The 576,716-nt window shown below is 38.8% G+C and overlaps 7 protein-coding genes across 12 annotated transcripts; 3 read left to right on the top strand and 4 right to left on the bottom strand.

Annotated features, from left to right (window-relative positions):
- Positions 1-35,538: 35,538 nt before the first annotated feature.
- Positions 35,539-48,017, bottom strand: LOC140232740 (transcriptional repressor scratch 2-like). The gene is made up of 2 exons (XM_072312857.1): positions 47,876-48,017; positions 35,539-36,413 (listed from the first exon to the last, which is right to left on the bottom strand). The coding sequence occupies exons 1-2, from the start codon at positions 48,015-48,017 to the stop codon at positions 35,539-35,541; spliced, it is 1,017 nt and encodes a 338-aa protein (XP_072168958.1).
- A 33,406-nt stretch (positions 48,018-81,423) lies between these two features.
- On the top strand, positions 81,424-93,664 carry LOC140232738 (cathepsin Z-like). Its single transcript, XM_072312854.1, has 7 exons — positions 81,424-81,539; positions 83,973-84,136; positions 85,073-85,252; positions 85,524-85,671; positions 90,629-90,704; positions 92,303-92,392; positions 93,551-93,664. The coding sequence occupies exons 1-7, from the start codon at positions 81,424-81,426 to the stop codon at positions 93,662-93,664; spliced, it is 888 nt and encodes a 295-aa protein (XP_072168955.1).
- A 572-nt stretch (positions 93,665-94,236) lies between these two features.
- Positions 94,237-110,425, bottom strand: LOC140232582 (V-type proton ATPase subunit d 1-like). The gene is made up of 7 exons (XM_072312676.1): positions 110,204-110,425; positions 106,206-106,377; positions 104,916-105,094; positions 103,414-103,571; positions 100,538-100,714; positions 99,067-99,144; positions 94,237-98,043 (listed from the first exon to the last, which is right to left on the bottom strand). The coding sequence occupies exons 1-7, from the start codon at positions 110,322-110,324 to the stop codon at positions 97,882-97,884; spliced, it is 1,047 nt and encodes a 348-aa protein (XP_072168777.1). The 5' UTR covers positions 110,325-110,425; the 3' UTR covers positions 94,237-97,881.
- A 2,943-nt stretch (positions 110,426-113,368) lies between these two features.
- LOC140233420 (adenosylhomocysteinase A-like) lies at positions 113,369-127,984 on the top strand. Its single transcript, XM_072313527.1, has 8 exons — positions 113,369-113,509; positions 116,497-116,687; positions 118,627-118,855; positions 119,326-119,438; positions 120,177-120,384; positions 122,846-123,048; positions 124,532-124,726; positions 126,250-127,984. The coding sequence occupies exons 1-8, from the start codon at positions 113,482-113,484 to the stop codon at positions 126,379-126,381; spliced, it is 1,299 nt and encodes a 432-aa protein (XP_072169628.1). The 5' UTR covers positions 113,369-113,481; the 3' UTR covers positions 126,382-127,984.
- Positions 127,985-136,944: 8,960 nt separating this feature from the next.
- Positions 136,945-148,174, bottom strand: LOC140233548 (cyclin-dependent kinase 10-like). The gene is made up of 12 exons (XM_072313671.1): positions 148,058-148,174; positions 146,148-146,344; positions 145,453-145,525; positions 144,769-144,840; positions 143,886-143,988; positions 143,029-143,231; positions 141,866-141,995; positions 140,906-141,029; positions 140,126-140,265; positions 139,545-139,597; positions 138,412-138,487; positions 136,945-137,522 (listed from the first exon to the last, which is right to left on the bottom strand). The coding sequence occupies exons 2-12, from the start codon at positions 146,292-146,294 to the stop codon at positions 137,450-137,452; spliced, it is 1,194 nt and encodes a 397-aa protein (XP_072169772.1). The 5' UTR covers positions 146,295-146,344; positions 148,058-148,174; the 3' UTR covers positions 136,945-137,449.
- A 64,138-nt stretch (positions 148,175-212,312) lies between these two features.
- Positions 212,313-358,338, top strand: LOC140232736 (puratrophin-1-like). The gene is made up of 24 exons (XM_072312852.1): positions 212,313-212,465; positions 230,321-230,542; positions 279,324-279,753; positions 292,549-292,704; positions 297,181-297,304; positions 302,617-302,716; positions 305,091-305,207; positions 313,016-313,132; positions 314,302-314,549; positions 331,731-331,869; positions 335,227-335,352; positions 336,680-336,883; positions 343,161-344,156; positions 345,574-345,765; positions 347,049-347,222; positions 347,780-347,866; positions 349,127-349,270; positions 350,126-350,203; positions 352,967-353,002; positions 354,143-354,277; positions 355,601-355,781; positions 356,208-356,312; positions 356,877-357,430; positions 358,312-358,338. Exons 1-24 carry the CDS (start codon positions 212,313-212,315, stop codon positions 358,336-358,338), a joined length of 4,845 nt encoding a protein of 1,614 aa, XP_072168953.1.
- An 18,097-nt stretch (positions 358,339-376,435) lies between these two features.
- LOC140233059 (zinc finger homeobox protein 3-like) lies at positions 376,436-538,914 on the bottom strand. 6 transcript variants are annotated; one of them, XM_072313172.1, is made up of 8 exons: positions 538,857-538,914; positions 502,168-502,275; positions 483,597-483,725; positions 457,472-457,580; positions 436,362-436,516; positions 420,505-420,604; positions 379,270-388,958; positions 376,436-378,116 (listed from the first exon to the last, which is right to left on the bottom strand). In XM_072313172.1, exons 7-8 carry the CDS (start codon positions 388,882-388,884, stop codon positions 377,637-377,639), a joined length of 10,095 nt encoding a protein of 3,364 aa, XP_072169273.1. In that variant the 5' UTR covers positions 388,885-388,958; positions 420,505-420,604; positions 436,362-436,516; positions 457,472-457,580; positions 483,597-483,725; positions 502,168-502,275; positions 538,857-538,914; the 3' UTR covers positions 376,436-377,636. The 6 variants fall into 6 exon arrangements, with proteins under 6 accessions (XP_072169273.1, XP_072169274.1, XP_072169276.1 ...); XM_072313177.1 differs by having other exon boundaries at positions 377,948-378,088; XM_072313173.1 differs by lacking the exons at positions 483,597-483,725; positions 502,168-502,275; positions 538,857-538,914 and adding an exon at positions 471,598-471,685.
- Between the last annotated feature and the right edge of the window lie 37,802 nt (positions 538,915-576,716).

Here is a 576,716-nt window from a genome sequence, read left to right as displayed (position 1 = left end):
ATGTGACTATACTTACTTGAAAGGAAAAAGCGGGGAAAGGCGCCTTTATACTGTCTGTATTATGCTGATTAGGAGAGCTGAAGTTCCCCTTACAGGAGACATGAGAATTGAATGACACATTAAAAGAATAGGGTTCGCAAAAGGCTGATTAAAAGTAGACAGGAGATTGGGAGGCGACGCGATGGTACATGCACGCGAGAAACTTGTACAAAGTATTTATAGAAATTGCGCTCGCATGAGGCTGATTAACAGTGAATGGAGGGGGGGGGGGGGGAGAGGGACTAGTGGGGGGACCAGTGACCGTACGTGCGGGCAAAAGACGGAGCGTGTGCACCCTATGGGAAGCCAAGTTGAGAAACAACCACCTGCTCAGCTGGTTATTATACAGGGCTCACTCGAATACCGGGCTTATCGTACCGAAAATCACGGAGAAGATGCCAGTTGTTTTGTTTTATTTTTGTTTTTGTTTTTAGTGTTTGTGTCAGGAAAACGGGGAGATGAAATCGAGGGTGCGTATCCTGGGTAGAAAAATTAGTCCCAGAGCTGTAATACTCCTCAAAGTAAAATGGATATGATGGGGAAAAAACAAAAACAATGTCGGCTTCTGATGGAGCGTTTGACACTTACCGCTGAGCCCGAATGTGTTCGGTTGTATATACGGTGTTAACGTGTGTTTTTTAATGATATTATCGTACTATTCTTTGACCGATTTTGATACAGACGTGTACCAACGGGTAGTATGTAAAATAGTGATACATATCTTGATTTACTTGTGAGTATTATTTTGTTATGTTATATGCTTTTCCATCGTTTCATTACCAAAGCTTTTGGAAGGTTGAAAGGTGGTATTCGTTCATCTTTCGAATATACTTAGTGATATTTCATTCCATTTCATTTCATTTCATTTCATTTCCGACGGAAGTATACAATATGATATTTGCATATAAACAAAGTAAAATATATATTTGCCAAACAACTTTACTTAACAAAGTAAAGTAAAGTAAATATTTCCCAGAAGAATATAACAACTTGTATCAATAAACCACCATTCCCTCAACAGAGCCGATACTTTAGAGGAAAAGAAGATGAAGAAAAAAAAAAAAAACCTTTCACATCGTCACAAGACAAATGAACTTAGACAAGCTATAGAGTTTAATTCGTGAGTACACGTATTGTATGTTAAACATTGTGGTATAGACATTTCAAGTGTTTATTGAATCATATAATTTAATCTCTGTGTAATGGCCACGATGGAAATCTCGTAGCAGGTATGTTGTCCTTGTTTTGCTCAGGATAGCCTCTTCAGTGTTAATCCTGTAGATAGCACCTTGACCTGTTACAATCATCCCATATTATGCCGGTTACCTGCTTCAGCTCCGTGGCTGAGGGGGATATTATGGGTCAAAACACTGTCCAGGGGTATTTACATCTGACAGAGATCGAACCAATGATCTCTTGTTCGAAAGTACTCAGGCCTGTCCACTATACTACAGAGCTCTTCACGGCGTCTTGGAATAGGCGTATTCATTAAACGTTCATTCAGTGCACTTTCTGTCACCTTTCAAGTTGCAGGGTCTCTATTCTACGCGTTCTCGCAAGTGAAATGACGATTGGGCAAAACAAAAAGTGCAGATAGCTATCAGAAATGTTTGAGAAAGAAAGAAGAGGAAACAAAAGAAATAAAAGAGGGGACAATGAGACAAGGACGAGCTTTCGTCTCATCACGTCGCCGCCCAGCGTGATGCGATCGCGAGCACGTGCTCCGCCTCGTCAACACGCCGGTGCGATCCTTCGCTTGGTGACTGCGAGGTATCAAGTTGTTTCAGCTACTCTGCCTTGCTGGTCTTTCTGAATCTCATTTCGACCAAATCTCGTTTTTCTCTCTCCCCCTCTCTTTCTCGTGTTTTCGCACTCCTATCATCTATTTTTTGTTTGGTTTACTAGAATGTAGTTTCCCCTTCTGATTATGTACTATAGGGTCTCCTCAATGAGCTTGTGTTGTGGGGCATTATTTCATGTTCTATTCTGTCTCGTTATGTTGTTAATATTGTATGTTTTGTTATATTAGCTTCAGGATTACTGGCTGTTGTTACATCAGGGCCCCGTTTCATAAAACTTGTTATCGTTAACAAGATAAGATAGTTGTCATCAGCGACTGAAATCCTTGCATCTGATTGGCTGACAACAAATTTGTCAGTGTGGCAGTGTATACTGATAACAAGCTTTATGAAACGGGACCCTGAAACTTCTTTGTGACTACATTCATGACAAGTATGCTGAGTACCAACTCACCGATTGCCTGTATTCTGCGATTGGAGTTCTACTTCAATATAAGATATCTGTAACTTGCCTCTCTTGCTTGCTTTTTTGTCCTCATTCTTCCAATCGACTCATCTGTCACCCTTCTATCTGCCAGTTTCTCATCTTTTATGCTGGGCTTGGTTTGTTTTCTTCTCATACTGGCTGTCACCTCCGTCCTCCTCCTCCTCTTTCTCATCCTACTTCTTCTGCTCATGTTCCCTTCCCCCTTCACTCTGCTAGCTGTCCCACGTCTTTTCAATTTCGCTGACGAGCATGCCTCATTATCAGCTAAGCCTGTTGCGTGCGTGCCGAGCTACTTCCCTGTCGTATCGAGTTGCCGGCGCGCTCGAATCCGAGCTTGATTTCGACAGGCCACTTAATGCACGCTCTAATTTCCCGCCAAGAATGCATGCACTCAGCGCTGTAACAATAGCTGGGCCCTTGTTTGGAGTGGCTCGTTTGCTATGTGATTGTGTGGATCTATCGAACGCCTGGAACAGAAAGTGGCGCGGAAGTTTCTCGCGCTACAAATCCCCGGTCGCCGAAACATCAGACTGCCCGGATTGATCGCGGGAAACCGGTCACCACCTTGGCATCACAGTCTGGCAAAAGTCCTGTGCACCTCACATGAGAGAGAAGACTGGATGAGAGAGAGAGAGAGAGGGGGGGGATGGTGAGGGGGTGTGTTTGGGAGAGAGAGAGATATGGATATAAAAACTTGGATAAAACTGGGATTCCTCCGGAAAAAAAAAGATGTTATCACTCTGAAATTATGCGACAAAAGCATATCTTTTACCCTTCGTTTACGATGCATTCTCTATTCATTTCCCTTTACATTTTCTTTTTTTATTAACAAATCATGTCAAAGTTCATACTCTAAACAGTAACGGCATTTTGTGGAAACATTATAGCTTTATCTGAAACTTTGAGCGCAAATCTGAATTTCCAAACTTCGCCTCTTCAAAGTTGATTTCGTGCACCTCATAAATGGAATTAAACACGTTTTGCATGTTTTACATGCATTTTGTTTAATATCTTCACTACAAATACTATTTTCCCCGCCTTTTATCATTTGCCTCTATACGTATCTTCATTAAATTTGTCAATCTAGGGACAGAGTTGTTTCACATAAAACAGCCACAACAACAACAACAGCAACAACAACAAAGACAACAAAACGTGTGGCACGAACTATCGGAGAGTGTATTTAAACCCAACCTCACTTTTCAGTTATAGTACGTTTGCTTCCAAACGTTGAGTAGGGCCTAACCTTTCGCTTTTCGTGATCCTTTATAGCATGAAAGAGTCCATCGTCCGCGCCTACAGCGTTAGTTAGGGGTATACCTCCACGAGACTGCATTCTCTACTTGCTACCGCTGGGACCCGCCTGCTTTCTTGATACAATCAAGTAAGTGACATTGAGACGGTTCTCCCATAACCTATATTTGGAAAGTCGGCATTAAAGGCAAACGTTCTGTACAGGCAGCCTGGCTGATGTGCTCCTCGAATACTGTGATTGGCAATGGAACCATGCAGAGAGAGAGAGAAAGAAAGGTATAGGAAGAGAGAGAGGGAAAGAGAGAGAGAGAGATGGAAGACGACATACCAGAAATAAGGAAAAAAAGAATTGGAACATTGGCGACACGGATACACCCTCAGAGAGACGCGGATGACGTCATCATTGATTTTCCTGCTCGTTCTGAGGAGAATCCGTAAATGTAACCCATATTTGCCGTCGCGTCGGTCATATTTGGATAATTTTTCGATAGTAAACAGATCTGGTTTCATGCGCTCGTGTACCAGAATCTCCCACCAAGTCGTGTGCATATTGCACACACCACTGGATCCCGGACCGGTCTCTGATGAACAGAAAATGCCTCCATCACGCACCCTTCTTCGGCGCTGTACTTCGTGAACTTCTTCGACAAGACCATGTGTACTTTTCTTGCACTATCGCTATTATAATTTCATTTTCCTTTTCTTTCCTTTCCCTGTCTATCCCATCTCTCTCTCTCTCTCTTTCTCTCTCTGCATTTCTCTCCCATTATCCTTCTTCTCGCTGGTCTTCTTTCTTCAGGCGACACTTTTAGGCGAAATGAAATTTTCCAGGAGCTACAGGCTGACTCTATCTTGTTGCCATGCCAATCAACAATTCCTCAGAGAAGCACAGTTCTCACTGGTTACACGAAGGAAATAGATACGCTTTGATACTTCTCTCACCACGAGAAAAAAAAAAGAAAAAAAAAAGAGAGATGAACGACACTCGTATCGATGCAAACATTTAACATACTGTGAGAATTGAGCTTCATTTAATTTAATTTCATTTCTTTTACTGTCTTCTTACTTCTCCGGAAAGGTTGATATATGAGATTTCAGTTCGCACATAAAAATAAGAAAGATCCCCAGGGCACTGATATACAGATGTGAAACTACACGTCTGTCGATACAGGTTTGACGTTATTCCTACGCCACGGTACAGATTCCTTTACACAGATTCAATTATTTCACATTCTTTGTCAAATAAAACGCATGGAGTCATCTAATGAACTGTTCATCGAGTTTGTGCAATTTGAAGCTTTATATTTTGATTAAAACCTGCACTGTCACGGAGATCATTTTTCCATTATTAATTGCCGCTTGGAAAATTGGTATTTTGCATTTAGGAAATCTTGTCAACAGCAATTGAAGTAATATAATCCTGACAGTAAAACACAAAAAGGTTTACTTGTGTGGCAAGTAACAATGAATTCGATATCATGGAACCTAAAGGGCTCGTACAACTTTGGAGCACAGTGATTTATTCATATTTTTATTTCAAAGTTTGTTTTTCTCAGATTATTTTGATGTGTGCTCCTCATTAATGTCCGCCATACGTATTACAATATACAGTAATTTCACTGGAACGAATTGAAGAAGTATTGATGGATATGACTCTGTAAAGAAATTAAAGAGCGGTGATCAATAATGAGATTGATTTAAATAACGATTCGTGCTACCAAGAAGACATCGATTAGATCAGTTAGTTTACATTAGTAAGGTCATTGTTTAGAGGTGAGAGAGAAAAGATGAACAAGGAATATTACAATTATTGTTTCAATTGTTTTTATCCCATGTATTTTTTTTGCAGTTACGTAATAATTCCGAGCGTTACGAGCATGGAATAGACAAGAAATATTAAGCACTCCATTCGTTGTTACTGTTTTTCACTAAGTGCTTAATAAATGCGTAATGTTTTCGTCGACATCGGCAAAAGATATTCCTTGACACTTTTATTGAACAATGTCCGATGTGGATGATATAATTTCTACCGAACATTAACAACAAGTGAATCACTAAATAACTCGAACCGAACAACTGTCAAATTTTACTGTTTCTCAAAATGAACGCATAGTGCGTTCTTCTTTACAAATTTATTAAGTTAGGTTGATGATCCCAAAGGCTCACATTTGGGATCAAATCATTCCATACTAGAGCCCCCCCCCCCCAAAAAAAAAAGAAGTTTCCTAACGCTTGGCATAGTGCGAGATGAGTTAGTTCAAATGAATTATTTCTGATGGCGTCTTGGTTCATTATTCCTGTCTGAGGTAGATCTGAAGTTAGTCCCCTTCCGTTATCTCATAAACCCACATGCAAGATAATTCGTCTTTCTAAGATCGTTTCTATTCAAATTGGATAAGAAATATATGCATATTCACGTCTGTGGATAATTATCATATTTGTGTAAGTGTGTGTGTGTGTGTGTGTGTATGTGATAGTGTGCGTGTATGTGTATGTGTCCCTTTGTGTGAAAAAAAGTCTCCTTTAAAAAATCATTATAATCTATTTCATCCGCTTAAAGATCATTTACACACAAAATGGTGATTCTTGACGAGTTTCAAATGAGACTTGTGCAGTTGATTTTATCATAATTTCTAGCTCGGCTTAAATACACCTTTCCTGGAAATGCGTTGAAGACATCTATTTTCTGCGCAGACGTGATAAAAATCAATGACCGAGTATAAGGAGCGTCTTTCGCTGAGAGCGACAGACCCATTCTTCAGGTTGATGACTGATATGTGAGGTAATCAGTGTCGATTGCCCGAGTCGTCATAATGAACAGTGTCTGTAATGAGCGTGTATTGGTTTTTACCTTTTATGGCCTTGTCACGTGCTTTTCAAGAGGAATGGGGCAGGCGAGTTATTATTATTATTTTTTTTTTAATATACCGCCCTCTTTGCTGGACGAGTAATTGCTTAAACACATGGTAGTCCGAGTGTGGGGATTAATTTCGGAAAGTGGGGAAGTCTAATGAGCGGCTAAGACTGGAGAATGAAGCAATATTGAGAGTCAAATGATTACAGGACCAAATGTTTGCAGCCTTTTCCTATTGAATTCATTCCTCCCGTGCTATTAAACCATAGAGCCGTTACAGTGCCTCTTTTCATACTGACTCTCATTCAAATCTCTACCTTTCTCTTCTCCGCAGCTTGTCGGGATCTTCCCCCGGGAGCACTGGGGAACATTGCGAGCCATTGTCCGCTGGCTTCAGTGGCAGCAGGAAATAGCTGGATTAGACGTAATTGTAGGCGGGCTTTTCTATATACAGACGTCCATCCTTTATGATAACCTTCGGATTGGGGCTTGGTCTCGAGTGCATTGCAGACTTCGTACCAATTACCATTTGGCATTCTGCGGAAAATTGAACAATTTGGACTGTTTATCATGATAGTAGCATTACACACACACACACACATACACACACAAACACGCATATATATATATATATATATTATATGCATCATATGTAGATAGATAGATATATAGATAGATAGATACACACACATACACATTCGTACATTTTGATTTTCAACATACGCACATTAGCAAATATATCTCTCACCAACACACTAATGGGTTATATACACGTGTATGTAATTATGTCTATAAGTGGAAACCTGCAATAATACAGCTTAAATGGCAATTTTGCAACGACGGATGTGTTATTTGAAGAATGATATCCAAGATGGCAATGTGGTTTAGATGAGATCTCTGACACAACTATGATCGTAAAAGAAGGCATTTGATCGTTAGGAAGCCTTCCAGCCTGACCCTTCCCCCCCCCAAAAAAAAATCCTTTATGGACACGTGACTTCTTGTCCGTTGTTTCCCTGTTTGCCTTTCTCCAAAATTGTTATTCCTTTTGTTTATTTGTTTTAAATCAAATTACCGTTCTTAATTATCACTACAGGTATTTCTTGGACATATCATTTTTCAAAGAATAATTTATCACTATTTGCTCTGCGTACTTTCCTTTTTTTTTCTGTGTAATATTTGCATATTGTAGATATTTCATTTTCATGTTTGCCTCTTCCAATCTGTTCGTATACCTGTCTGTCTATCTATCTGGCTATCTATAAATCTCTCTGCCCGAACAAGAGTTCGTGAAATCTCTCCCATGTCTATCGCAAACTTATTTAGATATCATACCTATCTAGCTATCTATCCATCTATTTTTCTATCTATCTATCTATTATCCATCTATCTATCTATCTATCTATCTATCTATATATCCATCTATCTACCTGTCTATCCATCTATCTTTCTATCTATCTATTTATCAATCTATCTATTTATCTATCTATCTATCTAGTTACATATCCATCCATCTATCCATCTATCCATATATCTATCTATCTATCCATATAACTACCTATCTATCCATCTATCTATCTATCTATCTATCTATCTATCTATCTATCATTATTATCATTAGCTATTCGACCATGAAATAATACACTATACGTCAGTACAAATACAATGCAAAAACATTGCTCAGAAGGATGGCACAGGAGTATAAAGAGAGGAAAATGCCACATGCTGGTCTGGGCTGCCAAAAGCAGTATGAAGTGCTGTTGCTCCTGAGCAGGCCAGCCCAAACATGTAGTATTGAAGAATAATATTTAGTGAAACATGATTATATAAGTCGCAAACATGACAAAAGATATGCAATATGATAGCAAAATAAAACTTATCTGCATTATCAGAAGTAAATAAACAATTTATAATGATATACTGAGATAAAGTATCAATACCAGTATCAATTTTCTGTAGAAATAACATCAGTGAAAATGTTACACAAAACTTTCAAATAATAAAAATAGATGAAATATAAGGTAATCATTCATGTACACACTCTTAACTTTTCAGCTAAAAATCTAATCTTCAACAAATTTTACTTGATACTTATTATTCAACAGATTACCATCAAGATTACCATCAAAATGATTAAGCTTTAAATAAAGAAATAGAAAATACGATTAACAAAGTATAATTCTTTTTTTTTTGTCTGTAAAAACACAATTTTGTTAATCAAAATTACGTGGTTTTTTTCTTGTAAATTCACATTCAGAAACATTATGAAGGCATACCATAAAATGCCTTGCATGTAACATGCATATAGATCTAGATCCATATGTACATTAACACACACACACACACACACACGCACACACACACACACACACACACACACGCAAATGTATATATATATATATATATATATATATATATATATATATATATATATATATATATATACAGGCATTGCCTCCACAATTATTCATTCAGAGTTGCCTATATTATGTCCATTTTCATGTGGCTTTGTCTCCCTATCTCTCTTCCTACTGAGTAAGTCCTCCGATTTCCAATCCTTTCCTGCTACTATTTTTTCCCGTCGCGTCTTTAATCTGCTCATCCCATTATGGCAATAACCGGTTCATATATCGACCAATTAAGTTCCCATCCAAATCCAAGGGAAGATATTGCAATTAGCGAAAGGAACGGCGATAGCAAGAGAAGAAAAAAAAAAGAAAAAGGAAAAAAAGAGAAACTGAGAATAATTGCAAGCCTGTTGCCCCTCAAATGAGCTGCATTTTAAGAGCTCGTCGTAATTACGGAATAATGACTTCTGGATTGGACTCGCATTAGGCGCCGTGAGTCTTAGAAGAGCTATAGAGACGATAGGCCATATATCGAATTTATGAGAAAATACAAACAAGGGAAAAGTAGCTTGGCGGAGATTTTTTTTTTTATTTCTTTTTATATCGGAGCACCAGGTGTGGAGCTATTTCTGGTGTTTTCCTCGTAGCAATCAGTAAAGATCAAGGCATGTCTTCTTCGCTGTCTCTGCGATACGAGACTCTCAGTTTTGTCACTTGCTCTTGTCAGAATTGCGCAAGTCCTACATAACTGAATATCGCCTGCTTTTATGGAGGATTGTGATCGCTGATTTAAGCATCTACTTTTGAATATATGTCATCGATTTTTGAAAATAAAAAACTGAATATATCTTGAACTGAAATGGACAATGAAAATTAAGAATACAGTACCGACATGAAGGACATTGGCAGAAGGCCAAAAATATGAAAAGATAGATGAAATAATTACTATTGTAAATATCATCCTTGCCCACCAGCGCCATACCACTATTTAGTATTGTTGTGTTGCTTTATTTGTTGCTCGCTCAATCTCCGTGACCTTTTCCCGTTATCTCTTTTTATGTGAATGGTGTTTGCCCTCGGTGTATTTTTTTCACACCATCTCTTGCATTAGATTCATGACTATACAATTATTGTTGATTGTTCATTAAAATGATTCCCATCAAGATTACGATATCCTAAAAAAGCCTTCTGCGACTGGTTTTAAACAAGATTAAGAGAAGCCTCAGTAACCATTTAACCTACATCTATATTCTCTTACTTCTTATTTACGTGCTATGCACCCGCCGATAAGATTTCTCGGCCGTAATGTATTCTGCAATATGTACAGTTATGTGGAATGCAATCCAAATAATGTGTCTGACGGCAAGCAAAATTGCAAGGACAAAACAGAGAGATAGAGAGAGAGATAATAAAAGGAAATAGAATAAGGACCCAGAAACACCTGCTTCGTTCTCAAACGTTCGTCCTTGCTGTCATGAAAGTGGAGTTAGGATGGAAGGGGGGGGGGGGGTTAAAGCAGAACGCGGGAAATAAGGGAGAAACACTCTCACAAATTGTATTTGCCCATCGATCGTGCGGCAGAGAGAGAGAGAGAGACACGAGATAATGCACAGCTTTTGCTGCGAGTTGATGGATGCTGTCTCTATGTATTCCACAGGTTATGGTTGCTGGGGAAGAATCTGAAACAGAAGGGTGGGTTAGGGAGATGGTTGGGGGGGGGGGTTCTTTCTCCTTAATTTCCCTTTTATGTTTTTTTTTTGTATCTTCATGTTTATATCCATTGAAGTTGCAATGTTCTCAATCTGTAGGGAATATTTTTCATGTTAGATCAGAATTCATTTTCAGAAAACAGCTGTGGAATTTGTGAAAAAAAATGCAATTTATACAACCTGCAATTTCATGGTAATCGAGTCTTGGTAAATCAAGTGCAAATACATCAAATATGCACCAAAGAGTTTACTTTCACTACGGTCTTCCACCTGTCCGTCACGATGTGTGTAAATACGTGGGTAATGATGGACTGAAACTTCTGCGATACGTGACAGCACAAATTTCATCTTGCTTCATCAAGTCACTTATATCTTCTGACAATTTCTACCAAAGTCTTCAGCATCTGGTATTTTTTTTTTAAATATCACCACAGAGCCGTTGTCTTCTTCGTCCACTCTCAAGTCCTATCCACGCTCAGGAGAGAGAGAGAGGGAGTGGGAGTAGGGGTGGGGTGGGAGAAAAGAGAGTGGGGTATTATATACAAACTAAACGAAGCGGGCCAGGGTTCGATTTACCTTCGACAGTATGCGCCTGTCAGCAAGATTTATTTCCGAGATTGTAAAAACTTGAAGACGACTCGATCTGGTGTTATCGACTGCGGCTTCGATCGGGTTGCCGTCTTTTGTGTCGTCAGTCCTGGAGGGTAAGATTGGAGAAACAAGACAAGAGAGAGAGAGATGAAGATACATACACATATTCACACACACACACAATCACACACACACACACACACACACACAAACACTCACACATACATATACTTATATATCTATATCTATATCATAGTATGTATATAATGAGTTTATTATGCTCATGACATACATACATTATCATGCACAACACATTTATATATGCAAACAATCATACGCGCACAAACACACACACACACACAAATATATACAAAATATATATACAATATAAGAGATTGATGACGAAATCTAAGGCGAGGGATGGGAGGAAATTAGAAGAGAAATAGACAGATGCACGGAAGAAAGGACAAGAAAAAAAAAATCCTCAATGTTTTAAAGATAACGTCAAGTTTGGTCAACAAAGCAGAGCAAGAAAACACAAGAGTTATAAGGAAACAACAAATCTACCCTGTAGACCAAAATCTTCATTTTATTTCGATTTGATATCAGCTATGAGCTTTTCTAAGAAAATCAAAACATATTACATTCATAAATACATGAAATAGTTTAAATCTAATATAAGAAATTTATAAACGAAATTTCGAGTAACGCAGAAAAACTTAAAGGTGTCATGATTTTATTGTTGATCTGTCATAATCTTATTATTATTCTAATTTTCAGATGTGATGAGATTTAGTATCATGTGTGAAAGAGAAGCTAGGGGTTTCAGCAAGATACTATACTGTATTACCTATATCCATCAGTATCATCAAAACTGCATACAAGTTCTCTGTCATAATTCTTTCTGAAAGTAATTCCATATGTTCTATACATATATATAGATATTTCCAAAAATTGTTTAGTAAAAAAAGAAGGGGATGTGGCTGCGGTTAAAGTTCTCGATTGATAAAATCCATATTTACTGTTATAAGCTGAAATGACATATTGGAAGAGTGAGACACAGACAGATATAGAAGGGGAGGGAAGTAAAAGAAGAGAGGGGTATAAACCCAGCCCCTTCCTAACCCGTTTCATAACTCTCCGTTGGCTTTACATACGACGCCAACCAATTCCACAGGTCTATTTTGTGGCGCCGCTGAGTGTGTACGTGTGTATTCTAACAGGTAGTTGCTAACCATCTCCCTCGCACGGGCTGCGGCGCTAGGAGTGCATTAGCTCGCGCACTCGCTTACGCTATCATGCCGCTCGACTTGCAGGCAGCCAAGTGAGTAGTCTTGCTTTTTCTTTAGCGTTAGTTTTGGCACAGGGCAGCTTTCATCCACCCGTTTCCTATCGGTTTCCAACGCATCCAAGGGTGTGTGTGTGTGTTTTTTTTTTTTTTTGTTTTGTTTTTTTTTTTTGCAATATATAATTCCGATCATAGTCCATTGCGAATTCATTTCTCGTCAATCTTTAAGTTTTGCCCTTAAAACAGACTTATCGGATGTCGCATCAATCTTTAATTTTTGCCCTTAAAACAGACTTATAACACCTTTTTTTCATACTGCAATGGGAGTGTAACTTGCAAGGGAAATTCCCCAATTTTAAATGAAATTGACCTATCGACAGTCATCTTCATAAACCTTTCATTTTGACAGATGGTATAAATGGTACACCTTTCTCCGAAGTTGCAGTCAAATCATGATGAAATGCAAGAGTCCCTCCTAGTTTTTCGTCAGCTTAAACTAATTTTGAACTCTTAACATGCTTAACATGTTACTTCATATACGAGTATCACAGGAAAGTAACAAATAAGAACTGGATTATAATGTTTTATAAAACCCCTTCACTTCTCATTGACTAAAGTTTTCTGACTGGAATCACTTGCATGATTTTTGCCTTGTCATTCCTTTCAATTTTAACCGCTTTGCAGGAATACAATAATAATAATAACAATAATAATAATAATAATAATAATAATAATAATAATAATAATAATAATAATAATACATACATACATACATACATACATACATACAATTTCTATAGCGCCGTTCTCCACTTTGATTAAATGCTCAAGGCGCTTTACAATTGTACATCAGAGCAAACAGACTGAAGCTACAAGTACATCATCGTAATAGAAGATGAAGAAGCAGAAGAAAAAAAAAAAGACATGAAAGTCTGTCTTCAAAAGACACTGGTCTTCAAAATGCACTGCTAAACAAATAGGATTTTAAATTACTCCTGAAAGATGTTATAGAGCTTGAGTCTTTCAGCTCACGAGGAAGTGAATTCCACAGTGTTGGTCCAGCGTGAGCGAAAGCTCGTCAATAAGATGCAGAAAAGACTAGGAAAGGGCGCGATTTCAAAAAGTCAACACAGCAATATGCTCAAATATTATCATCATGCAATGAATCTCACGAACTTATACCCATTCATTTTATACTCTGTAGATTCATATCAATGTCACTTATATAGAACTGGATAACAGAGAGAAATGCGTCTAGAGACAGGATTTCCATTTACTTGACTGAAGTTGACATCATGGGCAAAATTTGCCGTTCCACCATCGTTCATTTTACTTTGTCGAATTTTTAGTTAAAACATCCACATTTTTAACACTCGATAAGACTTAGGCTATCCAGTCATCTTCTCAGATAAAAAGAAAGAAAGAAAGAAACCAACAAACAAACAAAGACTTTTTTCCTTCAGATTCCAAGCTATAATTCTTTTCAACACTAGAAGTCTTAACGGGGAATTCTTGTTGGCATTTAACCAATTAGAATTTATCAGTGATTTAGATTATATGCAAAGACCTGGATCACTGGAATGTGCGTCCAGTTGTCAGACCATAATGGTGAGCAATGTCTTTTTACGACAAACATTGAGTACTACACTAGATCTTTTTATAACAACAGAAAAATATATTTTCTTAATTTTCCCTTTATCTTCCCAATCAAAAAATGGCGTACACTCAGAATGACAACAATATTTTACGTATTAACGCAATTAAATTTGTGGGGTTTTTTTTTTTGTTTTGTTTATTCATTGTTTGTTGTGGTTTTGTTGCTTTGTTTTTTCGTTGTCTTCATTAAAAGTTTTTTTTTTGCATTATATCAGACGCTGGGTCATTTCTTTTTCTCGTGTGTATGTGTGTGTGTGTGTGTGTGTGTGTGTGTGTGTGTGTGTGTGCATGTGTGTGTGTGCATGTGTGTGTGTACCTGTGTCTGTATATGTGTGTATGTGAGTGTGTGTGTTTTCTTAGCCCAAAGTAAACATCTCACATACATTTGTGTGATAGAGCCGAGATGCTTTCCTACGGGAAGCAATGTCTGCCGCGTCATACCAGTGAGCTATCTACGGCAGACGGTAAAGTAATTTGTTGGTGAATAATTTACGCGCCAAGGGAACCACGTTGTCAAGACCAGAAAGAGAGGGAGAGAGAGGAGGGAAAAAATCCAAGGTTGGTCGCGCTCCCTTCACATCAAAGACAACCTGTTATTTCCTGTCTCAAATAACGGACAACGTGAAATTGGTCTTAGGGAATAAAGCTCGTCGGCAGAAGGAAAATACGCCGTACATTGTCGTCATTTAGGAGCGTGTCTGGCAGATCGTAAGTGGCGTTTGTGTTAGGATTCTTCTTGATTCCTCCGCGGCGAAGTGGCCGCTTCTGACGAAATGTTATTTGGGCAACCGTGTGTGACTAAAAGGGCACTCCAAATTATGGCAGTTTTGCATGCTGGGAAGTTTATCGAAATGTTAGGCGCAGAAGAAGACTCCTGCAAATCGTCCATAAACCCGCCGTATCGCTCGCAGCAACCTTTCGTGGGAAGTACCGACGCTCGTTCTTAAATCGCGGCGACTGTTTACAGCGCTAATAAAAGACATTTCGGCGAACATTCTAAGCACCCACACGAAAGATTTACCAATGTCCAAACTGTGTTAATCGACGTTAAAGGGGGATCTTGCTCTAGTTAAAAACCATGACTCATTTTGCTGACCTCTGTAGGTGTCACTTTCTCCAACTTCTTCTACTTCGTGTAATGGCGAAGCTTCAGAGGAAAGAGGGTATTGCGCACTCAACGTCGTAGACGGATGAGTCAATATTGTGCTGTTTGGACAGATGAAATTTGCTGTAAAATCTTCAAGAGAACGAAAGGGATTAATCCAGTCGACGAACCCTGGTCCTGGATTCCCAAGAGAGTAGGAAAGTTCACGGCGTTCCGTGATGAAAAAGCCACACTCTGTTGCATTTCCAAATTACAGCAAGAAGCGGAGCGAATCTAATACGCCTTCCCGACCTCACCCCTGGTGCTTAATCACAGCTAGCATCGTTGGCCGAGCAGCCTGGTCGGTCACGTATCGTGGCGCTATTCATGCACAACTCGGTCCTCTTAACTACACTCAAACTGTCTCTCCCTCTCTCTCTCCCCTCTCTCTCCCTCTCCTTCTCTTAAAGTGTCCATAGTTTTCGACCATCTATTCTCATCTGATAGGAGACAATCTGTTTCTTTACAAAGGGTTGAATATCAGAAGAGATAATGCAATTTTTGTTGTATGTTCTATACTATAAATACACCTTAATCAGCACTTCAATCAATGGCAGTATACAATAAGGATTGTGAAGATAATGATAAGCCGAATAAAAGCAATGGTAGTAACAACGATTACAACAATTAAAAGACGATATAAAAGTGAAGACAGGTGAAGAGTGATCATAAACAACGACTTTTCAGGATTGTTAGTAAAACTGATCAAGACAGTTCAAAGTCCAATTTCACAAAGATCATTCGGTCTCTTCACAGTGACTCTATTTTATTTACCAGCTTAACAAGAAGACAAAGAGACACTTCACTATCAACATGGTAGACGACTGCCTATGGGTGACACTTTGGCTGGTTGATTCGATACCGTGTACGATTGCATCACAAAGGTCCGTTCAAAACAGGCACTTGGGATACCTACAGTTGAGTGACATATGGTAAGACCTATCGACACCTTATTCCATGAACTTGAAGTGAATTACGGTGAGTTGATGACAAAAAATAATCATTCGAAGGACTCCCTGGTGGGACTGGACTTTAAAAACTCGGCTCTGTCCTCTCAGAGTTTGATTTATCTGTTATGTTTTTGGATCTTTTATGTGTTTATATCGATGAGATGTTGAAATGATAACCCCGGTGATGATAAGAATATTAATATACACTGTAATAATTTTCTTTTGCTATATATATCATCATCATTTTTAACAATCGTGATCAAAACTATAATTCCTAGATGGCAATGACTTCTGTCGTCATTATCATTTTCATTCATCTTCACCATTGTTGATTGATTGATTAATCAAGTGATCTTATTTCTGAATTTCTTTTTCATACATAAATGTAATACAAAGTCAATTGAACAAACTAATTGAGTACAATATCATTTGAATGTAACCGTTGAAACAGGTAAGTGATTGATTCGACTATACAACATTATTCCATGATGATGCAAAATGAAGACGAGAATGTGTTACTTTGTGAATATTATGCAAACTCAAGACGTAGCTTTCAAACACAGGGCATACGAAGTGGTATTCTTTTTTTTTTCAGTCATATTAAAAAAACAGCTTCAAATGAGAAATTCAGTAGATATGAAATAAAATGATTCCAAATGATTCCAAGGCTTAATCTAATCACCAAAGGGTTGGAAGAGACTGGACGATCCCGAATTCACGCTGAGAAGCAAAGTGAGGCTACAACTTGCTACGTGGCTCAGTCGTTATCCCTTGCTACCTTTTTTCGTTGACGTAACCACGTAGTGAGGCTATTGCGAGTGGAGGGATCTTTCGTATGCCGCTTAAGTCATCGGCTGGTCACTCAGCTGGTTTTTAGGCCGATGAAGTGGCCGATCCAGCCGGAGAGGAATAAACACCCCGGGCCCTCAAAACAAGATCGTTCGCTGGCTACCGTCAAAAAGTGCACTATAATAAAAAATAAAAAGAAAAAAGAAAAGAAGAAAAGCACGAAAGGTTCGCAATGCAACAGGCAGATGCTTATGCTGGAATATTATATACGTATTGTATAATACAAAGGATTGCGACTATATACAAAAGGAATGATTGAACATGAATGAAATAAAGTAAATGTGCGTCTGTGTCTGTGTTTGTTTTTTCGTGATTGGTGACGTCAAACAAGTATCTCGTTTTAATTACTTTCGTATGTTGTGGCTTTGATGATGTCATTTTGCAATTAGAAAACAGACAATAAGATTCCTTTCTATGTTAGGTAGATTCATCTAAAGGTTTCGCAATGAACCATCCCCCCCAAAAAAAAAAATAAAAATAAAAAAATCTCCGACCGCTTACGAAATAACTCTAAGACAATGGGACGATCATGACGTGGTTGATAAGATTATCACGTGTAAATGAATCGCTCTAACATGTTTATCTCATGACTCATCAATTTTAGCTGTGATGGATCCTCTTATTCTCCTCACCCCCCCCCCCCCCCATACACACACAGACACAGACACACACACACACCACTCCATACTCTCATAAATATGTTTCCAAAGTAGAGAAAGTTAAGATTGGTAGTATAGGAGTTCGAAGCAGCCGAATAATCTCCCCTGTATCATGGCTTTCAGTACACATCTGGCGTGTAATCTTTAATAAATATGACCTTATGATCTTTGAATAAATATCACTGTTGGACTGAAATGCATTACTACCCTACTTCGTCATCTTTTCTATACTGGTACCAACACGCGGACTAAAAATATCATATGTGACCGAGTGCAAGTGACGTGCCTCGCAAAACATTTTATATGCATATTATAATACATCTATATATAAATTCATTGTTAATGTTTTATATGGTAGGGTACAGCTTTCTTTTTTCATTTGAGGCTGTGTTGTTCATATGTATGTATGTATGTATATATATATATATATATATATATATATATATATATATTTGTTTTGAACTTCAGATTTTTCAAAAGCCCCCTGATTGCTAAAATTGTATATACTTTATACCTTTTAAACTGTATATACTGCATATAACTCTTAGAAATGGCCAGAAAAAGAATGAGAACATCTCGAGCCTATAACGCAATGAGTCATGCATGGAGCTAAGTCATATTTCTTCAGTTTGATTAATCACTCTTTCATTAAAAAAAAAGATCCTGTTAACAAATAGGCCATGAATCAGCCCTGTTATTTCTATCTATTTCTGCGAACGTATATATTGGTTCATTAGCACCCTGCCCCTGTTACTGGAGGAACAGCTTGCTAAATATACCTCCTTCTTTGTTATATACTGAATATAAGATGAGCTGGTTATTCCATCACCGAGAATTGATAGCGCAGACCTTATTTAATCTCTTAAACGAGTATTGTATTCGATTTCGATTCATTTCGCGACTGTGGTAATGTCATTTCAGAGAAACGAAGTTGCCATGAGATGCATGTGGAAGAAGATATTTTTAGCTGGGCAGTTGCTTAGTCTAGTAACTGGCAATATATTTAAACCCCTGTGCCTGTAATGAATATTTTTGTTTTTTTTTTTCTCAAAATGACAACACTGTTCTGACCAGAAATAGCGAGAACTGAAGTGAGAAACGAACTTTACACTGGTCATTATCCTGGCATCGGACCGTTTTCAGATTATCAAAAAATATTGTCAATTTGATCGGCAATATTATGTTTATGATCTTAGTGATAATCACCAGCATCGTCAAAGGAAGAAAGGCTACTTCAATTCCTAAGGCTGTAAGGTTACAATAAAAGCAATGAAACACAAGGGGACAGAGAGGGGGGGGGGGGGGGGAAGGGAAGGAGAGGTGAGAAACAGGACGCCTCATTTCGACAATACGTGTCACAACAACCGAGACGCAGAAACTGGAGTGAACCCTAACACTAGGAAATGTAATCGCGATTCCTGGAATAAGGCTCATACGTCCTTTCATTGAGGAGACGAAAACAGACCAGACTTGAAAGCATTGGTTGGTCATCGCTTCTCCAGACTTTGTCCTCATTTGGAAGAACCTCCTAGAGAGGGGTAAGAGACGTCCCCCTCTCTATTCCCTTTCTTATCGTGCCATTGATGGAGGAGAGCGAGGAAGAGGGGGAGAAGGAGGAGGCGGAGGCGGAGGAGGAATGGAGCAAGGGGAGGAGGAGGAGTTGGAGGAGAGAGAGATACTCCATAATGAGATATGACTGAGCACGCTGCTATTGTCGATGGCTTAGCAGCAGGTATCCTGATCAATTCCGCAGCATTTTGCCGTAATTTGCCAGATTTTATCATGATTACGCTGTGACGTTGCTCGTGACAAAAGACGGAGGTGGTAGAACATGCCAAGAACGAACTGAGAGATATATACAGGGACAGAGAGAACAGGGGAAATACTAAAAGAATAGAATACAAAGAGATAAAGAAGGAAAGGTATGGAGAGAGAGAGAGAGCAAGGGAGAGTTAAACTCGTCCCTCGGGAGAGGTGTCCCGTAAGGTACGGCAGTTGCTATGGTAATCTTTTCTGCGCTGAAAAGCCAGTGAGATTGAAATTCCGTTTGACAAGGAGAAAGAATTCTATAGTGAGAAAAGTTTTAACCAATACATATAACATTCTATTTTTACCAGAAAGCGAGGCAACTGGAGAAGGCTCGGTCGTTGATTAAGGAAAGAAAATGTCGTTTTAGCTGGCTCTTGATTGTCACTCGCAAAGATCAACAATTGGAAAGTATGATAGTACATAGTAAAGAGAACTTTTTTTGTTCATTTGAGTAAGAACCTGTCATTATTGTGATTTCCTGTGACTTTTCTCCTGTCTACGACACAGTAATTCCCACCATAGAGGATTACGAAAAAAAAAATGAATATATCACATTTGGCTTTAGCATTTGTAACGAAGATCAAAGAGAGAATAGTGAAAGTGTTTGTACTGAGATTGTATACCAGGTACTGGTGAAGAAGCGAAGTTTCAAGCTTCGCCGGGTACAAGACAATGTTACCGACAAACCATAAATGCCGTAATGAGTGAATACAAAATTAGCTGTTTGACACAAGAATTGAAAGAATATGCTCTGTTTATGTTGTCATCAACAATGTGTTTATTCAGCTGTCTGAATTTGTACATCATCCCTTCACGTCTGGGGTGAAAGTGTTTTACTTGGCAGATGTGTAGGCTACAAAGATTTTTTTTAAAATCATTATTACTTCCATCGTCATTATTATTGGAGTAATTGTTGTATTGGACATAAATCGAACACGAGCTTAAGCAGAAAAGTAAACAGGTACTGCAACCATGAAAAACTTTGAAAGAACAGATATTTTGCAACAGAAAGCGTCAATTACAGAATTGTAGATTGCAGCCTACCAACCGTTTAAGCGGCATATTTACACAAACTGTGGTGGTCTTTTACACACCTCCAATCAAAATGTGTAGCATTTACCTTTACCACAAGGACAGCATAACGTTCCACCACTTATAAATTCTAATAAAGTTAGTCAAAAAACCGAAAGTATGCATCTTACTAGATTGCCAGAATATCATATCAGCACGTCTTATTTATCTCTATCTTATGTAAATTTTCATTATGATATCATATTATGTTTAGCTTTTTGCTGCCTTTATAAAAGCCAGCCATTTCGTAGTCGACAATTTACACTGGTATTCCTCGATTTCACAATAAAGAAGGGTTAATGTCAGGACAAACAGCCAAGCTAACTGGATCTGAAAATAGAAATGCCAATCTTACTCGTTCAGCGAAAAAAAATGCCCCAAATTATATCACGTATTGCAGTCTTCGTCTGTGAATCGATTAATAGTGTGCAGGAGACCCAATTACAAGATACCTACATATACCCCATCTTTCCTGTAGAAAACTACGAAACTACGAATAGAAAAAGGGGCTTTAGTGGAAAAGAAAGGAAGAGAGAGATGGAACTAAATACAAATGAATTTTGATTGTGACTCCATGATCGCCCGTAGTTGACTGTATGTGCGTATCAGCTTGTTTTGTCTCTTTTTTTTTTTTTTCGTTCTCCTCTGCGTCGCAGAACGACTGCCATACCCTAATCAGTAATTGGATCAAGTTTACTTCATTCAAAACGTTTTCTTCAATTGAACAGAGCATACACCAAATAAGGATTTTGAAAATGGGAATGCAATTACTGGGTAGATTCAACTTGTGGAGTTGGGGGATAAATTGCGGAGGCATTATGTACCGGCATCATTCATATCAGTGTGAGCAGAGCACAAAGAAGATTTCGGCCATCTTGAATGCATTTACCCTAATGAATTAGTCGGCGTCTTCAGTCATTCGAAAGGATCCACGTGACTTAAATGGAGAATGAAGGTAGACAACAATTACTCCTTTTGGTTTCAACGAAACTCCAAGGGCCGCAGCCTTCTTTTTGAAGTTAAATGTTAATGTATGCCGAGTGAGATTTGATAAATTATCTTATTAATCCTGTTTGGATCATTTTCCAGTCAGAGATCGTCTCCCAAACTTAGGTCTAGTTCTCCGGCTTGCAGTCCCTCCAGAAAGGTTTCATTCATGGGCAACTTCGGGAAGTACTTCGGCTGATAAATAGGACGAAAGATCGCATGATCCAATTGATCAGCGATGTCGTTAGATATCATATCATTTCCAGATGTACTATGTTGCGTCATAAAGGAGGGGGGGGGGGTAGGAGGGAGGCCGGAAAGATCATGTTCTATAGCAAAACAGGGCATTGGGAGGGAGGAAATCTTTCTCACAACTTACCAAACATCATTAGTACGGGTTCAAAACACTCTTGGTATCATATCATACTGTGCCAATCTCTCTTTCTTTCTCTCTCTCTCTCGTCCTCTCTCTCGTCCTCTCTCTTTCAATTCATTTCTGTCTTGTTGACTAATATTCCGTGTTATATTATTGTCTATTTATTGTAAGTTATATATAGTTTAAGATATCTATGTCATATGTAGGCCTATACATAATATAGTTACATGTGCTTCTGTATGTCAAAACTAAGCCATTATGTACGTTACAATGAATATTACAATGTCAATTGGAAATAAATGTGATTTGAATCGAATTGAATCGAATGTATGATTATGTTTACGTGTTTGTGCATAAATATACACACATATCCTATAGATAGGTAAATTACATGTATGTATAATATGTGTGTGTGCGTGCGTGTGTGTTGAAATTGGTAATTGCGTTCATTTGTAAAAAGAAAACTGGCATTTATTTTGAGGAAAACATTTCTTTCATACCCAAGCGGTAGCAAAACTGGTGAAACTAACAGCGTAATAGTAATGCAGATTATACAATACGCTGGAAGCTATTTGTTTCGTTGGTTTCAGCTTCTTCAGGTACTGGAGACCGTCTAAATATAATGGGCACACATTCAGTGTTGCACACAGAATCCTCACAGAAAATGGCCGAATTCAATAACTGCTTCCGCTCTGAACAAACAAAGTAAGCGATTGAGGAATATATAAATCATTTTCAAATTGAACGACACTATTTTGATAACCAATTATTTCACGGGATGATGTTCGCTATTTCCAAGGTTCGTTAATCCGAAAATGAAAAAAAAAAAAGTTCCCTACTCCAAAGGTTAGTTCAAAATAATAAAAAAAGGTGCGTACTAACGAACCTTCGGAAATACAAACATAATTTCACTTTTCGGATTAACGTACCTTCGGAATGACAAACCTTTTTTCATTATAATCTTTATTTTTTTGGTCAATAAACTTTCGGAATAACGAACCTTACGGCATTTTTGGAATTAACAACCTTTGGAATAATGAACTGTAACCGCGCATGCCTCGGAAATCGTTGTAAATCTTAAAGTGTGCAAATGATTTGCACAGAATGTGAGATCACTTGTTCAAACAAACTGTATAGCATGATAATCGATGAATCCTCTCTAGACTCCCCGGTCCTTTTGTCAAAAGATATGATATTGTTGTTTTTGTTTTTATTGTTGTAAGTATGCCTACGTGCAGTTCTGTATGCATATTCAGACGATTACAATGATGCACTTCTTCACCTTGTCTCACGGAAAGAAAAATTATACTAAATCTTATAAAGATGCATAATGTAATTGACTAAGGCTAACTGTCTTTTGAGTCTACAACTGGTAATATCAATATAAGCGACAGCTCCAAGCCATAAACCATAGTCTGTAAGCATACGACCTACTACCATATACACAGAAACATACACACACATCAAAACACACACAACTTAAAATATTCAGTGACCCTTGCTGAGGAATTATTACTGAAAATGTGGAAAACATTATCGCGTTTGTCTTCTGGCTGCATCGCCAGTTCTATTGCTACGGTGGCAACAGGCTTCCTTTTCCTCAGAACGTCGGGTTCTATCTTGTTTTGGGGTCATTTTTTATTGCACACCTAGTTCTCCTTTATTCAAATTCATGAAATTCTTCTTTTCTTCTGAAAGTTCTTCATGAAGTTCTCCTTTTCTTCTGTTGGTTGTGAGTTTCCAAGGCACTGTTCTAATAAGCCAGTTCGTAGCTCTACTTTGCGTATGAGCAGAAAAAGGTCATTCGTACCAAAACGCATGATGGTTTTTAAATTCACTGAGATAAGCATCTGTCATACAATGATTATTCATGCAATGCTTGTAAATGGTACCTGCCAATACATCCACCTGACAGGAAGCCTGGATTTGGCAATACGAATAAAAACATGTCTTAATGCATTCAATACAAAACAACGAAACCCTCGAGGGTTGTTTGAAGGACCATTTTGGTCACCTGGTCTCGCTATGCAAGATCATTTTTTTGTTAAACACGAATTCCATGAGTTTGTTACGCCGGGCAAGCTTACCGGTACGCATTATGTTGCTTTGAAAACGAGTGAAGTGCCTAACCAACTAAGAAAAAAAATAAAGAAAGGTCATTATGTTTGTACCAACGTGCACATGAGCTAATTACGAACTGGCTTATTCAGTACATCGAATAATGATAGATATGCCATGATGTCATTCCCATTGAGACATCATGATGACTAACATCTGGAAAGACTGTTGTAAGAAATTATCTTGCTGTATTTCTTCTGGTTGTTGCTTTCTATCGATGACTATTCATTCCACTGATCACATGGTCATAAGTAAGTAGAGAAACCCCCTTATAACTTGTCCTAATCTTGTAGCATTTTGTATAAAAGAGAGAAAGAGTAAGCAATGACAGAAGGGAAGAATGGGTTAATAAGGTTGTTTTAATGACTCAAAGCTGGTATATAGCTCCATTCAAAGTCATCTCTTCATTGGTACCAACCTGTAGCCAGGCTGTGTGAGTATAGGGAAACAGAACTTGGTTATCGATGATCTAAGACAGCATTGGTGCGAGGTGGAAGACTTACAGCGTCATGGCAATTTTATTCTCCCTTTTCTACCATGGTTTATTTTCATCAAGGACTTGATGCAATCATAAGAATTGTTGTTAATTTATTATACCTTGCTATATTCATTATGTTAATGTCCGTGTTACAGGTCCCGGAATCCGCGCACGAGTATCCGAGGTTGCGACGCGCGGCGCACTTCGGGAGAAAATCCACGCCAACGGATGTTGGTTTAGCTGTCAGGTGGCGGCGCCTCAATTTGGTGCCTCTTAATTATTCACTCGCGCTAATAGTCGTTCAAAAAACTGACGCACTGGCGTGTTAGGAATCGACTCAAGCCGACCGGCAAGATTCCGGGGCCCCAGATAAGAGTAGACCTAATTTGCAGGAAGAACCTTCGTCTGACAAGCCTTTCCTGCAAGCCTGCAACCAAGTAGCCAAGTTTCTTTTGTGCTGCGTCCGGGGAATCGTAGTTCGTGTTAACCTCAAGCGCTTGAGACGAAGTATAGGCAGCACTGGAGACGATATTAATTTCTGAGTTCTCATTTCTTCCCTGTCCACTCGCTTTTCTCCCCGTTTCCTTCCTCTTTGCCCTCTCATGCGTTTACGGTTCTCTTCGGCCCCCTCCCTGATTTGTTGCCCTAAAGGTGAGGCGAGCCAAGCCGCATCACGTACGCGAACGAGCATGCAGCGCGCACGAGGTAAAACGTGGCGTGCACGGCTCTCGCCCACCCGTGCGCACGTTCTTACACACGGCTATCCACACGAGCTGTAATCTCGACGTATCGTTTTTCTATCCGTAAAGATTAATAACCGTGAACGCTCACGGCAACATTTATCGCGCCGGCGAGTGTATGAGGGGAGAACTGATGAAATTATACTGAGTGACGAACAGGCCCAGTCACAAAAGAATGAAGCTGTTGCTGCCGTTGTGTTCGTAGGAAGCCTCAAAAAGTTACAGGTTGTTGGGGATTTTTATTGAATCGCGCACACGCCGAACAATGGGTGGTATTCACTCGCTGGTATGGGACACCGGGCACGCGCTTTGTCGGACGACGCGCGCATTGTAACATGAGCCGCTAACATTATTGGTAGAGCAACGGGGAAGGTGAGACCCCTACACGTCCATGTCAATGGTTGATGGTGTAACAGCCGAAAGAGAACAAAACGCCGCACATGCAGGGTCACATGTGCACAAGCCTGCGGCCAGGGAGCGTAATTAAATCATGTTGTTTCTCTTGATGGTATCTAAAGCAAATACTCTTTCATCGACAATGTTTAAAAGTATCGGACAATGCATCCACAAACTTTGTAGCTTGAAAAGAAAAAGTACAGCAACTGCTTTATGTCCTGAAATTGGAGAAAACGGAACAGTGCACTGATAATAATCAGAAGAATGGCAACTGTAAGCATGTAATTTGACTAAAGTTTAAACAAGGTTAGGCCGAAAATCAACTTGCACAGCTGAAAAGACTGTTGGCAGAGTAAATTACAGGATTAAAATATCGAAATGTTGTGTATTGCATATCTTTGTATTTTATATACTAAACTTGGAACGGGAGTCTGATCATAGTATCAGTCGGAGTTGCGTTCAACAAGTTTCTTGGCGTCAATTTATACACTGGAGATGTTTTGTATAGACAATTTGGAGAAGAATATTCCTATATTGCGGTGAATAAATGTAACTAGAATTGTTGATTTTTCGATACCCTGTGCATGAAGAAGAACCAATTGATTTGATATAAAAACTCTATTCAGGTCATGATCTGACAGACATAGAGCCGATGACTTATCAACGTAATCGCTATACAGCTAAACAATCTTTCTTTTGAGAGACAATGATGACGCAACATGCAGTAATCAAGTTAATTTATTATCTGTCGACATGAATCACTGAAATATCAGGGAGAAGCGACTGGAAATGTCGCGCAATTTCTCGACAGGCGGTAAAATTGACAAGAAATAACCCACTCCTTAGTTCCTTTCTTGGGTACTCCTTTGAAACATGTGCAATGTTTATTGAAACTTTCAAGTGCCTGATTTGTATGATTTCAGACATAATGGATTCAGAGAAGATCATGTCTAAATTGGCGCGGTAGACTTGTCGCCGCTTTCATCAGCCCCAATTACAGCGCTGCCTTCGCAGCAGGATGCGATGAAAAACATATTCCGCAGATATATTATGAAATGAAACCACGATCCATCTAGACTGTCTGCATGTGAGTGTAATGTGTGTGTGTGCGCGCGTGCGTGTGTGTGTTTCAGAAAAGCAACAAACTCGTTTCTATCTTTGTATCTATCAGTTTGTTGCTGTGTCTTACCAAATGCGAGTTCTTTTTTTATTGTCGTTGTTGCTGTCGTAAAAGATGAGCAATGTTCGTATGACATGAAATACGAATTATATGGGTTATAAGAATCATCCTTAGACTTCATTCCTCTTCGTAACTTGGGTAATCCTTGCGTATTTATCATACCCTCGTGTGATTTCTCCGTTCCTAGTTATGTTAATATTCTGTTCCTTTTCTTTTTTTAGAAGAGAAAGGTTATAATTACTCAATTCTATAGTTTTCATTCATGGTGTATCTTTTGCGGTTTTCCCCTATAGTTATATGCCACCGCCCTATTTTCTTGACTATCGGTTGTAAAAGGCGCCTTTTGACGAAATGTGGCTGCATGATTTTTGCTTTGTTGTGATTTATATAGATTACTTACCAGCCTGAAATGTATTCATTCTTCATTCCTTGCTGTCTGTATTAGTTAATCTGAACAGCATGACTAGCTAGGTTGAAAGTGACATATTGATTATGATCACAAGTGGCATAGAAAGCAGCATTAATTTCGTGTTTGGCCTTATTTTCTGCAAGGACAGATAGACTTAACTTGAAATAGAACCGAACCAGACGTGCACACTCCAACATGGTTTTGACTTGCCCGCTCTGACTGGCGCGCTCTGACTGGCGCGCAGTTGCCGGTTGAGATCGATGATGCGTTTACTAATGGCGTCAAGATTAATATCCGCGAGGCTGCATCTCCCCTCCTCAGAAGAAGTAACCTCCTCCTCCACCCATTCAACAAAGACCACTTGTTCGTTTACATTAACAGGCGAATGTATCTAACCACCAGGCAATAGAAGAATGAGTATTCGTGTGGGTGCGTGCGAGTTCACGACTGGATAACTTTTATGTAAATTTGTCCCGATTGAGTTTGAATGGAAACATGTTAATTTCTTACTCCGGCATCCGTCTTCGTTTCGCAGACAAGGTGATCGAAAGTCTCTCTCTAAAATTGCGCAGGCTTGTGGGTGCACGTCGGTATTAAGAAATGAAAGTGACATGAATGAATGGCTTTGATTTCAGCTACCATAAAATAAACTGTCTTGGTGATGGAGTAAAGCTTGGAGTTTCCCAGAGTTGTGTAAAAGTAAGTTCGACAGTAGGCGTCGCTGATACACGTCACGAACGCTTGACTAAATGGGGCTCGTTTCATTCCACTCGTCAAGAAGTGACTGGTATGTCAAGTTCGATACGGAGAATGCTGTTCCACAATACGGGAGATAATGTCGAATTTCCGGTAATAATCAACCTTTGGTCGTCCCATTCCTAACAAGGAGTGACTTGGGATGGCGGAGAATGTATTCAAATTTATCTTAGTGTAGGAGGTTATTCGAGATGGCGAGGTAATTCCACAGTTGTTCCTGATAGGGAGCATGTTTCTAAACTATCCTGACATCTTGCCTTTGTCGACCCTCGGTGTAATGTCGAACGTTCTGCCCTTTTCTCTGCTCCTGTAATTCAATAGTAGGCTAATCACTCTGCGTTCATTAAAGCATCTTGGGGTAAAATTGGCAGCAGTTTTTAGTGAATTGCAATCTTATAAAGAGGGAGAAAGAGAGAAATGTCAAGCCGTCAGTACTACACACGAGCGTGCACTGTGGCAGAAATTAGACATTATAGAATGAAAACAGATCTGAAATGGTCGGTGCTATGTACCACCCCTGGCCGGGATTAGAACCCGATTTCCTTCGTTGTTTTGTCATCGGGTATCGAGTGACCCGCGTCACCAGATTTTCTCCTTAAACGTGTTGACTCACAAAACATCACCCCAATTTCTTACGCCTTAAACGCCTCTTAAGTGAACCTAATATACCGATGAATAAAAAAGAAAACAAAAACGCGGCAAAGCACTGCTCTCCCTTGATACAACTGGTCAAGTCATGCACAATCGTTTGTTGGGTGAGTATTTTCGCTTTGATTTGAACTGCTTTCCGACGGACAAAGAAACGTCAAGATATCCTCACTGGTCTGCGGGAGTGGTCCTGCAGAAATAACCTTTGTGTCCCGAATGCGACATGGTAGAATGCCAGCCCCACTATCTTCTTACTTTTAGATCAGTCTAGCAATTGCAAAGACTTTGTTGCACCAGGGAGGTCGTTCCACAGATCGAATATTGCCGACGCACGTACAGTAGTGCGAATACTCCAGCTGTTCGTAAAGAAGTTCCACGAGTACAAAGGAATCCGTGGTAGACGATAATTCTGCACTCCTAGAGAATAGAGAACAACGATTGGTTATTGGAAAACAATGCATAATCAACGCATTACAAAAATCCGTTACTTCTCTATATGAAGGTAGTAAACCAGTGGTGATGTTGAGGCAGAGTTTTTGGCTAACGAGTTGTCAGTGAATCAATGGAGGGATGGAGAGACGGATGAATGAATGAATGAATGAATGAATGAATGAATGAATGAATGAATGAATGAATGAAAAAAAAGATGATAAAATTTGCGCAACAGTATGATTCTACTCTCTCGAAGTGAATATTATATATATTACCGTATGTGTGTACAATAACAAAATATCAGCATTGAAACCATGTCTTAAATCTTACGCCTTTGATATTTATGTCACTGTATCCTCGCTTTAATGAGTAGGAAAAAGAGATGATACTAAGAGTAAACAATGGTGTTGCAACAGACATGCATATCAAATCATGGACCTACTACACATGCATAAAAATATTCAGCGCTCGTTAATGAATTCATGCACCTGTTTCTGTCAAAAGCGTCACAAAAACATTTAAAACATGCTTTCTTGCTTTGATCCGATCACCATCACCGACAGCCAGCCTTCGTTCAATGTCCATAGGTGTATTAGGTCTATGGTCAAACTACTGTGATTTCAAGGTTTCAATTGGTGACTTCTAAACCATTGTCGAGGTCCGCACTAACGCGAATGAGGCCCAATTCAGCGCCCGTGCTCTGAACAGTAAACTACAGTGACCCAGACAAAGCAGTTAAATCTTGTCGAAAATGAAAGAAAGTTGTTCTATAACGTCGAGTCTTCCTTCTTTCTCACGATGAAACTGGAGGTGAAGAAACTAATATCAAATGTAGTAAATGATAACAAGCGACACACTCCATGAAAACTGTAAGGACCAAAACAACCACTTGATATTTGAAACTTGATTGTGATTAACTTCGCAGTATATCAGCCACCTAAATTTGCTGCAATAATTCAAAGACAAAAATGATTATCTCGACGTTCGATCTAAAGTCTTCAGTAGAATGATATAGGTGAGAAGACAATGATAAACATAATAATGATAATAGTCACCACCATCAGTGCCACCATTACCACCATCACCACCGTCATCACCATCACCATCACCATCACCAACAATACCACCACCATCATCACCATGACCACCACCACCCCATTACTACCACCGAAATTACCACCACCATCACCACCATCATCACTACTACCATCATCACCATCACTGCCACCACCATCATTGCCAAAACCACTGGCACTACTGCCACCATCACCACCACCACCACTACCAACAAAATCACCAAGACCATTACCACCACCAACATCATCACCACCATCACCATCACCACCACCACCACCACCATCACCACCACCACCACCACCATCATCATCATCATCATCACTACACCACCGCCATCGTCATTATCTTTTTAACCGTAGTCATCATCATTTAATATATAGCTAATGCTTTTCCGTCTTGTTGTGATCCTCATTATGCATGGTCACTGCATGGCATCCACTGTTCAAAGACAATACACACCTTCCATTCTCTTTTGGAGCATTCCCGCGTATCTGCCTTCCTCTGGCTCACACATGCTACATCCAATTCCAGTTTCCTCCCCACTCTCAACCAGATACCCGTTTTTGATACACCACGGCCATAAGCGAGGTGCCTGTGCCCAATATTGATAAAATACATTGACCACTGTTCAGACACAAGTCCCGTTTGGGGGCTCGAATCCTTGACCCCGTCATATTGATAAGTAGTACGTCATTCACAAGACAGGATCATTCCATACTTTAATGATGTCGTCGATATATAACAGGTTCTTGATGGACCGCTAGAAGTTTTAAGACACGGATATATACTACTATCACTGATAAACGCAACCGCATCGTGATGACATATAAGTTTCTACCCACTCAGTACCTCTCTCAAATTGGATAAGATGCTGCAGTGGAAGATATATTTCGATGTAAATTTTTCATAGTTTGACAGTTGAAGGGACTTTTTCCATCCAATTTCAGAGTATTTCACGTTTAGTTTTAAGATAGCAGCATACAATCGCTGGGTCAAAGAACTTTTCTAAACTTTGTTGATGCTGTAATATATGCGGTGCAAGAGCGTGTAAGACTAATACAGTAATCAGAGAATGTCGCCGCTATTTGTCCTCTATTATTTCATTCATGGTTCGTTTGTTGGACACATTGTAAACTTAAAGCAATTTGTTCGACAATTCCCTTGACGTAGGAGCCAAAGAACGAAATTATGAAGATCCCTGGCATTTCAACAACTCAACAAAACAAAAATAACACGTCTCTGCATTTGCTAATATAGTCACCCATGCTTTATTAAAATTTCTTGGAGTCATGGCCCACCTTGCAAACAAAAGATTATCAGATAAACAACAGATGGCAAGAGCCATGAGTGTAATTGGCGTTCAAGTTCGACGTCTCCATGGCAACGACGAAACGAGTTGAATCTTTGTCGTACTTTTCTTCTTGTAGAAGGAGCGCAGTTTGGTTCACCGTCTCTGTTGTGTGTCACAACGCTCAACATGTTAACCATATCTTCATATGTACACTCAGCAAAAAAAGAAAGTAAGCACTTTTCAAGTTCATTATTTCTCATAGAAGAGAGAGAATATTACCGTCGAAAGCATCACGACTGCTTTGGAATAACAGATAATGGACTAGGAACAAGAACTCAAGTCCAAGAACCAGCCCGTACTTGGTACAATTTACGCAAGCTGTAGTAATTTAAAACCCGACTGGCTTCGCACATTCCAGCTTTGCCAGTTGCTAACAAGGACATGGTAAATCCCTTAAATCCGTTTCTAGTAAATAATAGGTTAAAATATTCAGTAAAGCATACAAGATCCGATTCATGCGTGTATTAATAGTACTCCTTGTGTGTCGGTTGATAATGAAAATATTATTTTGATCAGATGCTGTAAAAACAAAATTTGTACATTATTTGGAATACTGTAAGATTGTTTATTCACAGTCATCTACTCATTCGGAATGATTATCAAAGTAAATATCAGTCACACAATATGTACACATATACAAAACACACACGCGCACACAAACACATGCACTGATATTGACTAGGACAGAATTGCTACTAAGATGATGTTGATGATGAATGATGGCGATGATTATGGTAATGATAGTGATTCTGTTATTGATATAATGATAATATTACAATAAAACAACAACTTTACATATAATACTACTTCTAGTACTACTACTGATGCTTCTACTATACTGAAAGTAATGATGACATTGGGAACAACAATGATAATGATAAGGTATAATCCAATCAGGGTGCCTGTTCACTGTATAGCACTGCTCTCCCAAAAGGGCCGTGCCATTATCATCACGCCAGCATTACCATGGTAACCAACATTGTCCTTACATACTAATTGATGAACGCACCCGAAAGGATTCGAACCAATATTTCCCCTTCCTAGAGTCTAAGGCATCGTCCACTAACAATACTTCCACGGTAATTGAACATACATATATTTTGTATTATGCTCAATATAACTTTGTCCTTTCAAATTGTTTAACAGTTGAATTGATAAATTCATCACCTTGTACATATGTATCTCCTTTTATTGATGGAAATAAACTTGAATTTAATTAAATTGAATTGATATGACAGAGAATGAACAAAAAAGGACATTGATGTCGTTTTCTTCTAATTACCCTTTTGATTCATTTCTGTTTCATTCATTCTTACTGGTTGTTTAATGCGCCGTCTTGATCTCTCTCTCTCTCTCTCTCTCTCTCTCGTTGTTTCACATGTATTACTTATCAAAGTTGGCATAACTGCCATGAAAACCGAAAGTTCGTCAATTGTCAAATGTTTGTGTGTGTGTGTGTGTGTGTGTGTGTGCGCGCGCGCGCACAAATTCAAGCAAGCGTTTGTTTCTTTGTGTGTTGATTCATTTGTCAATTTCTATGAAGTTTTGCTGAATTCTTAATGTCTTTGTTCATTTCTTTTTTACCTTTATCTCTCTACCATCTTTCTTTGTCATCTCTTGTCCAGTGTTTTGGTCATTTCACTTTCAGGTCAGAATGAAAGAATAAATACATTTCACGTTTGATATCCTGAGCTTTAAGAGGACAAAACACATAACACACACACACACACGCGCACACACACACACACACACACGAACAAACAAACAAACAATCACGAACTTTCACTAACTTGGGACTCCAAAACGGATGGATGAATAATATACAAATAATGAATGTTTATGAGTGCAATGGACAGAATATTTTCATGAGGTGAAAGATGAAAATCCATTCAACTCGGCTGTGCCGAGTTGAATGGATGAAAAATTTCATCTTTCACCGAATGATATATTCTGTCCATTGCACGAATGAAAAACATCATTTGTTTTATGTAACGCCTGAAATAGATCCTTGTAATTTGATGTTTTATCAATTTAGAAACATGCATACACCTACACACACACACAGGCACAGACACACACACACACACACATACACTCAGGCTCAGTGAACACATGTTTTCAACCAAAAGAGATCACGCCTTGATAGGTCAATACAATATTGATTCTACTAAAAAGAAAAGAAGAAGTCTGGAAGAAGAGAAAGAGAGGACGCAATTTTCATGATTTCTTTCGAAACATTAAGCTTTATGCTCCGCAAACTTTCGAAATATATTACACGTCAGGTAATAGCTGTATTGCACATGTTTGTTCTTGAAGTGTTTGTATTTTTTCTATGGTCCCTAAAACGTGCACTTACATTCGTTTGGAAGATATCAGATTTTTAGATGAAAAAAAAGAAGAAACAACAACGAAGAGTTAGAGGGTGGTTCCCTTCCACTCTTTTGAATTAGTCTCATAAAATAGCGACTTTTGGTTTTCTACAGCGAATATATCAAGATTTTGTTATGTTTGTATGCGAATACGATTATTTACATCATTATTGAATCTTTTTTGTCCTTGCCATTTCGTTGTATCAAAAAGTACCAAATATCAAATATACTACAAATTATGTACAAAATATTTTGCAAATTTCAGTACAATACGACAACATCACACATTCAATGAGATGGTCTTGCTGCTTCTGTTTCTTCTCACTTACTGGCAGTAGTTTTTACTTTTTCATTTTCCACATCGCCCAAAAAAACATGTATAAGATTTTATAGACATAACGCTTACTATAAATCAGTGATTAACAGTGCATTATAATCAAAAGTGAACAACGATCACTGATCAACATTAATGATATTGCAGAACGTCGAATGCATAGGTTTCTTTAAAGATTGCGTCATTGAGTTGCTATGGAAACAGAGTTGTGTTCACGAGATGTATTCCATGTAAGTAGTGCTATTAGGTGTTTTTTAATCTCCCATCTTCTAATTATCATGTGGTGCTTCTGAGTTGCCTAAGCAAACTAAGTAAAGAATGGTTGATATTCATTGCCTAAGACTGATGATGAAAACCTCTTTTCCGAAAATAGAATGTGTTCCCTGATTTAAGGCTCATGTAACATTTTTCTCTCTTTTATGAATTCAAGTATTTGAGTATTTGAGTATTTGAGGTTTGCTGAGTTTCCTACGGAAAGATAGTGAACGCATGAGACGTTAATTCATTTCCTAATACACACACAAACAATTTTGACATAAGATATCATTATTTGCTTGGTCTATCCTGAATGCTAAACTGAGACATTGTAAAAGAGCACCTTCGTGTAGAAAGGACTTTACGCTTTAGGACTCATGGATCGCAATAATTTCATGCAAATATCCGTCAGCTTCAGTTACAGAGCGATTAGGAAAAATTGCTTCCACCTGGTACAGCCACAGCGAGCAAAGCCATATCATAATTCAAAGTGAACATTTCAAAAAAGTATGCCTCTGGCAAGACCATCGACAACAACAACCAAAAAATCTACAAAGTTAGGATAACGTCGCCTGAGCAAGTTACAATTCACATAGGGGATAATTAGGCTTGCCTCTAGTTTTCATCGAACTTAAATATAACACCTCCTGTGTCGTACAGAAACAAAGAACAGAGAGTTCCTCTGTAGCAATGCCATAACTCATAATGATTTTATTCTAAAATCTTGTTTTTATTGCACTTGATTCAAACTTATAGAATAGGTTTCTACTTCTACTAGTATTATTGCTTGAATACAACGTGTTTCGGAAAACGAGTTCCAGTTTGTTTTGATATATAAATTCATTTATATGCTATCATCAGAGAATGAGTATTTGGCATTGTATGAAGTCCTTGATATAATGATTTCCATTAATACTCAAATTGCGACCGGCTAAGAAAGAAGTCAGTATCTCAACATGTTTGTCTTTTTGTTCTTCGCAATGATAATACTTGCTGTTCTAAGCTCCCTCGTTGGCCACTTTTGTTCCTCTTTGTTACAAGTTCGTGTACGTTAAAGGCCGTCGCCTGTTTCTTTCTCTGAGGCGTTGTCAATTGTCTCTGACACCAGTTGTGGTTTGAAATCCCTCACGCCGATATGTTGCTATCGACAGAGATGTTTTCGGCATCAGACAACGGTGACGGCGTGCTCGTCATCATGTCGTCATCTCGGATCTCGCCGTCAAGTTTGAAGCAGGCCGACTCGTAATGTTTGTTCAGATACGACTTCAGGGCAAAGGACTTGTCGCACCGCTTGCACTTGTAGTTCTTGTAGGCTGAGTGTGTCTGCATATGCGCGCGGAGGTTGGAACGATCGGCGAATGCCTTGCCGCAATGCGCACAGCCGAAGGGCTTTTCGCCCGTGTGCGAGCGCATATGGCCCTGGAGCAACCATGGGCGGCTGAAGGACTTTTGGCAGACAGTGCACTTGTGTTTGAGGTTGTGCGTGAGCACGTGCATGGCTAGGGCGGGCATGCTGACGTACACCTTGCCGCAGACCTCGCACTTCTTGGCAAAATGGCTGTCGAGGCTGCGATGGGTCTGCTTGTGTCTGGACAGGTTGGACGAAGTCGCGTACTGCTTTCCGCATTCATTACACTTGTACTTGGGTCGGTTCGCCGCGGACAGGTCAGATAGCGACCCTCCGAGTTTGTTGTGCTGATCAATACTCGTGCCCTTTATCCCACCGCCGCCACCCGCTTGCAAAGCGCGGCGTCGTGACCGTCCATCGGTTATCAGGAACGCCTCGTAGGATAAAAACAGCTGTCCCTTTTGGCTCTGCAGGCTCAGCAGGTCTCCTTCGACACCGATGTCGCCTGGTCTGGATTCGGTGGAGAGCGTGATCGGCTCGGGCGAACCGGTTGATGAGGATCGATCATCGGGGTGGTGGTTGATCAGGTTGGTGATCATCAGCGGTTCGCTGGGCGGGGAAGACGGTGAAGGAGTGATATCATGGATGTAGCCTGCAGAAGAGTGAACAGAAAGGCGGAAAATAATTAATCAATAGCAAATATCAATATTACCGTCTTCTTATTTCTACACGTACTAATGCGAAAACAGAAAACATTGAGAGAGACAATTAAAATTATTGGTAACTTGGTAAAATTCGAAAGCTTACAGAAGTGATTGTAAGCACGATCATAGATATAATTCGGATTTTTGAGGATTCTAGTTCACATGATTATTGATGATCATTTCTTCACTTGTCCACTGTTGCCTTCAGTTAAAGGAAACAGCCTACTGAAATTAAATTCGAATTCATTTCAAAAGTCTGATTGACACAAAATATGCATATTAAAGACGAAAGGTGAATTACAAACAGGACAAACACATAGGGTGATATTAAGATTCCTCGGAATGTTTTGGAATCAAAACAACCCCCACTACTTCACTAGTGTGATTAAGTGGATTGTCTGGGGATCTTAAGGTGGCTTGGACTCACAGTAATTAACAACTGACAATGGTGATTAGTTGGCGCTTTCCATTTCCATTCCCCAAATGACCGAATATACTGGCGTACTCTGTGTATATAGCTCTTCTGGATAACATGTGGCAAAGGATAGCACAGGGAGAAATACATTGAAAGATGATGATGCAGTTTTTGACGTTCTCTTGCAAGAGGGCTCCATTTTAAGGCGCTTCTCCGGCTATAAACTCATTTCATCTCATTGAGAATTTAAAAAAAAGAAGAAGACGAAAACGAAGTGTGATTGCCAGGGATTGGAAACGACGAAGAGGATATGAGAGAGTGTCTTTTGGTTTACTTCGTGTTCTGCAAATGACTTGTCACTCTCTTTTTCTCAGCAGAAAGACGGGAGAGCATTATTTATGAATAGAATAGTTATTTACAGTCCCATCCGAGCCCCCCTTCCCTTTCCCTTTTCCAGGACATATGTTCACTTTGCACGCGCGAGCACATTCCACTGCCAGCGCTCTGACTTTCACCTCCTGGAGGTAAAGAATGGCCCGCCATCAATTCCCTGCGTGCGCAGTTACGGATGGTGCACCAGAGTCCGGGGAAGATGGGGGGAAAGATGTTGGCGATGGAGGAAAGATGTGAAGACGAAATGATGGATGCGAGTGGGACGGTAACCTTTTTTGCTTCAATTTGAGATCGCCCGAGCATGCGACTTGATGAACGAGCTGCCTACTTCCTTCTTTCATTATTCAGCAGACTTGTTGCGCGTGCTTGTAGCGCCGTGCAAACAAGCCCCGGCGTTTGCCGTGCGGTTAGGGACGGGTAATGCCTTCTCCAGCCAATTTGAGATGCGCGCTTCAAACATGTTCACCAAACTTAAGATGCTGCTTGCCTTCCAGGCTTGTTTCGCTCGGATGGAGAATTATGGGGATGCGATCGACGGAGCTTATATTTTGCCTTACACACAGACTTCGAGTTTTCCTGCTTTTTATACACAACGTGATAAATATATGTGAGGTTGCATTTTATTATAAGGTTGTATCATTAAGCTTGTGCTGGTCATAGACTTTACTGATTCTAATCATTTCCAGGAATAAAAAAGGAGGTGCAATATTTTAACTAAACCCTTTTTTTAAGGGGGGACTTCGTCATAACCATGAAAAACATTCTCAAAGATGGATTCTCGTGACATATTGCTGGCAATCTATTAAATATCACTCTGGTTGTATACCTCTATCAGCGACAAACAGAACGTCACAATTCATTACTGATATACAGACGAAAATTGTTCTACCATGATGACAAAGCAAAATGCAATGTGTTCACGATTGAAATATGGCATATTCCCCATCAAGGTTATTCACCTCATAGTCACGACACTTCCTTTGTCAGCCACAGAATACGTCTGTTGTCGTTGGACATTTTCGCATGGGCGATTCTCAAACGTCACGCTTTCCAGCAATTGCTGGTCTCACCATTGTTTGCAAACAAGGACCTCTCGGCCACCGTTTGCTTCCCCGGTTTGGTCTCTGAGCCGTACATTTTTTTTTCTTGTTCACTTTGTGAGAGGAGTGGTCTTTTGATACTCTTGACCACAATCTGGGGTAACCCCTCATGTTCTTCACGAGCAAAGTCAACTGGCCCTTTGGCCGACTAGAAACCACACGACACGTTCAAGCCACAAGGACGACATTTAATCCCCGCGGCAGACAACTTTCTGCGTTCGCCCCTGCAGACGCGCATTCACGCACATCCGCGCGCAATTCAAAATTAATGGCGCAAAGCGAGCGAAGATATGTTTTAATTGCCACTTTGTCGGAGCGGTAATCGGTAGTAATCACCGTCTCTTGTTTATAGCTGGTGTACGAGCTGACTGCTCACGGAGAGCGTGCTTACCAGAGCTTAACTCTCAAAGTTTGCCAATACCCTCATTATTACAGCTAATACAGCCATTGCCAATGGCTCTTCTCTGGATGATGTATTGAATAAGCGGTCGCTGAATGTTCACTATAATAATAGGCACATATTTCCAAATTGTCCTTGGAGGTACTACATCCATGACTTAGACTACCGTGCTGAGCTATCGTGTCTCTGCTTTGATCTTTTTCATCAGCCACACAGATGTATACCTACTGCTATCGACACAAATGGCAATGTTGAAATATTGCTGGCTGGCGTCAGGTACAAGAGTCTAATCTGGTCTCGCACAAAAAGTGCATTTACTGCGAGGTGACTCCAACCCGAAAAGTCGGTTGAGATAATTGATGAACTCTGAGCCGTGTTTTCGTCCTGTCTTCTTCTCTTTATACTATCATATCTATTTACTGATAGGGTGTTTTAAATTGATACCATCAATGAAAATAGCGATGGATTTGTGATTATTATTTCTCGTCAATTATTAGTTTGTGTACTCTTCTCTGCCACATTAGAAGTCCATGGCCTGTGGAATTGTCTAAGGTAATTGACATGACACAAGTAATGTCATGATGACCATAACCTTTTGCGAGCGGCTCGGAATCAGTCTAGCATGTAGGACGTATAATTACTCGACAGTTGGTTGTGCTCTACAAAGTTCGCCTGATTACAGCCGGTCGTCGTGTCTGCGTCTTGATGTAAAAAAAAAAAAAAAATCGAAAATCGAAAACAAAGAAAAGAGAAATCAGACTAATAAACTCCTCGACTCATCAAATGAAATAGCGACAAGAGAGTGTGTCCCCATTTATAAATATGGGCCAAGTGATCTTTTAAGATGAGCCCGAACGATATCTCGTTTTGTCATTAAGAAAAGGTTATTCGGACAGTGATACCAGGGCCTCGTTAAGTACAGGTGTCATCTCCGAAACGACACCATTCGCCGTTTCGGGCGGATGATTTGGCAGCGCGTCACTTTACACGCGCTCGAGAAATATCGAAATATAATAAGAACAGGGAAGAAATGAATGCGATCGAGGTAATCAGTTCTTTCGTAGATCTGGCCCCTCGACGTACGCAGCCTAATGTCTTCTGGTAGCCGCAGAGAAACATCAACCCATCAATCGGTCACACACCCCTGAAAATAGATTCGTGTGATATCCATCAATGTTGTCTCTCCACAAAAGATGCAATTAATGCTTCGATCTGCAAATGCTAAGCAAAAACGCAAATTGGAGTAAATTCCGCAGATGTGTTTTCCTCAAAGTAATTGTCTGTCATGCCTAGGTACGCTGATTTTTTTTCTTCTTCTTTCTGTTTTTATTCATTTGCATATGTTTGCTGAGCAGGGTAATCTACATTCAGAGATTCACAGTGTCTCGTTTGCATTTAGATTGGAAGAAGGTCATGGATACTTCAAAGGTCAAGAAAACACTTGTCCAACACATGACATCATGCACATACCCATATTCATTCTCCGCAATTCCCTGGGTCGTGCCTTACGTCAGCGGGTGACACCAAGGATTTGTAGATACGAGTTCATGCTCAATGAGCTTTACGAGCAAGGGAAACTACAACAAATCATGTCTTCCTTCATCTTTCACTTCTCTCGGTCTCTCCTATTATCACTCTTTACTTGCTATCTCTCTTTCCACACACACACACACACACACACACACACACGCAAATATATATATATATATATATATATATATATATATATATATACATATATATATATTGGTATACACATATGTTTGTCATTTTGTACTTATGATACACTGTGCAGAAATAGATCGAATATACATAGCACTAGGGCCTATGCATCTTTCAAATGTTTTTCATGCACCTTTTGTTCTGGTTTTCAGTGTGTCAGTCTCACTGAGTATGTACTTCCTTTCCTTTTTCCCTCTCATCATCTGACAAGATATGTTTACACCTAAGCTCATTGGTCTACATTGTATTGCGTCTTCCTTCTCCCTCGTCTTTCTATCTGTCTATCCCTGTCTTGCCCGCTCAACCCTTGGCGAGTGTATCCCACTCTAGCTCTTCGGGGACAGAATTAAGCAAAGCTTGACGGATTGTCGCGATTCAGTGACGTCATTCTTGCACGCAGGTGTGTGCCCAGCTAGTTTAATGTGTACCCCTTGTCTGGCTGACTTGGGCGAGGATTGCACGAGATGGATGGCGGAGTACTGAGAAAATTACATGCCGCATCTATCCTGTTCATTGGCAAAATGTCGGCAACTAAATTATCCCCTCCTTTCACAATTTCATATCAACAACAATCAAATTGGAAGGTTGGGAAGTTTCCAAAAATAAATAGTGATTTGTCATGAGCAAAGGAATAATTACCTGCTTATTTATAAGCATTTTTTTTTTTGGGGGGGGGGGTCTCCGACTTCTTCTCCTTTTTTTTTCTTCTTTGTTTGTGGCTAGAATGGCATTTCGAGAAAAAAAGACATATTAGACATGTCTTTGCGCTGCTGGTGTTGCCTTCACGTATCCTGAATGCGTTTGTTCTTGCCGCTCCTCCATACAGCGACTCTTTGGGAACCAATTTCCGGCGTGTGAGAGTTGTATTTGCCCAGACGGAATATCAGTGTAAATCTATCGTCAGATTAAGGACTATCAAGCGTGCCTCTCCCGCCAGAGAAAAAGAAATAAACCGAGTGTCATGAAATATCAAACTGTAAGTATTCCAGCGAGATCTAACGAAGATGGCGATGGTGTCTATAGCTCTTCGGCTCCACCATTTTAATGGCATCTAATGGTGGATATAGACCGGGCTACTTAGCAACCTGTTGTTCGCTGCGGACAGGTGGACGACATCTTGTACACTTTTGCTTGCCAGATTTGAGAAACCATCGCAAAATATAGTGATATGACTTACCGTTGTTGTTTACTTGTTCTCTAAAATCCCATTATTCGGCTGTTTCTTTACCACAGCATGCGTGAGAAATCTCGAGCTCGATGCAAATGTGACATTTCTAATCAATTCCGTTTCTCAGGGCCATTATTATATGTCGTCTTTTCCGAACTCTCTCCTCCTCGATTCGCAATATGCCACATACCATTCCTCCCCGATTCATTCGATGGAACCCCGCGAGGGAATGCAGATGGTTCCCATTTTATATCATTTCGCCCATTTCCCTCCCCTTTTTTTTTCATTTCTCGGTCGACACTGTTCGCGGCAACTTTCGTTCTCGCACGAGTGAAGCAGTTGAACTTGGCAACGTCATTCGATCCTGTCTCTCAGAAGGAGGTAGGGGGCAAGTTCCGAGGAAAGGCGAAAAGAAAGATGGTAACCAAAAACAAGAAGAAGGGAATCACGATAAAAATCGCGCCTTACGGCGGAGTATGTGGTTGATGAGTGCGCAAAAGGGTTTCCCTGGTTTTGGCGCGGCGGAAAAAAGAAGTCTCGTCTTGGGTTACATATCTCTCGACTGATTTGACTTGGGGCGATTTTCTGGCGGGAAAGGAGAAAGCTCAAATGAAGGTAGTGAAGAGCCATTAAGGCAGACTACTTGTTGAATTCAACCGTCCCGTGTCGCTGCCGCGCGTATGAGGGGGGATGATTTGCATGCACCGGTGAGGAAGATGTGTCGAAAGGGAGGAGGAGGAGGAAGAACATGGAAAGAGGGGGGGGGGGGGATGGAGAAAAAAAATGAGTGAAGGGGAAGGAGGGAAGCAGAGGGAATTGAGTCGGATACAGATTCTCTGCAATCTAATCATCACATGGATTGCCATATCACATTTGCTATACAAACACACTTTGCTCCCGCTTTGCATTTCTTTTCTTTTTTCTTAAGTTTTTCAGACGATTCAATTCGATGGTTAGTATCTCTGGTAACAACGATTGCAGTTTCCATGTTTAGTCATGACGACGGCACATGTGGGATGCATACTGACTGATTCTTATATAAGTACCGCAATTAAAAGTAAAGAAAATGAGTATTGCAATAAACCTGTAGTGATGATCGATATTAGTAATTGTAATAAAAATATCTACAATTATGATGACAAAAATGGAAATGATAATGGCAATCATTTACTCCGAAATTTTTTCTTAGGATCATGACACTTTAACATTTTTGTTTTTGTTTCTGTTTTGTTTTAAGTTTGTAAACAGATGATACTGACGCAATTTGCCTGTATAAATAGCGGACCTATCTTTCGGAAAAAAAAAAACAGGTCTCTCTCTGTCTCTTCACCATCAGTCAGTAAACAACAACAACGAAAACACCAGAGGCAGCCTCTTGAAAGGTCGACCCTAGCCCCCACACACGACTCTAACGGCGCCATTTTTGACACCAAGCTGAAGGACGTACTAGAATCGTTATACACACAGACAGCAGAGCGAGAATCCCGAGCCCACGAGTGTGTGTTCAACCCCTCTTCAAGCGGGTCGCCCGGATCGCTTTTCCGGCAGGTTCAGAAAAAGACCAACTAGACGAAAAAAAAAAAGGTAAGAAGAACGAGAAGGAGGAGGAGGAGGAGGAGGAGGAGAAGAAGAAGAAGAAAATACTGGCACCACTTGAACGTTTTGAAGACATATCTCGTCTATAGTGTCTGTGCTCAGGATTTGCAAGAGAGAGTGAGAACATCCTTCAAAACTACGGCTGCGACAGCGAGAAAACAAAAATGTATGTTTGCTATACGATCGCGATGCTATAATGATACTTTTGCGCACAGAATCCCCTTTATTATATATATACAGGTATATATATGTATATATATGTATATATATATATATATATATAATATAATGTTAAAACATATGTGTATGTGTTTCTTTACTGTCTATTCATTTCTTTATTCATTTAATCAATAGTTATACGCACAACAAATATATATATAGACATATATATATATATATATATATATATATATATATATATATACATACACGTATAAAACAATGTATGATTCATTGCATGACAATGCATTTCTTCTGAGTATCTGAGTGATAATGTTTCGCTGACACATGTCATAGGCGTTCGCGAGTATACGCATTCTTCAGGTGTTACGTTGGAATCCTCACTCTACCTCTCTATCTCATTCAATCCCTTTCCCACCCCACCCCCCCCCCCCCTCCACCACCACCACCACCACCACCATAAAGATGCCTTCCCGATTCATGAACACAAACACGTTTGTCGGTTTGATTGCGCCGTGGTGTTTTCTGAGTGTTTTCTCACTGCCAGAAAAGTAGATCACTCTCAATCCATTCTTTGACCACTCTAGGACCCACTTTCCGGCCCATCGACATCCAAAGTACAGGTTCCCGATCACTCCTGAGCGTCTTTGTTTTCTTTATCGATTTCCAAGTGGTACTTTGCCGAAAGAAATAACATATCTTCCCCGCGTGGTTTCTTAAGATATGCACATTTTGATTATGATTTGGAAATGTGGATATAATTCAGACATTAGAAATAAAACCTACTTGAATTGATATATAAGACAGTGATTGAAATCGCTATTGGTCACTCACAAAACAAGAAGAAAAATATCTTAACGTCTGGTATACTGACTACACTCAATCAAGACACATCATTTGGGTAAAAGGAAAGGTCCACGTTTGATAAGAAAACGTAAGATCTATAACTGTATAATGATTTTTTTTTTCTTTTGTCACTTTTACCCGTTTTTTGTTGTGTTTTTGGAGGGGTACGATACAGTCTCTATGAACATCGTCATAAAATCATGTGTGCCAGTCCCCACCATATTTTTTGTTGAGAACGTATTCCGCGGCATCTGATACTTTTTCACGTCATAAAAAGAATGATTCGAGCTCACGTAGTTATTTCTGCATATGAATAATATGAGATATGAGTGTGTAACAAGCCACAAGCGAATGCTATTCTGACAAAAGCAGAAAGAAAAAAATCAACTTTTTTTGTATGAAATAATGCCATCATTTACTATCATAGAGAGGTGGGGTGGAGGAAAAAAACCTAACTCTCTCCAAAGTGCAATTCCTTAAATTGTAATACTTTGTTTGCGCCACTACTTGGACGCCACACGAACCAAGCCGGAATGTATTGAATTGCTCTACACGAGGGTCAAATCGGTCTTATCGAGTCAAAATGTTAAAGGATTAGTGTTTGTTCTGTCGCTAATCGCTGGAGCAACGATCGTGACTTGGCCCGAATCTGGGGCAGCGTTGGCGGTCATTATCGTTGGCAGCGATCTCACTTTACTAGCTCCCTCCTCTCCCCCTCCCCATCTCTCCATCTCCTTCTCTCTCTCTCTCCTACTCTCACCCGCAAGGTACACTAACTCCAAATTCTATTCAGGTAAACTTCTCTTGATTATGAAATTTGATTACCACTCTTGCCCACGAGGTACAAAGGGCAGTGAGCATTTCTTTGGGTTCGCCTCCCCCACCCCCTTTTTCTTTCCCCTTTCTCCCCCAGCGAATGAACAGGTGTATTGTCGTGGGTGCTAATTTTTGATTAATAATGCATTTCCATTTTTCCTTCTCTGCTCGCAACCTTTCCATCTCCACACATTCTTGTCAATGTTTACTCAGAGATCGTACGTGCCAAATTGTGTTTTCGTTAATTCGCTGTTTCAGAGCCAGATAGTGCGATTTGGCACGAATTCGGTGCATATTATGAATGAGATTGATGGCCGTGTGCTCTCTTGTCCAGCAGTAGGGATGTTGTACACCGCTCGCTGCTATATGCCGTCAGACAGTGCTTTGTAGCGTGTAATGATAAGTTTGTTGCTCGTAATTAAGAGAAGGGCACGTAATGGATAGCGAGCAGTCAATCGATTTAACGCTTAATGCCAATGCCTGTCTCGTATCAACAAGGCACGTAGTTCTCAACTTGTGAAAACATGTTGCGCTGTACTTCAAAATGTACAAACCACAGAAGTATAAACTTAACATTCAGTCAAGTGAGAGTTCACCTGATTTCCACCGAGATAAATCGATTAGGAGAGAAAAGAGAAGTTGTTTCATAGTTAATCTTGATTGCTGACAGTGTAAGGTGGCTTCGTCAAAATGGTAGACAGCGTAGGTTATTTTTCATTCTTTCACATTTTATTTTTTTTTTCCTTCGGTAGAAGAACATGAATAGAAATCAGCAGCCTCAGTACGAATTACTACATAACGAATGTCTGCCTGCTTTCAAGCGAATGAATATCTTCCAGAAGTCGAGACTTTCATGTTAATGGGGTGGGGAAAGTAGATGGGCTAGTTTGGGCGAAAGACGGTATCTTTCACATTTTGAGCCATCGTCCAGACTTTGATCCGCACTGACAACTTGTTGCCAGTATCAACCCATTTCGCACATTATCCAGATGCCAGGGCTGCTACAGAACCACTAGGTAACGTATGTGTGTGCAGGCTACTTTGTCACTGCTTTGATTCTTTAGCGGCAGTGTGTATTATTACTATTGATGTGATCAAAATTATATACATGTATATTTGATAATATACAAGAGATTATATAAATATGATGATAATTGTGCCATTAAAAACTATGTAAATTGTATAAACTTGTCTTCAGATTTGGAAGTGAATGTTTCTGTTCACAGATCAATGCATACATGAATGCAGAATGTCGAAAGAAATAATTTTCTAGACGACGAAGAACGTTGCAAAGATAGTAGTACAAGCGAAACCTCCGTAAAATGATAGTGGAAACCATGCACGAAGAATCTATACGGCTAAAACATCGTTTTATCTTATCACAATTTCCTTGCCACTACTGAGAAAATATAAGAGAGTTGAACTCTATCTTGATAGAAAAAGATCAGGAAAAAACAGGAAGAGTGTTTTTCTGTAGGTTTGAAAGGTCAGTATATCTGTTTTTAGAAAGGATGATCTGTTTTCACCTACAGTTTGGCTACACATTGTCTTTTTTTTTTATAATCTTATAGGCCTACCAGGGCCGTGTCTGAAATCTCAGAGAGTCTAGGAGGTTGAAGGTACCCCGGTAATGGCTACATAACATGCAGTTTTCGTCTCAGTGAAAACAAGAAAAATTTGCTGTCACCAATCTCACAAAATAACAGATTTCGCATGTTTCACAAGCAATGTTGAGAAGTATTAGTGTTTCATTTCCCTATCAACGATAATCAAAGTGTTCGTCTCATTCTGATATTTGCGAGCGATTCAGTTTTGAATGGATGGAATTTCACCTTTGTGCTTCGTGTATAGAATTAGATGAATGAAAACCGTGAGGGAAATTTAACCCTACTTTACAAGCTCATGTTGGGTGACGAAATGATAGTAAAGGCATACAAATTCGCTTGCTGGCACGCAAACATTGAACATCATTTGATTCGAAAGGGATGGATGTTGATAACATAGAGGATATATCAGATATCAGCACATCAGAGGAACGCTTGTAATTATCTTATAAAAAGCAGCACTCTTTCATGTTTTCATTCATTTCAAAAAAAAAATCGAGATGGGTGGTTGCCTATGACACTTGAATCAGGAGAATGAATACTATGGGAGATCTGAAACAATGACCAATAAACGTTGCTCTTTGCGTTCAACGTGTCTGCAATGCTTAGCTGATGTACAGTGTATATAATTTTGAAAGGACGAACGCATGAATCTACGGCTACAAAGCATTCACTTACACCTGTATACATTGGATAGAAATGGACCCACTTTTCGCTTATCAATGTCTAAGCCATTCAATAGTTTAGACTTTGTCACAGAGCAACAATTATCTGATAACGTGAACGTTACATCTTAAGATGACTTGTCGAATATTCAAGCATTCCAAAATAATTTTGAAAAAAAAAACTCATCTTTTGTAGATATGATGTCATAATTAATGTCACGAAGTCGGTAATTCGAGCTGAAGGTTTATGCGTGCCATTTGTGTCAACTTTGTATCAAACGTGTGCTAGATATAGACTGTCGCAGAGTTTTCGGCTGAAATTTTCTCGTCGTCCCACCTTGGATGTGGGTTATGCCGAATTGAGTTATTCAAGTTCTTTTCAGATTGGAAAGATTATACCATCTTTAATATAAACTTGATTGTTAGAGGTTGTGAGAGTTAATATATTAGATTAAGAGATGAGTACATTGTGCCAATGGTGTAATATTGTGATCACACTACTCACCATTGTTGACGGTGACGCTGACACCATGGTGGGGCAGGGTGGGGCTCCCGGGGGCTGGTGTGTAGTATGCATCGAGGTCCCGAGGGCAGAGGGCTGTACAGGACGAGAATTTGGTCTTCTTCACGAGGAAAGAGCGCGGCATGTCGGTCCAGTTGTTTCCAGCACCACACGAATGATCGCTGGAGTTATCATGTAGCGAAGAAATAACAGGCTTAGATTGGATTGTTTGTATGTCTTGCTGTTTGATGGTGAGAAATTCTGACGCCTGCTTGCTGGCGAATTAGATGAGAGAAATTCGTCCTCCAATATGATCAGTATAAAACCTTCACCGAGAAACTGGTTAGATCGATCGCTGTTCTTGATACAACAATAGGACAAATTGGGATATCACCGAGGCACTGTGAAGAGAGTTAGTCTGTTGAGGAAGAGCTGCGATTTTATAAGAAAAAGTCAGTCTGATCTATGTTAGCTGGTGGTGTCAACATACCCTTACGTTACTAGCTACCAGATGTAAGAGAATTCGGGTTCGACATCCGTTCACCAGAAAATGAGTTACAAGTCATACGCACGTGAATAGTACGTTGATATCTACCGTAGCTAGCTATCCTCTCGGTCCGTCAAGGAGAGACTGATACGGATCATAAGAAATTTCGAGCGAAAACAGTCAGAAAGAACATGAGGAACATAAACGCAGGGGGAAAAATGTTTATTTGGACTACCTGAGCTCGAATTGCTACCTAATGACGACTAGTATTATCGCTGACATGGAGTGACCGCCGAGTATCGCAGACACACTTAGCTTGTCCATTACTGTCAACCAAACCGGTATGGGAAGCACGTGAAAGACGGGCCTGCTTATGAATTGCGGCCGCAGTAACTCGGGCGATCGCTGTGTGTGTACGTTGGGTGCAAGGTACACCACACGACGGAGGGTTGATCCAAGGAATGTAGAGATGAGCGGAAGATAGCGGCAGGTGGCGAGCGACGATGAGAATGCGTCTTCGCTAATCCATCAAGATGTACGGCGTCCCGCGAGAACGGAGAGCCCGAGTCATCGGCGTGGACAAAATTGGCCGTCTCCTCGGTAAGCAGAGCCGCTGTCTTTTTTCTCATACGTAGAAGGGAACATTCGACGGAGATAAAATGACTGAGGTAATCGAGATGAAGGTGTGCGAAATATAATATATCGCCTGACTTTAGGTGACAGTAACAGGCTATCACTCACAGACAGGTAACTAGAACTGACTGCTGGAGGAAATATATGGGCCACGGGTCACAGATAGTGCGTTTAAAACGAAAAATCACTGCAGAAATGCGAGGATCATCTCATAATTTCCTTAGTCTCAACTGATGTTTGTTCATATCTTACCTCATTCCGAGGTGCCTACTAATACAAAGCGAGGTGAGAACAGCCAATTTGTGGTACACTTGTTGGCGAGTGCCGGGCAGCGAAAGAGACAACAGGGGTTGAAAAGAGGCCGGCCACTCCGCGGCGTGAATTGGCGGGAAACGAGATGACACGGGTAACGTAGGCTAATCGAGAAGCAAGACGTTTGAGCGATTCACAAGGTGTATAACGTTATAACGTGTGTGCGCACACTCTCCTTTACCGTTTGGAGTCGTCAAGTTCAAGCGATGCCGCGCTGCTCCTTCGATGAGAAGGGCCAACAGACGGAGAAGTGGTGCTTGAAGGAGTTGTACACACGCACAACCTTTAAGTAAGTGCGCTGTTTGAGAATGACATCACTTATATAGCCCTTGAGGGTGAAACAGGACGACAAAGGCAAGGCACTCCATTTTGTCTCATTGTTAGGGCACGAGCACCGCACGCGACAATACAGACCCCCTTCGTCGGCTAATGAGATTAGACCGGGTCGATAAGAACCTGCGATCGCGCCCGTTCGCCGTACCGATGATTCGTGGTCGCTGATTGGTAGAAGACCATTTGTCTTTCCCCTCTGAGTAGGCGTGGCTTTAGCTTCATTCATCACCTTCATAAGGCAAATAGAGTCGCTTCTGTGTCTTTCCCCAACATTTCTCTCTTTTTTGTACGTGTTTCAAGGTCTTTTAAGATATCCAGCATCACGAGGAGAAGATGATTATACTTCGTGCTAACACATCATCGAGCAACAAGAAGATCGTTTTAATTGACAGTTTACGGCATAATGGTATTTCATGTCACCTCGTAATTTCACCCAAAGTCCCAAGTAATGCTGCATGGAATCAAAGACGGCATAACAACAAAATGTTGACGAAACTGGAAGAGAAATAAATTATTTTGTTGTCGGTTGTTGTTATTTTTGTTGTCTTTAGGTTTTTTGTTTTCCCTTAGAGATACATTTGGGAACCATGACTGTACTCTGATATTTTCTGTTAGATAATTTTGTCAGAATACGAGGAGATAGCATGTCACGTTCGTTTGTTATGAAGTAAGATCTTTAAAAGAGAGAATTGGCCGTACTGTTCGCTGATGCCAAAGTGTCAAAGCCTCGTGTCGAGTTGATCTTGTTTAGTCTCGGACAGAGAAAAAGAGAGCAAACAGTAACGATTAGCTACGATTATTTTTTTTTTCCGGTTCGGGTTCGTCAACAATTCAATGACTTATGCAGTAGGTCGGATGCGGGAATAATTTTACTGTTGCGCGACCGTAACTTCTATCGATCATACATCGATACAGACCTCGGGCGTCTGTTGACTGTGTTGCACATTGCGATTGATTTTCTTAACGCGCTAGATAATGTCCAGATGTTTGGACAATGACCGTCACTTTTCCCCTTATGATTCTTTTAGCTGGTGTCAAAATGTCCGCCATTTCCAAGAGCCACACGACAAAGCAAAGCAGAGGATGAGAGCAAAACGTCCCTGCCTGTCATTAATCGATCCAACAGGTATGACCAGTGGATATCGTCAATTTGCGTCCACTGCAAGATAAATGAGGGTTCGTTAGTTTGTTACGACGAAAACAAGGACTGCATATAGGTAAGCCTTCCATGCTTTATTAGGCTGTACCTTTCGCCCGTGAAATAAACGTCGTCCTAACTCAACTGCTCAAGCAGTGTTTATGACCAACAGCTCTCATCATGTTAGCTATCTCACGACCTTCCTCCCACGTCCTCGTGTATACTGCCCGGCGAGGACTCGAACAAGAAATGGTAGAGCAAGTAATGTTGATGTATGCCGCTTCAGTTAAGCTTTATTTGCGTAGAGTTCCTTTCCACCCACGTGCATAGACATAGGACATTTTAGTTGCATGGCTCGCCAAAAGTATGTCACCCTTTGAATACGATCGCATCCATTTCTGGTGCTGTATAACATGTTTGTTTTTCACAGATTCAACCCTGTCTGCACTCAAATCCCATACCTATGAATACCCTGTATCAATCCTATCTTCTGAGGCTCAACGTGACTCTCTCCTGAGCTTTATGCCACTTTCAAAATCATAACTCGATTCGCCAGAGGTATGCTTTATTCATGCGAAGAATGCTGTTCCCATGACATCGATGATGTATTTTTTAGCACGGCCGCCTCAGATCACCTACGCTACGAGGATCCGAGCGACGAACGTTTTCTGCTTCTCAGAAGACGGCGGTGTCGGAGGCTGCGGCGGCGTAGCAATTCTATGCAAACATCGACGGAGGTTATTTCGACATGTGCAACAGGCTTGGCCAATGGGCGAAATCTTGAAATGAGCACATCATAAAAACCGATGTGTAAACAGGGTCCGGTGGACGTATTGATTAATTCAGTGGAGACATTGCGGCAATTAGCAACGTAGGCCTCCGCTAATGGCATTCGGGAGGGACATACGAGGGTATCTCAGGAGCTATACGTCAGAGGAGGAGAAGATGGCGACCGACGTGGGGAAATAATCTTGTAATTAATTTAAAGAAACACTGCTACTTCAGGACAGGGACGCTCATCTCCTGACTGTTAAGACATTTTAAGCAACGCGTTCACACTGGTCGAAGACGACATCATCCTATCATATACCACAACCTACGAGTTTGGCGGCATTTTGTTGTCACTGGTTTTTTTTTTTCATTCAAGAGTTCTTCTGAACATGATTTCTAGCAGGAAACGCAACTCGTCACACTCATGAATATCTATACATTACAGATACGCACAGACACACGCTCTAATAAAACATGATCTTAGAAACAGCCACATTATTTACATACCGTTTTCAAACAAGCAGACTTGAATTGAATTCACATGATTTTGCTTCGATCACTGACATTAGAATATAATTGTACAAGATAATGTCATAATTTTATTGTGATGTGCAAGTACACGCAGTATTTCTGTGCTTAAGGAAACTGTACATAAACACAATAACGTCACTGGCATAAACACAAATAGCATTATGAATTTACAGTTATATGACCGATATGCTTGCAGCTATGATACCCATTGAAAATATGTGTAAATATTATTGTTAGTGTTTCATGATTATCAAATTGTTGTTATGATTATTTTATAAGAACACATTGCATCATGTATATCACATTATTACATAAATAAAGAATTGAAGAGTGTGTAATGTAAATATTCTCAGGTTTGGTTGCACCAAGATGAACTGCTTGGGTTACAGTGTATTGTTCTATCTTACTTGTGAGAAAATGTAAATGTTTAATTGAACTAATTTAGCTGTCATGTGGGCAAATATGGATAACTATATAATTATATAAATGAATACATAATATACACATACACGCTGTATACATATGTATGTTATGTATCATATTGTATAGGGTTTATGTTACATATTTGTACTTGTAAATTGATCCGGACTACTAGTTAACGTACCATTTTATAAATCTTTCTCAGGCTCAAACGAAAAACCTAAATTGCTTGTAAAATAGGAAAATATGTATGGCGGTTCCAGCCCTGCAGGTTTCTTTCTACCCCCACCCCCCATCCCCACACACACATATATTATTCACGATGTTCGTGATTATGTGTGCAAACGTGCTGATAATATACAGTATGTGCCTGAGAATGGAAACCCACAATCATCATATAGTATTATACATGTACTTTTACAGCTGAAAATATACCTGTATTGTTGATAATTATGTGAAAGTCTGTATTTGCTCGTAAACACTAGTAAAATATGTCGACGAAAGTCAGCGCAAGACTATAATATATAGTGTTTCACATCGCATTTGAATGAATAAACAACCTTTTTAAATTGATAAAAACTATAATGATAATAACTATGATATAATAAAGATAACCATCGTCACTATCATGATAACAACAACAACGACAAAAACAAACCGAGGACGACTAAGAGTAGGAATTAAAAACAAAAACAAACAAACGGTGAAGGCACCTATCATTACTTTGCAATGATACTTGTATGAAGGACTGATATCAGTGTAGCGTGTTGTTCTATAATAACTATCATCGTCGTCAAAACTATGGACAAAAGAAAATGATAACCTAAGCTTGGATACTATCTTTGTGCCGATTCGTACACTACGGAACATTATCATCGTGGTTGTCGTTAGAGGAACGAAATCTTAAACAGAAATATACCCCAAGCTCTATTCGTCTCATCAGGATGACGAAAACAATGAATTCGAGTGCTGCTATCACAACTAATTAATACTCTTGTCGTTCGACCATTTATGTTGATATTTCGTCTCATTACAAGTACATGAAGTAATAACTTTGGCAACAGCGAGGGTGATCACTAGTGTTTAGATAGTAAAGATTATAGATCTAATGCCAATTACAAACAAATCGGCCAGAAAAGAAAGAAAGAAGAAATAAAAACGCTTTAAAGGGGAAGGAAAGAAATAAATAAACAAAGGTAATCTCCATCAGAAGAGAGAGTGCATATTGTTGTTGTTTTTTTTTCTTTTCTTTTTTTTTTTGTTGTAGATTGCGCCCACAGGCATTTATTGGCGTAATACTCAACCTTTTCATGTGTCTAAACCAGAGGGCGCTTTAGAAACAGGTATTGCCAAGATATTCACATGTAACTCTTTTCAGCTCTTGCGATTGATATTTCGTAAATGTGCTGCATAAAGATAATCAGTTTGCTTTGCTAACTCAATTCATTATTTTGTCTACATTCATGTTACTATTTTTAAATGCAAAATATCTAATTAGTTTCTTCTTGCTCCATTTTGGCAAGTCGAATTCCAAGTAAATTTGTTTGTATCGCATTCTCAGTCTACATTCTAACAAACGTTTGACGATATGGTAGAATACTGTATGTTCAAGCAAAGTACTATTTATCCATGACCCCTTTCACATGATAGTTTAAAAACTCTCAAGGTCTTCACTTTCTCTCTTTCTCGCTTCCTCTTTCTAATTACATATTGTTTTTGTTTTGTTTGTTTTTGCTTGTGAATGCATGCTTTCTGTTTGACACTGTACGCAAATAAAGTAAAGTAGGTGTAAACTATTCATATGTGGAGATGAGGGTAGTCTTGTGTAGCACCAATTGCCTTCACCAAGTTTGTGCCAAAACATGGTCAGCACCTCGCCACCATGCGGGGAAAAATATATACATAAAGGTCACACTTAACAGTTGGCTGATAAATGTCTGTTCGTAATTCGGTAATGGGATCTCGAGCTTGACGTTGTAGTGCTAAAAAGCCCTTCAATATTTTCCCCTTTTTTACGTTGATATTTTTTTTTTTTTGGTACATGTGCGGGGAATCTTTCTAGAAATCTATATCATACACCGCCTCGGCTGGAAATAGCTAGGCATGGATTCCTTTTGTTCACGGATGAGACTGATACTTATTGCCGTGTAGAAATGTTGGCGATGATATAGCTGTCGTAATTAGCAGAAAGACGTTAAGTGTGAACGGTTATTGTCAGGCGCGGGAATAATCCGTCTATTATACGCAGCCCTCGGGTCGCGCGGGGCGGACACGCATCTCGTGCGCTCCGATCGTACCCTAATGATTCCTGCACACACAGTGCAAGCGCCCGCTGAATATGTTCGCCTCAGGCTAATTCCGTAATTCTTATGGTAAACGAAAAAAAGAAAAGAAAAATAAAAAGAACAAAGATAAAAAAAAGCACGAAGAATAAAAGAGGAACTACAGGGGGTCAGGGTGGGGTGATGACATGATTGAGCGGAAGAAAGCCGAAAGTGTAGGAGGATAAAAGAGAGATGAAGAAAAAGGATGGATAGAGATAAAGGAGGAATGTTTACTGAACAAATGCATGATATGTTGATGCGATTCTAAAAACAGTATATCAGGCTGTGCTGAGTAGCCTCGGGTGGACGAAGCGGAGAAGAACGCTGGCGAGCATAAGAATTGAACAAAATATCCGCTATGTGTAATGTCTGTAAAATGAGCTGCTGATAATGAAAAGATTTACTTTGAAATTGTTAGCAAAAAGTAGTTGAAAAAGATAAAGTTGAAGTCAAACAACACTCCATGTACGTGTTGACCTTGTGAAGGAGAGACAAACCAAACGAACAGAACGAAATTGATTGATCGATCGATCGATCGATCGATTGATTGATTGATTAATAGTGCAACCATCTGTAATATGCAAATTACAGTAGATAATGCCAACCCGTCACTCTCAAATTGTCGGTTTTTCTCTTCTTTTTTTTCTCTTTTTTTTGTATAGATAATTAAAGTTATGTTCTTGCTGATATTCATCAACTTCAAGCACTTTCTACTCAAAGAAAACAGGCATGAGCGCGAGGTCATTATCAACTCATCACATAGATAATTCGATGGACACAAGTTTTATATTTTCAGATTTTATTTCAGAATATCACATTCTAAAGAACATTTGTGTGCATGCCAAATACGACTTGGGAAACGATGACGTCACAACTTCATTAACTTTGCAAATGTTTCTGTGAACAACATCTAACGTGTAAGGGAAAGATGTCATACTTTGAAATCCATAAGTTTTGCATTAGATTATGTCCGATTCAAGTTAAAGCAGGGTCCCCTCCTGTTCATTGGCGTAGCACTTCACCGTAACCATGGTAACGCTGCATTACCAAAATGAGTGACCGTTTGAACCCTACACTATGATAGGAACACTGTCGCATCTCTGTAAAGGAAAAGAGCTGTTGCTCATTCGTTCGACATTATATAATATATATATATATATATATATATATATGCTCATTATGGTTCAGTTATTTATTGGCTTTTATTGCTTCACTCTTTACACGGACATTGAGTCCCACCAAAGAAAAATACCTATTATGCAGGATTTCTTGTTAAAGTAGAATGTCAAATATTTGTTACACTACAGGCCTAGATTTTGATTGAGGACTACCATTTAAGAGTCACCTAGGTAAGGTAATAAACTGCATAATGATTAAGATGTCGCTTTCACGGATACTCATGTACATAATATTATTCAGGATTCCATCAAATAGCCTACATATTTCTACCAAAAAAAAGAATCATATCTGTTTTATACTACGAGGCGTTAGAATGAACAGGAATAATTTCCAATCATGGCAAAAGTGGTTTACAGCTCCATTTTCTCATTGCTTGTGTAACTATGATTTTCGTTCAGTTTTTTTTTTTTGTCTCTCTTACTTCTTACTCTGCTATTCGAGGGCATCCGAACGCGACAGACTTATTAGGAGAAAAGGGACAAGAACAAAGCAAATTGAGAGCGACAAGCCAATCACGTATCTTCCCGCCAAATCAACCCGCTATCATTTCCCGACCCATCTGCCGCTAAGAAATTCTGACAGCTCACAGTGTCTTTATACTATCCTCTTCCCGTAACAGCCTTTCTGGAACCATGCTTACTGATAATTTCCCATTATCTTAATCTTTTAGCTTTTTTAATTTTCTTGGTGCTGAACAAGAAGACGTAAATAGAAATATAAGGTGACAACTTATACCCCGCGTCTATTCTTCTTTTACCAACTTGGGACTAATGGTCAACTGTACATCATGAACTTGCAACAAGGGTACAAATTAATTGTTGTTTTTTTTTCAGCACTTGCTGAGCAAAATCGTGGCATGAAACAAGAAACATGAATAAAGACGATTTTCAACATTACCATGAGCTCTTATTTCATTCGCTTTTGCTTCATTCGGCGGGTGAAATCAAAGTCTTAAGTCGGTTAATGAGGTTTGATTCCACTTACCCACAAAGCGCATACGTTTTAAATGCGTAAGAGGAAATTGATGAAAAAGAGGGTGGAATATCATGTTTGAAATAAAAAAGAAAAAGAAAAAAGAAAATGAATAGACAGAGAAATAATTGATAAATGGTCGACGCCCCTTCCGATAAGCAATGAAATTCTGTTCTTGTCAGCTACAGTTGCTTTTTGTTTCCTTTCAAGTACATCCTTTGTCTGTAATATCGGCAAAAATTACCCTATAAATTTGCCAAACATGGATACACACGCTCGAGAATCCATCTCCGCTCGCTTTAATTTACTTCCAAACGTGCACCCTCTCTTACCCTTCCTTAATGACACCCATTTTCACCCATATACATAATGCAAGACTGAAAGGAAGGAGGAAGAGGAGAGAGGGAAACAGCAAAACAAAGATTTCGTTTGACTTACACTGCGTAGTACACCTAAGGACCGTGGCAGTGGCAGTCTCTAGGCATAATAAATGAGTCACAGTACTACACCAGTGGTCTCTCATACGTGAGCCCCTCCCTTTATGAATAAGAAAAAAAAAATGGAGAAATGAGAGCAGGATAGTTTTGGACTCTTTTTGGGGGAAAAAAGGAAGAACCAAAACAATGGGCAGTGGCAAGAAGATGGAAGGCATCAAACTAGGGAAGATTGGGTTGATGGGGGCGGAAGCCTCCCTCCACCCTCACGCGTGGCACGTGGGGGCTGAAAATGAGGCAATTAAGTCATTGTTGTCGAAGATACACGGTCGCAGAAGATGGGAGAAGATGCGCAGGACCGCCTCAGATAGAGCCGAAAGTGGGGCTCGGTATTAAAGGCCTCTCCATGTTCCCCGTCATTCGTCTCCGCGTTACCCAATCTTCGCCATTACCGAATTTTGCAAGTTCATTATTTTCCCGTCATCTTTTTGAGCAAATTATTTTTTTTTTCTTGTTCGTGTGTTTCTTTTCTCTCGTTTGCTTGTCATTATTGACTCATGAAGTAACTTATGTTAGGTTCTGTTTGCCGCGACTAGCTCGTTTATTTCACACTCTTTCAGGTGCTGCAATAGCTCGCGAACACTTTGCTCGTTGCATCACTATATCTACTCAAGACTACAAAAAAAAAAAAAAAGAAGCATCACGTGACGCTATGACAAATGTTTCGTGTCCTATATCTTGTTATTTCATTATGATGACTAGTATGTGGCCCTTCACTTGGCTTGTCTAATGCAACCACATCTGTATCCAATTGGAAACTTATTTTGTTTTAAGGTCGATTTACATTATATAAAATTATGTTTAGTACTTTCTGTGACAACCCCCCCCCCCAAAAAAAAACCCAACAACAACAACAAACAAACATCCAGATGTTATATATTTCAGTAGTTATTGATGGCAATAATGATTGTAATCAATTGGAATTTATTGAAATCGCAGCTCCAAAAGAATAAAATTACCATGAAGTAAGACGAATTCCTCCTACAAAAGTAAAAAAAAAAAACAAAAAAAAAAACACTTAAAACTTCGGTTCAGAAGGTACGTATTGTACTTTTTGAAATTGAAATTGAAATTAAAAAGGTCTTTATTAAAATCTGACTGACGACCAAAGGTCGAATTGCACAGAATATGTACATAATTATGCAAAAGTAGACATTGACATAAGAGGTATAATTTCATGTACGCATGCATAAATGACATCCAAAACATTCAAAATTACATAAAAAAGATTATAATTGTTTTGCAAAAACGGGGAGAGCTGGTGTTTTTGATATGGATTTCTGTTGCTTGATGGTAAAATTAGCGTTCATTTACAACAGCAGCAACACCATCAGAACAAGAGTACTCTAGAAAGACGAAGTCGTCGTGAAATGTCGAGAACGTTTAGCGTCTCTTGTCATCGTATGACATCGCCAGCCCGACAACACTGTGGAGAATGGCATGAAGGCGATCGAAGAGGATCTGTTAAAACACGATTTGAGCAACCTTTAAGTTTGTTCAGCGTGGGCAGCTCTCCTCGCACCGCGTCAATCTCGTATGCAACTGGTGCACAAACCCCGTGGGCTGAACATGCGAAGCAAAAACAGAGATAAAATCCTTCGTCATCTATCACTGACAAATATCATCAAAAGAACAATCTTCTTCTCGTCGTTTCTAGATTGAGTTTGTGATTGAAATGACAATGTTTTTGATGAATGCAATGACTAATGCATAGTATTGTTAGCTCAGAATAAATGTATCCCCCCCCCCCTTATCCAGTAGGAATTGTAATAGGAGGGACTGTAAGACGAGCCATGATTTCGATGCGCGCACTCCTCTTCTTTTGTTTGTAACCTTTTTTTTTTTTTTTTTTTTTTTTTTTTTGGTTTGCGCGAGCGTTCCTCTTTGATGTAATGTCAGCGGCGTTTCCGAAGATTGTCTCCCATTTTATTTCGCCCTTGGCGATTCTTTTCCTGCCGTACTCGTGGAAGAGCTTGATGTATAAGTGGATTATGTTGGATTATGTTATTATTCCTCAGAAGCCCAGTTTCAGTGCATATAAAAGAGATTTCTCTCATTTTCTGTAGCCGTTGTTTCGCAATCATTCGTTACGTTTTCGGACTGATTTCTTTTCCCCTGAAAGGAAAATTGAATAACAGGATTTGCAACAAGAGGAGCATGTTTCCACTCAACGCCGAGAATTTTGTACATGTGATTTCATATAGCCACGGATATATTTCAATTTGTTCCAATAATTGAAAATAATGGATTTGATGCATAATATACGAGACCTGCCGAGAGAAATGTCCTTTATTGTCATTCTTTATAAACCGAGTCAAATTCGAATCATGAATCATACATTGTCTCATTCATATGTCATACGAAATCTAATACAAATAATTTCTTAAAGGGTTTTAGTTTTCTTTTCGAGCATTGCGTTGTTCGTCCCGTCGGGTGTGTTATTTCGTCCCATAAGTTTATCAATGACATATTTGGCCATTTATAAAAATATGACTTTCATTCATTGTAGATATGTGTCACACCTTCCATTAATATTCATGACTTCATACCCTTGACGTAGATGTGACGGAGAGAAAAGAGAAATGTTCTCACACGGAGACGAGTTGATGCAAACAAAGGTTGGGCGAATGTACAGTGGCCGCTCTGCCAGTCGTTGTTGTCAGTGGTTTTTGTTATTCCATACATTACAGAGAATGGCATGAGAAGGGTGGGGTTTATCAGCAGCCTGTCTGTATGGTTCTTGTTATTGTTTCGTTTCACATTGCGTTTCAAATATAAAATCGGGTAAAAGAATAACCACATTTCTTCTTCTCTTTCTCCCTCTCCATCTTCCCCTAACCGTACCCCCTCTTCCCCTTCTCTCTGTCTCTCCCTTTTATTCCTAAAACACAGTAACGTCACGGCCGATAGTAATGAGGACAGTGGTGTTTAAACAGGAATTACAGTATCTAAAATACATTATTCTGAAATTCTGGCAATATTTTCTTCCAGGTCATACGATATTTCATGAACTATCTCAACTTAGTAACATTAATGGAGTGGAAGTGCTTGTGCTCTATATAGCTGTGTTCATCACACTCAGCAACAATTGAAACAAGAAAGAAAAATGGACAGATATTTTAACATTATGGATAACCAGTCATTAACATGAATAACGTATTGTGAAGAAAGCGATATATCCTACTTTCATTTGAAAGAAGTCGCGCTATATCAAAGGATTTATCTTGGAGAACAAATCTCACATGTTATTTTGTGGAGTCTTTTCAGTTGAACTTTGCCATTCATATGGAACGCATAGCAATGTAATCGTACAGTCGCTTGGTATTGATAAAGTCTTTCCATTAACTTTCGTAGGCACATCACAACAGCGAACCGTGAGCGTGGCGCAACCCACTCTTCTCATTCTGGTATTGACTCAGAAACGAACTCAACACAAATAAACAAACTTAAATGTGGGCGCCGGATCAACACCGTCTGAAAACCCGTCCTTTTCTCAATATTTTGGCGGCAAATGCACGGAAAACATTCCGTAGATAGAGCGGCTCCTATCTCTGGTTCACGGACCCTTGCCGTTCGTGTTTTATTGATGGGTTTTATCCTGTTTTCCCAGCCCCAAACCCTGAACATCTCCCGTCATCGATTCTTCCCCCATTTCCATTTTCGCTCCTGGAAAATCGATATACAGCTAAGAGGCAATCGGACGATCGTTTGGCGGTTAAAGGTTCAAACGCCCTCAATGATGGAGCTGACGAGAAAGGGGTGGAAAATGGCGACTGAGATGATAAGTCAGGTGCTAGTAGTTGTTGCTCCTATTTTGTTTGCTTTGTTTGATATCTTACTTCTTTCACACATCAAGCTCCTACCACTTTTGCCTTTATCCACGATATCATGGCGGGGTTTTTGCGCTTGTGTCGGACTTATCTGCATTCTCCTTGAATCTGGTGTAATGAAAATTTGATTTGTGCAACGACATTAGAAATGCGGAGTTTCTTATTTTCAAAAAAAAAAAATGGCCTGACTTTTATAATATTTTCGCCTAACATATTGTGTTGCAATGCAATAAAAGTGTACATTTTTGTTTTATAAAGGTGACTGAAAGGTCAACACCAGGCATTTCTCGTGACAGAAAAAAAAAGCTTCAGAGAAAAAATTATTTAGTAAACAAGTGGCGACATGATGCAGAGGTACTCTCCACAAATTTGACAAATTAATATCAATCCATCTGATTATCAAATAGCTTAATCCTATTCCAAGGCAGGACGGAAGTTTTTCTTCGGGTCATATCCGTTTAGGACGCAGCGCGAATCCAGTTACCAGTAGAACTATTAGCCTAAGTGTCTATCTATAGCTATGTAGGGCAGGCGGGAGGGGGCGAAATCCTCGCGCTGCCATTTAATTGGGCAGATATTAAAACGGTCTTAATTTGGTGCAGTTCCGCACCAGTTAGAAGACTGGTCGAAACAAGATGAGAAAATGACTTAAGAGGAAGAGGCGCGTGAGAAGATGTCGAAAACGGTTAATTATGAGGAATTGAAATCGCATCATGGCGGGAGCATATTGACGAATGCTCAGAACAATTTTACTATTTTTATCATACTTTTTTTTTCTTCTTCCTCTTCTTTAAATTTCTCTTCATAAGACGAATTTCAAGCCTTCTGGCGATCTGACTTGCTAACATTTCTCGCGGGCGGCTAGATTCAGGTAACTCTTAGAAGGCCGCAGGACCTAGCCGCCAAATAAGATCCTTACAACGTTTCGCCTGACCACTTACGTTTTTGAATACCATACTTAAGGCGCACCCATAGCTAACCTGGCATCGTTGGTCAATGTACAGTATTGCCTGAAACCGTCTGTCTCATATTTTTCTTTATGTGTTAGTTTGATCATCTCGTTTTGTTTTTATCCTTAAATGATCAACTTAACTTGATTCTATACATGTGCATCTTTAAAATTAATCTCTATGATATGTACACCATATTTATTAGCGTTTGAATTCCTTTAAGTCTAGTTCTACGATTTTCTTAGTCTTAGCTTATAACTAGAATGTGAGGTCTTCAAAGTAAAAAGAACGCTGAAACATATAATGACTAATTATGATTTTGTACATGATATTTTATTCTATAATACAGTTCATCGATGGTAGATATATATAAGAGAAGAAAGCTATCTTTCTTAATTTGAAATGCATATGTATGTATATAAATACATAAATATATATATATATATATATATATATATATATATATATATATATATATATATATATAAAATATACATATATCATACGATTGTGTATGTCTGCGGTGCTTGGCTGACTATTATAGTGTTTGGGTCATTGATTAATTGCACAGTGTACACATTGCGAATGAGGCTACATCATTAAACCTTTTGCTTTAATTCATCTTTCATTTTCTTTAACTTTTTCCCCTCTTGTCTTAAGGACTGAAACGGATATCATAAAGCGGAGAGATACTATACGGGAGCTCTCATCTCCTAGCCATTACTAATATTTTGTTTTTCTATTTAATAACATTATTTGTAAGCGTTGTTTGACTAAGGAAATATGAGATTACGAAGTACTTTTAAAATCTGGGTTCCTTTTTATACAAATTGTTATCAGTTTGTTACTATAAGGCAAGATATAATCTGTTGGACGTGGAACGTCAAGGGAGATAAAATTTGTTGACAGCGCTACACGCAATGGTTCTGGAATTAGCATAATATTCGCTCCGTGACGTGAAATCAGTTATCATGACAATGTGTGTTTGTTTCCTCAAAGTTTGAAGAAGAATTCAAATTCAACGTTAAAAAGATTTCAAACATGAGCTCATGATCAATGAGCTCGTGGACAATGGTGAAACATCGGAAACATGATATCTACATCATTGCGACTGTCAGGCTGTGGAGAGACATTTTTAATTTCACTGCATTCCTAAAATGCAACAAGAGGAAGTGCACATTAAAGGGGGGTTCCGGACCAGTTAACAGTTAGTCTTACAAGAAAAAGTAAAATCTGTAAGCACAATAGTAAAAATTTGATGAGATTCATATAAGAATTACAGAATTTATGAAATTGTGAAGTTCTGCTACTTTTCAGATAAATATAGATATAGATATGCATAATATGCCTTAGGTGGCAATGTCATCTCTTCACAACTTGCCATATAGTTCGTACACAAAATCTCGAAATTTCTTTTGTTGTCGTTGTTGTTGTTGTTGTTCACACGCAATTATGCCCCAGTCTCAAATACTTATAGGGGGCTTAAATCTGATCATTATTTTGAACTTATTCAGCCAGGAATAACAAAATGTTTTACACTCTTATAGCAGAAAAATTGAATTTTCGTAAGTTTTTATACACGATCAATATAAAGTTGTGAGGAAATAGGATTATCAGCTAAGTCATCTGCATTTTCATATCAACTTTTCTAGACCTGTTTTGTTTAAAAAAGCAGAGAAACTTCACAATTTCATAACTTCCCTAATCGTTATCCGATTTTGATCAAATGTTCATTGTTGGTTTGTAAAACATTACTCTTTCTTTTCAGACTTACTTTTAATTGGTCAGGAATTCCCCTTTATGAGAATGAAATAAGTGATTTTTTCAGAATTAGGACTGCAAGGTTACTCGTGACAGAACGTCAACCATGATGAGACGACAGTGTGAAACAACTACAACAACAAAGCATTCAATTTCATGTTCAATACTGCCACACTCTCCTTATATGTCTCAACCTAAAAAAAAAGGAAACAGCAAAACACTTTCATGTTGTTTCTTGGATGTTTCTACTCAAAATGTTTACACACGGAGCGACATGAAGAGATGGGACAATATTTGCGCGATGATTATATTGGAATAAGGACGTACTACAGACGTTCACAATAAACAATAATATAACAAATGAATGGAACCCTTGATTTTAGGGTGATCTTATTTACATCGTATGGCACGGGACGTACACTGTCATGATATTTTTCTTCCCCTTGTTGCCATGTCAACTACAAACCCCCTTGAAGACATTTTGCGTGGTTGTGGCCGCTGTCAGACAAAAGAGCTCGGAGAAGTTCAGGCGTAGGGTGACTCACGAATCGCGCTAAACCTCACCTTCTCTTCGTAGCCTCAGGTGGGCTTAGGGTGCGGGGCTCCATCCCCACTTACAGGGATAAACCCCAAATTGGGCAAAACGACGCGATTTTGAAATGATTCATTCATTATTTTCATCAATCTTGTAGTGTATCCGCCACGATCTGAGAAAGATGGGCAGTAAACAAGAGGCGTTCACCTCCTTTCGCTTTATTTGGCTTCACTTTTTTTTCTCCTTCGAGAACAACCATTATAAATCTTGGTGAGCCGGGGCGCAAGAGCGGTGGTACTTTATTAATTTGATATTGTAAGCGCATCAAGTCTTTGTTCTAATGGCAGACTGGACAACGCGTTTATCGTGAGGAGGGAGCAGCGTGAGCTAAAGGAAAAAAAAAAAGGATCGCAAAACATTTTCCTTTGTTTATTTAAGATGTTACAACAAAGGGACATGCTTCGCTCGCTGATTCATCCCTACCTGGCTGAGCAGAACTAAATTACATGAACTTTTTCTTTTTTTCTTTTCTTTGGCTTTGTATCTCAATTCATATGTACTGCCTCTCACCCATCTGTGTGGAATTTACCTCTCGTGCATAATCGAATTGTCCCAGCTTGCTTCATCAATTACGCGCGCAAATTAACGATCACTCTGTGAGAAACTGAATGCATTATATCAATTACATGAGATATAGTCAGCGCCAGATTACCAACCAGCGCAGTTTTCTTCATCACACTGCGTTCTTTTTCTAATGCATTATGGCGTACACAGAAAAATCAAATCAACGAGAACCAGAAATGTTGAACATTTCATATATATGTAACTTATGTATGTATGTATACATATATATACTTTATAGGCAGAATGTAGCAATAAAAAAGATACAAGATGGTACACTCTCCTCAGAAGGATATATATATAATATATATATATATATATATATATATATATATATATATATATATATATATATATATGTATATATATATATTTCACTTAAATACTATGTTAGGGTGAATGGTGTGAGCCACAGAGATGGAAAAAAGAGGTAGAGAGAGGGAGAGAAAACTAGGGAGAGAGGGGGCGAAAAATTGTAAGAGAACAGGTGCACTTTTCCCCCCTCTGTGACCGGAGCGATGACGGGTAACCCCCCTCGGGTCGAACCGAGTGCTCAGCTGAGGCGATGGCGGGGGGAGAGCGCGGAGTGAGACTGGAGGGAAAAGGGGGGACAACGGAGAAAGAAGTCTATCATCAAACAGGACCCTGGTCGATGGCCATCGCTAAGACGTAATACGATCTCGACCGAGTTGTGACTCCCCAAACACGGACATGATTTCAGTTTGTGTGTCAGTGTGTGTGTATGTATGTGTGTGTATTTTCCCCCACTTTGCTTTCTCAACGTCTCTCCATTATTTTTTCTCTTTTGGCCACTTTTGATCGACAGGTTTGGTCCTTTCTGTTTTTAGCTCCCTCAACACTCGCTCGCTCGCGAGAGAAATCTCGTCGGGGATGTAGCCGATGTGCTGGCTAGGTGATGAGATATCGAATTCTTTGTTTGTTAAGCACTCGCTAATATTTTGACACGATGTAGAAGCTGGACTGGGCACAATAGGGGATAGGATGCTCCCCTGAGTGTCCCCTTCTAACCAATCGTGCTTTGTTTTGCAGTTACGTTTTTAACTTTTATCACCTGTCCTCTTCATGAGGCTATGTAAATTCGTTGTTTCCTTCTCTCTCCATCTTTCCCCCTCTTTCTTTTCTGGGGGGGGGGGGTCATCGTCAAAATCGTCATCATATTGATCTTTTGTCTGTTTTAGTTCTATGTCTTCTTCTATTTAAACATGACTTTACGCCATGTCGTTATTGTTGTTCTTCTTCTCTCCTTCACTTCTAAACTCTTGCTACTTATTACCATCCCTATTCATCATCTCTTTCTCTTCCTCTTCCTTGACCTCTTATTCTTCCGCTTCGATGAGTTTTCTTTCATTTTATTCTTGTTTTGTCATTATCCCTATCTTTCAATTCTATTCAATTCAATTCAATTCAATTAAAATTATGTTTTTTTTTTTCTTCTACGAAACATAATGCAACAAAATTACAAATGATCTTGAGTATACACTGGTTGACTGCAAAGTGAAAAATAAAAATGATCGAGGAACAGTTGAAAGCATGTGAGCATAGTTTCAAACAAAACTTGTTGCAGTATCCATGTTCTGAGAAAAAAAAATGACGGGTCACTAAAAAGCAGTGCTTGTATACAGTTAACAGTAAACAGTAAAGTAACAAGTAATTCAAAGCAGGACAGAAAGGAGGCCTAATTTTTCTCCTTCGTGTACATGAGTGCACACAGCATTTCACTCAAACAATGATACAACCATAGCGCCATTCCATGTAAACAACGCAGGTCTTTGAAGGTCGTGCTAAATATCGTATAGCTATGGCCTTTCATTCGATATAAAAATTTGTTTACCGGTACTTCTTTGTTATCGCCTTTTCACACTTTCTTCTCCATAGTTCAGCCTGTTTGCACTTTCACTTCTTTCTACCTTTTTTTTTTTTTTTTCGTGGGGAGGGGGGCGCTTTGTTCACAAAGAGCTGATAGGTACAGCTGTGATACATGGCGTTGCATCTATTGTATCAGAGATAATGCAACCGTACTTGGCATTACATTTACGCAACGTCAATGTTGTCGAATTCCTCGCTGAATACATGCCCAATTAAGATTTCGCTCGGCACTGCGGGATGATTCCAGAATTTAGCTTTACTTTTTGCTGTACTTCTCTGAGACCAGAGACATGAACAGATGCGATGGCCAACTGTTTGACTCAAAGTGTCCTCGAAAAGAAGAATAAAATGAAAGAAAAAAATGAGGAGAGGGAAAAAAAGTGATCGACACTAAACACAATAAACTGAAGCGATTATACGCGTGCGTTCTGTATTGATCGGCCCTAATCCGATCCCTGTCACCAGTGAAAAATGAACGGAACAACAAAACAGGCATACATGTACAGGGACAGCTCCACCGGGGATTTTGTAAACAGACTATGCTCCATGAGTGGAGTTTGGAAGTTGGTCAGAAGATGCAGAGGATTGTAAACCTATCTGTAACTGCATTGTCAATCACTGACTATTTATCGAGTTTATTGAAAATCAATAGTAGTTGATGAGGAATTATTTTTCGTTGCGGTGAGGATAAAAATCTGTCTTAATAAATGGTTAGATTAATTGAATTCGAGAACATCGTGCACTCTTTGATTCACATAACAGGCTTCTATCTCATGATATGCAATTTACAGAAACTAATGCTACCTACTTCATGCCAAAGTTTTGCATGTCTATTGATTTTACGGTGGGGGCACTGTGGCATAATGGATAAGACTCCCGACTCCCGATCGGAGGACCTGAGTTCGAATCCCGCCCTTGACGTCCTTGGACAAGATGTTTTTACCCACCATGTCCCTTTTGACCCAGGTGTATAAATGGGTACCTGTCACTTTTGACCCAGGTGTATAAATGGGTACCTGGCAACGCTAGGGTAATAATAATGGCAGGCCCTCTGGTATAGAGCAGTGGCAACACTGAAGAGGCTACCCTGGGTAAATAAGACCTTATCATTATTATTATTATTATCATTATTATTATCATTATTATTGTTATTATCATTATCATTATTGTTATCATTATTATTATCATTATTTTTATTATTATTATTATTATTATTATTATTATTATTATTATTATTATATTATTATTATTATTATTATTATTATTATTATTATCATCATCATCATTATCATTATTATATTATTATTATTATTATTATTATTATTATTATTATCATCATCATTATTATTATTATTATTATTATTATTATTATTATTATTATTATTATTATTATTATCATTATTATTGACTGGATGTGTGTGCGCGTGAGTGTGTGTGAGCGTGTGTATGCACTGAATACAGTAACCATCATATATGTATATGTATATGTAAGACCTATATATGATATGGTTACTATACCCATATAAAGGCACTACTCAAATAATGTTATGATCAATCAAAAGTGGGGATTATACCTATAAACAACATCAGTGTTAGTGATGGGTTTTGTTGTTGCTGTTATTCGAAGAACACAGTTCTGTCAGGACACAATCGTGTCGAGAATCCAAAGATTCTCAGTTTCTTTAAATCGTATACTTGATATTTCATTTAGTGTGGGGTTCAACTTCTTGCTTTTCTCTCTATATTGACTTGATAAATAGAAAAGGCAAAACAAGATAAAACGTAAGTGAGTAGATGCGTCATCAAAAACACAGTCAAATCATGTACTTTCTCCTTTATTTCATACATTGCCATTTATTCCACTTATGAACATTAATCAACCCCAAATTGTTGATATTATGCCCATTGATTTATATCTGCTTACCACAAGTCGTATGCGTCTAGCCCCAATGATATCTATTCTTTCTTCCTAATCTGCATTATTTTCTATAAGAAAATTACTAAAAAACTCTAGTTCGCAATCAGCAATCTCACGACCTGCGAGCTATAGCTACCTTACGTCGCGTAATGAGTTAATTGTAGAAAACACGGTGTTCTTTCCGGGCAACAAAGACGTGTACATGACATAATTACTCATATTCCCATATGCTCACAATTAAATTAATAAAAACGATTCAATACCAACCGTTTCGTTTTGATTTAATTTGTTGAATTTCTTGCCGTCTTGTGTCTGGATTACAAGCGAAGCCGCAAGCAATTTTTCCTCGTCCTTTCCCAGCTCAGAAATATGTCCCAATTTGTTCTCCAATCTTCGAAATTTTGCGCTGTTTCTCCGTTTCTACTAATCTGCGAAGAAGCGAAAACTCTTTAGCGCTAAGTGCTCAGGGGCTCGGGAATCTTCAGTCAACCACAAATCAATCGCATTATCTCATTTAGGATCGTTGCGACACTTTTATTCCTTCTTCTCTTCTCATAAGAGCGAGTGCCGGCCCATTGACTCGGTACAGAATGAGCGAGAGATTTGTTAAAATGGAAGATTACTACGCACCTTTCATGAAACCCTCCATTGAGCTTTTTGTCTTGTTTTGTGTTCAGAAAAGTACACCATTCTAACCCTTCGCCCCTGCCACGCCATAATGTGTGTCTAAATCTTCATAGATCTATATACATTCTTCTTTAGTAATCTTTTTATCGTGCAGAACAGTAGTGTTATAGACTTCTTCTTTTCTTTTCGAAGACATTTTGAAACATAGAGCATCAAATCAATCAGAACAAATATCACAAGCTTATTAAGAGCGTGGGAAAGAGCTTTCATTAATTGAAAAAAATCAAGGAAATCAAGATTGCCTTTACAGAATCAAATTAATGATAGAGCAATAAATATGGCAGCGACAGTAGTGATTGTCACAGTATAGAACTGATAATCAACAATGTCAACATCGACAACAATACAATTCAATTCGATTCAGTTTAATTCAATTGCGTTTTATTTACATCCAACAGAAAGGTAATGCAAATACAACGCATATATTAACAATTCATATTATTAACAATTTGTAAGCAATGCAGATCATATTTTTGTACAATGTATATTAGCAAATGAATGGAAACAATACATGCACAATCTCCATCGTCATCATCAGTAATATTTTTGTAGCTTGACTTGTGTTACACCATAGAGTTTTTTTTTTCTAACTCTTATTCCAACCCCCCCCCCCTTTTTTTTATTGCTGAGATTATCTAACTTGGTGTTCTTTCCAGTATACTGGTTTTATGAAAATGACTCTCTTTGATAGAAAATACGAAATCATTATAATATTCTTCTTCTTTTTTTTTTTCTAAACGTCGATGTAATCAAGACTGCTGGCTAGGAGAGGCAACCCAGCCCACATCTTTAAGACACACCTAAAATATGATTTGTAAAAGTTTTGATATAAAGGTCACCGCACTCTGCAATACTCAGTTGGTCGGGGATTATACGCGTAAGCGATCTCACTGACCAATCAGATGTTAACTCTCCTGAGGGAGGCCTTCGAAGCTGCGTACATTATATACGGCACTGCTGCGTACAGTGAATTTAATGTATCAGGTCAAGTTATTCAACCTCGAAAAATTATTCTTAAGCAAGTTTCTGGTCTGCAAATGAAATGTATTAGATTTTAGCTCAAACAACACTAGGTTTAAGCAGCGAGACGGATGGGTTTCTCCTTAAAATCCTTTTTATGTGTTCCTTTATAGCTCTATCTGAATCGCACTGTGACATCTTTTTGTCACTCGTAGACAAAGTGGTTTATGGTTGTTGTTATTTTGAGCGATTATCTCGATGATCATGAAATTAAATGAAGAAAATGTCGTGAGATATATACGACTTAGTTATATATTAATGCCACATCCCTTCCAGCTTCTTTTCTTTAATTTCATGTTTTAGGGGTTTTATATTTCTATGTATTCTTGATACTTTTTTTGGTTCTTTTTCTTTCATTTTGTTTTGCTTTGCAGTGACATCTTTCTAACTGACACCATGAGCTATGAACAAGATATCCAAACTTTGTCTTTACACCTCTGAAGATATGATAATTGAGCACTGTTATCTGGTACGTTTTCTATCATATTTCTCCGTAATCTTATGCACTGATATCCCTAGATCGTCATTCTTTTAGCATCACCCCTTACCTCAGATTTCATGTGTATCCACTGAAATGTACATAGGACAGCTCCTGCTTAGAAACCAATAATTAAATGAGGGATAATCGAGAACATCATATATTACACAACAAATGCAACAGAGTGTTCATGTGCAATTTTGCAAACACCTCCTCCATGAACGTTTTCTTGTGGGTCGCTTCCTCCCAAACTTAATGAACGCCGAAGAGGATTCTGAGAGCAGATGCTTTCACTTTTCTGCTGCTCATGCCCAGAAAAGGAACACATAGTATTCGAAGCAACACGCGTCTAAATAAAAATGAACACATCTTATCTCCATTTTGATTAATAACATTAATCAAATTTATTTTTTCTGTTAATCTGAGTGCAGCTTCCATTTCTTTCTTCTTCCTGTCTATTGTAACACTTGCATGCAGATGAAGTCTCTTTTTATCATTTCTCTTCCTCCAATAATACAGTTATTTTCTCCAGTGTTCTATCTCACTTCTCGCTTACATTGTCAGTCATTGTCAGTCTCTGTGTGTATCTCTTTATCCTGGCAACGCTAGGGTAATAATAATAGCAGGGCCCTCTGGTAGAGCAGTGGCAACACTGAAGAGGCTACCCTGGGTAAATAAGACCTTATTATTATTATTATTATTATTATTATTATTATTATTATCCAAATGTATTAAATCTCTCTTTCTCGCTTTCTGTTTATGTATATATATATATATATTCTAATCTATCTATGTATCTACTAATCTATCTATCTATTTATCTATCTGCCCATCTATCTATCTATCTATCTATCTATCTACCTACCTACCTATCTATCTATTAGTAGACATATACATGTTTATCTTTTCATCTTTATCTTGGTGTATGATGTATGTGTCTTTATCTCTATATATTCCTCTATAATCATTATATATCTCTCCTTTTCTGCGTCTTTCTTTCTCTCTCTCTCTCTCTCTCTCTCTCTCCCTCCCTCATCTTCTTCCCTCACCCGTCTCATCCTCTCGGAGAGTTCTCCCACTACCGAGCTATTTGCCATGCTGACGCATGTTGAATGCTTAACTAACGCGTCTCCCCACAGTGGAATCCATCATAATTGTTTGTCGGTATATCGTTAATCCTCTTTAACCTTATGCTCAAATTTTGGCGTGCAAACGCAATTATCCACGCAACAAATAAAGCCGAGACATCGTTGAAGAGAGAGAGAGAGAGAGGGGGGGGGGGGAGACAGACAGAGAAGGAGAAAGAGGGGGAGAGATAGAAGGAAAGAGATAGAGAGGTGGGAGAAGGGAGGGGGAGTCAGGGAGAGAAAGAACAGAATGTCAAAGAATGTATTCAGGAGGGATTATTTTTTTATTTTCCTCCACGATGGAAGCGGTAGCGGGAGAATGCATACAAGCGCAGTTTTTTTCTTGATTTTTGTGAGAACAGAGTTATAATGGAGTGTTAATTTCCATAATAATAAAGATGGTAAAAGGAAATCAATTTTAACTTGTTTTCAATTATTTGACTGCAATTTTTGTTATTCCCTTGCCTGTTGATTTAGACTGAGTATTTTTGAACGAGAACTGTACTGCAAAACCTGTAAGAGTCATGCTTACATCCTAGCTTTATATTCCTTGCTATTCTCGACGCAGTAAATGCAAGACACGACAATGTTTTAACATAAACTGAGTACTTGATGCCTCATTATGCTACCTACACTGGCGAAATTATGCAAGCTTGACATTTTTTTTTTCATTTGATAGGACTTTCAGAGGTGTTTAATTCTACATGACAAGGAGATTGTAAACTGCTAGTCGATAAAGAACAACAACCGCGAGACGCAAGTAAAGCGAAACGCGGTGGTGAATTGGGACATGAAATCTGTTTAAGTAACCTACCAGAAAGAGTTTGGACAAATCCTATTTCGAAAATAGTGTTCTTCAAGACACAACGATTCCTCCTATTTGTTTCCTTTTCGCTGGGCATGGACTGGAAAAGCAAAGCAGCATAATAGACAGTGTAGCTAGTTAAAGCTATTGTTCTCGTGTACGAAACAGTTAACATGCATGTGGCACTTTCAGGATTCGTTGTTGTCGATGACTTCATACGCACGCACGCGCCAACCCCAAACTGCGGCCACAATGGGGCACGCGACCCTCACCACGATCGCAATCGAAGTAATCGATAGCATTAGTTTCTGTGCCGTGAAATCGATTTCAGCGGTGCTCGAGAAGCAGAAGCCGGACAGAAATACATGCAAGCAATTAATTACCCGTGCCAGTCGATTCCAGGCCACCTGTTGGATCAACTTGTAACATGTGGTGGAAGTAGTATCTGTCAATTTATCATCGATTGTCTTAGACTGCATTCTCCCCAAGACGATTCCAGTGAAAATAGATCCTAAGGTTCTCGTTTGCAACTCTTACAAAGGGAAATAAAAATGTAGGCCTGGTTGTTTTACGAAGTTTCTCATGTGCCAATGCTAGAACAAAGATTAAACATGTTGTATTCGTATCTTCAATTCATTAATAAATTACTGATACCATGGTCGTACTTTTGTGAAGTACTCTTTTTACACGTACAAGTAAAGCGGCGAAAATGCAATGTTTTCGATGAAAACTGCATATTAAGCGAAGCTGACACGTAAAAACCTGAGTGAACTATCGGAAATTTGTTAGCTTGTCACGGCTGAGGGAGTTCACCGTGACAGAAAATGCATCTTCTGTTCCCCCTCAATGACGCAAAAACGTTCCTCAAAAATCCTACTGTGACAATATTACTTTGTGAATAGTACGTGCTAAGAGTTGTCTTAATCGAGTTGAAAACAGTTCTAGTCTGCCATTACAAAAACAAAATCAGAAGTATATACCTTGGTGTTGTGCGTTTAAAAACTATAAAAGAAATTAGAATATGCTACTGTTTCGTATCTTTTTTCATATTCTTTTAAAGAAGACGAATGACATTCGTATAGGAAACTTCAGGACAACTTTAAGAGCAAGATGTTTACATTCCTCCACAAGCCTGTGCCAATCCATTCAAACAAAATCGAGAAGTTTCTCCCTAAAAATATTGTCTCAGCACAAAACTGTGCTCTGCCAGTTGTATTGACTTCTACTCCTCTTTTTCCCCTGACATGTTCCAAATCTTTTGGTTTTACTTTTGGGAGGTGTGTTAGCTCTGTCGGTAGCGCGTCTGCCTCATGATCCGAAGGACCCCGGTTCAATCCCCGGGTCCCATTGAGCAATGTTGTGTGTAATCATACCGTCCCCTCAGTAAAAGTCAAAACACTCTGTTCCTCGGATAGGACATAAAATGGAGGTCCCGTGTGCAAGAGAGCCACAACTCGTGCACGTGAAAGATCCCGCTTATCGCAAAGAGCAGGGTGTTTAACCCGGTGAAGTGGTCCCGTCTTACATCCAACTGGACCCTATGGAAGACCAGCTATTGTAGCTGAATATGGGCTATGCAGCCATCTTCTCAGATGGAAACGAAACAAACAAACAAACAAACAAACAAACAAACAAACAACCAAACAAACTTCGGCCATGATAATTCCGTTCCCATATTATTATTACTACTATTTATATTATTATTATCATTATTATTATTATTATTATTATTATTATTATTATTATTATTATTATTATTATCATTATTATTATCATCATCATTATCATTGTTTTATGGATAACTGGCAATCCAGGAGGTAACGATAGTGGTATAGGGCTATCTCAAAAAGCAGCATAAACACTGATATTGGTGTAAAACTTTATATCTCAATATACTCTATTTACCACCTGAATCTTTAGCCATATACCACAGCCTTCATGACACTAATTTCAGATGAAAGACCAATAACAGATGAGCTTTTACTCTATAGTTTGAATAATTTGAATGGGGTAAAAAGAGCATAGGAGAGAAATTCATGAAATATTCTCATTATCCACTGCCAAATTAGAGCCTGCCTGTGAAACTGTTCACTTTGCTATGTTTGGATTTGTTTGTTGTTGTTGTTTTGGTGTTTTTACTTGCCCCTGTATTTATTTATTTTTTTTTTTTTTTACAGGAGTCTAAAGTTATCACAAAGGTTTTGCGTCATTATCGTGTGGCTTCGAAGTGGAACTAATGGTAGTTGTACCGTATGCTGCAAAATTAGATAAGCGATTGAGCGAATGAAATAAAGCACAATCAAGATGGCCACACGAGTCCATCAATGACGTAGAGTATAATGAGAGGACAGGGCTCTTCGCCAACCTCGGTTTTTAGCTTCTTTTCTGCAGTACCTTGGCAATTCAATAATTTCAATCAACTGGCGCTCATTTCTGGTTGCGGTCTCTTGTCCAAATGAAACATCGCATTCTGAAGATGTTTTCTTGCGCGGAGGATGAATCCCACTTTGGATTTAATTTGGTTCAGCGTTCACTTTTCTGTAATGACCGAACCAAAGTTCTTCCAACGCGGGTTAATCAACGAATAGCGCCGTGCTCTTTAATCCACACAGCGCGTCGTGCGGGAGTACGCGCGCAGAGCTGCTCTCTCGGCACACGTCGTGCCTTAGGCAATACCATTTTCGACTGGGCGGTAGGAGAATTTTGTGCCCGCTGGGTTGTATATGTGAACGGTTTGTGTGGTACACTATTACGATCGAGGGCGTGTTATACAGCGCAAATCAACGATAACTCTTGTCTTTGGTCAGGTTCATGTGGGGCAGCGTAAGAATGATAACGAACAACAACCTGTCGACGTATTTGTCATCGTGTAAAAAGACAAATATTTTCGAGAGGAAAGTCATGGAAGCATGTAGCCTACACATGCATGTATCTTGTGTGTGTTCGGGCGTATATAATATGTGCGTGTGTGTGTGTTTGTTGTGTGTGTGTGTGTGTGTACGAAAGAGAGGAGCGAGAAGAAGAATGTCTTAATTGATCTTCTCTATAATTTAATTGCTTTTATTTTTTGTTTTGCCATATTATGGTTGGATGGATTAAGAGACAGGGATATTAAAAAAGAGAGATAAGCCGAGACAAAAAGATACAGAGATTGATCTAGGGACGAAGAGAGCCAAAAGACCTTCCTATACGTGACTTTTTAGAGTAGGCCCTGCTCTAGGTGGTGACAATGATCATCGTGCAAAAGTGGCCATCTTAATAACACAAGAAGAAATGGTCACTCGACTGGTTAGTTTTCAAATTAACGGAAGACGAAATGACTCTTTGTAAAGAGAGTCTTGCAGGGAGGTAAAAAGCGAAAGTATCATAATAATTTATTTAACTATTAAATAGACTGAGAATTTATGTCGCATAACCTTCCCCTGGCTCCATTAGGATCTATGCTTACAGAGTAAGATTCAACATAAATATTAGCTGATGCCTCTAGAAATACAATCTATTTTGAAGGACATAAAGGGGAGGGATCACTGGAGATGAATAAAGATATCTGTATCTCACAGAAACATATTACTACCTCACCGTACGCTGGTGATCATGTGCGTGCGTGCGTGCATACGTACTTGAATCTTGTACATTGGAGTTATAGCCCAATACTGTGGAGTCGGATACCTCTAAAGAAGACGAGTTGAAGCTATCTGTTAAGCAGGTCCCCCCCCCCCCTCCGATGTAGCCATACTTAGAGCAAGGTGATAGGACACGTTTTCTTGTTTGTTTGTCTTTTTTTCTAGAACCAATGACCACCTCAAGCTGGAGACAAAATGTTCTGTTTTAATTACTACCATTACGTGTATATCAATTCAATTCAATCCATTTGAATACAATACAATTCAATGATAATCTATTTTACATCTGTCATTTGTTTTTAATCGATGCCAAAAGTATTTTACTATATAAATATTACTGTTTAGAAAATAACTGACATCACAAAGACTACATTACATGTCTAATAAACAAAATGAAATAAAATGAAATGAAATTTTGTGAAATTCCCTTTATAGTTTCTTTATATCGTTGTTCATACCGGACATCATGGAGGTATAGCAGTCTCCTCATCCAGCGATAAAACTTCATGCAGCTAAATTCGCTGCATTCACTCTATCCATATCCTGATTATGTGTGTTTGGGGTTTTGGGTCTGGGTACCGTAGAGGGCTCTTGTTGAGAAATATCGCGTTCTTGGTCGGCCGGATGATTTAAAACTGATTAGTCTTTACTACTGATTGACCCACCACCTGACGTAACAATCAAAAAACAAAAACAAAACAAAACAAAACAACAACAATAACAAAACATACACATCTAAATCCGTGTCTTTTTTATTCGATTATTCATTGTCATATGTTTTCATTTGTTTTTAATCGATGCAAATTTTATGATTCTTATTATACAAAATATTAGATTGGCAAAATCAAAATATAAGCACAAAAATAACTAAGTACGAAAACTATAACAAGAGTGTGCTGTTAGGACATGCCACCATAAACATTTGTGGCTCATCCATAAAACGATAAAAGTTATGATTTGTTGCCAGCTACAGCACAAGAAAAGACAAGAAAAGAAATTTGGAAAGAGGATTATCAACCGAATTTGGATGACGAGGAGACTGTATTACTCTCGCCGCAGATGGTGCTGTTTAAATTTCCACGAAGAGTGTTTAAAGCTGTGACTACAGTCCGGTATCCAACATGTAACATGCTTGCTTTGTCGGAGAGATGACTATGCAAGGGTTAGAACCATGGCTTCGTTCACGGAAAATGCATGGTTTCCACAGTTTTATGTGTGGTCAATGAAATATTCAATTCAATTCACTTCAAACCTCACTGTAGATTCCGATTCACATAGATGCTCAAATAATGGCGTCGGGGCTAATCGAAGGGAAAATGAATAAGAAGCACTCTTCAATTGATCAGGCATGGCTAGACTTTGTTTCATGAACATATCCAAAAAGAAACAAAAACTTGTCTATCTTGGAGATGCATTTGCGGTTGATGCTGATTTCGACAGGGGTTCAGTGGTAGCCTGATATACCCAAGGTGCAATCATTATTTGTCGTGAGAACAGAGTGTTACTTTATTTCTGTAATGAAGAATATATTACTACATAGATTACATTCCGTGTTCTCCCCTTTGCGCTAAAACAAATCAAATCACACATTTTTGTATTAACTGATTTATAAATAATCGTACACTGCATCTTTCTACAAACTGTGACAATCACGTGATCAATCACGCTTTCATACAGGTACAAATCGTATTGCATTCTAGACGATTTGTCTTACACTGATTCTGTGACAGCTGGTTTATTATTTTTTTTTTTTGACACGTACCTTGTCTGCTTCACTGATTCTTTTCTTCGAGTGTTGCTCCTATACAAAGAAAGACATTTCACGAGTTTCTATTATGTTCATGTAACGTATATTATCTTACTGTAACTGAATCTCTTCATTGTATTCCTTCGATCAATCACCCATTCCAGGGGCGGATCCAGGAATTCCGTAAAGAGGGGGCACCTTTGCAGAATTAAAGGGGGGGGGGCGTGGTTCTTTTTATTTCTTTGTTTGAACAAAAAATAACGGGGGTGCGCCCGGTGCGCTCCCCTATATCCGCAACAGCGTTCATAATGGTTCATTGCTTAATTAGGTTCTCAAGTGTGTACTCATTTGGTTTCGCTATTGAATCTAGGACTAATCGGTACTTACATGTCATTAATCCTATAGAGACACTTAGAAAATAAATGTTGGGGAATATGAAAGTATCGTGAAGATCGATTTCAGGGGATAATTACAATGGGTGATATTATTTCTCGGGGGTGCGCTTAGTTATGTCGGATAAAAAAAAAAATGGCAAGCATCATTAATGTCACTTACATGAAAGTAATACTTTTATCCCTGACTTTCAGTTTCATAGGTTCCTCAAGTCGTGACGGTGAGAGTGAAGCAGGAAATACGAATTGATTTTGAATTGCAACATAAATGCCGGTGTTTAGTGCTTCAAACCATACATACCCATTTCTGTCGTCATACATAATGTCATAAATGTCAGAGGTAAAACATGTCAGAGACAAAGATTTCAGGGGTAAATTATTGCCCGAAGAAATATTTCAGAGGTAAAGATGTCAGAGGTAAAAACATCAGAAGGGGTAAAATTGTCAGAGGTAAAGATGCCAGAAGTAGAATGTCGGTGGTAAAATTGTCAGGGGTAAAAATGTCAAAAGTGAAAGTGACAGAGTTTAAAATTTTAGAGGTAAGAATGTTACAGTTCAATAACATACTAGGAATTAAACAATTAAAATGATAAAGATTGATCTTGATCGTGATAATTTTGGAGTGTATGCTTGTAGAATGATTTGGAAAAGTACAAGTGTAATATTATCAAGCATCATTGACACCCACCATTTTTCATTGCGCCTTCTATTCCTCCTTTTAATCTCACATTTTGTTTAATCTTTCTTTTGTTGTTTCAATTCCCCCATTGTAAGAATTAAGACATTAATGTGATATATACCGCAAATCTCTTTTTTTTCTTACACACTCACACTCACACATACGCACAACACGTTAATGCTCGTGTCATACAGTGCGATATATTCTCATTGAAACGCATAGCACCTAATCCTGCACATTTATTCTCTCACGTTGCTTTTTTTTTTGTCTTCCCCGCTCGTTCCCATTGTTGATTCCATTAAGTTAGCACAAAACTATTGTCAGTGACATACTGCTGATTCCTGTGTATGTTTCTATTGTTGTTGTTTTTTTCTGAATCTGCCATCACTATCAAGCACCTGCGTAAGATGGCAGAATCTTTTTTTTTTTTCATTCTTTTATCTCTCAAACTGGAAAGAAGAGTACGGCTGACTTCTTTGAATTCGTTTTGTTCGTTCAAAGACTTTGTTATCGTGATTATCATAATGTTGATTCATTATGTTCATGATTGAAAAAGAAAGAGGATGTGCCGAATCAGATACAATTTCTATTATAGTTCAGGAGTGACCAAAATTGGACAAAAGAACAACAAAAACAACAACAACAATAAACAAACAAACAAACAAACAAACAAAGAAAGAAACAAACAGCGAGTACACTAGTTTTTGTTGGGTACAAAATTTCAACAACAAGTACCTCCCCCGCCCTTTTTTTTTTCTTTACTAGTGGTACCCTTAACAAGAAAAGCAATGTAAGTTGCTTTACTTGATCGGGTAAGATGTTCCAGACGTCGGGTCTGCACTTTCTACATGAATAAAGTAACAGCAACCCTCCTGTAGACTTGCTGGATACATGTCAAGCGCGACTACGGTTAGCTCGCGGGTGAAAAAAAAAAACAACAACAAACGAACAAACAAAAAACGGTACAAACCAAACAGGCGAAAACAAAAACAAAAACAAACGATTACACATAACACACACACACACACACACACACACAAATCCACACACACAACTGAATTGACATAACAAGAACTATCACATCAATATACCAATAGATCAGTTATAGATTATAGATATGGCTATTTCAATCAAAGGTGATTGTCCTTGATGGTTGCCCTCGTTGAAATGTAATAATGATTGTTAATTGTAAGGGATTTTTTCCAAAAAAAAAGCCTCCTGTGTACTTTTTATGATCCCACCATTCAAGACCTATATTGTGAATGTTGTAAATTTTGTTATGCTTTGAGGTGGAAATAAATGAATTAACGAAAGGCGGTCTCGTGCTTATCAGGCCGAAAGCATGATTAGTGCTTTTAGGGGAAAACAGACCTCACGTATGCTCAAACGTTTATAATGATATACAGGTTTATATTATGATTTGACACAATCGTAATAACAAGAAGGAAATGGATAGGTGCATGGTTTCAAAGAGAGAAAAATCATATCACTTCCTGCTATTGTTTTGCTAGTTTATGTTTAACCTTGACGTTGCTGGACTTCGACCACGTGATCATCATCATTACCAGACTAGTACCACGCTGTGTGTATAAGGAAGAATCATCAGTGTTGTCATTGGTCACATGATACCGGGTTAAACATCTGAAGACACAACCTCATATGCGGGCTTCAGTGCTAGCCAATGACCTCGTGACTTCAGTGTGAAGTGGGTCGAGAGAGCCAGCTTGGAGAAAGCTGCTTCGCGACATTATAAGAGTTTGAGGAAGCGACAGTCGCTTCAACATTTCGCCTTTCAAGCACATTTGATGATACATCAAATCATCGTTGTCTGAGCTGTCGATTACATTCACTTTGCAAGAGTGTCTTGTCAGCCGATCGACGGACCGATCATTTCAAGATGATGTCTTCAAAGCTGTTAATCGCTGTCAGTCTTCTGTGTCTCCTGACCGTCTGCTGCGCCAAGGGGCCAGCCTGCTACTTCCCCGATAAAGCGCGGGCTGTGAAGCCAGTTAGGTGAGGATTGCTTGTTTGTCTGGTTGGTTGTTGTTGTATCATGAAATTTTGATTGGATATCAAATCTACTATCAAAGTGATATACAACAAATTTGTTGAGCTCAAATTGCCGACGGTTCAGCGATCTAATCTTAAGACATGCCTTCATAATTCCATTTTGTTTGTTTGTTTGTTGTTTGTTTGTTTGTTTGTTTGTTCGAATGATCAAAGTGTCAATCAGTTGCCAGGTAGAACAGATACAATGAAAGAGAGTGGCACTGGTAGCAGCGAATTATTCTTTAACTCTGCGAATACATATTTTCTATGAGGAGATGGCTTGTGTTTCTTTCTTCCGAATATTGCAAAATGGGGATATCAAGCACCCCCTTAATCACTAAGACTCAATAATATCGATCAGTCACCCAATGAATGTGGCAATTAAAGTCAAACATCTTTGTCGTACACAGTATAGTACAAAAAAAAAACAGTGATCGTCGTTTGATGTATTATAACTCGGGAATATTGAAAATAGCAATATAAAACTTTCTGATTGAAACGTGATCTTTTGGGATGAGATTGAAAGTTTCATTGTGTTCTTCGTGAATTGGTCTATGTTTTGCACCGTGCATTAACTCTCTTAGATGGTGCACAAAAGTTATTAAAGAAATTGACTGACATCGTGATATATAATCATGCACCTTGGAGAAAGGAGAATTGATAATGCTTCGTACAGAATGTAAAGAATGTGAGGAAAACTGGGATTGGATTTGTAACAGAATACCGACATGTGTGTGTGTGTGAGTGAGAGAGAGAGAGAGAGGGGGGGGGGGGCGAAATTGACAGATATAGCGCGATCACAAATGCCACATCCAGCAAATTTCATTTCTTTTGTTTTCTTGTTTTCATGTGCGATTGAAGCCATTTTGTCCCCTTCAATGTACTTCCCTATCGCTCAAAATATAATGAAATTTCGCTTCCCCGAATGATCGTAATCATCGTAGGAGCATGCAAGCGATGACGAATAGGGAGATGTGAATATGAACACACTGATGAGGTACATCCAAGTTTGGGCCATCTGGACTTGATTACACCATTCCCGCGGATTAAGGTGACACTTGTGTACGACTGTGTCACGTGGTCGTACCGATGAACATCTTAATATCCGCCCCGTCATGCAACCTTTGCTGAGCAGATGTGTCGGGCTTCTCTGCACATTACCTTGCTAGAAGAGATGACCTCCACACATTCCCACTTGCCACACAATCTCGTCTGGTATAGCCATGATCACTGATCAAGGGAATTCAAGTGGTACACTTTAAGACAGACGTGATTACATGCTGCCTCTTAGATTCTGGTATCGTATTAAAAAAAAAAAAAAACGAAAAAAAAAAAAACAAACAAACGATGGTTTTGAATAACCAGTATGTTCTGAAAGTGAAACAACACTTTGGAGATATCATATATGATAGTGAAACATGCATTACATCTTACTTATAATGATCATGTTTATAATATAGCTCGAGTCACTGTTTATGCTAAAAAAGGGTGTATTTTATTTTCCTGCACACACACACACACACACACACACACACACACACACACAGACACACACACACACATAAAAAACACGAGATGTATTACTGCAGTTAATGATTGAACTGAATGAGGAAAATCAGAAATGCGGGGTTTTCATTTTCATTTCATTTTATTTCATTTATTTGGCAAAATATAAAACAATAATCTCAAGTCATTACAAGGAAACAAATACATGCCAGGACTCCTAAGAAGCAATTATATGTGTGCTTGTAGCTGGGGCCTTCAAAAAAAAGTAAAATACATTACATACACTTGTTGTGACATGGACCAAAGTATACACAAGATCAGTCCAAATTGAAATAACACTAATTTTGTACATAATTCATCAGTCGACAAAAACAACAAAAACACATTAATTTGTTGGCACACACACACACACACACATCCATCCTAAGTGCACAGAGAATAAGAGATAAGAGAAAGAAAGGCAGAGAAAGAAAGGAAGTCTATCAATCATAAATCCCATCTGTCTACGTCAAATATGTCCAATAACATTGGTATACATGTACACATACATATTTATACACACACGCACATAAACAAACCATACATTCATATTATTTTGAGGCATCAAATTCGGAAAAAAAAAACATGAAGGTGCTTAATGCATGGGCAGACAGCTATGGTTCCATAACAAATCGTTTGTGGCGGGGAATGGAAACCATTCTACATGGATACGTACGTGTACATAAGTGCAAATCTACATTTATGTATTTATGATTACATAATATGTATATATGAATATACATTTATGCGTGTTTATGAGGATGATCGTGTTTAATAAATGAAATGAGTGTCTGTTTACAGAAGTATGATGATAGTGAAGTTTTCTCCGTGTCTGAATGTCGTCATTCGCAGGACGTACCCGCGTCCGGCCGAGTCCGTTAAGGTCAGTGACCTGCCGTCTAGCTGGGACTGGCGCAACGTGAGCGGGAAGAGCTACGTGAGTCAGACCAGGAACCAACATATCCCGAAGTACTGTGGCTCCTGCTGGGCTATGGGATCCACCAGCGCCATTGCAGGTGAGCCAACCATCGAACACCAATCCCTGTGCATGGTACATGTATATCCAAGGAAGTTGATTCGTGCTGTGGATCAGTTTGTCGTTCGAGTAGCGTAGACTCTTCTTTCTCTGTATTCTCCTCTCTCCGTCCCAGAAAAGACAAAGAGAATGCAAACTATGGTGCAAAAAGAAAGTACGGCCTTTCTTAGAAAAGGAATGAAGTCAAAAGTAAAAGGGGTAAACGGAGGACGGATAAAGCAAAATTAAGAGGCGACATTTTATAGCTGAACCCCCTCCCCTATCATCAAACCGCTGGTACGACGAACTAGTGTTTGTTGAATCTTCAGTTGGATCTTCAGGCTTTAGTTTCATCGTGGATGACTACACAGCGTTCCTAGCAATAATGTACTTGTGCTGCATGGAAAAGTTCCTGAGTAACTGACCGGAAGTCGTAGATTTCCTTGAGCTGGGTCAGTTTCAAGGCTTAGAAAGAGGGGAAAAGGGGAATTATTGCAATAATGATCATAAAGGCCATTATTTTACTATAGTACTTTCTATTATATTAATACTCAATTGCGCATTACAAAGTAATAATCATGACATACATAATTAAAACATAAGAAGCATTATTGCAAAGATGAGTTTTTAACCTGGTCTAAAACTCATTAACTGTAAATGCTAGAATAGTAAATATTGCACTGCAGTATAATATAAAGCTCTTTAACCACCTCTTGCCGTTTTGTGATGGAAAGTTATTCTACCTTAACAAATACCATTATCATCCTTGTCGTAAATGCAATCATCAGCTGTCATTAATAGCAGCAACAGCAGTATGCTTAGTAGCATCATTCCTGTCATCTTAAACATGATAATCAGTATTAATGATCACCACAGTTGTAAAGGCTATACAGTACTATAAACTGAGACTATCGGTCATTATGAAACCTTCAAACAGATCGCATCAACATCAAACGAAATGGAAGCTGGCCCTCTGCCTATCTCTCGGTCCAGCACGTCATCGACTGCGGAAACGCCGGCAGTTGTGAAGGCGGCTACGACACTGGCGTTTACCAGTACGCCCACGACCACGGCATCCCCGACGAGACGTGCAACAATTACCAGGCCATAAACCAAGGTAGGTCCTGATGAAGTCTATTGTTAGGCCATATTACATGAAATGTCGAAATGGTCCTTCCCACCCCCCCCCCCCCGCCCGACTCCCCGTGCTGTCGCTAGCACTGACAGTAATGAGCGAAAATAGGCGAACCCAAGCTCGTCTCTCTGAAGCTTATTCATTCATTCATTCATTCATTCATTCATTCATTCATTTATTCATTCATTCATTCATTCGTTCATTCATTCATTCATTCATTCATTCATTTCTTATCGTGCTCTTGTCGCTGTAGATTGTAACACTTTCAATCAATGCGGAACTTGCTCGCCCAGTGCGTGCTACACGCTTTCCAACTACACGCTGTACAAGGTGGCCGATTTCGCCAACATACGTGGGCGAGAAGATATGATGGCCGAGGTCTACAAGTCTGGTCCAATCAGGTGACGTCTTGTATGTTATACAATCTCTTTGTGATTATTAATGTTCATGATCGACACACAATATGTGCCCATGTTCCAACTTTGGTTTCTAATACACACAAACAACTTTGCAGAATTGTATCATTCCTGTAACTGGAGTCAAAAGGGGCCTGAGCTTTCGATCCTAGCAGAATCTTCGTCAGAGGCAAAATGACCAATCAGGTCATTTTGCCTCTGACGAAGATTCTGCTAGGATCGAAAGCTCAGGCCCCTTTTGACTCCATTTTACTCCATTGGCTCGCCCTTATTAGATAAGCAGTTTTCAGCAGCTTTTTTTGCTACATTCCTGTAACTGATAACATATTTGGTGTTGTAGCCAGGGTTTTGTTCACATTCATTATGCAGGGCTCCACACTAACTTTTATTTTTGGTGGCCCAAAGGCAACCATCCGTCCTTTTTTGGTGGCCCGATCAGGCCCACCAAAGTCTTCATTTTTGAAATTTTGGTGGCCCGATGTGCGTTTTTGGTGGCCCCGGGCCACCGGGCCACCGTTAGTGTCGAGCCCTGCATTATGATTGATAATTGTCAAGCAGCTCCACATGCACAGAGATCTATGTTTAATATCCATTTTTCGAATTTTGCAAATTGTTTACTTACTTCTTATCACTTGAGTTTTATATGATAAAGTATAATTATCGTAAGGTGCTACAATCATTGTGCATTCTTTTCATCCCACACATGTTTACACACCTTATTTTCTGTCACCAAAAAAAGTGATGTCTATGTTCTTTTCGAAAAATGAAATAAAATTGAATTGAATATAACTGCTATAGTAATACACTAGAAAAGATGGTATGCATTGAAATGATATTTCCGCGTAATATTCATACTCGACATGCATCAACTCCTTAGTTTTAGTTCAGTGATTACGACTTTTAATTATAAAGCTCTGTACGTGTATTGTGTTTTTGTTCGTTGTGACATAGTTATGAGAGATGTTGTCGTATACTTCACTTTCTGACGCCGTCCGAACTTATGCAGTCTGGCCGTTTTGTCTGAATGACAAGTCACAACAATAAAGTGCATATCAATAAGACTAAATGATACTTCAGTAAGTAAATGGGTATATCAATACTTTGTGATATGTACACCATAAAATTTGAACAGGAGAGTACACACACACACACACACACACACACACACACACATATATATATATATATATATACATGTGTGTGTGTGTACTCTCCTGTTAAGATCTTTATGGTGTACATATCATACAGAATTGATTCCTTTGTCGTTGATATCGAAGAATTGTTAAACTTTTTTTTTTTTTTTTTTATTCAAGTTCCATATTCCACATTCCATATTCAGGCTTCATATTCCATTTGATTTCGGAGTAAAATATGTATAACACAACATTCAATTTTAGACATAATTTCACAAATGTATAAGGACATGTAATAAAATGATGTGTAAATATGAGGAACCTACTAAAAAGCAATGCTTGTAGGATGTAGGTTCCAAAGAAACAATATAAGCGTTTAGTACAACATGCTAATTACGAAAGATGACGAAACACAAGCGAAAATCGGTATGTCGAGATAATAATAAACTCTACAGAATGTACAAAATAGTTTATGATGGTCAAGGTAAAACTCAGGGATTCAATGCTCCATAAAATTGCACTATTGGTCAAAGAAATGTGGTCAAATGAAGTCAAATGAAGACACCCGAGCGAGGCATCATTGAGAATAAGAACAGATATATCAAAATGGTCACAGCAAGTAACTATACATAAGATTTTGAAAAAATTGGCTTCTAGATTTTGCTTAAAGGAACTTAGAGAACTTGATTGCAGCCGAACAGAATCTAACTCATTCCAGAAAGAAGGACCGGTAGAAGTAATTGTCTTAAGGGCTAGAACTGTACGAACGGGGGTAAAGTGATATGATCCACTCTGTTTTGTAGGGTAATTATGAATTTCACTGTTTTTAACAAACATTGAGGAAAATAAACTAGGAAGATCGCCAATGCTCAACTTATACATAAAAATTCCAACGTGATACAAATACAAATCAGAAACTTTTAGTAATTTACTGGAAACAAACAATTCATCTGTATGATCCAAAAATGTGCACGATTTATAATCCGCAAGGCCTTTTTCTGAAGCAAAAATAACGAATCGATTTTAGTCTTAGAGCAATCACCCCAGGCCAATATTCCGTAATTTAAGTAAGGTAATAATAGAGTTGAATAGAGGGAATGCAATATTGGCTTGGGGAAGAGGTACTTCAATTTGTGAATAACAACGTTTTTACACAACAACTTACATAAATAATCAACATGAACCTTCCAAGACAGATTACTATCAATATAAATACCTAAAAATTTTGTTGAATCTATTTGATTTAACTGCAAACCATTCACTAATACTGAACCTGGAAGAAACTTTATTGTATTACTAAAAACCATATAATCAGTCTTGTTTATATTGAGCGATATGTATTCGCCTGTATCCATTCAAATACCAGTTGCAGTTCGTTATTCACAGAATCAAGCAACACATAAGGATCTGAATAAAAAATACTTGTGTCATCCGCAAACAGAAGAAAAGACAGCAGAGAGGGTGAGTTGCGGAAGTCATTAATATAAAGAATAAATAAAAGAGGACCTAAGAGGGAGCCCTGTGGAACGCCACAGCAAATCGAACCTACTTCTGGGTCGTGGTTATGACAGTAACAAACTGAGTTCTTTCGGTAAGATAACTTCTGAACCACTCCAAGGCCTTTCCACGAATGCCGTAATGATTTAATTTGTACAAAAGTATTTCGTGGTCTATTGTGTCAAAGGCCTTGGAGTAGTCCAGAAACAAGCCGACTGTATGCGACTTTGAGTCTATAGCTTTCGCAACTTTCTCTACAAATGATAATATAGCATCAGTGTTTGCATGTTTTTTCCGGAATCCGAATTGATTATCAGCTAAAATATCACGTTCATTTAAGAATTTAAGTAAACGATTATAAACCACCTTCTCAAGTATTTTAGAAAAAGAAGACAGTAATGATATTGGTCGATAATTTCCCAACTCATCCTCTCTACCCTTCTTATAGATTGGTAAAACTTTGGCAATTTTCATTTGAGCGGGCACAATGCCAGTAAGTAAAGACAAATTCAAAATGTGGACTAATGGTGAAAGAATTTCATTTATAATACATTTTATGAGATGATTAGAAAATCCATCGTGACCTGCACTCTTCTTGGGGGAAAGAGAATTAATAATATCTAAGACCTCTGCTTCAAATACAGGGAGAAAAAATAAAGACTGAGGATTGGAATTTAGTAGATATGAGTGGAAAGGTCTGTGTGCAGACGAAATGTTGCGTGCCAAATTTGGACCAATGTTAACAAAAAAAAAGAATTAAATGCTTCCGCAATTTCTCCATCATCTGTTATATTATTGCCTTCATAGACAATCTTATCAATTACACTTTTATTTTCATGTTTATGAATTACATTATTAATTATACACCAAGTAGATTTTACATCTGACTTATGCTGTTCAAACAAAGAACAAAAATAATCCTTTTTCGCTTTACGTAACAGGGATGTAAGGGTATTTCGATACTTGGTGTACTTTGATTTATTCAAAGCTGTGTCATGTGATTTATGTCTGTAAAACAGAGTATTTTTCTTGTTTATGGATCTAAGTTAGGCTTTAGTTATCCAAGATGAACGTGGAACTGTTTTATAATTTCCTCTTTGATTTCTCAATGGAAAATGTGAGTGAAATAAGGGTAACAAAGTGTTCATAAATCTATCATACGCATCATTCGGGTCAATGGAATCAAAAACTTCATTCCATTCCATTGAGGATAAACTATGTTTAAACAGCTGAATATTATAATCAGAAAATATTCTTGTTTGCGATGAATTATTACACATCTTTTGTTTCTGTGATTCAGGTATAACAGGATTGGTAGAAACTATAACGGGAAAATGATCTGATATGTCTGTTACAACAATACATTGATCGCCATAAGTGTGATTGTTTGACAATACATTATCAATCAGTGTTGCGGAAGCTCCACATAATCTTGTTGGCTTGGTAATACAAGGAGTGGAAAAGGATGACACCATGGTATTAAGAAAATCACGTGTTTGTGGCTTTTCATAATCGAGCAAGTCTAAATTAAAGTCGCCCATTATATAACTGTGTTTGTTGCGGAGATAAGGCGAATCTAAAATAAATTCAAGGATTGACATAAAATCAGAATGATTACAGTTCGGTGGCTTATAAATTTCTCCTATTAACACATTCTTACCGTTTGGCATACTTATATCAATGAAAATACTTTCAATTGAATCCGACATATAATTCAACTGGGTTACCATTTCAAATTTTAAATCATTCTTCACATAAAATGCCACACCTCCACCCCTTTTACAAACTCTATTATTTGTGACCAGTGTATAACCGTCTAATTGTACTGGAGAAGTGAAGTTTTCGGTCATCCAGGTTTCACACAACCCCAATACTGAGAGTTTTACATTCAAAGTATCAAGAAAAAAGTTTAATTGATCAATGTTTTTAATCAAACTCCTTATGTTATGGTGCAAAACTGAAAAAGTATAATACTCCGTTTTAAAAGACTTCAGCTTTGCTACATGTTACGGTAATATATAACTAGATGTTCTTGGTTTCTGGTGAGGAAAAATATCATGGTTATCATGAATAAAATCAAGATCAGGCATATCAGCATTAAGAGTTAAGATATCTTCGATTCCATTACATACATTCGTATGTAATGTAACTTCTGTGATTTATACTCCCTTCCTGTCACAACATTTTACTAGTAGTATGATTACAACATGTATGTTTTTAAAATGAATTGCCTAGTGAGCATTCTTTTTTTTTATAATTTCAATGATATTTTGATTGATTTTGCCATTCACACACTTCCTATTCATACTCAGTTGTGGTATGGAAGCAACCGATCTGTTGGAGAACTACACAAGTGGGGTGTACTCAGAGTACGTTCCGGCGCCAGAGGTAAGTATAACTGAGCCAGTTATACAATGTGCACAACTACAAATTCGTTATCAAATACTGTTATCTGTTCATGGTTATGCTCTGTGTGTGTGTGTGTGCGTGTGTGTGTGTGTGTGTGTGTGAGATCGAGTCTGTGTCTGTGTTTGATATATTTCTTTCTCTCTTTTGCATTTGTAACACTTTTTTTTGCGATCTAGCAGCATTAAGGAGTATGATCAAGTTTATTAATGTGAATAATTTGCCGTAATCGTTTCTTGCATATGGCTGCGTGTCTTTATATAACTCTTCTTACATTAATCTTATCTATACAAGGTAGTTTTAGTGAATGAGATTTGGCTGCTATCATATCTTTTCGTGGGCATTTTTTTTTTCTACGCGAATATGATTTTAACGCTACTAAAGAAAATCGAATTAAAGAATACCAAGCAATAAAAGTGTTTGTATTATCATGGGTGCCCTAGTGTAAGTATAGTGAGAATTTGTTTCTGATGGCATTGAAACTGAATAGAAAACATCCTGCTACAGCCTGTGCACATGGGCTAAAAAGTACATTTAAAATCTGAGAAAAAATAAACATGATAAAATCTTTATATTTCCCCGAGTTCCGCCCCTTAGATCTCTCCACACAGTCACCGTGGTAATTGGTTTGGCATTGTCCTCCGACCCTATCAGAAGTTGACTTTGACTTTGACTTTATATTGCTCTCTAAATGAAATACCACTGCAAAATGCTGTGGATCTTGTACGTTGAATCAAGCTGGAAATGAATACGATACCGTCAATAAAGAAAAAAAAAACAGAACAGTTGTAAAATTTGTAAATAAAAAGGGGTCAATTGCCTTATTGAACACAGTAAAAAAAAACCCAGAAAAAGTGTCCTATTTTATTGTCGGGTTTAGGACAAAACCCCCTGGACAATTACTTCGGACACTTCCCATGACCATAACCCTAATACTAATCCTGACTCTGTTCCTAACCCTAACCCAAACTCTGACCCTGACCCTAACCCTAACCCTAACCCTAACCCTAATATTTACACTAACCTCATCACTAACCAGTATCTAGCCGGGCGGTAATTGCCTTGATACGATCTATTCTTGTGAAAACTGATATGAAAGTTGAGAGGCAATGAGACATGATCGCCTGGTCGAATTTGCTTTATAGATACGCACATTCTTTCCATTTTTGGATTAACTAACCTTATTTCAATTTTGGATTAACAAACCTTTGGAATAATGACCCATATCTTAATTTGGGATTACCTTCTGAATAACGAACTTTCGGAATAATGCTAGAAAATGTTCGGACTAACGGACCCTTATAATCGTCCTTTTCTGATTAACGAACCTCTATAGGCGTAGCGAATTTGCGTGTTTCAGAAGAGCAACCTTCTGAATGACGAACATTACCTGCTTTGTGTTACCACAATGTATTGCCTATTTTTGTAGAAAAAAAATATGAAAGTTAACTCAAACTGAGTTAATGAATGTACTGAGGCTCATTGGGTGTACTTATACCTATGGTTCGCTGCGATTCATAATGATTATCTGTTTGTCTCCTTTTCTTTAATCTATTCATCTTTTCTGTTTGTATACACAGATAAACCACATTGTGTCTGTAGCAGGTTGGGGTGTGGACAGTTCCGGTGTGGAATTCTGGATAGTGAGGAACTCCTGGGGAACGCCATGGGTGAGTCATTAATCTGAACAATCATCGGCAATGATCACTTGTCAACAGCCAAAAGGACCTGAATATATCGTCATGCAACAGTACTGATCTTTTAGACAAGATAAGAATAAACCTGTTTTTCATTGGTGCTGGTACTTCATCTCATCTCAGATTCATCTCAGATTCATCTTTTATTGGTCTACAATATGACATAGAAATTTTGACTCCGTTGACATTTTTTAATAATCATGACAGTATAAACACATCTCACATCACAATTACTCATCTCAATGAAAGTTCAAGTTCAAGTTCAAGTTTGTATAACATTTATTTTCCATCCTTTTTTCCATGTAGGAAGTTACGATGAACACAAACAGCTCCCTACAAATCTCACACAATCATACATATTTATATACAATATATCCTTTCTTTAGCCCTATACAGCCTATATTGACCCTTCCAAGGCCCCAGAATTTTATTCTGTAGACTGATGATATGATACTACAGACAAAACTTCAACCTATACACCAGTCATCCTTTCTTAATAAATCGTCAAAGCCTAAATTAAATTTCGACTTAAAGCTATAAACCCTCCCGTTATGCCAATTTCGAGAGAAATGAGGCATCAGTAGTCACGACCTTGTTTACTGGTGATAGTTGTTATTCTAGCAGTTGCTATCATAATGGGGAAATCATACTTTGGCCCAAATTTCTTACTCGTTGCTTCTCAGCTCTCCGGTAATCTCATTGTCTTTGCCTTCTGTTTTCCCCTTTCATTCGTCTCTCCGTGTTGTATAATTTTTTTCATCATTTTTAGAATACAACAACGAGAATTTCTTTAGTTAATCATTGTCATTTCGCTGAGAAGCAGACCTATCAAATTGATGACCCAGGTTTCAATGTATTTGGTGGTAAAATGACGCGGACGATTTCTTCATGTAGTAACTGACAAAACTCATAATCAATCAATGTTTACCAAACAGGCAAACATTTGAAAATCACAAAGGAATGGATCTGTACGCAAGTAAGAAAAAAACTTTTATCTTGAACTTGTATTAATATAGAATGTGAAATGCATTTCATTATATTTCCCCTATTTGACCACGTGTGGGTGGTATTTTACCCAGATATTTATTAATTCTTTGCATGTTTCTTCATGTTTCGTTTTGGGTCGTTCAGGGAGAAGAGGGCTGGTTCAGGATCGTGACCAGCAAATACAAAGGAGGACAAGGAAATAACTACAACCTGGGTATCGAATCAGAGTGTGCGTTTGCCGACCCCATTCTACCGTAGCATGGACAGCTACAGTTCTCCAGAGTCCGCCGGGTTAAAATAACTCGATGTATCCCTTTAATTATCATATTTCATCCCAGTTCATGATGCACTGAAATACGGAGGTAGTGATTTATAGCGGTACTCGATTTGAGGTGTTGGTGTTGATGTTGATGTTAATACATGACGAGTTAGTCGTCTCGCAGTGTGTCACGAATGATTCTCGTTGTGTTTTCAAACTAACCCTTAAAAAAAATAAAGTAAAAAAATGAAAAAAAACTAAACCCTCTATCTGTAACCACTCTGCAATTCGTTCCGAGTTTACATGAGAGCAAATACAGCGTGTATGTATGTTTATGCTATATATATATATATATATATATATATATAGTATATATGGATGCATGCACACATATATACATTTATGTAGTGACTATTTATAAATTTGACGACACTGTTGCTCCGTATTGATTTGATGTCTTTCACAGATGATGAATATCACGTCATTATTATGTCTGTTCTTTGTGTGTACACGTACATTTCATTTGCTATGTACATTTTGCATTCCAGCGACTTGGGATTGGGTGGATTTGGTAATTGGGTGATTTTATTTCTCTTTTAAAATCTACCTATTGATTTTTTTTTTTTTGTTTGTTTGTTTGTGGGAGGCTCTGTCGTAAGTCAGTAATTTTACCCATTAAAATGCCGCTGTTTTTATGTTTTTTGTGTCTTTTTACCAAGATCACACAGTACTACATCCCTGTATATCTAGGCCAGAAATTATATTACCCTGAGCTGTGATTACTGATTAAAGAAGACTTTACTGAGAACTAGGTTTTGCAGGAACATTAGTCATGTATGAATTAAAGCACAAACAACTGCATAAAAGCGTGCACAAATTTTATGCTGTGTCTTGGTGCTATGCCACTGTATAAAGCGGAAGGGCAACAGGTACATTACAAAATGCTAGAACATAGTTTGGGCGATGCTGAATGTGTCTACACCTACAGTGCAACAGTAACCCATTATTAATGTTTTTAGAGGACTTTCTATAGAATAAATGCCAAGCGATGTCTCTGCTGCATTATGAATGGATTGTATACGCATAGCATTGTTTGATTTTGCTTATCTTTGAAATAAATTCATGCCTCTATCAAACCTTGTCGATGACTTCAGTATTTGATCATTTGTCATTTCTTTTTGTATGCAATGGATTTCAGTACAGAAAGTCACATCTCACACACTTACCTAAGTGAACATGAGATGGTCCTATGAGAAATGACACATCTCTTAAGCACTTAATGCACCTACCTGATAAGATTTGACAATGCACTCACAACTGACATCTACTCCCACTGTAACTCTCGTCTAACACCTTCCCATCAAGCAGACAATGAAGACTCCCTAAACTTGACTTTTTTTATCATTTACACCACATATATTTTATGTATAATAAGTAATACGACAATATATCTCTGACAATTATCTACCATTAATATCCATGCACGTACATAACAACCAACATTGCAATCATATTTTCCCCACTAAAAAATATCTTGGAAATATACCGAGTGGTCATAAAAATGGCCACCCATAAAAATATCCCAAAGTACTGAGTGTTCCCTAACATGGGACAAAAGAAAAAAAATACACTGAACCAAGCCAAATCACCCCTCCCCCTCATATCTCAATGTAACTGGTGCAAATGATTTAATTGTTACATGCTCAATTTAAGCTTTCCCGCTTGGCAAGCCTTCTTTATATCTATAAAGTAAACTGTCTCCTGATCTATGAAACAATTATATTCCCTATGTATGATCAACCGTAACAAATACATAACTGCTTAAAGCAAAGTTACATCAAGAATTGTGGTATAAATCGGGGCAGCCAGCATCATTGATATCAAGGGGCATTCAGGGAGACGCTTTCACACATCTCGGTACACAGTGATTGGCCAAGTACAACAGGCTTTGATATTCTTTTGTCAGGTTTTAAAGAAATGAGTCTGATGTCAAAGAGCCTCCTGTAGGGTCAGGAAAACAACACAGCTCTAGAAATATGCATGAACTACTACTGACACCCGATAATAATGCATTGCAATTTGATGCAGTTGGAACATTAGGTGATGACACAGACAGAAATATGGATGAACCAATCTCTTCCTATATTAAGGCTGCTCCAAATAAAACTAGTAACATGCTAAATATGTATTACTGATCTCTTCGTTTGCACTCGGAAAGAAAAGTAAACCTTCTGGAAACGGAAATGCATACATTTCTGACCAAATGAAACATAGATGACAATTTACCATAGCTTCTGCTTTCATTTATCCCATTCCACACAAAGGGCTATGTGAAGACTTGATATGGGTGAGCATATTTCCATCACTTTTGAGTCTTTCCTTTTTTTTATAGTCATTTTGACAGAGAAAACTATTATGATTCACTCAAAATAACTTGGCAGCTTTGGATCATAACAGAAAGTATCACACTGACTTGGACAGTTACAGGTAGAGAGATGCAGTACACTCCGAACCATTGGCTGGTTCACTGTTGTACATTCAACACGAAGAATCACACAAATATTGTGATCACGATTTCATTATGTCACTTCGTAATACCTGCCAGATATGTGAGGATTAGTGAAGTTCAGTAACACAAGTTTGATGACTATTTTAACATATATCAAGTTCCGTCCAGTCCTTCACAAAGCTGGTTCATGATATACATGCTTCAGAGTATTGAGTTTTGAATGAAAATATGACTAAATGAAACAATCAAAATACAAACATACATGTAAATACAAATATCAATGCTAGCTTGGCTACAAAACATAAAATGTAAAGTTTCTCCATGTTTTATCACTTGACTACCCATGACTTTCAAGGCCCTGTGGCTCAGAGCTGCAAAATTATGAAGTCACACTGACAAATATAACTGGTTAAGTAGCAAAATAATTCATTCAACATGATGTTAATATTTTAAAATGATATGGGGAACACATAAGATGTAAACAGTTAAATTGCACATGAAGAGTGATGTAATTGTTAGGACATGTGAGGGATTATAAATACCCACTTGATTCACAAAATACATGAATTTTAGGTATTTTCGTTTGAATATACATGTATGTAGCAACAGAAAAAGGAGGCCAAATTGAACAGAGGTTGGGACAAGAAACATTTCTGAGAAATTACACCATTCGCACGTTAATGAGACAATACCAGCAATACCATATATCTATATGAAACTTATGAAAATCAAAACTATATTAAGTCAACGTGGGAATACTCAAAATGCTTTGTTTCTGCAGGGGATTGATATAAAGCAGAAAATGAAAAAAAGACAAAGAAAAAAATTAGCTGACTAAAGAAAGGGCAATACAATTGGTAAATTGTTGCTTAGTGTCTCAGCAACCAGAGGAAGATATGTACAATGACACAAATGTTTCACAGGGACCAAACTTGAGGGCCTAGAAAATATGAACCACAGAAATGTTGCGAAGGATCAAACAGGCAGATTGACTGCAATGTCATCTACACTCAATGCCTACACAGGAATGTTGTTACAGACACCAACAATGATCTTTTCACATTACTTGTGGCACCTGTATCTTTTTCAGACTAATTCAATATCTGGCACCATCCACATACCAGGAACAAACTTAATATATATTATATAATGTATTATGTATACCACTCTAATAATATATAAGTATACACTCTGCCAACATTAGATTATCTGACTCCATAAAACAGTTTCAAATAAACATTTGGCTGTTAGCAGCAAGCAATAAATCCAGTTGCTCATGGCTAGAGGTGGGGCCTGAGAACAGATAAATTTGACAAAGCAAACATGGGAGAATGCTTCACTGTCAAGATCAATCTGTCCATCAAGCTTGTCACATCATCACATCACATTACCACACTCTTACCTAGTATTCCCTGTGCAGGTTGTGCATTATTATTGTCACAAAAATAAACAATAACATTTAAGCATTTTCCATGTCTAGTCGACCACATGAAATGAGTTAGGACAGTAACATGGTTATGCCTGTGTCAAAAACTTATGTGACATCACTTGTCCAAAAGCAGTGCACTGACACCAAAATATTCCATTCTGCATATTCTTCCTGCCCTGACAAAACCCACCCCTAAATATCAGCTCTGTCACATCAATGATAAAAGCAGAGCAAAGATTGATTGCTTGCTGTATGTATTCTTGCTATCATAGGTTAATTTACATGATTGGAATGTAGTTGTCAATCTTCCCACGCTGCCTCTGAGCTACACACTCGGCGATCCAGACGATGTTACGACACTCCTGCTCCTTGAGTTTGACATATGCATAGAAGACGCCGAAGTGGAATTGCTGGAGGAATGCATTGAGGTTTAATCTGACCTGTTGTCAAAGGGAGAAAAGTAAGAGTCAAAACCTCACATACAATCTTCATCTGACACAGAATTACATGTGACGGCAGCTACCAATATCATCATCCCCACCCAAAAATAACAACATCAAAGAAAACAAAGCAGAAATAATGACATAGGGAATTGTCAATGTCTTTATACAGATACATACAAGGCATACTGCACTCCTAGCATCCAGATTACACATCTATTCTCCTAATTCAAGCAAGATGTTGGGTACATATTTCATGTAGCCAATGAGAACATGAATAATTTCATCTACTATAAAACCAGAAATGTTCGCATACATTTTAATATCGTGAATGTCAAGATTTGCATAACTAAGATGCATGAGAAAGTTCTTGTCTGCAATATATGCATTGAATGCCAGTGGCATTTTGCACAAATTTCATGCCACGAATAAGGCTGTTGGCTCCAACTGGCGAAAAGTTTCATGCAGCGAAAATATCTTGCTTTACAGTATGTGAAAATTTGGTCCACCTGCTAAAACTTCATCTGACTGATGGAAGTGGGTAAAGTCAACGGATTAACGTAAAGTCTCAGCATTGTGTCAGAACTCTTTATACACAACTGAAACAAACCTACAGAAGTCCCTAAAACTCCAGGAACTTCTATGAATGCTATAATATATTGTGATAATCCATATCTATTCATACATATCATGATGTTGTATTTGCAAAATGCTGCAGTACCACTGTACATGCTTCAGACAGGAAGTTTAAAAAAGTGATGAGACCAAAATATTTGTAATGAACAACTATTATATGAAATGAAGGAATGAATTCACACACAGCAATTTTAAAACAATGCTGAAGAACATGTCGACGGGTGAACAACTTTTCATATTGAATAGGACGACAATGCCATATTCCTTCCTGAGAATCACAAGCTCCAACATAAAATGAAAGAACATGGAAACTAATTCCTTGGCTCCTTGGGAAATGAAGAAGTTTCTAATTTCATTCCAAGCAAAGAGTATCTGTGGTGTCCTTACCTCGTGTTCAAAGAACTTGTCCTCCAATGTCTTCTCGCCTGGGTTGGTTCCCGAGCCTTCAAACAGCACCTTGTACTCCTGTGGAAAAACAAGCAATTGATGTAGTATAAGTTAATGGCAGGCAGACAATAAGGATTTTTTTTGGCATCGCTTTTGGCATAAGGCTAAAGATTTACTACGGTCCTTTTTTTAATTATTGTTATTATTTCAATATACATGTACATGTGGAGATTTTTTAGCTCTTAGTCACAACAAACCAAATTTGTACGGTCATATACATCTATAGCTTTCAAACAGTTGTTTTGTTAATATTTTCTATTTGTTTTCCTGGTATAGCTTGCTATGTTTTACTTGTAAAGGTATTTCAATGTATATGGTGTCAAACTGTCATAAACACTTTTCTTTTTCATCTATCAACTTACTTTCATTTATGGCAAGGGAATGGAGTAAATAACACAAAAAAGAAAGAAAGAAAGGAAGGAACAATCAACCACAGACATACCAGGGATACCATATACTCTCCTATTAGTAAAATATTTATGCAAAATGCTGATATCAGAGATTACAGAATGAAAAATATGATTCCGTGCATGCCTCCTAGTGAATTCATCACTAAATTCATTGTTTAAAGCTTGCGCCGACCAGACTGCTAGCACCACCTTACAAAGCCAATGACTTAATTGCTGGAAGACAAAAATCATGCAAAAATACAAAATTATGAATTCACAAAACAAAATTATTGCACTTCTCACTTAATCAGCCCCATAACATCTCCCTCCCCCACAAACAAACAATGACATTAGAAATGATTGCCAATAATCTACAAAACCCAGTTAAAATAATCTGGCTGTCCTAACTTCAGTGCTGACAACCATTTATGAAAAGATCTTGTTGTCCAAGCTCCTGTACAGCTCAGTTCCCTTGATTGGGTGTATTACCATCAAAAGAAATGGACACTGTGGTACCTGGTATTTTTCTCTTGCTTCACTATCTAACCTACTTTTCAACAGCCAACACAGGGCGGCGAGTTGGCTCAGTTGGTAGCGCATCTGCCTCCGACCCAAGCGACCCGGGTTTGATACCAGAGTCTGGACTGAGCAATGTTGTGTGTAATCATACCGTCCCCTCTAGCAAGAGGCAAAACACTCTGTCCCTCGAATAGGACATAAAATGGAGGTCCCGTGTGTGAGAGAGTCACAACTCATGCATGTAAAAGATCCTACTTCATTCATTCATCGCAAAGAGCAGGGTGTTTAAACCAGTGAAGTGGTCCCGCCTCACATCCAACTGGACTCCATGGAAAATCAGCTTTAGCATAGCAGAATATGGGCTATCCATCCATCTTCTCAGATGGAAAACGAATAAACAAACACAGAGAGACAGGGGACACCCTGCGGAATACACTTGTTGTAAACGAAACAACGTAAACTAGGTTACAAAAGGAAATGGTGTGGGAGAAAGAATGTCTTACAGCATAGTTGTGGGCGACAGCCCTGACTTGGTCATAGTCATCACACTTGGCAAGGGCAGCCAGACCGTCTGGGTAGAGCATGCCGCAGCGGGGGTACAGCTTGGACCGGTCTTCTCTGGTCAGTTCTGTCCCGAACGAGTTGATGGTGATGATGAAGGCCCTCCTGTCAGCTTCAAACTGGTAGTAGGTGGCACAAATGGATAAAAGTAAAAGATCACATGCGTGCACTCTATTCAACCTTTCAGTATCAACATTGACTGAGCACATCCTACTCTTCAAGGTATGGCTAAAAATAGTTCAGACACAAAAAGTTTAATGTTAATCGAGAAGAACAGACAATTTCATGATCATAGATTTCTTTTTCACTTGTTTCGACAAGACCAACCAAAACTAGGTAAACCTCTCCTAAGACTAAGACAACCCATTACAATAGATGCCCTGCATGTCTCACCATGGCTGCAGAAGGCGGCGGACTTCTTGGACCTCTCGCACACATTGCATGGCTGTCTTAACCCTATTCTAACTGGGCTATTTGAGACCAAGTTTTTACTGAGGGGGGGTCAATTTGACCCCCCCTTCAGATCTCGGCCGCCGATCGTGCAATCGCCGCGAAATTTTGCCTGAAGATAGAGCTGGATGTAAACTACAAGATAACATGGTCATACAATAGAAAAATATTGCCTTTCTATTTCTAATAAATTAATTATGCAAATTTGTGCATGAAATCATATTTTCACCTATAACTCCATTAAAAAGAACGGAGGATTGCTAAATTTTTGTGTCAGAATTCCTCAAGACACATCAAACAATTTTCTTGAAAAAAAATAGCACAATCGAAATCAATTTTTTTGTTTTTTATTGTTTTGTTAATTTCTTATGTATTTTATTGTTTTTTTGACCTTTTGTTTTCTATTTTTTTTTGCCAAAATTTGTTGCAGGCACTTTTTCAGGCTTATCTACACTAGAATTGATTAATTTCAATGGTTACAAGTTGAAATAATCTAATTTATATCAATTTAACCAAAAAACACAATTTGCATTGGATTTGCACACGATATCATGAATTTGAGCTGTTTTTTGGTTGACATGCATATGCAAAACATTACGTAACTTCAAAACGGTGTACCCGGATGTCGCAAATTTGGTCTCAAAATATGCGGGAGACTTCAATGAAAAAAGTCGTGAAATGACGCGGCAAAATCTTTGGGCGTTGCGAAATCGTGGCGCGAAACGTCGAGGGGGGGGTCAATTTGACCCCCCCCCCAGTTAGAATAGGGTTAACCCGTTGAGGTTGATTCGCGAGTATACTCGGGCAAGTGTCTATGACAAATGCCTGTTGAAGCAAAATCAGCCTGTCCTCAACAGGTTAAGAGGTTTCATCCCCCCCCCCCCCCCCATCCCCAGCTGTGTGGCCCCATACTCAGCCTAAGGATCCATATTATGCTGTGGTTCAAAAGCATGGCACCAGTATGAGGGCTGTCTATCCCATTTAGATTTTGCATGTAAGGGGGAGTTATTTTCATGCAATGTCAGCAAGACATTCACATTGAGGACCATAGGAATTATTGCAGACAAGCTTCTCAAAAATACACTTGTCAATTTTTGACTTGAACTTCAGTGGTGCAGGAATAATGAATTTTAATCAATGCTGTCCATTCATCACCCGAATACTCGTTTGTGACTGACTGCCCAACTTAAAATCCACAGAAAGTCTCAGATTATGATTCTCTGTAATGAGCCAAAATACAGTTCCACCTCGATTATCCGGCCATGTCGGGACCGGCGCTCATCCGGATAAGCGAATTGGCCAGATATGGGAGACACAATGTTAATGTATATAGCTGCCGTCCAAGCTGCCGTCCCAGTGCACTGACAGCTATAGGCAGGTAGCGTACCCCGCAACAGTGTTGTAATCTATGCTAAACTGCGCAAAATTGTAGTCCCTTCTTCACAAAAATAAAGTATATCTTTATGTGAAAATCATACATGTTTTACCTCATTAGATATTGAGAAATCTATCATGCACATCTAATGAAATTAGTGAAATAGATCCATGAAAGTCACTGTTTTTTCTCAATTTTTGGATGAAAAAAAAAAAGTCCTTCACTGCGTGAACGCGTCCGGATAATAGAGATTTCCGGATAAAAGGAGGCCGGATAATCGAGGTCAAACTGTATGTCATTTGGGTACAATGACTCAAATTTTTGAAGTTTGTTTTAGCAGGAATCTTTTCTCTACCTACTGTCAAAATTTGGTGCCTTAAAATGAACCGAAATGGAGATAATAGCAGTTTTTCTGGACCATATCTATTTGGACAGGTGCTGCTTTAACTGGGAAGAGAATAAATTTTCTTTGATACTTTTGCACAACATGCCTGAGTGACCCAAATTCTTGATCTTCTTTTCTCCCGTTTCTATGGCACTGCACCCCCAAACTCCATCTTATTTTAATCACTTTTTTAATGGATTAGGATGGTCCAATTTCAACAAGTTATTATCATTTTTAAAACTAAGGGATCTTTATAACTACTCCCAAACTATTAGAAATTCATTTTGGTCTAATTTTGTGGGTTATGAGCCAAGCAGTCACATTTTCTCTCCTTTTTTTTTGCATCATCTGGTTTCTTGAGTTTTTTAATTCCATTCATTATCAGTAATCTACCAGTTTGTTGTAAAGTTTTTATTTGTTTGTTCCAAGTAGGTACAAATAAAGAACAGTTATTCCCCTAATGAATATTGTATCCTAACATGTTTGCAAACTCAAACCTCAAACATGAATGAAGTTACTTTTAGAAAGTGTTTGCCATCATAACTGATGAAGACTAATACGTATCAAGGTAATTAAAACACAATTTTACTCAAAACAGGAAAACTCACTCCAAGAATGGTGCACATGGAGTCTGCTGTGGCACCTCCAATGTCCTTGCACATCTTGTAGAAGGCTTCCAGGTAAGCCTTGTAGAGGGTGTTTCGGATGATCTCAGTGTTCATCTCATCCAGATCCTGTTCTGAGATGCAGTCTTGGAAGAAAGGAGCTGCAGGAATGATAGAGAAGACAAGAAGTCATTAATATGGCAAATACATAATGTATTCATATCTTCTCTTTCTAAACTTCATCCTGTTCAATATAGACTAATGACACATTAAGTTAACTTATATTTCTTCTTTTTTTTCCTTTTAAGTCTTTATTGATCAAATCAACAAATCAATCATACAGAATCAAAATATTTACAAGATTAGATTAGCAGTTTTCACATGATTACAAGAAATGTTTCCAGATTGTATAGTGGAAACTATGAACACAAGAATCAGAGATACATGTACAAAAACAAAAACTGGCCAAGTTAGTCAATCTCCTTGATCCCTATGAAATGATCTCCATTTCCATATTATGTATTGGTACAAATACCTGTATACTTATGAAACAGAAGAACTACATTTTTGTAATATGAGAAACGAAACCTCATGGCACCTAGGGTATTGTAATAAGTAGTACGTTTCCACGGTATTACCCATATGATAGATTAGCAGACACATAAAACACTAGCAAAAAATTACTCTAAACATCAGGCATCTAAATGTAGAATGATTACTGCAGCAGATATAAATTTGCTTCAAAGAATGTTGTATTGCAACCAATGACTACAATGATAAAATTATGTGCATGCATAATACCATGGCCTATTTCTTGGAGTGCAATGTGAACTATCAAATGTGTATTAATGACACATCCTATGTAGGTCTACGATTTAATATTCTGTAGACTATTGGAAGACAAAAATGTTGTATTGTTTAGAACTCTTTTTCATGTCACAAATAGATGACAAAAGTCAAATACCACATGAGCAGGAAATTCTCAGTTGAGAAGAATGCCTTGAGACAGGAGTTTTGACACTCCCAAACTGACATATCCTACTCAGTCCAGAAATAGAGAAAAAAAGAAATACAACAAATATATTTTATAATAAAACTGAAATGGAAATAGAGCTCTAATTTTGAATATCCACACTGGCCATTATTTCTTGTGCAAAGCCTGTGGCTGCATTTTTTTTTCTCCATCACTATTTTACACAAAATGTTTACCAATTAACCTACACCAAAGTTGGATTTGAGTTATTTTTTAAATCACAAATATCAGTAGGTGACCTCCCATCTTTTTCTATTAATTATGTCGAACACACATTTTTCATATTTCCTTAGAAGTGACATTTTTGTTATTAAATCAGCAAGCAACATGTAATCATTCTTCTGGCAGCTACTGAGTGTGAATTTAGTATACAGCTGTGTTTAAAAACAACAACAATTTTCTAGAAAGTAAACCCTAAATCCATGGAGTGCAAACCCATACGCTGCGGTCAGTATTCTAAAATCATACTGACCAAGTGGAGTGTCCACGATGATGGCATTGTAGAGGTCAGCAGGGGTCTGGGCAACGTTGACCGCCTCCATCTGCTCAAAGCTGCCGAGAGGATGACACTTGGGGATGAGTTCTGAGATGGAGCGATGGTGGAGTGTCCCTGTGATCAGCAGGATGATGTTGTCAATCATGTAGCTGTACCTGAAGGTATTTGAAGGTAAGAACATTATCATGGGTCTTAGTCAGAAGCCATACTTCTCTTGAACAGTAAGATATACATGTACCTGGGCTAACAACACTGGATGAAATGCAGTGTCCTTACAGCTGTAAATACACCCCAAGCCCCAGAGCAAATGTACCCTCCATGTCACAAAATGAGTTTTACTGATGTCAATGTATTTTGAACTAAAATATGTGTTTGAATCAAAGTTCAGTTTTACGTATGTATATTAGACTCACAAGCATGATGGACCCCCCATAAATAATCCATCAATTGAACAGAGAATTTAGTCTGTTCATAGAAGAAAAGTCAATAAGGGAATAAGAGTTAGGATGCAATGTACATCAGAACATCACAACAACATCTGATGTATACATGTTTTTCATTTCCTACAAGTCGTTTCACAAACTGATGTATCAATATTTGACAATGACTGGCACTGACTTGATTCTGCCAGAATGAACAAACTTGAAAACTGAATGTCACATCCCATACCTCATTAACTGCCACTTTCAGTGTTAGCACTATGTACAGGATTTGAAGTGACATACAACTGTACATTGTACACAGGGAAAGGTTTTTAAGCATTGAACTTTACAAGGATCCACTGCAAAACAGATGGATTACCTAATGTTGTCTGTATTGCTCATTTCTAAATATAATTCTTTTTATCTAAAGTTGGATTGTGATACTTGCATTTCAGTCAGCTTGAGCTCGAAATACTTGTATGTACATCAGTAGATTGATGAACAATACAGTCAACATCTGATATCACACTCCTCTCATTCTCCACTTCTTACTTCAGTTTTATCACATTTTGTTTTCTAAATATAATTCTTTTTATCTAAAGTTGGATTGTGATACTTGCATTTCAGTCAGCTTGAGCTCGAAATACTTGTATGTACATCAGTAGATTGATGAACAATACAGTCAACATCTGATATCACACTCCTCTCATTCTCCACTTCTTACTTCAGTTTTATCACATTTTGTTTTCTACAACGTAATGTACAAAATTGTAAGTGACCATGCTCCTGCAATGTACATGATTTCCAACAGAAGGAAAGCATCTAGATTGTACATGTAGCTTACGTGACAAAGTCCATGAACTTGGACATGGGTTCCACTGCATGGTTTCTGAGATGCTGGAATTCCGTCACAAGTTTTTCCTTGAGCTTGTCATCAATGACAGAGACAGTGAGTGGTGATGGCTCGTTCTGCAGGAAGTTGCCATAGTCTGTGCTTTGTAGGTGAAGCTTCAAATCTGGAGAAAGATTACATTAGAAAAGAAGCTATTTTCGTAACATGATGAAAATAATCTCTGCTGTGCTTGGATACCAGCACTAACTAACATTTGTTTAGTTTCATCAACTCTCATAAAATGCATAACACCACCAACTATCAATCATACGGTTCCTTGTTCAAGTTCTCTGGCAGCAGTTTTGCCCACAGGTACACGTAAGACACTTTATTCTCATTGCCCATTCTTTGGAAGGGAGTAAAAGCTGTTTGTCAAGTGGTAGCTAGACGTAGCTCACTTGATGAGCGTTTTAAGTGTTTCTTTGGTAGTCCAAATGCAAATGTGGTCACTTCAACAAGTTGTACAATACCAGTCTGGGCACATTACTTTCTTGCTTTTCATACATTCAAGATTCATATTCAAGTCAATTATACTTAGCAAACAGAACATGAACTCTTTAATGTTGTAGTAAAATGCACTTTAATATTGTTCATTGGTTTAATTGATGTACTAAAAACACACAAAAAAAAAACTGTTTAAAAGGACTGAGCAAAGGAATGTAACAAGGGTTGGAAAAAATGGGATAGTACAGTAAAAGATAAAAACATAACCACAGTTGTGCTGTTATCAATACATGTACAAGTGATAGAGAGGCAAGTTCAAAATGAACTAGTAATGGATATACAGGTGTACAGTGTAACATCCACTACAAACAACTGAATGTTATGATTCTATTATCATCACCCCACCTATGTACAATTGTATGTCCAGTTTCCCCTCTCACTCCTCATCTATCACATGTCAGCACCCATTCCACAGTTATGTCTGTCTAACCACTGAGTCTTGATCAGCAATCTCACATAAACATCACTGCTCTCTTTCTTAAAGTAGCCTAACCACAGCACCTCGCCCCTCATCACAACATTAACACACACACACACAAAAAAAAAAAAAAAAAAAAAATCACACAAATGAACCTCTACGGTATGTACATTTGTACAACGCTTGTACAGTCATATGGTTTATCAGAAGGCTTCTCCAATAAAGATCACTTATCCTCCAAACTACAATCGAGTGAAGTTCCTGTCCATTGCCTCTGAGTATCTACACTTGTACCTACAATGTATACTCCACATAGTATACAGCGATACACCACATCCGGAGTGTATCCCCCAAAACATTACTACAGTATCCCCCAAAACATTACATACAGTATCAAAAACTCATTACTTACAATGTACATGTACATAATACAAAAGTTAACTGATGAATGATACGTATACCACTAGAATTACCAGATACAGTTACATGTATACCTTATATGAACATGTACTATTTCCATCCCTGCTTACATGTACAGCTGTACTTTTAAATAATACATGTCTACATCTCATTCATAACTAAACCTGTGGCTGCCGAACTCAAAACAAAACTACCAACAAGTTCCTTGTCAACTTCCTGTATGACTCTCCATGGAGATGAACAGTCTGATGGTAATATACATGGTACTTGCTTGCCTCACCCGTTGGCACACACTGCACACAGCAGCAAGCATGGAAATTGGAAGTGACTGATATGATAAGCAACGTTTCCTGTGAATCTGAACTCATGTCATATCCCATGCCTTACCCATTACACTCACAAAACTGTTTTTGCAGCCCACATTATACTTTTAGTAGCATTGCCACTTTACCTGAGAGAAAAAAGAATTGCTTGTAATGTAATTACGTGTACAATTTGTACGGCTGTATACAACTGTACCCTGTACTCATGACTGATTACTGTTAACATGCATGCCCATCAGATTACAATGTACAACACTGTATACTGTATCTCAGTGTACATCATGTTGATGCAGTTTCTTCATTGGTGTTGAGTTACCTAAGAACAAGAGGGCACACACACATACAGACAGTACATGACATTTTAACTTGTGACTTCAGCGCATTCGATACCCTGGGATTACTTTTAACAATGAACATGAGGGTCAATGGAAGGGTGCGCTCTTGCAAAACAATTGCAATGTGCAAATAGAATGCATGCAAAAAAGCAATGCAGAAATTTAAAGATAATTAGATTACAGGAAGATAAGGGAATCATTATAAACATAAACTAACATTGACAATGCATGCTTTTAAATGCCAGGACTACTCAGGAGGTCAACATCAAACTCAGTGACCTATCATGGAACAGACTTCTCAATCAAAGCAGCCACTGAGCTGTGGTCACATTATCATCATGTCCAGTTCTAGATTTCACTCGTTCTACTTCTAGAAGTCTAGACTCACTAGATGAAAAGGTCTAAAGGCATGCCATATCATGATACGCCTTGTTTGTTTTTTTACACAAAATTTACTGCACATTTTTCTTCAACATTGTTTGAACAAACATTTATTTGAAATAATGATCTATGTATTCACATTGCTGACTCAAGACAGATTTACCACTTGCAAGCATATCTGGGAGTAGGATCAATGCTGTAAAAATCTAATGTGCATTTATACAAGATCTACGATATCATCGTTTTGCTGTTGATCTTGTTTATTATTGGGTTTTTCAGTATTGCCACTATTAAATATTAGACATCATCAAATCAAATCCCCAGTGAAGAATGCAAAACCATACAGTGTGTAGACAGAAAGATCCGTCTGTCCGGAGGAGTCTTTTATTTTTTTGACGTTATCACTCTCCTCTGTATAAGGAGGGGATCCGTGAAGCCAGACGCAGTCTCCGTGGAACATTTCCCCAACGACCAGATACAGACCGATCTTTCGGTCAAGCAAAACCACTGCATGTAGTCTCATGTGTGAAAGTTCATTCTTAAATGCGCAATGTACAATGTAGCAAAAAGAGGGTGACCGTTGCAATGAATGTACATCAAAAATCATAACAACGAAAAATGTACAGTGTCTAGACTCAATGGCCCGAATTCACGAAGGTGGTACAAATGAAACCATGGTTTAAACCATGGACAAAAACCATGGAGCGCCAAGTGTCGCATGGATTATTTCGTTACGAAATCAGTCATTTCGTCGATGAAATGATTATTTTGTAACGAAATAACAAAATTTTGTAACTAAATGAACATTTCGTCCACGGAATGATAATTTCCTTAACGAAACGGTCATTTTGTCAACGAAATGACCCATTTCGTAACGAAATATTCCATGCGACACTTGGCGTTCCATGGTTTTTGTCCATGGTTTAAACCATGGTTTCATGGTAACATGCTACATGTTACCACCTTCGTGAATTCGGGCCTATGTGTTGGACAATTCTATACAAAATTAATGGTCTTTTAGAGCAATCCCTCTCGGGCCACCCCCCCCCTCCCCCCCCCGCGGTCTAACCATGTTACCATAGATTCTAACTACGTTACAACTGAACTGGTAGATTGTTACGATCTAGCATTGTCCCGATCACTGTATCATCAGTTAGAAAAGGTTAACTGTTAGGTATTCTGTAACGATTAGCTGCAGTTGTTCTAGGCCAATCCCATTAGACTGTAAATTTAGACAGTGAATCTGGGCCCCGTCTTATAAAGCCTTCAATTACAAATCAATCACAAGTCCCCAAAATAAAATCAATCGCAACTTGCATTGCAGCACACAAAAAACTTGTGATTGATTTCTATCACAAGTCTTTATAAGACAGGCCCCTGAATGTATTAAAACTAAAAGTCCAGCCTATGTAGGGTCTATACCATACATATCGACAGGCATAAATCTAGATGATAGATCTAACGTTATATACAATGTAGCCAACCAGTCACGAGACATGACAACACCGTCAATGACGGACACAACGCTGCATTGGTATTGCATTGGTGTGTGTATGTGTGTAGACTTACCTTCTAAAATTTCGCACTGGACGAGGTTTACGTAGTCTGTCTGCTTTAAAATTCCGCCCTTGAAGCCTCTGACCAGTCCTTCTAAATATCCACCGTCTATATTGAAAGTCGCGTCGTTCATTTTGTAAACTTAAGCTACAACAGCTGTTACCACAGTTCGATAAAGAAAAATTCTCTACAACATCTACCGATAGGGAACCCGGTGATCAACCTGTTCTTACACGTCCTACCTCGGCCTCTGAATTCCGAGTACCGAAACTATACGCGATGTGTGCTATCCGCAATCCGTATATACACGACCTACCGGTAAGTCACACAGCAGCTAGCTGATGATGAGTTGATGCACTGCACGCACAGCTCTGCGATGCGTTGAAAACGAACGGGCTGATTGCGTACACGCTGTTTGCCCACAGACTGGCGAGTATGTGTGTAGGGAACGCACACGCACATAGTACACGTACAATTTTATTTCACCTGTACCAAATTCGTTGACCACATCATGGACCTATATTTTGGCTAGGTCCATGATCACATCCACGCCACCAAAGAGGTGGGATTCCCACCTCCCTGCTCCCACCTCCCTTGCATCCACAAAAATACAAGTCTCATGTACTGTATACTATAAACGCAGAGCACATACCGTCTCGATAAAGCTGAACTCCTTTACTATAGGGCCCATGAAGCTGTCGAATTTTCCTTTTCTCCCATGTTTGAGTTTCTTGGTTACATTTTCGTTTTATGAGACTGAGTATAGAGTATATTACACTTAACCTGCGGCAAAGGCTTAATCCGTTTCTGAAACAACGATTCGTAAACTTCTGTGATACTGTTGTAACGTGTATACGTAATGTACTCTGTTCTACAGCGCCATGAGTATCTTTTTAGGTAGGATGAGCGCTTTATAAGAGTCTCTCTGTGTACCTTCATAGCTATTAAATCATCATTAAAGGGAGTAGGCAAATGCTTTAGTAAAGTAAGACAGATATATTTGCAAAACCGCACCATACTAACCAAAACAAAATCCGTTCACGATATTGAATTATTGCACCATATTGTCCATTCAACTTGCAGTGGATGGTGAAAGAAATTGGAGATAATAATTATGTCCACATATTGCAGAATACTATAGGTGTTTGTTTTTTTTAGATAAATATTTGACATAAAAAAGTACATCTGAAGAGCGTTAAAAGATCGAATAGGTAATGAGTAAAAAGTAACAACTGATTGGCTATGATGGAGTAATTAACAGTGGGAGGATACAGAGGTATTTGTTTTGAATATGCCAGGAAGGCAAATTATTAATGTGAAAATAATTGAACGCCATATCATACATTATGGAAATAATAGCATAATGATACTGATACTATAAAAGTATACCAAGAGGTTATGTGAATCTAGGTTACCTAGATTCAAGTCAGTCCTTCTTTTCCTTCATCTTTCGATAAGGCTTTTACTGGAGAATCAGTGATGTAGGCCTAAGTATGCATGTGCAACAGCTTTGTGATTTTCTTGGAATCAAAATGGATTTGCCCGTAATAAAACAATTGTATTTTTTTTTATTCTATCCATTAATCAGCAGGAAAATCGCACTTGAAGTTCCATGGCAGCAGTTATAGTTTCATTTCATTTCCAACAACACAAAATATTTACATATAGTGACACGAAATCAGTACAATGCGGTAAAAAAAAACCCCAAAAAATACTGTGAATTGACAATGAATATTGCATGTGGCTTTCTGATCATACAGAATTAAAATTGATATCATATAGCTAATGGAGGGGACTGCCGCTGAACGCAAAGTTCGTTCGTATAACAAAATCTCTTCCGGCGTGGGTAATTAAGGCAAATAGCCTAAAAGGGGGCATGTAAACACAAACAAACAAACAGACAGACAAACAAACAAACAAACAAACACACATAAGACAGCTCTGATGTAAAACAAAAAAAAACCCAAAAACAAAACAAAACAAAACAAAACAAAAAATGGAAGGAGCAACACGGAAGAAACTAAGGATGGCATGGATTTATAGTCATCCGTTGATGTGACTTAACAATACGATAGTCACCCTATGTCTTTTGCTACTTTATTTTACCTTATCAAAACAGAAGTCGATTATCTGAAACTTGTACACTAAAAACAAACAAACAAAAAAGAATTCGAAGAGATGTAATAGTACGATACGAGTACCATAAATCTTAGAGAAATGGCCTGGTAAGAAAACATGGTATTCAAAAAGATGAGAAATTTACCCCACTTTCAAAAATCACAGTGGTGACAGAGCTGATTTGTTTTCATTATTTCAAAATTCAATCATTGATTAATTTGTCAGAACTATGGTTCTGACAAATTAAAAGATGTTATAGAAGTTTGTGAGTTCACAAATTGTTTCATGTGTAATAACTCTACACTTATTGTTACGTCATGTTAATCTCAATATGCCAATGCGTTCTTACGTGCATTTGCATTATTTTCTGTAATTACTTGTCATCTACTATGTGTAATGCTCTCATTCATTATGCTTGGAAATCAGACTGTAAATCGTTGTTTATATGCTTACACATGACAATAAATATTTGAATTGAATTTAATCAATATTTTCATTAAACGATATTGCAAATGGAAATTAAATAAATTAAATAGATCATCACCTTACATGTCCCCAAATGACTTGCACGACAAGTCCCAGTTTAGTTCTCTTGTTTTTGTTTTTAAATTAATACAAAAAAAAGAGATTAGTTGTCATGAAAGTGCAGGAACTTAGAGAGGCAATGATTTTGAGTATTGGTACAAACGAGCTTTTATCTTGTAAAATTGTCTAATCAACATGTTTATATCATTGCGTCTCTGTAATCATTCTGATCATTTGAATATGAAATTAAAGAAGAAAAAAAAAACTACTACCTCTCATGCATGTCTTTCTTCCACAAAAATCATATACCAGTAAATCATACAGATGGAAATTTGCATTACAGTTGTATTGACATCTCCATCGAGCAAAACGTTGATAGGGTCTGTGCGCTACGTGCGTTCGTTGAGACACCCGCGCACATACGTCCGAGCTATTGCCGAAACGTAACGTTGAATGGGTCTTGCGGTGGGCGTGACTTATGCAAATTACAAAACATGAAAATGCCGATGCTCGCTTTCGTTCGCTCTCTTTCTCACTGCGCCACCGCCAGGGACGGACGTGCCAGCCAGAGCCAAACACACGTGCGTGCAGCGTACAACTCGCCAGTGTAAATCGTCATCTAACTGTAACCAACAGTCCGCACCACCATGTCTTCCAAGCCCCCTTACAAAGTTGGTGAGTAAGATCGTAGGAATATTCTGCGGAATGGATAGGCTATCAATATAAGAAGGGAACATGTAGAACAGAGAGGGAAGTGAAAAGCCTACCATTTGAATCTCCTGCCCTGGATTGCCATCTTGCTGATCGTTTTCGCATAGCGCCATCTTGTGGTAGCATCCATATGTCTGTGTCGCCCCTAACTGCGACCAGCAGCCCCAACGTACAACGTACAGTGTTGGGGCTGCGCCGTTTTGGCCTCGATATTTTAATGTTGTACCAAACGGGTGCCGTTCCGGCGCTGTATTTCCTTAATTTTTCAACAAAAACTACTGGCAATACTTACATGGGTGGACTAAACCTAAATGATTCTTATCGGCGACTGTTTGATGCATTTCATTGCTTATGATGCAGAAAATGCTGTCTTATAAGGCAAATATCTTCAGCTCACCGATGCTCACTAAAACTCACAATCACTTGCACATGCGCACACAATGCATTCAGTGCAGTGCATTGACAGCTGCATTACTCGCTACATGATGCATATTCACCGTGCGATGATGCATTATTCATATCCTTTTGCGTCCGTAACGTTGACGTCATTGTTTACGCATGCGTAGATGCGTACTGATGGATAAACACGTTCAAAATAGCAGCAAAGCTCTCCACTAGGGCAGACCGCCTACTCCTAAAAAATGTGGAAAATTATGCAGTTTCCAGATAAATTGGTGAGAAGGACCAAGGCAATGGGGTAGTGTATATTTCATTTTATATTGTCACTGTGTTTATGATGGACATTTAGCTATGGTTTATTTGTGAAGTTGCCGTATATGTGGCAATAGGGAGTTGTTCGTGATTCTCACTTGCACGAAACTGCGGGGTAGCCGCCAGGACCCCGCCGCAGAACGGCGGGTCTCCGGGGCTATGTCGCCCCAAGTCTGTCGTACTTGAAAAGAGAGACTTGAAAAGAGAAACATCCTCTGCATTATTTACTGAACATCAACAAGGAAAGAAAGAAAGAAAGAAAGAAAGAGAAAAAACAACAAATTTTCACCTCCATCGATTGTTTTATAATTTGGTTGAGACCTAAGTTAAGGTTTCTAACATTTTTTGGTGAGATAATGAGAAACCTCTTAAATTTATATAATCAGGTGATAATAACGAAATATGAAAGAGCAAGTACTTCCAAGAGCAAGAGGTATTCGATGTTTATTGATTTTGATGAAAATTGGTTTTGAAATGGCTAAAATATCCAAAAAAGAGCAATTCTAATAAAATGTAGGACCCACCTTTGTTGGATGTCTCGGCCATTCCAAAATTGATTTTCGTCTACTACTACTAGTGATAAACTTTGAATTCCACTTAGAATGGTTCCGATATGCACAGTATTAATTCATAAGTGGTTTCTTAATATCTCACAAAAAGTTATGCCCAACCCTCATCTCCACCAATACTATGCCATCCCTTTAACATCTTGTCAGTTTGCAGGGTAGCCATAATTTCAGATGATCACCATATAGGCCTGTTAATGATCTTGACGGAGAATTATCTTTAGAAATGTTATTGTATATTATATTGCAGAGATAAGATCAGTGATGCGGGTCAGCAAAGGTTTTACCAAATGAAACATACAATACTAATGTGACTAAAGAGTCTAGATATTATAACAGAATGAATATTTGTAAACTCAATTTCTGTCACGGAGTAGGCCCTACCCCCCATTGTTCCTTTAAAGGCATAATTTACCATTTGCAGATGAAACAAAACCCAGCATTAGTGCTTCAAAACAGTCCCAAAAATGTGAGTTAGGGATAGAAACGACCACTGTAAAAATTTGAATCTGTATAATCAATGTTAAGTTAATTATTGTTAATACACAAAATGTGAACAATAGTTATAATAAAAATGTTTCCAGACTAAACCGTCTACAGTTACGGTTTAATGAGAAAAATACTGATATCTCCTTGTATTTTAGGCTTAATTGCAAAAATTTCATATGGTAGGATGTTTTGTGATACAACAGACCTACACATAGGGCCTATGCATCAAATTTGATATCTTGAACATTTTTTTAAATCACTGCTCCCAAAGGTAAACAGGACCTTTAAGGCACCAGACTTTGTGAATGAGGCCTTGATGTTGCCTTAAGTTATTATTGTGAATATTGGTGATTTGGCTCGGCCTCCCAATCCAAGGGACCTGGATTTGATTTCAGAGTCCGGTTGAGCAAAACACTCCGTTTCCCTCTGATACGTAGTGAAAGGAGTTATGTAGGACAGTAAATGGAGGTCTTGTGTGTGAGAGTTTCACAAGCAACCCACGCACATAATAAGATACACTTCATTCACTCATCGTAAAGAGTAGGGTGCTAACCCAGTGAAGTGGCCCACCTATGGGCCTACCTAACCCACACAAGATCGTCTTCATAAAAGGCTTGCAGAACCCTCTGAAGATTAAGAAGAAAAAAAAAGAAGAAAAGAAGTTGATTTATCTTGTCTTTTGGAAGGAACCAGAATTGTTTGTTTTAGAGCATGTAAAATGGCATTGTATTTGACACACCTTGAGGAGATAACAAGGGGGCATTTCATGAAGTATTTGTCAGATATTTTTTTCTGACAAACTGTTATAAGCTACTGAAATTCTTGCATCTGATTGGCTGAGAGCAAATTTGTCAGAAAAAAATATCTGACAAAGTGCCTCATGAAATGCCCCCAGCTGGAGAAAATTCTTTCTCTTTATAGAAAAAAAAAAAAAAAAGTAGAAAGAAAAAGAATCTAGGTGAGTATGTACTAAAAAAAGAATTAGATCAATATCTGTTTGTGTATAACATTACAGAAAAGTGATGAATTGTTGTAATCCTAGGCAAAGGTAAATACTGTATGACTCACAAACAATGGAAGAGATTTTCATGCTGAAAACCTGTCCAGATTGATGATAGAAAATCAGTTTTGAAAGTGTTACCAGCCACTTTTTAACAAATTCTCTTGGTCTGATCACCCCTGCAGCCGACATCGAGCTGGCCGAGTTTGGTCGCAAGGAGATTGAGCTGGCTGAGAATGAGATGCCAGGTCTCATGATGATGAGGAAGAAGCATGGAGCCAGCAAACCTTTGAAGGGTGCACGCATCGCTGGCTGTCTGCACATGACCATCCAGACGGCTGTCCTCATTGAGACTCTGAAGGAGCTAGGAGCAGATGTAAGCCTCTTCTACTTTTTACAGGAATTTAGCAGACATGGGGGATGACTAGATCAAGTACAAACTAATGGCATAATTAGGATATAAACAGACACATAGGAGCAGAAGTACGATAGCTAATTTTCGTAAACTTCAAAGAAGTTTTACAGGCATGACCTGAGGGACAACAGGAGGGTGTGAGCAAAAATTTGAAAGATAGAACTGGGAGCAGAGGGAAGTATATTCAGTGTGTGTCATGGAAAGAGATTGAGACAGAGCTGAAATGATTGAGTGAAAGCTGAAAGATGATGTATTGGACAGGAGGGGGGGGGGAGATCTCTAGGAGTAGAGGTAAGATTAGATTTATCTAAAGTTGATCAAAAAATTTAGCTGTTAGTATTGTGGTGAGGTATTGGTGGTTACAGGGATTGAATGAAAGTCTGAATTTTTAATTGTATGCACAGATTTTAATGAAATATTTTCTTGGGAGGGGGATTGGGGAGGGGAGGGGGATGATAATTTGTTGAAGGCTGGTAGTCAAGACTTGTTGTAAGACTTGACTTGTCGAGACAAATATGCTGACGTTGCAAAAATTCAACACTTGAGCTGACTTGTTTGTGACTGTTCTTCACAACTGATTACCCAATACCAACCAGCTATCTAGGCTGAAGTAAACTTTGTATTCTCTTGTGTTTACATTAGGTGTGTACATTGGCTTTGCAATTCATTGCCAGCTTGTTGAAAGCTTCCTTAAGTTCCTGCCTCAAACTAGCTCCAGAGTCATGGTGTATAAAGCATCGGGCAGGCTTACATAGTAGGAATTTTAAAAAGGAAAATGCTATTAGATGTTTGTTTGTGTCTTGAAATCATGCCAAATTTCTATACCAGTTTTAACTGGTGAAATACTTAACCAGTTTACAAGGTATATGCCACATTAAAATACAGTGTGCTCCTGTTATAGTGAAGTCCTCAAGATCTGTGGTTATCTTGCGTTATATCGGAATTATGTTATAGCCGAACAGCAAAGTACAAATTAAAGAGACACAGATTATAATTGAGGACCTTAATTTTTACTTTGTTGCACCGAGAATTTTGTTAAGATCATGTTTTTGTTTTTTACTTTGGGAGTGCAATGTAAGTGTAAGTGAATTATGTTTGCTTGTCTGCACTTACTGTAAAACTGAATATTTTCAGGCATTTAGCGCAGCCAGAAACTAGCACGAAAATAAAAGCAGGTGAATATTTTTGCTTGCCGTATGTTCCAGTACTTGATTCTTGATTCAGCAAAATTAAAATCATGCAAAATAAATCTTATCCAGCCAAGTGCCAAAAAAATACACATACAAAATTAATTTTACAGTACCGGTAGTGGAGGACACAAGGATTCATATTTGTTGAAAGACTGCAGGGAACAACAAATAATACATTGTCGGTTTACGACTGCCTGAACCTGGTTTCGTGTTCCCCCAAGCTTGACAGGACCCCAAGCATTTTACATTTCTTGGTCCATAATCCCTGTAACGAATGTTATACACAAGATACTGTACCTGGTACACACACAGCTGAAGAATCTCGCTTCAGTGGAATCGAGCATATCCTTTGATGCACACATTCGCTGACAGGCCTAACATTCTAGCAAACCTGCGCTTGTTATGGTTTTGAATGTACTGCATTGGGCAGCGAACCAAGATCAATTTGTCAGGTGAGAATGATAAGGGCGTTAAGTTGCTACTAAACCCATCGTGTTTCAGACAACTTGACGTCCTTCTCGCATTCTCAACCAAGGAATTAATGTAAGAACCATAATATTCTGATGACTGACTATTTCGAGAGAACTGTCGTTGCTTTGTGTTTTGCTTGTAGAGATCATGTTTTTGCCTCAATGTGTAATGTAATGATAATAGTTTGCACACTTCCTCCAACCTGACTTCTTTTCTCACCCTTCTTAAAAATGGAACAGGTCACATGGTCCAGCTGCAACATCTTCTCCACCCAGGACCATGCGGCTGCAGCCATTGCAAAGACGGGGGTGCCCGTGTATGCCTGGAAGGGTGAGACAGACGAAGAATACATCTGGTGCATTGAGCAGACCCTGATCTTCCCCGACGGTCAGCCACTCAACATGATCCTGGATGATGGCGGTGATCTCACCAACCTGGTACACACCAAGCACCCCGAACTCCTCGCCGGTGAGTTATACCGGAATGCTTTTCTGGAATTGCTGTTGCTAATACTCAAAGTTGTCTCTTTTTCAGTATAGTTGACAGTCCTTCTGTCTGTGCATTTCATTATTATTTTCTTGTTCCCATACTCTTCTACCGATCAATTTTGGGAGTCCAAGTGAAATGACGCTTCTTTTTGTACAGTTAAACAAATTATAACAATGAAATGGTTGGGAGCAAAGCTGAAAAGTTAATTGGGTCTGAAAGCTCATGACACTCTTATCAAAATCATAAACATGGATGAAATTTAATCAGTTGACAGAGTAACCTCAAATATTGGCAATTTATGTGCATATTTATACTCAGTCAAGTGCAATACATGGAATAAACTCATTGTTTCAAACTTCTATTTGTCTACTGATATAACGTTTGAATGTGTTGGTGAACAGTGATGCCTAATTTGTCAACATCTTATATCGATCCATCCCCATCCTCAGGCATCAAAGGGTTGTCGGAAGAGACCACCACCGGTGTTCACAACCTCTACAAGATGATGGCTGACGGATCTCTGAAAATCCCAGCTATCAATGTCAACGACTCAGTCACCAAGGTGTGCACCTACACCTGTAACTACAACATTCTGAACAAACCTGCATTCTTGTGCAGTGATATCTTGCCTGTTGCTACAAGATAAATTATGCATTTCCATGCTGCATTAAATTCAATTGTTTCCACACATGAAGTGAAGTAGAAATGTTAGATATTTACCATAGCACTTGATTTTGAACTTCAAAATTCATATTCTTAATTCTACAGAATGAGATTACGGTGATGAAATGTACTGCTACTGGGCCCTCAAAATTGTGAATTGTTTTAAACTGGTTGTTGTTGTCGTATTTTTCTATTTGTTCAAAATTTCACCACAGGAGTCTCAATCATAAAAAGTTTTGAAAGTTGGAAGTTTTGAAAGTTTATTTTACTCAATAACCCATACTCTGGGTATCGGAGTCCAATGTAAAAACATATATCACATTATTAAATCAATGATACAGAGTTGCAAATAACTTTTAAAATATACAAAGCAACTATAACAAAGTGAAAAGAAGAGTGAAATATGATTGATGAAAAGAAAAAAGAAAAATGCACCGAAATATTCAATATATACACGATATATGGTGAACAAAAAAGATTCATTTCCTTGCTCCATTGAATTCAGTTGTTTCCACACATATATGGTTGTGAAAAATATCTGAGGATCAGATAAATGAGGATAACCTTCATGAGGATCCATGAAGGTTTTCTGGTGAAGTAATTTGGTTTCTTGTCTCACTGGTATTGATGCACACAGAGCAAGTTTGACAACCTGTATGGCTGCCGCGAGTCTCTCGTTGACGGCATCAAGAGGGCGACAGACATCATGCTGGCTGGCAAGTGCTGCGTCGTGGCGGGGTACGGTGATGTCGGAAAGGGTAGCGCCCAATCTCTGAGAGCCTTCGGTGCTCGTGTTCTCATCACAGAGGTTGACCCCATCAACGCCCTTCAGGCTTCCATGGAAGGTTTGTATCAAAATCATTAAATACCAGAAAACATTTGGCCATCTATAACGGATAGAATCAAACCATTTTTGTGATTGATTTCTTTCTCTTGTATCCCATATGCTCCCTACCATGAAAGGAAAGATTTCTGTCCATTTTTTTTTTTTATTGTTCTTGTGACTCATTACTCAAGTTTGCACTCTGGTAAAAAACAGAACATCACAAGTTTCCAAGCTGAATTTTAGAGATCAGCTTTGTAATCATGAAAATAGCTTGCTCTGATAATATGTTAAGTTGTTTGTTTGTTTGTTTGTGTGTTTTTGGTGTGTGGTTTTATTTTTGTGTTAAATTAAGCAAATTTTGTGCTTTATTGAAAAACTGTCCGAGTTCTGCCAGTGTAGTGATCTGTGAGGGATGTGTTTTTTAGCATTGACGTGCTGTGTTTTAAGAGCTCTCTGCAGGAATCTGCAGTGAATTAAAGGTCAAAGTTGAATGATAGTGTGCATTAGTGAATGATATGGCAAGATCTGAGCAATGTTTGACCTTCTCAACACAATGTCACTTTTTGGTACCTTCCATTGTTATGTGAGCTAGGTGGAATGAAGCACCTTTATGTTGGTAGCTAGGTGAGTTGCATCACATATTTGCATTTAATCTGTTTGGCTATCGGATGAAAGGAAGACCTGTGCAAATGAGTAGCTGGCTGATAAGCCCAGTGAAATCCTGTTATATGTCTAACAGTGCCTGCCCTGAACAATACCTGATTTTCTGTTTGCTTTGAGATAGGACTTGCCTATGTGCCCAGTAACTTAGCATAATGAAGGCTTTTGGTCTATAAGTTGTGACATGTAATCAGCTATTTCAATTATACCTTATCTTGGAAAAGATTTGTTTCATTGAGCTTTAGGAGTAAGGGGTTGAAGATTGAAGTTTTTCATACATTTTATATACATGTATAACATATCTGAACATTTCTGTACCTCAAACGGTTATCATAAGCGGTCTAGGGCAATTACCCCCTGGGCAATTACCCCGGACCCTTCCCCTGTCCCTAATCCTAATCCTAATCCTGAAACTAATCCTAACCATAACCCAAACTCCTAACACTAAACCCAACCCTAACCCTAATCTCAACTCTAACCTTACCACTAACCAGTATTTAGCCGAGGGTAATTGCCCTCGGGGGGTAATTGCCCGGATACGATCATAAGTTCTGTATATATTGCACACCAATCGCTCTGAGATCATAAACTGACAAGATGCATAAATGCAATATCTGCATTCCATAATATGAAATTCCAGAAAATATATCATATAGTGCTATATCTATTCAACATTTTGCACAAGTACAGTTCCATGAAGGCTTGCAAAGATGTGTCCTTCAGAGGTCTGTGCCATGACTTCACTAGTCTGGTTTATTTATCAGATCTGATCATGCCGTGACCATTTGACCAAGTGGACAGAGCAACTATGAGAAATTAGATACATATTGCAACCTTCTTATATACATGTATAACCTTGTATAACCTTCTTAAAGGCCTTCCGGCCCAAATGGCGCCAGATTAGCAGGGATTGTTATCGTGGTCTGAAATTCCCTCGTTTTCTGACCATGAGTTCACCCCTGCAAGAGTGACCCCTCTGGGAACAGGAAAGCAAGCATGGGACAATGCCCTTGTTGATGGCGCTTTGGTCTCTGAGTCACCCTGTTCACATGCCAAACTTAGTGTGGAGCAAACCCTAAATGTTCTGCATTGCTGGCAATTTTTTCCTCACACTTTGTTGGGTAATCTCAAAGATGATGAAATTGCATTATACATACTGCATTAGGCATCATCTGTATGTGTTTGTGTGTGTGTGTGATACAGTCAATTGGGAGGTTATTATGTTGTCATATTCTGGTTTTTAGCTCACCTGAGCTGAAGACTCAAGTGAGCTATTGCGATCACTCTTCGTGTGGTGCCTGGCGGGCTATCATTCATTGCCTTGAATTTTGTGTGTGTCATGCATGAACTTTTTTGACATTTTCCGCTTCTTGAAAACCCATGACAGATTTTCACCATACTTGACAGGTAACCTCCTCCCCCCCCCCCCCACACACACCAAGGAATAGTAATTGAGCATGTGCTATGAGTAAGTAAGTACAGGAGTGACTGTAGCTTCTAGTTCATAGTTTGTTCATGGCAGGTCTGCGGTGTCCAATTTTCAGATTTTAAGCTTTTTCTGGAAAACCCCATAACAAATTTTCACCAAACTTGTCAGGTATTATCCAAGGGTGATACAATCTTGATTTGTTCCGAAGGGCACCACATATAGAATAGATTACAAACAAATCTCTACAACATACCCTCTGGTAATTTTCCAAGCTGAGCACACACCAAGGTAACCAACTGATGCCATTCTTTGAAATGGAGAGATTTAAGTAAGAAAGGCCAGACCATAGCCACGTCACCTGGACTACCATCTTCCTCGATTTTGACCACAGGTTACGAAGTCACAACCATGGACGACGCTTGCAAGAGGGCGCACATCTTTGTGACGGCCAGCGGCTGTGAGGGGATCATCCAGGAACGTCACTTCCGCCAAATGAGGAATGACTCCATCGTCTGCAACATTGGCCACTTCGACTGCGAGATCGACCTGGACTGGCTGAACAAGAACGCCACCAAGGAGACTATCAAACCACAGGTTAGTGGTGTTAGAGGCCCGTAGTCAGTAGTCCTGTTCCTGAAGTGGTTATGTCATGCTTTGGTCTGTTTTGAGATTTTATGTTTGTTTGTTTTCTTTACTGGATATTAGGAATTAATTTCAAAACTTGCATAGATAATAAACTCGTTGAGGACGAGTCCCGAGTATACTAGAGCTGGTGTCTGTAGGAAATGGATGTTGTAGCAAAATCAGTCCATCTTCAATGGGTTAAAACACAATCTGTTATGAGCTGAATCTTGCATCTCATCAATTTCATCTCATTCTCTAATTAACTTCCAGCATAAAACGTAGCATCCCAGGTTCCACTAGTGAGTAGAGTCTAGGGTGTGACACCCTTTCTGTGGTTGCGTGCAGTTTGTTGTGCATAGAGCCTGTGTACGGTCTGACCCATGCATCATTAAGTTGGGGGACTGTTTTTTTTTTTTCCTTTTTCCCCACAACTAAGTTGTGGGAAAACTGTGTTTCCACTCCTGTCTTTAATATTTTACAGGGTATGCTAAGTTGCAGAATTAAGGAAGGTTATGTAAAATCAGTGATATCAACTGGCTTCATTAGCAAGACTTTAGCCACTGCAGGGCCAGTGACAACAATTTAGTACAGTTACACAGAACTCACAGAATTACTTTTTGCCTGTGTCGAATGTGCATTCTCAGTCGAAAATGTGGAAATTGTATGTGGTTTGCAATATCAAGTTTTGCCAATGTTGAGGCTTATCCTCTCATGCCACTAGATTAGAGTTACAAAGAGTTGACTAAATATCAATCTTTTTGAAAAAGAAAAAACTTTTTGGTGTCAACATGTGATAAAATGAGAGGGTAAGTGGAGCGCTGTGGTACCCACAAAAAAAAAAAAAAAAAAGAAGAAGAAAGAAAAATCCGCCAACACGTGAAAAAGTGATTAAGGCAAGTGCAGCGCTGTTTCTTTTATCTCTTTATCTCAACACTGCCCTGCATCAGCAAACTTCCAGGAAATGCATATCATTACCTCAAGGTTCATCGATGCATACATTATTAGCTCATCAGGTGGAGCATTGTTGAGGCAATGCCTGCAATAATCAGAGCAGTCTACATTGTTCCATGGGGATCTCGCCCTGGAAGGAATCACCGGTGGTTCTTGAGAGGTCAAACACAAGTGGGGCACTGCAAAATGCATGCAATGATTCTGTCTCACCAGACAAAAGTAGACTATTAAGATAATGAATGTAACATTTGAGGAGACAATGTTAAACAATGCAAGCACATTGGATGAAGCAAAGGTCTAGAGATAAATTGAAAATTTAATTCTGATACATTTTTTTTTTTTGTCTACAATGGAAGGAAAGCTGAAAGAGAAAGTTTTAGATAAATTACCACCTTTACACTTTAATGTATGACATAGAAAAGTGTATTGTGTTGATGAGTGAAGCAAGTAAAGTAAGGGTTCTAGTTAATCCTCCCCCTCCCCTGACTGCATTGTGCTATAGGTTGACCGCTACAGGATGCCGAGTGGAAATCACATCATCGTGCTGGCTGAGGGTCGACTGGTCAACCTCGGCTGTGCCATGGGTCACCCTAGCTTCGTCATGTCAGCCTCCTTCACCAACCAGGTCATTGCCCAGATTGAGCTGTGGACCCAGCCAGACAAGTACAAGGTTGGAGTGGTCATGCTGCCAAAGAAGGTGAGTGTGTTGTAGAGATGTGGGCTGGTCAGCTGTGTGGGCTGGTCAGCTGCAGGCTGGTCAGTTGTGGGCTGGTCAGCTGTGGGCTGGTCAGCTGTGGGCTGGTCAGCTGTGTGGACTGTTCAGCTGTGGGCTACTCCGCTGTGGGCTGGTCAGCTGTGGGTTGTTCAGCTGCGTGGGCTGGTCAGCTGTGTGGGCTGGTCAGCTGTGGGCTGGTCACCTATGGGCTGGTCTGCTTTGTGGGCATTTGAGCTGTGGGTAGTTCAGCTGTGGGCTGGTCAGCTGTGGGCAGTTCAGTTGTTGCCTGGTCAGCTGTGGGCTGGTTAGGTGTGGGAAGGTCAGCTGTGGGCTGGTCAGCTGTGGGCAGGTCAGTTGTGGGCAGGTCAGCTGTACCTGAAGTTCTAAATTCATTGCCCAATAATTGAGCATTTATATTCTTAAAGGGAAGGTAAACCCAAAAAGCAATGTGGATTGAGTGAAAGCAGCAACATTAGTAGAACACATCAGTGAAAGTTTGAGGAAAATCGGACAATCGATGCAAAAGTTATGAATTTTTAAAGTTTTGGTGTTGGAACCGCTGGATGAGGAGACTACTAGAGGATATGACGTATGAGTGGACAACAATACCAAGAAAATATAAAGGAAATTCAACAAAAATTCACTTTTCTAGAATTATGAAAGAGCAATGGACCAACCTCTTTCAGAAAGCAGGGGGAATAATTGCTACCCCTAACATATGTTAATATCAAGTTGATGGAATTTGTAATTTTCATGAAAAATGGATTTTTGTAGAATTTTCTTTATATTTTCTTGGTATTGTTGTCCACTCATACGTCATAACCTCTAGTAGTCTCCTCGTCCAGCGGTTCCAACACCAAAACTTTAAAAATTCATAACTTTTGCATCGATTATCCGATTTTCTTCAAACTTTCACTGATGTGTTCTACTAATGTTGCTGCTTTCACTCAATCCACATTGCTCTTGGGGTTTATCTTCCCTTTAATTGCCCAAATTCAGGCTGCAGTGCAGCGATATTCAATATATAAGAATGGGGAAAAAACAGACAATCAAGCAAACTATGATCGTGTTGATTTCAACATTTTTGCAATATGCTAAAACTTTAAAATTAGCTGGAATTCCACTTTCTTTTTCAGTTTCCATGAATGTAGTTTGGTAGGCGATATGGGATGCATTCTGCTAGGTTTCATATATTTTTTTTTAGAACTCTACTGTAGAGTAATACATCTTGTCACATTAGTATGTATTTGTTATGAAAAGAATGTATACAACTGTTAAAAGTATAATTTTGTTCTTCCATTATGGTCTATTATGTTACTGTGTCTACCTTCTGTCAATTCTTGGGGTGTTAACAACTGATTAAGTGAAATATGCAAGACAGGTTACATGAAAAAAGACCAGGGAGTGAAATAAATACTTGTGGTTTTTAGGCACTGGTGCCTCTGTAAACGTGATTTTAAATTCAATTTTTTATTCTCCGTTCCATGCTGTCCTCCCCTACTCAGCTTGATGAAGAGGTCGCCCGTCTCCACCTGGAACACCTGGATGTGAAGCTGACTTCCCTGACCACCTCCCAGGCTACCTACCTTGGTCTACCCCAGGAAGGTCCTTACAAGCCTGACCACTACCGCTACTAGGAATCCCAACTGCAGCTATCCGCTCTACCGCCCCTTCCTGCTTTACCCCAGATCCCGAATCTATAGGCAACTTCTGCCGCTATGCACTTTTTAAAGGGTTGATTGATGTTTGCAACATTACACCCCTGCGTCAGTTCATGTGGCAGAGTTCAGAACTCTGATCCAAGCAAGTACAACTAGCCCCGAGTGTGTGTATTGTCCTTGGGTTTCCACTAAACAAAAGTTATGGCTGTTTTGTGTTTTTAGTCACCATTTGGTACAGTCTGCTCTGAAATGATAGTTGCATAGGTACTGTAAATGGTATGTGATAAGAAAATGTGAAGACATGCTGTAGCAGTATTTTTTTACTCATATTTTAATCAGGATTTCACATTAAATTGATTGCCTCTCATTGCAATCGCCCAATCAAAGTGGAAGGGAATGGATAATGAGCACGTACATTCGATGATGTTACCGTTCATCCCCCAACGACGTGAAGACAAAAAGCAAATACATGATTTATGAGTACGCCCGCAGCTTTTCGGAGTGACTTCTAGGAGGAGTTGCTTGTTATGTATTTTATGTGATTACTGACATTCCTTACTGCCCAATTTGCAAAATAATGAAGCAGAAGCAAAATAAAAGAAGAATATGGACTCTAGAATACACTCTTGAGAAAGCTACTTTGTGGGATGTAGATGAACCCAGAAAGTTTTGCCCGTCTTGTTATATTATGGAGGAGAGATTACCTCGAAAGCAGGAGGTGTTTTGAATGAAATTGATGACTCAATGCTGCAGCTGAACCAAAATTTGGACAAAATTTGATAGATACCAAGGCAGAACCTACAGTATTTATGTCACTTGGGTAATTCATGACATAATACGTTGACCTCCCCAAAGTCCCCAATGGAACAATGATGTCACAACCAGTTTATCCATTCGTGATACCTAGTGAGATGGCACACAACTTTCCTTGCATTTGTGTTTTCCCCATGAAGGAATCACCTTCATTTATCTTCAAAAATATGCAGTTCCACAAAATCTTTTTCAGTCATTCCTGTAAAAAAAAAAATAATAATAATAATTAAAAAAAAAAAACAGAACAAAGCAAAAAATCTTCTGAGAAAAATTTGAAATTGGAGGGGTATTCGCATCCTCAGCCACAGTTGGAATATTTCATGAACAATGCGACAGTCATTTGACCAGGAAGGGTCTTTGTATGGACTAACAGGATACCATGTTGGATTTCTTGCATAGTATTTTATTGGGTCTGTGATGTTCTTGATACCTGTTTGATTTTGTACCAATACTAACTTATCTGCTGCTATTTTGTAATGCATCAGTGGAGTATGAAACTTTCTTGTTTGAGTGGTAATCTCTGTAAAAGCGATTTGACAGAATTGGGCAGCTCAATAAGCGATTGGTTAATGCTGGACTGTATTTTTCACGATGTAGCCAAATTTTCGCTGAGCTGTATTCCAACATGTCAGTGGTAAAGGGACTATCTTTTCCTAATCTTCTGGTGGTACTACGGCCAAGAGTATTGTGTCCTTGGCCATAGAAGTGTCTGTTTTATTGTTGATTTACAGTTACTGTTGATTAAATATTATCAAGACTCCTGCAAGATCATTGTGTGTTCTAAGAGTGAGTATATGCCGTTTTCTGGTTTGTATGTACACTGTACTGTATATGAAGAGTTCATTTCCTCTTTTCCAAAAGGTGCTAAATCCACTTTTGATGGCAAGGAGAAGAACCTAGATTTTTTTTTTTCTCATATATTTATATATACATGTATGTTTATATAAATAAATATATATATAACTCTGCATTAGGGTGACATTGTGTAGTTAAGCAATGCCAGCAGTAAAGCATGTTGATAGTTTAAAACATTGAGGAGACACAAATTGTCTTCCCAAAGTCATGGGTCTCCTTGATAAAGATATGAGCATGTAATGTCTCCCTAAAGCTGGATCCATAGTTACATATATGTGTGTGTGTGTGTGTGTGTGTGTGTGTGTGTGTTTGTAAATGCCTGCACATGAGGGCATGTGTATGCAGGACACGTATGCTGCTGGTGGACCCATAGTCACTATGGATGTCCCTGGTTGCTAAATAGTGGCACAAGATTGGTGATCATACAATGTAATTATAAGAAAAGCATCTGAAATGGCTCAGTGATCCGAAATGACATGAAAACACGGACTTGGGTCTATGTGAAGGAGGTTTGCCATCTACTGTAAAAACAATCTCCATTACTGTATTTGAGACCATCTTGGAAACCCTACACGGTAAACAAATGCCTGAACAAGTGTGTACGTGTCTGTGTAATGTGTTGGCTTCATGCAATAATGTGTAGGCAGGGTTCGACACTAACAGTGGCCCGCTGGCCCGGGCCACCAAAAACGCATGTCGGGCCACTAAAATTTCAGAAATGAAGAATTTGGTGGCCTGATCGGGCCACCAAAAATGTCGGATGTTTGCCTTTGGGCCACCAAAAATAAAAGTTAGTGTGGAGCCTTGGTGTAGGTATGTGTCATAACAGCATCATCATATTTCTCCAGCTTTAAATCATTGCAGTCATGTCTGGTGAAGTTGAAACCATTTCTCTTGGTGGCAAAAGTTACCACACCACCACAACACAACCAAAACATCACAACACAACACACGTGACAGAAGGTGCAATCACTGATTACAGTACACATACTATTATTGCAGGTATTTGTGAAGAAGGACAAATGACATCTTCAGGTCTTTGAAGTTTTTGAGGGTCGTACTCTGCCATTACAGGTTAGATATGCCCAAATATAGTTAAATGTCTCATCTCAGTACCTGTTGCCCAGGACATGATTTCTTTGCTGCACAGGACTTGCACCACTTATGTGTAGGTCAGTGCAAGTACAAATTCTGAACTCTTACGGTGTCACTAGTGGCAACATTCAGTGTGTACATAAAACGAAGTATGGACTACTCCAATATGCCAGTCATGACAGATTTTGTAGGCTTCCAGAAATCTTGGGATTATCATCACAATCAAAGACAGAATTTGTCACTGACCTAACCAATATCTTTGTATCAGCTAGTAAATGCAAATAGAAAGCACATAGAAAGTCACGAGACATTCTTGATAAAACATAACTAAGAAAAGAAACAAAACTATAAGATTAGTGACAAAGGAGAAGTGTTAAGGTAGATTGTGTGGTATTGATGACCTTATTGTGACAGAATTTCCCAGTGATGGCTTCATCATTATTCCATTCTTTTTTTCACGATTGATATTTACACACTTCTTCTTTAATCACTGATTGAATATTTACTCTTGGGCCTTTTATACTGACATTGGGTTTCCATCAATTCTTTACCTAGCCTTTTGCAAAGGCGGCTCACAATGGACTTGGATACGGCGGGCGGTGGACTCGCGTGCACGCAGCTCGCCGGTCGCGCACTGTGTGAGAGTCCATTGCTCTCTGCGAGCGTGTGCTGAAATTATAGCGAACTGCCTTTGCAAAAGGCTACTCATCCCCTCAATGTTCACAGTTCATTGTACATACATCAATAATTCCATACAATTGAATACAGGAATTATTTCAAAATCAGCCCTACCTTTAAGTAGCACTAGTCTAGTAAGGCAATGAGATTTCACCATGTACCTCCAGTATTCCGTTCAAATTGGTTAGTGCAGACTAATCCTACAACCGTAGTGTAGGGTATTGGTAACAAGCCAGAGCTACACCCCCTTAAAAACAAAAAACAAAAACAAACAATACAAAATAAAAGCGAGAGGAAAAAAATCCAGCATGTTTTGACACTAACTATCAACAAATGCACTTCATATAAAAAAACTGCTATAAATGACAGTTACAGAGGCCACTGCATGTTCACAAGGCTGTATTTATTCTGACAGAGTTTTACTGAGCAATGACAACTACAAGAGTCTTGCTTAAGGTCCATAATTTTATTTCTGTCAACCAACTCCACTCCAAAAATTGTATACATAGAGAAGTTAACTTCTTACATGCTTGTCTAGTGAGAAATAAATATCTATTTTTTTTTTTAAGGATGCCACTGTATGAATATGAATTCTCTCATAGTAACCGGGGGGCCAAAAGCTAAAAACAGAGGTCGAGTTGCACTCTCTCTACAAACTAAGTAGACCATGCTTATTGTCAAGTTTTTATTGTAACAAACAACATTCCACTGGTCTACCTCAAAAAATTTGTTGCGAAAGCCTCCAAATCCAAGATGGCGTCAAAGATGGCCGCCATATTTACTGAATTTGTTATTTGAAAGATAGAATTTGATTGAAACATCAGATTTCAACAAATTTGATGTCACGTGAAAAAGAATAAAATTTTCTACAAGTTGATACCATTTTTGTGGGTTATTGTGATAATTGGATTGAGATTTTAAGGAAAAAACACTTATTTCTGGATATTTTTCTGAAAAAGGAAAATCATGAAAATGCTTGATTCAGCATAAATCAAAGAAAGACGGAAGGATTATCTTGAAACGTTTCAAGAATTTTGTTTGACATATAATTAATATTTGAAGAAAATTAGGGGTCAGTACCGTTTTCAGTTCAGGAGTTATAATGTCTCAAACTTGAAAACTCACTATGTAAAAATGGCCACTTTAGTTGTGACAAGACCCTGTTGGTCGTAAAAAAGCCTGCGCACGCCAAGACTACTACACGCACTACTGCCAGTGGCGCTTGTAGCAGTGCCAGTGGTGCATATAGTAGTCTTAGCAAACGCAGACTTTTTCTTTGACAAACAAGGGTTTGTGCCTGCAAACTAACTTTTCATACCAAGTGGTAGCTCAGGTGACGCTGATTGCTATTATTTCAAAGTAGATTGTTCTGAAGCAGATGAGATGAAGCAAAAAATATCTTTCAAATAGAGGTAGAAGCTTGAAACAACCTTGCTATAGAAAGTTCAAAACAAAATTTGGATCAATCACTCAAAAAATTCAAGATTGCAGGCCATCAAAGCTGACATAGTGTATTGCGCCAAAGTAAATGGATCATTTCGATTTTGATACAATTTTGTCTGTTTTGCTGTCTATTTGTATGGTTTTTGTATATTCTGAACATTTCAATGCCATTTCAAACCATCTTAGGTTTTTGTGGAGACATTTTTCAGAATGCACCATGAATATTTCTCTAGAAAGTTAAAAAAATAAAATGAAAAATGTTTATGAAAACCATGCAGAAATTAACATCTTTCCCATATAATCAATATTGGGAGAAAATTAGAGGTAAGTATTGTACTTGGTTCAGGAGTTATAATGTCTCACACTTGAAATCCCATTTTACATAATATGTTATTTACACGCATCTGTTCCCAAAGACGTCACAGCGGGTCAAATCCAAGATCGTGCTTACTTTTCGAGTTCCACTCTCTCTATAAACTCCAAAAATTGTATACATAGAGAAGTTAACTTCTTACATGCTTGTCTAGTGAGAAATAAATATCTATTTTTTTTTTAAGGATGCCACTGTATGAATATGAATTCTCTCATAGTAACCGGGGGGCCAAAAGCTAAAAACAGAGGTCGAGTTGCACTCTCTCTACAAACTAAGTAGACCATGCTTATTGTCAAGTTTTTATTGTAACAAACAACATTCCACTGGTCTACCTCAAAAAATTTGTTGCGAAAGCCTCCAAATCCAAGATGGCGTCAAAGATGGCCGCCATATTTACTGAATTTGTTATTTGAAAGATAGAATTTGATTGAAACATCAGATTTCAACAAATTTGATGTCACGTGAAAAAGAATAAAATTTTCTACAAGTTGATACAATTTTTGTGGGTTATTGTGATAATTGGATTGAGATTTTAAGGAAAAAACACTCATTTTTTGATATTTTTCTGAAAAAAGGAAAATCATGAAAATGCTTGATCCAGCATAAATCAAAGAAAAACGGAAGGAATATCTTGAAACGTTTCAAGAATTTTGTTTGACATATAATTAATATTTGGAGAAAATTAGGGGTCAGTACCGTTTTCGGTTCAGGAGCTATAATGTCTCAAACTTGAAAACTCACTATGTAAAAATGGCCACTTTAGTTGTGACCAACACCTTGTTGTTCGTAAAAAAGTCTGCGCACGCCAAGACTACTACACGCACCACTGGCACTGCCGCTTGCAGCAGTGCCAGTGGTGCGTGTAGTAGTCTTAACAAATGCAGACTTTTTCTTTGACAGACAAGGGTTTGTGCCTGCAAACTAACTTTTCATACAAAGTGGTAGCTCAGGTGATACTGATCGCTATTATTTCAAAGTAGATTGTTCTGAAGCAGATGAGATGAAGCAAAAAAAATCAAATAGAGGTAGTACATGTAGCTTGAAACTTGGCACCAATCTTGTTATAGATAGTTTAAGACAGAATTTAAATCAACCGCTCAAAAAAAAAAAACAAAAAATCAAGATGACAGCCATCAAAGTTGACCTAGTGTATTGCGCCAAATTGAATGTATTATTTCGTTTTTGATACAAATTTGTATGTTGTGCTATCTTAAACCGTCTTAAGTTTTTATGGACACATTTTTTAAACCAGTGATATTCTACTCTCCGAAAAAGAAAAAAAATCGAGTGGAAGTTTTTACTTCTGATGTGAGGAGTGAATAACAGAAAACGGTGAATTTAGATTGAAATTGGAGTGACTTTTGAGTGAAAATGTTCATTTTTCAGCATGCTTATTTGTAAATGTGAATATACAGCACGAATAATCAATTTGGACAATTTTATTCGAACAATATACTGAAAAGTAATTTCGCACAACACATTTAAGAGCATAGTTGAGAAATTGCCGCCTTGTTGGATTTTTTTTTTTTTTTGGGGGGGGTTCGGATCAGAAGGGCTTTCAAGTACATCTACGGATCAGACATTATTACACATAAATCATCATCATTCACGTTTCTACAACAGCAGAGTAACATGCAAGTAAAAAAGCATATCTTCGATACAGAAGCATTTCTTTTTTTATCAAAGATTGGGCCTTACCCAAACGCAGGAATGAGCTCCAACCCCCCACCCCCACCCCCCCCCCAAAAAAAGACCCTCAATAATGGTTTACACTAGTACAATATCGTTCGGATGTATAGAAACATGTAATAGACAGCAATATAAGAAGATTAAAAAACATATCAAATCATAAGTTATAAGTTGAGATTTAACTTTGACGCAACACACTAAAGGTATTGTTTACCATTGGGAGAGATATCACATTCGATTTATATGTGTAGGTTAGTTGTATTATACAAAACATTCTACCATGTAAAAAAAAATATATAATAAAGCCTAAAACATACGGAGATATCACCATTGCTTTTCAAGAAACCATAACCATGATAACTGTTGACATAAAAAAAAAACATTCTTATCATATCTATTTAGTATATCTAACAACAATATTTAGCATTAATTATACTGATTTAAGTTTGTACATTAATCCCTAACTCACAGTTTAGAACTAGTTTGAGGAATTAAGTAAAGCTGGGTTTTCGTTTTACGTGCACAATGGTAAATAATGCCTTGAACGACAACCTAGATTAATTACCACCATCTTGAATTTTGTGTGGATACTATTTTTATCGCTAAATATTACACATTGGCAAAATTTGCGCCAAATTTTAAGCTCCAATATCTTTTTGGAAAATACTTTCTGTTCAATCTTATCTGCCTCAGAACAATCTACTATGATAGAATGCTACAGTAATAGCAGGGAGGTGAGACAAAAGACTTCCTCTCACCTCCCTGGTAATAGCGACCAGCGTCACCTACCACTTGGCATGAAAAATTCGTTTGCAGGTACTTGCAAGTCACTAGACCATTACAGTATTACATGTGATCATGTAAACACATTGTAAGCAAAATTTATGATGCATAAATATATTTTTTTTCAAGCTTTAGATGTTAACTTGTCAACAGTGTATGATATTGCCTGTAATTCCAGAAATATGAATTATGTCTCAATCTCAGTAAATCTCAATTTCAATCGCAGGTTTCAAAATAATTCTTCAGTTCTTCTTTGATAAATACTAAATCATGCATTTTAACATTTCCTCCTTTTTTTCAAAACAATATAAAAATATGGATCCCCCCCCAAAAAAAAAGAGAAGCAAACAACCCCCCCCCAAATTCATCAAAATACACAGCTAAAATGGTATCAACTTTTCGAAAGTTATACTCTCCTTCATATGACATCAAATTTGTTGCAATCCAATGTCTCTATCAAATTTTATCTTTGAATTGTTAATTTCAATAAAATGGCGGCCCTGTTGGACCGCATCTGTACTTTGCAACACATCTACTGAGGTGTACTTACGGAACATTGCTTAGTATGCTTAATATTATGTATGGTCTTGTTTATAGAGAGAGTGGAACTCGAAAAGTAAGCACGATCTTGGATTTGACCCGCTGTGACGTCTTTGGGAACAGATGCGTGTAAATAACATATTATGTAAAATGGGATTTCAAGTGTGAGACATTATAACTCCTGAACCAAATACAATACTTACCTCTAATTTTCTCCCAATATTGATTATATGGGAAAGATGTTAATTTCTGCATGGTTTTCATAAACATTTTTCATTTTATTTTTTTAACTTTCTAGAGAAATATTCATGGTGCATTCTGAAAAATGTCTCCACAAAAACCTAAGATGGTTTGAAATGGCATTGAAATGTTCAGAATATACAAAAACCATACAAATAGACAGCAAAACAGACAAAATTGTATCAAAATCGAAATGATCCATTTACTTTGGCGCAATACACTATGTCAGCTTTGATGGCCTGCAATCTTGAATTTTTTGAGTGATTGATCCAAATTTTGTTTTGAACTTTCTATAGCAAGGTTGTTTCAAGCTTCTACCTCTATTTGAAAGATATTTTTTGCTTCATCTCATCTGCTTCAGAACAATCTACTTTGAAATAATAGCAATCAGCGTCACCTGAGCTACCACTTGGTATGAAAAGTTAGTTTGCAGGCACAAACCCTTGTTTGTCAAAGAAAAAGTCTGCGTTTGCTAAGACTACTATATGCACCACTGGCACTGCTACAAGCGCCACTGGCAGTAGTGCGTGTAGTAGTCTTGGCGTGCGCAGGCTTTTTTACGACCAACAGGGTCTTGTCACAACTAAAGTGGCCATTTTTACATAGTGAGTTTTCAAGTTTGAGACATTATAACTCCTGAACCGAAAACGGTACTGACCCCTAATTTTCTTCAAATATTAATTATATGTCAAACAAAATTCTTGAAACGTTTCAAGATAATCCTTCCGTCTTTCTTTGATTTATGCTGAATCAAGCATTTTCATGATTTTCCTTTTTCAGAAAAATATCCAAAAATAAGTGTTTTTTCCTTAAAATCTCAATCCAATTATCACAATAACCCACAAAAATGGTATCAACTTGTAGAAAATTTTATTCTTTTTCACGTGACATCAAATTTGTTGAAATCTGATGTTTCAATCAAATTCTATCTTTCAAATAACAAATTCAGTAAATATGGCGGCCATCTTTGACGCCATCTTGGATTTGGAGGCTTTCGCAACAAATTTTTTGAGGTAGACCAGTGGAATGTTGTTTGTTACAATAAAAACTTGAAAATAAGCATGGTCTACTTAGTTTGTAGAGAGAGTGCAACTCACTCGTTAAGTAAGCGACTTTTTGGGGTTTGGCCCTCCGGTTATAGACTCTATGGCCCAAATTCAAGAAGGTGATTTGAACTTGGACCATGGTCTAAAATACGTGTGAAATAGGCGTACCTTTGACATGCTCGTATCAATGCGTGTTTGGTACTGGACGTCTGTTGGAGTACACAATCTATCAATCCTATTTACACAGAAGAAACCATGGTTTAAACCATGGTTTCAATTTTAGCATCTTTGTGAATTCGGACCTATATGTAAGTACCTTCCAAATAATATACCCTGGGGTACCAAATGGAAGTCCATGATTTTCTGAAATGATTTTTTTTTTTCCCTTGGGGGGGGGGGGAATGGGGGAAAACAATTTTTAGTGCATTACATTCTGTTCATTATCAAAAATAGAATCAAAAGAATAGAAGTGTCAATTTTTTTCATGTAATACAGCAAGGCTATAGTAAAAGTGTGCGCACTTCTTTTGCATTCCCTTAAACTATGTAACTTTGGCAAGCTTTTTTTTTTTTTTGCCATTATAATCAATCATACATCTGTATGAACAGATCAGGAATTTCATACCACTTCTTGCACAGATCAAACAATGTGGCCCAACCTTGCCATATAATTCCCTCAATGATTGCAAAAAAGAGGCATTGACATTATTATTATTATTGTAATTACATTGAACACATCATAACAGTGCTGAATTTGCATTGGGATAGTTATCGCAATTGCTAAAATACAGTCACCACAAGACTAATGTGTACATCTAACAAACATGCGATGGCACTACACAATGCTGTAACCCAGGGTTTGACGGTACTCTGGGGTAAAGTATGCCACATCAAACATCCTACTGGACTTTGTAGCAGTTTAAACATGCAGGCAGTCAGTTTGATGCATTTTTAAACATTTCTGGTCAGTGTCCTTCACCTTCACCTCATTGCAAAATCAAGAGAAATCTACCTTCCCACTGCCTCTTGTACAAAAGGAAAATGGTATGAAATGCAAAATCTCTAGAAGTGGAATCCCTTGGGGGAGCAGCTCTCTTACCATCAGATGTGAAGAGTGGCCGTGTCAAAATTGAAAAAAGTTTGACTGGAGGTGGGAACTCAGCACAGGTTAACTTTTCAAATAATGCGACCTTGACATCTAGATTATGGGATCATGAATTACAATAAATGAATTTCATGGTCCTTATTGGAGAGCCCTTATGTGGAACCCGAACTCCTTTCATCTGGCATTGATCCCCTTCCAGCATGTTCACAGCAGGTGTAAGGACAAACATTTGAAACCTACAAGTCCCACAGTATCAAACACCTCAAATCTCCACCAAAGATTAGAAGCCATCTGGAAATGGAGTGTAGCGACTCCTTGTGGAATGGTGAGTTCAGATGTTCCAGCCCAACACAGTGTTATTGAGCAAAGGTTTCATGGGCCACTATCATCTCTTGCTCTTTTTGGAATCACTAGACCCAAAGGCCAATCCAAACTCATTCTTGCCATAAGGTGCAGGCCTACAGAGGAAAATAGAGAGAAAATTCAAACACAATTAGAATGTGTACATATCACATCTGAAACCAATTCCTTCCCTCATATGTGTGTATTCTGGAGATCTGTAGTTTTGGGATGCATTTTGAATTCAAAAGATAAAGGAGTAATCAAAGCACAGAGGATTCAATGTAGTCTGGGTAACTGCATTTGATCAATTCCCTTTTACACTAAACAATATGTTTAGCAAAAAGCTGCTGAACAATATGTTTGTAAATTATCATTTGCAGGGGGTGGAAGGAAGCTCAGTAACATTCCTTGTTTATCAAAAACAAAAATAATTAGACAAAGCTCCATGGAGAGTGTCAAGTTTCAATAGATACAATGTGCTATGATACTTTTGATGCAAAAATAATGAAAACCATGTCTATAAAAACTATATCTTAGATAGACAAGTGCATTATTCAAAGTCTTCTTACACTTTCATGTGCTCTATATAATGATATGCACATATCATCAACTGAGAACCAGAAGGCTGTTATCTCAATTTGAGGATCGTAGAGCTTGATCTCCTCTACACGATGGTGTAAATTCTAAATTATTTTCACTTTTAGTAAAATGTTAAAAATCAAAACCACAAGGGAGCTATTTTACACAACATTTGGAACAATGCTTATGAATCTATCCCATTTTGTTTAAATAAACTTTTTAATTTATGAAAATTGATTATTTCACTTTTATTCACATTCAAACCTTTGAACCTGAGAGCACCCTTCTGGTTTTCAGCTGACAATATATACACACACTATACTATCAAAGTTAAATAGTATAGACAGTTTGAGAAAAAACAAATAGACAGACAGACTTGAAATTGACAAAGGCAGAGTAATAGAGATAAAATGGATATAAACCTACCTGTGCTCTGGTCGAGTGGCTGACTTCCTCTTGTTACGGTGCTGAGGGAACGTTGGCATTAGTTCCTTATCACAGGCTGTAAGCAGAAGAGATATGAGATAATCAGATACATACAGATAAAAAAAAAAAAAATCTAGTTAGTTCATATGGTTTATCTGAAGCCGAGTGGAAGAGCCATGCTAATCCTACTTACTGTCTTCAGAGATAGCACCGTATACAATGGTTACACAAGAAATTATCATAGTAACTGGTCCATAGTTGCATGCACGCATGCATGCATGTGTGAATTCAACCTGTGAAAATTTGAACCAAATCTCCAGTGTGAATCAGAATGTTCAAAATAAACATGATCTTCTCATATGTAAAAGTATGCAATCTTTTGGTTTTACAGCACCGCAAACACTATCTTAAAAAAAAAAAAATTCTAAAATATAATCTAACTTTTTCCCGTAAAAGGGAAACAAGAACTCTAAGGAAAGAAAAAGAAGTCACCTTAAAACATGAGAGATTATTACAAACATGAACACCATCTGGGTTTAAGCAGGGCTGTTTACCCTGGAACTAATAACAGAGCACGACAAAATTCTGTTTATTCATGTATTAATTTAAAAGCACAATAAGGTGAAGAACAGGGGGGCATTTCATAAAGCATTTTGTCCAACAACTTCGTCGGACAAATTTGCTCTCAGCCAATCAGATGCAAGGATTTCGATAGCTTTTAACAGATTGTCAGACGAAATATCTGACAAAACGCTTCATGAAATGCCCCCCAGATGAGTGTTCCTGATAGTAGCACTACACATACAAATCAATATCATACGTATACTCAAAGCACAGAATATCATAGCTGCAAAGACTTCTCCTTGCTTCAATTGCCTATTACAGGTGTCCAGGAAATTTCAGAATTAGGCCGTCTGTCACCGTCCTACCTCAGTCTAATGTTTTCTTCCTTCTTTGAGTAATCTCTTTGTGACGCTTTTCTAAGCTCTGTCCATGAGTAAGAGAAGTCCAGATTAACATTTCTGCCAAATATCATGTAGCGCACACAGAGATATGCTTCAATGGCAGAAGGTAATATATCTTCCCTCAATACTAAGGCAGGTTCACATGATAAGAAGAGAAGGCAAACTTACGAAGCGGTTGCTCCTTGAAGTAAGAGCTCTGCAAGCTCTCCTCAGCTGTGGCTCTGCAGATCAAAACAACAGCAACAAAGAAAAAGAAAAGAAATATTCATTGCAGGGATTATTCCAAGTACATACACCTCTTGAGCTACAGACTCCGAAGGTGAAGAATTCTGAGAAACCCACATAAATGCATACTCATTCAATTTCATGCACGATTGAAGCAGCAAATGTTAACTAATTTGATATATGAACACTTGTCTCTAGAAGTGTTGTTTACTTTACTAAGTTTTTAACTATAAAAAATGTGGACATTAAAAGGAAATGTGCTAACCCATGGAAAATATACCTTTTCTTTTGTAGATGCTTCAGTCTCTACAGGAAATTATCACCCCTTCAAATTCACAGCTACTTATGCCAAGAGTATTAACTGAAATATTGTTTTCATTACTAACTATACAAGAATTACATTGAATTGTCGACACTTAGGTTTTCAATTAAAAAAAAAGTGGACCAAGGTTATGTCACATTAGAATAACCAATGAACCCTTCTTATCAAATATGACTCTCAGTATCCCTTGGTGTGTGCAGACCTTTTCTTCGGGTTGTACATGAAAAGGAAGTTGAGCAGACGAAGGCCAGCCTGAGACAGCCACTGTAGCTTGGCTTTGAGGTTATTGTATGGCTGCTTCTTGAGGGTGAAGTTCTGGAGCAGCGGCAGCTCTGAGAATCCCTGATGATGGAACACAGATACACACATCCTCACATACATAAAATCACAGTTGTGTACCTGTTTGACTATTTTGTAGTTTGATACATTAAAAAAAAATGAATAATTGGTTTTTTCCTGAACGAAAAGGAAAGGGAAGGGTGATCGAAGTTGAAATTAATGTAATGTGAGTAAAGTCAAGTCAAAATTTGAACAGGTGATATAATCTTGAACAAATACAAACATATGCTCGCATCCACAACTGTTATGATGATCGCACTTTCTCCGTTTGTGCTTCCCTTTTCTGGAACAACCTCCCTACTCTACCTCCATTTACAGTTTCAAAAAGAAACTCAAAACCCACTTATTTGGAGAACAATAGCAATGAAATATGTACAATTTATTGGATTATTTGTACTTGTAGTTGATTCATATGTTTGTTTATCTTGTTAAGTGTAAAGCGCTTAGATAAATTTTGGTCATAAGTGCTATCTAAATTTTTCATATTATTATTATCATATGCTAAAATGATTTTGACAGTATATAACAGAATTTACAAATGGCTATATTTCTATATCTATTCCTATCTGCTCTACCCACCAACCTATATATGTATCTATCAACACTAAAATAGTACATATGCACTGAGAAAAGGTGTGCATACTGGCCAGATGCTGTCGTTGGGCGTCCCTAGGAGGTCGATGATGTAGTTGATCTGATGGAGCTCTGATGTTCCAGGCATGAGGGGTTTATTGGCCAAGAGTTCACCCATAATGCACCCTGCTGCCCTGGAGTTGCATAGAAAAAAACAAACAAACCAAAAAACAGGTTATACATAACACATTTCAAACAACTACTAAAACAACACCACAAGCACAAACCTTTAAGTAGTGGTCACACAAAGTACACAAAGTTACACAAAGTAGTGGTTACACCTGTCAGAGACTTCTTTTTGTGTGTGTGTGTATGTAAATTCAATGTAGTCTTCAAATAGTTCATATGTTAGTTTGAGATGGTATGATGTAGATTGAAGCTCATCAGGCATTTCACAGTTCTGAAGAGGACTGCTGAGGTATTCTTTCTTATGCGAGGTCTCTGAAGGACTGTGCAGAACACTTATGGGGCTCAATCGTTTTGACAAACTGACTGTCCATCATCAGAAGTGAAGAATACCAACAGCTCTTTTCTGAGCTACCACATATGATGCAATGCAAGCTATCTACATGCACATCATACTTGAAATCTGTTGTTTGAAGTCTGCATTGGTCTGGAGCAGCTGGGTCAGTTCTAGAAATTTCCTGTACAGAGACAATTATCTGAATGTTTGCAATGCTGCAGAAAACTGTTCCACTGAGCTGCAGTGTTCAGCTAGTGTGGAACATGAAATAACATGGTCTACAGTATAATTATCAAAACCTTTTTATGTCAACAGCTTTTCACTTCAAATATATAAATCATTTGGCTGTTTACTTCTCCTACCCACAACATTATCTTTGTGGCAATTGCCTTTTTTTTTTTATCCAACAATTTGAATGAATGACCACAAATAAAATTTTAATCAATGAGTGAACACTGTCAATGTATGAGTATAACACAGGATAGACTACCTGGCTCATTTCCTTACCACATGTCGATGGCTGTTGTTTGTTCTGGTGAACCAAGCAAGAGCTCTGGTGCCCTGTACCATAAGGTCACCACCTTTGGGGTCATAGGTCGCACTGGGAGACCATACTTTCGTGCAAGACCAAAATCCGCTATATGAGAAAAATTACAGACAAAAGTATGATATACAGTTGGAAAGTATGCCAATATAACAAGTAGGAATGAATAAATAAACAATAATAGCAAAATGCATAATGGTGTTATTTCTATTGCATGATTTCTTTCAATGTTTTCCTTTTTTATTTAATAAATTTAGGTGAAGTGATGATACACATACTTCATCACATCCTCTCTGTGCCATAGAAAAGGGAATATAACCAAGGAAACAATGTCAGACAAAACACACATAAAATCACATCTTTTCTGATAACTATTTCCTAGTGAAATGAGCTGGGTGTTTCATCAATTTAGTCAGCGCTGACAAGTTGTGAGTCTCTGACAATTTCAGCAAAATCTGTGGATTTGATTGGCTGAGAAGCTCTGGTCACTGACAGTTACCATGGTGATTGTCAGAGACTGACAACTTGTCGGGGCTGACAACTTTCATGAAACGGTCCCCTGTACTAGACATCAGAGACATGATAATGAACTCACAAATAAACAAGATTATCACAAGTCAGCCATGTTTGAGTGAAGTTACTCAATGCATTATGTAATGTTTCTTTTTAATTTTGGATCACAGACAAAATACAATAAAATACTAAAAAATGGTAAGAATCCACTCAATCTGTCGACCTGACCACAACCCATTTCATTTGTCATTCTTCACTATAAGGTGACAAAGCCTCCTGTATCTCAACATTATAATATTCCTCCCTGACATGGGCATAAAAATATATAATATAGACATCTAACTGCAACATAAAGTAAATGTCAATACTGAGGTAAAACACACCATATTGCTGTGCAGACAAAAATCAGTCTACAGTACTCAATCAAACCAACTACTATTTGATGAAGTGTTTTATCAGATTTTTTTTTTTTCTGACAAACTATGAAAAGCTACTGAAATCCTTGCTTCTGATTAGCTGAAAGCAAATTTGTCAATAAAAATATCTAACAAAAATCCTTCATGAAATCTCTCTCGATATCTGTTGCATCCCATCAAACCCCACTTAGACTCACCAATCTTCATGCACCCCTTATCCGTGAGGAGGAGGTTGGAGACCTTGAGATCACGGTGGATGATGAAGTTGTCATGGAGATAGCGCAGTCCTCGCAGCATCTGGAGGGTGAGACACTTGACCTGAGCCTCGGTGAAAGGTGAAGGCATATTGTCTAGGAGACTGGCCAGGTCCTGCTCACAGTACTGCATCACCAGGAAGATGCTACATTATTTTTTGGGGAAAGAAATGAAATCACTGTGAATTTCAGCTATTTTGATGCAGAAAACACATCAAAACATTGTCTACTGAGAATCAGAAGGGTACTGTCTGAAAAGGTTTGAAGAGTTACACCTCAGGACACTTAAAAAAAAAAAACCCTCACTTGCCTAAATGGGTTATTGGACAAGTGTCCTATACATTTCATGGGGAGTAGCCCATCTATTTTACTTGCAAAGAATTTCAGTTGCCCCAGGCAAACAAGCACATGGGTCTTTAGCATCTTGCACCCATCTAGCTTTTAGCTGATGATCTTGCTTTCCACAATTTATTGCTTCATTCTATTTTCTTTTTTCCTTTGAGATAATTCTACAGGAACTCTTATAATTATATAAGCTGGCATTTTTTTTAATGCGTTATTCTATGTGATATTTTGTGCGCTATTTTTGGCATTTGTCTGAGCAAGGACAACGCTGCACCTATATTTAAACTTGTTTGAGATAAATAATATCCTAGATGAATGGGAAGAGGAGATACAAGGTAGAAAGGACCAAAAAAAACAAACAAAACAATGAAGTTGAGGAGAAAAAATCCCAAATATGATTCACTGAAAACTCTGGTCTCAAATGCCACTTCAATTTTTCACATGAGGTCACTGACCTGTCTAGATGTTGTCCCACTACCACTTCCCTCAGCTCCACAACGTTCTCGTGTCGCACGTTGATGAGAAGATGAATCTCCCTCAAACTGCTTATGGGCAGACCTGCACGCAATGAGGGTCAAAGGTTAAACATGTGTGTCATCAGCAGTATGACTCTAACCTGCCACATTAGGCGTTTTCACATCAGCCCGATGTTTCGAAATAGCGCACTATTTTCTGACTTGGGAAATTAACCCGATCACGAAATAGCGCGCTATTTGATAATGTGAATACAAATCAGCGCGCTTTTTGATCGAGAAAATTTCTCGAGTCCAACTCGGGAAATTTCCGAAATAGCAGGATAATTAATGCGAACTAGCGCACTACTTGATAATGTTCGGGCTGATGTGAATAGGAAAAGAAATAGCGCTCTAATTTGCGACCGCAAAAAATATCTCGAGCTTGGATTTTTATCGGGCTGATGTGAAAACGCCTAATGATTATATGCAATTTATGTCAGATATCTTCTGTCTTACTGTTTGCGTATTCAATACTACCTCAGGAATGAGATTGCTAGAGCAGATAAATCCTCATGTTAAATAAAAGACCACATATCTTTTGTACATATCAATTCTTCTTTTAAAAACAGATAGCACAGTCACTTCTACAGATAATGTCCTTTGATACTAACACTTGCATTTGATTCAAAAACACACCATATTTTCTTTCTAGGATAAGAGTTACAATGTTTATCAATTATTTCAACAAATTCTACCATTTTTAATAAACTCATTAATGACAAAAATTAGATTCTATTCAGTTTGAATAAGTATGAAGTGGATAATAACAGCCTGAAAGACACATGATAATGCATGCCAACTTTCTCATTAAGAAATGTCTTACCATCCTTTTCTTTTTCCATCCTCACTTTTTTGAGGGCAACAATCTCCTTGCTCTTCATGTCACGAGCACGATCTGCAAAGAGAAACATTGCAAAGTTTGTAACTCACAGCAAACAACTGGCACGTCTTTCGCACATGAGTGACAGGCACATCGTCGCTGGGGTGACAAGACGTTGTATCTCAAATTTTGGTGAAAATGACTTTTTTGCATTAGTGGTCAAATAATCGGTTAAGTGATGTCCTGTCCAAATCCCAGCTGTCTTACCCCAAAAATGAAGCCACCACGGCATGTCAAAGGAACGGCTATCCCATTCAGTATAGTGCTTTGGCCGCCATGTTTTTTGGCTCTCCTGAACATTTGACATTTTTGAGATACGAGGTCTTGTCGCCCCAGCGACGACATATTTCTTACTGTAGACATGTATTCACTAGGACATGACAAACAGTTTGACTGACATTTATATGGCAACCTCATGTACAACCTGTATGTCATGTTTGCATGTACAGTTGTACACTGGTTCAAGAACAAAACAGCATCACACAAGTAGAACTAGGCAAATTTAAGGTCCAGTATTTTCCATTTATGAACCTCACAATATACTTTTTTTATTTTTTGCTACTTGCTTAAAATGAATCTGGAGTAATATTCACATCATGGAATATGTGATGAATGTATAGTACTCACACACAATGCCATAGGTCCCTTCACCAACTCTGTTGAGCTTTTCAAACTCAGAGACACTTCTGCAGAGTCCAAGCTGGAGAAGAAATAAAAAATTAACATTTTATAACTTATCAACTTGCTCCCACTTCCAAAGATCATTCTTGTACCTCAAGAAAGGAAGCCTCACAAATATATCATCCTAACTTCAAATCTTTCCATTATCTTTGAATGTATACTAAACTGTACATCTGATCTGCAAGTAGCTTGAGAGATCCAGAACACAGGTTGTTATACAGTTTACATGGCACTTTCTAAACAATGTAGGTGATTAATTATGACAAAGCTCACACCTGCCCGAATATACTCAGGACTCTTCCTCAACGGGTTAAACAACTAAGTTTAAGTATACTGTACGTCAATCAAACTACAGGTTTCAATGAGGCAAGTCATGAAATATCCAGTAAAATGTAGAAGTGTATAAGAGGTAAATCAATGATCTACAGCCTCAATACCTTCCAAGTCTGAACTGAAGACTTATCTTTTCCAGCAACTTTGTGGATGATGTGTGACACTTTGTGGGAGGTGAGCGCCTTTGAATGTTTCTACAGATAAACGGCGCTATATAAATGCTGTTTCATCATCAACATCATCATCATTATCTACACTGTTCTACTCTGTACAAATTACCTACATAGGCCCTGTAAATTTTCCCTTACTCTGTCTTCCTCAGGAATCTTCATCTGCTGACCGGTTGCTATGGAGGTCAGGTGTGTCACCTTTTCCGACAGGTTTGTTGGAGACATGCTGTTCTCCGAGGACTGCCGCCTTAGATTGCTGGATGATTGGTTGTCGTGGCTAGTCATCTTGCAGTGTGCAGTGTTTCAGCTGATCATCCAATGATAGTAGATGACCGCTTCAGTTGATGGAAACCAAGCAGTTATTGGTCATACTAATGCTATGGTACTATTGCACTGGGCAAAAGAGTACATGCAATAAATATCAAACAGTTCATATTATAATAGTGATCTGGTTGGCATGGTTGCAATATTTGTGTTTGCTACACAACATTTTGTAACAACATCTTGTCGTTTTGACCAAAAGATTGGTCTGTATCTTGTTGTTAGTGATACTGTCACTGATATGTTCCGTGGAGACTGCGCCTGGCTCCATAGAATCCCATAAAGCTGTAACCGTTAGGTGGTTTCTATCATGATTTCCCCCCTCTTCTCCCCCCCCCCCCAAAAAAAATATTAAATTTAGTGTACCGTATGTGACACTATTAACAAACACAGAAGGTCCGAAGATGTGCCTCTACGGCCTACAGTGTAGACCATGTCTACCAGGTAGAATCCATCTAGAACTTTACAACACTACACCATTACGGTGGAGGGTTCTAATACTATAGTCCACATTAATGAGAGAGCTCGATAGCTCGAGCACAGTATCTCGCGATCACCTCGCCGGGCTTTATACACGAGAGTAACCGCACCAGCGACCCCAACACGAGTGACGTAACGTGTTACTAATTACAGCGCCCCGCGCCGGGGTTAACTAGCCTTTTATTGGCAAGGCCTCGTGACTGTGAAAGAGACTAACTGGGAGAGAACGGGTGAACGCGAAACCGAGCGGCGCAGCCACGAGGCCTTTTGAAACCCGACATGAATTTCTTATCTTGAGCCTTGTTTCTCGCGGATTCTGCTACCCTATATAGGGTAGCGGCCAATCAGCGACCGCATTGCTCACCACGCCGTCGCATCTAATGAATACGCATAGGGCCCAAGTATGCATGTCGGCGGCTCGCTCATCCGTAGCTGCCTGCATTGCCAGCACAGCGTTGACACGGCCTCATAACATTAGCATACCAACGGTGCTCTGACTCGTCTATCATCAGTGATCATGTCCATGAATATATGAATGATTCATATTCGCCTTCGTCGGGAGGCGGTAGGGAAAAAAACCCAGGTTTCAAAAGGCCTTGTGGCTGCGCCACTCGGTCTCGCATTCACTCGTTTCTCGCAGTTCTCGGTGTGGCGAGTTAGAACACACCTAGTCTCAATCTTCAGCCACAAGGCCTTGTCAAATTTCTAATCCATTGACTGGATAAGATGTCTGTGTGCGCATGCGCTGGCCGTCAATTCAGTGTAACGTTAGCTCTCCCAGGTTTCTCTCGACCGAGTCACATTAAAACTTAAGTCATCAATTCGAACAGAGAAGGGACTATTGACAGAACCAAACGTTGCACGAACCCTGTTTTCAATACTTAACTTCACTGGCAAGTCTTCAAATTGAAGAAATTTTTCGATTCTAAGCTGATATTTGTCCGCGATACTACCCAGTCATGATCCTGAATGCTACAGTCCGCAGCCCCATTACCAGGTCGCAGTAAAAAGGTTAACGAGAGCACTAACTATACACAGCCCTGTCGCTGTACACAAGTGTAAGTCGCGACAGCACAAGCCAAGCACTGCACTAATTCACGTTAGTCGTTAGCCTACCTAGCTAACACCTGCTAAGCATTGCTAAGTGTATTTCCTAAATAGACCTAACCAACAGAAGAACAAAATAAAATTCGTAGTTTATTCTACCTGAGCGTTAGTGTTCGTGATACATATGTATTAGTACTTACACGGTGGGTCACATGGGATATCTAGGCGGATTGGTTGCAGATATAGTGGCAACTGAATAACAGTCCAGCTCGTAGCAGAACTAACACAATTCTACATGAAGGCTGCCATCTTGCATTTACGGTGGATCGCGGCAAGCGTACGTAGAGGGCGGGCTTCAATTGCTGACTACTCGTACACGATCTCGACGGTCACCGGCGGAGCACTGAGGTCTCCACAGACCTCTTACAGCTAGCTAACACTCTTGTCACATCACAGGGGTGGATCCAAGAATTTTGAAAAAGGGGGGGGGGGGGAGCGCAACTAAAAATTCAGGTGGCACTTCCGACACTCTTGTTACACCACAACCCCCTGGGTCTGAAACACTCTTGTCACACCACAGGGGCGGATCAAGAAATTCTCTACCGGGGGGGGGGGGGGGGGGGGGGAAGGGACGCAAAAAATATTTCTGGTGCCATTTCCGGGTTTCATTTCATTTATTGTTGTCACACCGCACCACCTGGGTCTGACACACCCTTGTCACACCGCACCCCCTGGGTCTGACACACCCTTGTCACGTATTATAATAATCAAAACCCATCTTTACAACTATATTATAAATCATTTTCAACATAAAATCAAAAGTTATAAACAAAAATTTCTGCATTTTTTCCATATTCTATAATATTCCTCTTTTTTTTCAGACCTGCATTGGGGTATATTCATGAGAAGAAAACTTGACGAAGCAAATTAAAGGATTTGTTCCGCACCAGACCATCAAGTTCTATACAGAATTTCAACATTATGTTTCCTCTGAAATACAGCTTAAACTTGTTAAAATCAAGAACCTCTTCTTTGGTCTCCAACCCTATGGAAGAGCGGCTTGAAGCGTGGAGCATCGAAGCCAGTGCGTGAAATGCTAAGCATTCATTTTTTATGCTGTAAAACCTAGATATTTTTGCACAAATTGCTAAGAGACTCCACTCCTTTTCTAACACCTCCCTGGTCAGACGTAATATGCATATTTACGATTACTAAAGCGATTTGCATTTCTCATCAATTGAATCCTTCCAATCGCCGAAGTTTATGGAAATGCAGTTTATCGTCTCGGCGCTTGTTGCTACATGTTGCAGGGAAAAAGAAGCACGCACACAATAATGTGGACAAAATGCACTCGAAGGCGTCGGCTTCCTGGAGTACATTCGTTTGCTCAGTATTAATTCTCCCTTCGGAAAATTCTACGAGGTGTTCTGATTGTTAACAATAAAGAGAAAAGAAAAGTCGTACAATCAGAGATAAAAATCAGACATGATGAGAAGCTATGCCTACTCCAGCATATATGTATCCACATTGTGTGCTCCTTTTTCCGTGTTCGTTATACAACCCACCGTATCGCATATAGCAACAATAAGCGTCGAGACAGTTTCTGCAATATATTCAAATTCTATATGAATGCTTTGTTCACAAAAGATCGCCTTGACAACCGCAAAGCTTTCTGGAGGGAAAAAAAAACACCAATTACCTTAACTACAGGGAGTGATGGGGGAATAAAAATCAATGTTTCGTAACTATAGGCTGTACACGGAAATGAACATCCATGAGTTTGAATGGTATACTACACTGAGAAATTGTCTAGAGTAAGAATTGGGCAGAGTGGGGGCTTGGTCATGGGGTGTGCATGTAGAGTTTAGTACGGGGTGTGTGTGAATATAGACAGGAAGGAGAAACGGAGAAGGACAAGACTTCTGAAATTAGGTCGAAGTGGGAAAGATAAAAAATATCAGTATAGAGCTATTGACATTATCAATTGAATCCACCTTGTTTTGGGTTTTCAATGGGTAGCAACGGCCTATGATATGTACAACAACAGATTTATAGGCCCCTATAAGAAAGAAAATATCTATTTATGCTTCTTGTTCAATGTGGCTGTCTTTCAAGGCAGGTGGTTAATAGGAATTCCACAGCTTAGGACCTGACAAAGTGGATTGTCGGGTTACTTGAGTTCATACCGTGGCATGTAAAACTAGACATGTTGCTATGGCGACTGGTAGGCCTATGTCTCCGCCATGACGCATGGTTCTCCTGATAGGTTTGTAGTACAATGTCTTCACATTGTGTGATGACAGTTTCACATATAATTGGCAATATATTAAAATCACAGATTTACCACAAATGTGTTGAATGTTCACTTTGCTTGAACTAGGTTTGCTATTGGGGATTTTACATGTATACACTAAGTTTCAAGAAAATACCTTCAGGCATTGCATAGATATGGGGGAAATAGTGCAATTTTGAGCATTTGACCTTGACCTTTGACCTTTGGCCTTGAGCATGGGCACCCAACAGTTGATAGGCACAACTTCGCTCACTCGTACATGTACATGCCAAGTTTCATTAGGATACTTCAAACTTTTTTCTCTTTTTTTTTGTGATGCTGTCCACAAACTTGATTACGGACGGACGGACAACCCGAAAACATAATGCCTCCGGCGACACTTCGTGGCGGAGGCATACAAAAATCATGGTTGGAACCATAACTGGTACCATAACTTATTATGGCGGTAGGTGTTCAGGGTACCGTTTCATGAAAGTTGTCAGCGCTGACAAGTTGTCAGTCTCTGACAATCACCATGGTAACAGTCAGTGACCAGAGCATCTCAGCCAATCAAAACCAAGGATTTTGCTGAAATTGTCAGAGACTGACAACTTGTTAGCGCTGATTAAATCAATGAAACACCCCCAGGTCCCAAATGAAGTGTATTCAATTGTGCAATGGTGAAAGATTTTGGGAATATCTTTCTGTATCAAGATTAACATAAGAGTGCTGTTCGTTATTCCGAAGGTTCGTTAATCCGAAACACACAAATTCCCTATACCTAGAGGTTCGTTAATCCGAAAATGAAAAAGGGTTCGGTAATCCGAACATTCGTGGCGTTATTCCGAAGGTTCGTTATTCCGAACGGTCGTTAATCCGAAAATGAAATAGGGTTCGCTATTCCGAAGGTTCGTTGATCCGAAAATGAAATAGGGTTCGCTATTCCGAAGGTTCGTTGATCCGAAATGAAATAGGGTCCCCAACGAACCTTCGGAATAACGAGCTTTGTTTCATTTTCGGATTAATGAACCTTCGGAATAACGAATCTTCGGAATATCGAACCTTCGGAAAAACGAACCTTCGGACTAAAGAACCTTCGGAATAACGAACCTTCGGAATAACGAACTGTAACTTAACATAATATACAGTTGAATTTTGTATATTGATAGGTCCTAGATATTCAAGAGTTTAAGCGCGGTTCATCCCCATGTTCAAGTGGCCCTACTAACAGCAAAGTATAGAGCTTTTATTGTAACCTGTCCTAGATTAAAAAAAAATTACTAAATTTCCAATATTCAGATGTTTTCGCGAATTAGAGATGTTTTATATAGCAAGCACATTGATGGGACTATAATAAATACAGAGTAAATTAGAAGCGTAACTGTTGATGATAGTACAATGTATCGCATCAGGGGTTTCCCATTAGCACAAATCTTCATCAAATGAACAAACAAAGCATGCATAAGATTTGAATACATTACAGAACCGGTCGAGTTCTCAAAAGTGGGGCCACTGTACTTATGGCATATTGGATAAGACACTTAACTTTCAGTAGGAGGTCCCGAGTTCGATTCCCGTCAAGTGTCTTTGGACAAGATGTTCTAACCGACCATCCCTCTCGACCCATACAGATATATGAATTCGGTGTTCTTAATGGTATATTTCACACATGGACTGGTCGGTTTTATCAAAAATCTTGTCTTTAATGTACGCTCAAGAACCCCGATGATTTGCATTCAATAATCATCCTACTCCTCTCATTCATACATATTCTTGATTTCGATCTAAACATTTCTCTTTTGAGAAACTTTGCATCTCCGTTTACATCACTTCCTGTCTTTACTCTCCACTGAACAATTTGTGCAGAAAGATATATATCAATCACAATGATTGTCGACAGCTCTGAATGATTTTCATTATATATCATTAATGTCGTGACACATTTAGCTGACAAAGAAAGATGCACACAATATTGATTCCAAATAAGAACATGCTATACTTGACTTATCATGAAAGGTTATTCCTTATTCATGGGATTTTCATTACTATACATGTGATAAGCTGGAGATGTCACGCATTTATAGGCTAATTAATTTCGTGGGAACTAAAATAAATGAAATCAGAATGAAAACGATTATAAATCTTCCCTTGTTATTTCAGCAGTCTTAATGATAGAGTGTTCCATTGTTGAGCAGTGATTTATGCATGTTGAGAGCAAACGAGGGCAATTAATCATTTCATGTAAAGCCAAAGTCAAATCATGCCATGCAAGAACGACTGTATTGTTTTGCACACACCACAGCTTTTGTTGTTGTTGTTGTTGTTTTTGTTTGACCCATCGTGCCGGTGAGAATCAGTAATGAGAGCAGTGTAAATAAATGTTACTAATTTGGGATGATTTATAATAATATCAATAAAATATGCTGTCACCGGTGTATGTTATCCTACATCATCATCATCATCATCATCATCATCATCATCATCATCATCATCATCATCATCATCATCATCATCATATCATCTTCATTCCAGGAAATTATTCCCACTGTGTTTATTTCAAAGACATAAATCATATCGTCGAAACATGAAACAATGGCAAAGGGGAGCTATTGTGGCTATGTGGATAGAGGACCATAGGCTCTCAATCTGACGGACACGGGTTCGAGCAGCACTTGGAATGGCAGTACCCTTTGGCGAGGCATTTCACTCTCATTGCCCCCACCTCCCCCCCCCCCCCCCCCCCAAAAAAAAAAAAAAATAAATAAAGTTTGGGGAGTTTGAATACTCCATTGAACTCTAACCTAAGATTATTTGATTCACGAAACAAAGTCTGTTATGATTATGCTTAAATGGAAAACAAGACACGGGAACTTCAGACCAAGGAGGTTCGAGAAAAGGGGTTCTGGAGAGCTCGTTAATATTATATAATGATTCAAACAGCTTGCACTTTTCTAGGGATGCAAAAAAAAAGAGAGAAGAATTCAACAGGTGCATTAGTTTTGCGCCTTTGATCTCGATGTTTGATGCCGCCATCCTTCTGAGCAGTCTGAAAATTCATTGTGATTTTGTTTGTTTATTCCTTAAGTGAAATGAAAATTCCTTGAATAATAAAACGTATATAAAACAAAAGTCAATCCCGTCAATATAAAGTGTAAACTAGAGATGCGCGTTGTGAAAGTGTTTCAGAGACTGTATAGGGCCTATAGCCCTGTTTCTTGAAAGCCGATTATCACTTTTCCGCTTAATTCCGACGAATAAAACTGACAAGGATCTTCAAAACACTGCAGCTCTTTACAAATTACTCTGTCAGATCAGTAGCCGGGCGCTCCCAGTTGAGTAATTCTTATCTTTATTGTACCAAATCTTCGAACAATTTATATTCGCGCATATCCGTTTCATTAACACTACATACAGGGGCGGATCCAGGAATTCTGTAAAGGGGGGTAACTAATATTTCTGGTGCCACTTCCGGGTTTCATTTCATTTTTTCTTTTTATTTCTTTTGTTTTTAACGATAAATAAAGGGGGGGGGGGGGGCGTGCGCCTCCTGCGCCCCCCTCTGGATCCGCCACTGCAAGCAGGTATATGGCGAAAATTAATTGCCGTCATGAAGACAGTCATAATCTTCTTTACAGAGGGCTGGCCATCATGTAATGAGACAGAAATAAACTCTGAGTCTTCTAATCTGTCAGATAGATCCAGTTTGGCACATCCGCCGTCAAAGTTAGATAGGAATAAAGACCGTTGTGACTCCATCTCTTCAACTCCTTGTTCATATACCATGCAGCGAAAATGATACTAGTAGCTGTATTGATGCACTATTATATTTTTATCGCACGTAATTTTTCAGATGATCATCTGAAAAGAATAATGTAAGTAAAGCTGTGATTAGTAAATTCCTGGTGCATGTATAAAGGTCAGAATGAGACATGGACAACAGTTCAGGTGTAGAATGCATGCATGGGCGTCACCAGGGGGGGGGGGGTGCGTTGGGTGCGAACGCACCCCCCTTCGACCCTTAAAAAAAAAGAAAAAAAAAAAGAAAAAAAAACTTCTGGCAAGAAAATTCATGGGAAAAAACAAAATCGCACCCCGGGCTCTGGCAGCACTGATTTTATACATACACTGTATCTATTTTACAGTGTTTACTATTTATCGACCGTGCAGTACATATCGAAGTACGAAGCACGTACACGTTTGCATGTACGTGGAAGTGTGCATCCGGGGGCAAAACGAGTTTTTATTCCCCCCCCCCCCCACCCCAGGTGCTCCGTGTAACAAATAATTGATCAACTATTGAAAGACCAAAAATGAACAATAAAAGCAATTTTTCTCGTCTAAAGTTGTCAATTTCATAATTGAAAATGCGGAATTTTTCGGCCCATAACGGGGCGAATAATACACTAACAATTTACAATATTATATCTATACACTAATATTTACTTATGAGTAAATTAAGTTATAGATGGTAGCCTTTCGTCCTCGAGTGTGCCCCCTGAAACATACATTTCAGTGTAGTGAACCTTACATTTTTTTCTTTTCTTCTATGCTTCTGTGCTAATATAAAAACAAATTGTAGTGCTCGAACAATGCGGGCACTTTGAAGCTTTTAATGGATACATTTCAGACAAAATAATGGTAAAGTGAAAGTGCTCGCTTCCTCGACTGCCCGTACTTAGTTTTCATAATTTATGATCACAGTCCTTCGCAGTGTTTTTTTTTTGTACTATGTTTAATTCCCTAGAAATTTGCTTTTAAAATGCTCTATAACGCGACTTTTATACTCTGTTTTACAAAAAGTCCCTACCGTCGGAGGGGTATTCCCCTCCCACACCCTCCCCCGCTCGGTCGCTTCGCTCCCTCGCCGAGGATCTCAAACCGTCACATGTACCCCCTTATGTTATGATGATAGTCCTTACAATGAAATTTTCACTGTGTTTAATTTACAGAAATTTGTTTTTGGATGCTCTACAAACGTGACTTCTATACTCTGCTTTTACAATAAGTCCCTACTGTGGGAGGAGGTATCCTCCTCCCATTCCCCGCTCGGTCGCTTCGCGCTCCCTCGCCAATTAGGATCTCACACCGTCACTGTACCCCCGTATGTTATAATCATAGTCCTTCACGGTGATTTTTTAATGATGTTTAATTCCCTAGAAATTTGATTTAAAATGCTCTATAAACGCGACTTTTGTACTCTGTTTTTGCAGAAAGTCCCTACCATGGGAGGGGGTATCCCCTCGCACACCCTCCCCCGCTCGGTCGCTTCACTCCCTCGTCGAGGATTTTACATGCACCGTCACATAATGCACCCCGTCTGTTATGATTATAGTCCTTTACAGTGAATTTTCCACTGTGGTTTAATTCACAGAAATTTGCTTTTAGATGCTCTAGGGTATCCCCCTCCCATCCCCCTCCCACGGTAGGGACATTTTTGTAAAAGCAGAGTACAAAAGTCGCGTTTATAGAGCATCTAAAAGCAAATTTCTGTGAACTAAACCACAGTGGAAAATTCACTGTAAAGCGACTGTAAAGCGACCGAGCGGGGGAGGGTGTGGGAGGGGGATACCCCCTTCCACGGTAGGGACATTTTTGTAAAAGCAGAGTACAAAAGTCGCTTTTAACCTCCCATAACGGCATAAAACCTCCCACACCCTCCCCCGCTCGGTCGCTTTACAGTCGCTTTACAGTGAATTTTCCACTGTGGTTTAGTTCACAGAAATTTGCTTTTAGATGCTCTATAAACGCGACTTTTGTACTCTGTTTTGCAAAAAAGTCCCTACCGTGGGAGGGGGTATCCCCCTCCCATCCCCCTCCCACACTCTCCCCCGCTCGGTCGCTTCGCTCCCCCGCCAAGGATCTCACACCGTCGGATATTGTAGCCTCCGTATGTTATAATCATAGTCCTTCACAGTGAATTTTTTACAATGTATAATTCCTATATAATGCTCTATAAACGCGACTTTTATACTCTGTTTTTACAAAAAGTCCCTACCGTGGGAGGGGGTATCCCCCTCCCACACCCTCCCCCGCTCGCTCGCTTCGCTCCGTCGCTGAGGATCTTACACCGTCACATAATGGACCCCGTCTGTTATGATCATAGTCCTTTACAGTGAATTTTCCACTGCGTGTAATTCACATAAATTTGCTTTTAGATGCTTTACAAACGCGACTTTTGTTCTCTGCTTTTACAAAAAGTCCCTACCGTGTGAGGGGGTATCCCCCTCCCACACCCTCCCCCGCTCGGTCGCTTCGCTCCCCGCCAAGGATCTCACACCGTCACATAATGTAGCCTCCGTATGTTGTAATCATAGTCCTTCACAGTGAATTTTTTACAATGTTTAATTCCCTAGAAATTTGATTTAGAATGCTCTATAAACGCGACTTTTATGCTCTGTTTTTACAAAAAGTCCCTACCGTGGGAGGGGGTATCCCCCTCCCACACCCTCCCCCGCTCGCTCGCTTCGCTCCCTCGCTGAGGATCTTACACCGTCACATAATGGACCCCGTCTGTTATGATCATAGTCCTTTACAGTGAATTTTCCACTGCGTGTTGCATAAATTTGCTTTTAGATACTTTATAAACGCGACTTTTGTACTCTGCCTTTACAAAAAGTCCCTACCGTGGGAGGGGGTATCCCCCTCTCACACCCTCCCCCACTCGGTCGCTTCGCTCCCCCGCCAAGGATCTCACACCGTCACATAATGTAGCCTCCGTATGTTGTAATCATAGTCCTTCACAGTGAATTTTTACAATGTTCCCCCTACCGTGGGAGGGGGTATCCACCTCCAACACCCTCCCCTGCTCGCTCGCTTCGCTCCCTCTCTGAGGATCTTACACCGTCACATAAAATGTGCCCCCCCCCCGTCGAGATTTACCCCCCCCCCCAAAAAAAAAAGAAACAAAGAAAGAAACAAAAAGCAAAACACAGGAGTGTTCCGGTGCTTTTTTGGGTGGGTGTGTTGAATTAAACCACGGCTAAAATTTCAATTCCATACGTATAATAGTACATGTTGATTGTAAACTTTTCGTGACAAGTCGTATCCAATACTGAACACAAAAATAATGTCTTTTAATGTTTAAAATGATACTATATAATATCAAGTGTGCACCAGATCGCACAATTTCCCACTCTGAAATATGTTTCCTTTTTAAAGGTAATGTAGACAAATACTTTGAAAACAAAATATTGTGCTTATGAATACGTGCCACTAACAATGTATCACATGTATAATAATAATGCATGCTGTGTATAATGTAGATGTACATGATGATACAGAAATCATTATATAAATTAAAAAAAAAAAACAAATCTCGCAGGTTACATTTAGTGTCAAAACGCACCCCCCTTGAAAAAAAGCTGGTGACGCCCCTGTGCATGTGATACCTGCGTAAGTTCCCCCTCCCCCCCCCCCCAAACCCTTAAAAAGGGGATTACCCCCTCTCACGTTGTTGTTGTTGTTGTGGGACAGGCTTGGACAGTCCCTTGCTTGGGCAATACAGTATGTACCCATAAATAACGGTACACAAACAGTTCAAAGTTTGCATGAGTACGTGTGAGCCGCTCCGCCGAGTACACCCCATCACGTGTCCGGACAGTTCTGTGCATCCGAATCTCATCCAGCCCCTAGTCCATCGAGTAGAATGACTCCCCAGTAACGTCAGGCGTAAAATTAGACAACCAAGCTGAAAAGGTGAGTTTTAGAATGATGTTTTGGTCGTCTGTAGTGTCAGTCACAGTTCAGTGTTCACTGGTTGATTATTCAGTGGCAGCAGACACGGTAAGTGCACAGTGATTGATAAGTTTTAACTGTTCATACACTTTGCTGACCTGCTGAGAATACACCAGTCCGTGGTGTGTGAATGGAGCTAGCCACCGGCAAGCCGGATGATTGTAGGGGTATAAGCTTGCCTGCCGATGGTGGTCGAGGGAGCTCGAACGGGATGCGGCAAGTTCGAACAGTGCCGCAAAAAAGAAGAAGAAGAAAAAAAAAAAAGAAGACAATCTTCTATTATTGACTTTGGCATCAATGTGATGTTTTGGTCCGTTGAGCAGTTGAGAGGGCTTGATTTTGCTATAACAACACGCATTTCCTATAGACACCTGACCGAGTATGCTTGGGAATAATAAGGGAATTTTTCTTTTTGTGTGTTTGTATTCACAGCTGATAAGTTATTTGTTGTCATTCATGTATCAGTTGAACATTGTGGTGAGCTCAGAAAAGATAGGATATTTGCTATCTTGTTTTAGTAGGGCCTAAAATGAAAAGTAGGGAGCCTACCATTTTTAAAAGACTTTATATAGTGACTGAAATAAAGTTTCATGTTGAATTCCATGTCCATGACTTGAGGTCTTGAGTGATCTGCAAGCTGCCAAAGGGTCACATAGGTGTAGTGATTAAATGCAGATTTATTTCAAGAGAAAGGTAGCTAATTTTTGTGTCTGACTGAAATTTTATTGCTAAACTATTTATAAGTATTGCATGCTAAGATATAGATGCATTCATTGGCTCAGTGTCTGCTGGTGTTTCATTGATTTAACAGTTCATCAGAAAAAGTGCATTACTAGTATGTGAGAAGTGGAAGACAGGCTGACAGTTTTCATAGGACATATATCTAAATGATATCACGAAACTCATGGGGGGGGGGGTGTTTCATGAGGAAATTAAGTTGAACTTAAAATTTCTTCAATGTCATTCAACTTTCTAATGAAAATGAAGATTTTGGAGACTTTTTTTTTCATGTAGCCATTGATAATAGAAGATAAAATGAATAACAATGTAATTATTTTGTGAACATTGATGATAACTGAAGTGGGTGGTAATTATGCTAATGAAATTGAACAGGAAAACCAATGGCATTAGTAAATTCATTTTTTTTCCTTTTAACTTCTTGATGTACAGTAAATTACAGCATTTGGAATGGCAATCACTATGGAGTTGAGCCTCTTTAATTCTTGTAATTTTTTAAAATAACAAACATCCAAAATAACAGTGAATTGAAGGCTACAATTGTCAAAGTGTTAAATTTTCCTTAATTTTGGAACTTTTTTATGTACTGCATTGACCCAACTGATGACTGATTTCCACAAATTCTCTATGTCCTCGCCAGGCTTTTACCCAGGTCTCATCTCCCGCTGATGATACTAGCCCTGTGATTTATTTGGTCTGGTTACACTCGTGCTAGCCAACATCCTGGAATGATCATCGGTGTAGGACTGGTTCTAGACAAGGACCTACTGCAACCTGTACTTTGGACCTGGTTTATATGTTTGTCATCTGGACCTGGTTTATGTTTGTCATCTGGACCTCATCCCTTCATCTCATTGCAGCTTCCTGAATCCAGTCCATATCATTCCATGTTTCTTGAGGGTTAGTTTAGGACTTGCAGCAGCTTGAACTCTGGACTTAGTTTGTCTGCTAGTGAGCCATATACTTCTCACCCAGTAGATTACGCTTTCTGGTCCATTGCTTGGATCACCATTTAAAGATTTGGAGCAACTTTGCAGAAGACCATCAGAGATGAGCTATAAGGTGTCGGTAAGTCTTCCCAATGAGAACGGATTGAACATAGAGCAACCAAAGAAGCATTCAGTTAAAGGAGCACTTTAATATTATTGTTCTCATTTCAATCTTGAAGCAGTCTTTAGAATTTTGTCCTTAAAGAAAGAAAGAAAAATTTTTCAGCCTTAGGACGAGTTTCTAAAGACTGTTTATGCAAATACTACCAATACAGAATCATTCATAGTGATCACAGTATTTTTATTGTTGTGATTTTAAGTGTATCTTCATAATTTATATATTGTTATGATTATTATCATTATCATTTTTTTATGCTAAATCATCATTATTGATGCTGCTATAATGCAGTCACCAGAATGATGGATATTAAGATTATAGGTTTTATATTATGTTATTTGTGTGATCGTGATTATTCCTTTCATCAAATTTTAGCAAAAAGACAATGGACAAGAGAAAGTGGATAAGAAAAATTCATTGGAAATCTCTACAAATCAAACAAACCAATACACAAAGGTACAGTGGCAACTGAGAGCCTTCTGATAAAGAAACTAAACTCTTTTCCATTGAGCTCACCTGTTAGCTAGTTGTAGTTCAGAAGATGCATCATGTTTGGTTGCCATAGCAATTAAGTCCATGAAACATGATAGCCTTATCCAAGTTGTGGGCCTCAACAGGAGAAACTTATGACACTTGTTTGTCTTATACCACAGAGTTACATGGCACTGAGCAATAAAGATGGCAAATGGTGGTGGTGGGGGGGGGGGGGGGGGAGGATTTGAGTCAGGGGTGAAGGAGAGAGAAAAAGAGGAGAAATTTAACTAGCAGAGATGAGAGAGGAGGAGATAGGTGGGGTCAAGATACTGGTTCTTGTTTGAGAGGAAAATATTGTCTATCGATGTTTAGCTTGATTTTTTTTTTTTTTTTGCGACTATGTGTGATATATGTGTTGTGTCATAGTTATGAATGCAAAGATAGGTGTGAAAATCCTGCATATTTGAGAATTATAAATATGATGCATATTGCACGTTGCTTATGAAAAACTGACAAAGCTGATAATGAATTATGTGGAAAAGTTTTGTGCTTTGTGATAATTAAATGATGAAGTAACCTAGCTCAAATACATTGATCATATCCCAGTTGATGTGAATTTGTGTGAAAGTTATTTGACTGTTGAAATATTGTTATTTTTAGTGTTTAGTTTTGTACTTTCAGAACATACTTGTCTTTAGAGGACAACCAGATTAAACCAAACAAAGTCTATCAACAGCACATAGGATGTATTTAGCACCATGCTACAAATGTAGTAGGCGAATGATAAAACTCACCCTATTAGATACTAAGGAGAATCTATGTGCTGTGTAATAGACTAGCTGTTAGGCTACTTTTTGTAATTGAGGCAATCACTGAATCATATACACCAAGTTAGTACACCTGTCAATGGTTGAATAACAGCCATTTAATCAAAGTCTGAGTAAGCCTGTCTAATGCTACCAGTTGGAGTGGTGATGAAAGGCAAAGTTCATTAAACTTATTAAGGCAGTAGCCCTTTGACTTCGAAACTTTTTATGCAGGGTCTAGAAAGAAAGGAAAGCAGTTTTTACTCACCATTCTTTGATATAAACCTCAGATGTTCACTATAAAACATGTGTGACAATGACATTAAGTTTGTCAGTTTATGGGAATATTGGTACATTTCCTTTAAGTAAGTGTGGATTCTTTACATTCCTAAAACTTACTAATATCAGGCCCTATTGGAGATGATTCTTCTAAAAGGTCATTCTACTTTATCTCCTTCTAGTGTGTCATTTCCCCAGTGCATTGCGATATTAATTGCAAATCACTAATTATCCGCTAATATTTGGACATGAATCCAAGATTTTGCAATTCACTGTGCTCCTGTAGCCTTTCTGCCTTTGTGGAATAGATTTGGACCCCTTTTAATTTATAACAAGGTAGTTAGAAAATGTATTGAGTCTAATGTGAGGTTTATATAATGATGATAATAATAATCACCAATGCTTAAATGGTGTATAATACATGTCATGGTATCAGTATGTTTTGGATAAGGATTATACAAAAATTTTGGTTTGGCTAACTCTCTCAGTTTTTTGTCCCCGCCGAACGAGTTCGAGCAGGGGACTATGAAACGGGCTCCGTACGTGTGTGTGTCCGTGTGTCCGTCCGTGTGTCCGTCCGTGCGTCCGTGTGTCCGTGCGTCCGTGTGTGATCAAAATGTTCAAAATGCTACTCCTTCGCCATTTCTAACCCGATTTTGATTCTGTTTGCTTTATATGATAGCACTACATAGGAGCTTTGAAACTTCTATACAGAATTTCAGTTGTGACTTTTGACCTTGACCTTTGACCTATATTGTACATTTTGCTTCAAAATGCTACTCCTTCGCCATTTGTAACCCGATTTCGATTCCGTTTGCTTTATATGATGGCACTAGGTGAGGGCTTCAAAACTTCTACACAGAATTTTGACCTTTGACTTCTTTGACCTTTGACCTTGATTTTTGACCTATATTGTACTTTTTTGCTACAAAATGCTACTCCTTCGCCATTTGTAACCCGATTTCAATTCCGTTTGCTTCATGTGATGGCACTAGGTGAGGGCTTCAAAACTTCTACACGGAATTTTGACCTTTGACTTCTTTGACCTTTGACCTTGATTTTTTACCTATATTGTACTTTTTTGCTACCAAATGCTACTCCTTCGCCATTTGTAACCCAATTTCGATTCCGTTTGCTTTAAGTGATGGCACTAGGTGAGGGCTTCAAAACTTCTACACAGAATTTTGACCTTTGACTTCTTTGACCTTTGACCTTGATTTTTGACCTGTATTGTACATTTTGCTACCAAATGCTACTCCTTCGCCATTTCTAACCCGATTTCGATTCCGTTTGCTTTATGTGATGGCACTAGGTGAGGGCTTCAAAACTTCTACACAGAATTTTGACCTTTGACTTCTTTGACCTTTGACCTTGATTTTTTTACCTATATTGTACATTCGCTACAAAATGCTACTCCTTCGTCATTTCTAACCCGATTTCGATTCCGTTTGCTTTATGTGATGGCACTAGGTGAGGGCTTCAAAACTTCTACATAGAATTTTGACCCTTGACTTCTTTCACCTTTGACCTTGATCTTTTTACCTATATTGTACATTTTGCTACTAAGTGCTACTTCCGGCGGGGACATATTTTACGCACCGCGTAATTTCTACTTTTCCTTGTTTAGTATTTGGTTTCGGATTTGATATGTGTGATCATTATTTTACCTAGATGTGAAAGATTTGATATTTTTTGTTGTTGTTATTGTTGGGAAATGTGTTTCATGGTAACTCCATATTTTGAATGATAATCATATGATAATGTGATTTCAGTTAATTTTTTCAGATTTTTGGGCAACTGATTTGAAATTCGGCATATGTGACTGTTATGATATGTGGGTGTGCACAATTCATCATTTGTTCACGTTGAACATTGAGTCGTTGTAATAGTATACAAATTAATTATTAGCTGAGTTTACATTCTCGGTGTTTGATGGGGTATTAATTACATTGAGTGATAGTTTTAGTTTTGATTTGTACACATGCGTTTCATTTTTATTTTTATGCTGACGATAATGATGATTATGCAGGGGTGTATCCAGGATTTTTTCTGGGGGGGTCGTAATCAAAATTTTTGGACCTTTACCTTTGCGAGGGAGCGGAGCGACCGAGCGGAGGGAGGGTGTGGGAGGGGGGTGTCCCCCCTCCCACGGTAGGGAGTTTTTGAATTTTATATCTTAAAATGGGGCCATTTGGTGCATACAAAAGTGACTTTTTCAGCATGGCAGTGCGGCTTAGAAATAAGGTAAATTATGGCATATTAAAACTAAGTTACGAAATTTACGAGGTTTTTGACAATTTGCTGGAACACCACCTGCATGGTCACTTTTTTTTTCCTGTTGTAAGCCTATATAGAGTAAAAAGCCCTCAAAAAACAAAACTGTCTTTTACAAAAAGTGGACCTTTTGAAAATTTTTTGGGGGTCGTACGACCCTCCCGACCCCCCCTTGCATACACCCATGTTATGTTTTAAGAGGTTAGAGGCTTAGGTTTGGGGGTCGGATGGAAATCCAGGAATCTGCTACATTTATGTTGATGTATTTTTTTCAGTTTTTGAAATTAATGTATGAATATATTTATAAATCAAGTCAAGGGTTGGATGATTATATTGGAATTGTATAGTGTTTTTTATGTTTTGAAGTTTAATAAGGATTATGGAGTTAAGGGGTGGGGATCAGGGGTTGAGTGATAATTTTTTAATGATTGTTAAATGTTTCTTAGGGGCAACATGTGTGGGTTCACATGCCTACGGGCAATAGTAAATGTATTTACTTTTGTGTGCCCTGACCCTCATGTAGTTTCCATTCATTTCATTTTCATTTTGTGTAACGTGTACAGTACAGTGTATCCTTTGTGAAGTTCATTCTGGTTTTTGTTTCATGTTTGTGATGTTAATGATATGTATCCTATATTCTTTACCTGGTCGAATAAATAATAATGATAATAATTATGATAATAATAATGTCCTTATTTGCTCAAGAAAAGGAAATACTATGGAATGTTCACAACTGCAATATGATGCCCCATTTTATTTCATTGCTAAACAAATGATCGATACCAGCCAAAATTTGATTATGATACCAGATGACATCTTGTGGAGATTGATACTTCTGCAAAATGTGAAAACAACAGATGGATTTATTTATTTATTTATCCATTGATTTATTTATTTATTCACATTTTTTTTTTTTTTTTTTGGGGGGGGATATGTATTAAAGTAATCATGTGGTTGTCATTGTAGATTGTAATGTAATCCTGCTGACACCTTGGAATAGCTGTCTTTGTCATGTGAGCACATTAGACAATGAGCTGTGTGTCTCATGAAGAATGATCACATTTTAACTCTCTCAGGGCTGTATCCCAAATTGCCATCGAGATTGTACACAAACAGTGCTGATGATCTAACAAATGAGTTAAAGGCACATTCCTCTGTCTGATATTGCACCCCTAATGGGACGCTCTTTTGTGCGTTCCCAGTGAATGTGTCAAGTTACTCTTTCAGTGTAAAGTTTAGGGTGATATAGCAGAATGAATTAAGTCCTGAATCCCATTGTGTTTTTTACAAGAATCTCAGCTGGTATTGTTGAAGCCTTCACCAGTGTTTGATTTAATGCTAGAGTACTTCGACCTTTGAACCAAACTATCAACCGGCTAATGGGGATAGATTTCTCAAAAGTACAATGTTCAATATAAATTTATTGAGATTGTTTACATATGTTCTGATATCAGTAGACAATTTGAAAGACATGTTAGGTTATCAGTATTTTATGGCAATAGGGACACTCCCAAAGTAAAAACACTGAAAAGTAAATGAAACAAGTTGTCTCATGCTGTTGGTATGGTGTAAATGTGAGTAATATGAAGAGACAATGACTCAGTTTTCTGTGCTAGACTGACATATCCATGTGGCAGGTGAGAGACCAGTATATTCCTGTATATCATGAATGATGAGAAGTAAAAGTGCATTACTTTTAGTCCCTCTATTGAGGTTAATGAAAATAAGAGAATGACAAGAGTGTTGATAATTTATAATGCTTTTACGTCTGACAAAAGTGGTCCTAAAATTTTGACAACTGGTAATCATTGACTTCAAAGCTATTGGAGAGTAGGAACTTGTAGAAATTTGAAAAAAACAAACAAACAAACAATCAGTGGAACCAACCATTGCGATCCTAGATCATCTTCTTGGACCCTTCATTGTAGACATAATGTTTAAATCTTACCCTAGTGGACAGTGTGTGTTCTATGTGGGTTAGCCAGGATAATACACACATTTACCCCAAACAGTGAGGATTTTACATGGGTTACCCAGAGATACCCAGACATACACTGGACAGTGTGAGTTCCATGTGGGATACCCAGAGATACCCAGACAACCCTGGACAGTGTGGGTTACCAAGGATAACACAGACATGGCCTGAACAGTGAGAACTTTACATGGGTTACCCAGAGGTACCCAGACATATACTGGACAGTGTGAGTTCCATGTGGGTTACTGCAGAATAACACAGACATGCCGCGAATAGTGAGGATTTTACAACGGTTACCAAGGCAAACCCATCTGTTTGAGGAGCTCACTTTTCCCGCCACAGAAATTGAAGTTAAGAATTATTTTTGGCAGATGATCAACAGAACAAATAAAAGATATGGGTGCAGTCCTTTGGATACTCTCTGTGACAAAACATTGTATCATATCACATAGCTGAAACATTATCATATAAAGCAGCTTTTGAAATAAATACATTGATGTGTCAAACTCAAAGCATGTTGAATCTACTTGTATTCTCTGAAGCTGTTTACAATGCAGAATTGGATGCCCCCCCCCCCGAAAAAAAAAAAAAATCACTGAATTGAGTGAATTGAATGAGCTGAATATCTGAAGGTACTTTTATTTGTTGTGATGCAAAACTTTTTTGATAACTACGCCTCGTAAAGCTCAATTTTGCAAGAAGCTGGAGGGAAAATTTGAAAGCTTGTCCTTGGAGAGGCATTGTGTTTTTGCCGTTTTGAAACTCACATCTCAGTGCACACATTGAAAACTTTGAATAAGTTGGCTTTTTGAGGGGGAATCAAAATGAGCCATCCCCTAGGGGGCTCTTTGGCACTTCTCTATGATCATATTCTACCAGAAGGCTTATTTCATTCTCCTGAAGGTGTTACTCTGTAGCTCTCTGTACAGGAAGCTGTCATACGGGTTGATAAAATGAATGACGAAAATGATTTTCTTCATTGTAGTGACTCATGTGACGAGGATTCTCTAGAAAGCTTGATAGGTATCTGTGAAATTAGTCAGGTAAGTTGGGCATTTTCTCACTCTCTATGCACATTTAGGTAGAGAATTAGAACTGTTGGTATGAAAATTCCACAGATTTTTCTCCTTCCTGTTGCATGATATGAGTAAACAGTGCTATTTCTTTTCTTTCTTTTGGGTTTCATCAGTTTATATGCTTTAATGAATTTTTTTCAGAAAAAAAGTGGTGGTTGAACATGGTAGAACTGGTAAAAGAGTCTGTTGTGGTATTCACTGAATCGAGTCAAATGTTAGTAACTTTAGATAGTTGTTTCTGTCTTTTACCCTATTGTATGAAACAATAATGTGGTCCACCAGAATTCTGTTATTGAATGTGTACAATTAAGCTGTTGTGCAGAATTTCTTTTTTTTTTTTTGTTGCATATCCACTGCATATTTAGAATACTGTGCTGTTCTATAAACAAATAAAATGATTACAAAATCCATTTATTGGCTAACAAGATTGATGTGTGTGACAAGGAGATAAGTTCAATGATCGACATATATCATTGATTTTATCCGGACAGAGTCTTGAATGAATTATATCAATAGGAAGGTTTTGATATCTACTACAGCAATGTTGATAATGATATCAAATATCAGCAATGATCTTCTACAATATCCATCCTGTTGGTTTTTTTTTAATCAGTCTTTCAGAATTATTTTGTTTTTCTGTGGTTGCTTCTTAGTAACATACTTGCAAAGTGAAGCTTCAATATCTTTTGACATGTGACTAGTGTTGTGTGACTTAGTCATGTGACATTGTTTGTGTGGTTAATGAGAAATCACTGGTTTCTTTCCTTTTATCAGGGCAATGACATTCACTGTCAAATGAGACTCTGCAGTGTAAAACATTTGAATGGAATAAGTTAAATGAAGTATTTTTATTTTCAATTCTGTATTTGCTAATTTAGACAGCTATGGCCAGTTAGGATCAGAAATTGTCAAATGTACAGGTATTGCTGGAGTGATAAGAAAGGAGTTGAAAGAAGAACAATGATAGTAATGATTAGTCCCATTGTTACTGCATAGCCTAGATAGTTCTCCAAAATCTGTGTGCAAAAATGTAACTAATTTCACATTCTAACACAAAAGCAAAAATGATGGAAAAAGAAAAAAAGATGATGCCACCCCCTTGTCCCTGTCTCTGCCAATATTATAAAAGTACATTGTGCTCATCATACAAATGTTTGTTTTTGTTTTGGACATGGACTGTCAATTTTGAGTTAGGCAAATCTACACCATGTCGTATCCCCCTTTTTCTTTGTTCATGAAATAAATTGGTGTACTCTAGAAGGGATTATTGTGTGACTAAGGCAGCTGATATTAGCTACCTGTAAGATGGTATGTTCAAGGTGCCACTGATATTCCAATAGCCATAATTTTGTTCTCAATCAATTTACTTCTCATTTTTACTTACACTGTCAGTTATCAGTCACTGCGCTGTCAGTTCGCTCATTGAGACAACACTTTGTTGATGTGATGAATTATCTTTCAGACAATTGTGTTGGTGGTAAATTGATTTGATGACACAGTTTTTACTGCTATTGATTGCTATTATAGCCCTCTTCTAGTAATTACTCCTACCCAGGTGTGTGCTTATTTTTGGTAGATCTATTCTTGATTGATGAGACCTATCTAGACTTTTGAACGCTTAATCTGGAGAACTTTGATCCCATATGTCTGGTGTCGAAAAATTCCACCACCCAGTTCCAATCTTTGAAGATCAAATACCAATCTTTGGCTGACATGGAGGAAGTGCAGCTATGAATTATGAAGAGTAAATATTTGTTCCTCCCGCTGAATGGTATGTTGAATTCCCTGTGTGGGTTTCTCAGACTACTGGTTTGTGTAATTGACATCAAATCTTCGCTTTGCTGCCGTTAGGCAATGCCAGTTGAGATGAATGCATATGTGGTATGATTATTTCATGAATGTGATTTTAATGAGTGTAAACAGTTTCCCTCTCATTGCTCGCGGTTCTGAAACAGTGAATAAATCTTATTCAATAGCTGCTGAGTACAAACATTATATGTTTTCATAGCACAAGCTGTGGTGACTACACACATTGTGATCTCCTCATGCACGTTATGAGCCCTGAATACCAATGGCAATGAAAAATATTGCACAGATATATGGTTATCAACACTTTAGTAAGGTTACAATAATGTAGAGCTGTTACATTTTCTAGCAAACTTGTGATATGTGTTTACTGGTTGATACAAATGAGTATTGATTATCATTGTCATAATATCTGTCAAAAAAAAAATCTCCAGACCAGTTTATAATGATGTAAGTTTTATTTCAGTTTAAGTAGATAATCATGATTTGCCATGCAAGTGGAAAGACAAAATAGAGTCCTAGAGACATGTGTTCAAAAAGATCTGACAGTTGTTGGGATAATAAAAATGAATTGAACCATACTTCTTGGAAGAGGTTCATCTTCATCATTATGAAATCAATACAAATCAATCTGATTGGTAATTTCTGTCAGAAGTATGTTTTCCTAGTTCACGATCTGATGAAGCCTGCAGAATGCAGTAGGTGAAAACTCACAAGGTAATTTTATCAAACTGTGATTGTGAATTAAGAAAATGAGCTTCTCGTACTGAATCATATTGTTTGAACCATTTTGTGTGGCAACAAAACTTACATGAGATAGAGAAAGAAACAGGGTGATAATTAGAACAGATGCATAGGATTATATGAAGACAGAAAGATGGGGGGGGGGGGCGCAGCATCAGAAAGTAAGGTTGTAACTGAGATAGAAATAAAGACAGGTAGACAGGTAAATATGGAAGAAAGGAGATATAGTGGTACAGAGAGACAGAAATACAGATAGAGGAGAGAATACAAGAGAGAGAGGAAAAATAGATTGATAGAGTGAGTCAGGACAGTATTTGTCATAACTCATATCTCTTTCCATTAATTCTTCAGAATCTCCAGCTCTGTAATGTCAACTTTGTCATAAGATTATTCCTAGACTGTTCATTGCCAGTTGACCCAAAATAAATAAGAGGTGACAAAAATGCCCACAGATATCACTCCAGAAGGTTCTTTCCTTTGAACTTCCAGATATAGGACAAAAAGCCCATATTGAATATTTTGGTAAACACCAGCAGACAAAGTATTGTCAATATATACCATTATATGTTTCAGCATGCTTCATTAGTCTGGGGTATAATACTTATGTTGCAGGGAGTGGGCAGTGTTTTGCACAGTCTACCTTGTAAGATTCAGCATCTGTTCAATCCAATTTCAACTCACTTCGACTATACAGACTTTGCTTGATACTCCCTAACCTTTTGTATCTGTGCTCTTTATGTTACATACTTACTGTAAATGCAGGCAAGAGACTGTCCAACAGGGTGCATATAATGGTAAAAGTGATTGGTTGTACCACCACATTTTCATGCGCCGAAATTAAGGCAGCCATAAAATAACAGATGAAATGTGGGGTATTATTGGACCTTTGCTACATCATAGCCAAGTGCTTCATATTGTCATATGATACATTTGACCAATCATCATATAAATGTTGGAAACACATGAAAATATGATGTGCAACAGAAGACCAATGCAACTCCCTCTTCAACTGTTTCTTTGTATTTTGTGTGCAGGTTGAAATAAGATACAAATAACTTTCATATTCTTAGAAATAGGTCACCCTTTCTGAAGGAGTAAACATTACCCTCTTTATTTGTCTATTCAAAGATTGTTTACACGAGAAATAATGACTTTTGCATGTATAACCTTGAGTCTTTTTGATAAGTGCCTAAATAATTTCCCAGTCCAGTGACTTCTTTCAAATTAAGTTCCAGCATTGCTGTAGGTTTTGTTGTTGTAGTTGATAGACAAGGTATTGCCAGATTTTTAAAATGTGTGACTTTAAATAGTCATTGTTATTGACTCGTACTATTCTCATTTTCATATATCATGTGACTGTGACTTGCATAAGATAATTGCTATATTGCTGAGGTACCCCTATCCCTCTTCCTAATATTCCTCCTTCTGTTGTTCATCTATGTCTCCCTATATCTACTGTTACTGTGCACATCTTTCTCTGATATTAAAAAATGATACTGGTTGTTGACTATACCACCTTTACACCACATTGCAAGTGGTACTGAAAGTGTATTAAAATTTTACTACCCCTGTCTCAGTAATCACACTGGCACCTGCATTATACCCATATCCCTCTGGAGGGATCCTGTGCATCTATACTGTAGTTACATTATTGTGTGAAATGCATTTCTATCCCTATATAGAGGACAGAATTGTCTTGCATGTTTCATGAGTAATATCTGAAGCTTTACCCTTTGTTCTTCATTCTAGGAAGAGCATCAACCCCTACTCCCTCCCAGTATTAGCATTTGATTAATTCAAATTAAAGCTGTGATGATCCTGTGCAACAGCAGGTCCATTCACATATGAATTACAGTGTACCGTGATACAGACATGTAATTTCTTCGCACCATTAACCCGTTATGAGGACGATTTGATTTTGCTACAACACGCACTTCCCATTGACATCTGCCCGAGTATACTCGGGACTCGTCCTCAATGGGTTAAGGGGCGGATCCAGGAATTCCATGAAGGGGAGGCTTACTTCTTTTGTTTTAACAAAAAATGAAGAGGGGCGCGTGCCAAGTGCGTCCCCCTCTGGATCCGCCACTGCCATTATCATTGGTGAAATGGTGTGGTAATAGATACCACAGTAATTACTGTAGATAACAATACCATTCACAAAAAAAAACAAACAAAACAACAACAACAACATAGTATTTCTGGCCCCGAAATACACCTCTCCAAGGTAAGCACTGTGCATATTAAAGGTATAACTGGTGGAGTGTAAAGAAGTTTGTTAGGTCATATGAGAAATACATGGCTGTATGATTGGATGGTATTTTGTGTCATTCACACTCAAATCTCTTGAGTATTTTGTGCAACGTTTGATTTACCACCATGAATACCATGGTATTTTGCAATGTATTTCATGGTGTATTCACATTACAAATTACCGTCTTGTGTGAAATGCTTTGGTATTTTACTGTAGGGCCTAAATGTTAATGCACGCAGTCCCACATGAAGACTTTAGTGATACAGTGAGGATGTGATACAATTATGTAATCTTCTTTCATTTAGAATTAGTTGGAGGACATTATAGCTGATCTGTCAAGATAACACACTGACAGAAGATTATGTGGGCTGACAAACAAAACAAGCAAATGGAATGACCCGTGGATTTATCCACGTGCCTAGTCCTAAGTGCAGTTCCCAGTGTTCAAAGTATGCCCCATGTAAAGCTGTTAGTGCAGCTCTGAACAGGTGTGTGTGGATTGCAGACATCGTAATCACAGATCAAGGTAACCAAAACGGATCTTTTCTTTACACTGTGTGATATGTGAGTATTTAAGGTAATTACATTTGGCTTCTATGTGTCTGCACAGTAAACAAGCAAAGAAGAGAAAACTAGTGAGCAAAAAGTCCTTGTGCTGTTTTTGAGTGCAAACAATAGATTTTCTTTCCTGCCTGCTTCCTTTCTTTCCTCTTTGTTTTTTGCATCGAAATCACCTTTCAAATTCTGAGTTTAGTATTTTTATTTAGGGTATAGAAATGCTATTAAAGGCATAATTTACCATTTGCAGATGAAAGCATTAGTGCTATAAAATAGTTCTAAAATGTGAGTTAGGGATAGAAACAACCACTGTCAAAATTTGAAACCGTATAATCGATGTTAAGTGTTGTTAAATACACAAAATGTGAACAATAGTTATAATAAAATTTTTTCCAGACTAAACCGTATACAGTTACGGTTTATTGAGAAAAACCCTGATATCTCCTTATATTTTAGGTTTTATTGCAAATATTTCATATGGTAGGATGTTTTATGATACAACAGACCTACACATATGCATCAAATATGATATCTTGAAAATTTTTGAAATCACTGCTCCCAAAGGTAAACTGGACCTTTAAGGCTGAGTTTGTATCCTTCTTTTCAAACCACTTTCTACTTGTGTCCTTTGTATGTTGTCTTTTATTTTCACTTTACTATCTTCATTAAGATACTATACTATGCACATGTGATTGTGTCATTCTTATGACAATATATTTGATACTGCAGTGCTTGAATACATGCGTACCATAGTACTCATACATCCGTATAAAACCTTTCTTATCCACATTAAATCGAAGGTGTGTATATCTTAGAAAGTAAAGTGTATATAGCTTATAACAAAAAAGATAAAGTATAAATCCTAAACAAAAAAAGTAATTTCACTCAAATTTCATTATTCCACATAAGGGTTTCCATGTAAGTGGGAAAAGTAATTTGGAGTTATAGCTTTATATTTTTTTTTAAGACTTTCAGACAATTATTATTCTCAAAGTACAATTCAGTTTTGAAGTCTGATTTAAGCCCCTCCCAGGCTAGGAAAAAAAAAATCTATTCACATGATAATTTGTCTTCCAGAATAAAGATGTTTGTGAGGAAAAGACCATACCTGGAACTATGGCATGCTATATAGCTGTGGTCAAAGGTCAAATGGTCGAATTCGGGGTCAGGGTAAGTCCGATAACACACCTGTCTGTCGTTCCTCTAAACTTACGTCTTAACATCATAGTTTTTGGCGAAAGATTAAAAAAAAGTGCTTCTGTTCTCTATCAACTTTTAAGAACCTGATTTAATTCATGTGATGACAGATTTGTTACAGAAGGAATATGTGTAAAACTCACAGTGAAACAGATGAAATACATCAAATACTGAATGCATGCCTCTTTTTGTTTTGCAAGGATGTAAACCGAGTATGTCAATGAAGATGCAAGGCTTTTGAAATAAAATAAAGTTATTGAATTGTGAAAAATAGATGTTCATGTTGAATTTTCAAGTTGGTGATTTATATGCTATCCTACATGCTTACACAAATATCATATAGAAATGATTATGTAATAACCAAATCACAAAATACCTGTAAATAAAATGGATTTCTATTTTAATCACAAAGTCTGTTTTAAAAGGCTTTGAGTGAACAGATAGAATATAAAGTGTGTTTAGCCTGAACCTGTTAAGGATACTGTTTTCTTGAATGCAATCTTTGCCTGTGACAGTTTGACAGTTTTTATGTCTCCGCCAACGAAGTGGCCGGAGGCATTATGTTTTCGGGTCGTCCGTCCATCCGTCCGTACGTCCGTCCGTCCGTACGTCCGTACGTCCGTCCCGTTTTGTCTTTGTCGATATCTCAAGAACCGTGTGGTGGTTTTACATCAAACTTGATATGAGGGTATATCCTGGGGGGATAATACTTTGTTTGGATTTTAGGGTCACAGGGTCAAAGATCAAAGGTCACAGGTTATTTTGTGAAAAAAAAGTTGAAAATTCATGTTTTTCTCCATATCTCGCAAATGGTTCAAGGTATCTTCATGGAACTTAGTATATATGCTTGTTCCAATGGGCAGTGATTATCTAGGGAAGTTAGAGGTCATGGTTCAAAGGTCAGGGGTCAAAGGTCAAGGTCAACTCCTCAAAATATCACTACTTTCCTTATATTTATGCAATGCCTGAAGGTTTTTGTTTGTTTTTTTTTTTACTTGATGTATGCATGTATTACCCAATATATATTCTGTGGGAAGTTTCTTGCCAAAAGGTCAAAGATCAAAAGGTCAAAGGTCAAGTGAAAGTGCTGAATTGCACTTTTTCCTCCATATCTCAAAAGTAACTCAAGGTATCATCATGAAACTTACATATTTATGCATGTTCAACCTAACAGTGATTCTCTTTGGAACTGTGAGGTCAAAGGTCAAAGGCCAGGTTTAGATAATGCTATTTTCCCATTTGATACTGAAATTATACTTTTTCTCAATACCTTGAAAATTACTCAATGCATAAACTTATAAAAGGGTCAAAAGTCAAGTAAAAATCATCAGTTCCCCAAATACCTGCACTCTGACATTTTAATCATTCATCCAATTGAACCTAGTTCTAGGAAAGTGAACATTCAGCACATTTGTGGCAAACCTGTCATTTTAATATTTTGCCAATTGTGTGAAACTGTCATCACACATTGTCAAGACATTGTACTATAGACCTATTGGGAGAACCATGCATTATGGCGGAGGCATATCAGTTGCCGTAGCGATATATCTAGTTTAAAATGTGATTTTCAGGGTATTGGTACACTTTAACATAAATGCACAGGAAGGATAGTACACTGTTAGCACAATTCCCGCCATGGTGTCAATCTTATGGTAGTGCTCTGATCCAGCACCTTACAATGCAGCACATCTATATGAAGGTCTTGGTTTCACTTTATTCAGACTTCGGGAATTTGTGATGATGCATGCAAAGGAAACAATAGCTCTATCACACACACACACACACACACACACACACACACACACACACAAATCCAACTCAATAAATTGTTGATGGTTTTGCAAGCTCTGTTTGATAGCCAACTGTATGTTTTCCATCTGAAGAGGGCTGCATACCTCTACAGAGTTCATAATAACAAGCACTGAGTCATTGAACTGTACATGTCTTTCAAGTATTGCTCAATGGTGTGATCTTTCTCCATTGGCTGGTTCAATCAAGTAGCATACTGTACACATGAATGTATGCCATTTATACATGCATAAAATTTGCTATATATGAATGACTGCAGATCTGACACTAACAGAATGGCTGATCACATTTATATATTCATATGTAATATATATATTCACATACATTGTATATATTCATATATTCATATATTCATATATTCATATAATCATATAATCATAAATTCATATAGTCCTATATGTGGTATGGACATGTTGATCATTTGTGATTATTTGTAATTATTTGCAATTATACAGTTACAGACAAGCCTGATTTCACATAGACCATGTACAAAGTACAGCCGGGCCAAAGGCGGGGCCTAAGGCCGGACCCAAGGCCACGGACCTTAGCCCAGAACCAGGGGCCCAGAGCCCAAGTGGGCCCAGGCCCAGGGGCCCATAGCCCAAGTGGGCCCAGGCCCAGTGGCCCAGGGGGCCGAGGCCCAGGGGCCCACGGGGACCAAGGCCGGGCCGAGGCCAGGAGCCTAAGTGCTGGCCCAAGGCAGGGGCCTGAGACCACTGAGACTGAGACCACTAAGAGTACCAGTCATGACTTGCTGTGATAATGATGTGACAGGCCTGTGCATACACATATTATGTAAATACACTGTACAGGGCTGTGCATATTATGTAAATACACTGTACACTAACTATACACAGCCCAGTCACTGTATAAATCGCGACAGGGCTGTACCTGAGCAGCCCGCAACACAGAGCAAACACAAAGCAAATTTTACGATTGCATTTAGTTTTGATACTTGACATCATTTTTTGTCACCTCAAACGCATCAAAGACAATCTTTATTAATGAGACTTCATACCGTACCTGTTTTCCTGGGGTTATTTGTGAGAATTCTGCGATCTGGGTACTATTCGCAAATCTAACAACATGTGAAAATATCAACTCCTGATCATGTAACGTGCATGTGTACATTTCTGTGTTCACTGCTGTATTCCATGAACATGAATTCAACAACTACTGTTATATCCTGTAATATGAGCTGCCAGGACAAAACTCACATACGCTCTGATTCTGTATAGCAACCACTTTCAAAGCAATGTATTGATACATTTCTGCCAGCTAAAAATTCTTAAATGTTGGTTCACCCATGTGAACGAGTACAGAAACTGAAGCCTGGGTGGTGGGTTAAGCAGAATTGCTGCTGTCCTTGCAGTCCCACTCATATGTTTTCATGTTAGTCTAATGCTAGTTTGTGGCAATAAGAGAGTGTGCCAAGCAGTTTGCCAAGCAGGGATTCAGCTGGATGTCGAAAGTGTTGTTGTTGTTGTTTTATAGAAAGAAAGAAGAGAGAGAAAAATGGGGCCCTATATAAATAATTTGCCCCAGACAGCACTTAACATAAAACAGACATTATAAATCTTAGAAAAATATAAACAAGATTATTAAATATATATGTATGTACCAAGTCTCCACGAGGGAGCTCATGTTGTCTCCACAAAGGAGCTCATTAAGTCTCCACGGGGGAGCTCATATTGTCTCCACAAAGGAGCTAATTAGGTCTCCACGAGGGAGCTCATATGATATTCATAAATACCTCAAATTCTTTAGTTAGGCAAACTCAAATTACTATACAATACACGCGCGCGTGTACCGCACATACATCTCCAACCACGCACACACTTACTAATATCAGCGGTCAACCCAAAATGATATAAAGTATTTAAATAAAACGCACACACAACGATGTAAATTACAGAATAGGGAACATTACTATAACTGTATCATTGTTTCAAGAGAGAAAAAAAAAATATACTATATACAGTGTTTATATGAATGTCATTATTTTGAGAGAAAGAAAAAAAAAGATTAATATACAGTGTTATTATCATATTATCAGTTAAATGGCTTAACAACTGTTTGTTGATTCCATCGACCCCAGGGGCTGAGTTCTTAGAAGCTTTGATTGCCGTTTCGAGCTCTTTGGGGGTGAAAGGAGCGTTGAGAGGAGAATCATTGTCATGTATATATGATGGAGGTTGGGAAGTAGGGAGAGGGAGAGTGGGAGTTAAAGAAGGCTTTTGAGAGAAAGCAACTGCCATACCATTGGCGATACAGTGGGCGTCATGAGTATAAGTGTTGTTTATAAGTATGGGTGGGAAGGTACTCCTGGTGTTATTGTTAGACAATAGTTTTACTTTGCACCATACATCTGAGAGTGGGGAAAAACGGTTCAAAGAGTTGCTAAAAGTAGTGAAATGAGAACGTTTGGCTGATCTAATGGTGTGCCTGGCTGCAGCATTGAATTGTAGATAAGTGATTAAGTCATCGTAAAGATATGACTTATCAAGCTTGCGTTTGGCACGATGACGGTCGCAGACAGCTCTCGAACAAGCCGCCGACCACCATTGAAGAGGTGGGCGACAGGTCGGGGTCTGGAGGGGAATAGAAGCATTAGCAGCTTGGGTAATACTTTGTAGAAAAAGATCATACAAATCGTAAATATTAGCTGGACGGGAGCTGTGTGAATGATGTAACGATTCTAATTCACGCTGAAATAATTCCCAATTGGCTCTTCGAAAAGCCAAACGGGGCGGAAGATTGTCATGATTTTGAGAGGAAGCGCTAGGTATGGAAAGTAAAATGAACACTACAAGATATAAGGTAATGATCACTCCCGAGGGAAAAAGGGGAAACCGACCAGTTACAGTGGGGGGCTAGTGACGGAGGAACAAGAGTGAGGTCAATTGATGTGGAAGATCCTCTAGCAATGTCAAAGCGTGTTGCTGAGGCATCGTTAAGTATAACAATATCGTGATCTTTGCAAAATTCAAATATGACTTTTCCGTTGAGGTCCATAGTGCTTCCTCCCCATGCAGGATGGTGGGCGTTAAAATCTCCTCCAGTGACATAGTATGGCAGGCAGTCGACTGTAAGAGAAAGTAAATCTTGTGTGGACAATCTTTTTATGGGATTGTAAAAATTCATGAAAGTGACAGAAACATTTCTATACAGAATATTGACTTTTAATCCCTCTAGGTGAGGGAAATAATGAACATTGCTGAAATTTACGTCTTGATGAATAAAAATTGCACAGCCGCCTCCCCGTGAGGAGACGCGATTGCGCCACAGAGCAGTATACTTAGGAATGGAGAAATTTGTGTCATCGTGACACCAGGTCTCTTGCACGAGGATAACATGTGGGGGTGAAGGGGAAGAGTAGATGTGCTGAGTCAGCTCCGCGCCATTAGAGGGGAGCCCTCTGGCTTTCCACTGCCAAATAATGAGGTTCAGATATCTCAAGATATCTCAAGAACCGTGTGGTGGTTTTACATCAAACTTGGTATGAGGGTATATCCTGGGGGGATAATACTTTATTTGGATTTTAGGGTCACGGGGTCGAAGGTCAAATGTCACAGGTTATTTTGTGGAAAAAAGGTTGAAAATTCATGTTTTTCTCCATATCTCGCAAATGGTTCAAGGTATATTCATGGAACTTAGTATATATGCTTGTTCCAATGGGCAGTGATTATCTAGGGAAGTTGGGGGTCATGGTTCAAAGGTCAGGGGGTCAAAGGTCAAGGTCAATTCCTCAAAATATCACTTCTTTCCTTATATTTATGCAATGCCTGAAGGTTTTTTTTTAACTTGATGTATGCATGTATTACCCAATATATATATTCTGTGGGAAGTTTCTTGCCAAAAGGTCAAAGGTCAAAAGGTCAAAGGTCAAGTGAAAGTGTTGAATTGCACTTTTTCCTCCATATCTCAAAAGTAACTCAAGGTGTCATCATGAAACTTACATATTTATGCATGTTCAACCTAACAGTGATTCTCTTTGGAACTGTGAGGTCAAAGGTCAAAGGCAAGGTTTAGATAATGCTATTTTCCCATTTGATACTGAAATTATACTTTTTCTCAATACCTTGAAAATTACTCAATGCATAAACTTATAAAAGGGTCAAAAGTCAAGTAAAAATCATCAGTTCCCCAAATACCTGCACTCTGACATTTTTGATCATTCATCCAATTGAACCTAGTTCTAGGAAAGTGAACATTCAGCACATTTGTGGCAAACCTGTCATTTTAATATTTTGCCAATTGGACGTGTGAAACTGTCATCACACATTGTCAAGACATTGTACTATAGACCTATTAGGAGAACCATGCATTATGGCGGAGGCATATCAGTCACCGTAGCGATATATCTTTGGTTGATAGTTTATGGCACCATCATGTGGTAGAATTTGGCACAAGTGATGAAGTGCATTTTTCTCAGATGTCCCACTTAATGGGGTTTCACACTTACACCAGAACTCATTTGTTAACATGTTTGGAAACGTGTGTCAACCAGGTCTTTTTCCTCAGTCTGAGAGCAACAGGGAACATATTTCTGTGAAACATGCTCCTTGAACAGACTGGCTCTGAAATAATTTTCTCAGATTTTATGCATGCTTTGTTTACAAAAGTTGCCCTGAACAGCCACAAAGCTTGCCGGAGGATTGCCCTACCTAGCAACAACTTGAAGCGAATTCTTGGCTATGGAACTTAATGGGAGGGAGCATGTGAATAGAATGATTCATTACTAGGCTATAGGAAAGAAATATCCACAAATTGTAATACATTAAAGATATTGTCTGGTATGTTTGACCTATTGCCATTGGCCCGAATTCATGAAGGTGGTACAACTGAAACCATGGACAATTTGTATGGAGCACCAAGTGTGGCATGACGTATTTCATTACGAAATCAGTCATTTCATTGACGAAATGTTCATTTCGTTGACAAAATGTTGTCATTTCGTCAATGAAATGACTGATTTCGTAACGAAATATGTCATGTGACACTTGGCGCCCCATAAAGCTTGCACCAGCTCACCACCAGCTCGCAAGCTCAGGTCGCATAGTGGGCATTGGGCTTTAGTGTGTAAATACTCCATAACTCTTGACACATTTACGGAATGTTTTTCAGAAATATGATTGTAAACATGTTCTTTGGTAAGACTGAAATCCCTCAAAGAGAAAAAGACTGATGATTCAATCACAATAGTGAGATGTCACTCCTGGTAAACCTGTTGATGTCCATAGCAGCTGGGGGTTATCGGAAAGGGGAGTTTCCTTGGGCAGTTTGTTGCTTCATGTGTTGATTTGTTCATCCTGCCAAATCCATTAAGGGAGAATGGGAGAGAATGTGGAGGTTGCACGTCTAACCATGTTTGCCATTTTGTCTCAAAAATATCATTCATGAGGAGAAAAAAAAAGCTTAATCGCAAATACTGAGTTTCCTGCTTTATCAAAGGCAATGCTGAAATCATTTCCTGCTTGAAGAGAGCAGAAAATGTTGAATGTTTATGTTCAGTCATCAGATTTTGATATTCAAGTAGCCTTGATAAGACAGACAGAAGTCAAACATTTCTTTCTATTGCATGTCTTTAAAGGTTCCGGTCTGTAAAGGTGTAAATGCAGTTTCACCCTGTAGCCTCCACATGGTTTAGTTTATCCATCCGTATGTTTGCATCTTATGATAACAAACAAAAGATTCCACTGAAATCCATTAATTCTTCATTGGGTTCTATTTCAATGCCCTTCAATTACTTTAAATACACATATCACATGATTGAATTGTTAAATAAACAAGCAAAGCTTCATACAGTATGAGGTTGAATACTTGACTAACCATCTATTAACTCTTCATGTGCCACTTTCGCATGCCCGACTAAGTCAATGGCGTGCCAACTTTGCATATTCTACTCAAACGCCGAAACCTGCCGAAATGGATTGAAAAATCGCCAAAAACCACAAAACAATGACAGCGTTATAATAAGGCTGTCATTGTTGCGACAATTTTTTTTTTGTCGCGAGTTCATTCCTGTCACATGTAGGTTGCATATTATGTGGTAATTGATTATCAAGTGGTGCTTCCTACTGGATTTGTCAGTAAATTCAAAGTTTCAGTCACTGTTTTGTGTGCAAAAGTCATGCCAAACTATAATGTAACAACTTTCAACTTTTCAACTTTCAACTTTATTTTCACCTCCATCAAAATGAACAAAGAAATTTATTTACATTGCATATAAACGGGATATTTGTGATATAGAACAAAATTTGAAAAGGTACATAAGAAAATTATGAAAATGAAAAGTAGATGTGATTACATCTTTGTTAAATACATAAAGCGTATAATACAAGTCAACTAAGGATGAGGATGGAAGTGTAACAACTGATCATTTGAAAGATATCCAATCATAGACTATATCATACAAGTTACATCAAGGCATTTTCTCTACCATTTGGTCATTACATGTCCAGGGTAACATACATCTACAATAGTTAGATTGATTAGAAAAGCTTTTTCTAAAGCATGGCTACGTTGCTGTCTTTGAATAATGTGGCACACAGGGGGTTTACCACATGGCACATAAAGAATTATTAAAGACCAGTTTCCATTTATCTATTGTCTGCACCAAGGCTCTATTAAACCAATTCCTCCTAGCATAATCTGGTTGCTTTGCATCCCATGTCTAATATGATTAAAATGTTTCCAAAGATATTTACTTTGATATCTTTAGAATTATAATTAAAGACAGCAATTGTACAAACAGAAAAAAAATGTTTAAATCAAGGTCCCTCCTGTTGTGTTTCGACAAGTAAATTAATCAATGCCAGCTGTGATATCATGTTACTCTTACTCTTTTTATCCAGTGTGATTTTCTGGTCATATCTGATGATGTAATGTGAGTATTTGATGTGCTCCATGTATTACTGTAATGAAGCTGAATGTCTTCATATAGGCCTAAATAAAAAGAAAATTGATAAAGAATTGGCTAATCCTGATCTCTTTGTACAGCCAGTGAAATTGAGACAGTTGGTGAAAAGACATTTGTCCTTAGAAGAAATATGATGGTACTTCAAAGAGATATGAGCTGAATCAGAATTGAAAGAAAGAGCACAAATCCTATGTATTATGCCATGCGGCAAAACAGTTCAATATGCCTTCAAATGTAATATACATTAATGTTAGCTTTGTATACTGATGATTGGCATTCTCAACTGCTAGATCTAGTAGCACATCTACCCCAAGTCCATGAGCTTTTATTATAAAAAGCTTTTATAAATGTCTATGATCTGAACTCAAGTCTTGATATTTTATGAAAACCTAGGCATATTTCTTTTTAGTTGACATATAAGCATACACACTGATTCTTTTTGCCAAACACTGGGTGTGAATTCTCACATACTTCAATATTTTTCACAACATGGGTTGTTATTTCATACTTCACAAAGATCAAGTTTTGTTAAAAGTTATCATGCCGCATTATTATGTAGGCTTTCATTTTAGTTTTAATTCAATTCTCATTTTATGAGAACTTGGGTATTTGTTGTCTTGTTGCCAAGTGAGCTTCCACACTGATTCTTTTTACCAAATACTGCAGGTGTGATTTCTCACATGCTTCAATGTTTTTCACAACATGGGTTGTTATTTCATGCTTCACAAAGAATCATGTTTTGTTTAAAATTGCCATATTGCATTATGATGCATGTTACTAGTTTAGGTTAAAAAAAAAGACTTGCTTTATGGTCCCATATCAATTCATATATTTCATGAAAACTTAAGTATTTGTTTCTCCTTGCTATATGAGTCCACACACTGGTTGTAAATTTTCACATTCTTCAATGTTTTTCACAACATGGGTTGTTATTTTATGCTTCACAAATAGCCAAGTTCTGTTTCAAATTGTCATGCTGCATTGAAATACAATACTGGATTAATTAGGAAAACAGCTTGCTTTTCTGAGTGGACATTTCTTTTGTTTATGTTGAGACTGAGATAGATGCTAACCATAGAAAAATCCTGCTCATTGATTGAGCTGATGATACTGACAGTAGAGTAAAGCCTTGGGTGTATTCATTAGGCCTTGGCCAACCAGTCATAACACAAAGCTGAAATCCAGCCATGTGTCAATAGCGCCATCTATAGTTTGAGTATGCCCAGGTGGATCAAAACTTACACTGCACTGATTGGTGAGAAGTGAATGTGAAGATAGTAACCATTGACCAATCAGATTCATATGTTGTGATGCTGTGTCAGCTGCACGCAGTAGGAAAGGGAATAAGGAATTTTGTGTGTACATGCCTTTTCTGCATGCTGAACTGGAAACGGTAGTGTGTGTGTCCTCCTGCCTATTTTGATTTCCTATTCTTGCCCCAACACATTATGTGCCTTTACTGTGTTTGCACACGAGTGTGTTTATGTTGTGTCATTTACTTCTTTCTTGTATTAGTCTATGGGATGATAGAAAAAATTGCATGGATATGTGCTCAAGGACACACACACACAAGCTGAATGGTAAAGTGCATAGTATTTATGGTGACATAATATATTGTATGTTAATATGCATTATATCTACAAGAGGTATAAGTTTTGCAAGCTTCAAATAATACTGATCTTCTTATTAAAATCTCTGTAATGATTTATTGCACATTGACTCATTTTTGGAAGGGTTTTATATTTTGCTACTTTTACTGTAAAACAGCTCTTTGTGCTATTTTAAACATTTTAAACATTGAAAGAACATTGTTTTCTTTTTTTTCCTGTAAGTTAACCTTTACTGTGATTTGTTCACAGATTGGCACATAAGATTATGGTGGAGTATTCTCTTTTCTGATTGACACAGATGTCTTGAGATTAATTGTCAATTAAAAGAGATTACCTAAGCTCCCTAATACCTCCTGTGTTACCATGACCTTCCTTTTGGACTGAGGTACATTCCTACACCTTTTAAAAACAAAGTCAAATTTGTGTGGATCACTACATGTAAATGAAACAAACTTGGCAAGTTCAGCTAACTGATTGGGCACTAATGTGTCGATGTATGCTGAGAGGGAAAATAAAATTATGCGCTCTTGTCTTTTCTCCAGTGTAAATCATTGAGGACACAAATTGACAAACAAACTGAAGCTACTATTCTGATATGTTATAAATTTATCTGTGTGTAAATGACTAGTAAAGTAAGTGTCTGGTAATGTCTCCAGAGTGAATGTTGTACAACATAAAAGACTTCCATAGGTGATGTGATGTATGATGACATGACAGTGTAAGGGAGCGATGACATGTAATGTAAGGATTTGTGTCATGTTGTTACATGGCATATGGCAAATATGGTCACCTACATATGGAAAGAAAAAGCAGGATTTTTTTTTAACTGATTTGGGAAATTATGTTTCAGAACAAAGAATGGAGTATAGAGCTAGTGCTGCCCATCCCTCTGATATGGAATAACTTATCTTAACAGCTGAACATGTGAATTCATAAATTCCAGATGAAGGTGAATGAAATATATATACAGAGATATGAAAAGGAACGTATTTCCTCTTTGGACATTCTGTAACCAAGCTTAGTATTTTCTGAATGATTGACAGTAATCGGCCAGAAAGTTACACAGATACACTTGAATATGATTGACAAACCGCCACTCTTCATTCCTATGTGAATGTCAATCCCTTTCTGTGAGTCTTTATAGAGATACAAAGTTTGTGACAGAAATTGATGCCTTTCAGAATGGATGTCAATGTCTGTAAATGCAGGGCTTTACGGATTTTGGTCCTGTAGGGCACTGTGCTAAGGGTACAAAAGTGTTTATTTTGTGTGAATGAAGGGGATGTTTAGCCAATTATTCAGGCTCAAGTACTCCTATTCACCAAAAGCTTTGTATTGAACTAAACTGCCTTTTCTTGACACCATAGAAGAGTCAAGTAAATAGAATCTCCAATTCAAATGACTTCAGGAAAGCTGTAACTCAAATTCTACACTTTGGCAGAAATAATCAAATTGGAGGGAAATGTGTAAAGAATTGAATAGTGTGACATACACGTATTACCCTCACATTGAATCTAACAGACTGACATCTTGTAGCATAAAAGTGTTCCATTATGGGTTAGTTAAAGTTTGCCATGCTTTCAGTTCACCTGTCTTTATGGCATTTGTATTTCACTGAATGTCATTTATTTCAAACACCTGACACTACAAATTTTAGCAGTTCAAAGATCCTTGCATCCCAGGGAATACAAATTCATGCATGTAGTAAAAATCTGACTCTATTAACATGGCAAACACACAAAGTAACATTCAGTGATAATGTGTTTGGAATGAAGCTAAGTAACAGATGCTCGTCTTGTATCATGGACTGTATTATTTTTCATGAGTAATTTAAAAGTTGAGATATGGCCTTCAAAGATTTTGAAGTATAATGGGGGATCAAAGGATTATGGGGTCAAATCTAAGCTACATCGATATGCCTCTCCCACTGTAGAAAATTTGGGGATATTTTTGCATATGAAAAAAAGAAATAGATGGAAAGAAAGATTTCTGGTAAAATCTGTTGAAAATAAACTTGTCATTTTCAATAATAATCCATGTGAAAGTTAAAAATAATGTTACTTATCTCTTATTACCTGAAAGGGAGTATTTTCTCCATATCAGGCCCCAAAAATAAAAATAAAGATAAAATAAAAATAATAAAGAAAATAAAAAAATAACTATGGATTAGGTACTTTTAATGTGTCCGCGGTCAATAAAATCAATTTCTTCTTAGAATCTTGGAAACTGTTTTTTTGTTTTTTTTTTTTTTTTTTGGTGTATTTCTTAACAAAATAGATGAAAGATTTCATGCCAGTGATGTCATTCACACATAACCAACAGAGCCAGTTTGTTTTTCATATTGTACCCAAAAATTGAAATAAATCTTTGTTATGTGTAAACTTCCTTTAATCAAAGTACACTCCCCCATTCACTAAAATTGTCGGAATTATCTTGGCTGCATACCAGGAGCCAAGCTGGCTATAAAAGTCCGTTATGTGAATCACATCACACTCTTTGATTCTTCATGGGGTGTGGGGGAAGAATCGTTAATCCACATAAAATGCAAGATGGAGTGAGAGGCATTTTAAACCAAGAATAGGGGAAAAGCTCCATAGATGGATGAGCAAGGACCAGAGAAAGCATGGCGTTAGAAAGATTAAAGGTGAAAATATCCAGAAATGGAATGCTAATTCCTGTGACTCCAACCACTAACTGCTGTTAGTGGTTATTGTCCCACCCACCAGTGTGGGTAAATGTTTTGGGGACTTGTGGTCTTAGATGCACACCCCATGAAATGTGCCTATTCTCCCTAAGGTTCAACTGGCATTCAGAGTAAGGCGGGGCTTGATTTCAATTACATCCAAAGATGGGGATCACGTTTTGCGGTTACCCTATACAGCACTTTAAAGGGACTGAAAACAGCGGCCGGACAGTTTGAATGAACTCTGCTTGCTAGTCAGATGTGTTAAGTTGTGAACCATGCAGAAATGCATTTAATGTAGTGTATTTTATCTATGATGTCAACAGCCTTTTGCTTCTAAACTTATTCGTTATAACCGAGAGAATGATACATAGGTTTCAGCCCAGTCTGGACATGCATAGACAGCAGTATCTAGGTTCAGGGGCCATACAGGCACTGCGAAATCAGGGCATTTGAAGAGAGAAATGCCCTGCTGAAGACATGTAATTCACCTAATTATTAGGTTGCAAATATTAAACTGAGTGAGCCTAAGGTATTTTAGAAGAATTGTTAGGAGAGGAATTAAAACATCTTTAAAAAAAACTCCTATTGATTCTCACAGAGAGTACTTTAAATATAGCTATCATTTGCCGTGTGCCTAGTCCTTCTATTCAGTTAAATGCAAAGTTGTGGTTACTATTGTCCAGTGTCAGTAGACTGGGGCAGAAAAACCTTTATAGTGGTCCTCCAGTGGTCAGCCACAGAACACTCGAGAAGGCAGTCTGGCCGTTCTGTCTGTTTCCAAGCCATGGACAATGAATTTTGGCCCCAGTCAGTGAGAGAGAGAGATTCAATCTAATCTGGTGGAGGATCCTCACTAATCCAGCTTTAGCCCTAATGATTGTCCTCTTTTTATCTCTATCACTCCACAGACATGGAGACCTCAGTCACACTACTGTGCCTCCAGGATTATTTCATACTGTATAAAGTTGACTTGTGCTCTTTCATATTTATCTGTGGTCAATTTTTATCTTTCTCCAGTTTTTAGCCCCAGTGCAAAAACTAGCCATGAATTTGCCGTCTTTGAAAAGTCATCAAATTGACTTTATTGTGATACCTCATGTAGCCAATTATGGAATTTTTTTAAGGACTGCTATAAAACCTTTTCCCCCATCATATTTTGTGTTTGTCATTGAATCAATTTGAATATTATAATATCACATATAGCTGATTAAGAGATATCTACAGGGACATTTAAAATGAAACTTGTATTCCTTTCATATTTTTCTTGTTTTTTTCTTTACTCTATTTTTTTATCTGAATGCAAAACCTGTTCTGAAAGTTGCTGTCTTTGAAAAAAAAAATACAATTGATTGTACTGTGTAGATGATTGTGAGATATCTTCAGTGGCCCCTTTTAAATACGGTAGGCACATCAAATGTATGACAGCAAAACCATATTTTGACCAAAAAATTATTATTTGTGCAGAATGATTGATTAGATACTATGCTTGCATATTTCTTTCATGTAAATTGCATTTTGTCATTAACAGTATACTTTGGAGATCATGCATGCTAAAAGTCACTTGCATGCACAATGAATAATATCAGAGATGTGTAGTTGGCAGTGGTTGGTGTGGGCAGGTCCTAGTTATTTGCATTTCAAAGCAACTTTGCATTTATCAACTCTACAGAAACGTGTTTCTGGCTCAAACGTGTTTACAATCCCATATTTTTCAGTGTTTTTTTGAAGCGTGTTTCTAACCCCATAATCACAATAGCTTTGCATTTATCAACTGCCCAGAACTTGTTCGGAAACTGTAATTCCACACCAGAAGTGAATTGATAAAATGCACCCTACAATCAGTACGATTGCCACAAATGACCTTAGGACCTAACAAGATCTGATATGATCACCGTGATCACCCAATATGATGTGATATGATTTCAAAAGTGGCGCAAATTGTGATAGACATGCACAAATATTCTACGATCAGCTGCTCATGGCCGATCTTGGCATTTGTAATGGATTACATGATTGTGGGAACATTGCTTAACTCTTTGCGTGGTAAATGTTTAAAATCTATAGAAATGTCAATCTACTAACTCCTTGGCCAACATCTTCGTCCCGTTCGTTTCTTTGACAAACTGTCCCCATCTTGTGACATCCTGGTGACCTGGTAGAAAAACTTAGAAAAGAATAGGTGAAATACTTCCCATTTTATTTTTGGATCATCAGTGAAAAGAAAAATCAATACTGCAACCACAATTGAATGGCTAGCTGGGTCATTGTTTTATGGCAACTTGTAAGGTTGTGTGGACGATACAAGGCTTCGGATTTCACAATTGAAGTCTTCCCTCTCCCAGAGATAAATCCTAAGAGAAAGTTTCATGACTTCATTCCAGTGACACTCATCCAGTCAGAACCATCTATGGCTGTTTCACACCGGCCAAGAAATGTAATTGCAATGATGAATTACAATTATGATTACAATTACGATTAGAATTATCATTCATACATAGGATTAGGGAAGGCTTCATGGATTCTGTGGTTTTGAATTTCAGAGCGAGGAAAGGAGGCGTGGCTTCCTAGTTCCCTAGTTCCCATCAATCACTCATGAGTAGTTAAGTACACATGCTTTGACTGCCATGCGAGCATTTGAGGAGTGCTGTTTTTCTGTGGAAGTGATTGGAAGGCCACTGTAAGCTCCGCCCCAAAAACTCGATTTGGAAGTCAATCTGCATACACGACTGTTTAATTCAATAATCCTGGAGAATCATGATTGGAAAACACATCTACGGCTCTAGACTGTCGTTTGAATCACAAAAGAAATTACAATTCAAATCACTCTCTTCGATTCCAGTTTTTGTATACACACAGTAAAAATGCGTCACTTGAATCATGATTCTCATAATGCATCATTAGAATCGTGAATGAAATAATGCACACTCAGTATGTGTGAAAACAGCCTACTGCTTGGTTATCTGCTTCTAGTGAGAACTGGAAGGAAGTAAAGGAGAAAGTGTTCAAGGTCCCAAGTGTCTTATCTCATCGATTTTGACAGTAGTGTGAAGGATGCAGTCAAATTTAGTGCAAATAGAGTGGACTGTCTTCACATCAAACTTTCTAGGTGACATGAATTTATTAGATGGAATATGAATTAGATGGTGAAAGTTTTTAAGGTACAGTCTGTAAAGGCAGACTAGAGGTACCTTTGGCTGGAGGTCCCTTCATGAATGAGCCTTTTTATAGACAGGGATGACACCTTGGTATAAAACCTCCCAACTCACACCAAGGACAGCTTCCCACTTACCTGTCAATTGTTTGTCGCGTTTCACTTTTCCCGTCTTTGCAAACTGGTTTCTATTTGGAAAGGTGGTACTTTTGTGAAAAGGACTGCCTTTTACGTGGTTTCCTTTGGTCCGCTAGTCCAAATACCTCAGACTTGGTTTGTAAAGAGATGAAGTGAATAGCAGATCCTGCGGATTAACTCTTGGCTAAGGCTAAAAAAGTAGAAAGAAAAAAAAAGTCTGACTGAAGATTTGTTCCCTGAAAAAGATCGAAATGCATGCAAATTTATCTAAATATCTACATATAAGACATTGTATTGAGAAAAAATGTCTTTGGGAACCTTTGAAATTTTCAATATTTTGAAGATGATTTCAGATATTTACCAAAAAGAGATGTTTTGGAGATTTTGCACAGCCTTCCAGACAGAATTGAGGCAAAGTTTTCTTTACTGACAGCCTGTTGTTGCTTTCACACTATCATGATTATCATAAACTGTTGCTTTGACTGTTTTCATTTCTTGATTTCCAAATTATTTAAATTGTATATATGTCATATTAATGCCATAGTTGAATGTATTCATTGTATGTTATTGTGATGACAGCATGACATTTCCATGTGCAGTCATACTTTGTCAGAAAGGATTCTATGATTTGACACAATTTTTTTTTGTCACCTACATGATCATGCTGGTTCATCTTTACCTTCCTTTGAATTAAAAGAAAAATAATCTACTGCTAAGTCTTCTTTGGGATACAGATAACCCTGTTTTCTGTCAATGAATTGTTGCTATGATTACTATTATTCTTCAGTAGTCTTATTTGCAGACACTCTTCTGTAACTGGAAGTGAAACTTTATAAATCCCAATTACAATACAGTGCTGTAAGGCTCTTTTAAATATTCCACTTTACTTGGTGTCTTTTGTTAAGCTTTGCTTCTTACTTTATCTGCATGATCTGCTCCATTGATAAGGCATCTACAAAAACCAGGATAGCTCGGATTATGTGAATTTTTTTATTGTTATTTTTTTGTTGTTCTTTAGGCCCTATATATCTGTATTTTCTTTTTAGGTCATGGCTCTTCTGTAGCTTCTGTCTGGCACACTGGAAAGGATTGTTTTAACCCCTGACATATTTTATTCAATCTGTAGAGCATACCAACCATATTGAAATATTTCTTATTGATAGAGTCTGAGGCAGAGACTACAAAACTTGTCAAAGCACCCTCCCTTGAACCACCCCCCCCCCCCAGTTTGATCCCCTCACCCCACCTCCTGCTTCCACTTTTGCTTTTGTTGCATGCATTTTGCACCCATCCATGCCGAATCCTCCCCCCAGTTTGCCCCTGGCTTGTGGAGTGTTGTTGGTATCTTTACCCCTCTCACAACTCTGCCTCACTCTCTACAGGTCTCCCAAAAGTCATGCACCCGTAAATACCGACAGACAATTACCGCCTGTTGGGCAATCGTATCTTTAAGGAGATAAACAAACACTATTTGGTTTTCACCTCACCCCTTGTTGCTACATCAACTTCTTCTGTCAAGTCTGTTTGCATCCAGCACGGGGATCAGCCAGGTATCCACTACCTGTACCTGGGCACTGATAAGTGATACCGGGCGCTTCGGAAGAACTCAAACGGGGAAAGATCTTCCCCCTCTAAATCACAATCAGAATATCTAAATGGACACCTTTCGACTCAAGAGAGCTTTGACAATGAATACCTTCTTCTGTGTTTGTACCACTGGATGAAAAACCCTTTGCCGAGCCTCTTGCATTAGTGTTGCTCTCGGTTTGTGAACTCCTTACTCCTTTATTGTTGGTGTGGCTATCGAGTAAATTCCAAGGGGGTGCCGTCCTGTGTGTTTGAGAGGCCCTCCTCCGTGTTTCGTGGGACTCCGACGTGAGACATGAAATGATTGCATTCTTTTGGATTTTCATCATGGCTGCCAGGGTGCTGCAAGCTCTCGTGAGATCCATCGTCGATCTGGTTCCGAGGAGACGAAGACAGGACACTAATGATGAGGTTAGTGACTGGTTTCTGGTAGGAAGTTGATGGAGTGGAAGACTCTCAACCAAGGCAAAAGGGGAACATGAAAAAGCGTTTAGCTGTGATTGCTTGGTGTAAGAATTTTGTGTGCCAGTAAAAATACATTTAATCACCATGATGAAGATCCTTTCTGTACATGTAACATACTGTGACATATGCAAAATTGTCCCTTTTTGAGGGACACCAATGTATTACATAAAGTTTATGTGTATAATGTCGTTATTAGTGAGTTCCATGTTATCAAGCTTATTGCTGCCATATTTATAATTGTTTGATTTTGATTATGATAATGATTCGTAATGTTCTCAAGGGATAGCTGGATAAAAGTAATCATCCAGTTGCTTTTCACTTATCATCCATAGCATAACTTGGATGCACATCTTCCAGTAGAATTCTCTCCATGTTCAAGTTAAAGAATGAAGTCAAACAAAATGAGCATTTTGGGTTTTCATCAATATTTGATATGAAGCAAAACAGGAATGAAATTTCAAAATTTGCCGTGTTAATGTTTGAATATCCCTCATGAGTTAGATAAATGCAGCCGTAGGTAGAGCCTTTCCCATGTATTGCATGCAACCTGCCATGACCTTTGAGCCCAGTTTGAAGGAGAAGAGGCTAGTTTATGTATTCTTCTTCCAATCATTCATCGGAAGACGATAAAACGAACTCACCTCCAGTTTTTACCTACAGATGGTTGATTTGCTTACACAGGATCCTCTCCCACCGTCCGTTTGTCAGTATTTTTGTCAGTCTGTTTGTCGGCTGGAGAGTCTCTCACAGTGCTCTCCCACCCAGAGAATTCTGGGTATTTCAACTATCCCGACTAGCATTTTGTGGCTATAATCATAGGGTCCCATGGATCAAAAAGGGTATTTTCGTGCCTTCTTGGGGATGCAGATGATAAAAAAACTCTGAAAGAGAAGCTATTAATTGTTTGAAAAATAACCCCTTGATCTAAAGAAATTGTTAAAAATTAACACTTCATACAAAGTGTATGTGTTTTTTATGGTTTGATATGCTGTGGGACTGAATGGAACAGGAATGCATAGGGACATTATCACTTTGTGTTATGCGCTATATAAGCACACTCAGTTATTAATTATTATTAATGATCAAACTATTATTTGCATAAATGGAAAATTATTTTTCATTTTTTACGAGGAAAATATTTACCAGCATGCAATAAAAAACAGAAAACAAAAACACTTGTGTGTTTGTGTGTGCGTGTGTTTGTATACATGTCTGTACAGTATGTGTGTATGGTATATGTGTGTAACAGTTGAGAGCCCAGAAGGATAAAAATTTCCAAGATTTTGTTGCTGTTGTTGTGAAAATGTATGATTTATTCCTTACTCTGTGCCTTGTTTTTCTGTCACTCATGATCTGCCTGTATAAACTTTATAATTGATATAAACCATCCATGGGTATCTTACCAGTTTTACTGCATATACCTTATAAATTTCGCATATTGGAACTTGCAAAACAATTCTACATGTGGTTGAATTTTTACAGATGAACCAAAGCGATGTAATGAGGAGTAAGTATAATCCCTTTCCACATAAAAACTAAACAAGTTCCAAATGTGGGGATAATAACTTCACATTTTCACCCCACGAGGTAGAATATAATTTTGTGAATATCAGATGACTTTGGGAAAATGAAATGGCTGTGAAATATTTGGTGTATACAGAAATTATTTGTTCAGCTTTTAATATTGTGATCTTTGACATGGCTATCTTGAGTGGAGCTGAAATGAAGTAGAATCAAATGATGTAGAACAGATTATTAAACAAGGATGGATAGAAGGAGAATCAAGTATTGACAAAATAGTTGGTGATTATCAAATAACCGAAGAGTCTTAACCCATTGAGGATTCACTTATATTGCTACAACACACATTTCCCATGCACACTTGCTCGAGTATACTCGGGACTAGTCTTCAGGGGGTTATGAAAGTAAGTGAAATACATGAGGGAAATGAAAAATCTAGCTACGTATCAGGAATTTGAAGAAATGATCAATGAAAGTGACAAATTTTACACAATGTATGGGTAATCATGCCCTGAACCTTGTAATATAGGTTTTAAAGGGTGTGTACAGTTCTGGTTGAGGTGAGGATTTAGCTTTTAACGTTTTGCGAGATATTCAGAAACCGCTCTTTGAGATGTCAAAGAACATGCAATTCAAAGGGGTATCAAAAGTTTATTTGATGAACATCGGTTTTGAAATGGCTGAGATATCCAAAAACAAGGTGAAACAAAGAGATCCTAATAAAAGGCAGGGCCTGTCGCCTTTTATTATTATCACTTTTTTGGATATCTCAGCCATTTGAAAACCAATTTTCATCAAATAAACGTTGAATCCTTCTTAAAATTACATACTCTTTCATATTTCATAAGAGGTTTCTCATTATCTCACTTAGGACTGTTCAAAACATGAATCCCCACCTCAACCAGTACTGTACAGTCCCTTTAAAGTCATTGATCTTGTATTCCAGTCCAATCATGTTGACTGAAAATGCTGCTGAGTTGTAGTTATCTGTAAAAGCAATTATGGATTGAAGTGTAAAAGTGTGGTGTTATGTTGTTGTTGTTGTTTTTTTTTTTTACAATGTTATGAGCTCTCTAACATCATAAAATACATATATATTGTGTGCTACAATTATTTGCTGACATCTTTATCTCATATCGTATTAAGTAGGGCATGGCACATGAGTGGTTAGAATGAAAACTACAATGACTAAAAGCTTGTGATACTAATAGAAGTCGTGGCATGAATAAAAGTTGGGTTCCAATATCTCAGCACCGAGCAAGAAAACATTCCACACCAACAGCTGTGGAATCACATCGGATTTTCTTTTTTCTTTTGATGATAACATCTGCAGACAGTCTGAATAAATAATTGAGTCCAGACATTGACCTCAAGATTTCTTTGATTTACCCATTTTTACAATTTAAGCCAACTTCTGTTTGTCTGTGTTCTTGTCATCATCTGTACCTTTGCACACTTTAAGTCTGAATTCCAAGACTAAGTCTGCACTAGTCTAGACCTGTGAGAAGTCAGCACTATGTTTGAGACCATCCAATATCCAGCAACTCTAGTGGCTCAGGGCAAAACATATTTGGACTATATTGCTAAGGTATCAAATTTTGTTTGAACAGGCTCCATGGGTTCGAAATTTCTCTGCATCTTGGCCCATCTATTTCAATTCTTCCCAGTAATTCGACAGGAGCACAATAAATACAACCCCGTGAAATGGTAATAGCGTGCTTTTGGAGCTAAAATTTGATAAGCTGGGTCTACCTAACCAGAAAAGTCACACATGTATTCCTGTTAAACAGGCAGCAAGATAATGGCAAGTGGGTTAGAATTTCACCTGCCCGATTTTCCCAAAGCTCAGGGATATTTTCACAGAGAGGAAGGTGTTTTTGTAAGATGAAGAGGTCTGGCTGTACATATATTTGTGAGAATTATTTTGGGTTTGTTGCAATAACTTTCTGACTAATAATGTGTAAACCAGTCTCAGAAAAGAAAAAGTAACACTAAGTAAATTGCCTTTCAGGCTTAGAATACTGACCTTAAGTTTTGATTGAAAGGAAGTGTTCATGGTAGCCTTCATGGTGTATCTGCTGGCCCTTTCTGCAGATTAAAGTATCAAAGGAAAAGCCACCTTGTGGATATCCTCTTTGCCTTAGTGATATAATCCTCATTTGGCACCTAGCATCAGGATTAATCATTGTCTTTTGATGAACTATCCTCTAGTTTGCTATCATCAGCCATCAAAACGTTTAGCATTTGATGAATCCTACATTTACTGCAAGGTTAGGATTGTGACTACTGAATGAAAAGTTAAATTTGATAAGATTTTATTTGGCATTATCGTATGGTTGCATCTGTCAATGATAATGTTGGTATATATGCTATATATTACAGGAGAAGCATATTCAAACAAGAAAGAGGAAAAAAAACACAACAACTTTGATATAAGAAATAGTAGATATATTTCCATTCCAATGAAAAGCTGAAAATAAAACTTCATAATTATTTTGGTAAGTTTGATACATAAAATCAGTTCTAAACTGACATACAAGTGAAAAGAACAAAACAACATTTATTTTCAAAGAATCAATAAAACTGGAATGACATGTCATGTTGTGTCGCAACACAGGTTACAGTATCACATGGCAGTCTTTCTCATGGAAAGTAAGGGTGATGGCATGTCACATGTGGGACTACATAGAGTCTTGGCCCAAAGGAAGAAAGAAAACAAAAGTGAAAACGTTGACACGCCACTGGCGAAACCGCCACTCCCAGTTGATTCTCTACTCCGGTGCACTACAAAGAGCCTTTCTCCTTCTTTCTAGCCCAGTGAGGATTATACAGGTGTATTGTGATGTATCCTCTTCATTTTGTAGGCTCCACTGATTTTTCTTTGACTTCATAAGGACACCAGGTATTGAATGTGTGCAATAAAATACTGGCACCTTCAAGAAAAGCCATTTACTCTCGGTGTGCCCAGATCTTTCCGTCAGTTGTCAAAAGTTTGTATGGACATTATCTGATGCCAGAATGCGTCTTCAAGTAGGTTGACCTCCAGGGTGAGACTAGAGGATTCAATTGAAATCATATGATCACAAAAGGTATACCACTTCCACCAAAGTATAAATGGTCCCAGATGGAAACCGCCATGGATGCTAGGATGTGACAGGAAGAGTGGACCACGTTTTCACCCTTAAAAAAATTTGTTAATGGTTGATAGACAAGATGATCCAAAATTGTGCAAGAGTTCACGCGGATAGAGACATGAATCCCTCCAATACTTCTGACATTGTATAAAAATAGGACATGACACTTGGTAATAGTTATGTGATATTTCATTCTGTCAAATCATAGAAACTGCCAAAGAAACAGACAATATATTTCAGTTTTGCAGGTAATTTCTATGTCAGTGAATATCATCTTAACCAAATGTCCTTTAAAATGGCGGATCTTTCTGCTCATGTCAGAAGTAGATTTTTTCCCGGTGTGGCAAGTATGGTATTTCACAATGAAGATTCAGTGCAATTGCAACACCTGTTAATGATGGCAATGGCCAGAATGACAGTTGCATTCTCTTTAGCACTCTAACTCTAATACACTATTAAGGATATCAAACTAATCATTGTTCATTAATACCAATGTTTGTTGTCACCTTCATCAGCAGCAGATGTTTTACCACATGATAGTAAGAACTTTGAAGATAATGGTCACTAATCTATTGCAGAAGATATATGGAGTGAATAGAAAGGATTCTCTGAAGTATACCAACATTGAAAAAAAAAAAAACCCCTCAAATTATGAAAGTTCAAATCAGTAAGTTGATGATGTCATGCTCTTACAATTTCTCATTCATTTCATGTATAGAAATGACAAAAATCTCATATTTAAGCTGTATAAATATAAAACTTGCCTTTAAATCACCAAAAATAAAAGGGAACAAATGTAACTTGGATTCGTTTTTGTATGGGAAAGGCTTTTACCTGTATAAGCCAAAAAATAACAATATTTCCAAATTTCATATATTACAGATGTAAAAAATTGTGAGGGAATGACATTACCAACTTGCTTATTTGGATATCCATAAGGACTTGTCAAGAAATGTTTAAAAAAATGTGAAATTTTAAAATGTCATATCTTATTATTTCTTATCCAATTTTTGTCATTTTTGGAATGTTCTGTAGGAATTTTTTTTTCTCTTTCTTTTAGAGCTTATTTTTTTCCTTTTTTTTTGGTGAATTTCCTCTTTAAGGCCAGAAAGAGGAAATGTCAAGGGATGTTTTTACTTGGCTGGCTAGTTCTCCATCTTTGGTTTAACCTCCCAGACAAGATGGACTCCTGAGATCCTCTCCTCACTCTTCAAATAAGTTTGTAGCCTCTGGCATCGAAGTTTAAATTTCAGACTCCGTGTGGAAGTGCCGTGTATGTGAGGATCGTGGGATAGTCGAGGGCGGATGATTCCTCTGAGGAAGGATCTCCCAGAGGGGGGTCAAAGCAGTGGCTCCATCATCGTTGAGACCAGACCGAGCTTCCAGTTCGGTGGTTCCCAAAAAATTGATTCCAGTCATAATTATTTGAGCATGTGTGTATTCAGTCATGGCCTAGTTTGGATAACTTTCAAGATTCCCTCTAGGCCTCAGAAACTGATCTCATATTTGAGTGATATTTGCTTGTTTCAAATCTTAGATTTGAGTGATAAATTTGCTTGTATAGCTACAGATCTAGACCATGATATTTGAGTGTTTAATGTAGTAAATAACTTGTTAAAGCTAAGTGGTATGCAATAGAGTTATTTAAGAATCATCATTTGCAGCTAAGGCTCAATTGCAGGTGATTTTCACAAAAGTGTTGCAGAAAATGGTGAAAGGAATTATGAGTGACGGTCACATTGCTGGACCATGGAGCTGCAGTCAGTAGCTCCATAATTGGATGAAGTGTGATAAAGAGAGCATAATACTGGACATGATGGACTTCATTTTGATAATTTGAACTTGGTGCAATTCACATATATATCATTCATTCTGAAAATTTGTCTGCTCAATACTGATTCAGTGTGTGCAATATTTCTTCAAGCCCTTATTTTTAAGTTCTTGATAATCCCGAGTATTTTCCAAGCCTACTTTTCTCTAATGTCAGTATACTTTCATTAGAAGAGTTGTTTTTTTTTCCATCGATTTCCTCACATACCTTCATTTCACTCATCTTCAACCCACAGCTCTGTTGGAACTGACTTTGAACCGATTTATGCTTGTCATTTTTGTTACCTAGGCTTTCATTCAAGCTGTAAATTAGGTGATATGAGTGAGAGATATGTTCATCATTCTGCAACACCCTGTACCCACGACAGAGATTGCCAGAGTTTGGCAACATAGACTACTGCCATTCTTAGGGTCAATAACTTGTGTAGGCAAAAAGAAAAAAAAAAGGCTGCCCCATGAGAAAAAGTGAAATATGATAATCTTGAAGTCTAGCGGCACATAGCGAGTCTGCTCTGAGTTTTTTAAAGCATTTTTATTTTCATGTTATATGGGTCATTGTCTTATGGACCGCTATTTGAACTTGGATCATTTGCAGTCAAAATATGAAAGAAGATCTATACAGCACAAATCATTTGTGTAATGTAGTGGTTGTGGTGAAATAGATTACACCAAGTTGTTGAGAACAAATGCTTGTCTGTAATAATAATCTGCCAGGAGCATGTATCCAGATGAGCACTGGCTTATGACCAAGTTTGTGGACATTTCTGCCATGGTGACAAATAGCCATGTTATTGATGATTATCACTTTAATTCATAAGTAATGACATCTCTTCATCAATTGTTTACTAAGAGGGTAAAAGGCACCATTTATAATATACTTGTATATTGTACTGAACTTCAGTTTAGATCATTTAGTGCTTCAACAGACACTGACCTTTAAAAGTTTTGAATGATCAAGTACACAAAGTAGCATGAATCTCTTAAATGTGAGTTTGAAACTACTAAAAAAAATACTGAAAGCTACATACACTGACAGCACAACAGTTCACAGACTGGGTTTGTAGATATGGGACAGAAATATCCTTCAATCTAAGAAAAGTACGTATTCAATGAAATCTTGACCCGTAATATAAAGTCGTGTCCAGGCCTCATGCACCTATCATTAATCCTTTCCCTATGAAATCCTGCAATTTGATTACTTTCCTCCCCCAAGACCTTTTTCAATGTAATTCAAATCAAATTTAGCTTTATTAGGATATTGTGCATGTGACGAATGTGCTGCATTCTGATATAGTGTCCTTCTATAAAGGATTTAGACAGAAGATGGAGTTTAACCCGCTGAGGATGGGCTGATTTTGCTACAACACGCATTTCCCATAGACACTTGCCTGAGTATACTCGGCATTCATCCTCAACGTTTTAAAATGTAATATGGATTTGTGCAAAAGTGAAGAGGCCATGAACATATATAATATGAATGATTTGCATTTGTTTTGAGAGTGGTGTACATCAAATTTAGGAGGATTCAGTCATGCTAAGTATGTGAGGTGATTTAAACTGGGCCCACAGTGGTTGCCAAAGAGTGTAATAGTGTATCATGCTGTGAGGACCTATTGAATGGAGGACAGTTATATCTCGAGTAGATAATAGGGAGCTTTAGATTTTAGACGCAGGGACATTCAGAGGGAAAAAACATGTTCTGAGTGTGCGCAGAAGCGCGCGTCAAGTCGATCTATTTTCAGCTTGCGTCGCCTGAGTTTTTTACTACGCGTACTGGGCTATTTTTACGTCTGCACAGTTTGCAACATAGAGAACCACTTCATGCACCATGCTTATGGGGGCGCCATTTTATTTTTTATACGTTGCATCCCAGCGTAAGGGGAGGAGAGAACGTCCAGCCCACTCATTGTCTCAAATGTCCGTGCGTCAAAATCTAAAGCTCCCTAATGTCAAAGCAGAAAGGTATGCTGATCTCTATGCACTGGATACAGTACAGTGTGGGTGCACTGTGTTCTGTGCATTATTTCAGTGTATGCTGTGTTAGGTGTACTGAATGCTGTGTTCTATGTACTGAAACACTGTACAGAATAGTTTGACATGGAAGTTGCACCACCAAGAATACTAAAAAGCGACTTTGTTTACATACTGGACATTAGGTAGACACGTATACATTCAAAACTTCATTTTATTTTATTTTTATTTTTTATTTTTTTTTGAACTGGCGAATATAATGGTCATGTTCACGTCCTATTCCTTACAAAATGGCTATCATTATAATGTGCTCTCATCAAATCAACAGACGAGGACAGAGAAATAACATCCAGAAGTTTATGCCATATAATGTTTAATACAGAATTTTATAGTACTCGCTTAAAAGGCTGGTTTGGACCTATTTGAGGGACAATTTTAGGCCATGTTTTCTTTTTTTTTAATTTTTTTTTTTTATGTTTTTATTGAACAATAATAACATGTAGAAAAATAGGTATAAACACATTTGACGCAACAGAAGCACTGAAAAATAAGACATAAGAAAGAAATAAAAGAGAGAAAAAAAAAGAAGAAAAAGAAAAATAACAAAATAACACAGTCACAGTTAAATTAAAATATGCTGGCCCGCGGGTATCCACTATGATGTATCGTGAACTACCAATATTCGGGCCTCCCCCTAGGATGACCGATCTTTGTGTGTCCTTTTTTCTTTTTTTTTTTTAAACTATGGCATTTTTTTCCTGTTTGTTTTTTCCCACCTCATTTCTCATCAAAATAAGCATGACACTTCCTGTCAGTGCTGGCAGACAATAAATGAGCGGAAATCATGCAATATGGCACCTTATTACTCTCAGTTTCACAAGATTAAGGTTGAGAATTTCCCAGAGGAACCAAGTGGTTGATTTAGGTCTTTGCTTGCTCCAATCCCCCCTGCTCCTCTGGGCTTCTCACCCTTGCCTCTCTGATCGCTCTACCTGTGTTGTCAAGACTACAATTGCTGAGCATCACATGCTCTTATATTGAATTCTGCATATAAACCTCACTTTTATGGGGGTAAAAAATGTTTCTCATGAAGACCAATTTAAAAAAAAAAAAATGTTATAAAAAACTGTCTTTTATCAAATTGTGATCATCACAATTTCATAGTCCCTCTATTACATTTTGATTGTTTACTTAGTTAAGCATGTTAATCTTGGTTGGAACAACAGTAATCAGTGCAAACAAAAATATCACAGACCACAGGGATATCATTAGGCTGATACATAGGTCTGCACTTCTTGAGGTAACTCTCTCATATTAGTTTTATCGTTTGAGAATAGAATGCCTATCTGTATTTGTGTTTTTCCTTCATACAAAACTAATCTGCCTTTGATCAGAACTCTTGGCAGAAGTCTGTGACAGTTCAAAATATTTATCTCATCACATGAGTTACGATGGAGATGGAGACCTCTCTGGAGTGAGGTAGATTTTGAGGAGTAAGATATACTGTGAGGAGTTTCGATAGCTACAGGTGTCTCACTCTGGACCTCCCAAACACCTGTTTGTGTCTGTCTCATCGAAAGTTAGAAAACTTCCTCCCCCACATCCTCATCACTCAGAGCTAAAACTTTGGCTGAATTCCCAGCTTGTCTTTCCTCTTTCTCACAATGTCGCTTAAAGGACAAGTTCACCTTCATAGACATGTGGGTTGAGTGAATGCAGCAATATTAGTAGAAGACATCAATGAGAGTTTAAGGAAAATTGGACAATCCGTTCAAAAGTTATGATTTTTTTGAAGTTTCTGCTCAATCACGGCTGGATGAGAAGACTACTGTAGCTTGTGATGTCACATGTGTACAACGATATAAAGAAATTATAAAGAAAATTCAACATATTTTCACTTATTTCATATTTTTCACTTTTCACATAACAAAAGAACACACGACTTCACTCTTTCGGAAGGCAAGGGGAATGATATTACCCTTAACATATGTCAGAAACAAGTCGATGAAATATGCACTATATTCAAAAAGTAAAGTTTTGTAAAATTCTCTTTTTATTTTCCTTATATCGTTCTACCCATGTGACATCATACACTGTAGTAGTCTTCTCATCCAGCAGTGATTGCGCAGATACTTTAGAAATTCATAATATTTGAACAGATTGTCAGATTTTCCTCAAACTTTCACTGATGTGTTCTATCAATATTGCTGCATTCACTCAGTCCCCATGTATATGAAGGTGGACTTGTCCTTAAACTCCTTCTGTACCATGGACTTTAGACTTTGTGTACAATGCCATGGAGTTGTCCTAGACCCCGTTTACAGTGCGAGGCTCAGCCGCAGCTAGGCAGTGGCCGAGCCCGCCTTCATTTCAGTGTAAATGCGCAAAAGGCCAAATGCAGGGCCAAAATTGGCCGCGCATTTGGCCACGCTCTGGAGGTAGTCTCGGCTGCGGCCGAGCCCGGCCTTTTCTCAGTGTAAACGCTAACTGGGCCAAATGCGCGGCCAATTTTAGTCTGGCTTCCAAACCCTCTGCCCGTAGTATTTCGTTATTCAGGATATTAACCCCCTTAACGTCGAAAACTAGTATAGTTTAAGGTGGTTTTGTCCTGCAAAGGATTTTTCCTTCGGCAAAGGCCTTTGCCCGAACGGCATCTTCGTCGCCATGGAATCCAGTTGGCAAAGGGTCTGAAAACCAGACTATACCAAATTGCGTTTGTTTACCAGCAGAGCGCCACTATGACAAAATATTGAAAGGTTTGAATTAAAGGCGCGGCCAAGCCCGGCAGTGTAAACGGACAAAATCGCGGGGCTTGGCCCCGCAATTAAGGTGGGCTCGGCCTAGCCCCGCACTGTAAATGGGGTCCTACAAGTATGTCAATTGACTATCAAAGCACACAAGATGTTAACTGTTCAATGGAATAGAAAGGTAATATTTTTCCTCCGGATGTGCTATGAAGTATTATGGAGTTTTATGAGAGTGATTGTAATTTATGACAGCAAAGAGAAATATAGTGGAATGAAAGCACTAGTGGAAGTTATAGTGATGGTAACACTGGCACCAACAAAAATAATAATACTGTAGATAATGATAGGCCAAATGACTTCAGTTATTATAAAGAAGTTATATGACACAGTTAAAAAAGGTAGATGTAAGATTTTACGACATCATTTGGGCCAGATACTATTTTCATGATGACATGGATGATCTTGTCATGCGTTAAGCACATGAAAATGGAAGATTCTCATCTCAGACATGAGGAAAGAATGGGATAAGTTGATATTGGCAAAGTACTAACTCAACATGTGTAGCTTTAGTAAAATGTGCCAGTTGAAGTAACTTGAAGTACATATTTTCATTCTGGCCTATTTTTAAACAAAAATTCATTATCTATAAGATGAGCCCATTGATATCAAAATTGTGCGATAGCAATCTAATTTTCTTTTCACTTTGTGAAGTTGTTAGGGATATTTGTGAATGATTTGTGAATATTTATACAAAATAAATTCTTAAGGACTTTACTTCGAAGGTCATGACTTCTCAGTTCACCACAAATGAATTCCTAGTACAGTTGAACCTCTATTATCCGGCCTCCCTTTATCCGGATCTCTCTATTATCCGGACGCAATCTCGCCGTGATTTTTTTTAATCTTTTTTTAAGAAACTCCTTGAGAACTCCTACACAAACACACATGAATTACATATACTTGATACATTTCTTAATAATTATTTAGGTAAATCATCCCAAGAATTTATAAAAGAAAAATGATTTCATGCTTGCAAACACGAACCTCTATTTTGGGGTCTGTTACTGAGTGTAACAATGAAAAGGTTGCAGCATACACATTACTACATGTGGTACTACAATGGGCTACATCAGTACATGTGTATGTATATGTACATGTATAAAGCATTGAGTCTCCCGTATCCGGCCAAATCCCTTATCCGGATGAGCCCCGGTCCCGACTTGTCCGGATACGAGAGGTTCAACTGTAATCAATATATATTTGGTGAATTATCAGCCATTTTCTTTTCTGGGGCTTTTCATCATCAACCTCAAGCAAATGAGAGATGTAAAGTGTTTGGATGTAGATCCACATTTAAAATTCCAATGCGAGATTGACACATCCCAAAAGCTTCATTAGATATATGAGTTATGACTTTGATAGTGATATTTTCTGTCTTACAGATATTTTCATGTCATCATATACCAGTTAATTTCTACTGTTTTTCATTTGGACCTCCAATCACATCACATCACGTCAGGAATTCAACAGGGGACTTTGAAGGAATGTAAGTTTGGAATCTAGAGGCATAAAATTAGAAATATATGAATCAGTATTGCAATTCGTCAGGGAAGATATGGTAGATATAATGAATTTGCAAGTTCCATGGTCTGGTAGAATTGGATGAAGGATGATGATGAAGACATCTCGACAGTCACTTGGGAGACTGGTTGCTGACGCCATGGAAACCAAGTCAGTCATTGGCTGTTTCTTCAGTGACCCAAAGTTTGCCCTTTGGGGCTAGTCTTGGTTCAAGCTGTTCAGATTACTTTCTAGGCTTTGTCCCTCTGTGTCTCTGGTGCTTGCATTATGCAAATAGTTTGTGGCACTTCTGACAAACCGCACTCTCCAACATGGTCTAATAAAAAATATCTTTAAAGGACAAGTTCACCTTCATTAACATAAGGATTGAGAGAATGTAGCAATATTAGTAGAACACATCAGTGAAAGTTTGAGGAAAATTAGACAATCGATGCAAAAGTTATGAATTTTTGAAGTTTTTGTGCAGTCACCGCTGGATAAGAAGACTAACTGCAGTGTATGATGTCACATGCGTACAACAATATAAGGAAAATATAAAGAGAATTTCACAAAATTTCATCTTTTGAAAAAAGTACACATTCCCTTGACTCATTACTGACGTTGTTATGGGTAATATTATTCCCATTGCCTTTAGAAAGAGGCAAGTCAAGTGCTCTTTTATTATGCGAAAAAAGTGAAAATATGTTGAATTTTCTTTACATTTTCTTTATACTGTTGTACTCATATGACATCACGAGCCTTAGTAGACTCCTCATCCAGCGGTTCCGACACAAAAATTTTAACAATTCATAACTTTTGCATCGATTGTCCAATTTTCCTCAAGCTTTCACTGATGTGTTCTACTAATATTGCTGCATTCTTTCAATCCTTATGTTAATGAAGGTGAACTTGTCCTTTAAAATTCAAAGCAGTGCAAAGACATATGTCATCACTGCAGTTAAAATTTGGTTTTTCTTTAGTTCTGGCAGTCTGCATTAAAACAGCAATAAAGTGGAGAACAATATGCAACTTAATGCTATTTTCAAAGTAATATACTTGGGACTCATCTTCAAGGGGTTAATATGGTTTGAGTTGTGTAAAATGAAGATTTTTATGCCAAGTGTGAACATCCCTCCTATCTGATTCTTGGTTTGTGTCCTTCCCCAGGACTAATCAGAATTTGAGTTGTGCTTCCACTAGATGTAACAATGTTTTTACTAGCCTTTCTTTATCGAGACCATGAGGTGTCTCCTGAGGTCGTTTGACATTACCTGATTACTGAGGTCAGTTATGTGATAATGAATACATCGTACCATATGTGAGGAAAGAAGGGTGTTATTCTCATGGGAGTGGGGATTGTGAGTAAGCAATACATCCCATTGCTTCTGTACATCATGTGTCATGATGACCACATAACATGAGGTATCAATTTTAGAAATTAATGGTAATTCAGTATTTTTCTGTGTATGTGCTTTATAATGAACAAAGGAGGTGCTATACATTTCCTTTCCATTTTGTTCAGGCACATGGTTGAATATTGTACAAATGCAATCTGATATATAGGCCTACCCCTTCATAACAAAATATGTAAAACTTGGCAATACAAGTATTGAAAACTGTTAATTTTAAAGTAAAATAAGTTGAGACCCACTTTGATATAGAAAAAAATCACAAACAAAGAACAAAATAAAGAAATATGTATTCATGCAAAATTTGAGAGAATGTCATAGCAGTGTTGTTTTAGGTACTGCAATAGTAGTAGAACCCATAATTTGGTATTCTATATCCATGCTACTTATAATACATATGAATTATTAATTAACACTTTACAGACAAACACTGAAAGGCTGGAATCACTTTTACATTAGCTAGAAGTGATCAGTCATTTGAAGAAGGATGTGCTTTCATCACTTGTAAGGAGTAGAAATGTTTTAGTCTTGAAGAGAGACTAGATGACCTCCACTAATCACCCCTTCTTTTTTTTTAAACCATTGTGCCCTTCTAGGTATGAATGTAAGAACTTTCCTGCAGGATGTCGATGATAAAATACCTGTATACTGATATCATGGTTGCAGTTGTCATTGTTAGAGAAGGACCTATCTAGTATTTTAATTTGGTATTCACCATTGAAATATGAGGACTTGCATACACCTGTTGGGACGTGATGATTAACACATACTATGTGGGGATTATATGACCAGTTATAAAAATGTAGGAACTATGGTTCAACTTCAAAGAGTTTAGTTCTGAAGTGCCACAGGAAGGCCATGTAACAAATTACTCTTTACTAGAGTGCACAAAAAGACATGGGTAAGCAAAAGATTATTATTATATCGCTGTCCAGAAAGCAGGTTGGAATCCTGCCGGTACCGTTTTTTCCAACATGCTTATTAAATTATAGTTCAGCAGTTACGATCTTACAAATACATTTGCACAGAGGGAAACGAGATAAATTTTTTATAGCACAAGATATGGGTAGCAATCCAATTCAACTCTGTCTAATGAAGCAAATAATGCATTTTTGGGGTTTTAATGATATCTTCCAAGAAGAAATATATGATTTTCTGATCTCTTTGTTTGCTTGAAAAAGTCAAAATCAGCCTCAACCCAAATTTTGGGTAATGAAAATTTTGGTAATAAAGGGGTATCAAAATTTTGTAGGAAATTTAAAGGTAGGGTTTGATGGAGAAATAATCAGAATAGTGTACAATCAGTCTGTGTTGAGTTACAGAAGGAAAAAGCTTGCACAAGACGATTGGCACAGTAAAGTGTTCTGGATATTAGATGGAGACAGCTTTTCATGTACGACTGGAAAATGCTCCCAATAATCACCTTTTCCTATTATTTCCTTGGTCTCAAGAGCTCACTTATTCGATAAAACCGAAGACTGAGCGGGAACACAGGAATATTACTATTCTTTTTATTGCAGCCATTTTAATTAGTAATTTTTTGGAATCCAGTGTATATGTATGTGTATGCCTTCCAGCTCTGATGTAAAGTCCATATGCATCATAACAATTTTGAAAACCTATCACAGACATTTGATAACCGAAGATGTCACAAATATGAAATATTGAAGAAAATCAACAAATTTGAGATTTCTGTAAGGGTCTTACTTTGTAGACTATTTCAGAACAATCTCCATCTCCTTCTGCTCCATACTGTTATCTGCCTTGGCTTCATCATCCCATTCAGGCACTGGTGATGGATAGGCTTGTCAATAATGTAACCATGGAGCTACGGTAGCTCCATGATGTAACCACCAGACTGCATAAACCATGTAATGTCACTACCAAAGACAAATCATCTCAGTATGTATTTACTTAGTCTCTGTTTCAAGACCTAATTTTTCTCCTCATTATGTGTTTATTGGCACTGTATACTATATTATATCCATCTCTACTACTCTAATATATGCCCTTCTTATGTCTTCAATCTATACTCAAAAGCAAAGAAGATTTCTATTGAAATTATCCTCTTTATTGTTACCTTGTGTGTGTATGTGTGTGTGTGTGTGTGTGTGTGTGTATGTATTTATACACATACATGCACACTACACTCACGTACACTTGACTTATAGTTCTAGTTGAATTTCAAGGGGAAAAAGTGATTTATCCGTCAATACTAATAAGTGACAGCTAGAATCCCAAGGGACACACCAAAAGGATTTGAAAGCTGAAGTGTATTTTTCATTATTTTCCCTCAGAGTGTGAGAGTCAAAAGCAGCTTTGAGTATTGATGTTATTTCCCTCCATGACCCAGGGATACGAGTTCAGAGGGAAAGAGGTAACTGTTGTCCCCCATAAGTCTTGGTGACCTTCTTAGGAGGATGCCAGGGTGAGATTGAGGGGAAAGATGCCAGTAGTTGAACTTGATGTGGATCACGGAGGATTTGAAATACTGTACGTGGGGATGTCACATGGTTTCCTGCTTCAGCTCGAAGCAAGGAGAGCTGCCGGTATCTTGTCATGTGATCTGCGCACCAGGACTGACAGATGGCCCGTCCGATACTCTCCTTGGTGAGATTGCGTGACCTTGAGAGAGAGTCTTGGGAGGATGATGGGAGGAAGGCTCTGAATCCTGATGACCATCACCTCATTCCTCCTTTCACTGTAGCTGCATTCACACACAGAAGTTATCGGTTTTTGCATTGCCATACAAAAATCGATTTTCATTTGCCACCATTCACAAATGGCTTTAAAAAAAATCCCTAGGCTGCAAATGAAATGCTACAAATCTCCATACTATTACTTAAAACAATGAACAAAACATGAACCTGGGCTACGAGTGTGTGGGCTTAGTGTGGCAAGTTGCATTACGGGATTAAATATAGAATTGATTGTTTCTACATTTACATATGCTGTGCAGGCAAATTATTGGGAGTTTAAAAAAATGTCAAGCTGGACCAATTTTGCATTGCAGTACATATTTTGAGAGTTTATTGTTTTTTGTGTCCACACACAGAAGTTAAAAGTTTTTGCATCATGTCGCAAAGACCAGTTTTGCAAAAAACCTTGATTTCAAGAGTGTATGAATGGACATCATATCTGTGTGAAAAGAATCATTTGGCAGCATTGGGCAGACTTATGTAGACTGGTTCGATGTGAGTTACATTTTGCCTCCAAGCCGCATTAACCCATGAGGCCAAGTTTGCCATACTTTAAATCCATAGGGAATTACTATTTTTCGAAAGCAATGGGGCAACTCCCTCTTGCGCATTTTTCAGTAAAGCCATTGACATGTCATGTGACACAGTTGTCATGGGTAATTAGAAAGTTAGGTTGTAAGCTAAGTGGCAGATTTCCAACTTTCAAGTGACGAGTTTCATATCTCATATGAAAGTTCGGTTGTAATATAAGGAAAGTGGCAGATTTCCAACTTTCTTGGTCAACAGCTACGCGCATCATTCTTGTGACATTAAGTATTCCTCATCATGGTGAACAACAATGTGCTTGAAATAGAGCAGCATTTCAGCTGTCCCTCTCAGCCTGTACAGATTGTACCCCGTTGTAGGATGCAGGTATCTACCGGCAACAAGAAACAACTTCTCTGAAATTCAAGACTATACCGAGTGATTCTATTGCCTTTCTTCCTCTACATCATGGAGGAGGCATGCTGGCTTCAAGCAAAGATTCGTCTGCGAGATCTTCATTACTTCCCCTCGTCGGCTACGCTATTCCTCTCTTTGAGCAGGTTGTGATTGTTTGGGCTGGAAACCGAAATCTCCGAACAGCAATTGTTTTTGTGGGTGGATTAGATTACTCGTCTTCTTCGGGGGCTGATCTTTCCCCGAGTCGAGTCGGTGGAGCTATGGAATGGCTGCTTATGTTCAAATTCCCAGCTGCCTTGCCCTTCCTCGATTCGCTTGGGAAGGGATGGATGGCTATATGAAATACGGCATTGCAGCGATTACTATTCCAACAAGGATTGCACTCCATAAACTCATCCAGGCCTGGATTCCAACCTGAGATGAGCTAAACAAGCAGGGTACCATCATTCCATCTTGGGAAATTTATGTGCCCTGGCGGAGATAGATAATGAAGAGAGACTAGCCCCGCGTTCACATTGGTCCCCGCGACGCGGGGACAGCCACAAGAGATCTTATCTTTTTTACGACTGACCGTTCACATTGGTATCTCATCTGTCCCCGAGCTGTGGGGGCATTTTGGGGCTTGGAGCGAGCTCTGCCACTTGAATCCAGGCATAGCGCATGCGCACATTTGATGACCACAGCTGGACGCTATCAATTGCGCCCCAAGGTCACTCTCCCCTCCAAATCTTGTCCCCGTACCCGACTTGCTTCGCGGGGACGAGGGGACAAGTCCCAGCGAGCGTTCACATTATGGTTTTGGAGGAGAAAGTCCCACAGCTCGGGACTTTCCCCGCGTCGCGGGGACCAATGTGAACGCGGGGCCCGTTGGCCTTTTACAGCTTTGTCTTTCAAGACAAGTATTTTCATCTTGTGTCTTGCAGAGAGGTGTGACACATACAGACATTCCACTTTGCCAAATGAGCACACAATGAACTCTTCCTGGATAAGACGTGACTGCACATTTTAGTGCTCAGCAGTGACAACTTTTTTCATACATCTGAGATTTAACCAGAGATGTAAGATTCTTGGCTTTTTTTTTGTACTGCTTGCACTGCAAAAATGTGTAAATGTTTGTAGTTAGTAAAGGAAATAATAATTTATTGACAAAATTACCCTACAACATTATCTTTTTTTCTGCCCAGCACAAGTCATCTGGTACACTTCCCAGCAGCTCTCATTCACACCTCTCATCCTGTCTGTATCTAGTAATACACTCACCCTACTGAAGCAGCCCTGTGTGACTGTATGAATACTCATTACCTATGCATTATTCTCTGCAAGCAGACCTAGTTTGGCCAGGTGCAATGATTAATCATGTATCATGTGTCCATTTTCTTGACTGCCCCTCGAAATCAGGACTCTTATGATCATCGCTGTCCTTTGTTGACCATCCACTGAATGCTGTTTGATAGTTCTAGGAGTGGTGGTGTCATACAGGACTTTGCAAGTTATAGAGTGACTGGACAGTGAGACTATGAACATCATTATAGAGTTGCTAACTAGATTATATTCATGGAAGTGTATTCAGGAGGAAAAAGAGATAGTGCATTCCTGCAGTCCCTGCCCTGGTGAATTTCTACATTCCATGGCAGGTCTGATTGCACTGTGTAAACTTCAGTCTGTTTTTATAGACTAGTCTCCTCCTCTGAGCTCGGATGGCACATGTCCGCTCCTCTGCATTACAAACTGCAAACAGCAGCCTGTACATCACAGCTCCCTGTCGGTCCTTCCAGGCAGCAACCGCACCGCCGGCTGCCCCAAGCCCCCCTCTCTCTCTCCTGTCTTCATTCTTACCCTCTCATCTCTACATCAGGATATATATCTAGCTCATGGATTACGTTTCTATAGAGGAGAGCTGTCACGGATTCTGCAATATTTGGCTATTTCATGAAGAGTGTGATATTCGCCACCTTCTTTGTGTCTGTGAATGTGATATATGTTTTCAGTCAGAAGGAAGCAAGCTTTATTCTGCCTCCATACATGAGTTGGGAAGAAAGGAAAGATACAACCTTGATGTCCTTGTCACTTCTACCAGAGGGAGTCCTCCAGGATGTGTGGATCGGAGTTGACGATGCCCTGTCGGAATTCATCCCTGGTGATGTGGAGTTTGGGAGTCATTCTGGTCGCAAATGAGCAGATGTGATTTGGCAGCACCAAACTGGATCATATCATGGAGTAAACAGCTGGTTGATTGTCCAAAAAACTGAGAATTTCTTTACTTTCAGAATGAAAAGTTTATATAAAAGACAAGAGGAAAACCAGGCTATCTTTGTTGTACCTGCTGCAAAAGGTTTTATTCTGCGTCAGGAACATATAAAGCAGGATATAACACCCTTCCCTGGATTATCTCTCTCACTTGTGTAACTCTTATGTGTATCTTTCTGCTTTTGTGTCAAAACCTTGTGATGTACCTCAAGGGAAAAAAAAAGTTCGAAGTAAAGTTTGAGGAAAGATTTCTCCATTGTGACGACCACACAGACTCCTAGCTGTGACAAGGAATTTGACAGACTGTTCTGAAACTCAAAGTTTGCTGATGTATGTAGTAGTTTACAGACTGTAATTGGGGGAGAGATGTTATTGTTCAGTCTTGCATTAGGTTGCATTTAGCAAGCAGGTTAGGATGTTTCAGAAAGGGATGTGAAAACAGATAAAAGTGCAGCTGTTTACTGACAGGTGTCTTTGATTCATGCAGGGGGAAAAATGACTACCGCTCCCTGTCATGGTAGGATGGGATTGACAGAGTGTTCAACTTTATCATCATCATCTTCATCACCATCATCACTACAATCATCTTCGTAATCATCATTTAGTTCTGTCATCTAAGGAGTGTTGCCATGGTGATGGAATTCATTGGAATGAGAACTGTGTTAGGTAACAAGGAGACGATCAAACCCTGAGCAGGGCTTAAGGAGAGAGAGAGGAGAAAGAAAAGAAAAAGATGGATGGCTTTCAGGGATTACCCCAAATCTTGGCCTACCTGTGCCGAGATGTTGGCTCCACCCTACTGGTGTTGTCATGCTGTGGAGCTGTGCTCCTCAAGTTTGTGGAATGGTTGCTAGGGGCGACATGGACGGGATTCTCCCCAATACAGGTGAGATTGTAAGGGGTACATCAATTTCGGAGAGAGCTGCTCTTTCATCAGTCATAGACTTAATTTGTTTTTGTTTTTTTAAGAACAGGTATGTGAATGAACATTTGCAGCTTTACTGCAGAGGGGCATAGTGTCTTTTCATTTTGCTGTTAGTGTCCTTTTGCTGCTTAACTGATCTTCATTACACATATTACTTCTGTGTGTGTGTGTGTGTGTGTGTGTGTGTGTGTGTGTGTGTGTGTGTGTGTGTGTGTCAGTGTGTCATTCCTACTGTCCAAGACAGAAGTAAATCCTCTCACAGGGAGAGCTGATATTTATGGAAAATATTTTGTCAAGAATTACACTTGGCACAGTAATGGCCATCTCTAAATGAAAGTAGAAACAAACGACAGTTACAAATATTTCAGTCTGTTGAGGTAAGTGAGAAGGCACTTAAAATGATCTTTTGAAAATGACACATGTATGCAGGCACAGATTTTAGATCTGTATTTTGCAATAACTGTTAAAGGCATAATTTACCATTTGCAGATGAAAGCATTAGTGCTATAAAATAGTTCTAAAATGTGAGTTAGGGATAGAAACAACCACTGTCAAAATTTGAATTCGTATAATGGATGTTAAGTGTTGTTAAATACACAAAATGTGAACAATAGTTATAATAAAAAAATTCCAGACTAAAGCGTATACAGTTACGGTTTATTGAGAAAATCCCTGATATCTCCTTATATTTTAGGTTTTATTGCAAATATTTCATATGGTAGGATGTTTTATGATACAACAGACCTACACATATGCATCAAATATGATATCTTGAAAATTTTTGAAATCACTGCTCCCAAAGGTAAACTGGACCTTTAAGCAGTTGTGACTTAAATGCTCCACATCCTCTGTGCAAATTAAAAGTGAAGAAAGAAAAATTATTATGGAAAGCCAAGCATTAGGAATCATAGTCTTGAATCTTGTGTTTAAAAATATCTAATATCTAAATTTGAAGTTCATAGTCTCTTGAGAAAGATAAGCCTTTTGATGTTTATTAGTAGAACATAATTATTTTACATTCGACCAGATGACAAAAAAAAAAAAATCCTTCTTGAAAACCCGTAAACCTTGTGAGAAATCTCTCACATTTGCTGTCCCCTCAAATACGGTATACATGATCTATTTCCCTCTAACTTATCTCAATGGTCCTTTGAAGTGCTTGAGGACGATTATAAGAAAATGTGTCTGATTTCCTGTTTTGCCTGGTATGATACACATCCGCTAATTGAAAGGCATGCGTCAGATGATGTTTTTACCGGACCTATTACATTGCAGCGTAGTGGAACAGGGAACCTATTTTATGGTTGATTGAATACCTATAAAGCTCACCGAATTCCACCCTACAAAGATGTATCTCATTTGGAGGTGATTTCACATTAAACCAAAATAGGCATTCATCATAACTTACTCCCATGAATTCCATATATGAGACAAACATGTTTTTGAGACTCTGCATTGAACTATTTCAGGAATTGGAGACTTAATAGAGCAAGCAGGCCATCGTGATGTTGATTGAGAGGCTTCGGAACTGGAAATTTTAATGAGGAGGGATCGGGAACTCCCTCCTCTACGCAGGCTTAATGAGCGATTACGATTCTATTTTGTCGGCAATCTGGTTGGTATGGTTTTGCCATACATTTCCAGGTCGCTGCGCCGAATGATTTGGATATGTGAGTGATAATGAATATCGCAGGATTTCAGCCTCAGTGCAGAAAGCCGCCATGGTATCCACTTTCTGTTCCCTTACAAATGTTCTTTAGAGTTCTGGTGAAATGCAGCATCTGAAAGAAAGTATTTTAGTTTTTTTTTTCTTTCCTAAAGAAGAGTAAATGCGATATGTCTTTTACAGCAAATAAATATCCCAGCTTTTGTTAAAATCGGTTCTTAATCACTACCAATCAGACAAATGTATGATATAATTTCTTGAAAGTTGAAATCAAAATAATATTTGTATAGCCATTTATATGCAAGATAAAGTTGAATATTAACAGTAACACGTAGGTGATTTAGTTTCCTTCAGAACAAATGTAGTGAAGACTGAAGTATTCAATGTGAATAATGAAAAAGTCCTTGTTGATACAGAGGGGGTTGTTTATGATTCAAAGCTGTATCTACTTTCACCAAAGCAGTGGTCTACTGATAGGGATATTTATTTTCAGTTATTCTATTTTTAGTTATTCTGATTTCCCCGTTTTTCCCGTAAGTTTTGATATAGATTGAGACATACATATGGTTTATAGGATATGATTTGCCCTTCATGCTGTGAGTGAACCGGTGGACAAAACTGAGCAAAAGCCATTGGCTGTGATCAGTGTCTTATTAGAATCTTGCCTGCATAACTCAGAAGGGGCCATGTCGACCAGTGTATAGCACAGTCACCTTGTACTCTCAGTGCGCAGTCCCATTAGGTGCTACTAATTACCTTTTCAAAGAATTCCTCACTTTCTGTAATTGTTGTAAAAATCATTTCTCTCAAAATGGAGCACCCTAACACCTAGACGTGTCAAACTGTTAAGGGCTTTTTACACTTGTAAATTTTTGCTTAGCCTTGGACTATCGGTGGGGCTAAGGGGGGGCCTTAGCCCCACCGATAGTACGGGACTATCCTTAGCCCACTTTCTGTTTACACTCGTTTTTGCCAAAGTGGGCTAGCCCCACCGATAGTACGGTACTATCTGGCCCTGCAAAATAGCAGGGGTTAGCACCGCAATTGCGGTGCTAGCACCGCAATTGCGGTGCCAAGCAAGTGAGTGTAAACAGAACGAAAAAATAATCCTGGGCTAAGCGACGGAGACGAAGTGCGACCCTCACTGACCAATCAGAAACGAGGTAATCAAGTGCTGCCGGTGCGTGCGTGTACGTGTACAGTACACAGCGTAATTATGAATATTCATGTGGTTTGGAAAGTCCGGGGCTAAGAAAGACGAGTGTAAAAAGGTCAGTTTTCTCCTTAGCCCCGGACAAGAGATAGTACGGGACTAATTGGCGAGTGTAAAAAGCTGAAAAAATTGGTACGGGACTAACGATAGTCCTGGGTCAGAGAAAGTCCGGGGTTAAGAAACACAAGTGTAAAAAGCCCTTTAGAAGAGAAAGTAGGTCGTGTCAGTGCTTCCTCTGCTATCTTGCAATAAAAATCACCCCCTTAGAGGTCAAGGGTCATGGGCCCAGATGGAAACCCTCACAACTCGCCTTATAAAAGTCATAAAAAGACACTTTTTTGTCTCATATGATTTGTGATGTCACAAGTAGATATTCAGTGAGGTGATAACCTGTAAATTGATTTTGGTTATCATACTGTTTATCTTCATTTTTCAACTGCTCGAGTTCTCCTTTTTTCCCCTATATTTGTGTCATCACTTCTGTGTCCTATTTCTGCAATTTTTAGAAAGCCACTGATTGATGGGACTTTTAATAAAAAAACTTTGCTTTTATGTATAGTTCCTTTCATATTTTATCTTATTTCATTAGACATCCAAGCATTACAGTGTCATTTTACCATTTGTTCATGTGTATCTAGATACATCTTTGTTTTGATGTATCTTCAGTCGAGAAACATGCAATTTACAGGAAATAAAGATGTAAAGAGCTACATACTTTTGATGCAAGCTTCTAATCAAACCTCACAGGTATAAACATTTTACCTTAACCTTGACATCTGAATGATCTTTAAATTTCAAATATCATTCGTAATATTTTGTAGACCTTATATTTGGTGTCCTGTTGGGTCTATAAAATAAAATATGCTAATGTGTGTGAAGCAGAAAAAAAAATGCTTGACACAGTTCACTATATATCATTACTTGTTTATTCAGGAGACACACAGTATGTCAGTTCTTATATTTCTTGCTCTTGTCATAAAATTATGTTTTGGGTATGTTTGAGAAAATGACAATTTCTGTTGCTACTTTATAAATATTAAGCAATGACATAGCATTAGTCAAAACAGTTTGACATACCAAGATGTCAACAAGATGTCAAATTTAAAAGTATGTTTATTATGAAACAGAAAAATAAGTTGGGATATCTTACTCTGGGGAAAAGAGAAACATATACTCTAAGTATTTGTATGATAATGTGTTAACAAGGCATTTTGTGAAATATCTTAAGATTTCACATTGTTGAGTGTTATAATGGAATATGATTGCATTCTTACACCATGGATTAGATTAGACCAATATATGTATAATTTAAATGTTTGTTATTATGAAAACAGAAAAATAAGTTGTGATATCTTACTCTGGGGAAAAGAAAAATATTTATTTGATATGTGTTAACAAAGTATCTTATAAAGTATAGTCAGATATCACAGTGTTGACTGAAAACCTGTTATCATGGAATATGATGCCATTCTTACACCATGGATTAGATTAGACTTTACCCTTGAGAAATAATGATTGCGGAAATAAGACATATAAATGAATCAATTTTCCGGTACCCTGGATGAAATTTGATAACCACATTTTTTTTTCTATTACTCTGTTTGGTGAGAGTGGAGACAGATCTATGTCCTGTTGAGTATTCTTGTCCTTTTCCGTATTTTCAAGTCTGTTGACGGGAGGATTTTTTTTTAAAACTTTCTTAATTTGTGACGATATCCTGGGCTGAGTGTATAATGACTAGTTGGAAGGACCACCCTTTGAGTGTGTCACTTCTCAAAGACTACAGAGCAATTACTTTCTTACTCATCACCAATCACTGATGAATACCCCTCCCCTCCACCCCCCCCCCCAAAAAAAAAGATGACTAAATGAAAGTATGCTGATATACTGTGAAACATCAGGAGACAACAAGAGATGCCAGGAAATTCCAGGAGACTGAGGGTGCATTTATGCTTACTTTTTTGGGACCATCATCAGCATTTTGAAACACAGTTGTACCCTGACTCACTTTGATATAATGCCATTTCAAAACGCTGATTCAAAATCCACAAAAAGGTGTGTATACGTTCTGCAATTCTCTCCAGTCAAGTTCACTTGGGAAGCACTGAATGTAAATCACGTATAATGAACAGCTCACTACAATAGCTTCCAACAGGGGTTTATAATTTTTCATTACACAGTGTAACAAATCAAACAAATCAAATCAAATCAAATCAAATCAAATCAATGCGCAGTGTATGTTCGTGAAGTCAGCTCTTTCTCAAGCTTGAAAAAATTGAGCATAAACAGCATCACTGGTGGAAATCATTTTGGATCAACATTTTGGATCAGTGTCTCAAACCGCTGATTCTGCCTTCACAAATTGAGTATAAATTATGCATCCTGAGAAGCAAGATTAAATTAATGGTGGTGTGAAAGATTCAAGAATTTTGCCAAGGATTCTTTTTTTTTTTTGGGGGGGGGGGTATTTATAGTGAGTGGAGCCAAGATTTCTACACTCTGACCTGAGGTTTTGAGTAGAAACTTCTGCCTTTTGCTTATTGCTGTAATTTTATATCTGTTTATTGCTGTTTTTTACTAATAATGTATATTGCAAAGTCACCAAGGATTCAAGGAAGGACATTGTGGAAATAGACTCTCAGATATTTGAGCCAATCAGGAAGAAGTCAAACATATCTTGAGCTAAACATTTGGCTCACTAATATATTTGGGAAGATAAGGGGAAGTCTGAGCTATTACTTGCATTTTTATGTGAACTTGGTAGTTCCTAACAATCCTGGATATCTCAGATGCTGGTTAAGTAGTACTGCTATACAGGTCATGCTGTGGCTAACATACAATTTTAGGGGAGGAATCAAGTTCATAATTCTTCCTGAACTGTGGTAGAGACAGTAGTTAAAGATATGTGATTGCTCAAACAAATAATCCAGAACAAAACAAAGCCAAAATAGGGAATTCACACATGGCAAAATGGATAAAAAGAAACAGCATTCACAAGGATTTTTTTTTTTCAGACACATGGAATTGGAATCCACTACTAAATATGAATTGAAGGGCATACTTTGATGTCTTGCAAATATTGGATCATATGTATTTATGGCTGTAGTATGAACTTTTATGAAATATATGTTATAACTGAGAGTGAATGTCATTTTGCCAGTCAGCCCAGTGACCAACAATGCCTCTGTGACTTGAATATTTTATTCAGATAGACAGAAATTAATGAGGAATTAGTAATTTTTCTTGACAACTCTGGCAAATTGGGAAATGACAAAGTTTATGAAAAATTATTGACCTTATTTGCACAGGTGAAATTATCCAACTCGATGTCATAAAATTATTTAACCTATTGACATTTAGTCATCATTTTCATTTTTTTTTTCTAGTTTCATCTAAAATTTTCAGTATGCTGTCATATTGTTCTAATAAAATCCTCTAAATCTGCTGTCAGTTGAAGGATAATTCTGAGAAAAGAGTGTCCACTCTAATTTGGTATTGTGCTATACTTTCAGCATGTACCATTCTCTTTGTCAATTTCACCCATTACCGTAACTTTGTATTCTATATCATTGTGATTGTAAAGTCCCAGCCCATGCATTGCAAATAGAGTTACCTCAAATTGGGCCGATAATTGTGAAGTCCCATGCATAGGAAATGAGGTTAGTTATCCCCTCTCTCGCCTTCAAATGAGCACGGTGCAATACTGATAATTGTGTTATTTCAGCCTGTAGAGACAAGAGCCAGATTACCTGGAAGTTAGTGGACATGCTTGTTGATTGAAGGTGTGAGTCACAATTTACTCAGGATGGATTCGCCCAAAAGATGCTGCGGATTGAGACCTGGTATCTTAAGTGATTAATGGAGAATGTAATTCAAATCTTTTGTCTTCGTGAAGTTCAGAAGTAACATGTGCATTTTGAAATTTTGAACATCATCTTACAATTCACATGTTGTACAAGGTGAAATAATCATTCTCTTTTAGTTTGTTCATTCCTTGTCAATGTCCTCTTTTTATCTCCCCTCCTCTTCTCTTCCACATCTTTTTTTTTTTTTTTTCAATCTCCTGTTTTGAAGAAATGCTGCCAAGGAAGAAGTAGATACTTAATTTTCTTGATGCATCTACTTGTAACAACATCAGTTAATTTCACTAGATGTGTTCTGAATGAAATTGTGTTTATAGGAGATATGTCGATGTTTTGTATGTGTGTGTGTGTGTGTGGGTGGGTGTGTATATTTTCTGTTGACAATCTTCACCTGTTTATGTCAGCTGCCAGTAATCAACAATTACCCATATTTAGTTCGTAGTTTCAGTTTTGTGATGTAAATGGTACGACCTGATCTTCTTGTCCCCTATGTGATGCTTAATCTGAGAGTCAAGTGAAAGCAATTAGGGCCCCCGGAATGCACTTCTGAGATGTGATGGTGGAGATTGTGTGTGTGTGTGTGTGAGAGAGAGATCAAGAGAGTCAGATAGACAGACTTACATACATCGAAGTCAAGACAGTGTGGCCAATTTGATGAATTTGATAGATGGTGGCACAAAATATTTAAAAAAAGTTTCTAGATATTTCTTTGATTTTAAAAATCAGAATATTGTGCCATGATATGGGCAGTACTAGACATATGTATTTTAGGGAAAAATGAACCCATTAATTGTGATGTGTCATTTTGACTAATCAAGTGAATTCAGTAATTATTGTTCAAACATAAACCTCTATCATCATTTAATTCATTGGGTTGTTGAAATTGGTTTGATTTTAAGTTAAGTGCCTTCTGACTCGTTAAACATCAAGAAGGCATACTACTTATTGTTTGCAGCTGTTCCGTACATTGATAGTTCATGAATTCAGAGTGTTATAATGTGACACATAAGCTGTAACAGAAAATTCTCACCTAAATATGATGGAAGACTTGACATGGTTTTGCATTCTTCTACTGACAAAGACTGTACCAAGCTCTAGCAAAACAAAATTCACTGGGATCTTTACTTCTGCATTCCACATAGTTCATGAAGTACGGCAATATTGACTTTGGGCACGTTTGTAGAGAATGTAGAGAGGGTGAATTGGGCAAGACACACACTCTTGTGAAGAACTTGTAGGAGCTGGATGGTTTGCCGTCACACTTGGGGTTCTACCCCATTACAAGCTGCAAGTTGAGCGTGAAATGAGAAGCGCAGAGACCGGTACTATTTTGGTGAAGAGATTAGGAAAATTTAGTTCTGGTTTCCAGCCCGTGGCATCTCAAAGGGACATCTCACAAAGTCAACCTGAAGCGGAGAAGAGAGAAGGGATGTGGAAATGCCTTGTGAATAGAGAAGATTGGCAGCAATTGTTGCAAACTTTATATACATCAGAAATTAGGTCAAATATGATGCATGATTGGATGATGCATTTTAAAATGTGAAGCAGGCTGTAGTGATGCACAGATGATCGCTAAGGTTACAGTATGAGATTATGCAGTATGCAGTGCATGGCACGTGGGCCATTAAAGATGAGCAGCGCTGCAATCAATAGTTAAAGGTGATGTTCAGAGTAGGACTGCTTTGTGCAGGAGAATGAGGAAAGGAATGGAGAGATGAAATCCCCAAAGGGGAAGATCGAAGATTGCAGGAGAGGCTGATGAAGATACATCACAAGCCGTCTTTAATCCAAAGCACCTGGAGAGCGGAGTATGTCGGATATAGTCAAGGGTGGGTGGAAATGGAATGAATGGACATGAGTTGCCATTTGCCAGTTGCCAAATTCCATTATACTGCATTTTTTTTTTCTGTTCTTAGTCAAGTTGGTATAAAGATACTGGCATTTCTGAGAAAATGCTACACACAGTAACAAGCACCAGTTTATGTTTCAGTGTGGTGAAATGTTTGGTTTGTTATGACACAGGAGTAAATACTGGGTTTCATTACACTGGAATGAACACTTGCCTTGTTAGTACATTGGAGTAAACTCTGGGTTTTGTTACACATGAGTAAACACTTGGCTTGTCAGTAATGTTATTGCACAGAAATAAACACTGGATTTTGTTACACAGGAGTTAACACCAATTTGTCATTTCCGTGAAAGTCAGCACAGGGAGTTATCTGTGTGGTTCTGTAGAAAAAAAAAATCATAAGTGATAATAGTTTGTCTGTCTAACTGGTCCCGTCTTTACCATGGAAGACTTTCATGGCTGATTAGAACAACAAGCTCCACTATGCTGTATGCATCTTTGTAGGTGCCTTCAGTCAAAGGGGAAATTCCATTATTTATATCATAACATTTTTCTTGTTTTGACATTTATCAGCTGTATGTGTAGTTTTATCAATCACATTGTGACAAAGGAGGTTATGGATGCTACTTATAGTAAAGAGTAATGATTTAGCATTGTGAGTCAGTCACATTTTAACTAAAAATAGAGTGTTGAGAATAGTGTAAATTATGGTACGTGATATAAATAACTGATTTCCTTCTGGAGGTAAATAATCTCTGATGTAATGCATTTTAATTTTGTCAGCTTACTCGCATTCTAAGTAAGCATTTCTTTTTGCATCATTGAGCAAACCTGTTCTTTCCTGTTTTAATTGCTCTGTGCTCCAGAGGTTGCTTGTGGGCTTATTAATTCATGATGAACGTGAGATGAGACTGGTGGGGGTTTATATGAACGTAATGAAAGTTCATTATGCAACCACCCACTGAGGCACGCCTGGCCCTTTAGTCCCTGAGATGTCACTTGAAGTCATTTCTGATGAGACTTACCTTGTTAAAATATATTGTGTCATCAGCTAAACTAGAATGAAATAACTGTCAGCTTGATCACAATATGAGCAAAGAACTAGAGAGGAGTCTTAATTGCACTTAGGACTTTCTGTCGCTCAGCCTGCAATATGCCAAAGAAAGTAGTAACCTGTAGGTCTATATACATGCCTATTCTTTATGGAGCCATCCATTCAGTTCTAGTCTCATGTGAGGCCCCTTTGATAAAATGTAATATATCTAATCAAAAATTTCCTATGTGGGTTGACTTTCATCTGTAGATGGCAATACACATCTTTGTATTAATCCAAGTTCATCATTCCAGTCTTCTTAGTTTTAAGAATGTTGATGTGATATGAAATGATAGGTCAAATTATCCAGCAGTTCAGACATAGTTTTCCACAAATAGTCCCACCTTCCAAGGTACCCTGATAAAAAACAAATACCCCAACCCCCTTTTTCACATTTTAGTTTGACGGCTAAAAATGAGACAGAAGGACAAGAAGAAAGTTGTATGTGTGTAGAATGCCACGTCAGCAGACTTGCCCCTTTATGCCCAGACATCCTTATCTATAATCTTTGGAATTATTACACAAGGGTATTCCCAGAATTGTTCTGAATGTTAATCTCAATGATATCACACATTACTCATTGACAACAAGAAGTGGGGGACAAATTGAATGTCTGCCGAACTAATTAGAATATTAACAGTTTGACTGTGGGTAGCAAGATTTCCTGATTGGGTGAGGGGAATGGGTGATTCAACCGGTTTGCCGGTGGCGTGAAAATTTGCACATTTCATTTCTTGTAGATATAGCTCGCCAAATGTATCATATCTTTTTTGACACCTAACGCTGTGAGCAAGATTCCGCAGGCTCTAGCTGTACAGTCAGTATAATGTGATTGACTTTTGATTTGGTCTGGCAATTAGCAGCTTATGTGTGATGTACAACCTGCTGTGATTTCAGTCACAAGTGTGTGTGTCACATGACTTTTAATTTGCTGAAATTATACTTAACGAGACTGCTAATTATTTCCGTGAGGGGAGGAAAGGTTTTGGTGGTGCTACTTTGGAACGTTTCCAACGACCTAGGGGGTTAGATGTCGAGTTTGCTTAAAATTAATTATCCCAAAAGATTATTTGCTGTCATCTTGCCTGGATCTTTCCTCCTTTAAGCCCCGTTAGGGATGTGTCATCCATTCGATGAGGAATAGTGAATGCCACTTAGCATTCCTCTAAATGTCTCATTTATCAGAGGGGATATGCATGAGACAAACCATAGAGCAGGAAAGGACCCTCAATTTTCTTGTCTTATCAGAGTACACTTCTTTTGTATGTAATTTCACTGCGTGCAGGGAGAAATATCAACGGCTATATCGATTCACGTTGTTATACTATTCATCCACAACAATGAGCCATGGTCAATGTGATATGCTGAAATAATTGTCCCCAGACAGAGTTTCTCGGCCTTTTCAAGGGCAGCCAGACAACAGCTGCTGAGATGTACAAAGGGTATTTAACAAGTACAACAACTTCACACTGCTTTAGTTGGGTCCTCATGTTGGTATGCTGTGAATCAATAACTTGAAATAAGGAATGTTTTATTCTACATCCCTTCATGGACACCATGAAATTTGAATGTCAAAAAGAAAAACATTAAACATAAAGGAAATGAAGCACAATATCGTTTGCTTTACTTCTGTGGAATGTGTGTGGAATGTGTGTGTGTTTTTACAACAGACATAACAAAAGGCCAGTTCTATGAATACTGCAGGAGTGACAACAGTTTATGAGAATCATATTAGTGAAAAGAATAAATACTGTAAAAATAGCAAATTTAATGTCACTTCATATTTTGTGCTGCCACTCATTTAAAATCAATAATTACTAAATAATACTGAAATTTCTTCTGATGAGACACAAAAAATTGTTATACCAGCAGATGTGCATATTTATCCTCTATTGTAGAGGCCTACCGTAACATTTCCAAGGCAAATTAGTGCAGCTAAAAGAGAAAGAGATGTCAATCAGGGAGGTGAGACACACCTCCCTGTGTCAATCCAGTGGACTACAGTTTCCATCAAATCTTCATACTACAGAGAAACTTTCTTCCATTCCTGAAGGTCAAAAACTGAAGGATTCTTGATGTAGAGTAAAACCAGACACATTTGATCATCATGGCTTGACATTTTCGGGAATTGTCATTGGCATTTAGTAGACAAAAACTTTCATGTGCATTTTACTTTCACGAATCTTGGCTCCTCGCGAAATTCACAAAAGTTTCATGCACATCACTAAAATGTCTGGTTTTACAGTGTGTTAAGCTTATTCCATGGTTGTCCCAAGTAAGCGGTGGCGATTGTACTGCTTCAGCTGTTCCTAGCCCCTCACATACAAGGCTGTTTTCAAGTCTCTATAGCCATGTAATGTTAGGTGTGGTCACATTCTTAGCAAAACAAAGTCTTCTCCACCACTCTGCCACCTTGTGAGACATGACTTTCTTGCATATCACAGCTACCAGTGTCAGTCTCTTCTTTCTCCAAACCAAATTTCTTCTGTATCCCTTGACAGCTCCACATGAAAAGGACAAACCCTGTGTCATAAGAGACCTTGTACACTGTATTATACCAGGTACAAAGGGACTTGTGGTCCTTCACAACATTTGTCACCTCAAAATAATACATCTGAAGTCTCATGAGGGCACTTTTGGTCTGCATTTTTTTTTTTTTTTTGTGGGAGGGGGGGGGGGGGGCTGGTGGTGGGTCATGAATGTCTTCGAATCAAATGACCCAGCCTTTGTAATTATGAATCATCTTTTTTGTTTACGTCATAGAGATGCATCTCTAACTTCAATGACTTTTTACTTGTCACTTTTTAGTTTAAGAAACATGGTACTGAAATGATCATGTATGTTTGCTTGAAGTTCTTTATTTGCTTGAAGTTCTTTATTTGGAAGTTTGTGTATTTCATTTATAAGTCATAATTTGATAAATACTTGTGCTGCATTGGGTTTTGCATTTGAATTAAGACGAGTCAGTTTGTTTCAGTCATAACAGTTGTTGTATCCTTGGTGAATTCAACATAAATATGGGGAATTATGTGTGCTAATTTCCAATGGCCCTCTTTTTAACTTTACTTCGTAGACCCTCACACAGAACCATTCATTATGATATGATGAATGCATCAAAAGGTTAGTCAGCAGATTAGTAGACCTTGTCATTTGACATCATGTACTATCACTTGCATAGCACCCCTTACTCCTGTCTTTAACTGAAGTTAAAATATTTTGCATTTCCGGAAAGACATATTATGTATGGCTTTTCCCTGATGTGTCAAGTCAGTTGTGCTATGGCACATCTTTCACATCTTTCCCCCAATGAACTGATTGTTTTGTAATGATATTTCAAGGTAGAAATTTGGGTCTATTATTGTAGACTAGTCTTTTCCTCATCTCCTGATTGGTGTGGTGGACACAGATAGCCTGGAAGATGGATGGACTCACAGGTTATGGAATGCCAAGCGTGACTGAGATGTTGCGGACACAATTCATTCAATGTTGTTCAAGGGACTAATCCAACTTCCAGGCCATGGCTGCAGAATAGTTGAGACAAATCACCACAAAAATTTAATTGGCAATATTGTTACAGTTTGTGAAGAGAAGTTTACAAATACTATGAATGTAGGTTAGAATAAAAGGTCAACAGACAAAATATGTTTTCCAGTATTACCTCAAAAATATATATGTATATATTAATAGCAATTGGTAATTATGATTATGGACAGTTGCAAGGATAAAGTTTCAAATGTGATAAGATTTGAACAGAACTTATATTTATTATCACCTTATGTGAAATTTCATTGTTAGTGAGTCTTGTATGTCATCGTAGTAAGGATTTCTGTCAATGTATACCAAGTAACTATGTGATATTCGTGATATTCAGAAATACTAACCTGTATTTATCAGAGATTGCTAGATCAAAAGCTAATGTTGCTACAAATAAGAAATATATATATAACCCATTGAGGATGAGCTGATTTTGCTATACAAGTATTATGCATTACCCATAGACACCTGCCCAAGTATATTTGGGATTAGTGTTCAATGGGTTAAATGAGATGAAAGATGTCTTCTTCTCTCTCTGTGTCTCGAAAAAAAAAGTGACTATGCAATCAATAAAACAACTATCACATACCAATATATGTAAAGCATTTTTATGATGTAGGCCTAATTGATGTAATGCATCATATAAGATAAAAAAAACTTCATGAGAAAAGTCTGAATGTGGTAGCATAACATCGCCCATCTCATAACATTCATCCAAATGTGTCAGTATTTCAACTCAATATATTTTTACATATTTTATGAGATGAGAGATATGTCCCTTTAAGTTCAGCTGAAAATCGATCAATTTGTAAACTGGGATGCGGCACTGTAGGAGGAGGATCAGGTAGCTGTTGAGCTGTTTGAATGTAGTCACAATGATGTATTCTTCAGATGTGCCCTTTGATGTATCCCCCGGCAGAGAAGCCATTTTCCCGCCTGTCTTATTTGCCATGCTTTGCTCATCAAGGCATTGTCCAGATAGAGTGAAATGCTGTCGAACATTGTCAAAGATCATTGTTATGTACAAAAAGAAGCTTTTTAAACTCAAACCCTTTTGAGAAAGAGTTGAGATCTTTATCTGCACTCACATGTAAACTCAACCCATGTGCTTGGAATGGTTTTGTTATTGTTTCTATGTCTTGGTATGCTTGGATGGATATGTTTTGCCAACAAAGATGACTGACCAAGTTAATTGTAATTCTTGCATTTTCATCTTCCTGTCTCAATTATTTCTAGCAGATTCTTCCCATTCTGTAATATTGAATGTCATAATCCACATTGTCTTCTAATCAGAAGGAGCATTTTCATATCTTGCCTCCGGGCAAGTGCACTTTATTTCAAAAGTGCAGGTGAACTTTTGCGAACATGAGGTAGAGGGATTTTGGGGGGTTGAACGTGACATGTTTTTTGTGTGATGATGACATGAAGGGCTGAACAAGTTCATGCCTTTTTTTCCTGCTCTCTCCAAGGAGCATAAAATGCCCTTTAGGACTCTGAATTACCACCAGCTTCCTTTTTTTCCCTATCAGTTGATTTCATGATTGTGAATACTCGTGGTAGCTAGAGAGACTTGTCATTTGTATGTAATGACTTACATAGAGCCTAAGCCAGAGTTAAAGGTAAATCTGAAAGGACCAGGTCTGAACTGTAGACTGGAGAATATCTTCATTTTCACTCTCCAGTCTCCTGATGCTACGGGAGATGCAAGATGATTAAAATGAGATTCAGATTTGGAGGAGACGGTTCGTAGAGAGTTCAGAAATACTCTTTTCTCTCTCTCTCTCTCTCTCTCTCTCTCTCTCTGGTTTCATTTGTATGTCTGGCATATTTTTTTTTTTTTTCAACGAAGGATATTTGCTATCTTTGTGAGAGTGGCAGAAATGGCAAATATTGTATGTTGCTTCATTTGTAACATTACATATTGCAATGCTTGTGACTTTGGTTTTGGTAAATTGCAATATTGAAGTGTTTCGTTATAAGCCCTCTCCCGACACAATGTTACCATGCTTTGGAAGCTATAATACTTCAGAGATTTCTGTTCTATGCGACAATCAAATATTCATTGTTCTGGAGATATTCTTTATCCAGTGGGAGGGGACATTTTTAATATCAAGATGATATGTGGAGTATAGTAGTGTGGAGTGTGCAAAATTTATTGTGTTTGCTGGGCAAGTCCAGGCAAAAAAAGAGGCTTTTGTGCTTTAACTCTTGGGTCCACTAGTGTGAAATACTTTTGACATCTTATGTAGATATCTGTAGCTGGCTCGTTGGTATATAGCGCACATTGCTGCGTTTGGTAATAAAGCACGAATGAGAATAATTGGATAAGTATGTCAATATATCCGTACTCTGGATATTCAATTAAGCATGAAATTCTGTGCCACGGAGCAAAAATTCCAATCGAGTTGTCACTGTCAAGGTAGCCTCCCTCCACTCGGGCTCCGACACTAAGTGATAGCATCAATATTACGTTTCGTGCAAGCTTTTTGACTCGGGAACTGGGCATTGCAGACTATTGATCAGTGAGCAAATACATACCAGTCTCAGTCTGCCAGCAACTGTGAGATAGGAAAGTGTCTGGATTTAATGTAATAAAGGGATGATGTGGGGATGTAGGAAGGAGAAAACTACAGCAGGCATTAGAAACATTTCAAAGAAATGCCCCCCATTCAAGACTTTGTTGATGCATACAGGTGAAGCACCTCATGTGTTCAGAAATAAAGGCACTTACCATAATGTGCCTTGGAAAGATGGGTAACTGCAGACTGTATAGTTTTAACCACCTTTCAGAAAATCTCAGGTGTGAATATAGCTCCGTCATTACTCCCAAACTATTTCCGTTTTCAGTTTGTTTCAGTATACCATACATTATATGCTCAATTTGTTCAAATCAATGTCTCTTTTCTTGATCTGATTACATGCCACTCAGAATTAACATTTTTTTTATGCATGTCCTCCATTGAGATCTTTTACCTTAAAAAAAAAAAAATCTCGCAACAACATTTGATTAGGAGACCTAGCTATAAACATGTAGCTGACATTGAACTTACTTTGGTTCAACTTCAACTGCCCCCCTCCCCAAAGGTATTTCAAATGATTTGTAGTAGTCAAAAGTTCCTGAGCAGCTGCAAATTCCAACCCTTCACTAATACTCATCATTATCTTTCAATTTGAAGATGTAACATTGTAATTGATGATAATACACTGAAAAGTACTGATACATATTTGTTCACATTATTCCTAATAGCTGTTTATTCTTAACAATCAAATAAGACACTCTTTTGTAGGTTTGGTGATGAGATATTCACTTATCATCAGGCACAGCTTTTCGTGGAAATCTGTTTGCATAGACACCTGTGTGTTCAGTGATAATTTACTTGAGTGAACTTGCCCTGAGTGTGAATATGTTACATCCGTGGAGTGTGAACAAAGTTTCCTAGAGACACGTGACTGGGAATGAGGGATCATGGATCAGTAGCGGATAATGTGACAATTGGGTATTTACAGCTCAACAAAAACTTCCTGTGTGTTGAGAGAGATCTAACCCGGGGAGCCAATTTGCCACTCCAAATAACTTTGATTAGGCAAATGTGACAGTGCAGGAGGTCAGAAGCTATTTTGAATAGGTTCGTCTCTTAAATTTGATTGCTTCCTAATCACTGAGAATGATCAATTTGAAGAAATTTAAAAAACTTTAGCATAAAAACTGAAACTAGTGGTACATAAAGTTGCAAAAGAAAAGAAACTGTTTTTAAAAAGATAGATGATTTTATCTTGTAATCTACAATGCTAGCTTACCCCTGAGAGTCCTCACTGCTGCAGTATTCATTTTCTACCTGTCCAGGGATGCTAACTTTAACATCTTGTCCTCATTGATATATTGTCCAGCTATCTATTTGTGATTTATTGACTATTTATGCTTCCACAGATGGACGGAGCCAGCATGAAGGCAATGCTAAGAAAACAAAATCCACTCTTAGAGTGGCAGCAGCTGTATCTGTCTTCTTGATGTGACCTCTGCCGTAAATTGGTTGATTGGTGGTCAGTACTGGCCATGGTGTAAAACTTTGAACCAATAAACAGCCTCCTGGGATGTGGCCAGACACGCTGACCATTCTGTGATTGCCATCTAGAGACAGTACTGTCCTTACTGTCCATCCCTTCATTATCTGGTCTGCTACCAGTTTTTGACATGAAGGGGAAATTATCAAATAAATTGAAGTTAAGTTTTCTTTGGAAGACTGATTGAGCTAAGTAAAAGAGTCAAAGTTTCATTGAAATTGAACAAAAGTAAGAAGATAACGGGGTATACTCTTGTGTAGTGGACAAGATTCTGACTTTCAAACAGATGCCCTGAGTTTGAGTCCTGCCATGTGATCATGTTGTTGGATGAGATGTTTTTACCAATGGAGTCCCTCTGGACCAAGGTGTAAACTGGGTACCCAACAATGTTGAGTAATGATACTGTGTCATTTACTATGTTTTGATTGTCTGTGGCATATATATTAAGATTGTGGAAATAGGTGGCTAACTGAACACGAGAGGGCGGTCTAGTAGGTGACATTCATGTCTATCTCTCCTCCTCTCTGCCATGTCAGGATACAACCCATGTTCAAGAGGAAGATGATGATGCCACGATGCCCTCCCTGGAGGATGTGCTCACAGATATCTACCACCCCTTTGAGGATGTCGCCCCCTTCGTCACTACACAGGTCATTGACCTCATAGACAAGAGGTTCAAAGGTGATGGGTCAAGGTTCATGAGGGACTACCTTCTGCCATGCAGGACACTCCTGTTACAGCTCAAGGAGCAGAGTTGGGTAAGTAAAGTGTCAAACCAAGTTTGGTATTGTTGCTCTAGAGGTGAAGGGTCATGGGGTCATGGGTCAACTGACAGCCAGCAATCAAAGTCAATGTGTGTATAGAACTGTATGATTGAGAATTTGCAGCATAGTTTTAACATAGGATTTTTGAAACTTTGAAACTTTCTGTCCCAATTGAAGCTCCTGATAGAGTATCTTAACCTAATTTTTCAAACAAACTTTTAAACCTGCTTCATTAAAGATAATAAAAAGTTTTGGTACCTCGCCCCAAAGTGCTCTCATTTCTTAGTAATCATGCAATTAACTGCGACCAGCAGCCCCATACGCATAGCGTAATGGGGCTTCGCATTGTAGCATTCAGGATCATGACAGATTTAGTATCGCGGGTAAATATCAACTTAAAATCCAAAAATTCTTCAATTTGAAGACTTACCAATTAAGTTGAAGTCTTGAAAACAGGCTTCGGGCAATGTTTGGTTCCGCCAATAGTCCCTTTCTGTTCGAATTGATGACTGAATGTGACTCTGTCGAGAGGACCTTGAGAGAGCTACATACACTGATTACTACGGCCAGCGCATACGCACACAATCATCACATGCGAACAAATTTCAAATCCACGAACGGATAAGATGTTTGTGTGCGCATGCGCTGGCCGTCAATTCAGTGTAGCTCCCATAGACACCTGTGCGAGTATATTTGGCACTCGTCCTCAATGGGTTAAGAGAGAACTGTGATTAGTATTTCACATCAGGCTATTTCTGTGCACCATTCTTGTTTATGAGAGTATTTCTCTACATCTCTGCATGTTTTTATATTTCTGAATCAATATTTGCATGATCTGTTTTCATGCTAGTTCAATGGAGTGAAAAACCTGCCAAAATTTCCATACAACAAAATATTCTGTGTTTACAGTTACTTTTGTTTTCTCTCTAGATTCTTTTTTCTGTAATATTTCAAGTTGTCCAATATTTTGATAAAGGATTCCTCTAGAGAATCCTTTATCAACCTGTATTGCTGATTGTGCTAAACTATAATCTGAGAAGTAATATTATTTCTTTCATATCAACATCCCAGTTAACAGTAAACTGTGTTGACACATGAAGGAATTCACTGCTATTATTTGCTTTCTTATAGAAGTGTGTGATTTATATATCAGGAATTTTATTTTGTTTTAAATCAGTCTTGAAGTTAGGTCATAGGTTTGACATTTCAATGGAGCAGTAGGTCAAATTATGCTGAAGTCAAACTTAGGGGTCAGAGTGTGACTATTTATATCTATTCTTGTCATTTATGTATGTATGTCTGTCAGCTATAATGCTAGTTAGTTGGGCATCTTTGGAAGTGATTTATATGTGTTGTGGAAGGTGACAAGCAACATGAATTTCTCCATTATGGCAAAAATCCAAGCTGATAACTGATAGATCTTTTACTAGTCTCATATGAGGTGTTTGTTTAAAAAAAGACTCATTTTGTATGTCATTAGCAAGTATAAACATTTGTCAGAATGTAGCTATGCATATTTATTTTCTATTTTCATTCTAGTCTTGTTTTGTTTTGTTTGTTTGTTTGTCTGTTTGTTTGTTTGTTATTGTTATTGTTCTTTTGCTATCAGTTTTTGGGGTTTTGCCAGCAGTGTGCTATTATGCACATTAGTCAATATTTGATACAGTGTGTTTTCTGTTTAGCAGTCTCCAGATGTGACCTAATTGTTAGTGAGATATTTAATGGTCTTATGGTCTTGACTTTTGTGATGAATTTGACAAATAGTGATAGCTGTCTTGGAAATTTGTTGTTCGTTACTATGAAACTTGTTTGTTCTCTTGAGCAATGGAGATTTGTTTGTTTTCTCCCAGTGCTGAAGACACTTAAGATGTACCGTTGCTTCATTTTTCCTACAACATACACGACAACAACAACACTGAGACAACACGTGAGGGGACAGTCGTGTGTTTCTGAGTAGAAAAGAAGCAAGTAGGTCATGCAGCTAGGTGATCAGGGCAATGATGTGGTTTTGTGGATCCAGGGTTGTTGTGACAAGGCAGAGAAAACCAACAAGTGGTTCCTGATTTTCCATGCTCAAACAGAATGGGGAGGGCACGGAAGATTAGCCGCGCATTGTCTGTAGAGGGCTCAGGACCGCCGATTACCCGGCTTCAGTTCCCTTCCCTGCTGCTGTTGTCAAACAGTGTGATTGTGCCCGCTTGTGGTTGCTGCTTGAGGTTCACCTAAAATCGTTGCACTTTGCAGGTCTTTTTTTTTTTCTGTAACCCTGCTTGGGGCGCTGATGTCTGACATTAAAATGTATCCCGCCTGACACTTGCAGGCTTGTGCAATCTCAGTTTGATAAGCAGTGAAGGGAGCAAGAAAACAGGGTCTGATTGGACTCCATTCCTTCTCTTCCCTTCCCCTCTATTCTCTTCCTCTCTCCCGCTCTCCTCTACTCTTCCCTTTTCCTTCTCTCTTTGTCTCTCTGTTTCTCTATCTCTCACTTTCTAATCCTCGCATCCTTCTCAGTTTCTACCTTGCAAGAGGATTTTGTCTTGTGTTGATGATGATATGCTAGTAGAGGTGCGAAGAAATCTGTACCAGTTTTAGCATGTGATCCTTAGTAATCTCATTATCATTTAACCTTCTCCGCCCCACCCCCTTTCTCTCCTTCTGTCTTTGTAAAATTTCCTCTTCCACTATATGTCTTGACATTATTGCCTTTTGTCATTTGATACTTTGTAATCAGTTAACCTGTTCCCCATTGGATTTGCATATTTTCATAGCTTTTGGACATAACCTGCCTGGTTCCAGTAGGTAATGGGTTAAACTGCAAAGTTTTGATCGAGTGATGGCAGCATTACTTTTCTGACTGAGAGTAATAACACTGCCAAGCTTGGGAGACTTGCTTGAACAGAGCCCTTAAGTGATCAATTTTTTAAAACTTCTCAGAAATTATCATATGAATGTACGACAGGTTTTATGCCAAACAGTACCAACAAATGTGACCCGCTACAACAAAAGGAACCTAAAGTTGCTGACGGCTGAGCAGAGAAAATCGAGTTTGAAGTCACATCATCAAAATTGGTAAAAACAATCGGATTTCTGTTTTTGGCATAATTTTGTAGTCTAATGTTTTGTCTATCATCTGCCGAAATTTTGGAGCTAAATGATCAAAGGAAAAGCAAGAAATCAGCGTTTTTCTGGGCCATGATTTCCGACTTTCAACGTAACAGAAACGTGTCCGAAGATTTGGGTTTAGCGCCGCAGCTAGACTCCGCCCCTAGCAACGAGGGAGTGATCTTATTGGTCAGTGCATGGTATCCTGATTACTGATTGGTAGTGCGTAGACCGCTGGCGCTAAGCTTGAATGAACATCACAGAGGTCGCTAGGAGCATGCCTTCTATTATCAGGCGGTGAAAACTGTCTCACCTCCCCTTGATTGTGATAGGGTCGGAAGGAAAACTTGGAAGGCATTTTTCTCGAAACTCTGATTTCCTCAACTACCGTACATGACATGTGCTAATAAAATCATCAATATCTCCGCAACCGAATACTTTTATGAGTTATGCTTTATATGAAATTATAGTAGAAGAGTAAGGGAATAACGTCATGCCATTTTCAGAAAATTGTCCTTCCCCGACTTTCTTATCCTTTTGTTGTAGCGGGTCACAAATGCTTGAAAGAAATGTGTCTTTTGATGCAGTAACTGCAAGCATGGCCTGTTTTAACATCTGTAATATTTAACGTATGTAGATAGGACCAGGATTCATTTCCTGTACCCCTGGGATATCAATATAGCCCTCTCAGAGGTTTCATCCAGGAGTAAAGGTGTCAGCCAGGCAGCGTTAGGCACTTTCAATCGATGGAAGCTTCTGCCTCAGTACTCACCTCATGTTTTACTCCCGATTTTATGCTCTCCTTCACTGCTGGAATTGCTCCCTACCTTTCTTTTATTCATGTCCTCTGCAAGCGGAGTCCCTGTTCACAGTAATAGGTAAATTGCAGCCAGTAGATGGATTGTGAGAGTCACTGGTAGGCAGTGACTGGAGGGGGCAATGAACTCACAGAAAGGTTCATATGCAAGGTTACTCTCTTGAGCTCTGTATGCTCATACACAGACTCATACACAGACTTATACAGTCAGACCATTATGTTATGTTACTCCCGCACGCACTGCGCACGGGGTCGCTTCGTGCGGCTGCGTGCAGGTTCGTGCGATCTCGCACGGGAGCGTATGGCTCCGTGCGCCCCTGTACGCACCCGTGCGTAGTCGTGCACCTCCGTGCGGATCTGCACGCCCCCGTGCAGATCCGCACGCCTGCGTGCGGATCCATACTCCCTCGCACGCTGTCGCACGGACCCGTGCGGGTCTGGCGCACGGTCCCGTGCGGGTCGGGCGCACGGACCCGTGCGGCTTTTGGGTGCGATTTCGCACGGCCCCGTGCCGCCAGTGCTTGGTTCCCGCATGATCCCATCTCACCTCCCTGGTTCCCGCAGTGCTTACACGGTACGTGTGTATCAGGTGTATACCGCGTGCGAGTCCATGCGCCATTCCCCGGCCGACAGTTTCAGCGCAAGCGTGAAATGAGACGATTCCCGACAATACGAAAGGCTTGTTACTTGCGCCAAGGAGCTTCAAACCCTTGCTTGCTTATTGCCAGTCAGTCGGCAAGCCGAAAAACCCCGTCTAGAATATCAAAGTTCTCGCACGGGTGACCTCGAGTTGACCCCGCAGATCATGATCACTGAATTACGTTTTCACATGATTTTTTTTTTTTTTATTTGACAGGTTAAGGTTAAAACCTGAATGCAATATTGTTTAAATTTTCCAAGAGCGACATGAAAGGTCATCGACTTCGTGCATGGCTAATTCATTACCGATGTCCCGGAAATAATGGGTTCACATACTCGTCTAAAATTCCCCAAAGAATCTTCTTTTTCATTGTAGGGCACTAACGAACGCATACCATGTAAAAGGAAAATTATTATCCAGCTATAAGATGATACCTAAGGTGTAACGTGATGATTTGATGGGTCAGCAGCGCGCGCCAGCAGAAATCATAAGGATATCATTCCTTTACTCGGCACGAAATCGCGAAAATATTGTACTGTCCCACATATAGAAATTGACGTGTTCCATGGAGGCCCTTTGTGTGTTATGAGCGACCCCAGCGTAACTGACATGGTCAATTATAAGCGTCTACTAGCTGTGATATACCTTGTTTGTGTCTGTCGGTGGGCATTATGAACAAGTAGCCTATTGCCTCTTGCTTGGCCTCTCTCTCTCGCTCTCTCTCTCTTCTCTCTCTCTCTCTCAACAAGTCATGAATTCACTTTGCCCATCATGCCTAATCGAACTACGACATGATTGAGGTAACCGCGCCTTTTTATTCTCATAGTCAAAATCAAACTAATTCTTTACATAATTTAAAAAAAAATCTTCATATAATTTCTCAAAATACTCAAAAGATGGCCTCAGTCAAAACTTTCTACAAAGATTGCATACGCCAATCTTTACGGCCTAAACAAGTTTTTTTAGAGAGCTATTAGTTCACCCTGTGACGATGACTTCGATTGCGTTTTGAACTTGTACCGAACTACTTTCAACACAATTATTACCTTTATAGTTCGATTGATGAACTAGTCTTTTGAATTGATAACCGACATTCGTAATCGTAAGCATACAGTAACAAAATACTGTCAATAACAGTTGGAAAATGCAAATGCTATAATAATAGCGCGAAATACACGAGTAACGATCATCTTCATACATTCTAATTCCCAAGTGATGTCGCTTCGAAAATGACACATGGTTTGACTACTGCTTCAAGCAAAGAAAAGTAAAAGGAATGGGATATACTTCTAATGATAATATCACGCCGTACAAGGCATTCCACTGTATTTGGTAATGTCGGTTACGTTTTTGTGCGCTTTACGTACGGAAAATAAAAGGCAGATTGATGCTATTAAATGCTAACACAACGCATTCAAATGATTTTTTGAAATAGACCGTGTACAATGTAATGTTTTAGTACAAGCTATTCGGTTTGAAACTTTAGATTTGCGAGTCCTTTATAAAGTCATATGGGTTATTACATTATCAATTCAAGCAAAAATTACAGTACTTTAAGGATTCGGATTTGCTCAGAAGATTAACAATGCTATCTTTGGCAATAGTTTGCAACAGAGACAATCCGCTTCAATAGATATACAATGTAATTCTGTTTTCATAAATAGAAAGGAAAACGTAAATAAGTCAACTTTATAACTTCAATGAGCTTTCTCACCAACTGAACTTGATTTGATCTGCCGTGCATGATATCGCTGTGTGTTCTATTAATTCTATGATATTGTTTAATTTGATATTGTTTAATTGGCACACGTGTTTTTTTTTTTTTTTAATGCAGAATATTTCAGGTAAGTATAATTCATTGAAGCTAATAATGTTTGTACATATGACGTGTTCGTTGTTTTGTATTTTCATTTTTATAATATATCACGTGTCCATTATCTGATTATGACTACGAAAATATGACAACTGTTTAAATGCGGAGTATGTACTGGAACACTAATGTCTCCCACCAGTATAGACAAACTAATTTCTAGTCGTCTATCCCCGCTTGAAATGGAAATGAAATTACACACCAAAAAAAAAAAAAAAAAAAAAAAAAAAAAGAAAGGAAACGAAGTTCAATTTTCAGTAGATTTCAACTGTTTTGTTTAGTGCCTGATACATATAATGGGCAAAATTCTTTAGCGCATAAGCAATCACACAACTTTTGGGAATAAATGTATGTCTTAATGATTGTATCTTATGGAAGAAAACTCGTCTCCTTGCCTGAATTTTAGCTTCTTCTTTTTCAAGCTTGCGGGAAAGAAATAGTTGAACATCAATCGCAATCATAAAGAGAAGCCACATCCTTAAAAACAAACACAGGAGTACTGAGACGCACTACGAAATGCTTCCTTTTGTTGGGGGGGGGGGGGTTATTGATTATTCTGAAGGTTCATAGATCACACAATTCATATGGTTCGCTATTAGCTTAGGTTCGTTAAGAAAAAAAAAATAAACAGATAAATGCGTTCCTTTTCCGGTGGTTCCTTTACCCGAAAGTAATCAAGCAATCACTTATTTCAGTATAAGATTTGTGAATACAAAACGATACGACGACGGCCTTTAAAGCATTAATTCTGAATATAATTGTAAATATGACTATCGGTCTATACTCAACTTCTCAAATGCAGAAAGATTGCAACTGTAAATGTGGTGTTCTGTAAAAAAAAAAAAAATAATAATAATAAACAAAAATAAAAATAGGTTTAAGCTACAAGTTAATGGTTCTTTATATGCTATGGTATCATAAAAGTGACCGAGAATAAGAAGCACTATAATTTCAAATTAATATGATACAATCATAATTATAAAAAAAAAAAAAAAACAACATGAAGCTGTTAGGCCTATACATCAACATTTGCTTCTGATACGTATAGTATAAATTATGTGCAGCTTTGGCAAGCGCGATAAAAGCGATAGATAATGTGGACGCAACGCCTATAAGGGATATGTGCCTAATATGGCGGGAATTCAGAATGTTACGGCTGTATACAGCTGCAGCAGAGCAGGCACGAAAGCAGTCGTTGATGCTCTGCAACATTACGACCATGTGCATTATTAGAGGGTTTTTAGTACACGCAAAGAACACGATCTGAAAAGACGACTATCGTTAATTAACTTCATTAACTTCCTCTATTGATGCTGTCTTTTGTATCCCCGCCTACAATGGGTTCTCAGGTTCTTTTCACTCTAGTAGTCCATGGGCCAGGCCAGATATTGGTACCATCTGAGGTGGCAATACCTTTTTGGTGTCATTTTGTTTGTCGGGCATAGATATGCCTATCAAGCTATGATAGCATTTCCAAATGAGTAGCTTAGTCATAGTAAATTAATTTTAAACCAATTTGGTCTCGTTGTTATATCCCTCTACTTCTGAATCAAGACCAACCGCTATACAAAGAAGAGTACTGTCTTCTGTATGTTCACAGGTGTTCTGTTGTAAACGCGGTGCGCTTAGTCTTTATTCAAGGCAGCGAAGGGAATATCCAAGGGTTATGATATCCACGGCGCTTAGTCTAATATTCAAGACGGCGAAGGGAATATCCAAAGCTTATAAAACAGTGTATATCCCTTTATCTAAAAACAACAACAACAACAACAAAGCAATTATTTATCATTTTCCGCTGAAAACGCTACGGTGAAAACGCTAATACCATGCCAATGTCTCTTTATTTCCATTCAAACAATGAAATATTATGCAAAAACAATGTACCGGTACACTACAATACATTATAATTGATAATGTTGTAAATGAACAGAGTAATTTTTGTTTATAATTGATGTATTTGTTGAGAGGGTGGTATAAAAACAGTATAGATAATCCCTTTTATTAGGAACTTTAGATATGATAACGGTACATTGTTCTAGATAAAGACTAAGCGCGTTGCACCGCGTGACAGCTGTGGACATCATAACCCTTTGGATATTCCCTTCGCTGCCTTGAATAAAGACTAAGCGCATCGCGTTTACAATAGAACACCTGTGGACATACAGATGGCAGTGCTCTTCTTTGTATAGCGGTTAGTTTCGATTCAGAAGTATAGGGATATAAAAACGAAACCAAATTGGTTAAAAATTCATTTATTATGACTAAGCTACTCATTTGGAAATGCTATCATAGCTTGATAAGCGTATCTATGTCCGACAAACAAAATGACACCAAAAAGGTTTTGCCACCTCGAGTGGTACCAACAACCCATTTTTCGGGTCTTGGCCCATGGACTATAGGTATTGGTACTTGCTAAACGCATCTCCTTTAGTTTCCACTGACAACAATATGGGAGGAGAATGGAAGCGATCAAGGCCCTCGCTAAAAGACGCTTGTTGTAATACGCATTGCGTGCCTTTCTTTCTTTCTTTCTACTGTTTCCTATTGTTTGTGAGTTAAAAACTTGCGGCAACTAAGTCACCGCAGCCGACACACAACGCTTACCGACTCATTCATGCGACGGCAGCGGCACGGACACAAACGCACTTCAGTTTACATTCGGGCTGCCGTATTGGTTAGAATAGTTAATGATAGACCTGTCCTGCGATTGGGTCATTTGCCATCTTACACATTCAAGCTATGCCGTATACGGTAGTGCGTGCGATTGAGCGTAAACGCCGTCGCTAAGCAGGACTGTTGTATTGTTTCGTCTATAGTGAAAGAAACAGGTTGTTAGCTTGAACATAGCCCGAACTTTAAGAGCGATTTTCTCCGTTATTTAGAAAATGGACTGACATCATAAGCGTAGATAATATTCGTTTCTATGATCCATAGGGATGTCCAAATGAGTTGTATTACATATCAGTGTAAAGCTTAGTGTCTGTAGAATTCACATATAGGCATAACTACGATCTCATTTTTTGCGACTTTTGACTCATTCCGACGGAGCGCATCACGTGTGTGGCGCTCCGACAAAATGAGTCATAAGTCGCACGGCGAGTTTTCCCGTAATGAGCCGCAAATGAAGGGGAAGCAGTGCTCGGGTCGAAATTTTTTTATACGGATTTTGATTCCTTGATGTTTTATCTGTTTGTACAGAAAATTTCAGCGTGTAAAAATGAGTACAAGTGTCCCAAATCACAGTTTTTCTGAGACAATTTTTTCGGTAAAAATTTTTCGAACGCTCGCCTTTGCGTTGCGTTTCGCACCTATTGTTCTTGCCCGATTGAGACTCCACCTCCGTTTCTAGGGTGTATGCTAATGAGGCATTGCTCTTGACCCCATTGAAGACAAAACAAAGCATGGTGCGCGCGGCGGTCAAGCGGTGAGGGCTTTAGAATTACGCAATAATAGTGAGCTGACCAAGGCTATCGATTGCATGACCAGCGAGTTTCGTTTGATACATGCCCTCCATTTCATGAAGTGGTGATTGATGTGACGCACAAATCGCGCTGAAAAAAAATAATTCCAACGAACGATCACGCACAATTTATAATACTTTATCTATGAGCTAATACAATGATCATAATAATCGAACTTGAAACCTCTGTATGCGAGTGTGTACTTTTACAACGGTTATTAATTGGCCTCATTAATGAATTCATTCAAATTATCATAACTTTCTTTCCCTGGTATGTGCCTTGCTGTTTAAAGTTCATCTCTGGAGATATAGTACGGCCTATAAGTTGTCAATTACATGTATTCTCGTTTTTATTAAGTCGACAATTCGTGTGATAATTCGCCAAATTTATGTAATGCATACTATTGTTTCCCTGGTTAATAAAACTTATTGCCCTATTTCTTATGATGGTTTGGGCCGCGACGGCATGGAGAGAAATCGGAAGATAAACATTATTAATGCCCAAATACAATGTAGGTCGTGTTCCCTTTTGAGGATATTCTGACTCTTGTCATCTGTGTATTTTTTAGAGGTAGGACCTATCTGAGAAAGGGACAGAAAGCTGTGTCGCTACTCAAAAGTGTGCTTCTTCATTTTGTTTTGTTTTTTAATCAGAATGTTTGTAATGATAGCTGTTTGTCGTGTATTGCGTGTAGCTGACATGTGAGAGGTCAAGTCTGCAAAGAATTTGGCTAACAGCTTTGCGAAGTAGCAGCGCTAATTGCCCATTGAATTGCGTATTCTGAGGAATTTCAAATGAAAGAACTCGGACGACACTGTTCACGCCTTGTATCCGAGTAAACCCCGCATCAACGAAGCCTTAAACAATGAAAGGTAAACCTTCTGCTATCAAGGGGTGGATAAAGACGCAACCAGTATTCTTTCTTCGCCATTGATAGCAGAATCAGTGACTGAATGGAGCAACAGTGTTGGAGGATCGGCATTATGTCTGCTAATTTGTAAAAGAATTTTTCAGTCCCCTTTTGTCTTCAGAACCACAGTCAGGGACGCTAAGTTACTCTATCTCCTACAAGCTGTCGTTACTATCTTAAAACGTGAATTTTATGAAAGGTTAAAAGTGATCGCAGAATCAGTTCTTCTGCGTGACACATGCAGGCTTTTATAATAGCATACCAAGCTTAAATCGTTTACCTGTATAGAAAGGGCGGGGATACACACTTATCGCAATTATCCGGATTTGAGAGTAATACACTCTACTACTTTTCTTCATCTTTCCCTCAACAGAGACCATGGTAATTCAAAACAAACAAACAAACTAACTAACTAACAAACAAGCAGTTGCATTATATCAGAACGTACGCAAATTTTTGTGTTTCATGTATGTATAGGTCATCTCTTGATGTATAGTACGCATTTGTTGTCGTTTTTACAGTGTTTCCTAATAAATGCCTATAGCGAAAACCCAACACAACTTTTATCAAGGAGGAAAGGGAACTTACATTTAAAGATAACATAGTTTACAGAAATCAGACATGTAAATAAGGCAATCATATACATCCGCACGGCCGATTATAATCTCTTACTTTGATTATCAAACATGATCGCCGGCATTTACGTGCTTTTTTCTAATTTTTTGAACTTTGCCTCATTTTCTCTTTTTTTTTAAACAACTGCTCGAAACATTTAAAAATCGTAACACAGTCTGCTAACCCACAACATGATATTCCATTTGATTCGTCACTTATTGTTGGTCGGGTGACGCCAAATGTTGGAATCTCGAGCGATGATACACGGCATTTTGTTTGTTGGTTTTCGTCTCATCGCTCAAAAGAATTTTGACTACGATTACAGAGGTATCATCTACAAGACATAACTGATAGTTTACAGTAGTGATCATCAATTCAGTAAGGATTAGTCAAGTCATGAATTCACTTTACCCATCATGTCTTTTCGAACTACGACATTGTTTGGGTAACCGCGCCTTTTTGTTCTCATAGTTCAAACTAATTCTTGACATAATCAAAACAAATAATTTTCTTTATATAATTTCTCAAAATACTCGAAAGATGGCCTAAGTCAAAACTTTCTACAAAGATTGCATACGGCAATCTTTACTAGCCTCAACAAGTTTTCTAGAGCTATCAGTTCCCCCTATGACGATGATTTCGATTGCGTTTTGAATTTGCATCGAACTACTTTCAAAACAGCTATTACCTTTATATTTCGATTAATAAACCAGTCTTTTGAATTCATAACCAACATTCGTAATCGTAACCATACAGTAACATAATACTGCATGTCAATAAAAGTTGGAAAATGTAAATGCTATGTCAGTAGCGCAAAATAAATGAGTACCGATTATCTTCATACATTCTAATTCCTAAATGATGTCGCTACGAAAATGACGCATGGTTTGACGACTGCTTCTAGCAAATAAAAGTAAAAAGGAATGGGATATACTTCTAATGATAGTACCACGCCGTACAATGCATTTCACTGTATTTGGTAACGTTTGGTTACGTTTCTGTGCGCTTTACGTACGGAAAATAAAAGGCAGATTGATGCTATTAACATGCTTACACACAACGCATTCAAAATGTTTTTTGAAATACACCGTGTGCAATATAATATTTTAGTATACGTTTTGAAACTTTGAATTTGCGAGTCCTTTATAAAGTTATAAGCAGGGTTATTACATTATCAAGCAAAAATTTAAGTATTTAGGGATTAGGATTTGCGCAGACGACTAACAGTGCTATATATAGCGATCGTTCGCAACAGAGACAATCCTCTTCATTAGATATACAATGTAATTCTGTCTTCATGAATTGAAAGAGAAACGAAAAGAAGTAAATTTTTTAACTTCATGTAGCTTTCTCACCATTATTGAACTTGATTTGATCCGCCATGCATGATATTGCTGTGTGTTCTATTAATTCTATTAAATTATCTAATCGGCGTGCTTGTTTTTTATGCAGAATATCACAAGTAAGTTTAATTCATTGAAGTTCATAATATTTGTACATATGGCGTGTTCGTAGTTTCGTATTTTCATTTTTATAATATATCATTTGTCCATTATCTGATTCTGACCACGAAAATATGGTGACTGTTTAAATGCGGAGCATGTACTGGAAAAATGTAATGTCTCCTGTCAGTATAGACAAACAAATTTCTAGTCTATCCCCGCTTTAAATGGAAATGAAAAAAAAACAAACAAAAACAAAACAAGTTCGACTTTCAGTAGATTTCAACCGTTTTGTATAGTGCCTGATTCATGTAATGGACACAATTCTTTAGCACATAAGCAATCACACAACTTTCGGGAATAGATGTATGTCTTAATGATTGTATCTCATGGAAGAAAACTCGTCTCCTTGCCTGAATTTTAGCTTCTTCCTGTTCAAGCTTGCGTGAAAGAAATAGTTGAACATCAATCGCAATCATTAAGAGAGGCACATCCTTAAAAATAAGCACAGGAGTACTGTTTTCTGTATGTTCCGTAGAGCTGTAAAATGCAGCTCTATGGTATGTTCACAGGTATTCTGTTGTAAACGCGGTGCGCTTAGTCTTTATTCTAGACGGCGAAGGGAATATCCAAAGCTTATGATACAGTGTATATCCTTTTATCTTAAAACAACAACAACAACAACCAAAAAAAAAAAAAAGATTCCTCTTGAATTTTACCGTATTTTGCAATTATCTATCATTTTCCGGCAAAAACGCTAGTGTGAAAACGCTAACACCACGCCGATGTCGCTTTATTTTCATCCAACAAAAAAGGATAATGCAAAAACAATGGACCGGTACACTACAATACATTATAATGAATAATATTGTAAATAAACAGAGTGAGTTTTGTTTAAAATTGATTTATTTGTTTAGAGGGTAGTATAAAAATAGTATAGATAATCCCTTATATGAGGAACTTTAGATATGATAACGGTACATTGGTCCAGATGAAGACTATATAAGCGCACCGCGTGACAGCTGTGGACATCATAACCCTTTGGATATTCCCTTCGCTGCCTTGAATAAAGACTAAGCGCATCGCGTTTACAACAGAACACCTGTGGACGTACGGAAGACAGTGCTCTTCTTTTTATAGCGGTTAGTTTCGATTCAGAAGTATAGGGATATAAAAACGAGACCAAATTGGTTTTAAAAAAAAAAAAAAAAAACATTTTTTATGACTAAGCTACTCATTTGGAAATGCTATCATAGCTTGATAAGCATATCTCTGCCCGACAAACAAACTGACACCAAAAAGGTTTTGCCACCTCAGGTGGTACCAACAACCCATTTTTCGGGTCTTGGCCCATGGACTATAAATTGAAGTGTGTTCATGCTACATTTGAAGGGATAGCATATAGCGAAGGGAAAACAAACCTGAATGGCCATCTTCAGGAAGCTATTTTTTGTTGGCGATTATGAATTACTTAACTCTGAAATTGAAATAAAAACATACAGAAAAACGACTGCAAAATCTTTGCATAATGTGCCATTATTTATAATCAAGTTTCCATTACTTTTCTTTTATGATACATTTCCTTCGATTAGTGCTCCTTTATTCTTTCCCATTACATTTCATCACTTTCCTTTCCGGCTATCCACTTCATTCCCGCCTACAAACGTATACAGATATTTTGCCCGTATATACAATCTCAAATGATATTGCCATAACATAGATAGGCAAACCTGACCGGATGTAACATTACATTTCGATTGCTAAAGTGTGATCGGATTACCATCCATCAAAAAGAATTTAGAAGACCATCATATTTCTCCCCCCCCCCACCCTCTTTGATCTCTCTCCCTCTCTTTCCAGTTATCCAATTCTTTGATTGAATAATATCATTAGTGAAGATCATTTCTCGATGATGCTTTGCCTGTATTATATATATATATATATATATATATATATATCTATATATATACATTATATATACAACAATATCTAATATATGTACATTCATCAAACAACATTTAGAAGACCAGCCTATTTTTCTCCCTCTCTCTTTCTCTCCCTTTCAATCTTTCTTCTCATCGCTATAGATTCCAGTGTTTCGCCTGAAGACCGGAAGACCTCATAAATGTTCTATCAAATATACAAATTCCACAAAACAATAGTCTTTCCGGTTAGTGATGAGTTTTCATCATAATAATAATATAACAAATAACTTCCGTCTTATCACTATGTGAAATCTTATTTCATGTGATTCGTAATGAGCAATACTTCTTGGCAGTAGAGTTTTAAGTCAATTATAACATTGTACATACAATTGGCAGCATTTAACCCCTACTGTTGAATCACAAATGTGCTCGTTGATCTCTTTTATTAAATCCCATGGAAACCTTAAGTCATATCTGTAGGCAGACATAATGGATAATTCCAGAAAGCAAACTTCTTATACAAAAAAAAAGAGAAGAAACTTCTGTGTGGATGGCAGGTACCGCAATAGCATGGATTTTTTCAGATTTAGTTATCATAAGTTGTCAAAGAAAGCAAGAAAGATGCAATGATTTATTTGAATATTGAAAATCCCATCAGGCTCTTGTCAACATTATGAAAGGGATAATTGCTGAAACAAAACCGAGAAACTAACTCAAATGAAAGATTGGTCTGCGAAACTCAACTTCGATGTTGCTTGAAGTTGTTTTTTTTTTTCTTTCTCTCATACCTATGAATGACAGTCTGATTATGTCATTTACAGGTCGTTCAAATAATCTACTTGGCCAACAAACCAAATAGAGGATATTCTGTATAACATTCATGCAACGCAAGAGCCGATGGTTATTGCCTTTATGGGGTCCTATATATTCATCATGGTGAAACACAGCCTAACATATGCGAATGTTTAGAATACTTTGAATAGACCAGGTGGCCAGAGTATCAGGTTACATTGTACCTTATTGAATAGACAGGATGTTGATATAAAGACATTCCTGGACGCGCTCGTAGAAAAGTCGGGGATTATGAGCATAATAGAGAAGTTCAAAGGCCGATTACAGACGGTCTCTTTTTTTCTGCACCGGTCCATAGAATGCATTTGCCTTCGTAGAAAGCGCTCCAAATTTGTGAAGAGTGATTCAATTTTGTGAGAGATGGACCTGTGATAACCCATCGCTTCAATTGAACACTTTGTTTAGGAGCAAGGTATTTTGGGCAATAAAAGCATGAAATGTTCTTGTCTTATCTCATGTGTATCGATGAAATCAAATGTTTTCATGCTGCTATTGAAGTGGTTTATTCACTTATCGTGCCAGCGTAACATATATATATATATAAGGATATATATGCATTTAGGTAGGACTACATTTTTTCATTCCATTAGACTTCGCGCACTCATGCACATTGCAGCATTTTCATATTCATAAACGATTGCAGCAAATGCTCATTTCCTTTATACATTATGCTGATTGAATGAGATTAGTTCTTCATTTCTTTCTTGTCTTTTATCGGGGGATGACTGGTACTGTATAAACAATTAAACAAATATTGATTTACACTCATGACATGAGAGAAGAACAATTCAGCAAAATTAGCCGTCTGTTATGAGAGATTGAAGAATGCCAGGAGAAATGTTGTTTATTTCAACAAAGATATTGCCTTTTCCTTATTTTCTCAAGTGATGTAATAATTTAGGCCTTCAAGCCTGTGTGGCTTGTGCTTGTCATACTTCTATGATCATGTCGGCTTCTTCTACAGCTGCTGGAGTATACGCGATGGCCAGCCTTTTTTGTTGTTGCTAAATTGAATTAACTTCTGCGTCGAATTCGGGAATGGTCACCTGCGACCCTGTTTGAAAAGACGCTCTCTCACATGGAGACGAATTTGAATTGTCTACGGGCATTCTAATTTGAATACGTTTTTTTTTTTTAAGTGATAGGATATAGTGAGAGGAAACTGAGATTGAATTATGAACATATTCATGGCGCTATCTTTTTTTTCTTTTATTTTGTCGACGAGTTTGAATTACATAACTGTAAAATTAGAAAACAAACGTACACACACACACACACACACACACACACAGAAAAAAATGACTATGAAATCGTCGCATAATGTTAAACCATTTTGAACACTCGAATATGCCATTTTCTCTTCCTTTGTAATACATTTGCCTCGATTCGTGCTCCTTCATTTTTATCTCATTGCATCACATTACTTTCCTTTCCAGCTATCCACTATGTCTTCTTTATTCTCATCATCTTCAATTAGTCGTCTAGATTGAATATCCTCATCGATGGTGGCGATCACTTATCCAAGATACTTTGCCCGTATTATTATGTATAATCTAATAAGATATCACCATAACACAGATTATAGGCAAACCTAGCCGTGTATAATATTTCATTTCGTTTGCAAAAGTGTGTTAAGATTACCATTCATCGAACAAAATTTAGAAGACCAGCCTATTTTATTTTTCTCTCTCTATCTCTCAATCTTTCTTCTTATTGCATAGACTCCGATGTTTCATAGGCAGACCGGAAGAGCTTATAAATGTTCCGTCAACTGACTTGAACATGTGTTTTATAAGATCATATAGTTGTAAGTGAATATATAATCATATAAATATATATAAATATATATATATATATATATATATATATATATATATATATATATATATATATATATTCTCCACACTTTCTCATGTCTCTCTCTCTCTCTCTCTCTCTCTCTCACACACACGCACACACACACACACACACATAGACAAAACAATAATCTATCCCGTTTGCTGATGACTTTTATCATATATATCATATCACAGTACACTGTGTAAGATTTAATCTCACTTGATGTGTAGTGAACAATATCTCATCCCGACATTACGGTGTATATAGGGTTGTAAGTGAATCGTGATTGCACATAAACTTTGCAACATTAAACCCGACAGGAAACCTACAAATGCGCTCGTTGATCTCCTTTATTGATCCCATGGAAACCTAAGACATATAATTATGGTCGAAATCTGGAGGCAGTCATGATAGATAAATTCAAAAAGAAAACGTCTCTATACAAAAAAAAAAATAGATAAATAAATAAATAAATCGTGGATTTCACAGGTTTAGTCATCATTAGTTGTCAAAGATTGCGAGAAAGGTGCAATGATTTAATTGAATATTGAACATCCCATCAGGCTTTTGTCAACATATTGTTGAAACAAAACCGAGAAACCAACTCAAATGGAAGATTAGTTCGCGAAACTCAACTTCGATGTTGCTTGAAGTTGTTGTTTGTTTTTCTGTCATACTTATGAATGACAGCCTGCTTATAAGATCGTTAAAAGAATCTATATACTTGGCCAACGAACCAAATGGAGGATCCCTGTATAGCATTCATACAACGCAAGAGCCGATATTGCTACTACGGGGTCCTATATATTCATCATGGTGAAACACAGCTTAACATAATTACGCGCGTGTATTACGCAAGAATACTTTGAATAGACCAGGTGGCCAGAGTATCAGGTTACATTGTACCTCCATGAATAGTCAGAATGTTGATACAAAAACATCCCTGGACGCGCTCGTAGCCGCCATCTGAAAAGTCGGGGATTATGAGCATAATAGAGATGTTCAAAGGCCGATTACAGACAGCCAGTTTTTCTGCACCGGTCCATCGAATACATTATAATGAGGTGCTTCGTATGTATTATGTAACCTTTTTTACGGACCCCAATGATTTAATGGTTGTTGGGAATCGAATGTGCAAGTTCTCATGTGGTTGTTACCAACATTTATCATAGCATTTATACTTCGACAATGACATACGCTGCAATAAAGCGAGAAACAAGACATATGGCAGAAGTTTTTTGTTCTTTTCTATCTCTTTCTCTCATACGCTTAGCATTCACGGGAAATTGTATATAAAAATTACGATGCTTGATATTTTGATGCTTGCAGCATTTTCAAAGAAACCTTGGGATAACTAGACCGGTGGTGTAATGTAAAACATTTTCTTGAATAAAGAAACGATTCAATCAATATCTATATATATTTGTGTATATGTATATAATATATATAAATGTATATTTATATTTCTTAATCTATGTATATGTATATGTATATATATATTTTGCCAAGATTACAAACCTATCGAGACGGAAATTGTTAATATACCGACCTATCCTGCAGCGACGATTTTTTTTTTTATCTCCTGCTTACGACAATGTGTAAGCTCTACATATATTTCAAAGCTTTCGGGGAATATCAGAAAGGACAAAGAATGTGTGTGTGTGTGTTTTTTTTTTTAAGAGAGGCAAAAATAGTAAAAATACTAATACACCATACTGATAATGTAACAATATGGAACATCTACAATGTACATTTATTACTGTATTACCTTTTGAGTGATCATCAACATCATCATCATCATCATCAACAAATGGTTCCCTTGATGTAATTATACAATAGCTTTTCTCTGTTGTTGTTAATTGTCATTATTACCATGATTATTTCTACACTGTTCAAGTTATCGAGTGATAAAGACACACATACAACCACACAATTTTTCTAATTTCTTTGCAAGGAGAGATACATGTACACACGGTGATGGTACTCCATATTCTTAGAAAGATTGCAAGTGATCTCTGCAATGTAGAAAATCGTCCATTTTTGGACAGGCATGAGTGTTTACGTGTAATACGCAGTTGCACAGACTTGTAAGGGCTTTCATTGAACATTGTACAGTGTGTACATCGTATCGTCTTCTCGCGATCGCTTGCAGGCACACAGGCATGGGCACGGATCCACAGACATGGACACGCAGGCGCACACATAGTCATGAGCACACACTTACAAAGGGGATATTATTATTTACAATGCATGCACGCACGGCCTCCAATGGATTCGCACGCAGGATGCTAGTCCACTGCCTAGACTGCCTTCGTATACCGCCAATGAGGGCGTATGAGAGAGTGAAAAAAAGATAAGAGTCCCGTGTCGGGACCAGCAGGATGCTAGATTCGCACGGACTCGCACGGTAGCGTGCCAGCACCACGCACGGTACCGTGCCAACACCTCGCACGGTAGCGTGCCAGATTGTCCGCACTCGACGGTGGCACGCAGCCGCACGGAGGCGCACTGACTGGCACGCAGCCGCACGGAGGCGCACGAGGTCGCATGGGGTCGCACGGGGGCGTACAGAAGCGCACGCACCCGCACGAGGCCGTATGAAATGGCACGGAGCCGCACGCACCCGTGCGAAACCGCACGCAGCCGCACGAAGCAGCCCCGTGCGCAGTGCGTGCGGGAGTAACATAACTTAATGGTCTGACTGTACACAGGCTCATATACAGGTTTGGCATAGCACTCACACAACTCTAACACAGCTTTAATTGAAAAAAACAAAAAGCATTAAAAGTGTTAGATGATCAGGAAATTGATTAATGGTGATGTCTAGCTGTTCACTATGTTGATACTTGACTGTGAAAGATCATGTCAAAGGTTGAGAAATTTGGCAATTGATTAATTTAGAATTTATCCAGGGGATATTCAAACAAATAAAAAATCAAAGTAACTAACAAATATGTAAATAGAGATTTATACAACAGCAGCAGCAGCAACAACAACAACAAAATACCAAACCTAACTAATAACAAACAACTACAAAATACAAATCAAAATGAAACAGAAACTACATTGCAGATGAACATATTTATCTAGACAATGACAAGAAAGACAGGTAACCATGCCAAAATGAGTTAAATACATTGTGAAAATAAAATGCATAATGATACGCCATATATTTAATGTGTCTAAATTTTCATGAATCAGAACTTTTTGATGATTTTGCGAGTGGTTAAATTCGCAATCGTGGAGTATAGTGCTGAATGGAGAAATGTATTCGTGCACGTCACATTCATGTCGGGATCAGAGTCAATATTTTTGCATGTATTTATATTTGTGAATAGCACCAGACTCACAAAATTCACGAAAATAAAACCCTCACGAAATATTCGGCATATACAAACATACAAAAAGAGGAATGTAGCCTGCCCATCCTAGGATGTTTGAAAAAGGCTGAAAGATATATAGATGAATGCTCCTATAGGTACTGTCAATAAGGGCAAGCAGGAAAAAGCAGGAAAACGAGTAAATAGTAGCTGGTAACTGAAGGACAGAATTAGAAATGGATGCATTGAGGTAATGCTTGAAAAGAGATGGAGAAACTAATGATGGATGAGGTAAATAATAAGGGAGGGTGGAGATGAAGGAAGGGAAAGAGAAAGTCACTTCATTTTGTGTTGGCTGCACTGACTTGCATGCAATTGTCAGTATTCTCCTGGAGGAGGACAAATAATTTAATCCCTCCCTCTCTTGCTCAAGTTTTGTTTGAAAAGTAACCATCTGAAGTGAAGAGAAACAAATATAGCATCCTGCTTCAGTCAGATGTAAACAGGGAAATGAATGCAAATCTTTCCTCTTTCTTTATGTGTGTGAATATCCTGACCCACAGCCGGCAGCAAGGTTCTGTGTGTTTTATTTTCAAAGGCTTCGTATACACATGAAGGACAAGGGGAGCTATTGTCGGAGGAAAGCTATCGTTAGTTTTGGCTCTCTCGTTATCTTGATGGTGATTCCTTGTTGCTATGTTTCTACAGCAGTCAATAAATGGCTGAAAGAATAATGGTTTGTGGACTTTGCGAACTTCTCTGTAATCCCCAGCATTTTGGTAGAAATCAATCAGATAAACTGATACTGTATGTAATGTGCATAATTACATACTCCGTACCCTAATTTGAGGCTCGATATCACACCGACAAAGAAAAAAAAAAGGAGGAATGGAACGAAAAACAGGATATGCATTTTGATAGGTGAACCAACAAATAGTGAGAGAAAGAAAGGGCGGGGGAGGGGGGGGGGGCATTGGGGTGGCGAGGAAGGGAAGAGAAGAAGAAAGAGATAGGAACTTGGTAGGTATACCATGGGAAGGAAAATGCATATAATGAAATAAGTTGCCCTTCCTCATGTGAAGTCATTACCCTAAGAGCTATTTTTGGATGGTAGAATTGAAAAGAAGCTTAGTTCTTACTTGTCCTATGCTAGCTACATAGTTGACAACAGAATGAAATCAGTCGAAAACCCTCATAAATCTGTTCTTGTCTGCTGCACATAGAGAGTTACTGAATAGAGAGAAAGAAATGAACACTCAACAGGTTTGGGAGTAAGGAGTGTCAAACAGGAGAATTCCCTGAAGTATTTTGTTTTGGATTTTACTCTGCAATAATCCATGCCCAAATTGCTCTGGCACTTCATGCATTTCTAATGCCAAGTGTACAGTCAACATTTCTTGTGACTGCTTAATAACCATTATAATGCAAGACCTTATTGAATGGAGGGCTTTGTGGCCGGATGTCAGTGTTTGATTTCACTGGCATGGAAAAGAGTGATTACAACTGCAATTCTTTGATGCTGGAAAACTACACAAAGAATTTTAAACCCTCCTTTAAAAAAAAAATCACAATTGGGAGGAGAAATTTATGGGAGTAAAGCATTTAGTTATACTTGAATCAATTTGATGCCCTAGGGAGTAAATGTACTGTAAGAGAAGAAGAATTCAAATGGGCTAGATTTGTCAATCAGTTGAAATAAAAACAACTTGATGCAAGAATTTCATTAATTTGGGTAGATTTGTGTTGTGTGGTGACCAAAGTTAAAATTTAGTTTGTGCAAAGTTGACTGAATATTGGGACAGGATGGACAGATACAGGTAATGCTGCAGATTGAACACTGAATTAATGATTACATACAAAGAACTAATGCAGTTAAATTTATGATAGAGATTTCTTCTCTTGCCTTTTTAAAGACAGGTCTGCAAAATATCAAATACATTATCATTTATATTTGAGTAAGTCAGGACTTCTTCCCATTTATTTCATTTCAGTAAACTTTTAAAGTTGGACCAAAGATTTGTGGGTGTTTTCTCATTGCGCCCATTGCATTAGGGCTATAAGGACCACAGAAATTACATACATTACAAGAGCTGTAATGTTAAATGGGAATGGGACTTATCATTAGAATCTATTGCTACATACCAAAATATTTCAGTTTTACTCCATGAAGTTTGCATCTCATGATGTCACATGTCAGGTCATGACTGACAGAAAAAAAAAGATTATTACTTGAAAGTGGTCAAGGTTACTAGGCCAGCTGTCCCACAATTTATTGAACATGTGTTCATGTTTCATTGCCTACATAATTGACTGTACTTTTTTGTCTCTCTTTTAGAAGCATTGGGAAGTATAATTAGTTGATTCTTTCAGTTTCAACCCTTCTTATCCATTTTATTGTATTCATTCTTTACTTCCCTTCATGAAATATATGGGTATTTTTAGATATAAGAATATAGCATTATGTTGTAAATAAATCCTATACATTTGTATAATACCATCATTATGATATAATCCTGTGAAAATCATAAAATACTTAATGAACATAGATTTTACTGCAAGTAATTTTCACTCCATAAAGAAGTATTGCATATGACAAGTAAAAATTTTGTGTGTTCTTTTTTAGTGCCATATCACACCAAATGCATAAAAAGTTCTACACTGAAAACGTTTACTTTTACAGTATACACGTATGTACAGTAAACATATAAAAGTAGCAGTAAACTAGACTTGGAATTTGTCAAGACTGACAAATTAGGTGATCCGTGCGCTTCACTTGAAATATATGTGACGTAAATTTCATTGAAAAATTCCATTCCATTAATGAGATATGAATGAGAATGTGTTTTCATATAATGACGTCATAGTAACGTCACGGTTGACTGATCACTATGATTTTATTAGATCTGTCGTCTTTGGGACATGATACATATATAGTATAATTTTGACATTGATAGGATGAGGACTTTCTGAGCTAACCTCTACACAACATTTGAGGAGAAAGAACTTTTTTGTGACAACGGGAAGTTTAACACTAGACTTGGAATTTGTCAAGACTGACAAATTAGGTGATCCGATCTCTTCGGAAATCAATGATTTTAGTCCCGATCCCAATAGGTATGACAAAACAGGTTTCATCTGTGTTGATAGGGACATTGACCGTGTGATGTTTGGATTCTCATTTAGAAAAGGGAGTCAGACCTGCCATCTATGGTACACAATTCCGTATACACTAAGATACAGAATGAAGTATATTTGATCTTTGACCCCACTTTGCACAGACAAGATGGCATCTGAGCAAAACGTGGTAATTTTGTGCAATGATCCCTGTAATATGGTCTTTACGTGTGCAAAATATGGGAAAGATAGGACATGTATTCACCAAGATACAGGATAAAACATTTATGACCTTTGACCCTAATTTGTATACCCAAGATGGCGTCTAATCAAGTAGTTGTTATTTTATGAAATAATGTATGTGACATGATCTAAACATGTGCAAAATATGGGGGTGATTGGGTCTGTTTTTCTTGAGTTATTGCAAAGAAAGTTGCAGAAAGAAAGAAATATTTCAATACATCGAAGATAAGCTTTAATTTCAACCAAGTTTTTTGACGTGATCCCGAAACCGTATGAAGAATTAAAGGGCACAATACGATAGCGCAAAGTCTCAGCTACAACATATTAAAATCTGGGAGAAATTCACCAAAGGGTAAGTGAGCTAGTGCTCGATAAAGATAGTCATGTCAATTTTCATTTCCAGAAAAACTGCACTCCCATAGAGATAACACGTAAACTGGCCAGATTTGACAAGGTTACATTGAATTCATTTTTACGATGTGATGCCGTCATCTAATCAAAATTTTGTAAATATAATTAGGAAAGAGCATTTAATAAGCTACAACATACTGAAATTTGGGTCAAAATTGGCAAAGGATTAGTGAGATACGCTCGAGTGACCTTGAAATTCGATGACGTCATTTTGAAAATTAACTCTCTTTATTTTATCATGAAATTTGATATCTTTTAATCATTTTTTCAGCATCGCCACCCCATGAAATGACATGTACAACTCATCAGCTTTCAAAAATGTAAAGAAAATGGGGGGTCACCGTCCATCCTTACGAGTAAAATCGGATTTAGAATTGGCGGTTTTTTGGCATAGTTGCACTCTATATCGCCATTGACGCGCGCGCGGAATTTAAACTTTGACGGACGCTTATGACGTCATATTGAGTCGGATTGACTTGAAACTTGGTAGAAATATTCCTTGACATTTCAGGCATCCGATAAGTGTGAAAAAACGGGAAATTTCTGTTGCATATGATCTGTGCATGCGTATATGTGCGCGCGCGTACGCGTCCGTCCAATTTTTTCAATTTTTCAAAAAATGCCCAAATTGGTCTAGAACGTATGCAAAAAAATTTTGAGCTCGATTTGAGCATACAAATATTTCAACGCGCACGTACGTGCGCGTCTTAAGCGTTAATATGAATTTTGAGAATATGAGTAGAATTCGCTTAAATTGAAATATATGTGACGTGAATTTCATTGAAAAATTCCATTCCATTAATGAGATATGAATGAGAATGTGTTTTCATATAATGACGTCATAGTAACGTCACGGTTGACTGATCACTTTGATTTTATTAGATCTGTCGTCTTTGGGACATGATATATATATAGTATAATTTTGACATTGATAGGATGAGGACTTTCTGAGCTAACCTCTACACAACATTTGAGGAGAAAGAACTTTTTTGTGACAACGGGAAGTTTAACACTAGACTTGGAATTTGTCAACACTGACAAATTAGGTGATCCGATCTGTTCGTAAATCAACGATTTGAGTCTCCTGATCCCAATAGGCATGACCATACCGGTTTCATCTGTGTTTTGGTGGACATTGGCCGTGTGATGTTTGGATTCTCATTTAGAATAGGTAGTCAGACCTGACATCTATGGTAAACAATTCCGTATACACTAACGAAGATACAGAATGAAGTATATTTGACCTTTGACCCCAATTTGCACAGACAAGATGGCATCTGAGCAAAAAGTGGTTATTTTGTGAAATGATCCTTGTAACATGGTCTTTACGTGTGCAAAATATGGGAAAGATAGGACATGTATTCACCAAGATACAGGATGATACATTTATGACCTTTGACCCTAATTTACATACCCAAGATGACGTCTGATCAAGTAGTTGTTATTTTATGAAATAATGTACGTGACATGAACTAAACATGTGCAAAATATGGGGGTGATAAGGCCTGTTTTTCTTGAGTTATTGTAAAGAAAGTTGCAGAAAGAAAGAAGTATCTCAATACATCGAAGATAAGCTTTAATTTCAACCACGTTTTTTGACGTGATCCCGACATCGTATGAAAAAATGGAGGGCACACTTTCGATAGCCCAAAGTCTCAGCTACAACCTATTAAAATCTGGGAGAAATTCACCGAAGCATAAGTGAGCTAGTGCTCGATAAAGACGATCATGTCAATTTTCACATCTACAAAAATTCCCTCCCATAGAGATAACACGTCATAACGAAGATAAAGAAAGAAGTACATATGACCTTTGACCCCACTTTGCACAGCCAAGATGGCATCTGAGCAAAAAGTGGTTACTTTGTGAAATGATCCTTGTAACATGGTCTTTACGTGTGCAAAATATGGAAAAGATAAGACATGTATTCACCAAGATACAAGATGATACATTTATGACCTTTGACCCTAATTTAAATACCCAAGATGACGTCTGATCAAGTAGTTGTTATTTTAAGAAATAATGTACGTGACATGAACTAAACATGTGCAAAATATGGGGATGATAGGGGGTGTTTTTCTTCAGTTATTGCAGAGAAAGTTGCAGAAAGAAAGAAATATCTCAATACATCGAAGATAAGTTTGATTTCAACCAAGTTTTTTGACGTGATCTCGGTGTCGTATGAAAAAATAGAGAAACCTTGACGACAGCTCAAAGTCTCAGCTACAACATACTAAAATCTGGGAGAAATTCACCAAAGAGTAAGTGAGCTAGTGCTCGATAAAGACCGTCATGTCAATTTTCATTTCCAGAAAAATTCCCTCCCATAGAGATAACACGTAAACTGGTTAAATTTGACAAGGTTACATTATATCCATTTTCACGAGGTGAAGACATCATCCGATTAAAACTTTGATGAATAAAACTTAAAGAGTATTAAATTGGCTACAACATACTAAAATCTGGAAGAAATTCACCGAAGGGTAAGTGAGCTAGTCGTCGATAAAGACAATCATGTCAATTTTCACATCTAGACAAATTCCCTCCCATAGAGATAACACGTCATAATGAAGATAAAGAAAGAAGTACATATGACCTTTGACCCTACTTTGCACAGACAAGATGGCGTCTTAGCAAAAAGTGGTTATTTTGTGAAATGATTCTTGTAACATGGTCTTTACGTATGCAAAATATGGGAAAGATAAGACATGTATTCACCAAGATACAGGATGAAACATTTTTGACCTTTGACCCTAATTTACATACCCAAGATGGTGTCCGATCAAGTAGTTGTTATTTTATGAAATAATGTAGGTGACATAAACTAAACATGTGCAAAATATTGGGCTGATAGAGCTTGTTTTTCTTGAGTTATTGCAAAGAAAGTTGCAGAAAGAAAGAAATATCTCAATACATCGAAGATAAGCTTTAATTTCAACCAAATTTTTTGACGTGATGCCGACGTCGTATGAAAAAACGAAGGACACAATTACGATAGCCCAAAGTCTCAGCTACAACATATTAAAATATGGGAGAAATTCACCGAAGCATAAGTGAGCTAGTGCTCGATAAAGATAGTCATGTCAGTTTTCATTTCCAGGAAAACTGCACTCCCATAGAGATAACACGTAAACTGGTCAAATTTGACAATGTTACTTTTAATCCCTTTTTACGAGGTGATGCCGTCATCCAATTAAAATGTTGTTATTATATGACTGAAAGACCATTTAATGAGCTACAACATATTGAAATTTGGATGAAAATCAACAAAAGAATAAGTGAGGTATGCTTGAGTAAACTTAAAATTCGATGACGTCATTTTGAAAATTTACTTTTTTTACTTTATTAAGAAATTTGATATCTTTTCATCATTTTTCCAGCATCGCCAACCCATGAAATGACATGTACAATTCATCAGCTTTATGTAAAAAAAAGGGGGGGTCACCGTCCATCCTGACGAGTAAAATTGGATTTAAAATTGGCGGTTTTTTGCATTGTTGCGCTGTATATCGCCATTGACGCGCGCGCGGAATTTCAACTTTGACGGGCCCGTGTGACGTCATATTGAGTCAGATTGACGTGAAACTTGGTAGAAATATTCCTTGACATTTCAGGCATCCGATAAGTGTGAAAAAACGGGAAATTTCTATTGCATATGAGCTGTGCGGGCGTATGTGTGCGCGCGCGTACGCGTCCGTCCAATTTTTTCAATTTTTCAAAAAAATGCTCCAATTGGTCTGAAACGTGTGCAAAAAAAATTTGAGCTCGATTTGAGCATACAAATATTTCAACGCGCGCGTACGCGCACGTTTTAAGAGAAAATATGAATTTTGAGAATATGAGTAGAATGCGCATAACTTGAAATATATGTGACATAAATTTCATTGAAAAATTCTATTCCATTAATGAGATATGATTGAGAATGTGTTTTCATATAATGACGTCATAGTGACGTCACGGTCGACTGATCAGTATTATACATTAGATCTGTCGTCTTTGGGACATGATACATACATGGTATAAATTTGAAATTGATAGGACGAGGACTTTCTCAGCTAACCTCTACACAAATTTTGTCCAGAAATAAAGAAGAAGAAGAAGAAGAACCAACAAAGAATCCGTACAGATACAGAAGGTGATCCGAAGGATACTCGGATCACCTAATGAGTTTATAGGACTTTTGACTGATTAATTATTTGCACTGTTGTCAACATCACATGTATGTGCCCTGCCAAAGTCAGAATGCAATCTTGTGTGTTGATATCTCTACCCTGGACTTGGCATAAAGTATATGACTTCATTGATATTATAGCTTAGAAATAAAGATATACAGGTACATGTGCTGTATAATAATACTGAGTAATTTAGAAGCTAACAAGATAAAGCTCAACTCCATTGTCCCCCTTCATCATCCCAGTGCCAGCCCCTTTCCTAGGGTCAAGAATTGTCTGACCGGCCCCAGGTCTACAGCCAAGGGTCAGTAGTGATGTTCCTTTATTACATAACATCGTGTCCCTGTGCCCCTCGTCAACCAAAACTCATCCAGGGTAGCAGTCATCCAGGAGAGTAGAATCATAGAGCAAGAAGGATGAACTTCATTGATTGTAATTTTCATTTCTTGCAGGGGCACCTTCAGGCGATCTTATGTAACATCCTTGGTTTAGTGTTTCAGATTTTCTTTCTTTCACTTTCCCTTTTAGTAAGAGAAATACATGTATATGAGTGATAAAAACTTTTAGTGGGACCCCTTATTATTGATTTGTATACTCATTAAGTAATTCTAATAGTGGATTTAACTAGGATGTTGAATAGACGTGCTTCAATATATTAATTTTGAGAAGAGTTTTGTGATGATATTTATGATTGTCTTCAAGGCTGTTAGACGAGAGGCTTATTTATAATCATATCAACTGCAGTGCTCCCATTTAGTCTTTATTGTGATGGACATTAACCCATTGAGGGTGGGCTGATGTTGCTCTAGCACACATTTCCTATAGACACTTGCCAGAGTATACTCGGGACTCATCCTCAACGGGTTAAATAAGAGATAAAGCTGAGGAAACTCTTATGTAACCTCTGATATTATCTTCTGATCTGTGCAGCTTAAAGCAAGGGGAATTTATTGTTTTCCTCCCCCAAATGTGAGGTAGATTTCCTTCAAGAATCTCAGTGAATCATTGCTGGTCAGGGAAGAAGGTACCCCCTACCTGTCATTCTATTCTCCCTATCCCTCTCTCACTTATTCTCATCATAGTCACTGAAAGCCATTTCATTTGACAAAGACATATATCTTGACATGATGACATGGTGGCTGTGAACAAATGTGGTGATTGCCAGGAAGAGAGTTTATTGGAAGAGTTTCTCCTCCTTTTGTTGTTGTTTTGATGTCATACAAAGTGTCGGTGTGATACTCCCTGCGTGCCAAATGTTTCACCGACGTGAAGTTCACCTAAAAGTAGATCTATTCAAATCTGGAAGGGATCTATTTTCTGATCCGTGTGAGTATGACGTTGTGACTAATCCTCCATGTTTGCCATGTGCGTCTAATGAACTCCCCCGTTGTCATGATCTCCCAGTGTTCGTGGAGAAGTTTGGGGAATGAGAGACACTTTATCTTTTTTTTTCTCAATGTGTTTGTTGTCAGAGACAGCAGGCGTTTCCTCTGATGGGGGTGGGAGGGGTGGAGTTGCAAGCAACAAATTTCAGCTTTCGACAAAACAGCCATGCTGTCTAAATCGGGTTACATGAAGGACTACACCTATGGTAGTAAGCGGAAACTGATAATGTCATCCCTCAGCACTAGTTTTCTGTTGTCTGCATGTAAGACAATACAAAAAGACACAGGATGTAAGCATGATGCTATGGAGCTTGGGCTCTCATTGCTGGTATGTTCATTAAATTATAATTCTAATGATATTTTACAGAGTTAATGTCATACCTGGCACTTGGTACCTGATAACACAAATAACATTATGTGTCAGTCCAGATCTTGTTGTCTGGGATATAACTTATTTAGATGAAAGGACTGACAGAGCCCAAGGCTCATTAAAGGACAAAGGTAGTGATAGCAATGAATTCAGACAATGAACATGCCATCAGAAATGCATCATGAAAAGTGTACATGCACCTTATGTTTTAGCTTTCTTGATTTAGTAATCTGGAAGGTAAATTAACAATGTGTACAATGTTAAGATGGAAACAACAAGAATATCCAATTCTTATTCCAATTTCCAGTAAGAATTTGTACTATGAAAACTTATGCTGTTCGAAAACATGTTCTATACGTTTTATGTAAAAAAAAGTTTGTGATATAGCTGACATTAAAGGACTATTGCATTTTTTGTTAGAATTTATCCTCTCTTCTTTCTCAGTTGAGGGGAAGGTATATATATATTCTTTTATGTCTGTGAGCCTCAATGTATCCAGTGGACGTCTGGTCAGCAGGATGGTCCGGAGCAGGTGGTGGACTGTTCCTCTGAATGATTGAAGTTGGTTCAAAGATGGACAGAATGAGGGAGATGTGTCTGGTGGCGGCAGCAGGAGTGCAGTCTTGAGAGATGACCCAAACAGACCCTGCTGACCAGGGTCACCAACAGACTCTTTGCTCCTTTCAGCATTGTTTCAGTTTTTCTTCTTCAAATTTTGTTCATATGTTTTAGTTTTTAATGATACTAGAAATTATCCCTGTTGTATTTTCAGGTTTGATGTATGAACCACCCATGCAAATGGAACCCATACCTCATAGCTTTGTAGGTTGAAATCATTATGGATTTGCCTTCCTGTGGTTATGTGGATAAGTTTACTGGAGTTATGAAAAGATTGAAGCTTCTGCTGCATAGATCATGGATCTCTAGCCCCCACCCCCACTCTTCCCACTCCCCCCTGATACACAGTGGATGACTGTTTGTGAATGGATATGACAAATCATAATCCAAATTTATACTTCAGGGAGACACAGGATGCCAATTGTTCACCATTCCTGGAAAAAATGTGCACATTGGCTTCAAGTACAGACAGTTATTTCAACAGTGTCATGGAACTCACATCATATTTTGGAGAGTCTGACGGGAGGACGTTAGGGGTTGAGTTGTAGGCCTACCTGTTGTCGTCCCTTTGGTCAGGTCTTCATGTTGACTGACAAAAGCTAAACCTGACAGCTTGCCTTGAGAGTAGGGGGGAGCAGGTCTCTCAAAGGGGTCTCCAACTCAGTAGTCTCTGTCTCAACTTGTCCTTGGATGTGCCGCAGAAACAACATCCCCGTCAGTCTGCCCTGGCTGGCCAGGAGCATGAGTGGACATCTGGAGGACATGAGTGGACATATAGAGGACATTCACCATTTGAATGAGGTGACCACGCCCGGAGGTTTTTGTCGGCCAGTTAATTAAGGATTAGCCTTCCCTAGTGAAAAGTAGCATCTTGTTTAGAGAGGAGGGGATGTTTAGAGGTATGGTACCTGGTCAGAGTGTGTTGATGCTGCAAAACTTTTCTGAGGAATTTAATGACAGATGTGTTCCAAGGAGATGGATAAATTGCTAATCAGGTGAGGACCAAGAAACTTTTCTTTCGGTGAGTGCATATGAAAATACTTTTCTTTTCACACTTGTGGAGTCTTGTTTCATTGATATTGTATTCAAAATGTGTTGCATTTTCTCTTCGTAAAGAGGTGTACATGTATATCTGCTGCTCAATGAAGGACAAAGGCTTTTAAACTCAAGCTATCAATAGAAGTCACTTGCTAGGCCAGTTAAAGATTGCCGACTACATGTATACCTGATGAGTTTGACAGATTGTGCTCATGTCATTAGGTTAGCTATCCTGTGGGGGTAAATGGAATAGACTAATTTCAGCAAGATTTAAATAATCTGTTAATTCAATTATTTGCCTTCCAAAATGTGTTAGTGTAAGGAATTGAATAAGGGAGGTTGGATGTGGTACATGCTTTGACTATTTGAGATTCTGTCACTGGTTTTCCTTGTCTTGTACTATTCTTAGCTCCAACTATTCTTAACCCCGGATTTTCCTTAACCTGCCTTCTCACTAATGTGCTTAGCACTGCATTTGATGGCTTAGCACCACATTTGTGGCACTAATACCACCAAATAGTCCTGGACTACCGGTAGGGTTAGCCCATTTTCAAAAATGTCAGTAAGAACAGAAAAAGGGCTGAGCTAAGCCCAGGATATTGGTGGGAAGTGAGTGGGGATGAGCCTGAGTAATTATTACAGCTCTTGCACGTTTTTGCCTGACGAGAAAAAGCCTTAAAGTGCAACAAATGTGGAGATTGAGAAGGTAAACCAAGAAAATATGAACATAGGGAAGGAATGGATAAAACGACCAATCACTTTCCTTCCCAACTGCTTTTGGGGGAAGTATCACATTTCAGGTATGTTTTTATCTTTCAATTTTTGAGAGAGGAAAGTAGAATTAAGAACTTTGCATCTGCTGAGGTGCCGTTTCTCTGTCAGTAATGACCTACTAGTGTAGAAACTCTCTGTGAACATGAGCATTCTGTAATGATGAAACTGTTATGAAATTGTTATGTTATGAAATTATGAAGTTATGATTTTGAATAGGAATATGAATTATGAAGTTGTGAATTATGGGATGAAAAGTTTTCAGTGCACATTAGAGAAGAAGACACATTATAGATGATGAATTGCTACCTTCGAAAAATCTCTGACATTACAGTTTGCCAAAGCCACTTGAAACATACCCATGAAATTGATCAAATTTGCAAATTTTGCATGAAGTTTGCTGTTGATTTGCAGTGTGAATCCCCTCTGCAGAAACGTGAGCTAGTCACATAACTTCACTCAATGTTCCGATATATTGCCTACTCCTCTGTCTACCCCCAACAATATATCTAATTGGTAGGGCTGTTGTTACATCACAGCCAGATAGTAGGTGCATCTGCAGACTGTTGTCCCAATAGCCAAGGCACCTTATGGTGGTAAATGCTCATAATTTTGGTTGCAATATTAAATGTTCTGGTCAAACACTGGATTAAAAAAATAATTAAAGGATATCAAGCATTTTGTCACATTTTGTCTCCCACGGACAAACCAAACAGACCACACAGGTATATTTTAATAAATGCTCTGCTTTTAGTGGTATCATTTTAGTTTGCTGAACACTGACACAGCAGTCCTGTATAATGCATATTGATGTTTACATCCATTCTCCAGACAGTATTCAAGATGATGATAGTTAGGTAGGAGAAACAATGGATTGCTGTTCTTACTGAAATGGGAAAAGAAATATCAAGAGAGAAGCCGAAGGGGTGTGTTCTGTTGTCTGTGATTATTCAGCATGCTCCATTTTCCAGACCAGAGCATAGGGGGCGGCGTACCTTTGATCTGCTCTGGAAATAAAAGAAAGATTGTTGGCTTCAGTTATATGCATGGATATTGCATGGCTGGCTCTGATGGGAAAACAATTCGCATCTGTGATTTCCAGCCTGAGCTATTAAATGTGATATTGGAAATCCACACAGATTTAGTTTATGCTGGGAAACAAAACTCTTTTGTTGGACCAACCTCGCAAAACAGTCCTTTCACCTTTCATTGGTATGGGTTGAAACATTAAAACTGGATTAATTAATGCAAAGCCTTTTGTATTTTGTATCAGTAATGTAGCCAAGAAGTTCAGCTTTATTCAACTTCTTGATATAATTGCACTCTCCAGTGATCACTAGGCGGAATTGTAATCATTTTCCCCCTGTTGCAGGCGGCAGTAACAGGTTAACCCTTTGTAGATATTTTCACGTATTTGAACAGTATTCCTTACCATAGTTACTCAATTAATTGGCACAAAATGACCAAATATTTACTTGCCACAAGGTGAAATATAAAAGAATGAAGGCAAGGATATATCCGATTACTGTAGTAGGAGTGTGAAATTATGTGTCTAGTCTATCCTTTCTTTTCTTTTGTTTCTTTTTTTAGGGACAGAAAAGGGGTAGACACTAGTTTTCATACATATCACCAAATAATATGTGCCCAAGGCTATTATCGTCCAATAGAATTTGCTCGTCAGTACAATCCCAAATCTGATAATATTTATTTTGCTCCCTGATGGTCTGTGAATGAGGTTAATGCAAGAAACATCTAGTCTTGTTTCCAGCCTGTGGATTATGTATTTTCCCCCTGCCACCTTGTCAAAGTTCATGTACCATATATAATCAGTCTGAAGAGAAGTTTTTTTTTTTTTTTTTTTTTTTCCCCTGACATTTCGAAACTCTGCAGCAAACACAGAGCTCATCTTACCGGCTTAACTGGAATAGTCTTTAGACCAGACTTATGTACTTAAGCCATGTTTGATGCAGATGGGTGAAGACTTATATTGCCTTTTAATGCATAAGATAACATATTGACTACTGTCTTCTGTATGAGGATGGGCAGAATATTGAAGAAAAATGTAGGCCTAGATGTGGATGAAAGATATATGACAACATTGAATAATTATGAAGACTTTAAAGAACTTTAAGATGGAATTGACTACAAACAACTAGATTTACTAAATTGGTTCTCTTTGAAAATTATCATTTTCATTTTTGACAAATCCGTGTTCCTCATCTTTACACTCTGTTCAGAATTTGGGACCTACGCTTAACAAGCTCGCTTTTAAGTAGGTTCCATCATATTTCTTTAGCGTTATACATAGAACCAAACGTACGATGATTGACCGCTATAATGTTTTACATGCTTACATTAATTTACTGTACATCCAAGCCAGATATTATGATTCACTATGCTTTTATTACATTTGATGTACATTCCTTCATTGAGAAGTATGAAAATAAATTGAATTGAATTGAATTGAATTGAAAATAAAAGTATATTGGGATAGTGTCACAAACACATCTCTGTCCAGACAGTCCTGGTGACATTAGTTATGAATTAATTAAAAAAAAAAAAAAAATTCTTGAACCTTCATACCATGGGACTACATGAATGACCTCTGGAAGGGGGGGGGGGGGGCAAAGAGTAATAATCTACATAAGGAGCTATCGGTTGCAGTCAGTTTTTACAGGTGTTGTATTACTACCTGGCATATTTTAAAATGTATAGCAATTCAGCAGACTGAATTCAGACTACTAGATGTGTAGAATTTGTTACTTGATGATTTAGTATGGTGCTATGTTTATTGTCACCATTACATAGGAAGGGGAAAAGGGTTTGGGCCAGTAGACTAACCATTTTCGTTTACCTTGCTGGTTTAGAACAATCAGGAGTGATAATGGATAAGGCGCCGATGAAGATCACCCCAATTCCAAAAGGGCAAAAATCTCTGAAATGGTTATTATCCCCCCACCAACGTAATGACTAGTTGTGTAGTAAAGGCATGAATAAGTTATATTACATACATCTCCAGCTGTATCTTTGTTATCACTATCAAATACCATGCATAGTGATGTCACAGGAAATGACATCTAGATATTGTTTTATCAATATCTATTCAATTGCAATAAAGCAATATTTGTTCAGCATTTATGATATATCAGAGTCTGAAATTTTAGACTCAGTATGGATTTGCAGAAATTGTCCAGTTGATATTGGCTTTAACTTCGTTAGGCTCTGAATTTGAGATTTTCTCCCATATTTTGCTACTTTGGCACGGAAAATATGATGACAGAGTCTAGAAGCAAATTCTGACACCAGATCGAAATTATTTTTTTTTTTTTCATTTTGTAGAATGGTTAACATGGTTATCACCATGGTTATAGATAGTTATCTTTATTCTAAATTTGTATCAGACATAATCTTCAGCATATAGGCCTATTTGAATCACATGTAATCCTGCTGGTTTATGTGGTGTCACCTGTAGGCCTATAGGGTAGGGTATATGGCCTTTAAGAGCAATGCTCAGCCAGTTGCTCTAAAATTGGTTTTCTGGAACCATTCCTGGATGTTAAAGTGCTCCTGGCTTTGGTGATTTTAAGTACTTTCTTTTTCTGATAATATGCCTAGTGTAGTTATTTGAATATTCATTCGTTTTTTGCCTCTGTAGGGATTAATACTGCACCAAATGAAATGTGATATAATGTTAAGTGTAAATTAATCTGTTGGCTATTAGCTGACTTTTATTCAGTGGTGGTGAGTTTCAGAAGTATCCAGTATCAATTGTCTGACATTCAATGGTTCAATAGGGGGTCAGCTTGTGATCAGGGGAACTGACCAGAAGGCTTTTGACGTGATAGGGCAGGAGGTCAAATGCTTATAACTCTCTGGCTGTATTTACTATGATTGATCGTTCAATTAATGTTCCTTTTTACTTGTTGTGAAACTATTGCCGGACTATCAATGATGTGTGGCAAGAGTGAAGGGTTGGAGGAGGTTAACAAACTTGACTGATGGCTTTTAGTGACATCACACTTTGAAGTTTGTAAAAATAGATTTGCCAAGTGCGATTTCAATTAAAGTTTATGGCTGTGGCATGGAGCTACATTGTATATGGCTTCTATGACATGTAATTTCACACTGTAGAAAGGAAGAGAACGGAATTGTGCTTTGGAGAGTGTGTATGAGAGATCGGATAAAGAGAGCCAGCCACACAGACAGAAGAGAGGAGGTTTTCTGAGATGTAAAGGCAGAGACATTTTACAGGCAAACTGTAGACACCAAGTTAACACCTCCTGTCTAAATAATTTCAGTTTGAGGATTTGAAGTCACGTAGTGCAAGTTTAGGGTTTTGACATTGATATTTGCAGAGGAAGGCTCAAGTATGATTGTTACTGTGATGTTTTTTGGAATCAGATATCCCTCAAATTTGACCTACTAACCTTGAGAATGAACAGAACTGGGCCATGGTAGACTTGGCTTTCAATTTTCACTTACAGCAGTGTAATGTCCTGTTAAAGAGAGCAGTCATATTTTGCAAAAGTCCAGGTTTTCTATAGATTACAAGGGATGAATACTAGTCAAGGTAGATGTCAAACCACCACGTTCATAGCATCTTAAATAGATGTCGTTTGAAGATTTGGTGAGAGTTGCAATTATACTGCAGACACAGAAATGATTTGTGAAAACTTGTCAATTTGAAACTAGGTAGGCTTGCTAGAATCATTGCTCATGCAGCACCTCAAAGTCTGAAACCATTATTTATACAGAATGACATTGCCTAGTGTCATTGGCCAATCTGGTTATTGATGACGAAATCATTCTAGCTTTTCCTCCTACTTTCAAGTGACATATTTTTATCCCTTTTGAGCCCCCCCCCCCCCCTCCGAAACAAGTGAAAACAGAGAGAAGCTTATGAAAGACAACAAAGTATCACTGCTTTAACCCAGGAATCTCAAAACTTGATTTAAAAGCAGTATTGGGCAATACAAAATGTGCTTAGTGTTTCGTGTAATTTTGACGGCTTGCTTCGTTTCATCGGGTGATCGCGTTCGGGTCGGGTGGTCGCGATACACGGCCTTTTGTAGATTATATGCCCTAATATACGAAGGGTCGGGTGGAGCATTTGAGAATTAGACCCCTATTATTTACGAAGTATCGGGTACAACTTACCCGAATCTTCAAGAAAAAGCCATTGCAAATATACGAACGTTCGCGTGTTTTATCTCCGAATACGCGATTGTATTCCTATGTTTTTAAACTGAAAAAATTATCACAAGCGTTTGTATACAAGGCTAGCAGCAGATGATGCTCGGCGTGCATAACTATGGCAAAGCGATACGCTCGCGTGCGATAAAGTGATCATGCAGGTTTCAATGGACGACCATTCATATTGTACAGTATGTGCGGCGAAAGTTTTAGTCGTCTCGACTCATAGATTACAACGATCTGGTCCTTCCTGTTCTATCTGAACATCTTGACAACATTGTTATCGGCATTATCGTGGTTTCTGTCTCCACTCATTTCTTCACTGCTGGTGACAACTAGCTCATACCACCTCCATGGACTTTATTGGGCTGAATCGTGATATCGGTTCCCTCTAGGTGCGTGTGTCTTTACCATGTGCAAAGTCTATGGAGGTTTGACAGCAGTCACCGGCTGCACTATGACGAAATACAAATTATGTACACTTGTACTGTACGTGTAACTGAATGGCGGTGAATAGAGTGCATGGGGACCTATTTCAGGATAAATGTCCTTTATTCTACAAAAACCACATAGTAATAAGTATCAATATGGAGACATTCTTTTACATCACTGCGAATACTTGTGTTGTTTGACTGAAAAGATGTAATTCTTTTCAGATATGATCAGAATCTGGTTACCGGTGCATGAATCCCTTCAAAATTTGATAAGATTGTGAAACCTTTTAAATCCCTTTCTGAAATATTTTTCAAAACTGATTAGTTTGTTTGGTTGGTCAAAGTAGACTCACACAGAACTCTGATTAATTGGTTCAGTTCACGTTCTCTGCTTTACCATGCAATTCTATGTTTTGTCGACCCTAAAGACTGTGCAAAATGCAAACTTTGGGATTGAATGAGCATCGATTCTGTGTACCATCGTGATTTTGTTGCAAACATTTTAACATAATTTAGCCATGTCCAATATACATGCTGGTTGCTATAGCGAGCGTATACACTGACAACCATGTCTGTAGGTTTTTGCGTGTTTTACTGTTCCATCGGACCTACCTAATAAAGGATATTTTCGGAAGTTTGAATACCGGTACAATGTATTCATATTCTCCATCCTGTAATGTTATTGTTTTTACTTAGTATTTAGCCATAAAATTATGTTCCTGATGATATTTTATACTCTTTTATTTGTAATTGCCATTTTTGTGCTATTTTGTGGCCTGTTTGATGTCTTTTGCTTTGATTTATTCACTGGTTTCGCCGTCCCTGATTCACCCGATACTTCGTCACTTGAATGACACTTTTTTACGTATAGTCGCATTAAACGATCAGCCTTATGTCAAGGATTATCTGTATTAAATTGTAATTATTTTACCCATCCTTACCCGACCCTTCGTAGATTAGGGCACCTAATCTGCGAAATGTCGGGTAACGCGACCACCCGACGCGAACGCGAACACCCGAAGGAACGAAGTAAGCCATTTTGACCATGGCATGAGTGTGTAAGATTTTGCCTTTGTGGCTGACTGGTGTATGATCTCACTGCATAAGTATGCACCTTCTGTTTCATTGCAGGGTCTGTCTATTTACACTCGGCTTCAAGTTCAAGCAATTTCCTCACATTCTGATAGTCTACCTTTCACAGACTTTATTACATTTAAAGTGATAAGTAATGTGCATTTCATCCATTCTATGGGGTTCACATATTGGTCACAGAATAAGCAAATACAGTACTGGCTTTCAACAAGGTTTGAATATAATGAATGCAAGTCCTACTTTTTCAGCACGTAGTTTAAATTGCATGAGGAGTGCTAAAGTCTGCATAGGACATAGACTACTAGATGCACAATTTGTTAAAAGTGTTTTCTCTCCAAATTTGACCTTCTAGACCCCCAATGATAGTTCGGTAAATATAATTCACTGGCCTCCTACTGCAGCACTGACAGAGGTGTGTATTGATAAACATGTTAACTGTTTTCACTTTTTTGGGATGACAAGTTGTGTTTGTCTTCTTGTCAAAAGCTGGCAAGCACTCTACTGAACCTTGCATATTTCATAATATTTGTCAATAAATTCAGTAGTCTCATGCACAGATTGTTTGCCGAGTGCGATTAGATTTTTCCAATGTCTTAGCACATATCTGCTCTCCCTCATAGACTGAAAAATTGACTAAATGCTTTGAGAAAGGTTAATATAAAGTGCATAACAAATTGCCTCAGAACAAAACAATCTCCCTGACAGTTCCTGGGTGAGAGGGGTCACTGCTGGTTGCAAACACTGTATGTATGTGTGAATGGCTAATTGATTCTTTTGTGAGCAATAAAGCACCGAATGAAATAACAGGATTTTTTTTTTCCCCAAACGACCCATACATGTACAAACATGGGAGGAATACAGACTTGTTTATTTGAAAGATACTTTGGCCTGTCTTTGGATTACCAATGACTTCACTGCTAAAATATTTCATGTGTTGGAAATAAAAATTATCATGATTTTAATGTCAAGAATTGGGTAATGTGTATATGTTCTTCTTTTTTTTGGGGGGGGGGGATGATATTGATTTTTCACATGCAAACCTTCCCTGTGACAGCAAGACCTTGATAAATAATAGATCATTAAAACAATTTCTATTGAATGAAACATAAAAGCTTGAAAAGTTGGATACCATTCCAAGAATATAGGCAATGAATAATGCATATTTTTGTACCATAAACTCTGAAGTACAAATTGAAGTGTGCATTGCTTTCCTGTTTTATAATTGTTTGTACATATATTCTGAATTATATTTCATGACTTGTATTTTCCTTTTCAAACTGCTCAACAATATGAACAGACAAATGTTTCATATTATGAATTAGGCCTATTTTTTGTTTGATGGAAATAAACTGAATTGAATAAAAAAAAGTGGATAGATGAAATGATATTTGTATAGTGATAGACAGATGATTAAAGGAGACCTCCGGATGATTTCAGATTTTTACATTTGAACAAGTATAAATTAGTTATACTGAGGACAGAGTTTCAGAATTTGTGATAATTGGGAAGAAGAATAAGGATATTTTCAAAATTTAGCAAAAATTGCAATGAACAAGGATGATGACATAGCAGAGTCACCATAAGAATGCATTAGTTGGGGCTCAAGGAAGCAGAACAAAAGAAGAAGGCATGCATAGATTATACACAGGTGAACTCGCAAGCAAGCAGTATTGTAATGGGATTACACTGCTACATTTCTGAAATATGTGAACCTCCTATGTCATCATCCTTGTTCAGTGTGATTTGTTAAAGGTTTTTGAAAGTATTGTTTCCCTGCTCAAGAACCACAATAAATTCCACAAATCTATACATGGAGTTGTCGATTTATGTACTACATGATGTGAAATTATGAAAATCATCTGGAATGTCCCTTTAATGATAGAAAGTGATATCATAGCTTTTGTTAGGATGGGGGGGGGGGGTTAGAATGACAGAGGGATACTTTTAGATATTGTATTTAGCATCAATTCCAGTGTTTCACTTACTGAGGATTGTTGTCTGTTTAATGATGTTTTTGGCATGAACAGCTTCTGTGATATCTGTGTCAATCATTTGTAAATAATTAACAAGCTTGCATTCAATTAATCTGTTAAGTAAGATGCTAGGGTGTGTTGACAGATCTATGTTAGATGAGAACTTGCTGGCTGAAGTATTTAATGCAAGCTGGAACTTTAAAGTTAAAGAAAAATGTTGTTTAACATCATTGAGATGAGTGTTCAGCAGAAACCACCATTAAGAAGATATCACCTTGAGTTAGTTTGAGTAGCATTGCCTTTCCGTTACAGAAATGGGGGAACCATTTTCGTTCCAAAGTGATATCACTTTTTTGTTTACCACTGATTACTGAGCATGTCATGCGTTGTCAAAGAAAGAATGGCATCAATAAATATATTGTAAGATTTCATGGACTTGTCAGCAATGACAAGAAATAAGGGGGGGGGGCTAATTTTCTATCTGCCTGCTTGAATAGGTCTGTCACAAGTAGGAGTTTGTTCTTTCGAGTCTGTTGATGAAGACTAGCTGTCCTTAGTCCATGCCATATTTCCCAGAGGCCAACATCTGTGTATATTTACTTGGTCTATATCAGGATATTACAGGGGCCTTTACATCGATCTGCGCTCCATTCAGAAAGATTATTTTCCTTGTCATCTCTCACATATCTCCCTCCATGGCTTGAGATGTCCTCATGATGATTCTCTTTTCATCTCTCTGTATGAATCAAATTATGCATACATGACATAATGTTCATAGAAATCCATTGATTCGTTATTTATGGAACTGAAGGTGGCTCTGGTATGTTTTATTTATGCCCTGTGATAATTTTGGAATGTAGGTGAATAGATGTAGGATTAATTCTTAGAAGCAGATTGTGAGAATATGAAAAAGCAGGCCTCAATAAATTTATAACAGAAAGGAAGGAATGTCAAAGCACTTTTGCCAAACATGTTGATGTCATATGAGAGAAGACATGTAGTCTCCTCATGTAGCTTGCAGACCCACTCTCCAGATTTATCCCTCAGGTTTACATTGAAAATTTGAAACTTGAAAGAAGGAGAAGGAATATCAGTCGTGGGAGACACTAAAGCTACAATGTTTTTTGTTATGTTAGAAAGTATATTGGGTTTAATGTTGACAACAGCCAAGTCTTGTGCTCAGTAAAATTGTAACTACCACAAATTTGATGCTTTTATACTCAGTTAACAAATCATTTGGGTGAAATCAGTTAAAAAAGGTAATAGAAAAATAAAAGATATATATGTAAGCTTTATCATATGTGTACTGTATACACCATGTATTTTGCAGATTTCACTAGTCAGATGTAATTCACAAATTTAAGAACTTGTATGCAAAAATATTAACTCTGATCCCAATATGAATGTGACGTGCATGCTTACATGTACTGGTACGCAGTACACAGTACATGAACAAGGTAAGTGATAATTCTGCACTCCACAAACAATCATGGATTCATCCTATACACTAGCAAAATTGTTTGGAAGTCCCGTTTTGCAGAAAAGTAAACTAAAAGTAAATAATGGCATAAGCAGTACTTGACTGCTGAACTAAAATCTGACACTGCCAATTTAAATAGTGCATGATATTTAAGAAAGGCATGATCATTTTAAACTTTGTTTTCTAGTTAGTGCAATGACCCTGCTTGATCCATTCTTACTCTCCATTATAGTGCATTAATATACAAATAATGAATGTTTATGAGTGCAATGGACAGAATATTTCATGAGGTGAAAGATGAAATGATCCATTCAACGAGGCGCAGCCAAGTTGAATGGATCAAACATTTCATCTTTCACCGAATGAAATATTCTGTCCATTGCACAAATGAAAAACATTTATTATTTGTTTTATATAATGCCTAAAAGAGATCCTTGTTATTTCATGTTTTATTAGTTTAGAAACAAGAGAGTATCTGAGATCGCGAGAGTGCTCACTGAGCGCTTTACGCTAGGTAGCGCCGCTCGGTAGCGCGCTGTCACATACATACACTGCAAACGCGAGCGTTTTATACGCGTAGTGTGCCAGGCTCTCTCAGTGAGCGTGCAATGGAGCAAATAGTATGGATCCAAAATTGCATGGTAGATGGAGCCACAATTGCACGGATGATGACGTCATAGTGAAATGGGCCGAATGATCAATGTCAAACAACCAATCAAATGACAAGGATCTCTTCAGGCGTTATATAATTCACTCTAACCTCTAGTAGTGTCAAATCAAATATGTCCTCCTTTTTTTTTAATTCTATACATTTCTTTTACTTCCCAGTCAGTAACTTTCTTATAAATGTAACTTCTCTGTTGACTGATACATCATGCCTATGGCATGCCATCTCGTGGAACAACAGTATTCAAATAAATCAAATTCAGTTGTCACTGTGGAGTATTTATGGCTGTGGGTGGGTAGTATGGCTGTCACCTTACTCTCGTGATAATGTGATGGTGTACTGACACACACAGCTGATGCTCCTGATTGCAACATGATTAATGATGAGGCACTCCAGCTAATTAGAACTGAACTTGATATGAGGGGATCGCGCCTTCCGTTAGCACTTCACCCACTTAACACAGATGCCCCGTGAAATACTAACCTCAGCACATTATCTTTGTGCCCCCTTCCCCTTTAATCCGTTGAAGATGAGTCCGGAGAATGCCAGTATCTGTGGGAAATGTGTGGTATAGCAAAATCAGTGTGCCCTCAACGGGTTAATGCTCGTGAGCAGTCTACTGAAGGAAAGCCACATGAAAATGACTGAATTTCATCTGTAGATGACTCTCGGTAGTAGATGTGGGATGTTCTAAGCTTGTAGATGAAATGAGCTGAAAAGATGTGAATTTTTGTTTTGTTTTAGAAATCACAGTATTGTTTTTCTTTTGACATTAACATTAACTCTGCAATTTACTATACAATCTATGGCTTGCTTTCTCCACCAAATGGCTGTAGGACCAGCTAGATTAATAACACGTTAAAGACGAGTCCTGAATATATACTCGGGCAAGCGTCTATGGGAAATGCGTGTACTTGCAGCAAAATCAAACCATCTTAAACAGGTTAAGGTAGTTGTTCCAGATTAATGTAGGCCCTAATTGTTACTAAATAGGGATCACACAGTCTCATCAGCTCTATTGTGTTGTGGTACATGTAGCCTTCAGATGGGACTGTTGCTGTGTAAATTAAATCTGAATGATTTTGCCTCATTCACATGACTGCCTGAGCGAGGGGGATGAACATAATGTTGATAAAGGGAAACATTGCTAGCTACAACAAAGTCTGTGGGCACCTGAAGGGTTGTGAGGAAGGAAGGTTGCTACAGAGGAGGAAAAAAGGAGAGACATTAAGAAGAGAAATCATCTGCAAAGAGAAAAGGGAAAGATTTAGGTTTGACAACAGAAAATGAAGGCATTTCATGAATTTTCCTCTATTTTGTAGATGCCCTGAATTACTGAAAGATAAAGGCATTCATCTATTCATATGGATTTGAAATTTTAACCATGAATCAATATGCTATCATGACAGGCATACTTTGTGGAAGAAAGAAAACAGATATAGGAGAATTCTTGTTCATTTACCTGGTTCATTTATATTCTGCAATTTTAGTTCATTAGGGTCTTGAAGCTTTGTTTCTGTCATTCATTTGAAAATAAGACTTGTGTTCTTTACCTATCCATACATTAGTGCAACAAATTTTGTAATTAATTCCTCTGTTGTGAACATACTCTTCTCTCCAGTATCAGTGATAGTATTTTGTTTGGAAATATGGAAAATGAATTCATTTGAATTCAAATTCTATTCAATATAAAGAATCTAGGAATCTAATATATTAGTACAATTTATTGATTCTGTATACAGACAAAAATTTTGTGAGCTACAGTTTTAAGCTTTCAGACATACATGTGAATGCTGCTGTTGGGGTTTGTTGATTTGTTTTTTGTTTTTTGACTGACCGAGGAGCAGTACAGTAGGTGATATGTGTGGGACTGTAGAGAAGTGACAGGAGAGAGAGGTTTGTTGTTGGTGATATATCAACAAACTCTGTTCCCAAGAGTAGGTGGTTTGAAGGGTGGTACTGACAAGTCCAGCAAGTGGACAATTCTCTTCATCATCCTGTCATGTGACTGGACAGTGGGACATGGGTGAGGAAAGACAACTTTGTCTCTTAATGTGAGCATGAGAATTAAGACAATTAAAGGATGTCACCCCTTGCTGCTGTGTAATAAGATATGTAGCAAACATTTGTTCACCATACCCTAAGGCATGCAGCCAAATGCTTAATCAGTTGGTCCTTAGTTATTGAATTGATAATGCCTTGAAAACTTGTGATGAAATGTTTATCATGTATTTTTGTTTTGAATTATGTACACATGACAGGGTAGAAGACTAATCAACATAAACTTTCAAGCATGTTTCAAACATGTCTAATGGTATCCACTTCATCTGTGATGGTTGCCAAGTTCAGTCATGTTTACTTTCAGTTACGTTTACTTTTCATACCTGCTACTCCAGACAGTTGTTAAAACAATGCCATTTTAATTTGTTGGAGTGGAACTTTTTCTGAAAATATGAATACAATTTTTGAGCTGTGCACACACACACACTCTCACTAGGCCTATTAATATTATAAAAATTAGTGTAATAATTTTCTAACTCATCCAGGGTATCAGCGTCAAAGTGGCTACAAAGGCACACTATGCTGAGAGTTAATAGCTGACCACATAATGACTCAAAGTATTTACCAATCTTAGTGTAGAATCCCTCTGAAATCTCTTCCAATCTAAGCAACTCATCAACCAACATTTGGCTGTCTTGTTTGGGTGGAACTCTCCAATTGCGATGGCAGTCTCGAGTTTTAATCCCTCCCCTTTGCTTTCCCAAGTGTCCCGAGACTCCTTGTAAGATTTTTGTCTGGGATGCGTCACCCCCATATGTAGATTTCCTTCTCTCACTGGAGATGGAAATTGAAGCGCTTTGGATTGAGATGTTGTACTTCTGTGGTCCAAGATATTCATCGTTTGTAGAACTTGTAAGCAGCAATGTTTTGTTTCCTGTTTAGCTATACTCTGCATGGAAATTCAATCGTTTTCGTGTCGATAATTACAAGCTGATTGCAATCACATCTAACGTTAATCGTTGAGTGTGCGGCCATTTGGCTTTGGAAGATTGTTCGAAAGGCATCAGGGATGGGCAGTGACGTGACGTCAAAAAGACTTCATTCTGAGAGGATGTGAGAGATATTGCAAACAGTTTTATAGTCTTGTCTCTATCTCACTTTCCGCTCAGTCTTTCATCTTGAGAGTCAAAACATACTCTCCCTACTACTGCCTGACCATTCTCATTTGACATGAATGCGAGTTTGGATAGTGTTTTCAGTGACTGGATTAATTAGCTTTGGTGGATTACTTTTGTGGATTTCATGGTAAGTAGCCTCCCGTGAATTGCTTTTGAACTTCCTGCTCTATGCCATTCGTGACTTCTTCATTTCAGCTATGTAGATAGGCTGAGCATGGGCAAGTGATCAGTCAGCAATCTGCATCTAAGAGACCGGTGCTGTGTTTGTTACCTTAACATCAGCCCAAGTCGGCAAAGTAGTGTTTTGTGTATCATTATGTTGTTACATAAGTTCATGTCAGCTGGTCTACAAATTTGCCTCCACACTTCTCGATTAATTTACTCTGTAGGAAAAGTGTGCTAATTTACAAACAGTGTGCAATATCCGTTCAAACCTGTAACAGCCTCTTGTGCTGTACAAAACTAATGGAGATCACATCATAGTGTCAGCCAAAATGTTGAGAGTGAAGCCCCATATTATGTAATGTATTCCCCTTGGCAATCAAACCCATGATGCATAAGATGGTAATTAGTGCATTATTTCAAACAAGTGTCATACAGTAATGGGTTTCAGATGACCTAGATACTTGAACCATTGTTCCCCATTTAATTAGGATAAAGGCAGGAAAGTTTTAAAAAAGGAGAGAAAAGAATTACCTGCTTTTTCATTCTGTGCTGTTGCTAGTCAAGAGGTAGAAGGGATTAACTCACATTCAGTAGTATATCGTCATTCTTTAAAATTACATTCATTTGAATATTACTCTCTTTTACGTCTCGGTTAATGATGTAATGTTGATATGTGCAGTTAAAGTGAATCACAGCATGAAACCTTCTTCAAAGGAGAATCCAGTAGGTATAGAATCACTAATGGAATGTGGCATTTGATCATGTGATGATGTTGGATGAATGTTTTGAGCCCATCCCATCCACCTGTCTCCGGGACAATGGTCCCATCCCTGGGTCTAACCTCAAAGATTGTGAGTCATGAAATGGAGCCATTGGTGCCTCCAAGGCTGTGATGGAACCACCATTCTCCAGGCACTAATCCTCCTTCGGCCTGCTGGTGATGAGCCTGCAACATGAGGAGGCCAGCTCATTTCATATTTTGTGTCCGTCTTCTCCAGCTTTTCACAAAGTGGCTAAACAATTAGCTTTCTTGGCATTGTTCCATGTCTACTTCTCATCGTTTAAAGACCAGAGACTTCAGGAATGATACTTTATATGGTGTGTCCAATCATATGTGATTTCCAGAATCATTTTACAGCTCAGGAGAAATGAAAGACAATGTTCTTGAACTTTCGTGAGAGCCACTGCCAAGTGAGAGCCAAACATTTCCTTTCTTTTTGTGATTTGTTGGTGTTTTGCTCCTTACTTTTATTCTGATGTAATATCATTTCCATCATTACTAATTTTTTTTAAAGAATCCTACATTTCTGGGAAAGAAGAAGACAAAATGTTGGTGTGTTGGGAAATGTTCTAATGACTGCTGACTGTGTAAGCATGTATCAATAACAGGAGAGATGTCTCATTTTGAATAGTCTTATACATGGGGATGATGAAACAAGCAAATTAACAAACTATTTGAAGCTGAAGGTGTTCTAGTCCAATAAAACTTTGAATTTATTCAGATCAACATCTTCTAATCTGACATTTAGACATGTAAATGAGAGATGAAGTTGTTTTTAGGCAAAAAAAAAGAGCAAAAACAACCATCAGTTTCTTTTGTCTTGTGGCTGTTATGGCCCTCCTGTACAGTTGGACTTCCTAAGCGTCTCTGTATTCTATTTGTTTTCTTTTTCACAGCTTGAGTTGAAACACAAACCCAGGGAGAGGAGTTGGCCTATCAGTCACTACCAGCAGATTCTGGTCCATCTCAAGCGGCTGGACTGGGACCAGTTTGCCGTCGGTGACTTCTACATCTATGCCCGCTACCACGGCCCGAAAAACGTGACACTGACGCTGGTCGCCTGTCACGAGAGGGAGGGCGCTCTCACAGAAATCCCAGTGCCAGCGTCCATGCTGAGGGAGCTGTTCTCTCTCCACACACCTCAGAGACTTTTAGGAGATGTCAGGTCAAAGAAGCAGGAAGACACCTTGAAGTCAGTAGTGGTTGCCACGGATACAGGAATAATGAGGCATCTTTGGATGGATGTTTTGAAGCCACCCTTGGACATGAAGAAGAAATCATTCAGGAAGAAGAAGTGGAGAAAGAATGAGGGTGGGGCAGATGCAGGTATGTATGAATTATTTTAACATTTCTGACTCACTGACTCCTACCACACTCATTTTCATAATTAACCATTTACGCACCAAGGCACTCAGCTTTTAAAACTTGTTAGGCTTTTTCATCAGCATTCTGCAATCCATTCAAACTTGAGCTAGTTGTAGATTAGCAAGTTCACTCAGGTGTAGCAATGTGCCTCAGTCTGACCTGAAGGCCAATATGACATGATAGGGATGGGGGATTAGGTAATCTCTGCTCATAGACTATTAGTTTCCAGATGTTTTTATCAATCAGCAAAGAAAGAACTCCAGTGTGTGTGCTAATGGATTATTGTATAAGTGGATATTTTCGCGCGACTAATTTTTCGCGCTTGGCTGTGTCAGAAGACTCTCGCGTGTTTTTAATTCCGCGGAATCAAGACATCAAGTACTGGAACATATGGCATGCAAATTTATTTGTGTGCTTTTATTTTCGCGCTAGCTTCTCATTGCGCGAAATGCGCGAAAATTTCAACACCGCAAAAATTTCCACTCCTACAGTAACAAAGCACACAACGGTTAATGATTGTGTTACGTCAGATGACATTTCATTCTTTTAAAATTATATGATATTGAAAAAACAAAACAACTAAAAACAGGACATTAAGCATTGCAGTAATACATTCAAGTAAACAAAGGACCGTACATGATTTATTGTGAAACCATGTTCATCACAATGTATATTTGACATTCACTAAAATTGGAAAGATATCTGAGAGCTAAGAGAAATTAATATATATTTATATATATTTTTTTTTTTCTCAGTAGTTTTCGTTTGTCACTGTGGAACATGGTGCAGTTGAAAGTTAAAAGTTTCTCAAACTGCACCACCCTTTCCTGGCACTAAGACTTTCACCTTGTCCTAAAACATGGCATGGATTATTTACATTTTTTATTGGTCTGGTTGCCATATTGTAAATGTTTCACCATTCAGTGTATCTAGCTCTTTGCATAGCTCATGTTTGTATTCATCAGAACTTTCATCATTTAAGTACTTTGTATGTACAGTGTGAGTTAGTATTCATACTTTATTCTATAACAACCTACCCAAATTTTCTAGAAACTAGATTTCTTTTTTTGTGTGTGTGTGTTTGTTTGGTTTTCATTCCGGTAAATTCCAGTAAGTAAATTTATGGGTGACTGATATATTTCCTTAAAATTGCATGGTGGAAAAAAAAAAACAATGAGTGAGTGATATTTCCATTTTAACAGAAATTAAAACAGATTTACATCTCAGTATATAATACAAATTTCAGGCAAAGTTTGTTTTAACAAATGGGATGAGATTCAGGCATGGGTTTTTTTAAATCCTGTGAAATCTTTTTAGACATTTATGGCTTACAAACAAATCAAGCTCAATCACTAACCTACTTATCATGCCCCATGAAGTTTTGTTGAGGAAAACTGGTAAAATTGTAATTATTTCAGTGTGACTGTTCACCATGGAGAGAGCTGCCATTTCCTGACATAACCTCTCAAGCGGTTAATACTGTATCCAACTAAAAATATCACACATGCATAGTGTACAAAAAAGAAAGAAAAAAAAAATCAAGCCACAGTGGCCTGGCCAAAGACATGTCGTAATACATTCATTCATTGATTCACTGATGAACCAAGACATACATAATAACAGTTTTCCTGCTTTGGAGTGTGAATGTTGATGGTAGTGTTCAGGGCCCTCCACTCTCTATATACATATGATATGCAAAGTGAAGTGATAGCTTCACTCTGGATCTAAATATCTTATTGCTATCACAGGCAACTAACACAAGTGTGCACTGGCTTCACTTGCATGAATTGCCTTTGCCATTGTTGTATATGTGACCCTGTACCACAAAACAAACTAAAAATCGCCAGACATTGATTTTTAGTTAAGGGCAGATTCTGAACGAGCAGACTCTAAGCTTTCAAATGATGTATAACTCAAAACAAATGGACGATCCTAACCTATCTTAATATTGGAAAGAAAGCACACACTCTGGAAAGTGTAAACTGAGAAAAGAGGCTCTGAAGTACAGGGTCTATTCAAGTGCTTAATCTTTACTAAGCTGTGCTACCTGTGCCATGAATGGGACAAAAACATGATGTTTACCACTGTAGCACCAACAATTAAGGGATTGTCAAATTAAGCTGAAATTGAGCATGGTCTATTACCACATTCTGACCATGATAAATGTCAACTTTCAGAGCAGTAGCATCATCTTTTCAAAAGTTATTAGAGTTGAAAGTGAAGGGGGTGCAAAGCATTTTCAAGAAATGAAAGGGGCCTCTAAGAAAAACCTGATCACAATACTCGACCAAAAAAGGGGTTGTAGAAAAACTGTTGAAAACCCACTTTTCCATTCAATTTATGATCCCAAACTCAAGAATAATGTAGAAGAAAAAAAGCTCTTTCAGAAAATATGGAAAACTAAAAATTGACTCGGTTGACTCATTTCACCTTTCTTGAGTCCTCACATAAAATCAAGGGGTGCGACTTTTTGTTTGTTTTGTGATGCACGGTCACATATGTACCAAAATAGAAAACTGTCTCTTTACTTTGAAACTAGAACTAATTTTGCTATGAGTTTCCGTGTAGGCCACACTTGTTAAATGATTTTCTGCAACACTTTCCCAGAAATATGTCAAAATATTTCTGTGAAAAAACAAAGAAAAAGAAATAATATAAGCAATCACCAAGCACATATTTGAAAAAAAATTATGGAAAATCTGGCAAACATGACAAAATATGGCATTGACAAGGTGAAGTATTTCATTTTATTTCATTTGTTTCCATCATTCAAGAACAAGAGAAGCATATAACAAGTGACAAACAAAAATCAAAGATGAAACCAAATATTGATATTGTGCAATTCAGTACAAATAGAATAAAAAAATGAGATGAAAAATGGAATGTACATGGGAAGGCCTTTATATAACCCTCAAAATAAGTGAAACGTAGTTATTCTTTAGGGGGAAAAAATGGACAGGGCACAGAAGGGTGGTGTAGTTGGCTGACTGTCTTGTTAAAAACAACAGAGGGCTCACCTTCAATGTTAATGACCACTTCACTCAAAGTTTGGATCCTGGTGTAATTGAGCCATTTGTGTGTTGAGTATCTGTCTCCTCTGTAGCCCAGGGTCTCAAATTGGCAATGCAGCTAAATTGACATCCGTAGCATAGACTACCTTCCTCATAAGTATGTCCTTCATGTGCATAGCTGACCAGTGATTAAAGAAATGAAGGAGACAACTGAACTTAGCCCTCATAAGAAATCCTCTTTATGTTTTGATGTCTATTGTGACAAACCAACCATGTAAACTGATTAGTAATGCATGTCTAGACTAAGCCCGTATCAAACCCAGAGCTATGTAGCATTAGCTATTCAAATCTCAAATTTAGTACAAACTGACCCTCCTACATCTTCCTGATTTGAAGGAAGTATTCCATTTGTTTAGATGATTAAAAGACTCCAAAGAAGGACAGTAGTCAGACTGTCTCAGGAAAATTTACACTAAGTGAATGGAACAACATAGCAGTAACAAGTGATGGCAACAGATTATCTCTTGTACAATGTCTACGTCATTGAATAAATGACAGCCTGTACTATATTTTGTGTGTTTGATTCTCACATTGGTGTAATTATAAGATGTAGGATTGTACAATCAAATATTCTTTTTGCCCTGGTCACTGAAGTGATTTTGACCATGTAAGTGCATTGCATCAGTTTAATTGGAAATGTGCCATACAAAAGACTGTGTATTATTGTGATTATCAATTGATACCAAATGGTAAAAAAGTATTGTGAGGAACTTCTATGAGTAGCAAATCTTAAACATCATTAAAAAAATGTTAGCATTAATGTCAGGCACTAATGAGAACTGATGATTTGGTTCTCAGTTTAACCAATGCTAACCCTTAGCACAAGATTAACCTCTGAAAACTTTGTCATGAATAAATTAGGAGTATTCTATGGACATTGAATATACTTTAAGGATGTCAGCTGTCAATGATCAAATCAAACTTGTCATATAGACACTGGATATCCCACAGAACTATTCTTCATAATAAACTCACAAAATAAGCATTGAATGAGACTCGTGCAGAACTTATTGATGTTCTCCTTTAAAGAAGTGCATGCAGAAGCAGTGTCTTGTCTGTGATTGTGATTGATATTATACTGTGTGCCCATGTCTAGGTTTGATACATATGCAGAACTTTTGGACAAGGTCCAAATAGGGCCTTGTCACTCAGCAGGTGTTGTGGAGTACACACAGGTTGATGCCCCACCGCTGTCATCTCTCTCACCAGTTGCCATGGCAACACAGTGGTGAATGAGTGGTCAAGGAAGGGCTGCTGCTTGCAGAAATGAGACTGAATTAAGTTCTAGGTGCATAATTCACCCTTGGTACAAATGTTGCTTAGTTTCTATGGAGATGTGGTTGACCTACTGTCTTCAGTGACCGAAGGGTTAAGTGAGGGGGGGGGGGGGTCTCTTCTAGGGCGGGGTGGGGAGGGGATGATGGTAAAGTAACAGAGGCCAGCTGCACGCTGTATTATGGCAGTCAGATGGTGGTTGCTGTGACATTGATCCCAAGCAGCCATGACAACCAAGAGAGTAATCAAGGTAGAGAAAACAGAACGAGCCATGTGGCTTCAGCCGAGGACCAAGGGACTTCACCAATCAGTTCCAATTTCAAGGTCCTCCGTCATAGTTCTCCAGCTCTGTTGGAAACCAGTGTGGCATCCTGAAGTGGTCTACAGTACCAACTTATTGATGTATTCTGTATGACCACTAACCAAAGATCAAAGACTCCTTTGAGTAATAGTTTAGTAAGCATGGAGGGGACAGCCACGGCATGGAGAAATTGAAGCTAGTGCCTGAAGGGTTGCTTTAAAGGATATATACGCCCAGTTAAGAGATCTGATTCATCTTTGTCAGTGTACAGAATGTGGAATTAGAATCGCAAATACAGTTTAGGGATGCGACAGACGCTCAGTGCTTGGCTTGATGTGGTGAGATTTTTTTAGTGGCAGCTGTTTGCCCAGGGCTTGTGGTTGGATTGTGATTTATCTGTGATAACTTTCTGTCTGATTGGAATATCATGGAAGTCGGACAAGCGTGGAGACAACGATCATGGACGGATTGTGAGTGTCATCGAAATTTTTTCTTCGTGATAATTCTGAATCTTCCTTTTATGAATTGCATGTAGGCCTACACGTGTATGTATGGCTAAATTTGTAAACTAGACTTGTGGAATAGTACATGAAAGCAAATATGAATAAATATGGCATAGTATCCACATTGAAATATTTCTATATTATAATTACAGCACATTTAAGCCTATATATGCTTTGAGGTAATATTCCACTTAAAATGAATATGTGTTTATATTGCTTGTTGAATACAACATGAACATTTTAATTGTAATCTGTCTTAGGTGTCAGTTTCTTGGATAGTAAATGTTTGGAAACTGAAACAGAATATTTGTCATAATACCCAGCAAATTTTTGCTGGAAAGCATTCTTCTTACTTCACAATTGGGACACACATCATATAAAATACATGTATATGCAAAGGAAAAGTTTCAATAGAATCTGCTTAAACCTCTTTATTGTAGGAACTGGGCATTTTGTGTGCAAACCAAATGAGGAATTAGAATGCCCTTAAAGGAGAATGAAGCCCAAATATATGTGGCTTGAGGGAATGCAACAATAATGGAATACATCAGCGAAGTTTGAGGAAAATCGGACAATCCGTTGAAAAGTTATGAATTTTTACATTTTTGATGCTGCCATCACTGAATGAGAAGACCACGGCATTATGTGACATTGCGCATGGACAACAATAGATAGAAAATATAAAGAAAATTCAACTTATTTTTACCTTTCTAGCATAATAAAAGAGCACTTGTCTAACCTCTTTCAGAGAGCAAGAGAAAGAGTATTACCCTTCACATATGTTGGTAACAAGTTAGTAGAGGGAATGTGTAGTTTTCATGAATAATGAAATTTTGTGCCATTTTCTTTTATATCTCTTTCATATCATTATCTATGCATGGTATCACAAACTGCAGTAATGTTCTCATCCAGTGTTGTGGCACTGAAAACATTTTGAGCTGTGAGAGATGTTTGTGTGTGACGAACAATTGCACAAGAAGATCACACTGTGTTGACTTAACTCTTATTGATAAAGAATGCATGCCTCATCAAAAAGTACTTCATTCTTGCTGGCTTTATAGATTAGATGCATTTGCGACATACTGAACAGAAGATGAAAAGAACAAACTTGACCAGATAAGATTGTCAGGTATGATTTCAGAGAGAGAAAAAACAAAACAAAATGTGGCATCTGGATAGAGTGGGGGAGAAGGGAGAAGAACAGAAATCTGCTGTGAATATGTGAAAGAATATGAAAGAAAACAAAGAATAGAACTGAGACAGTTTTTTTTTTAGTAGGAATAAAAAAAAAAGCTATACGGAAGAAGAGTATGGTAGTAGCATTCTTAGTTGTAAAAATAAACCATAAACTGACTGAAAAGTTCTTACAATATTTAACATGTTTCTTAAAAGGGGAATTCCAGCCCAATTACAAGTTAGGCTGAGAAGAAAAAGTAAAATTTTACTTACTTCGTACAACAGTACAACAGCGGAAATTAAGAAAGTTATGCAAATTTACAGATTCATAAATTTTTGTCAAAACAATTCTCAGCTAGTTGACATATTTATGCAAATGATGCAATATTTGGTACCCTGGGGTACCAAATGAAAATTCGCCATTTTGTTGAATTAATTATTTTTTTTTCAGCGCTGTACCCTGGCTTACCAAAAAATGTGTCAAAATATTTTTTAGTATTATTATGCACAAAAATGTTTTCTTATTTGTGATTATGCATCAATTAATGCATGCAAGTGTACTTCGAAAAACACCTATGGTGCTAGTTCATTGCGACGACTTTGCCGTATCCGAATTCGGAATCGGCGTATCTGAATTCGGATACGCATTGTAAATAATGGGCATGAGATGGCAGTATACAACGCGGTACCCCGGTGTGTGGCGTGCCGAATCAAATGAGTGAGCTTATGATATCATCACCTCAGAATCTTCCATTGATTGTGGACAAAAAAAAAAATGGAAAAAAATCAAGCCCTTATGCCTTGTGTAAAACGTAATGTTATTCCTGATTGAATGACTTAAGATAATGATTAGTCAAATAAAGTAGGATTTGAGAGTGAGGCACATCCGTAATTGTGTTTGGACCAAAAACAAACAAACAAACAAACAGAAATGCCAAGATTGTATGTACAAACCAAATGACAAGTTGTGAGGCAATGACTTCATTAACATACTATTTGAATATTCATATTCATATTGACTGGTCAAGAATTATTTTGTGAAAATTTGTGAAACTTTACAATTTCATAACTCCCATACTTTTTATCAAATTTTATCAAATTTTCACTACTGTGCCTGTAAAATTTACTCTTTCATTTCAGACTTACTTTTAACAGTTCATGAATTTCCCTTTAAGAAAGAACTCTCACCAACAGAGTGATGCATGTAACCAAAGGCAGACAGGGATGGCAATGTGAATGTGACGTCTACTGTTAGCTATAGGTAGCAACTCATTACTGCCATTAATCACTGATGTAAAAATAGCAGGTGTCTTGGTATTAAAATATTTTAACTTGACAGCTTTTTAGATCACCTGAGCCAAAGGCTCAAGTGAGCTATTGCGATCGCCCTTCGTCCGTCGTGCGTCGTGCGTCGTGTGTCGTCCGTCGTCCGTCGTGCGTTAACTTTTTACATTTTCATCTTCTTGAAAACCCCAAGACCGATTTTCATCAAACTTGGCATGTAGCATCCCTAGGGGGTTAGGAACTCAATTTTTAAAAATGGGCACCATGCCCCACCCAGGGGGCCCCCAGGGGGGCCCAAACCCCCAAAAATTAAGGAATCTGTAAAAATCTTCTTCTCTAGAACCAGAAGTGATAGAGCTAAGTTAATACTGTGAGTTAGTACATTGATGACTGTAGTTTCAAGTTTGTTCATGGCAGAATCAGGGGTACCCCCCTTGGGACCCAGGGGAGGGGGGTGGGGAGGGTCCTAATGGGGCCTAAATTGTACATTTTCATCTTCTTCTTGAGAACCCCATGACCCATTTTCACCAAACTTGGCAGGTAGCATCCCTAGGGGGTTAGGATCTCAATTTGTTAAAATGGGCACCATGCCCCACCCAGGGGGCCCCTAGGGGAGCCCAAACCCCCCAAAATGAAGGAATCTTTAAAAATCTTCTCTAGAATCAGAAGTTATAGAGCTAAGATAATACTATGAGTGAGTACATTAATGACTGTAGTTTCAAGTTTGTTCATAGCAGATCCAGGGGTGCCCCTCTTTGGGGGGGGGGGGGGGTTGGGAAAGTCCAAATGGGAGCCTGAATTATACATTTTCATCTTCTTCCTGAAAACATCATGATGGATTTTCATCAAACTTGGCAGGTAGCATCCCTAGGGGGTCAGGATCTCAGTTTATCAAAATGGGCACCATGCCCCACCCAGAGGGTCCCAGGGTGCCCCATCCCCCCAAATTAAGGAATCTTCAAAAATTTGGGCCCTTATTGTACATTTTCATCTTGTACGTGTACTTGAGAATGCCTGGTCAAATTTTAGTAGAGCTGTGACTAATTTAGATTAGTGACTGCGTGAAAGGTGAACTTGCAATACTCAGGTGAGCGCTAGACCCGCGGGTCTCTTGTCTTCCAAAAAATCTGAATCTCAAGGTGCAGTCATACCACAAAAGTAACTGCTTACTGTGAGAAATTCCTCATCAGAACTAAATGCATGTGAGTAATTAACTCGTTGCAGACTATTTCGTTTTGTTCGATAACGTTTCAATCACAGACCTTGGCACAATGATAATTAGACCTGTCTTATACGTTACTAGTATATCTATGAGTAGGTCATACAGTCTTATATTCAGAATTGTCCACTTTTGCACCTTTTTCCCCCATTAATTGTAGTGCAACACCCCTGATCAGATGTATCAGTCTCAAATTAGATAATTGGTGCTCTTGCAGTTTTTCAGGTCATTCAGATTTTCAGGAGGAAAATGAACAACCAGTGCTTAGTTTTCAGTACCAGGAGTTTTCTTGTGTTAACATATATACCTGCATGTTTTTTGTTTGTTTGTTTTTTTTTTTTCGTGTACTTGTGTGTGTTTGTACAATTGTTTTTGTGTGTGTGTGTGTGTGTGTGTTTTTCTTTTCTTGGGGGAGGGGGATGAGATGGGGCAGTTGAAAGGATCTTGAAAATGACTTTGTTCATAGTTGACTCCAGGAGAAAACACACCACATTAAGTTCTTAACTTGAAATCAATACATGACATTGAAGAAAGAAATCTACAGATATATATAAGGGGAAACTGTTGGATGTTTCAGTAACTCAAGAGGAAAGACAAGGAAATGAAAGGTACACATTGATTTCTTACTGATATGTCATGAACCAATTTTTACCCAGGATGTAGACACTCACTCTTCTCTTATATTTAGTTGGTCTATCAATGGAATTTCTGGTGCTAGCAAGTACATGCCTCTCTTTCTAATGAAAAGGTATAAACAGATGCAGGATATTCTGGAAAATCAGAAGATTTGATATGATGAGATGTGATTCAATATGACCTATGGTTGTATTGGCCTTATTCAGTTTGTGTAGGGAGCTTTGAGTATGAGTATTGAAGAGTAATGTCGACTTACCCCATGTCAGGTTAGTAGGAATATGTGATTGTTTTGGGGGATTATGCTACCAAGAGACTGCAAAGCAACATTGCCGTAAACAATTTGAGTTATGGCTGTTGTTGCATGGGGCTGGATTTGTCAGCATAACTCTGATTTATCGCTCCCTCAGACCGTGGGGGTGGAACACCAGGAGGGGTGGATGCCTGACCTGAGAATCCAGCAGCAGCCGAGAGAAAAAAAAAAGTACAGCTTTGCAAATGAGATGACTGAGAAGAGCAGTCTGTTCCTTTGGCAGGTGTGATATACTATGAATACAATATTTTCGCGGCATGAAATTTTCACGGATTGGAGCCGACGGCCTTTTTCGCGGCATGATATTTTTCGCGAGTTGCCTCTGACATTCAATGCGTATGTAGACAAGAACTTTCACATGCAATTTGATTTCGCAAATCTTGGCTCTCGTGATATTCGCGAAATTAAAATTTGCACATTCCTCGTTTTACAGTACATTGGAACAATCTTGAGGATTGCGTGAGGCACCGCCATGCCTTCGGACATCTTGTTTGATCAACAGAAATAGGATTAGCTACATGACACACCACGTTAGTCATTGTATTTTTCACTTTGTGATGAATACTGATTTAAGAATTGAAAAAGAATGTAACTATGCGAGAATTTGAAAAAAGGAGAACATGCATTTTCAGTGGATGTGGGCTTGAAGAGCTGATTTTTCCTCATGCAATGCATTTTGATAAGAAAATGACAAGTAAGAAAGAAAACTAAAGGATAATGGTAATTCTTTCTCCTAGTTTCCACGAGTTTACATACACTGTAAATTCATCTAAGTGTACAAGTATGTTTAGATGATGATCTTAGATTGGCCAACTCTGGTGGCTGTCACCTTTGTGCCCCCACTTTTTTTTCCTTATTACAAGATCATTTTCACGAGATTACTATCAACAAACAAGTGTTGCCATGGCAACAGGGTCATGACAGGTGCATAGCGTACGTGTGGGGCATGACGCTGTCTTAGGAAGGCTTGGCAGTATTAGGTACCTATGATGACATCAGACTGGAATCCGAAAATCCGGCATTCCATTCTCTCGATGTCCTCTGAGAAGCGAAAAGTTGAATTTCACCACCGAACCATCTCAATGGTAATACTGCAGTGCATTCTTGGAGAACCTACAGCCAGAGTGACTCTTTTCACTCTGAAATACCATCAAGGGGATAGCAGCATAGAAAGAACATCATCTTTTACAACAATACTTCCTCATATATACTTTTTTCTTATCACACTGCAGATATATGAGATCTGTGTACTTTTTCTAAAGTTATTTGGAAAGACAAAATACTATCCAAACTTATACCTTTTCTACTGTAAAGTTTCTTCAGGAAATGATGGCAGTATTGACCGAAGGCGATATTATTGAAGAAAAAGAATAAAAAGATGAAAAGAGGATGAAAAAGATAAAAATAGAAAAGAAGAGGAGGAAGAAGAAAAAGAAATAAAGTTGATGAAGAATATAGGCACCTGCTATTGGTGCAGTGTAGGTTATAGTGGTAAAAGTATCAGTCAATGTAAATGATGTCAAAAAAAAAAGAAGTTGGGTAAATGTTAGTGAAATGGGATTCTGGTTGAGGAACAGTGAGAGGAATGATTTATATATCATGGTAGCTAAAGAGGAAACAAAATGCCAAAGCAAGAGGAAGAGTTTGTGTGTGTCTGTGTGATGAGAGGAAGTATAGAGAAAATAAATGCTCTCTGGATGGGAACAGGAAATGAGGAATCAATAAGATCACCCCGTCAGTGAGTTAGAGTGAATCTGTTAATGACTTGTGGCTAACTGGATATCTTTCATGAAACCACAGATAATGACAAACTTATCATTACTTGGCTTATCATATCTTGGTTGATCATATCTCGGCTTATCATATCTTGGTTTATCCTATCACAGCTTATCATATATGTGGCTTGCCATATCTTGGCTTGTAAGTAGACAAACACACAGTATTGGTTACAATCATATATTGTCTGAAACATGAACCAGAACAGGTGACTAATGGCCTGTTGGTACATACACAGTGACTTCTATTGATTTCATTATGCATGACATGGCTTGCACAAAAGATGCATAGCCTAATACAATTTTTTGTTCATATCTCATGTTGTGGATATGTTTGGATTTGCTTCAGGGATTTTTCTATATTTAGATTTGTCCTGAACTTATCGTTAACACAGTGATCATTGTGTTAATTTGAATGCTGTTTATATAATTGTCAGAATGACTTTGAATAAGAACTGTTTGTTGTACATCATACTTTTGAAAGTTGAAATCATGATTACTTCACTACACACTGATAATAATTTGATCCAACCCACTGCCAAATTGTTATTTCATACACCAAATATTTCGCAAGGTTTTTATTTTTTAGAATTTTGCAAGTCAGGTGCTGTACACACATTTAAAGACATGTGAAAATATTGACTCTGATCCCGATATGAATGTGGCATATACATAAACATTTTTTCGTTCAGCACTGTACTTCACAATCACGAATTTAACCACTCTTGAAATCGTCGTGATGTCGTGATGCACAATGATTTAGACTTGTTATTATATGGCATATACAGTATTTTTATGGTAGAATTTGCATAATTCTACAAATCTGTAAGTTATGCATACTACCGTATAATATCAAGTTTGTTTAATTATATACACCTGTAAATATGCATCTGTCTTTGTACAGTTTTTCTCTGTCTTAGTCTTCCCTATGTGCATGAAATCATGCATGCTATTAGTTGTCTTGTTGTGATTCTAAGTTAATTTACTCATTTTGGCAGCAAAATATATGAAAAAATTTTTTCATCATTTTCTTGCAGTGTGAATGGAAGGCTCAATCATTGCAGTGATTGTAATGTTGTGATATTTCCCAGTGAGAATGAGCCTCATGAGTGTTTTAGCATTATGCTTCTTGCATTGCTTCGATCATAATCCCTGTTTCTCTCCTCCCTTCCCCCCCCCCCCCTCCCAACACACACACTCTTTCAGACAAGGAGGGTGAACCAAGTAAAGTGGTGGCCAGGGTGCGTTCCTTCACCAGTGATGTCTCAAAGAGGGCAGGTCCCCAGAAGCCGTTTGTCGCCCCCCAGAGTACGCTGGAGGTCAACTTTGAGCTGCTCCACTCTGAAGCTCTCATACTTCCAGGTAAGGATGTAGTCCGCTGTAGAATGAAGTCATTGACCTTATTAACAATGTCAAGAGATTAGGGATGATGAGATTACATTAACATTTTGACTTTGTAGACCAATCATTGCAAGTGGGGATTCTACCTATTCTTAGTTATAGCTTTGAATGAACAAATTGATTAACAAACAAATGCATAAAACCTTTTTTAAATGATTTTAACCAGTGTCGAGCAGACATTACAACATTATTTTGGTAAATTACATTCAAGCAAGTGCTGATGCCTAAATCTTTGGCACGAAGGAACTAGCAGGGTGGTATGTGCTTTACAAGAAGAGCATATATTCATTGGTACAGTGATATATTTTGGATGTCATACTATGTGATATGAGTAGTGCTTTCATCAAAGTGGTTAAAGCATTAGGTCTTACTACTCTCAGTGTATGCATTGTGTCACTATAACAGTGGACAGATTGCAATGGTCCATATGTGAGTGTACTGTTTGAGGGCAGTAGGGATCCATTGTGCAAAAAATGGGTGCCCAAGTATTGTTAAGCTCAGGAACAGTTGGTAGTTGTTGGATTCTAAGATGTAACATGCTGTAGGGGATTAGGAAGGATCAAGAAGTGGAATTAGATTCAGGGTGACTTGAAAGTCTGCTCTCTCTTCCCTTGCGCCATGCAGTAGGAACAATTTTGTTGGGGGCCAAAAGTCAGTTTACACTCATAGTGATTCAGTCGGATTCTTGCCAATTCAACCCTTGCATTGTAATAAAGCTTACTGAGTAATTGCACTTCTCAAGGGAGACACACTCATATAAGAAGAAAAAAGGAGAAGCTGAAGAGACAACAACAACAAACAATGATATAGATTTCATCATTAAACTGTGACCTGGGAGATATGCCATATGGCTTCTTGTGGATTTTCCTACTGTTGGACCAGGGTTTGTAACTATACTTGATCAGTGAAACCATACCAAGAATCTTGTATGCCTCTGATTTTGGGCTTTCTTATGGAGAGATTTTTCAGACCTGTGTGTATAAGTAGATATTTACAGGGGTGGTATGTGTGTGATTTGGCCCTGGAGGAGAAAAGAATCAATATTGTAAAGACAAATTGTACCTTCCTCAAATACATGATCTCAAATATCTTTCATGCTGGAATTAAAAGATTATTCCCCCCCCCCCCCATAAAAAAAAGCATGGGAAAGAAACAGAATGATATTGGCAAACAAAGCATAACATAACATATTAATACCGAGTAGTCTTACCGATGTAACCCACTGAAATGTATCACAAGCATTTGTTGACTCATAATCTCTTGATCTCCCATTAGAATTGAACAATGCCCACATTGTCATAATTTGATACTCTGTTTTAGTGCTTTTGAGTCATATTAAATGTTGATTCAATGACTTATTTGTTTGTTTGTTTCTAACCTTCATATCTATGCTCTGCTAAACACTGGGAAGATCACAAACAACCCTATGACAGTTGACACACTATGCTTTTAGTTTACACTAAGTCTGTTTATTTTTCTGAAATCAGTCACTGGGCACTGGACTGTGTAGTATGCAGAATAATCTGGGTATCGTGGAGTCAGTAAATTTTATGAAGTAAACAATCAACTTGCTACTAAAGCAACTCCAATTTATTGTCATGTTGTTTTCTTTCAATTACCACATTGCTTTCATTTGACAGTTTTTAGAGTGCAGTCATAAACATATGCATAGATATGATTTCAGTGTGCTGCTTATTATAAGATCTGTGTTATCGTATCACATGAAGTTTGAAGCATATTTTGAAGCGTTATATGGGTATATTAGTATTTACAATTGTAGAACATGCAATCAAATGCTGGCATGTTATAACATGTTTGTTGTGTGAGTGGTGAAGTAATTAATCAACATGTTCAATGGGATGAGACATATAAGTTTATTGCCAAAGAGATCCCTAACCCCCCCCCCACATCACACTCTTGTCACCCACACATACTGTACACATTATCCCTGTTTAATAGGACCACAGCTGCAAATGGAACCATTCTAGTGGAACTGTATATTACGTAGTCTCACCTTTCAAAGAATCCATGACAATTACCATACACCCACACTCTGCAAATAAAAATATTTTAAACAAGGAGGTATTGGAGGAGAAGTAATGAGAATCTCTCCATTGTACCCATGCTCCGTGCCACAGAGAATTAAGCTGTGTGCTCTATTGCAGGTGTTAATTGTTCTGATAAGACAACACTTCTGTTTAGGTATATATGCATCATTCTTTAATAACAACCTAGTTTGCCATTCCTTTCAATATGCTTGGCAACAATTATTTCGTGTGAAGAGGACAGGGCATGCAAACAAAAACGGGTGAAAAATTATAATTTTGTCTGCTAAACATGTAGAAACATGTATTAGCTGAATACTTAATCCAAAAGATTTAACTTCGAGTGCTAAACCTTGTGAAAAATTATGCACAAATATGCGTAGGGTGGTTAAATGTTAACTTTTATGAGACTCTACTATTCCTTCTTTTTTCAGTCCTGAGGTATTATATGTAGTAACAAGAAGATTTGAAGAAAAAACTTGAAGGATATGTTCTTTACCATACTGCCACCAAGTTCCATACATTACAGGATTTTAACATTTTCTCTGAAACAGAGCTTAAATTATTAAAATAAAGATTCTCTTCTTTGGTCTTCATATCATAAGCCTTGTGGAAGAGCAACTTGCAGCATGGAACATCAAAGCCAGTGGAATACTAAGTATTCAAATGTCATTCTATAAAACTTATGCATAAATTTGCAGAAATTGCAAAGAGTTTCCATTCTACCTCTTAATGGCATAATTTACCATTTGCAGATGAAACAAAAACAAAGCATTATTGCTTTAAAAAGTTCTAATACATGAGTTAGGGACAGAAACAACCACTGTACAAATTTGAATACGTATAATTGATGTTAAGGATTGTTAAATACACAAAATGTGAACAATAGATATGATAAGAATGCTTCCAGACTAAAGTTATAGTTATGGCTACAGTTACGGTTTACTGAGAAAAATACTGCTATCTCTTTATATTTTAGGCTTTGTGATACAACAGACCTACACATATGCATCAAATGTGATATCTTGAACATTTTTAAAATCACTGCTTCCAAAGGTCAACTGGACCTTTAATACCTCCATGTTGTACGTATGCTGTTACAAACAGGAGATCTGACTGTGGAAACACTCAATCTAAGTCAATGTCTTCGTTTCACAAAAATTCTTGGTTCCAGTCTATAGTCATTGTATCATCTCTGTGCAGACATTATTGTCACCTAATTGTATCCTAATCAGTCAAACAATGTGCTTGATATAGCTTTTACTTTTGATGGTTTCATTTATTTGGAATCCATGGTAACAATACATACATCTGGCTTGCGCTTTAACCGCTAACGCTTTGCCCTAATTCAGGGGAGATAAGTTGATCATAGTTCCAATTGTTGTAGTGGAGGCACAAAAGTTTGACTGTAACAAAAGTTGGCAAGCCCATACCGTAGATCCCGTGTGGATCCCAGCGGATGTTCCTTTCCATTGTTGCCAGAAATGCCTTTTATCTTCTGGTCACATGTCAGTTTTTTGTTGTTTTCTCTCCAAATGTTCCTGAACTGTGATAAAATGAGGACTCATCTTGACAGGTTTCCTCTCATTCAGTTCAACGGTCTTCACCTGTTTAGCCACCTTGAGTGGTACAAGTGTGTGTGTGGGGGGGGGGGGGGGGGAGGGGTGTATCCAAAGTGTTCATGTGTGCTTTTATATAGGAGTAAAGTAGGGTGCGTGGAAATGGGTCAGATTTAATCTTCCATGTCCAAGTGATTAGAGTTTGTTTTTGTTTTGTTTTTTATGGGAAGGAAAGACACTTTCTATAGATTGTCTTCAAAGAATTCTTCAATTCTGGAGATAGTTCCTTGATAGTGGTTCCATTCATAAACTCAGCTTGATTAGTTGACCGTGATAACGGCTTTGAATGCATTTTACAGCCAGTCATGTCAGGGAAAAATCTGTAACACATGATGAAGTGTCTGTAGTGGATACATTCATGAAATTCTACTAAAGTTTTGTGCCAAAATGTCCATGTGGAAGACAGTTTATAGCAACAGAGGAACTTTGGAACACATGTGATCAACTCTCTTGCTGTTGTGGTTGCAGCTGTAAATAGGCTGGTTTTCTGTATACATGTATTCAACTTCTTGATATTTTCCCTGAGGACCTATTCATGGACTATTCCTTTGCCTGCTGCTACTATTTAGTGAATTTCAATACTTGGGAATCACTCTGCATGCTTCAGTCATTGCTATGTCAGGCAAGGCTCAGGCAAGATTTGTGATTGTCAGGACTAACCATTACTTTGAAGGTATGTGTAGACTTCAAGTACATTGCTAAAAATGTGTCTATTTACTCATTCGTGCTGTGGTATCTCAAAGGCTTGCAATTTTTCTCTTGCTCTGTCGTAGGTTCGCGGGATGGTGGAGGGAGAGCCGTATTGGAGATACGTGCTGACAGCCATGTGTGGTCCAACTCTGATATCAGTCAAGAAGACTTCGTCAAGCTCTTAGTCTATGTCTATTCAATACCAAGGTAAGTGAAAAGATTTTGATGACGAGGGATCACCACATGTACTCTACAGAGGCACCTCACTGATGACTTCTAACTGTTTTGATAGATACTTGGCCTTTTTTAATAGCTTTTAATCAAATAACTCCAAATCCAGATTTGCCGAGATGTTATCCAGCTGGTTACAGACCAAACTGATTCCTTTTCTATTCAAAATAAGTTTATCTTATTCTAATCATTTTGAATTTTGCTGGTAACAACATACTGAGGCACATCACAATTCCAGGCAACATACCATAGCAACATGTGCTGCTGTGACGCCTCCATGTCACTGTACAAAATAAGCGCCACTGTACTGTGACTGAGTCTAATGGAATATACTACATGCATTAGCAAATTCCTGTTCTCGCTGAGGAATAGTCCATAAAACTCTTCCATGTGTCTGAGAACTTGTGGACACACATCCCCCCTATCCCCCCCCCCCCTTGTTCTCTTCCCCCCCATTGCTCTCTCCACTGTTTATTGTTGTGTCACCATGTAACTATCTTCATTCATTGTTCGCCTAAGCTGTGATTTTTTAGTTTTTCATTTGGATTTTATTATTCTTAGCTTTCTTCTGATATGCTCATCTATATTTGAATAGTCTTTGTGACATCTGTTTTCAATCTTTGTCATTATTTTTACTGTCACCAATGTTTCTTAAATGGTGTGCTCACATTATGATTTGCTGTGATAATGTTGTTTCATAGTTTACAGGAAAAGTTTATTTTACTTTGTACGGTGACTTTTGCATCAAAATCATACCAAAATCATACTATCTTAGATTTGTGGAGTGTATTCTTTCAAACTGCAGTTCAAGAGGCACCACATTTCACAGATATTTTAGGATGTGAATTTACTTTGAACAACTGATGTTCAGATGCATTCTTGATATCAATGCAAAGCTTACATTCAGGTACAAGACAGAATTTGATTCTTCCTGCTCAAATCATCTCAGAATTTCCAAGCCAAGCGGGTAATTTCTTGCTTATTTCCTTTCTGCAAGCGGATACTTTGATAGTCTACATTCAAGCTGTGCCTGCTTTTGCTACTTTGCACTGCTTCACATCAATTGGTATAGTAGTCTGAAAGGACACCGTCATTTCGAGATCATGTAGATCCAATTCACATTCATGGGTCTATTCGAAAGATTTTCACCTATACCAGATCTCAAATTCAATTTCAGGCATATTGTCCAGGTACTAGTTCCAATGGGCAGTCAATGCTGTCACTTTTGGTGATTGTGGGTAAACCATGTCAAGAATACAATGTTCTGTAAAATACCATGATGATGTGTGTAGTAAGCATGCCACTAATAATGACTACATTTCAATTCATTGTTACACAGATGCTTAGATTTAGGAAAGAAAATAGAAGAATTTGTTCTGAAGTGCCGGGAAGACTTCAGAAAGCCTTGTCTTTTTCTACTTGAGCAAATTTACATGTAATCATCAAAGAGAGTCTAAGAAGCCTGGGACAAAATAACTTGAAGACACCTCCTGATTACTGCCATCTTGTGTCTGTCTTGAGTTCAATCTATGACTCACTCAGCTCCGCTCGATGAACACATGTTGCATCTTGTGTGCAGGCCAATATATGTACAATGTTTTCACAAGGTTTAAGGGACATGGATAAGATCATTCATGAACTATTTTTTTTTCTCATAAAAATGGAAAGATTTTGACAATATTCAGCCAAGTAAGATTCCTAAGTTTTCACTGCTTTTTTAACTAAGATGATGACATCTGCATTTAGTTTATAAAAATAAAGCAAACTATGTACCAAAAATCCATGATACTTAATTATGACACTGTGAAGTTTGTATGTAATAAGAAGAGATTTCTTAGCAAAATGTGCAGTCTGTTGAAGCACCAGCTATATCATCCTAAAAGTTTTTTTTTTAAATTTCTTTAAGTCAGTTACATCTCTTAGGTACCAGTGATCAATTTAGATAACAATTTCCCCCATTGACAGTTCCACAAGGCTTACAAGACAGAGTGTTGTCTTTTAAAGGTTGCTAGGTGATGTAAATCAGTTGTTCCAGCCAAGGATACAGCAGTGCTGTGACAGACAACCCTGCAGGGGGTCCCCTGATGACTAATTAACTGCAGATTGTCCTCAAAAGTGTTTTTTTTTTGGGTTTTTTTTTTTTTACGGATCTTTGAAGAGATTAGGGTGATTATGCACTCACCTTCCCCATCCTAACCTTACCTCTAGCACATCATTCAAACATAATTACCACGGAAGCGATGGTCAGAAACGCCCCACGTTGCGTGTGGATCCAAAGACAAGTTTTTGACATGAAATATTCTCAGCAAAGAATGAATTGAATTATGAGAGACTTTTGCTTCCTTTGCCAGTTGCGGTGGTTTCTCCGAGTCCTGAACAAAACCTTGTCCACAGGGTGCATGATTGTAGTGGTCCGCTGACCTCATCTGGAAATTGGTCACTGATTATTGCCAATTTGTGATGAGTTGAGACAAGTTTTGTCAATCTTTTTTTTTTTTTTTCCTGACAGCAAGTGACCTGTGTGCTCCAGGGTTGAGTTCAAGGGGGTAGAAAGTCTGATATGGTTTTGATTAAAGTTTAATAAAGTATTGTCTTGTTGATGCTTAGAGGTCAAATTGTACTGGAAATCTTTCCTGTTTTTTCATCCTTTCACTCTTTGATTTGCCTTTTGTGTTTATTCTGTATCTATCAAGTATTTTGATGTGATGGTTGATGGAGGAAGATTTTTTTTTCTGGCATCAATAACCACCACTTCCAACTCATGGTTTTGACTGTATTTTATGACCCTGTGAGAAATTTCACACAACTGTTCATTACATTTTAAATGATTCCCATTCTTTTATTTCTTTTTTTAAGAGGTGTCTTCATCATTTTTGATCTTGTCTTTCATTTCTGATAAAAGAAACTTTTCCCTTTGATGTATTTATTTCATTTCAGTCACTCTTTATATTCCAAGTTTGCAATTATTCTGGCAGTTACATTAACAAGCTCCAGTTCATTTAATAGTCTCCTGTAGTCATTTTGTCTGCCTAGGAGACATTCTGTGTTAGATATTGTTTCTATGTCACTTTCTCGTGACTCAGTTTTGGGACGTCACACAGTAACAGTCTCATCACGTATCCCCATTTTTTTTCTCTCTCGTGCATTTTTAAAAAAATTTATATTTCTCTCGCATTTCTTGCCCAACTCTCATCAATCCATCTGATCTATGTTGAACATCAGAAAACCTGCCTTCTGTCAGCAAACACTTGCTAAACTTCACTCTGCCGTGTATCGAGCGCTTCATCTTCTTATTTACTCTCAATCCCCAGTTCACCTCTTTTGCCTGATTTTTCTTTTTATCATCATTTCATCTCCACTGTACTCCCCCCCCCCCCCCCTCTGGTCCTCCCCCTGCTTGCTCCCCTTGATTTAATTGGGTGGTGAGCCAGCGGCGCTGTGCATGTTCACTTCCTGAGCGCCAACTCGGTGTTTACCTCGCTCCTCCAGTGTCTGTTGGCTATTCTCCACAGCGTCAGCCAAGTTTCTGATTCCCAAGATCATTGGAGATCTCTCACATGGATCCTCGCTCCCGATCGATGAGTTCAGATTCGTGTTGAGTCCAGGGACTTCAAGCCATCAGAGGCTCTCAGTCTCAACCTCCAGTGATGTCTGACTGCCAGCTGTCCTGTTCTGTCTCTCTCTTTGTTCGGGATTTTTCTCATGTTTTTATCAGAATTCAGGCCTCGATGTTTCCACCTTTACTTGCAGTGCTAAGTAGGCAACATGGTCTGCAGTTCTAGTGGTTCATAGACTGTCTTGAAAAGTGTCAAGTTCCACAACAATCTCATCGTGGAATAAATGATTATCTTGTCGGGTGGATGAACTTGAAATCATATGAACATTGTCATATATTCCATGCTGTGATGGGAAGCAGTCTGCAAGGAGCATTTAGGGAATAGATCTTTGCTGAAGACATATATCTTGTTAACCTTCCTTGGGGGATACTTGTCTTCATTGCCAATGTTGGCTTGTGTACCATACATTCCTAGTCATACTGGAGTTTTAAGATGGCCTGGTCACCAGCGTTCCACTGAATTTGAAGAAGATCTTCCATGTGAAGGGTGAGTTAGGGAGAGTACCCGGTGGTTGGTTGTCATGTTTCTTGCTGCAATCGAGAGAAATCGTCTTTTATGGCTGTGAACATGCATTTCTTCAAGCACAAGCTGTTGAGTATTAACAATTTCATATAGTTATAGTGTCACACAACTCATTCACAAGAGCATTAGAGATGAAAAAAAAAATGTATGCTTTTGGATAATCTGGAAGGAAATGATTCCTTTTCTGTTTATTTCATGCACATTGTACAGTAATTCATGGTGTTTTGCCTCATGTTTATGTTGTGTAGCTATTATTCACTCCCTCATCGTTTGTCAAAGTTGCAGTATTACAAATTGAGTTTTCTTGGCTCCAGTGCATCATTTAGTATATGCTTTTATAAAAAGAAGAAAGTTTCAATTGGAATTTGGTGCATGACCATGTCTCTGACCACAGGAGAGCTACATGTATGTCATGAATGTTAAGTGTATGTTAAATTTTGAATAACAATCAAATAGATATATTCATTTTCTTGCAAGATTTTTGTGCAATGTAACATTTAAATTGTCTAAAAATCTCTTCATAATATGAAGAGATTTTCATAGATCCCTTTGCAATGATATTATCATTGCAAAGGATCTATGAATAATGCATACTATTGTATTTTTGTCCTTCTCGTAAATTATTTCAAAAGTATTTCTTCAAATCCCTCATTAATATGAAAAAAATTTTTCAATAACCAAATGCTGAAAAAGAAAAATGTCTATTTTCAATTCTGTTCATGTGAGGCAATTTCTAAAATAAAAGCTAGTTAGTCTTGAGTGAAAAATTTATGTTTAACAAATTTTATTCTATTAAATCTGGATTTATCATCATTGTGATCTGTATGATATTCATATTGCGTGTAGTGGTTTGTGTATTCTTTTTTTTTTTTTTTAGAAAGATTTTTCAGTTTTACTCACCTACACTGTGCACGGTTTCTTATCACTTGTTTTGAGTTTTATGACCGTGAACATTATCACTGTCTTAATCAACTCAGCTGGAAAGTGGAACAAACAGGTAGGTAAATGGCCAAATCCCAGTGGGGCAATCAAATCATTAACACATTTCCCTCGCTACCCCTCCCTTAGTCCCACCCCTGACATCCGGTGATGTGTTTGATTTTTTTTTCTCTCTCTAACCCTGAACTTCACACTTGGCATACACCACAGGGAGGAAGTACGATGGAGGGGCCTCAGTGTTGCAGTTGATGCCAGGACTGTCCCCAAGACTGATATTGAGCGAGTTGCTGAGGCCCTGCAACTTTTGTATGTAAGTGTGGTGCTACATTTCTTTTCTCATTCATCCATTGAGGATGATTCTTTTTATGCAGTGGATACTAAGCAAAAATACTTCACAAACACACCAGCATTCCTCTTTTTTTTTCCATAATGTCACTGAGAATGTGGGAAAGTTTTGGTGTTTTTTTTTATCACTTGATGTGATCAATGATTGACACTAAAGCCAATCGAGATTAATTTTTCCCAAGGTCTTTTTGCTATGTTTCTGTAATGCCTGCTACATGTACTTCTTTGTAATGTTATTGTTTATTAATAGCATGCCTTGTTTTCAATGTCATAGCAATTATCGAATCAATGAACTTGGCAAATAGCAGGGTACGTAGCAGAGTTCATGTTGCATGTAACTTGGTAATTCTCTGCTGTTGAGAGAGAGAGAGAGAGAGAGATAGAAAAAAAAAACTGTTGTAAAAACAACCTCATTAGTGAGTAATTAGATATTACCGTAACTTTGGGACACTTTTACAGTCTAGCTCTATTGCGGGATGAAGGGATTAAATGTTTTAAGTGCTGTGTCAAAAACATCAGAGAAGATGTGGACAGGGGATTTGACAAGAAAACACTTTGTAGCTTCAAATAATGTCTCCCATGTTGCCTCAAGATGTTATAGGGCTTTGATGATCTGTTATGAGTCTTACATTTTTTCCCCAATAAAGTAAAAAATATCGTACAGGCCCATTTGGGGTTTTTAAATGTAAAACCAGAGGAGGATATTGGCAGGGGTTTAAACTCTGTAAGCTTTTCAGTACCCCATTGAGATTAGATAGAAGCACATTAAGAAGGGTGTGCGAGTGACTGCCACAAGAGTTGATGATGAGCAGAAAATTTAGTCTCTCAAACTACACCAAGCCCAATCTCTGCATTCATCAGTAAGCTGACCCAAATGATACACGTTTCATATTTCCTCCATGATGATTGATTGGCTTAAACAGCCAATGTAGGTGGGAGAAAAAACACCCTGTAGAAAGGAATATATTTGTTTCAGATTTGCAGAGGCACTTAAACCTGTTTATCGTTGAGGCTCATTCTTGGCATTTTGTACTCATCATATCATAATTTGCAGCTTGCACAGTAGGAACATGTGTCAATTGATAAATCCCCTATGTCTGTTAGCTGTGATAAGATGTTTACATCTAATGCAGCTAGCAGCATTACTTTTATATAATTTCTGAAATCAGTTAAGAGTATTAAAAAGTCCTGTTCGAATTCCCACATACACACCCAGAATTAATGGTTTTTGAAAATCAATTTTTTGCAAATGCAATTAAAAAAAAAGGTTAATTCCTGTGTGTGGACACTCATTCGCACACACACACACACACACACACACACTCACATCTTTAAAAAAAATCATTTACTTTTATTTCTTTATTTTTTAGATAAGATTCTTTTTGCAAGATTCTCTCAGATCATGAATCAAGACATGTAGAGATTGCATAACATTTTGAGATTTGTCAGAAGGTGCAGACGCAATCAGGAACATCCTAATTTGAAGTCAGTTTCTTGTTAATTTCACATTTATAGCATAAGACAGGAATGCAGAGTCTGGGCAGTCTATAAAATTCCTGAGGGACAGAAACAAACATGCAGATCTTGATATCTTCAGGAAAAAGAGATACCAACTTGATTAGTCCAATTAAACTGATGAAATAAGGCAGTGGTGTTAGCTGTGGTTGAGCACTACAAGAGAGATTGATGTTATGTGATACCAGACGGTTGCAGGTTTCACTGACCTTAGGGGGCTGTCTGCTCAATCCTCATATGTCATGGGCTGCATTTATCATCTTTCCCATATTTGAAACATGTTTCAATACCCACTATCAAAAAATGTTTGCAAATGCCTTTCTGTACCAGAAGTGGGTTGATAAATGCACCCATAGTGTTGTGGAGTGCTAACAAGTTTTATTCATTCATGATATGAATGCGATGGGCATACAGGTAGTCTGAGTAAACAGGATCAAATCAGGCCTACTGTCAATCTAAAGCACATGGAAACTTTCATGGAGATGAATGAAAGGATGGATTATCATATCTGTTATGAATCTTAATAGGTTCATTTACAAGTAGTTCTGGGGGGCATTTCATGAAGTGTTTTGGTCTGATATTTTTCTGACAAACTGTAACAAGCTACTGAAATCCTTGCATCTGATTGGTGGAGAGCAAATTTGTGCGACAACTTTGTTGGACAAAATACATCATGAAATGCCCCCAGCTTGTAGTTGAATTCATTATCCCACCAAGTGATCATGAATCTCATAATATGTTCTACCGCTATCTTGACTCTGAGTTTGTTCCTGTCATTTCTTATCAATCTAGGCTTTTTTTTTTTTCTCTCCTCACTTGATCAGGAACACTACCAAGGATCAATTGATCATGTCTACATCCTCGTTGGGAGCAACTCAGTATTAACACGTGTTACCAGGGCAACCAACAACCAAATACTGAAGACCAAAGTGGATTACAAGGTTTGTATGCTGCAGTATTTATTTTAGGCAAGATGTGGTTAATTACTGCCTGATGAGGTCAGAATCTGTTGGTTTTGCTTCCAATTACATCATGTGCAACTGATCCTGTCTTTTATTTTTCTCTCTCTTTTCCTGCTGAAGGGAGAGAGAGATACAACCAAATTGAAATAGGATTGACATCAATGAGGGAGATATACGGGATTGAAGCTGTCATTAACATGATATCAAACAAATAACCATATACTCCCAGAGACTTAGCTGAAAAAGAGTATATTATTTTCAGATACAGCAATTGTAAGATTTGTAGAAAGTGGGAAAAACTCATTAGAAGAATGTCATTGCTTTCAAAAGCATTTTCTTTGGGGATCTCAAAGTACCAGCCTTGTGTTGGGACCATCAAGTTATGTGGCTGTGTTTAAAATAAAAACAAAATGAAATGTCTGTAATTTTCATATTTTACTCCATGTGATCATTTTTTTTTTGTGAAGATTCTGTTCAGTGTATAACAGGAGTAGAATAATTTTTACAGAACCCCAAGGCTGGGGAAAATCAATTTTCTCATACTAAATTGGTATTGCTTTATGGGCAGAGTAAATGAAGTATTCATTGGAAAACTGCATTGATCAGAGGACCGAAATCACTGTACTGTGTGATCATGATTGCACATTATGATTTCATTTGCCATTCAGTTATCCATGATATTTTAGCACTTGTTTTACAAGATCTGCATATAGTTTCACAACTGTGTAGAATTTACAGTATTTATTGCAGTAAGACAACTTTCTGTGTGATGTTGCTTTTCTGTAAATTGTAACATTGCTTATATTATTTTCAGTAAATTTGGATTCAACATGAAGGAACATTTGGGGCAAAGCTTGTCAAAACAGCAATATTGAAAATAACATTTGTCAAATCATCTCTATCAGATTATTAGTATTTTTTTTTTCATTTCTGCTGCAATGAAATTCTTTTCCTTGCTTGTGCAAAGTGTATCAGTGACAATGCCAATAGTGAGGAGAAACAGAGGATGGTAGCATAAAGAACAAAGAGACAGCTTTATGCTTTTTAAATGAAAATGATGTAAACAGGATGGATCGCCAATGAGAACCAAATGTGCCCAACGATATTGACCCCTACCACAACAAATCATGATTATAGCACCCCACAGCATCCTAACTTTGTAGCTGTCAGAAAGGGTGGGGTCCAGTTAGAACTTTGCCTCTATTGTGACTAATCCTGTGAGGTCATATCCACCTGCAGGCATTAAAACAAAGCAATCCAGAAGAATTCATGGTACCCTCATGTTGTGTAGAAATTTCTGAGGGAAACACATCTCCTATAATGCATTGTATGCACAACGACAGCTTTTTATTGAAGCCTTCCGATAACTTAGCCTTTTGAACTGGCTATTTTCTTACATTTTTCCCTTTCTTCCTACAAAATGTGCTCAAGATAGTCAAATATAGGACAGGTTTTCTCAAAGTGGCATGCTGAAATAATCATGAATTAAGCTAGGGACTAAAAAATAAAGAAAATGTAGATTAAACAAAATCTCCTGTTCCAACTGGCAGGCATCTGTGGTTTTAGGTGGTCAGTGGAGTGTTAGTGCATGTCATTTCACTCATTGATGATGGTCAGTGACTTGCAAAAATCTCTTTGTTCCTGTGGTCAGTCTGTCCAGTTAGGTGATGGAGATTATTGGCTAGTATGATAGGAATGCAGGAATACTTTGACACATTTTAGAGTCAGGAATAACTCTATTCTCTGAGTTCATTTACCCTGTGTATCTCAACTCTGAACAGATAGTTTAGATTCCAAATTGATTTTTGTTTTCTTTTTGTTCATGGGGGTGTTGGGGGGGGGGGGGTGGCTGCTGGAAAGAGGGAGACTAAGAGCAGATAGCTTTGCTTACGTAAAACTTTCAAAGTATATTGTCATTACAATGTCCAGTTTTACATTCAGTCTATGTTACAATTGTATTTATTGAATTAGATGATTATCTGGGGTTTGGAAGTTTTATATTTGATTAAATAATTGTTGAAGTATTGGCTTATGCTCACAGGCTGCATTGATTATTGAACCAAAGTCTGTGAAAGTGCCAAAAAAAAAAGAACAAAAAAAAAAAAAGAAATTATCTAAAAGTTAGATAAACACTCCATGACTAGAAATAGGTTCTTTACTTTTTAAATGATTGGCCTCCGTAGCCTACTATGAACATTTGTATTTCACTAATTTCTGCCTTTAAGGAATGAGATCAAGGAATGGTTGTGAAGGGGTTCAGAAAAGTGATGAAAATTAATCCATGACTAAAAATGTGGTATTGCTATAAAAAGCATCAGCCTTGAGATCACTACCTGTTTTAGAAAGTATTACATCAAAACAGTTTCCTCTCTTCCTCTTTGAACTGTTTTCCCCTGCCAAATTAAGTGGCTACCCTCAAGATGTGATATTTCTTATAGAGTTGATAAGTTAAGGCCTAAACAGTTCCTATAGGTAATTAGTAAAGACTTTGTGCCACATGAGTGGAAGTTTTCAGAAGCTCACCACATGGATAGTATGATATAGCAAGCCTGGGGTTATGGATACAAGTAGATCCGAAGATGTTGATATATGGGAGCCATTCATTTTGCTGACGGAATGGGACAGGGGAAGGGGGGGGGGGGTATAGTAGACTTGGACACTCCACCAATCAAATTACCTGGTCATTACAACGATCCTTGGCTTTGGACTAATGGTCAGTTTCCTTAATTGCTTCCTCTCCTTGGCTTCCTGACCTGCTGATACTGTATAAACTAGAGAAGTGACCGTGACCCTCTACTGACTAGTTATGTCTCTACTTAGATTTAGATAACTAGCGTTCAATTGTTTCTGTTTATTGTTATGCACAGATACCATGAAATGAAATGTGCTAAAACCTGTTTGTGTATTCAAACTTTTTCTCCATTGCAAAACAAATGTACAAATGTAAATGTAGGCCAATTTAAAAATGTGATCCTAATAATTTTGCCAAGAGTCTTTCATAATTTATTTCAGAGGAACTTTTGATGATATGAAATTGTGTTTGCCTACTCTTTTTCAATTTTGAACTTACTATCCTGTTTAGTTACCATGAACAAAAAAGTCTCACTAGTCATGGTGATCTTCTTAAGCATGAGCAGATTATTGATATGTGGACAGGCAATTTTCAGTCGCGTTGCTTGGATGTCTGACAATGTGTATGCTCAATCTTATCAAAATGTTTCCTTCAAGTGTTCAAAATATGGAAGAGAAAGGTTTGTTGTGGTTCTATGGACATCTGAACATTTCTGAGCAGTTCAACATCACAAGAGCATGCATTAATTATGTTATTTTATTTTCATGAATATTAATTGCAATGTGATATATAGTTATGTCACATTTTATGTTTTTGGCTGATTAGTATATTTCATAGTTTTACACTAAATTCTGAAAAGCAAGGACACTGATAGTCTTGAATACCAGAAGTTGAATGCAACAGGCAATCATTATTTTTACACAAAAAGAAGAGGATGTAGGTAAGAGGGGAATTTAGCTCACACGCCCATTATGGGGTAGCTTCATTGTACTTGTGACATTCGCCATGGGACCTTGACTCACGTCGATATGTTCTCCAGGGTTCTTTAATTAATGCAATATCCGCATCTCTTGTTGCCCCCACGGAGAGTTAAAATCACCACGATTGATGATAAATGCCGACCATCTGTCTAGATCTGTCGATCGTATTTGACTGCAAGGCAGTATGGCATTGTCATTCAAAGGTGCATACCAAAGAGGGAATGATATCATTGATTGAATTGTCTTCATTAATCTGCTGATGGTTCCTTTCGAACTTTTGTGAAATTGGAGATGTATTGTTAAAGATTTGACTCATGAATAGCACAGAGACACTAATGAAAAATGAAATGAACAGAGTCATACTTCATGAACGTGGTCCTAAAGTAATATATCTCTTTCCTGTAAAGCTTTGTTTAAGGTGTGGCCTCCAAGAGACAGATTGGTTCATCTAGAGTTAATATGAGTAACTACGATGCCTAATGTTGCCTCACATTAGAGAGTCATGGTCATAATGGTACTTTCTTAAGAAATTAACTTTTGAGAGCACCTGTGACATTTAAATAAAATATTGTAATGCCAGGTGATAATTTCAGTATCTCTACATCAGAATAAAGCAATTAGTAGTGTAATCCATATCCCCCAAATACTGTATAAGCTGTTATTTTTGCGTACATATATTTTTGCAAATTAGAAGGTCACAGATATTACTCTTTTTTTTATCAGACTAACTTATTTTTGGACTGGAATTCCCCTTTAAGAATTCTGGATGACACCTGTAGGTGTGAAAAGTGAAAGTGGTATAGAGCTACAGGTGGCTTGTCATCACGTAGAGCTCCCCAAGGATATTCATCTCTTTCTTTGTCTACATCATAAAGTAGGCAAGAGTTAATATCGTGCCAGTGGTTGTCTAATAATATCTCAATTATTTTCCATGTTAACTCCTTGAAGGAACAATGTGTGATCCACCTGTTAGCAGATTGCCAATCAAAAGTGTGATGTGCCTTGATTTGCTCAGCCTCACACAATATCTCACTATTGGTGTTATGTCATTCAGTGGTTCTTGGGATATGTTTAACACATATATCACATTAATGATTGCCAATATTTAGATATTTGGTGGCATCAAAATATTTACTTCTACTTCAGGAATACTCTGACATTAATGATGAGGAATATCATCAAATGGGCATTTTAGCTCATTTCTGAAAGAATAACAAAATGAAATTATTTCCAGTTCTTATCTGCATATCAAATATATATGAGAAGATTAGATAAACTGGTTTAGTAATTTGATTGTGGATACTTCAATTCTAAATACCATTACATTGGCAATTTGTTTATCATGTTTTAAGTCAGTTCTATTATTTTGATCATCGCCATTAGTTGCTGCCAGATCAGGCAAGCCTCTAGTAAAGATAAAAAGCAATCCTGAACACCTTTTAAGTTGGATAATCTCTGTTCATGAAATATGCAATAAAGTTCTTTACCCTTGTCAATGAAGGATGCTTATGATATTGAAGGTACAACAGAATGCCATATTTGAGCCTGTGCAGAGTCTTAGAAGTGTCCTTTCCCATTGGCTAGACTTGTTGGTGCCAAATATTGCATAACAGGTATGCATTTCCTGCCTTAGGAACATCCTGCAGTTATTCAGTAGCACCAGAGTGGCCCACAGGTGTAAATCCAGGTCAGTGGACATGCATACAACTTGTCTCATCATGCAGGACAGTCCAGCTGCAGACAGACGTTTGGAATCCTGTCCTCATGAAATATACTGGATGGAGGTGTTTGGTTGGTCAGCTTTGTGCAACCAGTCATCCTTTGGTCTCATCAGCAAATCTTCAGAAAGATTGTTCATGCTTTGCCATTTATTCCTATGGCTTCTCATAGTTTGTCTTTGATAGGTCGTATTAGTGATCCGTGCGTGATGTTCTGCTGCCATGGTGTTTACATCAGCTCTTTAATTCAAGTGTCACTGTTGATAACTTGGCCTAGATTGTCAGTTGGAATGTTACAGGTGAAATGAATTGGGTTTGGCCTAAAATCAAATTCCCTGTCAATTCATTTACAGCTGTATGTATGAGGAGTTGTGCCTCTCCTTTGAAAAGGGAGATATACTGATCCATGTTTGATAACAGACTGGGTATTTTGAGTTAACCAGATAGAAGTGAGTGAGTCAACAGTGAACTGTTAACATTCCTTCAGAGGGTCGATGGAACAGTACAACATGGGATTAGTGAACAGTTTGGATTATCCCATTGGAGGCATTTACATTTTGTGAGATATGATCCACATTTAGACCATAGATATATCATGATACATTAAAAAAAAAACTTTGTTTCAAGTTTACTTTCATTTTGTCCATATTTTTTTTTTCTCTTGGATGCATTGAAAGTGTCATCCTAATAAGTGAATGTAACCAAACTTTGATTGAAAACCAGAGTAGATTTCTACACGGCTCACATTCATGGTTCCTACAAACAATGGAGTGTGATATATGATATATATCTCGTAAATTTTGTGAGTTCAAACATTTTTCTGAGAGAGGGAAAGATATGATTAACTGAATTGATTGTCTTGATCTGTCTATGATTCCTTTTCAAGGTTTGCAAAATTAAAGATTCATTGTTACAGATAGGCAAGACAAAGCCAACTGGCTTGCAAAAAGAGATGATAATTATTTCTTATTCTATAAATGCAATTCAAATTTAACCACTCACAAAATTGTCTTTTTCATGTCATGGAATCCGGAAATATTATATATGATATTACACCTGTATACAGTGGCCCAGACCAATCTTTGGCTGTTAGTAGGCCTCATAGGGGAGAACCAAGGTAGTGGTAGAGTATCCAAGTTCTCCAACTGAAGGACGATACTAATTTACTTCCCCTCGTCTCACCCACATTCTCCTGTACTTGTTTTCAAGGGGGAAAAACACAATTTTGTGGGTAGCCAAATGTTCAAAGTCTTCTAGAAAGTTCTTATTGGTTTTTTCACCATTGTAGTTGTCATGTATCTATAAATACTAGTTTTTTTTTTTATATCTTAATCCTCCCCCAAAACAGGCAGGACACTTGCCAACAATGTCGTATAAGGATGAGATTATTATGTCTCTGGCTAACAGACCGAACCAAACCTAACCACCCTAACCAATCCTAACCAAGGTTAATGCAGACTGTGTAAGGTTATGTCTCAAACATGGGCTAACCACAACCACACTGGATTGTAGGGAATATCTTGCATGCTGCAAACAAACCCAAACCAGTGTCTGTTTCTTGAAAGGTGGAAAGATGCCACCATGATGAGGTTTTAGGCTAATATCTTGTGCAGTTTTGTTGTTGTTGTTGTTGTTCCTCTCCCTTTGATACTGGGGATTGTTATGTGACTGTTGCCGCTATGTAACATGAAATCTGAGTCAGTCACTGATCTGACGGGGAGTCGTAGTGATTTGGAGTCTGGCTGCCTACCCTAACATGTGTTTGCTTGGAAAGGAGACTGTTAGACGCAACTGTCGTGGAAGATTTTACTTACTGCAGATTTTTCTTTGCCGGAACTTGACATTGTACCAAGCTGTGATATTGTCCCTGCTGAATTCCTTTCAAGGTGCATTGTTAGGGACATGTGCTGACTTGTAAAAAGACAAACTGGAGTATCATAGCCAGGTAAAGCCTCTTGCTCAACTAGGAATGTTGCAAGATTTTTTTTTTTTTTTTGTTCTCTTGTGAGGGGATGCCGTTGTGTATTTTTATGTGGATCATGACATGCTGTTGAAAGTTTGTTGTTGATACTTCCTCCTGTATTATATCACAGAAAATTTTCTCAGAGATCTCATGAGATGCTTCTGTTTGAAAAGGAAGCTTCCCACATTCATCTGTTTGTGTGTATTCATCTTGGATTTCTTTATTTCTCATAGGCATTGCAATCAAAGCAGTTGCAAGTCCTGGGCTAAGACTGAGAGCTAATTTGGAAATTTGTTTAATGGATAAAGTCTGAAAATACTGCCTTTGTAAAGACCTGTGCAAATGTGTGTCAGGCAGTCTAATGTTTGACTCATGTTGGGTAATGTGGTGAATATGAATCTTCCTTGTAACAATTAGAACGTCACAAAGATAGCTGAACATAATGATGGTTCAGGATAGAGAGCTTCTTGTGCCAAATAATAGCCAAAGAACTTTACATTCTCATTCTCTCCTTGTAATTTGTTGTTGTTTTCTTTATTTTCCTCTCATACCAGATGGCCCTTGTAAAGTCGACAGACAAACTCTACCACCACATACCAAAGGAGCAGCTAACGAAGACATTCGGTGGCACGTTTCAGTACAACCACGAAGAATGGATCCGATTCCGCATGGTACTTCACGTGTCTCTCACAAGCCCTTTTGTTGTAATCTTAAAGGAACCTCTTGGGGAAAAAGCCAGCACTTCTGAGCCTTCTTGTTTAGTACAGGAAGAAACCTGGCAAATAGTAGTCAGAAAGACTTACAAATTACAGGGTTATTATGTAATAATAAAGGACTCAAAAACTCTTCTTTTTCTGTGTTGGTACTGTAGAATCCTTACATACGGAGCATTTGATTTCACTTCTTTTTGTGGTTCATCTGTCTAATGAAATACACTTTTTAATTGAAGTTGATTCTTTGATACATATCCAGCTGTAAGATAAAATGAGCATTTGAAAATTTAGGGTTTATTGAAAATTCATTGATATTTGTGGTTTCAGTTTCAACTGTAATGTACAAATATGTAGGAGTAAGTGTGTGTTAGTTTTTGTATGTCTTTACTCAGAGTGATTTATCAGTTCCAGTTGCTGTGTGGTCTTTAATGTCTGTAGACAGTGATGTAGTTAAAATAGAATGTTAATAAGATGATTGTTTATGAAATCTGTCATAAATCCTTAGAAACCTATCAAGAGACTTCTAGATTTTACTCCTTTTTTTGGTAGGAATGATTATGTATATTTTCTCATTCTGTAACTTATAGTCCTGCAGAATGATATTGGTAACAGACAAATTTTAGCCTCATCCATGAGTAATTGATCAAACAAAGTCCATTTACATCCAGTGTATGTAGGCTAGTGGATTGTTGAGATAACAGAGATTTTCCTGAAACCATGCAAAATTTATCAACACAGATTATATGAACTTGGAACTATATTTGTTTTTTTATGAATGCCTTCAAATGCGAAGCATAACTCTTGTAAAATTTCTTCAAAAGACTTCTCTTGTCTATATATTATTATTCTGTTTCCTCTTGTATTCAACCACAAGAAAAAAAAAGAAAGAAAAGACCTTTGCCTTGTTTGCCCTGTTGGACTTCCAAAACCATACTCACCCCTTTAATTGTTTCATATAAGTAACCGTCTGTTTATGCAAACTCTTGAAGTCTGCAAAATCTGTCCAGTTGATGTCAAGTGGAATCATAAACAGTCTCCCAGTCTCCAAACAACTGATTTTTCCGCCACTCAAATATTGGTCGATAATATGTTTGATTTGACCCTTGACCTTTCATTGATTACTTCAGAGGTTGGAACCCTTCATGTGCGGCTGTAAGAGTGCTGCCAAGTTCCTGCTGAGCTCCGTTGATGAGCTGAGCCGAGGACCGGGACGTGCAAGCTCGGAGGACCTGCGGCAGACCATCGAGAGGTTAAGGGTCAAGCGGCAGGAGGTGTACGAAGACACCAGGATGGCCAGTCTTCGCAAGGAAGGCGATTTCATCCTCGAGACACTGAAGAAGGAGGAGGGAGCCCTCAGACAGACCGAAGACTTCAGGTTAGTGCATCCCGGCCATCTTTTGATGCAGTCTCATTGTCAAAGGCAGTGGAAACTAACAGAATTGCAACTGTTTGACAAATTGCCCTACATCGATGTAAATAAGCACTGAATTGATCAGTGTTTTAGTAGTAACCATGATTTTTTTAAAAGATCATGGGCGTACATACTCGAGCAGGATTCAAAGCTACGACCTCCTGATTTTTTTTTTTTTTTTTAATCATGGCTACTACTAAACCACTGATCAATTCAGTGCTTTTATTTTCATCGATGTAGGACAATTTGTCAAACAGTTGCAATGAAAACTTCTCGACGGAAGAATTTCATGAATTTGAAGACTATCAGAATTGCTGAAAAGGTCTAAAGAGCTACTTCAAACTTTTCACAGTAAGCTTGGGACCACCCAGCATATTAACTGTTTTTCGGCAAGATACCAGCCTTCTGTGTAGTTTAAGCAGGAGTGCATTGGAGAAAAGGAAGAAATTGCCATTATGCAGCAGTCCATCTGATCTATTTTGTATCAGTGACGGAAGTTATTCTGATGAAATGCTTTCCTATCTTTGTGGTTGATGGAAGGTTGCCAGTCTAAGAGTAAGGCAGGTATAGGACTCCAGCATTGTAAGCAAAAAACAAAACCACCACAAGTTTTGAAAGCATCCCAAACTGAGGTACTTAACAGCTGCTGTTCAAAGCACACTTTGCCTGGTGTATGCTCTATACATTTTCCCATGGCCTTCCAAAGAGAACAGCCATGAGAACATTGAGGTTTAGTTTGTCAGTCAGTGGTTATGAATAATCTTCAGCATAAAGAGGCCCTAGGTCTGTTTATTTCACTTGGACAGCATGAATGGATACTATCTAAAATCTGCAAAGATGTTTTGTGATCATCGTTGATATGTTCCACAAACAGGTAAGTTTTGTGTGGAGTGTTTACATACACATTCATATCACACTCTGGAGGCTTGGGGTATTCAGTCATCTTGATTGGGATGAAGTATGTTTTAAGCTGGCCAGTCAGGTCGTTGAATGGCTCTGACTTTGGAGGTTTTTGTTCTGTTTTGTTTCTCTGTTTCATTTCCATCTGAGAAGATGGCTGGATAGCCCATATTCAGCTGCAATAGCTGATATTCCATGGGGTCCAGTAGGATGTTAGGCAGGACCACTTCACTGGGTTAAACACCCTGCTCTTTATGATGAATGAATGAAGTGGGATCTTTTATGTGCATGGGTTGTGATTCTCTCACACATGGGACCTCCATTTTATGTCCTGTCCAAGATGAAGAATGCTGTGGATGTACTCAATAGCACACTTCCTTTTTATCGAAATGAGTACATTTTACAAACCCAGCTAATAATGGATACCTTACTTGAGGAACATAAAGATGATGTGGAATCTTTTACAGTACTTTCGAAGGTCATAAAGTGATTTAAAAGTCATTCCATGTGTCATGATTAACACATGTGTTCTTCAAAATTACTGTCACCAACAAGAATACTCATAGTCTAAAAATAAGAGGGGAGGTTTAGGGGAAGTGTGAATTCCAAACTGATAAATCAATTTTATAATTCTCTGGAAGAATTGAAAGAATTTGACCCTCCATAATTAATTTCATAGCACCCTTCCTTGGTATATAAATGTATGAATTTTACAAGTGAAGTCTAAGGCAGGTAGCCATTTTTCTCAGGCCATTTTAGCGGTCCAATATGAGATTTGTGCTCGTGATAGTGATGTTGGCTAGTTATCATGATGTCGATGGGTTTCCCCTTTGGAGGCTGCTGCCAAAGTCAAGAGTTCAATGTTGGTTTGGCTTTACCTCCACTGTCCTCACTCTTTCAAGGTGAGAAGGTTTTTACCAGGATTATGACCAATCTTTTGACTAGTCTTTTGACTAGTCTTTTGACTTCCCACTGCCAGGGTAGATAAAGGACTACCCTGACAATGAACCCTGCATGAAAAAAAAAAAAAAAAAAAAAGAGAGGAGAGATATATTATCTCTCAGGACTGATAATAGGCATCCTGCTTTCATACCAGCATCCATCAAACCGGCCCTCTTTTTTGTTGGGACCTCCCGTTGGATTACTGAATGGCTCTGACTTTGAAGGTGAAGAACGCTGAGGATTATTCCTGACCCAATTCAAATGTTGGGGTCCAACCCAAGAATTACGGGTTATTCAACTGTAACCGCTGTATGTATCGCCTTTTTTTGAGAGAGTTTATCAATCAAAGTGTAGAACAAACAGTTGACTCCATACGAGAGAAACAGGCCACCATAGACCTCAGGTTTTTGAACCTGGGAAGAATTGTACTTCTAGTTTTCACAGCTAATTGGATTTTTCGGACATATGGTCTTGAAAAGGAATATTAGAAGTGGTGAAGGTATATGAGACGACTGTTCATATATGTTCCGTATGACACAGATGTGTGTTCACTGTATTTCTCACGAGAGTGAAGTAAGATGATCTGCAGCCAAAATGTCAATGTACTTTAATCACAATTGATATGAAAACCCTTGTTAGCCATCCAGCCAGTGCGTGGTTTAACATATATCCTGCATATGTGTGTATTATTAATCGCTTCCCATCAGATTAGGTGTTAAATACTTCTTTCTTTCTTTTTTTCATCATTCAGGGCCCCTCTAAATTTCTCATTTTTGTTTGTTTGTGTGCTTTGATTCTGTATTTCCTCAGAAAATATGAACACAAATATGACAGTGAAGTGATATACAGACTGATGTGAATAAACATAATTGTAAAGCACCAATTGTCTGAATTTACATATTTGTAACTTCATTCATTAGTCTCGTCCTAAGATGGTTTATTTTATGTAATGACATTTATTGCATCTGTTAATAGAGAACAAAAGAAAAAACATCAGTCTCTATTTGTGAATACTGATGCTGATGGAAGAATGACATAAATTATCTGATATCTTAGAAGAGACGATGAGAAAGTATGGATTAGTACTGTAAGTAGAGCAAGACATGATATAGTGATGTCAAAGTACTCTGGTCCATTGTACAGCAGTGGTCCACCACATCCTTCAGTCAGCAAAGAATTGAAATGGAGGGGAGAAAATGGACATATGGCTGTTTTAGTTCAATGGTCCCATTTAAAAACCCTCTGATCTGTGGTACATTAATCAGCTAACTAGATGTGACATTTTACTCTATTTTTGGAGGCTTGTTGCTACCTAAAGGCAATTTCATTCACCTCCATTTGTGCATGATCCGCCATCCCTTGTGTTTCAGGCAGTTAACTCCTTTTGTCATTTCCTACAATCCTTTGAATATATATCAGTTCATTTCATCTATGGCTGGTCTATGTCTGATCTATGCCTAGACAGAGATAGGTAGGTAGATATTTGGCCGAATGGACAAATAGATGAAGAGAGATGGATGCAAAAAGTAAAGTGAATGCATGGATAATTAGATGATAATTAGATAGACAGATGAATATATTAGGGGATGTGACAGTTCAGAGTTTAATCTCATTTCAGACTTTTTTTCTCTACCTAGAACCTACTTTTCAGCTTTTTTTTTCAGTTCAAATGCATTGAAATATTCACAGTTTAATGCATCAGGCTTTTTTCCCCATAAGTTTGAGATTTTTTTCAGACTTCTTTCTGCAAGTACTTTCACACCCCTGAAATATACATAGAATGAATTGTAAAAGAGTGATTGATTGATTGATTGATTGGTTGATCTATTTATTGATTGATGAGAAGGAGTTGAAGAAGAGAAGCAAGTGAGTTAAAGAGAGAAGGTCTGCCAATTAAAGAAAAGAAAGAAATACTTTATGTTTCAATTTGGAAACTACGTAATACATTGTTATGTGACTGTTCATTCACATAATTACCATACATGCTGTGTGTGGTCATTGATCACAAGAAACTGTATCTTTTTTTATTGTATTGTTGTATTTGTTTGTTTTGTTTGTTACTGTCTTTTTGGAGAAGAGTGCCTAAACAAACTATAAACATAGACGGTAACATCATGAAAAGAATTTAAAGCTTTACATGAATAGTTACTTCATGTATGTCTTTGTGAAACATATTCTGCTACATATCTACGTCTGTCTTCATTTCAGTTATAGATTACTTTTTATTGATTTTTAAACAGACTGTACCACCAATAGGAATGCCCTTATCATTTGGATGAATAGAAAACATATATTTAGTCTTCATTTTCTGTCACTTTATTTGTCTTCTTGTCATAAATCATACAAGAAATTTATCAGTTGAGAATGACATGAAGAGCAGACTGCCATCAAGAATGTCCTGAGGTGGTCTCTAGTGGTCATAAATTTTCTCTCAATTATTGCTGTCAATCTGGCTGTAACAAACTTTCAATGACTACCTCTCGTCTGACAACAAGACGCCATTAGCATTCTGTTCAATAACCTCCCCTCAGATCTGTGAACGAAAAAAAGAACAAAAATCAATCCATCCTCTGTGAAAAGGCAAAAGTAACTACCAATCCAGATTCCTTTCCTTTTGCATGTCCAATCTAAACTGCTGGGTTAATAATAGTAGGTAATTATCAGGAGACTTAAAGGAATGAATCAATACAAAACGTGTTCTCCTTTGTGATACCAAGGAGTGATTGTCCCGGACCAATCGTGGGATTGTTAGCCGGACAGATTCTCATTTGGTGGGTTCATGGTCTGAACGACTGGTATACTGAGAGAGAAGTGTGTAGTGCCGCTAGGGACTCGCATAGGTTCAACCGGAGCTTTCAGACCCGCTCATCTGGAATAATTTGCACAAAGGCTCAGCTCTTGTACTGTGGAGAAGTTTTTCAAGTGCGGAGGGGCAACTTTGATGGTGGTTGTCCGCTAGTCTAAGGTCCGTTACTCTCAACGTCCGCTGGCACGTTGTCGCGACTGGAGCCTCGTCCAATATCGTCTATTCATTCTGGGGCTTCCTATGATCCAGAGGAAAATTTGGGGACCCTTTGATAGCAGTTGATGCTTGATGTATGTGAAAGATTATTCTTGCAACTGTGAGTCTGTAAGCAATACTCTATTTGATCCATCCAGATATTATACAGGACTACAAAGGAGTCATAGTTTAAAGGGAACTATTCCCTGCGGGGGAGATCTGCGATTTACCGCCTTTATTCTCTTCGCTCGTGGATCGGATTATGGCCAGAGTATTCAGCCGGGGAAATATCTTTGTGGAGAGAACCCCTCTGCATTCTGTTTAATCTCACCCCACGGAGTAGTACCAGGTTTCAGAAATGGAAGCTATGTGTTTGATGTTATGATACCATATTAGCTTTGGATTCATACAGGCTGCAGCGGTGGAAGATATTTTACAGAGTTTTTCCAGTCAGAGCAACTCTTATCAGTCATTGTTAGCAACTTTTGGAGAAAGAATATACGGTAAGATGTTTACTTTGTAGGTTTGTAAAGTTTGTGTCCTTTAGATGCATTTTTAAAAGAGTTTCAAAGGTCAAAAGTCGTGTGTACAAGTGGTACATTCTTGCCCAGTGGTTCTTCAAAGGGACTTATTTTTCTTTTTCTTGGTGACTAGTAGTCGGATCAAGATGAATTACTGTAAAAAAGTGTAGGTACCTTGGAAGTGAAGGCTGTTTTATTGATACCTGCATATTTCCAGTGAAATGTGTCCTGACATGTGTTTTTCCATTCCCCCTGCAAAGGGCATGCCTTGAAACATGTGAAAAAGGTGATCTCTTATTACATACTGGTTAGTGGTGTAGTACATGAACAGCTCTGTTTTCTATTGTGTAAACCAAAGAAGAAAAAGAACAGATGGAGGATAAGATGATTAATGGCCTGACACTATGCAGATCATCTTTCCTCTTTGAATACTTTCATCCTTTGTTTCAGAGGTGGTAAGTATAGCAAAGTCTCTTTTTTTTTGTACGCATCATTTCCTCTTGAGTGGCAAGAAAACCAATCTTTTGTAATAGAGAGGACATTAGTATAAGATTACTGCTTGTGAATTTACCTGCCAGTTGCCCTGTATTAGATTTAAATGATATGCTTTTATTCTAGACACAGTATGTGCTTACAATTTTGCATTTGGCAAGATTTGTGAGTTTTGTTGAGTACTGATCATATATCGGTATTTACCATTACAGAACTGCCAAGTCTTTCTAATTCTAGAGAAGGGTATCTGAATATAGATAATTTATATATTTTCATGTCCTGACATGAGAATGTATAGAACTCTCAGATTAGGAAATTATATCTGCCTATTTAGATGCACCCATTGTATGAGTACCTCCTTTGATTCTCTTTGGAATTCCCCTAATTGTGATGTTTGAATGTTGGTAGCCATGCAATCACTCAGAAGGAAATGCATGCTTTTAGAAAGTTTTTAGTTGCAGATGTTTTCCATTTTTTCTTTAGTCATTTGAGTTTATGCAAGCAAATTGGAAGAAGTTAAGTTTACCCCATGTATTGTAAAATGTGTGTTTGTAAAGGAATGAATGCTATGTGATGGTACATATGGTTGTGTGGTGGTTATCTTTCAGCTGTAATCTACAGTGATTAATAGTGTGGTGTGAATAATCATTATTATAATTATTCATTATTCTTTATTCTGACAGGTTCCACTGAAAGAAATGCTATCAAAATTGACAGCCAAGCAGCCATTTTCAAAATGGATGACAAGCAATAAGTCTGACATTCATGGAACCTATAAAATAGTTTGAAACCAAGTCTTCTCAAGTTGAACATTGTTAGCCTTGTTGACGTCTTACTCTGATTAAGTTGAATGTGTGCAGTATGCTTCATGTGATGAATTACAGTGAATATCAACATGTTTTACATTATTTGCAATCCTGTCCCTCATTGTTGAGACCTTTTCAAACCTTCACACATATTTCTGCACTCACATTGTCACCCAGTGCAATTTATTTCACTTAGATTTCATCTTTCGTCATTCATACTGGTCAGCTGATGATCTCACATTGGTAGTGTTGTTCAATTTTCTGAATAGATAATGACTTCATTGTTTTACTTTGTAAAGTTCGTTTAGATGGTTACGTAAAGGGCTATATGAATACCCTATGTTTGTGGATTGTTTTGATATCTTGAAGTACACCCACAATATCAACAAAGGCCGCATTTTGATCTCTTCGGCAAACAAGATGATTCGCCAAACCTACAGACGTCTTTAACGTGATGTCGTCGTAGAATATGAATCACGTCATAGACTTTGTTTGCAGTCTCTTTTCAACTTTTCTTCTCATTTTATGAAAACATCTATAGGTGTAGGTGGGTGACAAAAGGAAACAGTAACATTACAAGCAATCTGTTTGCTCAAGGTGCGCATGGGAAGACCGATGTACGTCGAGCCATAAATGCACATGTCGATGCGTTTGCCGAACCGTGAAAAGCAAGTTGTACCCAGCAGTGAGAAAATATTCCCCGAACAATTCATGTGTAGGGTTCAATAACAGTACCAGTGTGGAAAGTTAGGATAGGAAACCAGGAAGTGTCAAATTCACAAGTGATGTGAGTTTTTAAACATGAATGAGTGATGGTTGATTGACATAAGATAAAACAGGTCAAGTGTATGTCCTTGTTAGGTTAAACATCCTTTGTGATATTCGGATAATGGTATAGCATACCTCTCCTGTGGTGTTGCTTGTATTCTCAAGTAGTTTGTTATCAGTGTCTGTTTTCATATTAAGGGGGAATAAAAAATGGAGCCATTTTAACCTGTTGAGGACGAGTCCCGAGTACATGCGGGCAAGCATTTATGGGAAATGCATGTTGTAGCAAAATCACACCATCCTCAACAGGTTAAAACAGCCCCTGGGCCTAGGCTACTCCTCTTTATGGTTGATGAATGGTGTAGATCCAGCTTTATTTATTAGTGTGTGCTAAAAATCAGTTTCACTAGAGATTCTGGAATGATTATATCAGAATGCTGGAAGGGAACTGGTCCATCGTGGGTTTTCTGTACTGAAATGATTTGGGAACTTTTGAGAAGTGATTAAAAAAATGGCAATGTATTCACAATTCAGAGTGCACTTTCATACTGCATTTGGAACCCTTCCATGTACCACAGGTATATAGTTACAAAAGACAGGTACTTATGATCAGTTGTTAATTGCAATGTTGTTGATTGCAATGTTTAAGGTTGCCAATAGCAACTGCTGGTCCAAACCCACTAAGGGTCATTGACACTCGTGGAGAAAGCTGTCAGAAACCATTTACAGAAGTCAAGTCAATCAAAGGTTGGGATTGTTTACGTCAAATCTCCCAAAACTAACACAACGTGAGTAAAAAGAGGACCACTAATCACATAGTCACTCCTTAGAAGGTCCTGCATGTCACCCAAGCACCTTTATGCAAATATGTGCCATAGCTGCTCATTATGGTCATCCCACTAAATATAGATAAGTTCTTTGCTTACTTTTGCTCTCCAGGAAAAGAAAAAGGGGGACCAAAGGATTTATGTCAGCCAGTCTGAATGAATCAAGATTTGCAGTGGGCAAATCCTCTACAAGTGGCGGGGAGATTTTGTGGGCAGCAGTATTGGGAGGTCATTTAGGCCGGACCAGTTAGACAAAAATAATCACCCCCCCCCCCCCTTGAAGTCACACTAACTTCAGTGAGGATGGTCCTTTGTAGGTTTTGAACCCATTTTGGACACCATCCAGTGCTTAAACAAGGAATCACAAAAGGCTAGCCATCTGGCCTTTTCCTCATCTCTGTCTCTCTGTCTGTGGACCTGTGTTGTTAACCCATTGAGGACGGTTTGATTTTGCTACAACACGCATTTACCACAGACACTTGCCCGAGTATACTCAGGACTCATCCTCAGTGGGTTAGTTTTAATAGTCACTTGATCCACCAGTAGAGTTTACACATTCAACTTTTAATCTTTGAGCATGGAGGACAGATGGATATGAAACATGTAGGAAAATGTCATGAATTGTTTGCCCTATAATGGCAATATTTGTTTGAGAGGATAGAAATTGTGAAGTTCATGTTTTTGGTTATATCTTAATCTTATTATTACTGAATATTCAGTATTCTTATGGTTATAATAAATGATTATGTAACGCTTTTTGCGACATAGTGCTATTGAGAGAACTGGTCAAAATTTGTGCTAGAAGTTTGATTGTGTAGAGTATTTTTAGAATTAAGATGAAGAGAGGAAAGCTTGCAAGGGTCAACATATTCTGAAGGTTATCACCACAGATGTCAGAATGTATTGTCAGTCAAATTAGTCTTATGTGTATCATTTTCTTTGCAAATACCAGGTCAGAAAATGTGATTATCTGCAAGCTATTATTTCTTGAGACATTACATACACACAGTGAACAAAATGTCCTCTTTGTGTGATTGTCACAAATGGGCTAGTTTTAGATGATTTACTGCAGTGATTTTCCCAAACTGTCAACATCCTTGCCATAACCGATCAGAAATAGCTTTATTAAGTAGTCAGATGATCCTGTATGTCCTTGCCCTTTGTGTTGGCATCTTTGAGCTGCCTAATATTTGGAGTCAAACAAAATCACAGAACTTTAATTTCCTCTCGACAGTCACACTCTCATCTCGTCATAGTACGTCTAGCTTTTTTTTTCCACAGGAATTTCTCAGTTTTGGTAGTTTTCAAAGAAAACCACAGAGCCCGAATACTTTCTATTTTAATGTCCAGCGGATTTCCACCGTTCCAGTGTTCTATGGAGACAGCCTTCAGCTAGTGATCGTCTAATGCATCTCCTCCTTGTCTGGGGAGAAAGGAGAATTTAGCAGAATGTTTGGCCCTTTTTTGTGGTGTCTATTTTCTGATCTCGCATCAAATACAATGACATGGGACTGAGAGGCACCATGTCTTATAGCACAAGGCGTTGACTCGGAATTAGTTGTGGTTCCGTGAGCACTGTTTCAAAAGAGCTATGAAACATTGCGGAAGGACTATGACCAGACAGTCAGCATTAGCCATGCCAAGGACTGCCATGCTTTGTGATACTTTACCTCGCATTTGTAGATTAGCAACACCTTGAGTAATTATGGACAGTAGAAAGCGTCTTTTCTCATGACTCAATGAGTTTGAAATATCAGGATTGTCCTGGTCAGAGACAGTCTCATTTGTGTAAGTTATGGTATCTTTAATACAATGGAAAGTCTGATATTAAAAGGATAAAGGGACTATTGTAATGCATAGATTAGTCATAAACATAATGTTGATGGCTGCCGTGCAAAAAAAAAAAGGATCCTTACAGCAATTGAATTTTCCATCAATGAACATACTGAAGTGAGGAAAATTATAACTATACAAACGGTTTGTTAGTGTTATTGCTTGTAAGATTTATGTGGATCATTCGTCAGCAGCGTCCCTCACAAATTACAGAGCGTAAGGTCCAGGAGGAAAAAAGGGTTACATAGTTCTAACCTTCTGAAATGCAATTTCTTTCACCCAAAGAGAGATCATCAAGTAAGAAGCAGAAGAGGATAAGTACATGACATAGTCATTGGAATAATGCCCTTCATGCTCTCATCACAATAAATGTAAGAGGAAATGTGAGAGAAACCTGTGCATTAGCTGGGAGGAACACTGATTGTTTTGACGGAGTAGGAGGATGAAGGAGTTTGAGCAAGTGAGATAAAAAGTCAATAGTACCTGAGTACTTCTCCTGAAGCAGTTCTTTGCTTCAGCACTTTTTATTCCAATGGTAAATATAAACTACCTTGGCCAGAGGACTGGTTACTTCATGTTCCCTTCTCTCCTGTGGCTGTATGCCCCCCAAATCCCTCTTCATCCCAGAAGAAGAGGAGATGTGTATTATCATCCAGAGTTTGTTGGTATATTCTCCATGGTGCAGACCCTTGGACAGTGGTCAGATGGAGGGCAAAGATTCAGTGTGGAGAACCTACATGTGCCCGTCCATGAGTTCGTAGCTTAATGTCATTTAAACCCAGCACATTCAGACATCTCACCAATTGGCTTCCTCTCAGATACTCTTAAATCATTCAATGATTCCAAAATTGTTGTATATGTAGTGACAATGGCTGTATATATAGACTAGATGACATACAATGAAATCCTTCTTTTCTCCTCATCCCTGTACTTTCCCTTCACCCATATTTGCATTATCCCTGCTGATTCTAAGCTGATCCCTAAACAATGCACGGATCTTCCTTTTATTTTGGAAACACTCTACCCCGCGCACCTCTTGATATGACCTCGGTACGTATTTTATGAGAACCTGTAAAAGAAAAGTAAAGCTGCTCAGACATTGTGTGAAAGACTAAGAAGAGAAAAGGTTCCAGTGAGATGACAAAGCAATGGCTTTGTCGCTCCCCCCCCCCTTTCTTTTTTGCCATGTAGAGACAAAGTAGAAAAGTTTGAAATGTTGCTGCTGCCCGCGAATCATTCTGTGCAGACCTTTACAGCGATGACGTACGCCTTCTATTGATGAGCGAGGTACTACCAGAAGTTCTGACATTACACAAGGAGAACACACCTTGGAATGACAGTGTTTCTAACCCCTTCCTGTATCAAACTCTCAGAGCTTCAAAGGACCTATGTATATATTATCAAGTTAACTGTGGCAAGTCTGTAACATTGACTTGTTGAGAGTTAAGAAGCACCCAGTAGTCTCAAGATATGATGTGTAAGACATTTGGATGACAGTGCACCCACATATTTGATGGATCTGGGGCTAGCTGTACGTCATGAGAAGATATTTTCAACTGCAATGTATGGTATGATTTGAAAGTAATCTCAGCTGTTACATCACTGTCAGACACTTTCTCACCTTGTGCCTTCCTGAGAGTTGCTGATTCATGCCAACTTGGAGTAGAATACAACGTGGAACATCATAACAGGAGATTTATCAGAAAAAAATATGAACCTGATGGAAACTGATGTCACTGCATAGATACCATGATCATTGCGATATCGTGAGTATGTAGGATTTGTAAGATTTATTTTGCAGTTAGTATTGATCCACTAAAGATATGTTTCCCAACAGTAGTGAACTGCTGTAATCCAGTGTGCCTCAACATTCCGTTCACAGTCAGTGGGAGGGCAGAAGGTGATTTCTCCTGAGTGTGTGAACACCAGGATCCATCTGACGTCATTCCCGGCCGTGTGAAGGCCATGCCGTTGTTTTTAACCAAATATAAACTTTTCAGGGAAAAGATCCACTGAGCTTAGATTGCGTCAAACGGGGTGAGAAGGGGGCAGGGATGTTGGATAGTAAACCACAGCAGACCTCCCTGCTGCCAAGAAATCAATCTTGCTGCACGGAATGTCACAACCGGCACGAGGTATGACCTGGCAGATCCTGTGAGTGCAGAGACACATTCTGGGTGAATCGGTTGGATTTGGCAGATTTACCTTGATGTCTGTGCACTTTATCTGTTGGAGAAGATTTTGCATCTTTTGGACCGCATCTTAAGACTTTTGGTGACAGCTTTATATTGGTGGATTTAGTTGACAGACATGTGGTTTTGTTCCTAGGAGTGACAATCATATCATACCCTGAAAGCTGTCTGCTGCAGTCCAGGATGAACTTTTGGCTAATGATTTTCATTTTGATGAGAGTAGAGAAAATACTAGAGTCAGTCAGTGCCATGTTCTAAAAGTTGAATATGTCTGTACCTCTGTTCTTTGCTGAGTAGCAGATCGGAAATTTTTGCTTCCGTCGGACAACTTATAGAGAGAGAGGCAACAAGAATTGATAGAAGAGGAAATACTATGGAGGACTTAAGTGATCCTAGATCAACTTCTTGTGGACAGTTTGCCAGGTAAAAATGATATGAAGCGTTCATGTGTCATGTGACAATACTGATACATCACAGCATCCTACCTGATATCCTGTCAAAATGAAATGGTCACATTTACAGGGTTTTCACTACAGCTGTATAATTGGAAGCTGTATATCCTGACAAGAGCTTGTCAGTTTAATAGAGGCGCGTTTCCTTATCGACAGGAAAGGATAAATCGAGAGCAGCTTCCTCGATCCAATTTAGATGACTTCCTCTCATAAAGTGGAGTGTGGAAGGGAGGATGGGGGGTGAAGGACCTGAAAGGCGGGTGCTTGGTGCCAGTTGAAGGTTGTCCATCCATTAAGGTCTGGCAATCGGAGCCTGTCCAGGGTTCAACAAGCAGCATGATGCTTCCCAGCCACGGAATGGAAGAAGGTCCTCTCTGGAGGCAGAAGTTGCCAATTTGAAAACTGATTTTCAGTTTTCCTTCATGCCAGAAAATAAACTCTTTGGCAATAAAGAAGACCACGTTTGAAATATTTATGTTTAATTTCATGGCATCTTTTGAATTATTTTCCATGTAATCATGTGCAGTGTATGTGTAGCAAAGGAAAAAAAATATAGGGACAAAGAATATTTCTCCAATTTGCTGTGATAATGTGAAAGAGATTATTGCATCAATTATACCGAAAACCAGAAATTTTCACGTGCATGAAACTTTCACAAATTTTATGAGGAGACAGGATTAGTGAAATTAAATGCACGTGAAAGGTTTTGTCTACACAACGCATTCGTGCCAGTGGCAATTCACAAAAGTTTTGTGCTGCAGAAAAGTGTCATGCTGCCTAGGTATTAGGTTTTACAGTACTTCTTCCTAACCCCCAGATATAACTAGAGTTTGAAAATTTTTCAGTATGCGATATATAAGTATAAATATAGGGGAATAGCTTTGAACCAAAAGCAGTAAATGCAGTGCAACATAGCAAGGTTGAGTTTAATGATATAATGTGCAGACTTTTTTTGTGCCAGTAAATGCACATACACATTAGTGGCAGAGAGCAGCATCAAAGAAACATATTCAGTGCTAATCACTGTGACACAGATTTCTTGCTTCCAAACAGGAAGCCGATATTCGGAGCTATTCTGTAAACATGGTGTAGACCCCCAGGCTATGCTCTGCACACAAAGAAAGACTCTAGTTGAACTCGAGGTGAATAATTCGTAGATGTTGTTATACATGCCCCAGCCTCCTGTTCAAGAAATTAATATTTCACGCCCGATTTGCTTTTCAGAAAGTTTCCTGTGATTATACAGATGTGAGTGAGATAAGCTAAGTAATTGAAGGATTTGAAACTTGTTATGACGAAAATATTTCATTCCTATATATCTATACATGTAAAATGACAGCAAACAGTTGGAATATATGTGTATGCATGTGTGTTTAAGAGCTATATTCATGTACACTTACCTGAAAGATAATTTCACAAAAGAATCCTGTTTGAGTTGCACAGTAAGACACAAAATATGCAGATAGCTCTCAAGATTATTGCCAAAAGGCACCTTTAAACTTTGATTTCATCTTGTGGTGAATTTACAAACCTAGATATCTTCTTAGTCTCATACTGCTATACTTGAATATGCATGATTTCTGTCTTACAGTTCATGTTGTAAGGACTATAATCCACATGAATATTTGATGATGAATAGCATACACATGCCATTCCTCATGCAGTTTTATTAACCAAACAGCCATCTGGCTTTACCTGTGAAATGTAAAGAGAAGAGCCTTTGTTGAAGCACACCACAATATAGAATGAATATTTCCGGACCGGTTCACAAAGTCAACAGAAAGATATCAATTCTGCTCATATCATTGATCTTTTTTTTCAATCTCTCCACTCCCTTTTTCTCCCAAACTGGAGTTGTTTATTCTTCTTGTTGTGATAGTTATTGAAATAAAGTACAAAAAAATCAAATAGCCAAAAGGAAGTCATTACCAGGCAAGGTCAGTTAGTGTCACAGAAAGGACAGTGGGTGGCCTTGTGATGTAGATGACCGTTAGTTTCAGAGCAGTGTCCAGAATCACCCTTGTCTGTTCTGCACCCACCTTTTCTTTTTTTCTTTTCTGACTCATCATTAGCCTTTGATCAAGGCTAGACATGCATACATTTTTGAGAGATCACAATCATTTCACAATTTCCATTTGTTTAAAAAATCAGTGACCCATAAAAATGAAAAGAAATTCCTGCCATTGTGTCCACCCCCCAAGTTGTAAAGGACTCAAATCTCACAGGTGTAAAACATATTTTTGCTTGATGTCATTCTGTCCTATACCACTCATGACAAAGCTGGTGGTGGCATTCTGTTTACGATATCCTTCTTCATTCACAGATTCAAATAACTTGAAGTCCAATATCCAACTGTGCTGTTTTCTCTCCTGCTCAAGTCTTTCTGCATGGATTCTTTGAACAGTGACTTAATCCTTTCTGCCAGTACACATCGACAATACTTTGGAATATCGTGAACCCTTGCTGGTGGCTGCTTGTTGACTCCCCTTTCATTCAGAAAACACTCCAAACATTGTCATATGTTGATTGATATTGATATGTTCGCATATTTTCTTTGCTCTTGTCAGTCTCTGCTACTAGCAAAGAAATGGAAGTCTGGTTTCTAGCCAAGTGGAACGACGGTACAAGTATATGTCTTGTTATTGGACGTCTGACAATAATCTGGTATTAGTGTGCTTGGCTGCTACTCTCCAGAGTTTCTCTTTGCTTCAGTGGTGCTGTAAAGGACTCCTTGCATTTAGTACATATCAATGTGGGCTGGTGTCATAGGAGTACATTATTTCTGGAATAAGAGCAAAATTCATGGCATGAGAAGTGAGTAAAATTCACAGTTTTATTTATGTCTGCTTTCATAGTATTTAGCATTTATGATTACCTGTACTTTTACCGGTATTCAAGATAGCAAATCAGCACGTTGTCTTCCGTTTAAATCCATTTATGTTTTGAATTTTTGTTACTGCGTTCACATCCATTGAAGTACTTTTTCACTGGTGTGTGCTGATTAGAGCTGTTCAACATGATATCCTTCTGGAGAGAAAACAATGCGTCTTTGGTAAGAGGTGTAAAGTAAGCCATATGAAATCTTACCAACTGGGGTTTTATTTTAGGACAGTCTAAGATTTTCAGTGGTGGTTCTGTTTGTCGCTGCTCAAAAATGTCACGGTCGACCTGCTACTGACTTGAAATCTCCTGAGTTACGTCACTACTTCAGATTTGTGTAAAAACTTTAAGATGCCTAGCTGTCTTCCTTTTGAGACTGGTCTAAGCATCATTAAACATGGAGAAATACTACAGGGGTTGTTCACCTCAAGGTGTTGCACACACTGGTGTCTTGCCAAGATTTTTACAAAAGACACCCTGTTTTCCTTTCGTGTTGATTGTCGTTACTTGTTTTCCTCATCTGGGGATATTCATGAGATTTCTCAGAATGGCTTGATCCTCAAGTTTAACCCCCTCAGTTGTCAAGCCCAGGTTGGTCACTTGAAGTTCTTGCATTGATGGCATTGTATTTAAGCTGTAAAGTCTTGGGAGGATTACAAGATCTCAATGGGACTTTATGTATGTCTTAGCCTTCTTGTTTTTCTCAAAGACACTCCAAAAATATCTGGGTCAAACTATTGGCAGTATACCCACATATCTGTGTATACATGGAGTTTTCTTGGTTATATTCCATTGACATCCAGCTTTTGCACGTAATAATATATGTTGTTGTGCTAGCACCAACAATATTATGTCAGTGGCCATGATTTGAACCTAATGTACAGGCCAGAAACATGAAGTAGATATGCATAGTCTGGAAGTATATACACCCCTTCAGGTGTAATGATTATTGGCAACGTGTGAGTTTAAGCTAAGCACATTTGGTACAAGCACAATAAAATATATGACAGAAATGAAACTTCCAGATTTCTGGTTATAGATATGACTTAAGTGTGACTATCTGTTATCACAGTTTTATTCTATAAGGCCTTAAAGTTGCTTCTTGTGTGTTTACTCATTTTGTTCACTTCAGTTGGGTGGTGTCACAAAGTCAGAGAATGTGGTGAATGTGCATCCAATTATTATTTCATGTATTTCATATATCCAATGATTCATTTTATTCATTGTCTGTGTTCATTCATCAATATTTGTCACACAAAGATATTATGTGTAGCAGTTCAAAGGTCAAATGTATATGCTTTATTCCGAGTTGTGCTTTCTGTGTGTTCTGGAAAATTGCCAGATTAAGATTTCAGTCTGTTTACCAAGCAGATGATGAAATTATTGAATTAATTTGTGTTTGTTTGTTTGTTTTTTCTACAATAATTGGCACAAAGTAATGAATGAGATTGTTGATGTATTGAAAAAAACTATTCCAGCTTGCCTCTTCAAAAGTTAAAGTTATGTTCTCATATTCCCTGTTTTCCTGCAGAGATGCCATCAGCTGTGTGAGTAGTCTTTTTGACCAGGTCAGGCGGGCGTGCAGCCGGCTGGACGAGATGACCGACAGACGACTGGCCCACCTCCAGAACTCACTCCACCTTCAGATCTTGGAGGAAGAGTCTACCAAGGTTGGTAATGATGGGTGGGGCAAGAAGAGGGGTGGAGGAGGGGCGGAGGAGGAGGGGTGGAGGACGAGGGAGCGGTAATCTTTGGGATCTTTGGGTGCCAAGATACATCTTGTCAACTAAACTGATTTTTTTAAATTCTAGATATCTGTTTGCTCTGATACTGGTCTTGTTGAAAGTTGTTAGCAAAAGCAAACTGCTTACCAAATTGAAGATATTTGGATAAGTTTTTGTAACTTTATTTTTGCTACAATTCAATGAAGTTGTTGTGACAATGCTACTATCATTCAGATTTCTTTGTCACAGAAGATGCTGCCAATAGTATTGCTAGCACGGATTCATAACAAAAGATATTTTGGGAACATGAAGATGATTATCACCCCAGCTATCACCATTTTCAAACAAACCCACAGTTATGTGTAATGAACTGAACTATCGGTCTTTTCCCTTTTACTTAAGTCATATGATGAATTTGCTCTATAAACTTACCACATACACTAACATATGTGACCCGCTACAACAAAAAGGTCCTAAAGTCGCGCACGGTCGAAGCCGTGAAAATCGAGTTTGAAGTCAGAGCATCATAATTTGTCAAAACTTACGATTTTCTGATTTTGACATATTATTTGAGTCTGACATGTCTTCTATCATCTGTCGAAATTCTTAAGCAAAATGATGAAAGGAAAGACCAAAAAATAGCGTTTTTCTGGGCCATGTTTTTGGCGTTTCAACGAAGCAGAAACCGGTTCGAAAATTTGGATTGAGCGCCACAGATAGGCTCCGCCCATAACAACGACCGGAGTGATCTCATTGGTCAGTTTGCTGCTTGCCGCTAACCGAAGCGTGAAGCTCGCACACTGCCAAGTCGACTGGTGCGTGCGGGCGGGGTGCGCTATGCCCAACCGCTTCTCCTGGCATCCTGGTCACTGATTGGTCGGTGAGGAGACCGCCGACGCTGTGCTTGAATGAGCATTTCGGGGGTTGCTAGGGTTTACCTTCTATTGTCCGGAGGTGAAAATTGACTAGCGTGTCCCTTGATCGCGATTGCGTCGCAAGGAAAACTTTTAGAGCGCTTTTCTCGAAACAGTGATTTTCCATGCGTCTCGACATGCTCTCTTTTAAACATCAATATCTCCGCAGCCGATTATTTTTATAATTATTGTTATATATCAATTTAAAGCAGAAAGATTAGGGAATTTTGTCATGCAATTTTCAAATAATCGACCTCACCCGACTTTAGGATCATTTTGTTGTAGCGGGTCACATATTATAAATAAGTAATCTGTTTGATAAAAAATCCATCTCAACTGAGATAACTTAATTTTCATGAAATGATCAATAAATATCAGATTTGCTATTTCCACACTAGCACTTTCTCATGTCACATATCTGTACATTCAATATCATTATTCTAAATACTACTGTTGAGATTCATGTTCAAAAATAGATATTGGTTTTAATGTTTAAAATGGCCATACTATCAGCAGAAGGAAGTCGTAAGAATTAATGTAGAAATAAGGTGTGAGTTAAATCATTATACAGTAGGGCTAACTTTATGCGTGACAGCACAGATTATAAAATGTGTTTTTTAGTGCTTTCTTTTCATTTTTTGGCAGTTTGCCGGTTTTCTGCTGTGTGGCATGGTGTCTCTCTTTACCACAGTCTCCTTATTTCAAGGATAAAGTGCTGAAAAGCAAACTGGTGAATTAACACCTCCATTGCAACTGTGTTTTCTGAGTCATTACCCTGAAACATCAGCCCACACACTAGCTTGAGAGTTTCACGTATCTCACTGTACATACATTGGTGTATGGGAAAAACTCATAATAATGTATCTCAGGCTGTGAAAGATAATTTTTACTTCAAACCAATCAAGTTTTTGGGGTAGAAATATGAAATTAAAAATTTTCCTTCACATTTAATCCGTTTAGGATGAGTCCTGAGTACACTCAGGCAAGTGTCTATGGGAAATATGTTTTGTGCTTGTAGCAATTTCAGTCCGCCCTCAACGGGTTAAAATTCATATTTCAGCACGTATTCACAGAACCTTGACTGCACATGGTATTCTTAGTCTGAAACATTTGTCATGGAGATCAGATGTTCTTTTTGGGGAATCATAAAGGTTCATTTACTCTTGTGCGCCAGTTTTAAATTCCAAATATTTGCCAGTTATTGAAGGATGACTTGAGAACAATTCAGTCTTAAGCTAGAGGTCACCAAGAAAAGCAATACTTCCAAATCTGATGGGAAGGAAGTCAAAGAGAAACATTAGACATGAAAGGTGAAACAATCATCTTTTTTTTTTTGTCTGGACAGTTTGAGTGCCTCACATTGTTTTCCAGAATTAGAATCACAAACCTGACTCCAAATGAGATTAGAAAGAGTTCCCCTCGCAGCGGACATTCCATATCCTCTGCTTTTTTGGCAAGTTTTAAGTGGGTTAAGTTGCTCTTGGGAAAGCCCGTCTTTGTCAGACATTGAATTGTCACAAATTTGAAAGCCACTTTGAAAATTGATGTTTACATCAGAGTAGTTTGGCAAGACTTGATTTGGCCTGCGAGGATAGCCAAGATGAGAGGAGCAAAAAAACTGTTCTTGTGCCAGGGAGGTCAAGGGTCACGTGCCTTGTAAATTGTGGAGGAGAAGTGGTGTAGGTGAACTCATGATTTAGGAATCACTGTAAGGTTTCCAAACTTCCTTCTGACTGTTTGCCTGTCAGTCATTCTGTCACCTGTCACTGGTGTTGCCCTGGCAAACAAAGTTTCACACTTTTTGAGTGGCTGCATCTTTAAAGCTTGGCAAACAGGACAATTTTAATCTGTCTGACAAATATTTTGATCATTGGCTGCTATTTCTAGATTTGAACTCTACTAACATGTAAACCCTACTCTGTTTGCAACTGAAAATGGCATATTCGACTACTCCTACTTTCTTTCGTAGGACTGTAACTACCCCACGCTTTAGTGATTTTTGTGAGGAACACAAGTATTTCTTCTCTTTCCTATATTTTCTTGAAAGTTATTGCAGATCTTCTGCTCTCTTTATGCTGAAATCATAACTTTACTATGTTAATTATTTGCAAAGATGAATTTTGTAATATGTTGTGCTTACGACATACAGGACCCCCCCCCCCCCCATGACATTCAAATTTGGGCTGATACTGTCCAAGCATGCACACGTTCTGACCATGAGATACAGAAGTAGTTGTAATCAGCAGCTATTGGAAAGGAAAAGAATTTAGGGTGATGTCATTTTTGTAGCATTTTCACTAATTTATGAATTATGTCAATATCGGCTGATGCCTAGATGATTGGGTTATCTTTGCTTTGTTTACATAATTGTTTGTTTGTTTGTTGACAGGTGAGAGACTGGGTCAAGAATGAAGGAAACAGGAAGTTAAAACTTCTGGAAGACACATCCCCCGATTCACTGACCTCTGTAGTCAACATACAGAAGGACTTTGAGAAATTCTACTTCAATGCAGTGGTAGGTTTGGATGTAGAAAGTATTTATGTGGTACTAAATTTTACACTTAGCTTCAGGATTATACTTCAGTGTATGTTTGTTTCATTGGTGTGTAGAAATCTCATTCACTGTAATGACTAACCTCTAGTTATAATGAGGTTTTTTTTTTTTTTTTTTTTTTTTTTTCATGACCGGACAATAATAACAAAAACACTCCATTAAGATCTAGTTAACTGCAGCCATTTTATTCAGAGTCCTTGATGAAGTGCTCAAGCCAAATTTGATAGTGGTCAATAAATGTCTGTATTGAGTGACCATTCTCACAGGGTTGAGAGAATTAGAATCTGAAGAGTAGAGGTGCTAATGGTTAAAATCCTAATTTCATCAACAAGAACTTGTTTTGTCAGATTAGGACGGTACTGATATATTTCAGGGTGAAACTGGGGTATTGGATATTTTAAAACAGGTGAGATTTGTGTTTTGTCATGGTCAAAAACAGTCATAGGAATGATATTTATTGTATTGTTAAAATCTGTATAGACAAATCTACCAAATAAAAATCTTCTTAAAAATTGTTTGGCTTCATCATGTTAATCCAAACACTCCATACCCAATGAGGCCTTGAGAATGACTCACAAGTTTTTTATGCTTTGACTCATTGTGCCCAAACAACAACTTCCTTTGTTGGGTGAAAAAACTCATTTTCTAGGTTTCACATGTCTTTGTGTGCTGGGTATGCCAAAACACGTTTCCCAATTGGATAGATGGTAATAACCTGTGATCTTGGAGCGTGAAATTGTAACCGCCACTCCAAGATTAAATCCATAAAACAACCTGCCAGCTTGGTCATTAAATTACAATCAGAAAAAAAAAGAAGAAAACAGACGGAATCCTTAATGTGATGGTGTACGCATTTTCAGTTTCACGTTAAATAGCGCAAAGTGAAGCAAATGATAAAAAATCTCACATACACACAGAAAACAATGAATAATTGCATGATGTGATAAGAATCTCTTGAAATTGAATGTCAAACAAATAATTTTTTGTGTATGCTTGTGGAATTTTATGAAGCATGTCATGAAAGAAAATCTTTGCACTTCAGGGAAATTTCAGGACAGAAGTGAGTCATGTTTTTGGAAAAAATTAAATGCCGATGAGTAATGATATAAGTATTTGTGTTATCATATTGGTGACTGCAATGCACATTTAGTCTTTGTAATGCCCTGTATTCAATAACTTATGCAGCAAGTCAGTCATACTACATTGATATTGGTTGCTGGACTCATAAAAGACATGTAAGACGTAGAGACCAATAACTTTCATTTGTGTTGGTGATTGTTTGTGATAGAAACACATCGGCCGAGGGGAGGATGTCCTGGAAGAGATCCATGTGCTCTCTGAGAAGATGGGCCGGGATGGGGCCGGGGCACCCCTAGAGGGCCCCGGCCACATTGGGGACCTCAAGGAGGAGTTAACGACCTTCACCCAGAGCCTGGAGATGAGGAGGAAGAAGATTGATGAGGCTGTCTGGCTCTTCACAATGCTAGACAAGGTTTGTTTAACACAGCATAGGATGAGATGTTACAAATGTCGCAATCAAATTCTTAGAGAATGTTTACATTAACAGATTTGCCTGCTTGGTAATGCCTCTTCAGAGCACTACATTATAAAATGCCTTTGACAGTGTATATAAGCAGCTTGAGGATTGTATTGGGAGTGTTCTGTGATTTTCTGCACATAAATTCCCAGTAACAAAAACAAACAAACAAACAAAACAATCTGGCCTGTACATCCTGGTCCTGTATTAAACCGTTCAGGACAAGTCCCAAGTATACTCGGGCCATTGCCTATGGGAAGTAAGTGTTGTAGCAAAATCAGCCCATCCTCAACTGGTTAAGTAGTCCTATGTCAGGAAATCAAGTATGTTGATATTATGAGCACCAGATAAAACCAGTTTGTTCAAACGTTTTTGATTACATAATGAGAGATTAGTTACCGATAACATGGCACTCTAGTCAACTTAAGTAGGTGAAAGGTCACATCCCAGTCCTCTAAATCTCCATTGCCAGTGCTAAAGCAATGCACACATACTTCCTGATGTGACATAGAATGTGATGTGGTGCATGTAGTTATTGAATGGTGTAAGGCACTAAATAGCTCAGAAGCTACACAACATCTCAGCTGGACCCAAGTGGTTTGTGAGCCTCAATTATTTTATCCACTGCATCTTTTGCATAGAACCAAAAATGAAGGATTAAAATGAGAGGAACGAGAGAAGAGGGAAGAAAATGAAGAGGATAATTAAAGAGAGAGTGAAGAAAAAAGAAAGAAAGAGGCAAATTATAAAGAGAATGGAAGGATAAAATAGGCATATTGATGGACAAAGTAGAGTCCATATTTCTAATCATGCCATGTAAGAAATAACAGCAACAGAGATTATGTAGCTAGTTTTTATATGAATCAAGTGAGTGTGTTTGTATTTAGACAAGTTTTAGTGGTTCACCTCTTCTACAGTATAAACTATAACTCCATCATAAACATATACCATCAAGAGTTTCTTTCATCTCACATAGTTTTATCTACCTCATGTATCTCTCTCTGTCTATCTACCTATCTCTCTCTCTCTCTCTCTCTTCCCCTTCTGCTCACCCTGCACCTTTTCTGTCCTATCTTGTTAACAATAGTCTCAAAGTGACTCACAGTCCCAGACCTTATTGTTTAGCCCTCTTATCTTACAAAGCATCAGCCTTCCCTAGACTCGGTGATTAGAAGGGTACTTAAACTTGACTCACTCTATTACGTAATCCCAAACAGACTGTCAAGATAGCCTAGTGACTTCTTTTCAGAATGAACAGAAGAAACCCTCCAGATCAAGTGTATACAGTGCTAGATACAAGGATTATTCACACTAGATTTTAGTTGGTATATACCTCCTCAAGGAAGACAAAGGGAAGGATGTGTGGGTGAAGGTGATGGTGCATTTAGTCATTTTTCAGCTGATAAACTTTTGAATTTAGTATGTTACAGTTAGAAATCATGATAGGAAGCAATGTTGATTACTATGTTTGATCTAGAGTAAATCTAATAACTTACTTGTAGTGTGTTGTGGAGAAATCAGAAGGTTAATATTTATTTATCCTCAAAAGTCACACCCTGTTGTGAGCATGCATTGGATTAAATTTTTGAGAACAATTGACAATAAAAACAAACAAACAAACAGAAAGCATACATGTCATCAAATAATTTCTGAGAAGAAATTAAAAGAAAAACATGAGAAAATGGACCTCATATGAAGATGACAGCTGCCAAGGTTGACCAAGCCTCAACTGGAAAATGATGTAATATTCTGCTTTTTATGATTTTATGGGCAATGTTATTGCGCATTACATGTTGAAAGACTCCAAGCCCTGTCTCTGAAGGCAATATAGTGTATGCTAATCTTCCAGAATGCTCATGATATGATTATCCTAAAGAGTTACAAGAACCATCTTAACATGTCGGCTTCACTCAACATTCGGTCTATAAATCAGCCCTCGCCAGTGTGACCCCTATTCAATAAACAACACCTTAGAGGGTTTCTCTACTTCAGGCAATGATCTCTGTTAATTCAATTGTCTTGATATTTTAGCAGTCAGCATGAAATGATATGTTGATTCATCTCTTCTTTCCAGTAGGTTTATATTCAAAGATTGGTAAATGCACACAAGTGTGTATGTGCACTTATGTGATATATTCTTGTGGGATTCCTGTGAGATTTTCCTGTCTGAGAGAGTAAAATTGTGAGGTAAAGTGAGGTAAAAATGGGCTTTCCAACAGAATAAATGAAGCTGGTCTACAACTTCTGCCACTGTAAGACAAGCATTCTTAGGTCTTCAATAAACATATCGCACTTTGTGGTTTCTTATCCCGGCTAATGGCCCAGCTTTTATGAAGACCAAGTAACCTTGAAGTTGGTCTTTACGAGATCCAGACTGCCCCCAATTTGGTGCCATTGATGGTACCAGGAACTCTGTCTGGGATCTGAGATGAAGACCAAAGGCAGCTTTGTTAGCTTTTCATCTTAATTGCCCCTTTGATGTGGCTTCCTTCTCTAAGATGAAAGAGAGTTCTCTATTACACAGAGTCAACAGAGCATAAACTGATAGCACCTATCAAAGGCATTGACTGTTGACTGCTAGACAGCCATCCAGGACTAGAGGGACCACAAGACCGGTTAATAATGGGGTTAATGAACTTACTGTCCACTGGAAGAAGCTTGGTTGGGATGGTCTTTATGGTGGATTGGCTACTAGCACACAGCTATTAGGAGATTCTCTGGTCTTCACTTGTAGTGGACTATCACGGAAGTTGTACAAAGTTGTAATTATCAAGTGATGTAACTACAAGAATAGCTTATGTTTAGCACTATTGATTATACTGAAATTTGCTGATATGTAATTGTTGTTATCTGTTCACTTTCTTGGTATATCACACTCTACCTATCTAGCTGTAGGCCTACATATTTGATAGGTTGATCTTCAACACATATTTGCACCTAGCACAAGATATATACTTGAATTACTTATACCAAACAACTTATGTATACTCTTTACAGTTAGACATACCGTGTTAGAGATAGATGTAGAATTGAATATCTAGAGACAAAAACATTGTTATGAACAGAATGTATTCATTTAATATCAATTCTTACAGAACAGATATCTAATATAATTTACAGTAAGACATACTGTGGGAGAGATAATGTAGAATTGAATGTATAAAGACAAAAACATTGATATGAACAGAATGTATTTATTCAATATCAATTCTTTTAGAACAGATACTGTAAAACATGATATATTCGCGGCATGAATTTTTTGTGAATTGGAGCCGACGGCCTCATGCTGCATGAAATTTTTGCGAACTGCCACTGTCATTCAATGCACATAGTGTAGACATGAACTTTCGCTTGCATTTTAATTACACGAATCTTGGCGCTCGCGAAATTAAAATGCATGCGAACATTCCTCATTTTACAGTATCTGATCTAAATGATAGAAGAATGTTTTGTTTATTTGTTTGTTTGCATGGTTTGTTTATTTGAGGAAATAGATTTGTGTATATATCACAAAGAAAGACTTAGGATGACAACAACAACAACAATATCTGTTGTGGTATTTCATGCATTAAATTACTATCTGGGAGAGGAAAAGAGAAAGAAACAAAGGGTAAAGACACATGACTGACTTTCTGAATGCCATCCTTTGTATGATGGCCATGTCTTCAAGTAGACTGGAACATATTGAACATTTGGCCTCAGATCGTGGTTTGTGGCTAGACCAGGCCTTGTCTAGCCAGGGAAGTGATGTGACGTGCGAGTTCCTTCTTTGTCAGATGTCAGTGGAGGAAATATTTGTGGCTTGAAGTTTCTATTTATATGTGGGCAATCACAGTCAAATTTGCACACTGAGGTAGCTGCTACTAGGAGGAGTTATCCATTTTTTTTTCTTTTTTTTTTCTGAGTGGTTTCTCAAAAGATAGAAAAACTTGATTTGAAATTGTATGGTCATTTTCAGTGCAGAGCTGATTTGGATGAGGTATGCAAGGCTGTTTGTTCATCTTTGTATTTTTCTTTTGATCATTGCTGTCTTGTACTCTTTGACTAGTAGTACTCTTAGACTTAATAATATATACATTATATCTTTAATTAATAGGGTATCCAGGTTATTAACTAATGTTTTGTGGTAAGTTTCAAATGAAATATCAAAGATAAACAAAAGGAGTAGATTGAATTTACTTTCCTTTATGAGAGCTGTTTTGACTGTATTTTAGATGCTAGGGATTAAGTAACAGAACAATTTCAATAAGTTTTCTTGGCAGAAATTAACAAACAATACTTGATGGCAAAATGTAAACTAATAAATGAATATCCTGCAATTGCCCTACATTCTTTCATGATTAATCATGAATATTAAGTCACAAAAATAAGGAAAAGGGACCAAACAGGGAAAGAGTTTTTAAGCCATTCTGTAGGCTAGTTTGCGGACTGTCCTGTTGATGTCTATCAATAGACCAATCTCACAGCCAGTGGGGTTGGTGTATGGTGTGCGTATGTGACCGGTAGTGGGTGGAAACCATGCCAACTGGAGATCAATGGGGGAACTCTTCTGGTGGATGCTTCTTTTATTTCTAGCTCCCCCACTCTGTCTAGAGTCTCTGTCTAGAGCCAGAATGGAAAAACAAGAGTCACAGTGGATGCGCATTCTCACACATGTCTGCCTTTCATGGCAGCAAGCGTACTGTCTATTACGGTAGTGTACTGCTTTTGCACATGTTGGGTGTGATCATCAAAAGAGGAGACGAAATTCATGGTACATCCGTGAAATCATTGTTTGCTTTGTTGGAGGTTGAAACCCTGAAACAAAAGAGAATTCCTTGAGTGATTTGGAGTGTTGAAAAATGCTGTTATTTGGAGTGATGGTTTTTGTGGCAAGATTGTCAGGGGGGAATTTTGCTCATGGAGTGAATCACAGTCACAAAATGTTACATTTTGATTTTAAGCGAGTAGAAAAAATGCAGTTTGTTTCCTGTATCTTCATTTGTCTTCAGTTGTCCTTCAACTTCATATGGGAGAGACAAAATGTAGTGTCTCCACATAGCTATCAGCAACTTCTTCATTAGTGCCTTCCTATTTTCAACTTCTTCATTGCTTTCTAGTCATTAGGAAATTACCAACATTCTAAGAAAATTTCTGTCTTCAGTATAAGAAATTCACTTGAGTGATGACACTGTGGTCTACATACATACTACATTGTGACAAAGCCTCTCTGAGATCTGGTCATAATATCAACCTCAGCACCCAGTAACTTTTGACTCATATCAAACATTGACCAATGTCCAGGTAGATGGGTACATAGAGTGTCCCTCTACCTGTTTGATAGCAGGTAATTGTGTTGGCCAGGGGATTATATTGGGGATTATAGAGGGGGTAATAAACCCAGGGAGAAAGGCACCCCTTCAAATCATGTGAGTAAGCTTGGCTTAGCTGGAAGAGAGCTCATTGAGGCAGTTTGGTTTCTTAGAGAACTAGTCTTTACATTTCAGACCTCAATTCGACTTCCTTATTATTCAATTTTCATCTGATGTGTTAACACACATGATTTTTCTTTTCTCAAGCAAAGTTGAGGGAGTTGATGTATTTAGGTCATGCAGTAGATGATTACTAGTGTGCCCTTTTCTGTTTTTGTTTGGGTATTTTGCTTGTTTTAAGACTCTCACTCAACTTCCTGTACTGCTGTGTTACAAGGGGCCTTGAACCAGACTATGTAGTGCTGGAGTATAAATGAGCTGCTTATGGTCTGTGGTCAGTATAGGCTTTGTTATGGAGAATGACCCTTGTATCAGTTAGATGAAAACCTGGGTGGAGAGTTGAAGCCTCTTGTGAAGGCTTCCCAAAATGGACACCAACTTGAAGCTATGCAGGAATGTAGAAGACTTGGGGAATATGGTAAGGTTGCTGGTTTGGTCTTTTATAAGATTTTTTAAAAGAAAATTATTCTGCTTATAATCACAAGTATGAATTTGTGACTATATTCTGTAATAACATTTTCTCTCTAGGAAAGATTGTGTGGAACAAGGTACAGACCATTGTTTGAAATGTTCAAGAACTTGAATTGATTAGCCACATATTCATTTTCTTCCTCATAACCCATCTGGCTGTCTTAGCAGGAACTATTTGATGAAAATGAAACTCATCTTGTTTGAATATTGTGTGTGATGATATGAGGGTCATGATGCTCAGAAATAATTAGATTCTTTCTGTTTGCTCTCAATCTCTGTCTACATCGCAGGCCTACGAGTGGTCGCTAGGAGGAATGAAATTTGTTGCTATGCTGGGCATCGAAGAGACAAGTAACCGAGAGCGATGTCGCATCCATCTCTGCACCCTGGAGAAATACCTGCGGGAGAACCCAGTGGTCACAGAAAAAGAATTCTCTCGCATGCTCCAGCTTGCCAAGATGCTGGACAAAGGGAAGTGTATACAGCAGTGTGAGTTTGCCCAGCGTCGTTGCCGGGAGACGTACGGCATGATTCAGAAACGCATGGATCAGCTTCGGAACATTCTACTGAATCCCCGCTTCGGCTCTCAGAATGCAACATCAAATGTCGATGGCAATGGTGTCCGTATGAGGAGGTCGACATCTGACGTTTCAAGGAGACCGTTTTCGAACTCACAGACCAAACCTGTTCAGTCAATGAGGATTGAGGAGGGAGTCGAGCAAGGAAAGACAGTGTCTGAATCAAAAGTCCCCCAGGAAAAGGTCGTTGAAGAAGTGAGTGTCTCGCAAGAGAAAGTAGTAGGAACCCTAAATGTTGCCCAGGAAATCTTGCGCAAGGGACCCAAGACAACTCAAACAAAACACCAGCGAGATTCCATGCACAGTAACGGATCTGTGGACTCCGGTATTTCTGTAGGAGATAAAGCTTCTGAAAGGATAGCTGCAGCCGCTGGGGTTGCAGCACCCTCAATCGCATCACAACCAAATAGTGCAACGGACGATGGTGTTGCTGTGACACGGCATCCATCAAGGACACCTAAAGCCATCCAGCCAATCAGTGAGCTGGAGCCGATTCCGAGTCAGACGGAGGTGAAGCGGACCACCAGCCTTGAGAGGTTGGATGAGGGCTTTGAGGAGCGGGTGGAAGGTGAGAGGGGCGAGGAGACCACCAGTGGGGACAGCAATGCCCCCAGCAGCCAGGAGACGCAGGCTGTGGAGGAGGCGGTCACCAAGGAGACAGAAAACAGAATCAAAGAGGACTTCCTCTCAGATGATGACACAGAACAAGTAAGTAGCTGCATCACAGTCAACTTGGTTTCACACATCCCACCACAAGGTGTCCTGTCTATATGATTTGTTTTGTGTGAATAATGACAAATACCATAATTGCAAATGAAGTTAGCTTTATTTTGTTCTTTTTTCAAGGTAGAAAGATATCAAGTAGAGAAGGCATTCACACACAATATTCTAGAAGTTACTTTGAAAGTAAATCAGTTGCAGTATATAACTGTCATAAAGAAACTTGTGTTCAACATGTTGTCAGTATAGATAATTGAATATCTAAGTGTAAGTGAGGAAAAACACAATGATTGTGAAACAACATGCTTGGTTTGAACTGGTACTGTCCTTTAAAGTGTCACAAAGCTGTCACAGAGACTTTTTTTTTTCCTTTTTTGTAAATAGAAGTCTTTTATAGCTAAGCCTTTCTCCCACTGTGTAAAGCCAAGGTTGTTCTGGCCTATTTGTCACCCCGCCTGAAAGCACTGAGTGCATTCATGTACATTGTATTTACCTGGAGACTGCAAAAAACACAGGATGAAAGCTATATCAACAGTTGTCAATACAAGGACATTCCTCGAGGCATTGAATAGGAAGTCATTCAAGAGTAATGGCTAAGTAATCAAGGTGGTGGAAAGGGGAGAATCTTATGTTGCCTTCATGTTTGTTCTCATGATCCCTGTCCTCGCAGAGATAAAGCTTACCTTGGTGGATCATTGTGGATATCTGAAGTCTTTTAGGCAGTTAATCTTGCATTTCATGTGTGTAAGATGTATTTTTAGAGACTACAATTTGCCCGCTGGGTCCAAATTTCTCTCTGTGTTCAGTGGTGGGAGATTTACTTTGCTGATGATGACAGTAAAAAAAACATTGATTTGACATTCACTTTGTTCTGTCACTGAAATGCAAAGGAGATGTGGAAACATAGTATTGAGAGTCAATGTAAAGAGTCAAAGTAAATCAAGATTTTTTGTTCATTTTTACCATGTATAGTACGGTATACCAGTTGAGAATGGCCACCACAATAACCGTTCGATCTATGAATAATATCAATATTTTCACAGATTACAAGCTGTCTATTTTCAAGGTAGAAATTCATATTTGCGAAGAAAACATGTCAAACAATAGTCCTTTATTGTTTGAAATGTCAATATTATATGAAGGGTATCAAATTTTACTTATATGATGTAGAGCAAGCAACTTTTCTTCTATTTCATTTATTTGCAAAAAACAACAATACTCAATGTAACATGTGAGTTAGTCAACATCATAAATGCATAAAAATTGCTCCTGAAATGATGCCAGTAAATAGGATCATTGAAACCTTTTTTTAGTTTCAGTTAGACTGGAATGTACATTGTATTCCCAATGACTAAAACGAGGGCTGAAAACTCAAACACCAAATCACTTCCTGTGGTCATATTAGCAGACGCAGTGGTCACCGCTGGATGCCAACCGTCACATCCGCCGCTCCATTTGCTTGGCAGACAACCCTCTCAAGCTTGAGGCGGAGACGGTTGCCAAGCAACACCCCAGTTACCGCAGACTCCTCCTCATTATTGATGAGGTCATCCAAACTGAGCAGGACTATGTTCTGGCTCTCAAATACATTCTGGAGGTGAGAAACTTATTTTTTAAATGAAGATATATCCCCATGTCATACTGACTGCAAGTAGGTTAAGAAGGGGGAGAGGTAATTCCCCCCTCAAAAAAAAAACAACAACAAAAAACAAAACAAAACAAAACAAAAACAAAAACAAAAACAAACCAAGAGAGAAGTGTACCTTTTCTTGTTCAATAGCCTAATTATATTGTTGCAGTGACATACTAAAGAGGAACTATTCCAAGATGTGGAGTAAAATTGTAGATTTGCATATCATCTGGGAGAGAAAGTATCTTCCAAATGATATTCTGGTCACAAGATGGCGCTAGAGCAAGGCTGATGCCATGTGATGATGCGTAGTGGCAAGCTGGACGTTTATCTTTGTGCGGAGCAAAGAGTGTGTGTGTCTCCCTGTGTCGATGTGTACATGTGTGTGTGAGTGTGTGTGTTTCTTTGTATGGGTGTACTGGTATATACATAGTGATGTACACTCTCTGGGACATGAACATTTATTGATCTTGCTTTTTGTTGATACAATGTCTTAGTTTTAATGTTGAGTTCAGGGATTCATGTTGGTGTATTCCAGAAGTGCTTGAAATCAAAATACAGATTTGTGAAAATTGATAACCGTTTACTTCTCGCTCCAGTTGCAAGAAATTCTGTCTTGTCTTACACAGCTAGTGACATTGACTTGATTTCAATGATTATCTTGTATGTCTTCACCATTATACACAGCATGTCTTTACCATTGCACACAGCAAAACTCATTCTTGAATTATGTTTTGAGGAACATGAGTAATGAGGTAAAAGAATTTGAAGTCAGTTGAAATGAGTGCAAACTAACAGCGACTTTTACCCTCTATTCAAATTCGAATGGTATAGAAAGTTGATTCATACTAGTGAGTCTTATTTAAGTTTTTCTTAATTGAGAAAAATAAACCTTAAATGTTTCACAGTGGGACTTCAAAATGGTCAAAGTGAAGAAGCACTCCAAGTAAATAATGTATGTCTAAGATTAATAATAAATCTTTCACATTCCATAATTTGTCACTTTAGAAGAGAGATGTTACACACAAATAATAATGGTAAAGATAAGACTGATAGTAATGATACTAACAATTATGATGACAGTAACGATAGTGATAGTGATAATGATAATGGTAATGATGATAATACTCATCACAATCATCATCATTATCAAAATGCAAAGTATGAGAGAGAGTATTTTTGTAAGATGAGGTACCACAGTTTTTCCGAGCACTCACATATAATTCCTCGTCCCTCCATACCTCCATCAGAACTATGTAACTGAGATGGACAGAGAGGACATCCCCCAGGCCCTCAGGGGCAAACGCAGCATCGTCTTCGGCAACCTGGAGAAAATCTACTTCTTCCACCAGCGGGTCTTCCTAAGGGAGCTCAAGGGGTGCATGAACACACCCCTCCAAGTTGGCCAGTGTTTCCTCAAACATGTAGGTGGAGATAGAGTGATGTCAGACTCAGAAATCTTGGCCTCATTAGTATCTTGGTCACATGTGAAGCTGTCTCCAAATGCCACGACTTTGTAGCTGTAAAAATTCGTAAAAGCACGTCCTGTGACTGAAACTATTTTATCATGTGTATAGATTTATGTGTCTGTACGTGTATTTTGTGTCCTTTTCTCTTTTATCTTCTTTCTGAGACATCACTTGAAGCTAGGCCAGATTCTTTATATATCATTCCTGAGAAACTGATGGAATGGCTTTTATGTGAAACTGTATTTTTAGCTTAAAATGGAAGATGTGTTTGATGTTTTATAATTATGGAGGAAAAACAATTCTTCTGATTCAGTTAGATGAATAAACTGATATCAGGTGATACAATCTTTGTCCTCCGTTTCACTGCCTGCAATATCATCAGTGTATCATTGAAGTACTCTTATTGATGGACAGTGCATGTAAGAATATGAAATTATTGGGATATATTCTCCGATTTCTCCTTCAAAAGTTAATGATTCATCCTGTGATGTAATTCTCTTTTATTCTAACAGAGACAAGACTTTGGTCTCTATGCTTTGTACAACATGAACAAACCAAGGTCAGACAAGCTCTTGGCAGAATTCGGAAAGTTCTTCAGGGTAAGTTGATGGTTGTTACGACATGAAATTTAACGCGATGTTCTGTGATGAAATGCACATAAAATATCAAAAGGGAAGGCATTCCTTGGCTTCAAATTATGAAGTTAGAAGTGAGGAGAGTTCACTGTTATACAGTCAATGCTGACCAAAAAACAAACAAAAAGGAGTGAGTAAAACTAGTGAACCTCCTGGTATTTTATATTTCATGGCCTGATGTTTCCAACTTACCACTAAAATGCTAACAAACCATCCCCATAAAATAATATTGATTTCTAGTAAATATATACACCATCATAGAATCAATGCAAGAGGGAGAGAGAGGAAAAAAAATGTTGGTTTTCTTGCAATGTAGCTTTTTGACTTGAGGAAAAGGATTAATTTGTCTTCTATGTGCATCATCATATGTTGGTTGTGACCTTAATTCCTATTGTAATTTGAGATCCTGCATAATTCTTTGCAAGAAACTCCCCATCATGACATTCTTTTGGACGTGTTTGATCAGAAAATGGCAAGGTGGTATTAGTACTTAGCTACGTAAAATCCATTTTTCCTAAGATGTAGACTTATCTCTGCCCTGTATGACCACCGGCACCTTTGCTCCAAGAAACCTCTCTAGGCCTCCTGATGATAGAGATACACTAAGTGAGGCATTCTTGATCAGAAGATCAGAGGGTGCGGATTAATATCCATCTGGGGAAATGTCCCCAGCGTGGATTCCAGGGTGAGATTTAGGCCATTTCTGGTTGGAGGGGATTTCTGACCTCCAAACTAATTGAACTCTAATAAATGACTCCTTACATTTACAAAGTTTTTTTGGAAGCATATCTGGAGGTGTTTAGAAAGGTCTAATCAGGGGTGGATGAGTAGGCAAACATTGTGTGGAGCTGGGAAGGGGGGGGGGGGGTAGGGGGAGTAGGGAGAGGAGGATGTGGAGGAAGAGATATGAATATAATGTAGGCTGTGCTCCCTTTAGATGCAACCATAACCTTAGTGTGTGACAATGCTTTTCAAGTGCTTGTGTATGTGCAAATGTGTATCCTGGAGATAATTGCAGCTTTAAATGTCCACAACATGACAAGTATGACCACATGGATGGGTTTGTGAGTGGATGCACAAAAGGTTAAAAATTACCCCATCCTTCTAAAATGTTTGCCTTAACATGCTAGACAAGACTCATTTGCCTTCTTCTCTTTACATTCAGAGAGTTACAGGGGGTTAAGGTATGAGGATTGTTATCAAGATTCTTTCCCTTTGTTACAGCATAAACAGCGACACCTGAGGGACAACATGGATCTAGCTAGCTACCTGCTGAAGCCAGTCCAGAGACTAGGGAAGTACGCCTTGCTTCTTAGGGATCTCATTAGGCAATGTCGGACGCAGGATCAGGAGCAGCAGGCCCTCAAGGTCAGATTCAGGACAGCCATCTTTTGTCCTTTTTATCTTGTATTTCTAATCTTCCTACATCTCCTGCCCCTGCACATATCAAGGCACTCTCACCCTGTGAATTTTTGTTTAACTTACCACCATATTCATCATTCATTTTGTACATCACGTGACATCACAAACTGTAGTAGTCTTCTCATCTTGTGATGGCTATTCAAGGGATTGTCTGATTTTGCTCAAACTTTGCTAATTTGCTCTATCAATATTACTGAATCGACTCAATCCACATGTCTATTTAGGTTTCATTCCTCTTTAATCTATCTCATTTTTATTTGTTTGTTTGTGTTTGTTTGTGGTTCTTTTTTTTTGGGGGGGGGGGGGGTTAGTATCACTCAAGTACATGTAATTAATTTCTCATTGAATAAGTTCAACATTCCAGAATAAAATGTTAGATGTATGAATTCATCATATTTTGTTGTTTTGTTGTTAGCTGTATTGTATGTTTTGTATAATATCCCTTACAATAAACACAATGGCTCCTTCAAAATAATTTGTGTTTTCATATGTGGGTCTTTCCTTTTTCCCTCCATTTTAGAATGTTCACTCATTTTGTTTTCAAAGTTTGTTTCTATTTCCACTGTATCCAGAGTGCTCATATGGAAGACATTTCCATCAGGTGTTTGTGCATTGAAAGAAATGAACTGTGAATTTATATTCAAACTCTCAATGTGGTGGCTGATGAAATTTGTTGTATTCAACCAAGATTGTTGAGATATAGGCAGGGATAAAAATGAGAACTTAAAGAGAATCTGGAATTTGCACTGTTGTGAATTGTATCAAAGATAAATCAGTTTTTGTCGTGATTATTCTTTCCAGGCGGCAGAAGAGATGATCGAGTTCCAGATGAGGCATGGAAATGACCTGCTTGCCATGGATTCCTTGCAGGATTGTGATGTAAGTTTAACTATATCCATTTTTTAATAACTCTTTATGTGCCATGGTGTAAACTCCCTATGTGCCACATTATTCTGAGATAGCAACGTAAGTCATGCTTTGGGAAAACATTCTGTTTTTCAAATTTGTGTACATTTTATAGATTTCGGTTAAGTTGGACATATAGTGAGCAAAGTTCTAAAGAAAATGCTGACTTTTGCTTTGATGTAAATTGTACAACAAATCTATGATTGTTTCCCTTTCATTATTGTAAAGGTATGACTTTTCCACACAAACAGTGACAGAAACTTAGAATTTACATGCAAATCCAGTAGGGAACGCCACTTGCTAGTCAATCACCACATAAAATGCAAGCTGTGTGTGAGAGGAATGTAATCGCGAGAAATGCTTTTCATTATACTGTGGCATTTGGCGATTTATCGATCGGTTTGGGCGGGTTTGTGCTTTGAGGAGAATATGCGAAGTCGGCTCGCCGTCGACTGAGTCAGACATGTGAACATGGCACATAAAGGGTCAATAAGACATAAAACTTGATTATTTGTTTGCAGATTGTGTATGCAGTGTATAATATGTGCTCACATTTGACCATGTCATGGCTTCTTGTCACCAAATGGTGGCAGAAAGTGATGTGTGGAAAGGAACCAGATGTGTAGTGTTATCATAACTTGCCATTCTCATTTGCATATCAAATGGGTAGCAATCCCTGTAATTTCAAAAAGACACAATTTTCCAAAGAATTTACATTTCATGTGATAGACTTTAGTGTGTTCATCTGCCTGGTATTTGATGAAGAGGCATAAAAACTTGATTTTACTCGCTAACAAAAATGGACTAGGTATTCAGCCATTTCCCCCTGTCCCTCCAACACCCCCCCCCCTATAAAACCAACACAAACAAACAAACAAACAACAAAATTAATGAATATGTATAGATGATGTATGTCATTCATAAGTCTCATAATCTTGTCATTATTTTATTTCCGTTATAGTTACTTCTGGTTGTTCATTAGCACTTACCTTTACATCATTTTTTTTTTTTATTATTGTATTCTAGAATTTTCCGTTGATTCAAACATACTCTGATATGATGGTGTTTTTTTGTTTTGTTCTGTGTCCACTAATTGTGAAATCTGAAATAGGAAGGAATTCTTATTTGAATGAGAAAAATGTGTTTGTCTATGCGGTTTAGACGTCGTTATCTGTTTACACATAAGTGTATGTATCATTTTATACAGTCATGTTGATAATCTGTAAATTCATTCATTTTGTCCGTTTCATTATACATCTCTTGGTATTTTATGTGTATCCATTCATCTGTCCATTCATTTATGTTTCTATCTAGCTATCTATCTGTGTAGAGTTAATGCTGACTTGAACAAAACTTTGATTATTATTAAAATCATATGCTGATAAAAAAACCCAAAAAACATAGGTGCCACTGTAGTGTTTTGATATCTTTAGAAGGTTTCTGCTTTGCAGTTCTTCACTCACTTGTTCGTTATCTAGAGAGAACAGAAAGTTTTTGGATGCTCTCTTATCCTTCATTCAATATTATGTATATATGGTCTCCAGATTCGCTCTTCTCCAATATATAATGGCAGCAGATGCTTTTGAAGCAGTTACTCTTTTCTGTGTTGGTATACAGATCTGCTGCCGCATAATCCACTGCCCCTGAGTTTGACCATATAATCCGCACTTGGCATTTTCAAACGTATCTCTTCTTTATCGAATGAGAAATCCCAGATTGTGCTGCAAAGTATTTTTGAGACAAAAAAGGTGACAGCTGTTGGAAATATTAAAGACAAGATCCTTTCAAGCCGAGGGTGTAGAATGCAGACTGGGGTTTCCCTGTTCTCCCCAAAATGCATTTATATCCATCAAAATTATGTGACACTAAAGTGCAGCTCCATAAAACCGTGATCAATCAAATATCAATTTTTTCTCTCCTCCCTGTAATCAAGGCATGACTCAAAGAAAGCAGGGGGTAGTGGGGAGGTGGATATTGAGGGAAAAAAAGGGAGAATCACTTAGTCTTATTGAAGAATTAGATGACTCTGTGTATTAAGTTAAATCAGGGTCATTGTCCGTTGGACCAATGGTTTCTGTAATGTACTATGTCATGCCTGCAATTGTTGGATCCATCAGCAACAAAGGGGTAACACTGGCTACCTGTCAGACAAGGGTCCCGGGCAAATCAAGCAAATTATCAATCACCATCCAGTTGCCATACATCATGGGTGACTTCTTGCTATCTAGCTCAAGAGGAGGGGGCGGCACCCTTTCAAGTTTCTCTCATTTTACCCCCCGAGGGTCTACCCCTCTTGTACTTTGATAGAAAATGCCTGATTAATGTGGAACCGGAGGGGCAGCCATGCCAAACGGTGTCCGAGGGCGCATCAATTATTGTCAGCCTAATGGGTTCGCTTCTCATCACACATATCTAGAATCAGACATTGAAATCATGTTTACGTCTTGAATCGATCACACAGCTCCGTGAGGGTCATTGCGTTGACAGATGTTAGTGCGCATCATCCATTCTTTTAATGGAGCAATATCCATTCCATTCCATCTCTGCTAAACTTACCAACGAGAGTACTTATCAAAACAATTCGTAAATCAAGAAGGAGAAAGTCTTCCTCTTACTGTCCAGCTGCATAGATTTGGAATAACTTTGCCTGCAGACTGCTTGGTGTGTGGGGGAACCTAATCCTGGCATGATTTGCTGTTTAGCATAATATCAGTGCATTCTTCTCATCTTCTACAGGTCAACCTTCGAGAGCAGGGCGAGCTATTACGTCAGGTGAGACGAGGTTTCCTACAGACCTACTTACTATCTGATTGTGACAGCCATATGACCAGGGCTTAGCTGTAGTCATAATGTCCTCCTTTGACATACTGAGAGTTATTTCTTGTGGACATTTGATGGAGTGTCTTATGTTGAAGTGCCTGAAGCAACAGTTTGAGACACATTGTGTGAGCACTTGTGCTGCAGGCTGTTTTGAGTGATCGTGACATAGTGCCACTGATCTGTTTCTCCTAAACTTGTAGACTATCAGCAGAGCATCCTAGTATTAGCCAATCTCACTTATTACATTTTCTAAAGAAGGACTTCTTTTGTGTCATTTCTTGCATCATGTGTCAAGTTAGTTTAGGAACAATATGAGCAAATGCAATATCCTGTTGATTTCAAATTGATAGAAAGTGCCTGCATTGGTAGTGAGAACAAGTTGTACATGTGGTGTCTAGCCTGTTCCCGGGGGCTTCGTTTGTTATGTCATCGCTCGTCGATGAGTAAGTAGATAATGTGACATGACAATGACGGTAGGGGGCAGGCTTCTGGTGTCATGCGTGCTCACTGGTGGCATTAATTGATGAATCAGTTTCATGCAGGGAAGCTAACTTCCTCGTCTGATTGATGCGGGCTGTCCCGATGCAGACAAATCGTCAAGGACATGACACACGCCTTCCTGCTCTTATCAATCCAAGATCCACAAACTGACACCTCATTAACCTTTGCAAAACTGATAGAATTACACCCCAAATCCAGACTGGATTCGCTGGAAGTTAATCTCTCCTGTTTAATTCTCAGTGTAAAATCAGTGTCTTGCTGAATTGTATTCACAATTGCGCACTTTAGTAATATTCTTCTTAGACGATGTTCAAATAGCCCTTGGTTTTGCGTTATTGCCATATAAAAGGTGACAGTGTGAACACTTGTGCATGAACTATTTCTCAGTACACTGGCTTGGTGAATAGGGGAAGAATGTAAACATTTACTTGATGTCAATATCGAGTATATGAAAAAAAATCATATGAGAATTATTGAGAAAATATTTCAAAATACATGAGAAATATTTTGAAGAATATATATATATATATATATATATATAAAGTGACACTATTGCATTCTTGTTTTTTCTTGTCATGTTCCTAAACGCAGGCTGAATTCCTGGTTTACCGAGGGATGAGAAAGTGTGTACGCCACGTCTTCCTCTTCGAGGACCTGATCCTGTTCAGCAAGCCCCGTAAGACCAACCAGGGACACGACGTCTACCAGTACAAGTTCAGTCTCAAGGTCAGTACCTGGTCCACGTTGACCTCTGACCCCTAACCCTGTCCTGTAGCATCTAATCACTCAACAGTATTGCTTGTGAATGTTCGTTTTGTCATCATGCTCAACCATCTGGTGACTCGTATCATATTTTAGGGGAAAGGGAGAAGGTGTGGTGTAGGAGGAGCTTAGGAGCAGAAAAGGTGGGGGGGGGGGAGGCAAACTGGTAAAGGTGGGGGAGGGGAGGGGAGAGGAGAGAAGCACCCGCAATGAATGTTGTCATGAAAGTCTTGGAGAGATCTGGTTTCTCTACCAGTACAATTCCATTCCCAAAGTCAGCAGCCATGCTTGATTGATCTCTGACTGCACTCAGCCATATGTCAGATCAGCTTGGTACAGTCTTTTGACCCTGCATATGCCTTGATCTCCTTTCTTGTTCACAAATACATGTGCATTCATTTGGTGATAGTTAATTAGGAAACACGTCTTTCAATGGGTGCTAGGCACCAGTTAATGCGGTCACAAAGCAGTTTCCTGTTTACAGTCCACAGAGACTGTGATGGTGCAATCATCATGGCTTTTGGGACTTTTGGTCAATAACTTGACACACACAATTCCATGTATGCTTCCTTATTTTTGGTCAGCATGAAGTGGAGTTGTCTGGCATGCTGATTTATAGAGACATGTTGGACAATGATGAGATGACAACAATTAAAATGATGACTTTTTTCCATGGCAACCATTGATATTGATTATGATAATGACAGTGATAATGAATGCAATGGTGAAATGGTTATTTGTTATCCATCATTGATTTATTCTCGTAAATATGTGTGCACTAAATGTGATCACTGTTGATGTTGTCATTTGTGTCATGTGATAAATATCTGGCAGGGACACTTTATTTTTTTTTTCTTATGATGTTTTGATCTCTGTTTAAAGGATATATCCTTATTCTTCCCTTAATAATCCAGGGATATGAGAGTTCAGAGTTCATAATATTTTGATCTCTGTTTAAAGGATATATCCTTATTTTTCACTTAATATTCAGAGATGTGAGAGTTCAGAGTTTAATCAGATTTCAGACTTTTAATCTTTACCCACAACCCACTTTCCAGATTTTTGTAGTTCAAATACATTGAAATGTTCACAAATTAAGGCACTTAAGACTTTTTTTCATAAGCTTCACATTTTTTCAGAATTTTTTTTTTTCTGCAAGTACTCACGCCCCTGATAATATCACTTAAAATGGAATGGAGTATGAGATTTCCTGTGAAAAGAATATTTGTGAGGTCCCAGAGTGACTTGATGTATACCTTCTATCTCTGCGCATCAATCATTTTTCAGATGACTGACATAGGTCTGACAGAGAGTATAGGGGAAACGGGTACAAAGTTTGAGGTCTGGTTCCGGCGGCGCAAGTCTTCGGACAAGGCTTACACGCTGCAGGCACGCAGCCCACTGGTCAAGCGAGAGTGGACGGCAGACATCAGCCGGTTGCTATGGCACCAAGCCCTGAAGAACAAAGGTATGTTACCTCAGGAATGAACACTCTCATGCCATGAACATAAAGCATACATGTGTATGAACAAAAAAAAAAACACCAATAAATTTTGTAGGAGGTCCTGGCATTGAGAAGATAACCACAGTTCAAAGAATGTATGGATTGGTAAATTCTGGCATTTCCGTTGTATCAATGTGATTATTGGAATGATATTGGTCATGCATTTAATGAATGATTAAAGCACAACTGACTATCGCACCATTAAAATTGTTATGAAATTGTAAAGTATGCTAATTTGATGCTGATATGATGTTTCAGTAGTAATTGCAACTGACTCTAGGGGCCTATATCAACACCAATATCAGTATTACTATGTTTAATGGTTGTATGTACAGTTTTATGTGTCATCACATATATTATTATCAATGCTTAATTTCTTTGTTTCCATAGAAACGAGACAACATGAGCTTTCATCCCTTGGTTTCTGCAGCAAGCAGACGTTTGACATCAAACCAAGTGTGGATAGGATAAACGATAGGGCAGTCAACCTCAAAGGTAAGATGAGAATCTCATGTTATGAGATTTTTATTTTTTATATCTGAGTATGTGTAGTTATTGAAATACAATATTGTAAAAGTGGTTATCTTTGCACAAATGATTTTTGGGGCTTGGCTAGATGAGATGAATTTTTTGGTGTTTTTGATTTTGCGGAATCAAGACATTTATTAGTGGAATATATGACGTGCAAAAATATTTGTGTGTTTTTATTTTCGTGCTGGTTTCTGGTCAGGTGAAATGCGCGAAAAAATCTACACTGCAAAATTTCCACTTTTACAGTATATGTTTGTATGTACTTCCTGGATATGAGGCTTTTGACTGTCTGATCTTTCTAATACTTGCATAATTTGACATTTTCTATGTATTTCAAGAATGTGTGCATTCAAATTTGTCTCATCAGAGAAGTGGTGGAGAATGATTTTTAAAACAAATGAAAGGCTCCTTGATAAGTACATTATGAGAAAGAAGAAGTGAGTTTTGAATGAAGACCTCACAAGATCAGAATATCTACTGTTCGTGACATCAGCTAATCAAGAATTCTGTGTTTATGTTCCTCTGTAGCTCCAAGAACAAGGAATTCTATCGCCATCTCGTCATTCAGCTCTTCCAACAAGCTCTTTGATGCCTCCACCTTCTCCTCGATGTCCAACCTGAGTTCTCCGGCCAACATGTCCTCCCTACACCACCTCTCATCACCCTCACGGCGCTTCTCCCTGGCCAGCTCCATGGCACTAGCAGGATACAACATCCCAGAGATGGGTGCGATGGGAGATTTCCACCAGCCACGCCCGACAGCGGCTGTCAGCCCTACCAACACCCTCCAGGGTACGGACAGCAGTGGGGAAGGAAGCACCTTTGGCACTGAGAACACAGCAGCCACTGCCCCTCACTCGCCCACTACAGGTGCCGTCCTACGGCCCTTTGACACAAGGACTTTGAACCCTTTTGTCAGGAGTGTCCCCTCACCACGCAGCTCCCAGATCTACCAAGAGACCATGTTCTCTTCAGATGTTCGCACCATGAGTGTGAGCTCCCTCCACTCGGAGGCGGCTACCGTGGAAACGAGCACCAGCCACAGGCGGTCCCAGAGAGGGGGCAACCAGTACGTGACTGCGGTAAGTTTCGAAAAAGTTCTTCTTAACCACAGGCAGTTGCTATGTGTGTTTGTGCTTTTGTTTGTCTTTTTATGTGTACATTGGTTTGTACATAATGAGGTCAATTTGAAGTGTTAGCATCCCGTGAGAGTAATTATTTACATACGAAATACATTCAACTGCAATTACAATTGTTTCGTAACTAGTCACAAAACACTGTGTAGGCTGTAGACTTTGCAGATATGCACTTGTTTTTAACCCTTTCAAGATTGTTATCTCAAACTGCCATAAACTTTACATACAAACAGTCATCAGTGATACTGACAGTAAATGAGCTGGTATTTCGTATTTACTGATGTATTTGCTTTGTCATTCATGCATGTACAGGTTGTATTATGTATTTTGCTGGTATATGGGTGAAGGCTTCCTAGAATGTGAGTAATTATGTCAAAAGTCTATAAAAAGGAAAATGACAGAGGCATTAAAGTAACTACTGGCCATTCCCATGTGGAAAGGTAAACTGAATTGCCAGGGTTGTCTTGAGAGTTAAATGGTCAAAAAGACAACTTTAGATATATTTTTGGCCCAAGTTTTTTGCTGAATAGGATATTTTAACTTGGGTATGAAATTACATATCTGTGGGTCTTGATAAAGAAGATATATGACTGTTACTCAGAAAACTGTTACCACAGTTTGATTTATGGAAGAATTATTGAATCATTACTTTTATGATAGATAAAGTGCATGAAAAAATCATTGAATGGTGTAAAGGAAATTGATTTTCTGTTTATTTGTTTGTTTGTTTGTTTGTTTTTTGTCCCAAACATAATTACAGGTGTGAAAGACATGACTGACTTGGACGTGGAATGTGGAGTATTCTTATATCCTGCTGGACTGACCAGACTGCAGAGATCTATGCTGAGGGCTAGAGATCATAGGCTCATCAGATTTGATAATATCATGGCAGTCAAGGCAGATTGAGGGCACAAACAGAGAGATTAAGGAATGCCCCCTTTCCCCCCCCCCCCCCCTTCTCTCTCTCTCCGGGTGTCAGTCCTAATCTTTCCTGGTGAGATGAGATTGGCGGACAAAGCTCTTCTTATCTCTGAGGGCAACATGAGTAGCTAGGACATCATCTGCGGCTCAAATTTTGTTTGCTGCAATTTGCGGGGGTGTGACTCCGGCACCTTTCCTGGAAGGTGTGGGTTAGGATCTTGACCAAGCTACAATCTTGTAGCTTGGCTCACTTTCTCTGGTGCAGTCTGAACTGTGGAGGCCGCCATTGTCGTCCATTTTCCTGCTTGATCTAATCTCTGTCGCTAAGAAGCAGAACTTGGGTGGATGATGGCAAAGAAGAGAAGAAAAAAAAACATTGTGATCAGTGTTTGGGTATTAGCGATACACCAGTATGCCTCATGTTACATCACTCTGAGATCAAGTTCTGCTGGTATTGCTAACCCCATTTCCAGGAATCTTGACAATGGCTCCATCAATTATCACCTTCCTGTAATGTAATTGTGAAATCAGTTTTCCCTTCCAACATTTCATGGAAATGAATTTGTCATTAATGCAAATGGCACTTAGTGACACACACAGAAGAAAACTTGGAGGCCTGCACGTAGTGATGTTAATTTGACATAATTGATGACATAATTCAACAGCATATGTCCCATGTAAATACAAAATGGAATTGTCCGTGACGTGCGAGTTGCTAGGACAACTTAACTTGCCATCTTTATGATAAAAAAAAAATAGATATAATGGTATTATCTCTGTACTTTTCTTGACATATTTAATTCCATATCATGCAGATTTTGTTTTCCCCTTTCTGAATCAGCTTTACCAACATGTCAAAAGGAGGTAATGAAAATGTTTGTAAAAGAGGATGAAACAGTACCATACAAAGGTTTGATTATTTCTATGGGGGGAAAAGGAGATGGGTTACACAGACAGATTGCAACGGTCTTGAGCACATTGTTGGGACCCTGTCTGACATTCACTGTGTCAGGCTGTGGTTTCGTCAGCTTTGTGTCCTACTGACATTAGATACAGAAGACCAGGAGAATTAGATTATACATCAATCAATGTAGGTGTTCTTTGAAATAAAGATAAAAAAGAAACAAGTCCCTGCACCTCATTTAATGTATCCATGCTACACATTATTATATGAGCTACCATGTCCAAACATCAAAGCTGCAATACTGACTTGTGCATTTTGTATGCAGTAATAAAAATCATGTAGGAAGAACCTAATTTTGAATGCATGCCATGTCAATTTTTATTTTCAGGCTTTGAATTTCTTGTAACCTACAGCTCATTTTAGGCAGCTCAAAATTTCAAAACATGTAATGACTTCTTCCTTCTTTGGCCATTCCCTTTTCCACTATTGTTTTGCTGGGAAAAAAAAAAGGAAGAAAGAAGCAAATACAATCCTATCAGTGTTCTGTCATGTTGAGTCTCAACTCTAAAAACCTACCTCGTTTTAATGGAATTGATATTCAATATTTTTGTTTTCTTTTTGCTTGTGATTTTGTCTCTGTTTTTGTTTGGACATTGGTGCTATATAAAAATAATTCCAAAATGTTTATAGCAAGGAAAAGTGTAGACAAGTGTGTTTTTTTTCTTGTAATTTCATGGCATTTGAAGCAAATATGTTAGCAAGAATGGCTGCTTTACTGCTTGATATGCTTGTCGGAGTGAGACATTTTTTCATTTAGGTTATTAAAAGAAAAAAATCACTATCATTATCATTATGCAGCGTTGTTCAAAGGTAGTAGATTAACCCGTTGAGGACAGTTTGATTTTGCTATAACATGCATTTCCCATAGACACCTGCCCAAGTATACTAGGGACTCATCCTCAACGGGTTAATATAAATGCAAATGTCTTCCAAAACAGACAAATTGTGCCTTTGTGTCCTGAGATAAGACATAATTCCATTCATGCTGTCAAAATTATCAAAACCTTTTTGAAAAAGAAATACAGTATTCTCCATTCTGACCAGGTGATTTTTGTGGAGATCTTTATTTGTGATATGCTTACCAAGCAACAGTATTTATTCACATGTGTTGAATTGATACTCTGGAATACTGTAGGATATGAATGGATTATGAGCAAGCTATGCAGCCACCATCAAACAATCAAATCTTGTCATTTTACTCTGTGAAACATGTCGCATTTGTATGAAATTCTCTGTACAAAGACTCCCCAGATTTAAGTGTGTATGTGACCATATATTTATATTCATTTATCATATCCCAGTGATTCTGTATTTTATGAGTGTGACGACAGTAATGTGTAGAATAGGTGAGGAAAGTTTAGATGTGTAGTGGTAACTTTTGAGCAGATGTGAAATTAATAACACTTTCTGATCAGCAAAAGTAGCCTGTAACACAGTTGGATGGATATAATGATTTGGACAAACACAGGTGCAGGCTTAAAATGGAACTGTAACCCTTTTTTTTTGTTGAAAATTGGAAGGAAACAAAGCAATATGCAGTAAACGTTCGCGCAGATCTGCTGCCTTAGTGCGAGGATATCTGTACTGCAATTTTACCATGTTAGCTATGTTTCGTCATGGACAAATCTGATAAATTGTAACCACACCTATCAAAGTAACAAGAACTGCTGAAGTAAATTACCATTGGTTAGTTACATGGCTTATATCTGTGCAAATTTCCAGCATTTATGGAAACAGCCAAGTTTATGCATGTAGAGTAGTGGACTGACTGGTTTTGATGGAAATTAACATGTTTCAAATTGATAGAACTATATTTGTTTTTATAAAACAAATGATAATGATGCACCCCACAAGGACCTTTGTACCTTCCCTCCCCATTTTACAATGTGGTTGTAAAAAAGTTTATTCCATCCAATAATTGATAGTTTAGTGTTTATTAATTTTGCTGTAGCAATGGTAATAGCAATAGACAAACTATAACCATTATGAATTTAACTAGAACACCTTAATTAGAACACCATACCTAGAACACCTTAACTAGAACATCATTGTGTATCATAATTATGTAGTGAACACCAATGGTTTACAGACAAACACTGGTGTGAAGTTCTAACCAGGATGTCGACTTGGAATTTAAATGACAGTTCCATATATATGACCTGAATTCGACTTTAATTAGAAATCAATTTACTGCAATACGTGAATAGAGGTATTCTAGTCTAGTTAGTAAACGTCTGACTCAAATATAAAATTATGTCTAATAGTATCTCAACCTATACCTGACTTCTTGTATTTTCAAGCAAGCAAGAAAGAGACCAGAAGAAGAGGTTCACTTTGAACTGTAGTTGAAGGCTGAGATAGTGGAGAATTTCCTTTCCTTTTTTCATTGTAAAACAGCTTTAATCTTGTAGTTTTCTCATGCGTATTGAGTATTTATTTGTTTACTTTTACGGTAACCATTGTCATTTTTGTTCTGAACATTTATGACATTCTTCTTTCCATTGTATTGAGATTGTTCAAATCTTTAATAGAGATGATTACTTTTAGGAAGGTGCTCTTCATAATTTTCATAAAGTCATTTGCCAAATCTTTTATTATTGAACAACTTTAAGTCTAAAATTCTTATACACTGTCATGAGATTAACAGAATTTTGAACTGTCATTCATTTCATTTGATCTATTTTCTTTTCTGTCAAAACCTGTTGAAATTATTGTACAAACTATTTAACAGTTCAAGGTGTGCTGACAGAGAAGTCTGTAAGAAAGTAGCCTGCCTTCACTATTTTTGTCTGCAAGTGGAGGAGATTAAAAGTTAAACAAAAAGGTTTTAACATTTGAACTCTTCATTTGTCATTTGGGAGTGAATACATCTCATCCAAAGAAACTTATCACAGTTATATGTCTCTAAAAGAAGACAAAATGATTGAAGGGAGACAAACAGAAGTTAATTATTTATTTATTTACTTTTTAAGCAAAGAGATTAAAATTGAAATTGATTTTTTAGCAATATATTAGTAGTAATAATCATCCACAAGAGTTAGTACAATGGATAGATGAAATAAAGAGTTACTACTGAATAAAGAGTTACTATAAAGGGCAGTATGACTTGGGAAGATTCTTCAGAATATTGGGTGATTACGTCCTCTTGCTAGTGGCAGCTGTAGGGCGCATGGATGATACCCTCTAGAGAATATTCATGGAAGAACTAAAGAGGGAAAAAGAAAGACTTCCAGAAACCAGGCACATAGCGAGATGGAGCAGTACTGTATTCAGTGCAAGTAATATCTGTCCTTTCAGACTGTTCTCTTAATGTGTGTTAAATGTTGTGTACATAATGTATAGTTTTTAGTACATGGATTCAGTAATATATCTGACTTTTTTTTTTAAGTTGCATATTCATTGTATGTGCTAGTGTGTTCATGTCCTTATAGTTGTTTAAGGTAAAACTATTGTAATACGATGGATTTAGGAGAACTGTGTTTCACAAGTAAATGCCAAGAAATATACCAGTTTCTTCAAAAAGATATTGCATATGTATTTGTTTTGTGAGCATTGTGATGTATTCAATTCCTGTGTGTGAGCTGGTAATGAATGCAGGTCTCTTGTGTGAGCTATGTCAATTTCCACTCAATTTCCTCTAAATGGCTGGCAAGTTGGGGTAGTTTTTCAGATCAAAGTATCTTATTGATTTACAAGGAGACCCATAGTGCTGTTCCAATGGTCAGTGTGTGTGTGGGGGGGGGGGGGGGAGAGAAATTAAGAGTGTGGGTGTTCGCATTGTGTAGGTAAGAGTGTACAAGTGTATGATGTGTGTGTGTGTGGGGGGGGGGATTGGTGTGTAGTGTATGCGTCATGTAGGTATGAGCATTCCAAGTGTATGTATGATGTTTGTGCGTGATATCCATTTTTGTGCTATGTTTGGTGTGTGAAAAGAGTTGTAGTATTAAGTGTATGCTGTGTGGAATATTCATAAGAGGAAAATTTATATGATGAGAAGTGATGGCGTGATTTTGATCTGATCTAGTCATATTTACGAGGAAACTATGAAGTTATTAATGAGAGACACATAATACTGGAAATTTATGACGAATAAGCATGCATTGTGAAGATTAAGAGAATGAATAAATGAAGAGGTCAAAGAGAAATCTTTCATAGAAATGATTACAGGGAGATTACTCAGTCGGATTGACAAAGAGTGGTAGGTCACTACAAATAAGGCTCAGTAAGACTAATGAAGATTGATTTGGAACAAACACACCAATGAATTGAGCAAACACTGCATCGAAGTGGAATAAATGATCTAATCCCGTGCGTCAAGGAAATTATTATTAAAATGGAATTACTTAAATCTGTTATGATTTTGTTACATTGACTGTTGGAGGAATGACATGAAGGCCATCAGTGCATGAGTGTTTGTATTGGTGCGAGTCTCAAATTCCAATGTGTTGTATCCATCAACAAAGAATAACAAATCCATGGTATTAAACTAGTAGCCCTCACTGGAGCTACAGTGGATTTGGAAGTCTTCCTTCTGATGTACAATGCTACTTGACCTCTCAGTAGCCTACAACCCAGCATCACAGAAATTTCAATTTCAATTTTCAATTTCATTTTTCATATTTCTCGATGAAAAAATACATCAAATATAAGAAAATTAAACAACACATGATATCCACCGAGGAGGCATGATATAACAAAAGGAAATACATGATATCCAGCTAGGAGACATACATAGAATATTGCAAACATATAAAACATAGTGGTCGATCTATGAAAGATAGAATATTGCAAAAATATATAACATGGTGGTCAATCTATGAAAGTTAGAATATTGCAAACATATAAAACATAGTGGTTGATCTATGAAAGTTAGAATATTGCAAACATATAAAACATAGTGGTCAATCTATGAAAGTTAGAATATTGCAAACATATAAAACATAGTGGTCAATCTATGAAAGCTGGAATCTGAGAATGAATGCTCAAGAAATATGAAGGAACCAACTTAAAAACAAGCTTGTCGAGCGTACGTCCCAGTTGAAATTGAGCATAAAGATTGAGATGAGGAGCACGGGTACAACAAATGACTAAAACAGAGGGAAAAAAAAGAACATTCAAAAAAATACAAAAATACAGAGGCAGAGATGTAACAGACAAAAATGATTATTTGGAATGTTCAGCCACCATACATGACTTGCTCTTTCTCTCTGTTAATGTAAGATCCCGGCCATTCCAACTGAGCTTGCAGTCTTGGTTTACCTTAGCATGTCAGGAAGATGGAGCAAAGATGTCAGAAAGGAAGATGCACATTTCTACATTTCTAACACAGCCACTTATTCATTCAATCTACTGATCAAAATTTGCATTCAATCATTTAGCTTCTTGTGTCATTTGGTTATTAATATGGGATTGTTGTCATTCATTAAAAAAAAATTAATAAAAAAATAAAAAAATCCAAACATCTTTGGAATTGCAGTGTTTTATTATAACTGTGATTATGGTTATGATAGTGATTGTGATTGTGATAGTGATTGGAATATTTATTGTGATAATGATTATGATGATTGTAATTGTGAGTATGATTGTGATAGTTATGATTATGATTATGAGTATTAGCAATGTTATTATTATCACTGTTTCTCATTTGTCCAGTATTTACAGGTATTTACAGTTCAAATTAGATACACTGAAGACAATGTCCCTGTATCTCAATATGCAATGGTCATTCCATACAGATAACTTTTAGTTGCCAAGTTATAAAAAAGTATTTTAAATAAATGTCAGCTCTCAGACTTCTTTCCCAATAAGACCTCTTTTTTCTTTCCTCTGTGGGTAAGACTATTTGACTGTCTATTTGAATGACTATTTCATTTTTGTTGTTTTCAGTAGAATTCAGAGGTAGACACATGTACATAACTGCAAACTATTTTGCCAAGAAACATTGGGGTACGTACAGATTTCTATTTGATATCAACCGTAAGCCACCTTCATGTAATGTTACCCACAAAATGAAGTAGTTTTTAGTGATAACTAACCATTGATGACATGATTATACTTATGAGAACATGGTTGTTTATTGCTTCTGGTGATTTTCTTGAATCTTCATGAGATTTTTGTTCCTTTTTTTAAAAATCCTACCATTAAATTACAACTATGTCAGTGTAATTTTATTGTGAAATGTTAAATCTGTACCATTGTATAATGTTGTATGCAATTCAAAATATCTGGATTTGACTGAATAATGTAGCAAGTGAGGGCGAGTGGAACAGTTGTTGGATGAAATGTTCTATTTATGGCTGTTTGCAAAGGAATGGCATGACAACTACCCATGTTAAAATCACCCTTGTGAGCTCCACTTGCTGAATGTGGCTGAATACTGGGAGATATGAATAAAAATCAATGATGAATCAATACTTGTCAGGAACAAATGAAATCAGTGATTGACAGCAAAGAATGTGTTATAAACACGTTTGTATCTCAGCTGTACATCCCACCAATAGTGACATTAAATGGCTCGCATACCCAGGCATACACATGGCTTTTATCAAAATGGAGTATCTCATGTCAACGACTAACCAAGCCCATGCATGCACATACATTACACATGTACATGTATCTATCTGTAGAGGAGTACTGCCTGTTGGAACTAATGAGTGATTATACCGTACACGCTTCTAATTATCCCGGGATATCCTCCCCACACCTTAGGGCATGACAGGCAGCCGACGCGAAGAGAAGAGACAGGCGTCTCTTCATTACCGATGCATAGCTTCCCTCACTAATCTCACGGCAGTAATGAACTTTACCTCAAAATGTCTTCGCATGTTGACGAACTGATTTGCATCTATTTTTCCACGGAAACTGGGGAAGATCTGGTCAGGAAGGTCAGTACATGGGAGCTTAGATGTAGGTTAGAACAATGTCACAAGTAGGCCTAGTCCAAAGAATCCTTACCTGAAGTAACAGTAGTACTATCAATGTTTCCTTGTATTTCAAAATCCTTTATTTCTTTATATCAATGGTTTTATTTGTAGCTGTCACAGGTCAGACATGGCCCTAAAGTTATGAGCAAGTTTTATCTTCTCACTTTTCATTCAACTACCAGTGGGCATGAGACTTTACTATCCACTACTCAAAACAACATCCTAACTTGTTTTTCACAGATTGTTGTTCTTTTGACAAAATTCATGCTCAGAGCCTGCCCATTCTGGGGCCTGCATGTTTCACAAAGAATCTAAGTCGATCTTAAAATTTAAGCTTGACTAAAATTATGGTATGCTGTGTGTGTCAATGATGCTCAACTTTCTGATGAAAATGAAGATTTTGGAGACTTTTTTATGTAGCCATTTAACAAAGGAATTATTCCATAAATATTAACAACAATTTGAAGTGGATGGTGAAATGCTAATGAAATTGAACAGGAAAACCAGTGGCATACCATAATTTTTAATCAATCTTAAATTTTAAGATTGACTTTGATTCTTTGTGAAACAGGCCCCTGAAGTTTTCCCCAAAGTCTTGATCATTAGGAAGGGTTTCCAATGAAAGTTGTCAGCCCTGACAAGTTGTCAGTTTCTGACAATCACCGTGGTAGCAGTCGGACACCAGAGCTTCTCAGCCAATCAAACCCAAGGATTTTACTGAAATTGTCAGAGACTGAAAACTTTCATGAAACGGTGCCCAGGTGAACCTCCAGTAAGAGTCTGGAAGAGCAACCATTTTGTTTCCATCAGTAATAGGGACCATCAATGCTATATGAACACATGCATCATCCCTTGCAGATGATACTACATGTATTTGTCATTCTCACCCTTGACCGTTGATGAGGTAAAGCCTCTCTGTGCCACACTGAGATCAGCTCAGTCTCATCAGTGGACATTACACAAGATGACCATCAGATCTTAAGTAAACCCAATTCTTCCCAGAGATTGAACCAAGCACATCTTACAAGTTCCTAAAGCTTAATTACTTTTGTTTTTGTGAGAATTTCATCTTTATTTGATGCCAGATGGCAAGCTATAAAGACAGGTTTGAGTTAGATTACCAGTTTAGGACCATCATCTCCAATGCAGTGTGTTGCGTGACACCTCATTAGCTCCTCTGATACATCAATAAAAAAAAAAAGATGTGATCGTTTTCATCATGGCGATACAGCTCAACAAATGAAAGCTTACAAGATTAATGAAGGACAAAAATTTTAAGTGAATTAACTGCTAGAACTATGCAAATCTTTCATTTTCATTAAATTGAGGCCCTAACGATGCTCCTGATTACTGCAAACTCGAGCAACGTAATACCATAGCTCCTGAGTAATGGGCATGGCCCCAAACAAAGAATATAAACAGGTGAGATTCACACACCAGCGCATTTGTAGCTATGGCGACTGGGATATTGAACGTGTATTGGTTGGATCGGATCTCATTCACTTTGTCCTTCATCATGATCTCTCTATGAGATGATGGTTTATCATTTACTGATACTCTGGAAAATAAACGAGGCAATTAATTACCACACTGATTCCAGCCAATTTCAGGACGCAAATATATCCATTCGACTTGTCAACCTATCTTGCCCCGTCCCTGTCCAGGCTCACACGCCCACGAAAATATCAATGATAATCTGCCTGGTCTTTTAGATATTTCATTGTGAAAATTATCACAACCAAGCACAGTATGAATAGGCCATGTGACTTTTTTTTTTCTTTTTTAGGGCACGTTTAACCCATTGAGGATGAGCTGATTTTGATATAAAATGCATTTCCGTAGACACCTGCCCAAGTATATTTGGACTAGTCGTCAATGGGTTAATGGGCGAATAGCAAGGTGGGTCAGAGAGAAGTGAAGTGGAAGAGAAGAGCAGCTTGCAGAAGGCTCAATATTTGACAAAAATATGATGGAATACGGGCACATCAATACCTAATCCATCAATCCATCACTCTAAATACCACTGTATGTATGTATGTTTGTATGTATGTATGTACATGCATATGTGTGTGTGTGTGTGTGTATGTGAATATGCAGGTATGTGTACTTGTATGTATCTATGCATATATGTATATAGCATGTTTAGCATGAACATGCATCCAATTATGTCGGTGCAAATGTATATATATATGTATGTATGTATGTATGTACGTTTGTGCTCATTATGTCTCTATTTATCAATGTGCAATGTATCAATCTATAGCAATCTCCATTTATCTGTCTATAAACCCATCTGCCTGCATCTATCTGTGTCTCTCAATCTATCTCTCCATCTATCTATCCTTCTATCTATCCTTCTATTTATCTATCCTTCTATCTATCCTTCTATCTATCTCTCCATCTATCTATCCTTCTATCTATCCTTCTATTTATCTATCCTTCTATCTATCCTATCTATCTATCCTTCTATCTATCTATCCTTCTATCTATCCTTCTATCTATCTATCCTTCTATCTATCTATCCTTCTATCTATCTATCCTTCTATCCTTCTATCTATCCTTCTATCTATCCTTCTATCTATCTATCCTTCTATCTATCCTATCTATCTATCCTTCTATCTATCTATCTATCTATCTATCTATCTATCTATCTTTCTTTCTTTCTTTCTTTCTTATCTATCTATGGTCATTTTGGTTTCTCTGTTATCCATACACTTTCACACCTGCAACTCTTATGTTCATTTCATCAGTATTAAATTCATGAAACCTTTCAGATGAATATCTACAGAAAATGTGAATATTTAAATTCATACAAATCTGACATAATGCAGATTACAGCATCATCATAGAAAATTGGCCATTTTTTTTATTGTGCACTCCAAAAAACAAAAAACAAAAAAACACACACGATAAGTTTGCTGACTGGCATTCAAGCTAATAACTATCACCTCAAACCTGTGCAAATGCATTGAAGATATCTCTTTTAAAATGATTACAAATGCAAGAAAAACACAGCACTTTCTACTGACTCTCAGAAGTGGATTCAGACATTAAATCAACTCCAATGGTGAATTAAAATCATGCTACTTGGTTCAGTCCATACCTGTTTCTCTCACTAGGAAAAGAGTATTTTTTCATGAACTTGTATATCATTCACTGCTGTTGGCCTACTACTTCTCTACCAAGCCCTGGGACATCAAAATAATTACATGTATGTGTTTTGGTGTTGTTGTTGTTGTTTCTAGACACCAGCAGAACTTTTAAAGGCATAATATACTAGCTTAAGTGCTTCAAAATAGTTCTGAAATTTGAGTTAGGGATAGAAACAACCACTGTAAAAAGTTAAATCTGTATAACTGATGTTAAGTATTGCAAAATGCACAAAATGTGAACAAAAGTTATAATAAAAATTTTTCCAAACCGTCTGCAGTTGCAGTGTAATGAGAAAAACACTGATATCTCCTAATGTCTTAGGCTTTATTGCCAAACTGGTATACGGTAAGATGTTTTGTGATACGACAGACCTATACATATGCATCAAATGTGATATCTTGAACATTTTTATATCACTGCTCCCAAAGGTAAACAGGACCTTTAAAGAACCTTTAAATGGTAAATTATGCCTTTAAAGGCCCTGTTTACCTTTGGGAGCAGTGATTTAAAAAAATGTCAAGATATCACATTTGATGTATATGTGTAGGTCTGGTGTATCACAAAACACCCTACCATATAACATTTTCGCAATAAAGCCTCAAATATAAGGAGATATCAGTATTTTTCTCAATAAACCATAACTGTAGAAGGTTTAGTCTGGAAACATTTTTATTATAACTATTGTTCACATTTTGTGTATCTAACAATGCTTAACATTGATTATACGGATTCAGATTTTTACAGTGGTTGTTTCTATCCCATACTCACATTTTAGAACTATTTTAAAGCACTAATGCTGGGTTTTTGTTTCACCTGCATATGGTTAATTATGCCTTTACGGTATGAGGGTGGGACAAGCCAATGAAAAAAAAAAAAATGTGCAGGCCTCTGATTTACTGTCAGGTAGCAATCTTTAACCAGGTAGGCCATTTGGATCTAACAGGAAGACTTATCCCCAGCTGCACATAAAAACGTGACAAAAAAAGGTTAAAAATATCCACCAGCACCCGTGATTGTTTAAAATGTCATACCCCTCTCTGAGTCATGACAAGATGTCAGACCACAGCCCTATGTTATCATGTACAGGTCGGGTGCTTGTCTATGTGATATCCTCTTTTGACCATTACTCCTGTCAACAATAACAATGTCTTCTTTGTTGATATGATCTGGATTGTAGTGATTCCAAATGATTGTGTCTATGCTTGATGTACACACACAAATATATATTTGTGTGTATGTATGTATATATATATATATATATATATATATATATATATATATATATATATATATATATATATATATATATATAATGGTATTATTATCCGCGTGTTGGAATAAGAGCATGAAGACGATGAAGACAAACAAGTTGACATAATGCATTAGAATCCAACTTCATTTATTTGTCTATGTCTTACTTCTTATGCATTTTATGATGCATTTTATGATACATTGTTACGTCATAATTGAGTTTAAGGATTTTGCACTTATGAAGATAGCGCAAATTATGAGCTAACAACCGTGCGTGTTGGTATGTATTTTGCGCGGCTGGTAAACGATCAGTTTGATTTGAAAATGTCTTTGTCTTACTTCTTATGCATTTTATGATGCATTGTTACGTCATAATTGAGTTTAAGGATTTTGCACTCATGAAGATAGCGCAAATTTTAAGCTAACAACCGTGCGTGTTGGTTGCTAACCTAGCTCAAACTCTAAGCTGACAACCAGGCGCGTTTCTTTGTTATTATTATTATTTATCTGTGCTGAGCTTCAAATACAAATATCACTGTTACCCTGAGGAAGATCCGTGCAAGGGTCGAAAATTTGGTTTACAAATAAATGAAGTTGGATTCTAATGCATTATGTCAACTTGTTTGTCTTCATCGTCTATATATATATATATATATATATACACACACACACACACACACACACATATATATACTGTAAAAGTGGATATTTTCGCATGACTAATTTTTTGCGCTTGGCTGGGTAAGAAGAGTTTCACATGTTTTTAATTCCGCGGAATCAAGGCATCACGCACAGGAACATATGGCAGGCAAAAATGTTCGCGTGCTTTTATTTTCGCGCTAGTTTCTGGTTGCGCAAAATGCGTGAAAATTTCAACATCGCGAAAATTTCCACTTTTAGAGTATATCATTTGAAACCCTTTCATGCTGCTAGTGTGCATCGCTGAGAGCATATCCAAATGAGACAGCGAAACAAAAAACAAAACAAAACAAAACAAAACAAAACAAAACTCAATTTTTTGTTGTGGTTAACCAGATGACGAAGTAGATGATTCTATAGCAATGATGATGGCCAATGGTGCATCTATTCATACAAGTCTTCATTTCCTATACAGTTCGACCTCGATTATCCGGCCTCCTTTTATCCGGAAATCTCTATTATCCGGACGCGTTCACGCAGTGAAGGACTTTTTTTTTTCATCCAAAAATTGAGAAAAAACAGTGACTTTAACACCTTTTCATGGATCTATTTCACTAAGTTCATAAGATGTGCATGATAGGTTTCTCAATATCTAATGAGGTAAAACATGTATGATTTTCACATAAAGATATACTTTATTTTTGTGAAGAAGGGACTACAATTCTGCGCAGGCTAGCATAGATTTCACTACCGTTGCGGAGTACGATACCTGCCTTGCTGCCAGTGCACTGGGACGGCAGCTTGGATGGCAGCTATGTACATTAACATTGTGTCTCCCATATCCGGCCAATTCGCTTATCCGGATGAGCGCCGGTCCCGACATGGCCGGATAATCGAGGTCGAACTGTAGTTAAGTGATTTAAAACTACATATATGTGACATAAGGAAGATATCCTTCTTGTGATATGTACACTAAGAACAAGATTTTTTTTTTTGAAATTGCAAATGGAAGTTTTCAGTACCAAAATGGGTAATCAAATTATATATTTTCATCGGCCACAATTTCAACCCTGCTCCTACCTTACAACTTCCAGCAATCATCTGCATCACTGTGATTTTTATATGGAATTATAATTTTTCAGGAACCGACAATTCATACACGTAGCATACACAATGTACTGATCTCTTAGAAATGCTGGAGATTGTCTTTAAAAAATCATTCCCTCACAAACCACAAAAACGCAACACAAAAAGACAAAGTGAAACTGAATCTCTTCATTTTTTCATGTAAACACATGGCTGGCAGATTTTATTTTTTTCATTAGACATTATTCTTAGCAAGCGGTTATAATATCAATACAGAAACATGCAGTAAACCCCGTTACAAAAGTGATGGTACAGAAATCGGATGCAGCTTCGTCAGCACAGTATGCTTCTTTTTTTTTTTCTTTTGTTCTCTCTCTAAAATCACAAGACAAGACAGTTACAGAGCTTATAGTAACATTCTCTTCATACTGAGTATACTATTTACAGGGTAGCCCAAAAACCACAGGTACAGGTTGGTGCAGGTGTAAAGGTGTACCACTCATGGCTAGCTTTCTTTCAGGTGTGTATCACACAAACACACACACACACTCTCACACACATGCACACACACACACACACACAATCCCATGCTTCTACACATTGTGATAATTTCCTGAAAGTGCTGGCTCTACGTTAACACAGAAAACAGCCACAAAGTTTTAGATTGCTACTACACTGTTTACTATCATCTCTCCAAGATTTTGCCTTGTTTGCACTGTCACACAAACAGTATACCTGGACCTAACACATGCTGGATACAACGGGGAGTCAACTCTTTAGGTGGAAGGGGTGGGTAACTTAGCATGCTACAAATTTTTGGCAATTAGTTTTCAATCTGCTACAAGTTCTGTAAATAAGTTTGCATACACAAAAATAAAGGCATTTTATTTGCCATATCTCTGTCTAGATCTACAAAGGAATAGCGTGATAGTGTTAGAACGAGAAAGAGAGAAAGAGAGAGAGAGAGATAGATAGATAGACAAGGAAAAGGTAATTTTTGGAAGGAAGGGGTATGAATTCTCGTTTCACTGTCCGACCATTCAATATCTTCAGCACCATATTGGAGTACCAGGACCCAGTCGAAGACTTGGCCGTGTACAAATTCCAATCCAAGCAATAAAAAAAAGTCTCATTTGTCCAATGACGCAAAGTACTTTAGCAATATTTCTGAGGTATCAAAGTGTCAAATTGTCTTATATGATTTTTTTTCTCTTCTCTCTTATGCTACACACTGAAAGCAAATAACAAAAAAAAAAAAGAAACAAACACATAATTGTTGACATAGAGAAAGAAGAATAAGCCTCATGTTTTGTCAAACCATCTACAAACACATGTCCTATACAATGCTTAATATGCTTTACAAGCAATCTAGAAGGGCATCACATGCCTACAGCTGGACTATCTACAGTACAAAAAAAAAAAAGCAATACAAACATAATTATCAGTTAGTAGTACACATAAATGCAAACAAACTTCCCATTCTGTTAGCATACAAAAGATATGCATTAATCTAGAGGTGACTATTTTTTCTGTACTTTAAGCTTGTGCAATTCTGCATCTATTCCTCTCCATTTATACAGATTCACAGGTAGCATATCTCCTCAAATGTTTGGCCCATTTTTGCATTCAACAACATTATCAGCAAGTCAATTACAAAAAAAAAAAACATATTTAAGCACCGTTATACAAGGTAATTCAAAATGATGTAAATATATATATTTATATATATGTAAATACACGCAGCAACTAGGGAAAAGTATGATTTTCTTACTATGAATGATAAATACAGTGACTAACATAGTACAAAATCTACAATTTACACACAAAAATAATCTGTGTAATACTCAATTTTTCGTTTGTGTTAGTTTTTTCCTCTTTTTTGAATCTGCATCACCGCACAGGCGCAAACATTAACCCATCCAAGACATGAGAATCCGGCCAGTCCATCAAAATATTACCTACACTTAACACAATGGGACATAAATTGTCCATTTCAGTTTTAGCAAAGAACACAAAATTCAATCTCTCTTAATGTAAGTTCATGACTATGGTTTGATATGCAACTTAACAACACATGTCACATGAGAAAAAAAAAAGAAGAAACAAAACAAAAATACACATTCTGAATATGACAAAGTAAAAACATCCAATACCATGTCTTCACACACCACCTATTCTCAATCTCTTTACAAGGTCTGACTGCTCAGATATACATCTCCAATAGATTTCTGTACTTTTCTTGCCCAACATACTCTCATCTGACTAGTTTACAAATCACCACATTTACCTTTCCGGTTCTTCATCTATAGATTCAGCCTTTTTACATTGCTGGCAATATCTCCATCTAGTTAACAATATTCCCTTTAAAATTCATCAATCTCTTCATGTAGTTCATCCTTTCACAGAGCAAATATTTTTGTTCATGAGTTCATTGAAATTTTGACACTTTTAGATATGACAAGCAACAATATTAATGGTTTTGAATTCATGAACTCAATGATTCCAGTCACTTCTTGATACCAGGTATAGGATAGAAGCTATAATCTTGTCAGCTATCCATCATTACATATCCTTGACTAAATAGCTCTTTATCGTCTACACGAAACAAGCAATCTATGATGATAACAGACTTTTGGACAAGGTCACTTCTGTTGCATGGTATGCTAACAGGGCACAAGAACGCACAAACATACACAGACACACACACATACACACACACAAACAGACACAAATAGAAAGGTTCTAAGCTAACACAGGGCACAGCTCTCTTCATCCTTTCACACATCTTCCAAAGGAGTGTCTAAATTTTCTACTGACATCATGACATTTTGATCTTAATCATTAAGAATTCTAATTAGTCTCTTATTATGCAGCGTTACACTCTGACACTGGAAAAAATTACCAGGGATACACAAGGTGAAAAGTTTTCTACTCTCAACAAAAGAAAAAGATTCCCCAAAACAAAGTCTGTACATAAAACTTGGTGCGTAGATATCAGATGTATTTCATCATATGTTCCTTTGTCATAATATTTCTCTAGGACTAGTCAGTGACAATCACGTGCATTTTGTTGTCGTTTTTGCTTATGTTAGCAAGGTGTATGAATGTATTTTTTTTCTTGGTGCATATCATCTGGTTAATATGTACATTCTTAGCTACCATCTTGGCAGTATATTATACATTTTCAGCAATATTCACAGTCTATACAGGAAAAAAAAAAAAACACAGACAATCTCTGTCATTAACGTATATGTATATAACTACATCTCAATTTTTACCGTCATTCAACATCCTATTTCCAATCACAGATGGGAAACTTTTGGCAATGTTAACAAGAATGCACTGGGCATTTCCAGAGGAAACACACTGTCTACAATTTAGAACAGAAAAATGCCCATGGCAATGCATCCCTCTTGTACGAACAGCTTTTCAGAAAAGTTGTCAGAGATACTCTTAGCATCTGTCCAAGGTTCGAGCATTCTATTTCAACCTGAATACAATGCAATGTACAACCTAAAGGAAATATAAAAGTAATCTGCTGCATACAAAATGCTTTCCTCCATGCTACACACACAAAAAAAGAAATGTTATGGGAAAGTTTATCTTCTCTAGGGGCAGATAAAGTCCTATATTTTGTGCAAATTTCATGGATAGCAAATGGTCCACATGCAAGAGAGAGAAATGATCATTACTGGGTGGCAATGACATCGCAAAATAAAGTATGATCTCATCATACAAAGGTTGGTCAAACAAGGAGGTATACAAAAACTTAAAAAATCATCATCACATTTCATTTCGCTGGTATGCAAAAGTACTTCAAAGCATCAGGTTTCCCAATAATTTCATAGGTGAAAGTTTAACCTCAGAAGAAAAAAGAAATCAGCTTTCAGCCTCCAACAGAAGATAACCTACAGTGATTTGGTCAGTTCATTGCTTAAACAAAACGATAAACAGAGTTGGAATACTGATATATATATACTTATATATATTATATATATATATATAATTCTCATCAATAAAAACACAAATAACAAGACTAAAATTACTACCCGCAGTACTACATATATCAAAATGGATTACATTCATTTCTGATCTTGACTTAACACACAAGTTGCCTATTGACTAGAAACAACCACAAAAAAAAAACAACAAAAAAATCCACTATATTCAGCCATGCCTCTGTGTAGACAGCTCAAACTCACACATCCTCCGTGGGTTCAATTGAATTTGTGACAAAATAAACCCCGAGCTTCTTTCTGAGGGAAGCTGCGTTAGTTTTTAGACAGATCTCTTGTTAACTGACCATTTGGCATTTAATCACAATCCCTTCTATGATGCATAACTCACTAGAGGTAGATGCTTACATTCTCTCACTCTCACTCTCTCTCTCTCAATTTCTCCGGCACATTTTCCTTCTTTTTTCCTCTTCCAAAAAGCTGGATGAGCATGGTAAAATTATATAATCATCTGCCTAACTCTTGAGACCTCAAATAGTTGACTCCTCTCCAATTATCTTTTTTTTTTTTGACAGTTCAAACAATTTAAAAGACCGGATTTAGCTGGGAGATTTTTGACCCATTCTTATGTGTTTAAATTTCTTTTATTTGCATGCCAGTAAAACAATGCTTGAAAAATTTCCTATTTTGATAGATGTTATGCCCAAAACTTATGTTGAATGATTTTACTTTCCACATACAATCTGCTATTTTACCATTACTCTCTTGATTAAAAAAAACAACAACTTGTTTTCGTAATTTGCATCAAGAAATAAATGCATAATAATGCATGTTATTTAGCACCCCATGCTATCCATATTAGTAGGACTAGAAACAACATAAATGAGGAATCCACAAAAGATTGTTCTGCAGAGAAATCACTCTTGGTACGATGACATTCTTTTACACATACATACCAAAATGCCGGTGTAGTAATCACACACTCTAATCCTGTGCACACTGTTTTCCTATCCCGCCATATCTCCTGGTGACACTGTGGGACTAGTGGAGGATGAGAGCTGAAAAAAATGATGGCTCGTCTTCAGCAGTTTGGTCAGAAGGAAAGAAAAATGGATGAGAAACATTGACATGAAGTATCTTTGAGGACTAGCTAGCATATTCATGGAAACCCTGTACAGTTTTAATGGATCCATGCAAGGGAAGCTGGGTTAAGGCAGACCAGTCTCCCACTGTGCCACACCCATCATGGTCAGGTGGTCCTAACTCTTGGAGGAGTGGTGGTGCTTGTGGTGATGCCGTTCTTTCTTTTCCCTTTTCCTGGCCAGCTTTTGCTGGTGGACAGGAGTCTTTATGTGCAGCTTAACATCGTCTTCATTCAAAAGCACCTCACGAGGGCACAGCTGGCACAGGTAACGATTCGACAGGAGCTTCTCCACTGTCTCTTCGATGTTGACCACCTTCCCCAGGTAGCACTTGGTGACCTGATGGGAGGTCACCAGGTCACGGTCTGTGAAGACCCGCTCACACTTCTTGCACAGATAGCGGTTAGTGGACGAGTTTGGCTGAAGGATATAGTCTTTTTCCTTGTGCTTGTCTTTAGATTTGTGGTGATGGGAGTGATGGTGTGAGTGGTGGTGTTGCGGCAACTGTGGCTGCTTCTGTGCCTGTTGCTGGTCTTCAGGTACTTTTCCCATCAGGCCATGTAACTGTGCTGCAGCGAGGGGGTTGGAAGCATAGGCCTGTTACAAAAATAATAAACATGCAAACAAACAGTCCAAAAATTGCCACAACAAAACACAACAAACTAAAACAAATCAAAATGAAACAAACAACGCAAACTACAGGAATTCCTCTAAGAAATGGGTGAGTGAGGGAGACAAAAAAAAAATGGAATAGGTTCTGGAAAATCGGCTAACAGCTTTGAAACACTGTGCAAGGATGTAACACACCACAGAAAAGATAAATATTTCCATAAACCACTGGACATGAAATTATAGCACCACCTCACTGCAAATGTCTGTATACTAGCTTTATCAGCTATAATGAACACATGATTATGACTCAATGAAATCTAGAGATTTCAGGATGGGGTATACCACATGCAGATCCAAACATATCTTGAAAGATGAAAAGAGTTTTTAATCCATCTGATGGAAAATACTTCATTGTGACCACTCTATAGTAACAGATCATGCAAACAAACCATGCATCATGCTTTCAATTCCTTATTTGACACACAGTCCCTTAGGTAACTTGGAAACTAACAGACCAACCAAAATAAAAACTCAAGAACAAAAAGAACTGCTCTTTAAAAACAAAAATCACACACAAGTAAGCCACACTAATATCACTGCACTTAAAATTGGAATACCACTAAAATATCTGAGCAAATGTATAATGATAAACATCCTCTATCAAATTTGACTATTTCTAGCCGTTACATTTGACACTACAATGCACGTGTCCTTGTGAACATGATAAATGTAACAACAGACTTCTATAATGACAATTTTACTGGGACTTATGCCATCATCTTTCTGTTCTGCCAATCACAATGGTACACAGTAAGTAATATCATGCAACTGATCATGGATATTGAGGAAGTCATTTTATGCTTATAAAAATACTTGCATTGGTGGTCTCAGTGATGAAAGAAAAATACCTATTGTACTTATGAATGACAAATTGTACATGCAAGGTTCCATGGAAGGTCTGTTCCATGTCGATTAAATTGGAAATGCTTGGAATGCTATTCTTTGTCTCATGAAACACATGATCTGAGTTTAGATAGTAAATAAGCCCAATATCATGTGTTTTTATCAGCATGTCTTCCTTGGTGTCTTAACTTAAGTTTGGATATTGTCTATCATTTCTATCTGTTCAGTGCCTCACCTGTAGAATATGAGGGGGGATGGCAGCAGCCTGTTCCTGAGCATACAGCATTTCCAGGCCCATGGGGTAGACTGGGTACATCATGGGCACCTGAGCATAATAGGGAGGTACTCCACCATACAGGTAGGACATCAGTGCAGCTTCATTCGGGTTCACTCCGAGCTGTGCAGCTGACACCGCTGCCGCCGCTGCAGCAGCAGCAGAGTTGGGCATGCTTGCTTGGCTAGAGGATGGCTGACTGGCTTCCATGTCAGGCTTGGAGGACTTGGCCGATGATGGTCTGGAATCCTTCTCATGCTTGCTGGAGCTCCCCGATGTCAGTGGGTGAGATCCAGAGCTACCTGTAACTGATGAAGCAACATGTGGGAAGTGACTGGCAGGGAGCTGAGGAGTCAACATCTGGGCCTGCATGGCCTGCAGGGCTTGCATCTGAGCAGCTGCAACAGGATTGAGGTTCAGAGCAGCTGCAGTGGCTGCTGCCGGTGGACTACCCACTAGGTGCTGGCTGGAAGAGCTGGAAGCAGATTGGCTGCGCTTGCCCTGTTCCAGCTTTGGCAGGAACATGCTGGATTCCTCTGTCTCGTACTTCTCTAGCTCTTTGCTGACATGAAGTTTGACGTTCCTCACATGAAGCTCTGTAAACACATGGTCCCGCACTGACATGGAGCTGGAGTACTTTGTCTTGCAGATTTTACACTCAGATGTCCCATCTCCTGTGGATCCAATCATGCCAAAGTGTTTGGTCACAGTCCCTTTGCCTTTCTTGTCCTTAGCTCGTGCATTCTGAAACCAAACCTGCACTACCCGCCTTGGAAGACCAATCTCCTGACCAAGAAGCTCGCATTCATGTATGGTGGGTGTACGATAGTCATTGAAACAGTGCTTCAAGATTTTGAGCTGTAGCTGAGACATCTGTGTGCGATATCGTTTGAGCCCTCTCTCTGAGTCGTCTGCATTACTGTAGGAGTCTTCACTCCTGTCCATTGAGCCAGCCTCTGATACAGCATCCTCTCCTGCGACACTGCTGGTAGGAGAGAGCAGGTAGGAGTCCTTCGGTAACTTGTCCAAGACTATGTCAGACTGCATTAGGCCACCATCTCCATCACTACCTTTTTGGCTGGATGTTCGTGGTGGCAACTCACTCTCATTCCGCTCCTCCCAGTTCTTGTCCTCGTTTCGCTCATCCATGCTGCGCTCATCATTTTTGTCTTCAGCATCACGATAGCTATTGACAGACATGGCTTCTTCTTCCTCTCTATTGCCGCCCTCACCATCTTCTGAGTAAGTGTGATTGCGGCTGTCATCGCTGTACATAAGAGAGTCGCTCACCCTGCTCTCCAGGTGTCTATCGTCACTCCCAACACTGCTTCGACCGGCTTCCATCTCCATGGCATGGAGAGTTTCGGGACTGCAAGCCTGAGCTATGATACTGTCAACCTGTGCACTGCTCTGAATCTTGTCGAAGTGTCTCACCTTGATGTGAGCTTCCAATGCAGATTTTACCTTGAAGGCAGCTTTGCAGAATGGGCATCTCATAGATGGTTGAAGAGCTGAGAGGCGGAAAAGGCCTTTACGCTCGCGAGCACGGGTGTTCTGGAACCAAACCTGCACAACTCGCTTCTTCAAGCCAACCTCCTCCGATATCACATCAAGCATCTTTCTTGTAGGATTACTGTCTTCCTGATACTTGGCATAGAGAATGTCCAGCTGGGCTGGAGATATCGTCGTCCGTAACCTCTTGTCCTTCTTTGGATCGGAGTCGGAGCTTCCCTGGTCAGACGACTGGCCAGCTGCTTCATCACTGGTGTCAGAATTCTTTGACTTTGTTGGTGACCCTGCTCCCCCTGCAGTGTTGAGATAGTTAATGTACTGCTCTGTAGTGAGACCATTGAAAGCCTCATATGGCATGTACATCATGTTGTAAGGAATCTGCTGTGGGATGTAGCTATTCATGATCTGCATACCCATGATGTGCACCTGTTGATGTTCACGCCACTGCTCAAGCTGTGGGAAAGCCACCTTACACTGCTCACATTTGTAGTGATGTCCACTCTTGGATGGTTTCTCATTTTCTGACTGAGCCCCTTTGGATGAAGACGAAGAAGATGCAGGTGACGACTTATGCTCAGACTTTGATCTTGATGATGAAGATGATGTAGATGTGGATGAAGCTGATGCTGTAGGTGGATCTGGAGTATGTTTTGGTGTGGAAGATTCTGCAGCTAATTTGGAGAAGGGGTCTGGGCTGACTGATGACTGTTGTGGAGTAGCTGGAGTTGGACTGTGTTGGGAACTGCTGCTACTAGTTGTGCTGAGACTACTGTACTTGTAGCAATGCTGTTTTTGATGTTTGATGAGCTCGTAAAATCGCTGGAAAACAAGCATGCATTTGTTACATTGGTAGTTGAGGCCTGGTGTTCTTTTGTACCTTCCACTCAGACCATCTTGCTCAGTAGGTCCTTCAGGAGGGGCTTGATTTTCAAACATTTTCCTAGCCTTTTGCCTTGCATTCTGGAACCATACAACAATCACCCTGGGACTAAGGTTGAGAAGTCGTGACAGATGGTCTAAATCATCATCCTTTGGATAGGCATTATTCTCAAAAAATTCTTGCAGCACCTTAATCTGGTAGTCGGTGAACCTGGTCCTTCCAGATCTTCTCATCGACTTGTCACAAGAACTAGAAGAGCTGCATGACAAATTAGTTGGTGATATGACAGAGCGAGGAGGAACTGGAGATATCGGGGATGAGAGAGGTGAGGTCATATCTGATATACTGGAGGTAGGAGTGATAGGAGCTGATGTGACGACAAGGGGAGTAGAGTTTGGCATTGACAGCTTCTGGTGTTTGTCCATGGCGTCATCACTTGACATACTGGATCTAATATCTATGGGATCTCTGTAAGTCTGCTCCACAATCTTATCTCTGCGTTCCTCAGCAGCAGTTTCCATCTCATTTATCTCTGGTCTTGGAAGAGATGGTTCTGGCACCATTGACACTATGGGACTCTGGGGCTTTGGCTCCTTCATGGCAGTAGCTGATGGTAAAAGAGTGGATGCCTGTGCTGCTGCTGCGGCTGCTGCAGCCGCTGCAGCTGCAGCAGCTGGTGGAGGGGCATGTGGAGGTGGAAGAGGGATTTCTTGCTTCACTGGTTTGACCATTGCTTGCTCAGCTAGGAATCGCATACTGGGACTGGACGTAGGCCTGATGGGATCCAGATCAAAGGTATCTCTCTCCATATCTCTGGCTGGTTTCTTTTCTGATGACCCTCCAGACAGCATCTCACTGCTCTCTCTCTTCTTAGCTCGTTCTGCGTCTAGTAAAGTTGTTGTCGGTGGGTTGTTAAAATTGTATGGAGAATCCTTGTTGCGTTGCCTCTCTTTGAACAGTGTGTTTCTGAACCAATGTTTAATGACTTTATGAGGCAGACCAGACTTTGCTGACATCTCTGCAATCGCATCCTCAGTTGGCGAGTTGTTGATGTCGAAGTAAGCCCTCAAGATCTTTAGCTGATCATCTGTGATTCTTGTTCGGGCACGCTTTGGAGATTTCTGCTGTAGATAGTTGGGATCAAGGTATGGTGGTAACTGCTGCATGCCTGCAGGACTGAGGCTCGGCTGCTGTGTGAGAGAGTGAACATGTTGTACTGGCACTGGGAATTGCCCAACTGTGGAACTGCTATTTGAGGAAGTGGACGGGCTGCTTGGCTGCAGAGCTTGCATCATGGCAATTTGGTAGGGGTTGACCGGAAACACTTGAGGTGGCGGTGGTGGGGGTGGTGGTGGCATAACCTGAGATGCAGACTGATCCTGACTTGATGGAATTGTTTCACTGGTGCCAGACATTTGTCCATTTACCAGAACTTCTTTAGTGTCCTCTTTTTCTGCTTTTACCTTCATATCCAATTTCACGGTTTTGGACTTCTCATCTTGCTTTACAGACTCCTCTGTAACTTTTGTTGCATCTTCTTCTTCATCATCCTCTTCTCCTTGTAGTTCATCCTTGAACAACTGTGTGTACTTCTCAATTATGTCATTTGGCAATAATTTTTTGTGGACTTCTTCCATATGAGCTTTATACACCCAAATACTTGAGAACTCTTTCCTACATCCCTGGCAGTAAAACTTGTCTTCTAATGCTATGCTGGATGGCAAACCCATTGCAAACTCATTGAATTGCTGCACAAGATCAAAGCCGTAGCTTTCCAGCAACTTGCGCTGAACGGCAGAGGTGCGTATTCTTCTTGCATTTGGCATTTCAGCAGGCTTTGTAACAACACTGGGAGTAACAGTAGTTGTGGTAGCTGGTGTAACAGTCGTGGTGGCTGCTGGTGGCTTTTCTGCCACTGGTGTTGAAGTTGTGGCAACACTGGTGGAGGAAGAAGCCTTGGGGCATGTTGGTTGATGCTGGATGAGCGCCTCATGACTTGGGAGAACAGTCCCACACATGGCACATGAATACATACTTGGTGACAGAGGAATTTGGGCCGGATACATCATGGTGGCTGCTGGAGAGAGACTCTGCATTAGCATCATAGACAGGTCTTGAGAGAGGATGGCAGCTACATTGGGGTCATTGGCTTGACCTGGAACACCTGACAGCTGAGCGGCAATTTGCTGTTGCAACTGTGCTTGATGAATTTGCTGGAGCTGTAAAGCTTGCTGAAACTGCATTTGCTGGTAGTAAGCATGCTGTGCCTGAAGATGTGCCTGCTGGGCCTGTAGGAGCTGTTGCTGCTGGTGGTGTTGTGACTGTGCATCAGCTGGAGTTCCAGGAGACTTTGATGACTGGGGTGGCTGCTGCTGCTGCGTTTTGTGATGCTGCTTGTGTTTCTGTTGCTGCTGCTGCTGCTGTTGATGATGATGCTGCTGCTGTTGCTGTTGTTGCTGCTGCTGTTGTTGAGTGGGGGATGGTGCTGGGAGAATGGTTCCTCCAACTCCAAGCACCATCTGCTCACCCTCCTCCCTCTCTTGAGCAATACTTGCATTTTCCTGTTTAGCAGCTCTACTCTGATGAAGAACAGATCTGATGTGAGTATCAAGGGTTGACTGCTGACTGTATGCAACCTTGCAGAGTGTGCATTTGTATGGCTTGTTGTCTCCATGATCGGTTGGCATTTCTGGTTCAGCTGGCTCATTCAGACTCAATTTTTGTTTGTGCAAGTGAGAAACAGAGTTAAAATGCACAAGAAGGATGCTCTTCTGGGTGAAGGATTCACGACATACATCACACTTGTAGGGTCTGTTGGGATCTAAATACTTGTCCACTGAGAATGTTTGGGCAGCACGGTCACCCTTCCTGTGAAACACCGTCTTGTTATGATTGCTCAGTTCACTTTGTTTCGAGAAGCCAACACGGCACCGCTGACATTTGTACTTCTTGGTAGGGTCTAAAAAGCTGCCTTCTTCAGGTTTTGGTCCATCCATTTCCATCTCATCCAAGTCTCCAGAGTAGCTGCCATCAGTCCCATTGCAGGTTGAAAGAGAGTCATCTATACTGTAATTATTCTGTTGGTCATCTTCTAATATCTCATTTGGTCCATTTGGGAGGAGTCCTGCGATATCCCCATTTGGCATTGTGGCAAGCATCTGCAAGACGTCTTCTTGATTCAAATCTGGGTGGGTTGTCTCCAAGTGGCTCTGTAGGTTTGACATAGAACGGAAGACTTTCTGACATACCACACACTTGAGGCTGACTTGCCCTGTGCTTGACTCGGGCTTAGGTGGCTCTGGCTTGGCTCCAGGGAGTTGATGCCGCTTGACATGAATTTCCTTGAAGTGAACTTGCAAACCCGAGGCTGTCTTGAAATACTGATTGCAACCTTTCTTCCAGCAGAGAAATCCTGGTCCATTTGGTGTGTCTTGCTCTTTCAGAGGGCATGACTCATTTTGATGGCCATAAAGTAGGTCTATGTTGGCAAAGTTTTTGTGGCAGTTTTGGCACCTGTACAATTCTGTTCCCTCTTCCCACAGAACTGATGATTGTGGCGATGCACGGGGGGAAGCTCCAAGCTCAGCTACATCTGCACCTTGAGAAGAAGAGGGTCGTGACTCTGGTGGGGGTGTGGCATCTATAGGATGTGTTGCTGTTGCAATAGCATTGGCAGATGGAGTTGCATGGAATGTTGGTCCATTCTCAGATGTTTCCACTGACATTATGAGGCGCTGAATGCAATCCCTGGACACACTGTGAGAATCCATCAGATGAACCTCCAGGTTGATACGGTTGGTGCATACTTCTTGGCATAGAGGGCAACGGAGTATGGCAGACGGCTTCACACTATGCTGAGACATGACATGAGCAGTGATGCGCTGTTGGTCCACACAGCTGTATTTACAGTAGGGACAGGAGAATATTTGTGTGGTGGTATGGCCCCTGATGTCACTTTTACCACCTGCATTGGATGGAGTGCCTGCTTTACTCAAATTTTCTGGTTGTTCATTGCTGTTTAGAATACTGGAATTGATAAGTTGGTCCTCTGGCATTGATTCAGCAGATGAGGGACGCTCCTTCTTGGACAGATCCAAAGCTCCATCTGTAGTTGTTCCATCAGCATCTACACCCTGCCCATCTTGCTTGGCGAGTTTAGCTTCATTTTTCAGATGCTGCACAGACTGAATATGCTGCATCAGGTTAAACTTGGTCCGGGTATAAAAGCTGCATAGGGGGCAATGGAAGCGACGCGTCTCGGAGTTCATGGTGATGTTGATGCTCTGCATGTGGCGGAAGAGCTTCAGACTTGTCTCATGGCGGTAATTGTTGGGGTGGGAATGAGCACGCAGCTTGTCTACGCTGTGCGTGTAGAAATCACAGGCATTGCATCTCACTTGGACTGGGTTGCCAACATTCATATACTTCAGCCTCCACTCATTCTGCTTGCCTCCCTCTCTGATGTGATTGAAGAGCTGCAATTTCTGCTGATGTTTGTCTGTCTTGAGATGTAACTGGAAGTTGGCCTTCACTTGGGTGGAGTAGTTACAAAGCATGCATTGCTGCATGTCGCCTATGACTGCTCTCCAGAGAGCCATGTTGGGTTCACTTCGATCTCTGTGCACATGGATGTGCAAGTCATCCAGATCTTCAGTGTTGAAGTTATTGCAGATAGAACACTGGTAGAGAGTGAGAGGCTCATTCTTTGACGGATCATCAGGGGTGTTTGGATGAGGGGCAGCGGCTGCTGCTTCCTGAACATTCATTCCCATGGCCATGTTATTCATCCAAGCACTGTAGGCCACTGGGTCATACTGGTACTGGGTCATGAAAGCCTGCATGTCCATCATACTTGGTTCCTGACCATGCATAACAGGCAGCATTGGATTCTGGCCAAGCATCATGTACATGGACTCTTCTGGTGGTAGTCCCGTCATGTTGTTCTGCATCTCCCTCTGCATCTGGGACACATTTTGTTGGATTGCCATCATGTTGTGGATGTGCTTCTCACTAGTCATATGAATGCGCAGATTCCTAGCCACGTTGGTCTCATAGTCACACACATCACATCTCCATGTCTGTTTGTGCTTAGGTTTGGCTGCTTGGGCAAGGTCATTCAACTTGTGATGCATGAAAAGATGATCTCCACCATTCTGCAACTCCTGCATGTTGTTAAGATGCTTGTCAGACTGCATGTGAATACTCAGATTGCCCTTAGTGGTGGTGGAATAGTTGCAAATTTCACAGCGATATGGTTTATATCCACAGGTGTATGATTCTCCCCTGGACAGCCTTGGGTGTGGTTGATTTGTCTCACAGTAGATGCACTTGGATTCAGTCTCGGGATGCTTTTCCTTCATATGGGCTTCCAACGTCTGCTGATACTTGTAGTGCCAGTTACACTTGGGGCATTTGAGGGTTTTGCATGAATTACGAGAATGCATCATTGTCATATGTCCGCCCAGGGAGCGAGATGACCCAAGAACCATGTCACACTTTGGGCACTCCACAGAGCCGGTAGCTGAAGGATCATGATTGTGAGGTATGTCACCATCCATACCATCTCCGTCTGGATACTGCGGACTGGGGTGGGCAGCATCCTGTGCAGCCTCTTTGTTGTTGTTGTTTGTAAGGGATTCACCTGAAGCAACGTCATCAGCCTCATTGTTCTGGACATGGTTTGCCATCATTTCGTTGTGGACACACGGAGGCCCATGTGGATCAGCATCAGGAGTTGCCCTCCGCTCGATTTCACCCATCTTGGCAGTTTCTATTTCAGTTGGACAGGGTTGACCTTCAAGGTTGCCACACAAGTCGGTCGAGGATGGCCGCTGGGGCGAGATGTACATGCCCTCTTCGTGTCGCCATGTTCCGTTACTTGCCTGCCTCTCATCACTCACTGCAGTACTGTTTTGGAGCAATCCCACTGCATGGTGCATATTGGTAGGTGAACTGTTGGTGTCCAAATGTGTGCAGGCAGCATCTGAGGTAGTTGAGATGGTAGTGGTGGTGTGTGGTGTAGTACTGATAGCAACTGAGACAGGGTACATGTAGCTTACACTGGAATTGGCACTTGAGTACACAGACTGACCAAAGCCCCCCTGACTAGGTCTCAGGTTGGCTATACTGTGGATTGATTGTTGCTTGGTGGCTTTTGGTTCAAGAAAAGATAGTAGAGGTTCCTTCTCTTTGCCCAAACCCTGAATGATGGCAGACTGATCCTTTCTGCCCATGATATGTTTCTCTTCCTCATTTAATGTCATTTTGTGTTCATGAGTTGCATGTGTCATGAAGGATTTGGCAAAACCAAACGAAAGCTTGCAAATAAAACACATTAGGATTGGCTTTCCCACAGTTGCACCCCCAAAACCATGTTTGTCATCCTTGTCCGTGTCCTTGCTTTCCTCATCTTCAGCCTTGTTACGTACATCGTACACCTTGAAGCTGTGCACAATTGGTGTTCCATACTGTCCTGAAATCATCCCAAACTGGGAGACATTGCCCATGGTCATGTAGCTGGGTATATGCAATGCATTGACAATGCCAGGCAGGGCACTCATCTTTTCATGCTCCTTCAAGAGCTTGCTAACTTCCGACTGTGAATTCTCCATGGTCGAGATGGAATTGCCTTCTGTCTCTGGCCTCTCACTGCTGTCAATGAGAAATGCCGAGCCATCTGGTTGATACACAATCTCACCCTCAAAGTTCTCCATGTCACTGAGTTCACTGTCGTTGCCACTAATGGACACCATACCGTCTTCCTCCTCTGGTAGACGTGCTTCACACGTCGTCATGATACAGCTGTGTTCCATGTATGTCTGCAAGTCTGTGAACTTGTTGGAACATTTGCTGCATGTGACTTCTCTGACTGCCCCGGTCCCACTCTCCTCATCAGCATCATCCTCATTACTCACATCATTATACCCAGGGGAGTCGTCTGCTGCTGCATCCTTGGGTAACTCTTCGTTGGCACTGTTTTCAAGGTATTCATTAGTCTCACTTTCATCGTTGTTCTCAGTGATGCAATTTTCAGCGACAGTGTCTGAAGTCGGGTCTTGGCTCAGAACTAGGTCTGGTTCTGGTTCTTCTGCATGAGAGTTGTCAAGCTCTTCTTGTTTCAGAATGTCCTCACCAGAAGGGCTGCTGTCTGATCCAGTAGATTCAGGTGGTTCCACTGCAGCCATGGTGACTTGTTATGACCACACATTGATGGAGCCAGGCAGAATCAGATCAAACGTGCAGACGGTTGCTGATACATCTGTTGACATAACCAAAACAGGAAAATAAACAAACTGTGAGTACAAATTAGTCAAATTTCAATCGTTGTACATAACATGTATGATACATATAAATATCACAGCTATACAAGGAAAATTAATACAAAACATATCAGGAACAATACAGCCGAATTCAGAATCTTAATTCTGCATAATTTGGTAGAAGCAGCATTAAGACAGGCAGTGGGCAATCATGTGAAAGGGAGAATCTGCCTGATCGACTGAGGATTTTTTATTTCTTAAAATAAGTGACAAAAGAAAGAATTTTGATGCATCTAAGAGGCACTGATTCCTTATTGCACAATTGATTTTCTGAGAAAAAACAACAGCCATGCTATCACAACACAGACAAAGGGCCTGATCAAGATGTAAACATACATAAAATCAGTGAGTAGTAGTAAAGGGATCAAGATATGTGATATCACCATAATGATAAAAGAATTCCCTGAAGTTTACATAACTTATTGTTGACCAAAATTATCCAAAACTCTGTATATCTGTTTGATCCCACAATACATTTTGTTGATGCTTTGAACTATATTACAGTTTCATTTTCAAAAGAATTTCTTAACACTAAAATTTGTTTTTTGATTTTTATACTTTTACCAAATTTTCAGAGTTTGTCAAAATTGTTAATCTTAAATGAAATCTGAAGCCTAGCTCTTGAATTAATCCACACAGCATGCAGCAACACAACACACTTTTTATTAAAAAAATTGACTGTGAATTCATTTTTTTCTCGCTAAAGCATGGTAATAATAAAAACAAGATGACTCTATGAGGAAATGTTCCATGAAAAGTCAGTGTCTCCAGATTCAAGGACAAAACTCCATCTTCACTGCCTGCACTGAAGAAACAGGGGAAATATTATTTGTTGGCTGTTTGCAGCATCACTGAAATGAGAAGTTCATCCTACCGTAAGTTAAGATTTCTCATTTCCACCATAAGCAAAGAGGACAGGGCATGTTAAATACTCCATATGCAAATTAAGTTAGCCATCAGACCACATCATCTTCATCTTTATTCAGAATCGCTCCCTCACTCCAAACGTTCTTTTGCATTCCGCACTCGTGGACATAACAATAATGATCAAAACGGAGAAGAGGAATATTGAGAGGTGACAACGTGTCACAGTGATTAAAAGTTCCTCTTTCCTCATTCTTGCCTTTCCTTTCTCCCTCACTTTCTGCCCCTCACAACCTGAGAGACAGACAGAGAGAGAATGTCATATAACGCTCTACTGGTGATGAGCTATAAGCAAATTATGCACCCCACTCCATATGCCACATGTGAAATTCACGCTCATTAATGTAGCAGGCGTTTGGAAAAAGCATTAGGATGCAAGGAGCGATTTCGAGTGGCTGAAGTTCAGAAGGTGCAAGATGATAGTACGAATGCAACGGTACGGAAAAGACAAGGCAACAAATTAAGGGGAAGGGAGAGAGTGACGAGCAACTTGGTAAATGTCCTACCACTTCAGTCACGGCCTGTAATTTAGTCATTCGGCAGTGAATGGCCTTGACGATTCAAAGGCCAGCAAGGAAAATTGCAGATACTCCATATTGCTTGAGCGTTAATGGAGAAACTGCACTCTACCGCTCCTGTTCTTGCTATTTGGAGAGGTAATTTGGTGTATTTGATTAAAACACAGAGAAGGGGAGAAAACAACCAGTTGCTTGCACAAAGAGCAGAGAGTGGGGCAGGCATGATCCTGTATCTTCGCTGATTCTCAGCTCGGTACGGCTCAAGAGGTGGGAAGGGAGAGAAAAAGTGTGGACAATCCATCATAGGAGCGGTTTCGGTTACATCAAGAGGATGATGGACCTGAGAGGAGGGCAGGCACTGAATTAGGTCACTCTTACATTTCTCAAAGTACAGTGGCACTCTTTATTCAAGAAATGATCAGAACCTGCACCGAGACATTCAAAACTGCACTTTTTCCCACGCATGCTCTGGCCTTGTTTCTGAGGATGGCCTCTTCCTTCGATGTTGTCCCACAATATGACTCAAGCGTATTTGTTGTGAAGCACGGAGCCGGGCCTCCTGAGACAGCCAGTGGATGTGGCACGTTCTCTAAATGACTGCTCCCAAGAAAAGCACATCAAATCAAACATGGACACAGCCACAAAACCAGGCCTGGTCAATATTGTATTTCAACCAGAAATAGACATAAGAAAAACGGGGGTACTTCTTGGCAAAGGAAAAACTATCAATGTGCACTTCTTCTGAATACAACATTATAAATATCATGGATGAGTGAAGATGCCAGGGGCTCCTGTTCTCTCTCAGCTTGCCCCTCTGAGCACGTCTATGAATCTTTCACTGTTTCCTGAATTTGGACTACTAATAATGCATGATCTAATTTACATGGGAACAAGAGCTAAGCAACACAACAAGCAGCAGGACAAGCCCAAATATCCCCACTCGTCTTCTTTTCCTGCCATACAGGAGGTGGTCTAGGCATCCTGCAGCCGACATTTGTGTCTGTTCTGTTCGTGCAAATCTTCCCCAAGCTTGCAGAGGTTTCCTCCCAAAATGACTAGAGTCAATAAGAAAGCTAGGCCATGGCATTAATTGCCAGACTCCAGTCGGCCTTCTCGCTTCCCAAACTTGGCAGATTCTATCACCAATTCTCTGTCATCATTGGGTAATGAGATTACTTGAACTCTTTCAGCTTCATACAAACAGGGTGTCAAACCCAAGGGAACAGGGCCAACGATTCACTCTTTTTACAGTAAAGAAAAAAAAATCACAAAACTTTTTTTTTATGAACAAAAACAAACCTTCCACTTTAGACCAAAGAAATCAGGAGTTAGTGATCATGAAATGCACAGGTTGGAAACCAACTGCTGAAGCACAGTACAACAGAGAACTAGAGAGAGATACACACCTCCACATTGGCACAGATTACAAAGGAAGAACAGGAAACCAGATCTTGTTTAATTGGGGCTGAATAGGAAGGAAGAATTGGGGCACGCCAAGGACCCCATTGTATTGTGGAAACACTGAAACCTGTAAAATAACCTGCACCTTTTCTTCTCTCAGTCAATGCATGACGAAGCAACTAATGGCTAATTGTGAGTTGTTCTCTGGTTTTGACTTGTGGGTGCATTTACACCTTCAGTCTTAAACCACACATAGTGCAGGCACAAATGGCCAGGGACAGCATGATGTAGATATAGTTGACGGAAATTTGTATAACTGTCTCAAGTGTGAACATTGCTTGTGTGTTACATAGCAGCACTCAAGGTTACTACCACCAGGGAAGTGGAGATATTCTAGTTTCCCTGCAGCACAATGTCAAGACATGTGAACAAGGTGCACTTGAGAATTATTAGAGTGATGAACATGAACATATTGCCTGATTTTGAAAAGAGATAAAAGATGCATTGTCTGAATGTATTTTTTCAGAACAAACAAATGATTGCATGATATGTTTGCTTTCAGGCTATGTCTCTTGGGTGTCATTAACTTTGCATACACAGATGAGTCTTTTTCATTGCATGAAGTCCCCCCCCCCCCCCAAAAAAAAAAAAAAAAAAATTAATTCAGCTAATGCATGTTTTCAAAAATATTCTCAATGAAGGATTTTTTTTTTCTTATTACGCAGTTTGGTTCATAATCTTTCATCAACACTGGTAAAGTCTGGACAATTGTTGAAATGTATTGTGGTACGACATTAATATAGATGTGACAATTAAACTTATAGGCCTAAATACCTCAAAGAAATTAATACAAATCAATCCTAACTTTTGCTTTAAAAATGTGTCATCTAAAGAAAAGATGTCTCTGTCACTCAAACTGAAGTGCATGAAATTGGAAGCTTTGAGTTCATGTGCCCATTTTTTTTCTAAATCCTACAGAAAGTAGGGTATACAAAGTGAGAATACCAAAACAGCAAGAGAGATTTATAAATCACTTTTAGTGTACAGACTGATAAACACAATCACTTTATGAGAAAGTATTTTCTAAGCCATTTTCCTGATACACTTTATGAGAAAGTATTTTCTACGCCATTTTTGTGATAACAATGACATATGACTAAAGCCAAATTATAATTCACATTATAAAATAGACAGGATGTCAAGAAGATGACACTATACCAGAGCAAGGGGGAATGCTGGATAAATGGAATGGCTGGTGTAAAGAGTAACAGTCTTGTCAAGAGCAGTGAGGATATTAATCATTCATTTTCCACTGGGAGGAAGTTTGATTGATGGAAGCTGGGGAAAGACAGGCATGGCTGTTGAAAATTGCACAGGCTGTTCATGTATATTAAATATGCTTTTAATTGGAGAGAGGAGCTGTAAGATGCAGCAGAGACTCAGGGCTGGATTAGCGCTCCATGATTTGCCATCAAGGCCGCTAGTTCCTCCACTAGTACCCAGAGCCCTGCCAGGCGAAAGGAAATGGAGAGCACTAAACTCCATGCCCAACAGAGGGCACGCTATTAGCACCGCGGCAATGACCATGCTCCCATCTGGCTCACAGTAATGATAAGCCCTCCCTTCTTATGAGGAGATTGAATGGTGCTGTGATTTCCACAGAAGGAGAAAAAAGGCTGTCTTCACAGTAACTGTGAATACATCATCTACTAATGGTATGCAGAATGCTCTGATGGACATACATCTATCACTAGTGTAGTATGTGTTCTTTTCTCAAAACCATCATTATCTCACATAATGTTGTTTAATCATGACTTTATTCAAGTTCAAGAAAGTGTGAGAATAACAAGTATACAAAAGAACCAGGTCCACCGTTTCATTCAAAACGAATGGCAGGTTTAGACACGTACATGGGGGTCTTAATTAAACTGAGACATTGCCAACCCTTAAAGATACCTTATTAAGCTGCCACAATCAACTGAGAAAAAAAAGAGAAATGCATTTATTTTGATGATTTCATTACCAGATTTCATGTTTTCTTATGCTAGATCTTTTCTCTCCAGTGATCAAGTTCTACTTGATGAAAAATGAAGAAGGTTAAGTCATCTGACTGCAAATCTTGACAGAGATCTAGATACAGCAGCTACAGCCATTGCCTAGAGGGGTTGAGAATATGGTTATATCTTGATCATTTAGATGATACTTCGAACTTCTATATTGATTCTCTCTCCGAAGATAAGGTATTTCTCCATAAAGAATCTGCATTAAAAAATAAATAACCAAAGAGCTTAATTTACAAGGCTACATTTCTGTAATAGCACACACCAGTTCAGATGAACTGAACTATCAATAAATGTTCAAAGTTCTAGCCACAGTGTTGAGCATTGCATCTAGCTCTTCTTCAACTGCAGGAACATCATTATCCATGCTTAATAAAAGGAAAACAAATGTCTTTTCAAACAATGCCAGCCATTATACAGTGGAAGAAATGTGTTTCCAATTTACTGTGTCAGGTTATCTGTCAAAAATAATCTGTTGCTCTTGAAAATATATCGCAGAAAGAACGAAAAAGTGGGGGGGGGGGGTCAGATACGACCTGACATTTCACAATCTATCTGAGATCTGATTTCATAAATCCACCAAGCATTACAAAAAAAAAAAAAAGGAAAAAGGGACGGAGGAAAAAAGCGAGACAGACAATAAGTTGAAAACCAGGGACAGGAAAAAGAGATCTGAACATTTCCACATGTGCCCATATTTTCTCTTGACCAGGGCTCAGCAGAGAGTTGTGTGAACTAATCAGTTTTGGAGGATATGAGGAAAAAGTTTGGGAAAAGAGAATTATAAAAAAAAATGCTTGGGTTGATTAATTTTGACCCAAACACCAAAGTTCTCTGATTTCCTTCGTCTCAGGTTCTGGGTACTTTCGACAGGAAGACATTGCAGTCCCCGGAGACACTCCCTTGTGTTTGTTCTCCGTCCTCCTTTCCTTTCTCTTTTTATCACTCTATACCAACCCCAGGTTGTGAGATGGTCTCCAGGATGTACAGCACAGGCCGCCTCCCTGCCTGCCGTAAAAGAATACTGCCTTCCACCAGTTTTTAATTACAGTATGGGAACAAGCTAAAGGTATGTGAACCCACAAGGGGACCAAATGCGATTTATTTACACTTTCTCATCTCTCACTCTATCCATTACAGGCCATCTTTCGCTTCACCCTTTTCTCCTCTTCTCTCCCCTTTTTTCTTTGTTTTACCCCCCCCCCCCCTTTCAAAAGCAGACTAAACCTACAAGCAGCCATGGCATGCAGGCACAAGACACTTCAGATTCACGAGCGCCTTACACACACTACCCCTTTTCCAGAGTTCCTTCATACAAGTTATAAATCTTTCTACATTTATGATCTCATTTTTTTTCCGTTCGGTTATCTCTCCTCTTCCTTCCCCTTCATTTTCACTCTCTTCTCGTTTCCTCTGTCTGTCTGTTTGTCTGTTTCTCACTCTCTCTGCCTCTCTTCCGCTCTTTCCACCTCTCCCTTGTTGAAATCCTACTAGGAGTGTTGGCTTATCATGGCCAGCCATTGTATAAAACAACGAAGCCTAACATTCCTGGACTTGACCTTAGCGACCTCAAAATGAGTCAGTAGAGCTGGAATATTCATCAACTCCACACTGTGCTCTCTCAGGCAGCCAATCCCTGCCCATCTCCCGGCCACCGGCTAGGCTACACTCGGCTACTAATGGCTTTCTTCGTGTCTGTGCTAACCGAATGGTCCCACCCCATACCACAAGACCGAGAAAAGAATTCTCATATTTTTCTTTCCTCCTTTGGCTAACTTTCTGGGTAATCAACTTTCTCTTTCTATCATTCCTGCTCACATTTTTTTTCTTTCTTTCTCCCTTTCACTCTCTATCTTCCTCCCTCGTAGATCTCGGTCTCACTCCCGGTGTACTTTATCTTTGTCGCAATCAATAGTCCGCGGCTTGTTTTGCTGACGTGAGAATATTTGGGGATGAGTCGGATGGTGAGGTATGTGGCTAAGGGAGAGAGAACTGGGGGCTGATGTGACGTTAATTAGCTGCAGCACCGGTGACGAGTGATTTTGGGGTGCTGCAGATCCGCTCTACGAAGTCCATGACCAGCTGGCTTTATCAAGGCAGCCCTACAAGAAGTGTTGGGAGGAAAAAAAAAAAACTGACAAGACATTACACCTTGATGTTATTTCCTAGTTATGTTCAGACATGGCATTCTAATTAGACCCATTCCTGTACAGGCTTGGTTTCAGCTCCATCTCACAAATTGGAGAAATGAGTCTTGCAGTTTGACAAAATCGCATGACTTCTAGGCCTCTGGTGGCAAAACCTGTCCCTTTACCGACACCCCCACCACCAACAACAAATACCCTGTGCACAAGAGCAGCCGAAATCAACTCATAATTGAATTGAAATTGTGAACTACCAGCCAAACAAAGTAAAATCTGACAAAACACAATGAGCTCCTGCAGAAGGTGGCAAGTCAATGCATGGAATGACGGTATCAGTGACAACCGGCTTGAACTGAAGGGTCAAAATCAAAAAGAGAATACACGTTACCCACTTAGGGATTCCAACACATCACATCACCCACTCGTAATTAGATGAAACACCACTTTCCCAAGAAAACCGAATTGTCCTCAAAGTGAACAGAAACAGTACAAGGTTGCACTAACCTCTGCAAAGCATAATGCCTGCCCGACAAGTCTGTCTAATCCGACACAGGGTGGCACTCCTGACCACAGTCATGACAGTGTTAGAATCTCCCCCATCAACCAGCCTCTGCCTATGCACCCTACACACATCTGCTTCCTACATTATTAACACACATAGCACAGCCACATACCCAATCATAATAATTCCCCGATATAATTAATAAATCAACCCCCGCATGAACCTCTCCCATTCATACGTCTTAATCTTATTAAACTCCACACTAAGGCATGGCTGCTTTCTTTCTTCCCCTTCTTTTCCACCCTTCATTTCTCGGCCCAGTGGGAGAGACGTTCTCTTTCTGTCTCTTGTTGTGATTTTAGCACTCTTCGACTGTGATTCGGCCAGCCAACACCTTTTATGGCGAGCACACTCGGAGTTTACGTCCCAATGCGCAGGCACAATGTGGGGGAGTTGAGACAACCTGCTCATTTCGGTCCCATTTCTCTGATGCCCTGACCTTTGTTCTTAGCATTTTGGCAACGACAATTAAGCCCTTCATTACCGATTGCCTTCGCCTCTCCCATGCAACACCACGCAGTACCACCTACAGCGGGATTGAGAGATTGCTGCAGACAAGCAAAAGACTGGCTGCTATTTTGGGAAATAATGCTGATTGTCGCTTGATCAACTCAAGAATTCTGAACTACATCAGAATTGCTATGTATCTTACATTGTCACCACCAAGCATTCCTGCCCTTTCAGAAGGAACTGGATTGTTCCTGAAATAAGACTTAAAATGTTCTACTGATCTTGTAGTGTCAGTTTCTCTGAGAGGGACGCTAACATGGTTATGTTTGCCTTTATATAAAGCCTTAATTTTGCATTCTATCTTTTGTATATTATATGTACACATATCTCTCTTTTTTTCTCTCTTTCTTTTCCTCGCTCTCTCTCTCTCTCTCTCTCTCACTAACAATATCAGAACTTAACGGTTAATTATACTGCAACCTCTCCATAATTCCGAGCCAGTTTACTCTTTTTCACAAAGGATGGCTGTGAGAGTTCCAAGTTTTGAAAGAAAGAAGTTCCATTGTTCGGACCCAGCGCAGTGATTAATGTCTGTGGCAATAATTGGTGCAATTATTCCCAGGATAGATTAGGGGAAAAATAGTGCCTCCTCATTGGAGCTTGGAAATAATATACGAAGGGGGGGGGGGGGAAGGGGAGGGGTGGACCACACGGACAAAGAAAGGAAAAACTGAGGGAGAAGGAATAAAGAGTGATGCATTGGTGGCTTATCTCCCATCTCAACTCTGCCACATTTTGTGAGATCAGGTTGGAAAAAAAAAAGTGCACTCAAGCCATTGTTTGAAAGTGATACACCATCCCACATTCCTACACAACGGCCGATACATGAACATTGGAATCTATCGGATATAGCTCCCTCTCTTGATATGCGAGTGCAGTAGTTTTCTTGCATACTCCAGGGGAAAGAGAATCAACACTTTCTTTTAATTCCTTCTTTCACTTCAGAGGTACTTCATCTCTTCCTTTGTCAGGAAGGCATTTGATCCCTTAATTATTGCTCCATGCTGGATCATGGAGAAGATTAGTCCACTGTCCATACATGTTTGTTAGCCTGCTATTGAGTTTTACCAGCCACAGAGACTAATTCAGTAATGTTAAAAAAGGCTTTCTAATGCTTTGTCAGAAGGAGAAATGGCTTGGCCATAGATCTCAGGCACTACATGAGGTCATCAGTGCTCTATACGTAACTTTTCCCCTATAAGCCTTGATGTGCAGTGTATCCAAGCCTGGCTTCATTACCTTCCTAATAGCCAAGTTGCTCCCTTTATTGGCATTTCTGGACAGGTTCTAGCTTGGTTGATTTCCCACTACTATGTCAATCTCCATTATGGCAGACATGATGGCTATAGCAAACAAACTTCTCGTCTGGTCTAGATATGAAGCAATCTATGTTCTACAGAACATACATGAGGGCTTGATTTTGTTTCCTACCATAATTTGTACACACATGGCTCATCAGGTTAGATAATTCAACCTTCAACTACCTGGCAAAATATGAATAGTGCTAATCACTGGAACGAAACATGGATGCACTTTTTCTATTGTTAACTGATTAGGTGGGATGGGATTGCATGCATGTACATGTAGACCATTGTTTTACAAATATTTGTGGCAAAATTGGTACCTAATGACAAAAGAAGTGCAGGTATTCCAATCTCTTCCGGATGATCAGAAGAACAATATGTTTTATTGGGGGGGGGGGGCATCCCTGGGCCATGTTAGGAATAGAAAATGCAATTGATTGTTTGCACCTTATTGAGAAATATCCAGACTACACAGGAACAATGTACACTATGAGACAAATACTGAGCTGTGGTTTTCACCACTCTTATTGTATACATCACCTTAGAACAATCTCATTATGTATGACTGAGAAACGATTAATCACTCTAAAAATTACCTTGTTTCTTTCGATGCTGATTCATTACTAACAAGTATATATTTGTGATTGTCAGCATGCATCCTACAGAAATTTAGTTGCACAAGATGTGTAGAATCTTGAGCTCGCTACAATAGCTCTTATTTAATCAAGAAATCCAAGGACTTTAAATTACTCTTGGGTGAAGTAGTTCTTCAAAGGAGACTTGTCATCAGGGATTCAAGTAGTTTCTTGATGCCAAACAAAGTTGAGAGTGTTGGTTTCTTTTTAACCCTTTTCTTCAGTTCTGTTTGATATCTTCTCATTTATCTTCAAGCCTCAATGATGATAAATCATTGAAGAGAAATAGATAGAGTAAGGACAAGGAAAGAGGCTCAGTTGTTGATAATACTCCCCAAGAACCAAATGTGAAACACTCTGTACCAGGCTGTTACACCTATGTATAAATGAAATGATAGGCAAACTGCATCGCAGATTATGCAGGGGGAAAAACGACAACAAACTACAAAACAAAATAACAAAGTGTAGGCAGTTCTTAACACGACAACATTTCAAGAAGTCACATCATGTTGTCTCCATGCATAATCATTGATCAAAAGACAGCAAGAGCTACTCCCCGACTGATGAAAAATTGCTCTTTCCATGATAATCACGCTGCATACTGTGATATTTGCATACTATAATTAACCCAGGTGTCAAGTTGCTGCTGTAGAATTGCCGAACACTGATAGTCTCCACTCAAGGCAGTTGAAAGAGAGTGTATCTCCTCTTGTGTAAGTGGTGGAGAACCTCCCACCTTTGAGTTCACTAAGGACACAGGACGGAATCATTGAGACTCAGTTTTACCTATGGATAATTAACCAGAATTTCGTAATTTTCTTGTATGCCACATCAAAGCAAAATCTAATCCATGCTAGGATAATACATTTCACACTTATAAAAGGTACTAATGTATAAAAAGGGGGGTTTCACCTATTTTGTGGCCTTTCGTGTGTTGCAACGGGGGAAAAACAGCCTGATCATGCAGACTAGCATCAACATAGTGTATGATCCAAACCTAAAGACCTTTAAAAACGATCTCTGCACCTTCAGGCATAACTTGCATTCAGGATTCAAGATTCAAGATTCAAGATTTTGCCAGAAGTACTTCTGGCCCCTGTACTGATCAGAACAATAACAAATACAAATGCAAAATTCATAATATATGAGTGATTTCCACTTCTGATTACTAACAAATATAAAAGATGAACATTATAGCATGAAATAAAGTAAGCCACATGATTCTGGAAAAATGCAGAACTAACAAAATGTAGAGAAAAAAACTAAAATATGACAACATATAATGTTATCAAGATAATGTAAATACAATGTAGCAAGTGATTCCTAACTGAAAATATCAAGCTGGAATATAAAGGCTGTACCAAACCTGCAATACAAGAATATAGACATCTAATATCGGCAAATTATGATTTGAGAACCAAGTATATCTATCGGCAAGAGGGGAGGCTGAATGAATTCATTAACCATTCCATCTCTCAGAATGACACATCAATATAAACCCAGAATATGATCAGTTTATCACTAATCTATGTCTACATTTAAATGAAATGTAAAATCATGGAGAACATAGTCTATTTTGAGCACATTTTATGGATAATTTTTACTATCAAATTCAGAAAAGGCATAAAAAGAGAGGATACAAAATGGATAAAAATTAGCATCTTGCATGCAAGATATCAGAGGAGTGACAGTGGAAGGGATCACTGGAAATGAAAGCTGGCTTTTTGACGAGGATGAAATACACAGTTCTCTCTCACGGTGAGAGCTTCGGCATAAAGACTAGCTGTCAATCAAGGCCAGTGACACGTTGTGGCGGGATCTGGCACTAAGCGTTCCAACATTCCAGGCTGGATAATGGAAAGAAAATGAAGTGCTCGCTCCAATTTGATTCATAGGAAGAATGCTAGGGAGAGGCATGGCCCGAGACACCCAATCAATACATAATAATCAGAAATAAGGCTCATATGCCGGATGCGTCAAGTCGATGCTTGCCGTAATTATGAAACAAAACAGCTTAATTCAGAGGGACGGGGGCTGGTAAAGCTATTGGACACGTTTTGATGCCTTCGATAGACGGGTGATTAAGAATGGGGGGAGATTCTGACACTGCCAGTTAGAGAGTGGGCTTGTAAAAGCTGGATTGTTTTAATCTCCCTCAAATCACCCACACCTCTCTCCTACATGGGTTTTCATCTTTCTTTATCCAGTATCATCCTTGAGAACTGTGCTAGGAAATGAAAAATTCAATGAGATTATGTCTGCATTTGAAACGGATGAGGGAACACAAAACAACAGAAACGCAATTTCAATGATAATTGGTTACAGAGCGAAGCCACGCTGGAGGTTCACTGCACAATAATCAGCCAAGACTTAAATTACCGTCTTTGCAAATAATTGAAAAATGACTCACAATTTAGCTACAGTTATCGGGACTAATCAGACATACTGCAAAATGCTTTTAATGCACTGACGGGGAGAAAAAAAAGAATTTGATTTGTTTTGATTTAGTTTTCTCCTTGCCTCATCAAACCTGGAAATGAGAGGGGATGAGGAGGACGTAAATGTGTGGTTGAATCAGGTATCAATGCACTTCTTTATAGTTCAACATAACCCAAGCGGACATGAAGCATCCCCCACCCCCTTTCTTTAGACAACCATTTGCCTCCAATCAGGAGACGGCACCGCTAATCAGCCGGACGATGCACACTGCACAAGGCAATTAAAGCAAGACCAAATTCAAAAGAAATCTGTCTTAATTTCCACCAAACCATTGCTTTTCATATCATCTTTTCCCCTCTCTTTCTCATTGTGCTCTTTTCTCATTTTAGAGGGAAGACAACAAAAGACGAAGAACACAAGAGACGGCTGCCAAATCTCTACAACCTCTCCCTTTCTCTTTACCACCCCCCCCCCCCCCCCCCCCCGAAAGAAAATGAAAAGACGTATTAGAAGATAGAAGAAAGGAAGGGTCTGGCTGGATGGTAGTGGTGGGTTGGGGTGAGCATTAATTGCACCGTACCTTGAGTAGCAAGCTCCGACATAATTACTCCATTACAGAAGACCAGTAGGTTGTGTGCCAGGTCGAGATGTGTGCATGGGACTAATGGATTTCTATTCAAGCCATTGAGACGGCAAGCCCTGCCAAGTCATTTTCATTAATGAGTTTTCTGACACAGGAGAGAGTCCCACAAAAGGGGCAGGGGAAACAAGATACCAACAACATGGCAAGAACAAAGACGCTGCACGCTTCGGCGTCATGGCGATCGACTCAAACTTCATGTTTCTCCTCTCGTCTGCCTCTTTTCCTTCACCCCTCGTCCTGAGCTAAGCCAACAGAAAATGGGCATAATTACCATTTCTTTAATATCGCCCATTCTCCTGATCCCCATTTCTATCCTTTTACACCCATGCCCTGGCTCTCAAACTCCCCCCTCTTGGTTGGTCATATTTTCCCTGGACGTTCAGCTTTTTCCATCAACTCATCACCAGTATCATTTAACCATCTTTCTCTCTTCCTCTCGGCCCTGTCTTATTGCTTGTCTTCACCAGACCTTTTTTTTTTTTTTTTCACTGCATAATTGTAATGTCCCCTTCTCTTGATTTTGAAGGATTGAGCGACAACTTTTGTTCATTGCTTTCCTTTTTTTTTGGGGGGGGGGGGTGAAAGCCATGAGGGTCTCATATTGCACAAAGTCTGTCTTTGAAGCTACTCCACTTTTGATTCTCAATGGATTGTACATTTATTCATATACACTATGTAGATTATTTTCTTTTGTTTGAATTTTATAATGTAATATTTCATTTTGTATCAGATTCACTCCTTATACCTTTCAAAGACTTTAATAAATCATAATTTACCAAAAAATCTGCAAATCTTACATCTTTGAATGTGACTTTCAGAGTGGTCTTTCTTCTTGTTGTTGTACTGATCAGTTCTGGTCAATATCACCATTGATCTTTTTCTCCTCTCCCTTTAAATCTTTTTCTCCACTTTTACCCCTTGCAATTTGGGTTTTATTCACCCCTTTTTCCATGTGTAATCTACACATTTCCAGACTCCCATTGTCCAAACTCAATCAAAATTAATGAAACACAGCTGGGGTTTTATTCCTTGGTTCTCTCAGGGCAAAAAAAAAAAAAATAAAAAAAATAGGATCACACGAGAATGATTAGTATTTGGCGAGTGTCTTGGAAACACATTCTGCTTGTGCTAGAGTGTGTGTTTGTCAAACATTAAGCACACACACAAACACACACACACACACAAACACACAAACACACACACACACACACATACATGCACAAATACATAAACCATCTCTGACAAAAAAAAAAGAAAAAAAAAGGCTACAGTGTCACTGCAATGTATGTAATCATCATCAAGAAGCTCTGATAAACATTTTCCATAGAGGTTTTTATCGCCAACACTTTTTGAACATGATATAATCTAATGCTATGATACTAAATGAAATGTGGCTCTATAATATATGACATATAAAATATGGCACAGATACATTTTTACATAAAGACACCATGGCAATTTATTAACCCGTTGAAGACTAGTCCTGAGTATACTAGGGCAGGTGTCTATGGGAAATATGTGTTGTAGTTAAATCAGCCTGTCGTCAGTGGGTTAAAAAGAATGAGATCACTCATACATCATCAATATATCTGTGACTTGTTTAAAGGATATATTTGGCTTCATATTTCCTGGTCACATTGAAAAAGACAACAATTCCCTTGCTACCTGCAATACTTTTGGTTGAGGTTTGGCAGTATTACTACATATGCTATCTAATTTCTGAGGGGAAGGGGCATTTTTCATAATTGTTTAAAAGGCATATCTATGACCCATTCTTGTCTTGACAATGTAAGCACTCACACATTCTTAATTTATTACCAACAAATGAATGCTTGTTACTTTACATTAATTCAAAGAAGCTTTTTTGTCATTGTTGTGTGCAATCCTTTGCAATAGCATGGTTCCATTCACAGCTTCATACCATCACTGCCATAAAGGAAGGCAATTAAATGCTCCGTGTCAGCCAATACAATGTCATAACATGCAAGCTTTGATTTTTAAATGTCACACTGAGGTTCCACAGAAATTCCTTGGTGATATTTCAGCATTTTAAAAACATTTTGTTACAGAAAACGTGAAGAAGAAGAAAAACTGCTTTTTGACATCATCACAAAGAGAGGGACATATTCCACAACAGTTTCCCCGGCTCAATTGACGAACGCAGCATAAGATGGCAGAGTTAGCCTTTTGCCACAACAGGAGGGAACTACAGAAACACAATACGAGGCGAACTTGAGTAAGAAAGTGAGGAAGAAACAGATGACATGGGACAAACACAGAAACAGTAAGCGCACGCCCGATATTAATCATTTCTAATTACCAAATGGAGTGTGGGGAAAACCATCAAGGCAAGGGAGAAAACTGAACGGGCTGAGACAAACCAATCTTGGAAAGATAGTCAAGTCCCAAAGGCAATCATACAGCTTTTTTAATTATGCCATCTCCAGTTTTATACTGTTCTCTCGCTAATTAGAGAAAAGGAGAGGGAGAGAGAGAGAGAGCAGGGGGGGGGGGGGGTCTGGTGTTACTGTGTACTGTGCATTTGGCTTCCGAGAGGTTGGAGTGTCGTGAGTAGAGAAGTAATTAAAATTTGCCTGTACACTGTTTGGAGAATAATTGATTTGGAGCATGTGGCGTTGTTGGCAAGTAGATATATTTATCCAACTTCAATCAATCATTTGGAGATTGCTAAGTGCACAAAAACAGAAATGTATGTTAATTAAATATTCAATGGGGAACTTAAGCCAGGCATTGATCTGGTTTTTATAAGGCATCAGTCTCCACACGTACAAAGGAACTGCTGTGGGTACATACTGAGATTCAGTGTGTGTGTGTATTGCCAGTCTTTCCGGTACTGAACAACATTTATACCAAAGCCTTATGTTGACAATCATTGGTGAATGGGTGAATGTACAGTATTCATACACAAACATAAATGAAACCTTATTCAAGACAAGCTAGATAGTGCAAAGATTTAAACAGCATACAATATATATATATATATATATATATATATATATATATATATATATATATATATATATATATATATATATATATATGTATATATACATATCTTAGCCACCATAAGCATATTATGTATGTGGTACAAAAGATATATTGAAATAGATGAGCATTTGGCATCAGAGACACACACTGTAGACTACCTGTATACCCCAGGGATCAAGAAATATTCAGCGTCACAAATGGTGGTGAATATTACAACTAATGGCAGAAACGTACCTAAAACTGCTGTTTTCAGTATATCAATGGCATTATGTGCCATGCAGCCATACATTTTGACAATGCCAGTGGTGCCACTTTGTATTAATAAAAGTGTATAAAATAAAATATACTTTGAACTGTTTGACTGCCTGAGTACAAGAGTGTGCATGTGTGTACTGTGTGTGCACAAGTACATGTGCTTGGGTGTAAGTTCTGTCATTGTCAAATCTATCAAACATCTCATATATTTTTCATTCTCCTCTAGAGGCATGCCATTAGGACAATCTTCCAGGCTCCCCCAAGGACACTAGAGCACTGGACATTATGGTGACCATCATCCCCATGGACCTGAGTGACCTACTTTCCCCTGTGCCTGCCCACAATGCATCAGTACTAACAGCCAAAAAATAACAAATAAACTAAAACAAAACAAAGAAGCAGCATTACACAGACATCAATATCAAGAGGGATTATTATGCAGCCTTGCAGGAGATGTAAAGGAAAAAACATCAAGGTCTATCAAAGATAAAGAAAAAAGTAGGACAGTCAGAATAGGCCTTTACTGTTCATGAAAAAAAGCATTTTATGCCAATCTGCAAAAATATAAGACGTTGAGTATTACATCTCCCATCTCAGTTCTCCATCGCCATTCTAGCGAGGGCAGGCTAGGCAGAGATGCTCAGTCAAACAAACAAACAAACAAAACATCAGCAGTCACGAACGAGTCTTTTGAAGACTGTTCTCTGACGTCAATTTATGATATGTGATGTCTTTCCAAGTAAATACAGTTATACAATCAACACTTGCACCTCTCGCATTTGGCAAGGCATTATACATATACAAAAATTCAGTTCAATTTATGTGTAAATGACAAGCACTTGGAATAGAAAATAAATCTCTGAAATTACATATATATACAAAACACATTTTGACACAACTTCCAATGCTTCTCCTTTGCTCATCCGATATTAAGAGCATGCTGAGTGACTTGTATACTACACGTATGGATTAAAATGATGTAGATTAGAGCTGCGCCCATATTATCAATGTGTAGGTGTGGTCTGTCATGGTAATAATAGGTGCTATGGCCTCTGACAGTTCACTATCACCATCTTCTAAACAAGATGGATACCATTCTCAGCCACAGTTGAGAGGTATAACCAATGTGTTTCTTTTCCCATACACTCTCATCCTATAGACTTTATTGATGGATCAAATCTTCATGCTACCACTACTAAATCTTCAAAATCTCTCGGCTCACATGTAGCACACTGATCATGATATCAGAATGTGATGTTGATTTATGCAGAGAGCAACGAGGCAAAAATTACCTTGAAAAGTACAACTTACAAAACATAGAGCAAAGCATTCAATTCAATCTTATCACATGACTCGTGACTGGCATACAAATTTTTCCCATCAGTGCCATTATGATGATGAGAAAAAAAAAGGGACTCCTTTTCTCCCCAATTCTGCTAATCCATGAACAGTTCAGAGATTATTGAGGTCACATCAAAAGAGTTCTATTATTTACTGGTGTATTACTGCTGCGTGCAGAGAATGTAAGACTTAGAGTGAATAAGACCCGATTGTATTTATCCTGAGCAAAGACGAGAGAGAGGGAGAGTGTGCTTGTGTTTCAATAGACAGCCTACCTGTATGTCTAGAGCCTTAACAACATGTCCATGGACTCCCACCCTCACACACTACGGATATATTACTAGGATACTTGCCCCAATTAGTAGTGCTACACCTTGTAATTACATTAAGAGGAGACAAACTGCCATGTCTGTATGGTGGTAAATATGGAGTCATTAGAAGTTGAGACTCAAAAGCTGAGTCTTGGTCACCAGAGACTGGCATTAAATGAGGACATTTGTGACAAACAAGGCAAGGCTTCCTCAGCAATCAGAAAATATGCTAAACTTAATCAAGAAAATAAAGATTAAATGGTATAGCTAGGAGTATTTTAGGGATGTCAAAAAAGATGTTTGTATGAAAATGACATTTTACTCAGAAAGATGACCGAAAATACTGTGATATTTATGAAAAAGACACTAGGTCAAAAAATATTGATATTTTCTCCCTGTTCTGTGATCAGCTTTCAAATCAAAGTGAAGGTGTTGAGGGAGACATTTGTCACTGTACCAGCAATATGGTACACAAATTATATGGATCACTCTTTCACCCTATGAAGCTGGCTAACGTTGCAGTGTTACCATACAACTAAATGCCAGGACTTTCTGGCTGTTGATATTATTCTTTATTTCAAGCATGCTAGGGTACAGGATTCAGGTAAGTGATAATTCTCATTTGATAAAAAGGTTTATCACTACAGTCTGCCAAGTCTGACGGATGAAATCTGTGGATTGCATAGGCAGGTATATAAAACCACACACACCATTAACATGTCACACACTGCACACGCATGCAAACGCTTCCTGTGTAAGAGGATGCCGGCCAAAAATGCAATTAAAATTCAAATGGCTCATTGTTTAAAGAAGCTTTCCAAATGAAGCGTCCTGTCAATGCACTGATCTAACTGGAGGCGGTGAATGGAGGCACTGATAATTCAGCTTTGGTATCCCCTTCCCTGCGCAAACTTCATCCCTCATTATTATTTGTCCACAGGCATCGAGCTGGCGATGACCTCATCGGGACAAGAGATTCGAGAACCATTACCGGCGAAGATGAGAGACAGGTAGAAGGCACAGTCAGAGTGCGGGAGTGGGGGGCTAACAAGGCAAACAAAAGCCATCTGACATGCCAGTCACACACAGGAACTTGAGTAGGTGGGACTAACGCTATGCAAATACTGTCAAATTGACCATGGCACAAACACGTTGTGGCGTGTCAAACCAGTCACTTCCACTGCTCCCACCATTTAGCCAGTCAACATGGCTTGCACACTAATGGAAAACGATTCCTGAAACAAGAGGGTGGGAAAGATGAAGTAAATTACGCTTCTAACTCGATGAGCGTCCTGCATGGCTGCATGCACCTGAATGATTTGAATAAATTTGCATTCGTTGAATTCCCTCTGTGCTTTTTGGGAGTGCTTTGGCATGCAGAGAAGGCCACAATATTGGGCTTGAGTGACTGTCAACACGCTTCATCATATCAAAAGTCAATACAACGTGGGCTTCTTATTCATGGTGCCTCTAAATCAAATAAACATTCTTATGGAAATAGTGACTTAAACAAACTTTTGACATCCTGCGAGAAAAACAACATTTCCCCCTTTTTCTCCTATGCTGGATTCTCAGCTAACAGCTGCTTGTCAAGTAGGCCTCTTCAGCATGAGACATTTCAGATTATTATTTGGTTTAATTAGCTAATTTCCAGACAATCTAAATTTAAAATGTCATCAGCCATGGGGAGCGCCCTGTAGACTTTCCTCCACCACTGCTTATCAGATGTATCAACAAGTTTTCTTTTCAAATGTCAGGATTCTGCTCCCCTACGTCCTGAGAGAAAAGAGCAGAGATCCTATTTCTACAAGATACCCATCACTTTTTTTTGTTGATGAGGAGAGAGAGGAACAAAGAAAGAGAAACAGGAATTAGATAGACTCAGCTGGGGCAACTGTCTGGGAAGACACATCAAAGACGCAGGGACAAAGCCAGCAGGAAATGGCACCGATGCTGACCTCCCAGGGTGCCCAAAAAGAAGGTTGCTTCTCCTGACAGAGTGTCTACACTGTCCCCACCAAGAACTAGACTGGAATCAAGTTACCCCTCTCCCATCCTTAACCCCCTTACCCCAACCCCCTTCCCCTCTCTCGAGTCACCTTCTCACTTCCCTTCCCCCCTGCAACTAGAATCAATGTATTCTTCCTGAATCCAAGACCCACTGGGCCAACCTTGATCTTTACCTCTTCTCATGCTCTTCACCCTCCTGTCCCTTCCCTCCTTTTCTTCCCTACCCTGCCCCTTCTCTTCCATAGTCCCCTATCCCCTTTGCCATCTTCCTTCAAAACATTAATCTGCTCGTACAGAAAATATCACTGGAGATGCAGGAGACCCCAAGTTATGCATCCTGGCATAAATATTTTGTAAAAGCTATAATTCTAATGGACAGATATTTTTATGAATGAGGAGGTCACAGATATTTTCGCGATTTTGACAAAAAGACTATAGTAAGTGCACAACTATTGACCGTTCACTCTGCTACTCTATGTGATCAAGATCAGGTGGCGATATTTTCGCATTCTGTTGGGTTCACGGCTCAATAGTGACTCATGAAATTTGCAAAAATCTAACCCTCACAAAAATAACAGCTTTTATAGTAGTTGAAAGTCTACATTGTTGGGCTCTATTTTTTCCTCCTTGGCTATAATCGGAATTCTACCAAAAAGACCAAAGATGACAATTACTATCAAATGAGTAGGAGAAATATTCACGAGCTTTAGATTCCTTGTAGCAATTGCTTAAATGCAAATGTTTAGATAGATTGTGTTTTTATTTTGAAGTCTAGGACCCTCCATTTTAAATAGAAGCTACCATATGCACATGAAACAATATTATCTCACAGCCGAGCAATTCTATTTAGATTTTGAAATGAAGAAGGACTGGCCTTAAAATGCTGGTGTATTAAGTCAAAACAAACAGGTTTAGAATGACATATCACCAATGTTCATGGCTAGCACTCACAAAACAGCAACAACAACAACAACAACAACAACAACAACAACAACAACAACAACCAAGGAGCAGTTTCATGGGACCCTGTTCTCTTGTCTGCTATTCGTTTCACAGTGCTTGATTCTCTTGTCTGCTATTCGTTTCACAGTGCTTGATTCTCTTGGTAGACATAATTTTGGCGATGTCACCATCTCAAGATCAACTTCTATAAAAATTGACATCTTCTGGCTGACGCTCTGTCGAGGTGACCTACGTTAGATGGTAGCACAAGTCAGCTTGTGTCTTCACAATTATTCCGGCTTGGCGAATGAAGACCGATAGCTGCACTCTTCCTCCTGGACGAGGGGTGAACAAATCAAATTGTGAAATCCAAAGAGTGATCTTAATGAAAAGAAATGTGAAGCAGGTGTAGCCATAATCCCCTTCCTCTTGACTGTCAGATTGACTTAGAAATTATCCTCCATCCAGCCAGTTGCCTCGGCTCAAGTGACCACAGAAAGGAAAGAGGTTCGCACTGCAACCTTTATACATGTGAGAATTCCTCCACGAAGCACGAGGACTAATTAAATAAGTGAAAAGCGAAGTGACTAAGTTTGGTATTTCGGGACAGACTGCCATGTTTGAAAAGAGAAAGAAAAAGAAGAGAATTAATAGGGTTTGGGATCACACCAGTTTTATTTTGTCCAGTATAGTCTACGACTGTCTGATCGCTCTGCTGAATTGTGTCTGTACACTACCGAGATGGAGTCATTAATGAGGATGCGCAAATTAAAGATTTGATGAAGAATTGGTAGAATATATGCCTACAGACCATGGATGTGTTTCACAACTCTGTGGAATCTTGTAAATCAAAGAGATTTTGTGTCTATTTGTTTCTAAATATTGCTTAAGGTAAGCTCATGATTCCCTCCCCGCCTCTCCTTTCCCACGCTTGTTCTAGTAAGTCTCACTGTACTCCGGAGCAAGAGGAGGATCGAGACCAGGAGAGAAGTCCTCCTCTTATTCTGGGATGCAGGGGGTGTTGGGGGATGATCATAGCTGTGGGACTGAAGATCATAGCTGCAGGATAGAGAGATGGGGAGAGATGGATAAACAGAGAAGGAGGAGAGAGAGGGAGAGAGAGGGAGTAGGATGCGGAGTGATGAGGCATTTGTAGTCTGCCTTACAGCACGTGTTCTGTCCAGAAGCAAAAATGCGGGGTGACAACTGTATAATCTCATTAGGTGGAGAGACCATGACATGCACAACACAGGGGAAATTCCACTTTGACGTTGAATAATCAAGAAAATTCACTTAGCATAATCATGAAATCATACGCATTTTTGCTTCCAATGTCTTCCGTTTCGCAGCAGTTGCAATCTTTATATCCCCCTCTCTCTTTCTCTCTCTCTCTCTCATTTCTTTCTCTATCACACTCCTTCTCTGTCTTGCATATATTCTTTCTCTCATTTTTATTTCCTCCTCCTGTTTTGGGCGAGATTCGTGATAAGATTTGAAACAAGCTGCACGAGCTGGGCGTGTTTTCCAGCTCAACCCGAGCAATTATTCAATTAACAAAGGAGGGGCTGAGAGTATAAGATGAATACGACGCGCAGCGATTCGTTACTTGCTTGATTAAATCCCCTATGGGTACGCAAGACTTCCATCTCCCTTCTCTCGTCCATCCCCTGTGGGTTCAGAACTCTAATTATAATACAAAACATACTTCATGTTGTCCCATGCAACTAAAGTCACAGAGAAGAAATTCTACTTCGTTAGATGATAATTGAAAAACTCTACTTGCGAGGATACCTTTTTAGTTTGCAAGTTCTTTGGCTTTAATTTGGGAAAGGTAATGAAGGTAGTAATAACACAGCTTTTAACTTCTGGTCTTCCATTAGGTACGTTTAATGTATGATGCAGTTTTAATGAAGACGAATAATGACAAACCCTATACTTTCCTTCTTTCAGAACTTGACCTTTTCATGGAGTGCCATTACTACTCATTACCATACGCACCAGAACAACTGTCCTGACAAATGACGGATGACATAAAGGAATAATCTTCTATTAGCTAGAATAGCACTGCCCTAGTAAATCACCCAGGCCTCTATTAGCATTTCTGATGTACTTATTAATGCATGTTATCGATAAATGTACATCTTCATTACTTCAGACTGGCGACTCCGAGTATGCCCCGTGCGTGACATGGAATGAACTCACAAAATGTAGTTTCCATCTAAGCATCACTCACTTTAACCCATATCTGCTGACTGCCACATGAAGTTTTTGCCTCTAGATAATGGATGAGTAGTTTTATTGTGTGAGACATTTTGTCATTACAGATACGTGATCTCATAATACCAAGAAAGGCAAGGTGCATTCTTACGTGTTCATGATTGTAGAACAAAAATCTGGGTTTCTAGAAATTGATGTTACATGCTCTTTACAACAACTCATACACACAACTTATTTACAAGCAACTCCTTGCCCTCCAAATACAGGTATAAAAAGAAATGAAAATATATTTTGCTTCATTATTCCCATCATTTGAGAATATCTCCAGATGCACTGAAGAGGCTATATTCAAATCATTTGTGTTTTTTTTCTAAATATATATAGCTTTTATCCATACCTACTCAAATATTGTTGAATTCCATACTATAGCCATCCAGCCAGGAATTTTTCTTTTTCAGATCAAACACAAATATATATATATATATATATATATACACAGTACAAAAACTATTGTTCCTGGGAATGTAATTATTCTTAGAAATCTCATGTCAATATTTGACTAAAGAGCAAGGTTAGCAGAGGCTGGCAAATTTTCTCATTAGCTGCAACCTTAAAACATTGGTCTCTATAACCCCTTAATAAATAAAACAGGAGTGTTCCTTTTTATATCGATCATTGTTTGCAGAGAGGCTAAAACTACAACAGATTTGTGCATGAAAAGAGATAACATTCTCTTTGACTTTATATTAAAATATTCCTGGCAAATTTTCTTGCACCAAAGTAATATGGATACCAGATGATTTGTTACTTCAGTCCTAAATCAAATGTTGCCAAAATTCTCTCCTGTTTCCCATCAGTTACTTTAAATACAACCAACCCTAATTCTTCTTTTAAAGTGGATACATTTAGTGAATGAGATCTACCTTAAAGGCATTATTTACCATTTGCAGATGAAACAAAAACCCAGCATTAGTGCTTCAAAATAGTTGTTAAATGTGAATTAGGGATAGAAACATTCAACGTAGAAATTTGAATCAGTATAATCAATATTAAGCATTGTTTAATATACAAAATGTGAACAACAGATATAATAAAAATGTTTCTAGACTAAAACGTCTACAGTTATGGTTTAATAAGAAAAATAGTGATATCTCCTTATATTTTAGGCTTTATTGCAAAAATTGTATATGGTAGGATGTTTTGTAATACGATTGACCTACACATACGCATCAAAAGTGATATCTTGAACATTTTTTAAATCACAGCTCCCAAAGGTAAACAGGACCTTTAATAATAATCACAGCCAAAAGATGAGCCCTCTTTTTCCATATTTTTTTTTCTATCATTGCATGTAGTTGTAACACATTCCTGGCCTTGGAGAAGGAGTTGCACACTCACAAATGGTGCAAATCATCAACTTTACACAGAGCTGACACCAAGCTGGTAATAAGAATCACTTCTGGACTAATCAATAATTCACAACTTCCATTTCCCATTCTTAATCCCCAAGCACAGCTTCTATCACAGGAAAAAAAAAATCAAACACTCTATTACACCAGAGTTTGTTTCAGATGAAATAGTAGCACAGAGAGACGGAGAGGGAGAGAAGGGAAAAATTACCCCATCAGGCATAATTGGCAGAAGTATATTGTCTTCTGGGAGAAAGACAAAAAAAAAAAAAATCAGAGGAAAAGAAAGAAAGAATGATTAAACTCACAACATATTAGTGGAGAAGATAGAGAGGAAAGTGTGGTGAAAATGACAAATATGAATATTGAGAATTCAGATACAATGCAACTCATTGTAATGAGATGACACCTCTTGATCTATCTGAACCCCCCCCCCCCCTGCGTACCTTCTACATGTGTCTGAGAGGTTCTACCAAGCAACAAGAACTTTTGGCACCCATTCATCAGTCTTTCTCCCTCTATCTCCCCCCCCCCCCCCAATCCCAACACCCCTCATCCTTTCCCTCTTAGGTAAGGGTTCGGTGTGTCAGAATTGGATGACTTTGCCACTGGAACGGATGAATTTCCCTCTAGAATTCAAAGCAGAGAGCTCACTCTAGTGTGCTATAGGCAATGCTAAATCCTCATCAACTCATGTAATTTTTTCAGTTTCTTTCTCCACTCATCCTCATAATTTCCACAGCCTCTCAACAACTGTCCAATCTGACCAGCCATTTCTAGTGTTGTTTCAATTGCAATGAGTTTCAAACTGGACACTTGCTGAGAGGGATGTTTTAGAATATTTTAAGCTATGTCATATAATTATATAAATATTTGTAATTCTGTGCTTTCTTGGAATCAGTGTAAATTCTTTTGATGATATTATCTAATCAATGATCATAACAAGGTACAAGTTTATTGCTCTAATGCAAGATGACACCAACACATAATTCTTATAAAATGTCATCAACTACAGTCAATAGAGGAATAATCTCATCGTGAGATTTACAATCATGACACTGACATCTAAATTTGAACATTAAATTCTTTGTACTATCTCATCTATAGGAAAAAAAAAGCAACTGACAAAATCCTGTGACAAAAAGTAACAAACACAAACAGATCTTTCAGTCAGTCCACGTGTCTTCAACTGATGCATAGCTCCTACACAGAAAAAAAAGAGATCTGCTTTGTGCAAGAAAAAAGCCAATCAGCAATGAATTTGAAATCAATACATCAGTTTCACCCCATCTCCAATGGATGTGCCTTCTTCACATTAATGAATAAAAACCCAAGATTTTAGTCAAAAGATGAGCAAACATGACACGCCTGCGCCATCTTGAGGCCAGTAGATGATACACATTGCCTCTCTCTCTCTCTCTGTATTGCCTAGAACCTCTACAAAATGGCGTCCATTATACCTCCCTCATTTTATCAGTTTGTCCGTCTTCAGCTGCTGAACAGATCCTACCGTCATCATCTCTTTTTGACACACAGACTTTAAAAGCTGATCAACAAATCTCACATAGCAACCCACCCTGTGGTCGACTGGAATTCAAACATGGTTCCCACGGCCTTTATTGTTTTTTTTCGTTCTTTTTTTTTTTTCTACAGCAAAAATGTACGTAGTACTTGCAACCCCAGCCATCTTCATTTTTGTCTTTTCTTTTTAATATTGAATAAAGACCATTAATTCATAAAGAATTGAAGATGTCATCTTACTTGCAGTTGCTATGGGAGGTATTGATATTACATTCCAGTGTCCTTGAAGGTTTTATCAAACTTACCTTTCCTGCAGAGTAAATCATACAATTATTCTCTATCTACAAACACAGAGAACTCCACCTATTTACACATTTCATATTGTACAATACATACCATGTATGATAAGTCTTTAAAAAAAAACACAACTTTTTATGAATAGAACAAAACTCCAGCCTCACTAACCATCAGAATGTCCTACAGCTCTATATCAATAAAAACAACTTAATGCCCAATAGTGCTACTTAAACCTACAAAATTCTTTATAAGCTCTGGAGAATCACATAGCATATGTAATGGTATGCACACATAAAATCGTAAAATGGACACCGATAAATTTTGCAACAGTTTAAAGGCCTAAAAAGTACAAAAAGTAAAGTGATAATCCCACTTTGTTTTTAATTATGTGTTCATTTGTGTTTTGTTGTCATTGTCAGAGGGTGTATAGATAACAATGTTCTGTGAGTTTTCTTTGACCCCATCCCAGTCATGGTGCCCCCCCCCCCCCCCACGAGGGCCATGTGGAACACAATCAGCGATTAATTTCACGCTTGTCACTCGCACATCTCCCTAACACCACTTTAGTTGATTAACTACCTCACATAAACAGAGCGGCATCATCTGCATAATTAACTTATGAATTTGAACTGGGCAGCCGCCGCCTAATCAGACTTTATCCAGCAAGAGAAAAGAAAAAACCCCAGAGAAGAAAGGTATGGAAATGAGAAAACAGAGAGCATTTGACAAAATATATGGACCAAGGTATTCGCCATGCTTTTAGAGCCATGCATACACATAAAGGCGGAAATCCAGGTGTATGTTGGGCTAGAAATGGAATGCACGAAGCTACGGGAGTGTTGTATGGAGGAGAGTGTCATATGAAATCTGTTGTGTGTCACAGATCATTTGTCTGTGTCCATGACAGATTCTCTAGCACATTCTCAACCAACTCTCTCTTTTTTTCTTTCTCTCTATCTCTCTCTCTCTCTGAGACGGAGAGAAAATGATATAATCAATCATTACGGCACTCTACTGACATATTTCTCATCCCATTTCCTTCCATACTTCTTGAATAAATATGCCCACATACAACATTGCCTTCGCTTTATGCATGCACGCTGGGTGGCTGGGAGCTACAACTGACAATCGACGGCAAGAACTTCTTTGCATTTTTAATTGCAAAAGTGATAATGTTCATTTAAGTATCTTATGGATTTTTGCATAGGTCTAATGATATTCTGAACACATTTCAATGATTAGCTGGTGGATTTAGTCAGTGGCAAGTCATCTCTTCTAGCGTGAATTTCATGTACTTGTCGGCAATGCAAGTCTCTTTATCCTATGCACCTCATCTCCTGTTTGGTTAACAAGACTCAACTGACGCTGTTTAAAACACAGGACATGAATGCATCATTAATGACTGAAGGAACTAATCTAATTTGCAGCAGCATTTGGCAAGATTAAGATATTAATGTGCCAGCCATGTTTGGCTTATCTAATTGCATTTAATTCAACACAGAATTTCAAATGAGCTAAATCCTGTGCAGTTTTCTCCAGCTTGGAAGTGGAAGGGGGGGGGGGGACGGGGAACTTACATGCACGACACACGCTGCCTCGGTAATGTGTGATTGCGCTAATCATATTAGACAGTTTAATTCCCTAGGCTCATTTATCCTGTCTTTGGAATGGAGGGGGGAAAGGATTCATCCACGATCCAGCATCGCATCTTGGCGATTAGCAGCAGCCTGTGTCTGCTAACGAGTTCCGTCTAATTAGCGATGATGACAGCCCGAATGTTCTGCTAATGTTTATTACATTTGGCAAGAATAGAATAAAAGAGGGAGAGAGATAATGGGCCAACAAACTGAAGCTGAAATGTTTCTATAATTGCAGCGCATGATGTATGCAAATGGGAAGTTCAGGCAGATTGTACCATAGCTTGCAAGAATGCACAGATAAACTCAATCTCCAGGTATTCATCTCTTTCTCTCTTGTCTAATTTCCTTTCTTGTTTCTTCTTCCTCCTCCTTTGAACCTGTCATCACATCGTGTCCATCCTTCAGCATCGCACCCTCGCCTCCTTTCCACCGCTCTCTGCCGGGGCTCATTAAACAGCTCTCTGATTCGCAGGAATAAGTCGCCACACCAAAGCAGGCAATGTCTCTCTCCTTCACACATAATTCTCCTGCAGAAAATTTCAACTGGAAGACCTGATAGAAATCAGTCAAATGCAGTGAATGTAATTCACCACCTCCTAGATCATGTCAGCATTACAGAGGCCCACATACCACTGTCAAGATGTGTCTCTTTCTCCAAGTTTATCTCCAACTAGTGATGATAACTGGTCTTGAGTAACAATTTCATATCCTTCAACATACACAAAAAAACTTCATAGCCTTCCAAGCCTGGTATGCAAATAAGAAAAACAAAAAAGAAAATATATTCTAAAAAGACCTTCAGGCTTTTGCAAGGTACTGTGGCTTTACATTTAGTGTGTGTTGTTGTTGTTGTTGGTCGATATTGTTGCAAGAAATTGTAGAATTTAAGGTTTAACGAAAAAAAAAGGAGAAATGTATATCAAAGACTATTCCCTGTAAATAGGTTGAAATAAACCAGGTGAGGTATAAACATTTCTAAAACATTTTATGAGGATCAAAAACATCTATTCACATTGCTGAGATACTGCTTCCTTAGATATCACCCCTTTTGAGTTCCGGGGAAAAAAAAAGAATTATGATGCTCAACTGCTCTTGATTGAGCCAACTTCTTTGTTCATGGGGGATGTTAAATGACAAAATATCAAGGACATATCTGCAGTAAAATCAGGAAGGAGAAATGTAAGATTTCTGACATTTCCGACAAAACCCCACACAAATGGCATCGCTGTAGTAAAGTTGTGCTCTGCTACTTTGCATGTGAATAATATAGGTTGCATGCCCCTCTCACAGTAGACATAATACAGTGGCTGGTACTGTAACTACTCACATCGAATACTTGATGTGTATCCACACATTATGCAGTTCCTCATTTCCTGTGTACCTCACTCCCTGCATACATCTTCCTGTCCTTACATGACCAGTAGAGAGAATAGTAATTAGCCCATCATCACACTATGAAGCAGCGACCTACATTCTGCATTTTAGTGATTATTCAGACACTGGGCAGTGTGTATGCCTATACACGTTTTTGCCTTCCCTCGTATGTGGGAGGGTGTATGAGGATAATATTTCAATATCTCGACAGCACAAAACAAGGGGATCGTTAGCGCCGGGGTGCTAGGAAAGGGGCAATGACGGGGAGTATCAGCACATAGCGGAGGAACGCGTTTTGAATGGTGCCCGGATTGCGAGATCCATCAATTAATCTGAAAGGTTTTAGGGGTCATGTTACAAAGAGCATACTCCCAGGCAAGATGGCCCACCGGTAAGAAGGATGAAATCAACTCTCTCTTCCAGAAAGCGAGGGAGATGGAGAAAAGGATTCTGACCACAGGGACAACTTGGCCTTCCCTCCAGGCATGTCATATTTGCCAACTCCTCCGCTGTACGATTAGCACGTCCAAACCACTATGACTACCTTTAAGAAGCGCACACATTTTTGGGTGCGATTATGACAAATTATGAGCAAAATCTATGATTCATCTCGGAATAGGGGGCTGTTTTAGGGTGTCATATACAGATGGCACATACAAGAATTATCTCCTCGAAATCAGGAATTTATCAAACAGATGGCAAAAAGTTTCATGTTACAGAAGTTCTTCCGAAACAATATGTCTGTTTTCAACAAAGTCAATGCATACATAAAGGTTCCTTTCTATCAACAAGGTGCCCAGATTTGGGATTTCCCCAATCAGTGTCATGTTTTTACACTTTTGTTCACCTCTACAATGGCAAATGACAACTGACATCTCCTAATCTGTGGTAAAACCTGGAATCTCTCTCAACAAAAATTAATCCTAAATCAAATGATAGACTTGACAGTCATCGCATAGTTTGTATACAAAATATTTTGGAGTCCAAAATGACCAGGTAATCCCTCCACTGCACATACCATAAGTCTATTCAAGACATAAAGTTGACTAACACCAGACAATCAACTTGTGTGTGAACATATACATTCACTTCATTTTTCTTTCCACTGGGTTCTGATGATTTGATTCATGTTAATTTTGGCTGGGGTCCACTGACTGACTCACTGTCTCGTTCGAGAAGGGATGGCTGTGTCTGTGTCTGCTCCTCTGTCTGTTTGATTCTAGGGAGGACCTGGCTGAACCTTGAACTATCAAGACACACTTCAGCCCTAACTTACGGGAAGGATGCACTCCCAACAACAGAGCCAAGAGCTGCACCCCTCGAGGGGGATGTAATTTACCCCCTTCTCCAGAGGGATACCCTCATTACCCCTCCTCTTCCATCCGGAGGTGCTTGAAGCCAATCCACCTGTACCCCCTAGCCTGTGCCCCTAGATTGTCAGGTACGCGGCGAGATGATGACAAACCAGGCAATCAAACTCAATTTCATGCGACCCCTGATTCTCTTCATGTTGTGCTCCTGGCTGGCTGGTCGCTGTGAAAGACAGATGTTTGATAATCCACATATCTCACACACATAATGTGTCTCATCTAATCCCGCCAATCTACCCTCTTCACTTCCTCCAAGCCATCAGATGCTTGACGGAGGAAGCAAACATGCTATCTCATGGTTTCTAGAAGGTTCCGCCGAAACAGAGTGGTCACATCTGGGCCATCATCATCACTGCTATTATCAACAGCACCATCATCATCTTTATCATCATTAACATCGTTATCTTCACTGCCATCATCATTATCTATCATCAACATCAGCATCATTATCCTCATCATCAACATAATATTATCTTCATCATTCTCAACATCAATTAATATGATCAATATTTTCATCATCATCATCATCATCATCATCATCATCACTACCATTACCATCAATACCATCATTGTTCTCATAAGCAGCAGTCAGCATAAGATGATATTGCTTTGCCTAAAAGCACCTATTGAAAGCTACATTTGTATTTACCTTTGGTCTGCTGTACCTCCAGGATGAGAATACAATAGTAGATGAAGTCAGAGAGGTCCTTTGTCAGTAAGTGGGTGGGTCCATAAGATGGGGGAGGAACCTATGAAAGAAGAGCAAAGAAGCCACATTTGTCAATGCCATCAGTATAACTGACACAAACAGCAGATCTCCGCATGGAATAAGCGACAAGAATTATCGCCCCTGAATTCACCTTTCCAGTGCAAAATACACCAGTTTCATTCCCTTAGTTTTTCTTTAATTTCAAGGATATGATTCATTTTTGTATTTTTTCTATCACTTTCATTTCCTGATAACTTGTCAAAAACCACCATGGAGGTGTCCCCTTGATTACAATTTGTTGAACAGCAATACTTGTCAGGTCTGATTACAAATGAAGTTCACAAGAAATTGTCTTAATGATAACATGGTATGTTTAATTCTGAAAATAAATGCTGTAACAATGGTTCTCATATTCTAAATCAATAACGTGATCAATAGACTTGCAACAGACTCACAAAACTGAACTCTACCAGAGTTACGATGAGGAAAACAGAAAACTGAAAGAAAGCGTCAAACTGCGACGGTGCCTAGTCAAGTGGATACCAAAATGAGATGAAGTAACAGTGGTAGAAGATCAACAAGCTCAGAGCAGGAAGATAACGTACCCAAGTGCTAATTTCTGCTGATGTGCTCACCCCCCCCCCCTCCCCCAACACACACCACCTCAAACAATGGTTTCCTCAGTTCCTTGGCTTTCATGGCCCATGAAGCACCCTAATGCCAGCGACTTCTGGGTATTATTTCCACCGCTGACGGGAGAGTGGTTGCCCTTATTCTACCTTTTATCTCCCCAGCTTCTGACACATATAAAAGATGACATGCGGGACCAAAATGGATATTACACGGACATTCCATCGCTCAGATTACACTCCCACGGGATGCTGATTAAGAACACTGATGGCATCATGGAACTGGCAACAACCAGCTGCTTTTAATTACTGACGAGCTTGCCCCATCTTTCACTTCTTACCCGTCACAACATCTCTTGTGCGCTCTTGAAGGAAATTAGAAATACAATTTCATCAACCATATCATGACCAGAACGAAAGAGCACAAGCAACAGGAAAGAACATAGCTTTCTCCTATTTCACTTGGAGCCACATCTACTCTTGTCAAAGATTTGCAACATTGTTGTATCGGTATTCAGGATATTTTCTAATTGTCAATAGTATATTCATAACATCTGCTTCAAACTGCAGGCAATTGACCAAGTAATGAGATAAAAGGAAATGTTTTTTCGACAAAACTTACTTGCAAAAGAGAGGGAAATCATTTTGCTCGGTTATTCCCCATAGCATCCTGCTAGCGAGACCTACATGTCTGAGAGATTGTCTTGCACAGGTGACCCGCCCGTCTTGGAAGCAAAGGGGGAGGGGTTGCCACGGAAGCAGATTACTGTATGCCAGCCATCATCTCTGGCAGAAAATCCTTTGTCTGCTCTCCTGCTCTCTCATTCCTCAATTTCTGAAGGATTTTTCTTTTTGCGAAACTAAATAAATTGTGACCCGTAGGTGACCTTGGCGAGGGCAGAGAAATCCGCTAGTTGGCTGATTTGCAACTCCAGCACAATCAATTACCCCTGGAGCAGACAGTGGTTTCATCTTGGCCTCTGTTTCTCCCTCCTAATGGGTGCATCTTCCCATGCCAGGCACTCCTAACCCCTCCCCCCCACTCTCTCTCTCTTTCTGGTAGCAGTGGTGGTAGTGGTGGTAGTGGTGGTAGTGGTGGTAGAAGTGGTAGCAGTAACCCTAATGAGTGCTAATTGTGGCTTTGCACCACAGAGATGCATACCCAGACAGATTTCTTGATTCCAGAATTAGCTTCTTTTAACAGCTGAGTTAATATGATTCCACATGAGGTTCTATGTCACTCCCTCAGTCACAAGAAGGCATTTCTAGATATACAGACAATTAAAGCAGCCTACATAATTCAGCTAATTCACGATTCCTTATCATTGCATCACAATCTCTCCAAAGCCAGAAACGAAATACATTTTTGCTTCAGGCATTTCCTTCAGGCATATGCTAGCTCATTTTCAATCACATCTTCAAAAGCTACTAGTATACTTCAGCCATCCCTTTACAAGGGTGAAATACAGAACAGCACCATCGCATCACAACGGGGAGCACAAATAAAATGGTTGTGATAAAGGGGGTCTTGATCACCTTCAAACAGACTTGATGACGATATGGACAAGTGCCATCCCGCAGAAGTAGACAAATGCTTCTTGGTCCCAAGTCATTAGGGTCTGGCGCAGTCTTTGCCATTCTGTAATGGCTTCTTTTTGTACGATTACTCATATCATTATCTTGAGACGAGGGCTTGTGTGGAAGCACTGGTAGAGAGCATTAGGGGGACGCTGCTGCACCTCTTTCACAAACCAGCCATTTAGCCATTCAGCCCCGATTTCTATGCAAACATAGCCGTGATAAATTAAACCAGACAGAAATATGTGTAACTCTATGCTGCCAATGAAAGAACCCGCAGATTACAGGGCCAGGGGCACAAAGTGATTAACTTTTTTGTTTGTCTCAGAAAAAACTTTTTCCCTCCCATAAAAAGGTAGTTATGACATGGATTGAGGGAGGGAAAAGGGGGGGGGGAGAGGGAAGAGAGATATTGTGAAAGACCGCCCAAAACAAGAGCATGGCGTTGAATGTATGGGAATATATGATGTCGTGTGTGGATTGTTTATGCGTTATCTGACAAGGAAAAAGCAGTGCTATCCAATCAACCCTGCCGCTACCTCGCTAAATTCCTCTCTGGATTGTATAAATAATGGAGTGGTGTGACCTCACCTGACCCCTGCAAGCCAGCCCAAAGACGAGGTTGATTAGCTTACAACTTTTTTTCCCCCCTCTCTTCTTTCCTCCCTTTTCTCTTGGTTTCTCTGATGAAGTGAGGCCCATATGGCGGTGATTAGACCAGCTCGGTCTTGGCAGTGACAGAGGTAGAAGGGGTCAGGGGCTAATTAGGCTGGGGGCCATGGTAACGGGGCATCCCTGCTGGTTCAGGGGGGAAAGAAGAGGAGCGGGATGTCATCAGAGGGTGATGCTAGCAACATGGCCGTGCTAATTCTGGTTAATTGTCAGAGTAAAGTTGACAAACTTCTAAACCCTGTTGGATATCTTCACATCCGCCACCTCTGCTGCCATCAAGAAAGCAATCCTTAGGGCTTTTTACACTTGTGTTTCTTAACCCCGGACTTTCTCTGACCCAGGACTATCGTTAGTCCCGTACCAATTTTTTCAGCTTTTTACACTCGCCAATTAGTCCCGTACTATCTCTTGTCCGGGGCTAAGGAGAAAACTGACCTTTTTACACTCGTCTTTCTTAGCCCCGGACTTTCCAAACCACATGAATATTCATAATTACGCTGTGTACTGTACACGTACACGCACGCACCGGCAGCACTTGATTACCTCGTTTCTGATTGGTCAGTGAGGGTCGCACTTCGTCTCCGTCGCTTAGCCCAGGATTATTTTTTCGTTCTGTTTACACTCACTTGCTTGGCACCGCAATTGCGGTGCTAGCACCGCAATTGCGGTGCTAACCCCTGCTATTTTGCAGGGCCAGATAGTACCGTACTATCGGTGGGGCTAGCCCACTTTGGCAAAAACGAGTGTAAACAGAAAGTGGGCTAAGGATAGTCCCGTACTATCGGTGGGGCTAAGGCCCCCCCTTAGCCCCACCGATAGTCCGGGGCTAAGCAAAAAATTACAAGTGTAAAAAGCCCTTTTGATTATCATTTCTCTCCTTGTTTACTCCTGATTTTACATCTCTGCAAACATGGCCATTACGGAATCCAAAGGCAGCAGTATCTAAAATAAAAAAAAAATATGCATCATAGTACCTAACACGCCCAGGAGAGAACAAACCTGTGACGATGAATGGTTGCCAACCTGGCACTTCAGTCACATTTGTATTGCACCAGAGTAGGCTCGAGCAATCAGCCTGCATCATTAGAATGTCCACTGAAATAATTGGACCGGGGGCAGGTACATTGGCCTCATCAAGTTCATTACTCAGATATGCCAATTATTTTCCAAGCGCGGGATATTTCTCCACTCTGGAATGCCCTAACTGACAAGGCTGTTATTTACGACTATATTGAGTTTTAGGAGGAGGACTAACAGAGTGCGAGGGAGGAAGGGAGAGGGGAAAATGACACAAGAACTCTTCTGTTCAGCTGTCTGCAGCCATCAGATTAAGTGCTCCCATTCCGAGCATAGATCTCTAATCCACACCCTAGTCTGGTCCTAAGATGAATCCTGCTCCTACGCTCTGGAGGACCTGCTAAGCGGCTTCTCCCCACGATTCTCACTCCAGAGTCTTGCAAACATGGCGCACACTCGCTCATAAGTGTGTAGGGGGACAGGGTCGGCCTTACTGGTTTCTTTCTCTCTCTGCTCGCTGTGTCTACTGCGATGGAAGGGGGGGGGGGTATATCTTTCTCTCCCCTGAGATTGGGCCAGCTCATTTGCCTGCTACAAATGTAAAATAAATTAAGCACACAGAATTCACTCATTTTCATCACAAAAGAAAAACATCTGCTTATCTGTAAATTTTTCCTTACAATCATCATTAATCTAAATGTAGAGCACACCCAGTTGTTTACTCAAACTTACAATTAACTGTCCATATTGTCTAAACACACATCATAAGACCTTGTAAATTTTGCAACAAGATTTTCTCTTTTCTTTTTGCACATGACTGTAATAACACCATTACAACCATTGCTCTGTTATGCAAATAACTACTACACTTAGTTTTGATTCTCTTCTTTGAAAGAAAACTTCTTCCAGCAGTGATTTGATTCACTACAAACGCACAGCAAACAGATCTTGTCAACTTTGGCCAGTTTCTCATTCTGAGTTGCCCAGTGATATATTTTTTGACTGGTAACTCTTGGGGCCCATCCAAGGGGGGAAAATCAAAGATTAGTCTGCATCACACAGACCTCAACTTAGCTGTGACAATACTCTTGGAGCACCTGTGGGTATTCATATAATCTGACAATCTAGTTACAAACATCACAGATACTACTGATTGTAAAGATCAACTATCTATTGCCAACAGTCAACAACATGGAACTTTGACAGCAAGTCATACATTTTTTTCCATCCACAATCATGACTTAGAGACAACATCTATTCAAAAGAAATCTCACACAGAGATTTCTCTCACTGTGAAGTTGATTTTACATTCATTGAAACTGAAAGGGGAAAAAAAGTGAAGTGTAACCTTTCACAACTTTTCCGGCAGCTTTATTAACGTGCTACTTTCCCCGCTGCCCCCCCCCCCCCCAAAAAAAAAAGAAAGAAAAAAGTTGCTTTCTTTATTTGAGGTCTGAAGAAGCAGCCTAGAGGCTGAAGTTTGTCTGGGTACAGGGTGAGGGGCACAGCAGAGCTCCTCTGGCTGTAAACTGAATTCAATTAGACAAAGCAGGAATCACTGTCAGTGAGCTACTCATTACTGCACATAAGGACATTAAGGTCACCAACAGGCCATCAAAGATCAAGGTTTCGTTTCCCATGCCATCTTTTATCTTTCCCACGGACAGACTGACAACGACACGTCACACTTCTTTACTTTCTTTCTTTCTTCTCCCCATTCTCACCCCCTCTCCCAATTTCTGATAAACTTCTACCACTAAATGGATGAAAGCCGTTATGACCCAACTGGAGACAGAGCTCACTTGTGAAATTAGAACAAATGCCACAAAAATAGTAACACTGCTAGGTCTCTGCTCGGTTGACTGTGGAAAATGACAACCCCCTCATAAAGGCAAATCAGTGGCACTTGATAAATAGCTGTGAATAGGTGTCGCCTGCCAGGCAGTCCTGAAACAATGTGATCCTATTACGTTTGGCTGCCCATGGGTTGGTGGTGTGTGAAAAAAGCCATTGTGATCCACTGCTTGTACAGAAAAGTGTGTCAAGGCTGTAACACATGATGATTAAAAATAAAATGTCCTGTTGATTAGCCCTCCTCCTGCCTTCGCTCTCAGTAGATTTCAATAGACACTATTCAATGAGTCCTAGAAAAACTGGCAAAGCACTGAGCAAATGTGACAAAGAAGTAAGAGAAGACAAACAACTGCCAAATGACACAATTTGGCTGAAAACAAGAGCACGCTGACCCATAATTCCTCACTGGAAGATTTGGCGGGCATGCACTTCCTCCATGTAGAGGACTCAGTGGGCAGAAAATGGGGCTTGAGGGTCAAGGGGAAAGGTCAGTCATTGGTCAATCCCAATCTTCACCATCTTGCTGGACACAAGGACTGGTGATGGTCTTGGTAGAAACAAAGAAATACTCTTCACATATTCAAACTTAAGCGGTTTCGGATTCATTTGTTTTTTAATTAGGTCTATGTCAGAACTCTTGTATCTCCCTACATTTCTCTATCTATCTATCTTTTTCTCAAACACAAAGCAAAACAATCAGGATCTGCCTATGACACGTACAGTGACAGAGACTGCCATGGGTTGGGAGCTAGCCAAAATTTGCACTCAGAAAAATGTACATCAATGTGCTTCTGAATAGACTAGGTGATATATAAACAAAAGATTAGCAAACATCAAGCAAAATTAGACATACAGTGTAAAATTGTAACATGTGTTGCCTTGTATCACTTCAGCCAGAGAAATCAATGTTTTTCCTTGATATAAATCTTCTTTATATATTCCTCTAGATCTTCCTTGTAGAGCTTTTCATGATCTAACTGATGATACAATCCCAAGAAAACAACAACGACAAACAGGAAACTCCACAGAATTGTTAACAAATCCACTATCTTAACTTCATGGCTATACAGATGCTTCACCTATTCACATTCTCACTTTCTTTTCTTCACAAAAGATTGGTTTTGTTCACATTCTTGTGCTCTGATGCTTACAGATTTTAATCTCCCTGTACAGCATTAAGCTGTTACTCCGACTCCAGCCTCTGATGCATATCGTGACTTACCTAACTAGTAACTAAGCATTTCATGGGTGATTACATTTTTAACATGGAAGAAAGACTTGTTACAATAGAAGACTTCTTCCGATAATCAAAGGCAGGAACTAAGGAGCTTAGTCTACCCATGTGATGCTTCATGAGTAATACTAAAAATGTTAGTGATTATGATGATATTAATCAATATAAAAAAAACCAATATCATTATCATCTTCATGGTTAGATAGTACAGGTGACCTCACACAACAACAGAAAACCTGCTTTAAAATGAAAAAGGAGCGTACTTCAGAAAGGCCCTGGCATTATGCAGCAGTGTCAGATTTAAAACATGTCTTCTATTGAATTTGAAAGCCTCTTGTTCAAAGTCTACTCAAGAAGTAATCAATGGATGACATTTTTTCTGTGACACTTGATTTTGTGAAAATGGTGTTTGGAATGCAAATATTATGATGTCTTTACCCCTGCTTTGTCTTTGGTACATGAGACAAAAATTTAAACGTGATCATCACATACAAACATCCATCTTTCCTTAATGAATCTAGTGTAATGATAAGAAATCCTTGCTACACTGGGATCTATGTCTCGTGTGATTTGAAGACATAGGCCTAACCTACCAAAACATTTTAGTTAGTCATTCTACTCATCGACACCAACAGGTAGGGTCCCTATCATGAGTGGTTTAACAGAATGAATGAACTTACACAAGATACAGATACAGAGCATTGACTAGTCCTGAAAAAGTTGAGTCATTCTTGGGGTGCCTGCATTAAAGACCTGGCATTCTTTATAGTCCAGTCGATAGATTGGGTGGATAGGGATGTGAAGACGGATGGAGCAATGAGTTGAATAGTGGAGTATGGGAGGATCAGACTACCACCGAACTCTTAGTCCCAAGGGAATCCCATACATCACATGACTGGCTAGCTGCTGTCACTGGACTCTAAGCAGGTTAGCCAACCAGACAGGGGCGGGCTTAGGACTAGTCTACCTTTTCATACACCTGGACCATCCGCTGCCTGGGTTTCTTGATAACGCCGCTATCATAGGGGGTGGGAATCACCGTGGAGAAACAGCAGGCTATAAATCTAGAGCACTAGTCATTATGGTCGATACTTTTTGGATTAAGAAAATTTCAACATGTCACTGGATAACATGATTGTTCATTTAACTCCATTTACAAAAACAACAATTATTGAACAATGGATAAGAAATAACAGATACCATTCACATAGTTAGAATAAACGAATATCTAGGATTCCCTTTTCAACTATTCACTTGTATACTTGTATCACTGTCCACATATGGGCTCACATCAAAAATTTAAACAGCTGTCCAGTTAGGTGTATGAAGTAAAGGCAAGATTGATGACACATGTATGAACAGAAAAAAAAAACAAATTTAGAGCCAATTATGTTAATAAAGAGTATGCAACAACTGGGCCTGACAATAACTAAAATTACCATGGCAACAATAACTTTCTAATTTTTGTATTTTCCATGTTGCTATGGCAGCTCAAATAACCATAATGTAATTTAATTCCATGAATCTAAACACAATGATTCCATAGACATCAGAAAATAAAGACAGATAAATAGGTCCATTTCATTGCCCTAAATAAGTAAGTTTGGTTCAGCTGTAGAAAGTTGATTGAAATCTTACTTTTGTCTTCAAGTGCTTCTTTTGTTTTTCATTTGTGCTTTTTCTCTGTGTTATAATTTATAATATTTTTGCTATGCTGAATTATTGTGTTTTGTGTTTACCCATGTACACATGTCTGAAATGTAAAATAAATGATAATAACAATAATAATAATAATAATAATAATAATAATAATAATAATAATAATGATAATAATAATAATAATAATAATAATAATAATAATAATAATAATAATAATAATAATAATAATGATAATAATAATAATAATAATAATAATAATAATAATAATAATAATAATAATAATAATAATAATAATAGTAATAATAATAATAAGACACTACAATGACACAAATAGCATTTCTCCAAGCTAAGCTAAGATTCCATGACCTCAGCTAAGTCTCAGCATAAATTTTATCATGACCTTGTCATATGAAAACAAGCAAATTTACGGGTCACAGGGTAGAGGTAATTCTTACACAACAAAGACATTCAAAATTACACTCCATGAATAAATAGGGACATGTATAATTGACTCTGGCAATCACCTTTCCCTAAGTGCATCAGCAAAGGTAGGTTGTGTAGGATTAAAAAAAAAACACTTAAAAAAAATAAGATTATGTTAATTAGCATGATCCATTGCATCAAAGATTAGAAGCTTGATTTACATAAGTAATCAAGACATAAATATTTCCAGCATATCAGGCAAAAGGTGATAAACAATCACAATTATTTTATCCCGCAGCAACTTCCCTACCAGCCGTTATAACCCAGTCACAAAATTCTACCCCTACACAAACTGCTACTATGTAGGGTCTGATATCAGAGACTAGGCTGGTGTATTGAGGACAAGCTAAGGTCATAGTCAATGGCTAGAATAAACACCATCAAGTCGAGTGTTGGTTTCCTGCCACCTGTTCTCTGCCCCAGCTCTCCCAACATCCGTCGATAAACCAGAATGAGAGCTGGCTTGGTATGATGCGGCAAGTGTAATGAGCTTTCCCCGACTCCTAATGAACTCCAGATCATTAAAGGACCTCAAATCAAAGGCAGTGCTAACCAGAGCCTCAAATAATGCAAAAACTTGACAATCTGCAATGCATTTCAAATTCATGTCATTAAGTTGCAATGCTCTGCTTTTATTACATACTCAATTCCCCCAATATTATCAACAACATTCATAAGATATAAATCATGACCTTTTGATCAAAAAGGTACATACATCTCAGACATATTTCAAGAAATGCCAGCTCGCTAAAATGCAGTGAATTTCCTGAGATGGTATGGAATGACAACTACTGGTCAATATCCATGTCTGGTCTGCAAAATTGATGACAAATCGAATGCTGTCACTGCATTTTAATGCTAACAAGCCATGACAGTTATTTAGGAATGAGGACAGTCATTCCCTGACATAAACCAGTGACACAGACAGATATGTCGATGAGATATTATGTTATACCCAAATTCTGTAAAAAAAAAAAAAAAAATGACTCTATAGAAACAAATTCTTGTGGGAGAGCAGACACTACACACACGGAAAAAATAAGACATCTCTGTTCTATGCACAGACAGAAGAAAGTGTAAATCCTTCTCTTTCTTTCTTCTTTTTTTTTTGGGGGGGGGGGGGGGGTTCATTAGAGGGAAGAAAATGGGACTGCAGTTTATCAGAGCTGTCTGGCTCAGCTTCAATAATAATATTTAATTACCTGAGCCAGAGACCTGTTAGTCATTCAGACAGGAACAGACTTTGTTTGCAGTAACAACAAAGCACTCATTTTGGGGCTTTTTTTTCCAGATGTCTAACCATGCCATGTTTTTAGCCACAAGGTGCAGTTTCACACCTTTCTCTCTCTATTTCACATCATTAAGCTGCACACTGATGACACTCAACACAGGCCCGTGAATTATTGAAAGGTGAGGCCCAATCAAAATAATGGCCAGAATGACTAATAATGGTATCTCTACTGTACTCAGATCAAATATGAATTGTCATAGTCCACACATCGGAGTCCAAACCACTGTTGGTATTTTCTTTTCAATTTTAATGATTCAATTTTTTTTTCTTGAAGAAGGCAGATTAAATTATTCTTTAAGGTGTATGTACTAATTAAGCAGCTATGATCTGATTAATCCGAGCCACTGATGGACCTGTGATAAGAAAGAGCATGCAGGGTAATTGCACTGTACATTGTGAAGAGAAACAAAATTCCTGATTGCAGTGGCTAGTCCATCACTGTTGGGTAAACCTCCATTACATGCCATTCAGAGATAACCAGCCACACTACACACAACACAAGACAGGGTTGCACTGTCTCAGTGCCCACAACTCTGCCTAGTGCATACCTTGCACTGACCTGTTTGCCTAGTCTCAATTTCTAGACCCAGTTTTATCTAGCTGCTAAACATCACAACCTAAACCACACAAAACCTACAGCTGTTTGGCCTGATTTTGTTGGAGTTGTAAGTATACTTTAAATGAGAGAAGGTCTTCATACCAGAAAGATGACATCATTCGTTCCATTATTTTTGGATTCCTTCTCTCCAACCACAACATTAATAGCAACATAATCTCAAAAGTCAGCCATTTGACAGGCTGATAAAGAGCTGACATTTTTGGTAGTGGCGACATAGGTGTTCTTATCAAGTATTTTGCATCATAATCAAGTGGCAACCATTTTCTATTGCTACATAGTCTCTTTAATTTGTTTCTTTCTTTTTCTCTCATATTTAGCATAACATCTACCAAAAAGACAGCTTTGGGTTGAACATATAACAAGTAAGAATGAAGACAAGTTATAAGATTTTGTAATAAGTTCAGAAATGTTTATATTCTATCCACTGTTGGAACAATATGCACTTATAAAACTTTATGGAAATGTAAAAATACCTAGAATGCAACAGGTCAATGTCAATATCTGTATATCTCACCTGCATTATCTTGGGGTAGATGTTGAGTTAAATTCTGTGATATCGAACTTTATATTTTGATGAAATCTTGGTGGATCCTTCAAAATATAATAGCATAACCTCTGTAGAGATCTATAGCTCCTAAAGTAACAGATGGCATAGAAATTTTTAAAATAGGTCCCTTTTTTTCTCCTCTAGCTGCATATTTCTGCAAATGAAATATATATCTATACATTATGAATTTCAACATGTTATAATATTTCCATTAAAATCTCAATCTCTGTGTACATATCCTATTCCAAGTCATTAGTCATAATGATAAGACATATTATAGTTGATATAAGAAATATCCATGAGCCTATCATAACTGTGGATCACTAGCTACCATTCATATGAAATTCTGATCTTTTCTTGTATTATCAGAAAGTCTTTTTTCTTTGTGTGTCTGTGAGTCTGATTCTTCAGTCAAAACATCTGATACTTTCCCCTAAATTATAAAAGGACCTTGCTAATTGTTCAGTAAGAGTCAAACCTCCCTCTCCCTATCCCTCTCTTCCTTTCTCTTTCACATTAATTGAAATGAATTCTTAAACAGCCTTCTTTTTGTTCCGCCCGTTTCAACCAGAGTGAAATGACTCCTGTACTGCATGGTATTCTCTTTCTTCCCCGTTAATTGAAAACTGCGCCGATGAAAAGTTTAGCGCTTCATTGCAGGTGCCTTTGTATTCATACATGTATGTTTCAACAATGCAGTTCATTGCGGTACAATAACGCTCAATTGTAATCATCCTGCTGTATGATGACGCAAAGTCTCCTATGACCTTGGTTGCATTTTTTTCCTCCCCTCGCTTGTTTTATTCTGCGAAGTTTCTTCTCCCCCCCCCCCCCTTTCACTCACACATTTCTGATTTCCTTACTGGTTTCATTATCTGCAGCTAACCATTATTGATTAATATTTCTCTCCCCTCTCTTCTGCATACATACGCAGCTTGACAATCTGAACAAAGGATAAAAAGACGATACACGTTCTTTCTTCTCTTACTCTTCATCTCTCTCTCTCGTTCTTATGCCTCCCTCTCTCTCTCACACATCTGATTCCGCTCTATAAAATATTTGATTAGTTGTGAATTTCAAGGGGTATCTGGAGTCATTCAAAGTGAGTAAATGGATGCTCTTTTAAGTCAAATGAAGGCACGGAAGTATCTGAACTCTACACTGTCTTACCTTTTATCATAAACTCTATTCTGCTATTCAGGCATTGCGTCAGGTATTAATCTTTGTCAGCAAAACCTGCGCTAAAAGATAGCACCATTTTTTTTCTAACCTTTACTTGCAGACTTCCTGTAGAAGATTAGACTTCGGTTACAGGCTAGTTTTCCTGAGGGGGAAAATCTAGCATTTTTCTTGCTTTGCAAACTGCAGATTGTATCATTATCTATTCGAGCATATGACAGCTACGTGAGCATGATCGCAATTTTCACACTGGCAGGAATTTTTTTATGCCTTGTTAACTTTGTACATTTATTGTCATTCTGTTGTCCTATCTTCCTTTGCCAAGAGATGATTATTCAAAATCATTCCGTGCTGATTCCATGCAAACCCACTTAATTGGGTGGCGTGATTTGCCGTGCAGATAATGAGGTCACGCAAAAACAAAGCAAGAGAAGCGAGATGGCAATGAAGGGAACGAGAGATGGAATATGGTTTCTACCGTGTGCCAAGCAGAGAGGCAGCTGATAACTAGGTAACCATGGACTCAAGCGTGAAAGCACCAATTAATTCAAGCGTTAATGAGAAAGACACATGACGCCCGCAATATGCTAATGCGTAGCGGACAGCATTATTCCAACCCAGGGGATTAGCAATTCATGAGGGCTGGCCAAAGCATTCTTTTCTTATCCACCTTGCGTGTCCAAACCCCATGGGGATGGGAATGACTTTGGATGCAAAAATACTGTTTTCTGCCCAGCAGCAGCACACACAAATTCTATTCCACACAATTATCTCCGTTCCTCCAGGATGGATTAAAGCACATGACTGCTTTCTGCTGCCATTTTGAAACTGAATACTCTCAACATGACACAGAGCATAATTTGGTTTCAGTTTTACTTCCACAAATCATTACCCTTAGTTATAGACGTGTTTGAATCACCGATCTGAAGTTATAACTATCAAGGTATTGCCAATTCACAATTGACATTGATCATTAACATGATCCTGATATCAGTCTGTGTGATATTAAGAAAAAAAAAATTTCTTCTCAATGTATGGATCACATTGGAAAAAGCACACATGCTACTGTTATCATTCAATACTCACTACTGCAATGACATAATTCTCTCCATGTTGGCCATCACAAATTTGATTGCATGGGACCGAGGTCCTTGCCAGAGCAGTTAGCTGTTTACAAAGTGCATATTGACATATGCCAGGCCTAACCAGACAGATTACTCTGGAGAAGGAGGTAAACATTGCATAACTGTGTGGAATTCAGCCGATTGACAAACATTGTCCTCGATTAGCTCTAATTATTCCACCCACTTTCAGAGCGATTCTGACACAGAAAGTTACAAGCACAGGAACACTCACAAACAGGGTCTAATTTATGCAAACTTCTCCCACTGTCAGATCCTAGATCAAAATGTCAGTGTCATGGTATGCTGCACACAAAGAAAATGGGGGCGGTGCAAACAATGTAAACATACACCACAGGAAAAGGGGGATGTATCCATAGTAATAATGCACACTGTGGTATGTCTCATTTCATTATTGTAGCAACTGACTACATTTGTCAATATTAAACTTTGCGACATTCCTCATTTCTACAACAGAATGTAATTAGCATTGAAGATATAAAACAAAATACTTTACAGTTTTTATAAACTTCCTACATCCAGTAATGTGATGACAACTTGTTAGCCAAAACTGGTTGACATAAAGCTCACTGCACAAGATATAAATAAAAGAGAGGTGGTGTTGAAATCCAACCAAGACAGTGTAATTACAGAATAAATTTTATGGACCAAACTTACATTTCATGTGGATTTACTTTTGGTATTTAAAAAAAAAAAGGTAAAAAATCATAGATCATCATCTTCAGAAGAGTAAGGACTGAATTTGGGTTTTCTTTTTTCAGAAGCAATTTCAGTTGATAAAAGAAAGACTTTATTCTTGCATGAAAGAAGAAATGGAAAAGGATGAATAACTTCAGGCTTTTTTTTTTCTAGCTCAGGTAAAATCCCCCCCCCCCTTCGAGGTCGCCATTTTAGACAGATTTGAAGACAGGTCATGAATGTGGTAGAAGTGAGTGGGGCAGCTGAGCTTTAGCGGACAGCCAGGAGGAGTCAAGGCAAAGCTGGCCCATGATTGGGGGAATTAGCCGACCTACATCGCACCTCTAGTGCCTCCAGAACAGGCAGGCAAGAAAAGCTTGCTGAAATTCAAAATACCTGTAGAGCTCTGCGCGTATTGATGTACATTTGTAGCATCTCGTCATCGAGAACACAACTCCCCGCATACACCCAGGAGTAATAGCACGTAATTCATGGGCACAATGCCTGGAATTCTGGTGTTGTCAACATTTCACAACAGCAGCGGAAAGCTTAGGTGTGCGCTGGGGAGGACACGACTCCAGGTTTCAAGAACTATGATTCTGACATTTGGGGTGATTAAACAGAGAAGGGGACTACTCATCGCTAGGCAACTGGGGAAGGATTACGGGCTTAGGAAGCACAACACCCAATCAGCAGCAGAGATTTGCCTGAAGAGATAATCCGCACAAGAAAAGACGGGGAGGGTGGTTTACGAGGGGACACGAGTCTCCTCTGAATTAGTTGCTTGCCTTTAGAATGACATCATAAGGAAGGGGGGTGGGGTAGCGCAGGAAGGACAAGGATTACCGTACACAGAGGTATGTAACACACCAAAATGCCTCCAAGGGGAAAAATCTGTGACACCAGTCACATCTCTTCAGTCCCATGAGTGCAAATACGTGTCCCCGAGAGTCAAGTGTGAAGGGAGCTCGTAAGAAGAGCGAAGGAAGGATACTAAACTTCCAGAAGGGAATAAAATGCACATCAGATGGGATTTGATCCACTTTTATTAGTCAGTCTTCAAGGTACACCGTGTACGCAGTCTGCTGGAGAACATAAGGACTACACTATGCAGGGTGAGGGTGGCTTATCATACAGGTTGGCGTTGAAGGTAACGACAACACCAGCGCAGAGAATGAAGGGACTGGGAGAGGAAGTCATTGCCAATGTGCTTACCTTGCAAGACGGATGTCACACTCCAAAGACAGCTATGGAAATCAGGCTGCACGACATGGGTCGACGACTCGATGCTTGGTGATGAATAGTCCCGATTTCTGATCAGTGGAGGTATAAATGAATCCAGTGGGGATATGGAGCAAAGGGCCGCAGATCTGAGAGGTCACGGAGGAGAAGGGAGAAACAGAAGGGAGACTTTAAGAAAGAGAGAAATTAAATCACGTTGGAATAATAGAGTAAGAGTATCAGAAGGAGGGAGAGAGAAAGAGATGAGAGATAGAAGAAATGAAAAGGCTGAAATAGTGTGCGGCACAAGTGCATGCATGGTTGCCTTTTAATGACCAGCCCACGGGCTATGCGCTGGCATATCACAGCGCTTGGCCGGTGCTCCCCCGACAAGCCCCCTTCGCTGTCCTCACACTGCCCCCACACACGGCGAGAAGGGGGGAAAAAGAGCACTCTTTTCACCACACACTGGGCTAATCAAGGCCCCAACCTACCTTGCCTCTCACTCACACTCATCAGCCTGCCGCAGTGGACATGACGAGCGTGGCTTCTGCTGCTACTGCCCGACGACCAAATGCATAGCTTCTTAATTCTCACTGCATAATGAATCATTCCCCAAACGAGGGAGAGAGAGCAAGAGACGTAGAGTCAGACAAACTGACACTAGCTTTTCTCTTTCTCTCACGACCCAAGTCTCCTATAGCCTCTTTCTCTCTGCAGTGCCTTCTCACACCCCAAGTCCAGCTGGCATGTTAATTAGATGCAACGCATATAAGCGTTGACTTTGTGTGAGGAGCTAATTTGCATTAACAAGCCGGGGAGAGCTGTTGAGCGAGGGTTTGCACACGAGATATCATGGTCATGTTAATGAATCAATGCTAACTTACATGTCTTACTCACATCTCTCCCCTCAATTCTCTCTCTCTCTTTCTCTTCGTCTTCTCCCTACCTCCTTCTCACTTCTCCTTAATTCAGTAATCCTCGCTACACGCATCTCTCCTTCTTTCGGCATATCGCCTCACAACTCACAGAACACATCTTCTCTTTTCTTACAAGACGGAGGTCCGGTTTGATCATCGCTGTAGACAACACAAATCTATAGCCTACTTGACTAAATAGGTGTACTTGCATATCTCTTTGCTGTCTTATCTCGACTTGTCTATACATCCACTATTAATTAAAACTCTGAAGAAACTTTTACCTCCTGTGCTTTCAACTCATGTAAGTTTCTCTCATCAACTAGTGTTGCTGGTATTGGATCCACATAGCGTGCACATAAAAATACTTGGTATGATATTTGATATCTATTCTCACCGAGCAATAGGTAAATCACCCCTTCTCTCAAAAAGTTTATCACCTCGAACAGTTTTGTTTTATTCACTCTTTTCTCTTACTGCGTTTTTGTAGCCATTTTCTTAGCTTGGCATTGAAGTACCTTCTGTCGTTGTCCTACTCAGATATGCCCATCTTTCCTGTAAGGCAATAGATGCATACTTAATGAGTGCTGACTTTCACATGGCTATGCACCAATAGACCATCAATCATTAGCTCACTTAATGCTGCCCTGCACAAGATGGCTCTGTGCATTTATTTCCTATTGAATAACCACTGTGGCACATTTACTGGTACCCTCTGAACTATCATTATGGGAAAAAAAAGAAATACAAAAATCAGGCCCATCAGGGGGATTCAAATATTTCACTGGCCATGCAGAAAGAGAAAAAAGAAGGGGGATTGGACAGTATTTCCCTTGTTTCTCCAAGTATGTCCAAAACTAAAGATTATAAAGACTGAATGTGTATACCAGATAAAAGGACCAATACTTCATGCATTTCCACATGTCAAGACGTCTTTTTTTTTTTATTATCATAGTTCATTCTGACATATTTTGTCTTGTTTTATTACTGATAGCATTGCATAATGACACATGACCTTACACAGACAGCTATCATAAAGCTCTTAAAACTTTTCTCATGGGACTCAAATTTCAGTAGACTTTGTACAAGTCACATCAGATTTGTGTACACTATTAGTGAAAGCCGCTATTTTCCATTTGCAGATGGAATAAAAAATAAAGCTTCAGTGCTTCAAAATAGTTCTGAAATGTGAGTTACAGATAAAAACAACCAACTGATGTAAACATGTTCATTAGTATAATCAATGTAAGTATTGTTGAATAAACAAAACTGAACAATGGCTATGTCAAAATCGTTGCTAGAATAAACCATTTACACTTACAGCTTATTGGGAAAATCAGTGATATCTCCATTATATATTTGTGGCTTTATTGCTAAATTTTTATATGGTAGGATGTTTTGTGATACAAATGAACTATACATTTGCAAGAAATGTGAGAAATTTTTTAATCATTGTTCCCATTGGTAAACAGTGGCTTTATTAGAACTTGATTTCCTATATCAAGACCATAAATAGCTGATCACTATATAACATTTGGAAGATAGCCACTACATGATATCAACCATATTTTTATCACAACTGATTGAAAAATTGCATACATTGAATAAGCACTGAATTGATCAGTGTTTAGAAGTAGCCATGAAAAAAAATAATGAGCATGCATATTTAGGCAGGATTTGAGCCTAGACCTCCTGATCACCAGACAGGCATCTTATCCGCTAGACCACCGAATGTCAAGTTGTATGGCAATTTGTCAATCACTTGGGATAAAAAAAGAACTCTACGCAAAAATTTTATGAATTTGTAATTATTTTTTCCCCCCAATGTCCAGTGTTAAGCAGAATATACAAACACACACAATCGGCTTTCCCAATTAATATCATTGTATTGCTTTCAGCCTGATATCATTCACACATCTGATAGTGTACTTGAGGAATGTGCTATTGATTCTTCCATTTCATGAACCCTTGAGGTTGTCCAATACCCAACATCATTTGAAAAACAAGTATCAAAGACCAAATAACAAACACGAAATGAATGGGATGAATGTATAAATGAAATGCTAAAATTGAAGAAAAGCTCAAAACTTTTAAATGATTATTTGATGGAAAGCAGAAACTATAGATTAATTTTTCTATAGCAACAGGTCTAGACAGCTTGTGTCCTATTACAGCAGAAAGAGGTTTATGTTTTCTCTGTGACAAATGAATTAAACCTGCTAGGTTTACAGAGAGAAAAAATGGGAATTGAATCCTGACTGTTTGGATTTCATTTATAGTCAAATTATCTAAATTTTGATTTTTTTTTTCTTTGAATTACACTCATTAACATTTTTTAAAACAATACAAACATATCTCTTTTAGGTCATTTTGAAGAAATTTGAGACATTAAATCCAGGAAAATGACTGTAAAAGTGTACATGTACAACAAACGTCCACTACGTTTAATTGAGATGATAAATTTAATCTCACGTTACTAAGACTCTGCACAAAACTTTCCTTGAGGATTTTTGCTTTTCATCTTTTGAGTTTAGAAAAACTGCCTTAAAGCCATGACTACACTGAAAAGTACTACAACCAGTCTGGTGCTAACAACCAAAAAATACTATAACTGCATCAGTCATATTATTTTATGAATATAAATGTAAAAGACTCCTAAAATTTATGATCTAGTTATAACTTCCTGATGACACCCAGTGGAATAAGATTCATGAAAAAAAAAAATGCAAGCAAATTTGACATTCAAGCAATTTGGCTAACCATATTACTAGCAGAATTTTATTAAGTCTAAATAAGAACCAAAATGCTGTTAATATCACAAGAAAAAGATATATGTCTTGGTATACATGTAAAGTTAAATGTATTTTTATATTACCTCACTGTTTAATGTATGTATATTCAAATTTGTCCTTCTTTAGTTGGATGAAAAATAAGGCTCACTGATAGCAGAGTAGTCAGAATGCAATCTAACTCACTGGCCAACAACATTATTCAGCCTCTTGTTACCCATTCTAGTTTTTGTGTTCTAAGCAGTTGATTAAAATATTCTAGAACAGCTATATTTTCTCTTCTCACGTGAGTATCAGTCAAAAACATGTCAATGAACAAGATTAACCCATTGAGGATGGACTGATTTTGCTACAACACGCATTTCCCATAGATAGCTGCCCAAGTATACTAGGGACTTGTCCTCAAGGGGTTAAACATCACCAAACTACAAATCTTTTTTTTTTCTATTAATTCAATAAGAGAGTATACCATGAGTAAATATCCAAATATGGCCTGAAATCTTTGAAACTACAAGCACTTGACACAGTTTTAGTTTTTTGATGACAATATCTGCTGACAATCAATTTTCTTCTCTTCCCTCTACTCTTCCTATTCGGCTATCTTATTCTCAGGTTTTGTTTTGTTCTGTTTTGTTCTTTCATCTTTATACATTCCACCTTGTGTTGTCCTTTTTGGTCAAATGACATCTAAAATACTTTAAAGATTTACATTACTTGTTCTACGTGTGTGTAATTGTTCCGTTCCTTCCTTTATTTGAATAAAAAAATTGTTACAAGGTATTTTATGATCAGAGGCTGTTGTCCAAGTCAAGCGTTTTGCATATTGTTAACGGTCTCCTCTACCTGTACACTAATAATTGTTTATATTTTCAAGACTTGTGAACGATATGTCCGATATTGTTATACTTATTTTCTGTTATGTACAAGCGGAGAAATAAAACTTACTGAAACTGAAACTGAATTGTTTGCCTACATTTCCATTGCCATTCCATCAATTACTGCTTGCCATTCCATCATTACTGCTTGCATGAAGACAGATACTTTGCACACTGATTTATAATGAGCAGAGAAGTAGATTATAAAATTACATCCTTTTTAATAAAACAAAACAAAACAAACCAAAACATAACTCTCCCTACTTTCCCAACCCACTTGACATCCTTGACTAAAGATACAACAGCTAAAGACCACAAGACGCTGCTCTCTGCATGCCTGCAATGCAGCATCCCATTAAATGCTATCATCATTACACCACAGCAAGATTTCATCTCTGTCCAGCGAGACTTGGGGTGGCTTGCTCCACATTTGCAATTCTTTCTCTTCCAATACACTTTACTCCCTCAGACTCAGAACCACAAAATTCTCATCCAGACCAGGTCATCAGGGAAGACATCTCGTCCAAGGGACCCATCCTCTTCCCCCATCTCAATCCCTAGGTTGATTGACCTCCTCTGCCATCATGCCAATGGAGTGAATCTATTATTCATAAAATATTAATCCAGCTATACCGCTCCTGCTCTCTTGCACAAACCCAGGTGATAATGCCGAGGAGATGTGCCGTCAGGATTTTTCCTGTTTATCTTGAAATACATATTTAGTGTGTGTGTGTGTGTGTTTCCTTCATTTTGAGGAGCCAGAGGTACACTGCTAACATACACAGTAACACTGAAGACATAAATTTAACCCTGAGTAACACATCCATGATGGCCTTATGTGTTGGATTAAGCCACACCCTCATCTTCCTAATGACCACTCAATGAAGGACATATGTGATCAAAGATATATTGGTATAATTGGCTTCTGATTCATGGCATACTGAACTTCGAAAAAAAAAATCTTTTCATTATTTCACTTATGACAACTGATGTATTTGAGGTTCATTACAGTAACCACAAAAGTTTGAGAGTCTCATGAGAGAGGGGGAGGTCATCGTGCAAAGAATCTTAGGATACAAAGCTATTCTTCCTAAACAGGAATAAGTATGTATCTTTATGAATGTTTCAATATTATAATCACAGGATTGTGGTTATTTTTCATTATTATTCATGTTTAGGTGATGGAAATCTACAACCTATGCATTGCAATTGATGTGTTAAAAAAAAAATTCATTTTAACATCTAATAATTTCACCTGTTGTAGAATCTGCAGAGTCAATAATTTCACGTGCACTACATTCTGTCATCTTTGAGGAAACTGAGTCATCTTCAAAATAATGCCTAAAGCCTGTGTTTAACGAAGCATGCCTGCAGATGTTTGAGAGACAGTCACTGCACGAAACTTACTCAAACACTAAACAAATCAGTCCAATCTACTCAAAATCGTTTTCCCATGAAGTTCAGATAAACTTCCAATTCGTATCATCTTTTTTAAAACAATCGGAAAACGCAACCTAGGCTGCAGATAGCTTGAAATTCTCATTCAAACAGCATCGATTCAACTACAAGAGGATTCAACCAAAATGAGTGGACGACAGTCACAAGTAACTCGCCAGTCCGCCTCACTGACTCAGATTTTGCTCTTTGTCCCTCCCCTGAGCACACTGCCTCCCTCTGAGAGGGCTTGGTGGGGATGACCCTGACAACGGCCAAGAGCTCTAAGGTCAACTTGCAGATTGCTGACCCCCCAGGGGTGTTCCCCCCATCATGGATACTGTTGCCATGGCAGCAACACTCATTAAGGTGGCACAAGTACCATTTCTTAAGCACTAATCACTCCTCCGGTGGTGAGAGAACCTATGATGGTGAGAGCTAGGATGGTGAGAGCGAGGATGGTGAGAGCAGAGAGGTAAAAATGAGGAGAGAATGAGAATGATAGATAGACAGACACAGAGGAGGAAGAGATGGACAAAATGGAGAGATGAAAAAAAATATAGTGACACAAGAGATGAAGACACAGAGAAAGGGAGAGAGAGAAGAAAAACTTACTGCCTTTTCTCATTAGGGCCAACCTTCCTTTTTTTTTAAAGTAAACTCTTATGATGCTGTTGCTATGGTTACTCTCCCAGTCAACGTGCGCATCATCACCTTCATCTATTCTAACCCTTTGTAAAGTCCTACACCTAAATTGTAATGACAGTATTATCGACCAGCAATATATGTTTTCAGAAGCCCTAAATTTCTTTGCTTCATATGCAGTAAGGTTGCTTTTCCATAAGTATCTCACAGTTTCAAATTTCACAGAAATGCAAAATAAATGAAAAATTGGAAGACATACATGAGTGAAAGCATAAGAAGTTAGCACAGCAAATTATCTCTATTAGTATATCTTTTATCACATGTATAAGGAAGCTGAAATTGCTAGTTTTCATCAATACAATATATTCAAACATTGAATATCTCTTTCCAGAGCTCAAGCAAGACTATGAAACATTTAGGCCTATATGGACAGATGGACAGAAGTAATTTCCACATTTACTTCTCTTTTTTTTCTCTCTTTTTTTTTTCAAAATGTAATCAATCTTCTGGGTATGGTCCAATGTTTTTACGTTAAAAAAATTGGTAAAACTGAACTAAAAAAAGTGATTTTCATTTGTTTTAGAGAGACAAAGAGACAAACATCCAGACAGTGATGACAAAGAGAGAGAAAGAGAGAGAGAGAGAGAGGACAGTCTGAGATCTAGACTCCAAAGTGCTCTTCTCCCCCTGTTACTGATGTGAGTGCAAGCTATCGCAAATCTTATCAAACACCGTCCCCAAGACGTTCCTTACACCGTAACGCAAGCTGGGTTTCCCACTCTTAAGTTTGGTGAAGAGGTGCAACAGCCCTCTCGCATGTCCACTTCTATGCCTCCTCATGGTCTTCCCTCCCAAACTTTTACCCTTGCATGCCGTTCTCACATGCAAGAATTAGATTACCTACACTTGTGTAAATGTATCTCCGTGCAAACCAAAACACGCTTCCTTGCTCTAGCTTTGCTGAGGAGGCTTTTACTAGCCGGCCTGGAGATGTTAAAAATAAGCTAGCACTAGTTGCCTCAAGTCTTCAACAAGACAATGTACTTTCTTTCCTCCCCCCCCCCCCCTTCTCCATCCTGTTCCTTCTCTAATCTCAATCCTCCGCCCCTCTCTCCTCCCACTTCCTCCATCCATCCATCCATCCCTGCTGGCCAAGTTGATTGGGTGTGAATCTTTATGGTGCATATGTTTGGACAGAGGCACCGAAACAAGGCGGGTGAAAATCACCGAGATTCGGCCGAACATCCCAACACCTGTCACCCCAAGTTTACACAACCGCTCCCAAATTTGACACGCGGAGCAACAAAATAGCCGTAACTGGAATATGAGCTCCCCAATTTATCTGATTTTGTCTAATTTACCTCATTAAATTCTCCTTGCCTTAGTGCCTGCTTATTCCTTTTTGTTTTCTCCTCAGTCAGGATATATTTGCCTCAAAACATCCCAAGTATTCGAAGTAATTAGGCATTTCATATCTCATTTAGCCATGATGCGGCTGGTTGGGAGGGGGCATTGCACTAAACAAGCCACTGGCAACAATCATGCAGATAGTCCAATAATTGTCCTGGTTACAGCCTTCTCTTCTCCTCCTCTCAAGTACTAGTTACCGTTTCTCTCCTAACATCAGACTCTACACGAAAGGGTAATAAGCAGCAAAGCCAGACCTCATGCACTTCCAGTCAGCCACAAGGCTCCTAATTCACTAGCATAGCTTCATGCAGAGCTATGGCTAGAATGTTTAATGCCTTCTCCCCCCCCCCCCCTTTTCAAAATCCAAGTCATCGACATGCCAAAAGTAGAGCGGCAGGCCTCCCTCTATAGTTTGGATTTCCTCTTTCCGTTGTATTTGTGGGCATGGTAAACAAGTAAGTCTGCTGGTGAATGGGCGTAAAAATATGAGGGAGATGTAATCCAGCAAAGTTTAACCTTCTGTCCCTGTCTTCTTGCTCTCTTTTCTCTCAAGTTCTCTACTTCTAACCATTATCACCACTACTCCGCTTTATCTCTGTTGCTAGGCTGTTGCTAGGGTCTTCTCTTCTCTTCTCTTTCTCTACTTCATCTCCACCGTCTGCCTCCCCCTCCCTGACCATACTGAGAGCAGAAGGCGTTAACAAGACAATTTGCACTGCTGCTTGGCCTGAGATCAGGTCATGGGGGGGGGGGGGCAGAAGATTGGAGTGTGGTTGAGCAAGTGTGAGCATGTGTGTGTGTGGGTGTGGGTGTGTGAATGAATACATGCTCAGATTGAAACTCCTTGGTATGAGCACGTGCTGTGTATTGCAAGTGTATGTGTGTGTGTGTGTATGTGTGTGTGAGGGCATTAAAGGTCCAGTTTACCTTTGGGAGCAGTAATTTAAAAAATGTTCAAGATATCACATTTGATGCATATGTGTAGGTCTGTTGTATCATAAAACATCCTACCATATGAAATATTTGCAATAAAACCTAAAATATAAGGAGATATCTGGGTTTTTCTCAGTAAACCGTAACTGTATACGGTTTAGTCTGGAAACATTTTTATTATAACTATTGTTCACATTTTGTGTATTTAACAACACTTAACATCGATGATACGGATTCAAATTTCGACAGTGGTTGTTTCTATCCCTAACTCACATTTTAGAACTATTTTAAAGCACTAATGCTTTCATCTGCAAATGGTAAATTATGCCTTTAACACCACGGTTTGATCGGAGAAAGTTCACTCAACCTCTGACCAGGGGATGAATTGAAGGGGGTTATTTGCATTGTGACTGGCTAATAAGCGGAGGTTGCAAAGCCCGCCCAGACTGACCCAAAGTGAGCAAGTGCACTGGCTGAGCCGACAGTCTTCGTCGTCGTTGGAGGGGGCAGGAGGGACGATGAGCCAAGGAAGCCATGGCCTTGGCTGCCCTGACTAACAGAACGATTGCAAGCTCATGTCTGTCTAATCCTGAAATGCGCTGCCTCTGATTCAGTTTGCAGATTACCCCCCCCCCCTTACTATTTGACTGCTAATCCACGTTTGTATGTCCTGCCCCGATTTTCCTCCCAATCTCTGTCCATTCCTAGCTCCTTCTCGTTGCTGCGTCCTACAAGATTGAGCACAACAAACACTCCCTTTCCTGTCTTCTCTGTACGACTTCTAATCCCTAAGACTAAATTCTAACCTAGTTCTCAGCTGTCCCAAGGTTTCCTCTAAATCTCTCCTTCTCCCACATCGGTCTCTTTTCGCTTTCCGCAAAGTGATAGAAATGCAGCGAAATAGGTCATTATATTGTACAAATGAACTAGACGAGCTTAGCAGCAATTAATACCAGGAACTGACTGGGATCAAGGAACTCACATAGAGCCAAAACGGCCTGGATTACCAAGTCTTCTCTAAATCACTGGTTCCTGTTTAATTGGCCTCTCTTTATCCTTCCCTCATGGATTTTTCCCCCTCTCTATCTTTTTTTTTTTCTTTTCTTGGGTTATTTTCACTCTGATTGGACCACAGGGCACTATTTCGAATCAGACAGTAACTGCCATGTGTAATCACAGTGACTTATTGCTCAGACAAGACACTAAACAGTGTGTGGTGTAATCGCAGCATTAGACATTTTCTGGCACCCACTTTTTTTCAGCCATGATAGATTAAACAAATGATGAGTGCACTTTGATATATAAAAATACTTCTCTAATAAAAAAGTAAAGCGGAATGACCATTGACCCTTCAGTGGATGGCAAACTATAGGAAATACTGGAACAAAGATTCTGCAATGCAATTTAAATGTTCCCATGACAAATCTCCTTTGCTTCTTAATATGGTCCTTGTATCACACAAGGCCAATATTTCCTGAGCAGGAGAACTTGGTGGACTCTAAATATCTACAACCAGGAATGTTGACGTGCATTTCACTTTCGGAATCTTCACGAGAGTCAAGATTCATGAGCGAGCCAAGATTCGTGGAATTAATATGCATGCGAAAGTTCTTGTCTACACCATATGCATTGAATGCCACCGGCAATTTGCGAAAATGTTATGCCTTGAAAAAGGCTGTCAGCTCCAATACACAAAAATTTAATGCCGCAAAAGTATCTTGCTTTACAGAAACTATAACATGTGGTAATAATCTGTATCTTGTTACCTATCCATCTTTAGGATGATCCATCGCTAGCCTCTAATTTCTGCTCCAATTTTCACCCCACCCACCAATCATCCCATCATCCCTGGTTGGCAAGGAGGAGCTAATCTCCCCTCATCATTGGAACTCCACATTCATTGGAAGAAAAACACTATCACACATTATACCACGATAACAAGTTCATAATCTTTCCCAGGGCCATGGCAGTCTACAACATCTGGAAATATTCTGCCATAGAACCGCACACACCAATAGAACTTGCCGCTCTTGGCATACACACACTGGCATTGATGCCCTTCCTCGGCGGCTTAAGCACCCGTCCTCTGGGACCGCACAGCCCTCTGTTCTTTCTCTACACCTCTTCCTCTCTTGCTACCCCCTCCCCCTATTCCTTGGTCTCAGTTGGAGAAACAAGAACCTATCAATTTATTATGCCAAAGAGTTGGGGAGCCAGGGGTAATTATCAGCAAGACAGAGCAGCAGCGAAATTCCATTAACGTTCCCAGGATTATGAAGTAACTGACAGTTATTCAAGGAACTCTAGTGGGCCTCCGGTACAGGGAAACAACTTCCCACATTTTATTCTTCTTTTCATTGAGGTTATACTGTGTCTTCACTTTTTATCCCCCCCCCCCCCTTATTCTCCAGTTTTCTGTCCTTCCCCGCCCGAATTATTGGAGTGATTACGAGTTATCACAGACTCTGCCAGAAACAAAAATGTGCCCTAATGGGCGCTGGATCGAGGGAGATAGTGGCGGCTAACTCGATTTGATTATGGGGGGAGTTTATCTGCTCTGATAGGATGTGCTTGCTTGAGCAATCAAAAGCAGAATTATGTTTGCAATTCCACAATAATTGGACTGTTTGCTCCATATCAGGCAGAGTCTTGACATTGGAAAGAACAAGACATACGGGCCATCAAGCAGTCAGGCAAGCTCAGCCTTAGCACTTTAAGAAAATCGGACGGTTCAACGAGGAGGATATAATGGCTGCAGCTTAACTCCCTTCATGCCAAACTAAAATGTTTTCTCCACCTAAACAGGGATGTACAGAATAACATCATGGCAAATGACTCAAATCTTTCAATCACCAACTGCTTGATGATAATGAAGAAGATATTGATCATAATACAGATAAAGATGATGATAATGAAGAAGATATTGATCATAATACAGATAAAGATGATGATGATGAGAAAGATGATTTCTAATATAAAGCTAGCAATGGGAGAACAAATCCTGTCCTATTCTATCTACAGCTCGAGTTCTGGCCTCGTTAATAGTGCCATCTTTGTCACTGCCATCAGTACATCACAGTAAACTTTACTTCTGTGGCGGAAGCTTATCAATTGATTAATCCCCTCCGTACTGTAATAACCCTAATTACCAAACACCAACATGTATACACATACACACAAATACACTCAAACACATAGGGCCTACACATACATAAACAAACATACATTCACCTGCAGATATACACACCCATGCAAAGTGTCATCCCAAGCTTTACTGGGTCATTGTTTGCTCGCATATTGTAGGCCTATACTGTGTAAAACCATAAATTTTCGCACGCATGGAATTTTCGTGAATTTGCGAGGAGACAAGATTCATGAAAGTAAAATGCATGCGAAAGTTTTTGTCTATGCACAATACATTGAATGCCAGTTACCAATCTGCTTAAGTTTCATGCTGCGGAAAAGGCCATCGGCTCCAATTTGTGAAAGCTTCATGCCATGAATGTTTCTGGGTTTACAGTATCATACACTGAATTATGAACAAGCCTTGGATGTGAGTAGAGAAATGAGAAGAGTAAACCTTCCAAATTACCCTCACAATGATAGTTGCAAGAAAGGGTCACCAGTCTTTTTATCCCACATACCAAAACCGCTGAGAAACAGTAGAAAGGAACAATCTCTTTGTTTGACTTGAATGTATGTGTGTCTGCGTCTTTCTTTACTCTTGCCTTATGAAAACAACAGCACAGGCTGGGGTGGGAATTTGGGCGAGATCGGATGGACAAGTTTTCAGCAGCGGGTGTATGTAAACGATGAGTTGAAACAACACGGAACAGCTTTAGAAACAACATGACGTTTGAAACACACCAGCAATATGAAAACACTGGTCTGTGAGAAAAGAGAGATATGCTCATATGAACAGGTCAGCCCATATGGTATATCAATACTGGTTTGGTTGCTATCATTTTTCAGTTGAGACCATTTGACTTTGAGCAATATATCTCAGCAGGTTTTGATATTATTTGTGTTACCAAAACATCATAATGTGAATCAAATTTTTCTTGTGTAACAATGAGCTGTAATAATAGCAGCAGTAAATGAAACATCAACAAATATCCATCTCATGTCTGAACTTTGTATAACAGCAGAAGAAATCTTCAAATATTTTTCAATTCAGATTCCATACTGAATTACTTTTTATAAATTGTAGAATGGGTTATTCAACTTGCTAAACAGTTACATCAGACAGACATGAGCACTGTAAATCTGTTCAACTACACAGTTCTGGACCACAAAGCAAGGATTCTAAGAAAATGTTTTGGTCATTTCCACTAGGATATCAAAAAAGCACTGCACCTCCTGTTTGGTTTCCCCAAATATCATTTATCTCTTTTTTCCCAAGAAATTCTCAAATGATGCACGTTCCTCCTGACAGATATTAAATTACCTACTACACATCCTTCAAAACAATGACAATTGATTCCCTCCAAAAAACCCAAACCTAATCAAACTTTCAGTCTTTTTATGCTCAGATGAAATGATGACTCTCAGCAATTAAGAACACAGCCAGGTCAACACATCAGGAATGCTGACATACTGACCCACTAATCTTTCTTTACACATCCTAAATTTTGCTATATTTGTCTCTTTTTTTGCCTTAAATTCAGCAATGTCATTACAGCAGTAGACTTCTTTTGGTAGATTTCTTTCTAAGTAAGTATATAAAACATCAGAATATGAGTCTTAACCTCATGCCTTCCCAGTGTGTACTGGTGTTGATGAAGTGATTAGTGTTACAATTCAGTCTTCTTTTTAGCACTTTCAGAAAATATCAATTCAAATGTGAAATTCCTAAGCATCAAATCATGGACACATCATATTTGCTTATGGAAAAGCAAACTCCACAACTCTGATGTTCCAATGGCTCAAGTGAAGATAGCATAATTTAAAAGAGCGATATAATTTCTGACGTTGCGTAGGGTCTGAAATGAGGCTAAAGTATTAGATCACCATTCCTGACTGCAGGTGGAACAAACCACTGGCCCCCTAAGGCTAGCCTGCTTCTGTGCAGGCAGGACAGGTCAGCTGAGTTCACAGAGGTCACAGGGAGGTCAGCAGTCAAACAAGGTGTGACCTCAGGAGTACACAGAGCAATGCTTGTCTTGGATGATGCCTGGTGTAAAAGGTGGAGCCCAATTTGTATTCACAGTATCATAGAAACGCAGTTACCATAAAGATGAGAATTGTGACAATAAGTCAATGATGAAAAATTAAAGTACATCATTATCATCATGAACACGAATACTATGTACAGTGATAAGATTGACAACTGCACAGACTGCTATCATCATCACAGGCTCCCCACATATTTCCAATTCCATAATTACATCCCTACAATCATCATAATCACAATCTTCTATTATCATACACATTATTTCATGGCATATCAAAACCTTTTCTTGGATACAATCTTTCCTAGTTTTTCTTCCTTTTGTCCACCGAGGGCAGCACTCGGTTTGCAGCATGCATACCATCATCATCCCTCCCCCCTGGAAGCAGTCCCAACTGTCTAGGACCACTGGGAGATCACCTCCCTCGTATCTTCCTTCTGTTTGTCTTCTTGGTTCCGACATGGAAACAGTGTTTGGATGGTAGGTCTCCCATGACAATGAGGAAGAATCGCTCCTCCTGGTGTGTTTCCCCTCTAATCCCCAATCCCCAATTCCCCCCTCCCACTCCCATCCCCATCCCTCCCCCCACCCCTCCCCAAGAAAAGAGCAACATCCCCATCATGCTTAAGATTAGGAGGTTTCATGCTGGTCCCACTTAATCCTTCATTCCCCTGGAATGTTGGACATCGCTTATCAATGAGATATGAGTAGGACATTGTATGCAAATGCCCAATATGAAATTTGTTTTGAAAGACATATCTGCTGTGGTCTTATTGATGAACGTCTGTGACATTTTAAGGACATATTTAACACCACAGTTTCGCTTGCATAATCTTCTAGGCCCAAGAAAAAAAGAACAGTGCGTTGTATAAATAGCACCATTAGGCTCCTTATAGACATCGTCTTTGATTTGCATTTGTTCTTTTCTTTCCTCTGAAACTTTTAAATAAGAAAATACTACTTATACTACAGCTCTTCAAGACTGTTTGAGGATTGTATGCTCACTGTGTTTATCATGGTGAGGCAACACAAGGAATAATTTTCCTGGTATCGCATCGCAATTTGCTATGCAATATTTACATGACTGCTATACAAATTAAATTCTGCGTAGCAGTTTTCTTCAATAGAAGTGTACAGAAATTGATTTGAACGATGTATTCATCACCTGAACTTGCTAATCAAATCTGAGGAGGAAAATTATTCCCTGCAACAGATATCAAAGATGAATCACCCTCATCTTTCTTTTCTTTCTTTTTTGTCTGCAGCTTTTTGACTTGGGTTTGGACTATCTGGAATTATCTTTAATATGAAGACAGACTGATATACAGGTAAGATATGTCACATCAATGATGGACCTATATTCATCAAAACTGAGAGACTGTATAAGATACATTGGAACCTGTTTTTGAAAGTCTAGTGCTCATGATGTTCTAATGTCTAGCTATGCTAAATGGTGTTTTTTCTCTCTTTTAATTTTATTCAAACTGAGTGGCACTTGTGGATTAAAATCTCATAAAATGAGTGGCACTTTTGGATTAAAATCTCTTAAAACAAGTAGCACTTTTGGATTAAAATCTCTAAAACCAAATGGCACTTTTGGGTTAAAATCTCTTTGGAATAGTCTCTGTCACAGGTCACAGTCTCCATTCTGTCAACAGTCTACACAAACTCAAAAGCACCAACTGATGTGGTGCAAAGCCAAAAAGAACAATTTTTTATATGTTAAATCTGTAGGCATATGCAAACATAAAATGTGTTACCTTTGCTCTAGCATACTTTCAGGAATGTCATCCCATTTTGGGTGAATATAATCTCCTAATGGAAAGAGTCTGGCAAAGTAGACTACCATCATATCTGCAACTCTCGCATTTTCCCCAACATATCTATTCTTTTGAACTCATACAGTGATAGCGAGTCATTCATTTTCACATTCACTGATAAAGGTAAAGACATATCATCAAGACAAATGTTGAACACTGACAATTAAAACACTGAACATATTTATTGTCCTTCGATATGTTTTCTACTGTAGTAGGTGGATTCAACCGATCACTGATTGATTATCAATGCCAGCGTAACTTAACTTAACACGCCAGCAAAGGGAAGGATAAACATCATCACCAGCTTTGATGAATTTGAGGCAAAATTTGATTTACCCAAGTCACTGCGTGTACGTCCTGCCCTGGTATCACAGCACACACATCCTAGACAAACCCGACATGAACAAAGCAAGAAAATATGTCAACTTTCCATATGAAAGCTTGGCAAATATTTGCTAATGAACAATTATATTTCTGATGCGGGGATCCAGTGGGAGAAGTGTCCAGGAAGGAAAACAAAAACTTTTGTTCGAACATCTATCCATCATTTCTCATCTACACCAGAGAACAAACATAAAGACTTTGTAATGCGTGAGTAACACAAGACGGACCCTAAGCACTTAAGCCATGGAAATCAATGCATGAGGAAAAAATGAACTTGAGGAAATGTCTACCAGAAGTGTAAACTGATCTTGGTGTGGTTTAATGGAGGAACGAGGGAGAGAGAAAAGGGGGAAAAGCGAAATGAAGAAGACAAGAGGGCTTAGCGAAATTCTTTTGGAATGCCTTGTGGGCATACGGGGCGATTTGTTCATAGAATGGGGTCAGCTAAGCCCTCCTGTGTGCCATGTGGGGTGGGTGAGGGCAAGACGAGGGACAAGTTTGCAGCGAGGGAAGATCAAGTGTTGGGAGTGGGCTGCGACCCAGGTCACTATTACATAATCCCTCCATCTCCAATCAGCATGGAAAATAACTGCACAGCAAAATAACCCGCTATCGTTTCACGGGATATTCTATTTCCATAAATGCAGGGAAGGCACGAACATGTGTAAATCTTGATTCGGGGGGGGGGGGGGTTGAATTCCTCCACTCTAAGTTTGGAGAGGCAAAGGCATCGCTTTTGGATAGAAGTGGGAGTTATCTATTCAATCATTAATCAGACATGGGTAGCTAACGACATATTGGGGGATTTGGGTGAGGTCCACCAACCCAATGCCAGTGATGTTGATTTAACCTTTGGAGAAGTGCGCTAATTCACACTCTGTCAGCACGGGTGCATTGCCATTCTCCGGCAGGGAGTTTTATCCGTATTAATTAAGACGGGATAGAATTACCGGGCAGCAAAGAAGGGAAAGGGTGACCTAATGCTGGCATTCACCATTTCTGTTTTCACAGGAAGATGAAATTACGACGATGTGGAGTGATCATGGTCTTGAGTGATCTTCATGTGATTGGGCAGTGGCTACTTTGGATGGGTTCAATCTGATAAAGATGTTTGTCATTAGTAGATGAAAAACCATCATCAGGATATGATGTCTCCACAGAATTGTTTTTTTATCAGTCTGTTCAAGACCTCAGATATGCCAAACTAGATATCTGAATAAATGATCCCACCTATACAGGTACATATTGGATAGAAAAAAGGAAAAAAGTTGTTTCTCCGGAGTCACTCAACGATTCGTCCCGGGTCTGCTTAACCCACGATGGGCAGAGTCCAGTGACAGGAGAGCACGCTCAGTGAGACCACTGCAATGAGACAATTGAGCAGTGAGATGTCGGTGGTAATGCCTCAGTCACTGCGTTCCCCTTGACACCCTCAGCCAGGGCACCCAGCGGGGCATTTCCAGAAGAGACGGGCTCCCTGCGGACGCACAGCCTTGGCAGCCAACTACCCTGACAAACCGAAATCTAATCCAAGCGGCTGCCCGGGAACAGGAGCACGAAACAGCCCAGACCGAGAGAGTGTGCGTATGTGTGTGTGTAGGTGTGTTAGTGTGTGTGTGTGTGTGTGTGTGTGTGAGTGTGTGTGTGTGTGTGTGTGTGTGTGTGTGTGTGTGTGTGTGTGTGTGTGTGAGAGTGCATGCACACATATTAATGCTCACTTCTTCACATAGCCTTGCTGGCACAACTTTCCTCACAGTCCCTGGGATAGCTCAATGAAGAAGAGGAGGAGAAGGAAGAAGAGGAGGAAGAGAAGGAAGAAGAGGAAAATGAAAAGGAGAAGGAGATGGAAGAAAAGGAGGAAAAGGAAGAGGAGAGAACTTTATAAGATAGAGGGGAGTCTCTCTTTTAATAAGACTATGCATCAGTTCTGGAGGGATAGTATTAAATACCATGCTCTTTGTGTTTTTATATGAATATTCTCTCTCCTGAACATTACAAATCATTAAACTTTTGATATAGTTCAAAGGCATGAGCAACATATTGGATATCAGGAAACTTAATGACCTCAACATCCAAATTCAAATACTAAAATTCCTAGAAAATGTCTGTTGACTTCTTAGTACGATGACAGAATAATAATTGAGAAACTGCTTTCTGGCATTCTTGTCCAATTACAAAATCAAAACATCAGATTTAGATCTTTATCTTATAGAAGATGAATAAAAAATTTGATTGTACTGCTTTATGAAAACGATATACATCTAAAGCCTTACATGGAAATCAAAACAAAATCATATCATAACTCATGTCACTGCACATGCATGTTACCAATATGCTGCATTTGCAGTGACAATAAGCTCCATTTGAGGTGTCAAGGTATGCAGACAGAAAAAGATGAAATGAATAGGAATTATATCATATCAGTCGTCATCTTTTGTATCAATGAATTATTGACGAGGTCTATTTACGCAGGAAGCTGAAATACAAACATTCCTCTACCCGAGTGCAAAAATTATCCTGTCAACTACCCAAATCTTTGTACAGGAAATTACTGCCCAACACACACATACACACAGAGAGTGGCTAGTGAGAATGTTCTCTTCTTCACGCCAAGGCCCCTGTACCCCTTCAGCCATCACAGCCATCTACAGCTACAACATGTTCCCCATGAAGCTTGCCCCCAGCCCGTCACACGAGTTCGACATAGCCAGGGTGCGATGCAACCAGTCCCACGGCTTGCCAGGGTTACACCGTGGGGCAGCTTATGGCAGAGTCGCTGGCTGGCAGTGCAGCGGCGAATTAGCAGGTCGGTTCTAAACACGTCTGCAGCCTGTGTGGGGACTGAGCAAACCCCTGTCAAAAAAACAAGCCTGCCCTCGCCCTGCTCCAGTGAGTCATGTTAGTCTCCGTGCAGCCAGCCAGGGCACACTTCACATCATTGTTAGAAAGTTCCACCTCTCCATACAGCAAACCTGCAACCACAAACCCCCACACCCCCCCCCCTTCACCCCCTTTTCCTGGTGAAGGAGAGACCTCTGACGAGGTTTACATTCAACCACACATCAAGCTGACGGTCTCTCCCCACAACCCATGCCCCACTTCAGAGCAATCATCACACCGACTCCACGCATTTCCCCCCAACCCGGCAGGCGGCCCGCTTCCCTGGGCTGTGCATAGTCAAACCTTCACAAGCGACCTTCTTCCTCACTGCCACTCCAGTCTTCTTCTCTACTGACGTTTTACCACTCGCATCACTCTGACAGGAGAATACATATTACTCGTATCTCATCAAACTGGATTGCAACACTTTTACTCATCGCTCACACATAATCAAGTAGCTGAGAAGGAATATATTTCTCAACATTTTTATCAGCGATAAAGATGCCAAGTAATGCAGCAACATGGTGCATGTATGACACATCTATTTCTAGCCCTGTTTAGAAGAGGCTACGAAAGAAATGTCACATGATCTGTTCCCCTGAAGATAGTTAAAATTGCTTCAATAGTTGCTCCAATCTATGAAAGTCCACTAATCAAATGAACTGCTTACTTCTTACAATGAAACAATCAATGTTCACTCCCAGATATATTCAGCACATTTTATCTTCACAGCTTTATTAGGTGAATCAGTGAAGAGATTGTGTCACATAAGTGAGATACATATGAAATATGCATATCATTATGTCAACGCTCAGACAATGCTTACAGTCCAGAGGATCAATTGAAAATATATGACAAACATCTCAAGCACAAGAGATTTTCAAAAAGCACTTGTCATCCAGAGTTTGTATTTTATGTGACAAATAGAGAGAAAATCAATCACATTCAACAAGAAAAAAAAAATGAAATGGAAGTTGCCTATTCTGGGTATGAAAATAAATTAGCAATCAACACTTTAGCACTTCCCAATTCTTGAAAATGAATTAGTACCTTGAAACATTTCTACTGTTAAAAAAAATGTAAAAAACTCCTTGAAAGATAAAAAGGCTTTTGAAATTAATTGCTTCTGTGGTCTCAAGAGATAGACTTGTGCTCAAGAAAAAGAAAAGTAAACATGATGACAGATGATTGCTGATTTCAAGCTTTTCAGTTCCTTCTCAGACAGTAATTTGTGTCCTGTCTATTAGTGACCTTCGGCAAGCTTTGAAATTTCCAAATCATTTCCCAAGTGTGAGAGCAACCTTCAAGGAATCATTCCTTCCTGTGAGATTTAACATAATCGGCAAGGAAAACAAAGTATGTCTGTACGACTTGACCAATCTCGTGGTAAATTACTTCTGATGTACTAATATTTGACTTCATTACCAGTGGAAAGCAAGATAGAGTACACACGTTTTCAGGACAATGGAAACTCTTGACGTGACAATTTAGCCTCAATTTCAAGGAGAATCTTCATACCAAAAGTAAAATTTTGCCGAGTTTGCTATGAAAACATAGTCACTACAATTACCAGGCAAACTACTCATACAATCCAAGTATGTCACAATTTTCACAGAATGGGTGGAATATTATTGCAATTTCAGCAGAATGCTACTTACAACATTTTGCAAGATATTGGCAGTGCTGTTCTGTACCAATTGTCAACAGCAGTCATAATTTGGAGCTGTGCGACCCCCTTGCAATCTTCTTTTGCAGGTACAATCTGCAACCATTCATCCCTGTTATGGAACCTGTCACCATTCTCTACCCCCCCCCCCCTATGAATATTCACAAACATGTTTCTCACCTGCCCACGGTGCATGAGGGGGTGGGATGGGTGGTTTCCGATTTCAGCCCAAAAAGGTGGCCCTCTGTAGACTGAGATCCAGTGGTTGTGTCACAGGAAAGTCCTCTCCCTGGAAGATGAAATGGGATGAGAAATATGGAGTAACAGACACTTGTAATCATCTTTCAGCACCAGAAACACAGCGGAGAATGTGCTCAGAATATTATCCATTTCCATCTCGAATACACCAAAGATGCCACAAAATATGACAAGTTATCTACTGTCAGATCTGTCCAGTTTACATCATTATTTCTCTCCAATGTGCTAATCATCAAATTCTTGACACCTTCTTTAAATGGTGAAGAGTTTTATCAAATGATGACTTTTTTTCTTCTGTGGGTCATATGACACATAAGGTGTATAAATGCCACAAGTTTACATCGAGTACATGAAGTGTCATCTCTGGGTAATCCATAATCTCGTCTTGAAGCTTTGCATGTTACTTGCCATGAGCTCATCATCATACCATTTTTAGCATTAACATGTGAAGTTGATAATAAATATGGCAAATCAGTCATAGCAAATCACGCAGTAGATACAGCACTACATGATGAAAAATATTCATGAATAGGTATAACACAAACAAATATGACAGAACAAAACAAGAAAATAAACAAAACGATAACTGGATTGATTAGGTGAAATTTACATATTTGTTGCAAAATATTCCAGATGAATTAACATTTGACTACTTAACATTTAGCATACCAGAGAGACATGCCAGATTAACTGTGCATGTCATTTAATCATTGCTCATAACATCTAGTGAGGATTGAAGAGGAAATATAGGCGAGGGGCATTTTCTGCAGTCATTCCTCATCTTAATGGATATTGATTCAAAATCTGATACTTCATACACCGGAATTTATGTGCATCCCTCAGCACAACCATTGCTGAATATGGGCAGAGCTGTATTGCGAGTATGCACAACACAATGTTAATACCAATACAACACGTCGCCAGGTCATGCACTCTGCAGTTAGTTGTTAGGCACATTTTATTTTGGTGAATAAATTAGACTATCATGTATGGAAAGCCCCCCTTATCTAAACAAAATTTCTGACAGGAAATTGAGAAAACAGGAATGTAATTTCACTTTCATTTCTCAGAAATGTTTCAGCATAATACACATCACAACTCCTGTCTATGATAGCTACATGGAATCAGTGCTATATATCACAAAGAACATGACAGCATCAGTGAGTATGCAAATGATGTTGAGCCAAAAATGAAATGATTTTCAGGCCAGCTACCATTCAATTAAGTCAGCATTTAAGCACACAGTGAGAGCGGTCTCACAGTGCGAGTGTCCCACTGAAAGAAATTCAACACCACGTCTAGGTGTTGATCCCACTCACACTGCAGGTTGCCCATCTGTTGGTCAAGTTTGTGCTTTTGTTTTAAGGTGGCAGCAGTCAGAAGCTTACCTTCCCACCCCCAATCCCCATTACCATAAAATCTCATCTGCAGATGGCATTTGGCATAATGCAGTGCTCGCCGTATTTTGGATGATACAAGCTCTCTGGTTTGAAAGGAAAAAACAAAAAACAACAGCAAAGAATGCTTCTAGATGTCCTTTTACCTTTATGGTGGGCTGTTATGCATCCTATGGTCATTAGGTTCTACAAAAATAAAATAAATTTCAAGATGTTAAATAAAGTTATAATAATCATATCTATGTTACACCTGATTCTATATCAGCCTATTTCCTTGATAGCATCATCTTCTACTATATGCTTCATTTTATTTTACATTATTAACAGAATTCTACATTTTTCCATGAAATCCGTCAGCTTCCCAAACTTTTCCTTATTCGAAAATGAAAACGAGGAAAAAAGACACAAACATGCCTATGCAATCAATCTCCAATATGTTAATGCACTCTTTCAGGTGGTAGAAGTGCATTAAGGAGATCACTCGTACTTCCTGGTTAGACAATCTGAACTAAAACAATAGTGTGTATGGGGGTGGGGGGTGGGGGAGAGGGGGTGTCACAAAGTTTGAGAGAAATGGGAACTAGATCAAGCATTAGTCACAAGCCTGACACTCTGCTTAATTTTGTCTTTATATCTTTAGTTTCACGTGATGTCCATTATATCTTGATGCCAGGTCTGCAGTAATGAAATTACAAAAGTCCTCTGTGTAAAGCAGTATTTCCCTTCTCCCTGCCCCCCCCCCCCCTCTCTCTTTTTCTCTCTCTGTCTACCTATGTCCTTAAACTTGTGCACCTGCTCTGCAATTTAATGTGAATTAAACCAAACAAGAAATGAAAGGTGCTAAGATCCAGCGCACTTTGTTTGCACCATTTCTAGAGTGTGTGTGTGGGGGGGGGGGGGGGTGACGACAGAGGGACAGGCATTCCGTAGCAGCCGCAGCTTTCTTCTTCCTCAGTCTTTTGCGTTTTTCCACCCTGCGCCCCATTTGTTGCACTCATTAGGTCAAAGTCCAGCATCGGCTCACAATGAGACATGATCAAACTCGGTGATAGCTAAGTCCACGCTGCACTACGCTCTAGTCAAATCATCCATTTCATACAGACCTGAATTTCCTGTCAATTTTTTTTTCTTTTACCTTTTTAAAATGGCACAGTGCGCCAAGATAAACAGAAGGGGAAAAAAGTTGGTCAGCGGTTTTGGAATTTATGTCACATTCAAAGAAAGCTCCTAATCAATCTCAAGTTTGCCTTTCACTTTGGCTACTGGTATCAGGAAAAGTGAATTTCTGCTTTTACCCTGCTGGAAGCTCAGCTTTAGCCTTGGTAACAGATCTCTCAATATTAAAAGAAAACAAAATTAGGCTCGAGTAAACATGTGCTGAAACAGTGACAGAATTTCGGTTGGATATACGAAGACTCAATGGGGGCAAAATAACATTGTTTAATATTGAAGAGTTTATATGTCTGGCGAGTTGCACAAATCTCAAAACTTGATTTTGATGAAGATAGGGAAATAAATGGCTATCAAGAATATGATAGAAATAAATGACATAAACAACGTGGGACAGAATTACCATATTCATGCTCATCCTTTCCACCTTTGAAAAATATCTTTGCATCATACATTACTCAGCCCTGAGATTACGAGTAAATATTTGTGGATTCAATATGTAGGCAAACACAGGGTTGTTAATGCTTTAATGTGTAAAGATAACACAATCACAGGAACTGTGTCATGAAGAATGGACATGTGTGAAGGAATTTCCCAAGAGTTTTTGAAAATGCACATTCCCCACAAAGCTATACCATCAGGTCACCCTGGCACACATGAATGATGGCACTGAACTGTATGAATTATGTAACACATTAAGGGAGCCAGGCTATCAGTGATTGGTATCAGAGATAGCTGGTAGGCGACCCTGAAGGAACTGAAACAAAGGTCACGAAGTCCACTTCTGAGGCATCTTCCCCTAAATCTGCTTGGAAGGTGATGAATTTGCCTTGCCAATGACCACAGTTTGGCCTTGTGACTGGTTAACCTCCTCCCCAGAAAGAGGAGGGCATAAACTTTGCCGACAGCGTCTCCAGTAAAATGTAGCCCGCCTTCAGACGATTAAATGGCTGATTTCTCCTCACAGTAAACTCAAATCGTCGATATGTATCGGCAGACGACAGCAATTTGCGGCCGCGCCACTTTTGTGCTTCGCACTACGGCTGGTCATCCATTGCAATACGAGAGACAAGTTTTACACTGGTCGTACGCTTGGCTGGCATTGCATTTAGCGATGCCATTCACCACGACAGTCATCTTTATTCATGGCTCTCCGCCTGTCTTTCTTCTTTAACACTGCTGATGAGAATCACACTTCATAACATAAACATTAGAAGGAAAAGGGCTGAAAGCAAATGAGGGAGGGGAAAACACAAGCAGATTGCATTGGTGCAATTATAAAACCAGATAAGCTAGTGTCATTTCATCATCACCATCTTCGCCTCTTTGATGAATTGCGATAAAATGTCCATTCTCTTCTCTAAGTACTGCCAAACAAAATGCAGATTGAAAGCAACATAGCGTCTGGTCAGTCGCTAATGGAGATGGGAAAATGCAAATTTGTCAGCTCTAATGGCGAATAAGATGAAGAACTCTAGTTCATTTGCAAGTGTATGACAGCACACAAGCAAACTTCATGAAAGATTAATGCGAACTCGCCTCCACTGAGGTGGTAGATTATACATTCCACTTTTTGGAATTAATTTTATACTTGTCAATAAACTGGGCCCTGGAAAATTGATAACATATGTAAATCGCGGAATTTGAGAAGAATCGTGGATCAAGTTCACAATGGATTTTTCTCCTTTTGCAAGCAGAGCGGCAGAAATGTATTATTGTTATTTGGGGATAGATCGGCGTGTACAGCTGTATGTATAGCTGAGCAGCACCAGTTTTCATTACTAAAATTTTTGCTGTTTGCAGATAATATCAACTTACTAATTGCAATTTCTCTAAGCAAACACATCTATCGAGTTTTGATTTCAGCAGAGAGGTAAGGTAAGAGTGAAAGACGTTTTGTCATCTTTTTAAGCAACACTTAGACATACCAAGTCATTCACAAACAATTCTAGAATTACTGAATGTTTTCATACCAAAATGAACAATTTCCACAGCAAGGTTCACAAAAGCCACCTTTAACCCGCTGAGGACAGTTTGATTTTGCTTCAACACGCATTTCCCATAGACGCTTGCCCGAGTATACTCGGGACTCGACCTTGCATGTTAAAGATCAGCATTTCCAGGTAAAATGGAAAAACAAAACATGAATGCGCTTTGAACCCATTGAGTATGATAAGATACTGATATCATTCTACATCTTGAAACTCACCTCACAAGGTACTACTTCACCTCCAATAATAGAGAGCAAAGTTGCGCTTAAAGGGATCGTACAGTTTTGGTTGAGACCGAATTTCAGGTTTCTAACGTTTTTTGGTGAAATAATGAGAAACCTCGTATGAAATATGAAAGAGCATGTAATTCTATGAGGAATTACACATTTATTTGATGAAAATTGGTTTTGAAATGGCTGAGATATCCAAAAAAGAGCGATTCTAATAAAGTGTGGGACCCACACTTAATTATGATCGTTTTGTTTTACTTTGTTTTTGGATGTGTCGGTCATTCCCAACCCGATTTTAATCAAATAAACTTTGAATTCCTCTTGAAATGGTATGCTCTGTACTATATCATAAGAGTTTACTTGGTATCTCACAAAAAGTTAAAAGCCCAATTCTCATCTCCATCAATACTGTACCATCCCTTTAACACATCTACCTTGCTGTATCCCAGTGCTTTGACAGATATTTATGTCAAAAACCAAAGCACTGATTAAGGAAAAAAAGTGGAGACAAGATAGAATCAGGAGACAAAGCAGAAGAAAATGGAAATAAAGTGAAAAAAATATGAAGATTATAGAAGAAAGAAGAAGAAATGTCACTGATGAACAAGGAAAAGAGGAAGAAAACTGATTAATTGATGAAACCAAAACTTGTTGATATAGACTCTAGAGTGATGCAATCTGATAAATACAACAATCAGGTATGACTATATAAATAGACTGCTTCTCTTGTTCCTTGTTTCTTTAATTCACATACATACCATAATAAATGTAATTCCTTAGGCAGGTTTATTCTACCAGACTACAAATTTTATTTACATCTCGTGAACACATGAATTGTGCATCTACATATTTGAGAAAATGGGAGAATTGAGTCCCAAACTAATACAATGGCAGCTTTCTTGACAAGACAAAAATACTCAACAGCTTTACTCTAGAAACCTGTATCACTGTATCCAATTTGGATTAGTAATTTGAAATGTGTGGGACGAGAAAGTATTTATCACCATCTTCTATAAAAATGAACACAAGGTCACATGCTCAATTCCACTGACACAAGGACACCTTATCATCAACTGAGGAGCTTCTTTTCATTATTTTGCTCTGGACAGTATCCAAGCTAGAATCTAGTCTTTGGAAAATGATTGTCAACCTTCACACTGGACTGAGCAAAAATCATTTTGACCCGGGATTTGACTAGTCTCTGACAGGGATTTGTGACCCAGAACTCCAGAATACAAAGTCTTGGCTTGGCTAACTGATACGACTTCTCACAAACAACCTAAACTTTTTTTTTCTAACAATTCATTTCAAATGAAAACTAGAAAAATATTACCCTTTGTGCTCAAAAACCATGTTGTTTTATTGAATGTTAGGCTTGTCCTTCTTTGTTTATTTCCAATTCTCTTGTTCTTCAAGGGGTTTATAATAAGTCTTGTAGCGGCAGAAACAACAATGCAATATACAGCACCTGAAGATTGCTCATTCACGATAATTTCAAAGCATGAAAAATTGTGGCCTGGATGGAAAAGCTTGGCAAAGAGAAAAAGCCTAATATCCAAACGTTGCCTGCACTCTCTCTCTTCCCAGCATCCATAATCAGCCACAATCTCCCAAACCAATGAAAAAGTTATTCCTCAAATTAAGAAGCAATTCCTGGGAAATTTTCATCCTTCTGGTCTGCGACTCTGCCAAGATTAGTTTTTGATGAGCACTGCTTTCTGAAGACGATGCCAAATCACAAGACGGCTTTTTATTCTTCTTGAACTTTTCTTGACCTGTTTCTGAACACGGCCCATGGACTGCGCATCATTCTTCAAAGAATATGTGACCTTATAATTTGGTGGAGCACATGGCAGAGCTCAAAAGAAGTGTTTCACTCAAGAACACTGTTGCATTCTCTGAGCAAGTCATGATTTCTTTGGAAGCAATTGAAAGTTGTGGATGAAGAAAGACAGAGTACAGTTGTCATGTCCACTACAGTATCCTTTTCTTTTTCATCTCTCTGCCGATATCTGCAATTTCTAGTATTCCATCTTTCTCTTTGTATTTTTTTTTTCATAAATGTACCCTGCAAACTCTCTGCACTTGATGAGCATGTCACCACTTGGTAGGTCACCTCAAAATTTCAAACAAAAATGAGGGAGAAAGTAATCTTTCTCTAAAATTTACTTAAAGCATGTTTTTGAGATTAACTGAAAATAGAATATTCTCATTAACATTTCACAAGAAGAATATGCCTGTAAAATGCTTTGTATTTGTTTTTTTCATGAGATGAGAAATGACGGTTTTCTTTTTCCACAACATCCCAATTCCTGCTGAATACCATGATTCTTGACAAAACAAATCATATCTTTTACTTTCTTCTATCTGTACACTTTAGTCTTCATCTCAACACCTCCTCCCCCCACCCCCCTTAAAAGAAAGAAAAAAGAGGAAGAAAAATATAGGTCATTGGTACAGGTTGAGAGCATTGATAGAATTAATGCTACCTAACATTCTCACAAGCATTCATTGGATGCAGCTGCCTGGATATGTTGGTCTTCGGGTAGGCACATGCTATTGTACCAGTTGGAAATGGGCCCTGTCTGCCAAACGGGCAATGAAATGCTACGTAAGACACGGGTATTCGGTATTCGGTAATCTAAGGACAATCCAAGGCCCGTACCCTGATGAGTACCAATGCTACACTATCTGCCACCCTCATTCCACTGGTATGTGGGAGATGGGCGCAACCATGCACGTCCAATAAACTTTATTTGATGTTGGCGGAATCTGCGGTATTTAGACCCGGTGGTAATTATCTTTCAACATGAGCTTCGGCTGAAAGGAAGGGACACAGCCGACTCTCTTCCCATCGAAAACTTTCCTCCCCTCCTAGACTGTCGATTAAGCAGTCCGTCAGACAACTTGTGTACAAACACACACATTCCTCCCCGCTGTCCGATGTAATAGTCCCATGTTATGGCTTGAGTTGTCCCAACGAGGACAAGAAATCAGATCACATAGCTCTGATGTCATGAAACGTAATGAGCGAATATGCAAGTATGGCGTAACATGTCAGTTCTGTGGTTCTTTCTTCATTGAAACGATTGCATGTAAGAATAATTCCCAACCCATTCTCTTCATTTTTACTAAAATGTCCTTCTGTACAAATGTGTATGATGATGCCTCAATGTTCCTAAACACTATACGCAATGAAGGTATGCATTTATTCACTGCCAATGTGATGTTTTTGCATCCAGAAAATAAAGTGATTATAAATACAGTGTAAGATTGCATTAATCTGATTATGTTCGACCCTCTCTTTTTTACCATCATTATGGATGCCATAGGTATGACCTTCACATTTCATGACCTACAGCAACTCAAATGCTATCTTTGCTGCCTCCTTTTCAATCCATGATATAAACTGTATTGCATTTTTCTATCTGACTTTGCTCTTAGTACAGTGACTGCATCACAATACTGGAACTTTCCTTTCCCACGTACCACATCAAGTGATGTACAAAATATGCTGCTATTTAAATGGTAGATGTACTTTAATCTCTTAGAATAGACAAACGAACTGCTGAGTTGGACTTGCCTGTGCTAGGTTTTCAAGTGTGAAGCGGGGCAGATGGCATACCTGCATAACAGCTTATGGACTTCACTTACATACCTTTTGTCTTAGCTGGACGCGGATGGCTTTATTGCCTGCGTAGACAGAGCCAATGACATCAATCATAATGCTTAATTGGCAGAAAACACATGAAATGGCATACAAAAGGGATTACAAGGGAGACGCTTTTCGTAATCAACGGCATTGGTCTTGGATGGATTCAAAGAGACTTTGCCCCAGATGAAGCCACATAAAATCATAATTACTGAGAAGGGAACCTTGCAGTCCAACTATTTCAAGAAGATGAGAATATGTCAAGCAGTATTGGTGATGTTAATTAATGCTTTCAAAGCAAGTATGAATGCCACGTCACAATGTCCCACAATTCTATGTGAGATTTGGAATCTGAGTTACGGTAGGTTATCGGCCATGATTCATGAAGCCACACTGACTATGTACTAAGCAAATCAACTACTGTACCAAGACAGATACTGGCTGTGGAGTTCATGTAATTTTGATCTCTGCAAAATACATGAAATGCAAATTGACTCACTTTGCCTAGCAGGATCTCACTTCTACGAGGAGTGCCTTGTTTGGTCAGACAAGATTCAAACCGTAGGTCCAAGTTGGACATTCAAATGCACTGTAATAAGGTCATCCAATTGTCAAACTTACAAAAAGGCATTAATACAATCGAACAGTCCATTTTTTATTAATCAGTTCTCAAGAGATTCTACAAATTCTAATGTAAACTACTTAATCCACAGAAGTCTTCCTAAAAGGGCTCTATGACTCAGTCATACCACTTCTATGAAACTCCACCACCCCCATAAGTTCCCTGAAAGAGTAAAGAACACCATATATCCGTTTGTTTAGTGTTGGTCTGTCTTTGTGTATGTGTGAGGTGGAGAGGAAGAAGGTGAAGTGCTATGGAAATAAAAGGGTAAGGAAAATATTCAAACCGGAGGGTGGGGGGGGGGGGGTGAAAGTGCAGCGAAAAACAAGTGACGCGAGGAAGGTTTCTGACTTCCAGCTTTGGAGCCACTAATGGGAGACGGCGATTACTTGGCATCACGGTAATTATCATCCTTTCCTGGACCAGATCACAAAAGGTGTGAGTCAGCCTGGAGTTATTGCCCAGAAATGACAGGAAAAAGAAAGGCAGGGAAAAAAAAAAATGTTCAATACAAAAATCTTTCAAGTGCATAACGACAGTATGAGAGTTGCATGTCCGTTGGGATGAACCGGGAGACTGGCATTCACATAGTAACCTTCATTTACAAACTATTGACCACACACACTAAGACATTGCTTTTAACACTATAATAAAGAATCCTCATGGAAATATATATGAAAGTTTAATTCATTCCTGTAACAATATTATCACAAATGTCACTATTGCATTGGGACAAACAAGCAAATTTGGATATCTCAATAAAAGTATAAGTAAATGAAACACACATGTAATAGCTCGTTCTTATTAAACTCGGAGAAAAATACGGTGGCATTAGATAACTGCATGCTATCTTGTAGATAATCAGGGGGTACTGTTTACATAAGATGATACGGTGCTACGAACCCACCTGCCCGGTTGCCAGGGGCAACTTAAAATCACCATCAGGGAAGTGAAATGAACAGGTACTTTCCCGATCAAAGCATGAGGTACTTGCCAAAATAAGCAAGTCGGAAATATATTTCTTGTAATGTCCTGAGTGGCTATAACTTTTGATGAGATAAACCCCACAGGTTCGTTCTTCCCCATCGGGCACATTGCCACTTTGGCCTACCTACTTCATCTCTGTCCGATCCTGCCCTGCAAAACTCCACAACTTATCTACAATATTATTGTCACCACTGCCACATCTCCTCCACACTGACCAAGCTGCCCCCTTCCTGCAATATTATATCTGCCCTCTATCATATTGCTCTTTAATTTCAATACATTTCTCTCCAATTTTCATCACCCGTTCTCTCCCCACATCATATCAATTCCCCTTTACCATATCACCACTTGTCTTCAACATTATCCCTCATTCTCCTCTTAATAATGATAATATTATTAATGATGATGATGATGATGATGATGATGATGATGATGATGATAAAAATAATAATAGAAGAAATGATAATGGCAATGATAATAACAGTGTAAGTAACCCTCAATATACTGAAGCGAAGTCACATCCTGGAAAAGGATCTCACATGCAGATTTATCATAACAGCTATATCACTATAAATGTCTATCGGTCTACCATCAAAAAGAACATATGAAACATAGTGAGATATATTGAAATATATACATATATATTATATGCATGTGTGTGCATTATGTGTGTGTGGGCAAATGAATAACATACTAACAAAAAAAATATATATATACTGACTTTGAGCCCTCAACACTTAGAAATACATTGAGCATTGATTGGAGAAGTAAATTACATGCATTTGCGTCAAACGAAGTCGTAAAAATTGCCTGTCTTCTCATTTACATAGTAAACCAAACATTTCATTTCATCATTTTGAACTAGTTGGGGAAGTCTTTAAGTTTCATTTATCACTATTCTCAACTTAAATTATACTTAAAATTATATCATGCAGGCATTATTCAACAGTTTTCTCGAAAGGACTAACCACGATGATTGTACAGAGGAAGATTTCATAATCACGCTGTAAACCATATGCAGCCAGCTACTGCCTCCTGCACACCAGAAACTGGGTGATGGTTGATGGGACGCTGTCGGCAGAGAAATCCTGAGCGCCTGCTACACTCATCATGCAGCTGCCAGATCAGTCTTTCCAAAATGAGCAGGATGTTTCAAGCTAGAATGCCTTCGTTATTATTCTAGTGACACCAGGTCGAGCTAAATCAGTGGACATGATACATTACTACCTATGGTTTCTCAACACAATTGTAGCAGTTTGGTTCTGATTATCATATCTCTGCACTAGAGTTTTGTTTAAATCAAATAATATGCAGAACAACTAATAAACTCATTTCTACATGGGTGTGCTTCCTTGCGCATCTATGACAATAGGAATAACTGAGATTAACAATGAAAATATTATATGTGTAACTTATGTAACAGCAAGTTTGTAAACTGTGCAATTAAATCACATTTATTTACATTTTCATGTGATAAACTTGACTGATTAAGTCACTTATTCTTTTTTTTCAAGTAGTTAGTGATGACAATACATTTCATGCTCTCAAAACGACTCTAATGAGGAATAACTGATGGATTTTGATAATTTCCACCTTAAAAATACCTCTGAGACGGACATGATATGACAACAATTTGCTCACTTTGTGATTATGGTTAAAGTTGGTGAAGAGCAAATTCTGAAGATTTTGAATTCTTAGCAAAAATCAAAGGAGGAAATTATGGTAGCAATGCATTAGAGAATAACCTAACCAAGATCTCCCCTCCTCTTTGTACTCTATCACACAGGTACATATGAATGAAAAAGACATTTCTACAAGAATAAATCAATAGTACCATGGACATTTACATACTTGTGTGGTTTATCTAATAAAATGAAAATGATTGTATCAACTTCTGCAGTATGCTTTCTTCAAAAATTTATCCATAACCAAAAATCTCAAGGATATATCATTGAATACATCTGAGAACTTAAATCTATGATAAAACTCTGCAAAACCAGAGGAATTAATTTTCCTTTCACTTGGCCTACTTTTCATCATATTTTTATTCTTACTAATACCTCTCCACATTTATGGACTTTCACAGGAAAAAACAAATCATAAGACAAGATTTTTTTGACAGTTTTTCACACTCATTTTGTACAGTTACGTGTACTGTGTTGTAGTTCCGTGTTGTAATCTAGTCTGTGGCATCATTCTGGGTTTCAAATGTCATTATCTTGGAAGGTTGTGCCGATGTCAATCTTACCAATGATACAAGTAAAAGTTCAAATAAATGTGGGTCTGCTTGATAACAGTGAAGTTGCAAAATGTAAATACATGGTGTTAAATTAATGGGACTGAAGGTCATGAATGGGGGAACACTAGGAGAATATTTCTAGGAATACAGGAACCTGTCTCAGTCGTAAGTTTCTAAACACAATTCCAGCTTTCCATATATCTCAGTGAAAGGAATTGAGCCATGAATGTGTTACTGGGCGACCATCCTCCTATTTTCAAAATATACTGATAAAGGAATCTAGTGTTTAGATAAACAATCAGAATACAGTGACAACATACCATCCTATAGTGACTGAACTAACTAACCCTCACTGCATCAAAAGAAAAAAAAAAAGTATTTTCTGATTAGAGAGCCAAACCCACGCAGATGAAAGCGTTACACAGTTAAATCTCACCAGCATTTTGATCTACAGATGTAAACTGACACTCATAAACTATGACACTCTAAAACTAGTTCATCATGCAAAGAAAAAAATAAAACAAATTGGCTGAAGTCCATGATGAATTGCTTTCATCTTTTAAGATCATTCCTAAGACAAAATATTTTGTACACTTGTAAATTCCTTCTTATTTTATCATAAAGTACATGACATTGTCTTCAATGTCTGCTTTAATTCCTCAAGTATGTTTTTGTTTCTTAGAATTTGCTATCACTGGTTGGACATATGAGACGGCAATGATGCCATCTCAAAAAACTGCTACACGGTACGATACTGATGCAAAGAGAATACATTATGAAGTTATGGAAAGAATTAGGGAATTATTGTATTATTCTGAACATCTGTCTCTAAATTGCTAACAAGGAATTTTATCTGAGGGGATAGTCTGCTTTAAAGACAGAAGCAGGGAAAAAAGTGGACTCTTAAGTCAGAAACAGCTCCTTGTTGTCAGTTAAGTCGGGAGGGATGTGAGCAGCTACTGTGTGAGATTTGAGAAATGGTAATACGCAGGAAGACAGTGGCTTTGAGATAGACAGCGATAAGGCACGGCTGATCGCTGGGTTCTGCTTCTGACTGAGAAGAAGTACAGTGGACAAATACAAAAACATCTTCCTTCAATTCCAACAGAAAAAACAAAATCAATATGGAGAAGTGAAAAAAAAAATTCAAGCCGAATGTTCACGGAAAGAACTTGAGGGATAAAGGCAAAGGAGATCAGTAAAATCACTGATCCATTTCCCCAAGAAAAGTAAAGAGATGGGGTGAGGGATGCGTGTGGAGAGATAGCGTGTGACTTTTTCAAGCTTGCTTTGGCTTTTTAGATTTGTGGGGGTTTTTCTTCTTGCAAGACTGATCATAGAAAGGCGTAGAGAGAGCGGGAGAGCGAACGACGTGTGCAGTCGCTGTGCACTTGTCTCTGAGGTCTGTTGACAAACACAACGACCGGGATGACAAAGTTGGCGTGTAACCTAACAGGCCTGAATGATGCCATGCTTGTGTGCACACAGAAACATGCTGGCTAACCGAGCCAGTCAAGGGAGAGGGAGAGGAGAGGGTTCCCAGCAGCAAAGGGGAGACCAGAAGGTAAAAAAGAACGAGAGAAGAGCAGGGAGGGAGGGATGGTTAGCAGGAGGAGGAGGAGGAGGAGGAGGAGGAGGAGAGGAAAGACTGGATCCATTGAAATCTGTGGTTGCCCCATTCACAGGGGTTCTCACATTTCTCTACAATAGTTGCTGGCATGACGGGTTCACTGTGAACTGTCTCCGATACATGAACTTACCTTAGGAGGTATCTACCCAACTAGACGGATGGTTATCAAAAGTTCTTGATGTGCGTACTCCAATACCAAGAAAGCTGTGAACTTTTTTTCCCCCTCTTTTTCACTCTTCCTCCACTGGTTACATCTTCCTAGTGATAGTCTCACTGAATACAAATGGCCACCGTTGATGCGGTTAATGACAAGTTATTCCGACAATTAGTAAGACAAAACAAGACCATGACCACAGTAAGAGAATGTCTTAACGGTGGATCTCTTTTACAGCACAACAGCAGCACAGAGCCCGTGATTTCTGCCCCGTTTCATACAGCACATGTACAGGCAGGTACACAATCACATCCTCGCCACCTTGTAAGGCCACAGCGCAGTCACACCACACCGCATGCGATGAACTTGAGCGGCTAAAAAGTTAGTGGGGGAAAAACAGATGAGGCGAGCTGAGAATTGACAAAGGAGAGCACAAGAGAGACAGGGAGAGAGAGAGGGAGAGAGGGGGAGAAAAAACACTGAGACTTGGATAGATAAAGGACCAATCCACACAGAAATTGAGTTCCCCAATTGGCCAAGTCATAATTGCGCTGGCATGTATGCATGCATGTATATACACACAGACACTCTCTCGTCAGAGCCGCAGCTCGCACCCCCTGCAGACTGTTGTGTGCCATTGGTCGCCCAATCAGCGGCACAAAAACTGGCGAGCTTATAATTATAGGGACCCGATGGTATGTGGAGAGAGTTTGGAGTTGGGACAGAGGGGGCTGTTCGGATAGGACAAGACTAGAGACACAAGAAGGGGGTCAAGGGCGGCTAATTTATGCAGACAGTCTCTCTTATTTGCACTCATTCTGGCTGTGATTGGACCGCTGGATGTGACTTACTTCTCTCCCTCCATTTTTTTTTTCTTTTTTTTTTAGCCTCGGTATTCGCTTTGAGGTGGGATGGTTCTGATAGTTCCTCCTTTATTTCCCAGCCAATTAACCTCAGTTTCAGAGAGGTTAGCTACAGTGTGAGCTCCCTTCGTTTATCTCTCTCGCTTGCCTCATTTCTTCACTTGCTTTTCTAAAATCTCTTCCATCAATTATTTCTCAATGAGAGTGGTGATCCATCCCAGATTTTCTCAACAGACTTAGGACTCCGATCGCTGCGAGCTGAAGAACAATAGTTCAACCTTTTCAGCTACTTTTTGGAAATCTCTGCTTCATTATCCAAATCTGGGTTACGAAAATTATGTTGAATGATTTGGTGAATGCCATTTTAGTTTCTTTGGCGTAACTTATACGACATAATTGTTGAGATCATTTCTGTTGCCACACACAGTAGCAAATTATGTCTACCAAAGACAAGTCAAGCACATGATTAATGGTACAATATGCTCCCTTTGATAACTACAGACTCGATGCACTGCAACATCTTTTTTTAATTTCCCTCTTAGGTTACAATACACCATCTTATTGCAGCATCTCTCTCTCAAAGCTTTTAAGTCTTTTGTAATGTGTGATTTTACCTTTTCTTTTCTAACTTATTCTATAGCACCTTTTGATTTGAACAATATCATGTTGGGTTTTTTTATTTTAACCATCACTATCTTTAATATACCTCAATATGCAACAGCTCTGGCACTTTTGTTTCAAATACAACATAAGATATTCACATTGAGCAATATAGTGCCTATGCTAGTACAGAATAAAATCTTACTTCTTTTCCAGCATTATTTGTAGAAATCTACACATTCTGAATAGTTAATTTCACTCATTCAAATACTCTACTCTTTTTTTTTTCTAATTTAGCTATTTCTTGCCAATTCACTGCTATGCATACATATTCATTTGTTTCACTAAGTTGTGAAATCACGCCTACTATTTTCTTACCCAGTAACATCATCTTAAGCGCACGCTGATTTAGAATTTCATATGAAATCTTTAAAAAAAGAAGAAGAAATGATTACGGGTGAACTCGGCAATCTATCAACATGCTCGGGTGATGCAGCGAGCGAGGGGGCTCTCCACTTTGCACCCTTCGCTGACACCCCTTCATGAGGGCTCTCATTAGCATTTTCAGTAATCTCCTGCAAAATACGGTAGCAGCTACGTGACTCCACGTTTTAATTCTAGTGTCTAGCATTTCCAGGCTCCCGAAGGGGGGAGGGGATTGTGAAAAGCCGGCAGAGGCCATGACAGCTTCGCTTAAAGGTAGCAGCCATCCTTCCCTGCCTGTCCTTCCCTTGCAATTTTAACTGGCAGATTGCTAGTAAGCATGCAGGTTCTGTGTTTCACCTTTATAATGTTTTCAAATTTGCGATGGGTGACCAGCAAAATCATCTTTAAATGCTTCAAGTTGCCTCTACCATGATTTTTGCTCTAGGAGTATTTGTGTTGACTGTTAAGTGAACTATCTAGCACTGTTTCTAGTTTAAAATGGCCAAGCCGTACAGTCCTAAATGCTACCAGTATCTCTGATACTGTCTAGAAGAAAAGCTATGAAAGATGCTGATAAAATCAACGGTAAATGCTGCAAAGAGTTCACAATCTGTGAGTGATAGGATTTTCCATGTTCAATATTTCACGTAGAAGATTTGAAACAAAATGTTCATTTTTTATTAGCATCTTGACATCTGGTTCATACTAGCTCTTTTGATGGTGCCAGCATAATTCTAAATACTTTGTACACTGAAGCATTTTTTTTGTGTGTCATTCAATTTCACAATCATTCCATACCACAGTCAGCAGAGTTCAAACATTTTTTTTCCTTCTTTTTTAGATCAAGCCACCATGTAATTAAATAATGATGTTAAAGGACAAGTTCATCTTGATACATGTGTGGATTGAGGGAATGCAGCAATATTGGTGGAACACATCAGTGAAAGTTTCAGGAAAATCAGACAATCTGTTCACAATTTATTATTTTATTTTTTTTAAGTTTCAGTGCTACCATCACTGGATAAGGAGACTACTACAGTTTGTCATGACACATGTGCAGAATGATACAAAGAAAATTTCACAAAATTTCCATTTCTTTTCAAAAGTACACATATGTATGTTAAGGGTGATATTAATTCTCTTACCTTCTGAACGAGGCAAGTCAAGTGCTCTTTTATTATGTGAGGAAAGTGATGTTCCTTGAGTAAATGTAACATTACTGTGAATTGAATCGCTACTTCATTCCATGCTGAGTTGAAATTTCTGAGTGTGATTTTGATAAAATGCCTTTCATTTCATACTACAAACGGCTTTAACTAAATTGACATGGAACATGGTCTTGTCAGCATAAAATATCTTGAAGAAGATAGGGTATGACAAGTCATAAAGTTTTCATACTTTTGAATATTTTACCATCACTCTCTAGTATTTCGATCCAATATCAACAGCTAGAATACAAATATATGTGGCTTTAATCATGATGTGCATATGAACTTCCAACTGTGGTGACCTACGCTTCACTACACTGACAGGCTGATTAGTCTTTCCCCTTCTTTTACATAAATGAAAAGGCTTTGCTCCTATGATAATCATTTTCTGACAAATGCTGCCCCCCCCCCCCTTTACCCACTTGTAGCACAAGCCAGTTCAGATGAATGACATGCTAGATCCGTTTCACATTCAATTAGCAAATTGACACATTGCTTTGATTAAAAGCAAACAGAAAAGAGAAGCACTGGCATTGCTGGTTGGAGCACGCACTGCCTTAGGGGGAGAGTTGTTTTTCTTGATTTTAGTCGCATATTTGTTTAAATCTCACGCCGCTCAGGAATGTCCAGCTCAATTCAAATGATTCTGTGTAATTCATCTGACAAGATACATCTTTGTGCAGAAGTGTCTTTGAGGGATTAACACTCACAGTGTGCATACCTAATCCCTGTTCAATTAACACTCTGCCTAAATTGGCACTACCTCATTTACATACAACTGTCATACTAGCCAAGCAGAGCCTCAAGGCAGATGGCTAATTACACGCCAGCTTCCATTACACAACTCTTGTCAGTCTCTCTTCTTCCTACTCTGACCTCATGGGGTCATCCTCTGCGAAAGTATTCTCAAAATTCCAAGAAACCTTTGACCCCCCAGGAAGTAGAGTGGAAACTAGGGGTTGTGATCTAATCAGAAAACAAAACCATTCCGATCTGAGCTGCACACAAGCTACCTTCACATCACATATCATGTATCATTACTGGGTAATTATACGGAAACTGTTGAACAATCATGAGGAAGTGTATCACTGGGATGAGACTTTGCTATAGAAAGCTGTATCGGCATGTCTTGGATGTCTTGATGAAGAAAAGTGCCTTGGTCATCGGGTAAGCGGACCTCAGGGGTCAATCAGTCCAGCTTAATCACTCGGACTTGATCCAATTATTAACACTATGAGTCAGCTCAACCCTGGTAACCTTGACTTTCTTGTGCTTCCATCCGACCAACTGTTTGACTAGTCTCAATTATCCACATAAAACAGTAACTTTCTAACGATCTATAAATGGGCATAACAAACAAACACTTAGCATACAGTCGATTTTAAAGTTTTGAACATCATATCATTATGACTGGATTACGAATAAGGCCAATCATGTAGCATGCAGGAGTAAAGTACAAAATATGACAAGGTTTCCATGTTAGTTTTGGTGAAAAAAATAACAAAACAAAACAAAAAGCTGGCTAGAAGACAATAATTAATTATTCCAATCTGGGAATCATATTTTCAGTTGTGTTTCTCATTATGCATACAGCAGGAAACACAAATTGTGTCCCCGCAAAGATTTCGGTGAAAAATCAATGTTTTTGCCTCACGATGGTGCAGTATTTGGCAGATTGACTTACAGTGACGTGCAGAGCAAGCAAAGGGGGACCTTACAGGGGAAATGAAATTGTTAACACAAATCGCAAATCAAACAACAAGACTGCACAGGGCAAGACAGAAAAGTCAAAGGCTGAAAAATGTCTTGGAATCTGGGCCAATTATGACCAGACTTTGCCCTCAGTGGTGTGAGCTTGTACTTCTTCTTCTCAGGGAGAAGTTACCCCATCTTCTCATCCACAATCTCCTCTCTTCTATTTTGTCTCCATCCATCCCCCCCCCCCCCAACCCACTACCACCACCATCATCCTTACCACCGATGATCAATGCACTAGGATGTATTTGGGTAATGACATGCAACTCTTTGCCCAGCACCAAACAGTCAAAACTGTCTCTCGCCCGTGCTGTTTTCACTGAGAAAACTCTTGACGATTTTCCTTATTTGGAGCTGTCACCGACCAATCACAGCTTGACTTCTTTTCTAGATCATCCTCTACAGGGTGTCTAAAACAAAAGAAATGTTTGTGATGGTTACAAACTGTGTGAAGTTATACTGTAATGATGAAGTAAAAACAACCTATCATATTCGAGTTTTAGAGTGAATGAATGCCAAAACAGATACTAAGGACTGATACTTTATACCATTGGCCACTGCTATCATAATTGATTTGGAAGGAGGTTCATTCGAAGTTCTAATTTGACACGTTGCTCTTCATGTTCAAGAAGTTGAACTGAACTTGAGATAAACTTCTTAAACCTAGAATATTCTTCTATGACTCAGTATGATGTATTCCATAAATGCTAATAACCAGACAGTAACATATGAAGTAATTCTAAAGATATCTTTTTCCATGTCTCCGATTCTTTCAGCATTCTACATTTTCTGATGTGATAATGACAATGATGGAGAACTGCCAAATGATAGTTGTCATGATTAAATCTTTAGAATTATGTGTAATCACTTCTCTATCTCTTATAAAAAGGCACGCAATAACGGAAATGCATGCACAAAACACAAGTTCATTCCTGCAATGGTTGCAATGATCTTGTTGATGACAATCAACATCAGGATTATTTTTTTTTTCCAAATGCAAAATGCATGATAGAGTTTGAACTAATTTCAGCAGCAAAGAAAAAGTCTTTCAACTCCCCCACACCCCCCCCCCCCATAGTTTTATTCTGAAGATAATGTACAAACATAACCATCTCAAGTAAAAAAAAATATATATATATAACCACAGGCTGGTAATATCCCAATTTGCAGGAAGAATACCACAAACATACACAAGAAATTCAAGGACAACATGACATATCCATATATGCCACCATTTTGGTTGTTGATGCACCATTATAATGAGTATTGTTTTCATACAGAAGAGTAACACATTAGAACAAGCTGTTTTCATGTAAGACAACCAAAACCTATACTTTTCTTCATCAATTACAGTAGCCACAAGACATCATCAAGCTATAATTATTGCAAATTTGTGACTCTCAGAAAACATCTCATTAATCTCAAGATTTGATACAAAAAACTGGAAATAATTGCATCTAATTAGGTGCTGAAATTTTTGGCAAGACCCCCAAGAAACCAGCAGGGACGGAAATGCTAGCTGCTGCCGAGTTTTTAGCCGAAGCATCCTGGAGACAGACAGAATACCTCTCTATTCGGTATCCTTTGACCCCTTGTAGCTCCAGTCCGCCTCTATTGGGGTCAGCGGGTCACTTTTTCGCCGCAGAAATTGAATAAGAATTGATTCCAGCGCCCGAGCCTTCCCCGAGTAAGTCTTCTGGCCTGGCGTGGTGGTGGAAGGCTGCGAAGTGAATCAATTCCTGGCCTAGACGTGGTAATCAAACTTCGGTGGGGCTGAATCATCCATACAGGGCCTGGGAGGATGGGGTGGTGGTTGGCAGTAGCAAAACTCAACTGAACCATGATTGCTGTCAAATGGAGCTCCACTGTCACACTTTCACTTCTCATGAAAAACACCTTTTATGCCTTAAAAAGGTTTGGGTTTGTTTGGGGGATTTTTGGTCATATAAAGAGGACAAGGTAGCATTTTGATTTCTTTTTTGGCTTGTTGAACAAATCAATATATACTTGCCCTCTGAACATACAATAACCTCAATCCAGTTCAGAGAATGTACAATATCCAAAAACTGCTGCTTGCGTGCGTGCATTACATTCCTTTAACAATATCACAATTTAAAGACACTAAGCATTTCAATAATTATACCTCTGCTTTCTTCACAAGTTTCCAGTGACATAACACTGACATCACTTTGCATATAACAGACACACTTCTCTGATTTCATGCCGCCATGTACAAAAGACATTGATTCAGTGAATATTATGTCATGCAAAGTCTCGTTTCAAAGTAAGTCATGCAACTTCCTCTATTTTCCATAATTCTATTCATTGGTGACTCTTCCCAAATCAATCACCACACATTATATCTGTTTCTGACAGAGTGTAATTTCTCCAGAAACCCTCAGGATGTTTGTTTCGGAATACATATCACATGATCCAATTCTCGTCATACACATACACAAAGAAGGTCTGAAGATTGCAGCAGGTCATGTAAATGCAAGGGAGAGAAAGAATTCTGTCTCCACTCAATGAAAGTAGTCTATAAATAGGCCTACTACAAATATCATAATATCAAGTCACATACAGTTTGGTGTTACTAAGACCTGATGGCTTTTAACTCAACAGGCTTGTTCTGAATTCAAACTCACTTTTCAGGTCACTTTTCAAATAAGGCAAATTTTTTTTCACTGAATAATCACAATCAAAACATCAATGTGTTTCTGACAGTGGTTCATTGCAATTAGGCCTATTTGGGAAAAATTGCACAAATAGTAACATTTGGATTGCGATCTGAATCGCAATCCGAATCAAGATTTTGCGACTTGCCAAGCGTTCATACAAGAAATTAGCGAGATCTGGATCGTCATCCAGGCATCCATATTGGGATCATGATCCAAATCCCACTCCCAAACTGCCGTGTGAACCCCTTTATTTCTCTCATAAATACTGCAAATTCCTCTGGTTCATGTCCCCATTCTATCATCTTCCATAGCAACTCAACTATATAACATACACATGGCATGTTTAAAGAATCGGTCCAGACAGGGTTAAGACCCAGAAACATCACAGTACGATCTCAGAATCAGTCTATTTTCTAGATTTTTTTTCTCTCTGCTGGTTAGCTAGTTTGTGTGGTTGCTTGCACTTTACTAAAATGCCACCCCTTTTCTGCTATTAACCATACGGTCTATATGTCTATACTTGACAATGTCATAAATATGCTGAGTACTGTTCTGACTTGCATAGTATAGACCATACTTGCCCATTTTGTGGACCCCATGCTATTAAAGCAAGATGGTCATCCTTCTGGTGGCAGTGTACTAAAAAGCTCTTATACCTCTTAACGAGTCATCATCCTTATTTGTGACCACTGGGTTAACTCTATCACTAACATCAGCAATGTGTCTGTACAAAATGTCAATGATATATTAGGATGGTGGTTAGAGGAGGGGCTAAAACAAAGCAGCTGTTGCTCAGAAGGAGAATGTTTAAATCTCAGACCACTGGAGGTCCTGACTATTTTGCTGTCACATTATCTTCATGCAGTCATTAATAGCACAGAATACTTACTATCAGAAAAGCAGATTTCCAAATTAATAGGCACACAATATGTCATCTGCCTTTACAACTACAAAGTCAGAAGAAAGTTTCTGAAATGCACTTTCCCCCATTTTACTTCACATTTGTGTCTCTGATCATCCCAAAATGTACTTTCTGCAACAATTTTGAGCAAAAGCATGTCGCTATGACAATCATAATTTAAGTACGTCCTTCCACAGCTATTCTGTTTGAATTACCTTCAGACGGCGGGAAAGATGTTGTCATTCAAGAGATATCAATTACAAAATATATAAATCATGAGTTGTTCAGATGAGAGATTTGCAATTTATCAAGTGATTTGGTCGAGATCTCTCGTTTGGATTAACAATTGTAAGTTGTGAAGAACATGAAATTTACCATAAGTTTAGCAATGGTCCAGCATCAAAAGCAACATAATAGTCTCACTTCATAAAATTACCAGACCATGATAACATTGCTGATACACCTCTCATGTATGGAGTCAAAATCACGTAGAAGACACAGAATGATTAGCATATTTGATTAACTATGAAGCCTTAATTTTCAATTTCTCTATTCATACATTTTATCGGATCAAATCAGATCTTCTTCTTTCTTTTCTGAAAATCATTGCTATTAGATTAGTCTTTTCCAAGTGCCATTTTTTTTTTTAAAACTTGATACCCAGCTTTGGTTCCAAACCATCTGATAAAGGGAAGGAAAAAATGTATTGGTATGTATGTGTATGTGTATGTATGTATGTGTATGTGTATGTATATGTGTATGTGTGTGTGTAGTGGTGTTGGTTGGGGTGGGGCGATAAGGAGTGAGGTTGCCAGTTGACATCAGAGAAACGGGAGAATGTATATGTGTGCACGGCAAGATATTTCCGGAAACCCAACACTAGCTGTAGCAAGGAGTATAGTCACTGTGCGGGTCGGGTGGGGGGAGGGTGAGCGTCAGGAGTGCGTACTGGGAGCTATCGACGCGGCACAACGATTCCCTTCGGGTTGGAGCTGATCTGTCATCAGCCCAATGCCCCCTCGGAGTGCAGGGCGAGAGAGAAGGGAGACGGCGCCCCCAAGTGTGACGGTTTCCCCTCACAGGGATCCCCATCACTTGGTCCTGTGCTCGACAGAGCTGGGAGGAGAATCCAGGAGAATGTGGCCATGGTAACGCTGTGTTCACTACCACTACACCCAGGAAGAGGCATCAAGTTTTCTACCGCTTCTGTTTTCCCTTCCTCCAGGGCGATTATCCAGTTGCAAATTCTTCTCCCCTCCAACCAGAAATATGTGTCATGACACTGAACTTGCATAATTCTTTCCCAAATCACTATCATGTTGCTGATTTCACCACAGGAATGATATATACTGCTCTTTTGGGGCACATTCTTATTTCATCATTTGTTTGGGTTTCTCTCTCTTTTTTTGGGGGGGGGGAGGTGGGGAGAGGGGTGGCATTTCAGAACTATCATGGCTTGCTGAGCTACTATTTCCTTATATACAACTTTTTTTTTTTTTTCAATCAGTGGTACTCTGCCCATGGGACCCCAATGAATCAAAGCCACCAATTCTACACATGAGAGTCCCCTACACAACTCCTACCTATTAAAGTTGTAGCTTCATTTGTTCAAGGGTATCAAAACATAAACACATAAGAATTAATTAGCATTGATATCGAAGGATTCCAGTGATTGAGCACGATTTTGAACTTGTTCACAAGAAACGTTTCAGAATGGCGCCATATTGTGAGTGAATTATTGGCACATGTGTGAGCAGGATCTCATATCACTCCATACAGAAAGTTATGAATTAAATTTGGTTTATGTGTATGTGTGTACATGTGTACTATGAAGCAAAATGACAATGTGAATAAGTTAAAGCAAAATAATCGGTAAGAGGTAAATTTGGAGATAATTCTGATATGGAAAGACATAAACAAATTTGGATAAACATTGTCAAAATAAACCTACAAGACCTGAAAGTAATCAGGTACTTTACAATATGTTTGGTTGCTAAGTGACGAATCTTTTGGCTTTTTTCCTTCTAAGGATACTGGTTACAACAACACTTAATGCAAAACTTAACAAAGCTTACAAATACCATTGCAAGATGACAAGATACATACTAACACCGAGCACAGACAAATGTTGATTATCAAAGCAAAAAAACAGCCCGGAGGTTTAATTTACTTCATGTCCTGAAATAACCCATCGCATTGACCAGAGAATACAAACCAACTCTCACTGCACAGCCGATACCTGATCCCACTGCTGTAAAATCTAAACCCTTCAGAATCTCACTTCTTTCACTTTTTTCCCTCTTTCTTTCTCATGTCTTCTTCTTCCTATCCTCAAGCTCAATCAAACAAATCAAGATTTTCCCCCTTGCAACCAAAGCTTTACAGACAGAAATGAAGTGAAAATATCATTACAAGAGAAATGAAAATTGCCGTTATTTCAGTAAGTCACACTGCGGACTACATATACAATTTTTTTTTTTCTCTCGGATTGCAAAACTGCATTTCAAGATTTAAAGATTGCAGTGCAATCTCTGAGGTAATACAAATAGGACGCATCCTTTACACACAAAGGGAAAATTGGCCCAAGAGACAAAGCTTGACAAAATGTTGTTTTTAGCTTTCGACCACTCTACAGCAGAGCATCACATTATGTTTACACTCATTCTTCAGTATGTCTCCGTCTTTGTGTTTCTGTGTAAACTTCATTCTTGAATAAAAACACAATATGTTGAATTGCTAAATGAAGAAGCAACAAAGCACTTCTTCATGAAAATCTTGTATCATTTGACATTTTGAGATAAGATGGCTATTATGCCATCCTCACTGATGTAATCACACTAGTTTATACCCAGTCCCATATATCCAAATTTGTGTATCAACTCATTGAGCACAGTTGTTCAGTATTTCTGTCCTTTCATAAGCCATATTGCATACTAATTTGGGAGGCATTCTAAAATAGTAGCTTTGCAAATTTGAGGAAAGATATGTTCACAATGCATAATTGGCTTTAGAAAACAAAAGACAGCCATTTTGTGAAATTCATGAAAACAAACAAACATATCTGCACTGTTGCACTACATCCAGTATAAATGGGTACCTGGGAAGGTAAAAAAAAAAAAAAACTGTCTGTACAGTGATTTTAATTGGTCGCTTGAGATCCAAAAGAAGCACAGTCCATAGGGAGGTGAGATGGTGCTCATAACAGAGCTGAAATACAGGAGAACTCATGACCGGGGGGTGTGGTATTATTCCCTCCAATATACCCATACCTTCATCTGGTAGAAGAATAACTTGGCATGACGATTACAATCTGTGCGCCCTGGTGTGGACCTCAGCGCATAATTGGCGACAAAGACTGACTTCATATTTCCACTGTATTTGAATTATCACCAGACAGAGCAATTACGGTTTTGTCATTGCAGTCCTTTCATGTTGTTCGAATTCTTCCGGCTGACGGAGTCTGATCAAGCACAGAGGAATTTTTGGTAATGATCTAATGTAATTGTTGCACAGCAGGGGAAGATTCTAAAGAATGAATCTTTACCTTTTGATTGAAATCTGTGAAGGTACGTCAGTCAGTCAGTCAAATCAGGGACGTCTGAATTACTCTCCAAGAATTTTCCACTGTGTGCTCTTTCCAAGTATCAATATGACAGTCACTCTCCTGTAGTCACTGCAAGAAATAATAGAAGAAAATATGATAGAGGGAGGGAGGATGGTTGGGAAAAAGATAGTGGTTTGTTGGACATGAATAGATGAAGCCCTCATTACCATCATGTTGGCCAGTTGCAAGAAGGAGAAAAATCCAAAGAAAGAAAGGGAGAGAGAGGAAAGTTAAGTTGAAGTACAAACAGGACATTAATTTCATTACCACATTTGAGACATCTTCGCCCTTGGTTTTTAATTGCTGTGAGGATATTTTCCTTCCTCTCCTACAGATTGGTGGGCAAGTGGGAATTACATTTGGCTACATGGTAGAGTGGAGACGGGAGTAACCAAAGAGGAGGAAGGAGAAACCATGGCGACGATGGATGAGTAAAAGTGCATAATGCCCTCACATCCACCATTTTACACATCATCTTCAGAGCAATTTTTTTCCCCTCCCCCTTCCTTCCTCTGCTTTACATCGTAGGCACGTTAATGAACGGCATTTATGCAGCGATGCCGCGCCACCGAGGTGGTAGTGTAAACACCCCGATGGGTGATAACTCTCGACCAGATGCGTGTAGCCAAGTTACCGCCTTCATTAACTTGAAACATTACAAAAAAACCCAAATTGGCAAATCACATTACAGGGGAGCCCGCACTGGCTGACAACCAGGTCGTGCGAGTATGATGGTGGTCGGCTACGGCTGGAGTTTGAGGTGATATGACGTAGGACTCAAATGGGGGCAGGGGGAAGGAGGGGGCAGGGAGAAAAGGGGGAGGGGGTACAAAGTGGATGAGGGATGCACTGGGCTTCCAGGCAGGAGATGGTGAGGGTGGGGAGGGGGCCGTGCAGCACGAGTTGACTCAAGGCAGATGTTTTTCAAAACATGTAGCAGATATAGTAAACTCACATTTTTTCTCTCTTGGAATGGACAAGTAAACAACAGACCTACATTTTGCTTCTAGATATTCTCTCCACTGACAGCATTTCCTAAAAAAATCTGATTGATCAACGTACCATCATTCCGACAGCATCTCAACGTTCAATAAGTGTGAGAAAACTGCAGCTTACGTTTTCCTTCACATTTTTTCTCCCATGAAATGTAGCAACATGTATTTTAGGGCACATATCAAAACATCCCTCGGTCCTTCATAAGCTGTTCAATCTCACTCGAACAACTGTGATTTGGCACTGTAAGTCAGCAGGTAATAGAGGGAGCTATATATGCTAAGGAAACACTGAGACCACTATTCAAGTTGCACTGCTCAGTGCCATATCTTATCAATTCTTAGAATAACCTTAATTTTCTGTGCAAACTTGTATCCTAATCCTACTTTCCTACTATTTACAGCTTACCTCACACTGATCTAAATCGCCATTCATTTATTTCACCTATTTACATCCCTATGATTACCCAAAATATTCACATACTATCATACCCATCTATGCAAATCTTAAAACCATTGTGTATGTTCTACATAGGGAATTCACTCATCAAATCCTAGAAATATGGCCCAAATTTCAACATTTAAGTTGAGATGCCTACTACAGAAGTCAAAATGAATAATCATGAAATTTAAAAATCCAAGTTGTTCCTCATCTTATGAAGATGAGGGTTCTAAAGCATAATGCACTTTTTATGGCTGTCTGCTTGTCTTTGTTTCTCTGTCTATCTAGTTATCTACTTGTCTCTTATAAAAATTATTATTCTATAGATTTGTTATACAGAATGTACATGCCACACACGCAATTTGCATCTGTTCAGGTACTAAATGCTTTTTGATGACAGGGAGTTAATGACAGGCATTTATATTTGATAGGAATTTGTCTATACCAACATTAATCTTAGATATAGTTTTCTATACTGGTACTATAGAAGAACAATACTATCATAGAACAACAGCAAGTGTCATAGATGTATGTTACAACACTATAATAATTCCACTTAGACAACTGTCTGTACAAACTGTCATATCAAGCACTACACTAGACCTACTGGCACATGCTCACTGACATCCCTGGCTTCTCTTTCCGCTTCAAAATATTTATACAAAGGACTGAATGCATAAAATGTCCTGAAAATACCAGAAAGATCGTGTATCAGCTGCACCTTTTCCTTTATAGCTCATAAGTGATACTATCTATAGATAATGCCTTTCAGAGAATAGCAGGGAATATGATAATCATCTATTCTAAGATCCCTGTTGTCCTCTGCCAAAAAAAAAAAAAAAAATACTGTGCTCTTGGCATCCATCAAGATCAGAGTGGTTACCTATCATGAGATTATGATCTGACGAGACTTGATTCGACAGGAGGACTTGCGCAAACAGACCTTAACGACTCAACTCAGATGTGTGACCCTACATCAATCAAACAACTCTTCTATGTCCGCATGAACTAATTCATATTCCTCCATGCCTACGAATTATGAAGGAGAGGGGAAAAAATCCAGAGGAAAAGACAAGACTGTCGAAGTATGAAGTTATTGCAGCCTAAATGCATTGAGCAACACCGGTATGAGACAGAGAGATAGGGACGAGTAGAAACGGGCATCCTGGCTTCTAGCTGCTTTAGGCCATCACCAGCTATATGGACAGATTCAAGTAATCACGTTAACGGGAAAGCAAAGTACACCGGACTGTGTGACTGTGAATAATCGTATCAGGCGTTCATCCGCAAATTTGATCAGGGAAGTTCGCCCGAGTTAAACCCTTTCTACCTCTCCCCTTTTCACCCTCTCTTCGTTGCTGTTTTTGTCCTTTTTAACACTCATCTCATTCAAAACCTCATAGTTATTCAGAAGTGATGATATCAAATCGGAAGGCGAAGACTCAGAAACAAGATGGAGATTCTCATTAGTAATGCATGTGTGTACTCTACGCAGTGTTTTTGTCAAATCTAGCATTAAGCGCCAGATCTGCGTTGCTTGTTGCTAAATAATGTAAGGCTGCTGGTTCACAGTGTCACACACAGTGATTGACAGATAAGCGCGAACCAGTGGCGGAGGGGAGCGAGAGAGAGGGAGAGGGGTAGTGAGATTGAGTCAGGGAGAAGAGACTGGTAGATTAACCCTCCACAGGGCAGGCAGGGAGATGGGGGAAGATGCCAGGGACTGCTGGCTAGATTACACTTCTTACACATCCCAAGGATAAGATGTAGCAGCGGGCGATCAGTGACGGGTACATCCAGTCATGAATGTGGGGAAAAGGAGGGCTGGGAAGGTGTGGGTGAGAAGATGGGGTCTGGATGAGAAGCATTCCGATCTTTGGTTCCATGTGGGGTGAACGTATCAGGCAAAGGTGAGAGTCAAAACAAGAGGAAGGTTGGGAAGACCAACATGTGGACTTGTTTGGGTGCTTAAAATAAATCACATTCACAGAAAGCTGGTGAAACAACTGCCCTCTTTTGGATTGAAATTATATAATGATGTAAGAAGTATTAGGAGATTAATCTTATTTTATACACGGCAGCAACTGGAACAAACATTGTGAAAGACTTAGAATGAAAGAAAGATTATGAAAAAGAAGTACTAAGATGAAAAGATACATAAGCATGAGATGATACTAATAAAAGTACATGCTAAATTGGTGGATGGAAGGAAAAAAGCAACAAAGTAAAGACCCATTTAAAGTGTGCAATAATGATAAGTGAGCATTACAAATTAAGTAAGTAGCTCATGGGAGAAACATCTTTTAAATACTCATAGGAAGACAACAGGAAAGCATGTTTCTTGAGAAAAGGGTGGATTTATAACTCAAGAAAGTGGGCAGTGACTTGAAGTGAAGTGGAAATAGAAGGAAACAGTCTAATGAGAATGTATGCAGCAAAGAAGAAATCGGTGTCTGGAGAATAAACATGTTCGGACAGTTACATGCATTGAGTAATTATCAAATAATCAAGCAAATTATGGAGCACATAAGTAGGATGACAAGCAGTCAGTCAATCAGGCAGAAACTACAATACTTCGGAGAGTGTGAGACAATATGGCGCGAAATGAAACTTAAGTGCTAAGAGTGATGAATTAAAGTGAACGAATGGATAAGAAAGAAATCTGAGAGTGCTACGGGCTAAATGAATGCATAAATGAAGGAGTGACATTTGGGACTGGGATTCAAGCAAGGGTGCAAAACCAACTCCTCACTGCTCGCCTCATCAGATTGATGTAAAAATCAATACCAGCTTGGCTGCTACCACGCATAATTGCTTGTCGCTCTAATTATTCAATAGGTCTCTCTTTCCATCTCTCCCTCTCTTCCCTTCCCTCCTTAATTCTCTCTTTCTCTATCTCTCGGTACCTCCACCATCAAATCTCCTCCATTTCTTTGCACACCAGTCACATGATCAAAGGCACTGCCTTAGACGTCCTCTAACTGTATTAGTGCTCCAATGTAATTAGTGCAGAGGCTACATACACTTCCACACCCGCACCAAGTAAGAAGCGCTGGCTAGGTCGGTTGAGGTGAGAAATGGCGGCCATCTTGCTTTACTTTCTGGTCATAATCATGGTCTCGCGCAGCTCATAACCTAATGAGCTGAGGGGCTCGCAGGAAATCAAAACAATACCAATGCCAGATTTTTTTGTCTTTCTTTCCCGTGTCTCCACCAATCACTGCCGTGTCGACTAAATCAATATGATTGGAGTGGAAAAAGTGCAAGTTACATGAGCGGGAAGGTAATAAAGAAGCAGGCGAACTCTGTGATTTTCCTCTTCTTTTTGTATCCAGGCGACCACTGTGCAAATACTTCAAGAAAATTTTCAGCTTGCGCTCCGCCATAGAAGTAGCAATATGAGAGCAATCAGTGTGTGCGTGTACGTGTGTTCATGTGTGTCTGTCTGTGTGTGTGTGTGTATGTGCGGGAGAGGGATGGTAAGAACAAAATGAAAGGAAGCAGAATTTAATCTGCACCGACAAACACAGCGGGAGGAGAGCCATAGACATTTCTGACATCATCGGGTGAGATGTGGCACAGCTCACTGAGCCAGCTTTTTTGAAATCTAATACTCAATTAACTGCATCCAGTTCATTTGCATATCTATTCCTTCCCAGTCTTGGCCTGACCTCGTTTCCCAAGTTGCAGGATAAGTCCCTCACAAAGGGAAACTGAGCTGGCAAGCACACACACACACACACACATACACACACACAGAGCTAGCAAACTACATTTCATTTCAATCAATCTATACCTCGACCTCTTTTTTCTTTTCTTTTTTCTTCTTATATTCTCCGCTCTCCACCTATACCTCTTCCTTTTTACTTTTTTCCCCCACTCTTTGGTGATCTCTGGCAAATCCCCCGACTATTAAAATCTATTTCTACACCTGCCTAGTGCATGAAAGAAATAAGAGAAGGGGAGAAAGAAATGTCGTTACAATGGCGCTATTTATTCAAAGGTGCATCCACAAGTTGGAGGTTGGATTCTTGTCGGAGATCTTTCATAGCCAGGAGGCATCAAACGTCATTAATATTTCACAGAATGCTAACCCATATGACAAAAAAAGAGAGGGATAGATACTATATGGATGTCTATCCCCACAGCATGGCTTTAAGACCATGAACTCGTGATACATATGATGCTACACAAACATTTGAATATCTTTGCCTCTATCAGATACAGCTTTCTCTTATCCCTGTCTTACTGTGTAGCGTACCTGACAATAAGCTTGTGTGGTATTAGAGGGACATGTGCAGTACGAAGAACAAAATCCCATCTTTCATAATTCCTCATAAAGACAGGTTTAGGGTATAAAGTGCAGTCCCCTCTCCTCCCATAGCTTTATCAAATTTATCAAGTGATAACATCCTAACCCCATCCCAGCCACTGATGAGAGAAGCAAGCAAAGTCAGGACTAGTTGGAGAAAGGTGTGAAGCAGCAAACATGGTCTCAGGAAGCCCATCCCTGGCGGAAGGTGATGGAGAAATGAAGAGTTAGTCTTTTTCAAGGTGCTATATTATGATTTCCATCAACAAAATGTTGATCCCATTTGAGAGAATCGGGACAGTATAACCCCCCTCTGTCTAAAAAGTCTCTAAGAGCAAGGCAAAGCCAGGTCGGGTATTTCAAAACCCACTTCTGGATGCGAGTCCCAACAGTTTGGAAAGGAAGACGAGGAGAGAGATGAGGGCAAGGTGTTGGTGGGTCATTAAATCTTGAACTCCAAGGAGAGTTGGAGGAGTTACCATGGACACAGGAGCATTCACATTTACCACAGATGAATAAGTGACACATCACAATGCACAGTATGAATCAACGCTATCTGCGTAACAAGCCGTGCTGGATGAAATTCTTCGCCGCAAGTTCCCTAATAGTCTCACTACTTAACCCATTCCTTACGAAATCATCAAACTCCCGAAGAACTTTATGTATGCCCAGCCAGGTTCCGTTAGGCAAGGGTCAACGGTCAACTGTTCCTTTTGACATAAATTCATGTATAAATATATCACTTGTGAAATGCCCACTTGGATTTGATAGTATTAAAAAGGCAGAAACACACGATAATTACTTTGATATTCAGCACTTGGTCTAATAGCAGTCTTAAATATGTGTGTTGACAAGATGAACATACATACAGCATCATTACTGTCCTTACAGAATGAAAGTTGCCTTGTTTATTTCAAGCTTTATCACATAATGTGGACAAACTTTTCTGATAACCTCTGACACTAGCCAGTCATTCATCTTATGACACCAAAGAAGATAAGAATGCAGAGCTGGTCATGGTAACACTATGAAAAAGACAACAAACAAAATAGCAGCCATGTTGATCAACTGGTAGATTGTGTTCATCACACATGCTTCAACAAATGGCAGAATAGGAGACGGAGGTGGGGTAAGCTATAAACCTGGCAAGGAGGTTTAATGAACAGTGGAAAAGAAAAACACAGCACAAAATACAGATAGCTCTGCACACAAAATAGACAATAAGAACTTGCCCTGGTTGAGTTGAATGGGGGGGGGGGGGAGGTGATGATTACAGAGAGAAAAAGAGTGAGAGAGGGAGAAAATGACAATTATTTTAAGCTTTCCTATAGCCATAAGCCCTCTGAGCTTACAGCAGTGCTCTGCTCACTCGGTTTGCCCGGGAGCAATTGTAATTCATGCTTTAAAGATTCTGGGTCACCCAACGAACATTTTGGTTACCTTTTTTTTTTTCCACTTTTCTCTCTCATTTGTCTCCCCTATTCAGCCCTATTTGTCTCAAGTGAGCGTTTCTTGGGCGGAAAAAGTGCTGAGGTGGGTCAAATTGGTATCAATTATCAGCCAAATGTGTTCAGCGGGTGATTGGCGGATTAAGATACATATCTGTCCCTCCAACTTTGGTCTCTCTGTTCTAGTTTGGTGCAAAGTGCAGCGCGGGGCACCGTCTTACTCTCATCCAACTCTGGCTTCATCATAGGTATTCAACTAAATTGGGTCATCTCTTATGGGCATAGGTATCAGTGATGCAAAACATTCTGGCAGAACCAAGAAAGTATAATGACATTACATCAGAGTAAGAATAATGACGCATTTTGAGCAAAGAGTGCAATAATACTGTACTATAAAAGTGAACAATATATAAAAACAAAGCAAATACGTTCGTCATTTACAGACACAATGTACTTGAAACTTACATTCAATTACAAATGAGAGCTGTTTTGCTCGTCACTCCCTTCACTTGGTAGAAATTGTTATTTGAATATTGTCAATTTTGGTTTTCCTTATCAAGTGCAAAATTTGTACAAAGTTGACAAAAATATGGTACTACACCTCTCTCTTAATGTGTACATACATATATTTGTTGCATGTATGTATGTATGTATGTACATATGTATATATTTCATTTTCTTCACTTCCTTCATTCATGAAAAAAAAAAGTTGCATAAACACTTATGACTGCAAAAATAAAAACAAAAATGGCACTAAATATTGATACAACACAAAACAGTATTAATTACACAATAAGACTGCCGGCAATAAAATAATGAAAAATGGACTGAAAATATAAGAAAGCCTAAATATGGTTTGCAGAGCTGTACATACCCAGTGTGTAAAACCAAGATGGTCTAAAGAGAGATTATTGGAACCAGCAGAAATAATGAAAGAGTCATAAAAAATATCACATATGAGAGTTAAGAGTAAGTACTTTCAGATCTGTGTAGAAGATGTATTGTATGTACGTGATAATATACCGGCTTTGTGTGAGTGTGTATGTTTTGCATATAATCCTGTACTTGAGTTTATGTATGTAGATTTATACATTTGAAACTAATAATACAGATTTTCTCTTTAACTCTGGTTGCACTAAATCTTCCACAAGAAGTCATTGTGGTTTTTCTTTCAATTGCCTTTTCCCCTCACTGTACCTCTGCTGACAGTGGGGTCATCAAGGTAAATACTAAATTTGAAGTTAAAGATAGATCTGTCAAACCACACTCTTTGTATCTGCACACCATTAGCAATGCCAACAATTACAAGGTTTCCCCCCCCCCCTTTTTTTTTGTTGTTGCCATGATGGTAGCTGAAACCAATTATTAAAGTTGTCACAGAAAAACTAGTAGCAAACAAATTCTTCACAAAGAAAAATCCTCATGATGAAGAATTAAATTTTCTCAGAGAAATTATTACATTTCTTCTCACTCATGAACAGAATTATTTCCAGGAAGCGTCAAGCCCATTAATGATTCATAGGATTTTTTCTCTTTTCCCAAAATGACAAACTGAGACTAGTTTGTTATCACTGTAGAAATAATCCTGGTACACTACCCCAGAGTAGGAAGACAAAGTCATGAATTAATGATGGAGGAGTTAAATAATTCAGCGGCGCTATAAAGCCACACCTTCATGGCATGAGGATGAAGAACAGGTTGGTGCATTGGGTTACATCTTTCTCATCTCACTGCCTTCTTCCTCTTCCAACAATTTCAGCACCTTCGACATCCAGGCCAGGAGTACAGAACGTTTCGTATGCACCCTTTCCCCTCTCAAACCTTGTCAAAATTTCAGGTAAGAAATAAATAGCAGTGACACGGTGGTGGCGGCGGCGGGGAGCTAGGTCGCCCCGCTGATTGAGTCGATCCACATTTCCACGGCCATGGCAACCCCTTTGTCTTAACTTCACACACACAGGAGAAATATCTCCTGTTGATTTCAAGTTATGTATAGCAGATTGCTCTGGGCTAACTGTGAGACATGATGGGCATTAAAGAGAATCCCTACATCATAGAAAATGGTTTAAAATTCATTAATAATCAGACAGAACTTCACCAAGGAATGGTATTCTAAATTTTCATTTGCTTTAATGCAACAATAATATTGGTTGTAGTCACATAGAGCCTACATACATTAGTTGAGGTGATAAATTTGTCATCTCAAAACTCAACTTTCCTATTGGTTTGTACATAATGATATACAAGTATCAAAATCATATTTATGATCAATGATTAGGTGAACTATGCATCAAGTTAAAGTTAAAGTTGGGGTGTTTATGGTAATTTTACAATAGAGTCTTTACAGAAAAAATATAACCTACATGTACATAATGCATCATTTACATCTTATGACCCATAACTTGAATTCCATATAATCGTAACCAAAATTGGTCTTAAACACATGAATATAGGGGCAGGTGCTTATGGTTACACATGAGACAAACTGTTTAGTGGATCATAGCCAAAAAGAAAAAAAGAATAAAAGAAAAAAAAAACTGTTGTTTAGCTATCCATCAATACCTCCTCTATGGGTATCGCAAGACTTTTATGAGATCTTATTAAAACACACACACACACACTCTGCCATCAGTTCAACTGACAGTCTAGACATAATACACTATAAAAGTTCCCTTCTCGTGGTTACACGAATGTTGCGACACTCTTCCAACGAACTCGGCAGATAAAATAACAATGCAAAGTGAATTTGGAAAGAAGAGACAAACCAGAAAATGAGTATACACTGTACGTTGTCACTCTTCATTGCCTCATACTTTAACTATGTACATTTGCAAAGAGTTACTCACACACACACTCGCACACACACAGAAAAAAAAAATGTCATATAATCCTTTTTTTCTTTTCTTTTTCTGAGGAAAAAAAAAAGGTAGGGAAAAATAAGCCAAGAGACTGTATTCTTGAAAACAAACACCAGCAACTATTCAAAATCTTGTTTGCAGTTGGCCACACCTCGGCACCCCCACATTCATCGTTATTGGGTTTTCTACTTTTTTTTTTGACAGCATAATGAACCTACTCATTATGACACCCAGTTTCTCCCATTGTGAAACCTGCTTGAAGTTGGCCCTAATGCCCAATATTCCACGTCTATTCATACCCGGCAAGTGGGAACAAAGGCACCGTGCTTTTCTATAGGGCGTTATTGCTCGACATATTTAATGGCTTACTTGGATGCTAAGTAAATTATTCTCTGGTTTGAAGCAGCGCAATGGGACCCAAGAGGCCAGGGGGAAACAGACATAGAGTGGGACAATGACTTTATTGAACTCAGACAACATTTCTTTTTCTATGTCTGTAGCCAACCTTCTTTTTTTTCTTCCTCACATTCATCAAACTTCTACACACGTCTAGATCAAAGCATGATGGCAAAACACATAATCAGTATTAGCACACAACAGAAATATTCCAATTTTTTCCCCTCCATGATAAATGCACTCATTACAGCATCAAATTGTATTTTATAGGAGAAGGATTCGGTCTTCTAGTCACTTTGGAAATACTTCTCTAGTTGGCAAGACAATGTGATAAACAGCCATGACGAAGGAGTCATTCTTTGACATCACCTACTAAGCAGCCAAATGCTACATCAGACCGGAAAATACCGAAAGATAAAAATCTTCCTCTTTTTTTTTTTCACATCAGTTGGGGAAGTGTATAAGAAATATGCAGGACTTCATGGCATCAAGTCAGGTAGACTAGGAGAAAACACCCAGTCAATATATCAATAGACGGATGTATGTTCCATTAGACATAGCATCACACTGGAGATAAGAAAAGTTTGCATGCATCCTAAGGACAGAGTAAAGAACATTAGGCAGAAAATGTCAACTGCGGGAGAAAGAGAGGGGATTGGGGGAGATGGGAGAAAAAGCTCAGTTCTTGCAGGAAAACTGAAGTCTTTTTCAGCTGGAAAGAAAGGCATCAGCATATTTAATCTGATTTGTGATGCAAAAGAAACAAAATCTGCGAACATGACCTTTTAGAGTCAATTAAAACGGGAAGAGCGGACCCATGGATGATGTGCATTATCCAAGGAGTTCTGGTCTCAACTCACCATCTAGCTTGGGAGTGCAAAACCCTTTTATCTAACTGTTTCCTCGTCTCGCTCTTTCTCTCTCTCCTTACTCTAATCTTTTTCTCAGCAATACCTGATCTCAGACGGATATTTTGGGTTAGAAGTCTAACATCATGTCATAACATGACCGGCCAGTGACAGTGACTGCTATCCATCACAAGTTCTGGTCAAGATTCTCATTCAGTCATGCAGAAGTCCTTCCCCCTTCCCATACTGCCTTATCAACTTCATCGATAAAAGAAGCGGGAGGAGGTCTGAAAATGTGCCCAAGCCGGATAGGGGAGAGCTCATCTGCAATTCTTGCATCATGTTTCCAAGTGGAAGATGCAGCGTAAGATTGCTCTAAGCTCATCAACTTGTAGGAAAAGATGACAAATAATAGCATTAAACTAGTGAAACACTGCATATGATAAATCAAGTGAATATATGGCTGACTGACGATGTAATTAAGAAAGTAAGTCTGAGAGATAAGACTAGTTTGTGCTAATGTCCTGACAAGGGGTGGGAAAAAGTCTACAACTCCGGGGAGACAAATAAAAAAGAGAAGGCCTCAACATTACTGCATGGCAGTGAATTTCACAGCTAAACATTTACATTTTTACAGTAGTAATCAAATCCATGCTTTCATAATGGACGAGATAAGACACTTTGGAGACAAGTCAAGCTTTCAGAAGTGAAGGAAAAACAGGAAAGAATTTCTCTCTTCCTTTTTTTTCTGGTGTGCATGGGAGTTTGATCTTCAGACTCTCAGGGCTGAGATCAGTGCAGGCATAATTACTGATCACAAGAGGCAAGAAACATATATCCTGACAAGTCAAATTTTGTGAAACATTCATGTGTATGACAATGGAATATTTATGTGGGTGACAAAATGTGTCATGGTGTAAAATGCATACCACAGATCTGTATTCCCCTCTGTCTAAAACATTTCTTTTTCTCTGTTAGTATCAACAAAGCTGAGAATTAGACTCTTCAATTTTTCTTTGTGCTGTTAACCTGTTGAAGATGGGTCCCAAGAATACTCGGGCAGGTGATACGTGTTATAGCAAAATCAGTCCGTCCTCAACGGGTTAAGTATGATGCTTTTATGAAGCCACTCTAGAATATGTTAATACAAACTAGCAGAATGGGGGGGGGGGGAATAAGAGCTATTGACCAAATCAGGGGGATGGGGAGGGACAGGCCAAGACTTTTTGAGTTCCTCCCGACATACCGATGGAGTGTGGAGGTGGCAAGGTGGAACCATACAGCAGGTGCTAACATACCACCTGTAGATTGGATGCAAGAGGAAAGAGTTCATCTTCGCAGGGAATAGCTGCATTCACACACAGGAGTTACTGGGGGCATTTTTGCGTCGCAATGCCAAAATCAATGTCATTAACTTACCAGCGTTCGGAAGGAAGTGTTTTGAATTCCAGACTGTGCATGTCTAAACAATGATTGGAACATGGCCTTGGGCACTTGGGTGTTTGGACCTAACGTGGGGAGTTGCATGATGGGTATTTTTCACTACTACAAAAAAAAAAAAAAAAAAAATGATTTCTTGCCATTCATACATGCCATGCCAATAAATATCGCATGAGTTCTTTGTTTTTTCTCTTTTTTTTATTACATTGCATTGATTTTCACATTGTCATGAATATTGCTTGAATATATATTTTTGTGTCCACACACAAAAATACATCGCTTTTTCATTGCAAGGCAAAAATCAGTTTTCAAAAACCATGAATTTTGAGCATGTGTGCATGGGACTACGTGCCTTACTATTTACCTCCTCTACTGATAAAACATACCTATTTATAAGCATTCCAGCTCATTCCTGCCAAATATTGCCTCCCATGAGAGGTTAGGACTAGAGCAGTTGGGATTAAGCAACTGATCTGCCACATTGGGCAACACTCAGAGACTAAAAAGCTGCAGCAACCATGCATGGTGGCAATAATGCAGGCAACATGGCATGTGCAACAAACTTATTGTTGACTTTGACGGAATGACACCCCTGCTGACATGGCTTGCTACCAGCCAGTGAAAGTCATCGTACTGTCCACTCTCCAACCATGACACATCTCGGCATGACTCCAAGCCTGATAGAGAATTAACGCTTCAAAGATACCATACATGTCATCTCTCTCCCTCTTTCTCTCTCATGTTCTCTTCCCCCATTGTATCTTTCTTTTCTCCATCCTGTTTTCTTCCTCTCCTTGGTTTTTTGACTCTTCATTTCTTCATTCTGCTCCCCTCTCCCAATCCTGTTTCACATTTGAATAAGCAGCCTCCTCAAATACCTTTCCTGGCCAGAGAACACCACGCGCGCACAGTCCTAGCTGGATTGCCGATGAAATTGTATGCATTATTTACATTTGCTAATGTGGGGTCGTATCGCCATTACGGAGACTGACTCTCATCAAGTTAAGATGGTTCCCAGGCTAGGCACATGTACATCTCTATATCTACAGCTCTGTCTATCTCTCTGGCTCTCTCTTTCTATCTCTCCAGCACCTCTCGCTTCTTAATCTCCAAAGATTGCCTTGTCTTCTACCTCTCCTTGATAATTGCGGTCACACTTCCCAGGCATTCTCTTTTTTTTTTCCCCTTCCACATCCTTTCCTGGGATTAAGTGTTCGTTACACACATTTGCCACAGCGACAAGCCACAGCCACGGGCCCCGGAATCTGCATAAAGACCATAGGGAAAGAGATGCAGTGCTCAGCTACAGACACTTCACATCGGAGTGTCAAGTCTGCAACCAAAACAGCAAGTACCTCATAACTCTTCCTCATTAGCATTAGTCAAAACATAAAAATAGCAAACACAGCTCCCAACTTCTGAAGAGATGCAAACTAGTAAACATGAAGAACAGGCCAGTATGAAAGAATGGACAGAGAGAGTGTGTGTGTGAAAGGGAGGGGCTATGGCTATGGAAAATATGTCAATGTCCAGGTAAGCTAAGGGCAGATAAAGGATATGTGAAACAAGAGACGATCCAGGCAGTGTGCAGGTTACTTCCTGACTGGTAAGAAACGGAGTTTAATGTCAACAAGGCATTGGGGAGTGCTCCAGGAAGCGGCAGGGGTATAGGGCCCTGGTAGGCAGGGGAAAAATTAGACGGAGAGGGAAAACAAGGGGTGTTTGGGTTTGGAAGTGTCCCATGAATGGACAGGGAAAAGCAGTGAGTGTATCAGCAGCCACAGAGGCAGAATAACAAGACTTTGCCTTGAGACCTCAGGACCTTGACTAATATACAAGGACTATTCATCAATACAGATCCTAAAAATTTCTAAAATTCTATGGCCCTCGTCTTCATCATTATCACTATTTTCATTCTCCCTAACATCACTGCAAATTATCATCATTGTTTTTCATACTATCATGATTATCATCATAATTAATAAAATCCATATCATCATTGCAGGTTTGATGAATGACAGAGGAGGTGAACTCATTTGACCTTGACACCCTCAACTCAAGGAGTAGGGACTTCCCCTCCCACCACCCTCTCTAGGGACACCTGTCACAAGGCCAACCACACCTCATCATCTTCACATGTCTGTTGATGGCGATGATGATGATGATGATGATGATGATGATGATGATGATGATGACGGTGGTGGTGGTGGTGGTGATGATGATGATGATGGTGGTGGTGATGATGATGATGATGATGATGATGATGATGATGATGATGATAGTGATGAGATAGAGAAGGGAGAGAAGAAGTAGGAGAAAGAGGAGGAGGTGGAGAAGGAGGAGAAAAAATAGGAGTCTGAAGAATAGGAGGAGAAGGGTGGCAAAAGAAGTGGAGGGGGAAGTGGTGGCAGAAAGGATGGGGAAGAACACATTCATGCTCCAATGAAACAAATACTAAACAGCATACAAAAAGCTTTTAATCTGTCAATCAAGAGGACAATATACTCCCCTATCTGCCCAATGCCCATCTATGTTAATTCAACACTTACATAAAGTCCCATTCGAGCTTTAGCAGCAAAAGAAAATTAAAGATCTATATCAAAGTGTCTATAGTTTGTTCTCAGTAGCTACTTTTCTACTTCATTGCATATTCTTGATACCCTTAAAGACAAATAAAATCAAAACTATAACTTCTATGAGAGTCTTATGAGAGTCTTTGATTCATTATCAATATTTTGTCTGAGCCATTATAGAAGATACTGCTGCATGTTGCATGACACTTTTCATCATGATTAAATGGAAGTAGAGCAAAGCTTGACATTTTTCATTCTTTCTTGAAAGTTTCTAAAATGCCCACCCAAACTTTGCACTTCTAATAGTTTCTAGTTCTTGAAAGAAATTTAAAAAATACAAATTAAACTTCAAACAGTTTTTAGTGCATGAAAGAAAGTTATAAAATGCAAATTTATGAGATGAAATGCAAAAGAAAACAACCAGTATTGTTCGATGAAGATGACATCTCTAAGCTCACGGCACCACTCTGAAAGAAATATGAACGTCACATTTTGTTGTCAGCTTCTCTCCAATGTTGAAAAGAAAAGTCTACAATTGTGAAATGCTGAAGGGGTTCACAAATTGAGTATATATAGCTGGAAAGATATCATTATGGCATGAAGTATGAAAGAAGGGGAGTGCACTGCGTCATATACAAATGCCATCTTGAGGTTGGGGGGTAGGGGTTGGGGGGGTAGGGGTTGGGGGTAGGGGTTGGGAGATGAATGGGATGAAAAGCAAGTAGGCAAAGTGGGGTTAAGTAAGAAGGAAAGAATGTTGCATTGAAGTGGGTCTCAGGAGGCTAGTGACAGACAATAGATCTCTTTCACACCTCTCCTACCTTGCCAGGTATGGTCGCTGCAATTGATGCAATTTGCATATGTAAATGAAATTATCCAGTCCCGGTGTCCTTGGCGTGGAATTAGGGAGTTAATGCGCGGTTCAGTTCAGGGCAAAGAGGATCGAAGCCTGCACAGGGTGATGATTACATACAAGAGCATTCAAGCCAAGAATAGACACATTTCAACTTTATAGACTCCCCTCTCCAGTTCTGTTTCAACACTATACCTCTGAAAAGCATCAAGCTCATTCATCAACCTCTCTTCCCTTTCCTGCTTTTGTTCTTCCCCCCCCCCCCCTCTTGTGTGTTAATTCTCCTTTTTTTTCCCCCTCTGAGAGTGTTGTTTCTTTGCCCTAGGTCCAGAGACTGTGGGCATGCTGGCAGTTAATCCTCCACGGAGGATTGAGATTTTTAATGCAGATTAGCCCAAGACAATACACATTATGATTGCTTAGGGCAAAGGAATCTAGTCCAAAAATACCTCCGAGATACAGTCACTAAACTGAAGGTCTTCTTTCTACATCACCATGGAGTTGTTTTCTCCTTCTCCTTCCTCACCCGTTTTTCTGTCCAACTTTCACACAACTATCCCTGCCACTCCTTCAAAGCCTGATATTTCCTCAAACTCCCCCTGCTCTTCATCCTCTTCTAAAACTCTCATTCATACCTCATTGCTCATCATTGCAAAGATTAAAAACATTTTTTTTTTCATTTTCCATCCCTCTGTAGCCCTTTTCTACCACCACATGTTGCCCTTTCCCATCTAGTTTTCTATCCTCACTGCCAGAGCATTCCAAGATAGGGCAGGATTTTGTGCCCCAAGCAGCACATGACATCAAAGAGCACCTTTTATTCCCTTCACTGCCATGATTAGCTCAGTTTGAGGAGACTGGGAGAGGGGCGAAGGGTTAATGGCATTGACTCTCACTCCAAAGGTTTGCCGAAATGTCACTGGAGTCCTGAACTAAAATGGGCCCATTGTGGCTTGAGAAAATGAGTCATGTTGCAAACATAGTACAGCAGTAATTTTTACGGTCAAAAGCACATGACCCTTGAGATATTCTTTCATTCTAAGGCAAGCCAAAAATGCCCAACAATGAAAGAACGGTAAGATTTCAAGTTTTATTTGGCTAAGTTTACATCAGTCAGTTTCAGATACAAAAATTGTACCTACAAATTCTAAAGATATCAAGATGGCTGTCAAATTCTTACTGCTACATTCCATTCCTCTATTGTGATTCTTGTTACTTTCCCTTTGTTTCTTAACACTATTTACTTGTAATATCCTCTGGTAACATCCCTGTTAACTGTTCCTTAAGCCTAACTTCACATATATCATTTGCTGTGCATGTCACTTCCCTTTTTTTTTTTTCAGCCAAATGCCAGGGAAAGCCACTGTATACTGTAAATTACTTCCCCCTAGGGAAATGAATGGAAGTCAAAAGAAAATGGACATATAATAGTGGAGGCAAATGAAAAGCTCCTGAAATGTGAGGATTTCAAGTAGACAAATAATGATGAGTCAAACAGACCATCATAGAATGCCATTTGTACTTGGCTGCTTTAACCGAGTTCCCTAATAAAAGACCCAGGACTCAGTTAATCATGGCAGGTTGGAATAACTCTAGAAGGGTATAAGAGTGGCAAGAACAATATGGAGAAGAGCAAATATGATTCCCGTCCAAGCTATTTGGCGAAGCGCGAAATATCAAAGCAAAATCGGGGGAGCTGACTCTAAAGAGGCTTGTGTCTGATTTGTGAGCGGACTGTCAAACAATGTCAACAGTGTTTTCTGCCTCACAGAAGGGCGGCCTCTTACACTGGGTCACGCCCGGCCATTCAAGTCTATCCTGCCACTCTGCTTGCTTCATCAAGATTGTCTGGCTGGCACAGGAAATAAAGGTTTGCTCAAGTTTTGTTGGATTAGCAGCTGGGATACTTACTGTCCTGAGAAAGCCCGAGGGTCAAAGGGCAAGGAGAGGGACTAAACATCACACTCCCTTTTCCTTGTTTTCGTAAGTGAACGTAGCTAGAATTGCCACTATTGCTTATAACCAGGTGTAGGTCCCAATCAAATGCGATACACTAATGACTAGCAGACACAATGCCACAAATGGGCCTTAGCAACATCTGTCTCTTCAGTTCTGTGAGCAGCGCATGGCCAAGCATACAGCCGGACTTCTATTCGTAAAAGACTAGCACACCCCCAAAGGGTGCCAAAGTAAGCCTCGTCGTCCAGAGCACTGGACACTAAGTACGAGAGGTCATCCAACCCCATCAGCCTACTCTCTCTGACAGTCCCAAGGATGACAGAAAAGGAGCAAAAAGGAAGAGATTTCATGCAATACGCACATCTAGTAAGTGTGACTGTATGAAATTACCTGCAAGAAATGATAAAATCCAAGGAGCTGGCTGGCTGGTTTGTTGGACTAGGCTCAGGCAATCACTCTGCACTGCTGTTCCAGAATGCCGCAAGTGAGAAGATATGCCTGCATGCATACAGTGGGAGAGACAAAACAAATCAGGACTGCTTAACTCTCCCACCCATTATTAGACGACCAAGTCAGAGACCAAAAACCCCCATCGACACAATAAGTGAAGATGACTATTGTTTCTCCACCAACCACTGCCCTATTCCTCTAAATCATCCACGTGATTTTTTTTCTTCCCCCGCCAGCCTATTCTCTCCATTTTTAAAACTACTTTGCGATTTGGTAAAGAATGCACGAAAAGCAGTGGGGCACACAACAGGGCTTCAGCAAATTAATGGGGTCAGCTTATTGTCGGCTGAGAGGCTACGAACAAAACAAGAGGAGAGAGACTGAGAAATAAAAGCTCTGCGTGCCTACAGAGAATGGCTTTGTGGCACAGGTGATTTGAATAGGCCATTCTCTTGTTGTTTCTAGGAGGGAACTTGTACAGAAGGAAGAGGATTAAAAAAAAAATCAAATCCCTCCAAAACTTTGAATATGTGATATGATGAGAATGAAATGAAAGAGAAAGAGAGGAAAAAAGAAAGAGGAGGATTTATTGAGAGAGATATGTAGGTTTAAATTATTGGGAGTATAATGAGGAATTAGGCAGAGACAGAGATTATGGGGATGAGAACCAGTGGGAGAATGTGCATGGCCAAGTATGGCCAAGTGAGGACCAACTACAGCCGGCCTTCTTTGGAGTCAGCTTCCTCCCCTTGGCTGGTCACACTGCCCCTCATTTACATATATGCAAATGTAACTTGGAAAGGTCAGACTATCAGAAAAAGATGGGCAGGAGTGGGGAATGTTTTCTTCCTGGTGTTTCTCAGTCCCTCATATCTCGGGGAGATTATCTGCATTTCTTTCCCTGTTTGCACAGCGAGCCAGTATAAACATTGTCTCTAATGTGGCTATAGCTTTCATTAGATTTTGATGAATGGGACACAAGCCAGTGATTAAGCCATTGGCCACTGACACTTGTCCATATGTAAGCCATTAGGACTTGCCACCTTTCATGCTTAACAGTCACCCTACTGCACAATCTTAAACGGGTTAATTCTGTCCCATAAGCAGCTTACTGCAATGCCCCAGAATTTCATGAATTTGGAATTGGACAAATTCATGGATGTGCTGGTATTGTGTCCTGAAATGGTCAAGCTCATCTAAAATACCTGTTATGGTGTTTTCTTAATTAAGAATATCAGTGCCTTAATTAATTGAATGAGACACTGCTGTACTTAAATAGATTTGATTTGGGGGTGTGGCGACTAATTTTATCTTGTCTCTGTTTGTGTGTATGTATATAGACCTGTGTGTTTCTGTGCTTATGATTAATTAATTTGGAATCTTTTCATCAATTAAGTTGTCATTAAACCACACTTCCTTTGGATTATGAATATTTGAAATATCATCTTTCATGCTTAAATGAATGAAAGAAGAATAGAACAATGCAATATTCTTTCCTGTTTGTTACTATTCAGTCTTCAAAACTAGTACTAACTACCTGGAATATAAAAGAGTGAGAGAAAGAGTGAAAGATGAATAAAGACAGAAAAAAGAGAGAACACATAAAAGAAGCAAGGAAAAAGATAGAATGGTTTGAAATATACACAACTAAGATATACTACTCATGTTCACAACTTTACTGCAAGACCAGATAAACTAATATACATCAGAAATAACCACTCATACTGATTGGCCAGAGCTTGACCAATGGGAGCTAGATATCTCTAACAGTTGCACTGATTGGTCATAAGTTGACAATATGAGAATGGCCATGTGTAACAGCTGCACTGATTGGCCATGACTTGGCCACACGGAGCTGGCTGTATATTTCCAGTATAACAACAACACTGATTGGTCAGAATTTACCAATAGTAGCCAGCCAGCTGTGCTGACTGGCCCAAGTCTGACCACAAGGAGTTGGCTAAGGAGAAATGTGGGTAACAGGAAGAGACACACATGAGTAGTCTGATGAATCAGACTCCCTACTTGCCATGAAACATCACATCACTTCTCAACCATGTCAGACAGCTGAGTTTGAGGATTGCATCATAAATAGCTTCTTACATCATGGCACCTCCTCCTTTGTTTATCTGAAGATGTGTGTCACACATCTAGTCTGAGCACAAGCATAAAATGTGCTAGTAGTAGTTGATACAACATCACTAGTCATCAAGCATTATTCTTTGCAGGTGGAAAATTGCATGCAATTTCTATATTTACACAGAACTTTCTCAAACATTCTTAGTTATCTCGAAGGCATCACTTTTGGAAATGATGATGTTGTGATTGAATAAAAATCAAACATTAATAACAATAAATCTGCATGTAAGTGTCGTCAGATGAATGTGTAGCTAAATAATAAATGTAGTGATTTGCAAGAAGGAAGCCCTTTGCCAAACTTATGACATAAAATATGAATGACTATTGTGGGATGAGATTACGGAGGTATGTCCATTGATGACTGACCAAAATACTGGGCAGTTGGCTGACCAGTTGGCTGACCATACAGCCTCCAGGCCTGGGCAGGCTATAAATAGCCTGGACCCATGCTGATGTGTCTGTCTGTCCGCTGTCGTCGTGGTGATGTCATCCAGTCAAACGGAAGGAACTGGCAAGCCCTATCTGTCTGCTCCCGAGAGCTCTTCTGTTTTGCTGCGTATGAGGTCGCGCATCAGCCCTACATATCCTAGTGCACTGAGGGCATAGAGGGCCATAGGCTACTCTAGAATATGCTTTACACACAGTGCGTGTGTGTGCATATACCAAAGGACATGTGGGACATCTACCAGAGCAGAAATAATTCAGATAATACATCCCTCATTCCATTATTCCTCCTATCTCTCCCCCCCCCCCACTTCAAATGTTACAAGAAAGAAAAAAAGAGAAAAATATCCCATCTTGGATGCCCAAAGCACCTCACAAAGCAGTAAATATGATACATAGCATCACACTAGCCATCTGCCATAAAGTGAGTTTATGACCAGCTGATGTAATATTCATTTCACCCCTAGGAGCTTGCATTTTGATTTTGTTTGTCATCTCACTGAACAATTCTGCCTCCCTGCTCCCTGATGCTCAAGATTATTGGTGAGGACTTCCCCCCTCCTCGAACCCTCAATTTCTAATATCTCACTAAACCCATCCAAGGTATACTCTTCTTGCTCACCTTTGCTTTCATATTTTGATACAAGTTGCTCAAGCAGGTGGGAGGGATAAGTGTTCACAAATAGTCCCCCGCTCCTTCTTGCTAGACCAGGCTCATTAAGTTTACCTTTATCTCATTCCTGTACTCGGCACCACTGGGACCACAGGAAAGGGACTTAACAGTCACTCGGCTGCCCACGCCTATTGTTCTCCCTACTAATAGGACACAGCCTAGTAATTCCGCCCGCTAACCTTGCATATTGATCTGCAACTACAACACAATGTTGGAAATAACTTTCAGAGGTTTATTTGTTATGAAGCAATGTCTATTCTTTGTGATGGCAGCCCTCTCACGAAGTTCTCATCTTCCATATCAAAGTAAATAATAACAACTGGAAAGAAACATGAAAAAGAAAATAATTTGTGGGTCACTGTATAAACTGAAGGGGTATGAGTATGACAGGGTGGGCACTGAGTATGGCAGGGAAGGGTACCAGGTATGGCAGGGTAGGGCAGGGAGTGTGGAAGGGAGGGGTACTGAGCGTGGCAGGGAGTGGTACAGAGTGTGGCAGGGAGGGGTGCGGAGTGTGGCAGGGAGGGGTACCGAGTATGGCAGGGAGGGGTACCGAGTATGGCAGGGAGGGGTACAGAGTGTGGCAGGGAGGGGTGCGGAGTGTGGCAGGGAGGGGTACCAAGTATGGCAGGGAAGGGTACCGAGTAGGCAGGGAAGGGCAGGGAGTGTGGAAGGGAAGGGTAATGAGTATGGCAGGGAGGGGTACCGAGTATGGAAGGGAGGGGCATCGAGTATGGCAGGGAGGGGTTAAAAGAGTGCAGCAGGTTTCCCTTCAAGCCTGTCTAGAGGTGGGCGCAAGTGCCACATTATTTATCATTATGAGTGCAGTATAATTATGGCAATAAATTTGTGTGACATACTTTTTTTTTGGAAGTAGCTAATTGTGCACTTTAAAATCTTGTGGTATCAAATTTTGCCATTAGACATTTGTGTTATACAAACAACCATATTTGATAAATGTATTTAGCTGATGCACTTGTCATGTAAAACTTCCTAAAAACGTACATAATTTTCATAATAAGCATATCATGGTACATGTCATAAATATCTTGGTTCTAAACATTTTGTAACTTTAGCTCCTACTAATGCTCAAACCCCTCACATCTAAAGGACTTTACAACACAAAACCACAGGATCAATACAGGATGATCTCATGTGCTTTTATTTTTAGCAAGTAATCCATAACAATCAACAGGTGAGTAAACGAAACACAGGGTCTTTGGTCTGAATATGTAGACTACTCAGACAGCTCTATCCTCAGGACTTGGCTGACCAGTCAAACAGGTCATCTGATAGCAGTGAACGGTCAAGTCTGGCTTCCAGTCACAATAATTGTCTGGTCAAACTAGTCCACACACCCCCATTCTCTACCCCCCCCCCCCCTCAACACACAAACACACAAACACACACACACACACACACCTTCTCTCTCTCCCCCCCCCCCTTTCTAATTCTATCTCTGACTCCTTGGCTCACACTCAAAGTGTTTCCTCGAGTCTTGCATCTTGATTTAATTCTATTCACTGTCTTTTCTTTCTCTTTACATTTTCATTTTTTCCTCTTCCCCCATTCCCCTACATTATTAGAGTAAGATAACCATCTCAATACTGACCACTTCATTTGACCATCATCACCTGCAATGGTAGACATTTTGGATGCCCCTTGTGGTTACTGTCACCACCAGTGCTATCAGGGAGGTGGACGGTGCTAGCTAACTGGCTGTTGTATTGTAATTCGGATCCCCTTGCCCCTGTCCTTATCACAATCTACAATACATTATCTCTGACGCCCCCTCCCCAATGCACAATATATTACTAATTGATAGCAAGTGAAAACAATTGCGCATAAGCTTTCATGGCAACATCTTTTCATAGTACATCCTTACTAAGAATAAAAAGCCTCTCACAATGTCAAGAACAGAGAGGAAATATAGAAAATAAAGAGGAAATAAATAAAAGTGTAGAGTTGGTTGAAATTCAGCTTTCTGTGTACCTGATCTGCATATAAAAACAAAACAGTCTTTTATTAGTCAGCAAGTTCACCTACTTGTATGGTGATGGAATAAGGAAAGATAGCAGGTTGAGGATTAAGGAAAGATAGCAGGTTGAGGATTAAGGAAAGGGAAACAAACAGTTTGTGCATTACTGCCAAAGATATTGGAGAAGAGGGTTGTATAGAGGGTAACAATGCCCCCCCCCCCCTTATAGTCCCTCCATCACTGTTTAACAATGAACACTTTCTAAACTGTCCTGGGAGCCCATTGTTTAGGTTGTTAAGAACGCAAAGTAGATTCTCTATACAACAGTGAATAGGCCAAGCAGCAAGTAACAACCTAGTAATGGTAATGAGTTTGCTACTCGAACAGTACCCCCTTCATCCCCCCCCCCCCCCCCCCACCATTCCAAGGCACACACAAATTCCCACTCTCAAAGTCGTTCACTCACTCTCAGTTACCACGGCTGGCAGATGGTATAGCAGGATGGATCAGGAAGGTGCAGTGAATCTGGGGAGTATGGGTAAGTTAACAGGTGACTGTCCACTTTGACTTCAGTTCTACTCTTTGACAACATGAACTCCTACCACCACCTGCTCTTCAGTTCTAATTAGGCTGTAGGTGCCTACACCTTGTGCTTCCGGCTCCTCAGAACAAGATCAAGATTTCAGAGGGAATCTAACATGAAAGACAGGTCAACATAGGACCGAACCTAGGAGAGCTGACCACCATCTTATCCATGACCACATGTGTCATCATACATCAACACCAATGCATGTTATCATCAATATTTCTCCAATGTGCCTCTGTGGGTCTTCAGGCAAAGACCATATACTTTGAAAGGACAAGTGCTAACTCACTCTTCTCACTTGACAGTGGGTTTCAGTTGCCCTGGGCAAGCATGCCAATGAGAGTTATAGCACCATTTATCAACAATGGGGAATCCTCCTCCAGCTCCCTTAACTGAAACAGATTTGAAATAACTTTTTCAGATCCATTGGCAACATTCCTACACGCATTTAGCACAGCATTTTCGAATGGTACTTAGTAGTCCTGAAAGGTTAATGATTACAACTGAAAAAAAAATTCGACCTTCAATGAAAACAATAATAATATCTTTATAATATATGAATTTCTTGGACATTTCAATGCAGTATTTATACGATGTAACAGCAAATTGTGTGCTAATGCAATGTGTTTGAAGAAGTCTTAGAAACAGGATTTGATTAAAATGATTATAATAAGCACAAAACATATCCTAGTTCAGTATGCAGTGTAAAAAAAAATATATGCCAAGTAAGAGCATTCTATAAATTAAAAGATCTGGTTTATGTTTCATGATTGATTTTTTTATCCATAATGACCTGAAAGTTTAGTTTTTACATTACACTAGCTCATCTTAATGACACAGAGAATGCGAAGCATTACGCCACGCACATTTACTACTCTATTTCCCCTCACTCTATTCTATCACGATACACACAACATTGATGAGAGCGGGAGGTATTGCACGATTCACGGTACAAAGATAAATCTTGAGACCGCATCGTTTGACTTGCTGTCTTCCTCAGTGATGAGGATAACCCAAGAAACCCGTCACAGACTCATTTAATAAAGACTTGCAAGATCTTCCTAGCTCATTATTCATGCTAGCTGCGAGCCGTAAGATCACGCTAAGTCTCTGAGGCATACAAACCTTCGCCAGAAAACACATGATTATGCAAATTGTATGATTACGACGAAAAAAAAAGAGGGGGAAAAAAAGGAAGGTAGATGGTGTAATGACGAGGATAATGGCTGAGAGAGAAAGAGAGAGAGAGAGAGAATAAGAGGAGGATGAAGTCGGCTGGCCTAGGCGAGTGTGCAGCAAGGGACAAGAAATGACAAGCCAACTGTGAAGACAATTCTTGTTTGAACACGCGTTCAGGAGATGACCTGAAAAATTTTCCGCTTGGCTGGCTGGCAAATTCAAAGCAAACTTGCATTGCTTATTCAAGCCGCCGATATTATGCGATTCAATTATGGCAGCCATTATGACCTCAGCCGAAACAACAACCCAGACACCACCGATGAAGGTGTGTGGGGGATGGGGGGGGGGAGGGGTCTAAAGCTGTCCCTCCTCATGTTTGGTATCAGACCCCCTCATATAAACTACAGTGATGAGTGGGGGTGACAGACAGGGCCAGTCTCGGTATTCTGGGTGCGTGACATCACTGGTATAGCAGCCTGACAGGAGTATGGCCATCTAGGCAGGATGTGATGGGGATGAGGCCTGCAGTTATCATTTGGAATAAAGTGTCATAAACCACCTGTTGGACTCCGCCCTGGGGTTGGACTCTAACACCCCTTCCTAAAAGTCAGCATTCCGTACTTTCCTCGCACTAACCACAAATACTTTCCACACTTTCCACCTCTAACTTGGGATCAGTTTCAGCTTTCATTTTGCATCATAGCTCTATCTCTTTACACATCCTTCAGGAAAAAATTGATAGCAAACACAAAATCATTTTTTCTCTCATTTCAATGCAAAATGCAGAAGGGAACTTTTTTTCATGAGGTCACATCTGCTCAAACAGTTGCTTGAAGATTCATATTGGCTATCATAATTGATGACATAATGAAAATGTGACTGATGTAATTTTCTGAATGTTTGTCTCCTCCGTGACAATTTAGGTCATTTGCTGCTTTAATCTAACTACTTCTCGGAATGAATAAATACTTACCTGGGAATAGAAATAAAATATTACTCTCTTCATATACAATAATTCTGTGTTCAACCCTCACATATAATTGAATGCTTACATCACAGAACATTAAATACAGTTATATCATTTGATATGCATAATTACTTTTTAACAAGATAGAGCTTCTAAGATTGTTTTTGCACATGCTTCTCCTTGCTCCGTATGAGGGTAGGGGTTCGGACAGTTACTTTTCATTTGTTGTTAAGGTGTGAGGATCCTGGGACAGATTAAGTTTCTCCTGCCACCCCCTAGCAGGGGGCCCTTCATCTCAAGAACATGTGACTCATTTGGAGTATACAGGAGACTGAGACTATAATGGGATGGAATGATAGCTGGCTGCGTCGCTGTCACATCTCGCACTTTCGCGTCGCGGCCGACCCGTGGAGTGCCAGGGCCTGCCAAGCAGCCGTGACACCGCACTCCCCGCAACTCTTGGCAGTGATTTCCTCAACACAACACCCTCCTCTGATTCCAGCATCACAGATCCTACAGCTGACTGCACTATGACGACAAGAAAACCACATGACTGACGCTTTTTCCCCCTCTCTTCTTTCACAGTACAAGCTGTCAATCTCGATGTGCTTGAAAGGACGATACTAAGAAAAAATACACAGTGAATTTATGCAACATACTATGTAATCTACAATCCATCCTACAGACCTTTGTATCACTGACATTTTGACATTACTTTCCAACTCTATTTGGAGTTTACAAACCTCTTCTCTTCACAATAGAGCATCAATCCACAAAAAAAGAACTCATTTTCCTATTTGCGATCCCTTCTGAATTTGCAAAAAAAAAACATTTTCCCTTCAGTTATCTTCATCATCTGGATAAATGCTGATTAGTTTCACCTTCATGCTTGCTCCCTTGGAATTCAGTGCCATTGCCTAGAATCTTTTCTAATTCTTTTTATAATCCTATGTATTACCTGAAAAGTCATCTACCTGTGAGAATAAGGAACAGTGTTTTTTTATTGCTTCAAAATTTGAATTACATTGCTATACAGAGGTGAAAGAATAGTGCTGTGAGTGTGTGGAGAGTGGGGAAGGGGGAGGGGTACACTTAGGAGGGTAAATGGGGATGAAGTTCATTTCATCAGTGGACGGTATATGACCATCTTGAGATTTCTTCCTCACTCCTGCCGTCACGTAAAGAAAAGCTTCTTTCAGTAATGACACTAGTTTCAGCATTTGTGCTGTCAAGGCAGCATGCATTAACCGAAGCCCGGACCTGACGGAGCAGTGTTTTTTTGCGCGACAAGACAAATACTGGGAGTGGTGTTGTAGAGGAAGTGTCGCAATCAAGAAGACGTGCTCCGACCAGGGACACATCTTCGGAACGTAATTACCAGCAAGCCTTTCCCCGGGATCGGATGGCCAGAGATTAACGCAGCCATTAGCGGGACAGCTTGCGCCATGCAACAATGTACAAAAGGATGTGCCTCGTAACTCGAGCCATCACTCATTAATTTACGCAACCTGCCCAAGACTTGGGGGCCCCCGGAAAGGGGGAAAAGTTTAAGGACATCGTCATGGCAACAAATGACTGCCGGAGATTAGGCCACCGCATCTTGCAATTAAATCTGAGCCTCACCGCTGACGGGAGGATGGTCTGACCACGTGAGGAAGATGCTGAAAAGAAGATAATTACCACTTGCCTCTGATGAAGATCTTGGGCTTACTTCTTAATTTCCACTTTTGCTTCTCTTAATTCCATGCCTTCATCATTACGATGGCTCTCAACCAGGGCAATTGGACAGCAGGTCTCTGATTGGCCCTCGGCTGCAAATCACCAGCATTGCAGACGCGCTCAAAATTCCTGCTTAATTACCAATGCTTCATCATCTTTTTGACTCGCAGACTCTCAAAAAGTAGCATCCAAGTCAGTGATCATTCCTGCATTACTCTGCTCCCAGTCATTATCCAAACGTTACCCCCCCCCCCCCAACCAAAAAAAAAAAATAGTGAAATCTAAAATCCTTCTTACCACAAATCAAGAAAAAAAAAAACGGTGATTCTACACTGATCAGCTTGGGGGACCTCTTCACAAGGTAAATCTCTCCTGCAAGATATTTTCATGGCTAGATTGGGGGTGGGGGGGGGGCATACCTCTACAAGCTATGGAGCTAATTTCAGGCATCACTTATAAGAAGGAAAATTGCTTGTTGCTGTTTTTTCTTTGGAGGGACGCATACCTGTGACGCAGGCCATGGTACATGCAAAAACTGTGCTTACAACAGATTATCGATCCTCACACATTTCATGTGCAATATATTGCTGATGAACCTTCACATAGATTTATCTCTGCATACATGTCAATGGGAAATTTCTCTATGGTCTAATAATCAAGGGGGGGGGGAATCACCTTGGCAATGTCGAATAATGACCGTTGATCTTTATTTCCAGTTTATTCGGTTGTCTCACATGCATCGGTGATCAACAGATGCATAAACTGGCACCGATTCAAACAGCTGGTCTCTCAGTTTTAGGCGGCCATCTTAGTTGGTAATTTGTATGTTCTGATTAGCAGTGAGTGAGAGAGCAAATGTTGGTCTTACATTCTGAGTAAACAATCCCCAGTGCTTGCCAAGCTTTCCGTTTTGCTAATTTCTGCTGAGATATACGCCTCAGAAGGGCATGAAACAGCATGACTTCTCTGATGATCACTGTGAATATGTTCCGTCATGTATGTGGGGTTTTATCCTTTCCCTCAGGGTCAGGGGTAGGTAGGGGTTTGGGGGTCAGGGTAGGGGACGGGGTCAGGGTAGGGGACGGGGTCAGGTGGGTGCCTGGAGGTTTCTGACCGGATCAGATCCCACTGCATCAGTCTACTATCACATGGACAGAAAAAGCTGCCTTTTTCTACCAGTGTGTTGAAGATAACATTCTTGGATGGTCTGATTGTGTAGACTAGGCTCATGCGGAAACCAACTGGTGTGCACTGGACCACTGCTGCACTCAACACCATCTGTGACACTGTTGTAGCCTGACACAACTCAAACGTCTTCCCTCCCCCCCCCCCCCAAGGGAGGGGGGGGGGGTGGGGAAGGGATGCAGAGGACACACCAGTCAAGATTCCTAGTGTCTCCAGCCAGGGATTCCCTGCTCCAGCCCCACTCACAAACACACCTGAAATTTACAGCATTTAGGCCTAACACTTGAGTTTTGCAATGTGATGCAAAATTTGTAATATGCATGTGTGGACAAAAAAAAAAAAAAATAAATAAATAAAACACACACACAAAAAATTAAAGCATTAATCATCACGATTGTTAAGATTATCAGGAGGTGAAAATCAGTAGGCCCTATTGCCTATTTTTTTTCCCCCAAACATCACAATACTTTGACCTAAGCAATGTGTGTGAATGGTAAGCAGAGACTTTCTCATTTTTTAAATCCCATAATGTAACTCCCCACAGTAGCTTAGCACACTTGGATGCCTGGGGTCACATTCTGGTCACTGTCATTTTTTTTTTTTAAATATATCATGATAATTTGTCCTGGGCAACCTGTGTGAACGGTGGCATATGAAATCGCTCATTGCATCACAATGCAAAAACTGGTAACTTGTGTGTAGGCCTACATGCAGCTTTCTCCTGCAAATTTTCAGAAGGCACTGCTTGAAGCAATAGTTGATATGCCATTTATAAATGAGTCTGGAGAATTACAATCCCTCCCTCCCAGTATTTCATTTCAAGATAAGAAATTTACAAAAATATCACTTTCTACCACTGCTTGATGTTCACACCAATGTTTAAAGAGTACTCCAAAACACATGCACTCAAGCTGCACTATGCACAGACACAGACAGTTTCACAAATATTGGTACATGAACAACAAAGTCTAATACTAACATGTGACACAAAAATGATTTGCTCTCTTACGCGAGTGAAAGGTCTAATTCCTTGATCCCACCTATTGCATTTGGTGTAATATTCTGACATTAGCATAAGATAGTGGTCTACACAGCACAAATTGTTATTGTGGAATTTATCTATGTGTTGAGTGTAGATGATGCATGTGCTCTGCGCATGTAGGCCTACATTTCAATTCTAATCTCATCCTAGAGATCCATTCTAGTCCTAGAGAGACACTATAATGAAATCCCCATCTATTCTACAATCAGGAACTCTTAAAGCAAAATATATTTTTTTTTAAATCTTTGTCAGACTTGAACCTCAGTCTGTCAGGTTGGAGATGCAATTTTGTTTGTGCAAAGGAAAGTGCCCTCCCTGGGTGTAATATAAAGTACAGACTCAACAGCCATGGTGACGTATTTATGAAGAATGAATCACTCTCTTAATTTCTGTCCTAGTATAAAGTGTATTACACTCTACAAAATAGCCAATCACACTTTTTATTATAAGAGAGGCTAAATTCTGGTGAGAAAGTTCTAGGACTGGTGGCTTTCAGGTATCATGCTGTCACCAAAATGGAATATAAAATGATGGAGAAACCAAAAGATGAAAAAAATCTTCTCTCATATCCACTTTCAACAGATCAATATAGAGAGATCGAAAGATGGAATACATCAAGAAACACATTCCTTGGGGCACAGCTGTCCTGCAGTTTTCCAGAAATATGAGATGAGGGGAAGAAAATAAGACCAGACTAAAACCGGGATGGGGGGGGGGGGAGATTGAGGTTGGTTGTGGGACTAGATACATTTTTAATAGAGAACATAGATGAGGAATTAGGCCAATGAGATGATTCATAAGACTCCAGCCTGGGTTCCCAAAACCACAAACACGTGCTGAGAAATCACGTCATCTGCCACACAGCCTTAGCCTCCACTCGCCAGACTCTTTATAGGATTTACAAAGAATCACCTGTTTACCTGTGATGAGGAAAGATGCATGATATTACCACAAAAGTCTTACCAAGACTACGTCTACGTTGTCATCATCTTGTAGTATAAGATAGGCTATACCACTTCTGTTGGGTTGTTCCAGTCCTTTCTACATTGCCTAAAAAATCATGTTGATAACAACCTGCCATTCCAAGTTCGTAGAAAAAGTCTATGCCACAGAGTCTACAGACATGGTCAGCCTGGCTTGCCTCACTCTACTTCAACAAGTTCGGAAGGATTGGGTTACCAAGCATTACAGGTGTCAACCCCCTGGGTTTGGAACAAGTCCCTGACAACCAGACTGGGGCTCCATCCCCAACCACTACCAGACCCTTCTCTCTTCTGACCCCACCATAGGGGAATATGGGGGGGGGGGGAGGGGAAAGGAGAGAAGGAGGGGGAGGGGGAGGGGGAGGAGAGAGCTTGAACTAGAAGACAGATATTCCATAATGCTTGTGGTAATAATGCACATCATAATGACATGAAGTTCAACTACAGGTACACTTTGGGACAACAAATTCTTATTCTTCTGTCAGACAGACAAGATGGAATCACATACATTTCATTCAATGGACTCACTCATCAACCACTCACTGTTCAGATACTGTATATGCCATATATTTCGCGAGTCTAAATTTTCGTGAATCGGGAATTCTCGACGATTTCGCGAGTGGTTAAATTCGCGATCGTGGAGTCCTGTACTGAACAGAGAAGAGTACACGCATACGTCACATTCACATCGGGATCAGAGTCGATATTTTCGCGAGTCTTTAATTTCGCGAATAGCACCTGACTCGCGAAATTCGCGAAAATAAAAACCTCGCGAAATATTCGGCGTATGCAGTAGATGTCGTCAGCTGAGAACCAGAAGGGCGCTAATGTGTTCTAAGATTTGAGTTAAATGAAAATGAAACAATCAATTTTCAAGAAACAAAACAGTTCATTTAATCAAAAGTGGGTAGATTAGATGTAGGGGCAAGCATTGCTCCAAATATCTCATAAGATGGTGCCCTTGTGGTTTTGATTTTTAAAATTTTACTGAAAATGAAAATACTTAAAAATTGACATCATAATGTAGAAGAGATTGCACTCTACATGCAATACTAATAACTCAATACTCCAAAAATTGTGATAACATCCTTTTGGCTCTCAGCTAACATGATATATTACATAAAGTATTAACAAGTGATTACTGTGTTCATCCACTAATCCCTTCAAAACAATGTTTGCCTGAAATACCACATGGCTTCATATAAAAACTTTTATACAAAGTTTCATCAACAAGAGAACACATTTGATCACTACACCAAAATGTTGTTCATTCTCCAAGTGTTTATCTCCCACTGGTTTGCAAAGACCTCTGCACTGTTTGAAAGTTCCCATGTCAAGATGTTTTACGACTACCTCAATGCATGACTAGAAGCTTCAAATACTTCTCAAAACCTGTAGAACTTGACTCACTGGCAACCCACATGACACACTAAACAAACATAAATGCTGCTTCAGTTCATGGCAGGGCTGCAATAGTTATAACAGTTGGCAAGATTACAGGTTAATGAGGGCCATGTTAACAGGTGAGCACACATTTCAGCATGTCCAATACTTACAAAACACTTTTCAATCATACAGCCAATTTCACAAGTAATCCATATTATCTCCACACAGAATGAGGAGCAGACATTCCTCGACAAACAACCATGAGATCCAATGAAGCTAGGAGCAGACTTCAAAAAAACAGATCACATCTGTCCACCTCAGCCAACATCAGTACAGAGTGTGTGCTCCCTACTGAATGAGCTGACCAGTGTGGTCTGCTGTGTGCTAAAGACCAGCCTCCTTTCACTGCCTGTCCTTCAGTGGTCAGATCAAAGACCTCTGACCGCCCAAAGCTCACCCTCATCATAAGGGACAGTTGATTAATTGACACTCCTACCGCTCCCCTTACTATCCACCCATTCTACCCCCCCAACCCTCCCCCCCCCCCCAAGCTCTTCAGAAAGAAAAGAAAAGAAAGCCGCTTTTCTCTCCTCTGTTTTAATCATCTCATCAGGGAGGGAGGGAAAATGGACCAATCCAGTGGTCAGTCTGATAATCAGAAGGGCATGGAGAGCCTTCTAATGGCTGGACTCTTGTGAAGGAAGGGCTATTGTCTTGTGGGCGGCCCCAGACCATTACAGGCTTCAGTGGTCAAGCGAGGCCTGTACATGAATGCCCAGTTCTTGAAAGGCCCTCAAAGTGCTGGAATGTTTGGCAGTAGCGGTATCTGGTTACATCACCCCAAAGTAGGACTAATGATTAGTCTATGTCACATGATTTCTCTCATTCTTGCTCAGTTGCCAATATCTGATCTCATGTTTCATATGGTTGCACCATCCTCTGCCTCATGTCATGTTTGTCTCGCATGGATCGGGATGTCTATGGATGCATCAGCATGAAAGGAAGAGTGAAAAGGGACAAATAATAACACCTTCACAGGTTTTCTATCAAATCTTTTGATGAAGGGATCAGCGACCACTATGGGAAGGGCACAGCGGCTTCTACATGGAGTCTGGCTAATCTACAGTTTGCATAGCATCAATAGAACTATTGGTTCAAGCCATACAAAGCCTCCTTTGGATCCTCTCATTATAACTCTCAAAGGCTTTACTCCAAAGTATAGGTTAGCATTTGTCGACTACAACACCATAGTGCAACTACAGCTATCTTTAAAGTTGCTTGTTTCATTATGTGCTGCATTAGGATATGAAGCAATAATAATTCTTACTTGTTTAATATTCATAAACACAGTACAACACTTCTTATGTATGACAATACCAGTACTGATATTGATATTATCAATTTCAATTTGAAATACCAATGTATCAATTTCTGTCTCATAAATTTCATTTCAATGAGAGAACTGTCGCAATCAATGCAAAATGTTTGTATTCATGATAATTATAGAAGACAAATACGGATACAGCCCCTCACAAAAACAAAAGCAAAAAACAAATGATGCATATGATATTCATAATGAGTGTATTATACAACTTACACTAATTATGTGACCAAAAGGATTACAACTTAACATTATGTATATTCACAGGTGAGAAGAAAATGCTTTTGATGGCTGCTACAGATGATGGGGGTCTGACAACGAGGCTAATCCTGAGATAACTGTCACTACCTCCTATCCTAGAACTACATTTATGGCATGGCAACAGACTTTCAATCCCAGGTGTTTTGCAAATAATTCCACAAAGTTGTAAACTGATGTTCATAAAGGGGAGCTGTTAACACATGGACACAGAGTCTAGCTGCCAGCACTGGGATGGCTCAACTCAGGGACATTTCTGGGCAGAATTTGGGCTTTTTATGGGAACTATTATTTGCAATCAAAACAGGCAAATAGAAATTGCAGCCAGTGTCCCTGGCAAATAATTAACTAATCACTGCATAGATTACTGCTCTAGACTCCTGTCTAGACACACAAGTCATTACACAGCTTGCAATGGCCATTTCTTGTTTTTTATCCAATTTATTTTCCAGTGAGTTTATTTAGCATAAGAGTGAATGTTGTTCTATTCCATCCATTTACAAACAAACAGGAGGACTGTAACAAATTTCTTTTGCACTGTAGAAGATGTCCTGGATCTTGTATGTTGCAGTACATTCATGATTAACTTCTTTTAGCCATAATTCGCATTTTGAAATGTGATTAGTTTACAACATGGTTGCATCCAGCCTAACTTTGATATTAACACTATTTCAAATGCTGAATCAAAATGCATGAAGTGTGTTTACAAAGAACAAATTTTCTCTAATCATGTTTACTGGGGAAGCATAAACACATAAACACATACATTGGACAGCTTGCTGCAATATGCTTTCTTAGTTTTTCAACAACATGTAATGCACAACTGATGCATGTCTGCAAAACTAGCACTTTCTCAAACTAAAAAAAAAAAAAAAAATGAGCGTAAACAGTACCACATGAGCATGTTTTGGATCTACATTTCATAACACTGATTCTGCATTCAAAAATTGAGTATAAATGCACCCTGTATCACATACTATGTTAAGAATTTGGTATACTAGTATGTGACTGGTATCATATTGTTAACAGTTAATTATTCTGGATGTTCGTTATTCCAAAGGTTTGTTATTCCACAGCTCCACAATTCCAAAGGTTTGTTAATTCAAAGATGAAATAAGCTTTGTTTTGGCAAAGGTTCATTAATACAAAAAAGAAACAAGGTTCATTATCTAAAAAGTTTGTTGATCCAAAAATGAAATGAGGATCGAAATTCCAAAGGTCAGTTGATACACAATGCCTTCATATTTTCAGATAAACAAACCTTCAGAATAACAAACCTTATTTCATTTTTGGATTAATAAACCTTCGGAATAATGAACCTTATTCTATTTTCAGATTAACGAAACCATCAGAACAATAAATCATATTTCATTCTCGGAATCAGTCACCTTTGGAATAATAAACCTTAGGAATAATGGCACAAATGTTTGGATTAACAAACCCTTATTCATTTTCAAAATAACAAACCTGTAGGTACACAGAATTTGTGTGTTTCGGAGTAACGAACCTTGATGTTAACAAACCTTTAAAATAACAAACTTTATTCCATTTTCGGATTAGCAAGCATTTGGAAAAGTGAATCTTATTTCACTTTTGGAATTGTGAACCTTTGGAAATAACGGACATCACTCATCATATCTCATCTAATGTTGTCTTTAAAAAACAACCAAAAATCATAGCATGAAGTTGCCTTGGCCACATATGTGATGGATGCTGCATCATTTCTATAAAAACATTTATTATAATGACTAAAATACAAGACAGTGAGCAATCAAAGATTAATATCAATAGAAGTAATAATCATATGAACACTTTCTGCTCACTTTCAGAGGAAGTACACCAATGGGAAATCTGAGGAAATAAAGCTATAAGATGATAATAGACGAAAACTGATTGTGCAAACTTTGTTGCAAGAATTGACTTTCTTCAACCACAAGAGAGATACGTGAGAACATAAAATGTTCTTGGCCATAGTTTTGCAAAATCATGAAAAAGAAAATCTGACAATGGGGTCATTTTATCCATCAAACGGATGAGGAGCTCACCATAATGACCTCAATGTCACATGACCAAGACTTGTGTATTTCACTTCCTGTAGGACATCGTGACATAGTTCTTACTCTCTAACTGCCTCAGTGCTGGTTGTCTTTTCCTTCACAGCTTTCTGCAAAAATATCTCTTCTATATGCTTTTCCTTTACTCCTTACGATTAATGAAATTATATATTGTTTTTCCTGGTTGTCTTTTTTCTTCACAGCTTTCTGCCAAAATATCTTTTCTACATGCTTTTCCTTTACTCCCTATGATTAATGAAATCATATTGTTTTCCCACTAAAGACACTAAAACGCTGTATGTAAGATGTAAGTGTACACAGACATAATTCACATCCTATCTCTGTTTTCTTTAGGGGAAGAGAGTAATAAAAAATCTAAAATTGGAATTAAAATGCTGGTATTATGTAAAGTCAAAAATCAAGAAAAACAAAATATTATACAAGTTTATGTGACTACCTGCAGAAAATAGACTAAAACTTGTGGCCACATAATGTTTCTTTATGAGATATGTTGCCCTCCCTATAGTCCCCATTCAATGGGTACATTACTTTATTTTCCAGGAATTAAGACAAAGCGATCTCTTTGAACATTAACTCGTGAAATCATTGCTAGGCTCTCCATGATATTTAACCCATTGAAGACGAGTCCCTAGAATACTCAAGCAGGTGCCTATGGGAAATGCATGTTATAACAAAATCAGTGTGTCCTCAACGGGTTAAAGCAGATCAGGTTAGTCAGACAAATGGAAATACTCTATGACCAATCATCTCAGTTAATATATGTCTACAATAACTCTTTCACTTTTTTCATCACTTTGTCTGTACCTTACATTTTGCTTTATTCCCAAAGTATGTAAAGTTCACTGACTTCTACGAATAGCATTTGAGTAAACACACATTATTGACAGATGAACAAACGATCACTTACATAAAAGAATTAAAAGAGTATATTTACACATCATAGATGTTCAGCTCTCTAGACTTAAAAAACCATGATGCAATCTTCCTTCAAGAAACAAAGAAAAAAAAACATACCTTGAACAACTCAACTATAGCCTTATAATCTCGTCTACTACTTCTTGCCTCATATCATGATTGATGATAGCTTGACATGCACATCAGATACACACACGTGCACATACACACACTCAAAGCAATAGCTAGCCTAAACTAGGACTAGTCCAGATTCTGAACTATGTTGGCATTGCCTTTCCATTGTTAAAGCCATACATAAAACCACATGCATCCTACAGTATAATGAAGCAATCCCAAAAATCTGTCCATTTGAGAGAGAAAAAAACAGAAAACAAAACAAAACAAAAAATAGCATCTCAAGAGCACAACACATCATCACTTGATACACAGTGTGGGTGCTCTGCCATTACCGAGCCATGAACGCTGCAATAAGCACCCTCTGCAACAAGACAACTGGGGATATTATAGAGAGCCTTGTCATAGGAAGACGGCCACTTCTTTCCCTGGCTTAACACTCTCAATACTACCAGCTTGAATTCGGCATTGGCTGACAGTGGTATAATCAGAGCAGCAGTCTTGGGAGACTTAAGATGTACTCGACTCAACCACTCACTCATCGCCTCACGCCAGCTGTCCATCAACTTTACAAGAAGTCCCTAACTTTGACACCTCAAAAGACAAACACAAATTGGTCCCATCGTTCCACACTTTCCTTCATCCAGTATTCTTTCGCCTTGATCTTGCTCTTTCCTATCTGGTTTTTCCCCTCCACGTTTCCCTTGTTTAACGTGAGAAAGCGAGAAGCCGGTCACTGAGGAGCTTTCGGCTGACAATACGGAGACAGGGGAGGATATGATTCACCTGATTTGAAATCCGTGCGTCATTTCAGCAGAACTATTTGCAAGGGTTTCTAATTTCCATGTCTCTAGCAGACAAACAAACACACAATTTACACATAATACAGTATGTACACTCCTGATACAGAAGCCTTCATCAAGTTCATGTATTCATCGACTGACCTCTTTCTTCGCTTGATTTTGACCATGATATAATTTAAAACATTACATGAAAGTAGCCGAGTATGTATAGTCCATTCAGATTGACAACTTTTATAATATTCTGTCAGATTTCAATCATGTTCTGATTGATGTAGATAATAATTCTTGTGTGGTTAGTAGTCTCTCCTTTCTTTTCTTTTCTTTTCTTTTTTAAGTGATGCCATGTTCATAATTCTGTTTTCTGTTGAGATGATGCCAGTGTTGTTTGAAGCCTCAGGGTTAACATACACCTGAGTACAAGGAATAATAAGCATGACTCCATTAAACAGTAACAAACTGGCAAAGAGAGTTACTACATAGCACCAAGGAGATACAAACATGACTATGATACTTACACATGTCATCCATCAGGATGAGTTTTTTTCTTTTCATTGAATTTCATGAATTGTATTTGTGATTATTTCATCTCTGTTTCGAATCAGAATCTAAACATTCTCTCAAATGAATTTTGATACTTCCAACAAAAAATACTAACACACAAAGAAAAAAAAGTTGATTTTTTTTCTTTAGTCAACCACTTTTCCATGTCATATCACTGTCAAAATAGTAAAGGAATGAATAAACTAGGAAGTGATGATAAAGCAGATGGCAGCGAAAAGAGAAACCACATACTTCTCAATCCCTACCCTACCCTTCCCTTCTTTTCCCCCTTAGCACTCCCACCGAAGGAAAGCCTTCTACCTACATTCTGCAGAACACAGCAGGAAGAAGATGAGAGTACGGAGTTCTGTAAAGTGTATGCAAACGAGCAATTGAATTTGCTGCCGACCAAATCCAAATGTTCTCCACGTTCCAATTTCACATCATATCCCGTTTCAGGAGCGCTGCGCTCCAGACCCTCTCGCATGCCCTCCAACGGCTCACTTCTCAGGCAATTACAAGAATCGTTTGCATAAACGCAAATGTTAATGCATTTGCGGGCTTAGAAATTGCCCGTTACCGCTGTATCTTCATGTCTGACTCTTCTTCCCGTGAACAAAGGCTCATCAAAGAGATAGCGTTTGGTTCTTAGGAACAATTAAACCATCAGAGGTTGCAACTAGCCCATTGAGAACAATTCCATGACACTAGATTTTTAACACAAATGTATCAAGGCTCCAGGCTCTATGCATTCTTTAGTTATTGGTAAGTCCACTGAAATGTTTGCTATAACTTAAGAAAATCAAAACAAGGCCTCCGCAATAATGGAGCTCACCAAGAAAAAAAAGAAAAAAATATGAACATCTTCCATGGCAGGATCATGGATGCTTTGAGGTGATGTGATAAACATGATGAAAGACTCATCTTTCACAGTGACCTAGAGAGCACATACTGAGTTAAAGCAGTGCAAACGAAGTCACCAGAGCTGGATGTAACTCTACATTGTCATTGTTTGTCATTGAAGGTGATTGTAAGATTTTGTGCAGTGCTACTTCTTCTAAAGCCCTTACTTTGGCCCAAAGTTCATCAGTATCAAATGAAGAGAAGGATGGGGTAAACATACTACTGTAAAACCAGAAATGTTCCAATGCATTCTAATTTAGTGAATTTTATGAGAGCCAAGATTCCCGAGATTAAAATGCACACAAAAGTTCTTATCTACACTATATGTATTTGAATGCCAGCGGCAAATCGCAAAAATTTCATGCCACAAAAAAGGCGTCACCTCCAATTTGTGAAAATTTTATACTGCAAAAATATCTTGCTTGCAACTGATTGACTCAAAATTACAATGATGCAAAGCATGCTTATTCCTTTTAACAATTCCAACAAATGTCCTAACAAAAAGAAAAGTGCTCTGAAGAAAATAGATAGTTATTTCATTTCCATGTTTAATTCTTTGATATCTTAAATGGTAAATTTTAATTGACTGATGATGGATAATGACTTTTAAACACCACATAATATAAGAAGCACATTCCCATTCAGATTACTGTCTTCTTACATGTTTTATTATACCAATGGACCTGATAAAGACATGGATCCCAGATCATCTAGTTGCTCTGAGCAACAAAAAGCTTGGATGTCCAAAATAGTTATAACAATACAACTTTTATATGGGGAAGATGATTATGATATGAAGAATGGGTAGTCTCTTCCTGTTACTCCTTCTATAAAAATTCCTCTTTTTTTCTTTCTTTCTCTCTCTCTCTCTCTCTCTTTATAAGAGAAATGCCTCGTGTTTGTTTTTTTTGCATGTTTGTATGTGTGTGCAGGGAGGTGGAAGTTCCACCTCCCTGGTGTGTGTGTGTGTGTACATCTTTGTCTTTCACTTCTTTGAAGGCTATTTGTCTTTGTTTAATAGTTTTAATAGATTAGTTCAGTAATAATTATTGTCCACAATGAGACTGCAAAATACAAGCTCTGCTTTTCAGCATGTCTCCTCCATTTCCAATAATTGTGATTTTAATTTGGTATAATCAGAAAGGCCACAGTATTTACTGTCAGTTCACAGAGCTTTTTTGTTACAAGATTGCATTGCTTTTGTGTGAATATACATGTAAGTATGTAAATATTTTGTGTTGTTGAAAATGAAATAAAATGCAATGAAATAAAATAAAATGAAATGAAATGGTTAACATAATCACAGACATCACTTACATAATGGTAATCATCACATCATCATCTTCTTCTTTTTCATAATAAATATGGAAAACACAAATCCCTGAATAGCACACATCTGTATCAAATACTTTACTTGGATTTTTTTTTTCTAAGCAAGATGTCAACCAAACCAAATATGTACTGCAGTTAAAATCCTTGCCTCAAGGAAATATGCATTAACTCTGTAAGCACCCCCACCAAACAACAGACAAAAACGACATAGCCACTGTCCTTATCAAGCATTAAACATTCCAAGCTTCTAACAACTCAAACTGCTATGTTCTTTGAAAAGGGTCATATTAACCCCACCCCCTGTAAAAATGATAAATAAATCCTATCAGATTGCCCTTCTGTCTTAATGACTCTCGGGGACAAAGCTCTCCCACAAGGAAAGGAGAAGGAGGAGCTGGTCTGAAAGAAAGTGAGGAGTAAAAGGGCCAGAAAATATTTCACATAATCTCATCACCACCCCTCAAAAACTTAAACCTTTCCTCATCACTGGTAGAGGAACAATTTTGATCAAAAGAAAGAAAACCCATTACAGCAGTGCCCAGACAACTCCCGAAGTCACACTTGTTTTCGTTCGGCCATGTAAATGGCCCATGGAATTTCAATCAACACCGCTCATACATCATCTCTGGAGTACAAACAAGGAAAGGGGAGAGGGTTCTTTTTTTTTTCTTCTCTCCACAAGTAGACTTGACCTCACACGACCCACATTATGAAAGTCCAGGATGAAATGCCTTAAAATTAGGAAACTGATGAGCAAACAGCCAAGTAGGCAGTTTTTTTTTTTCGTCTTCTTCCTGCCATGGCAAAGACAAGCAAGTCTAGCAAGACTTGAGTCAGCCAAGGCCGATGTTCCACAAGACACCCGCCCAGGGCTGGCAGGATTTAGACACCTGCTCAAAATGCCATTTGGCTCTTTTCATATTGCGGAGGACAAGTGGAAAGTTCGCTAATTGTGATAAAGCGGTAAATTGGTGGCTTTTGTTTCCCCACCATCCGTCCCTCCTCCCTCTTGGCTGGTGGGGGGACTTTTCTCTCACTTTCACCATGCAAATTAAGTGACGTGGTACAGTCAACAGTTTTCATAGGCAGACGAGGGAAAATTTACAGTGACCTTTGATCCCCCTCGGCTGAATTAAGGTCACATGACCTCATCAGCGGAGCATGCAGAATTGCTAAACACTTTGGAAGGGCTGGTGTGGTTCCTTCCCTGAGACTCAATACAACAATGTCATGTCTCTCCCCATCAGCCAATCAGGGATGATGAACCTCATGACATCATCAGTGAGTCTGGGGAAACAGGGCGGGCAAAAGACGACGAAATGAGGAACAAGTGCGAGGAAGAGACATAACGAGAGAACTAAAAATGGCGACCTCCCCTTGTTCTAGGGGACAACAAATCCAGAGAATATTTTGACAAAAATAGGTTGATACCAGACACCAGCAGATATAAGAGGGAATGAACATGGATATTGGATGGCTCCCCTCCTCCCTCCTATTCCGGGTTTACATCTCTGCCATGTTAACCCCATCAATCTACTCCCTCCTTCTCCAACATCCATCCTTTATTTCCTCTCCTTTTTCTCTCTTTCTCCTCAATAAATGTTGTCCTGTGTGGCAAGACACAATCACACTTTACCTGCTCCCCCCCCCCCCCCATCAGTGAGCAAGTTTGTTTGATAGGCAATACCTTGATTTTGTTTGTTTGTTTGTTCAACAGACATTAATGAACATTACCGTAACTCAATTTACTCGACATCTGGAATATAAACTCGAAAGATACACTCAAGAAAACCACATTCAAACTATCCTAACACTGCTGTCTATAGGGGAAAATAAATGAGGTTGTGTGATAAATCCAGTCACTCTCGAATATTCACTTTTTGAAATATGTCACATTCATATCCCATTAGAACACTTTCACAGCTTAATCAGTTCAAAACATCAAAGACACTGGTAGCATGTTATAGGATCACGCAGCTCAACTCAGATCTTTGATACCGGAAACACTGTTAAAGTTCAAACATAGTTCTCAGAAGGGTTCAAAATTCATCTTCCATCATTTGGAATTTGCTTGCAACATATTCACAGGCTCTACCAAGAAAGTTGTCTGTCTAACTCGATTTGCCAGGATACTGAATTGTTCTGGAGTATTTTGAGATCAAAGTGTAAAATAATAAAAGCCGGTGTACCCGACTTATATTCCTGAAGCACCTTCCCTATTCAGTAGTGGGTGGATAGGTTGAACATTACTAGTATGTGAATGATCAAAATGCAGCAGAATTGAATCACATGCAACTAACAAGCCACGCATACAATTCACTCTCGCCTGATAGATACTGCTGTGGCTCAATAGGCCTATATTGTAAATGATGTCATAGATTAAAAAACATCTCATAGCAACCACAGTGGGGAATGTTCTCATTGCAATACACTTCCGGCGTACCTTTTTGGGTAATAGCTTCGTTGTTACCCAACTGAAATCATGTTGCCACAGTGTTTGTTTTTTCACACAATTCTTGCATATGTCTCCATTTTACAGCAAAACTCAACACTTTCTGCAATCATATGAAAAATACATTTTACCTTTAAGTAATGCCTCTATTCAAAGCTTAGACCTAATAAGCAATTCTTCTTTTTCTTCACACTCTTTGCAAAACAAACTGCAGCGGAGTTTATTATTTTGATGGAAATAGAAAGCAATGAAACAAGACTACTGCACTAAATCCCCAGTTTATCTAATCACATAACTGTTATTCTGCTTATTTCTACATCTCTCTCTCTCTCTCTCTCTCTCTCTCTCTTCTCTCACATTCTCTTCCTATTCCCTATACATTCCTACATTATGAATTTCATTAATCATTTACGCTCCTTTATCATGTTTCTCCAATGCTTCATTATTTTCCTGCTATTGATTTGACACTATAAAAGTTGTGTTAATTGTTTTCATAGACAACTAGATGGCTTATTCCAAATCAATTTCTGTACAATCTCCTCAGATTAATCTCTTATGCATTTAGATGGCCAAACACAGAAATACACCACCAAAACACACAAACACCCAATTATTTCTTTTCTTAACCCGTTGAGGACGGTTTAATTTTGCTACAACACGCATTTCCCATAGACCCTTGCCCGAGTATACTCGGGACTCGTCCTCAACGGGTTAACTGCTCCCTAAACAAAAGACAGCCCACAACAGTAAGATTATGAGAACAGTGATGAAAAATGAAACTGACACAGTATAATGTCAAAACTAATCAGTCAAGGAGAAACTGAGAATAAAACTTAATGAAAATTGACAGCAAATTCATGAACTCTCTTCAAACTTATAGTAGAGATAATGGAGCTGGAGAACTATGCATCCAACTCTGATCGCATCAGAATCCTAAAATGCTAAAGTACTATAATGTTCCAAAATCAAAAATTGATTCCACTCATTTCTGTGCATTCAGAACAGGTGCTTTGGCTGTGTATTACCTGTGGCTTCTAACAAAAATAACCAAGGAATTCAGTGATTATAACAATCAAAACTGAAAAACACAAACATTTTGGGCTTCCAACAAGCAATCTCTAGCCAGATATACAACCATTTCACGTCTTCTCATACACTGGTTTCTTGGAAAGCATAAAAACTGTCATCATCTTCCAACCAGTATGCAAAGTGAGGAAAAAATGGGCAATTCCAAGAATGACTCTGTCTTTGATTCATTGTAAAGGATCTTACCATCAGCTATACTCCACGGGTCATAAAAGTGTTTGTTCCATTTGGCTGGACACATACAATATCTGCCATACATTTGGGGGTTCTTTATAATAAAGGGAAACCTGAGGTTTCTAATTACAATGTGTCATCAAAGTTGCTCAACACCCATTTTCAGTTTTGCTTTGTTTTTTTTTTCTTTCTAGAAAGATGACTCCATTTATTGACTGATTGTTTTATGGTTACCACGTCATCTGGGACCCCTCTCCCATAATTTGATGTTGAAGCAAAAGATAATTTTTGTTGCACACATTTAATCAACATGTGTTATGGCATGGCATAAAACCCACAAAAAGTCACACAGGTTGAATATCCAGTAGGGCTAGAAAAATACATATTCAATTGACTTGGCATGTGTAGGTACTTGGATATTTTCTAAATTCAAATTCAAAATTCCAATATCAGAAGCATAAACCCAAACCAAAGCAAAGTGTTAAGAACTTTTTTTGTTTTTGTTTTTGTTTTTGTTTTTTTGTAGATACTTTTACCTGTTGGTTTTCTCCATTTTTCACTCAGTATATGAAAGTGTAGGTGAAAATAGAACAGAAACCCTAAACACAGGTGCTTTCATACTGTGATATAATCATGAACAGAATGTTGTTAGTGAATATACCAAGTTTCAGGTAGATCTCTATAATCCCTCCACAGTGGTTACCGTGGAGTATAAAATCCCCTTTTTGTTCCATCCACTGTAAGGCTGATTCAGTATGCTGTAAAGTGTTTTAACTTCAAAAACTTTTTCTCAAAAGTAGTGTTTCTGCCTCTTTGGTTTCAATTATTTATTTTAGTGGGTTAGGAATGTCCAATGTTGAGACATTTGATATCATTTAAAGCTCAGAGTTTTCATTTTTTCATTTTGGTTTTCAGTTTTTCATTTTGGGTGCGTTCATCAACTCTTTTTCTCAGCAGAAACAGGTTTTCCAAACGGCTTTCAGGGAATTTTTACGAGATGATAAATGCAAAGCTGTTTTGATTATGGGGTTCGGAAAGCCTTTTTGAAAACCGCAAATTTGTGCTTTCCAAAACGGGTTTCCGAAACAGGTTTCTGAAACAGGTTTCCAGAAACCTGTTTCTAGAAGCCCTCTGAAGCGAGATAAACGCAAAGCTGTTTTGAAATGGCTTTGTACTGCAGTTACGTATATGACCCCTTCTCCTCAGGTCAAAATGCGCAATGCAGCCAGTGACAAGGCCAGTTTTCGTGTTCGCGATGAGTTGATAAATGCAACTATTTTGGAGCCATTTCTAAAGGGCTTTGGAAACGGCTATCAAAAGGGCTTTGAAAATGGCTTTTGAAAGCCGTTTCAAACAAGGGAAAGATGATTCACACAGCCTAAGACAATATCTAATGAACTCTCCCTTCATTGTTCTGTCAATGGCTTGCAAGAACATGTGAAGTTTTTAAGCATCTGTGACTTGCTCACGTAATGTTCAATTTCAATGGAAATTCTACCATTCTACTATCAATTGTTTCACAATGAATTACCATTAGCTGCAACCCTTACCTCAACGTCTTCTAGAAAACCACTGTCAAATGTTGTTTGTTAGGATTTGTTTCTTTTTCACTGGAGGCCCTTCTCGAAATTCTAACAAATATTTTGTTGTGTGATTAGTGACACAGATAGTGTCAGTATTGGGTGGTGAGGGGGAAATGGGTCAAGTTAAAACCTTTACCCAGAATTTTGGGGGCAATTCTCAAAATTTTTGCTGGCTAGTATGATGGAAGTAATTAAATTTATCACAAACGTGGCTTCCAGGCTGACGGCCATGCCATTCAGCCAGGGTTTACAAGCCCCCTTTTACAAAAAAGAAAGAAAATCACCTAAACCGTGCATGAACTTCCAGAATGAGAGGCTTTCTCTATGGACCTAAAAGGAATCAGGATGACAAACCATCAAGAAAACTCTGGAGATATTAGGCCAAGTCACACACAAGAATCCTGGAATTTTGGATCAGGATGCAAAATTCAATGCCATAAGTTGATGCAGAAAAACTCAAGCTCACTACTTTCTACAAGCAAAGCATGTTACTGTAAAACGAGAAATGTTCACATGCATTTTAATTTTGCAAGCCAAGATTTGCGAAATTAAAATGCATGAGAAATTTCTTGTCTACACTATACGCACTGAATGTTACAGCAACTCGCAAAAAATTTTATGCCATGAAAAAGGCCGTCGGCTCCAATTCGCGAAAATTTCATGCCGCAAAAATATCATGTTTTACAGTACATCTCTGAACAATGCATGCCAAAGGAGGTATGCCTGAACCATGGAGCTACTAAGTAGCTCCATGCCTGAATACTGACCAGAGCACAGGCGATGCATCTCAGCCTTTGCTTAGTTTGTTCAGTTGAATTATGGGATTGAAAAAAGTCAGTTCTTTCATTCACACGCCATTCACACACACACACTGCATGAGGAAAAGTATAAAAATTGTGACGGCTTAAAATCAAAAATTGAAGATAGGCCAATTTTTGCATATAGAATAGTGTACAGAGCAATAATCAATTATTTATGTGTGTGGGTGCATCAACAGTCAAGAATCATTGTGTTTAAAAAATTGATGGTTAACAATTATTACTGAATTCGTGGTATATTTGCAGTGTTGTCAACTGATACAAGAGTAATTAACAACTTACAAAAATAATGCCTCAAGAAACACAAATGCATTGTACACTGTATCCAAAACAGGAAATCACTCATTTTTTTCTCTCGAATATATTTCTTTCTCAGTGCGGTTCTTGGTTGCAAAATTGTCCCAATTTGTGAAAAATATGGTGCATACAGTATTTCTTGGTGTGTATTTGTATGTTTGTTTGTATGTGGCGGCCTATTGCCTTTGACTGGAATGAGTTTCAGAAGGGGTAGAAGGATGGTGAGCTGGAGGTACATTTGGTTTCTTCAGAAGGCCCTCAATACATGGCAACGCTGCAAACATCAGACATAACGTGGGTGCCTACTGTGTGGTATAATTGACATTATTCTGAGGGAAGCAGATTACTGTCTAACATTACCATTCATCTCTGAGAAGACAGAAGAAAGAGGAAATAAAAAGAAATAGCAACAGGAGGGTAAAACAGACAGGGAAATGAGAGCAGATTCTGCCACACAAACAATAGAAGGCTGACTACTTCTGGAAATATGGAAGTCATTGGATTTGGATCAAGGTCCAAGGATTTGGCCTCTGGCAATAATTTATCTTGATACTAATGACTCTGGCTCACAGTTTCCTTTGCTTCTCCCACTGCTAACAACACAAATTTGCTTCTTCTTCATAATAGTTTTCATCTTTTTTCCCTACAGTTTTTATTGTCCTAACATTTTTTTTCTTTTTATCAGCAACTTTTGTTCAGCAATAAAAAACAGATTGTGACATTTGAAGGGATGTGAACTATTGTTGTATTCACCAATACTGGGGCCTAGGACTTTTTTTTTTCTGCAAGGGGCTTTGTGATGCGAGGTTCACAAAACCCATTTGAAATGAAAGAAAACCACACATGAAACATCTTATCAGTTGATACACGTTAAATGAAAACAGTCCATGGTGTGGGTGCATAATGTTGATTGACTCACAAGCTCTGAATAACACGATATTCTGTCCGGGAACAACCAATACACAGTGTTGCAAACCTTTGAATCCAAACCAGGCAGAGATCACTCCCAGTCCCCTGATAGTACCTGTCACACAAAACAACTGTCTTGAACTTCCTCATCAAATGCACAAACCTACTCTTATCTCTTCCCTTCTCACAATGGTTATGTGGCTCTACTGCCTTTTATTTTCTCTCAGTTATTTACTTTCACATTCAGTACCACTTCCATATCCTCTCCTCTCGTCTCTGTAATGGTGATGTTTGTAGTCATTCTTTTTTTGACATTTTTTATTACTTCCACCTGAGATCTTTCTAAATAATTCTTTAAAAAATCGTCAAGTTTATTTCTGCGATGAGGAAAGAAATAGACGGTCGGAGGAGCTTTGCAGTGCAGGCATCTTAAGGTTCATGATGCACAGAATGTCGGTCGGATGGAGAAATAAGGAAAGAGAAGAACGCCGCAGAATTCTGAACATGATCTCCATCACTAATTAGCCGGCGAGCTGCGCCTGCTGGCTGTGGCAATTAAAGCGCGCTTGAAGCTATATATATCTGTTTGATTCATCCATGATACCGTTGTGATCTGTCATCAGTGGCTTATTGCCTCTGCTAATTAGAATTTCAGCACATGCTTCACAGAGGATGGCATATCAGCTAGTGTCCTGCACATATCTAATAGCCATATCTTCTCCACAAATATATGCAGGCAGACATACGCTGAATCACCTCCTGCAAATTTTTAAGAGGATTCAACCTCAATCAACCCCCCCCCCAAAAAAAAAAAATAATAATAACAGATATCAATATGAAAGCCAATTGACAGCACAAACTAGTGTTGCTCCAAGAAGAAGAAAAAAAATCATACTTGATATGGTAGGCCTATGTAACTGTCAAATTTTATGCCAGGAATTGCTGAAACTGTATTGAGTGAATAAAATGTTGATGTTAAATCATTCATTCCAATTTCAGATATGCATTCATTCAGAGAATTTGACAGTGTAAGATAGTGCCTTTCAGCAAGCAGGGGTTCATATACTAAGACACACACACACACACACACACACACATACACACACACATATACACGTACACACACACACACATGCACACAGACAGAGTTAACCCGTTGAAGACGAGTCTGGACAATACTCGGGAAGGTGTCTATGGGAAATGCGTGTTGTTGCATTATCAGTCCTCGACGGGTTAAGGAGTGACCTCAGAGAAGGGTGAAGTAAGGGAAGAAGAGGGAAGGAAGAAGGGTGTATGAGGCACCCACAAAGTTTTCTCAGCCAAGGGCTGTATATCCAACATCTTGGATGGATTTTGGGAGGGTCCTACACAGGACCTAACCCTGCTGATACCATCAAGCTGAAAGTTCCTGGGTTGGGCCAGGAACAAGACTAGCTTACACCTGGCTCTAGCCCTTTGCTCAGGTCCCCAAGTCTCATGAACCAAGCTACAAAGCTGGACGCTGAGAATGTTTGAATGATTTACAAATTCAGCATTATGCCTGCAATAATCAACAGATTTTCTAATCCTGCAGAAATTAGTATCTAATCTAGGATATATCTACTTCACATCACCTACAATGATATGTGAGGAATAAAATATCATATGTATATCCATTAGGCCAACATCATATGAACTCCATCTCAAAGTCACGAAGCACTTTATTCCCTGGTTAGTTGAAAAATACAGAACATTCTGCTTTACTTTCATAGACATGTTTTAGCTACACCTAAATGCAGCAAATCATTCTTTTAAACTCCCTTTCAAGGCAAAACTACAGGTTTACATTAACTTAAAATTAGCTTCAAATATATCATCAGACAGTGATTTTAATTTGGGATTTTCTATAGCATTTTGTGAGGGGAGACTAAACATTTAGTAAAGCAATCATGATAGTATAGGCCTACTTGTGGTCAGCCATCTGTCTAAAAAAAAAAAAGAAGAAGAGAAAAACACTTTTTTAAAAATATGATCAGATTCACTTGGTGTTTTCCCAAGTGTTTCATGCTTTTCAGCGGACTGCAACGAAAGTAAACTACAACAAATAGCACAGCGAGCTTCCTATCTTTACTTTGTACTGTCCTTATAAGGGTACAATCAACTGTGACTTCCCGAAATGGTACACTGTGTGTCATAAATCACAAGCAATCTCAACTTAAAAATAGCTTTTGATCAGAGGTAGATGTTTCTCACAACACCAAACATCACAAGGCAAAGCAAAATAAACCACAACGATTAAAGATGCAAAAAATAACCACAGGAATTCCTGTTCAACAACATTCCTGTTCAACAAAGTATGTTCTGCTACAGGGCCTATATACAAATAGGACCAAATGAATCTGCAGTTTCCATAGCAATGGGATAGTTCTTAACCAGTGCTATTTAGTGACCAATCAAAATGTTCAGACAATTATCAGAAGCATACCCAGGGATCTTCCAGGAACCTTGTAGCACAGACATTGGTCGTCACACGTCTTTCTATCCGGTCTCCAGTTCTCAAAAAGAAAGAAGAGATAGCACTGATATGCCAAACAATGCAAAGTTAATGACTGTGTGAGGGAATTAAAGAGAGTCAGTAACACCATAGGGGCTTTAGATACAGACTCATTAACCTCCTCCCCAGCATCAATAGTAAGCTATGCAATGAGGTTGGAGCTACAGCTTCAGATTTTATTATCTTGATTTTTAGCCAGATAGGAAATTAAAAAATTTTAATACCCCTGTGTATGATGCCACCATGATAAGTGCTTGTTTATGGCTCTTATCACAACCTTTGTACCCACTAATTGCAAAAATCTAAATTAACAGTGGAATTATGAGGTGAAGTTTTGTCCCGTAATAAAAGCAGAATGATCATACCTGTGTAATTATGCCCATGTGACCAACGTACTTTATTAGTCTACCACTAAAACACTAACTTACATGGCAGTATATACAAAGGCGACATGTTTTATGTCTCAAATACAGCAGGGGCAATCCAGTGTTTTTTTTCCAGAAGATTCCACACTTGCAACACAAAAGTGGGTACTATTACATAATCATCATTTCATCTGTGTCTCATGGAGATTGCCTGCATCTTAAAATGTTGTGCGCCATTTTCCAATGTCTCCAATTCTCCATCTCCTATTCACACTGCCAAAAAGTAATTTAAAGATGGCATTTTTATGAAAGTTGGGGTCAAGAGAAACAGGGAATGTTTCAAAAACCAAACAGAAATATCAATGTAACAGAAACACACACACACACACAAACACTTCAACCCACACAAACACACAAACAAACATCAATACATACATATATAAAAACATATCAATTTGAAAGGAAGTCATGGCATAGATGTGGTAAAACAAAGAGTTCAAGGACTGCGTCTATGTGTCTACAGGCTTTGGTTGTCTAACTAATGTACAGGCATGAAACCATTCCTTGGTATTTCTTTACTGCTTACAGTTCAGCTTTATTATGCTCATATCTACTGATATTTATGGTGAAAGCAAACACAAATTAAGTGCAATATCACAAAGATAAGATTTATTGCAACACTAATTCCAGGAGGTTTCATAATTGCCATGCCATATATTTCTTAAGGCTTATGATTTTTATTTGAAAATATGACATTGCACTTCGAGTCTTACCTGACCTTACATGAATATGAGATATATGGCACTTGGGCGTAGGATGGACTATTCATAATAATTGAATGGAGGGGGATAAAAGTAGACATGTTATGCAAAAGACAGGACAATCAGAAATCCATGTGCAGGAACGAAACAAATGCAGCGATGAACGACTGCAGCAAAGTACGACGGATCGGTCGAATCGACTTGGCAACTGCACTTTGTGGAGAAAAGACCGCAAATTTACCTTCATTACAATGTAATGAGCTTTATTGACATGTAAGGAACAAGCAAACAAACAATTAAGACGCCAGGCCGGTTAATGTAATACATATTTCAAATTCCTGCTACTGGCTTGAGCTGAGCCCATGAAACATCCAGTTAATTCCCCTCTTAATTGTCTCTTTGGTGTTGGGGGGAGGCGGAGGATTCCCCTTCCCTATGATTTACATTTTTCTTCTTCCAGCCTACGAGATGGGGAAATAAGCGCGAGTAATTCCTGTCACCCTTCATTTCCTAATCCCTAGGTTATGCCGCACACAAAACAAAGCACCGATTATTAGCAAGATGGATGGGCCAAATCGGTGATGCCTCCATCGCCACAAAAGCGGATTCCTGTTCACAAGATACTGGGGTCCTAACTCTGCTCCTCGGCCAAAGAGGGGCTAGTGGGAGGAATAACGCTTCTCCAAATTTGGGGCTTACGCCACTCTTACTCCTAATGCGCAGGGGTGGTTAATTCCAGACCCCAATGTGCCTTATAGTTCTTAAGACTCCATCGTCAAGTCCCGGCGAAGCGGCCAATTTAACCCCCCGTCCTGGCATCAGGCTCATTAGACGCAGCTCGCCAAAGTGGCGTGGCGATCGCGGACGAGTCAAAGGCACTTTTTGCGATGGTTAGTTGTTGCGGAAATGAACAAAAACACAATGTATTGGCAGTGGATTAGCACTAAATACAGTGTCATCTATCATACAGTAACGATTCCCTTCTGATAGCAAGGCCTAGCTTATTCGGGGGGGGGGGGGGGAGGGAGGGGAAAAAGTCAATTAGGAATGACTTGCGTGGACACAACTCAGGCGAATGCTTCCAGTTTCTCCACATTCTGTCTGCCAACAATGTCCCACTCTATAAAATGCACTTCTGCGGTTTTTAATGAAATAAAACTGGGATCACAAATCAAGACTGCAGCAGTCCTGGCCCAACTGCTTGAGTGATTTCTTGTTTGAACAATTCCATGAAAAAAAAAAAATTCTTTTCTTTTTTTCATCTGTACTCAGACACTCCCGACCCCAATTAAGCTCTTTGTCCTTCTCACAAGCGATTCTCTCTGAGCCAAGCAAAATAATCTTTCTCCTCCTCCTTCTGAGGAAAAAGAAATACAGATAATGGAATGGGGAGTTGGGTAAAGACCTGGCTTTTTAAGTCATGTGACAGTAATTAGCCAATGGAGGGAGTTGTTCGGTGTTCATGCTCTCATTTTTTTTTTCCGAAGAGAATGCCCGAGGTCAGTTCCCTCCCACACACGAATCACATGACCACACTCTTAACTTTCAGAGACACCCTGAGTGGTCTATGTCAAGACATAGCCAGTAATTAGCCACAGTTCACTCTTCTACTGCTCTCGTGCAGGAGTAATCAAATTTGACCAATTTATGGCCAATTGGAGCCAGATCGCAGAAAAAATGCTCCCGTTGATGAATGCCACGGAGAAAAGTTACTGCCACCGCTACAGGCACTATCTGGGGGAGAAATGGGGGAAATCGATTCAAATAATTTTATGGAGACGCAGGTTTTAATCAAAACATGCAAATGTTACAAGTGTGGTGATGGGCTATCTGCAATGGGTTCCTCAATTCAATAAGGCAAGCAGGTCTCTGTCAGGGAGCTGATATACACCATGTCTTGAAATTCATCACAACCGTGGATATTCCATCACGGCACGATGGCGTGATGAGCTGATCATTCAACCTATCTAATGACAACAAAAATAAAAACAAACATAAACCTCACCACTGTATTTGTTCAAAGCAATATCTTCAGCTCACTTTCACATAAACCCCTACTCTGGCAACACATCAGTCAGTTTAAAACTGAAGACAAAAATGATGTTGAGCCTCACACAAAGACACAAGTGAATCCTAAGGATAAGAGTCGCAATACCTTACTAAACTGGAGCATTCGATGTTTACAAAGCTCTCTTGAAATCAAGCTGGAAGAAGCTCCTTGTAACTTGAAATGTAATCTCAGGCACTCACACAAAAGATACTTGGTTTTTCTTAAGAATTTCAATGTTCATAGCAATGGGCAAAAATGATTTCCTTCTCTTTCATTTCTTCTTTGTCATGCATTCACCACAATTCATTTTGTTTGTGTACATTGCTTAAACACAATGTATCAGACATTAAAATGGGTTCGAGGATCAGATAATCATGTAAATGACTCAGAAAAGTCCATAAATAAATACAAGTGAATTGATAACGAGGAACACAGGTGGTGAATGGAGAACCACCAGATTCAAAACGCAGAGGCAGTGACCCAAAGTGGCAGCCTGATCTAACATTGGAAACACAATGTTCTGAATCTGATAGCAATTTACACTTGTGGATGAAATTTTGCGGAAATTGCAAGTTTCCGTGCAAAACTCCTCAATTCAAACAGTCACATAATGGCATCAACAATTGCTAGCTCTCTCTGAGACTCAATATTAGGCCTTTTTGATGCAGCAATATGTAAGTATCTTGTACTATTCCCAAATCACTTGCTTTCAACATACATGAATAGCACTTTGATCTTTTTGCTGGTCTTTATTTCCCTATGGAGGTTTTCTTCAATCTTTGAATTCACTAAATATGCCTTTGGTTCTTTTTTTCCTCTTTTGTTGAAAGGTATTCATTGTTTTGTTTTGGTTTTGATCTTTGTTTCTCTAGTCTGAAAGAGCGTTGCACATTTTACAGCTGCAAATTGGTCAATACGGTTTCAGCATCAACAGCATAACATCATCCACGATCGAGCAGTGATGGACACAGAAACACTTTTGCTACTACATCAACCTACCGGCAGGTAATCCAGGTTTTACGAGCTGCAGATTTCAGTCCAGAACTTGCAATATCCTGCAGCCAAAGAAAGGAAAAGAAGAAAAGTGTGGATATTACATCGAGGCGAAAGTGAACACAGGCCAGTATCAATAAGAAGAAAGTGTAATATCAGACTCATTGCCCAAACAATGTCATTTCTGCTGGTCATCAAAAGAGAAACAAATCCGCATGAACCGATGCAAGAATAAGTTTGCCTCGCTCACGTGATTCACATTTGGACTGTCGTTAAATGGATGAAAATTGCTATTTGACAAAGATGATGCCCAGTCTGTCAAACGAGAGGCCTGGACCTCGTGGTACAATGGGGTCGATCACCAAAAAAATCAGCACCTCTACCAACCTCAAAGACATGTCCTGAATCAGTTCACCTCAGCACCACTTTATAGACACTTCCAGCTATGGAGCAATGATTTTTTTTTTTAAAGTAAAAATTGCCCAATATGCAGTTGATCGCATACTCGATACCCTGCAAGAGTCTTACTTATCACCTGCTACATGCAATGCCAAAGTGTTTGTAATACTGTGGATGTTTGTTGTGAGGACTTTTTGTGACAGTTTATAGTTTAATGGTCACTTTTGAGGTGGCAAGACATTAGTAGGCAAAGCAAGAAGAGGATTCATGTAGGCTGTGATGTGTTACAGACTGCCTGTTGACTCCTCAAGACATTGATTTGAGCCGATATAACACCTTGTCACTTGATAGCCTCGTAGAGGGCATGGATAGGAACCATGCTATCTAACTCCAATCTTTTCTCACAAATACCCTATTGATAGAATTTACCATTACCCATATTTGTTAACAAGAAAGACAGAGAAATGTACGGGGCCAACACTTTGCGAGAACCAAAGTCAATGTCAAAATGATATTCAGCCATCTTTCATGTTACCAGCGAGGAAAACCCAGCATCGCCAGCTCTGATGCAATAGGGTTAATGAAAAACCATTTTGTCTCGTGGTGTCTCCACTCTCCAGTGGTGACCCCTCCCAACGGCACATCGGCCTGGAGATTAGATTGTTTCGGAATGCCGTTTTTAAGATCGCTGGCATATAAACCATCCATCGCCTGATGAGCAAATTGTTTTGTGTGGCTCTGGAGCTAACAGCGATGGAATGTCCGAGGAATAGCGAGAGACACATTACTTTGGGCAGAGATTGAGCAACAGTGGAGCGAGAGCTTAAATTGGAGTGTCAGATCTGTGATGTCAAACCCAGAGTGCATTAAACTCAGATTCTTAGGCCAGCTTAATAGATGACGCAGAGTTTACCAGCAGTCCGGGGAGGGAAGGATGAAGGGGTGCCAACGGGAGCCCTATGTTACATTCTGGCTGCAGTCCCTTGATTGAACAATACTAAGAATTGTTGCATCTCAGTGTCATTAATGATGAAATGGGAGAGAGAGTACCGTTGGGGGGGGGGGGTGGGTTCTTTTCTGGTATGAGATACAACGGCACGGAAATCTCATCAACGCCGTCCAAGTCAGATCCGAATTGAGATGCGGAAATCTTGTCAAACAAAAATTACGGTTTGAATCGTGGAGAAGAAATGGCATGAGAGGGGGTGCTAGCGACTCTTCTCTAGCCGAGATAGATATCCAGGCAGCAAACACTTCCAAAACATTCAGAATTCATTTGTCAAATTATCCAATTCATCAGAGGGGGAACTGTGTCAAACCCAGGCTGAGAAAAGATGATCGTACAAGGGGGTAAGATATTGGAAACCCTTTTTTTTTTCATTTCATTAAGTCCCGCCATCGAACCAGGTGCTTCCATCTTGCTCGTAATGAAATTTCTATCTCAAAATTAAATTCTGATTGGGAGTTATATTCAGCTGCACTTTTTATGAGCTGAAATACATCAGGTTATTGTTTTTTCCCCCTGCGCGATGTGTTTTTCTTCTTTGCTCTCCTTCAGAAGTAAGTTATAGGCAGGCTTAGCCCGATATGTATCTCGAGCACATTATTTGGTTTGCACCGCCAAATCTTTCTCTCTCCTACTTACATCATCTTGCACTTTGGGACCCAACTTAAGAGGTTTCTTTTGATTATGTCCCAAGATCGCTGCAAAATTGTTTTCTCCATGTAACCTGAAAGCGACGAGACCCGCGTGCTGGCCAATTATCTTCCAACTTGGACTCTCCCCTCCGAGTTTCTTCTAATTTCATTTCTGTTCATAAGCCCGACTGAGGTATCTTTATTGTGGGGGCTCGATAGGATCGGCATGCCGACATTATTAAGGCCCAACTCTGAGGCATATCGTTTATAATTACAGATAGATAGACGCATCTGAGATTTGTTAAGTTTGCTTATCGAAAAACATTACCGCGTTTGTACAGGGCAACTTTATTGTTTCTTGGCTATATTGCATCTCATGCCCGACTGACCTCATAGGTGCATTGTTATTCCATGAAAAATTTTTAATGAATTCATATTGATGTTGGCATCACAAGTCATCCCATTCCTTGGCCTTGCTATCTACACTTATCTTTATCGTTCATCAAATTTCATTAACTTCCGATACAGGCAAGGCAGTCATGCATTTACTTCTCATTTAAGGTGACTGTTGTGATTTCTAGAGCCCTACAAAGAGGTGAACTTCTGGAGTTGGATCTCTCGACATGGAGGGACCAGCCCCACCTCTCTATCTGTCAGCCATGATAAGAGCAGCGTCGAGGTTTGTTCAGGTAAAATCTACCTCCCAACATGTCATACTGCCCACTTCTTTGACATATCCTCATGCCATGCTTCACCGCCAGCAATGTAGACATGACCCCTCAAAAGGACACCGTCATAGTTTCCCAAGACACTTGTATGTTTCTGGTGGATGTTGGTGTAATGTGTAAACAGGACAAATGTGTGAGTCAGCTCATTACTGGCCTCCAGAATGATACATCTACATAAAATTATCTTACCTGGTATGTCAAGGAGACAGTAATTTCAAAGACAATATTTCTTGCTTCTGTACAATTAAAGCTCTTCTAGGATTCTCATCGCATGACTCTTCACAAATATTAAATTCTTGCTTCACCTTCACTTCTCAAGAATAGCAAACTCACACCACCGTGCATTGATAATCATACTTTAAAATTACCTGAAGACGTTTGCAAATTTCTTTAAAATTTTGAATTTGTTTCGTAAATCTTACAGTGGAGTGGGTTGACCCTCCATGATTGGTGTTTAAATCATAACTCAAATTATTTTGTTTTAACCCATCAAAGACTAGTCCGAAGATACTTGGGCAGGTGTCTATGAAAAATGTATTTATGGCAAAATCAGCTTGTCCTCAACGGGTTGAGAGAGCCATGCTCTAAGAACTAACTCATCTTGTGGTCAATTTTACAGTTCCCTCAAGCTCAACATAGTAAAACAGTGTGGTGCTAGCAAAACGATTGCTTTAATGGACTCCTTTAAGGAGTGGCTACCAATAAGGTGACTTTACAAATATATGCCATCTTTTATTCAGCTTTCAGTGACATATTCACTTGGATGTTAAAAAAACAAAACAAAAAACAAAACAAAACCTGACTCCACTTCAAGTGTGTGTTGTGATATAAAAGGATAAAAATTTCTTATACACAAAATGCTGATGTTAAGAGTATATTGGCACCATGGGCTAAGACTTTCCACTTTGGCATCCTTTAATTTGTGAATATATCAAGAATGCATTACAAGAACACAAAACGAATATATCACGCACATACATCTTTGGCCGATTCCTGTAAAATATCACTTTTGTTTTCCTATGACTAATTCATCTGTTTTTTGCTATTCTTTTTCAAACATTCACAGAAAGGCTGATGTGTAAAAAGGTGAATGTTTAAACAAATTAATGAATGTATATACTGGTAGAGCAGCCTGAAAGAAAAACTGGAAAGAATTTTTCATTCAAAAGGAAAAATAAATAAATAAAGCTTTCAGCATCCTTCACAATGGTTCCTAAAAATCACCTAGCTGATTGATTAGATCACATACCCCATATATTGTGGAAAAAGAAATTTCTCTGTGGCAAAGGCTCATCCAGCAGTTGACACACTGCTATGGAATGGGTGGGTACTCACAGTATAAATCTATTCTGGCAATCTCACTATTTACAGCACAGTTACAAAATCATTCTCATGCACAGCATTTCTTCTCCTTTTTTTTCTCTCTTCAGTTCTGACCACCCCCTTCCTTTTCAAAAACCTTATCTACTAATCTTATCTTCAACAGTCTCTTACACATATATCTATTTCTTCTTGTTTTCCCCACATTTCTCCATCTGTCTCTGTGTTTCCACCTCTACAGATTTGCGTTCTTTTCAGTCTCTATCATGTTTCCTGTTTTTCCTGAACCACCGATATTTCTTTTTTCACCCTTTTCCTATCCTAACGTCACATGAAGACTTCTTGTCAAAATGATTACTTACGGGCAGACAGTCTTTTTTTTTTCCCACATTGACTCACATGATATTGTCTCACAAGCTTTGTTCTCTATTTCTCAATCTATTCTCTGTAACAATACTTGTCAATTTTTCACAATTTTATCTTTCACATTGCCTTGCTATACTTTGTGTTCACTGAAGTTTAACCCTGACAAAAATCAATCAATGATCTCCTGCTTTATATATGAATATTTCCAGAATCTAACTCCTCTCTTGTAAATCGTTTTCTCTCCATCATTCACATACACTTCTTACAAAATTTTCTAAGTGAAGGATGGATGTTTGTGAAAACAATTGAGATAGAATACTTTCTGAATTCAGTGCACTCAGCCTCATGTTCCGCATTTGGTCAATACCTGTGGTCAGGAAATGAGTTCATCACAACACTGCTTCACTGTAAATCCAAATAATAACACTCAGTGGTACTCCAAATCTTAATTTTTGAGCAGTTTTGCGTTTTTCTGTCCAGCAATTGGCCTCTTGACACCTTTGGTCAATAGTTATCATTTCATCCACTACAAATAGCTTTCCTACAGTGCTGGTAATTCCAGTCCTCCAAAGCATTCGCATTTACTGATGGTTCTTCGACACAACTTTAAAACAATAGTTGTTGATGAAATTACTTCAGCCACTGACCAATACGTAATGAATTTGTAACAAGCTATAGATAGTAGATTGTTGATAATGTAGTTATATTTTACATTTTTTAAAAGAGATTTTTCGGTTTGAAAAAAAAAGGTCACATGTACCAAATAAGACTTTACCTAATGCAAATGAAAAGGGTATAAATGATGAGGCCAGAGGTGTTGTAGCTTATGTTCTATGATTATTGGTGTAATAACAGCCTTCTCATATGTTTCTATCATCATCTAAAACTTGCCACTTACTCACACAGGACTATGGTGATGCAGGAGTTATCTTCCAATGACGAGACATAAATCTATTCCACATATTCTAAGTTATTGATTGATTAAAAGTATAATGCTATGTTTACACCATATTCCCAGCAGCCACAGCAGCACCATTTGCCCAAAATGTGCAGTGCACCATGGGTATGTGGGATATTCCCCCCTCCCTCCCCCCCCCCCCCCCCTCTTCTGTATTCTAGTCTTTTCCACTCCGGTCCTCACTCCAGGATGTAGCTATCAGATGGGAGTTTTCACAGCGTTTGGCCAGTATAGACTTCACATATTTCCCATCGCATTCCACTGCGGAATGTCTTCAAGTTTTGTTATGGCCTACCGTATATGCCAAGTATTTCAGGAGGCTTTTATTTTTGTGAATTTCATGAGTCAGGTGCTATTCACAAATTTAAAAACACGCAAAATTATTAACTCTTATCTCGACATGAATGGATATGTGCCCGCCTACATTTATCCATTCAGGACTGTACTCCATGATCGCGAATTTAACCACATACGAAATTGTCGGGAAGTCTCAATTCTTGAAAAATTAGACTCTAAATATATGGCGTATACAGTATTACATGCTGTCACGTTTTGTTGTGATTATCCCATTTTATTAGTCCTACTAGGTTTCTCTCATCTGCACCGTGACTGCCATGGCAATTCTTTTGATGGTTTAAAAATGTGACACATCATTCACGGCAACCACTGTCACATGTGCCCATCCCGTACCCCGTGGTATCTCACATCCATCCCTTTTGTCCATCGTGGCCTGGAATGTGATTGCCGTGGTCACCAGGAACTTGGTGTAAATGTAGCATTAGAGTAACAGTCCCTTCTATACCACAGCACATGCCAATATTTATACCCTAAACAACTAAAAAAAAAATAACATACATAACAAGATAATAAAATTATATAGAGCTATGAAGTACAGTACTTGGGTATTAAAATCAATATATGAAAACAAAATGGTTCTAAAAATGCAGTTTGACAGATGTTTGGCTATAAGGTTGGAAGTCAGCCTCTTTGGCAAGCTGGACAAACTCCCCCATCAAAAGATATGGCATTCTGTGAAATGGGCAAAATAATGTCAAACTTCTGCTCAAATTTCGGAATACACATATTCTTTGAATATCCTGGACATTCACTGAACACTGTGGATGTCTTCTGGTCACAGCAGATCAAAAGTTGTGAGTACTTAACAATTATGCCTACATCATTATTGACTCATGAGAAGAATCCAGATTTCCTCCCTCAAGGGATATCATTTCGGGCTACAACACACCCCTTTCTCGAAGAGACAACCCACCAATTCTCCCCGCCCCCACCCTCCCCCCCCCCCCCACTACTACCACCAATGTTTAAAACATTATTGTCATTACTATCATACACAATGCATTGTTACACCACTAATAACAGACACAGGTAAATGACTTCAAAAGTTGCATGCAAAGTTTGCTTGCCATGGCTTTGATTAGAGGACACTGCTCTGTTAAAGGTCCAGTTTACCTTTGGGAACAATGATTTATTTTTTTTTTCCAGATATGACATTTAATGCATATATTTAGGTCTGTTGTACCACAAAACATCCTATCATATAAAATTTTCGCAATAAAGCCTAAAATATAAGGACATATCTGTATTTTTCTCAATAAAACGTAACTGTACACGGTTTAGTCTGGAAACATTTTTATTATAACTATTGTTCACATTTTGTATATTTAACAATACTTAACATCGATTTTACCGATTCAAATTTTTACTGTGGTTGTTTTTACCCCAAACTCACATTTTGGAACTATTTTAAAGCACTAACGCTGGGTTTTTGTTTCATCTGCAAACGGTAAATTATGCCTTTAAATGCCAACTCTGAAGATAATAAATGCAAGCCAGGACATAATTTGTGGAAACATCATAATTTTGAGAACTGAAATTCTTTAATTCTTAATATCCTATTTTGAGCAAGAGCATACAAATTTCAAGGAATTATGTGAAGTTTAAAACTTTCCACTTGATAGAAATGCTCACAAGTTCAGGTCAGAAACTGGGCGTCACACCACAAATGAACTGTACCCAATTTCAGAGTTTTCTTCTCAGTAAGTTTGTCAGAGTATTTCTTGGAAGTGACTATAGCTCTAATTTTATTTTATATCCATAAAAATGCTGAGAAACAGATCTTTGGCGTCAAAAGTAAACCAGGTAGTCGTTACTCTCTCTAGTGTGAGCTCCATCTTCAGATTAACCCTTTATGTGCCACGTTCGCACGCCCGAGTCGGTTGACGGCGTGCCAAGTTCACATATTTTGCTCAAACACACAATACCGCCCAAACCAATCAATAAATCACCAAATGCAACAGTAAAAATGAAAGCTTTACTCAATATTCTATTCCTTACACATGTTAAAGGACAAGCTCACCTTCATAGACATGTGAGTTGAGTGAATACATCAATATTATTAGATCACATCAGTGAAAGTTTGAGGAAAATCGGACAATCCGTTCAAAAGTTATGAATTTTAGAAGTTTCTGCTCAGTTACGGCTGGATGAGAAGACTGCTATAGCTTGTGATGTCACATGTGTACAACGATATAAAGAAAGAATAAAGAGAATTCAACATATTTTCACTTTTCTCGCATAACAAAAGAACATTCGACTTCTCTCTTTCAGAAGGCAGGGGGAATAATATTACCCTTAACATACCTCAGTAACAAGTCGAAGAAATGTGCACTTTATTCAAAAAGTAAAGTTTGGTGAAATTCTTCTTTTATTTTCCTTATATCGTTGTACGCATGTGACATCATACATTGTAGTAGTCTTCTTATCCAGCAGTGACTGCGCAGATACCTTAAAATTTCGTAACTTTGGAATGGATTGTCGGATTTTCCCCAAACTTTCACTGATGTGTTCTACTAATATTGTTGCATTCACTCACTCCACATGTACATGAAGGTGGACTTGTCCTTTAACTTGCGATGCCTGGTGAGTGAATAGTGGAGTTAAATTGGAGGTTTCTTTATTAATTTCTCATTTTCTGTCATGGTTGTGTCTGTAAAAGCCATGCCACCCAGACCTACAGACAATATCATAGCTGCTGGCCATTTGCAAAAACAAACAAACAAACAAACAAACAAACAAACAAACAAAACAAAACAAAACTAATCATAGCTTAAATTTACAACACAGCAAAGCTTGGAACTTTCTAACTTTGCTTATTGCATGTCTAGCATGAACGTCTCTGTAAGAAGTTACATGGCTTTAAAAAAAAAAAGTTTTCCAATAATGCTAATGCATTGTGGTCTTGGAATAATGTGGCACATGAGTGGTTTAAAACATGGCACCCATAGAGTTAACAAACTGTAGATGAGAGACTCGTTGAGAGCAGTGAGTCAGTCAGAGTATCCTCGTTAGTGCTGATGACTTTAGACACCATGGTATTCCACCAAGAGAAAGGAGGAACAGGTGTTTCTACATGTCTGTCTGATGACATATCCTATCTATTGTTAGATCAAAACTTTTAAATCTATGTATGAGTACATGTATCAACTATGACCACAAAAAAAGGGGGGGGGGAAGAAATGAAATCCTGTCTAAATCTGTTAAAACAACAATTCTGCACTAGGCTATGCCCAGTGTAGATTTGGCACTACTATTCACAATGCTAGGAATGTACTGCAAGTTTTGTGTATGGAAATGCCAATCATACACTTCATATAATCTTCACATGCTCGATGGGACTGGCCAAATGACCTATATCTATGACTAATAGACTTGGACCAGTCCTCTTGGAGAATTTAAACTAGCAACCTGAATTGGGTAAAAATATGATTTTGTGGGTAAACCTCGACAGTTCAACTTGTATTTCCTTTTGTCTCCTGGGCAATTGTCTGATATGTGCAGTGAGTGACATGTTTTAAGGGACTGTGAACAATCAAAGTTAGGGAATTCAGATAATCAAAATAATCAAGAATGTCTTCAATGCCTAAAGATATCATTCAGTTTTCATTTGGTGAAGTTTATTTCCACAACTTTGGAATACACTCAACACAGACCATTCTTGTCACTCATCCATCACTTATCAGCCATGCTTTAAATCTAGCTTGACAAAACTCCAAGTGTCAGCATGACATTATGAAATGATTTTCTTCATGTCATGTGATACCACCTGTATTCAATTTAGGGGCAGAAGGCTGTAATTTCTCCCAGAAAGACCAACAAATTAGTTACAGATTAGTTTCATTATCATCATTATATTCATTGCTGTCACAGTAAATATTAGATATAGAAAGTTGAGTCACAGAAGTGACAATAGTGTGGTGAAGTAACTGTGTACAAGCAAAAGTTGAAGGGGTAAGATGTTATGATTACAGAAGTTTGTAGTAGCAAATTATCAGCAAAAGTAACTGATTAAACGTAGTAGTAGTAGTAGTAGTAGTAGTAGTAGTAGTAGTAGTAGTAGTAGTAGTAGTAGTAGGAGAAGTAGTAGTAGTAGTAGTAGTAGTAGTAGTAGTAGTAGTAGTAGTAGTAGTAGTAGTAGTAGTAGTAGTAGTAGTAGTCAAGGCAGAAGTAATGGTAACAGTAGTAGTAATAACTGAAGAAGTTGCAGCAGAAGTAGGGGTAAACATTACATCAAAAGTTGCAAAGAGTATGACTATCTGCATCCACTAAAGGACTAAAGACTAATATTTGTTTAATTATCACAAAAATTGATATGAGTGTTGGTTTCAGTCAGTGACTTTCAGTGACACAGCAAAGACACTTTACCCAACAATAGATATTTATTACTAATGTCCATTACTTCCTAAATTCTTTCCTTGCAGCACTCTCACCATCACACACACAATAATAATAATAGTAATCACTTTCAAATAGACATTTGTCACTGCAAACATCATTTTTACAATAAGTGACTAATGGTGATTAGTGGTCTGGAGCACTCATAAATTGCATGTCAGACAAAGCCTGGATGGAGACTAAGTGGCTGAGATAAATCAAATTTTATCACATATGTTTCCTTTCTAAGATCATGCGCTTGAATAAACATTTGTTACAAATCGATTGGGATTGTGCTTTACAATCTCATCAAATACATTTTTTTTTTTCATGTTTCCCTCAGCAAAATTAACCAAGGTTTTTACAACAAAGAATAGCAATTCATTTTATTTTGATATTTAAGAAAAATAAATAAATGCATTACTTGACAACACAACACAATAAGACATGAGAGCTGTATGGACACTATAACTAAAATGGAGGACTGCTTTCCTTCCCTGTAAACAATATTGTACTCGTATCAGTGTGATAGATCCTCACAAAATTATATGTCATGATTCTGTGTCCAATCTCTACTTTTTACAGCCAGTTTGCAACCATCATGGCCCAATAAAACCAATGTATTTTTACAGCGGTCCAACCTCACTCCGTAATACCTCTGATAAGAGATGGCCAGGGGGCCCTAGAGCACTTGAGTCTGTTCGGATAACTGTGGCATTCATCGTCTTCATTATCTGGAGTAATCAAATAGAGTTTCCTAAATTTTCTCTCATCTACGGACATTTCTCTCCAAGCATGGCTTGCATCATCAAAGGATGGGTCAGATGGACTTCAAGCAATCTTCGGCAGCCATGATTATTTGGCTTCCACCTTGCGCCAACTTCGGTAATTAGTAAAAAGAGTGAATATTCTGCAACCGTGGTATTTCCTTGAGCGCGGCCAAACATTCAACTCGAGAGAGAATGAAGGGGAGAGACAGCATCAGAGGGGAGAGCAATCAGGTAAGACTTGCAGGAGGTAAAACAAAAAGCCGACAAGAACGAAGCAATTAAGCAAATGGTACTGAGAGTGAGAATAAAGGCAGAGCCAAAGCCAAGGGGGAAACTCATTAAATTGATTTCAGGGTTAATAAATTACTCTGACTATCCCGTTTCATTCTCCTGGCTGCATCGGCTCCCAAACACTTCATTAATCAGATTTTGGTGTGAAAGTCTTGGGAGCAATGTGTGTGCAATCGGGGACGAGCAGGAGACGGACACAGAGAAATAATACAGGGGGAAGAGAAAGCCTGCTTGTGTATCTACAAAAATACGCACACTTTGCGCACACGTAGGCACGCCCGTGTCCCTAATGCAAAATTCTTAAAATGTCAACAGTGAATTGTTGATTAACTCCATTGAAGATCCAGAAACCAGAGATGCCCTCTATGATACAAGAGTTGTCTAATTCAGTCCAATAATACTTGGCACTGACCGCCGCTGTATCTCCTGTCTTTGCAACAAGCGATCATTTCGCCGAAAAGTTCAATTAAAAGTTCAGCGCTGACTTTATCTCCCTCACTCCGAGATGACCCAATTATCTCATTTTGCACTCAGCTCTCCTGGCAGAAAGTTGGGATGAGGTCTCTTGTGCTGATAACAAGACAAGTGAGCAGCGAAGCGAGTGAGTGTTTGAACTAGACAAGGAGATGATGGGCTCAGGAAAGGTCCCCGGAACCCATGGGCCGGGAAGCCCAGAGATTTGAATAGACTGGGGCTATGCCGCTTAAGTAAATAACAGTCGTCATAATGTAGCATTTGTGATTGCGTGTGCAAGGCAAGAAGGGAGAGAGGGAGGAGGGGAAAAAGAGGAGAAATGGGGCGATCCATTTTGGCTAAGAAACATTGTGTACTCTGCTTGTGAGTGGACTGCAGCGAGCCAGCAAGCGACCAGAATGAAGTCTGACGACTCGTGGGCTTGTCTGGGCACAGGCAATTTGATAAGATGTTGTGATAATCACATCAGTAACAGCATAGCCCCAGCAAAGACAAAAGTACAGGGCGACCGGTGCTAAGCACCTGGGTTGAACTTGCCGCAAAGTACACCCACTGCTATCCGCCCCGATATCCAAATTCAATATTAATTAGTTACTGGGGGCTACGGTACGAGTGACAGTGCCAAGTGCGGAGAAATCTGTCATTCACGCACCCCGTGCAAACTATTTCACAAACAAGGCCTCTGGGCATCCTGTATTATTACCCCGACTGGGTTGGCATCACCACGGCTATCTCCTCAGCTTGTGACGATGATGATATTAAAAGGCCTTCGAGGGAGGAGTGTGATCCGAAAAAGAAAAGTCAAAATCTGGGCAGAAAGAAGAAAAAAAAGTGGAGGAAAAAGGAGGAAAGCCATCATGTCGCCGTTTCCTGAATCAGACAATCGTCACGAACGCGGCTTCCCCACAACCCAGCTCTGACAGTAAGCTAATTAACCTTTTGCCACAGCACCAGTTAAAGAATTCATGAGAACAGATGTACTTTTTCATCCATAATGTTTTTCTTCCTTGCATGCCTTCAGGCATGAAAACTTAAAACAATCAAAGGCATTGATCATCTCGCACAAGACATATCCAATGCATTCAAAAGAACATGATACATACATGCATAAACAGGCCTGGCCTGCGTGAACACTAGTTGCTATCCTGGTACAGAAAACTCATCGTTGGTCAGTGTTATCACACATCTGTGAGGTTAGATATGAAATCAAAGTTATGTGAGAGGTGATGTTTTGATCATAGCACCCAATACGTAATTTCATCAGCATCCTTCTTCCAAGTGCATGTTCCTAATCTTCTGCGGTATGCGTTCCCTGAACAGACCCCGACTTTTAACAAGGACAGCGTTGTTTGTAATGGAATGTACTTGATCCAACAGGACTCCACTAGCCCGAGTTTATTGCGTTCCTCACTCGCGAGATGGATTTTTCATTAATGCCTCTTTAATATGGTGAACCTCGGTGAGCACCCCGTTTCATTTCCTAACTCCATTGGTGTTGATTTCATTCCCATCAAGCACCTCATTTTCCCATTTGTGTCAGCGAGAAAAGAAAGGGAAAAAACGTGAAAAAGTGAAATTTGACCACCCTGAATTTCTCACCCTAAGTCAAAAGAAGTAACTGAACAGGGCAAAATGATTACCAATTTTTTTGTCATTGCACTGTTTCTTCCTTCTCTGACCTACTCTCTCTCTCTCTCTCCTTCCATTTCCTTCTACTCCTCTTGCTGCAAATAAACTGAAAGCAAAATCAAAGCAGGTTGTTTGGGTTCGAATCATCCAATCAGCAGACGGCCGATGTAAGACCAAGCTTCTTCTCATCACTTCTTCATTTATACCTCATCTTTGAGAGTTAATGCAATTTAGCGGAATTTCTGTAATCCCGGGCCAGCTATTTTTTTACCTATCTCTTGGCAAACAAGGAGTTGAACGGGAACCACTAACTCGGTTACATTTTCCCCTCAGGAGGGCGCCAGTGCCCCCCACTGCAACCGGTGCAAGAAACAAGGTCCGTTAATTGTTTGGAGCAGCTATTTTCGGGAGTAATTGGCCCCAGCAAAAGGAGAATAAACAGATGCGTAGTTCTCATCACAAATAATTCAATTGGAAGTCAGGCATTCCCAGGATTTATCGGAGGTCCAAAAGATAGCATCACCACCAGGTCCCGTCCTGGAAGATGCCACCTCTCAGTGGCATGCCACCCCGTTGCCTAGCAACAGAATAGTTGCCAAAGTATGGGGGTGGGCAATCCTCCCTATACTGTCACGAACAGAATGGGTTAGTAGGAACAGAAGTCATCATCGTACACATAGTCAGCAGGCATCCCACAGCGCATCCTAAAGCCACATATCATTCTCTGACAATATCATCAGTGCTTCATATAGCAAAACATATTTGAGCCTTATATTACAATGAGATATCATTTCCACTTTCCTGACACAAAACAACTTCTTGCTCATGTCAATTGGAAATAGAAAAACAAAGTGAAAATAATGCCTTCGCGACACTACATGGCAGAGGAATAAAAATCAAGACCTGTCCAGGTTAAATATATCTCTGACACAACTTCAGGCATATAAAAAGACAATATCTCACACTGATGTTTGCATTTTCACAGAAATCTACACCCTTTTTTCTGACTACCAGTAACTGATCATTTGCTACATTTGATTCACACAAAATTTTACTTTTGAAACAACAAATGACTGAAAGTAAGCAAACAAATATAAAAGCATTACAAACTACAGAGACAAAGTCTCATTACAATCATCCATGTCGACAGCATGATTCATCCATGTCCTTCCGAGGAAACACTCACAGAAAGAGAAACTAATTCTACCTGAGTTTTGCTGGTGCCAAGCAGACGATCGGGAAAACAGAAAAGATCCGATGAAGCAGAAAGCCTGTCATTCCAAGCCGTATCAGGTTAGCTTAAAAAGACAGCTTTTCACAAACTAAGACCACTGAAGCCGTACCTAAGTCTTTGCGCAGGAAGGATGGCTGTGCAAAAACAAAGACGGAAAGACGTCCCACAATGAGGAGATATTATCAGAGAAAAGAATGATGAGTGGACATGCATGCACTGAATTACAGCCAGCCTAAGAGGCACTCATCCATTATGTATGACTGCAGAGCCTTAAAAAGTAATTTGGAGGGTTTTTCTGGAGAGACAATGGGCCCTGAGAGATGGAGATGGGGGCAAGGAAAACAAAAGGGGTGCAACAATGGGGCGTAGCTCCTTGGCTCCGAAACAATGCCAAACTCTCCCATCGAATCTTGGGCGGAACAATTAGCCGGGGCCAGTTCTGGGGTATTGATTGGGGTCGATGTGCTGTGGAGATAAATAGATAACAGTCAGACCTGTAATCATCCGGCCCGCTTTCAAGGAAGATGGCTTCAAAACTTGCTAATTGGAGGACGAACATTTCACATTCCCGCCAGACACTTCACCAAAAATCAATAGCACCAAAGAAAACTAAATGAACAGAGCATCTTTCTGTTTGTTTGTTGAAGTATCTTTCTCTCTGACTCTCTTTCTCTCTCCTTCTTCCTCACACTGTCTTCCTCTTTCCCATTTCCATGCAAAAAATTTCTCACCGTGTTAGAGTGGTATATTGTTTGAAAGGCATATAATATTGCAAGGGTGATAACAGGGGGTTGATTCAATTGTTGGCCCTTAATTTTCTATTTTCTCATCAAAAAGTGGGGCCCTATTAATAATCCACCAGGCTGCATCGTGGCACTTTCTCCCTGATCAAGAGGCAAAAGAAAATGATGAGAAAGAGAGAAGAAAATTCAGTGGATGCAATGCAATCCTAATTAATAATGGGAAAAGAGTTCAGCTTGATGCATTGGAAGTGATTTTTTTAAACAAGAGCCCTCGGTGAAAGTGTTGGCATCTCTGTCTGTTATCTCCCTAATTTCTAGGTGACTTCTTTATCTAATCACATTTGATAGATTAACATTCTGATTCCCTTATAGGATGACTGTGTCTGTGACGCACACGCATCATCTGACTTTACACCTAGACTTCTCAACTACTGCCCATTACAAGAATGCAGCAAACTTCTTCTTCGCAGAGTACTGGTATTGACTTTGACTTGCTTGTTTCATTTACATGCACATTTTGCTCAAATTTGCCTTTTCTGCATGACTACTTCACAACTTTCACTTTCCGTTAATTTCTTCTTTCTTTCTACTTCAAGCCTACTCACACTTTTGCATTAAGCTACAAAACATATCAAATATTAACACGTTAGGAATCACCCATCTCTTCTGAAGTGTTGTAAATCATGTGGCAAAATGAAATTTGTGTCATATGCCCAAGGAAATCTGTGAAAAAAGAGTTGGTAGACTTTTAGGATTTCTACAACATGCACATCAATGGTTTTAAAATAACTTTAGTCCATTGAAATCTAGTCTGAGAGAAAATTTCCACTCACACATCTTATTCAATGATCGCCATACAGGTAGAAATTTACAAGGAATGAGAAAAATCCAAGTGGAAAGCGAATATTTGATATTACATCAAATCTTTCCATAAATTTCTTCAAGAGACTGACAAAGACTGAAATTGAAGGAAGATCAAGTCACTGTGCATTGAGATCTACAGATGCAGTTGTGATGAATAATATTGTGTCTAACAAAAAAAAAAAATGGTGAAAAGAACTAGACAATTGACTTGGACTGTGGGTGCATTTTACAATATTTTCACAGTGAACCTGTTAATAGCCAGATTTAAGTTAGTGAAAATCCTTGTTGACAAGGGTATTTATGTTTATGTTTAACTGGGTGCCATTTTGATTTGGATGCAAGTGTATGGTGTTACATAATGGGTGCCTTACGGTTCTGTGTGCAGGTGGTTTGGTGTTCTGTTTACAAGGCTATCAACTCATTTATTATCGAGTCAAGATCTGACTAAATAGTACCACAAGTCCTCATCACTATATCTACAAACACTAAAATTATCATGTAACTGAAAAATGAAAGATTTGCACACCTTTGTAACATGATCATGCCCATATGAAAGGTCATCTTGAATCCCCCCCCCCCTCCGCAAAAAAACAAAAACAAAAACATAGTTTACAAACAGAAGTGATATTGTGTCCCTTAACATGGTCGACAGCAGTTTGCAATGCTGGACATCGGCTAATCAACATAATAATATTCAATATCTACTCACAATTGATCAGGAGTATGTCTTCAGCAAACATTCATGTAGAAGTAGCCTTAAATTTCACAAAGGCTCACATGCTTCCAGCAATATATGCATGTGCATTTTGTCCATAAAATGTACACACATATGTTATATTCACATAGACATATAGATAGATACAAATTCTCATTTTCTTTATTCTACAATCATTCATTTATTTAGTTTGACAGGAAGCTCCTTGAATATCTAAATGCACATATCAAAGCATAATTATATGCTGTCTTAGCCAGAAGTTACTAGAATCCTGAACCAAAGGCAAGATGCAGGAACCTGCTATGAAAGAAGTCCTAATATGAATGTACTCAAGTGTAAAGATGAGCTTGTTTCATAGGGGAATGCTGAAAAGATTTTTGTCAATTGTGTACTCAGGAGAAACAGAGAATAGAGAAAGACAGGAAAGGTAGAGGAAAGGGAAAAAAAGAATAATCTATTTTATCTCAGTGTGCATGGGGGAAAACTGGGATTAATCACATTATGTGAAGCAGCGCATTCATCATATCACATTGACACTCTATCTCATATTACCCTCTCCCGAGGAATTAGCTGCTCCAACGCAGATGCGAGAAAATTGCATTATTATGAATAAATCAATGAATTACTTTCTCTTGGAGCAGCTCGCTCAGGTTTTCCTTTTTTGTGAGGCAATGGAGAGCAAACCTTGCAACAGTTAGAAAAAAAGGTTTCATTGCGTCATATAGTTTCCTGATGCGGGGGGGGGGGGGGGATCTTAAGATTGCAGCAGTATTAGTTTCATATTGGTAATGAGGATGCGAGGTGATGAACGTACGATGAGTAGGGCACAAGAGATCCCAGGGAGAGGACGTAATTCACGACCCCCGGCCAGAGATTTCTCCTCGGCAAACCTCCGGCTGGAGTAAAACAATGGTTCACCCCATGCAATATGGATGCTGGGAGATAGGTAAGGTGAAGGCAAACATATCGTTTTTCAGACAGAGTACCCCCATAGCTGGGGGAGACTAAGACTACCCCCCCCCCCTTTTCCTCAGCTACTTGTCATACAGAGAGCCAGAGAGGAACTGAGCAGCATCATTACGCCTAGCGGCCTGATGGTTATGTAAATCCACCATCAAGATCTTCTCTCACTTCATTCTACCTTTTTTTCCCTCTCATCAGTTCCTTCACTCTCTCTCTCTCTCCAATCCTTCTTTCCTTCCTCTTCCTCTCATACTATCTCTCCTTTCGTCTTCCCACAATCTTCTCACATATTCCAATCTCTTCACGCCTCTCCTTCCTCTTTTTATTCTTCTATTCCGTTTTTGGTCACTCCTCTCTCTCCATCTCTCTTCTTAATCTGTTTGAATTCCTCTCTTCTCATAGTTTCTCCATATTTTCCTTGTTTCTCTCTCTTTCTGACTCTTCCCCTACATCTCTCTTCTTTGGATATTTTTCCTCTCTTAACTGATTTACATTTTCTGGTCATTTTGACATCTTCTGATTACTCCTAATTTTCAAAATTCATCTCCCAGTTTTGATTTCTTTTCAATCTTTCTCTCGATTCCTTTCACACTTCCCTTCACCTTACGTATAATTCTTCTCTTTTTTTTTTCATTCTCTTTTTTTTTTCACTCTCCTTTCCATTCTCGTCCCTCTTATTTTAATTTCTTCCTTCCTAGACTCTATACTTCTCTGCCATCCCCCGATCATTGATCTATATTTCAACAGTTTTTGGGAAGGAGATGAATTAAATGGAGAGAGACTTATTCTGTGGAAGCACAAGGGGTAAGATAGTTTTTGAACTGTTGTCTTATGCTATCTATGGCAGTAATGCTGTTGATTTTAGATATGTAAAATCAGAGGTATTCAATAATTTTGTGTAGAATAAGCAGTACTCTAAAATGACATTTTCAAGTGAGAAGTTTAAAGCTTCATGCATCTTCACTCCGAAGAGTTGTTACAAAATTAATAAGCATTCCTTCACACATCGGTATAATCACTAACTGATAAGTAATCACCTTGAAAGAAGCAGCAAATGCATCATTTCAGTTTTTTCTCAACACTCTTTGGTAATTGATGTTTGACAGTAAGCTCTAAACTTTTTTTTTACCCCACTGTTCAATCCTACAACCATCAACAAAGAACAAATGCAAGCATGACCATGAATCTTCATACATGAGCTCCTTCCTCCCATTAAGATGTACAAGTACTAAACAAAAAGCAGGTCATGTAGACTGGAGGTTATGATGAATGAATGCTCGGAGAATTTTGACAGCATGATAATTTTGCAGAGCAAGATCAAACAATGTCTGTACAATATATAGCAGCTCCTTGATCTACAGCTTTGAAGACACAAGTGGATTTGCGAAAGAAAAATGGACAGTGATTTAGTGTAACTTGCATGCATTCCTGTTTATTAAACAAATATTGCACACCGAGAGAGCAACAACAGAATAAGAATTGCATTACCGCATCACGGCACCCAAATAAATACATTTATAAATCTAAAAGCACAATTCTCAAGGTGATTAGGCGCAGAGAAATGTAAGGGAAAAGCCTCGACAAAGTGATGAATACAAACACAAGGATGAAAAGGCTAATCAGCATTACCAGGAAAGGAGGTTGATGAAGAAAGCAAGAAAGTCTATGTGAAGGTTGCTGTTTGGCTCAGCTGAGGGTGGACAACAGAAGAGTGGATGCCAGAAGAGATGGGTAAAAAGAGAGAGGACAGGTGAATCTAACTAGGTCTGTGGATACAGTTTTCTCTCCTCTGCCTCATCTTCATTTCTCCTCTTTCTCACTTACCCCTCCCCCCATCTCTCTGAATTCCTCTCCATATCTCCAAGTTCATGTCTACTTCTATCTCTGTGCGTGAATATGTCTGCCCCTCCCCTCTCCCTGCCCCTACTCTCTGCATCTCTCTTCATTTTTCCATCTTTCTTCGTCTACCCCCAACTTACCCTTCCGACTAATTAGTTTGAAGAAGATGTCAGGGAGAGGAAGGGACTGTGAGAGTAAGACCTGGAGAAGCCGAAGGAAGATAGGAGACGGGAGGAGGGGGAGAAGGAAAATCAGGACAGGTGAAACTCATCTTGTGGGCAGAGCCAAGTATTGATTGGCTGCTAATAACTCCCCCAGCAAACGAACAAAGAGACAGCTTCATGGTCGCTTTCCTACCACCAGTCAGCTTGTGCTTGTTTTCCCCACAACTCTAGAATTATGTTAAGAAAAGGCAACGGGCTGAGCGCTGTAGAGAGTTGGGGGGAAAAATAAAGATTTTCCCTAGCAAAAGGCAAGAAACTGGGTATCTGTCAATAATCTACTTGCCTGGACTATTTGTCTGCAAGCTACTCTGCATGCTATCTCCCTTGGACCTGGCTACACTCATTAACTCCCTCACTCTCCCGCACTCTTCCTCACCTCTCCGTGGCTCATTCTTCTCGCATGTGGATTTTTATTTTCAATAAGAGGCAGGCACGGTGGCCGGTGTAAACAGCTAAAGTCTTGATGTCACACTGGGGAGAATGTATGAGCTGTTAGGAACAGGAAGTGAGCTCACTCAAGGAGTGCAGGGGAAGGAGGAGGAGGAGGAGAGGGAGAAGGGGGAGAGAGGAATGTGGACCGGTCTAAGAGAGGGGAGAATGTCACTCCAGGATGGCCTGGCCATTGAAAGGAATGGCCAGGGCAGAATTTCATTTCCACGTTCCTCTAATTAACTGGAAAATCAATAACTTTCAGTAAATCTGAAAAATCAATAGCATCACGTATATGACCAATTTGCAGTGTGCTGCCACTCCAGTATTTTCTTTCTGTTTCCCCCCCCCCCCATAATTTTTTCCCCCCATCAAATCTTTTCCCCCCTCCCTCTCGGGACTCGTCATCGTAATGCCCCCGACTGAGGCCAAGCGACGATAATTTCGCTAACGAACTTGAGCAAAATCTTCTGCTACGTGGCGCTGATACAACTACTGCGAGTGACAGGTAAAGTATTTTGTCTGTCTGATAAGAGCCATTACAATTCAGGGGATCTCTCCACGTCATCTCTCCCAACCTGTACCTCGATCTAATACTCCTCCTCCTTCTTAGAGCAGGAGAGATTTTCATCTGCTACTACAGTCCACCTCGCTACACTTGACTGAAGATGAGTTAATCCAGTCTAAGAACAAACACCAGATTTCTCCTAACACGGCATCGAAGGGGCAGTCTTGCGTCACCGTGCCTTAATTAACATTTCCACAGCTCAACCACATAGCCATGCACTTTCCAACATAAATGCTTGAATGCTCCAGCAACCGAATATTCAGTCCTAACACCAAGCATCCTGCCTCGGCTCTCAGCCCACCCCCCCCCCCACCCCGCCCCAAACAGGTCGGCGAAGCTGCTCAACAACCACTCTAATCAAACTCTTCTCACTCAATCATTACTACACATGTCAGATAACAATTAGACATCAGACATGGGTATTAATTGATGATGCATCAGACTTCCCTCCTCATACTGCATTGGCCAGTTTCCTCTCCTCTGTCCCCCCATCCCCCCCCCCCTTGTCCAAATACTCCATTTCCCCTCCTAATTAGTCGCAGCGCCTCGGAAATGCGCATTCCCTGTGTAAAGGACGTGTGACTGGCGAGTAAGCGTTTAGCAGAGAGTTGAGGACACTGGTTGGCTGCAGCCAGCTTGTCCTCATCGGGTCACAGAGTGCGTAGGACAGTAAAACTCACTGCTGGATTTCACAGCCTCTACACTCAACCTCCGTCTCCTCTCCTCCCCCTCTCCTTCTCCCTCCTCCTCCTCCTCCTCCTCCTCCTCCTCTTTCTTCTCTCTCCCCTTCTCTATCTTCCCTCCCTCCATCCCTCCATCCCGCACTCTTCTCTCTCTCCCCTTACTTACCCAAAATGTACATATCTAATGTCATTTCTCATACAATGTATTGCTATACATGGAATTGCCAAACTTGAACAAACAAAAACATTTTTATTCTATTTCTTCCAACGTCCAGCACAGACCTGACTTATCTTTAGTCATATCTCTGAGCAGATTTCTTGCACCATCTTAATATCAAGCTCTGTAGCTTCAAATCGTTCTTTATCACCACTCCATCTGTTATGTTCTGTCTCTTATACCCATTTCATGCACACTTGATTACCATCAATTCATTACATCCCCTCTATTATTTTGGAGCGCAATCTCTAACCATATTCTTCAATCAGTGCGAAAAGCATTTGCCAAGATGTTAAAATGTGTTGAATTAACCAAAGATGACAAGATCCAGAGCTAACCACACAATCCAACAACACAATAATAGGTGACATTATCCCATGATTCTTTGGACACGTTCAAGTTCTCCAAACCGTTGGGGTGAGGATCGGTGAGCGGAGAAGATTGGCGATGAGGACAGCAAGGGGTTAATCATTGATGAAGAGGATGTGATTTTCAACCATCTCCTCAACTCCTGATTCCATTTCTTCCCTTGAGATTTCCCTTGGTCTTCTCTCTGTAGGACTTTTCGTTTTCCAAGGACTCAAACCTCGATGAGTGCATAATGAATCATTTGTCAATGTTTGGAGGTGGCTGGCTCTCCACTCAGGCAGCTCTGGGGGCAGCTGGAACAGAAGCAGGCTCACAGCTTCAACAGCCACTGCTAAACCTGGGGACTATTTCATCTCAACTTTGACATGTCCTAGTCCAACACCAAAGAGCCTTGTGTGGGTGTACGTGTGTGTATATTCAAGGCTCATCATTAGCAGTGGCCTGGTGGCCTGATGCTACCAGAAATAGGCGTCAGGGAAACTATGTTTTAAGAAAGATATGTTTTCATGGCCCTATTTCATTGTTGGGCCACAAAAAAAAGTTAGTGTCGAGTCTTGGTATACTGTATTTTATATATATATATATATATATATACATATATATATATATATATATATACATATAATATATATATATATATATATATATATATATTTTTTTTTTTTTTTATATTACAGCTCACTTTCAGCACACCTCACTACTGTATACACTATATATTTCGCGGGGGTTTTATTTTCGCGAATTTCGCGAGTCGGGAGCTATTCGCGAAATTAACAACACGCGAAAATATTACCTTCCAAAATGAATCCCATGCCTTGATGATACGAACATTTCAGTACTAGTATACCATGTCACGGCTTACCAAACAGACCATACTTGCTAAGCTTGTTTACACACGTCCACGTCTACTTACGAATACTGTAGAGAGCCAATCCATTATCGCAAGGGGACCACTCGTCAGAAATCTAGCGCGATGGACTTAACTACTTCAAAAATGTTGAATTCTAACTTACTAGTTCGCAGAGTTTGGTAAGTCTTTTTCATGCAGTGTATAACTAGTATCATTCTTATTTGTTGAAAAGTTGAAAATTCACACTTTCTTTGCCACTTCATATTTTCTCTGGTCCCCCAATCGCGAATTTAACCACTCGCGAAAATGTGTGACAGCGGCTATTCGCAAAAATTTATGTACGCGAAAATTATAGCGTATACAGTATCTCACGTGATGTAATGTCATCTGTGTACAAAGTACATATATGTATACAAATATAAATATATTTACACATGCACACAGATAACATTGCATCACATGTGGGGATGGGGCATGCTGAATGTGAGGTGTAATACCTCGCTTGGTGAACCACAGAGGTTTGAGGGTAAGCTTGTGGTTCGGGTATCTCTCAGTCTTGGGTAAGACCGCAGCGACAAAAGGCTCATTGTCAGATCAGGCAGGCCCCTCTTTACAGGGAGAGAGTGCTAAAATTCTCAGCCTAGTTAAAGGGAAACAGTTTACAGTGAAACTATTGGGAGCATTGGTATTTCCTTTGTGATGCCGTAATATTGATTACCAGTATTTGCAACCACCCTAATTTCAATAAGCAAGTGTTTTCACAATATTACCCACCTTGAGAGGCTAAGCTAAAGACTCACCTTTAAAAAGGAAAAAAGATGTGCCTGAGATGTGTTCATCTGTGAAAGAACAAACAGAAACAAGAAGAAAATCATTATGTGACATTCTGCGCTAAACCAAATATCTGCACTTTACTGTATAATAAACAATCGTTAGGTAGCTTTGTATTGATTTCCACATAAATCATAACACCATCTGCCATGCTATTCCACATGAATATTTGCGAGGAATGTTCTACTGGGTCTCAGCTACAGTACATCTAATCAGAGGACAAGAATAATTTCACTTGACTTGATATGCAGAAAGGAATAAGTACTCCATGGAGGTTGTACAGGAGGCATAATCTGCCAACATTCTATGAGTTAAGAGTGTTTATTCCTTGGACTAGTTGGGATAATGCTGATAGCAGAGACTGAGGTGTGACATAAGACTGTATGAGAATGAACCTTAAGTTGTGCATACTCATACCCAGTGGTGCTCATACCAGTCTTTGATAATAAACATGTTTTTATGTTTTCAAGGAAAGGCAAAGCATAATATGTGATCAGCCTTTCAGAGATTTTCAAGGAAAAGCAAAGCATAATATGTGATCAGCCTTTCAGAGATTATAATAACTGAAAGCAAAGTTTCAGTTCCACTTTGCCAGTGGGTGCATGTAACTATCACTTAACTCTAGCCACTCTAATAATTTAGAGCCATATAACATATCATAGGAAATTTAAATGTACTGACTATTCAAATGAAAGTCCAACAAATAATAAAGCTGTTCAATGAGATAAATGCATGACACTTGATATTGATGTGATTGACATAAATGTAAAGATTATTCACGGAAAACATGCATGCAAACGAAAACAAGAAAAAAATTTTTGCAGACACAAATACACAAACTCCAGTTTATTAGTCTGTCTCACACATTTCTTACATGGTTGTAAAACAAGGATAAAAAAGGAAAATATTCTCCCCAAACACAGTCATTATTTCCAATCTGCAAATTCACTGATGACCAGTTTGATCAAATCATTCCTGCAGCTAAAAATAGTTAAATTAATTTGGAAAAGATCAGACAGTGTTGACTACCTGGAATGACACATCGCTGAGACTGAAACTTTGGAAATCAAAGTGGGGAAAAAATGGTGGCATGACATTTGGTTGACCTTACAAAGTCCTACCTGTGACTCCGCTGTACAGATGACATACTCATGCCCCTCCCCCCCCCCCCCCCCCCCCCGTCCCAAAAAAAAAGAAAGAAAACACAAAAGCCACCACTCTCATCGTTACTTTTATTATTGCTATAATTTGATTGATAATGATGACAGATGTTGTCATTATTATCAATATCAGAATCACTTAATATCACCATAGTATTTACTGACTACAAACATCATCACTGCACACTCATGCCCATACACTTGTGGCATCATGAACATAAGTAACACAATCTACAAAAACCATATGAATCTAAAATAAACTACCAGCCAGTAACACCAAAAAGACATGTGCACAAATGGAAGTTAGCTTTATATATTTCATATACAAAATGAATAACACATTCATTAGATTATGGAGATGATATTCTAGGATTTCAACATTTTCAATATTTTTTTCTACATTAACCATAATATAATTTAATGCCCTGTTTTTACAAAATAAATGTGAACTTTACAGAAAATTATATGCCAACAACAAACTTTCTCACATCAGATGAATTAATAATGCTGCTGTACGTTTCTAGCAATGGTATTAAATGGCACTTCTTTGAGCATTAAGTTTTACACATACTCTTAGAAGTTATGCACACAGCTTACAAGATATAAGGTCTGTAAGTCATTCACGATAACCCAACGTATTGCACACTGTGATCACGGTTGGTTCTCATCAGAGGTTGATATCTTCCTGCTCAACAATCAGTTACCTTGGCAACGAAAAATCCATTCAATCATTCCATTGAACATTAACTTTGCAGCGTATATTGACAATCTGAAGACTTAAAGTAAATTTGTTAGAATCTACCAAGGTGATGATGATGACAGTGATAATCTCATTGCTGCAGTTGTTGTTCGCCATGGCAACAAGATGGTGGTGGTAACAGGGTGGTAGTGATGTCTGAGACCAAGGACGTGAATACAAATAACTTCTTACAGCATTCTACCATTCAAAATCATTTTCATCTTCTGCGTCTTTAAAACATTTTCAACAACACGTACACTACTGAGCATATGGAGATCGTTACACCAGTACCTACAAGTAGTATACTTTATTCTTCAATGTTGGGTGCTCATCTGTGGACAGCTGGGGTTTCATAATGGCATGTATCAAAGTTATTCCATTCGATACCAGGTTGCCATAGCCAATTAGTTACCCATGGGTACCCCACTTTTGTGAATAGAACCAAAATGTGTGTGCTACGTTATGTTACTTAGCACCAGAATCGCTAACATCTTCTACTTGAGCTAAACTGGAAAAGTTCTAATGCTACCAGATAATAAATCTAGTATGATGAACACTTACTTAATCTTACTGCGAAGTGATACACAGAAAAATACTTAATGACACCATATTTTATTTAACTGTAATATGGCACCCAAGAACTGAATGGTACTTCCTGATTACCACATACTGAATTAGAATCTACTTTGGTAGCCATAGCATGGTTGAGAGGTGTTGTTATATAAATGAGAAAAAAAATGGCTTTTATTATGTCAGCATAATTTCCATCACAGACATCTCAAAATTGTATTGTGTTTACTATTCAAGGTGCATCACCCTCAATATGGCATAATAACACACCCATAAAACAGAAGAACTGCCAAAGACTGGAGAGTGGAGAACACCACAAAATCCCATACAAGCACCAACCAGGCACCCAGAACAGACCCATCATTGTATTCCTCCATTAACACTCTCACTCCTACTAGAAACCTTGGTATTTACAATGTCAATGGCATTTTCAAAAGCTGTTCCTGAGAGGGGTTAATTAGCATACTGTACACCTGTTTCACCAAGCCATCATCCAATCATCTGTAAGTCTGAAGATATAAAATGACATATTCCCACAGAATCTCCTGTCATGTGCAGTCTTGATCTTCAAAATGGCTTCCACATTTCAACTTGACAGCCAGGGTGGAAGTGTCCTTGGACTCCTGTCTGTCCAAGAATGTTAATGTTTCCTTCTGCAAACTCATCAAAGCCCCCCTGCCAGGAAAATTGGACTTTAACTCTCCTGCAGCTGCCCCTTCAAAATGCCACTAGCACAGCATGCACACAGGATGCAGATGGTGACGACATAGTTAAAGCTTGCAGCCTTCATTTGACTCCTGTTATTTACATTCATATGTGGAGTTTGTACATCGCGTATACCCTTCCACAGACTGTCTACACATTCAGAAAATAAACATTTTTGCACATCAAGGAAAAATACTTTCAGAGGCTCATAGCTTAAAATGAGATATTTAGATAAATACTACACACAAATAAAGCTTGCATCACGTAGGTGTCTTTACCTTGTTCATTAGAAAATATGCTGTATTTCTATACGCTACAAGAAATCAAATAAAACATGGAACCCCGTGCCTTACACATCAAAAGAGACTGAAATAAACCCTGAATAAGCTCATGTTAATTTTAACAGTCACTGACTTCAGGCAATATTCACAACCAAAATTAGAGACTGCACACTGTCAAATCTGGAAAATTACAAATAAGACGATATGATAAATATGCTAGGGGAATTTGCATTAATCTTCTCTAGCATGTCGACATCTGAGTAAGATATGTCTTACCCACAATGCATCAAACACTCTATCACTTCAAAATCTACAGGTGTTGTGTGTGTACTAGTTAAAACCTGTATTCTTACTGAAGGAACAAAGCATTCTAGACCAACCAACATAGGAAAGTCACGTCAAAGCTAAAATGGTAGAAATAAGGTCTGTCTAGCTGATATCTAAGTATACTACAAAATATTATACAGCAAAGGCAGGAAGTGACATCTTTTTACAAGGATTTGTACCAACCTTGCAATCCTTTTAGAATTAAAAATACTATCTCTTATGACATCTCAGTCCACATTGTGATATCCGAATTCTAGTTCTTAGAGGACGTAATTTACAGTGATGTAAAATCATAATGTTGGTTTTGACCTGTCACGCAGTCGTACCTTTATCATGACATTAACCGCTACAGCAGGGAAATCAGTTTGCTTGTCAACATTTGCAGACTGCAAATTCACTGCCAAAGGACAACTTCATCAAGGAATCTTTACCCCCGGGATTGAGTAGTGATGTCTAAATCAGAGCTAATGTGAAAAATATGCATATTATTCTATCCTTAACTAAAATTATGCATTTCATCATACAGCAATACACATCATTGTCATCTTCATCAAATCACAAATGTCTAAAGTCATCAGACGTCCAAATTTTAAGACAAGGTTCAGTAGTAGGCAGCAATTAAAGCTTGGAAACTTCAGGAAGATGGAGAAGTGAGTAGAAAGGTTTTCAGTCCAAATGATATTAATGAACAAATGGGAATGATGTAAAGAGCAGTCAGAGTTGATTTGGGGCTCTTTCAAGACACACCAAAGAGAACATTTTCCAGATGACTGCCTCAACATAGTGCAATATTTTGGCAGGTTTTTTGAGGGGTGACTTTTTCACGGGCCGCTTTGGGTGCTGACAAATTCGGGTTGACGGGATAAATCGGGCGGGAGGGCAAGGCAAGACGGGGGATGCTCAAGAAGGTGTGACAGATGAGAATAGCGGCAGGCAAGACGTCGAGAACGAGGAAGATGCAAGATAAAGATGCATCTTCAAGACGTCGCCTGCCCCGCGTCTTTATCCATGCTTGGGGTAGTGACATGGGGGAGGAGGAGGACATCCAACATGGAGACAGGTCACCGACCATCTTCAAGGGGTTTCCTCTACTTAACACCCATCTCATCATTTGCCCTTACAAATATATGTAGATATATGTATGTGTGTATGTGCGTATGTATGTGTATGCGTGTGTGTGTGTGTGTGTATATATACCAACATACATACATCCCTAGACATTAAGTACAACTACTGCTACCAATACTTGGTGGACACATCCTAGAAAAGATGCAAAATGCTGGCCGGGTATCTCTGTTCAGCAATGCATGTTCTATTATGTTCATCTACATCTAGTCTTTCATTTCTGCACATAAAACAGAATGAATAAAGATGAATGTGCATGTGTGTATGTATGTGTGTGTGTGTAGAGCGAGAGAGAGAAAGAGAATAAGAAAGAGTTGTGCTCACTCGTGCATGTATGGCAAGTAGAACAAGATAAAAAGCTCACAAATATAAAAGGGAAGAAAACATGATGGTTTTAGTTCAGCTCTTGTTATTGTTGTTAACTTATCCCACAATTGTGGCAATATGACATTTCACTGGTTAGAAATGCCAATGATAATAAATATCCAATTTTCTGTTAAATATCCCAACATAATATGGGATACTTGGGTAAAATCAATCCTTTTTACTACTCAAATTACATGGCTGCACTGTTTTACAAGGGAACAGAAATAAGGAAGAAATGACAAAAATTTCTTGGAAAAAAAACACACAATGAGCTGAATGTAACCAAAGCTAAGAATATGTATCATTTTATTCAACTCCTCACAAAAAGGATATTAAAGATATTACTGGATTTGGGATATACATACCAATTTAGACCAGTCCATTAGTTCTCTTTTCTACCTCTGTATCTCCTACAAAAAAAAAAGAAAACCTTCTACACCCCTGACAAAAATGCAAATGAATTTCTTAATAGCTTAATTTACTGCACTGAAGAGAAATCAACTGCACTCTTACCTACATTTGCTATCATATTATCTAGAAAATTCAAATCATTTATGACTATGTTTTATGAAACACGATAAAACTGTCAGTTGATTACTGAATAATCTTTTTTTTTTTACCCTCATTTCCAATTAATCAGTTTACCCCACAATGTATCACACGCGGGTAAAATTGTTGTATGTAGTCAGTAGTGCAACATCACCACAGGACAGATTTTGTTTTGCTTTCTTTTTCTTTTTCTTTTCTTTTTTGAGCGACAAGACAGGAAAGGAAAGGGGAAGAGGAGACTCGCAATGTGTGTCAGGTTTACCTACTACCACAGAGTGTTTAATAAGGACATCACCAGGCCCACTTTTAACCACATCACCGCATCCATGACTTTACCATGCTCTCTTCCCTCCCTACCAGCAGATCAAGACATCCATCCATCCCTCACAGAAATCCCTGCTTCATACTCTCTCCTCTCACTCACACCAAACACAACATGCATATCTCGTAGTCTGCCCAGTCAGGCACAGTTCTCGCAAAATCTGATCATCCGCACCCTCAAAATTCCCATACAGGAAATAAAAGGCATGATCTCCATTTACTTGAATCTTATATCGCTACATACTGCAGTAATTCAGCCTGTATTTTCTATTTCAAGTATTCTGTATTAAGACTACACAAATTTATAGCCATACATCACACGGCTTGGATGATGGAAAAATGTCAATGTACACATGCTTGGCACTTTTGTCGGAAATACTGTTCATGTCATAAAACGTCGCTTAAATCATTGCAATATGCTTAGAACTATGAATATAAGAACTGTACTATCCACCTGTGCTTTGATACGACAAAAACCACAAAACAAAACTTTTTATACATAATGTACATGGAGATAAGACTACTGGGGGGGGGGGGGAGTGAAGACCGAACCTCCAGAAGACTTGATGATCAAACCATCATGCTTTAGAATAAGGCTAGATGAGAAAGCCAAGTGTCCAACCCCCTCCATGACAATCGCGGCAGAGCCGAGCTGCGCAGAGGCATGTCGGGCCGCCTCCGATTGGGGGAGCAGTCCACAAACAACTTAATCAATCTACCAATTTAGATTGCTTCACCTACATTCTCGGCGCACGGCGCTCCTCATACACATTAAGTTACATTATCCTCATCAGTACTCATTGTGGGCCGATGGGGAGGGCCCAGGAAGGGCGAAAAACGCTTGACGCTGATATCTGCTGCATTAACGGCACACTACATGCACACTCAATCATCTTCTCTCTTTCTAGCGATAACAAACCTGTTGGTCCAATAACGCACCTCATATATCTTGTTTACTCTGATTTAATGAGTTTTTCAGGGCAGAGCTATGGCCGACTAATTACTCTCGGCATGCTAGTATGCAAGGCCCCCTTCTTAGAACAAGCGTATTACTCATATTTCTTCTTCCTGCCATTGAACATGGCTTCCATATTGCACACATAAGGCTGTTCTCTGATTAGGTCAAACATCTTGCCTATCACACAATGCACCCTGACCTAATAACAAAATCTTGCTCAAACGGTTAGTCTTTCCTTTTATTAAGCTTCACCATCTCAGATCTTTCTATCAGTCCTCCAGCTGTAGCCTACTTTGCTAAGAAGATGATGCGGAGGCTTCGGTGAAATCTCCACCTCCTAAACCCTGTTCTCGTACTGACCCCAAAGCCCGTTAATTTTTACCCTGTAATGAGTCACCGTACACTTCTCGCACTGTTGCGTGTAAGCTGCACTTAAGTGATGATCAAGTTACTCCAGCCTAACAACCTCAGTTTTCAAGCAGTTGACAAGGCAGTGGGCACGGCACTGCAAGGTTTATTAAAATTCTACATTTCCATTGATGACAAATATCGACTATGCTTTCACTTGACAATGAAATGAACGTTTATATATTCCTGAGAACAGATATAAAAAGGGGGTGGAGATGGAGAATGTAAATGAAGATTTCACAGATCAAAGATGGGGAGGGGGAGTGATGGTATCCAAGAGGAGCAAAAGAATGATATAGGGTAAAAGAGAGATAGTAAAAAGGATAGCAGAGCTAACTAAAATACGTCAGATGCTAAGAGATCAGTGAATTTGAGAGGAGAGAAATACAAACACAGGAAAAGTGACAAAAAGCAAGACACAAGTAGGGGAGAGAAATAACCTGACTGCACAGATTCAACAAATACAGCTTATTGACAGGACAAATCTGCAGGTTTTTAGCTGGTCTTACTTATATTTCAGAGCTGTGTTATTTTACTTAATGAGAACTAAACAAGATCCAGATATTAAGGAGGGGCAGGAAGGGAGACAGTAGAGGTAATAGAGGCAAGGGGGGGGGGGGCAGGGGGACGTTTGCAACTTGCTACCCCTCATAGATTACCCGTACTATAAGGCATTACTAGCACTTACATTTCCTTATCCCTAGCACATCCTCTGCCTAATGAACACAATCTTCTCTAGTTCAAGTCATCTAAATTTGCAAGGGGTGGGTTGGATCTACCTCCGTCTCCTGTCAACTTTTCACAGCTGCTTCTGCCAGCTCACTCCTAAAGTGGCCTCACCTTGGCCAGGATACCAGGACATAGCTACCATCTTGATTATTTCAGCTAACACAATTTTCCTTGCAGACAACTGCACAGCATTCCTCATCTGTTTTCTTTCTTTTCCCTTTGTTTTCATGTTTCATACTCATATAAACATTTTCACTTTACAGGGATTGTTCTTCAATTTAAAAAAAAAAAAATTGATTTTCAGACAAGTATGCTCTGGCTCTGCATGATCAGATTCACCTTGGCAATCACACATTTGTTCATAAATTAGAGATCTATAGCTTGAAGTGTACTATATCTGCTGGCATTTGCCTAACTTGAAGTCAGCTAGAATTGTTAATTGCAATAGTGTATGTCTAGATCAGCAGGAAGCAGGAAAAATTTGGTTATCCTCCGCCAGTCAACTTTGACACCATAAAACACAAGCCCCCTTGTTTATTGCTACAAGTGACCAGGGAAGCATGCCAACACACTAATTTCCTTGCATTAAAGTGAGCAGGATTTCAGAGCTAAGTAATTGGGCTTATCCCAAGCATGGGAGCATATTCTCATTCCGATACAGGCGCAACTCGAAGCAGGAGCTACCTATCCAAAAGAATTAACGACAACACTTAGGCACTGCCCAGAAAGTGTGCTAGGGCATTCCTGGGTGAGAGGAACCACAGTGGCAGACGGAAAAAAATATGACACATCGGTGATATTCAATCCAGGAAATGATGAAACCTAGCTACGATGACGATGAGAGAGCACAAGAGCAAGGCAACCCTACACACAAACACTAACAAAATTAATGCTCAAAATCCCCCCCCCCCCCCCCCTCCCATCCACCCCAACCATTCTCTGGGGGCAATGTGAAGCTAGCTCTCATGGTGACTACTGTGTTTTTGTTCCTGGCATCACCACATGTCTCTCCATTTTTCTGTCTCATTAATTTCCTGAGAATCAGGCTTGACGGAGGATACGGTGACAGGTGGATGGTTCACCTTCACCTCCATCGGCTGACAGCTTATTACCTCCACAACATGCTCCTTCTCCACATCGACTACGATAATTACTGCTGATTCAACTTCTCAAAAGCAGACACGTTAAGGGAGGGGGAGGGGTCATGGGAGACTCAGATAACAAACATGTGAGAGAAAAGAGGCACCTTCCCACATAACTCCAATGTGGTTTGAAAAGGAAGAAATGTTGCATTGATTTCCTTTGTCTCTCTCTTCACTATCAAACTGCTTCATTTCCTGTATTAATCCAGCATACTTCGCCTTCCCTGACCTCATCACACCCTCGCTCCAAGACACGGGGGCCCACAGTCAACCGAAACAATGGGAAGTTGCGTGGATGACGGAAGAGCTCCAACGTCTTTTCATCCCAGCGTCAACAAAAGCCAAAGTTGGGCATTGATCGCCAATTTACCTACCGCAATATTCGAAACTTTCACCTGCATTAAATGAGCTGAGGTTGACAGTATAAAATAACTGAAGTGCCTGGCTCAATTAAAGCGCACATATTGATTGACGCCACAATTGCAGGAGACGGAATACATGCTGGTGAAAAGTTCAGATTAATCAGACTCATGAATCGCGTTGTGCATCCTTCATGGAAAAATGCTGCAGCAAATGAACGGACTGAAGCCGTTTGAGTATAATATCAGGACATGGTGTTCTTCCTGCCAAGTCTTGACTCTTACCTTGCAAAGCATACTAACTGTTGTATCACAGGCATAGGCAAATTATGTCCTGTCATGTCTGCTACCCTGGGGATTTTTTTCCTCTGTCATACTCGTCTTTTTTGCTACTTTTCCTGCATTTCTGATATCACTTACTATTTCTCTTCTTCCTCACAAAACGCCACAGGTGAGCATTCACTGGTCATATCATATCACACGAGTAAATCAAATTCATCAGTGTGTTTGTGTCATGCGAATCTGGGGTTGAATTCAGAACAAAGTCATCCACGTTCATTATGATGAGTAGTGGAAAGACATCAGCACAACTTAAAATCTTCTTATCACCCAGAGATTAATCCCTTCCTGCTCATCTTCAACTCCTTCATTTTTTCTTCTCACCCCTGCCCTTTCTGGAAAATAAATCATCTGCAACAAAATATCACACTTCATTCAACATGGAATTATAACAAAGTTTATCTGTTTGGCAGCTCCACAATCAAGCTTGCCTTTGTGACATGGGGGGGGGGGCGGGGAGGTGAATGAATCCAGATATGGAGGGGCTTACCCCAAGATTTACCCTTCCCCCCAAAATAGAATGAAGTGATGGCACATTGCTAGCATCTCAGCTATCTAGTCACGGTGCTAATTAGTTTCCATGGCGGGGAGGGATGAGAGAGACTTCGCGAGGATGCTTGTGACTAAACACATCCAAGACTGACAATCGTTTTTGGGGGGTTTTTTTTCCATAACCCTCCTGCCTCAGAGTATCTTAACTCATATGATGCCAGCTAAATGCTGCCATAGTGCATACTGCAAGACACGTCTGCCTCAACATCAAGGGGGTTAAGTCTAGCCAGTGCAAAAACAACAGGTCACACATCATCACGTAATGTTGTTGAGTCTTACTCAGATGTTGGCACCATCAATAAATCTCTTTTATATCAAAATTTCTCCATTTTTATCTTTTTCAGGGGGGGGGGGGGGTTGTAGGATATAGGCAAGGAATTTGAAATCATCTTCTTGTTTTGTTTTGTCTTTGTATTTTTGCCAAGACGTCAAGTCAGCTTTAAGTCACTGTCCAGTTTAAATCACTCCCATGCTTTTTCACCATCAACAGCACTCTCTGAAAGGAAGACTTGTGAGAAGTGATTTGAAAATCAATTCATTTAACAGCATTTCCTAATGGGTAAACCCATGATTATGCATGCAGGGCAACATTATAAATATTCATTCCACCCATCAGTCGATGAGCTCAACTCTCGCTGGGATAAGCAGCTCTTGTAAATTACATCTAGTAATGGAAAGCGCTTTGTTTTTTCTCTGGCCTCCATTTTAACAAGCCAGTCAATTCCAAGGCCAGAACAAGGGAGAAGGAAGAGAGTGAGCAGCAGAGGGGAGAAAAAAATCTGCATAAAATGTAAATTGATTGATCGTCAGGTTCTCTTGCATCATTTAATTCATTTCCAAGCCGATTTCATTATAGCAGCTATATATGAACCCCTCCAAAAGTGCAGTGGATTACCAGGCCATTAGTAAGGCCTACTTCCCAACGAGGAGAGGAGAGTTGGTCAAACTGTTCATCTCTACTCATCTTCTCCAATTCTTGTCTCTCCAATCTCCCACTCCCTTTTCTCTCTCTTTTTTGTACTTTCTTCCTCTGGAAAATGGTCTTCTTCCAAGATGGTCATGGGGTAAATACCAAGCCTATGAGTTACTGTCATCGAGACAATTTTCTGCACACGAAATACGTTCTGGTCAACAGTACGACCTGTTGAATAGCAACTAAGAGTTGAGGTATCAAGCAGTCAGGCGGATCGTTTATAGACGCTCATTAGCAGCCGATGGTAGGTACCTGGGACATTTAAATGTCAGGAGAGGGTCTGGAGCAGAGAGACTAATCCCAAGTTAGAATAGGCTCCTCGGCCATGTTGCAGCCTTGATTGGCCTTAAGGGGCGATTCCGTTTCATTTCCATTCAAATCTCGTCGATTGATTAAGACCAATTGTATACAGAAAGATGGCGGTTTCTGCCGTCATTTCCTTCTGCGATCACCGCGGCATCGTCGTTACCCGGCCCCTCGATTGTCTCCTGGCTCGTCGCGCCCAAACATGGCGCGATAAATGAGATTTTGATTGCTAATTATTACGGAATTGGGAAATTTTCTGCTTAATTGCAGGCAAACCACTTTGCTTCTTTTCTTAAGGCACTCTCCCCAGTGGAGGACAGGAAATTACAGAGTAAGACAATTTCAAACAAAATCATTTCTCTTAACGAGTGGTGGATTTGAGGGGAAAGAGAGTAACAAAAAAATCAGAAAGTTGATATAAAAGAGGCTACTAGCCTTCATTTAAAACCATTACAGCCCACTCATGAACAGTTTTACTGTAAACCAATCTTACAGCAGCTGTAATATGAAAACGTCTTCAAAGAGTACTAGTTATTGAAGCAATGTGTGATAATTTAGCTTTTTTAAGATGGCAATCAAAACATGAGACCAATACTTGCAATGATGCCTATCAAATAAAGAATATAACATTCTACCAATCAATATGACATTAATTCTCGGATATCAATTTCTTTCCTTTGGTAGCTTTTTTTTTATTTCTTCAATTATTGCCTTACATTTACTTTGAAATATTTGACAATCAAATCTCACGATGCTGCACAGTTCCATTTTAAGTTTACAATCATAAAAATTCTAGATGAAATTAGCACATTCATTGAATGTGACTTGACTAAAATGACATTCATTATCTTATTTCATAATCTATGCCATGGAAAATATTACTGTATAAGCTGTTATTTTCGTGAAGGTTTAATTTTCACAAATTTTGTGAATCACTGTTGGACTGCAAATTTAACAACACACGAAAATGTCACCCATGCGCTGGCAGTGCCCTTACGACAGCTTGGTGTAAATTCGTGAAAACAACATCTCGCGAATATGTCTATGATTTCATTATTCGCGAAAATATCTGTACGCGAAAATAACAGCTTATACAGTAGTATGTTAGTATAATACAAGTTGTACATGATTACAGCTACTGCAGTACAAATGATTACACACATACAGTGACAACAAATTGAGAAGAATCTTTGTGATATTGCCACGAAGTCTTCAATGTGACTGGAACAGACACACACCTTGGCACATTACTCACCAAGATGTTCTACAATAAAGCACAGAATGAGTCAGTCTTCAATGCACAATCACGATTTTTTTAAAGTGTGTGATTAATTTCCCATTCCCCCCCCCCCCACACCTTATGCTTCATCCTCTAAGTTTTCCCTACAAAATACATTTACTCATACCTGTCAACAGACTGCCGCTGGCATCGTTCACTTTTAGTGCCACACTATAACCCCCCCCCCCCCAAAAAAAAAAAAAAAGATTACTTCATATACTGTATATATGCAGTATATTTCACAGTGATTTTGTTTTCACAAAATTGCGAGTTGACTAATATTCGCATATAGCAAGCAACTCAAAAAAATATTGCCTCCCATAACACCAATGTGTTTGTATATCACATTGTATATCACCTCAAAGGCGGGATACTGACAGTTTTTCTCCGACGAGAAATGTAACTCATTTTCACTCTGCCTCTGTGGTTCTTGATCTCAAATTTAAACACGACCAAAACTGTCGCAAATCCAGATTCGCTAGATATTATACATAACATACAGTGCATGTAGTATAGTACTTACTGTAAGGCATGTAAGACATACATTTACAGACTTTAATTTGTTGTGAATCAGAACTTTCCCACAATTTCGCAAGTGATTGAATTCATGATTATATGGAGTACAGTATCGAAGGGAAAAATGCATGTCTGCATGTTGTATTTATGCTGGGATCAGAGTCAATATTTTTGTATCTTGTTAAATTTGTGAATAACACCTGAGTCGTAAAATTTGCGAGAATATAAACTCCCCTAGATAGGTATGGTGTATACTGTACTCATAACTGAACTGGGCATGAAACATGTAATGTTTCGTTTGCACTTGACAGGCACAGTTACAACAATGC

The sequence above is a fragment of the Diadema setosum genome, chromosome 9, assembly GCF_964275005.1.
Source record: "Diadema setosum chromosome 9, eeDiaSeto1, whole genome shotgun sequence".
Taxonomy (NCBI): domain Eukaryota; kingdom Metazoa; phylum Echinodermata; class Echinoidea; order Diadematoida; family Diadematidae; genus Diadema; species Diadema setosum.
The sequence above is the reverse complement of the archived record's forward strand: the minus strand, read 5'-3'. Positions and strand labels throughout refer to the sequence as shown.

Excerpts from the sequence above, each read along its gene's own strand:
- LOC140232740 (XM_072312857.1), bottom strand. The coding sequence starts at position 48,017 with ATGCCGCGCTCTTTCCTCGTGAAGAAGACCAAATTCTCGTCCTGTACA. Across the intron at positions 36,414-47,875 it reads CAGCGTCACCGTCAACAATG|GCTACATCCATGATATCACT; the intron begins GTGAGTAGTGTG and ends ACTCTTCTGCAG.
- LOC140233420 (XM_072313527.1), top strand. The coding sequence starts at position 113,482 with ATGTCTTCCAAGCCCCCTTACAAAGTTG. Across the intron at positions 113,510-116,496 it reads CAAGCCCCCTTACAAAGTTG|CCGACATCGAGCTGGCCGAG; the intron begins GTGAGTAAGATC and ends TCACCCCTGCAG. Across the intron at positions 118,856-119,325 it reads GCACCCCGAACTCCTCGCCG|GCATCAAAGGGTTGTCGGAA; the intron begins GTGAGTTATACC and ends CCCCATCCTCAG.
- LOC140233548 (XM_072313671.1), bottom strand. The coding sequence starts at position 146,294 with ATGACTAGCCACGACAACCAATCATCCAGCAATCTAAGGCGGCAGTCC. Across the intron at positions 140,266-140,905 it reads CCAACGACAGCATCTGGCCA|GGATTCTCAGAGCTGCCGCT; the intron begins GTATGCACACCT and ends TTCCATCATCAG. Across the intron at positions 137,523-138,411 it reads GCCACTCGACCAGAGCACAG|GCCTGCACCTTATGGCAAGA; the intron begins GTAGGTTTATAT and ends TTTCCTCTGTAG.
- LOC140232582 (XM_072312676.1), bottom strand. The coding sequence starts at position 110,324 with ATGAACGACGCGACTTTCAATATAGACGGTGGATATTTAGAAGGACTG. Across the intron at positions 100,715-103,413 it reads CCATGTGCACCATTCTTGGA|TTTGAAGCTGACAGGAGGGC; the intron begins GTGAGTTTTCCT and ends ACCTACTACCAG. Across the intron at positions 99,145-100,537 it reads CTGTCGCCCACAACTATGCT|GAGTACAAGGTGCTGTTTGA; the intron begins GTAAGACATTCT and ends GTTTTTCCACAG.
- LOC140232738 (XM_072312854.1), top strand. The coding sequence starts at position 81,424 with ATGATGTCTTCAAAGCTGTTAATCGCTGTCAGTCTTCTGTGTCTCCTG. Across the intron at positions 81,540-83,972 it reads CGGGCTGTGAAGCCAGTTAG|GACGTACCCGCGTCCGGCCG; the intron begins GTGAGGATTGCT and ends CGTCATTCGCAG. Across the intron at positions 85,253-85,523 it reads TTACCAGGCCATAAACCAAG|ATTGTAACACTTTCAATCAA; the intron begins GTAGGTCCTGAT and ends TTGTCGCTGTAG.
- LOC140232736 (XM_072312852.1), top strand. The coding sequence starts at position 212,313 with ATGGATGGCTTTCAGGGATTACCCCAAATCTTGGCCTACCTGTGCCGA. Across the intron at positions 335,353-336,679 it reads AATTCTACTTCAATGCAGTG|AAACACATCGGCCGAGGGGA; the intron begins GTAGGTTTGGAT and ends TGTTTGTGATAG. Across the intron at positions 336,884-343,160 it reads TCTTCACAATGCTAGACAAG|GCCTACGAGTGGTCGCTAGG; the intron begins GTTTGTTTAACA and ends TCTACATCGCAG.
- LOC140233059 (XM_072313172.1), bottom strand. The coding sequence starts at position 388,884 with ATGGCTGCAGTGGAACCACCTGAATCTACTGGATCAGACAGCAGCCCT. Across the intron at positions 378,117-379,269 it reads TCCCCCCTCATATTCTACAG|GCCTATGCTTCCAACCCCCT; the intron begins GTGAGGCACTGA and ends TTTTTGTAACAG.